This window comes from Prionailurus bengalensis, chromosome F2, assembly GCF_016509475.1.
Source record: "Prionailurus bengalensis isolate Pbe53 chromosome F2, Fcat_Pben_1.1_paternal_pri, whole genome shotgun sequence".
NCBI classification, from domain to species: Eukaryota; Metazoa; Chordata; class Mammalia; order Carnivora; family Felidae; genus Prionailurus; species Prionailurus bengalensis.
The window spans coordinates 37,881,388-38,351,554 of NC_057353.1; the positions used below are offsets into that span (position 1 = coordinate 37,881,388).

The window sequence follows — 470,167 nt, forward strand, 5'->3', positions numbered from 1 at the left end:
AGACTGATGGGGTGTCCCTAAGAAAATGTTTCCTGTCAGAGAAATCCCACATCAGCCAGGAATGTACAGGCCCAAGCATCCCCACCTTGCCCAGTGACTGGCTGGGAGAAGTAGGCCTCAGCATTCATTGGCACGCATCTAAGTTCTTTCTTTCTATGAAGTGGCTGGTTCAATCTCCACGGTGTGTGTATGCTACAATCTGAGCCGCCGATCCCCTAAAGCGGTGTGCACTTTGTTTCCAGTTGTTTGACACTAAGAACAATGCTGCAATTACTATGAGACCTCAGAAATGCCAGGGATGGAATGTGAAGCAGGCGAGCTGTGAATTCCTTGGAGGAAGTTTGCAGGAAGCTTCTCCGGATATGGTCTTCCTGAATTCTCTCCTTCTCACGCAGTAGGAAATATTCAGGCTGCTTAGCTGCTCTCAGCCTACTGGAGGCCAGGGAGAGCTGACATACTTTGGTGGGGCCCATATCAAACTTCCATTCAGAAAGCCCACGAATTTCAAAGTGAAAGTCTCCCCAAGGTCTGCAGCTCTCCTGTCTTTGTTCCCAGTGGAGAAAGCCCTATTCTGTTTTTTTCTGCCAACACTCCCACCAGAAAGCAAGCCTCATCTGTGCCCAGAAGTCTGTAGATCCTAGCAGCCAAGTGGGGGGAAGGAAAGACAACCTCAGGCTCAATGTTTCCCGAATCTGTTCCAAGTCCATCTAATAATTTAATGCAGTGCTATGAAAATTACCTAGAATGTGAATTCCAAGCAAAGCTGTTCTTTTGTAAGTTTGAAGTAGAAATGCGATGACACAAAACCAGTTAATTAACTGAAAGTCAGAGTAATGAACTGAAAAAACTTAATGGAAAACCATTCAGCTCCCTGCCCTCCTTGCTGAGGTCAACTTAGCACAGGGCTGTAAGAGATCAGGAGTATGGAACAGGTCATGCTTCAAAACATTTCTCCTGAAAATAGCTTTATAACTAATAAAGACAGAATCAAAGAATTCCCTCCTGGCTTCTAGATGGTGGTCATGGATCTTATGCATCCTAGGATAATACACTTACATTACCACATACTACTCTAATTGTATACCTACGATAAGAATTTTGTAACTTTCAAATTATTCCTTTTTGGTTCGATGCATACTCTACTCTTTTCTATTTAACGTCTCTGCATATTTTATGATTTTTAAGCCTTTCACCCAGCAGATTACCCTACAGAATATTAGTCGAAGACAGTAGTTATCAGTAATTACTCAGTTTGGATAATCAATTTTGTTGAAACATGGCAGAATGATCAAATTTACCATATACACATATGCTGTTTTAACACTACGATGCATTTAATGCTATCTCTAAACATGTTCAATATTGAACTCCGAATACAGTATACTGCTTATACATGTTTTCCCTGCAGTGAGTGCTGACAGGTGGCCTCAACCAAGGAGGGCAAGCATGGCAGAAAGTACTATACAACTTTGGGTAATGAGCACACACACTGCCAAATACGCTTATCCAATGGGCGCTCCACTGCACCTCTCTACTTGAAAGCAGTCTGTAATGGGTGGTATCCCCTCTTTGGCCTATTTTGTGTTCTAGCAAGCAATTTTGACCAAAAATGGCCCCACACGGTGTACACGTGATAGTATGGGACCTGCTACAAAGAAACAAGGGCAAGTGGTACTCTAGGTGCTGAGATGAAAGTGTTATGACAGCAGGAACATGCCCCCAAGGAAACAGTCACCGAAGCAGGGTAGAGATCAACTGGAAATTGTATCAAAGTCTTTTGACATTATGAAGGCATTGTAAACATTACTGCAGCCTGGGACAAATGACTAACAATTTTCTGAAGGGCAGGTAGCATTTCATGACTTAGGGGCATCAGAAAAAAATAAAACGAAATGAAAGACCAAATGCCAAGTTAGACATCACAGTCCTTTCTCCACAGGACCTCTGCTGTAACAGTAACCATAACCGCCCCCACCTAGGGTCAGTTACCACCACTCTACCTTAGAAACATGTCCTCCCTTCCTCCTGACTTGCTCCCTCCCATGGTACACTTCTCTATATCCATCAAATTATACGAAGAAAGAAAGAGAAGGAAGGAGGAAAATAAAACATTACCTTTTATTTTCTCAGGCACACAAGTGATCTAGGGTATCAATTATCAAGAGATTTTACTGATTCACCTTTAGAATGATCTATTTTAAATCTTTAGCTACCATAGAAAATAGTTTGCAGCAATTACTTTGCAATTCAGAAGTACCATGTTATAATTTAGTTGTGAAATAAGTGAATAGTTTATGTTCAATATGCAAGGTTATTAGAACTCCTGAGTTTCAAATATCCTGTGGAATAGATTCCTCTCCCTTCTTTAAAGGCTTTTAAAATTAAAGAGATGACCATTAAAAAAGTTATTTCTAAATAGCTAATTATAACAGAAATCAGCAACATCTAATCTGAAAACCAGATAGTGTTATTTTGACCATCATTCTGATACCCTGAGTGGCCTCTGATTCCATCACCAAAGTCATCAACCTAGGTCAGTATCACTATTCCTGAGGTCCTCATATACTTTTCTTCTTCTCTGCAAATGCCACTTGCTTTTGAATAGCACAGATTTAGTTTACCATGCATCTAAGGATTTACCTGTATCACCCGGCACATACCTAGCTGCTTTCTCAAGCATTCTAAAGCTAGTCCCACAAATACATAAATAAGCCAGAGCACCTTCCCCAAGAACAGTCCAAATCAGCATTGCACATTAACACACACAGAAACGCCGGGAAATGCTTGTAGCTACACCACTTAGCTCAGTTACAGCAAGAACAAGGAAGAGTAACTAGTAAACTTAGCCTCTCAAGGAGAGAAATGTTTCATAGTCATATATTTGACCCTATCAAAGCAAAATCATCTTAGCAAGGTTTGCAGTTGGTTACAAAGTACATAAAACAAGAGTATGGGGAACAAACCCACACAGTCACTCTTGAACACAAACTCAAAACACACATTCTAATGACAGAGATTGGGTTCTGGTATTTTCATAAACCAGAGTACAGATTTCAACATATTTTGCAAATCATATGATCAAACGAAAATGGACATGAAAGCACGTTTAATTATGTACATGTTTTTAAAAAGAGGTGCTGTTTTAAAATAGTCCACATGACAAAATTTGGCAGAGTACATAAAATCATTAACAATAAACCAAAAAGTATGGAAAACTAGGGGAAAGGTCCAAAGAACCAAAAATAGAGCATATCTTTCATCAGACTTAGAAATTATGTATATTGTATGCTTTTTTATTTTTTAATGTGCATAAAGCAACTCTATGCTGCAGTTTGAGAAATCAAAAAGATTTTATTTTACAAACACACACACTGTATGACTGGAGGCATTATTTGGGCAACATAAAAAGATCCGGGAGAAACTTGTTGCTGCCATAAATCGGGGATGCGGGGTTAAAGATGGAGTGAATAAGGCATGGCAATACTTCGTACAACTTTTAGAGAGCACATCTAAAACCCAGTAACCAAAAATCAGCTGGCAAATGGCATGAATATAACGGATTATTGTTTACTTGGAGACCAGAAATAATGAAGAAAAGGAAAACTGCAGCTTTAGATTAGTATTTTAGAAACAGTAAAACCATACTATTTTAAGTAAAAATGGATGATTTTATTATATAAAATTATGATGGGCAGAATACAGAAAATTTATTTCTCTTCTACCTTTACATATTTAAGTATGAAACAAAATGCAACAACTGGGAGAACTCATTACAAACTACCAAAAGGGATTCATTTGGTGAAATTATTCAAGTTACAAAATGCTAAGTAAATAAATGCACTTCAAAATACATGAAGTGTAACACAAGTATGAAAGTAGTGATCGTAAATGATTCCTTTAACAAAAACTAACCAACAAACAAGAAGCACAAGAAAAATATTGTCAAGTTAGAAAAGAATAAATCAAACATATTGTTCACTGGGATTATTAAACAAATTCTTTTAAAAAATAAAAACACCTAAACAATTAGGATTTAAAAAAAGAATAAGAATATTCCAGTATTATATATATTTTTTTCTATCAATGAAAGAAAGACTGGAGGCCAATTAAGTACTATAGACCCAGGTGCCTCTAAGATCACTTGCACTGAGGTCTTCTTGGCATTGACATGTAAGTGAACTTCACCATTACCCAAAGGTGAGAAAATTTATGCATTATAGAGGAAAGGAAAACAATTATGACTGCAATAGGGCAAAAAACTTATGCATTAAAATGATTAAATGCAATGCATTCTCTAGCATAAGACTAGAATAACCTGCTCCCAAAAGAACTCTTTTGCACTTTAGTAAATCAGGGCAAAGGTTTTACCCTGAGGAAAAGGCAAATGGGAGGTCTCTGATAAGGTAGACTCTTCATAGCCAAAAAAGACACCAACCAGAAAATGTGCATTCATGTCTATAATCTGGGTTGTAAAAACCTAATCATTAAGTTCACAACCCATTTTAAAAACATAAGATGATAAATGAATACTACATATGTCATATGGATCATATGCCAAATTACTGTATGCTATACTCCTAAGTGCTATTAATAAATACACTCAATTCATGCTACAAGAGAAAGAATTGAGACTTAATTTCACATTTCAGAATTCCTGAGTCTTATCAGAGAAAAACAAGTACCAAAAAACAAACAAAATAAACCTACGTTATAGTAGGGCAAATAATACAAATTTGGGTATTAAGTCAATATTACATTTATAGTTTTAAAGCTGAAGACTATGGGGACAAATATATATGTAATTCGGTGGTATTATAAACATGATTTTAAAGCTTGGTTTTTTAAAAAGGCGATTTGATCAAACAAGGCCACCTGAGTGACATCTTTAATGATGGAAAGCCCATCATTTTAAAAGAGTAGATCTTTATCTCAAAGCCTAATGATGAATATAAAAAGAAAAAGAAATTTACTTTACTAAAATTTTTTAGTAAGACTGCAATGGGACAGCCCTTTGATGAAAGATCTAATGAGCGTAAAGCCAATGTAATGGAATTAGAACTTGAGTTCTAATTTGAGCCACCATCCATTAAATAATTTCCCTTTTGCCTTGCATATTACACAGTGAAAATAAAAAGGTATCTTAAGAGCACTTCAGTCCCACAATGTAGGATTTAAGCTTGTGTGAATAGGTGTAAATGGCCCTGCAATGATGCTTGCAAAAATACATTCAACCCAAAGTTAATGTCTATATTCTAACTAGTAAAGAAAAGGGAAGCAAAGTGGTCCCTCTTAAAACAACAAAACAAAACAAAACATTATCTTTTCTGGAAAGGACAAAGAACACCTAAATAATGTCATACATTTAAAATTACATACTTCTACTCATCATTGTAAGTAGGGAAGATGCAAACAACTACTCAGGGACTTTATAAATAAAGACACTAAGCAGAAAAATATTTGGGTTATTTCTTTGTTCGTAAGTACCCAGAAAGAAAACAATTAAAAAACACTAAAGTGCAGACCTATAGGCCATTGCGGGCATAATAAACGATAAAGAGGTGCAGCCCAAATTTGCATCTACGTTTACACTTACATATCCAGAAAATGATTCTTCCTTTAAAAAAATTGTGCAATTTAAAAACGAGTCAGTTTTGTTTGTGCCGTAATACAATTAGAACTTGTCTCTGCCCACTAGTAATGTGACCACTAGACCTTGGACAGCACACTAGCTCTTGACAATCATACATTTTGTTAGAGTCATACAATATTGATTCCACCTCCGGAAAATGTTAGGGTCCTCTTGTTGTAGAATGAAGAGCCACTGGTATTTGGTTGATTGCCTTGAACCAGAGAGGTTTTCAGTTCCATTTCACAAGCTACAATAGCTGCATTCAGTTCCACTTGAGCTCGGTGAACTACGTAAAACATGAGGCCTATACTTATAATAATCTGTGGACAAAAATAAAACATGACAGTTAATCATATTTTACACAGAAAAACATGGAGAAATAAATCCCATAAATATTTGGCTTAGAAATGTTTCAAACGGGATGCCTCTCCAACATGGTCAGGTAAGATTTTTAAATGGGTTACACACACTTTCCATTCATTCTTTCCTTGGCTGCTTCAACTGGGAAGAGAGGGCTGAAATCTAGAAGTAACCATCAGAGGATATCAGGCTAGCACACATACATCCTTTTTAGTCCATATAAATGATGTTTGCTTGATACAAGTCAAACTCGTCTCCTGGTACCAAACAGCTTCCTTCAAGGAATAAAAAAAATAAAATAAAAAAACAAAACAAAAAAGTCTAAAAAGAGGCAACAGCCGGCTAAACTTTATTAATGTAATTAATGTAATATATCTTTGCAGGACTATAAATGTCCACAGGTATTCCCAAGCCCACTTAGAGAGAAGCACTACCATTTACAAATGAACTATCTGGTGCAGCCAAACTTTAAAATATTATGAACCGCTTTAAAAAAGTGAAATGTCAATAAACTTCAAAAGAAATTAATAAGAGATCATGAACATGAAACTGTCTGTACTTAAGGAAAAGCAAAAACAAAGGAAAACATGATGATCAAGAAAAAAATGCCAAAGGGCTATGAAAAAACGCATTGAAATCAAAATCCGGTGCTAGTCTTGACTTAACCGCTCAACTACTGATGTGATTTCACATCACTAGGGAGGCTTCTCCCACTGTCCTATAGGAACCTGTGGTCTCTCTTTATATGTTAATGTGCTTTAACATTCTATATACAGTTCATCAGAATGTCTAGGCAGTACATATCTTCTAAACGGTATTTATTCCAAACTTCATTTGTAAGTCAGTTCTTTTGAGTTTGGAGCAAATATTCTCAGGCAACAAGGTTAGGACAGGTGATATTTAATGTCCCAGTAAGTTTCAAAGAAGTTCAAAGGCTACTCTAACCATAGTGACCCTAAAATACAACATGATATAAAATAATAGCCTATCCATAATTTTAACAGTTTTGTGGGAAAAGTATTCTAAATAGAAGCACTGAGGGTAGTGAGGGAAGTGCCGAGGCACAGCATAGTGGGGGTGGGTTAGCGAGGGGAACTTGGAACTTGTGCAAGGGGGGGGCACTAATAAATGGGTATCCAGTACTCAATAAAATTCTTACTTAAGCATATTTATTTATTTTGAGAGAAAGAGAAAGAGAGAGAGCAAGAGCAGGGGAGGGGCAGAGAGAGGGAAGGAGACAGAGAGGGAGAGGGGGAGGACAGAGAGACAGAGAGAGATACAGAGAGAGAGAGAGAGAGAGAGAGAGAGAGAGAGAGAGAGAGAGACTTACAAGCAGGCTCTGCATTGTGAGCATGGAGCCCAAGGCGGGCTTGAACTAACGAACCACAAGATCATGACCTGAGCCCAAGTCAGATGCTTAACCAACTGAGCCACCCAAGTGCCCCATAATTCTGAGCAAATTAGGTATTTTAAAGATGGGCCTTCAAATGCTGTATTTGCTCTCCTAAAAAAACAAGATATACTAACCGATATGTAAGTTTGATACCTATCAGTGTTATGGTGACACCATGGAAAGATGTGGAAAACTGATTTGGGGAGGGTGCGGGAGAGCTGCTGAGCTCTGCCTCAGACATGCTGGATTTGAGGTGCCTGTTGGATATCCAAGGCAGTGCAGTGAATGGGTCCAGAGCTTAGAAAGAAGGCTGAGCTGAAGATGTGTATTTGGGAGTCTTTATGCAAATAAACCTAATAGCAGCCACCATAATAACTGCATTTCCAGGAAGAAGAGTTTTCAGAGTAAGAACACAAAGCTTAGGCTAGAATCTTGAGGAATATCAATTGTGGGGTGCAAAGAAGAAGAGATGCTGACAAATGAACCAAGCACGTGGGAAAAAAAAAAATCAAAACAGCTAAGGGAAGAAAGCGTTTTAAAAAGAATCTTAGGTTGCTGGGAGTTCAAGTCAGATGACAACTGGAAAGTATATCTGATTTTGACAAAATTAATGATGACAGCCACAGAAAATAGGCTTAGATCTAGTGAAAAACTTTTTCAGGTTTCCAGTGAGGGTAAAATCTTTACATGGGATTCTCCCCAGATGCCCTTGTAGACCCAGGGCCTGGCAATATGTGCTGATTCTTTCCCCAACATACTACCTTATTAAAGAGTAAAAAAAAAAAAAAAAAAAAAAAGGGAACAAAAACCTGTTTTATAAAGTTTCCTTATGAACACAAAAGAATCAAACACAAACAAATGGACCAGCCTTCCACAGAAAGGCATCTCCTCTACCGTCAACTAGAGAGCAGGCTGAGAGCATGAGCAGAATACCAGACAGTTAGTAGATTTCTTAGATGGAAATTGAAGGGTTTCCCACTTGAAGGGTTCTGATTTTTCTGTTAATCAAGAAAGGCAATCTGTTGAGAATGAAGTGGAAAGTGGGGACAGGAGCCAAAATTACGAGGAGTGAAGATAGGTTTGCCATAGTCATTGAGGAAATGGGGGGTGGGAAGACAAAGGAAACGGTTAAGCTATGGGGAAATACTGAGAAACCAGAAGTTTTGCAATCATGAATTAAGTATTACCAATGTGGTTGTATGACTTCCCCCAAAACAACAGGTGCGAAACATACCAAAACTTGGATTCATCCAGGGTTTTGGCCGGTGGGTACACCGAAAAATACAGGGCATGGACAAGAGTAACTGAATTGCAAGACCACAGCATCTTAAGTTGGATTTTTGTACAAGAAATAGTTGTTCCTTCCTCTGAACATCTATTTTGTATTGCTTTAATTTTACAGACGCTGTGGATTCTATTTAGGTGGCTATAAAGCTCAGAGGCAGACGAGTGACTTATTTCTAGCAAATATGAGAAACCTCACGAATACACTTACTCTACTAACTTTAACCTAAGCGTCATCCTTTGTTCCCATGTTAGGTTCCCTCTTCACGCGGACTTCTTTTCCCTCTTGTTTTATTCTGTGTTCTTTTGTAAGCTGAATGAAATCCTTTCTGAAATATACTAAGTTATAAGGAACATCAACAAATAAGTCCGAGGTATAAACGTGCCTTTATTTTTTTTGTTGTGGCAGTTATTGTTGTTTTTATAAACGTCTGGGCTAAAAAATATTTGCCTTTCCCCCGTCTTGTAGCCTAAGCTGAAATTTGTCAACTCAAAGGGGTAAGAAGTTGTTGGAAAAAAACAAGACCCTATATTTTTAGAAGCACTACTGACAAATGCATGAACTACTTTGTTCTATTATAACTCCACTAATTATAGTTGAGTGATTTACTAAGATACATAGAAACAAAGTATCAAATAATGAAAAACTTATGAAAACTACTGATAATGACCAATTCTAATTACTCAAACATAATGTAATGGGAAAAAAGGTATTTCGAATGGGTTACTCATTTTCAGAAAACTAAAAAAAACATAAAATGTGCTTAAATGTATGCTAAAAAAAATCTGTCATTCAGGGGCAGCTGGGTTGCCCACTTGGTTAGGCTCTGACTCTTAATTGCAGCTCAAGTCATGATCTCACGGTTTGTGAGTTTGAGCCCCACATTGGGCTCTGTGCTGACAGCGTGGAGCCTGCTTGAGATTCTCTCTCTCTCTCTCTCTCTCTCTCTCTCTCTCTGCCTCTCCCTTGTTTGCAGCCACTCTCTTTTTCTCAAAATAAATAATAAACTTAAAAAAAATCTATCATTCATGGGGTGCCTGGGTGGCTCAGTTGGTTAAGTGTCCAACTTCAACTCAGGTTATGATCTCACGGCTCATTAGTTTGAGCCCCATGTCAGGCTCTGTGCTGAGAGCTGAGAGCCTGGATGGAGCCTGCTTCAGATTCTGTGTCCCCCTCTCTCTCTCTGCCCCTCTCTGACTCACACTCTGTGTGTCTCTCTCTCAAAGTGAAATAAACATTTAAAAAAATTTTTTAAAAATCTATCATTCAGGTTCTTTAAAATATATACACATACACACACGCATGATATATATATATATCATGCGTGTGTGTGTGTGTGTGTGTGTGTGTATGTACATATGTATCACTTTGTACAAACAAGTAAAAACAAAATGGATTCCCGAATAGGAAAAATGTTACAAATTTTTTCTTAAAGTAAGCCATTCAATTGATAAGCTTTATTTATGGCTCAATGTAAATATTCCTGGACTTACTAAACTTCTACTACATAAGCACAAAGAAAATCAACTCTGGCTTTATTTATCATAGTATTTTTACTATAGTAACTTAAAATTAAGAATAATGCTAAAAGCAAATTTGTAATATGATTAGCATACATTTAATAACTATAAATTAAACCTAGCAAGTGAAGAGACCAGGAAGATAAGCTGGCTATCTCAGTGTTATCTGCTCTGTAAACTATCGTCCTGGCTATGAGCATGGTTCCCACGGCCAACTACCTTGGTTCATGTCCTGGTCCAACCCCGTGCAGCTGAGACTTTAGACAAATCACTATCTACTGGTGTGCTGATAAACTAGCTCTTGGAGATCAGAGGTAGGAGTCTTGATTTGGAGCACCTGCCATTTTCCATAGTATAAATATTCCTGCCACTGCTGATGTCGCGAAGAGTTGGGGAGAGATGTACGCAATTAGTAGGACATAAGAAAAGGACATACCTTCTAGTGTTTTGGTAGGGATTAAATGAGCTTAAATATATGGCATATAAAGCTCTCAAAAGTTATTATCATCGTCTTACTAAACCATCAAAAATTTTGGTGATTTTATATTTTCATAAATCTCAGGAATCAAATATAGCACAACTAACGAAATGAATTTTGAACTCTTCCCGTTGCAACTGAAAGGCACTGAATAAATGTGCCTACATAACAGGATTTTTTTCTTTTATCAACCTTTTATATGGAATTGTATTACCCTAAACTATATTACAATTTGCATGGTAATAATAATCCATTATGCAAATCTTACTTGAATTTGTAATGGAATACTTCAGACACTTTTATAAAGCAATTCTTTCTAAAAAAAACCATTTTTTTCTACATCAAATTGTACTAGAAAAAAATTACATTGCCAGTATAATATTTTTTAAAAATACCAATTAGAGAGTTCAATAATTTGAAGATAAAGTCAGATAAAAACCCAACCCTACCAAATCTCACTAAAATTATCTTCAGAAACATAGTATTAACAACACTTCACAAAAACTCGAAATAGAGCAATGACTGGAAATCACTGCAAAAAGAACCCTATTTTTGTCATTCCCTTTGTTTTAAGAGAATTTTTAAGAAGCATCAGTTCAGTTCTATACACTTCCATATATCCACAGTTAAAATGTAAATGTTGTAAAAATATGAAGTATGATTGAAAGAACAAGAAAAGAAATAAAAAGGAAAAATTCTCTTAAATAATTCTCAGTGAAATCTGTTAGGTTTAAAATAAGCAATGCCATACAAAAAGAAAAAAAAAAAAAAAGAGAGAGAGAGAGAGAGAGAACCCTTAGCCTTAAACTCACCTGTAAACAAAACACAAAATATCCACTAACACTCTGTTCTGCAATGACATCTTCCATTGTCCGCAGGGTGGTACCCAAGTAAGAATTCAGAAGCTGGGTAGGAAGCAGTCCAACCGAAGATGCCATCAGATAGTTGGGTAAGGAGAGATCAGTAATCTAGAAGAGCAGATTAAAGGGAATGATTTCGTTATCAAGTAAAATTTCAATTTTACATAAAACTGTGTGTACAAGTCTTGCTAATGGTTTTTCCTTGGGAGTAGAAGGAGCTGAAATATTTTACAAAGCATTCTCATTTTTTAAAATGATTATAAAGGGTATACATGTAGAATGTAGACTGAGAATGAAATAAGAGTTTCAAGAAAAATTTTAATATTCCATGATTCTATCACTAAAAGATAACATTGGTGACAATCTTTTTCTTCGATGTAAATAAAATGTGCACACACGCGGATCACTCTGTAAAAACAGATTTGTAAGTTTTCCTCATGTCATTAGAAATCTTCATAAGCGTGTTTCAACGCCAGTGTGGTTACTGGGCTCTGAAGCCAGATAACCCTATAATGGCATGCCGGTGCTGAGAATTCAATGAACTCTTTTGTCTCTGAGAATCAGCATTTTCAGCTGTGACCTGAAGGTAATAACATGGTTGTTGTCAGGATCAGAAATATTAGCACAGTCAGGAGCAAATGCCTAGCACGGGACTGACTCTCGAAAAGGTAGACATGATCATTACTATGCAATTATGCTACCACTGTGTGGATATGGTACAATTTAAGCATTCTTCTGCTATGGAATATTTCAATTGCTTCCTTATTTGTTTCTTTGTGTATATGTGATTATGTATTTATATTTTTGCTATTATAAGTTAAAAAAAAAACACTCCAATGCAAACCTTTGTATGTTAACCTGTGTGGGAGTGTCTAAAATATTCCAACAAAACTCATCCTCTGGTATTCATGCCCTTATGTGATATTTTCCCCTAGAATGTGAGTTGGACCTAGTACTTACTCCTGGCAAACAGACTATGGCAGAAGTGAGGAGATGTTTCTCTCAAGATTAGGTTACAAAAAGAATGGACCTTCAGCTGTCCCTCTAGCAGGTAAGTAGCTCCATGGAGAGCACCATGTGCAAGGAACTAGGGTCCTCAAGCCCACAGCTAGCAAAGACCTGAGGCCAGCCAACAGCCACATGAGTGAGCCTGGAAGCAGATTCTCCCCCAGCCAAGCCTTATGATAACCAGAGTCCTGGCCAACGCCTTGATTGCAGGGTTGTGAAAGAAACCTGAGTCAGAGGCACCCAGCTATGCTGCACAGGAATTCCCAACCTACAGAAACGCTGAGATAATAGATGCTTATTTTTAAGTCACCCCCTTTTTGGAGTGTTATACAGGAAGAAATGACTAATACAATATGTATCTCCACTATTTAGGATGCATCACTAGGAGTAGAATTACTGGATCTAACAATAAAACCTGTTTTCCAAAAAAGTTCACACTGATTTACATATCTATCAATAAATAATGCATGTCTATTTCATCATACTCTTACCAACTTTAAGTATTAAACTTCAATCTTTCCTAGTTGATGGAGTAAAAATGATATTTTATGATTGTTTAATCTATACATTTTAATATATATTAATATTAGTTTTAAATATACATTTTTCTGTTTGCATTTTTTATGGCTTTCCTTGTTCATATTTGCCCAATTTTACTGGAATGTTAATTTTTTTCTTATTTATTCATAAGAGCTCTTCATATATATGGGCAACCTTTGTCCATTATATTTGGCAAACATTTTCCTCTAAAGTATTCCTTATCTTTTAATTTTATGTTTTGACATACAAATGTTTCATAATTTTTGTATAATCAAATATTACCTATCTTTTCCTCTGAATTTCCCCCCCCCTTTTTTTTTTTTAGCTTTAAAAGGTCTTTTTAGATTTATTTTTTTTTTACCTGCATTTCTCTTCTGATTCTATTTTCCTTTTTAACATTTACCACTTATTCCTTCTGGAATTTAATTAAAGGTGAAGATACAGCCTTATTCCTCCCCTTCTCCAGTAGCCAGTTTTCCTAGCATTACTTATTGAATAATTAATAACTTCTCCTATGATTTGTGATGTTTACTTTATAACAAATAAAGTAATTATATGTAAAAGGGTCTACTGGGAGCTCTAACACTATCCACTGACATATGAAATCTTATATTGAAACCAGACTATTGTAAAGACTATCAGTTAATATCTGGATACAGAATTCCCTATCCTGCAAACCCCTTTATTAGTCTTCTTTTTAAAAATGCCATAACTATTCATACCTATTCATTTTTACAGATACATTTTAGGACCATTCTATCATTCAAAAAGAAAAAAATCAGCAAATTTTCTACTGGGATTAAGGTAAATTTCTAAATTAATCTGAATAGAACTGAAATCCCCAGAACATTCAATTATTCTTATCCAGAAATGTGTCTATCATTATTCAAAACCTTTCACATCTCTTACTAAAGTTTGATGGTTTTATTCACATATTATACGTTTCTTATTCATTTATCTCTAAGCCATTTGTGTTGTGGTTGCTCCTGCTTTTAATTTTGAGAGTAACTTTTCTATAGCCCCATCTAGGTTTACTTGTATGTAAGAAAGTTTTTGGCCACTTTACTAAACTTCTATTTGCTAATGTGAAGATCTGATATGTTAAAAGAGTAACCTACAGCTAGTCTAACTACAATCTAATCTAATAATCCCGTAAACCCTATTTTCAGTAAAGCTACATTCATCTCTCTGCACAGATCATTAACTGGAGACGTGCCACTGCTGGTCTGGAAAGAATACTATAGTGACTGGCTAACAATTCAACTAAACAATCACTGACTCCATTTTGCCCAGGCCAAGATGTTCCGGTAGGTGCCTGCAAGGGACAGAAAGTAGGGTACAACTTCTACCTTTAAAGGATTTACAAACTGACAAGGACACATCAACTACCCCAGGAAGGGGGGCTTGAGAAGGACTGTGTGAAGCCTTAAAGAGTAAACAGGGATTAGTATGAGCTGCAGGAATAGGGGCCAAAGGGCAACCATGTAAAAAAAAGCAGCATTCGAAATGGACTCTGAAACCTAAATATGCGTTTGGCATGGCAAGCAGAGATAGGTGGGATGAGGAAGCTAAGGCGTTCTAAGAAGAGAACGAACAAGGAAATGTGATACAGAAAGTACAGGATGTATCAGTGAAGTTGGCAGTGAGCTTTGGATTGTTTACAGAGCACACGCAAGGGAAGCCTGTACAGGACAAATACTTGGGTGATACTTGTTAGGGGCCTGGAGGGAAAAGAGAAGTAAGTCTGTACCCAGTAGAAAAGTACTGGGGAATGTATAGTCAAGGAATGATGTGAATCGGGTGAAGAAAGGTTCCTCTGTCAGTTTGGAGTACGTATAGGAACAGAGACCTTTCTTTAGAATAAACGTCAAATATATAAAATGAGTAAATATGACAAAAAAATGAATCACAAAAACTATGATGCTGCAGTTAATAAGATGACATTGCATGTTTTGGAAGCTATCTTACTTTTTTAAAGTTTATTTATTTATTTTGAGAGAGAGAGAGAGAGAAAGGCAGAGAGAGAATCCCAAGCAGGCTCTGCACTGTCAGTGCAGTCTGATGTGGGTCTTGAACTCACAGAACCATGAGATCATGACCTGAGCTGAAACTAAGAGTCAGATGCTTACCCAACTGAGCCACCCAGGTGCCCTGAAATTTGTCTTTAAAATAAATATTTCAATTCCCAAAATGTCAGAATACAAAGCTTTAGTCCATAGTCTTTAAATGAAGACTTAATGAAGTAATGAAGTTTCTCTAAAATGCAAAACTGACATTCAGATAGGACATCAGTAATATCCAAATGGTGATATTAAGAACAGATCTCATAAATGTGAAACAACTCTGCAACTCAACTCTTTAGTCCTTTGTCCAAAGCAGAAAGCAAAGTTCATCAAACCCTTTTTTGACAAAACCTCATCCTAGGGAAAAAGCAAGTGTTATTGTTCAAATACATGCCCTTTCTGAAAAGATGTATATCCAAAGAAAGCATGCTACATGCTAAGATCTTACTCAGAATCTGCATCTAGCTCCATTCTTTGAAAATCATAATAAAGTGAGAATACTTGTTCCCAAAGAGACCTACCCAAACTTCTCTCGGTAAGTTCTTATCCACCAACTTCTTAAAAATCTGTCTGCTTGTCCTACTTGCCAGAAAGACATTAAATGTGAGCCCAGAATATTTCCATTGGAATTCCTGCCTATAATATCCTGGGATCTTGGCTCAAGATTGTTTTCCTACTCCAAAGAACTCCTAGATATCTCAACCTAGGATGCCATTGTTGTCCTATTAGTCGGTTTCTATGATCATAAATACTCCAGTAAGAGTTTTAGGGATGGTGAATGTTACTTGACTGACATCCTCCCATGCTTTTAATACTCTAGAAGCACCATAAAACTATATGCATTCCTGCGGGGCTTGAACTCAGGAACCCCAAGCTCATGACCTGAGCCGAGGTCAAGGTCAGACACTTAACCAACTGAACCACCCAGGTGATCCTATGCATTCTTATTCCCAAAGGTACTGGGCTTTTTGGGGCACCTGGGTGGCTCAGTCGATTAAGCATCTGACTTCGGCTCACATCACGATCTCACAGTCTTGAGTTCAAGCCCCGCGTCGGGCTCTGTGCTGACAGCTCAGAGGCTGGAGCCTGCTTCGGATTCTGTGTCTCCCTCTCTCTGACCCTCCCCCGTTCATGCTCTGTCTCTCTCTGTCTCAAAAATAAATAAACATTAAAAAAAATTTTTTTTAAGGTACTGGGATTTTACTTGGGGATGTAATTCACTTCTCTGGGCCAGTGGGGGTTAATGTAGAACTTTCTCTTATACAAAATAGATCCTGAAAACAAACAGCCCACCTGAGAAGGAAAAAACAAAACAACAACAACCAAAAAAAACAGAAAAAGAAAAAAAAATGCTTAACTCTGAAGAGCAAGAGCTGACTTATGTTTGGGGCTGACAGTAAGAGAACCTCTATTTTCAGATGCATCACTCGACTGCTTGTGGAACCTGGGGACTGCTGTCCTCTTAGGCTGTGTACTAAGTACCCTCGCCAAGGGCCTGCTGTCCTCTTAGGCACCGTACTAAGTACTCTCGCCAGGCAGCCCTGCCTCAAGCCCCTCCACTTTTTCAGTTTATAGCTATTTATACAACGGTTTTACCGGTTTTAATTTAATCCACTAAGAAACTTTATCTAATTTTTACATAGAGTATCTTGACATAGATCTAATTAAGAATATAAACGTGATCTACTGTATTCAGAGGAACTCAAATTTTATCCACAGTTCTATGAATCTAATATTAGTTTTAGTGAATTATGCTTTCCTGAATTTTCTTGGTTTATACAACATGGATGCTGTTTTATTGACAAGGTTGCATTAAGGTAAATTACAATTAAACACGTATTTAATAATATTATACAGAAAAAAATCATGAATCCCCAAAATATTTTTTATTTATTTTCTTATATAATTTATTGTCAAATTGGTTTCCATACAACACCTAGTGCTCATCCCAACAGGTGCCCTCCTCAATGCCCATCACCCACTTTCCCCTCTCCCCACCCCCATCTACCCTTAGTTTGTTCTCAGTATTTAAGAGTCTCTATGGTTTGCCTCCTTCCCTCTCTGTAACTTTTTTTTCCCCCTTCCACTCCCCCATGGTCTTCTGTTAAAGTTTCTCAAGATCCATATATGAGTGAAAACATATGGTATCTTTCTCTGCCTGACTTATTCCACTTAGCATAATACTCTCCAGTTTCATCCACGTTGCTACAAATGGCCATATTTCATTCTTTCTCATTGCCAAGTAGTATTCCATTGTGTTTATAAACTATAATTTCTTTACCATTCACCATTTGATGGACATTTAGGCTCTTTCCATAATTTGGCTATTGTTGAAAGTGTTGCTATAAACATTGGGGTACAAGTGTCCCTATGCGTCAGCACTCCTATATCCCTTGGGTAAATTCCTAGCAATGCTATTGCTGGGTCATAGGGTAGATCTATTTTTAATTTTTTGAGGACCCTCCACACTGTTTTCCAGAGCAGCTGCACCAGTTTGCATTCCCATCAAGAGTGTAAGAGGGTTCCCGTTTCTCCACATCCTTGCCAGCATCTATAGTCTCCTGATTTGTTCATTTTAGGCACTCTGACCAGCGTGAGGTGGTATCTCAGTGTGGTTTTGATTTGTATTTCCCTGATGAAGAGTGACATTGAGCATCTTTTCATGTGCCTGTTGGCCATCTGGCCCAAAATAATTTTTAAGAAAGGAATGATCAAAGGAAACGAAAGTGAGTACAGTTTGATCTTTTCATCTAATTACTATTTATTGATAAACTGTGTGTTTTATCATATATATATATCCTCAAAATACTTTATCAGTATTTCAGAAATAGTTTGAAATGGCAACTATTTGACCCTTGACCCTTGAACAAGGGTGTGAACTGTGCAGGTCTACCTGTACATGGACTTTTTCCAGTAAATACAATACAATACTGTAAATGCATTTCTCTTTCTTATGATTTTCTTAATAATATTTTCTTTTCTCTACCTTACTTTATTGTAAGAACATAGCGGATAAAACATTATTTGTATATAATAACATACAAAATATTTGTGAATTGGCTCCTTATGCTTCTGGTCAACAGTAGGCTATTAATAGTTATGTTTTCTGGGGAGTCAAAAGTTATTTATAGATTTTTGAGCGGAGGGCAGGGTTCAGTGCATTCAGAGTCAACTGTAGTATTCACTTCCAGAAATATAAAAACTTCAAAACCAGTTTAAGAAAAAATATTAACTGCCCCTTCTCCCTTCCTTTTCCCTCCCTCCCAAAATACCTCTCCCTGTGTCCCCTAGCTAGACACATCACTAGTCAGTCACACAGCTCATTCCTCCCTCATTCCCAAATCCAATCATTTGCCCTGTCTTGTCAATTCCACTTTCTAAATACTTACGAAATCTACCTACTGTCTGTTCTATTCCTATTCAATCTCTCCTCTCTAGTCTCCATACCCAGACTTAACCTGCACTCACCACCTATGCTAATTCCTGCTGAAATCTTTTAAAAATGCAAATGCAGGGGTGCCTGGGTGGCTCAGTCTGTTGAGTACCCAACTCTCAATTTTGGCTCAGGTCATAATCCCAGGGTCATGGGAGCAAGCCTTGCATCAGACTCTGTGTTGAGGTGAAGCCTGCCTGAGTTTCCCTCTCTCTCCCTCTACCCCTCTCTCCAGCTGCTCTTTCTCTAAAATAAAAAAATAAAATATTTTTTTTAAAAACTTTAAAAATGCAAATCTAATCCTGCTTTAACTCTGACTGCCATCAGAATAAGGTTCACATTTTTCAACAGGCAAAGTGCTTCACGCCCTAGCCTCTGATTATCTCATGCTTCAAATCACATTATGTTCCAGGCACATCAAAATTCTCTTGTTCTTAGAACACTTCTTGCTCTTTTTTCCTTTTGGGCCATTGTACATTGTTCCTTCTGGAGAGGAAATTCACACCTCCTCCCACTCCTCTACTTGGGCAAAAGTCCTACACTGTCTTTCACTACTCAGTCATCAGTGTCTCTAGCAAACCTTCCCTAAGCTTCCAGGTCTGCATTAGGAACAGCATTCAAGTTCTCTGACAGGACACTAGGCACTGTCACGCCCCAGTCCCCTTCACACTAGTGAGTAACCGAAGACTTCACCATCTGTTTGCCCTTCACCCCCTTCCCCAGACTATAAATTTTGTAAAGAAAGGGACCTATCTGTCTTATTCTTCATTGTGTCTCTAGTCTTTAGCAAGATGCCCATTATATATTATTAGGTGCTAAATATATGTTCATTGGATGCTGACTGTATCAACATCAGAACTGTTTATAAATGTGGAGACTTATGATAATTGCCAGTTTTTAAACAGGTTAGGATGCAAGTCTACTTGTAATCATCTGTTCTGAAATTAAGAATACCTTCCTCTGTCCCCCAAAAGGAAATCATGTTATAAATGGAAATTATCAGCAAAATGTATGCCATAGTATACCCAGAATGCGATTTCTCCACTAGACTGTAAGCACCTTAAGGGATTTGGGATGAACTTTACGTTATGGACTGCGATAACTCTAGCATCTAGAACAGCCGTGGGCACAGATTAGACACTTACTAGTTACTTATTAAATGAACACTGAATAAATACTAAAAGCATTTCCAGTAATCTCTGAGGTCAAACTAATGTCAAGGCTGAGACCTTCTGGTTAAGTAGCAACTGTGAAAGTACTGAGAAAGTCTTGGTACCAGAAAGAAAAAAACAAGGCAGGGGCTCTGAGAGACCCTACTCTAACAGCTGAAGAGGCTTTCAATGTACAGGCTTCTACTGACAAAGATGGTTAGGTCAGTAGGTCTATTTACAACGCAGAGGCCATCTTCACATACACAGACTTTTTCCTTAGTTTGATGTCCCTAAATGAGGAATTGTTTTTCATGGTTCCTAAATATTTTAAGAGTCACGGATCCATTTGAGAATCTGATTAATACACACACACACACACACACACACACACACACACACACACAAAACCCTTTCCCCAGAAAATAAATACACTCATACTTCACTGCATATAATTTCTGGAACACAGTCAAAAAGATCTTATTATAGAGTTGAAAAACTATATAGGCTAATTATTTTTACTCACCCAACAAAAATTTATCAAATGCCTTCTATACATAAGACCCAGCTCACAGCAGGGATACAAATACAAAGATAGAAAACCATAGTTGACTGTGTGGTCACTGTCTGCCATTCTGTGCCAAATTTAATAACCACAATGTTCATTACATGCAGTAAGAGGCCACAAAAATCATTTACAACATTTACTCACAATGTTATATAAGGAAAGCACATGCAGCCATCAAGGCAAAGACTAGAAAAATAAACACTAAAATGTTAATGACTGTTTTCTTCTTTGTACTTACTATACTTTGCAAATTTTACAATGAACACTGCTAAAGAAATATTGTTGAAGTAAGTTTTAATAAGACTTGTCTGCTTTTAAAGAATTTTTTTTTTTTTTCACCTAGGAAGGGGTAATAAGACATTCAGTATGTGTTTAAAAGATGCAGTAGGCTAGAGATACTGATTTGTGAATTGTAAGCCCAAAGATGAAGCATAAAAACCACAGAAACTGATGAGATAACTGAAGAAAAGCACAAAGAGGGGCAAACAGTTTCAAGGAAGTAATGGCCAGTTGTACTCCGTGTACTGTGGGGCCTAAGGGTGTGAGTTGAGGTGGCATCACATTTGTCAACTTGGCCATATGTGACCCTTCAGAGACAGACCCCAAGCTCCTTCAAAATACAGCCTGATCTCCATCTTTCTATTCCCTCCAAACTATACCACTGGCAGTGAATAAGAGAATTTTAACAGGGAGAAGAAAGGATCATTAGATACACTGGTACAGTGACAAGTATCATAACCCATCAACTATACTTGAATCTGTGGTTATATCCATGATACAGACAAAGAATTTAAGACGAGAAAACATTTTTTTTAACATTTATTCATTTGTGAGAGTGAGAGAGACAGAGCACGAGCGGGGGAGGGGCAGAGAGAGAGAGACACAGAATCCGAAGCAGGCTGCAGGCTCTGAGCTGTCAGCACAGGGCCCGACGCGGGGCTCGAACTCACGAACCGCGAGATCATGACCTGAGCTGGAGTCGGACGCTTAACCGACTGAGCCACCCAGGCACCCCAGCTAACGCATACTTCTTTAAAATGGTTCCAATGAGAAGTGAGCCAGGGTGAGGGGTCAGGCCGTGCACTTTTAAATTCACTAAGTTATTCATTTCTATTTTGTTTGCATTTTACTCACAGTGCACGTATATTTATTGCTTTTGTTTTCAAAAACATAATTTGTCAGGGGCACCTGGTGGCTCAGTCCGGTAAGCAGCCGACTTTGGTTCAGATTGTGATCTCACGGTTCATGAGTCTGAGCCCCAGATCTGACTCTGAGCTGGCAGTGAAGCCGGCTTGATATTCTCCCTCCCTCTCTCTCTCTCTCAAAATAAATAAACCAAAAAAACCCCCCAAAAAACAAAAAAACCCCACACTATTAAAAAATATATTTAATTTTGTTAAATACAAAGGTAAATAAGACACATAGCAGAGCATAAGGGCCTCTTCCTACAGTTGAAGGGCTCAGCTTAATGGTTGCTTTATTACAGTGACTGATGAAGCTCTAATACAAACTTTTTCTATAAAATGCCAGGCAAGAAATATTTTAGGCTTTGTAGGCCATAGGGTCTCTACTGCAACGGGGCCATTTTAGCTTAAAAGTGAGCCACAACTAATATAAATATGAATGACCATGGCTGTAGTCCAATAACACTATTTAGACACTGAAATTTGAACTTCATGTAACTCTGACATGCACAAAATAGTCTTTTGACATTTCTTCCGATCATTTAAAAATGAAAAAACCTGGGGTGCCTGGGTGGTTTAGTTAGTTAAGCGTCTGATTTCAGTTTAGGTCACGATCTCATGGTTCCTGAGTTCAAGCCCTGTGTCAGGCTCCACACTAACAGGGCAGAGCCTGCTTGGGATTCTTTCTCTCCCTCAATCTCTCTGCCCCTCCCGACCCCACCCCAACCCCCCTCCCCTGCGTGCAAGTTCTCTCTCTCTGTCTCTCTCTCTCTCCAAATAAATAAATAAACTTTAAGAAGATGAAAAAAACATTTTTGGTTTGTATACCATATAATATCAGACAGTGGACCTAGTCAGGGACCACAGTTTGCTGACCCCTGTTGTAGAGTCCTGGGATGATGTCTAATTCAACTATGTAGGACGGTGCCCAGAGCCTGACACGTGGGAAGTCCTCCATAATATTTATGTGATGCGCTATAGGGCAAGTGCTCTGAAACCAGAACCAAGAAATCTCTGAGAAATTCAGCTCTTCTTGGAACAACAATGGAATACTGGGTAAGTTCATGACTACCGTTTACTAACTGTGTGCTCTTGGGTTACTTTGCCACTTTGCATCTCAGTTGCCTTAGTGGTAAGATGAGGTTTAGGGTTGATATGAGCATCAAACAAGTCACTATGTGCCTGTGAGAACAGTGCCTGGCAGTTAGTAAGTGCAATACAAATATTTCTGTTAAATTACAAAAGAAAAAAAACTCTGAGTTTCAATGCCCTCCTTTTGGAATGCAGAGGATAGAGAGAAGGAAATGGTAAATAATGAGCAAACTATGTATTTAGTCACATCACATAACAAGTATTATTAAACACACTTTACAACAGAAAGTATGGCTCAAAAGAGTAACTATAAGTATCTCAAGACGTCACACTGAATACCAGGACCAAATCTGATTTCAAGGGTGTAATATCTGTCCTCTATATCACTCCACCTTTTAGGCAAGGATAGCCCCTCAAAGGACTGCTGTAATGATTAAGGAGGATCATGTATATTAATTTGTTCTGCAAACTGCAAAGTGGTATATAACATATGAATAAGAGAATCTTTCACGCTTTGCTTCATGTTTTTATTTTAGGTTTCTAAAATTAAATGATGATGGAAACAAAATTTCCCATGGGGAACTATGTAAGAAAAGGAACCTACAACACCTTTGACTTTTTAAGTTTTTCTATGACCAAAGTAAAAAAAGAGAATGACTTTTAGGATCTCCCTTCTGGCAGCTGCAAGTATCATTATGAATTCTGTTACTCATAACAACCAATTATCACATAATATTTTGGGGATTAAAATTGACATTTCACAGAAGGTAACTGCAAACTGTAGAAAAGTCCAGATGTCTCCAAGGGAGCATCTTAGAACAGAACTTACAAGACCATTCTAATGCTCATTAAATATAGGATGGGATGTTCTTCTTGTGAATGTTTTCAGTTTTCAACTTTACAGACAAGTTTCTGCTAGACGACTTTACTCTTTTAGGATTCCCGCTCCTTCTACACCTCCACCAACCGTCCTTCTCTATTAAGAACTAGTGTGTTTTCCAGCAACTGATAAAAAGGAAAACTTGGAAGTTGCAAAGCTACAGGCAAGACTTGCTGTTTGAATCTGAAATACCAATCTTAGAATGCTTGGGATTCAAGAAGTTAACACATCAAAAGGCACTTAGTAACCAAGGAATGGCAGGAGACAGGCTGCAGAGGTATGTATGCTGTGAGGGTTTGGAATTTATCCTGAGGGGAAAAGAAAACCCACTTGAGAGTTTCCTGCAGGGGAGTAACAAAATCAGATTTTTCTGGATAGAGAAAAAACTGGAAATCCTTAGCCCAAAGGCAAGGAAACCAGGTAGGAGGCTTAGACGCCTGAACCAGACTGATGGCAGTGGGCCAAACCGAAGTGTTCAGGAGGCAGAATCCACAGGGTTTAGCCAAGATTAGTTGTGGGGGAGAGAGGAGGTAATCAAGTGACAGAGTCATGAAGACTGCTACCCAAACACCCCAGTTTTATCTCCTTCCTGGCACACGCATCGCTCTTTTGAAATCAGCGCTGGCCACGTAACTTGTTCAGGCAGTGAAAGGTGGGATTATATCCAGATGAAAGCTTTAAAACCCAGTAGGCAATCCACTGTGTCCCAGTAACCAAATGAAAGAGGGTGGCTCTGTCAGCCTGGATCCCAGGGTAAAAGTGACATAAAGCAAAGATTCCCTGCCCCTTCCCCAAACCAAGCTGAATCTGGATCTGTCAACAGGTAAGCAAACCTTTAATTCTGAACCTACTGAGATGGAGGGGTTTTCACTACCGCACAATGTAGCCTGTCCCGACCGAAGCTGTAAGAAATGCTCATCCTAGGGGTGCCTGAGTGGCTCAGTCAGTTAAGCGGCTATTTCTTGATTTTGGCTCAGGTCAAGATCTCATGGTTCAGCTCCAGAGTTCGAGCCTTGCATGGGGCTCTGCACTGACAGCATGGAGCTTGCTTGGGATTCTCTATTACTCCCCCACACTTGTGTTCTCTTCCTCTCTCTCAAAAGAAAGAAAGAAAGGAAGGAAGGAAGGAAGGAAGGAAGGTAGGAAGGAAGGAAGGAAGGCAGGCAGGCAGGCTCACCCTAGAGGTGTGTCCATAAAGAACAGTAGTTAGAAGCACACATAAACTATAAGTCTATGTATCTGTCTTAATAGGCAGTAATAACTACAGATACAACATTAAAAATGGGGAGGGAGGAGCTTTAACTATTTCCCAGCAAAAACAATAGCTACATTTTTTAAAAAGGAAAAAATTTAAATATGTACTTGGGAAATTATATTTCTTATGATCTAAGAATTGATACTATAGAGTGTTATGTACTTTTTTCCTATTTCAACAGTTTCAAAAGTGGAGGGTCAGCTTGCATATCCCTTTTTAGCACAGACGGGAAGAGCAAAGAAATATGGTTAATAACAGACACAAAGCAAGGGAAAACCCCTTTTGTTCTATATGTTAACCATTACAATCAACTTCTGCCTCTAAAACGTAAATACCACTTACCTCCACCACTAATAATAATAATTGCTAACAAAGACTAAGAATTGACTATGTGTCAGGCAAAGGCCACCTTCACTGCACTAGCTTATTTAACCTTCATAACTCATCATGGGCTAATCAAGGACTATTTCCAAAGCCTATGCCTCTCATGATCACTATATCTCACTTAAAGTAAGCTCAGATAAATTTCTTTAATCATGGACATTAAGAAAATGAGTTTTAAGTGGAATAGAGGAGAAAGAGGGGGGAGGAAGATCTTTAAAAAGACAGGAAGGGAAAAAGAAAACAAGAGAAATATGCCTGGGAAGCAGGCAGCTGTGGGCAGTCAGAGGTTTATGGGGATACAGAGGGTGGAAGTAGAATGATGTTATAGAAAGCAGAAGAGAAAGTCAAACTATAGCAAAAATCAGTCTAACCTAAGCTTTCTTTTCATCCACATACCCTGGGTGAATTCAGTAAGCTTTTTGGTTGAAAGAACTACTAAAGCAGATAGTTAAGAATAACAGAAATGACCAAAGAGAAAGTAACAGACTACATCCACTGGCTCTATAACCCACCCTGCTTAGGGCTAGAAGTAAGAATTTTACAGTATAACGCACCTTATCAGCCCATCTTGGTTCCCAACCTCGGCTCCCCACCTGGTAGGTGAGTGACCCTGAACAAGTCACTGGAGGGCTGAGCGTCTGTCTCTTCCCCAGTAAAACTGTGCCAATAATATCTATTTCAAGAGAACATTTTTCTTTTTCTCCTTCTTTTCTCTTGAACCCACAGCACCAACTTGAGACTTGCCCCTTGTCAAGTGTGGTTTCAACTACATAATTACGTTCAATTATTTCCAAGCACAAACTATAACTTTTTATTCACAGATTTAAAAAGACATTATAAAAAAAAAACTGTCCTACCTTTAATTAATAAATATATAATGAATCCTCATTATATAACCAGGACTACACTACGTACTAAATATGCGATGCAGAAATAGAGCCATGGGTTGAGACCCTATCATCAAACCATAGTGCAGAGTTTTACTTTACCATTTATTTAGTACTTAGGTGCCCTTGGGTAATCAAATAGTAATGGTGACAAAAACCAACATGTGTTTGTTAAGCCAGGTTCTACTGCATGTATTTACCTATGTAACGGTCTCAATAATCCTATGAAGTAGGTACCACTACTTCCCCCATTTTTCAAATAAGGAACTGACCACCAAGTGGATAAGCAACTTGACCAAGGTCACCAGACTGTATGCAGACGACAGGCCTCTAGAGCACCAGTCCTGTGCTCCAAACTACTAAACAAGAGTCTACACTATACGCATAAGCACAGTCTCCAGGGCTGTTTTAAAGATTACAAATAATATTTGTGAAGAGCTTAGGATAGTAAGCACACAGTAGGTGAACAAGAAAACACACAAGGATGCAAGCCATACTGGAAAACAAAGCAAACGTTAGAAGGAAATTATGCGGGTTCCTTAGTCCCAACCCTCTTCCAAAGTCTTAGGACACTTGATCTATTATTATCCAACATAAGGTCAAAGTTCCATGTTTATACTTCATACTACAGATTGTTGTAAAAGGGAAAAATTTAAGTCAAAAAACATATCAAACCACCATAAACACCAAACTTTCTCTTCACAGAAAACCCCTGAGCTATCTCCATGCCTCCATGAGCTTCATTCTACAACCATTGCTGATGTTGGTCAGAATGAACATTAGATTTGTAAAAGACATTTAAAAAAAGAAAAGAAAAAAAATTCTTAATTTCATCACAAAAATGGGGTAGGTTGGTTAGAATTATTCTTTTTTTTTTCTTTAGATAAACTGCGAGTTTATTCATGTTGTTTAACCTGATGGTTACAGCTTGTTAAAGTTATATATTGCTTTAAGAGCGATTGGTGGTGATAAAAAATTATTCACAAAAATGAATCAGAAGTCATTTGGGCTTTAAAAGGATACCACACTCCTAAAAATACCAATTTTTATCTTTTAGGAATGGGTGGTTGGAATTATTCTTAATACAAAGCAAAATGAGAAAGTTTCGAGAGAATTTGTTTTTGAAGCAATACAATGTATCAGAATCACTAACAGAATATAAAATACATCTATCCCTATGGTTTTGAATGCTGTATCTCTTAACTTCCATACAGTTTTATTTAAGTCAAGCTGAAGGGCTGAGTTCCTAGAAATCTCTGTATGAACTCTTTGTAGTTTTGAATCATTGAATTTGGGGAACTCAGTAATCTAGTTCAACCCCTTCACTTTAGAAAAGAGGAAAGCAAGGGAAGAGAGAGTTAATCATTCGTTCCAAAGTCATGAAGTTTGTAAAGACTGGCTTCCTTTCTTCCAGTCGGATGACTCCTCTCTAGGAGTATTCCTATTCCTCAGTTGCACTGAGCTAGAGAAAGCTAAATTGGATAAGCAGAACATACCAGTATCGGGCAAAAAAAAAAAAAAAAAAGGTACGTGTGTATAAAGAAAAATATATGCTCACTAGGCAAAAGGTCATACGTCCTATTTTGTTTTATCCTCTACCTAGTGATTTCAAAATGAAGTTCCTCCAAAGAAAAATGAACTGGAGGATTTCTCCCTTTGCATTGTACCAAAGCAAACTACTTTATACTTTATGGAGAAAAGGCCTACTACAAATTTTAGGAAACTCTGTAATATGGAGTCTGAAGCTACGCCCTCCACTGTTTACCCAAACACTTCCTCTAGCCCCCGTGTCCTTAAAAACTTGAGTCAAAACCCGGGATGCATTTATACAGGCAAGAGGGAAAGCTAGGAATGTGAAGCCGTCACTCCCTGACTGTTGCCAAAGCTGCTACAGAAATAAGATGGCAAATGTATAACATGGACATTTTCATTCATTTCTCCTTAAAGTTAAAAGGACTCTTCGTTTTTAATCAAACTTATACGCCAAAAAGGAGTAGTTCTTTCTCTACCAGATGTCCCTTTGAGGCCCCGACTTAAAATCGGTTTTATTTGTGTAAGATTCCTCAGCGTGCGACGCAAAGTGATCGGAACTCCTGTTTGTCAATGTCACTTCTCTGTTGGCATTTGTCTGATGGAGCGCCCTCCCAGGGCCGTCACAAGACCGCTGGAAAACAGCCCTGGAAACGGATGGGGACAGCGGGATACCACTTACCGAGAACACTGCATTCTGAAGCCCAAAAGGTATGGGGGTCAGTCTGGCCAGCGCCACCACTTTCAGGCCGCTTCCTCCCTCCACCACGCGAATAACGGCGCTCAGCTTCTCGCTGCTCTGGATCCTGGCGGCCACCCAGGAGGTGAGGAGCCGCTTGCAGACCACATGGGCGATGAAGGTGCCGATGAGGACGCCCACCACCATAAGTCCCATGCCCAGCACGAAGCCGTACAGGTAGCCCGCGGCCACGTTGAGCACGATGTAGCCCCAGCCGCAGGGGAACGACACCACGATGAAGCCCACGACGAAGAGCAAGACCCCCAGCAGCGAGTCGAGGCTTTCCACCCAGAGCAGGAGGTGCTGCAGGTAGCGGCGGACCAGGGCCAGGGAAGCGAAGCACAGCGCGGCCAGCACGCACACCAGCACGAGGCTCCGGCACCAACAGGTGCTGCCGAGGCAGCAGCAGCGCCAGTTTCTCACCTCCGCCACGCCGACCACCACGCCGCCGCCGCTGCCGCTCCCGGGGCCGCCCGCCAAGGCCCCGCCCGGCGCCGGCAGCTCCGAGGCCGCAGGCGGACCGTGGCGCTCCAGATAGGCGCCGAGCAGGGCGCCGGAGGCAGCCGCCGCCGCCGCTGCCGCGCTCGCCCCGCCCCCGCGAGGGAGGCGATCCGCCGCGTCGTCCCCGCCCGCCGCCCGCGGCGTGGCCCAGCGGGCTGGCAGCTCGGCGCGGCCCTGGAGGGCGGCGTGCTGCAGGAGCCGGGGGAGTGCCTGGAGCAGGCTCCCGCCGGGGCTCCACATGCCTCGGCCGGCGCGGGCCCTCAGCCGGCCAGCCCCCCCGCCGCGGCGCCTGTCAGGCGGCGGCCCTTCATGGCGCCCCTCACGCCCTGCCTCGACTCCCTGCGTCCGCTCAGGGGGCAGGAGACGGCCCGGGGTGAGGGTAAGCACTCAGCGGCGGACGGACGGGTCCGGCGGAGAGTGTGAAAACTCTGGACCCAGCACCGGCCGGGCCCGCCCCTTTTCGGCCAGAGGAGGCGGGGCCTCGGCGCGGGGGCGGGGCCTATTGCGAGGGGCGTTCTGGCACCGCCCCCCGTGACGCACAGTCCAGCCCACTACAAGGACCGGTTGGAGGGGGTCTGCGGCCGGGTGGTCCGGCCGGGGCTGGGGCTGCTGGGGCAGCCGTTTGGAGGAGAGAAGGATCCGAGGGGACGCGGGCACCGGAGAGGGGAGGAGGGGGCCGTCAAGTGGAGGGTGTGGTGACGGGCTGGGGGCCCAGCGCGCTCCCGGCCTCCGCTGGCGGGCGCGCGCGTGCCTCGTATCCGGGCGCGCGCTCTTTGCCCCCGGACCCAGTCCCAGTCCGCAAGCTGCTTGGATCCTTGCCCATTGCTTATTGGGCGTTTCTGCAGTAACCTCTGATCCGACGGAGCGATTCTTGAGACGCTCACATCCACAGCTCCTTTGGCGACACTGGAGGGAGAAGAGTTCTTGATGTGCTCTGAGGAGAATTTGCTAATTGTTTACCTCCCCAGGTAGTGAAGTCCCCGTGCGAGTTTCACGTCATCGCTTGGTCCTTCAGGGGATGAAGAAATTAGGTAGAAAGGCCCACCCTTGACGGAATGCCCCTTCTGACGCCAAACGTCCATTACGGAATGCCAGGCACTTGGTCTAGGGACTTCTCAAAAAGGTTCACAGAAAGACATTTGTTAAGGATTCGCACTATCCAGTGGCTCCTCAAACTTTTTTTTTGCTGGTTTCGGCCCTTTAACTTTAATGTTCCCCAGGTCCTCTTTCCTTCTTTCCTTCTCCCTTTTTAGAGTTGGTTGAGCCCTCTCATTCATGCCCATAACTTTGACCCCACCGTGTTTCCCATGTGTTGATGACCACCAAGCCCGTCCTTCCCTTGTGCCCCAGTCTGTGGACACATTCAGGTGGAGTTCGTCATGGCTTCGCAGACAGACAGCAACTTGGGCTCCGATGCAAAACAGATAGATTTACTAAGTGTGTGTGTAGTCAAGTCATTAACCTCTGAATCCCAGTGTTTGCTTTTAAATTGTAAAATGAACATCATAGTACAACTTTACTATGTAAAATTGTTGTGAGGATTAAATAAAATACAGCTGACCCTTGAACAACACGGGTCTGAACTGCATGGGTCCACTTATACTCAGATTTTTTTCAATAAACACAGTAGAGTACTGTAAATGTATTTTCCTTATGATTTTCATAATGACATCTTTTTTCTAGCTTTATTATAAAAATATATATGTACACATATATATTACATATACAAAATGTGTGTTAACCAACTAATTATTGCTAAGGTTGCAGTCAACAGTAGGCTATTAGGAGTTAATTTGGGGGGGAAGTCAGAATTTACACAGGGATTTTTGACTGTGTAGGGGTCAGATCCCCACATTTTTCCAGGGTCAGCTGTAATAAAGTAAGATGCTTGGCACTATGCCTGGAATCAGTGTTCAACTATGTGAAGTATCCATAATTAAAAGACCCACAGACCTGCTCTTCCTTTAGAGTTTCTTATCTCGATGAATGACTTTCCACCACTTGCCTGCTCGATAACTGACCAGGACGCTTTGGGTCCTTATTGATCAGGTTCCTGGTTGCTCCTTCATGGCGTTCTCAATCCACGTTGATTTTGCTGAATCAGGAAAAGTACCTCAGTGATATCAGACACATGCTACTTCCTTCACTGCTTCCTTCACCTTTTCCAACTGCTGTGGTTCACATGGTGGAGCAGTTAGCTGAAGTTTTTCTTCTGCTCTAAAAGCTTCCAAAACTACCTTCCCATCACCACCACACTCAACTTGATGTTTCCTTTCCATTTCTACACTATTTGCTACATAATTATCATCACATTTGTCCACTGTGTTGAAACTGTTGTTTGCATCACTGTCTTTGTCTTTAGACTGAATTTCAAGGTGGGCCCATTACTTACCTGAGCACTAAAAATCAGTAAGCACTCTATAAATACTTGTTGAATGAATAAATGATCACAGTTTATAGGAAAACCTATTAAGGCAGGAAAAACCAGACAGGAGGCTAACAATTTTCTGGACAAGAACCCATGGAGGGCTGAACTAATGGTCATGGAGTTAGTAGGATGAGAATAAACTAGAGGAAAACATCTTGGATATTGGAAGAGAGGGAGGAGTCAAAGATAACATCAGGGTTTCTTATTTGATACAGTGGCTTGATAATGGGACCATTAACCAAGAGAAAGAACACAGAAAGTTTCTGGGAAAGATAAAGGGTACAGTCTTGGTACTTGATATTTGAAATGTCTATGATATAATCCAATTGTGGCATTCCAGTAGGTAGTTGAAAATATGGATAAGGAGTGAAAATGGGGCATCTCCTAGAAATGTTAACATTGGTATATAGGCAGCAATTAAAGCCGTGGTTATAGACGAGTGAATGGTGGTGAGTGTATCAAATATTTTCTGTTCTCTTTCAGGTACAAGTAGGATTGCATTTCCTGGCTTCCTTGTAGCTGGGATGAGCCACGTGACACATTCTGCCATGAATTGTGAGCCTAGCATCTAATTGCTGATGCAAGACCTTCCGGAACTCTTTTTCCCTTTGCCATGGCAATCAACAATGTTCCAGAGAGTATATGCACTGTAAGTCTTGGTCTTGGAGACAGGATGATGCAAAAAGAGTCCCATTCACCTCATGATGGGTATTTAAAGTGAGTGAGAAGTAAACACTGGTGGTTTTAGGCAACTGAGATTTCAGGGGTTTGTTACCAGCGCAGATCTTTGTCACTTCTGACTAACGTGAAGAAGAATGAATGAATCTTGAGGACATTAGTGCACTCATTAGACTGTTGTGCGTGCAAGAAGGAGAGACCCAGTGACCACCTTAACTGAAAGGATGAAAACAGGAATGTTTACGTGGATATATGAGTAGTTATTAGGAACCAAGTCACCTCTAGAGAGAAGCTGTTCTCATTTATTTCCCATTGGATCTCCATTTTTCTCTGCCTCTTTGATCTGTCGTTATACTACTGACTACTAATTATCTTCTTATCCTCTAATCCACATCTCAGCGGAGCACAGCCTAGTTGCAAGAGCCCTTATCTCTAAACCACATCGTGGGCTGCCAACCAGTCTATAGTTGGGCTACTCATGTGTCAGGCACATGACCTGACCCAAACAGTGCCACCCCTACACAAAACACCACCCAGCAATCCTGAATGTGGGAACTCGAGTCAGGGCAATGCAAACTGTACCAGGATTCTTGTCCTGCCACAACTTATTTTTCACAGAATTGTGGAAGCATATTTTACTAATGGAAAGTAGGTATACCTTAACTTACAAACACTCTGACCTCCCACCCCAGCCTAAAACCTTTCTGTTGCATTAGTGAACCTCCCCCCACCAACTCCTTGCCTGGTCTACCAAACCCTTTGTGATTTAGCCTCTGCCAACCACTCCTACCTCATCCCCTGCCACCCTCCCTCCAGCCACACTGATCTCCTGTCTCTCCCTGGGATAAGCCAAACTGGTTTCCACTTCAGCATGTTTGTACTCTTCCCCTGCTAATCTCTCTTGTTTAAACACTCATCCCCTAGTGTCTAGAAAGATTATTATTCCTTCCTTCTTATTTATTTTAAGTTCTGTCATCTCAGAGATAGAGTCTACGTTAGAGTCATGGTAGTCCTTTTCTTCATTTGTATCTATGATCTCAAGTTTGTATGGTTATTGCTTACTGCCTTCCCCAAGGAGAATGAAAGCACAATGATAGTGGCTATCTTTTCTGTCTTGCAATCCTCTGTATTCCCTAGAATAGTTGCTGGAACATTAAATATCTTTAAGTGAATAAGGGAGTGGTAGGGAGTGTGCTCATGCCCTGGCTGTTCCCTGTTGGTTGTCCATCTGGATTCATTCTCTCCCCTTCTCTACCTTGCTATGTGTCTCAGGAGGCTGAGCTCTAGAGTTTACATCACCCAGCCTCCTTTATGCTCTGGGTTTCCAGCTAAGTTTGACCAATGAAAGGCACCAGAAGAAGACTGGAGGTTAGTAGGAGTAGGAGATGGTCAGGGCATTTACCTCTTCCCAAACCAGCTTTACTGTGTTTTGGGCAGTGACTGAATTCTTCCATGACCATAGTTCCCCTATCAAGTTTCTAGCTCCATCCTGGCTCTAGTAATGGTTTCCTGTCGCATCACCATCCTCGGAATACTCCCTTGATTAGATTCTCTTTAGTATGGCTTCCTTTGCCCACTGGGACCCAGACTGACAGCTGGAAAGGTCAAAGGCTGATTTGTTCAGTACAACTAACACCTGAGTTCACACAACTCACCCAAGGCTACAGAGAGAGTGACGGAACCAGGTTTTAAATTCAAAGTTCAGGGATTATTAAAGATAAGAAGAAATTGTTATACCAGAAACCCAAGGAAGAGAGAATGTTAAGGAAGGAAAGGTCAGCAGTGCTCAATGTTACAAAGGGGTCAATGTGAAAGAAGGACCCATAAGTGTTCCTTTGATAATCTGTTTTAAAAGTAGCCACTGGGGCATTAGGGAAAGTACTTTTCAATGAAAGGCAAATTGCAGAGGTGTGAGAGTGAATGAAAGGGGAGTAGAGCAGAGTTTAAACAGCTTTTTTGATGATCCTGAACAGAAAGGAAGGAAAAAAGGTAATAAGGGGTGACAGCTAGAAGGTAATGCCGGTGAGGAAGATAGGGAGATTGGGTATGTTGTAGTGTGTTTATAAGTTGAGATAAAGAAGCCTGGGAAGAGAAAAGGTCTGAGAAACAAAAGAAGTGATGAAACTAGGTTCTGAACAAGATGAGGGAGGGATGGAATTAAGATCTGGGGAAAGGATTAGATGGAGGAAGGCAGTGCTGTCTCTGAGGTTTAAAGGAATGATGTAGAAATGAATGCAAAGTTGCCAGTGCTGATTTAGAATTGTAATAGAGTCTGTCATTGGGGGTTTATTTGGAGAAATGCAGATAGTTTTTCTCCCCCCTTTGATAGGTAATGGCATGATTTCCATGAATTTCCCTTATCACAAATAATTTCCCTGATTTATCTTCTCAGCTCTTCAGGTGTCAGTCATACAGTGGGTAGAATTTTCCAGCCTCCTTATTATGAACTTTCCATTGTGTTTTTCGTTTGGATTCCTTATTTTATTAGTATCGGTGAGGAGAGGGAAGAAAGTAGAAGAGGGAATCCATTGTTAATTAATCATATTTGAATGCAAAATAGTAATATGCTATTAAAAACTAATTCAGTGATAAATTACTCTGCAAACACGAAATTATTTTATAATTATGGGTGTCATAATATTTCACAACATTATCTTCACTTAAATTTCAGTACATCCTTAATGATAAATGCATTGCGATATGTGGGTATTGAAATTAATAGTTAAAATTAATTTGCTGAGATTTATTGTTATTCATGCAAAATGTTTCTCATGCACAATTAGGAGTCTTTGCACAATTGTGATGACTTTACCTTTCTGTGTCTCATAGTTACATCTTGGATTGGTATGTTTTGGGGAAGAGTATCAGGTTCTGGGATTGAAATTAGAATCTGGCTTATTTGTGTGTTTTTTAACTTTGTTTATTTTAACTTTGTTTATTGTGAGGGAGACAGAGACAGCATGAGCAGGGGAGGGGTAGTGTGAGAGGGAGAGAGAGCATCCCAAGCAGGCTCCGCACCGCCAGCCCAGAGCCCGATGTGGGACCCGAACCCATCAACCGTAAGATCATGACCTGAGCTGAAACTGAGAGTTGGACGCTTAACCAACTGAGCCACCCAGGCATCCAAATCTGGCTTATTTTGGAATAGACTTCCAGAAGCCTTGAATTCTTCATGAAACTCTGTGCCAAATGAACACACATGCCAAGCATCCTTCAGTGATTCCTCTTGAAGTCAAAGGAAATCCAAGTGTCAGTAATGCATCAAATGGTAGTATCAGAACAGTGCTGTGCTTAAGCTCTCCAGCTAGCAAGGCAAATACTTTGAACACCATTTGGAGCACATCACAGAAGACAGGTGCCTTCTCTTTTCAGTCTTGCTTAAGATACATAATTTAAATGAGTATCTGGACCCTGGCTATTTCAGTGTTAGCAACTAATTCTTTCTGAATGATGTGCATTGAACTTATTTGTTCAACAAGAGGATATTGGGGATATATACTTTGCTACCTGCCTTGAGAATATAAAGATGAACTAAAGACATTTCTTGCCTTTAGGAAGTACAGTCTAATTGTGAAGAAGAGGACATTGACTCAATTACAGAGCATGGGTAATGGGTGCATCAAAGTGATGTCAAGAAGTTTGGATGGCAGGGCAAGGTAGATGATTCCTGACAGCTGGCCACATTTAACATGTGTTCTTCATTCTGGTCCTGGCTTCTATTTAACTAGACACTTGAAAGTGACAGTTTCCTTAATTCCATGAGCAAATTATGAATATAACCAGTCTTTTTTTAAATATGAAATTTATTGTCAAATTGGTTTCCATACAACACCCAGTGCTCATCCCAACAGGTGCCCTACTCAGTGCCCATCACTCACTCACCTCTCCCTCCCACCCCCCATAAACCCTCAGTTTGTTCTCAGTTTTTAGGAGTCTCTTATGTTTTGGCTCCCTCCCTCTCTAACCGTTTTTTTTCCCCTTCCTTTCCCCCATGGTCTTCCGCTAAGTTTCTCAGGATCCACATAGGAGTGAAAACATGGAATCTGTCCTTATCTGTATGACTTATTTCACTTAGCATAACACTCTCCAGTTCCATCCACGTTGCTACAAAGGGCCATATTTCATTCTTTCTCATTGCCATGTAGTATTCCATTGTGTATATAAACCACAACTTCTTTATCCATTCATCAGTTGATGGACATTTAGGCTCTTTCCATAATTTGTCTATTGTTGAAAGTGCTGCTATTAACATTGGGGTACAAGTGCCCCTATACATCAGCATTCCTGTATCCCTTGGGTAAATTCCTAGCAGTGCTACTGCTGGGTCATAGGGTAGGTCTATTTTTAATTTTTTTTTAACGTTTTATTTATTTTTGAGACAGGGAGAGACAGAGCATGAACAGGGGAGGGTCAGAGAGAGGGAGACACAGAATCCGAAACAGGGTCCAGGCTCTGAGATGTCAGCACAGAGCCCGACGCGGGGCTCGAACTCACGGACCATGAGATCATGACCTGAGCCGAAGTCGGCTGCTTAACCGACTGAGCCACCCAGGCGCCCCTATTTTTAATTTTTTTAAGGAACCTCCACACCGTTTCCCAGAGTGGCTGCACCAGTTTGCATTCCCACCAACAGTGCAAGAGGGTTCCTGTTTCTCCACATCCTCGCCAGCATCTATAGTCTCCTAATTTGTTCATTTTGGCCACTCTGACTGGCGCGAGGTGATATCTGAGTGTGGATTTGATTTGTATTTCCCTGATGAGGAGCGACATTGACCATCTTTTTTTGTGCCTGTTGGCCATCTGAATATCTTCTTTAGAGAAGTGTCTATTCATGTCTTCTGCCCAATTCTTCACTGGATTATTTGTTTTTTGGGTGTGGAGTTTGGTGAGCACTTTATAGATTTTGTATACTAGCCCGTTGTCTGATATGTCAATTGCAAATATCTTTTCCCATTCTGTTGGTTGCCTTTTAGTTTTGTTGATTGTTTCCTTTGCTGTGCAGAAGCTTTTTATCTTCATGAGGTCCCAATAGTTTATTTTTGCTTTTAATTCCCTTGCCTTTGGGGATGTGTCAAGTAAGAAATTGCTGCGGCTGAGGTCAGAGAGGTTTTTCCCTGCTTTCTCCTCTAGGGTTTTGATAGTTTCCGGTCTCACATTCAGGTCCTTTATCCATTTTGAGTTTGTTTTTGTGAATGGTGTAAGAAAGTGGTCTAGTTTCATCCCTCTGCATGTTGCTGTCCAGTTCTCCCAGCACCATTTGTTAAAGAGACTGTCTTTTTTCCATTGGATAGTCTTTTCTGCTTTGTCAAAGGTTGGTTGGCCATACATTTGTGGGTCTAGTTCTGGGGTTTCTATTCTATTCCATTGGTCTATGTGTCTGTTTTTGTGCCAATACCATGCTGTCTTGACGATTACAGGTTTGTAGTAGAGGCTAAAGTCTGGGATTGTGATGCCTCCCGCTTTGGTCTTCTTCTTCAAAATTACTTTGGCTATTCAGGGCCTTTTGTGCTTCCATACAAATTTTAGGATTGCTTGTTCTAGCTTCGAGAAGAATGCTGGTGCATTTTTTATTGGGATTGCATTGAATGTGTAGATTGCTTTGGGTAGTATTGACATTTTAACAATATTTATTCTTCCAATCCATGAGCTTGGAATGTTTTTCCATTTCTTTTTATCTTCTTCAATTTCCTTCATAAGTTTCTGTAGTTTTCAGCATATGGATCTTTTATATCTTTGGTTAGGTTGATTCCTAGGTATTTTATGCTTCTTGGTGCAATTGTGAATGGAATCAGTTTCTTTATTTGTCTTTCTGTTGCTTCATTATTAGTGTATAAGAATGCAACTGATTTCTGTACATTGATTTTGTATCCTGCAACTTTGCTGAATTCATGTATCAGTTCTAGCAGACTTTGGGTGGAATCTGTAGGGTTTTCCATGTATAATATCATGTCATCTGCAAAAAGTGAAAGTTTAACTTCATCTTTGCCAATTTTATGCCTTTGATTTCCTTTTGTTGTCTGATTGCTGATGCTAGAACTTCCAACACTTTGTTAAACAACAGCAGAGAGAGTGGACATCCCTGTCATTTTCCTGATCTCAGGGAGAAAGCTCTCAGTTTTTCCCCATTGAGGATGATATTAGCTGTGGGCTTTTCATAAATGGCTTTTATGATCTTTAAGTATGTTCCTTCTATCCCGACTTTCTCGAGGGCTTTTATTAAGAAAGTGTGCTGAATTTTGTCAAAGGCCTTTTCTGCATCGATTGACAGGATCATATGGTTCTTATCTTTTCTTTTATTAATGTGATGTATCACATTGATCGATTTGTGAATGTTGAACCAGCCCTGCATCCCAGGAATGAATCCCACTTGATCCTGGTGAATAATGCTTTTTATATGCTGTTGAATTCGATTTGCTAGTATCTTGTTGAGAATTTTTGCATCCATATTCATCGGGGATATTGGCCTGTAGTTCTCTTTTTTTACTGGGTCTCTGTCTGGTTTAGGAATCAAAGTAATGCTGGCTTCATAGAATGAGTCTGGAAGTTTTCCTTTCCTTCGTATTTTTTGGAATAGCTTGAGAAGGTTAGGCATTATCTCTGCTTTAAATGTCTGGTAGAATTCCCCAGGGAATCCATCTGGTCCTGGACTCTTATTTGTTGGGAGATTTTTGATAACTCATTCAATTTCTTTCCTGGTTATGGGTCTGTTCAAGCTTTCTATTTCTTCCTGTTTGAGTTTTGGAAGTGTGTGGGTGTTTAGGAATTTGTCCATTTCTTCCAGGTTGTCCAGTTTGTTGGCATATAATTTTTCATAGTATTCCCTGATAATTGCTTGTATTTCTGAGGGATTGGTTGTAATAATTCCATTTTCATTCATGATTTTATCTATTTGGGTCATCTCCCTTTTGTTTTTGAGAAGCCTGGCTAGAGGTTTATCAATTTTGTTTATTTTTTCAAAAAACCAACCCTTGGTTTCATTGATCTGCTCTACAGTTTTTTTAGATTCTACTTTTTTTTCTGCTCTGATATTTATTATTTCTCTTCTGCTGGGTTTGGGGTGTCTTTGCTGTTCTGCTTCTAGTTCCTTTAGGTGTGCTGTTAGATTTTGTATTTGGGATTTTTCTTGTTTCTTGAGATAGGCCTGGATTGCAATGTATTTTCCTCTCAGGACTGCCTTCTCTGCATCCCAAAGTGTTTGGATTGTTGTATTTTCATTTTCGTTTGTTTCCATATATTTTTTAATTTCTTCTCTAATTGCCTGGTTGACCCATTCATTCTTTAGTAGGGTGTTCTTTAACCTCCATGCTTTGGAGATTTTCCAGACTTTTTCTTGTGGTTGATATCAAGCTTCATCGCATTTTGGTCTGAAAGTGTGCATAGTATGATCTTAATTCTTGTATACTTATGAAGGGCTGTTTTGTGACCCAGTATGTGATCTATCTTGGAGAAGGTTCCATGTGCCCTAGAGAAGAAAGTATATTATGTTGCTTTGGGATGCAGAGTTCTAAATATGTCTGTCAAGTCCATCTGATCCAGTGTATCATTCAGGGCCCTTGTTTCTTTATTGATCCTGTGTCTAGATGATCTATCCGATTTTGTAAGTGGAGAATTAAAGTCCCCTGCAATTACCACATTCTTATCAATAAGGTTGCTTATGTTTGTGAGTAATTGTTTTATATATTTGGGGGCTCCGGTATTTGGCACATAGACATTTATAATTGTTAGCTCTTCCTGATGGATAGACCCTGTAATTATTATATTATGCCCTTCTTCATCACTTGTTACAGCCTTTAATTTAAAGTCTAGTTTGTCTGATAAAAGTATGGCTACTCCAGCTTTCTTTTGACTTCCAGTATCATGATAGATAGTTCTCCATCCCCTCACTTCCAATCTGAAGGTGTCCTCAGGTCTAAAATGAGTCTCTTGTAGACAGCAAATAGATGGGTCTTGGTTTTTTATCCATGCTGATACCCTATGTCTTTTAGTTGGAACATTTAGTCCATTTACATTCAGTGTTATTATAAAAAGATATGGGTTTAGAGTCATTGTGATGTCTGTAGGTTTCATGCTTGTAGTGATGTCTCTGATACTTTGTCTCACAGGATCCCCCTTAGGATCTATTGTAGGGCTTATTTAGTGGTGATAAATTCCTTCAGTTTTTGTTTGTTTGGGAAGACCTTTACCTCTCCTTCTATTCTAAATGACAGACTTGCTGGATAAAGGATTCTTGGCTGCATATTTTTTCTGTTCATCACATTGAAGATATCCTGCCATTCATTTCTGGCCTGCCAGGTTTCATTAGACAGATCCGTCACGAGTCTTACCGGTCTCCCTTTATATGTTAGAGCATGTTTATCCCTAGCTGCTTTCAGAATTCTCTCTTTATCCTTGCATTTTTCCAGTTTCAGTATGATATGTCATGCAGAAGATCGATTCAAGTTACATCTGAAGGGAGTTCTCTGTGCCTCTTGGATTTCAATGCCTTTTTCCTTCCCCAGTTCAGGGAAGTTCTCAGCTATGATTTCTTCAAGTACACCTTCAGCACCTTTCCCTCTTTCTTCCTCCTCTGGAATCCCAATTATGTGTATATTATTTCGTTTAAATTATGTCACTTAGTTCTCTAAGTCTCCCCTCATACTCCTGGATTTTTTTATCTCTCTTTTTCTCAGCTTCTTCTTTTTCCACAGTTTTATCTTCTAATTCACCTATTCTCTCCTCTGCCTCTTCAATCCGATCTGTGGTCACCTACATTTTATTTTGCAGCTCATTTATAGCAGTTTTTAGCTCCTCCTGTCTGTTTCTTAGTCCCTTAATCTGTAGTAATAGATTCTCTGCTGTCCTCTATACTTTTTTCAAGCCCAGCAATTAATTTTATGACTATTACTATAAATTCATTTTCTGTTACATTGCTTAAATCGTTTTTGATCAGTTCGTTAGCTGTCGCTACTTCCTGGAGTTTCTTTTGAGGAGAATTCCTCCATTTCGTCATTTTGGATAGTCCCTGGGGTGGCGCAGAACTGCAAGGCTCTTCCCCTGTGCTGTCTGAGTAACTTGCATTGGGGCCGCAGTCAGACCTGATGTCTGTCCCCAGCCCACTGCTGGGGCCACAGTCAGACTGGTGTGTACCTTCTCTTCCCCTCTTCTGGGGACAGGACTCACTGTGGAGTGGTGTGGCCTCTGTCTGGGCTGCTTGCACACTGCCAGGCTTGTGGTGCTGCTTTGATGGGATCTGGCGTATTAGCCGGGGTGGATCCGCAAGGTGCACAGGGGCGGGAGGGGCAGGCTCAGCTCGCTTTGCCTTTGGTGGTCTGCTTCAGGAGGGGCCCTGTGGAACCGGGAGGGAGGCAGACCCGTCAGAGGGTTGGATCCGCAGAAGCACAGCATTGAGTGTTTGCGTGGTGCAAGCAAGTTCATGATGGGAACTGGTTCCCTTTGGGATTTTGGTTGGGGGGATGGGCGAGAGAGATGGCGCTTCCCAGCACCTTTGTTCCCTGCCAAGCTGAGCTCTGTCCTCGGGGGCTCAACAACTCTCCCTCCCATTGTCCTTTAGCCCTCCTGCTCTCTCAGCAGAGCTGTTGACTTATAACATTCCAGATGTTAAGTCCTGCTGGCTGTCAGAACACACTCCGGCCGGCCCCTCTGCTTTTGCAAGCCAGACCCGGGGACTCTGCTTTGCCTGGTGGGCTGGCTGCCCCTCCACCTACCTGGCTCCCTCCCGCCAGTCCGTGTATCACGCACTGCCTCTCTGCCCTTCCTACCCTCTTCCATGGGCCTCTCGACTATGCTTGGCTCTGGAGAGTCCATTCTGCTAGTCTTCTGGCGGTTTTCTGGGTAAATTAGGCAGATGTGAGTGGAATCTAAGTGATCAGCAGGACTCGGTGAGCCCAGTGTCCTCCTACGCCACCATCTTCCTCCGACTCCCTCCCAACCAGTCTTCTTCTATAACTTCCTCTGTCCATCACTACAGTTGTGATGGGAAATGCTATATCTTATCCAAACTTGACCTGCCATCATTTTGTTCACGTACCTGTCCATCCTTTATGAAGTACATATCCTCCCAAAGAGTGTATCTCCAACCTCCCTCTCCTCTTATACTGCTCTTCAGTGTATATTTGACTGAGAAGAAGTGAGTCTTGATGGACGTGACAGGTAAAAATTGGTGGAAAAGGGGGGAAGTACCCACTCATATCAGCTGAGTAATTCTTTAGCTAATTACCACTCACAGTAAGAAAATGGAAAATTATAGGCTGATGCTACAGATTTAACTTCTAGTCCAGAATAGTTAGAAGATTTGGTATTTCTAATTTCAAGTATTTTCAATTCTGTGAAAACAGTATATCAAGGTTCAATTAGAAAACTGTGGTTCATTCACGATAGTGGATGAAAATGCCAACCTTTGCAGTTGTTATAAATCTGTTATTATACAAGTAGGTGTGCACCCCAAGGATTGCTCAGTCTAGCCAGTACACTAATTAGCACCATATATATTAGGGAGAAAATGAATATAAAATTTATGTTTAAAGTTTTGTTTACAAAGGAAGAAAAAAAGAAAATGAGAATATCTTACTGACAATGAGCCTTGTTTCCCGGTATAGAAAATATGATCAAAGACTAGTATTGAGTATTTATATGGGCTAAATCTAATATTTTTAGGCCCACCATACACATAATTATATTTTCTAACATTTATCAAATATTTATGGCTTTTCAACTATTGTGTTAAATCAAGCTATATGGAGAAAATTTGATTAGAGAATATTTTTAAAATTTGGATTTGTATCAGGACTATTTGTTTCATTTCTCAAGTATGAGTTCAGGAGGAAAGGCATACTCTGCTCACCTCCAGGCATAAAGTGAACCATCAGGCTGATATTCTTTTGCCTCATCTCTTCATGTCATCCCCTCTCAAATCTATGCTCCCATTTGAAGTGGAAGAAGAGAGCAATCTTCCTTGGAAGAGAAGGATTCATCTTCAGTTAAAAGAAAGGAATTGAAAAAAAAAATGGAGTAGACAGGCTTGCTTGTTAAACCACCAAATAAGGTCTTATTTTAGTAATTACTTATTGACAATGTCTATGATTTCAGTGTTTTAAAGGACACATGAGGGTGAGACTCCACCCTCACAGATCCCTCTTGCAGTGAGAGGCATAAACACCTACAGCGTGGAGTGTTAGGTACAAGGCAGCACAGAGGAAGGATTGGCTAAATCTGGGAATCAGAGAACGTTTTGCAGCAAAGGTGATATTTGAGCTGGGTGTTGAAGGATGAGTATACACTTATTTATATTCTGTTCATTCTAAAAGGATTTAAGGTGCCTTGGAGGAGTTGACCAGATAGTGGAGGAGTAAAATAGCATTTCAGACACAGGCAGTGCCAAAGCATAGAAGTACAAAAGGGCACGATATGCTTGGGAAGCCATGGGAAGATCTGAGGGAAGATGCACAGAGCACACATGTGAGCCTGGGGGAAGTGAGGCAGATAGCAAAACCATTGTGCCAACCTCTGGCAGTGGTTTGCAAACTTGAGCATGCCTCAGAATCCCCTGGAGGCCTTTAAAGGCACAGATCACTGGGTCTCATCCCCAAAGATTTTGATTCTGCAGATTTAGGGTGGGAGAGGGCAAGAATTTGCATTTTCTTAAAACAATTTTTTTAATGTTTATTTACTTTTGAGAGAGAGAGAGAAACAGAGTGCGAGTGGGATAGGGGCAGAGAGAGAGGGAGACGCAGAATCCAAAGCAGGTTCCAGGCTCTGAGCTGTCAGCACAGAGCCTGACACGGGGCTCAAACTCACAAACCGTGAGATGATGAGCTGAGCCAAAGCCGGATGCTTAACTGACTGAGCCACCCAGCACCCCTGCATTTTTTTTTTTTTTACAAATTCCCTGGTGATGTTGACGCAGCTGGTCTTGGGACCACACTTTCAGAACCACTTCTTTCGAGTCTGGATTTTGTCCAGTAGTCAGTTGGGAGTACCTGGAATGTGTGTAGCTTGAGAAAGAAAGAACCAGTTTTGGATTTAGAAAATTTCCTGCCAGCTGTGAGGAGAATTAGAGAGGGAAAACTCTTGGTAGATTATTTCACATGTCCAAGAGTCAAAGTAAATGGGCCTCATCGCATTTATAGAAAGATGAAATACTCTTGAGAAGATCTAGAGATGTAGTCAAGATTCCTTGGAATGATGGGGCACCCGGGTGGCTTAGTCAGTTAAGCATCCAACTTCAGCTCAGGTCATGATCTCATGGTACATAGTTCAAGTCCCATGTCGGGCTCCGCACTGACAATGCAGACCTGCTTGGGATTCTCTCTCTGTCCCTCCTCCTCTCTCTCTGTCTTCCTCTCTCTCTCTCTTTCTCTCTCTCTCAAAATAAACTTAAAAAAATTACTTGGTGTGATTGAATATGTGGAATGAGAGAAAAGGAAGAATCTCAGAATGTTAAAATCATGTTCCATAATGTAAATCAAATGCTATAATATTTATGTATTCAAAGAATCCCATGCTACCAAAATCTCTAAAATGAGGCCGAAGAAATCGCAAAAAACTTCAGATGACTTTCTTGCCAGTGCGATGTGTGATGCCTTTATAGCTAAGGAGAGAGATGGCTTGGCCATGGTCATTCAGCAGCCCCTCAAAATGTGTGACGTGAAGCCCACTCTGATACGGTCAGTCCTTTCTAAGGCAGCACTCTCTAGGGGTGCTGTTTACTCACTGTGCCCACCCTCAACATCAGAACTTTGGCTGCAAGTATCAGGTGTCATCTTTCCCGCCTCAATATACTCTCAATAACTGTAGGAGTTTCCCCCACTACATAGGACTTTGTAGATAAAATATGAAGGATAAATTGCAAGCGGCTGAAACCACAAAATAGAACAAGAAGTATATATGAGAAACTTGATCCTAAATTGAACCCATAATAACATTCAGTGAAGTTTTGATCTTAGCTTCAAGTTTCTCTTAGCCAAGTGTGCCTACAGAACCTCCTCTGTTCTGTTCTCTCTTTGTTGTTCTTAAGATGCCAGGTTCTGTTGACTCTTTTCTTGTGTTTTGTGCCATTCTTTCCTTTTGCAGGGCTGTTGATATGGTCGCTTCCTTGTACATGCCCTTTTTTTAATCTTTTTGCAATCTTTGAATTTTTCCATCAGTATAGTCTCTGCCAATGGGATTTCTAAAGGAAGCTGCTGTGTTCAGTTCTCATTGCTAAATACTTACAACCCATTAGCTGCTCTTTGTTTTTGTAGCCCATGAACCCTCTGTGTGCTGCCCCTTGGTAGTAATGAGGTGGAGGGGGGTGGGAGGTAGGTATGGAGTGGGGTGCCAGTCAGGTGTTATATTTTGCCCCTTTTGACTAGCTTCACTTTCAGATTGGGTGTAAACTGAAAACACATCTCTCCTTTGGACGGAAATGTTACCCTTTCTTTAACAACATTAAACATAATCTTTGGCTGTAGCCTCTCAGGAACTTTTCTGATTCACTATTTTATGCTCACAAATTATGTGGGACACAAAAAAGCTTCATAATACATTTGGCCATTGTTGAGGTTAGAAGGGTTTGTATGTTACTCTTTCTCCTCCCCACCTAAATTCTGTACTGATTGAGAGAGACACATGAGTCAGGAAAAGGAAGGTCAAAATTTTAACTCTATTACTGATAGGGTTGATGAGGAATGTGTCTTTGGAGGAAAGACAATGACAACCTACTGACACCTAGTCCTTTGAACAGCTCGACAGAGAGGAAGTCTGAATCCTTAGTGCAGACACATTAACCCAAGCCATTGGCTGTCCCCCTCCTCCCAGGTAATTCCTTCCACCACCATGTTGAAGAATAAAGGGGTGGAGGGTGAAAAGTCCAGATAAACACTCTTTTGTGGAGACCAGGCAATGAATTATTCAAGACAGATATGTTTTCTAATGATGTTTTAACAGTAGTTCTAAGAAAATAACAATGACTGACCATAACAGTGTCTAACAACTGACTTCTGAATGGTGGAAAATTAATTTCTTCCTTTAAGTTAATGTCAAACACAGTAGGAATTTTTAAAAATCAGGAAAGTTAAAGTTTATTCCCCAGTCTATGAACGAACATGATGAACGTTGTAATTAGATGCAAACTTGTGATAATTCCACTAATGATCTATTCAATTTAGAAACATATGATTCAGAGAGTTGAATTTTTTTTTTAAGTTGTCACATGCTGTTAGTTATCCCCGCCTTTCCTCCACCACATTCCTCCACCTTCCAATAGTGGTAAAGTTATATCCGGCTACACAGCCACCCCATGAAAGAAACCCTTACCCAGTCTTTCTTACAGTGAGAGGTAACCAGGTAAATATATTCTCAGCAATAGAATGGCAGAGCATAAGTGATACCTGCAATTCCAACCTCATTTGCTTAAAGGAAATGCCTTGCTCTCCACTTTCTTTCCTCTTCTTGGGCTGAGATACTGAGATGATAGAGACCAGTGGCATCAGGGACCCTTAATAAACTAATGGACCAGAGCCTTTCTACCAGCTTAGACTGGCTGGACTTTAAGATGAGAGAGAAACACACTTCTGTCTTTTTTAGGCCACTGTGTTTTTTGAGTCTCTTTTTAATGTCAACCTAACATTTGTAGCAACTAGACAAATATTTACGCCTATTTTTAAAAGTGTTAAAATATTCAATAGGAAGAAATCTGTACAATGAACTATTATAGTGGGTTGAACGTGAGCTTACTTGGAAAAAGAAGAATTATGTTAAGGATCTCGAGGTGAGATCATCCTGCATTAATTGAGTGAACCCTAAAGCAAATGACACATGTCCTTATAAGGGACAGAAGAAGAACATAGAGGATAGGGAGGCCATGTGAAGATAGGGAGGGATTCAAGGAATGCATCTACAAGCCAAAGAAATTCCAGAGCTTCCACAAGCTGGAAAAGGCAAAGGAGAATTCTCCACCTTCAGAGGGATCACGACCCAGCCTGTACCTTGAATTCAGACTTCTGGTATCCAAAACTGTGAAAGAGTAAATTTATGTTGTTTTTAAGCCACCCAGTTTGTGGTGATTTGTTACAGCAGCCCTAGCTATCTAATAAAATTTGATAATGATTTTTAAGAAAATAATTCATAAATCCAACACCCAAAGGAGAGCATTTTGGTGTATTTCCTACCACAGCTATCTAATAACATTTGATAATGAAGTTGGAGAAATTCAAAAATCCTTTTTTGTTTTGTTATGCAATACCAAAAGGAGCATAGAGCACTAATATGAAAGTGGTTCATTCATTCCTTTGTAAGACACCTTCTTATTGCCTGAGGTATATCAGCCACTGAAAGGTACAGAGTATATAAAGATCAGAGAGACATGGTCCCAACCTTTAAGATGTTCATAGTCCTTGGAAAGGAGATATGTATGTGGACAACACTGTTTAATTTGTTTAAAAAAAAAAAACTAAAAGGAAAGAAACTTTTTGTCACAATTATAGACTACTCGGCAACGAGAAAACCAACCACGGAGTTTTGGGGCAAATATGTTTGACCAACTAAGAAAGTCAGATATTCAGTTTGTTCCACAGCAATCATTCTGTCGGGGGAATATGACAAAAACTGTATTAATAATGGTCCTTGTATTTGTAAAGCTTTTACTTTATGAGTTGGGATTATTATGGATTTGGATTCCTGTTTTTTGTATCTTTATTAACTTAAAAGTAAGTTTATGAAATACCATTCTGTTCTAACTAGTGAACGTCTCCAATTTAGAGTAAGTTTTAAAAATCTATTTCAGGGTGCCTGGGTGGGTCAGTCGGTTATGCATCTGACTCTTGATATCACCTCAGGATGCAATTTCGTGGTCATGAGATTGAGCCCCATCGTTGGACTCCAGCTCCGTGCTGGAGCATGGAGTCCGCTTGGGATTCCCTCTCTCCCTCCCTCTCTGCCCGTCACCCAACCAGTAAATAAATAAATAGATACATAAATAAGTGAACTTTAAAAAAATCTACTGAATGCAGAGAATTTTTCTAGAGTAAAGAGAATTGTTCATAATTCCTTCTCACATCCCCAGTTTATGAAATTCACTTTTTATATCTGGCAACCCCATAAATCGGGATCTATTTCAAAATTATGTTCAAAACAACAAAAATTGCCCTTATGATCACGTAGAAAGAATGCATTGAGTATTATTTCTTGAACTGAATTTAGACTTTGGTATGAACAATGCAAGGTTCTCCCCTGTGTAAGTAAACTATTAAACAATGTGGAATCTATTGTCTAAGTTACCTCTAAATTTTATTATGGAACCAAAGATCCTTACTAGATTCTTTTTTTTATTATTGTTTATTACTTTTGAGAGAGAGAGAGAGACAGAGACAGAGACAGCAAGCAGGGAAGGGGCAGAGAGAGAGGGAGACATAGAATCTGAAGCAGGCTCCGGGCTCTGAGCTCTCAGGACAGAGTCCGACGTGGGGCTCGAACTCACCGTGAGATCATGACCTGAGCTGTAGTCAGCCGCCCAACCGACTGAGCCACCCAGGCGTCCCCCTTATTAGATTCTTTTATTGGGAAGGACATCTTCCTTAATAACTCCCACTGTCTTCAACGTGATGTAGGTAATGTGAAAATCTGATTCTACCCTCTCTCCTAGTAATGTTTCATATCATTTTTTTTTATTTTTTATTTTTTATTTTTATAAGTTTATTTTTGAGAGAGAGAGAGAGGGCACAGGTGGGGGAGAGGCAGAGAGCAAGAGAGAGAGAGAGAGAGAGAGAGAGAGGGAGAGAGAGAGAGAGAGAAAATCCCAAGCAGGCTCTTCACTATCAGTGCAGAGCCAGACATGGGACTCAAACTCATGAACTATGAGACCATGACCTGAGCAGAAACCAAGAGTTGGAGGCTTAATCGACTGAACCACTTAGGCGCCCCTCATTTTTTATTTTGACTCACTTCCTATTTTTCACTCAGTGCCTAACTTGTGTGATATCTGCTTTTATAGTAGGCAGACTTATCTTGGACACACAAAATGTATATTTACTGTGTAGCAAGCATATACTGAAAATAAGTATGCATAAAAGTACTGGAAGGAAATACACCAAAATGCTCTCCTTTGGGTATTGGATTTACAAATAATTTTTTTTAAAAAATCTCCTCCGTGATTTCTGTCTTAACCTTCTATAATAAAAATTTAATTGATTTTGATGTTTGTTTATTTGCAATTTAAGGTATCAACTTCCATTCTCCAAATGGTATCCATTCTACAAATGGAAATAGGAGGATGCAGTGTGGTCTCTGTCGCTCATGCTCAGTGAACACAGCTGAGTCCAAAGTTGTCTTTCCGGGATTAGATGGCGAAGCTGGAGTATCCCTTGTGAGGAATTCCTACTAAGGAATCTCTGCCTAGGCGGCTTGCGGGGCAAGAGTAGGTGCTGAGTTGCTCTCCTCACCAGTGCACGAGGCATGCAGGTAAAAGTAAACAACAGTTTACTCAGTCCAAATTCATTTTAAGTAAAATATTTACGATATTGAGAAACTATAGTCCCAACAGAAAACAAAAAACAAAAACAAACGGCATCACTGACGTACTCAAATTTAGCTTAAGTTCTGAAAAAGGTAACGAAATGACATTTTCATTTAAATACCTAGGTATTTGCTATAATCTTAGAATGCCATATGGTGGTTACTAGTTTATTAGGTAGAAACATCGAGGATATTTATATATATTTGTAGGTGCATAGCATTTTAATGAATTGTCTTTTTTTTTTTTACTACTAAAATTCTGTATACAGCTCATCTCAGTACTATTGGTTTTGATAATATAATGTTTGATAAACTGATATAACCTTTGGGAAAGGGTAACATGAGATGCCTTGTTCTTTTAAAGAAATTTTTTTTAATGTTTATTTTTGAGAGAGAGAGAGAGACAAAGCATGAGAGAGAGACACACACAGAATCTGAAGTAGGCTTTAGGCCCTGAGATGTCAGCACAGAGCCCAGTGTGGGGCTTGAACCCACGAACCGTGAGACCATGACCTGAGCCAAAGTTGAACACTTAACTGACTGAACCACCCAGGCGCCCCAGGAGATCCCTTGTTCTATGAAATTAAAGCAGCCAGAAGCATCTTGGTATTTTAAACACCTACTCAGGTAACAGCCAACAACAAAATCAGTTTTGTGCTGATGTTGCTGTTTCTTCGCTCTGAGTAAGATTGTTGTTTGACTCAAAGCCATTTTGCTTCTTGGAGTGAATCTTCTTTCATATTTTTCATCCAGGTTTTCATATGGATGTTTTCAAATAAAATATATAAGTAGAAAAATATGAAACCAGCCAGGGGTTCAGTTTCAACCTCAAAACACAAAAGAGAAAAAATCAAACGTGGCAAAGAATAAAGTTGTCCTGTGTTTTTAAGACTTAAAGCATTCACTTATAAAAACACTCATATTCTCAGACAAACAGAAAAATATTGCCCCTAGTGAAACAGTGTTTGCTATTATATGAAATATAGTCAAGTGAAACGAGAAATAAGGGCAAGCATAGACAGATACTAAAGAGAAACTTCATTGTGTAAATGTCCTCAGAAATGAACTTGGAAAAACATACCTCCCTGGGTATAAATATTTCAGCTGAGTTTATGCAAAGGTGTAATCTATTGAAGTCAGCAGAAATCATGCCTTCATACAGTTCTGGCTAGAATATGGTTTTTTAATGATCACTAACATCTCATAGAAAGGTCTATATAAATTTTTTGTCTTAATTACTTGAAGTAGGAGCTCCTGTTTCCATGGTGAGCTTTTCCATGAATTAATATTTTGAAATACCCATTTCCTAAAAACGAGGGGATGATCATTATTTCAGTTGTAAACAATTAGTTGCATTATTTTCTTTTGCAAACCTGCCTTGCAAATATTGTTTGAGCATGTTAGCATAATACCAGCTAACCTCATGTTATGTTTTAGTAATGTCTGTGTAGATATTTCATTTATGGGAGATATTTCATCTGTCCATCATGGGTCAACCTATTGGTAAACTGTGCTTATTTGAAATCTTCTGTTTAAAAAAAATTGTTTTTAAATTTTAATTTAGAGAGAGAGAGTGCATGCAGGGGAGAGGGGCATGGGGTGGGGAGGGGGTGAGAGAGAGAGAGAGAGAGAGAGAGAGAGAGAGAGAGAGAGAGAGAGTGTCATGCAGGCTCCATGCTCAGTGATGAGCCTGACAGGAAGCTAGATCATGACCCTGGGATCATGACCTGAGCCAAAATCAAGAGTAGGCCACTCAACCAATGGAGCCACCCAGGTGCCTCTGAAGTCTTCTGTTTTTAGCCTAATGATTTATCTAACTGACTTTTGGAGTCTGTAAAAGAACAAAAATGGTTTGGGATTAAACACAGTCCATATCATCACAAAGAGAGAAAATGCGTTATAAAGAATAAACTAAAGCAGTTTTAGCACATCAGCTTGATGAAGGCCATCTGCTTTTGTTGCCTGCATAAATTGCCTTCTTTAACTTACTTATCTGCAGATGCTGCCACGGAGTCTCAGCTCTATGCAAGACCAGCCCTGATCATGCCTTAAAACAGTTTGAATCAAGCTGGCATTTTCCCCCGCAAAAGTTCAGCAAGCATTAGAATATACCAGTCAGAACACAGAAGAGAAATACAACCTGGAGACGCAAAATTCAGAAGGCACCAGCATTTTAATGGTTAGTAAAGCCATGGCAATGGGTGGGATCATCTAGCAAAGGGAGTAGAAAAATCTTTATCAGCTGTCTACAATTCATGTGCTTTCTAAATAAACACAACGCCTTTACATCATAACTGAGAATCCTAGCAATATCCACATTATTCCAGCTTTAGTTTTTGTGGTCTGTATTATGAAACTAATATTTTTGCTTCTTTTTCAAAACACTGTAAAATTTGGGGCACCTGGGTGGCTCAGTCGGTTAAGTGTCCGACTTCAGCTCAGGTCACGATGTCGCAGTCTGTGAGTTCGAGCCCCGCGTCGGGCTCTGTGCTGACAGATCATAGCCTGGAGCCTGCTTCGGATTCTGTGTCTCCCTCTCTCTCTCTGCCCCTCCCGTGCTCATGCTCTGTCTCTCTCTCTGTCTCAAAAATAAATAAAAACATTACAAAAAATTTTTTTTAAAAAAACCACTGTGAAATTTAATACGCATTTCCAGATTACATGTGCAAACTCCCTGATGAATAAGGAGAGCAGCTAGGAACTCAACTAAGGGAATAGCCATGGCTCCTGTCCACCTCCCAGGCTTTCTAGAAACAGCAGATGAAACCATCTGGGCAGATATCTTTGATACTCAGTATACAAAAGTCAGAATTTACAGGATGCTCTTGCAAGCAGCAGGTAATATCCGTTTCTAAACATACGTGCAATGAGAAGTCTTGAGCATTGGTTTTTGGAAACCGGTGTGGTGATTGGTAGTTCCGTTCATCACCCAATTTCAATGTGGCCGCAGTGTGACTCACAGTAGACCTGATTTTATTACCGGTATTCAAATAATTTGTGTTTCTCTTAACATTTGATAGCTCTCAAATTCGAAACCCCAGAAAACAGATGAACAGGTGTGTGTACTAGCATGGGCACCCTTTGTTCAGTGTGGGCGGTCTTGGGTTCACCCTCAAGATTTGTTGAACTCCATGGTCTGGTTTGTAAATGTTTTATTGGTCTGTATACCCTCTTATCAGGGCCTTTACTGACACCAACACCAGTAAACTGTATTCTGCAAACAAAAATAGCATTTTTACTTCTAATCAGTTTTTCCTGCTTACGTTGTTTAGAAATTCGAGTGAGTCAGGGTACTATTTAATGATGTTTTGCCGGACAGTACCAAGGATGTCCCTGAAATTGCCTCAAGTAATTATATCCTCCCCAAGACTTCTGAGAGGTATATTCTCATAAAGCAAAATCAAGGGCAAAAATAACCAAACAACAACAGTGAAAAATTTTATTAGTTGGGAATTTGGCTTCAAGCCACAGTACAAAGCTCTAGTAAACTGGGCCGAACACATGAAAGGCTTCTTTTTCTTAAGCTTGTTTGGCCTAAATAGCCTCAGGCGAAAGCAGGCTCCTAGGATTGCTCTCTCTTCCTTTCAAGCTTCAAAGGCAGCCAGCCCTGAGACTTCAGTGAGCATTAATGGAAATGGAGCGAAAGCCAAAGAGGACCCTGTTAGCTCCCCTGTGTGTTGCTGAAGTAAACTTTGTTGGGCCCCAAACTTAGGGAGAGGATAACCTTTCTGTGCCCCCCCCCCCCCCCCCCACCAATCCTGCCAGCAACAGAGAGGCTTGCAGTAACCTATAGCCTCTTGGAAAACTGTGCCCTTGAAAAAAGCAGCTTAATTAGTATTCTATGATCTGCCAGTGCAATCAACCCTCCTCCCTCCTCTATCCTTAAAGTGGGATAAAGAATGTGAATGTGGAATGGTGTTTTATGCCTAAGGAACAACAAAACTATTTCAAGTAATTGAGTACATTTCTTAAAAGAAAGCAACGTCTTGTTGCCTTCTTGTCTTCTGTTAGAGCTTTGATAAAAAGAGGCTCTTTTGGGACCCCCCAAGTCTGTGAAAAATAAATCAGCCATCTTCTGATTCCTTGGGGACCAGTGGAAAAGTGTAAGCATACACACACGCACATTCTTTACAATAAGTCTCTGGCATTAACCCAGAGCCCTAGTGAGCAAGGCTGAGTCATAGATTTCTACAAGGACTCCTTTTGTGCTGTTGGCCTAAAGCCTAGATAAAAAGAAAGCAAAGAAGTCTCTTTGACTTCTCTGGCCTAGGCCTACACTCGCATTTTTGCTTTAAGAGTCGCTACTTTGTTAATAGTAAGAAGGGAGGAAAGAAAAGTTTAATTATAAGAGCACCGAGGGTAAAAGAATCTTTTTCTCTTAAACTTAGAGATGATCTTACCTGAGTTACCAAGTCCTAGGCCATTCAACACCGGGGAGGGTATATGTGTTGGGGGGCATTTTAAGAAAAAATCAGGTGAAAGGACACACTGTTTGAGGCAGAGCAGTGAAATTGAGATTCTCACAGAACCCTGAAGATGCCAAAGTCAGAGCTATTTACTTATCTTCAAATCTCTCTGAAGTCTTCTGCTACTGGCTGACTGGCTTTACTTCTTCATTATAACTTCCCTCAGCTTCTCCTCTTGAGACGCTCGTCAAGTTTTGTTGTTCTTTCACAGCCATCTTTTCTTAGATTGGAAGCTTCCTAAGGGCTGAGACATGTTTGTCTTATTCTCTAGCACTTAGTGGGCACTGAGTAGACTTTTTTTTCCCTATTGAATAACATTTACATTGTGCCCTTGACTATAACTTTTATTTAGAGCAGCATTGAGAAGGGTATTTCAGGTGAGTGTTTCTTCACCTCCTCCAAAGAGTAGTGTTTAGCCAACATTAACTCAAGAGATATTATCATGTGCATAAATGATGAGGTTGGGGAAATTAAATCTCATACGTATATGTTTTGTTCATTGCTGACCCCTCAGACTGGGATTTATGTGTCCTTAACCCCATGGCCATCCTCCTTTCATAGACCTCTAATAATTTCTTCGTAAAAATTTGCATTTCAACTGGACTGTAAACTCCAGGAGTTGCAAGAGACTACTCTGCTTTGCTCACTACTGAATTCCTAGCACCCATCACCTGGCCTAGCCTGTATTTAATAAGCATCTGTTAAATGAATGGATAAAACATTCAGGAATTTTTTTCCAGACACTGATCATTAACTGTAAAGCTACTTTACCCACTGGTTCGCCTCCATGTTTGTAGTCACAGACCATTAGAAGACTAACGTGTATGCTATCTATTGGAGTGACTATAGCCATTGATGTTCAAGATGATTTTAGGCTTATGCTTCAGCGGTTCTTATATTTCATTAGAAAGACAAAGGAAAAAGAAATATCACTATAGCTGAAATACATTGTAAAAGATATCTGAAACTCAGCTCTAAAACACACACCTCTAACTTGTGACATAAAGTAGCATGCAGATCTGTACCCAATCTGGCAGTATAATAGCTTTTACTGCATAAAAGTTTGTATATATGTTAATGATGGTAGAACCCATTTTTGAATTTACATGTGGTCCACAAGTAACTCTTGGTTCAAAGTGGTGTTTCTATTTCAGATAATTTTCATGAAGTCCACTTACTTAAGGTACCTTATATAAAGCACTTTTTAGTGTTTAAGTATAGATACCAAAATGACTATTCATTTCTTGAGTTACTGAATTTCCAGCAAATTATACCTTATGTATAATCAAGAAGTAGAACTTAAAAAGTCCATTTCTGTTTCTGCCTCATACATATTATTCTATTTCTTTAAGGAGGAAAATGAAGAGAGTAGGAGACAGTGATAATATCTTATTAATACACTATGTGCTTTTAAAAAATATACTTACCGTATTTCATATTAAGTACCTCTTAATGAACATTGTCAAAATAATAAAGACCTAAGAAGTCAAAGCAATCTAGACAGACTCGTTCTGAGAAAAAGTTGTTCATGAAACATAATATTTAGTCCAGGAAAACTCAAGTTTATTCAATAAACATCTAAATGTAATTTATTTCCATAAGGAACAGCTGTATGGAGGAGGGATAAAAACAGGAGAGAGGAAAAAGGAAAATACAAACCAAAAAATAATAAATTTCACACAGAAATGAAGGAACAGAGGGTGAACACCTGAGAGGAGTAAAGTACTGTTGTGACACCTTGCCAGTCACTTGGGCTGTAAAATTCAGCATGTGGCACAATTTCCCATGCCTTTTGAAGTACTAATTACATGATTAAGTACTCTTAACCTTGACCCTGGAAGCTCCAGGAGCTTTCATTCATTATTCATTAATGGGGTTTAAGACTGTTCTACTCTGGAGATACAAAGACCGTGCCTTCCAGGAATATGCAGTTGATTAGAGGAGACAGAAAGGTAATGAGGGGATGCTAATCTGATTTAATATGTACTATAATACTGGAAATGCTATTTTCTTGTGTGTGGCAAAAGCATACTAGGAAAATGCTCCAAAAACTCTGTCAGGTTTTTTATATGTCAGATCCTAAAATGGCATTTCAGGACTTTTTTTTTTTTTTTTTAAACTGGTGTTGGTTGCACTTAAAATATGTATCCTATAGCAATGATACTTAAAATTATTTTATAGCCTCCTATATAATAAAATTAATACAGTTTTAGTCAGATTTTGTTTCAAGTCACTGTAACATTTTTATCTTCTCCCAGAACTAACACAGGACCAGCCTTCTTCACACCTCACATCACAGAGTAAGTGGAGAAGAAAACAGAAACAATGAATTTAGCATTTATTATCTTGCTTTAGAATAGAATTATGGTGGGGCGTTTGGCTGGCTCAGTCGGTGGAGTATGCGACTCTTGGTCTCAGAGTCATGAGTTTAAGCCCTGAATAGAGCTTACGTACAAAGTAAAAAATAGGGGAGCTTGTATGGCCCAGTTGGTTAAGTGTCTGACTCTTGGTTTTTGGCTTCAGTCATGATCTCGAGGCTCAGGTCATGATCTCACAGTCATGAGATGGAGCCCCAAGTCAGGCTCAGCATAGAGTGTGGAACCTGCTTGGGAATCTTTCTCTCTGCCCTTCCCCTCCTCATGGTCATGTGCTCTCTCTCTAAAAATAAACTTAAAAAAAATAGAATAGAGTTATGGTTAAAATATGTTTAAATGATAACTCCTTTGAAGCTGCCCCAGCTTTTTTTGAGTCTAGGGTGTTGGGTATGTATGTGGTTCTGTGGGGGTTGGGCAGTGTTGCTATAGGGAACTCTATGTAGCACTGAACACCATTTTGTTACTTTGGTTTATATGATCACAATGATCACTTTGATCTAAAATTAGGTAAAGTCCTGGAAGCTTCAAAAGTGTCATTCTATTATCTAATCTGGGCTGAGCAAATAGTCTATGCAAAGGCTACTCCAAGTAGTTTCTTGTGGAGGATGTGGTTTGGTAGGTTGCAGGTGGGGAATACCCAGGGATAGCCAGAGACAAGCAGGAGCAGAGTCATGAAGGACCTTACATATTATGTGAGGAAACTTAGACTTTATTGTGAAGTTAAGTTATTTTCCATCCTGATGGTATTTCACAATCTAGTAGAGATTTAGACAGGGTCCTGCTACCTAATTTATCTTAAGTATATGTTAGCATTAACTATCTAAAACAAAAATCTCAATTGGGTTGATGTTCTCTCCCCTCCTCTGATGGAGGCCATATTACCTGTCAGAGGTGACGTAAGTGGTGATTATGTCAGGATTCTGAGGAAAGTATTAACGATTCCCAGTGGATGTTATGGGGAAACAGTGAGGAGGGAACAAAAAACAATTGCTGAACAGAGGCCATAAATTTGTAAGGAAGTCAATTTGTTCATTGCATTATTTTTCTCTAGGAGTCTTCAGCCTCATAGAAGCATAGAAGGGAAATTTTGGGAAGATTGGGAGTTTGGCGCAAGGGTGCAGCTGGAATTATTAGAAACAAAAGATATTGTCAAGACAGTTACTTTATAATTGTTGACTAATATTTAGGATTTAAATCATGGCTGAGAACAATCGCTCCGGCAGTGGTACGAAGGATCCTTATCCCTGCCAGAACAGAAAGCCCAGGCGCCGAAGCAGTAAGTACAGATGAATATGGATGAGGTCTGGACCTACATGAGGTAATGATAACAAAGGAAGAAGGGGTTGGTTTGAGTGTAATTTTTATATAGAATTAAATGAGATTTTTAAAGAAGTGGGTGAAATGGGAGATGATTCGCAGGTTCCCGACCGGGGTGACTGGGGAATGTTAATGTCCAGGTCGAGGTAGAAGCTAATGAATTTAGCTTGGACATGCTGAATTGAGGGGCATCCCTGGAAAGATATCTAGTAATTGGGTATCTGGTATGATGCTTAGGAGAGAGAGCTAGGCTAGTGGTGTAATTTGGGAATCATTGTGTATTGGTGATTAGTATATTGGTGATTTAGACGCTTACCCAAGGAGTGTGTGTGTAATGAGGGAAGAGAAGATCAAAGACGAATTCCAGGGGAATACCAACATTTACAGAGTGGAGAGAATGAAGACACTTCTTAAGGAAATAAAAAAGAAACAGAAATGATTGTCATGGAAACCTTGGGGGGGGGCGAAGACTTTCAAAAAATAGAGGGGTCAAGGATATTAATCTGTGAGGGGTCAAGTGAGATAAAGACTGGCTAACATCCATTTAATTTGGAAATTAGTAAGAACAATTTCAGTTAGTGGTGGTAGCAGAAATCAGATTCCTGTGGGTTGAGGAGTGAACAGAAAATGAAGAATTGAATTCAGAGTACTCTTTCAAGAGGCTTATTTATGAAGGTAAGAGCAGACATTAAACTACAGCTAGAAGAGAATCCAAGGTTGAAAGAAGTTTTTCTTTAACATGGGAAAGATATGGGTTCATTTGCTTGTGGAGGGGAAGTCAGTGGGAAAAAAATCTTAGAGAAAAGCAAGAGGGAAAAATCTATGCCACAGAAATTAGTACGAGCAGAGATACAGCATGGAGCTTTGGAGGGGGGATTGGCTTTAGACACAAGACTTTAGACTGGTGGGTGGTAGAGAACTGGGGATTTTAGAAATGCATTGATATCTAGTTTAGTTTAATTGCACTCAGATGTGTGATTTCCTCCTTGGAGAGAATGCATGCCAGTCTGTCTCCACTCCTTCACTCACACCACCTCAGGAGAGGTGGAACTAATAACGTACTTAGTAAATTTGATTAGAACAACTGAGCATTAGAATACTTGGCTGAGGGGCGCCTGGATGGCTCAGTCGGTTAAGTGTCCAACTTCGGCTCAGGTCATTATCTTAAGTATATGTTAGCTTATCTTAAGTATCTTGCGGTCCATGAGATGGAGCCCCGCGTCGGGCTCTGTGCTGACAGCTCAGAGCCTGGAGCCTGTTTCAGATTCTGTGTCTCCCTCTCTCTCTCTGACCCTCCCCCGTTCATGCTCTGTCTCTCTCTGTCTCAAAAATAAATAAACATTAAAAAAAAATTAAGAATAATTGGCTGAATTCCAGCCACCCTTCCTTTTGGGAACAATCTGCCTACAGAGAGAATATGTTCTGCTCCTTCAAGGTCACACTCTTCCCCACCACAAGGAAGAGTTGCCTTGGTTCAGTGCTGCCTTAAACTTGATGATGTGTGTCTTCTCCTGCAATTCAGCATTGTAAAGCTCCTGTGGTTAACATACACAAAGCCATATCCTCCACCCTGGACTTTGTAAGTAATAAAGATAATATTTTGGTCTCTGTTATTCCTTTCTTGCATTTATCTAGTAGATCAGTGCTGGATGAGAGAGAAGAGTATAATCATTGTGTCAATTAATCGTTTACTCATCAAAGGTAGCACTGCCTACATGAGTATGGAAGACAGCTAGTTGCCCCCACAGTCTGTTCTTCCATTGTTATTTGGATTTGGTTGCCCAGGTAGAGTCTATGTTTCCCAGCCCCCTTGCATCTAGGTGTGGCCAGAGGACTTAGTGCTTCTGTGGAAAGTGATCAGCAGTAATGGAAAGTAATCAACACCACTTGATTAAAAGGAAATTACTTTCCCTCTTTTTTTGTCTGGGACCTTAGATATGGCTAAGGTCTTACACCTTAGATATGGCTATGAGCCAATTTGACTTCATAGGGGAGGAATGAGCCCTAAGGATCAGCAGAACATTTAATATGGAGGAAATCTGCATTGTTGAATACCCTTATAGAGAAGAGTTGACCCACTAGGCTACATTGGACTATTACAAGACAGAGAAATAAACATTTACCTCATTTAAGTCATTGTATATTTGGGGCTTTTTCTGATAGCAGCTTAGCCTTTACCTTAAAATCCAGGATTGAGTTGTTAGAGCCTTAACCAACTGAGCCATCCAGGCACCCCTCCATCTACCTCTCTGGATCTTAAAATATTATTTAAGTGTCCCACTTCAGCTCAGGTCATGATCTCGTGGTTCACAAGTTTGAGCCCCATGTCAGGCTCTGTGCTGACAGCTCAGAGCCTGGAGTCTGCTTCGGATTCCATGTCTCCCCTTCTCTCTGCCCCTCCCCCACTTAATGCTCTATTTCTCTCTCTTTCAAAAAGAAAAAAATTTTTAAAGATCCACAGTGGTAGTTGGAATTTAACCTATTAAAGTCTTTAGCTATGAACTAGACCACTGGCATATAGATACTATATGATACTATATGCCAGTTTCTTACATAAATGAATAGCATAATTTCTTTTGTTTTATTTATTTACTTTTAGAGAGAGAGGGAGAGAGAAAGAATCCCAGGTGGACTCCACACTGTCGACACAGAGCCCAATGCAGGGCTCGAATTCACACACCATGCGATCATGACCTGAGCCGAAGTCAGACACTTAACTGACTGAGCCACACAGGTGCCCCAGAAGAGCATAATTTCTAGTATAAAAAAAATGTGACAACCATGGATATAATGTTAATATGTTCCAAGAATGGTAGGTGAGACAGAAAGCTCTGTTTGTGCTTGTATGTCCCAGAAAGCAGGCTAAATAAACATACACTCATTCAAATTCTGTTTATTTGTACCAATTCGTTTTCAATGACATTAGGAAAGTTTAACTGAGGAAATTATTCTGGGCATTCCAGGCAGAGGGCATAAATAGCAAGCATAAAGTTCCGAAGCCACCCATGAACTCAGCATGCTCAGGGTTAAGAAGAACAGTGCGCCTGGTACACTGGTGAGGAAGAATCATGGGAAGTGAGCTTAGGCAGATTGGCTGGTCCTTGTAAGTCAGGATAAGAAACATGGGTTTTATTTGAGGCATGATGGAAACCATGAGAAAAGTTTAGGCAGTCCAATGGCATGAACAGATCTGCCTTTTAAAAATACCACTCCAGAAAATGGGTGCAAGGGAGGAAGCAGGAAAACTGATTAGAAGATACTGCAGTAATCCCGGCAAGTATCTGTCGGAGAGTGGTTCAGATCTTTTGGACAGTTTGGGGACTTTGAGCACAGCAAGCCCCTTCTTCAGCAGCAAAAGAATAAATGTATTTAGTTGAACTGAAGAACTCAATACATATCAAAGATGTTTGTCTGGCACTCATTAGCCAGAACATTCCTTCACTCCCAAGCTCTGATAGGCTGCTCCCAGCGTGCCTTTGTTGTCAAGGAGTGAATGTCTTGGCTCAGCTCAGAAACCCTGAACAGGGGTCCTTGACCACAGCTGCTTGCTTCTGGGAACATGGGCAGTAAAATGAATGTCTAGATTTTCAGTTAATCAAATGAAACACCAGCTAGCCTTTTGGTTCAGTACTTCCCAAGTAAGTTCCTGCCAAATCCAGTCAATGTTGTGAGCTGTTAAATAGGCTTCGACAGCTGCCTGGCCTGGGAGACACTTGTGATGGTAAAGCTATTGACGGCTCACAGATGGGAGAGCTTTCAATATTAGCTGATCAAATGTGCCAGAAGAAAGAAAACAGCAAAATTGTCAATAAATGGGTGCCTTCTGATTGGCACGGAAATGAGGCACCAGGGAATTGGAGCAGATGAATCTCACCCAAAGGCACATCCTAAAATGGATTGCAGATTGTTTCATTTTCCTTGCAGAACTAGTTCTCTTGATCTAATCTTAACCTATGATGCAGGCTTGACTGACTCCTTTAGATGCAGGAGCTCTTCCTACTGTGGGTGTTCCAGGAGCACCAGCCGTAGACAGGGAGCAACCTAGAGACCTTTCCACCATGATTCTGAAACAGATCCTGCCCACCACCAAGAAACTGACTTAGAGAATCTCGATTTGCGGAAAAAACGGCCTTATATCTGTGTTCAGGCATGCATTCTCTCAAATGACAAATTTCTCCTTTAACTAGAAATGTCAATTTGCTGGTCCAGTGTGTGTTGAGAACAAGGTTGGCAGAGGAATGTCAGGGACATTGAAAAGAAGAGTATTTGAGATGAAATGCTGCTGTGAAGAATTGGAGAGGAAACTCACTGAGGTGTGTAAAAGGATTGTTTACTGGGTAAGGTGGGAGAACACACACACACAGAAGCACAGTCTGCAGTATTGTTGGTTTCTCCAACAGCACTCTGCAGCTTTGCAGTAAGGGGAGTGAAGGCAGATGTCGTACAGAGCATGAGTACAAGTTTGGCAGAATAGCAGGGGAGAAAGACCCAAGTTCACGGTATTGACGGGTGACCATGTGCTTGGAGCAGTGAAGAAAGCAGCATAGGCTGGGATAGGAATGGATGTGAGATCAGGAAACAGCACATAGAATGTGATTTCTTTCACAGAATTCATGGAAGCAGAGAGTGAGCTGAGTGAGAATAAGAGGGAGGGAACCCAAAAGAGAAACAGTAGCCTTTTGACAAAGATGCATTCTCATTCAATCGGACACCATTACCTAAACTCTAACCTCTGAAAGGGTGATACTCCTCCTTTTAGTCATTGAACAATCAGAAAGTTGAAATCCTGCCCCCACCAGAGGGGTGATGCTATGTGTCTTATAGTCAGTTTGGGCTGAGATAACAAATCAATGCAATAGATTGAGTGGCTTATAAACAACAGAAACTTATTTCTCACAGTTCTGAAAGGCTGGGTAGTCTGAGATCATGGTGCTGGCAGATTTATTGTCAGTGAGAGCCCATTTGCTATGCCCTCACATGGCAGAAGAAAGGCTAGGACACTCTCTGGAGTCCCTTTCATAAGGGTACTAATGTCATTCATAGGTTCTTCCAAAGATCCCAAAGATCCTACCTCCTAATACCATTATATTGGGGCTTACAGTCTTAACATATGAGTTTTGGGAGGACACAAACATTCAGCCCATGCCACCATGCCAACATTTATTGAAAGCTTACTCTTTGGCAGTGGCCATGCTAAGAGGCTTTCACAAGCGTTCACAACTCAGTGGTGTGGGTTTTTTTAAGGGGGACTTTACATATCTTGCACAGTCACACATTACTGAGTGACAGAGCTGGGATTCACACTTGGGCAGAACACTGGCCAACCCCTTGTCCCCATGCTTAGCCATTATGCTGTACCATCATCTTCTCACTGGATGGAACAACTGGATATTGTTAACAAAAATTGTGATTTGAAAATTACTGTTGAACATGGAATGATTCATAGATAATTTATAAGCTTGGGAATATGGAAATCACATTAGTTGATTTATTCTTTTTCTTAACAACCTTTTGTTAAGCACCTACAATACAAAGCCCAGACCCTAACACAGTATAAAGTATGAATTAATGTTACCATCATCATGTGAAATACTGTATATTCAGCAGTTAGGAAAGAAATGTATTGGAATGTTACATATAAATATTTCAGAGTATTCTGTGTAACTCTGGACCTTACAACTGAGTTGGGATATAAAAGTTTGAGTAATTATTCAGAAAGAGCCAGGGATATATACAACTTATTGACATACAGATACTGAAATAAAATTCAAAATTTGTGTCCTAAGCTTAATAAAAGAAGAAACCAAGTAGTAGTCTCCATGCAATCTAAAGGATCTTTTTTTTTTCTTTTTTGATGATTAGTGAGCAACCTGCTACAGTGGACCACAACAAATTCCTGAAGGAGGAAATGAGCAATTATCTATATCCATGAAAGGCACGTTGAGAGAACATATTCATGGGGACAAATTTAGGATAAATGCAAAGTATTTCTTGCCTTTGGAAATTGTCAGAGATTAGAATGCCAGGGGATTGTGTGGGATCTTCCCCTCGAGTAATAAAGAGGAGACAGAGGCAGTTACCTCCTGAGTATCTTTCATTCTTAAGGTGTGGGTCATCTGTGTCAGATGGATTCTAAATGCCATCATCACCTGGACAATTTGGGTGATGAGCAGGTTTTGCCATTACCCAAATAACCACTGTCTGATGGAAGTAGGAGCTCCATGGTTGTCCCTAAGTAGAAGAGGTAAAATACAGAGGGAGGAAAGTAGCTTTAAATAGAAAGCAAGAATGAGAAAGTTCTTGCCATCCTCAAGATGGACACTCATTTAAAGAAGTCTCCTGTACTTGTATTTCAGTATCTATGTTTTAAATACAGATTTCCTTGGGTTTGTCATGGAGTTACATTCCTATAAACCCATAAATTGAAAATATCATAAGTCAAAAACACATTTAATACATCTAACCTACTGGACATCATAGCTTAACCTAGCCTACCTTAAATGTGCTCAGAACACTTACATTAGCCTACCGTTGGGCAAAATAGTCTAACACAAAGTCTATTTTATTATAAAGTGTTACATATCTCATGTAATTTATTGCATACTGAACTGAAACTGAAAAAAGTTCAGTATGGGTACAGAATCATTGTAGGTGTTATTGGTTGTTTACCCTCGTGACCACCTGGCTGACCAAAAACTGCATCCTGACTTGCTGATTCAAAATTCGAAGCGCAGTTTCTACTTAACGCATATTGCTTTTCCACCGTGATAACGTCAAAAAATCATTAAGCCGAAAGGTTGTGAGTTGGGGACTGTCTGTAATAATATGCTTAAGTAAGAATGACATGGTAGTGAAAACATCAGGTAAAGTATACTTTAGTCTGAAGCTTAAAGAACAGCTCACATTTTTTTATATAAGTTTTATATGTCGTGTGATAGGAACACAGTTGAGAGTTGGGTAATTATCATTATTTAGAAGCTCTTCTGCTTGACACATCTCATTAACTCTGCTAGTAAAGTATCACTTCAAATGAGAACATGTTTATGTTGAATATTTTTAAATGGACAGTGTAGGGTGGGGGTTGCATTTGGTGAAGTGGAAAAATTAAAAGTTAAGGGTCATACTTTGAGGATGAAAATAATTTTTGTTTCGGATGTTGTTAAAAAGGAAGAAAAGGGTTTTGATCAAATTGAAATAAAATTTTAGAACTCTGAATGTTTGGAGACAGTAATCTCAACAAATAATATTTGTACTTTCAGTGGACTATCTTATTATAAGATTGCATAAGTCACATATATAGCAAAATGAATAAACCAGAAGTCATTTTATTCTAAATAGTTGTAACAATACTTTTCTGATAGGGGTGCCTGGGTGGCTGGGTTGGCTAAGTGTCCTACTCTTGATTTCATCTCAGGTCATGATCTCATGGTTCATAAGTTCGAGCCCCTCATTGGGCTCTGTGCTGACAGTATGGAGCCTGCTTAGGACTCTCTCTCTCTCTCTTACTCACTCTCGCTCTCGCTCTCGCTACCCCTACCCGACTTGTGTGAGCATGCATGCACTTTCTCTTTCTCAAAACAAATAAATAAACTTACAAAAAAAAATAAGGAATACTTTCCTGGTAGATACCTAGCCATTGTTACCTAAGAAGCCAAAATTTCAAATTTGAGCCCCGGGGCTCGAACTCACGGACTGTGAGATCATGACCTGAGCTGAAGTCAGACGCTTAATCGACTGAGCCACCCAGGTGCCCCATTTTGAGTTTGTTTTTGTGTATGGTGTAAGACAGCGGTCCAGTTTCATTCTTCTGCATGCAGTTGTCCAGTTTTCCTAACATCGTTTGTTGAGGAGAAGGTCTTTTTCTCATTATGCTTTGTTAAAGAATAATTGACCATATAATCATGGGTTTATTTCTGGGCTCTCTGTCTGTTCCACTGATCTATGTGTCTGATGTAGTGCTGGTATCATACTGTTTTGATTAGTGTAGCTTTGTAGTGTATCTTAAATTCTGGAATTGTGATACCTCCAGTTTTGTTCCTCTTTTTCAAGATTTCTGTGGCTATTTGGTGTGTGTGTGTGTGTGTGTGTGTGTGTGTGTGTGTGCATGTGTGGTTCCATACAAATTTTACGATTATTTGTTCTAGTTTTGTGAAAAATACTGTTGGTATTTTGATAGGGGTAACATTAAATCTGTAGATTGCTTTGGGTAGTATGCGATTTTAACAATATTGGTTCTCCCAATCCATGAGCATGGAATATCTTTCTGTTTGCTTATGTCATTTTCAATTTCTTTCATCACTGTTTTATAGTTTTCACACTACAGATCTTTCCTTGGTTAAGTTTATTCCTGGGCATTTTATTTGTTTTGGTATAATTGTAAATTGGATTGGTTTCTTAATTGTTTTTCCTGGCACTTCATTATTAGTGTAGAAATTCAACAGATTTCTGTATATTGATTTTGTATTCTGCAACTTTACTGAATTCCTATCAATTCTAGTAGGGGTTTTTTTGGTGGAATTTTAGAATTTTCTAAATATAGTGTCATGTCATCTGCAAGTAGTGAAAGTTTTACTTCTTTCTTACCAAATTGTATACCTCTTATTTCTTTTCTTGTCTAATTTCTGAGGTCAGGACTTCCAGTACTATGATAAATGAAAGTAGTGAGAGTGGACGTCCCTATCTTACTCCTGATCTTAAGAGAAAAGCTTTGATTTTCACTATTGAGTATGATGTTAGTTGTGGGTTTTTCATATATGCCCTTTACTATGCTGAGGTGTACTCCCTTCTAAACCTACTTTTTTGAGGGTAATTATCATGAATGGATGTAGCACTTTGTCACATTCTTTTTCTGCATCTATTGAAATGATTGTATGGTTTTTATACTCTTGTTAATGTGATATGTTACACTGATTAATTTGCAAATATCAAACCGCTTCTGCATCCTTGGAGCAAATCTCACTTGATCACGATGAATGATTTTTTTAATGCATTGTTGGATTTGGTTTGCTAATATTTTGCTGAGGATTTTTACATCTATATTCATCAGAGATATTGTCCTGTAGTTTTCTTTTTCTGTAATGTTTTTGTCTGGTTTTATATTAGGGTAATGCTGGCCTCATAGAGTGAATTTGGAAGCTTTTCCCTTTTATTTTTTGCAATAGATTGAAAAGAATAGATACTAACTTGTCCTTAAATGCTTATAGAATTCACCTGTGAAGCCATCTGGTCAGGACTTTTGTTTGTTTCGAGTTTTTTGATTACTGACTCAGTTTCATTGCTAGTAATTGATCTGTTCAAATTTTCTAGTTCCTCCTGATTCAGTTTCGGAAGGTTATATATTTCTGGGAATTTATCCATTTTCTCTAGGTTGTCCAGTTTGTCATTGGCATATAGTTTTTCATAATATTTTCTTGTAATGGTTTGTATTTCTGTGGTGCTGATTGTTAATTCTCCTCTTTCATTTCTGACTTTGTTTATTTAAGTCCTCTCTCTCACTCTCCTCTCTCTCTTTTTTTTTATGAGTCTGGCTAAAGGTTTATTATTTTTGTTGACCTTTTCAAAGAACCACCTCCTGATTTCATTGATCTGTTCTATTGGTTTTTTATACTCTATTTCATTTATTTCTACTTTCTTCTTTATTATTTCCTTCCTTCTACTGGCTTTTGGATGTATTTGTTCTTTTTCTTCTAGCTCCTTTAGATGTAACCATAGGTTATTTGAGATTTTTTTTTTGTCCCTTGAAGGAGGCTTGTATTGCTGTAATCTTCACTCTTAGAACAGCCTTTGCTGCATCCCAAAGATTTTAGACCATTGTACTTCATTTTCATTTGTCTCCATGTATTTTTTTAATTTCCTCTTTAAGTTTTTGGTTTATGCATTCATTGTTTAGTAGTATGTTATTTAACCTCCATGTACTTGTGTTCTTTTCAGATTTTTTTCTTGTGACTGATTCTAGTTTCAAACTTTTATGATTAGAAAAGATATGTTATATGACTGCAGTCTTTTTTTTTATAAATTTTTTTTCAATCTTTATTTTTGAGAGAGAGACAGAGACAGTGTGAATGGGGGAGGAGCAGAGAGGGAGACATAGAATCCGAAGCAGGCTCCAGGCTCTGAACTGTCAGCACAGAGCCCGACGTGAGGCTTGAACTCACGAAATGCGAGATCATGACCTGAGACAAAGTCGGACACTTAACAAACTGAGCTACGCAGGCGCCCAGACTACAGTTGTTTTTTAATTTATTGAGGCTTGTTTTGTGGCCTAGCATGTGATCTATTCTTGAGAATGCTCCATGTGCCCATTAAAGAATATGAATTCTGCTGTTTGGGATTGCATGTTCTGAATATATGTGTTAGATCCATCTGATCCAGTGTGTCATTCAGAGCCACTGCTTCCTTATTGATTTTCTGTCTGAATGATCAATCCATTGATGTGAGCAGGGTTTTAGAGTTCCCCACTCTTATATTGCTATTAATTATTTCGTTAATAATTTTCTGTCTGTTAGTAGTTGCTTTACATAGTTGGGTGCTTTCCTGTTGGGTTCATAAATATTGATTTACATTGTTATATCTTCTTGTTGAATAATTCCCTTTATCATTATATAGTGCCCTTCTTGCTCCAGTCTTTGTTTTAAAGGTTATTTTGTCCAACAAGGTAATACTCCAAAGTTGTAACCCCAACTTTATTTTCACTTCCATTTGCATGATAAATGTTTTTCCGTTCCTTCATTTTCAATCTGCATGTTTCTTTAAATCTGAAATGGGTCTCTTGTAGGCAACATGTAGATGAATCTTCATTTTTTTTTTATCTATTCAGTCACCCTAACTCTTTTGGTTGGAGCATTTAGTCCATTTACATTCATTTGCTCTTAGCCAAAAGGCCGAGAAGCGATTAGTCCATTTACATTCAATGTGATTATTGATAGGTATATATTTAATGCCATTTTGTTACTTGTTTTATGGTTGTTTTTGCAGTTCTTCTGTGTTCCTTTCTTCCCTTGTTCTTTTCCCTTGTGATTTGATTGCTTTCTTTAGTGATATGCTTAGATTCCGTTCTCTTTATTTTTTGCATATCTATGTAACTTTTTGATTTGTGGTTACCATAAGGTTGACATATAACACCCTATGCATATAGCAGGGTATATTAACTTTATGGTCACTGAAGTCTAAACCCATTCCGAAAGCACTAAATTTTAGTCACCCTCTCCCACATTTTATGTATATGATGTCACTTTACATCCTTTGGTTTTGCGAATCCTTTGACTGATTTTTATAAATATAGATATTTATAGATGTAACTGATGTTACTGCTTGTGTACTTTAATCTCCATATGGTTTTAAAAGTGATTAATTTATTGCTTTTAATATGTTTTGATTTACCTGTGAAATTTTTTCCTTTCTCTAGTTTCCTTACTCTTGGTTGTGGCCTTTTCTTTCCACTCTAAGAATTCCCTTTAATTTATGAGGCTGGTTTAGTGGTGATGAACTCCTTTGACTTTTGTTTCTCTGGGAAACTATCTCTTCTTCCTTTCTGAATGATAGCTTTACTGGATAAAATATTCTTGATTGCAGATTTTTTTCCCTTCAGCACTTTGAAAATATCTTGCCACTCCCTTCTGGCCTGCAAAATTTCTGCTGACAAATCAACTCATGGCCTTATGGGCCTTCTTTTTTATGTAACTGTTTTCTTTTTTCTTATTGTTTTTATTTTTTTAGTGTTTTGATCTTATTTATTTATTTACAGAGAAAGAGAGAGAGAGAGAGCACACATGAGCAGAGGAAGGGCAGAGGAAGAGAGAGAATCTCAAACAGGCTCCACACTCAGCACGGAGTCTGATGTGGGGCTTGCATCCGTAAATGTGAGATCATTGCCTGAGCTGAAATCAAGCGTTGGATGCTTACTTGACTGAGCTACCCAGGCACCCCTCTTGCTACTTTTAAATTTTATTTGTCATTACTTTTTGCCATTTAATTACTATGTATGTTGGTGTGGATGTCCCTGGGGTGATTTTTTGGGGGACTCTCTGTGTCTCTTGGATCTGGGTGTCTGTTTCATTCCCCAGATTAGGGAAGTTTCCAGCCATTATTTCTCCTTATTTGTGCCTTTTTTCTCTCTTCTCCTTCTGGGGTCCCTATAATTCATATGTTATTATACTTGATGAAGTTGCTGAGTTCTCTTAACCTACTCTTTAAAAAAATTTTTTTTTAATTTTTATTTATTTTTGACAGAGAGAGACAGAGCATGAGTGGGGGAGGGGCAGAGAGAGAGAGGGAGACACAGAATCCGAAGCAGGTCCCGGCTCTGAGATGTCAGCATAGAGCCCGAGGTGGGGCTCGAACTCACAGCCACAAGATCATGACCTGAGCCCAAGTCAGATACTCAACCGACTGAGCCACCCAGGCGCCCCTTAACCTATTCTTTTTTATTTTATTGTTCCTTTTTTCTTTTTGCTGTTCATCTGATTGTTTTCCATTACTTTGTCTTCCAGCTCGCTGATCCATTCTTCTGCCTCCTCTAATCTATTGATTCCCTCTATTGTATTTAGTTATTGGGCTCTTCATCTCTACTAGGTTCTTTTTTATGTGGTCTATCTCCTTGTTGAAATTCTCTAGTTTTTTTCTCAAGTCCAGTCAGTATCTTTAAGACTATTACTTTGAATTCTCGACCAGGCACATTTCTTCTCTCCATTTCATTTAGCTTTCTTGCTGTGATTTTTCCTGTTCTTTCATTTGGGACATATTCCTCCATCTCCTCATTTTGTCTAACTATCCATGTTGGCTTCTGTGTATTAGGAAATCAGCTACATCTTCTGATCTTAAAAGTAGTGTTCTACTTTTAAGAAGAGGTCCTATAGTTTCCTGTAGTGCAGTGTTCCTTGTTCTCTAAAACCAGGCACTTTAGGCATGTCCCCTGTGTATTGTATGTACCCTACTGTTGTGTCTGAGCCACATTTGCCTTCATTCCAGTTAGCTACAAGGCCCGCTGTATCTATTGTGGACACGGTTTGGTCCCTGTGCTGTAAAGGGGCCAGCCAGGGGCTGCATTGCATTTGTAGTTGATTCAGACCAGATGCTTACTGGGGCTGATGTTTCCTGGGCTGCAATCACACCAAACTACAGGGCTCTCTCCTTGTGTTGCCTTCTCTGAGGTTTTTGTTGGTGCATGGGACCAGCAGTTAGATCAGATATCTGCCCCCAGTCCACTGCCAGGGCTCCAGTCAAATTGATGTGTAGAGTTATCTTCCCCTCTCCCTGGGGCAGGAGTCACTTTGGAGGGACACTAGTCACTGTCAGGGCTGCTTGCAGAATGATACATATCAGGAGCCACTCTGGAGTTACTCCTGCCAAGTGGGGTGTGTTGGATAGGGTGAGTCTACGGAAGATGGAGGCAGGAAACAGATGTTAGCAAGCAAGGTGGAAAGTGTTCTTGCTGGTTCTGCAAGTATCCTGCTTTCCAGGCTGGGGAGGGGTTGATGGCATCTTTCAGTTCTTTTGTTCTTGGAGAAGTCTTCTAAAGATCCCTGCCCTTCCAAGGAGCATGGCTCTCAGATTAGTAAATAAATCTCCTTCCTGTGTACCCCAGGCACGTTTCAAACTGCTACTTCTATGCTGTATCTTGGATGGGTTTGTTTGTTATGCTGTCTTTTTAAGGGCATGGACCCAGTTTTCTAACATCCTCCTAACTCTCCCAGGGCTAAGCCCACTGTTTTTTAAAGTGCCCAGAGTTAAGCTCTGCTGGTTGTCCATACTCATAAAGTTAAGCCCCACTGATTTTCAAAGCCAAATGTCTTGGGGACTTGTCTTCCCAGTGCAGGTCCCCCAGGTCTAGGGGACCTGGTGTGGGATTTCTTCCTTTCCCTTCTCTGTGCTTGTGGTGTCCTTCCTGTTTGTGGTTAGTCTCACTGAGAGTTTGTTTCCCAACTGCATCTTCACCCCTCCTACCCTTTTTGATGTGGTTTATTCTTTACAATTAACAGTGGAGAGGCTGTTATGCCAGTCTTTGGATTGTTATCTGGGTTAGTTGCACTGATGTGGCTATTGTCTAAGGTGTATCTGTGGGACAAGGTGAGCTTAGGATCCTCCTACTCTACCACCTCCCCAGGCTTCCAAAAATAATTGTTCTTTTACTTTTTGTAATGTTGATGTAGACTGTTCTTTTGGGTTGTGGTTTGAGGGAATACTCATTTGGGGGAGAAAGATTTATATGTCTTATTTAAGCTCTTTCATCCCAAAAATGAAGAGAACTAAAGCTTGAAAGGAAGATTATGGAGGTATATTTAAGGGTAATATTTTGAAATATTTAATGTTTCCTTTTTTATACTGAATCCCCCTTGCCATTAAAACTAATATCAAAATATTCATGACTTACTACCCCAAAGAAGAGAGACCAAGGACCACAGAGGCAAAGGAATCCATTAAGTTTATAAATGGATTTTGAAATAGCTCAGCATAAATAATAGTTTTGAAAGCCTTATTCTCAAGACCCAGTTGTTTACATTTTTTGAATTTCAGAACTTTGTTTTTAATATCAGGGATTTAGGACATGGAATTTGATGTCTATGTTTATTTAATGAGAGTAAATTGACTATAAGATTGTAAATTTACAACTGTGCAGAAATGGAAGCTTTTGAGTAAAGTTCAGTGATAGACCAAAGAGAAAAAAAGGTACATTTCTGCATAGTAATGCTAGTGACTAAATTTTGACCTGCACATATCAAAATTATAGAGGAAAGAACAGCATGGAGCAATGTGGCCTCCCCCTCCACTTGATGTCACTTAATGCAGTGGAGGACAGTGATCCCCAAACTAATAGCAAAATAAATGGAGTAGAGAGCAAAATTAATTCTGGAACTAAATGACATGAGAGATGGATATGGACGACAGCTCCCTTCCTGTCTTCCTTAAACCCCCTCTTCCAAGTCATCTAAACTGAGGAACAGGAACCTTGAAAATAGGAAGAAAGGCAGGAGTCCTGCTAGTCTAGGGATTGGAACTGATAGGTCAACACATTCAGATTTAGAAGGAACGGACAAGAATGACATGCTTATTTGTTTTTTAACTTAACAAATTCATTGAGGGTTTTAACACACACAAAAAAGGTTAATTGCTCCGCCATAACATCATTGGTTTTTACTAAAGATAATCTTGACATTTCAATGAATATGTCAACATATCTCACTCTTCCAAGATACACAACTTGCACCATATACACACACTTTACCTTACATTTTTGCATTTAGTTGAATATAAACTCTCATATATTTTGCTATTCCCACCAATCACTACATAATTAAGAATTCTCAATTCTTACATTCTTTTATTTCAAAATGGTATATATTATTCTGTTTAAGTGCCATAATTTGTTAGAATCAGTACTTAATAACAGACATACTGTTTTTCTTTTTTGCTGGAGAACAGAAGTGGAATCCATTGCAGAGCTAGTATATATAATCTTTTGCTCTTATTTAATTATTTCCTTTAAGTTTGTTTTTCTTGGAATTTGAACTGACTGCGGCTGCAGGTGGTTGGCTTGCTTCCATTCTCAACATTCAGTTGACTATGAAAGAACAGCTGACTTTTTAAAATGAAAACAAAACTTTGATTCTCAATTTGGACGACAACAGAATTCTCTTTAGCCAATAAACAAACAAAAAGAACCAAATTTGAGAATAGGGCTGCACGAATATATTTTTGTTGTTTGTTTAAACAAATTTAATGTCAGGATACTTTCAGATTTATTCTAAAAATCGTATGAATAGTACAACAAAATTCCCATATGCCCTACATCCACTTTCCCCTGTTGTTAACAGCTTATGTTAGTATGACATTTACAACTAATGAACAAATGATGACACATTGTTATTAACTAAAGTCCATACTTCACTTACATTTCCTTCCTTTTAGGGTATTTGTTTGAACTGTTGTTCAGCTTGCTCTTTGCAATGGGTATTTTAATTGTATGAAAACTTGGTTTAAAAAAATTCATACTGATACAAATGGATGCTCTGAATTACCTTAGAAGTCTAGGGAGAAAAGAGCTTATTAAAAATCCTTTGTACCTCACCACACAAGTATAATTAGGCAGGAAACTTGTGGCTAGAAAAGAGGAAAGCTCTAATTCTTCACTCTCACCCTTTTTTTTCCCACTGGTCCCAGGGCAGGACATTGCAACAGATGAGTAATTTCTGTTGGCACACTGTGGTGGGCAAGGGTAGCCATAGTCATGACAGTTTTTAAATGCTGGGAAGTCCCTTGAATTTCCACTTTGTGCCTGAAGGGTAGAGTTGGATCTTAATGCATCACTGGTAAAAGCAAGCTCTGCATACATGAGAGGCTTCTGATGACTTGGAAGATCCTCTCGGGTCTTATAGATCTCCCTTATCTCACCTTGACCCCAAGCGTTAGGCATGGGGTTCTTTCTATCAGAACAGGGTCTGCTTCTTAGGACATGCTTCTGTTGTGTCTGAAGTATGGCCATATTTCCTATTGGCTTCATTTCTCCTAAGACTCAGTCAGAGAAGCAGATGGGGCCCAGCCGTTTTCCCTTACTTTAATAGATAAAACTAATCCTGAGCATAAAAATAAAACCAGTATAATGACCAATCCATGCTAACCAATGTAATGTAATCTCTAGATCATTACCAATAGCTGGCATGGGCCCATCATGTGCTAAAGCATATTTACGTAGATTATCTTATGTAATCCTCACAACAACTCTTGGGAACTATTATTATGCCCATTTTACAGATGAGGAAACTGACACATAGAATGTTAAATAGCTTAAAAAAAAAAAAGGACTGTTAAATAACTTACCACAGTCAGTCACATATCTAGTAAATGGCAGAGTTAGGATTTAAACCCTAAGCCTACAGTTTTAATCACGTTGCTATAAATTTTACCCCTAGTTTTGGGGACATAGACAGTCAACAGATATTGCATAAATGAGTTAGTGAATGAATAATGAATGAAGGGAACATTTCCCAGGTGGTGAATCCTTGAGTGAGGTATGTGTTATATGAGTTGAGCTTAGTTTCCTGAAGAAATACAAATATATTTTGGTGTGCTTTTGGGTTTTGAATGGAAATAAGAAGACTGCCTTCAAAGATATAAAAGAGGAAATGATTCTGTATATAAGGGGCAACATGAAAAAGTCATAGTGAAGGAAATAAAAAGGGAATAAAACAGCTACATATTCCTTTGACTGAATTCAGAGCATCACATGGAAAGAGACTGGGGACCTATGGTTTGAGTAGTTAATGTAACTGTATGCAAAAAGTAGTAGGGAATCATCTGAAGTCAGTGAGAGGGGGTGATTCAGTAATTGTTTTTCTTATTCAGTTACAAACTTTTGTACTGCTCAGGATGCAGAGGGACCAAAGGCAGGAAATGGGAAACAGAGGAGGCTTCATTCATCTGCAGCCTGGATACATGATTGGCCATAGACACAAGGTGGAAGGAAACGTTTGAGGAGCTACTGGGGGGAGGCCGGAGGGAGAAGACATCCTCCTTATTAGGTCATTTTGAATGGGAAAAGAATGTAGTGTAATTCATTTCTCTTCCCAGCTTCTGAGATTCTCCTTTTTATTTTTCTTTTCTTCTTTTCATTGTAAGTCAGAATTCAATATTAATTTTTCCCCAATGAGCATGGGGCCTAATAAATTTTAAACATGATTATTGTTAAGACTCAACTATGCCCTCTAAGGAACAGTAACACAGAAAGTCCAAAACTGTGCTTGTTTTTAACTTTAAAATTGCATTCAGTGCTTTGGAATGCATGAGGACATACTTTTTTCTCATTTCATTTTGCTAAGATTATAGTGAAGAAGGTTTACATTGTCACAAAATGCAAAACAGACTATCAAGAGATAGTCTGAGGAGGAGTTTCAGAAATACAGAGATTTCAGGGGAAAATGAAGTAAGATTTCAAACCTTCCCTGAAAAAATAAACCTAAGTGCTCTCACTTAGACCTCATCTTGTAGCCTGCGTTTCTCACACACAAATGCAACTCTGGAATTCTCTGTGAGGAATGCCAGCAGAGGGGAGAGTTCAATCACATAGCACATAGCAAAACTTCTATAAAATTCTCTTTGAATATCTTTTTTTGCTCCAGGATTCCATTCTTTGTGGAGGCTATCATATATCTCTTTTCTCTGTTCCAGAAAAATCCTTTCAGCTTTTCCAGTAAAATGCTACTCTCTTCCTTTCTTTCCTGTATAAAGTTCCAAATGTGCTTGCATATTACAATTAGCTAGACAAAAGCAAAACAAAACAGCACCAAGCCAAATCCACAGCTATCTATTAGCCTTTTAAGTGTATCACTGAGGAAGCTCACTTTATCACATCATGTAATATGTAAGTAATAAACTAGCCAAAAGTAAGGTTCTTTTTCAAATGCAAGGGGCAAAATAAACACATTCCCCTTCTTCATCCCATTCCTATACTATAACTGCTCTTTCTTTCCTAGTGATATTCATTTCATTGTTGTGATTCACCCTTATACAGAAGGTCACATAACGGTCCATCTGTAATACTTCTTCATACAGAAAATATTAAGCCACCAGAGGAGCCATTGACAGAAGAAGCATTTTTAACAGGTGCTATGAAAAACAATGAGACCCTAAATTTATAGAGTTCTAAGCACTAGTCTAAGAGATGATGTGTGCACATGCCAGCCTTTTTAAAAATTATCATTATTTCAAATGTTTACTTAGCTGAGGGTAAGGAGATTCTCCAACAACAGCTGTGAATAGAGTTAAAGGGCTTGTTTTGGAGAAAGCAGTGGTGAGTGGAGGTTGTGGAAATGAGAGGAAAGGAAGCCATCAGAGGTGTAAAAAAAAACATCATCAAATCCTGTCACATGCAAAATAAAGAATTCAAATATGATTAGTGGATATGTTAACATAGGAAGATCTTGGATTTTTTTTTGCTTCTATGAAGACAAATGGCTTGATAAAGCAATATAGTGTACCTTACTTAGAAGTTATTATAGATGCTTTCTTGCCCTAATGGTTTAAGATTTGGTTCCTGTGATGAGACCCAATTCCCACTAGACTGTAAATGCAATGAGGACAGAAACTAATTTGCCATTTTTACTGCAGTGTCTCTGATGCCTGGCATGCAACAGGGGCCATAATAAATATTTGTTGAATAAATAATGATATGAGGGTACATCATAGATATAGATAATCTCTGATCTGAAGGACCTGATGATGATGATTACAAGTAATAGTTATGATTTATTGTATTCCTTCTTTGTGCCAAAGACTACACTATAAATTTATACGTGGTACTTCACATTTCATTTAATCCTAAGGAGTATGTAGTATCATATTTTACAAATGAGAAAATCGAATTACAGACTTAGGACGACACCCCACCCACATCAGTCTGACATCAAGCCTGATCCTTTTACTGACTATCTTTGGACAAACATGTTCTACACACACACTGTGAACACAGAACTGAGTTAGGAACAACAGATTGAAGGTAGTATGTACTCTTGCCTCTTAAGGAGACAGTTAAAGGTAAATAACAATACTGGAGGGAGATGTTGCAAGGCCAGTTTGACAGATAATTGGTACAGAAAGTCAGTGCTGCAGTTTCAAAGGGGAAAGAATTTGCTGTGTCCTGAAGAGCTCAGAAAAATGTTTATGGGGCAAGGAAGCTTGAACTGAATGTTGAAACATGAGGAGAATTTCAATAGGGAGAAAGTGAGGGGAAGGATATGAACCAAGTTGAGCAGCAGGAATGCGCACCATGTGTTCAGAAAGGAAGGAGGAGACACGGTGGCTGGAGCAGGCTTTGGGGGACAGTGTTCATTTAAAGAACTTGTTGGTAGACACCCAGTGCTGGGCAGCTCAGATGCTCAGCTAAGTTTGAAATGGGTCCCCTGACAACCCAAAATGTTTGAGATAGTATACGATTGAAAATAATTACTTTGCTTTCCATTTTAAAATGTTCTGTCTTGAACATTTTGCTTGTCTTCTTGCTGGTTTTATTTTCATGGATGTCTCTCACAAGGGGGGATCATTTTCTGCGAAGGGAAATGAAATGAGATGGAATACATCCAAGTTACAATTGAGTCCACATCCTGGTCCTAGAAATGTCTCCTGCCACTGCACCAAGATACAGGGGCTACGCACTGGCGCTACACGGGTTCACACGTCCACTGCCCACATGGTTCCGAGTCGTGTGGTTTTGCAAATGCCCTACAATCAGGGTTTCCATGGTGGTTTCTCAGAACTGCTGGGTCCCTGAGCCATGTCTCATGACTGCTGCAGACAAGAGGTGAGACTGCTCAGGGAGGCTTGGAGTCAGTCCGCTGCTCTTTGTAAGCTCTGCCACTCCTCCACTGAATGTTTACTACATTGGAGTAATGCCTACACTGTTATTTGAAATGTGAATTCTCCAGAAGAAATACATTCAAAAAGTTCTTCTCCTTCACAAGCTAGACCCAGTCCAATCATTGCAGCCTTTAGAGATAAAAGAATACCATTTTTATGGCAAAGGCTTTCAGTTTATCATTTGCCTTATAACTTTGTTATGCTTTTTGGCATTTCTTTCAGTATATAGTCAAATCTGATTTTTCCTTTGTGATTTCTCTCATAATTTTTATTTGGAGAAGATTCTTCTTACCAGCCAAGAGAAAATCTGCCTAGACTCTCCCCTAGTTTTCTATTTCTTCTTTTTTCTTCTAATTTTAACTCTTTAATCCATCTGGAAAATTTTTGTAATATGATGTGAGGATGTATTTAGTTATTTTATAAACAACCATTTTACCAGTTCTATTTCTTGGTTAATTTCTTCCATCCCTGTTAACGTGAGTAATTTGTAGACAAGGGTTTATTTTTATATGGTACCAATTATGTTTTATTCATCTCTTTGTCACTGTTTATTTTACTCAGGGTGGGGGAGTATTAGCAATATTTGGCCGTGTGCCTGACTCACAGAAAAGAGCTAGCTGTTCCAATTTATCTTTTTTTCCCCCCAGATGAATTGGAGTCATTTCTTTTTTATTGAAGTACAACTGATACACAATATCCTATTCACTTCAGGAATATCTCTTAGTGATTTAATATTTTTATACATTGCAAAATGATCCCCATGACAAGTCTAGTTACCATCTGTCACCATGAAAAGTTATTGCAGTATCATTCGCCATATTCTCTATGCTGTACATCACATCCCTATGACTTTTTTGTTTTATAACTTGCCTCTTAATCCCCTTCACCTATTTAGCCAGCCTCCAACCCCTCCCCCCACCCTGATAGCCAACAGTTTGTTTCCAGTTCCTAGGTCATCTCTTCACCCCCACCCCCACTCATATTCCCCACCTTGTGTTTTGGAGTGATGATGAGTAGTTTTGGCGATTTCAGAGAGGTGTGATCTCATGAGGAAAGTCTAGAGCTGTATTTCAGTGTTCCTTGGGCCACTTTATCAGAATTACTACATCAGCACCTTTGGGGGTGGGACCCAGCTTTTTGGTGTTGAGAGCACCTGGTATGGAAACAGAGGTACACATGAAAAGGATCCTGCACAAATGAGGCGTGAAGGCAACAGGGTCTAAATAAAGATGGTGGTAAGGATAAAGAACCAGACAGGTATAATCTATTTCAAGGTAAGAGTTGATAGCATTTTTTGAGCATTTATTCTATTGAGTTTGAATTCAGGAGATTGTTAGATGATCTGCCGCTGATAGAAATAGTGGACTGAGGGGGTGCCTGGGTGGCTCCGTTGTTAAGGTTGGACTTCAGCTCAGATCATGGTCTCATAGTTTGTGAGTTTGAACCTCGCATCGGGCTCTGTGCTGACAGCTTGGAGCCTGGAACCTGCCTCTGTGTCTCCCTCTCTCTCTGCCCCTCCCCTACTTGCACTCCGTCTCTCTCTCAAAAATAAGATGAAAACATTAAAAAATTGGAAAAAATGGGGATTGAGGAAGGATTTTTTTCCTTCTGGGGGAAAACCATTCATTTATAAACATGTCAAATTTGACATGATGTGAAGATTTCTAATCATTAAATATCTTTTAAAAAGTGGATGGACACATGTACTTTGGCTCAGGTGAGAGAGGGCCCCGAGCAAAAGATGCACAGGGGTTAAAGCATTAGCTTTGGAAGTGATTTTATGTCCACCATTGGCCACTCAAGTCTCTGTGATCTTGAGCGGATTATCTCGTTTCTCTAATCCTCAATTTTGACACATGCTTGTAAATGAGAGGTAGGTAGATGTGATGCTTATCTACAGAGAGAAGGCGACTGCGAAGCCATCCAGACTAGATTACTCTGCCAATGGGGAGGGGGTGCCAATGGAAAGCAGAGGACAAAGGACTGAGACCGAGAAGCCACCACATTTAAAGGACGGTAGAACGAAGAGCTAGTAAACCAGCATAGAAGTTGGAGAAAGTACGGTTAGATAGAAACATTTCTAGCTCGCTAGTGTCCCATATTTTTCAGTCCCCTGTCGCACTCAGTTGGACAGTGATTTCCACTATGTTTTTGTTAGCCACAAGACTCCTACTTCAAATGGCATCTGTGGCCAAAGTCTGGTGTGTAAAACGGGCAAGGGGAGATACTCTGGCTGAAGTGGGGATGCCGGCAGGAACCCCAGGCACTTGTCTCCTCCCTCCGCCTCTGAAAGCTGAGCTCCCAGACATCTCCCTAGAAGCTCTGGCTTAAACAGCAGGGTGTGGGATAGTTGTAGGGGGGAGGACCACCTTCCCTCTGTCTATGCAACAGCAAGGTAAACTAGCAGGCCCCAAAATACAGGGAGAGCCTGATCCTTGGTTTGTAAAAGAACGATTGGCTGAGTACTGACCTGGCTTGAAGAAGACAAGGTTTGAAGTCACTGCTTTGTCTATGCATGAAAGGGATGCTGTTACAATACTACACCCACTTTACTGTGATCCTCTGGCATTCCAGAAATGTGTCCTACTTAGGACATTTATATCTTTCTTGTCCCAAACTACTGTGGGTATTTGTGTTGTTTAAGTAAAAATATTTGTTATATTTAGTTCGCCAGAAGTGTGATATTAAAGTCCCAGGAAAGAAATATAAGGAGAGCAGGTGATTATAGAGAGGCGTGCAGGAAGTTCATGGACATTTACCTTTTATGATCCATTATATTTTGTTCCCTTTATCTACTACCTTAAAAGTAAATTTAGAATCTGCCTAATGTTTTTTAAAAATATCTATTATAAAGATTAGCCTTGATTGTTACTTTGCCTCTGTCAGGCTACTAGTATTCTAAATTCCACGTAATAAGCACTTCACCCTCTGTTGAGAAAGATAACAATGCAAGCAATTAATTTCCTCTTTTAAGACTGATTCTGGATTTTATATTCTAGTCTTTGGGGAACTAAAATTAGACCACAAATTACTTTAATGAAGAACACAAAATTCTGCTAGGCAATAGCAACTTCCTGTAATTTGCTGAGATTTAAGGATCATGTTCCAGAGTTGATACAGAAATTCAAATCTTTCCTGGAAAAGTGGATCCATTTATAACTTATAACAACTTGGGGAGTAATTTGTAAATCACTGTGTTGTAGTTCTTAAATTTTTGTGTGGATGGCAACCACCCGGATTGCTAGTTAAACCCTGAATTTCCAGCTTCCACCTTCTGTACTTTGATTTCAGTAGTTCTGGGGTAGGGCTCTGCCTCTTAATGAACCACTCTAGGTGATTCTGATACAGGTGGTCCACAGGTCATAGTCTGAGAAATGCTGGGAGTACAGACTAAGCTGACATTTGAGAAATCTTTTGAGGAAAGCACTTGATAGGTTTCCCTGGAGTGGCTAAACCATGGAGAATTTTCACCTTGCCCAGAAGCCCTGTGTTTTTATGTCAGCGGAGAGCTGCTGGGTGGTGAGCAGGTGCAGGTGAGATCCATTTAAGGGTGGAGATGAGGAAGTAAATAATCAGCAATATTATGGTCCTACCATAGTTATTTGGGCTGTGCTCTTGTTTCTGTTTTGGAAACTCCACAGTTTCTTCTGATGGTATCTTAAGTAATTTTCATACTTGCTGGTCCTTGGGTTCTATAAGCTTTTAAAATATATATATGAATACCAGCTATGCAAGTCTAACTGTTAAGAAATTACCTTAACAACCGTGTTTCACATTTTTATAGAAGTTTATTTTCATTATCCATTCTTCCCTCAATATTTCATCATGTATTAGAATTTCCCTTCCAAAGACACTGAAGAAAAAACGTAATCAAGTTGTTTGAAATTAAGGCAGTTTTCTGAATTATGAAAGAATTGCCCTTGTAATACACCCACAACTACAGATCCATTCATGGATAAGTTTCCTTTAAAGGGGATTGTGTAAAGAGAATATTGTCATCCCAGGGGCCTCAATGATAACTGGGCAAGAGGCAAGGTTTACCTTCTCTTCTGCTGATCTTCAGCTGGGGGTAGCTCTACATGGTCATTGTTTAGACAGGCAGCGGAGTAATGCTGAAAGAGCGCTGGATGGTGTTACAAGGAGCAGCCTTGAGATTTGGCTTCAGTAGTTCTAGCCATTAGACCTTAGTAACTGAAGTTTGCCACTTTCTGCTCCCTGCTCCCATATTTTACATCTATTATCTCTTTCCCATTTATTTTTTTCAGTCACTCAGTACATTTTCTTTGACACCTACAGGGTGCCATATTTCTCATTATGTGCTAGGGACGTGCTAATAGCACTCCGGAAGGGTGATGATGGTGGTAAAGATGGAGAGAAGTTGATGAACTCACTGTGCAGTTTTAAGTTTAAATGAGATAATGCAAGGAAACAGTGTTTAAAGATATAAAGTGCTATGCAAATGTAAATTATTAATATTTTGTTTCTTATAACCTATCCCTATCTGCCCATTTAATTGAAGTGCCCCAAGGTCTCTATTTGAAGAGCCTTGCAAATACATACCTTCATTGAATACTATATGAAATGCTTAAAGATTAGAAAAAAACCTAAATATCTATCTAGATAAGTAATCGATTACATAAATTATATTTATTTAATACCATATACCTGTACAGTATTAGTACATATTCACAGGAATATGTTAACAACAAATAATGACAATAAGTAACCTATCTGAGAACTTAATGGGTGCCAGGGATAGCTATAAGTTGCTTACTTATTATAACACCCCTATAAGGGAACTGAAGAAGAGAGAGGTTAAGTAATTTTCCCAAAGCCTCAAACTAATAAGTGATGGCTTTGGAATTTGGAAGCAGGTGGTTTGTTCCTTAGTCTCCACACATAATACTCACATTTCAATAGGCAGAATGAATAAAGCGGCTCTATATGTAGTGGAAAGGAAGCTCTTGAAAACATATTATGAAGTGCAGAAGGGGTACCATCCCCCCCAAAGGGAGAAGGCAGAAAGGAAGGAAAAGAAGCAAAGGAGATCTGATTAGAAACATACATGCATCTGTAGAGAATATCTCTGGGGGGAGACACACAAAAAATGATAACTGTGGTTGCTTTCGGAGAGGGCCTGTAAATAGCTGAGAACAAGGATGGAAGAATCGTCTTCACTATAAACCTCCCTTGCGACTTCTGATTTTTGTGCTCTATGAATACATAACCAATTTTAAAAGTAAATAGGTTTTTAAAATCGTAAGCCCTCATAATGAATCCATCTGAAGCAAATAATAGCCTTGTAATACATATCTTACATCCCAGTTGGGATGGCCTACAGTCACAAGTTCATGTTTGGCATGCCAAGAGGACCTCACTGGAGGATAATGACTTCAGGTTATTTCTCCATACGTGGCTAGGAAGCGGGCGACACTCCCGAGGAATGTCAGTCTGGCTGCTCACTGACAGACTTTCCCCCAGCAGCCCAACCCAGCCTAGTCCAGAATGTTCTCTGTGGTGCCTGTCAGCCTAGGCCAGCATATTAAGGCTTAAGAAATCTGGATGAGCAAAGAGGAAGGGAATACCCAATGAATGGCACATAAAAGTTGTCTAATAAATAATTCCTGATGGGTAAGCCAAAAAGAGCAAAGGAGGAAAAAAGACCAAAAAAGTAGTTATATAAATGTATGTGCCCCACATCTACAAAACAGTGAGGTTGATTTTTTCACCCAAATCTGATAAACTGGCTCTGAATCCATCCTGAAAAAAGTTCCTGGAATGATCTCAGCAAGAGCCATTAGCTTAAAAGTTATCAGTGATACAAAAAGTTCTATTTAAACTTCCCTTTTCCCCCAGAGGTCGGCAGGTGGATGTGGGTATGAGAACAGGATTTTAACTTTATCATCATATCATGTACCATTTATCCAGCCCATAAAAACCTTTGAAGCTTATAAAAGCAAAACACAGTGTTCTACTTAGAATTGCAGTTTTACATAGAGACTTGTTAAGACTTTAAATTGAGACAGACAAATATTTGAGGCTGTGGCTTCAGAAACAGTTCGGGTACCAGGCAAGACAGGGCTCTAAGGCTCTTTAACCCCTCAGAGGATGGCAGATACAGCGTAGATCCAGATTGGATTCACGCATTTAAATGGATCAGAGGCCAAATTAAGTTCCCAGTCCTGACGAGGTGACACTTTACAAAATCAGAAATACATCCCACTTTTAAAAACATAAAGAATATGTCATTGGGGCACCTGGGCGGTCCAGTCCATTAAGCATCCACCTTTGGCTCAGGTCATGATCTGGTGGTGTGTGAGTCTGAGCCCTGCATCGGGCTTTCCTCTGTCAGTGCAGAGCCTCCTTTGGATCCTCTGTCCCCCTCTCTCTTTGCCCCTCCCACGCTTGTGTGCATGCATTCTTTCTCTCAAAAATAAATAAACATTTAAAAAATTAAAAAAATAATAAAATACATTTAAAAACTAGGTCATTAATTGTATTATTGCTCCCAATTTCTCTTGGTCTTCCCTGTAACAAGATTGTAATTCTGTACCTTGCCATGGAACTTGAAGTAGGCCTTCTCTATGAGGAATATATTTCTCCATTCGATTTTTATCAGGCTTGAGGATGTGACTGGTTTTGGTCAGTGGAATAAGAGTGGAACAAACATACAGGACGTCTGAGCAGATGTTTTAAGAGCTATCACAAAGTTGTGCCATTGTTCCCACTCTGTGCCTAGAATGGTCTGTAGCAAAGAGCCCCTGCTCCTTCAATCCTGGATTCTGGAATAAAGAAGACATTTGGAGCAATCTCTGAGACAATCCCTAGCTAATTTGTAACATAAATGAGAAGTAAATCTTTGTTGTTGTAAACACTAAGATTTGGGAGGTTTTTTTTTTTACTGTAGTATAACCTAGGGAAACCTGACCAATACAGAATAACAACTTGAATAGCCATGCTTGCTGCAGGAAATTTTAAAGGAAAAAGAAAATAAAGGCAGTAAAACCTAAATTTGTAAGCCAGCCTTCTCACTGCCTCGGGCTGGGTGAATGATGGGCCTGGCAGCGGGGTCAGCTCCTGGTGTAACATGCCTAGGTTAAGGTGGGTGGTAACCTGGGCATCTCAGCCGCAGGTGGGACCACTTTCTGCCCTTGGCCTCTGGGCTTGTATGGATGAACATTTGGGGCTCCGAGAATGTGTTTGGCCACACACATCTGTGGTATGCAGTCATCCAAGCTGCTGTGAGAAAATATTCTAATCCTGTAAACTCTTTGTAGGAGAAGTAGATAATTTAAAGCAGAATGTCGATGGTCTTGGTAAGCTTCACAGGCACTTGGATGTCTTTTCAGTATCAACCAGGAATTGCCCGCTCTTGTGAAAGTGGAAATGATATTTGAGGAACCAATAGATTTTGACATACATCAAAGAACATGTGTAAAGAGCCAGATAATAAATAATTTAGGCTTGGCGAGTCATACCAGCTCTGTTCCAAGTACTCAATATCTAATAATATCTAATAAATAATTGTGGCTCTGTTCCAATGAAACCGTATTTACAAAAACAGGTGGCTGGCCAACTTTGACCTGGTAGGCCGTACATTGCTGACCCTTGATCTAGTGGAAAAGAAAATGGAACTTAGTTCCACCAATATCACACTACAAAATCTGGTGTCTGTTAAAGAGGGTTTGTTGTGCACACTTCATCCAGAGAAATTTGAAACGACCTGTTCGCCCAAGAAGCCACTAAAACCATAAAACCAAAAACCAGCAGCTATTTGGAAAGTTTAATGACCAACGCTGCATTGATCAAATACAATGAGGAGTCCAGATGCCTTAATGGAGTGATCTGCAGACATATCACAGAATTTGGGGATCTAGAAGCACCATCTATGGGAGAGCATGAAATATACAGTAGCAGCCAAAAATACAGGTTCTGAGAGCATAGACAGTATTCAAGTTGAGAAGCAAGTGTCAACAGGGATTTATTAATTCACTCTGTATCATTGGGAAAGGTATGCATTCATTCTACATTTGGTTTGGCAGAAAGGACGATGGCTCATGGTATGTGTCAGGAGAGTAATTTTGAGTTGATTTAGGAAAGGAACGGTAGAACAGGAGTGATTTGCTGGATCTTGACCTTTTTTGTTACTTTGCTTGGGAGAAGAAATATTTCATGTTCCAAGAAAGGATTTTTTGTTTGTTTGTTTGCTAAACAGGAAATACATTTAAATATTCGATATCCTTTCCCCGAAGTCCAAAATATTGAAATAATAAGTTTCTTGGGAGTTTTGTTAAGTTTGTTGTGATCATTGAAAGAACATTCTCCTTGGCTTTTTCAGGAAGAATGTTATTCTTAGAGGATCAGGGCAGTGTTCTTAAACTTAGAGACCTAAGGATATCCTGGGTAGCTTTTAGCTTTCCACAATTACAGATTTATAGGCTTGAAAGATGCTTAGTTCTGGGGTGTGGTTCCTTATTATGCTGTTTAACCAGCAATGCACATGACACTGATATGGGCGGTTATTCGAACAAGCAGTGAAAACACAGGCACACCAATTCCTTTGGACTGAATCCTGTTGAGCTCTGGGACAAAATTTATCTGCCAGGGCTCAAGTTTGGGTTCTACAAATGCCACAACCACATTCATATACCCCCCATCTGTTTAGTGGATTATATTACCTCCCACTGACCTGAGGCCTTGCAGGCCTCCTTTAATTTAGAAGATGTGCTTTTAGTTTTATGAATAAAACAAGTAACACGGCACATAACTGTATCATTTTCATTTCTTAATATAAATCAGATATATTTTTCCTAACACATGTTGTAATCAAACCAACATTTTTGTTGTTTCAGAGGACATGGTGTGGGATACCTCAAAAGAAAAAAATTGTTTGCTAATGTCAAGGTTTTGCCTGAGGTTTTATGAGAAAAGTAATTTTGCCAGAGGGTTCCTGGGTGGCTCAGTAGGTTAAGTGTCCGACTTCAGCTCAGGTCATGATCTCACGGCTCTTGAGTTTGAGACCTGCATCGGACTCTGTGCTGACAGCTTAGACCCTGGAGCCTGCTTTGGGTCCTGTGTCTCCTTCTCTCTCGGCCCCTCCCCTGTTCATGCTCGGTCTCTGTCTCCCTCCCTCAAAAATAAATAAACATTAAAAAAATTTTTTTTAAATAAAAAATATTTTTTAAAAAGTAATTTTGCCAGAAGCATAGACATAAAGCCTGAATTTTGAACTTCTTATACTGTTAATTTCTAATGCTACATCTTTTTTAATGTAGCCTTTAAGTAGAGTAAAAATAAAAGCTTTGTATAATGGGATATAATACAATAAATTTATATATATTAAGAAAAGATACGGCCTGGGGTCATGTATAATTCAAATAACATCATTAAAATTAACAGTGGATTTTATATAAATAAAAGAACTTTATTTGATATCTATACTGATATCTAATGTACCGTCACTAGAGATGCTTTAGGCTATTTATATAAAAGTTTTATCTCTTCCGCAAGAATGTAAAGTCAAATTACAAAAGTATTCCAAGGAGAAAATCAGTTATAGGTGAAGGCATAACAAAACAATCAGGAGGCTTGGAATCAGATAGATACAGGTATGCCTATTGGTTTTGCCATTCACCATCTGGGTAACCTTTTTGCCTCAGGTTGACTGATTTCTCTGACCTTCATTCTCCTCCTCTGAAAGTAGGAAAAAACATATCCACTTCATTAGAGTGGTTATAATAATTAAGTGAGGCAATGCTTATAAAATACTGAACTCACAATGCACACTGAGAAAATGTCAATTCCAGTCTCTCTCTACATTTGACAGTATGCCTGAACCCTGAACAGAAATGTTTTTTTTTTAATTTCCTGTATTTAAGTATTCTATATTCCTTTTTACGTTACTTCCCTCTATACACCATGCTTTTGTTTTGTTATACAAACTTGTCATAGTATCAAAAAACATATGGATAAAGAAGAAAAGTCATATTCATTAAACAAAATTTCATTTCTGATTCAAGCCCTAACATCGTAATGCTAACGAGCATTGTATTTGGTTCATCAAGTATTTAATCCAAATTAGTTTGTGTTTTCACTTTATTTTAAAGGTTAATTTTTACTATTAGTTTTATGAATTTAGTTTTATCAATCTTGGAAACAAAATGTGTATTTCATCTTCAGTCCTACGGCATAAGCACAATCCAAGCACATTACTGTCTTTTTTTTTAACTTTACTTTTTTACTACATACATACTGTGGGTTCATTGTAAAAGGATTAGAAAATATAGATTTTCAAAAGTAAAAAACCTGTCCATACATTTATGAATCAGAGATAACCACTGATTACATTTTGGTATGGACTCTTTGAGATATTATATATTAATAATACTACAACCCTTTGGAACTCTAAAATAAATGATGGCTATCTCTCTCAAATGTACTTTTATAATATAATAATAATTATTAATTTATTTTATATAATATATACAGCATCATACTTAGTTTGCGTATGTTACGATTTTTGGTAACAAATTTCTATTTTTGAGTAGATTATTCACTTACTTTTGTTATTATAAAAATGCTGCCAGTCAGTATCTATCTTTACAAAATTACTTCCTTAGTTTAAATTTGTATGTGTAGAACTCAGACAGATTTAAAATCCATCATAAAGTTTCCTGTGGAACCTCATATATAATTGGCCTGCTGGAAGCTTTTTTCTCTGCTTATAAAAACTCACCTCTGTAGATGTTAATTCAGAGTAGGTAGCATTGTAGACATGAAGTCCATAAACTCTTTTTCTTACTGTTAATGTTTCATAGCACTCAGCCTCTAATTAGTTCTACCAAGATTCTTTTTTTAATTAACAATTATAGCTGTCTCAAAATTTTATCTATCATTCATTTTTTTTTATTTATTCATATGTAGTTGAGATTCAATTAGAATAAGACACTGTTGAAAATTTAAAAAGAAATTTAGGCACTCTCCACCCTGGTCATGATTATATGATTAGAACATGATTAGAACATTGGTAGTGTTCGCTCCTTTAAATATCACTCTAGCCTCTAAATTAAATCCCCAGCATGGGGCTTCTGGTTAGTTCCCTGCCTGCTTGATGTTGGACATCGTGGTTTTTTGTTGTTATTGCTGTTTTAATGTTCATTTATTCTTGGGAGAGAGGCACAAGCAGGAGAGGCACAGAGAGAGAAGGGGTCAGAGGACCTGAAAGTGGACTCTGCACTGTCAGCACAGAGCCCGATGCGGGGCTCAAACCCACACACCACGAGATCATGACCTGAGCCTAAGTCGGATGCTCAACTGACTGAGTCACCCAGGTGCCCCCATAATGTTTATACTCTAAAAACCTTTTCCTACTCACTGTGCCAACAGCACGTATATCCACCATATGGTGTCAAACGTCATGGATAGAAGCATCCTCAGCCAACAAAGGACAGGGCTTCAGGTGGAAAGTCTCTTCTGAATTGGAGACATCAAAGGACCATCTGATGAGGAGACAGCAATTGAAGTTGACCTGGAGTCAGTAGAGTTTTTGTAGGTAAAGTAGGAAAGAAAGTTCTCATTATTCCTCTGATGAGTACTAGTGAAGAAAACAGAATGAGACCATATGTTCTAACTCTGCCTCTGCCACTTTTGAGCCATAGGTCCTCTTGGCCCAGGTTTGTCACTTAGAGATTGGGTGAGTAAAACTGCCCTGATGTTTTGCCAGAGAGTTGTGAGGTCAGAGTGAGGTAATGCAACAGAATATTTTAAAACTGTACAGCAATATATGAGTATAAAGAATATTTAAATAGTCCATGTTAGCGTGTTTGGGGTCAAGATATTAATTCACGGTTTATGGTCCTACCTGGAATGCATCTAAAGAAATATCATAAGAAAATACAAAATGGTCTCAGTATAAATTCAGCTATTATTTTGAAAGCAAGTAACTTTCAAGTTAGAATGTTTGGGGTTTCATAGAGTTATTTCACAGAATATATCCCTAATCGAAATAACTGTTATTAATGTATCAAATACTATGTTAGGTACCTCACATGTGTGTAGGCTTTGTGCCTGGGTCTTAATTTATAAAGGTGACTGAGTGATGGCACCAAGAGATCTATGCTATTTAAAGAGAAGTTTAATGTCATTCACAATTCCCCTAGAAATAAGAGACATGGCTTGTCACGCAGGGCCACGGAGGAACACAGGTTTTGATCAGGAAGCAGTTGCTGGAGAGAGTGATAGGTTTATGCCTGAGCTTTTACTACGGTTTCTGTGGGAAAGCCAAGACAGGGAGGATAAACAGTTTAGGGTTGGCTAGTTTGAATAATTTCGGCAGACTCTAAGCTATAGGAGTGGCCCCTAGTTGTCTGGTACCTCCATCTGGGATGATAAGAGATTATTGCCTCCTGGAACATGGGCAGAGAGAAGGGATATGACGGTGGATTGGCGAGTTTTCATATTAGAGGCATCATCTTGGCTGAGTTTTTTGCTATCTCTGAGAGCTGGCAAGCGCCAGGAGGCACAGTCTACTCCAAGCAGGAAATGTTTTTTAAGATGTTGAAACATGATGTAATACAGTGAATTATTTCGTTAAACCATCGTCATGCTTAACTGAAACTTTATGCTCATTGATTGGTAACTCCCCATTTCCTATAAGCCCTAAAGATCTGCTGTTCAACATGGTACCTGGACTCAACAATAATATATTGGACACTTAAAAATTTGTTAGGAGAGCTGATCTCTTGCTGTGTTCTGTTCTTACCACACACACACACACACACAAAATTAAAATTAAAAAAAAAACCATCACAACTCGGTAAATAAGAACCATATTCTCCCTATTTTACAGAGAAGTATATTAAATCTAAGAGAAATTATGTGACTCGCCCAATGTCACACAATTGTTCAGTGACAGAATAACGATTTAAACACAAAATTCTAAACCCTAACAACCTGTAACTGCAAAAGTCCATTTGTAGATAGTACTCAAATAATTTGTTTTCCATTATTTAATAGCTAAGGTAATGATAATGTTGATTGGTGATGATTGCAATGTTAGAAGTCATGGTGACTTGGCTACATACAGTATTGAGGCTCAGGAGAGCTAGATAAATTACCCAAGCTCAGACATTGTTTTGGTAATCATTGCTGTTTAACAAACTAACCCTAAACTTTGTGATGCCAGGCAATGGTTTTATTTTGCTCATACTTTTGGGGGTCAAGAATTCAGGAAGAGCCTGGCTAGATGTTTTGTCTCTGATTCATGCGGTATCTGCTGGGCAAGTGGGATCGGAGAAACCACTCACTCTCAAGATGGTTTCTTCATACATGTCTGCCAGCTCATTTCTCCTTGACCTCTCTCATTCTCCACGGGGTCTCTTATCCTCCACAGCCTGTCCTTAGGGCTTAGGCTATTCGTGGCATGGTGGTCTTAGAGCATTTGTATTCCTTCACCGGCAGCTGGCTTCCAAAAGGCGGGAAGCAGGGATGCTGGGCCAGTTAAGGGAAATGCCTGAAACTGGCAGAATATCGTTTCCACCATATTCAATTGGTCAAAACAGTTACAGGACCCGCCCAGATTTGGGAGCTGGAGAAGTGAACTCCACTTTTTGTGGGGGCTGTGACAAGTTCTTGTCACAAAAGGTAACGCAGGATGGGAGTTACTATTGTAGCTATCTCTGGGAAAGATAATGTCACACATATTTAATCAGTGGCTGAACTCAGGTATCTAATACCAAAGATCAAAATTTTAGTTCTTGCATTACAGTGAAATTCAGGTAGTGTAGCACAGAAATAATCAATAGACCTCCTTCTGAACACAAGCCATTGCCAATAAATTGACATTCATATCTCCATTATCCTTCTTAGGAGGACAACAAAGTTCCTGATTTAGTAAGTATGCTAAATTTCTGTTACTTTTTTTTCTGAAGTCCTACCCTTCTTTTATGGCTCCACCATTTCCAAAAAGCATACGTCTGGTGGATTCAGGACTCCAGTAGATAGCACAGGTTCATCTCAGGGGTCTAAGGCTGCCTGGAAACGCCATTACTTTTAATCCCTAGTTTATAGCCCATTCTATAACATTCTATGACTTAGTCATAGAACTTTCTACCACTGATTAAAGTCATAGAACTTTCTACCACTGATTAAAATTAGTGAACAGAGTTGGGAAATAAAAGTGGAAAAAAATTCTACAATTTCACTTCTTTATATATGCTAAAGAATTTCAAATTATATTTCAAAAATATAAACACTATGCATATTGGGGCGCCTGGGTGGCGCAGTCAGTTAAGCGTCCGACTTCAGCCAGGTCACGATTTCGCGGTCCGTGAGTTCGAGCCCCGCGTCAGGCTCTGGGCTGATGGCTCAGAGCCTGGAGCCTGCTTCCGATTCTGTGTCTCCCTCTCTCTCTGCCCCTCCCCCGTTCATGCTCTGTCTCTCTCTGTCCCAAAAATAAATAAATGTTAAAAAAAAAAATTAAAAAAAAACACTATGCATATTGAGAACTCACATTTTTTAAATGTGTATTTATCTTGAGAGAGTGTGAGGGCGTGTGTACGTGACAGAGAGGGGTGGGGGTGGGGTGGGAGGACAGAGAGAATCCCAAGCAGGTTCAACACTGTCAGCGCAGAGCCTGATGCAGAGCTCAGTCTCACAAACTGTGAGATCATGACCTGCACTGAAGTCAAGAGTCAGATGCTTAACCGTCTGAGCCACTCAGGTGTCCTGAGAACTCACATTTTAAAGACTGAAAACTAAAGCTGTATCGATGAAATGTACTACATTTCTGTTCTGTTTCTCTCTTTGAAATTATTAAAATAGCAGCATAACCATCAGTTGTTTAATGATAAATAATTCTTGAACTTTTACCCCCCCACACATACACTATCTAATTTACCACATGTGAAACCAAAATTCTGCCACCCATAAAGTATCTATCTCCTAGATGCCTCTCCCCGCCACATTAATTTATCTCTGCTATTTATTTATTTATTTATTTATTTATTTATTTAGTGTTCATTTATTTTTGAGACAGAGAGTGAGCAGGGGAGGGGCAGAGAAAGAGGGAGACACAGAATCTGAAGCAGGATCCAGGCTCTGAGCTGTCAGCACAGACCCTGACGCAGGGCTCGAACTCACAGAAAACGCAAGATCATGACCTGAGCCAAGTGGTCGGATGCTTAACCGACTGAGCCTCCCAGGCACCCCTATCTCTGCTTTTTAAATTAGAACATCTAGTTCATTGACCTTTAATATAATTATAAGTATTGTTGGGTTTAAGAAAATCTTGCTTATTTTCTATGTATCCCATTTTGAGACTGTTATTCCTTTCTTAAATTCTTTTTAATTTTTTTTTTAGTATTCCCTTTTTTCTCCTCCTCTGAATTATCTATGGCTCTCTTTTACTTTTAGTAGTTCTTCCAGTTATTATAATATGTATTCTTAATTTATGGCAATATGTTTTAAATTAATATAGTAGTTCCCTACAATCTAAGAACCTTCTTAATAATAATTGGATTTAGGGGCGCCTGGGTGGCGCAGTCGGTGAAGCGTCCGACTTCAGCCAGGTCACGATCTCGCGGTCCGGGAGTTCGAGCCCCGCGTCGGGCTCTGGGCTGATGGCTCAGAGCCTGGAACCTGTTTCCGATTCTGTGTCTCCCTCTCTCTCTGCCCCTCCCCCGTTCATGCTCTGTCTCTCTCTGTCCCCAAAATAAATAAACGTTGAAAAAAAAAATTAAAAAAAAATTGGATTTATACCCTTCCTGTACTTTCTTCTATTATTGTTATATATTATACTTTTACATGTGATATAAACCCCACAATACATTGTTACTATTTGTACTTTAAGCAGTCTATGTCTGTATCTGAAATTTCACCACCTGGATAGTCTGTGTGTCTGTTGTATTATCTGTTGTTTTCCTTGGTTTCTTCCTTTTTTTTTTTTAATTAAAGTTTATTTATTTATTTTGAGAGAGAGAGAGAGCGCGCGCAGGGGAGGGGCAGAGAGTGGGAGAGAGAGAATCCCAGGCAGGTTCTGAACTGTCAGTGTAGAGCCAGAGGTGGGGCTCGAACCCATGAACTGTGAGATCATGACCTGATCCAAAATCAAGCATCGGACTCAGCCAACTGAGCTACACCTGTGCCCCTTTTCCTTGGTTTCAATCCGATAGTTTAGTCTCTGTGCTCCTGATCTTTTAAAGTCAGTGCCAGTTGTTGTATTTGAAAAATTATAGAGGTAATTTGATGCCTAAGATAGTTACCTTCATCCCAAATAAGATTTACATCTGTTTCTGGAAGGTAACTTGGAACAAAACAATACTAGATCTTTTTAATCCAATCCGGGATTGAATGGTTGACCCTGAGCTCCAGACTTTGTGAGAACTGAGCGATTTCAGGTTACCCTAACTGTTTAGAAGCAGCTTTTAGGGTTGTCTACCTAAAACCTGAGATCTTGCCAGGAACCCCCTCTCCTTGGCAGGTTCTACCCTCCAATTTTATCCTCCTAAATTTGCAAGACTGTTGAAAGCTCGGTTTAGCTTCTCAGCTTCTGAACCATCTATTATAGAATTAACTGATGTCCCTGGAGGAAAGTGGTCCAAATACTAGGCTAGCCTTTCTGGATTTTCTTCTTCTCTTGGCTTTTGGTACAAGGATTTATCTGTGCCTTTGTATCTCTCCAATGCTCTCAGATTTTTAAAAGCAGTATTTTGTCCAACCTTTGTTTGTATACCTCCCTAGGGTTAGACCTATAATTATTTAATAACTTCCGAGGCTTTGAGTAATACTAGCTTTGAAAAACTTTTGAAATTGTGAAATATAATATGCTTAGAAAAACTCATATAAAGTGTAGATACAACTTTAGTAGTTATTATAAAGTGAGTATTCAGTGTAACTACCACTAAAGTCATGTCTTTTAATTTTATGCAAAATTATCTGACTCCAGAAAGTTTTTTGAGGGCTTACTGGGTGGTTTAGTCAGTTAAGTGTCTGACTTTAATTTCGGCTCAGGTCATAATCTCATGGTTCGTGGGTTCAAGCCTCATGCCAGGCGCCATGCTGACAGTGTGGAGACTGCTTTGGATTCTCTCTCTGCCCCTTCCCCACTCACTCACTTTCCCTCTCTCTCTTTCTCTCTCTCTCTGTGTCTCTCAAAATAAATAAACTTTAAGAAAAAAAGCTTTCTTTGGTACTTCACAGCAATGATTGTTATAACCCAAAATATAGCAATCTTAATGACAATGATGGGTACATAGAAACTGAGGAAAACAAGCTATCCTTATATAGAAATGATAAATTTATCTCAAGAAATTTATCCTAAAGTGTAAATTTTTCTTAGCTGGGTAAAAAAAAATATTCTGAAGATAGTTTAATGATCAAGGCTTAAAGTAAACATTCACCATGGATTATTAAAAGAAGTTAGAAATTGATTATATTGTTCACAATACTTTTTCAACCAGAATTAGGTTAAAGAAGTTTGAGTATCAAAAACAGAGAGATTTCAACTTGGGCAAAATAATTCCATATCACTTATTAATTTTATACATTTTTAAAAGTCACTTTCTCGGGGCACCTGGGTGGCGCAGTCGGTTAAGCGTCCGACTTCAGCCAGGTCACGATCTCGCGGTCCGTGAGTTCGAGCCCCGCGTCGGGCTCTGGGCTGATGGCTCGGAGCCTGGAGCCTGTTTCGGATTCTGTGTCTCCCTCTCTCTCTGCCCCTCCCCCGTTCATGCTCTGTCTCTCCCTGTCCCAAAAATACAATAAAACATTGAAAAAAAATTTTTTTAAAGTCACTTTCTCTTACAAAAACACATAAATATCGAAAAGATAAAATGAGAACATCTGGGAAAAAGGAAAATAACGGTAGAAAATGAAAAAAAAGAGCTAAGATTAGTGGACAAAAACCCTTTGTATAAGTTTCTATACCATTTTTAAAGGTGGACCATACATTTGTCTTTGAATTTCTTTCAGTACAAGAGCAAAGAAGGAACTACTATGAGTTTTAAGATCCACCGTACTACAAATAACTGTGTGTTCACAAACCAATTAAGAGATGCACAGCTGTTCTTGATATTTGTATCTGAGAAACAAAATTCTACTATGGATTCTTATACAGGAGCTCCTGTGATGAATGTATAAAGTGGAACGAATCTAAAGTAGACAAGACATCTTAAACGTGGTGCCGGCAGTAAGCTGCTAAAAGGGACTAGGCAAACACTAACGTGAATAGTTTTGGGATATTTATTAAGGAGATGTTCTGTACGAGGCACCCTGTGAGGCCTAGGACTCATGGTCCTGTGTGGGAAACAGACAAGTAAATCTACAGCATTGAGGTTAGAATAGAACTGCCTACAAAGGGGGGTGAGAACAGGAGGAGATCCAGTTATTTGTCCACAGAAAGATGGTAATTAAACAGAGTCTTGATGTATGAGTAATATTTCTCAAGTGGCTAGGGGAGGATTGGAGGTAGACAGAATAGTGCATAATAGGAATGGAGGCATAAAAAAATGGATATCTATAAATAGAGAAAGAAATGGAAATTGGAAAGAATTGGATAGAGCTAAAGACAAAGCCATTTGGATGCTACCTAATAGCTAGTGAGACATTGAATGATTTAAAGCTATATAGTGACAAACTCAGAGTTGCGCTTTAGATTACTCTGGAAGCACGATAGAAGATGAATTTGAATGTTAACCCTGAAGGTAGCAAGAAGAGTAAAGAGGATATTGCAAAATCCCGGGAAAGAAACTATTCATGTCTGCATTAAAAGTGGTTAGTTGTGGTGGATATTAGGAAAAGCTATATACTTTTTTAATATTTAGGAATCTAATCAATAAGGCTTGATAATTGATTCAATATTAGAAGTGATGGAGATAAAAGAATTTAGACTATCTCCTGGAATATAGATAGAAAGGACTTGATTTCACTAGTCACCTTGGAGGCTATAAGAGGGCTTGTTTTACAACCTAAGTGTCCATCAATAAGCAAATGGACAAAGAAAATGTGGTACACACACATATATAGACACACACGATGGAATGTTACACAGCCATAAAAAAGGATGAGATTGTGCCATTTGAGACAACATGGATGGGCCCAGAGAGGGTATTATGCTAAGTGAAATAAGTCAGACAAAGAAAGGCAAATGCCATATGATTCCACTTATAAGTGGAATAAACAAAGACAAATGAATAAACAGAAAAGCAGAATCAGAGCTATAAATACAGATAATAGACTAATGGTTGCCAGAAAGGAGGAGGTTGGGGGGCTTTGGGCATAATGGGTGAAGGGGAGAAGGAGATACAGACCTCCAGTTAGGGAATGCATAAGTCATACTAAAACGCACAGCATGAGGAATATAGTCCATGATACTAACATTGCAATAGAACAGGACAGATGGTAACTACACTTGTGATGAATATAGCACAAGGTATAAACCTGTCAAATCACTATGTTGTACACCTGAAACTAATGTAACGTTGTGTGTCAAATATAAAATAAAAAACTCAAAAAAAAAAGACTTGCTTCATAAACTTTTGAATGTGTTTTATTTGTGACATGCATAGTACATTCAAGTGGAGCCATCTAGTAGTCAATACAATATACAGGCCTGAGGCCCAGAGGGGAGACCTGGGCTGGGGAGAAAGGAGTCATCACTATAGTTTCAATCATGAGTGGATGAGCTTGAGCAGGAAGATAGTGCACAGAGAGAAGAAAATGATATTAAGGACAGAGCACTGGGTTCATCAATATTAGAGAGTTGGCTAATGTCAGAAAAAGAAGTCTGGAAGAAAGGCCAAGGATGTGTGGTCAGAGTGCAAGTAGAGGGTTTTATTCCATTATTACTGTACATTCTTTTTCTGACTGAAAAATATTCCACAAGATTAAAGAATGTTCTTGATGTTCCTGATTACTTCTTTAGTGCTTTCAGAAGTGTACAGATGGCCAAGATAGTGGCAGATTGTATTGTTTCCTTCATCAAAAATTACGCAGTGCCATGAACTGCACATCCAAAAATAAACAAAAATATTCCTGAGGCACCTCGGTGGCTCAGTTAGTTAAGTGTCTGACTTCGGCTCAGGTCACGATCTCACGGTCTGTGGGTTCGAGCCCTGCATCAGGCTCTGTGCTGACAGCTCAGAGCCTGGAGCCTGCTTCAGATTCTGTGTCTCCCTCTCTCTCTGCCCCTCCCCTCTCTCTCTCTCTTTCAAAAATAAACATTAAAAAATTTTTTAATTATTCCTGTCCTTGGTATGGCTTGGTAGAATTTAACATGGCATGGCATGGTATGTTTTGGGGGAAATGTACAATTAGCAGAAAACGTCAACATAAAGCATTAAGTGGGGTTCACTGTGTAAATCACATTGTATTGTGTGATTATGGAAGAAAGATACTCCCTCCCCTTGCCAAGTTTTTCAGATGTTGTCTTATGTGATACACTAATTATAAATATTAACAGGAAATATGGTAACGGAGTATCTAATTAATAGAGACTTAAACCAGAGAAGAATTTATTCCCTCAAGAAGATCAAGATGAAATAAAGGCTTTTCTCTGCCAGTGCACCATAAAGAGCTGTCAGTAAAAATCAGTTTGATTTTACTGGAGTATTTTAAAGTAGAAATGAGGGTAGCCAATGTGAGAAGGGTATATTTGGGTTTCAAGAGGTGATGATTTTCTAAATGGCATCTCAGAAGCTAGTCTTTTTATGATTAATAAGTGCAGAAAGCTCTGGACAGAAGAGAACAGTGCAAAAGAGAATGAGAAAATAAAGTCATTAAATCATCAGAAGGCATTACTTAGACATCTTGCTAGCTAGCTAAAACAATGTTAACTGTTAATTAAATCTATATAGCCACCCAGACTGGCATTTGATTGTTGACATTTTTCTCCCCTGATGTCTCAGTAAAGAACTCTATTTAAGTGCTCTGAAAATGAAGTCCCCTGAATTCAGGCCTTGCTACTCAAAGTGTGGTCCCCAGACCAGCAATAGCATCCTTGAATTTTCCAGTCTCTCCTTATTGACTGAATCAGAATCTTTATTGCAACAAAATTTGTATGCCTCTTTTTTTAAAAAAAAAATTAATGTTTATTTAGTTTTGAGAGACAGAGTGTGAAGGTGGGGGGCAGAGAGAGAGAGGGGGACACAGAATCTGAAACAGGCTCCAGGCTCTGAGCTGTCAGCACAGAGCACGATGTGAGGCTTGAACTCACAAACTGTGAGATCATGACCTGAGCCAAAGTCAGATGCTTAACCGACTGAGCCACCCAGGCACCCCCTATATGACTCTTAAAATTTAAAAAGTACTGGTAGGAGTTTATTCTGGTGCCTTGTCAAGGACCGCCTTACCTCAAGTCTGTCAAGTTATCTGTTATGTTATCTTTTATGAAGTGTTTTAACCTATATAACATTAGTAGTTAAATGTATTACTATCTACATAGCTATATAGCAATACAACAAATTCAGTTGAGGGGCAGCTGGGTGGCTCAGTCAATTAAGCATCCAATTCTTTTTATTTTTTTAATGTTTACTTATTTTTGAGAGAGAGAGAGAGAGAGAGAGAGAGAGAGAATTATAAGCAGGCTCAAGGCTGTCAGCACAGAGCCCAACGCAGGGCTTGAACTCATGAGCCACAGGATCATGATCTGAACCAAAGTCAGATGCTTAACTGACTGAGTTGCCTAGGTGCCCCAAGCATCCGATTCTTGATTTTAGTTCAGGTCATGATCTCAGGCTCATGATCTCAGGATTCTGAGATCGAGCCCCATGTTGGGGTCCATGCTGGGCATGGAACGTGCTTAAGGTTCTCTTTCTCTTTCCCTCCATGCTTCCCTCTCCCCTGTGAGTGCATGCACATATGGGCTCACTCGCTCTCTCTCTCTCAAAATAAGATTCAGTTGAATTGTCATTTATTCCCTTGTTCAGCAAATAATTAAGTATCTATACCATACTGGGAATATAGATAATAAAATAGTCCAAACTGAAGTTATTATTTTTATGGAAATAAACTCTAATTGAGAAATTATATCTTCTCAGGAAAACACTAGAAAGAAATATGTGACATAAGCATTCAAACCATTTTCTAACCTAAAGATCCAGGACCGTAAAGGACCATGAAACAATTTCCTGAGGTCCTACTAATTTATTTATCAATGAGTATTGTTATGTTCCCAGTCAAAAAAACCTAGAAGTACAACTATTGTCGTGTGGGCCTATGAAATTTTCCAGGGTTAATAGGGTTCATACTGGACAATTAGTAAAAATTACACAAATTGTTGACAGAGTGGAATTATTGTTGATCTGAATGGGTTTGAATGTGACATCCTTGGGTATTAACAGAAAGTGAATTATACTAAGGGTCGGGAGGGCATTCTAGGGAGGAGGAACCAGTATACTTAAAGTTATGAACAAATGCGACGGGCAGAGAATGGGAAGTAAACACCTAGGAGAGGTGAAGGATGTCCAACAGTAATCAAAACAGTAATAGCATTCAATTATGTGCATAAGGATGGGGTAAGGGATATGAAAATCTATCCTATTTTTATTTACCCTGTATCTTACTCTCTTTGTCTCCAAATATTGGCAGGACAGGTCTCTCATAGTTCGAGGAACACATTTGCCAAGAGTCCTTAAATTAGAAGCTCACAGCTGTGGTGTCCAAGCCTGTGGGAGGGATTTTTGTTTCGGAAAAATAAAGTTCTCCCTTAGCATGAAATGATGGTTTCTGTTTAATAGAGTTCTATTTCTCCTCTCCATTTTTTTCCTATGGCACAGCAATTTTGTTTTGCGCACTTAGAATCTTTCATAATAATGATTTAAATAGGTATGCAATAAATGTCAGAAGTTTAACAGTGAAGACAGCAAAATGGCGGCATAGGGGTTTTGTCCCTCCCTGGCAACATCAATTTGAACTTTCTGCACATAAAATACCTTCACAAGAACCAAGGATTCCAGATGATGGATTATAGCACCTGAGTGAAGCATAGGGTAAGAAAAGATGTATCATGGAGATTAGAAAAGATTCACATTACTTCCACTGCCCCTTCCACAAGTTCAGAACAGCCAATGTGAAGAGAGAGACCCTCCTCATGAGAGGAGAGTAAAGGGAGTTCTGACTTCACCATAGACCCAGGTCAGCCCACTCTGGCACTAGGCCAACTCCCATGACTGTAAGTGACTCCCTGAGGGTTCCCAGGAAGATGGGCCCTTAGCTAACCTGGCACCTGCAAAATCTAGCAGCCTCTGTGGCTCCTGCAACCCTAGATGGCTTCCACGGTACCAGGCTCTGAAAAGGCTCTGGCAAACCCAGGATCCTCACCCAAACCACTGACAGCTGTCTCCAGTAGGCCCAGGCCCCTGGTTTAGTCAACTCAGGCACTGACCAGCTCCAGTGGCCCAAGTCACTCCAGTGGCTCCAGGTAGCTTCCGTGGCACCAGGTTCCTATTGGGTTTCCATGAACCCAGGCTCCCAGATCAAACCATCACCAACTGCTTCTCACTGCCCCAGGAAGCTCTTGGAGCACCAGAATCCTACTAATCCAGATTCCAAGCATATCTCAGTGCTGGGCAGGTCCTGTTATCCTAGGTCCCCAATTGGCCCATGTGAACATAGGCTCCATGCCAGGATCCATGAACATAGGCTGTCAGCCAGGTCCAATGCCAACTGCCATGGACACAGGAATTCAACTAACCTCAGCACCAGGCCAGCACCCATGGCACCAGACCCCTGATCTACTCTAGCATCAGACTGGTTCTTACAGATCTAGGATCCCAGCCCACCCAATGACACGCCAACCCCAAGAGAACTAACTTCCAAGTCAGTTCCCAAGACCCCAGACTCCAGGCTAGCCCCTCTCAGTACCAGACCAGTCCCTGTGGATTCACATACTTCACCCACCTCAGTTTTCCCTAGTTCCTGATGAACCCAGGGATGACTCCTATGAACCCAGGTTACAGGTCTCCCCATACAGACCCAAGTCCTAGGCCCATCACCACTGACCCAGCCGCCAGGCTCGTCACTATGTCCCCAAGCACCAGGAATGCCCCTGGTGAGCACCTGCTCATCAAGGCACCAGATTTTAGAGCTCAAAGACTCTTAGCATCAAGCCTGACCATAGATACCCATAGGCAGCCCACCCAGAGTCTCTGAAAACAGTTTGTTGAAGGGATTTGCCCGCTGAAGCCAATATGTAAAGACTGAAAGAGGTGCATACTTCCTCAAATGTGCAGGCACCAATGTAAGGCCACAAGGAACATGAATAATCAAGCAAATGTAGCACCAAAGGAAACCAGTAAAATTCTGGTAACTGACCATAAAGAATTGGAGGTCTGTGAACTGTCAGACTAAGAAGTCAGAATAATCCTCTTATAATTAACTACAAGAACACAGACAACTAATTAAAATTAGGAAAACAATGCATAAAATGAGATCAACAAAGAAATAGAAATTATCAAAAAGATGAAAAAAAAAACAGAAATCCTAGAGCCAAAGGATACAATGACTGAACTGAATAATTCCAAAGATATCTTCAACAACCGATTTGACCAAGAATCAGTTCAAGAATCAGTGAACTAAAAGGTAGGTCATTTGAAAGTATCCAGTCAGGGGAGCAAAAAGAAAAAAAAGAAAAAGAAAAAGTATACATGAATTATGGCATACCATTAACAGAAACAATCTATTCATTATCAGAGTCCCAGAAGGAGAAGAGAAACAGAAAGGAACAGAAGGCTTAATTAAAGAAATAATGGCTGAAAACTTCCCAAACTTGGAGAGAGAAATGGACATCCAGATTTATGAGGCCCAAAAGATTTCAGGTAGATTGAAACCAATAAGGGCTATATAGAGACCCATTATATTTAAATTGCCAAAAGTCAAGGACAAACAGAACTATAAAGAAACAAGAGAAAAGTGATTCATCACATTCAGGTTTGCCCCTGTAAAACTATACGTGTATTTCTCAATAGAAACTTTGCAAGCCAGGAGACAGTAGGAAAATGTATTCAAAATATTGAGGGATGCCTGGGTGGCTCAGTCAGTTGAGTGTCTGACTCTTGATTTTGGCTCAGGTGGTCATCTCAAGGTCATGAGATCAAGTCTGCCCCAGGCTCTGTGCTGGTCATGGAGCCTGCTTAAGATTCTCTCTCCTTCTCTGCCCAGATGCATGCTCATTGTGTTGAGATATATATATATATATGTATGTATATATATATATGTGTGTGTGTGTGTGTGTGTATGTCAACAAAATGCTATATCCAGCAAAGCCATTCTTCAGAAATGAAAGAGACTTTCCCAAACAAACAAAATCTGAGGGAAGGCATCTCCACTTTCTTGTAAGACCTGCCTTATAAGATATGATGAAGGACATTCTTGAAATTGGAATAAAAGGTGGCTGATTAACCCTTTAAAACATATGAATGAGTAAAACTCACTGGTACAGCCATACTTTGTTTTATTCCACTTGGCTTTATTGTGTTTTACAGATAGTGCGTTTTTTTTTACGAAATGAAGGCTTGTGGCAACTCGTGTTGAACACATCTATTGGCATAATTTTTCCAACAGCATTTGCTCGTTTCATGTCTCTATGTCACATTTTGGTAATTCTCACAATATTTCAAACTTTTTCATTATAATTGGTTATCGTGCTCTGTGATCAGTGGACTTTGATGATACATTTTTAATTGTTTTGAGGCACCATGAATTGTACCCATATAAGACAGGGAACTTAAGGGGCACCTGGTTGACTCAGTCGGTTAAGTGCCCAACTCTTGATTTTGGCTCAGGTCATGATCTGACAGTCATGAGATTGAAAGCCCCGCATCAGACTCTGTGTTAGTCATGGAGCCTACTTGGTATTCTCTGTCTTCCTCTCTCTCTGCCCCTCCCTCTCCCTCTCTCTCAAAATAAATATTAAAAAAAAAAAGACCAAGAACTTAGGAAATGAGATGTGTGTTCTGATCACTCCACTTACTGGCTGTTTCCCCATCTCTCTTCTGCTCCTCTGGCCTCCCTATTCCCAGAGACACAACAATATTGAAATTAGGCCACTTAATAATCCTGCAATGGCCTCTAAGTGTTCAAGTGAAAGGGAGAGTAACACATTATTTTATTTTTTTAATTTTATTTATTTTCTTTTTGAGAGAGAGAGAGAGACATAGTGTGAGCATGGGCAGGGTGGAGAGAGAGGGATACAGGGAAATGGAAGCAGGCTCCAGGCTCCGTGCTGGCAGCTTAGAGCAGGGCTCAAACCTGTGAACCGCAAGATCATGACCTGTCAAAAGCCAAGATAGGCTGAAAGCTAGGCCTCTCGCACCAAGCAGCCAAGTTGCGAATGCCAAGGGAAAGCTCTTGAAGAAAGTAAAAAGTGCCACTCCAGTAAACACATAACTGATCAAGCAAAACGGTCTTATTGCTGATATGAGGAAAGTTTGAGTGGTCTGGCTAGAAGAGCAAACCAGCCACCACCTTAAGTCAAAGCCTGATCCAGAGCAGGACCCTAACTCTCTTCAATTCTACAAAGACTGAGAGGGGTGAGGAAGCTGCAAAAGAAAAGTTTGAAGCCAGCAGAGGTTGGTTCATGAGGGTTAAAGAAAAAGGCTGTCTCCATAATATCAAGTGCAAGGTGAAGCATCACGTGTTGATGTGGTAGTTGCAGCAAGTTGTCCAGAAGGTCTAGCTAAGATCATTAACGAGGGCGGCTACACTAACCAACAGATTTTCAATGGACCTGGGGCAGCCTTCTGTTGGAAAAAGACGATGCCATCAAGGACTTTCACAGCTAGTCTAGGGAAGAGGTCAATGCCTGGCTTCAAATCTTCAAAGGATGGACTGACTCTCTTATTAGGGACTAATGCAGCTGGTGACTTTAAGTTGAAGCCAATGCTCACTGACCATTCTGAAAACCCTAGGGCCCTTAAGAATGAATTATGCTAGATCTACTCTGCCTGGGCTCTGTAAAGGGAACAACGAAGCCTAGATGATAGCACCTCTATTTACAACATGTAAATCTGTGTATTTAATCTTTTAATCCCACTCTTGAGACCTACTGCTCCGAAAAAAAAAGATTTCTTCCAAAATATGTCTTCTCACTGACAATGCACCTGATCGTCCAAGAGCTCTGATGGAGAGATGCAAGATTCATGTTGTTTTCATGACTGCTAATACAACAACCACTCCGCAGCCCGTGGATCAAGGAGAAATTTCAACTTGTAAGTCTTATTCCTTAAAAAATACATTTTTAAAGGTGGTAGCTGCCCTAGATAGTAATTCCTCTGATGGATCTGGGCAAAGTAGTTTGAAAGTCTTCTGGATGGGGCATGTGGGTGGCGCAGTCTGTTAAGCATCTGACTCTTGATTTCAGCTCCGGTCATGATCTCACAGTTCGTGGGTTCGAGTCTCGAGTTGCGCTCTGCACTGACAGCTCAAAGCTTGCTTAGGATTCTCCCCCTCTCTAGGCCCCTCCCCCACTCATTCTCTCTCTCCCTCTCTCTCTCCCCCACCCTCTCTTTCTAAATAAATAAATAAATAAATAAGAAAATTTTCTGGGGGCGCCTGGGTGGCTCAGTCAGTCGAGCGACCGACTTCAGCCCAGGTCATGATCTCATGGTTTGTGAGTTCGAGCCCCGTGTCAGGCTCTGTGCTGACAGCTCAGAGCCTGGAGCCTGCTTCTGATTCTGTGTCTCCCTCTCTCTCTGCCCCTCCCCTACTCATGCTCTGTCTCTTTCTGTCTCAGAAATAAATAAACATTAAAAACAATTAAAAAAAAAAAGAAAATTTTCTGGAAAGGATTTACCATTCTAGACCATTAAGAACATTTGAGATTCATGGGAAGAGGTCCAGATATCAACATTAACAGGAGTGTGGAAGAAGTTGATTCCAACCCTCATGGATGACATTGAGGGGTCCAAGGCTTCAGTGGAGGAAGTAACCACAGATGTGGAAATAGCAAGAGAACTCGAATTAGAAGTGGAGTCTGAAGATGTGACTGAATTGCTGCAATTTCATGATGAAACTTTACCAGATGAGGACTTTTTCTTATGAAGAAGCAAAGAAAGTAGATCCTTTTTTTTTAACTGAAGTATAATTAATATGTAGTGTTATATTAGTTTCAGATATACAATATAATGATTCAACAATTCTACAAATTACTCAGTGCTCGCCATGATAAGTGTACTATTAATCACCTGTAACAAAGTGATTTCTTAAAATGGAATATACTAATGGTGAGGATCCTGTAAAGATTGTTGAAATGACAGCAAAGGATTTAGAATATTATATAAACTTAGTTGATAAAACAATGGTAATGTTTGAGAGGACTGACTCCACTTTGGAAAGAAGTTCTACGGCAGGTGAAATGCTATCAAATAGTTACAGAGAAATAGTTTATGGGAGGGAAAGTCAGTACACTTGGTAAACTGTGTTGTTGTCTTATTTTAAGAAACTGCACAGCCACCCTGACCTTCAGCAAGCAGCAACCTGTTCAGTCATCAGTGACTCACATGAAGGCAAGACACTCCACCAGCAAAAAAGATACGACTTGCCAAAGACTCAGATGATGGTTAGCATTTTATAGTAATAAAGTGTTTTTTTAAGTAAGGTATGTATATAATTTTTTTAGACATGATGCTATTGCACGTTCAATGGACTACAGTATAGTGTAAACATCCCTTGTATATATGCTGAGAAACCACAAATTCATTTCTTTGTTGCAGTATTTGCTTTATTGCAGTGGTCTGGAACGGGACCCATAATGTGTCCAAGGTATGCCTATAATTCCACAACAGTATACGAAAGATCCCTTTTGCCACATCTTTCCTAACACTTGTTATTTATCTTTTCTGAGAATAGCCATTCTAAGTGGTGAGAAGTGATATTTCATTGTGGCTTTGATTTGCATTTTCCTGATCATTAGTGATGTTGAGCACCATTCCATGTACCTGGTGGTCATCTGTATGTCTTCTTTGAAAAAAATGTCTATTCAGATCCTCTGCTCATTTTTTAATCAAATTATTTTTTTCAATGGAGTTTTATGGGTTCGTTATGTATTTTGGATATTAGCCCCACACCAGATATGTGGTTTGCATATATGTTTTTCCATTTCCACAGGTCGTCGTCTCATTCTGTTGATCCTTTCTTTTGCTATTCAGAAGTTCTTTTATTTGTTGTAGTTCCACTTGTTTATTTTTGCTATTGCTACCTTTTCTTTTGTTGTCCAATCCAAAAGATTATCACCAAGACCCCTTTTTTTTAATGTTTATTCATTTATTTTGGGAGAGAGATAAGAATGCGAGTAGGGGAGGGGCAGAGAGAGAGAGGGAGAGAGAATCCCAAGCAGGTTCCTCACTGTCAGCATGGAACCCAACTTGGAGCTCGATCCCATGAACCACAAGATCATGATCTGAGCCGAAATCAAGAGTCAGATGTTCAACCTACTGAGCCACCCAGGTGCCCCACCAAGATGAGTGTTAATAAGCTTACCCCCTGTATTTTCATCTAGGAGTGTACAAACTCCTAGAGAAACTTGCAAGTTGGAGCAAGACAGAAAGTGTGCAAATATGGTACCCACTAGCCTGTCTACCCAGAAAGCACCTCAGTGGACCTCAAAATGTATGTTAAATTATTTTTTTTCCCACAGGAAACACTCATTTATTTTTTTAATATGAAATTTATTGTCAAATTGGTTTCCATACAACATCCAGTGCTCATCCTAACAGGTGCCCTCCTCAACCCATCACCCACCCTCCCCTCCCTCCCACCCCCCATCAACCCTCAGTTTATTCTCAGTTTTTAAGAGTCTCTTATGGTTTGGCTTTCTCCCTCTCTAACTTTTCCCTCCCCCATGGTCTTCTGTTAAGTTTCTCAGGATCCACATAAGAGTAAAACATATGGTATCTGTCTTTCTCTGTATGACTTATTTCACTTAGCATAACACTCTCCAGTTCCATCCACATTGCTACAAAAGGCCGTATTTCATTCTTTCTCATTGCCATGTAGTATTCCATTGTGTATATAAACCACAATTTATTTATCCATTCATCATTTGATGGGCATTTAGCCTCTTTCCATAATTTGGCTATTGTTGAAAGTACTGCTATAAACATTGGGGTACAAGTGCCCCTATGCGTCAGCACTCCTGTATCCCTTGGGTAAATTCCTACCAGTGCTATTGCTGGGTCATAGGGTAGATCAATTTTTAATTTTTTGAGGAACCTCCACACTGCTTTCCAGAACAGCTGCACCAGTTCACGTTCCCAGCAATAGTGCAAGAGGATTCCCATTTCTCCACATCCTCACCAGCATCTATAGTTCATCTGATTTGTTCATTTTAGCCACTCTGACCGGCATGAGAGGGTATCTCAGTGTGGTTTTGATTTGTATTTCCCTGATGAGGAGTGACGTTGAGCATCTTTTCATGTGCCTGTTGGCCATCTAGATGTCTTCTTTAGAGAAGTGTCTATGCATGTTTTCTGCCCATTTCTTCACTGGATAATTTGTTTTTCGGGTGTGGAGTTTGGTGAGCTCTTTATCGATTTGGACATGTCCGATATGTCATTTGCAAATATCTTTTCCCATTCCGTTGGTTGTCTTTTAGTTTTGTTGGTTGTTTCCTTTGCTGTGCAGAAGCTTTTTATCTTCATAAGGTCCCAGTAATTCACTTTTGCTTTTAATTCCCTTGCCTTTGGAGATGTGTCAAGTAAGAAATTGCTGCGGCTGAGGTCAGAGAGGTTTTTCTCTGCTTTCTCCTCTAAGGTTTTGATGGTTTCCTGTCTCACATTCAGGTCCTTTATCCATTTTGAGTTTATTTTTGTGAATGGTGTAAGAAAGTGGTCTAGTTTCATTCTTCTGCATGTTGCTCTCCCCTTCTCCCAGCACCATTTGTTAAAGAGATTGTCTTGTTTCCATTGGATATTCTTTCCTGCTTTGTCAAAGATTAGTTGGCCATACTTTTGTGGGTCCAATTCTGGAGTCTCTATTCTATTCCATTGGTCTATGTGTCTGTTTTTGTGCCAATACCATGCTGTCTTGATGATGACAGCTTTGTAGTAGAGGCTAAAGTCTGGGATTGTGATGCCTCCCACTTTGGTCTTCTTCTTCAAAATTACTTTGGCTATTCAGGGCCTTTTGTGCTTCCATACAAATTTTAGGATTGCTTGTTCTAGCTTCGAGAAGAATGCTGGTGCAATTTTGATTGGGATTGCATTGAATGTGTAGCTAGCTTTGGGTAGTATTGACATTTTAACAATATTTATTCTTCCAATCCATGAGCATGGAATGTTTTTCCATTTCTTTTAATCTTCTTCAATTTCCTTCATAAGCTTTCTATAGTTTTCAGCATACAGATCTTTTACGTCTTTGGTTAGGTTGATTCCTAGGTATTTTATGCTTCTTGGTGCAATTGTGAATGGGATCAGTTTCTTTATTTGTCTTTCTGTTGCTTCATTATTAGTGTATAAGAATGCAACTAATTTCTGTACATTGATTTTGTATCCTGCAACTTTGCTGAATTCATGTATCAGTTCTAGCAGACTTTGGGTGGAATCTATCGGGTTTTCCATGTATGATATCATGTCATCTGTAAAAAGTGAAAGTCTGACTTCCTCTTTGCCAATTTTACTGCCTTTGATTTCCTTTTGTTGTCTGGTTGCTGATGCTAGAAAATGTATGTTAAATTAGATGCCTGTCCCCAGGTCAGTGCTACAAGTTCGGCCAACAGGCCCCTTCACAGAAAGTCTGGACACTTCTTGGTTGCTTGTCTCTGTGCTGGGCCCTGAGATGGGCAAGTCCTTGGGAACCATTAAGAACTGTTTCTCAGTTTGCTATAGCCTTATGGTCTCATGCACACAAGCCCCATTGGTTTTCATAGCTAGATGTTTTGGGAATTTGTCTCTCAGGTGCAGGTCTTAAAAACCGAAGTGCCAGTTGTAAGGTTCTAGCCCTTTACTCTTCAGGGAGAATTTGGTGTTGTGAGTTCCCTCCCAGTTGTAGGCTGATGCACTGGGGGTGGGGTTAATGACCAGATTGTGCCTCAACTATAGGCTTCCAGTTATGGAATGAATAAGTCGTGGGGATAAAAAGTACAGCATAGGGAATACAGTCAATGGTATTGTAATAGTGTTATATGGTGACAGATGGTAGCTACACTTGTGGTAAGCACAGCATGACAACATAATAACATATAAGCTTGTCAAATCACTATATTGTACACCTGAAACTGATGTAACATTGTGTGTCAACTATATTTCAATTAAAAAAGAGACAAAGAGGGGCGCCTGGGTGGCTTGGTCGGTTAAGCATCTGACTTCGACTCAGGTCACGATCTCACGGTCCATGAGTTTGAGCCCCGCGTCGGGCTCTGTGCTGACAGCTCAGAGCCTGGAGCCTGTTTCAGATTCTGTGTCTCCCTCTCTCTCTGATCCTCCCCCGTTCATGCTCTGTCTCTCTCTGTCTCAAAAATAAATAAACGTTATTTTTAAAGAAACAAAGATTGTATCTCAGTTTGTCCTACCATTTTGAATGAGGGTGTTTTTTCTCGTTATCCCTATATGTAGGTGTCAATCAGCTAGCTCGGAGATTTTTTCATAGAAAATTGTTCCACACGTAACTTTAAATTCAATGTGTTTGTGGGAAGAGGGGAATTCAAGATCTTTCTGTGTCACCGTCTTGAACCAGAACTCTAGGTTTTCATTTTTTTATACTTGTTTTATTTTAAGGTTTTAATTTATATACTTATTTTTGCCTGAGGGAAAAAACTCCAATAAATTCCAAGAAAGGTAACTAAAGCTTCACTAAAAAACCCATAGTCTTACTAGCTGAGAAATCCAGAAGACAGAATTTGGTGTGGCCATAGTAACTGGAAAATGAGAAAAGATATTCAAAAAAGGGAGAAATACAGGAAGGAATTCTAAATTCTGTGCTAAAATTTGTCCACCATTATGGCTGATTCCCTGAACTATGCATGCACAATTGGTATTCACTTGTTTTCCATGAAGGAATTACAAAGCTTGGAGAGTTAGCTCGGCCAAGTTAACTGCTTGTTGAAACAATAGCAATATGAATACTTTTCAAAGGAATAAAACACAATCCAGAGTTTTTTCAACGTATAATGTCCAGGATATTATCTAAAATTATTAGACATATAGAGAAAGGGGAAAATGTGATCCATGCTCAAGAGAAAATACTTTCAATGGATTCTGACCTAAGTTGACCCAGATATTGAAATTGGAAGACAAGGTTTTTAAAGCAGTTATTTTAACTATGTGCAAGGATATTAAGGAAAATATATTTATAATAGATAAACACATTTAAAATTTAAGCAGAGAAATAGAATCTATTGAAAAAGAACAAAATAGAAATTTTTAGAACTAAAAAGTACATTATATAATGTGAAAAAGTTACTGGCGAGCCTTAATGGCTGATTACAGAAGAAAGGGTCCATAAACCACTAGAAATTTACCCAAACAGAAGAACAAAAAGAAAAATATTTTTAAAAAATTGAACCACCACACGTGAGACAATAGGACCTCTAGGATTAAAGGAGAAAGACACTGGAGCATAAAAATTATTCTACAAAATAATGTCCAAGTTCGTCTGCTTCTATTTAAGATGTAGAAAGTCACAAAAGAATATGGTTCCTACCCAAATAATGAGTAAAACTAGATAGCCTATAAAGTGACAACTTTTCTTGCTTGCCAACAACTATTATACTATAGCTCTGAACTGTTCATGTTATTGCAGAATCAATATAACCAAAATTCCCCATGGTACACAGAAGCGGCACTTGTGAAAGAAGCAAAATCAGCACCACTTCTGTAAAAAGGGTCTTTGCCATAAAGATTTTGACACTGGAATTTTATCAGCCACAGAAGTTTTCTATGGGGCTAATTGTTCTTCCCATCAGTATGGTCATAAAGTAGTGGGTTAACTTTTTCTTTCCTTTTTTTTTTCTTTCTTTCCTTCTTCCTTCCTTCCTTCCTTCCTTTCTTTTTTTCAGCTTTACCTCAATTCTGCCCTCCAGAAGTCTGGAAGTTGGGCACATCTTTGCTGTAAAGTACACCACAAAAATTAAAGAACTCTTTTGGGTGCAGCTGGAATAATGATGTCCAATATTTATGAAGTGATTACAATATACCAACCATTTTAAATTGTTTTGGTTGTTACTACACTTAATTCTCCTAATAAATCTATTAGGTAGTTAGTGTTTTCATCCCTACTTCACAGATGAGGAAACAGCCCCTGAGAGACTGAAGGAAATATTTCCCAAGGTCACAGAGCTAGTAAGTGGTGACACTAGAATCAGGACCTGGGGCGGCTTTCTCCTGAACCTACATTGTTAAATAACCCCTATGCTCTGCTCCATCTAGGACAGAAAATGTACTAGTCTAAAGCAACATCTTATTGGATAGAAGTTTAGACGTTCAAAAAAGTTAGGTAAGAGGTAGGGAAAAGATACTGGCTCTAATAATCTTTAATGACTCAGCATACTTTAACGGCTTCTGGATGCTCACATATCTCCTTTACAGCTTTGATATTAAAAGACACCGTAAGCACATTTAACTGTCCTGAGCATCTGTTCTGGAAATACTTTGCTGTTCATATTCACTGATATATCAAGTGTTAAAGTATTAAGGTTATTCCCCACAACAGTTATTTACTTAAAAATATTATTAGTTTTTGCAGATGACATGATATTATACATGGAAAATCCGATAGACTCCACCAAAAGTCTGCTAGAACTGATACATGAATTCAGCAAAGTTGCAGGATACAAAATCAATGTACAGAAATCAGTTGCATTCTTATACACTAACAATGAAGCAACAGAAAGACAAATAAAGAAACTGATCCCATTCACAATTGCACCAAGAAGCATAAAATACCTAGGAATCAACCTAACCAAAGACGTAAAAGATCTGTATGCTGAAAACTATAGAAAGCTTATGAAGGAAATTGAAGAAGATTAAAAGAAATGGAAAAACATTCCATGCTCATGGATTGGAAGAATAAATATTGTCAAAATGTCAATACTACCCAAAGCTAGCTACACATTCAATGCAATCCCAATCAAAATTGCACCAGCATTCTTCTCGAAGCTAGAACAAGCAATCCTAAAATTTGTATGGAAGCACAAAAGGCCCTGAATAGCCAAAGTAATTTTGAAGAAGAAGACCAAAGTGGGAGGCATCACAATCCCAGACTTTAGCCTCTACTACAAAGCTGTCATCATCAAGACAGCATGGTATTGGCACAAAAACAGACACATAGACCAATGGAATAGAATAGAAACCCCAGAACTAGACCCACAAATGTATGGCCAACTCATCTTTGACAAAGCAGGAAAGAACATCCAATGGAAAAAAGACAATCTCTTTAACAAATGGTGCTGGGAGAACTGGACAGCAACATGCAGAAGGTTGAAACTAGACCACTTTCTCACACCATTCACAAAAATAAACTCAAAATGGATAAAGCACCTGAATGTGAGACAGGAAACCATCAAAACCTTAGAGGAGAAAGCAGGAAAAGACCTCTCTGACCTCAGCCGTAGCAATCTCTTACTCGACACATCCCCAAAGGCAAGGGAATTAAAAGCAAAAGTGAATTACTGGGACCTTATGAAGATAAAAAGCTTCTGCACAGCAAAGGAAACAACCAACAAAACTAAAAGACAACCAACGGAATGGGAAAAGATATTCGCAAATGACATATCGGACAAAGGGCTAGTATCCAAAATCTATAAAGAGCTCACCAAACTCCACACCCAAAAAACAAATAACTCAGTGAAGAAATGGGCAGAAGACATGAATAGACACTTCTCTAAAGAAGACATCCGGATGGCCAATAGGCACATGAAAAGATGTTCAGCGTCGCTCCTTATCAGGGAAATACAAATCAAAACCACACTCAGGTATCACCTCACGCCAGTCAGAGTGGCCAAAATGAACAAATCAGGAGACTATAGATGCTGGAGAGGATGTGGAGAAACGGGGACCCTCTTGCACTGTTGGTGGGAATGCAAATTGGTGCAGCCGCTCTGGAAAGCAGTGTGGAGGTTCCTCAGAAAATTAAAAATAGACCTACCCTATGACCCAGCAATAGCACTGCTAGGAATTTATCCAAGGGATACAGGAGTACTGATGCATAGGGGCACTTGTACCCCAATGTTCATAGCAGCACTCTCAACAATAGCCAAAATATTGAAAGAGCCTAAATGTCCATCAACTGATGAATGGATAAAGAAATTGTGGTTTATATACACAATGGAGTACTACGTGGCAATGAGAAAAAATGAAATATGGCCTTTTGTAGCAACGTGGATGGAACTGGAGAGTGTGATGCTAAGTGAAATAAGCCACACAGAGAAAGACAGATACCATATGGTTTCACTCTTATGTGGATCCTGAGAAACTGAACAGGAACCCATGGGGGAGGGGAAGGAAAAAAAAAAAAGAGGTTAGAGGGGGAGAGAGCCAAAGCATAAGAGACTGTTAAAAACTGAGAACAAACTGAGGGTTGATGGGGGGTGGGAGGGAGGGGGGGGTGGGTGATGGGTATTGAGGAGGGCACCTTTTGGGATGAGCACTGAGTGTTGTATGGAAACCAATTTGACAATAAATTTCATATATAAAAAAAATTGATACTTAAAAAAAATATTATTAGGATATTCATTTCAAGAAAACTATGTTACCACCCTAAAAGTGTCAGAAAATTAGTGTAGCCATCATCACTGTCACGTCAGTTTTGTAAGTCGTCATCCCGTTCACATAAATATTGCTGTGACACTTCGTTCTTTGATTTTTTTTCCATGAAAGATATAAACATGAAATATAAAGACCTTAACCTTATTATAAGGGACAAACAAATCAAAGAATTAGGTGAAGATGAGCCTCTGTAGTTTCATTTCTTCTTTATCTGCTTTTTTCTATGGAGCCCTTCAGATCGTCTGCCAAAATGGGCCCTCCCCATGACCTACTACTGTCCTTGATCTTTGCACTGGGATCTCTTCAAATACCGCAGTGGTACTCCAGTTCATGGAGCAGATGGTTGTGTTGTTCAGCCACCTTAGCGTTGGTCCCAGGAAAGTACTTGTGTGCATGGCTCCCACTTTTGCCCAACTTCTCGACTTGTCTCTATAAAGTAAGACTGATTTGGTAGGTACAGAAGGCCCAGCCACTCACTTCCCTTTGAAATATGCAGGAGTTCCCTTTAATTGGAATTGAAATCAAAGAGTTAAGAGGGTTAGGAAAAGGTCGAACTTAAGTGGAAGGAAACTAACATCGTCATTCTGGGTGACATCTTTGAACATCTCAATCAGCAGAGGCCTTCAAGTTGTCAACGTAGTACATACAAGTGGAAAAAAATAATTAGTAATCTGGTATAACAAAGATATACTTGAATGCAAGTAGAGGGAATGCTAAAAATTCTTTCATTAGATTATTAAATTGATTTATATTTATTGTCGAAAATAGGTATTTTTAACTCTTAGTTTCTCAGAAACTAACGCTGTAGATTCGGTAATTTGGTGTCTCTAATATTTCTTTGGGTGATAGAATCGTATAGGCGTGGAAACAATCTCTTCAGCAGTGCATATAAACATCCAAAAAAGAACAGGGGAAATCTTGGTTGAAAGAGTTGGGGGTTTTCAGGATTATGTTTTTAAGTGCAAGACAGAATTGATTTTGTATATCCCCAGTCATCTAATGGTGGAATATATGTTTCTAGACTTATATACTTATATTCATACATTATATATATCTATATTTCTGAAGCTAAGAAATTCTGGATTTTTTAAGTACTTTTATTTTTTGAAAGTATATTCACATAGTTCAGTATTCAACAGTTACAAACATTGAAAAGCTCTCCCTTCGTTCTGTGTCCCAGATACCACATCCTGTCTTCAGATGTTATCTTTTGCTTGTGTGTCCTCACAGAGCTATTTTGCTCGTGTTCCAGTAGATATATAAACTTAAATATTTTCTTTTGTTACCCAACAGTAGCATACTTCATGCAGTACTCTGTACCTTCACGTGTTTTTTATATTAAAAAAAACATGTGTATATTTTTTTGTGTATGTTTTCTTTGCAGGAAGAGCCTCATTACTCTTTTATATGATGGCATGTGGGTAAATATTAATTTACCTAGTCCTTCATTCAGCTTCTGCCAGTGAATTACAATTTGATGTTTACTGTATAACTGCTGACCTATGTCTTCTACTACAATTACTTATCCTTGCTTACATTGCTTTTCATGTTCTCCGGAGGCCATTATTCTTCTTGTCAGTTGTTTACTTTCTATTTATCTATCACTAATTTTTCCCTAAACTCTCCACCTCTCGAAACAGTCACGTCTCCCATTGTCTATGAGTTTCTTTCTCCTTCTTCTCTGTCTCTCTTGCTCTCTCTCTGTCTTAGACATCCTCTCTGGAGCCCTCCCCTCTGCTCCTGACGAACTAGCTGTTTTCTGGCTTGTGGTACAGCTGTCTCATCATAGACACTTCCTTCCCCTTTAACCTGGGAATTCCCTTATGTGCTCACCTCTGTTGAGCACCTTATGTCCTGGATGCAGTGTCTTTTTCTATGTTTACTCTCATGATTGGGTACAGTGCATTCTTCCGGGGCTTCCCAAGAAAGGGCACATGGAAAGTGAAAATTTTGAGAAATTGTTTATTAGTATTCTCCAGAGAAACAGAACCAATAGGAAGTGTGTGTGTGTGTGTGTGTGTGTGTATAAAGAGATTTGTTTTAAGAAACTGGCTCACCTGATGATGGAGACTAGTAAGTCCAAGTTCCAAGGCAGGCTAGATAAGAGACTCAGAGAAGAGTTAATGCTGCAGTCCAAGTACAAGCTTTGTCAGGCTGAAGACCCAGGAAGGAGCCAAGATTGTAGTTCCAGTCTAAAAGCCAGCCATTTGCTGCGGAATTCCCTTTTGCTCAGGGGAGGTCAGTGTTTTGTTCTATTCAGATCATCAACTGATTGGATGAGGCCCACCTGAATGATCCAAGGCTACCTGATTTACTCAGAGTGCACTGATTTAACTTTTAAACTCTCTTCACAGAAATACCCAGAATAATGTTTGACCATATATCTGGGCACTGTGGACCAACCAAGCTGACATATAAAATTAACTGTCACAGACACCTAAAATTTGTTTTTATTCTACCTGCAACCTGTTTAATAACTAAGTATACAATTCTAAGCTGCAAATTCTTTTTCCTCACAATATTGGAGATATTTCCATAATGGCTTCTGGCTTGCCGTGTTCCTCCTTAGAAGTCTGATACCATTTTGATTCTTTTTTTTTTTTTTTTTTTTTTTTTTTTTTAGTTTAAACTTTGTAAGCTTTTAGGATCTTCTCTTTTCCCCACTGGTCTCTTTAGTCTCATTATTTTATATACATCAGACCTTGATCCGGGCCTCCTTCACTCTCTGTACTGGGCATCATTGGGCCCTTTCAAATCTGAATGCTTGTGTCCTTCATTTATGAGCAATTTTCTTAAAATGATTTCCTTCTTTCTATTTTCTCCATTCTATTTTTCTGAAATTCTTAAAGTTTGAATGTTGACTCTCTCAAACTAATCTTTTTTTTTCACTTTTTTCTTCTCTAATCCATTTCCTTTAGTACTAGTTTTTAGACTCTTTGTCTACGTTATCATCAATCTCTTTACCAGGCATTCCCTTTGTATATCATATTTTTAAACTCTAGCATCTCCTTATTGTTTGTAAAGTAATACTCCTTTTTTATTGCATACTGTTTTAGAAATTCAATACCTTATCTCTCTAAAGATACAAGTCATAGGGGTGGGTTGTCTATGGTTTTTTATTTTTTTATTTTTTTAACTAAAATAGCATTTATTCAGCCTCTTATGCCAAAATGTTTTGTGCATATACCACTATAATTAGCATACTCTGTATAACAAGCAAAATTGTACATCAAATTGTATTTCATGTTACCTGATTATTTAAAAATGTAAAGTGAAATGGTTGATCAATTCCTTTTAACATTACCAGTAAATAATTCAGCAGTAGATATGGGGCACAAAGCCTTAGTAAAATATGACACAAGAAGAACAAAAATGTAATTTTCACTTAATTTATCATAATTTGTTGTGAATATACAGAGACAAGTTTTTTTTTAATATTGTGTTTACAAACATTCTGGCAATAGCTTTATGTAACAAGACATAGCATACCAGGCCTGCCACTCAACTTTTTTTATGGTTAAGTCTCAGCTTCACTATAAATCTGTTTAAAAAGAAAAAATATCTTGGCAAGAATGCTGTTAAACATAGTAAAGAATTTAAGATAGCAAGAATACAGAGGTAATAAAAGCCAAACATTGCAGCCTAAACAAAATTCATACAAAAATATAAGAACTGTCACTGGTTACATAAAATTTTGCTGACTGGCTAAAACTTAATTAGTACAAAACATGCATTTTAGAATCTTTAGCTAACAAGTTCAAAAAATACCAGGGTCTATTTGAAATGATTCCTCTCCAAAGCCAAAGGGTAGGCAAAATTAGTTCAAATGTTATAACACATTCTAATGCTAAAAAAAAATTCAGTGTTGTTGAAGGAGAGGTAAATTCCAGAACTTTGGAGGCTCTGTCGGGCTGCAAAGGGCTGTTTCTCTGGTTCACTTAAAGCAGCAAATAAAAGAGCCCAGAATGTCAAAGGGCAAGACTGCCGCACCGGGCTCTGGCCCCCCACCCCCATGCTTCAAGGCATGCCGTTCTGCTAGCTAACGAGAAAGCAAAGCAGCCCCCTCCACCCTAAAACATCCTTCCCCAGGTAAATAAAAGTATATAAGGAGGGGGAAACTAAAATATTCTCATCTACAGAGTAAGGATTTTGAAATACCAATCTATTCCCTGTTTCAAAAATGTTAACTGGAGTCATCTGGTCATTTCTAATTATATCGTAATGATGTATCCAGATTCTATTTCTGTGGATTTATCACTAGATACCTCTAGTCAACAGTATCAACTTTATTCCCAAATATCTTAACCACTAACACACTTGTTGTGTATCATCTGCCAGAATGGTGAAGCATTAGAAGAGAGGAAAAAAAAAAAATATTCGAGCAGCAGGCAACAATATGGCCCTTCCACACAGTAGCCTCTGAATGGCTACTGAATAGTCCAGGAATAATTCCAAAAACAAGAAAATTCGTGCATTTTAGTAATTATGTCATAATGTTCACAGTTGAAATTTCCTTAGACATTGCAGTTTCTTTACAAGGGAATCTTGATTTTTCTTAATGTTCCTATGAGTCAAGACTTGAACTAGTAGCTTTCTTTTTCCTCTTCTTACGGTTTCTTATGCTTCTTTTTTGTTTCTTGTTACTTTTTCTCCTTCACTCCTTTTCTTCTTTTTTGCTTGTACCCTCCTCAATCTAATCTCACTCTGATAAGGACTCTGATGATAAAGGCTTATCTTCAGGATACATCTTTATTTTTTCCATGAGTCCTCTCATGTCCTTTTCTTTCTCAGCTGTGTCCTTAGACTTATTTTTTAAACTATCCTTACTGTCTGCTTCAGTCGCTGACATGGAGTTCTCAGATTTATGTGAATGGTTCTCTTTTTCCCTTATTTTTTATCCTCATCTTCAGAATCTGAAGATCTGCTAGGAGAGTCAGAGCTTAATGAAGAAGAAGATGAATACCTACCAGATTTTTTTCTTTTCTTTTTTCTTTGTTTTTTTTTGTTTTTTTTTTTTTTTGGATGAGCCCTTTGTCCCCCTGACAATTTCTCTGTGTTTTTCTATTTATTTCTTCCAGTTCTCATTCATTTTTTTCTTCACATTCAGCCAATGCCTTGGAGCCTTTCTTTTTCTTTTCTGGTTGTTCTTTCCCTTCTTCCCAGGGAGGCCTTGGTGAATTCAGGCCATCTTGAATCGTTGACCCTGAAGACTGGTTCAGACCCCTGGATCTGGGCATTGCCATTGGGTGCATATAGGCCACCCGATTGTCCCATTTCCCCAGGTGCAGGACTGAGGGTATGGTCAGACACCAAGAGAGATCAGACCAGAGATGTTTATGGGTTGTTTGTTTTGTTTTAGATGTTTTTGGTCTCTTTCCTATTTTTTTCTTTTTCCTTTTTTTTTTTTTCATGTCTGCTTTGGCATTTCATGCTTGTGGCTTTCCTCTAATATCTGCTGACCCTTGACTACTGATCATATTTATACGTGATTGGAATAGTTGCATGGGTGCTTATTGTCCAGTAGGCTTCTCTGAAAGGTAACCTGGCTACGTTATTTCAGTGGGCAGAACTTCATCATCTGTAGGACTTTGGCCCGAAGGAAAAACCCTCCATTCTCCTGTTTAGCAGATATAAGCTTAAAGTATAGCATTCTAGGACTCAAATAAGGAAAAGGAGAGAGGAGTTTTATAATTCAGAACAGAGCCTTTCACTTATTCTTCTAGTATATAATACAGCAGCACCCACATCTATGTCTTCTTGTGTCCATGAGTCCAGAATCTATCTGGTTCAACCTCTTCACAAAGAATAAAGCTCCCAGCTTGTCCGAAGTTGGAGGAAGGTAATGTCATTACCCTGCAGTCACCCTGTGGCACAGGGGAGGGGAGGGGAGGGAGATCTGGGAACCCAGGGAGTTCTTTTTTTTTTTTTTAATTTTTTTTTTAATTTTTTTTCAACGTTTATTTATTTTTGGGACAGAGAGAGACAGAGCATGAACGGGGGAGGGGCAGAGAGAGAGGGAGACACAGAATCGGAAACAGGCTCCAGGCTCTGAGCCATCAGCCCAGAGCCCGACGCGGGGCTCGAACTCATGGACAGCGAGATCATGACCTGGCTGAAGTCGGACGCTTAACCTACTGCGCCACCCAGGCGCCCCCCCCCCCCAGGGAGTTCTTAATCACACTTCAAGTATTTCTTCAGTCTCAGCTGGATCTGCATCACCCTACTTTTCAGAGTTACCAGTGGCTTAATTTCTCAAGCTTTTCTGCAGTTATATGCTTGATTCTGTTTGAATCCTGGCTTCTCCCAACACAAGGTGACGTTTCAACTTTCTCTGGACTGCCGAAGCACTTGTCACTGTGTCTCTGCTTTCTTGCTTCTAATTTTTTTTTCTGTTGTTTCCTCTTTAGGTTACATTTTTACTGGTGGATGTATCATCCTGTCCTTTGGAGATCCTTTCATTATAATGTGACTGCTGTTTTTGGAGGGAGACTATTCAGTAAGTCACTTTAAGTTCTGTTAAGTGGTAGAAAAAACTCCACGTGCAGGATCCATGGAGAAGAAGCTGAAGACAGCACGGCCAGACTAGGACAGACTGGCCTCTGAGGACTGGCCCTTTGGCCAAGCCTCTATTTGAGAACGTTGGGAGCTGGGAGGCAGAATTCAAGCATTATGGGCAAGAAAAGCAATTGCACGGCCCCTCTGGGAGAGGGGAGGAGAGATCCAACTCTGCCCAGTGCTATTTTCCAATAGTCAGGCAAACTGATTTAATCAGCGGGGCATGACAGTGGGGCCTGTGGGCCACAGCAGGTCTCATAGAGATAAAGAGGTTTCAGGGAGGTCCCTCGGGTTAGAACAGAAGCTCAGCCAGCAACTCGCTGAACCGTAGGGCATAATCTAGCTTCTGTGGGAGAGGGTAGAGAGTGGGTGGGAAAGTGTCCAGAGTCTCCAGGCATGCCTGAGCCTGCTTAACCCGCCTACGAGTTCTGTGCTGGGGGGGGCAAGAAAATTCTAACCACAATTTTACTGTGTGGTTTATGATTTTACCCCACTTCTGGATAATGCGAGTTGTTGACATCACCCTTAAAGCAGTGATGACAGCTTCCTTTTCTGTGTTTGTTTCCCAAATGCAAAAGGACCTTATTACCTCAGGGCAAGCCCTCAGGCTGGGGTCTGCCACTGCTGGTTGCAGATCCTGCTCTGGAATTTTCATTGCTCTGGGAGAGAGAGAGAAAGTCTCAGTCCGCGGACCCAGTAGCCTGGGCCAGTCCTGCAGAATCTGGGATGGGGTCCAGTCAAAAGCAATGTGGATCTTGGTGGGCTTAATTATGTACAGGGCAGTACACTCGATTACAGTGGAGGGCGCTGTTCCGTCTAGCGTGTTCAGTCCTAAACTGCCATTCAGATGCATGTCTATGCGGCTTCCTCATGAAGGAACTGCTGTGTTAGGCCTTCATCGCCGACCAGGGACTGCTTTTGGTTGCTCTGGTGCCACGGACAAAGTCAGAGGGGAGAAATAAATCAGCATGGGTGTGGTGATTGGTTAGAAGACAGGTATTGAGGCTGCGCCTGGGTGGCTCAGTTGGTTAAGCATCCTACCTCAGCTCAGGTCATGATCTCACGTTTCAGGGGTTCGAGCCCTGTGTTGGGCTTTGTGCTGACAGCTCAGAGCCTGGAGCCTGCTTTGGATTCTGTCTCCCTCTGCCCTACCACTCATGTGCTCGCTCACTCGCTCTCTCTGTCTCTCTCTCTCAAAATAAATAAATAAATAAACATTAAAAATATTTTTTAATAATAACAAACAAAGAAGATAGGTATGGAGAGGAGTTTGTGGGAATTGGGGGTTTAGGACAAGCTGACCTAAAGGAAGGTAATAAAATACCTCAAATAGCAGCCTCTCTTTTTTTTTTTCTTTTTCTTTTTTTAATGTTTATATCTGAGAGAGAGACAGAGAGAACTCACAGGCAGGGGAGGGGTAGAGAGAGGAGACACAGAATCCAAAGCAGACTCTCTATCAGCACAGAGCCCGACGTGGGGCTTGAACTCATGGACGAGTGAGATCGTGACCTGAGCCGAAGTCAGACACTTAACCGATGAAGCCACCCAGGAGCCCCAAATAGCTGCCTCTCTTATCTTCATGTCTAAAGCAATCAGGACTAAATCCTTTCTCTATTCAGTGTCCCTTATTTTATTATCTTCTTTTAAATCTCCGCACTTTGGTGACATGATTTTTTTAAAAATAGAGACACAGATGCTCTTTATTCCTCTGAATGAAAGGAATGAGATTGCATTGATAGCAACAGAAAAATTTTTAAAGAAAAATTTTATATATCCCTTAACATAGAGAGGCAAAACAAAACAAAACTTAAATTCAGCTAATGAGCATATGTTACTTTAATAATTATGTTTTGGGGCGCCTGGGTGGCGCAGTCGGTTAGGCGTCCGACTTCAGCCAGGTCACGATCTCGTAGTCCGTGAGTTCGAGCCCCGCGTCGGGCTCTGGGCTGATGGCTCAGAGCCTGGAGCCTGTTTCCGATTCTGTGTCTCCCTCTCTCTCTGCCCCTCCCCCGTTCATGCTCTGTCTCTCTCTGTCCCAAAAATAAATAAAAAACATTGAAAAAAAATTTTTTTTAAATAATTATGTTTTTCTAAGATATTTAGGGAAGAATAGAATACTGCACTCATATAATACTTATTTTTTTAACTTTTAAAATAATACTTATCTTTTTAAGGCACAATCACAGAACATACTGGGGTTAAATATGTGAAGATATTATGGGGAACCATTCTAAAGGATGGTAATTTTTACATTTTTTTGTAATTCTTATACTTTTAAATTTCCCCTAGAAAAAATATAGCTTAACTTTTAAAAAGTAAAAAAAAAAAAGAAAGAAAAATTCCCTTATTTAGCCATAAAAGCAGAATGGAATGAGATATTTACAGCCTTGTGGCCACCAGGAAGACATAATATGAACCAAATGCAGAAACGCTTACCTCTTTCGTGTGTTTTGTCTTCTTACCCTTTTTCTTGTTTGCATTTATCTAATCATTGATTCAAAATCATGTGCTATGCATATTCTATGTTCAACATCCTTACGTTCTGGAATTTTAATGGTGAACCAAAACACGGGTCCCTATTCTCCTGATCCTGACCTGTGGTGATGGTGGATTTGGACTAATGGATAGATGTTAATCAGTTATCACACATTCCAAAATAAATGTGCAGTGATACCTATGATCCCACCTGAGGAAACAGGGGATACAGGGAGCAAGAGGGTAAATGACACCATAGTCCATAACAGAAAGTGGGGATCCAGTTAGAGCAGGAAGTGAGAATTTACTGAACAGATATATTTTAGGCTTCTGGTTTGGGACCAGGCATAGAACTACTGGGAGCTTTCAGCTTTTGCACTTAAAGATTTGACTCTGAAAGTCATCATCAGTAGATGAATGATCTTTGATCGTGATTAGTGACCCTAATCTTCAGTATTATATTTCCTTAAGTCTTCACTCACCTTTTTCAATCAATTTTGGTGCTCAGAGCTTTATTCTTTCTGGATCTGTGAAAATCCGTCATATGTCTGGCTATGATGGTGTTATTTCACTACCTCTCAACCCTTGTATCTTTGCACATGCTCAGCATATTTTTCAAAATTCTAGAGTATAAACTAGAATGTCATAGAATGTCAAAGAACTCTGAATAGCTTTTTTTGTCTATCATGGAAATTTACTGGTTTATTTTTTTTTCTGAATTAAGATGTCTGATGCCTTTAGTGTGCAGAGAGCAATACATAATAATTTGTAGTAATTTAGAAGTTCAAGAATAAGCAGGAAGAAGGGCTAGAGGTAGTAGAGAAAGGCTGATAGTGTTATCTTCATTTAATAGGGGTGAAATAAGGTAAATGAGAAGTTAAGTGAATTTATAAAGGTTATATCATAAATTACTGGCAAAGGTGGTATTCAAACCCATTTTTTTTTTTTTACTCTAAATCCTATGCTTTTTCTGTAGTGTACCTAAATCAGTATTTGGAAATACATTTATATTGTGTTTTAGGTTTATGGAGGTTTATCCAAGAATGCATTTATTTCAACCTATCTCTGAAGTTAGATTTTGACAAGATTTCCCAATGTACTTTTCCCACTCTATTAAACTTTCTTTATGTGGTCATAAAATTTTAAGTTGCTGACTTAAAGTTTTACACTTGATGTGCAAATAGGTATTTGCAGGACGAGTAAAATTTCTGAAATAACATTAAGGTACTAACCACTGATGCTAGACATTTCCAAATAGTTGAATTATATTTAGACCAGAAGATGGCATAAGAGCTATAGCAATGGAAAATTACACACAACAGCTTGTGGACTTTCTTAAAGGATTGCATTATAAACTAGTATATATGTTATGTAATTATTTTTTTTCTGATAAAAGAAAGCATTTTTTATCCTGTGAAAATTTATTCTTCCTTTTAAATTACATAATGACTCCAGAAAAACATGTAACTCAAACACACACACACGCACACACACACACACACACGCGCACACACACACACACACACACACACACAAATCAAAATTAAAACCACTTAAACCTCATAATTCAGAAACAACTATGACTAACACATTAAACACCTGGGGGATAGGGGTGACGTGCATGCCTTAGAGGGCTATGTTTTTATGCCTGGGGTCCAAGTTCTATGTGTTTAGGGTCAGTTCTCCTATGGAGGATCAGAGTTTATGCCTGGAAAGGCACGATTCATATCCTGAAGACCTGAATCAATTCTAAAAATACAAATTTCATATACAGAGTGCTGGTTCCCTGCATGTATAGCTAGGTTCCATGTTTGCAGATTGATATTCCATTTTTGGAGACAGATATTCTATATATGGAGTTCTTATTTTCATGTCAAAGAAACCAGATTCTATTCTTGGTGAATGATATCCCAGGTATGGAGTGACAGATCCTATTGTTATAGGGCCAGTTTCCTTGCTTGGGAATTAGGACAAACACACAGTACCAGGTTCCAGGCCTGGGAGACCAGGATCCATGTTTTACTTGAACATGGGTTTCACTTAAAGGATTTGGGTCTGGGGAACTTGGGTAGCTCAGCTGGTTAAGTGTCCAACTTCGGCTCCGGTCACTATCACACAGTTCGTGGGTTCAAGCCCCACGTCGGGCTCTGTGCTGACAGCTCGGAGCCTGTAGCCTGCTTCGGATTCTGTGTCTCCCTCTCTCTCTGCCCCTCTCCTGTTCATGCTCTGTCTATCTCTGTATCTCAACAATAAGTAAATATTTAAAAAATGTTTTTAAAGGATTTGGGACCGATCAAGGAAATAGGTATGATTATGAGAAGTAACACACAACAAGCTTATCGTACAGTGCTTGGACAGAGTTGTATGAGAGGAGAATGTCCCTCATAGCATGAGTCCATTCAGAGACTTATGGTGAGTGTGTGACCATTCAGAAAGGGATGAAGGTAAAGGAATTCCTAGGAGAGAGGGAGATAAAAGTGGGAGCTTTTAAGTCTAGAGGATATTGCTCAACAGCATGGCAGGGAATCTCTGGGTCACAGAGCTCCAAAGGGCAGTGGTAGCTTGGGATCTTATAAACATAAGGCTCTATCTCATCAATGACCAGCAGATCTGAGTGTAGTTTCATAAGGTCTGTAAAGAAGACAGTCTCTAAATGGCTAAAATTCTGCTTGTTTGGGTTATTTTTATATGTAATATATCTAATGTTTTATATATATATAATTATATATATTATATATAATGTAATATATATAATATACCATATAATATACAATAATATATAATATATACATATAATATATATAATGTAATATATATTTTATATATATAAAGTTGTGTATAATGTCTGTGGGCTTCTGAGTTGACAGCCTGTAGTGAAGAATAAGCAATTTAGGAACAAATGCAGAGAGGCCATTTTGGCTTATTTACATAATATGGCATATAACTAAAATCCAAGTACTATGTCTGGGTTGCCACTTTCCACACTGGTAAGACCATGTTCCATGTTTGAAGAAAGACATAGACATAGATAGATAGAAAGAGATTTGGACATAGAGTGCCAGATTCCTTGCTTGTAAATGCCAGGATTCATATCTTGTAGAGTATTTTGAGACTGAACTGCCCAGTATCATGGGGAGTGCCAGGTTCCACATTTGTAAGATCAGGTTATATGCTTGGAGATTGAGCTTCCACATACAGTTTGCCAAGGGTCAAGCGTCATGAAATATGCATGGAATTTGAAATTCTGGAAGTGCCAAGTTCTATGCCTGTAGGGTTCCATATTTGGAGGTTAGGATTCCACACATGGAATTTCATGTTCTGTGCCTGGAGGCAGTTCTTTAAAGGGAGGACTAGGTTCAGTGCCTGGGGAGCTATCTCTCCATACTCAGAAATCCAGGTTTTACCCATTGATGGCTGCTTTGAAACATAGATAATCAAATTCCATGTCTAGAGTTAATTATCAAGACTGAAAGAACTTGTGTCATGCTAAGAAGTCTAGATTCAGTATTTCAGGTCCAGTTGAGTAAATTCCACTCTTGATGGATTAGATACTATTTCTTTAGGTTCAGGTTTCACTCCCAAGAGGTTATGTTCCAAGCCTAAAAAAAAAGAGAGATCTCAAACAGATAGGAGGCCATGCTTTGCCTAGAAGGCCTAATTCCATGGCTAGAAGGCCCTGATCCACCAATAGAAGCCCAGATTCCACACTGAGAAGAAGTGATTCTATGGCTGGAAAAGCAGGATTCACATTTGGATAGACTTCCCATGCCTATAAAGTTAGATTATCTACTTAGAGTGTAAGGATCAATGTTTGAAGAACTACATTCAACACTTAGAGGGCCAAAGTTTATCCTCTGAGGGCTAAGTTCCTCAAGGAAGCTTAGATGCCAAGACAGTAAGAATGAGTCTTATATGGAGAACCAAATTTTATGTGTGGAAAGGCATGATACACACCTAGAACGAAATCAATGACCAGAAGCTTATCTTTCACACATGAAGTACTAGGTTCCAAGCCTGGGAGACCTAGGTCCTTATAGTATCAAATTCTATGACTCAAATGTCAGGTATGAAGGCTGGATTACCACATTCCACACTTGTAAAACTATGTTTTGTGCTTCAAGAATGAGATTCCACAGATGGAGCATCAATTTCCATTCCAGTAAGGCCAGGCTTTATGCTTAATATTGAGATTTCAAAGGTGAAGTATCAAGTTTGCTGCCTAGAAAATCAGGTTCCATATCTTGAAAAGTCAATCTCTGTATCTGGAATGCCAGATTTCTCACATTAAGACAGTGTTCCGTGCTTGAGGATTGGGATTTCACACATGGAATATCAGACTTGGTGCTTGTAAGGCTGAGGTGCATTCTTAGAGATTGAGTTCCCACATATGCACTGTCATATTCCATGCTTGTAGGGTCAGGTTCTACACTTGATGACAGATTTTCCACCCATGGGATGTCGTGTCCTTTGCTTGTAAGGCTAATTTCTCTATTCAGATATTGAAATTCCATACATTGAGTGTCAGTTTCCATACTCACAGGGTTGGGTTCTAGACATCAAAATTCCATACATGATGTGATAGGTAGCTTAAGAAATTAGGCTCCATGACTTGGCAAGCTGAAGTCTACGATTAAAATATGAGGTTCCATGTCTGGAGTGTAAGACTCCTCACATGTCAGGTCAAATTCCATATTAGTAGATTGAAATTCTAACATGGAACTCCATGATCCACGATGCATTTTTTGTCTCCTAACAAGAAGTGACAGTGTCCGTGACTGTTAATCCAATTTCTATTTATGGAGACTGAGTTTCCACACATACAGAACCAGGTTCTCTGCTAATAGTTCCAAATTCCATGCATGGAGATTAAGATAACACACATGGTGTGTTACCATGCTTATAGGTTCAGATTCATGCTTAAAGATGGATATTTCAAATGTGGTACTCCAGATTGCATGCTTTTAGAGCCAGGTTCCACATACAGAGATTGAAATTCCCCAATGGAGCGTCATATTCCATGCTTGGAGATTGAGATCCATACATGGTATGCCAGGTATTATGTCTGGAATCAATGTTCCATCTTTTGTAGAGTCAAGGTCTGTGATTGAAACACCAGGTTCCATGACTGGAGTTCTGAGTTGCAAACATATCAAGTCATGTTCTATGTTCGTAACTTGAGGTTTCACAAACTGAAATCCAAGTACCCTGTTTGAAGGGTTATATCCAAAAGAGACAGCATGAAGATTCCATACTTGGTGTGTCAGGTTCCATACGTGGAGATTAATATTACATACATGGAGTTCCAGATTTCATGCCTGGAAGACCAGGTTCTATGATTTAAGGAGTGTAGGTCAATGAGTGACAAGCAAATGTAAATGCTGGAACCCATACTTCTGTGGCCAAAGTCTACATTTGGAGGTTGAAATCCACACGTGGAGTGCCACATTCCATCATTGTTGGTCCATGTTCCATACATGAATGTTATATTCTACACATAGGGAGAAAGGTGACAAGCTTTAGGTCCATATTTCACATAAAGATACAAATCTTTAAAATCTATTTGAATAGTAACAAGTTCCATGCTGGAAGACAAGTTTGCATGTCTTGGAAATATAAATTTGAACAGTGAAAGCCCATGTTCCTTGTTTGGGTTACAGATTTCAAATATATGAAGCCAAGTTAAATGTTTGGAGATTAAGATTCCATACATTGAATGACAAGTTGAAAGCTTTCAGGGACAGGTCCAATGTCAAGATTGAAGTTTCACAGATGGAGCATCAGGTCTCATTCTTTTGGGGGCTAGACTCCATGTGTAGAGATTGATAATCCACATGTGAGGTTCCAGGTTCCATGCTGTAAGGCCTGGTTCTGTGTTTGGTGATTGAAATTCTATGCACAAAATGCTATTTTCCATGCTTTTAGGGCCAAGTCCATGTTTGGATATTGAGAATATATGTGTGTATTTAATGTTCCATGCCTGAGGTTAAAGGTTCCTTGCCTTGGAAAGCCAACAGCCATAACTCGCATCCATGTCCAATGTCTGTAATGCCAAGTTTCACCCATAGAAGACTGTTCTGTGCTTGCAGTTTGAAATTATGTGTATGGAGTGCTTGATTCCACGTTATTAAGACCAGATGAATTTCTTGTAGATCTAGGTTCTGCATATGAAATGCTAGTCTCCATTCTAGTTGAGCGAAGTGCCATGCATAGAGTTAGAGATTTCAGGCATGAAATGCCAAGTGCCACGGATATGGAATCCAGTTTTTGCTTGGAGATTGAGATTCTATGCATAGAGTGTCAGTATCATGTATATAGAGTCTGGCGCCATGTTTAATGATCGAGATTCCAGAAACGGAGTACTAGTTGGCATGATTTGAAGGCTAGGTTGAATATTGAGATTTCACACATGGAATGACAAGTTAAATTGTTCTTGGGCCAGATGCCATGTGTGGAGATCGAGGCTCCACATATGATGGGAGATGCTAAGCTTGTACAGTCAATTAAAATGTTTAGAAATTGCAGTATTAAATATGTACTGAAAAATATTATGCATAGTTTCATGTATTGTAGTGTTAACCTCTGTGACTTAAATGCCTTGAGGGCTAGGTTCATGTCTTGAGAGCCAGGTTCAGTGCATGTAAGGCGGTGCTGTGTCTCATGCATGGGGATTGGGATTCTACACATATAACACTGGAAGTGCTTGTAGATACATGTTCCATCAGTGCGTGTGTGATTATACATTGGAGTGCCGGGTTCCATGCTTAGAAATAAAGATTTATCACAGGAAGTGTGAGGTCCTTTGTTTGTAGTGCCAGGTTTTATGCTCAGGGATTCAAATTACACAAATAATATATATCACGTTCTATGCTTACAGTGTGGAGATTGAAACTCCTTATGGTATATTAGTTTGCTTGGACTGCTGTAACAAAATACTATCAACTGGATGTCTTAAACAATAGAAAGGTATTATCTCACAGTTCTAGAGGTTAAAAGTCCAAGATAAAGGTGCTAGAAAATGTGCTTTCTGGTGAGGCCTCTCTTCCTGGCTTGCAGATAGTAACCTTCTTGCTATATCCCCACATGGTCTTCCTTCCCTCTGTGCACACACCAAGAGAGTGATCTCTGATGCCTCTTTATCTTTGTATAATAACATCAGTCCTATTGGATTAGGGCCTCAGCCTTATGACTTCATTTCACCTTAATTACCTCCCTAAAGGTGCTATCTTCAAATAAGTCACACTGAGGGGTAGGACTTCTAGACATGAACTTGTGAGGGTGCAATTCAGTCCATAACGCATAGTGTGGCAGATACAGTGCCTCAGAGATCAGTTTCCTTGTTTTGGAGGGCCAATGCCTATGGCTGAAATGCCAATTTCCATGTCTGGAATATGAGGCTTCAAACATGTCTGGCCATGTTTCATTCTTATAATCCATACCTCCAGTGCCAATGTCCATGATTATAGGTCCAGGTTCCATGCTTGGAAATCAAGCATGAAATGCTAGTTTCTGTACTTGTAGGGCCATATTCTACCTCCTGGATGTTGAGATTCCACACATAGAGTTTCAAGTTCCTTGACAGGAAAACCAAATTCTATATATAGAGAGCCAAAATCTATGACAGAAATACAGATTGGGCACCCAGATCCACACCCTGAGGTTGTTCATGTTTGGAGATTGAGAATCCACACATGTGATGCCATTCTCCATGCTTTTAAGGCTTTGCTACATTGACATTAAGATTACTAACGTGGGGTTCCAGTATCCATGACTAGATCAGTTTGCAAGTTTTGACAAGCCCATGTGGATGGCTGAAATACAAGGTTATATATTTTTAGTGTCATGTTCCACACTTGAGCCAAGTTCCATGCTTTGAGATCGATATTCCACACATGAAGTGCTAAGTTCCAAGCCTATAGAGCCTAGTTTTTATGCATGAAATTCAAAGGTCTATATATGGCAGACTGGGTTCTATGCTTTCTGGGTCAGTTTTCATGTTTGGATGTTGAGCATGCATTCACTGAGAATGAAATTCCATACCTGGGCAACACGAGATCATGTCTTACAAGGACAACTTCTATGACTTATATACCAGATTCCAACTTTACCACATTCATCACAGTAAGTCCATGGAGATTCAGATTCCACACATGGAATGCCAAGTTGCATGTTTGTAGAGCCTGGTACCATGACTGGAGATTGTACTTCTATATATGAAATGACAGAGGTTTCATACTCTGAGTTTGAGATTCCATAAATGGAGTGTCAGCTTTCATGCTTGTAGTGCTGAGTTCCATGTTGCAAACTGAGGTCACATACGTGTAGTGCAAAGTTCCATGACAGGTCACCAGGTTCCTAGTACAGTCAACATCTATGCCTATTCCCAGGGGCCACATGCAGAAGTCCAAATTCCACACATAGAAGACCAAATTCTATGCCTAGAGAATCAAGATTCACATTTTGTACTAGTTTTCTGTAACTGGAAAGTCCAATTCCATAATTAGACGTCTAAGTTCCCTGACCAAAAGGCTACATTCTATACCTGGAGGGCCAGATTTCATGGTCAGAGTGTTAGTTTTCACTGGAATTCCAACTACATACCTGTAAGGCTGTGTCTCATGTGGAAAATCAGAGTTTATGCCTGGAAAGGCAACATAAAAGTTTTAAATCAACATCCAAAACATCAGATTCCAGAGTTGGTTTGTCAGATTCCATTCCTCTAGACTCATGTTCTACACAGAGTTCCTTATTTGTAGGGTGAAATCCTATGTTTAGGGCCAGGTTTCACAACCAGATGACCATGGTTCATGCCAGGAAGGCTGGGTTATGTGCCTAGAAGTCGGGCCTCATGCCTGGTGTGCCAGCCTCCCTGGATATACTATATAGTTCCAAGTACAAAGGCAGGTTACATGGCTGTAGGGTCATATCTGGAAGACCAGATCTCATACATGGTAGGATGGAATTCAGGCCTGGAAGTGCTGAATCCATGTTTGGAGGGCATATTCCATGATTGCAGGCAACTTTCCACTTCCACACTGGAGGGACACAATCAAAGCATGGGACCAAGTTTCAGGCCTGGGGGTAAAGGGCGGGGAGGGCTCATTCCATGCCTGTAGGGCTACATTCCATGCCTTAAGAGCCAGGTTCCTATTAAAGAAGAGCCATGCTTTTCCAAGCCTAGAAGACCAAGTCCAAAGCCTAAATGTTCCAGTTGCATGGCTGGAAGGCCAGAGTCCCTGTGCCAAAAGTAGGCATTCCAGCCCTCACTGTGCTGGGAAAAAGGATTTACCTTCGGATTTATTATTCCAACAACGGCCATTCTAATTGTCAGGTTGAGACTGTCTTCTGACATAACCCAACAATAAGCAGAAAAATTATGAGGCTTGCCAAGAGTTTTAATGCAGTGGCATGGTTTAAGAAAATGCTTCTACTGAATAAATTTATTTGAAGGGACAATGAGAGACATAAATCAAATATTTTGGTTTGCACACTTAATAGTCATGATTGTTCAACTTAGTATTTATAACGGCAATTCCTGCATACTAATTAAGACTATACCTGAATTGTATCATTTTGTTCCATGGGATAGCCCAATTTGACAGATTAACTGTAGCACAGAGAGTTTTACTGGTGTTCCCCAAAACGCCTAGCTGGATACAGTAGAGGAGGAATATGAGCTCTGCTACATTTTATGTATTTTAGATTATAATGGGCTCTGTTGTTTTGAATGAACCAAAACAAGAAGTAGTTAGTGTCAATTCCCTGGCTGCACAACCGGACGCAGCTATCTCTGTGGTATGATACACAAAACCTACATTTTGAACCGCAAAATAACCTTACAAAATAGCCTTTGTATAAGAAAGAAATGGTATATCAACTCCAATAACTTCCTTATAGCAATAAAAAAAAACACCCAAGTTTCATTCAACTTCAGAGGCATAAATATATGGCATGCACACCGTGTGATATTCATAATTAGTTCTTATAAAGCAATGTTCATCCCTGAAGCATTTTATGAAATTAACTAATTAATCTTCACCATATCCTTTGGAGAGAGATAACTGTACTCTGTCTGCAAAGAGCCTCTGCCATGGGACTGAAAATGCTTTATGAATATTATATACAGTGATAAGCAGGCTCTAGGCACTTCAGACACACACAAGCTGACATTGAGGATATTAGGATTCACTCATTCACTAAGCAAATATTTATGTAGTGTCATTACTAGAAATCTCTAACTGGGGGACTGATGTCCTCAGGAGGTAAGATATTGTCTGACTGGCGGAATGCAGCGGAGATTGTGAGTGTGCGATGTTCTCTTTAGAAAAGACAACAAATCCCTATTGACGTCTTTGCCCCAGATACAGAATTGGTCTTACGAGGGCAGTTCCCCAAAGTGCAGAGACTTCCTCTTCCTTCCGTTCACATTTCTTACCCTGTAGAGTTGATTTCTGGTTTGGCTACAGAACATGGATTGCCTTGAACTTGTCACGCAGCCTCCAGTGCTTGCACGTCTTAGTCAGCGTAGCTAATGACTGATCACTGCTTCCTTTCCAGGCCTGTTCTAGTCTCCAGCACCACTCACAACTCTCAGCTACAGTCTGGAAAGAAGGAAGCATTCCTAGTCCAGAAATCTAAGGTTCAGCATTCAGTCTTCTGTGAGTCTAGCACTGAATGTTCGTCTAGTAACACTTTTTGAAAACTAGGTTTGTGTCTTGGATGAGGTTCCTGAGAAACAGACTCTGAAAGGGGACACTGGTACAAGTGATTTATGGAGGGAATGTTCTTGGGAGGAGCCAGGCAGGGAATGAGAAAATCAGGACAGCACGAGAGTTGGAAGTATGGTTTAAGAAGTCTGGTTTCTGCCTCATCTACTTACCACTGGGGTTGCAATTCTCCTCCCAGAGGCAAGGGAGCTGGGCTAGTATATGGCCAAATAAGTCAGTCATTGGATATGAGCCACCTTCAAAGAGGGACCAGGTCCATAACTGGGATATCTCTAAGTGAGGTGGCACTCATCAGCCTTGCAAAAAAGTTTGTCAGGAGTCAACACCCCAGGACCTGGGGTATCCACCCCCAGGACTGGTGTGGGAAAGGGGATCTGGGCAGAGCACCAGCAACTTCCTTGGCAGTCTCCTTGTACCACTCAGATCTACTTATTTCTTGCATTAAGTTTTCATGGTATACTCACAGCTCTTTCTGGCTTCTGTTTACTCATAATTTCTGTGTAAACCTCCAAAAGGAGCCTTATTAAGACAAACAATACCCTACTGCTGTTAGTACAGATGAAGAAACCGAAACTCATTATCTAACACCCTCCTTTACTACTCTTCAATATTTCTCTCATCCTCAGCTCATAATTTTGATGGTCTAGGTGGCTTGCCTGGGGGCACCTGGATGGCTCAGTTGGTTGAGTGTCTGCCTCTTGATTGGGGTTTAGGTCATGATCTCACAGTCCTGAGATCAAGCCTTGTGTTGGGCTCCATGCTGAGCGTGGAGCCCGTTTAAGATTCTTTCTTTCAAATCATAAGAAACTCTTAAATACAGACAACAGACTGAGGGTTGCTGGATGGGAGGTGGGTGAGGGGATGGATTAAATGGGTGATGGGCATTAAGGAGGGCACTGGGTTCATATGTAAGAGGGTTCAACTCCTGAAGCTGAGACTACACTGTATGTTAACTAACTTGAATTTCAATAAAATTTAAACAAAAAAGATTCTCTCTCTCTCTCTCTCTCTCCCTCTGCCCCTCTCTCCACTGCCCCTCTCCCCAGCTCTTTCTCTTTCTCTCTCTCTCTCTAAAATTAAAAACTTTTAATTTAAAGAAAATAAAAAAATAAACATATTAGGTGGCTTGCCTGGTAGCTAACCTACACCCACATTTCCAAATGCTCTAAGCCTCTGATTACCCTTCCCTAATCAGATCATAGTTGTTATATTTGCCCATTTGAATTAAAATCGGGCATAGGACTACATACCTAGAGATGTTCGAAGACATGTGTGCCAAGTATATTTCTCCCTGCTTCTCATATAATTAATACCAGTCCTACCTCCTCAGTCATTTCTTTGCCTGCTGGTCTGTTGGAACAATAATCCCAAGTAAACAGGTGGTAGCCAGAGACTTTTCTTTAGTGAGACTTTAACTGTGTTCTTCGGTGGGAATATTACCTTTCTGGGAATGAGGATCTCTGTTCCACAGAGCCTAAACTTACAGAGGTGGGAAACATAAATTTTCCAAGAGGGTGATTGGGAATGATAGTGACCAGTCATTCCTAGGTTCTAAGACTAAGTTCTAAGAGTAAGGTGTATTATATCTACTAGGGATACAATACCATATAATAGATGCTGATATACAATCACAGGTTTGTTTTTTGTTTTTGTTTTTGTTTCTGTGTCTGTAAATTTGTAAGCTGGCATGTTGTAGGGGCAGTGGAGCCCATTATCATGTGTCCACTGCTACACTTCCTTTGTTGTAAAGTGACTCTCTTGTCCCAAGTCAATGTTATATAAGATCCCATAAAGAGAAATCCTATTCTTTTGGTTGATACTGGTTGATACACTGTGGGAAGGAAAAGTAAAACTGTACTCCTACCTCAGGATGAATTTCTGTCCTTTTTAGGGTAGAAAGGATTTATGTAATCAACTTGCTACCAACTGTCTGATTTCCTTAAGAGATGATGTCATATCGGATGCTCAGGATTTCTCTTTCTTATTGGGAGGTCAGATATTCAGTAGTGGTATTAGCTAGATCAGATCTGGTGTACTTTTTGAACAATGCATAGCCTCAATGTTTGCAACTATGGCTACTCCATTGACGGGCCCATTGCAGAAGCACAGAAGTAGATAAGGACAGACACTGATAGGTAAATAATCCTGTCCACTTGGTACTTCTTCTGCACTGGATGCTTTCCAGGGGGTTACGTTAATGTAGAATACAAAGATATTCACACTTTGTGCCCCTTCCCCCAGGTTATATTACATACCTCTTTCCTAGACCTCCTTGTCCCCAATCTTCTCATCCTGTTTCTTCCAGGACTCTGACCAATCAGCCAAGCCTTTACTACTGCCCATGATTCTATGTACATTCTTAATTCAGGCCATTTTTCTTTCTACACAAAGTATGAGGTTCTCTGCACAAAAGTTCTATCCCTTGGGAAGATCTTATCTCACCACTGTCTTTCAGAGCCACCCCTGCCTCATCAGTCCATTTTCAACTTGTAGAACATACTGAGCTAAACTCTCTGTGAACCAAGCCTGGGCTTTTTCCTCCTCCATCATCTGATCTCAGGGAGCCCCAGAAGGGGGCTCAGCATATGGGGTATGGATCATCTGTTCTTGTATATTACTCTTGCCTTCTGGGAATGACTAAAATCAATCTCAGATATTCCACCTTCACTTTATAATGGATTTCTATTGATCATATGACATAGTGAGTCTGACAGGATTCAGCTCATGATAGATAATTCTGGCTGGATGGTCATTTAATGTTCCATCATCAGAAGCTCAGTATTTACTAGGGTCCATGAAACATGCCAAAAATTGCTTTTCAATTCTTCATATACTTATCTGCTGCAGATAACAACCTTTCCCCAGAACCTTGGGTGTCTATTCTATAATTCTCCTACTGAACCTTGCTAGAAACTCCACACAGATAGCTATGGTACCATGGAATCTGCTGAGCCATATGGCCCAGTTGGTAGGGTTGCTTGTACTGTAGCCTAGACCTGCCACAAAATCCTTTCTTTCTCTGAATCCCACTCAAAACTGATAGCCTTCATATAACTTGATGAATGAGTTGAAGCTTCCCAAACCCAAAGAAGCCAAGTTAGGATTGTGCTTCTTTCTTAGCTGTAGGAGGGACAAGGTAAGATGACTTGCCCTTTACCATTAAGAAGATGACTGACATGCCCCCATGTCACTAACGCCTCAAAATTTTCCCAATAACAGCCTTCTGATATATTTCAGAGTTTCACTCTCACCCTCTGGAGAATATTTGCCACTTCGTGCTCATTATGTTTAAATAAAGTGATGTCAACAATATAACAGGCCGATATTATGTTCATGGGATATCCGAATGATCCAGGCTCCCTTCAACAATGTTGTAACAGATATCAGAGCAGTTAACTAGCACTGGAGCAAAACCATGAATACATATCCACATGTATCTCACGTATACAACATGTGAATCTGAACAGTTTTATTCCTTCTGTCGATAGCTGGCGAAGGATGCATTTTCTAGATCAATAGCCACATGCCACATACCGGAAGCTATATTGATCTCTGTTATTGATGACAACATTTGGCACAGATGGCTGTTGGGCTAAATTTGTATTGTACACTGTTATCCACTATAATCTATTCAGTTCTTGCAGGGGCCAGTCTGACGGATTATACGAAGATATGATTCCTATAGCCTTTGTCTTTGAAAACGCCACTAATCTCTGCCATTCCATCCAAGGTGTGACATTGGCTTTGGTTTGTTATTTTGGCTTGAAAAGGGAAGCTTCAAGGGATTTTACTTGACCTTTCCTACTCCAGGAGCTCTTTTTCCACAGGTCAAGAAACTAATGTGAAGAGTCTACCACTTACCAAATATGTTCATTCTTATTTTACATTTGAGAATTGGAGAAATGACCACTGGGTGGGTCTGTGGACCTGGTGAACCAACTGTGTAATATACACAGGACAGTTCTCTACTTATCACCTGACTTCCATTCACTGCTGCTGTAATGTGGGGAAGGGCTCGTGATGGCACTTAGTTGTCCAAGTTGAGTGTCAGCTCAGACTTTGTGTCCAGCAGCATCTCAGTGTATAATTTACCAGGAAATATCTGTGGGTCAATTTGGGATAGGACTAAGGAATTACAACTTGGCTGTGGTACTGCAGAGGTCTTTTTATTCATGGGGACTCAGCAGCCTCTCTTTTTATTGAAGAGTTCTTCTGAGAATGGACTCAAGTCTAAATGAAAATTGGACAAGGGATCATGTCTCTCTATTGGACAGTGTGTGTGTGTGTGTGTGTGTGTGTGTGTGTGTGTATGTGTCGTATGTATGTATATGTGTATGTATCTGTGTGTATGTGTGTGCGTATATATATATCTGGCCTCTAAGAATGCTTTGTTTTTATGAGCTATCTTTGTAGATATTTTAAGTAAATTTTAAAGATTGAATTGGCTTTATTAAATGAGTCATGACTCGGGTAGCATCCCATGTAGCAAGTAGAGGGGAGCTCCAAAGGGCTACATAAAAGGTAAAGTCTTCAAAAGTAAAGAGAAAGTGGTGGAAAAAAGGATATTATTAGCAAAAAATCCATTATTTTAGCACGGTTGCCTTTCTTAGGGGAAGAGAAGGGGCCTATCAGTGAATTTCCTAGTGCTGACCAGAAATTCCCATGTTGCCTGGTTAAAGGTCAGATTTCTAGGGCATTGAAACTGCAGTTAGTTTAGGTATTAAGTCTTGGTTTACTGACTGGGGGCCTTAACCTAAGCGATGCCATTTTGGGTCTGTGGCTCTCTTGTTGACACTAAATTCCCCAGGGCTTTACTCATTCTGCATGTTAGAAACCTGTTTTTCCCCTACAAACCTCCTTCCTATTGGTCTCCTCAGACACGGACTGCTTGCCATGCTGTCTGGATGCCAGGACCCAGCCAGCCCGCCTCTGCTCCCAGCAGGCTGGTCTCACCCACCCCTCACTTCTACTCTGCACTGGCAGGAGGTGAGCCTGCCTCTGGAGGGAGTGCAATGGAGTGTACTGGCTCACCTCTCCGTGCTTTGGAACTAATAGCATCATGAAGCCAGAGCCAGCCTGAGATTGTAAGAATCTTTAAAGAAAACACTGTCATTTCATTTCTTCAACCTTGGTGCTTTGGAATACATTTTTATTGCATCTCATTTTGCAACGGAGTATCATTTTCAAGCAGGATTTGTTCCTGTCACGTGAAATGATCAATTTGTCCATTTAGAACTGCAAATCTAGTTATTCATGCTCTGGGTAAGCAAATTAAATTTTTTCTTTGGGATTATTGACAATATCTCATATTCTGAATTCTACTGAGATGTCGAAGAGGAGTTTTTAAGAATCACAATAATTTGCAAAGTGGGTTTGTGACTCTGATGAGGTAACCAGGGAAGGAAGCACATGCGCTGAGGCCCGAAAGAGGCCTTCACATCCCCCTGCCCAGCCCCTGTGGAGCAGACAGTTGCTGTGCTGGGACAAAGATGGGGCTCCAGGAGCAAACTTGTGGAAGAGGGAAAGGCAGGGTCGTGAGGACCTATTGTCCAGGTTGAAACAGGGTCCCAATAAGTGGCTATGAAGATAGTGGGGAGGCACATGTATGGAAGTCCTTGAATGGTAGGCTTCAGTGTATCTTTCCTTCAGCCTTGTTGCTCCAGAGTTAAATCTTCATTAAGTAAATTCGTATTTGGTAATAATGCCATAGGTGATATTATGGATTAGTGCTATTCACACTAATCCTTTCCAGGTCAGAGTCATAGTGGTCTGGCAGACCCCGAATGGAAACTCCTCTGCTCTTATTTATGACGGGTGCCATGATATCATTTCTTAAACATCGTTCGTGATGCGAATAACTTTGAAATATTTCTGATTATAAAATAAGATATAATTAGTATACATTTTTTTAAGCACAAGCACATATTAAGGTAAAAATGAAAGCCATTCGAAGTATTACCACCCAGATGAAATGACCAGAAATATTTTATATTTTGGAAATCTTTCCTCCTACTATCTCTAGGCTTACACACACACACACACACACACACACACACACACATTCAGTCACATTCTCTTTACGTCATGGCATACATTCTGTCATATGTTCAAAATTGTTTTTAACCAGATTTAATGCAATTTTGAATACATTAAAATTTATTGGGCTTACCCCTCTATTCATGAAAGTTTAAGCGGTATAAAAACTAGGGCTCATAAACCATGTTACAGTGAATGTAGAGTGTACATCTATATTGATCCAATTTATATTCTTCCTCAGGTGTTCCCGGACCCACCTGCCCACCAGGCCTGCAGCCGATTTCGCACTGAAACTCAATGCAGAGCAGCACTGCCTTGGCACTGGCCCCATCTCCCAGCTGTGGGGGCTGTCTCGTGCTCCCCCAAAGATAAGGGTCATACAGGAGAGCTTCCGGAAGGGCAGCTGCAGCCCCAACCAGATTCAAAGGGACCCATGGTTCTGACTCCTCCCACCACTTCCCAGCTCAGAGGGAGCAGAGCCCTGGGTCCCTGTTTTGTGGGCGGAGGGACTGACTTCCCAGGGCTGCCTGGATGGACCAGGTAGCACAACCTGGAAGTGCTGTGGTCCCTAATAGCCAGAGGGACAGGTGAGTAGGGGACAGGGTACACTGACTGGGGAAAGACAGAAGATTTGGAAAGATGACAAGTGGATGTCCCCCTTCCTTCCTTTACCCCAGGACGCTTCCCAGGTGCAGTGGGTCTACACAGCCAGACCAGAGAAATGTGGCCTAGCTAGGGACTGGCTTTATTTTCTTGTAACATTGTGGCCACCTCACTAAGTGCCACTTTCTTCTTTCTCCTTTCTTTCTTGCCTGGCTTTCCCTTTTCCATCCCTTTTATGGCTCTGGGATTGAACCTGTCCACAAAGCTTTGCTTCAGACTCTTTTCTAGGCAATCCAGGCTAAGCCATCTTCTTTGTGATGTTGTCCCTTTATCGCCTTAGAGAAAAATGCCTGGGAGTAAACTGCTGGGTTGAAGGGCAGACATAATTTTAACTTGAATAGGAGTTGGCTAACTACCCTCCACAGAGACTTGAATTACTTTACCTCCCTCCCATCAATGGAATGCTAATTTCTCTTTGAGGCAGAAAATGATGGACTGTGAAATGAATTCTTTTTCTCACCTTTAATCTTTTTTGTCTTTTGCTAAAATGAACATTAAATTCATGCTGTTTCTGAAAGAAAAATTCAATAGCTCCAAGCAATTCAGCCTGGGGAAAAGTGTTTAATGGTACATTTTAAACATTTTTTGCTGTTGTTTACCATTTGTTCTCATGCACTACTTCCATGAAAGAAACTAATAGAAAACTCATCTAATTTAAATAGTCCTTTTTTATATGAGGTACTGATTTGCCAAAGTTTAAACTTTAAAAGAGCAGAATAAACATGGCAATTTATCATGTAACAGATTTTTATTCAACAACACTTACTAAGCCACGGCAGTGCATTGGGCGCTTAATATACACAGTGGAAAGTAAGCCAGATACGTTGGCCTCTGCCTTTTTTGAGTGTATGGTCCGCAGACCTGACAATGGGCAGCTTGCATGGTTTGAATTGTCATGGAAGGGCTGCTTGAGGCTTCCCAGAGGAAGTGACCTCTAAACTGAAACCTAAAGAATCAATCGGGGTTGGGGAGGCAAAAGCATGGAGGTCAGGAACTGAAGGAACTCTGTGTGTGTGTGTGTGTGTGTGTGTGTGTATACACAAATACATGTGCATGTGTGTGCATGCATATGTAAGTATATGTGCATATGTATGTACTTATGGGGAGGTCATGGTGGGCTCCTGGGGAGAGATAAAACTGGATTTTGCAGGGTCTTGAGAGCGACATGCAAGACACAAAGATTCTTTTGCACTGAATCCCAGGGCCAATGGCGGCCACTGACAATCTGTGAGCAGGGAGAACATTGGAATTCCAGGTCTCTAAGATCATTGCTCTGTGGGTTGGAAAACTAACAGGGGAGGGAAATGTGAGAGGTAAGGAGTTCTGGGAAGAGGCTCTAGCATCAGGGGTGAGATGCTCCAGAAGTGAGATGAGGCAGAAATGCAGACAAATGGAGGGCAATGGATTCCAGAACTGTTTATGTCAGAATTCTTAAGACCAGGTGAATTACTGGATTTCTGAGGGGTAAAGGGAGCTGAGATCATTCCCACCCTTCTTAAAAGAATATTAAAAATTTCCATCAAAGCATGTCAGGTTCTTTGCCCATATTCACAAGGAGCTATGAGAAGATTTATATAACTGCTTGTTATATAAATTAATGATGATTAGATTCATTGAACAACTATTTTGAGCCAAGCGTGGAATAGTTTATTTAATCCTCACAGCCCTCCATGAGGTGAGTGCTATTATTATTCCCTCTTTCAGATGAAGAAACTGAAGCACAGGTAGGTTAAATGATTTACCTAAGGACACATAGGTCAAAGTGGGAGACTGTGCATGACCCAGTGTGTACTTTGTCTGTCTGTCTGTCTCTCTCTCCCTGTCAATATTATTATGATGACTTCCATTGGCAAAAATGAAAGAGAACCCAGTGAAGTTAGGAAATTCTTTTTACCCTAAAGTAATTTGGGGATGATTGGGTGGCTCAGTTGGTTGAGCATCCGAGTCTTAATTTTGGCTCAGGTCATGATCCCAGGGTTGTGGGATCCAGCCCTGTATCAAGTTCCATGCTGAGAGTGGAGCCTGCTTAATCTCTCTCTCTGTCTCTGTCCCTCTCCCATGCTTGTGCTCTCTCTAAAAAACAAAAAACACAGGGGCGCCTGGGTGGCGCAGTCGGTTAAGCGTCCGACTTCAGCCAGGTCACGATCTCGCGGTCCGTGAGTTCAAGCCCCGCGTCGGGCTCTGGGCTGATGGCTCAGAGCCTGGAGCCTGTTTCTGATTCTGTGTCTCCCTCTCTCTCTGCCCCTCCCCCGTTCATGCTCTGTCTCTCTCTGTCCCAAAAATAAATTACCGTTGAAAAAAAAATTAAAAAAAAAAATTTAGAAAAAGAGAAAAAAAATAAAAAACAAAAAACACACACAAAATCCTAAAACGGTTTTACCTGGTGGAAAACGGGCAGTTCATTCAAAAGATTGTTTTTTCAATCTGTAAATTACTTTAATATATTATGCACTTTCAAAATCTTTCTCTAAAATTGTAAATAAAATGTTGCATTTTTATATGGTTCTTAATAGGATGGAGTCAGCTCACCTTAAGGATGTACTATAGTCCAAAGGGACTAGTTGTTTCATAAAAACATATGGTAAGTGCCTGCTTGGGGTTCTGACACATTCACTAGAACAACTATATGATTAGCATGTGGTTTCCGACTCTTGTATAGTGAAAAGTAGCTTAACAAACTTACTAGAAAATCACTTTTGAAAAATTGTTTCACATAACCTTGGCTTACTCACAAACGAGGAAACATTTCAGTTTTTGGGGGTTCTCTTTTGGAGAAAACAAGTATTCTGTCTGTTTTTACATATGTCCGTAATCAGAGGCTAATCTGCATTTTTAAAGGAAATGTTACAACTTTTCTTATATAAAGGAGCAACTAGGAGGGGAAAAATGCTAAGCAGGGTGGAGGTGGGCACTTCAGATTCTCCATAATTGCAGGCATATGAGAAAGTCATTTCTAGGACAGAACTGGGGTAGAGAGTGGGCACATTTTTACTGTTCACATTATCCCTTAACACCTCTTTGAGTTTGGTAACGTGCACAGTACTGCACCCATAGTGATGACCCTACTGTGCACTGGTTACTGACTTATTCAGCCAGTATCAATGGAAACTTCCCCTGCATCAAGGCAGCACTAAGCACTGGGGGCAGAGTGATCAACAGAATATTCCAAGTCTACCACAAAGTGCTCACAGCCAAATTTATATCCATTCTTGTAACCCCACAGAAATCTTACAAAGTGGATGCTAAGATTCGGACAGGCTAAGCAACTTGCTGATAACCTCAGAGCTGGGTTTGGCTCCCCTAATGCTACCCTTTCTGTATCCTGGGTCCCCAGGGTTCAGTGATACATGCCCAGGACTTCACTGTGCGGTTCCCAGATGTCTACATTTGTATGAAGAGACTTAGTCAGAAAGGAATTGAGCCTCTTTCTAGGGCCTTGATAAGACTCTTGAGGCATCTACACAGAGTTGTCCGATCCGCTCTCCCACCTCTCTGTGAGCCTGAATGTTTGTAAAGGTAGATGCTTATTCAAATTATGATAGCTGTTGCCTACACAGTATTTTCTATTTGTGATACGGTAGCTAAGTTCATCAGCATTTGGCATTTTGAGGAGTGAGGGGGGGGGGCCCTGCTATGTTTCCCTTCCTCTGCCATCTAGTGACCCAGCACAGCTCCAGTCAGCCTAGTGGTCCGTGCTTATAATTCTTCTTCCAGATCTTGAAGTCCCTCTTCTTTGTGTCTGTATCTACTTTTGAGAGAGAGAGAGAGAGAGAGAGAGAGAGAGAGAATGAGGAGGGGAGGGGCGGGGGGAGAGAGAGAGAATTGCAAGCAGCCTCCATGCCCAACATAGGGCTTGATGTCACTACCCTTGGATGGCGACCTGAGCCGAGATCAAGAGTCAGAGGCTCAACTGCCTGAGCCACTCAGGTGCCCCTGTCTCTGTATCTTTTTATCATCAATTCATGTAATTGGATCTTATGACAAGGAAGCAGATAACATCCTTCATTCTCTTACTCTAATTCCCATGTTGAGTATAAGATTTATTTTATCTTTCTTTTATTCATTCATTCCACATTTATTCAGTGCCCACCACGTGTCTAGCAATTTATCAGACACAAGATACAGACAAAAAATGCAGTTCTTTCTAGCATCTCAGAGTTTAGGCAGGCAGGCAACTAAAGAGGATTCTAAAAAATTACTTTTTGAAAAATGTGATAAGGGACATGAACCAGGTAGGTAGAGAGGGCTATGGAAACAAGGAGGAGGGAAAAACAACCCAGCCCTGGGGATTGGTGGGGGAGGAGAGGAAATGATGTCTCAGCTGATTCTTAAAACCCAACTAAATGATGGGCAGGCCAATTAAGGAAGATTGTTTATTCTCGGCAGAGAATGCCCAGGGCAACAGCCCAGGAGCCTGGGAGAGCAATGCATGTCCAAGTATCTGCAAGTAATGATAAATAGCCACATTTTAGTGCCATTATTTTTGTGCAAGGTACCATGCCAAGTGTTTCACATGCATTATTTAACTGAATATCTAAACCGTGCTCCTTAGGTAGCATTCTTATTTCTATTTACGAGTTGAGAAAAAGAGAGGCTCAGTCAAATGCCTTAGTATTATCCAAAGGTAATAAGAAGGTAGGCTGGGATTTGAGCCCAGGTTTTTCAGATATAAGAATTTGTCTGCTTAACCACTCCATCCCACTCCAGTAAATCTGTGTGGTTAGAATGTTGAGGCTGGGGAGGAGGCAGAGGGAGAATGGCAAGAGGTGACAGAAGCAAAGGTGATTTTATCTTGAAGGCTCCAGTGAGCCTCGGAAGGATTTTAAGCAGGTGTGTGCTACCCTGAGATGTGCATTTTAGAAGTCTCTCTCTGTAGAGGGTGGAAAGCGTGGATTAGTGGGCGGAGAGGTTGGAGACAAGGAGACCAGGCAGGTGGCTGGGACACTGCTCCAGATGAGAGATGACAGTTACCTGGTCTCATGTGGTGGCAATCAGGATGGAAGGAGACGGTAGATTCCAAGATAACTTTTGTAACTGATTGGATGGGGTGAGGCTGAGACAGAGGAAGGGTGAGAGGCAGTGCTGGAAGGAGTTTGACACTATTCCCAGGTTTCTTTTTTGGATGAAGGATGACATTCATCAACAAGATATGGAAGATGGGATAATTATGAGAAAATGATGAATTCATTTTGAGACATGTCGAATTCAAAATGCCTAAGTGACAGTCATAAGGAGACGTGAACCAGACAGGCTGAAATAAGAATCTACAGGTGAGGGGGAGAGGTCTGCTGGTTACAAAGTCGTCAGCCTAAAGACCAATGAAAACCATGGGACCGGATATTGTCAGTAAGCAGGGGAGAGAAAGGAGGTGAGAATGGGAGAAAGAAAGAAAGGAAAAGGTGAAACAGGGACACTGTTTAGAAAACACTAACATTTGGAAGAATTAGAAGATCCCAAGAAGAAGACTAAAGCGGGGAGGGACAGGATCAGGGAGCCAGGATAAGAGTTTCAAGGAGGGAGCAAACAGTGGTGTCCAAGGCTATGGATAACAATCTTATAGTAACAGCGACCACCACTGCTTACCAGAACCCCGTTAAAAAGAAAACCACAGGCCCCAAATGGTGTCATGACAGTAAACCAAGGCCCCCAGTCAGTAAGCCAAGACTTAACACCTAACCTAAATGCAGTTTCAATCCCCCAGAGAATGTAACCTTTAACAGCCAACTTAGAATGTCCTGGTCAGCACTAGGGAACATACTGATAGACCCCTTCTCTTCTCCTTAGGAGGGCAGACTTTCCTAAATAATGCATTCCTTGCTAATAAATTCCTCTTTTTCTTCTTCTTCCTCCTCCTCCTCCTCCTCCTTCCCTTCTTCTTCCTCTTCCTCTCCCTCCCTTCTTCCTTCCTTCTTTTCTTTCTTTCTTTCTCTCCTTCTCCTTCTCCCTCTCCCTCTCCCTCCCTTTCCTTATCCTTCTTCTTCCAATGCCCTCTCTCTGCCTTCTGCCTTTAAAACTCTTGCTTTTGTTTAGCTCAGTGAAGCTCCCTTCTACTTGCTAGTTGGGATACTGCCCAATTGAAGAATTAGTTGATCTTCAAATTTACTCAGTTGAATTTTGTTTTTTATGTTTATAATGCCCTTATGTGCTGGACATCCTACCATACATTTTATGTGAAGTCTCTCTGGTCCTTCCAACATGCTTGCAAGGTAGTGGTGCTGGTGGGAATAACAATGATTATCTTTGCTGAGCACTTTCTCTGTGCCTAGTGTTTACTCAACCCCTTGCACGCAATACCTCAACCTTGTTTGTACAGAAGAGTAAGTCAATTAAACCAATAGATGGCAACTTTATTTTACTCACACAGTAGTATAACAGGAAAAAAAAATCCCCAGGGTAAAATAGCTTGTAGGAAAATAGCCATTATTTGTAAATCATTTTTGGCCCATGGTACTTACTATTTCTGAGTCCTAATTTTGCCATCTACAGTTACATAAATGGCCATGCAGAATAGGTATTAACAGGGAGCTGTGCCCTCCGCTGTCCTCTCTCTGTGCCCACTGCCAACCTCTGGTGTTAACTCTTGTCTCACTGCTTTAAAATTATCCATTATAAAAACGTCTCTTTAAGTTGCATACGTTTCGCAAGGGCAAGGGCCAGCCTTTCTCAACATTTCCCCAGCTCTGCCTGTCAGTTGCCTCACATGAAGCAGACATTAAACAAATGTCTGAATAGAATTATTTTTTTCTAGCCGATGTTTTCCCCAATGACTTCACAAATGGCTCTCTGTAACAGAAGAAATTTAGATTGAATTTGTCATGGTTCAAACATCAAAAACTAACTCTTACTAACTTTTCAGAGTTTTCTAATGCACTTTTACATAGTGTAGCCACCATGGGAAAAAGTATGGAGCTTGCTCAAAAATTAAAAATAGAACTACCAAAAGATCCAATTATCCCACTTCACGGTATATTTCCAAAGGAAATGAAAATAGGATCTTCAAGAGGTGTCTGCACTCCTATGTTCCTTATAGCATTATTCACAGTAGCTAAGATGTGAAAACAACCTAAGCATCTACTGATGGATGAATGGATAAAGAAGATGTGGTATAGAGATATAATTGGAATATTATTCACCATGAGAAAGAAGGAAATCCTGTCAGTTGAGACCACATGGCTGAGCCTTGAGGGCATTATGCTAAGTGAAATAAACCAGACAGAGACAGATGATACTGCATGGTATCACTTATATTGGAGCCTGAAAAAGAAAACATGTTGAACTCAAAGAAACAGAGAGTGGAAGAATAGGTGCCAAAGGCTGCAAAGGAGAGGGGAGGTAGGGGGAGTTGGGTTAACGGGTACAAATTTTTAGCTACAGGATGAAGACATGAAGAGCTAATGTAAAACAAAGGAATTATAGTTGATAACACTGTGTTATATCATTGAAGTTTTCTAAGAGAATAGAACTTAAATGTTTGCATACACACACTAGCTGACCAATGTAAAACAGAAAAGAAAATTTTTGAAGGATGCCTGGTCTTATGGGAAGTGGATGGGAAAGCTAGAGATCAAGGCTACCAAAACCGCAGTCAAATTCCCTTATCATATGGTTAAGTTGTCTTCAGGGGCTCTGCTGACATTGTGGTCACTCAACACTGTGTGGCTTTTGTCTATCACCATTAATAAAATTCCCATCATGTCCCTTGCAGACTTAAAGTCCCAAGCAAAGCATCCTGTCAACTGAGTCCACATCTGTCTCTGCTGACAGGTCTGTGATCTGTCCCTGTCCCCTGGGACTATCTTCCTTCCTCAGTAGAGATGCATCCTGCCTCTGATCAGGATCCTCACCATGGAGACATGACCTTCGATAAGGAAGAAGGTTTGGATCTTAGGCTGCCAAAGCAATGAAAACGTCCACTGAACGGACTGGAAGGATTCTGAACCATTGCTCCAAAGAGCAACCTTCCACAGAATTTTTAGACTATAAATAAGATAGATTCCTGGCTGTCTGAAATGCTTAGATAACAGTTCCTCTGTGAAACAGAGATGGATTGAAATACAATACGTTCCTGCACTGCGATCATCTCCTGAAATGCCAGAAATACTTCCGTGTCAATGTCTTATCATAAGAAGCCTGAGAGCTGGAATCTAGAATTACAATTCTTTTTCTTTCCCCCAGGATCTTGCTACAAAGATTTGGTAAGGAGATGCATTTCCTCCCCCAAGTCGGCTGTCTCCATTTGTAACTGATACTACATACAGCAGGGAAGCATCTGTGTTTCAGAAAAATGATGTGTGAAAACAGTTTTCAAAAATGCATGCTTTCTACATTAAAAAAAAAACAACTAAAAATATGTTTGGTTACCACTTTGTAGAGCCTATTGAATTTGGCTGTGAATGGGAATCTAATTGCCATCCATTTCTATTGGAGCCTTCCATGAACATGACATTTCCATTAAAAAAAGAAGTCAGCTATAGCATTATGATGTGGATGCTGAAATCATAAAAAAAAATTAATGACTGGTTGGTAGGTTAATAATTTATATTTCTTCTTTGCAGCCCATTAGAGGAAATAAGCAAAACCACAGGTACAGAAAATATCACTGGGGTTGGCAAAGGTAAAAGGAATATTCTTACTGAAGTGTTACAAATAGCTCCCTGGTTTTGAGTGATGATTACTGATTACTCTCCTATTTTTCATTTATAAATGGAGAATATCTTCTTCTTTGTCACCTGCTCTTGTTACTGTGAGGTTGGCATCAACATATTAACACTTGCAGGGCTGAATTTAAGGGCTGAGGGACCCACAGCTTGGGTTACAGGGTCCGGACTTCAACTTGTTGCAGAAAAATCTGTTCACTCCTCCACGCATGGCAGGAATTACATCATCTTTTCCTAAACTTTGTAGCTTGATGTTCTTGAGCAGCACCGCTCCTCCTTTCTTTCTGGTTTTTTCTTTTACAGAAATTTGAAGACCAGTGCCCATTTGATGAGTTGGACAGTCTGTTTTTTATGATTTTGTCTTTTCTTTTGGTGAGCAGTTGGCAAAGGGAAGGGGCTATTGCAGCAGTTCAGATAATGAGATTTGCCGTTAATAAGGTAAAAGCACACAACGACACCAGATTAATGTTTCTCAAGCACAGCTCCAATTAACATCCACCCTGATTAATCTAATGTCTCTAACTCCCTCCCTAATGAAGTCCAGAATTCTACCCCTGGACTTCAACTGTCTTCACTTGATGACCTTTATCTATCTTCTGATGTTTTATTCTATTGTTTTCCTATGCGTATAGTATAGACCACCTCAGTGGTTCTCAATCCTAGCTGCAGATCAAAATTACAGGTGATGCTTTAAAAAAAACACAACCCCCCCCCAAAAAAAACCCCACGGAGGCCCAAGGCCCGCACTATGCTAACTGAATATGATTCTGGGGGGTGAAGCACAGGCATCCATCTGGCGTGTATCAAATAGGTAGGTGCTGGAATTATCTGGAGGCTTCTCTATTTACTTTTTTTGCTGATTAGGCTGGGATGCATCAGAGGCTGGGCTCAGCTGGTACTCTTGGCCAGGGTGTCTACATATGTTTCTCCATATAGCCTCCTCAAAGCGTGGTGGCTCAGGGTAGTCAGATCTCCCACAGGAAGCACAGGAGCAAAGAGTCCGCTGGAAAAGGTGGAATCTTGGGGCCTTTTACACACTTAGCCTCAGAAGGCACACAGCATTGCTTCTGCTGCATTTTATTCACCGAAGCAGGCAGGAACCTTCAGGGGAGGGGACCCGCCTCTCTATAGGAAGCGTGTCAATGAATCTGTAGCCACATTTTTAAGCTGCCACACACCCTTGTTAATTAAGTCCACTGTCGAGCCAGAGTGGAGAACAACTGGACCCATATCTTTCAAATACTGACCTGCGGAGCAGGGCTGGGCCTTGAGTGAGGCGAATGGGACACCTAGGGTGCAAAATTGAAGAAGGCAGCCACTCTCTGGATCCTGCAGGGGAGCATCTCCTTGCATTTTGTGCCCAAGGCGCCTTCCTGGCCTCATCCAGTCCTGGCCCTGCTACAGAGCGCTTGTGTATGAATCATGAGTGTGAATGGGTCTCAGATTCCTGAGTCTCATACTTTGATATTCTGGTTCAGTAAGCCCAGTCCCTGTTGGGATTCTGCATGTTTTTAAAGAATCCTAATGGATCCATTCCAGAGTCCGTGTGCTTTCCTGGTACTGTGCCTTTGTTCACGCTATTCACTCTGCCTTGAATGTCCTTTCCTTCTATTTCTATCCACTATGGCCTATCTACCAATTGGACTATCTACCAATGGGATTTCAGATCCATTTCAAATACTGCCCCTTTTATCAAGCAAAGGTCCCAACAGCCAGAATATAAACTGTTCCTCCTAAGAAACCCATAGCACTTTTTTTTATATGCCTTAAGACACATTTTTTGTGTCTAGGATGGTTTGTGGACACACACATCTAGCAAGAACTTACTTTCCTAGGAGGCTACAAAATGGAGATCTGGATCCACCCCATCAATTCTCATAGGTAAAGTCTTGTTAAAACATGGTACCATTCTCTGACTCATCTTGCTCCCAGATTGTTCTAATCCACACAACAGCTGGCATGCTCCTGGCACGTTTCTGATGCCCGGTAAACAGTGGATATCTCTCCTGATGAAAGGTTGGATTCCCATTTTTGCATCCTTCACGGAAGCCCCCAAATATTGAGTAATTACCCTAGTTGAAATGCTTAAGCATAGATAGGGACTGCATCCTTTATTGTGACTTCTATTCTGGAAAATTTCTTGCTTGAACTTTACCTGACCATCTTTTCCGCATAGTAAAGGGTTTTTTGGAGGCTCACTCTGTGCAGAGTCCTTGCCACTCACTACCTTTGTGGACGGCAATACCACATGCAAACCTCATAAGCCTTTGAGGTAAGCCCCATTTTCGTGACCATTGTAGTGATGAAGAAAACTGGGATTTAAAGACTTAGCAACTTTCCAGATCACAGAATAACAAAGCGACTGAGGCAGGTTTCAAACCCAGACCTCGAAGATTCCAAAACGTGATGATTTCTCCCCTACACCAGATCAGCACCCCCCCCCCCCCCATTAATCGGTGGTGTCCATTAAGCCCACCCACCTTTGAGGAGGGTGGGGCGGACAGGTTCGCTTGGACGAAAAGCAAAGTTGGCAAAATCTCTTCGAGTCTCTTTTAACTCGTAAGGTTTCCGCCGAGGGGTAGGCTCGGGGCTCCCGCACCCGGCGCTTTGGCTCTGGGGACACGCGCCCTTGCACCCCGGCGCTCGGCCACCTCCTGCCTGGCGGCACGTGGGTGGGGCGGGGGCTCCAGGGGGCGGCGGCCAATGGCAGCGAGGGGGTCAGAGTCGGTTCCCCGCGAGGGGCGCAGCGGTTGCTAAGCGCAGCGATGAGACGGATCCGGCGCCGGCAGCCCAGGGAAGGGGGAGGCGCGAGCGAGAGCGCGTGGGAGCGCGGAGGCCAGAGCCGGGAGGGGGAGCGAGCGGAGAGAGACGCCGGGGAGGCGCGCGGGAGCGAACGCCCGCTCGGGAGCCGGAGCCCCGCGGCAGTGCGGCCGCGCCCCTGCCCGAGCCCGTGCGGCCGCCCAGCCCCGCTCCGCCCGCCGCCTTCTGGGCTCCCGAGGATGGAGGACTCCCGGGAGACGTCGCCGTCCTCCAACAACTCCTCGGAGGAGCTCAGCTCTGCCCTGCAGCTGTCCAAGGGCATGTCGATCTTCCTGGACGTAAGTACCGGGCGAAGGAGTTGGGTCGGCGGTCCCCGACCTCCACCCCCTCGTCGCGGCTTTCCTCTTCCCCTGGAGGAGGGTGGTCGGTCCAGGCGCTGATCAGCAGGTGTTTTGCACCCCCACCCCCACCCCGAACACCAGCGAGAACTACCTCCTACCTCGCTCCCCTGTCCCCCTGGAAATGCACCAAGGAAAATGCGGGAGAATGACTACCACCCAACTTGTAAAAAGGGTTGTCCTGCACCTGCAGCTCGGGGCTTAACAGCCCTGAATGAATGGCAGAAGTTAAATTTTCCAACGGCGTGGGTTTCATTGGGGGACTAGATGGGTAGCTACAACAATCTCCATTCAGGTGAATAGAGTGTTTTAAAGGGGCTAAGGGAGGGAGGGAACATCATTAACTCAACTCCTCTCCGATGTGACCTGTTTGCAGTTCCCCATCTCCCTGAAGCTCTTAGGCGACGGGGACAGCATTAGGGATTGCGATGCCTCGCCACCCTTCCCCAGCCCCCACGGAGAACAATTACTTTGAAAACATACCTGTTTTTCGTTTTTAAAGCGGTGGCCAAGATCCCTTTCATGCTGTTACTTTTTTCACTGCCACCTCCTATTTTTCCGTTTTTCTCTCCTGTTATTCTTCTTCCCTATACCTCTCCAAGTTTTCATTGCTATTCATCAATTCTAGCATTTGAATGATCTTCCTTGGGGCCTCTCCCTCCCTTCGGTATTGATGCCCTTCCTTCATTTCTCTGATTCTATAATCGTTCTTTCTCTTTCTTTGTTTTCTTTTTTCTACCCTCACGCCGGGGTTTTTATCTGTACAGCAGTTTTGTTTCTTATTTATTTCTCAATTTTGCGTTACTGCCCCTTTCTGCTGTTTCTGTTCTTTATTTTTTTTTCACCCAGCTCTTTGCTGTTAGGATTAGTGGTTTTCCTATCCCTCAGTTGCCTGCCGGCTTGGGCTCCCTCAGTCTCTGCATTGTCACATATATGCTGTCCCCTGGAGGTAGTCGGTGGGGACAATTCTGGCCACTTATTTAGACATGGTAGAAAATTGGCAAAAGGCATTGAGGAGTGCTGCGAGCTCTTTACTGTTCCCCGAGATCATTTTTTATTAAAATCCAGGTGTATTTAAAATGAAAATACATTTATTTGTGGAGAGATGAAACCATCAGGAAATCAACTCATTAGTACCATAATGGTAAAGCGGCTGTCATGAAGATAGGGGGGACAGAGTGAGGAGCCCTCCCAAGTGTCTTTTGAATGGATTAGCTGGATTTTTTAATTGGGAGAGAAAACCATATTGATCATTAAATCCGGTCAAAGGCAAACGTCGTAGGTGAGACTCAGCTGCATCTCCTGGCAGCCTCCTCCCCTCCTCACCATGCAGTTCCAGGTGGGGATCCAGGCCTCTGTGGCCAGCCATCTTCTTCCCACCAAAACCATCTGATTCCCATTTTTTCTCTCCGGTTTAAGTCCCTTCTTCTTCTGAGCCCTTATCTCTGCTTGGCTCTGGCCAGTCAGGTGATGTTTTGGCGCTAGTGGTCCAACTGGCTGCTATTATTCATTAAATTATTCATTAAATCCTGCCATTCAGGGCCAAAAAGCCCGTGAGGAAGCCAGGCTGAGAGAAGGAGGCACACTGCACACGGGAGAAGGGAATCTTCAGGGATAGCATCAGGGCCCCAGGAACTCACGTCTGTTAGGAGGTTGATGGCTAAGCTGCCATCAAAGAGATTCAAAGAGGGCAAAGGGACCCTCCATTCATACTGGCCTGATCTTCACTGGGTCCCCCAAGGATATCAAGTGCTTCTCTATGACTTTTTTTGAAGCAGTTAACAAATCCTGGCGATACTGTGGAGACGAATGGATTGAGCTGTATAAATGGAAGTCGTCCTCTTTGACACACACACTAATCTTGGCCCAAGTGTTCAAACTGCTACTTAAAAAGAAAAGAAAAGAAAAGGAAAAAAGAGGAAATTAAAATCTTGTTTATTGTTGTATATACATGATTGTTCTCAAGCTCTGTAAATAAACAGCATCAGGTCCCTGTTCTGAAGGAACATGTGCTCTATGAATAGGATACCCTTGCCTTCTTGTATCTATTTCTAGAATTTAAAAATAAGAGTACAAAACTGATTTCACACAAGAGGTGTTGACATGCTTGTTTGTCAGGAAAACGCCAGTGTCTATATATAAAAAAAAAAAAAAAAAAACCTGCCACTGGATTTTATCTCGAGTAGAAGAGATTTTGTTTACACTTTTTCTTTGAGATGTTTTGTGAAAAACCCAGCACTCTGGTGAAATCTGTGACATGACAAAGGATTTGTTACTTAAGGATTTTTGAATTATTCATTTCTGGATCATATTGCTTTTAGCAAAAATAAAATGTGAAATATAAATACATAATTTACTCGATTTGTTTTCATATATTCCAGTAGCACTGCTAAGAAAGATTGCTTTTTGAATTCTATGCAGATCGTAAGTCGGTAATAGAGAGTCCCTGCTCCAAAGAGGAACAGGAATGAAACCCGTCAGAGTCACCTGCGTCACCTGGACTGATTTCTGAATTTGAGGAAAACTTTGATTTTTAGTGTTTGTCTTCCCAGGCCACTGTACTAACGAGTCCTCTGAGTGATTTTGAGGCTACCGTTGCTGACATGACTAGATATATCCAGCTGGTAAGAAACTAGCCACAGATCAGAAAACCAGAGAGGGATTTGCCATACCTATTTGGCTTTTGCTTCATTTTCCTCACGTCCAAATCAGCAATCATGATGAGTATGCCGCTTAATTCTAGAAGTTGTTGCCTTCGGTGCAAGTGCATAGGATAAGAAAAAAAACAGATAAAGGAAGTGTGCTATATAAATTTGCACCATTATTGCTAGATCATTGTTCCCTATTGAATGCCTGGATCACAGTTGCCAAATGCACAGATGAATACAGAGACTGTTTCATTAGAAATCTAATTTATTTTATTCGATTCTGTCTAAAAAATGGCAGAATATATACGATATATATACATTATATATATTCATCATAAATACTCTTGAGTGCCCACTGGGGGGCTTAGGAAACGCAGGGCTGGTGCCAAGGCATCTGTGCTGTGCCCCCCTGCCACCCACAGGAGAGTGGCTTCACTGGGTTCCGTGCATAGCAACATGGGAGGACCAGGAGGATGACAGTTCTTTTCCTTCTTAACACCTGCAATGCTGTCCGTCCCCAGGTTATTTCATTCCAGCTGACAGGGAATAAACTCTGATGTAGAATACTAGTCCATAAAGCATGTGGTCCCTCTTTGGAACCATTCTATTAATCGACTCCGCTACCGTGCAAAGGGAGAAAATCAAGCCTTTCACATCATCCCCCGAAGCAAGCAAGATAAATCCGAAGTGAAGTTAGTTATAATTCCACCGCTTGATGCCACTGCCTTCTCCCCAACAGTTTTGTTTGCTTTTTAGCTGGAAAGGAAGTGGCCCTTCCTCATGTCGCCAGGGGCAGAAGTGGGGCCTGGAAGGCTGTGAGGGAGAGAGATGATCTTCCTGTTTGTCTTCCCTTCCTTCCCCGGGCCAGGCATGCGCACTCACTCACGCCCACTGAACAAAATGCACAGTGCCTGGCTGGTCAGGGACTTGGTGAAAATAAGGAAGAGTCATCTTTTGCAAAGCTACTTAATCCTGAAGCCCTGTCTCTACACATGGATGGGAATATCTGTCTAAGAGGTGAGATGGACGGAGGACTGTCAGAGCAGAAACAGTTTTCCAGGTATAATGGTTCTGTGACCGAATTCTGTTAGAGCCATATACCTCCTATCTTGTCTAGCGCACCCTGGATAATTTGAGTGCGGTTGTTCCGTTGGGACGATGGCAGTTAACCCTAATTGGCAAGGCAGATATCACTCCCCAAGGTTTAAGAGGCTGCAGAAGTAAGGGAAACTTCGCTTTAGTGTTACCATACATTTAAACCCGTTTTCTCACACAAGCCCTACTCCAGGCACAATTGAGACGATAAAAATGTTTGTGCTGATTACTTTTGCTCCATCCATTCCGTGGCCACTTCCCTGCATCCTATTTCGTGGAGGTCCTTCCTTCTGGAGGTCCAGGTCCACAGGCTATGATTTACCTGGTAGGTCTTCCCTTCTGGATGGTACCCCGTGTTCTGGATGAGAACCAAATTCCCTGCCCTATATCCTCATCTCTCAGGAGTCTTCCTGGCTTATCTCATTACCTAATTTTAACCTGGGACACAGTAGAAAGCACTTAGCAGATATTAGTTCAGTAAATAGTGACAAATAGGCCTTGACGACAATATTTGCATCTTAACACCTGCCTTGAATAACCTCGGGTGAGAAATGAGACATTTTAATGAAGGCCGTCAAAGAATAGCCTTTAGGGTAAAGGATGCTGTTTGATAATCCGCAGATTGTTGCAAAAACACAGCATGGCCTACATTTGAGTTTTAATTCTGACCCTAATATTTGCATCTATTTACCATGTATCTTGTGGTAGCAAGTGGTAAGATTAGCCCATCCAGATTACTATGGTAGCATAGTGTAATGAACCCAGTTTTCATCTGCAGTACATTTAAAAAAAATGTCTTTAATGTTTATATATTTTTGAGAGAGAGAGAAAGAGAGTGCAAGTAGGAGAGGGGCAGAGAGAGAGGGAGACACAGAATCAGAAGCAGGCTCCAGGCTCCGAGCTGTCAGCACCGAGCCCGACGTGGGGCTCGAACCCACCAACTGTGAGATCATGACCTGAGCTGAAGTTGACATCTAACTCACTGAACCACCCAGGTGCCCCTGCAGTACCTTTTTTTATTAGTCTGTGGGCTCAGAGGCAAAATTTGCAGCAGAGACCGTTCTGTTCATATTTCATTACAAAGAACTGTCTTAATAAAGCTACTGTCTTAATTTCATTGCTAAGAGGCTGAATGCTATTTAAGATACTGCTTTCTGAAATGAAATGATGGACGTCCTGGGTCCAACTCTCTGGTATGTGGTTATTCCTGTTCTAGTTACTTCGAACTCTTAAGGACACAATAGAGCTTGAAATAGAATCTTCGAGCATAGTAAAGGTAAGAATTAGGCTGTGTTTCATGTCTCCCTGACTCTCCGCTGGGGCTTCATAGTTTCAGGGACGGGAAGGAAGCTGGTTATGATGGAGAGGTGGATTCCCCAAATCCCCACTAGAAATTAGCTCCGTGGAGTAAAAAGACTTTGTGTCCCATTCTGCTCTAAGCACAGAAGTTCTTACTACTACAAGCAGCTTTCTTGCAATCGTTAAATAAATTTAGTTTGTAAAGGGGGACCAATTTCTTATGCACACAAGTCAGGGGGGATACATATCTGTTGGAAATTTTTCATAAGTGAGATTTTGGGTAATAATATTAAACTATTATAAGATTGTAAAATGATTAGATTTAGCCATACTTCATCTTCATGAAGTCAACAGAAGGAAAGGAGGATACCGAAAGGAAAGGAGGAAAACCGAAAACTTTGGTAATCAAAACTACTGCTAATCTTTCAAGCTGCCCACCAAGAAGTGATGACCTAAATGTACGCGTGGCTCTGGTTACTTCACATAACTGTCTGTTGCTCAGAAAAATGATCCTCGAATGCCCCGTTCATGTGATTCAAGGGTATCTTTGCAATATGATAAAGGGACATTTTCTCTGGTAGTATATATAACATAGCTGTGGTGTGCTGTATTACCTGGATTGTTTTCCCCTTAGTAGACAGTGCCAGCTAGGGCTGATTTGATTGTTGCTAACAGAAAAAAAAAAATAACCTGAAGTATCTTAAGATTTAAAACAATAATTTATTGGCTCCTGCAATGAGAAGTGGAGACTCTCGTAAAAATGGCTTGATCGGGAGCTCAGACAGTGTCATCACGATCCGCTTTCTTTCAGTCTCTGGATGGACACTGCTCTTTTGAGGACTGGTTATGTCCAGTTCTAGGTTGTATAAATTTTCTGTGGCTTCTGTGACAGTATACTGCACACACACGTGGCTTAAACAACCGCATTTGTTTTCTCACTTCTGGAGGCTGGGTCGATGATATCAAGGTATGGGGAGGACCTTTCCCTCTGAAGGCTCTAGAGGAGAGTCTGCTCAATGTGTGTCTTTTAGCTTCCAGGGTCAGATTCCTGTACATTCTTTGGCTTGTAGCTGTACCACACCAGTATCTGCCCCCATTACCATGTGGTCTCCCCTCTGTCTCTGCATCTCTGAATCTCTCTCTCCTTATAACATCACCAGTCTTTGGATGTAGGGCCCACTCCAATCCAGGAAGAGCTTACCTTCTTTTTTTAAAGTTTATTTATTTATTTTGAGAGAGAAAGACAGAGACAGAGGCAGAGGCAGAGAGAGACGAGAGAGAAAAATCCCAAGCAGGCTCCGCACTGTCAGCACAGAGCCCAACATAGGGCTCCAACTCCCAAACCGTGAGATCATGATGTGAGCCCAAGTTGGACGCTTAACCAACTGTGCCGCCCAGGAGCCCCAGTAAGATCTTATCTTAATTTGATTAGATCAGCAAAGACTACTTTCAAACAAGGTCACCTTCACAGTTACTGGAGGTTAGAACTTCAGTGTTTGTTTTGAGGCCCACAGTTCAACCCATGACATATATAACGATAGAAGCGTGGACAGCAGCTTCTTACCTATATCTTCCCAAGTTCAGAGTCAGCAGAAGAGAAAGCGTGTCTCTTATGATAAGTCAAGCAAAACCACGACCTTACTGTGCTCATGCCTGAGTAGTCACTGTGGACTGAATGATGTGACACCCTGTTTGCCAGGCCTGAAGGCTCTGCCCAATCCTCGAACGTAGAGAAAAGATCGATTTCCCAGAAGCAAATTTTGAAATCATGACTTAAGATACCTGATGGCCAAGCAGTTCTTATCCACCAAAGATAAGTAGAAGTAAAGTCAGATACAATATAGACACATGAGCTCTGTTTATCCATGATTTATTATTTTTTTGTTTCCATGGATTCCCATTTATTGATATACGATTGACTTACATGAAATTGCACCCATTTAAAGTGAAAAGTTGATAAGTTTTTACATATGTACATACCCATGAAACCATTATGATAGTCAAGACAATAAATATACCTACCACTCCAAAAACTTTTCCCATGTCCTTTTATAATACCCTCCCTGCTCATTTGTATGCAACCCTTAATCTTCTTTCTGTCACTATAGATTAGTTTGCATTTTCTAGAGTTTTATATAAATGGAATCATATAGCAGGTATTCTTTTTTGTCCTAGGGTTTTACTCAACATGATCACTTTGTGATCCGTCTGAGTTATTGTGTGTATTCAAGAACCCTTTCCTCTTTATTGCCCAGTAGTACTTGTCGAGTGGATGTGCCACAGGTTTCTTTTGTGCAAAGGCATTGGGTTGTTTTCAGTTTTTGACTACTATAAAGAAACTTCTCAATTAGGAAACCTTTATTTAAAATTGGAATTTCTTTTATTTAATGGTGGGTGAATTATGTATGAATATGATGTTCACTGCAATTGCAAAAATGGTCATAATTTTTTTTCTTTTTCTTTTTCAGATACTGAGGAGAGCAGATAAAAATGGTAAGACCAAAAATCTGCAGTTTCTATTTATTAATCTCTTGCCTTTTAGATCACCTTATGAAGAATAATATGGAAAAGAGAGGAGAACCCAAGAAAATGGTACATAAAACGTCAGCCTCTTGTGCTAAGAATTTTAGGCAAGTTTATGGCTCCAGATATTCATGGGAAGCTGAAAGAGATATGTACATTTGACAGGAAGATGGAATTTATGCCTTGAAGTGAGGAGCTGTCATAGCTCTGGCTTTTCCCTTTTATGCTTTAATTTTAAAGTAATAACAGCTTCTAATCACTGAGTGTCTACTCTGTGCCAGGCCTTGGGCCAAGTGCTTTGAGTTATTTCTTAGAGTTAACAAGATATAGATCTGAGACTTGAACTTGGGTCTGTGTGGCACCAAAAGCTTGGCTGTCCACACTGAACTTCATAGTGGCCTTGGGGGCTGCTGTTCTGCTCTAAGCTAGTTACCTACAAGCCTGCATTGCCAGACTGACCTCCACTCCATGGCTCTTGGCCATAGCTCTTGCATTTGAATTATATGCACTAGAAGTAATAATCTATAGGGACAGAGCAGTAGGTTGAAACTAGTATAAAAAGATTGTTCTGTCAGAGGAACTACGATTTAAATGATGCTTGCACAAAGTCCGATTATAAGCTGTCATAAGCAATATCCTTTGACTCATCCCACTGCAAATTTTGTTCCATGGAATGCCAAATTAGAGCTTATTGAGTTTATTTTGCTGCTGTAATACAAGTACAGTATAGTACAAGTATAGTATAGAGCTATATTCTTGACAAGACTTTTGTGACAAATTTAGGATACAAAAAGTCCTTTCCTTTTCTTGAAATCCGATTTCTTATCTGTGGGGAAGGATTACAGGCAGAGTCCAGGTCTGACACTTTAAAAACATTTGTTGTGGTCTAGTTAGCCCTTAAGCAGCCAGATCAAGAAAAGCTTGATTGCACTGGATGGCTTTTCACACAACAGAAAAGATATTAACCCCAGGAGTTGCTGTCATATGAGGGTCTGTTCCCCAACCCGGATATTTCATTGGGCCTGTCCATTAGAATGTTTTCTCAAATTAGGGTGCACTGGTTAATATATTATCAATTCAGAGGGGCTTTTTTCCACCGGAATCACTTGATTGATTTTTAAGACAGATGTAACGATGCTGTTATCTTGTCTTCTCATCCCACTTGTTGGCCTTATGCCTGACGTCCAAACCCAGTGATGCCTGAAGCACGACTGAATAGTCCCTATGGCTCCACGCTAGTTGCCTCATATATTAGCAGCCATTTCTAGTTCAGATATGCCTTTTCTCTCTCTCTACCCAGGCTCCTAGTTTTCTCGGGCTACACCTTCCTTTCCTTGGACCCCCGGCTCTCATGGAGCGTCCTTACTACCTTTGTATATACCACTCTTCTCTCCATTACAACTCACCTCTTTTGGTGGCTTGCTGTCATAATCCATAGTCATAATAAAAAGCACCTGAAAAACCAGTTCATGATTTACTCTAGTTTATCATAACCTCATATGTTCTGCTATGAAGAATGGTCACTCGGTCAAAATAGGATAGATCAGGAGAGATGGGAGTGCTTTGATCTAAAAGCCCGGTGTGGTCCTGTTCGGTCCCCTGTTTTTTAAATCTGCCTCCTTGCTCCCTCTCCTAATGTGCTCTCAAAGCCGCCTGCCCTTCTGCTCTTATTCCCACATATTCACCACTCGTCCTCTTCTGTAGCCCTCCCAAGCACTAGGGATTCTCTGAGCATCGCTCCATCTGTCACCCTTCTGTGGTGGCGTCCTTGCTTTGACTTCCACCTGTTCTGCCCTTTCCGTGCTTAGCCAGCTTGCACACTCTCCTGTATTTGCTGTCATTCCTGCTCAGAACGCGCCTTATCTGAAAAGCCTTCCCCAGCTCCCCCTTGCAGGGCCCCAACCTCTCTCTCTGTGCTCTGCACACTTTGGCTTGTATTGCTTATTCCCTTTGGTGAAGACTACAGTTGTTTGCTGGCGATTCTACTTCTCTAAGCCAAACTTGCCTCTCTTGGACAAGGAACTTGGCTTAGGTGTAGATACCACGCCCAGCCGGTTCTGGGGACTCCGTGGATGTTCATTTAACAAATTAACGACGATTAATGACATTTTTCTCCATTACCCATCTCCTGCCTCTCTGTCTACTCTTTCCCCTGCCTTTCATCCTGCTTTGCTCTTCTCCCTAATTCTCAGTGTAAAGTGAGGGGAAACAGAGACAGGACAATCTGGGTTTAAGTCACAGCTCGGCACCTAGTAGCATTATGGCTTTGGGTAAGCAACAAACTCTTCACCCTCTGCTTTCTCATCTACAGAATAGAGATAATAGCACCTACCTATGTCATGGGGTTATTATGAATAGTAAGTGACACACATATGTAAGGTCCCCAGGGAAGTGCATGGTACATAGTAATAACTTATACCTGCTCATTTTGCCACTATTTTTATGATCAATGTGATCAGTATCACTATTTAAAGCTTGAGCTATTTTGAGGTTGTGATGCCTTAGCTATTGGAGACACTTGGTGACATTCCAGTCATTTCTATTTCAGTGGAGTTTAGTGAGAAAAAGAGAGACTATTTACCATATATTCAGAATTGGAAAAGGGAAAAAGAATTGTGGATAGTCTAATGTAAATGAGAAGATACCAACATTAAAAAACCATCTTTCTGAACCATGTGTTCATCCCATTCTGTATTTGCAAATAAACAGCTGCTACATGTACGTGATCTCTGGGTAACAGATCCTCATATGACAGAATCCCTTATGGACTGCATAATTGGCAATGGAATAACAAAGGGGGTAAGAGGTGTTATTCGGTATCAGCTTAATATGACACTTAGCCTACCAGATTTAGCTTTTGGGATCTGACATGAGAGAAGCTGCTGGAGAAACGGGGAAAAAATACATGATAGCAATTAGCTGTAATAATGGTGTCTCAGAGAGATTTGTTTGGTTTTGGTTATTGTTTTAAAATCATAGGCTAGGATCCTAGACATAAAGACAGACCTCAAAATAGGATAGGAGAGATATGAGTGCTTTGATCTAAAGAGCCCAGAATGAAATCTAGAAATGCAAAGCTCCTGAGAAGGCTTACTTATATGCAGGTAGAATGAAAATGGAAATGATTCATGGGTATTTGCAAAGTTCGCAAAAGAAAAAAAAATTAACCTTAGAAAAAGGCAAAATGGAAAGGCTCATAGTAATTAACACCACAGATTCTATTTCACATAGCACCAGGCCCACCCCGGGGAGTAAAATGCCTACCGCAACATAGGTGCTCAGTCAGTACTTGCAAATCTATTTGCAAGAGGTGCATATCCAACAATATGAACAAGAAACACAACCTTATAGATCAGTCCATCAAACTAAGCATTGTTGTTACTTATCTGTTGTTTATTAATTAATAGTTATTAGCTAAAATTCGTTGAGGACATGTTTTAGACCATGTCCGATTACAGGTGCTTTATATACATTGTCTTCAGTTGTTGTGAAAAGTCCATAGAATAAATAGTTTAGAGCAGTGGTAAGAACACTGGCATTGGTTTAATGACTTAGAGCAAATCATTCAATTTCCCCTTGCCTCCGTTTCCTCAGCTGTGAAGGGGGGATAATATTGTTTCTCTCAGAAAGCTGTCTTGAATAGTAAATGAAATTTTGCCCGTACATAGTAATTACAAAGATATCAATCCATCAAGAAGCTATAACATTTTAAAATATTTATGCACCCAATATGGAAGCAACTAAATATATAAGGCAAATTTCAGCAGATCTAAAGGGAGTAATGGACAGCAATAGAATCATACTAGTGAACATTAATATACCACTTACATCAATGATGTTGATGATTTTCTGAGATGATCAATAAGAAAACATTCTGCTGTAAACAACAGACCAGATGGATTTAATAGATGTATACATAGCATTCGTTCCGAAAGCAGCAGCAGAATACACATTTTTCTTGAGTGCACATGGAGCATCCTCTAGGATAGATTATATACATGTTAAGTCACGAAACAAGTCTAAATAAACTTAAGAAGATTGAAATCATATCAAGCATCTTATATGACCACAGTGATGTGAAACTAGAAATCAATTACCAGAAGAAAACTGGAAAATCACAAATATATGGAGATTAAGCAACACACTACTGAACAACCAATGGATCAACAAAGAAATCAAAGGAGAAACTTAGAAACTACCTTGAGACAAATGAAAATGGGAATGCAACCTAACAAAATCTATGGGGTGCAGCAAAAGTAGTTCTAGGAGGGAAGTTTAGAGCGATATAAACCTACCTCAGAAAACAAGAAAAATTCTCAATCTGACTTTACACCTAAAGGAACTAGAAAAAGAATAAAGCCCCAAGTTTAGGAGAAGGATGGGGCTAATAAGTATCAGAGTTGGAATAAATGAAATAAAGACAAAAAAGACAACAGAAAAGATTGATTAAACTAGGAACAGATTTTTTGAAAAGATAAAAAGACCTTTAGCTAGACTCAGTAAGGAAAAAAGGGGGCTCAAATAAATAAAATCAGCATTGAAGAAAGAGAAGTGGCAACTGATACCAAAGAAATACAAAGGATCCTAAAGAGACTGTATGAACAATTATATACCAACAGATTGGACAACCTAGAAGAAATGGATAAATTCCTAGAAACATACAATCTTCCAAGACTAAATCATGAAAAAAAGAAAAGTCTGAATAGACTGATTACTAGAAAGGAGATTAAATCAATATAAAAAAAAAAAAAAACCTACCAACAAATGAAAGTCCAGAACCAGGTGGCTTTACTTGTGAATTCTACCCAGCATTCAGATAAGATTTAATATCTGTTCCTCTCAAACTCTTCCAAAAACGTTGAAGAGGCAGGATTGCATCCAATCTTATTTGATGATGTCAGCATTAATTACCCTGATACCAAAACCAGACAAAGATACCACAAAGATGTAAAATTATAGGCCAATATTCCTGATAAACTTAGATGTAAAAATTCTCAACAAAATATTAGCAAACTGAATTCAACAATACATTAAAAAGATCGTATACCATCATCAAGTGGGATTAATCCTAGGGATTCCAGGATGGTCCAACACCCAAATAATCAATCAACATGATATCCAATTTTAACAAAAGGATAAAAATCATATTATCTCCTCAATAGATGCAGAAAAAGCATTTGACATAATTCACCATCCATTTATGACAAAACCTCTCAACAAAGTTGGACTGTAGACTATTTCAATATCTAAAGTCCACAAAGACAAGCCCACAGCTAACATTATACTCAATGGTGAAAAACTGAACGGTTTTGCTTTAAGATTAAGGACAAGACAAGGATATCCACTCTTGCCACTTTTATTCAACATGGTAGGAAGTCCTAGCCAGGGAAATTGGGCAAGAAAAAGAAACAAAAGGCATCCAGATCAGAAGGGAGGAAGTAATACTCACTATTTGAGGGCAACATGATTTTACAAATAGAAAACCCTAAAGTTGCCACCAAAAAATGTGTTAGAGCTAAGGTGTGGATTCAATAACGTTTGGGTACAAAAGCAATATACAAAAATCTGTTGCATTTTTATATACTGAAAATGAACTACCAGAAAAAGAAATTAAGAAAACAATCCCATTTACAGTTGCATCAAAAAGAATAAAATACCTAAAAGTCAATTTAAGGTGATGAAAGACCTGTGAAGACATTAATGAAAGACATTAATGAGAGAAATTGAAGAAGACACAAATAAATGGAAAGATACTGTGTGCTAATAGATTAGAAGAACTAATATTGTTAAAATGTTTATATTACCCAAAGCAATCTACAGATTCAAAGCATTGCCTCTCAGAATTTTGGTGGCATTTTTCAGAAATAGAAAAAAATAACCTTAAAATTGGGACAGAACTACTACTGGCATTAAAAACACTCATATAAGAAGTTCAGGTTGAATTTGTGTGTTTGGGAATATTTTGAAGACTTCATTGGATCCTTATGTAACCAATGTTAATAGATTAGCAAGAATTGGTAAGAGCCTTTCAACGTGGCTGCCCATAGTTTGGTTTATTCAGTTAACATGTGTAAATATGACCTCAGGTAGAGGGGTAAAACACAGGTTTGATAAATGGGAATATTTTCTCTGAAGATAGGGAAACTTTGAGAGTACCATCCAGAGGTCTGTGGTTCTATTTCCTGTATCTTGCTAACAAGGCTCTTTTGACATGAGCTAGCTAGTTAAGAATCACCGGCCACACAGGGAGCTCTATAGCCCCTCTGATATTTTACTCGGGGATCCTAGCCCTAAACAAGGATAAAAAGATTAAAAGCTGGGCCCTAGAAATCAGGATTATTGGCATGAGGCCGATTTTTATTTCATAATCTCTCACTATTTTCTCAAAATGTTTTGGGAACATCGGTGTAACTGAGAATCCAGTAACTAATTGCAGAACAGTAGGGATCAGATACGGCACGATACTATATTTACACTCAGGCGTCTGCAAACTTGCAAAACCTTCAACTGTACACCTACCAGCTTGAAAGTCAAAGCAAAGTCTAGTAAGAGCTATCTAAAAAAAGAAATAAAATCTCATGGCCGGACAACAACCCAGGAAGAAGTGGCTCATCAGGCAATACAACATGTGGGAGTGCATGAGTGCAAGTTCCGACTATGATAATTTTTTCACAAAATAAGGAAAAACAAATTTTCTATTTCCACAGTATGGTTTTTTTTTTTTCTAAAATACAAAGCAGTTTCACTCTCATAAATGTGTCGCTTTTCTGCCAAAAGCAGAAAACTGTGAAAATTCTTATCTTTACTTAGCTGGGCTGATCAGCTGTCATAGAAACAAACAGAGAATTTCTATTCAAATTATTGAGCCCACAACATGAATGCCATGGGCAGCCAAAGGGTCAGAAGTCAGAACCTGCTCTGATAGCAAATCCTACAGTGTCTATAGTGCAAGGTGTCCCCTCTAAAATGTGGCCTCTACCATAAGTGCTGTCTGTAATCTAGATCTGGCGGTTAGCAGCCCAGAGTTCCTTTCTCTTTCTGTTCTGCAGTGAATCATCTCCTCTACTCCATCTAGTTACAGTTAACTGTAACTGTAGTTAAGCTAGGCTTTGTCGTCAGATGTCCTGGGTTCAAATTCCCGTTCCTCTCTCTGTGATCTGAGCAAATTATTTTACTTCCTCGTTTATAAAAAGGAGATAAAAACTGTAGGTCTCATTGGGCCCCTGGGTGGCTCAGTCGGTTAAGCCTCTGACTTCGGCTCAGGTCATGATCTCAAGGCTCATGAGTTCGAGCCCTGCATCGAGCTCTCTGCTGTCAGCCCAGAGCCTCCTTCGGATCCTCTGTACCCTTCTCTCTCTGCCCCTCCCTGGTTCATTCTCTCTCTCTCTCTCTCTCTCTCTCTCTCTCTCTCTCTCTCTCAAAATAAATAAACTTAAAAAACAACAACAACAACAATGCCTCTCACACAGGCTTTTTAAAAGATTAAAAGAGGGGCGCCTGGGTGGCGCAGTCGGTTAAGCGTCCGACTTCAGCCAGGTCACGATCTCGCGGTCTGTGAGTTCGAGCCCGGCGTCAGGCTCTGGGCTGATGACTCAGAGCCTGGAGCCTGTTTCTGATTCTGTGTCTCCCTCTCTCTCTGCCCCTCCCCCATTCATGCTCTGTCTCTCTCTGTCCCAAAAAAAATAAATAAAAAACGTTGAAAAAAAAATTTAAAAGATTAAAAGAAATAATGCAGATTTTTTGAAAGGTGCCTGTCCCTTAAAAAGTTTTTTTTTTAATAAATGTTACCTATTTTTATTTTTTTATCCTGCTTATTCTTATTTGGTGGGATAATTACAATGGCCCGCCCACCCTCCCATTGGTGCTGAATTGTTTTCCTGTCAGTGCCTAGATGTTCTGTCCATGATGACCTTACTGAGCCCTCATAGCTGCCCTGGCTCTTGCCCTACCTTTGCCATGGTCATTCAGCTTTGCCTATTGTTTGTAAATCAATAATCCTAATATAATTTCTCATGTGTGCTTAGAGTTGGCCCTGTATGCCCAAGACACCCTTTGGGTTCTATACTCCAACACTGAAAACTAGGGAAACTGAATTCATTTGTATTTATGGTTTTTAAAGAAAATAGTGAAAGCATTGGGAAAAACTGAAATGTATGTGATGCATTCAGCATCTGAGGTTTTCTCAGGTATCAAAAGTGTTGCGATGCTGGATTTCGTTGGCTCCGTCTTCATGATGTCAAAATGACCAGTGGGTCCGTGTATGTATTTCAAAGTAGAAATATTTTGATTTCTTCCAACTGGTTATTACTTACACTTTTAAAAATGTTTTATTAGAGGGGGAGCCTGGGTGGCTCAGCTGGTTAAGCGTTCGACTCTTGATTTTGGCTCAGGTCATGATATCATGGTTCCTGAGATTGAGCCCTGCGTGGGGCTCCGTGCTGACAGTGTGGAGCCTGCTTGGGATTCTCTCTCTCTCCCTCTCTCTGTGCTCCTCCCTGCATGCGCGCTCTCTCTTCCTCTTTCTCCCAAAATAAATAAACTAAAAAAAAAAAAAATAAACAGAATATCCCATTTGTTCCAGGATAAAACCCAGACTCCTAAGCATGGTACCACTTACCCAGCCTCTTCTCCCTCCATTCTCTCTGAAGGACACTGCCCGTAACTCCCCCAGCCCCCAGCATCTAGACATCCACCACTTCCTCTGACCTTCATCCTTCTGGTTTCAGCCTAAGTTTCTCTCTCCCATGAAGCCCCTTCTGCATTTGGTTTGATAGAAAATGGCCTAGGAGTCAGGGGTGGATTTGTCAGCTAATTCTGCCACGTGCAACCTGTATAGTTTGGGGTAAGTAAGTACTTAAAGATTTCTGCTTGGCTTATAGGGCTGTTGTGAGAATTCAGTGAAATAACAATTAAAGTACCATACATATGGCAAATATACATTCAGTAAATATTAGTGCCTTAGCCTGACTACCCACCATTCTCTCATCTATAGTTTCATTGCATTTTGTATATACCGTTTATCACATTGTACTGAATAGTTTGGGTAGGTTCCCCTACCCCTTTTAGATTGTAAGCTCTTTGAATGCAAGGAATTTTATACCTTTGTATCCCTAGTAATTAGTATAATGCTTGATTTATTATTAGTATTTTGTAAACATTACTAAATTGCTATCGGGCCATAGAGGAAGGTAAATCTAATTCTGCTGGGGGTGTTGGGAAAGCCGCCTCTTGAGCGTACTTCATGCGAGTGTAGGTTAGATGGGGGACAGGTAATCCCAGGTAAAAAGAAAAGCAAGTACAAAGGCACACGCACACTTGAAAAGTACATAGGAATTAGTTACTGAACACAGTTTCTCAGTTTGTGAAACTTTATCCTGAATACCTACCATGCTCATGTCTGAAAGCACACTCTCCATCCCAGCTGCCCGGCTTGCTGCAGTAGCATTTCCCAACTCTGGAAATGCTGCCATTATTCACTACTTGCTCCAGCCGGAAGTTTCAGAGGCTTCCATGATTCTGAGCCTCTAAAAACCCCACATCTAATCCATTAGTAGACCCCGTTGGCTCCACCATTAAAATACATTCAAAATGAAGTCACTTCGCACGACTTCCAAATCTCTACCCTAGTTAAAGCTGCCAGAATTTTACACCCGGGCTGCCACAAAACCCTCCAGATTAGAGCTGTTGAAAGCGTCAATAAATCCATGGTAAAGGTAATAAAGAAATTGAACTCAATATTTTTGAATGTATTATTAGCAAAGAGTTGGTAATTAGTTGAAAACATTAAGACAGATGAAGGTATTTAATAGTACATACTTATGGCTGAGGGCAGGAAGGCAGACTTGTAGTTTCTGGCTTGGGTAATGAGACTGTTCTTTATGTTGAGAGTGTCTTCTATATTAAAAAATTTTTTTTGTAATATTGGGGTCACTTTTAGTTATGAGAGCTCAGTTATGAATATCTGTTGCTGTTAACGAGAGACATGTCTTTTTTCTCCATGTTCTAAGTCATGCCTAAATTGTTAAAAATCAAACACTTGTACATTACTAAGACTTAGATGGCCATGAGAGAATTGGTTCGAACTTCAAAGAAAATATTATAGTAATAACAGCAAAAAAAAAGATGCCTATATGTCAGGTGCTCTGCTAGCATAATTTTATTTCATCTCATAACAGTCTTACAAGGAAGATAATATTATCCCAGTTTTACTGATAAGTAATCAGAGACATAGATAACTTGTTTAAGGTCACAGAACAAGTAAATACAATTTATATTCAGATTCCCCTCTAATCTAAGCAGCCCAAGCTGCTTCATCTACCGTGACTCACCTCCATAGTGGGGTGAAGCTGTTGAAATATCCGTCTTTCCACATGCATAATGCTAAGTGATTCATTGTAACTTAAAAACAAGAGACAAAAATGTATGGGATTATCTTGGTGATGATTCTGTTTGTAGGTGGCATAGTATAGTGGAGATCTGGAACCAAAAAGGACACCTTTGATCGTGGCTGTATTATTTGTTCATTCACTCATTCATTCATTTGCCTAATATTTTATGAATCTTCTTTTTATGCTGGAATCTTCTTTTTATCTTCTTTTTATGCACCACCGTGCTAGGTGGTGGTAATGCAAAGATTCAAAAACACATAAACATGAGTGTACATTCACTAGGGTGTGGTCTTGAACAAATTAACATCTCTCAGCTTGTTTCCTCATTTGTAAAGTAAAAATAATAAAATTTAATTAGCAGCACTATTGTGAGATATATGCCAGGTAAATATATGTGGAGTCCCAAGGATTTTGTTTAGTATATTGTGAATATTCAAAACATGTCAGTTTCCTTCTGCCTTCACTAATTTCATATGGGTTCTAAAGATATAATTTATGAAATTACCTATGAATTAATTACAGAAGCAAACTGGGAACTGTGAGCTCTTACAAAGGCTTTATGTTGCTAGGACAAATTATATATTTGTGTAAGGAAAATAACTCCTTTTGGATTTTGGCACACAGATTTGGAGAAAACTTGGTCAGTCACTTCTCAACAATTTGGGACTTGAAGTAGCGAAGGGATATTGGACAATGCTGTCCTTTGGGAATTTAGCATCTTATTGATTAAAAAAAAAAGTCATACACAGAGAAAATTGAGTAACAATGTCATCAACAACACAAGAGGTATCACTAAGGCAAACGGATGCTAAATATACTAATGTATGAGTTCAGAGGAGGAAGAGTTCTTTGGCTTGGGTTTGCCTAGGTAAGCTTATAGAATAATTGTCCTCAACTAGATCTCTAAAGATGAGAAAAAATCGAGACAGCTGGGAAAAAAGAAAGATGCTTACCATCAGGACCAAGTCAGTTCAAAGTGCTCCAAACCCAATTCAGATTCGTTTTAGTGAAATAGGGAGTTAGTTGATTCTTATGACCGAAATACTCCAGAGATGGTAGAGAGGCACGGTTGTACTTAGGTGTCAGGAGTCACTCTCCTTTCCTGCCTCCTTCCCTCTCTCTCCATCTCAGGTTTGGTTTTCCTCTGGTTGGTTTACTTTCAGGTAGGCTTTCTTACCAGGAGAGGCAAGATGACTCCTGGAATGCATCCTACCAGTTCAACAAATGAGAATAAAAAGAGAATACCTCTCAATATTTTCTCTGGTTGATCAACTAGAGTCACGTGCCTATTTTATTTATTTATTTTTATTTATTTTTAAATATGAAGTTTGTTGTCAAATCGGTTTCCATACAACACCCAGTGCTCACCCCAACAGGTGCCCTCCTCAATGCCCATCACACCCTTTCCCCTCCCTCCCACCCCCCATCAACCCTCAGTTTATTCTCAATTTTCAAGAGTCTCTTATGGTTTGGTTCCCTCCCTCTCTAACCTCTTTTTTTTCCTCCCCCTCCCCCATGGTCTTCTGTTCAGTTTCTCAGGATCCACGTAAGAGTGAAAACATATGGTATCTGTCTTTCTCTGTATGACTTATTTCACTTAGCATAACACTCTCCAGTTCCATCCACATGCCCGTTCTTGAAGCAATAACCAAGAGAAGGAATGAACTGATTTTTCCAGGCTTGGATTACACGTGCATTTCCAGAGCGGCGTGAGCTGCATAAAGCCTCACCTAAAATACTTGGAATGAGAGAGTGGGCAGGTGATCTGTCAAGTGAAAACCAAAGTATTTTTACCAAAATAAAGGAAAGTAGATGTTGACCGGGCAAAAATACCATATTCCTTTTTGAAAAGGTAAACTAGTTGGAAAAGAGTTATTATCTATTAGAAACAAAGGTTTCAAGAGGGGCGGAAGAAGCAATTGAATTGTGTATTGTATTCCTTTTTCTAAGTCTAACACCTGTATTAAAACATTTAGTTTTTCATCTTGCAGTAAAATTGGCCTACAAATGGGGTATTCCTTACATTGCTAATTTTGAATCCATATTCTCTACAAATGCCTAAATGTTCCTCCAACAAAAGTTTCATCTGACATTCTACAAAAGACTGAGTATATGGGGTGGGGGCGGGGGTTGTTTTTCTTGCCTTTCTCCCAGTTTCACCTAAAACATTGCTATTAATTTCTCTGTGGAAGTGACATTAAACAGATATATTTTTTTACTAAGTTAGAAGCACATTCTTTCTAGCCATGAAAAATTAATATATACTCATTACTTCGAGATGAAGACAGTTTTCATATTCCCAACACAATTTCAAGTGACAAAATTATTTTGATATAACAAATGAGCTTTCCTGATAAAGAATCTAAATATTTGGGGGGGCGCCTGGGTGGCTCAGTCGGTTGAGCATCCGACTTCAGCTCAGGTCATGATCTCACAGTTTGTGGGTTCGAGCCCTGCATCAGGCTCTGTGCTGACAGCTTGCTCAGAACCTGCAGCCTGCTTCCGATTCTGTGTCTCCTTCTCTCTCTCTGCCCCTCCCTGCTCATGCTCTCTCTCTGTCTCTCAAAAATAAATAAATGTTAAAAAAAACATTTAAAAAAAAGAATCTAAATATTTGGTATCAAGTCAGTGAAGAGCCAAGCATTTAACTGAATTATTCAGTTTTCTACCTGAGTTTTGGGCACTTGGCAAATTTTACACTGATGGCAGTTTTAATGACCTTCCAAAAATATGTCCCCAGAGATGTGCTTTCAAGCACCACATCTGAATTTACTTCAGTTTTCTTCTACTCCTGGAAAGAAACGTAAGAATATATAACTACGTCATTATTGTGATGGTTATGGTCGATAAAATTTAAAGTAGAAATGCTTCAAAAAATAACAAGTCAATGTATTTTTACTTGTATAAGCGCCGATACCTAAAACACATTTTGTTCTCCCAGATGGTCTTTAGAAAACACAAGAACCAGGGTGACTTGTCTGGGGTTAAGAAAGTGAATTTGTTGAGTTGATTATTGAATTTAATGTATTAGATTTCAAGATATAATATGAATAAATATAGTTGATTTTACCATGTTGATAACATGGCAAATCAGTTTTTGATACATTATTCTATATAATTTTATATGCTATTGTATACATTTTTAAATAAACTTTTTAAAAAGCTTATTTATTTTGCAAGACAGCGAGAGAGAGAGCGAGAGTGAGAGAGCAATCATGAGTGTGGGAGGGACAGAGAAAGAGGAGAGAGAGAATCCCACGCAAGCTCCACGCTCAGAGCAGAACCCGATGCGGGGTTGATTCCAAGACCCCGGGATCATGACCTGAGCTGAAATCAAGAGTAAGACACTCAACCAGAGGTAAAGAGCCTCCCAGGTGCCCCTAAATAAACTTTTTATTTTAGAACAGTTTTGTATTTCTGGAAAAACTGTGAAGCTGCTATAGAGAATTCCCATATTCCTAACATCCAGTTTCCCTTATTATTAACATTTCACATTAGTGTAGTACATATGTTACAATTATTCAGAATCAATACTGGCTAACTAAAGCCAGTACTAACTAAAGTCCGTACTTTATTAGAGTTCCTTAGTTTTTCCCCCGTGTTCTTTTTCTGTTCCTGGATCCTAGCCACGATACCACATTGTGTTTAGTAATCATATCTTCTTAGGCTCAGTTTCTTAGCCTGTTTTGTTTTTGATGATCTTGACAGTTTAAAGGAGCACTAGTCTGGTGTTTTAGATGTCTCTAGATTGGGATTTGTTCGATGTTTTTCTCATGTGTAGGCTGGGGTTATGTCTTTGGGCGAGGAAGATAGCAAAGGTAAAGTGCCATCCCCATCGTATCAAAGATTTATATGGCCAGCATGATTTATGACTCTTGGCATTGGCCTTGATCACCTGGTTCAGGTAGTGTTTGGCAGGTCTCTGCACTGCAGAATTTACTCTTTCCTCCCCTTTCCATAACTTGACCCTGGAAGGAAGTCACCGTGGGCAGCCCACACCTAAGGAGTGGGGAGTTATGCTCCACCTCCTTGAAAACTGAGTATGTGCATGAATTATTTATAGTTCTTCTGCATGGGAGATTTGTCTATGCTCTCGTTTATATATGTATTTATTTATTCAATATTTATAACACTACAGACACATGGATATTTATTCTGTGATTAATCCAGTACTACTCAATGTATTTTATTCAATTTGTTTGTATTTTATTGTTCAATTTTATTGTCAATTTGGCCATTGGGAGCCCTTTCGGTAGACTCCTCCGTGCCTTTGACGTACCCTCATAATTGTGAGAGTCTTTTAGTACTTTCTTACTCTCTGGCCCTTCAGATGCTTCAGACTCATCTTTTATAATTCCTGCCCCAGTATGAGAATCAGTCGGTTCTCCAGGGATTCTTGATTTTTGTTTTTACTAGAGAATGGATATTAGAAACCCAAGATGTGGGTGGTAGACGTGTTCATTGTTACTAGGGTGCCATTGTTGCTTCTAAGCTCTCTCAGCTGATGGAGCAAGGAAATATAGATGTGTATACTAACCCAAGTATGTGTGCATTTCTACAAATATTTCTGTATGTGCACATATGTATCTATATTAAGCTAAACATGAGTCATAGTGGTATTTCAGACTTTAAAGCATTACCACATGGATTATTCTAGCCTCCTCCTTTAGCTTCTCAGTAACCTGCCACTCCAACAGTGGGATACCTGGCTCCCCCAGTCAGCCATTCATTTACATAACTGTTCAATTCCAATATGCATGTATAGTACTCAGGATGTTTTACTTGTGCCCCTGTGGAAAACAACTTTATCAGCTAGGGTCTAGTGCTTAAGTACCCCTTATTTTGCCTTTATGTGGACTCCATTTGTTTCCAAAGTTACTTAGGTCAACACTGTTTTCCCTCATTGCCTTCAGTGAAGTTGTTTCCGTCTGTTTCTAATACATTTAAATTATTTTGTCCCATTCTCCATTCCGTCCTGGAATCCCCTGAACTCCTAAATGATTTTTAAAGAATTTCACACATTAAAGTTTATTTTTTTAATTTATTTATTAAAATCCAAGTTAGTGTACAGTATAGTATTGGTTTCAGAAGTAGAATCTCGTGATTCATCACTTACATTTAACACCCAGTGCTCATCCCAACAAGTGTCCTCCTTAATGCCCCTCGCCCATTGAGCCCATCCCCTCACCCACAGTCCCTCCAGCAACCCTCAGTTTGTTCGCTGTATTTAAGAGTCTCTTATGGTTTGCCTCCCTTTCTGTTTTTATCTTAAAGTTTATTCTTTGCGCTATAAAGTTCTGTGGGTTTCAACAAATGCATGATGCCATATATTTATCATACCACGTCATGCAAAATAGTTTCCCCACCCTAAAATATCCCGTTTTTGTCCTTTCGACCCTCATTGCCCTGAATTCCTGGCATCTACTCATCTTGTGACTGTCTTTATAAATTTGTCCTTTCTGGAATGTCATAAAATTAGGATCATATTGCTATATAGACAGCCTTTTCAGACTGGCAAGTTTCATCCATGACTTTCTTTGGCTTGATAGCTTACTTTTTAAAAATCACTGAATAACATTCCTTTCTGCAAATGTACTAAAATTATTTGATCCGTGCACCTGCTGAAGGACATTTAATTACTTCCAATTATTGGTGATTATGAATAAAAGTGTTATAAACATTCACGTGTAGTTTTTGTGCAGACTTAAGTTTTTGAGCAGTTGGGTAACTACCTAGGACCATGGTTGCTGCGTAAGACAATGAAATGCCAAACTGTCTTCCAAAGTAGCTGCAACATTTTGCTTTTCCACCAGTAATGAGTGAATGTTCCTGTTGACCCACGTGTGAGCTAGGAATTGGTGTTGCTAGGTTTTTGTGGGTTTTTATTTTTTTTTTTGAGGGAAACCATTCTAATGGGTATGTGGTAGCATCTCATTACTATTTAAATTATTAATGACAGTCAGTATTGAAAATATTTCAAATGCTTATTTGTCATTTGTATTTTTTTTGGGACTTGTGTCTATTCAGATGTTTGCCCACTTTTTTTTTTAATTGGCTTTTTGCCTTTTTATTGCTATTTTAAGATTTCTATGTACATTATAGATATAAGTCCTTATTCAGATATGTTTTGCAAATACTTTCTCAGCCTATAGCTTGTCTTTCATTCTCTTAAGAGTATTTTTTTTCACAGAGCAGATTTTAAAATTCTAATAAAGTCTAACTTAACCTTTTTTTTCTTTCATGATTGTGCTTTTGGTGTTGTATCTAACACTCATCACCCAATCCAAGGTTTCTCTTATTTTGCATTTTATAGTTGGGTATGTGATCCATATTAAGTTAATTTTTATCATATCAAAGGTATAAACTCTGTGTCTAGGCTCATTTTTTTGCATATGGACATCCAGTTATTTCTGCACCATTTTTTGAAAAGACTGTCCTTTCTCTAATTGCCTTTGCTCCTTTGTCAAAGATCAGTTGACTATATTAGTGTGGTTGTATTTCTGGTTTCTTGATTCTGTTCCATTGATTTATGCATCTGTTCTTTTGCCAAGACAACACTGGGGTGATTACTGTAGCTTATAGAAAGTCTTGAAATTGGGTACTGTTAAGTCCTCTAACTTTGTTTTTCCTCTCCAGTATTGTGTTTGTAATTCTAGGCCTTTTATCTTTCCCTGTATACATGAGAATCAGTTTGTCTGTGCTATCAAATAGTGGCTGGGATTTGATTGCAATATTAGTCGCATTGATCAAAAGACAAAGATGGGAAGAATTGCTACCTTAACAATATCGAGTCTTCTACACTATCTCTTCATTTACTTATTTAGATCTTACTTGGTTTCTTTCATCAGAGTTTTGTAGTTTTCTGCACTTAGGTCCTTTATATATATATTTTTGGATTTACCTAAGTATTTCATTTTGGGGGTACTTTTGTAAATGGTATTGTTTTGGATTTTAAGTTCCAGTTGCTTGTTACTGATATATAGTAAAGCAATTGACTTTGTATATTAACCTTCTACACTGTGACTTTGCTATATTTCCTTTTTAGTTTCAGAGGTTTTGTTTGGGGTTGGGTTTTGTTTGTTTTATTTGCTGACTCTTTGGGATGATTTTCTACATAGACAATAATGCCATCTGTGAAGAAATACAGTTTTGTTTCTACCTTCCCAGTCTGTATGCCTTTTATTCCTGCTTCTTGTCATATTGCACTAGCTAGGACTTCCAGACTATTGTTAAGTAAGAGTGGTGAGAGAAGACATCTCTTAAGATCTGTTTTTGATCTTAAGGGGAAGGCTTCTACTTACCCACCATTTAGTGTGACTTCTGCTTTGGGATTTTTGTTGATGTTCTTTATCAGGTTGAGGAAATTCCTTTCTATTCCTGGTTTGCTGAGTTCTTATTATTAATGAGTGTTCAATTTCATCAAACGTTTTCTCTTCATCAATTCATATGATCATATGATTTCTTCTTCTTTAGCCTGTTTATATTGTGGGTTACATTGTTTTTTTTTTCATTTTTTTTAATGTTTATTTTTGAGAGAGTAAGAGAGATTGTGTGTGCACATGAGTGGGGGAGGGGCAGAGAGAGAGGGAGACACAGAAAGTGAAGCAGGCTCCAGGCTCTGAGCTGTCAGCATAGAGTCCGACACGGGGCTCGAACTCATGAACTGCGAGATCATGACCTGAGCCAAAGTTAGACACTTCACTGACTGAGCCACCTAGGCACCCCATGTTGATTGTTTTTTTAAATATTAATCCATCTTGCATAACTGAACTAAATTCCACTGGCCTTTGTGTATAATCTTTTAAAACGTTGTTGGATTCAACTTGCTAATATTTGTTGAGGATTTTTACATCTATGTTCCTGAACAGTGTTGGTCTACAGTTTTCCCTTTTTGTAACGGTTTTATCTAGGTTCGGATTAGGATAATGATGGATTCACAGAATGATTTAGTAATGTTATTCTGGCTTCCATTTTCTGGAAGACATCAGGAGAATTGGTGTCATTTGTTCCTTAAATATTTGATAGAATTTACCAGTAAATCCATCTGGGCGTGGCACTTTATTTTTCGTGAGGTTATTAATTATTGATAACATTACTTTAGTAGTTATGGACCTATTAAGATTAAATGTTTCTGTTTGTGTGACTTTTGGCAGTTTTTGTCTTTCAATGAATTATTCCACCTCAGGTAAGTTATCAAGTTTGTGGGCATAGAGTTGTCCATAGTACTGTTTTATTCATTGTGATAACTTTTCTTTCATCTTTGATACTGATCATATTTGCTCTCTTTTTTTCCTTGCTTAGCCCGACTAGAACTTTACCTATTTTATTGATCTTTTCAAGGAATCAGCTTTTAGTTCTGCTGATTTTCTCTGTTGTTTTTCTGGTTTCACTTTCATTGCTTTGTGTACCAATCTTTATTATTTATTTTCTTCTGCTTGCTTTAGGCTCAATTTACTCTTCTCTCTCCAATTTCCTAATGTGGAAACCTAGATATTGATTTTAGATATTTTATAATATGTAAATTTATTTATATATTATATTTATATAATATATTAAGTTAAGTAAATATATAATTATATTTACATAATATATTAAATTAATATAATTAAATTATATTATATTTATATAAATATTTATATTTATATGAATATATAAACTTATTTACAGATATAAGTCTTCCTCTAAGCACTTATAAATTTTGATTTGTTGTACTGTCATATTCATCTAGTTCAAAATGTTCTTTTTTTTTTCAACTTCTCTTGACACTTGAGTGTCAAATGTCATGTGTTACTTGGAAAAGTGATCCTTAATTTCTAAATATTGGGATTTTTGAGTATCTTTCTGTTACTGATTTCTGGTTTACTTCTACTGTGTTCTGAGAACATACTTTATGTGACATCTACACTTTAAATATGTTAAAGTGTGTTTTATGGCCACACCTAAACAAGGTATGCGACATATCTTGGTGAATAATCCATGTGATCTCAAGAAGGTTACATATTCTGCCTTTGTTAGAAGTATTGTATAAATGACTATAGATAAAGTAATTGATAGTGGTGTTCAGATCAATATATGTATATATATCCCTACTGATTTTCTACATGTTTGATTTATCCCCTTTTTATTACTAAAAGGGGAGTGTTGAAGTCTCCAACTGTAATTGTGGATTTGTCTATTTTTCTTTTCAGTTCTGTCAGTATTCGTGTCATGTGTTTTGATGTTCTGTTTTAGGCACATACACACTTAGAATTGTTGTCTTCTGGGAGAATTGACCCCTTTTTAATTAAGTAATTCCACTCTCTATCCTTGATAATTTTTCTTGTTTCGAAGTCTCTGACTGAAATTAATAAGCTACCTCAGCCTTCTTTTGTTGAACGCTATTATGGTATATCTTTCTCCATCTCTTTAGATTTAGCGTGTATTAATCTTTATATTTAAAGTGGGTTTCTTGTAGACAGCATGGCTCTTGTTTGGTTATCTACCCTAAAAATCTCTGCCTTTAAAAGAATTTTTTTCAAGTTTATTTCTTTTGAGAAAGAGAGAGAGTGCAAGTAGGGGAGGGGCAGAGAGAGAGAGTTGGGGGGTGGGGGAGGGAGAATCCCTTGCAGACACCACTGTCAGGGCACAGCCCGATGTAGGGTTCGGTCTCACAAACTGTGAGATCATGACCTGAGCCGAAATCAAGAGTTGGGCACTTAACCGACTGAGCCACCCAGGCACCCCCGTCTCTGCCTTTTAATTAGCGTGTTAAGATCATTCACATTTAAATTGATTGTTGGTAATTTTGGATTAATATCTACCACATTTGTAGTTATTTTCTATTCCACTTTTTCTTTGTTCCTTTTTTCTCCCTCTTCTTCTACCTTATTCAGTTTTAAACAATATCTTATATTCTTTTTTATCTACTTTCTTAGCAAATCAATTATATATTCTAAGACCATTTTAGTTGCTCTATACATTTCTCACTAATCTAAATTTGCAATATTTAATTTATTACTAATCTAAATATACCTTCAAATAACACTATACCACTTTATAAGTAATACACATACCTTACAATGGAATATTTCCAGTGCTTCCTTCTGTTCCTTATGAACTGCTATAATTTATCTCACTTATCCATATGTTATAATTACCAACATGTTGTTAGTATTATTACTTTATAGAGTTATCTCTTAGATTAACTCAGAATAATAAAAACACCAAAATATTTTATTTCCATTTATGCCTTCTCTGACACTATTCTTTATGTGGATCTGAGTTTCTGATCTGTATCACTTTCCTTCTCCCTAAGAACTTCTTTTAACACTTCTCACAGAGAAGTTCCACTGGCAATGAATTTCTTCAGTTTTGTTCATCCGAGAAGGTCTCAATTTTTGCCTTTGTTTTTGAACAATAATTTCACTGGATATAAAATTCTATATTACGGGGCTTTTCTTTCAACACTTTAAATATTTCACTCCACACTTTTTGCTTACATGTTTTGTGATGAGAAGTCCACTGTAATTTTAATTTGTATTCTTGGCCTTTATATAGATTGGAGCTTAATTCTTTTTCTTTCTTTTTCTAAATTTCCTCTTTGTCTTTGGCATTCTGTAGTGTTTTTTTTTAATGTTTATTTATTTTTGAGATAGAGAGAGACAGAGCATGAACAGGGGAGGAGCAGAGAGAGAGGGAGACACAGAATCTGAAACAGGCTCCAGGCTCTGAGCTATCAGCACAGAGCCCGACACGGGGCTCAAACTCATGGACCGTGAGATCATGACCTGAGCCGAAGTCGGACGCCTAACCGACCAAGCCACCCAGGCGCCCCTGGCATTCTATAGTTTGAATATGATATGCTTAGGTATAGAATTGCTTAGGTCAGAGTGGGGGGATGTCAACGCAAGAATTTATCCTATTTGGTGCTTTCTGAGCTTCTTGGATCTGTAGTTTGGTTTCTGTCATTAACTTTGGAAAGTTCTTAGCCATTATTCTTATTATTTCAGATATTTCTTTTGCTCTGTACTCCCTTTTCTTTTTCACCAGTTGCATGTATGTAACACCTTTTGAAATTTCTCAGAGTGCTTAGATGTTCTGTTGAGGTTTTGTTTTTTTTTTCAAACTGATTCTTTTCTCAGCTATATCAAGTTCACTGATGAGCCCATCAGATGAATTCATTTCTGTGGTTTTGATCTCTTGATTTTTTTTTTCCTTAGAGTTCCCACCTCTCTGTTTACATTACCCATCTCTTCTCTTTTTCTCCATTAGACCCCTTAACCTATAAATCATAGTTATTTAGAATTTCTTGTTTGACAGTTCCAACATCTGTATCAGATCTGGTCTGGTTCTGATGTTTGCTTTGTATATTCAGACTGTGCTTTTTCTTGCATGTTAGCATTCCTGATAATATTTTTGTGAAAGCCAATCGTGACCTATCAGGTAATAGGAAATGAGATTAATAGGTTTCTAGCTTGAGAAATTATGTTAATCTGGCGGGCTAGGAGTTGGGCAGTGTTTAATGTTTGCTCTGATTGCTAAAGTCTTCAAATTTCTCATCTTTTTGTCTCCCCCATTTACTTGAGCTTCCCTAAGTCCTCCTCCTGAAAAGGAAGCTGAGTCTTCCAGCTCTTTCTCCTGTAGTCCTCTGTATTTATAGGGGATCTATGTTCGCTTGATGGTAAGGAATGGAGGAGCAGATGTGTTCTATATTCTTATGATTAAATCTCAGTCTTTTATTGGGTCTGTGTTTCTGGGCTCTGACCTTCACAAGTGTTTCTTGGCTTCCCTTAAGCATATTTGATATGAAGCCTAGAGGGGTCTGCAGTGAGAGAAATGTCCTTTCCCCAAATGGGATAGGGTTATGGTAAAAAGCTTTGCCCCTGAAGAGTAGACATTGTCATGAAGAGCACTCTGGGTATATTTCATGATTCCCCTTGCTCTTCCCTCTTCCAGAGCTACAAGTTGTTCTTTTTTTTTTGTCTCCTCACTATGAGAACCTGGTAGGGTTCCTGGGGGTAAAACCCACGAAAGTGCGGAAGCTCCCTAATGACTGAAGCAGTTTCAAACCCCTCCTATGCTAGTCCGTACCCAGCCTCCAGCAGCCATCAAAATGACAATGTAAGTGTTCCTGTCAGTTTAGGGCTCCAGTCTCTTCTGCTCCGGGTAAGCAGATCTTGGCCGGGATTCTCTGGTTTTGCCTGTTTCTCAGATTTTGGAGAGTGGTTTGCCCTGCGACCTCAGTTCTCTGATGAGTCCGAGAAAAGTTAGTGATTTTCAGTCTGTTCAGATTTTTGCTGTTCTAAGGACGGAAGCGATAATGGCTAATGTCTTGACATATCGGAGCTGAAATCAGCAGAGTTTCTATTTCATTTCCATGTATATATTGTCAGTAACTTGTTTTAAATCACATTTATAATATAAGTTTGACAGGTGGGGGCTATGTAGAGATAAGGAAGTTAATGCACAATAATATTAAAGCAATGTATAAAGTGATATGTACATTTAATAGAAAGTGTTTAATCTGTTATATTTAATCAAATATTAGCATTATTTTTTTCTTAATTTACAATTTAAGTACATCATTTTAGAAACAAGGTTGATATTTTTTATTTCTGCCTCTAAAAATCTGCATGTGTATGTGAAGTATATGCTATTCTTTGTGTGCTAAACTCAGTAATGCTTTCCAGGGGTTCATTTTGTACAAGGATGCTGCTGTCATTTTTGAAGACGTTTTGGTGTTTTAATCTTGATAAACTACAATATTTAAAGTTCAAAAATGTTAAAGAAACACATGAGAGAAAATCCAGTGTTTTGAGAGAATAGCCATTTAAATGATCACAAAAACTAGATTAAAATTGTGATAGTGGCAGGGAAATGCTGAAATCAATGCTCTCGTTGTTGGCATATTTGTGAAAGAAAAAAAACTTGAAGACAAAATTAAATGAGTGTTTAAAGAGACTCTTTTTTTTTTCAAAGAAGCACCAGCTCTAGGATATATAAAAACTTATTACGTAAGAACATACATGAAAATTTCTATTTTTATTTTTATTTTTTTTAATTATTTGTTAATGCTTATTTATTTTTGAGACAGAGAGAGAGAGAGCATGAACAGTGGAGGGTCAGAGAAAGAGGGAGACACAGCATCTGAAACAGCCTCCAGGCTCCGAGCTGTCAGCACAGAGCCTGACACGGGGCTCGAACCCACAGACTGCGAGATCATGACCTGAGCCGAAGTCGGGCGCTTAACCGGCTGAGCCACCCAGACGCCCCTAAAATTTCTATTTTTAAATAAACATATCAAATACCCATTATTCTGTGTGTTCTCAATAAATGCTTTTCAAGAAAGAGAACAAAATGAGAATTAATAATACATAATGGTCTTGGCTTAGCGATACCAAACACGTAAATCCATCCAAAAATTGTATCTACCGTTGTTGAACTCTTAACTATGTGCTAGGTACTGTGCTAAGTGTTTTCTCTATAGCCTCTTGATCCTTGCAGTCACCAAGCATTTATAAAATCTGAAACTTAAAAGATTTAGTTGGCATTTCCAAATTCTGTTCTGGGTCCTCTTCTTTCTCACTGTAAGCATTTTCCTTGGGAGCATGAACTCACTTCTAGGACCTCAATTAGTATGTATTGATAATTCCCAAGTATCTCTTCATCTTCCCCTCTCTCTCTCTCCTTCTCCTTTTCTTTTCTTTTTTTTTTTAATTTTTAATGTTTATTTATTTCTGAGAGAGAGATAGAGTATGAGCAGGGGAGGGGCAGAGAGAGAGAGGGAGACACAGAATCCGAAGCAGGCTCCAGGCTCTGAGCTGTCAGCATAGAGCCCCATTTGGGGCTCGTACCCATGTAGCATGAGATCACGACCTGAACTGAAGTTGGATGCTTAACTGACTGAGCCACCCAGGCGCCCTATCTCCTTCTCCTTTTCTATACCCATATGACACTCCTGCTTGCTGGATGCCTCTCCTTATTCCACAGGTACATCTAATTTCAATAGGCCAAAGAGCACTCTACCCCATGCTTTTTGCATTGGCAATGAATGGAGATATCAACCATCTGATTACTCCGTGCTGGAAGGGTATCATTTTTGACTTCCTGTTCCCTCTCATCTATCACCTCTAACTGATCACCAGTTGCTGTTGATTCTAGTTCTGAAACAAATTACTAATCTGGCTGCTTACCTTGCGTCCTTACTGTCTCTACTGAAGTTTACATCACCATTGATTCTTACTCTAACTACTGCAGTGACCTCTAATGTGTCTTCTCATCTGATGGCACACCTCTCCACTCCATTCTACCCACTGGTAACTACATCAAAGTCTCTAATAAGACAGTGGCTCCTCTTGGGGTAAATTCAGGTATCATTGCCATGGTCTTTGTGGTTTTTCATGATACTCTCTATGTCTAACTCTCTGGCTTCTCCATCTTCCCACTCAGTATGTTGTCTTTTCTCCAAGCTTTATTGATGCATAGTTGACAATTTAAGATTATATGTGTTTAAAGTATACAACTTGATAATTCGATATACATATGTGTTGTGAAATATTCGGTACAATAAAGCTACTTAACATACTCATCACCTCACATAATTACTCTTTTTTTATGGTAAAAACACTCAACATCTGCAGTCTTAGAAAATTTCAAGTATGCAATACAGTATCGTTAACTGTAGTCATGTTGTTGTACATTAGATCTGATTTTTTCTTTTCAGGTTCCAACCTATATTGTTTCTTGCCTCCTAGCTTTGTAGTTGGCATTTCCTCTACCTGGAATACTCTTCCCCTTTACAGATATTTCCCCCTTAACCCCTATTTTTCATTTGTATCTCAGCTGAAATGTCATACAGTTTGGGAAGCCTTCCCTGTACACTTACATCTGGGTTAGCTTTCTTTTCTACGTGGTCCCCCATCATCCTGTGTCCCCTAGAATTGCCCTTATCATGTGGTATTTGGCTGTTTATTTTCTATAACATCCATCATAATTACAAAATCCTTAAGGGCTTGCCTACCTATATTCTTAGCATAAAACAGTGTGGGAACTTAGTAGGATCTAAGTAAAAAACTAATGAGAGAATGGATGAAAGTGCTATACTAGTAAATACCAAATCTGTGTTAAAAACTCAAGAGTTTCTTTGTTCTAAGACTGCTGTAAGCAATTGCACTCTGCTACCTCCATCTCAAAAATCAATGGAATGTAGAGTATAAGACCAGAATACTTCATTTTTTTTAATTTATTATTTTAGAGAAAAAAAGAGTGTGTGAGTAGGGGATGGGGGAGAGGGTGTGGGACAAGCAGTGGGGGGGGGGGAGAGAGAGAGACAGAGAGGAGAGAGAGAGAGGAGAGAGAATCCTAAGCAGTCTTTACAGTCAGCACAGAGCCTGAAGTGGACCTTGATCCCACAACCCTGGCATCATGACCTAAGCTAAAATCAAGAGTGGAACCACTCAACCAAGCCACCCAGGTACCCCAAGACCAGAATACTTTAAAAATAAAACAGAGAGGGGTCAGCTGTGCTCAGGACAAACTCAGGCAAAGCATGCAATTCAAATAGAAAAAGCTGAAAAACCTGTACCCTTTGGTGGTAAATGTTAAAAGATTTATTATAGTATATCAGATATCACAAGATTTGGCTAGTCTGTGAGCCAAACCAGTATAAATCAAAGTTTAATTGTGTTCCATTTCAAAAGAAAAGAGCAGGGGGGCGCCTGGGTGGCTCAGTCGGTTAAGCGTCCGACTTCAGCTCAGGTCACGATCTCACGGTCCGGTCCATGAGTTCGAGCCCCACGTCAGGCTCTGGGCTGATGGCTCAGAGCCTGGAGCCTGCTTCCGATTCTGTGTCTCCCTCTCTCTCTCTGCCCCTCCCCCGTTCATGCTCTGTCTCTGTCTCAAAAATAAATAAACGTTAAAAAAAATTTTTAAAAAAAGAGCAGGAAAATTGAAGATGAAAACAAATATTTTAATAAAATATTAAAATTGTTTGGTTAATGCAGAACACACTAAACAGGGGTATTTTGTCTCCTTTTCCTTCAAAAAAATAATGTAGGGGCACCTCGGTGGCTCAGTTGGTTAAGCATCTGACTCTTGGTTTCAGCTCAGGTCATGATCTCATGGTTCATGGGTTTGAGCCCCACATAGGGCTCTGTGCTGATGGCATGGAGCCTTCTTGGGATTCTTTCTCTTTCCCTCTCTCTGCCCCTCCTCTGCTTGCTCTCTCTCTCTCTCTCTCTTTCTCTCTCAAATAAATAAACTTTAAAAAAAAACTGTAATACTTTTGTCTGACATTAAGGCATTAGTCTACAAATATTCCAAAGTAACTCTTTACAATTCCTTATTTAAAAGTATGGCAGCCTGAATTTAAGACTTTCAGGAGTCTTGAACGTGGTAAAAACTGGCTTTCAAAATATAGTTTCCATCCTTCAAGTCAGGACTATAATTGAGTGACTGCTTTTTCTTATAATATTTTTTCTAATAAGAATCACAAAGCAAAAAGGTTTTTAGCCCTCATAGAATCACTAGAGCACTTGTTCAGTACTTTTATTTGATAGTGTTTACATTATCACTGGAACTTCCCTACTTATGGTGATTATAAAGCAGTATTATAGAGGCTTACCCTGTCCATAGGGTGCTCAGGCAGCTTAAGTTTTCTAATAGCCTGGTTCAGCCCACCTGAGAACCATTAAATACTCACCAAGGAAAACATATTCCATTATGAATATGTATGTATTACATTTGTTACAAATTTCCATGGTAGAGTTGGAAATAGTGGGTTGGTTTCTGTCTTTCTCCCTCCCTCCCCCTTCCTTCCTTCCTTCCGTCCGTCCTTCCTTCTTTCCTTCCTTCCTTCCTTCCTTCCTTCCTTCCTTCCTTCCTTCCTTCCATCCTTCCGTCCTTCTGTCCTTCCTTCCTTCCTTCCCCTTTCTTACCTTTCTTGCCTTTCTTTCACATATACCTAGATGTGGTTTGTGTCCAGTTCCCCAACCTGGTGACATATTTTTTGTCAAAATAAGGAGATACACAGTAGAGATACTATTCTACCATCTAGTGTGGAATGTACATCAGGTTACATGGAACCAAAGTTTAAAATAGTCATTTGAGACAATGACACTAAAACAGCCCATCCAAAAGCATAAATACAAAAGTGGACAATACAATACAAAATATAAAATTGATGAGCCTCGTGGATTCAACTTTATCTTATGATGGATTGCTTCAGTGTTTGAATGACTGAGCTAGACTGAGGTAGGCTGGTCCAGCGGGCCTCTAGGAGTGAGGAACTCATTCTGTGAATTATGCAGGTCAGGTTTTTTGTGACCTCTCGTGCTATTTCTGCCCAGTTAGCTATCGCCGAGAATTAACCAGAAGATTGGTTTAATTCACTTATTAAGTTAAACAGTAAAATGATACTCAATTTTAAAACTCTCAAGGGTCTTTAAATTTATATTTTGCAAATAAGGATTTTTGAAAGTGGATCTGAGAAAGAAGGTCATTCAGTGATTAAGTCTGTTGTGTCCTTTATTTTAAGCGTTACTGTGGGGAAGAGTCTCACAGGTCACGAAAAATCCTGATTCCTTCGCTGCCTCACCCCTCCATGCCCTCTCTGAGATTCGGATTCTCTAGTAGGGCCCAGGAATCCACATTTTAACTGAATTAAAATGGTCTGTGGGCCATCTTTAGAGGAAAAAATAAGCTCAGCGGGTCTTGAAGGTCCAATCCTACTAAATCTTATCATCTTTCTCTCAAAGACAAACTCCACTTTGTTCAGTATAGTGTTGGTAGGACCACACGGCAGGAGTTTTGTGAACCTGAGTTCCTCCTCCTTAGTCCGCTGCTGTCTCTTTGTAAAGGGAGAGGATCGTTCCATCACGTAAGTCATCTGGCAGCTTCCTGAAATAACTAGCAAACCAGCTTCTTGCACAGAAGGAAGGATGCTTTCCTTTTCGTTCATGTCCATTCACTCCCTTACATTCTGTGCTGCTGTATCATGTAGAGATCTTTTACTTTCATCTGTTATTAATGTGTTTCTTCCATCTCTGCTTATCCAGATTTACCTGTTATTGAAAGTCACGTGCAAAAGTTACTAACACTGCTCGTGCCCCCAAATGAAAGATCTTGTATTGCCCCGACTCCCATACATTCCAAAGTGTATCTCTTATTGCACTTACTGTGTTTTACTGTGTAACATATTTACGCTTATGCCTACGCCTCTTATCTCTTTTTATTAGACTCCCTGATTTGATTGTCATTTACTTTTGTATCCCACAATAAGTAAAATGTGTTTGTGTTTAAACGTGTTCATTTGTTTGAATCATAAAGGAATGAACACAGTTTGTTGGATTGCAATAACAATTCTGGAATCTACATGATTATTTAATCAGTATTCACTTGGGGCGCCTGGGTGGCTCAGTCGGTTAAGCGTCCGACTTCAGCTCGGGTCACGATCTTGCGGTCCATGAGTTCGAGCCCCGCGTCGGGCTCTGGGCTGATGGCTCGGAGCCTGGAGCCTGCTTCCGATTCTGTGTCTCCCTCTCTCTCTGCCCCTCCCCCATTCATGCTCTGTCGCTCTCTGTCTCAAAAATAAATAAAACATTAAAAAAAAATTTTTTTAAAATAATCAGTATTCACTTATTAAACATCTGTTTATTCTGTAACCTGCTAGGTCCTATAGATGAAGACAGAACATCTGAATAATTGACTCTGTATTAGGCTTTTATTTGGTTGTGCGGATATATTTTTGGTATATTTAGTTAAATTGCTTGTTAAATGTAAAAATAACCCAAACATACTTAAAACCATGAAGACATATTTCAGCAGGGAGTAAATGTCTGAAGTCCATGTACTATAAAAATGTATTAAATTATTTTTCTTTTTAACACCTTCAATTATTCTTTCTTTTTTATTTTTTAAAGTTCTTTTTGCCATTTATTCATTTTTGAGAGACAGAGAGAGGCAGATTGTGAGTAGGGAAGAGGCAGAGAGAGAGGGAGACACAGAATCCGAAGCAGGCTCCAGGCTCTGAGCTGTCAGCACACAGCCCAACGCGGGGCTCGAACTCACAAACCGTGAGATCATGACCTGAGCCGAAGTCGGATACTCAACCAACTGAGCCACCCAGACGCCCCTCCTTCTTTTTAAATAAATGTGTGTACATGCACAAATAAACCAGCATAAGCATTTGAGCCAAGATTTTAAAATTAAAAGACAAAACAATATACAAAGTTGAAATGATTTGCTTATCTTCTGTGTGTTCTTACCGTTTCAGATGATGGAAAATTGTCCTTTGAAGAATTCAAAGCATATTTTGCAGATGGTGTTCTGAGTGGAGAAGAATTACATGAGCTTTTCCATACCATTGATACACATAATACCAAGTAAGGAACTTTTTATCATTGGATTCTGTAAGTGATGTCGAGAAGGTGTGAACAAGTATGTACTGATGCAGGAGAGAGTGAGGAAATATGTAAAGGGCACATTTTGTAATGTTTACTTCTGTATGTTGACTCTGTTTTGAAGTTTATTTATTTTGAGAGGGAGATAGTGCACTTGCGTGAGTGCACACACGAGTGCACACATGCCCAGGGGAGGGGCAGAAAGAAAGAGAGAATCTCAAGCCTCCTCTGAGCTGTCAGCACACAGCTAGCTGGATGTAGTCTGGGTCTGAAGAACCAACCAGGAACCGAAGGGTGAGATCAAGTTAGTGACCTTCACGGAAATCAAGAGTTGGTTGCTTAACCGACTAAGCCACCCAGACACCCCTCTGTGTGTTTACTTTTGAGATACCCCCTCTTTAGTAATGGAAATACTCTGAAAAACTGAGTACTGAATTGCAAAACAGTGATCTTCTGTAGGGAGCCCAATTAAAGTAGCTTTAGAGTGTGCAGAATGTAAAACAAAAGCAAAGATTAGAGATAATTCTAAGGGTGTCATTAATAAGAAAGTAGAATTTTACCTTGTTTCTAGTTTCATCTCAGTTCGCTTCATCTAAAACTTGTCCTGAGGCCATTCTTATATTAGCTTAGTGAAATGTGAAACTGCAGCGATTTTCTGGACAATTCAGATGTGCTTAACTCCAAACCACTGTTACCTGAGACATGCAGGTAATAGAGGACACAGAATTTTTTGCTGAATAGTCAATGTATACAGTGATCTATTTTATTTATCTTAGATATGTAGGTCCTTCCTTTTCATTAGTATAGCATTTATAAAGCTTCTGTTTATATTCTTACTATACTAATGAGGGATTTAGGATATAGAACAACAGAAACGTGCTGTTTGATTTGGGTAATTGATCCAAATCACATTATTTGTAACAGTCGTGATTACAGAATTCTAATGTGGAAAATGCGTCATTTCAGCCATGCCTGGAGACCCATCAGTGTGTTTCCTATTTGAACAATCACTGTCTTGCTTTAGGCAAAGTGTCGAGATGGTTCCAGGCAGTGAGCCAGCTTGCCAAGAAAATGCTCTTGGGCAACATCGAGGCATAGACTCTTTTCTGGGGCGAACTAATAAGAAAAATTAAAAGATTAAATTCACTTTCCTCAAGCAGTGGAAAATTTTTTAAATACCAGTCCATAAGTTTCTTCTGTTGGAATTTCAAATTCCCTATGAAACAGCTTCATTAGCTGATAACTGTGTCAGAAGTTTCATTCTGTTCAACAAATCTAAGTCCCTAGTGGGTGTGGGTTGGTATAACATGGAACCCGCTTATAGTTTGTGAAACAATAGACCCACTAACAAGTCATTTTTATATGATATCATAGCCACTGTGACTGAGGTATGTACAGGACACTGTGGGATAACACAGTGGGGCGGGGAATTTAGCCTAGTTTGATAAACTCTAGGAATGTTCCTAGGATTAGGTAGCCAGGAGCTGAGTCTTTATGGGAGAGCAGAAACTAATTAGGTAAAGAATGGAATGAGGAAATATTCCAAGTAGAGGAAAAAGCATAAGAAAGGATCTGAAAGTATAAGGTGGATGGGAGTAACAAGTATTCATGTTATCAGCATCATCAATTGTAAGGCTGAGAGCGGGAGGAGAAAAATCTGGAAAGGGAGGAATGGGCCAGGCAAGAAGGGGTGTGCGCTCTGAGATGCAAAAGTGCTTCAAGTTTAAACTGCAGGCCAGGAAATGCCCTTAAAGTACTTAAGCCAGGGAGCAACATCTTTGTAGGTTATTGTGGTTCTCCTGAAGGACAGAGCTAAGTTGGGAGGGGGGGGGGGCGCGAAGGTGGAGAAAGGTCACGAATGTTAGCCCAATTCTTAAATTGCTGCTAGGGAATAATGTTTATGCATGGAAGGAAGGAAGCCATGTGAACCATTCTGAGAACTAATACGTGAGTGAAAGAAAGAGCAGAGGCTCCCTTTATGGCTCAGATGTTGGAGGTTAAGATGCTAATACTCCATTATGTATGTTGATTACTTATTCCTCGTTATATTTGCTATTAAGGTTTTAACAATATCCAGGTTTGGAACAATTATTGCGAGTCATAATAGCAATCTTAGGTGTCGCAGAGGTTTTTCAAAACACATTTATTCATATTGATGAAAACTAAAGTTTTCAGTAAACCTTATTGGCCTGATTTTGCTATTTTATTTATATATTTATTAGTTGAAATTACTTGGCATAGCCTTAAGATTACATTAATTGCTAAAGAATTATATGCAATGATTTATACAGTAAGTCCAAAGGAGTAATTATTACTACCAGTTGCTTTCAAAGATGCATTAGTAAAAACACTTAAGTATTTTCTGGTAACTGCTTTCTGATAATGGTGGTCAACCTAATCTGGAGCTAAAATATGTTAGAGACTTCAGAATTGTATTCATGAAATTCCTTAAAAAAAAAAAAAAGGATGTCAGTGTCAGGCTTTGATCTTTTAAGGAGATTAATTCAAACATTGACACAGAAATTTCAGAGCTATATTTCAAGCGAGTGATAACTTTTGTCTTTGCGTGATCCAAGTTTCAATTATTTTAGTGATTGTACTATATGCCATATTTTTTTTCCTCTTCCACATGACTTCTAATAAAATATGTTCTTGTATGCTCAGCATCACCAACCATCCTAATTTGATCAAGGGTACAGCTTGGCCTGAAGGAGCCAATTTATACATAGGCTAGACAATGTCATTCAGACTCACTGTCTCATGTTTATGGTGAACCATCAGATTCAGATACAATGAACGTCTGCTGCTAAGGCCCCTAGCGGTGCCTGGTTCCTGCCCCTCCTGATGTCTGGTAGTTTAACTTCATCTTGGAGTCTATTAAATCACGATCCACTTAATATACTGCATTTTCTTGAGCTTATTTGAGTAAGATTCTCTTTCTTGCAAAAGTATATGCTAACACAGTATTACCTCCACTCATTTCTGCCATCTCTGGAAACTTTTCTCTTTGCTATAAATATTATATTTGCCGTGTTTTAAATAATTTTTTTAATGTTTATTTATTTAGGGGAGATAGACAGAGTGGGGGAGGGGCAGAGAGAGAGGGAGACACAGAATCTGAAGGAGGCTCCAGGCTCTGAGCTGTCAGCACAGAGCCCGACGCGGGGCTTGAACCCACAACGCACAGGATCACGACCTGGGCCGAAGTCAGACACTCAACCGACTGAGCCACCCGGGTGCCCCTATATTTGCCATGTTTTAAAAGTGCCATGTCCACTCTGAAAATATTTGGAAATAAGGAAGGAAAATATTGAGAACACGTCTTGCTACTGAATTCTCCTCTTTTTTTCTCATGAAGAACAGTCTCAAAATATTGTGCTCCTAAAACATTGCTCGATCATGAACAGCGGATATTACTTAGAAATGTCATTGTAACAGTGCCTGTAGTACCACATCATTAAGATATTTTAAATATCAAAAATAAGTACATTATTCCTTGTAAAAGGACATAAAAAACCTATCAGGTAAACCTAGAGATTCTCAGATACCATGTGTTTATAGGTAGCTTTTCAGTGAACAAACCACACACATACAGCTGTGCACTGATTACAAAAGGTTTGGACAAGTTCAAAATATATATATGGCCCTCTCCACATACATTTAGGGAGCAATCTTAATTTACAAATTAAGCGTCCTGGTTTTTTTTCCCTTCCTCTTGTCCATTCATTTCTTTGCTCTCTTATTTTAAAAAATCAGTATGTTCATTGGAGAAATTATGTTTCGCGGATTCCACTGCAGCTTTCAGTGTGCCCTGCGGCCTTTTGGGTCTTTTCAGTTAGATTTCCTCCCCCGGAAACAAGGAGACTGTAACCAACAAATACAAAAACAAACCCGAAGACACACGGTCTCCTAAGAACTTACACATTTGAGATACTGCAAAGATTTCTATACGTGGATATTACCAAGATTGTAAATATCTATAATTCTGAATCACAGAGAATTTCTTTTTTAGTGTATTTTCAAAATGAAACCATCAACCACACATCCCTTTATGTTAAAGTGTTTAGGGAGCTCTGGTCACTTTTCTGGCCTGCACAGTTGCAAGCTTAAGCTCAAAATTCGGTGCAGTCTCATTCTAATGAGAGTTCCATGAATCATCCTAATTGTTTGATTAGAATTTTAATAATGAATGATTTGCCAGCAATTACATTCCTAATCTACACGTCCTGAAGATTTCACTCAGAGCAGAGACTAGAAATGAAAAGAACCTGAATGACAGTAGGAAAAATTTGAAGACATCAGAAGTCTAAATTTCCATCACCTTTATCCAAAAATTAATTTTAACATTGATATTTTCCATTATGTTTGGATATGTAGAAAATTTTCGTGAGTTTTTTTCTTGAGTAGTGTTGTCGAGTGTAGAACACAAATCCAGCTTTTCCTATGCATGATCCTTGGGATATATGGCATAGCAAAGAAAAAGAAGGTCAAAATGTAAGTTTTTGTCAACAGGGCAAAATATTGTTGAAATTTTTAACTTTCTCAAACTTTAAGCGAAGTGCACACAATCTGATATTCCAAAACATTCTGAAGAATGTTATAGCCACCTTATTAAGCCTTTCATGATTTCACAGACTTTTGTCAACCCTCATGTTAACTGTCTTCTTTCTGGGTCAAATATGCCTAATCTTTTTTCCTTTTTTAAAAAAGAAAAAGAATTGTTAATCACTCATTTTAATTAGCCTTATTACATCTTTTCCGGCTCCATTAAAAGGTTTTGGACACACGTTTTTCTCAAATTTGCAAAAGTTACTAGTAAAGTATCTAGTAAAGAATACATAAAGCCCATAACATTTAAGTTTGGCAAAAGACAATATTAGCAAAAGCTAAATCTACAGCTTTGATAATTTAAAAATTGAAACCATCATATCAGAGAACAGAAATAGATAGAAGGAAGATCATTAGGTCAAGAGGAAACTTCCATGGTTCATCAGAAGTGCTCTTACTCATCAGAAAGCCAGCTTGTCTACATTTTTCAGTCAGAGGAACGCATGAATAAATTAACATAATTCCCTGTGGTGTTAACCATAGCACAGGCGGGGGAAAGATCCCCTAGAGACCAAAAATGATTCTTTCAGAGTACTGCACTTTGGAGTTCCAGATTGTTAAGATAGGCCAAATGGTAGACCAGATGGGAGTTTTGCTCTTAGGTCAGAGAGTGAACACACAGAAAAGCTTCCCAGGGCCTGCAGATGGGGGTTGGGGGACGGGTTTAACTAGAAATGGACAACAGCCGGCTTCAGGTCGAGTATTCCTCGTTCCAGGCTAAGATGATTTTTTTCAGTGCCAATTACTGGGATTTCACCCAATACTTGTTAAATCACTGAAGCACACCAAAGTGACAGAAATATCACCACCTACTAAAAGAGCATAGTCCATCTTGAGCTAGCTCTGAAAGCTTAAAAAACTCTTTCCTAAACGAAACTGAAAATTTCTCTCTCAACTTCACTTATTTTTCTTAGTTTTGTTCCTTGGGGACATGCAGAATACAAAGATGTTATGACAAGTCTTTCTAATATTTGAAGACAGTTTTATGCACCAATGATGAGATAAAATCCCATAATAATTGGAGAGTAATGATATCAAAGGGTTTGTTCCAGATGGTGGAATTTGGTTCCTTCTGAAACAGAAGGTTGTTCATCTTGTATTTGTGCGTGACAGCAAAATGCTAACTTGATGAGTTGGTTGATGCAGCCACTTTCTCCCTTGAGTTATTTATTCATCACATGCTTAAGTAGACACATATTGTGGGCACAAGGAAAAGAAGGCAGTGTCAGCACCCAAGGAATAAGCAGTGGGTTGGTCTGCAGAGTATGTGGCACAGCTTGTACCGCACTATGACTGGAAAGTTCCCAGCATTTCCATAGTGGGCAAGAGAGATCTTCCTATTAAAATAACCAGTCCCATCTTTACTGGAACTGGAGACTCAGAAAGCAGCACCCAGACCTAAGTGCCTGGAGAATGGGGGAGATCACAATCGCAGGTGCTAAGCTAAGCAAGTACAGGAAAGAAATCAGAAAAGAGCAAAAGTGGTGTAGCCATATGTCAAGATGTCAAGAGAGTGAAGAGAAAATCAAATTCCAGAGTATAATGGGTAAGACAGAGTGGGCAGACTGGATGTCCAGAGTTGAGTTTTAGCAACATAGACTAGGCAAAGGAGCTCTGGCCAGAGAGTGTTCCAGGTATTCCAACAAGGCCCAAACTGGCCAGAGAACAAACTAGCAGAGAACACAGAGCATTTCCTTCAGCTCCATGATCAAGACTTAGCTGTAAGACCTAGGCTGTGGGCTGACCTCTGTCGAGGCATTCAGTAACCTCCCTGGCATAAACAGAGAAAGGCCAGCAGATGTATGCTGTTTCCCAGAGAGAGGCAGGAGTTATCTGTTAGCTATGGCCGATGATTTTAGTTTAGAATGCTTATATGCCAAATGAGTCATGGAGTCAGAGGAATTGTGATGCTAAGAAGGGAGAGAAGAACATTCTTTACGGATTTTCCTCAACTTCTCCTAAGCTCTACTTGGCTGAAATCACACTGGGGCAGAAGAGAATATAGTAGGCAGGACTTCACCAGTTGTGAGTGACAGAAACATAAATTAAGCTGACCTGAAAAATAATCATCCGACTCCTGTAGCTGAAAAGTCCAGAGATGGGCCTTATGTGTGCTGGAGCTAGTACTCCCAACAGTGGTGCGAGCAATCAGTCTTCCATCAACTCCCACCTCTTCTTTTCTCTGTGTTGGCTGTTCTTTTGAACAGATCCTCTTGCTGAGATGTCAAGAAGAGACTAGAAGCTCTAGGTTCATATTGCCACCAGCTTGGCAAACTCTCAGAGGTTGCTATCCTTTCCCAGTAGTCCCAGCAAAATTCTGATCTTGAATTATGTTAGCTTGACTTGGGTCTCGTGCACATCCCTGAAAAATAACCATTGTTTCCGGGAAAACACGATGGGGAAGAGAATTGGGACGGTATTTTCAGAATAGTGCTGGGCAGGCAGAACTTGTAGATCACCTGCCTACTCAGTCCCAAAGACTTTCCTCTCCCCTCTCATATTTTGGAGGAATATAATCCACTTCCCTAAAAGGACGAGAGGCTGGGCGCAGTTTGAACTCCAGAGAGTTTCTACTGAGTGTGGGGTCATTCAGGGAAATCTGAAGCTCTCTACAATGGAAAGGAATGAAGCCAGGGAGAGGTCTGTTAACAAGCGTGCTGGTCCAGGGTTCTAGTTGACTACATCTGCTCCCTTCCTGACCATTTGACGTCTCTCCCCCCAGTGTCCCTGTGTTCCCAGACTCTAGAATATTACTAGAATCACGCATGCAATGCCATGTCTTCACTCCTTGTGGTCCTGCCAACTCCTCTGTCTCTTCAGGGACTTCCAAAACTTAGGCGGACTTTGTGGGTGACACCTGTTCTTTATTCCTTTAGTCCTTCTCCATAGTTATCCACCAGTTCTCACATATTGTGTTGTCCTTACTTCTTAAGAATTTAAAAATCGGAACTATGAACATGGCTAAAAGAAACGTTTTCTGACTATATTCTTTAGAGGTACACTTTGTGCCTCATTTTCAGGGACCAAAAACTGAAGTCTTACAATCTTACTAGACCTCGCTCTCCAGTTATTGGTTCCATTTGGCCATTAGCACCTACCTGCGGCCATCAAATGTACTTATTATTCACCTGTTTTTCAGATGTGCCTTTCACTTCAATCATCTCTGAAACCTATTCACTTTCTTTGAGCATCTCTAGCTCATAAGGATATGAGGAGAAAAAGACAGGCTGTTTCCTGTGAGTTCCTTTTAAAATTGTTTACTTTCCTCTGAAGGCATTTCCTCGACACTGCCAACACTTTCTCCCAAATCAGGCCATTCCACAATCTGCAGCGTTGATTGAGCTGAGGATTCTTTCCTGGAGGAAAAGTGAGGACTCAACAAATCTACTTTATAATTAAGAAGATTAGCATAGTTTAGGGGATTTATAAAGGAGAGGATTTTAAGGAGATTTTTCTTCAAGTGATGTGGAAATGGGTTCTCTTTAGTTATAATTTCTACAAGAAATTGGTCTCCGTTTTCTCTGACCAAGACGGTAGACAAGCTAAATTTTGTGTCAGGGCAGTTCATATATAATTTCTAAAAAAATATTTAATTTTTAATGGAATAAAAAAGTTACAGCTATTGTCTATGTGCCAGGCACTTACATCATCTTATTTAATCTTCACAAAAACCGCATAGAAAGGTATTATTACTCTTTACAACCCACAGTTCAGGAATCAGATATAGAAAGTTGAGTAACTCGCCCAAGGCTACACACATACATTTTGTAAGAGCCTGGGATTATCTCAGGGGTAACTAAAAACCAAACTCCAGCTCATTGTCATGCCACTTCAGTAAATTTTCAGATTTTCCACTACTTATTGTGTCCTACCAGAAATCAAAATATTCCAGGGGCGCTTGGGGGGCTCATTTGGTTAGGCTTCTGACTCTTGATTTCAGCTCAGGTCATGATCTCACAGTCCTGAAATTGAGACCCATGTCGGGCTCCATGCTGAGCATGGGATCTGCTTAAGATTCTCTCTCTCTCTCCCCCTTCTGCCCCTCTCCCTTGCTCTCTCTCTCTCTCTCTCTCTCTCTCAAATTAAAAAAAAAAAAAGGAAAGAAAGAAATCAAAATATCCCAAAGCCAATTTAAAAAATCGCTTTCAGGTATTTTCCTTTTAATAAAGAGGTGCTTCATTCTCTAGCAGTAGAGTATATTTGGATGTACAGTATAGGGGTAATTGCCTTAATTGCTGCCTTAATCTCTTCCCTTTTTATAATCATTATGTAGGATTTTTACAGTGTGGGAGTCACCACAATGTAGAGGTGTTATTCTTTTTCTTTGTGGACATTATTTCTATTCCTTGCACATTTTCCCTCCCTCCACCCTGCCGTTATATGTGGAATTCATCTCCTACTTTTGGACTTAGTTCGTTACCACCCTCCACTCCATCACTTTACATTTGCCTCATTTTCTCCATTGTTCTTCAGAGCACTCACGGAGTTTTACTGTTTCCTTTAATCATTTGTGTTAAAGGCTTCTGCTTTCAAGCTGTTTCAGATCATCTTATGTTTTAACCTTATCTAGAGAACTCTTTTCTGGTTGTCATCTCCTCCTCCCAATAAAGAATGTGAATTCTCTTTTGATTTTTACTCAGTTCACATCAGCCATAACACAGTTGCTGATGGCAAAGTAAAAATCGATTACCACTCGAAATAAAAGTTGATTCCTGAGGAATCTAAATGAATTTTTTATTCATATAAATGCAGTATTCTTTCTGACGTCACCAATATCCACCAAATGGACGAAATCAGATCAGTAAAGTGTTAACCTTAATCTTTTAAAAATACATGAAGCTTACTTCTTGGATGGTTTCCTCTCTCCCTCATCCACCAATGCACCAACCAATTCTGTCTTCTCCCCCCCCCCCGCCCCCCGCCCCCAGCTCATTCATCTTATGAATCCATCTAACTCTCTTTATGGTCACTACCCCTACCTAAATGCAAGCTTTCTCTCTTTTACAGCTGCATTGTTCTCAAAATGGTCACTTTGGTGGACTACTTGCAATTTTTTTCTCTATGATGTTCCCAGGTTTCAGAATCTTTGAAATAAGTATAGATTACAAATAACCTGAAAGTGATTGCTTCCTTTTGAAATGAATTTTGTCAAGAGCAATCGCTTAAGGAAGATATTTTGCCCTATAATAATTATATAAATACCACATACTTACTGTAAAAAAGAATTCAAATAATACAGAAATCATAAGAAAGAGCATAAAAATACCCAAAATTTCACCACCTTGACTTAACTACCAATAGCATTTGGTCACCATACTTCTGTGTGCATTCTGTTCTAATCATAGAAAGCTATTTTCTTCTATTTCTTCTCCTTTCCTACTATCCACTCCTATCTTACCCCCACATGACCAATCTCTACCACTGAGACTGTGGTCTTCTATCTTTTTCCATATTTAAATAATCATGTACATATCTATATGCCTCTTGAAAACCTTCCCTGACCTTTATTAGGTTACATTTCTCATTCTGCTTTCTCCTTGTGGCGTGTATCTCTTTTCCAAAGCACTTACATAAACTACAATTTTATGCTTGTTCCATGTTTATTTGATTGATGCTGCCCTCCCCAGTCTAAACGACACGAAGGCAGAAGTCATGACTGTCTTGCTTTCCATGGATTCCAGACCCAGCACCGTCTCTAATATATGTTATGAGCTCATTGAGAAGGGATAGATTCCTGCCTCCCCCTATCTCATGCTGTGCACTTTGCCTGAATAGCCTCGCCCCTCTCCTCTGCCTAGTAGAGTTTTCTAGCTGTCAAAGTCCACCCAATTCCAGAAAAGCAATGTTGCAGTGTGGAAAAAGCTCAGGAACTGGTTAAGCTTAGGCTTACATCCTTCCACTATCTAGCAGTAAGGACTATGGATGGCCATCGCTCTTTACCGAACCTTAATATTATTGGCTGTAAAATAGATCCAAGGTAGAGACTCATTTTGTGAAGTTTAACGATAATATGTAAACACCTGCCATTAAATCATAATCATGATTATTACTGTTAAGATGCATTTACTAACCTTTTCTTCTTTCTTGATTGTCTTTTTTGTCCACATTTCTGTAATTCCAGTTTACGCTTTCATAGGGTACCATTTAATTATATATCTGTTGTTATTTTTTGCTAATGGTTTCATGAACATGTTAATTTTGTCACTAAATCTAAATAATACAGTCCTTTCAGGCAAGAATATGGTTTTCTGCTATTCCCAGTAATTGTTATAATACACTCAATAACTACTTGGTTAGTTGACTAATTCTTCTAGGAATGGAGCATATTGATCAGATGTAAGAAAAGCATACAAAGGCACATTGTTGGTGATTTTTAGAGTTGAGATCCTGGCTGACCGATGATAGAAAGGATGACAGATCCGGTCAAATAATAACTGAGTCTTTTTGAGGGGAATCGAGTAAATAATAAGTCTGACTTTGGACTCGCAATTAAATTTTTGAAAGGTATGTCTCTTTTAAAATAGTTCTCTACGCCCGTGAACTAAAAGCCATGAAATGTAATTTTAAAATGTGAATGTGGATTGTTTATTTTAGCAGACAGAAAATATGTTCAAATTACGAATTTCTCTTTGTCCCAGTATATTTAGCGGATCTGCATTTATATATAAAACAAAGTTTCCCTGCTTTAAAAGAAGCTCCCACTATATAGAATATTATGTTCTCTTTTCTGTTTTTTTAAGGTTTATGTATTTATTGAGTGGGGGAGGGGCAGAGAGAGAGGAGGAGAGAGAATCCTAAGCAGGCTCTGCACTCAGCACGGAGCCTGATGTGGGGATTGAGATCATGACCTGAGCCAAAATCAAGTGCTGGATGCTTAACTGACTAGGCCACGCAGACGCCCCTTCTCTTTTCTGTTCTTAAAAGGTTTCTCAGTAGGGAAAAATAGACTAATTAGCAAAAGCTTTTAGTAGTGAACTCAAACTGTAATAGGAAGAAAGCTGAGCTTGGGTATCAGCTGAACGTTACTGTTCTTGACTCATTCACTAAGGGTTTAATGGCTTAATTTTTAGGTTTTTCTGGGAATCTGTTTTTAATTAAAATAGTTTGCTTTTAGAATAATTAGAATTCTACATGTGGAAACCATAGGATTTTAATTATTTGCATACCGAACTTTCCCTCCACTTCCCATCCTCACTGCCGTCAGGTTGAAATGAATATAGACTTGAGATTGGCACACAGAGTCTCTCTCTTGCTCTCTCCCTTACCGTGTATAGTTGCCAAGTGAAAATTCAGATTTGACCTTGACAACTGTTACTCTGGTTGAGTTTGCAGCTTCCAAGAACTTAGTCATTTATCCTTACTTATGTAATAGAATTGTGTGCACTGTCTCTGAGCTCCTGTCTGCATCTAGTTTCTTTCACTCTCTTTTACAATCTCTTCCTCTGTCACTCTCTTCGACTGATCCATCTCTAAACTGGAAGTTGACGGACTATGTCTATACCTGGGTCACTTAAATAGAAATGGATTGTAAGAGGTCTCTACTCTTTGAATTTCTGTGTTGCTATTTATTTAATTGCCTTTGCATTTCTGCTTCTACTTTGAATCCCTAATCCTGGATCCTTGCCCTTTATATTTTACATTTGAAAATCTTTTTATTCTCCATGGAGCTAACTTCTGGTTCATGAAAACTCAAAGGGATTTTATCTTTAATATAGAGTATATTCAGAGAGACATAGTCCAGTGAAAAGAGCATAGTATGAATTCATGAAACATTGTTATCCTCACTGTATTTGATTGGAACTGTTCTTTAGGGTGAAGAAAGTAATGTAGATTTCAAAGCCCATGACAGAAATCCCCCATTCACAGTCCTAGATTATACAGGAAATCTTTGTCCTTTGGTGGTTATGTAAAGTCTTCCACATAAGATTTCTTAACCTGGTAACATGAATCCCTGGAAATTTAATATAAAATGCTATAGATATTACATATTTTAAATTTGATGGGGAGGGAGGAGAGATGGTTGATTCATTATATCAGACACTCAGTGTTCTGTGCCAAAACAGCAAAGAACAACTACGCAAGACTCGCCTTTCCTCTTAACTTCTAAATCAGCCCCCCCCACCCCGGGCTTTTATGAGTAATTTTATATCAACCCTGATACAGAAAAAAAAAAAAGAGCTTGAATATTGTAAGAGGCTACCACAGAAACCCACTGAAGTTTCTTGGGAATTCCAGGGAAGAGGATCCTAGAGATTAGGGAGAGAGAGAGAGGCTAATAAATGGAACTTTGAGCTCAGTCTGTGTCTCATACTCTGTCTTGCCCATACAAACTGAACTTTCTATTCTTTCAACAAGTATTAGTGTTTACCTCGTTGTGCTAGATGCTGGGGATATGATGGTGAAGAAGAGATTTATAGTTTGGCCAGGGACGTAGAAAGATGGTAACCTGATTAATTATGACAGGGAGATATAACTGTTGGAGTTAGGGGTGGGGACTAACCCAGTCTACAGTCAAGACCTCTTGAAAGTGACTTTTAAGTGAGTGATGAGCTACTATCAAGAAGAGGTGTGGATATGAGTGGGGTTGCAGATGAGAAAAGTTTTAGTCGAAGAGAATGGCATATGGGGAAACCTTAGGTGAGAGGGAGGGTGGCATGTTGGGGGACCTGAAAGGCATGCAGTCTGCTCAAGTTTAAGAGTGTGATGGGGAGAGGGACCAGAGAGACAGGGCCACTTGTGAAAGGCCACTTATGAACCTGTGGGGCATTCGGATTTCTACCCTCAGGTCAGTGTGGAGCCACGAAAGGGTCTTAAACATGGAAGTGACCGGACTAGTTTTCCGATTTAGAAAGATGGATCTTCCCAAAATAAAAGAGGATTGAAGAGAGGTGACAAGTCTGGAGACAGAAAGACCAATTAAAAGGCTACTTCGGCTGTCCTTGAAAAAAAGTTTATCTGAATCATCATTTTGAAAACTAGTCTTTGAGTAGGTTGAAATCTTTCTGGTCTGGAAAGATGTCCGGTACTCAGTAACCCGATAATGCAGAGCAATAATAATGGTGAAAGTTTATGTACCAGATCCTGTTTTAAGAACTTTACATCACTGGGGCACCTGGGTGCCTCAGTCAGTTGAGCATCTGACTCTTGATTTTGACTCAGATCATGATCCCCAGGTTGTGGGGTCGAGCCCTGCATCGGGCTCCATGCTCAGCAAGGAGTGTGGAGCCTGCTTAAGATTCTCTTTCTCTCTCTGTCTCCGTCTCTCTGTCTTGCTCCTGCCTCTCTCTTACCCCCCCACTCTGCCTGTCCCAGCCACCCCCTGCTCATATGTGCTCTCTCTCTCTCTCTCTCTCAAATAAATGTTCCACCATTAACTTATTTAATCTTAACAACAGACCATGATTGAGCCCATTTTGCATGAGAAGGCTGAAATACAGAGACTGAGTGATTTTCCCCAAGACACCCAGAGGGTAAGGAGTAAGCCTGGGAAGTCTGGCTCTTAACCACGACTCTATACAGCGGCCTGTTGAGTCATTCTCGGTACACTGGCTCGGTGTCTGGCAGAGCGATACAGTCTTCGCTCTGTTTCCGAAGGACTTGGCCAAGCAAACTTTTCAGTGTTTTACTATCTTTGAATATTAAGTGGCGCTACTAATATTTTCTGGCAGGAAATTGTGAAAACTCACGAAACAAACGTTAAAAAGCAGTTTAGTCTGGCAACCACAGAAGGTGCCACGTAAATACGAGGAGTTTGTTTGACTTGAGTTAGCAGTGCTTGTCAGCGCGGGAATTCGTGACATGCCAGCTCGTCCATTGCTCGCTCATTGCTGCCTCCTGGGTTCGGGACCAAGGAAGGCGAGGGTGGCTGGGAAGCTGCCCCATTCAGGTCGTTCTCTGCCCACTGTCCTGACTCTTCTGGGAGGGCAGGGGCACCGGTAGCCTCGATGAATGGAAATCTAATATTTCAAGAAGCGTTACCCTGGAAGAACAAAAATACTTGTGGTGAAGCTATCAATTTAGTGACCAAGTAGTTGAAGTAGTTGGTCGGAAGATGTGCGTGGAAATGACCTATTTTGGGCAGAGAGCCTTCGGAGATTAAGCTCTCCCTTTCTGAAGAGCCTTAGAAATGCAAACTCCAGTTGACAGAAATTGCTTTTTTCCTAATCATGTCTTCAGGAGGCAATAGTAGCTTGGAAAATGGGCTTCCTTTGAAAAAAGGAGATGAGCACAGTATAGAGATAGATGAGGGTCAAAAGGGCCTTGACTTCTGTAATAGTAGGAGAATATTGGAGGCTACTTGAGTCTCTGGGTATCACTAAGGAAAGGAAGTTAGGAAATGCCATCCCCATTAGGGACTTTGCTTTCCCCTCTCTCCTAGTGTTTAAGTTTCACAGCAGTGAAAGTGACATGGAGACTTGTTGCCTAAGACGGCATGGAGAGGGGGAGCTGAGCCTATTGGGTTTGTCTTGAGAGAGAAGAACCTCCTGATGGATAATGGGGTGGTGGCAGCTCGAAATGAAAGGAAAGCAATCTGGATCCTGGAAGGAATTATTAGAAAAGGGTACTCCAGAGGTGGCTCAGGCCTGAGAGTTAATGGGGGACACTTAAGTGTCAGGACCCCATGCAGTGCAAAAGTAGATTCTGGAAAATTCCACCGGGTGGGTCACAGAGAGCCTCCTAAAATGGTGATCTCAAACTTCACTTTTGTCCTTGGGCTTGAAATTATATCCGGTACAAATCTATATGCCTAATAAATCGAAGTTACTGCTTTCTGAATTTTTCCATTGTTTCTCCTCCCTTAAAGACAAGTGCTGGGGAGGAGGGAGGATTGGTTAAGCCGCATCGCACATCGTAGAAGCTGTCTGCAGATGAAAATTGTCAGCGGGCTCTCAAGGGCCTGGCTGTGTGGGTGGGCTTCCTGGTTGCTGTTTGCTGTTTGTTTTATGTGGGCAGGAACAGCTTGTCTGCTACAGCTCTTTGCTCTTCAAGTGAGTCCTGGGCTGTCTAGCTCAGTGCTGTGCGTGACTAGAGCTTTTAACCACACTCAGAGGCTTTCCCAATGTAGGACATTCTCTGTAAAGCTGCCGTGTTGAGACAATGCAGACATTTAGATGGCTGGAAGAGTTTTCCTTTATTGTCATTCTCGGTGGATCTCAGAACATTACACATGGTTTTTATAGTGTGCGTTCAACTGCACTAAAATTGCTAAGGACTTTCCAGGCAGGGCTAATGGTAACGTGACTGCAGGTGCTAGAGAAGCTGCCTTAGAACACGGCAGATGCAGGTAGACAGCAACATGTAAAGTTCGCTGTTTTGTGCCCCTTCCGGAATCATTCCTTTGGCTGAATGGGTGGATTACTACTGGTTTTCTTTTCCTCTTCATATCCAAGAGGGTTGTAAGTGCCACTTGCCCTAGCAAAGGAAGGAGGGAAGAATCTCTTTATGTACTTCTTTATAGTTCCTCTTTTTTTTAAATGTTTATTTATCTTGGGAGAAATGCAAAGCCCACTGAGGGGCTCGATCTCACGAACCACGAGATCATGACCTGAGCTGAAATCAAGAGTGGGACGTTTAAGCAACCGACTGAGCCACCGAGGTGCCCCCTTTTACTTTAATTTCTGAAGCAGCTATGATTTACAGGGTCACGAGTGGAAAATCTTTAATATTTTTTTAGTGTGTAGCAGAGAAGTGAGTTGGTGACTTTTCATTGACCCTGTTGCCTGTCGTTAGAACTATTTATTCCATGCTCCTCAACCAGAACAGTAAGACATACTAGGTGACAGGACCCCAAGGATAGTTTCAACACTGAACTCAGAGATTTGTTTCATTTCGCTCAAACAGATTTGTATCGAGCACTGGCTATGGTCTAGAAACTAAAAAAAATACAAAATCTAGCATAATTTTTAGACAGAAGTACTTCTTTCCGAGCAGGATGTTTCCTTCATATTTTTACATCACTGACAATGTATGTCAAGGGAAAGGAAAACGTGGCTTCTTCAGGGACACCCTAGTCTAACTCTTTCATTTTACATTTGAGGAAACTGAGTTCAAAGAAGATAAATGACTTCCGAAAATTATGACGGACTCAGCCTGGGCTAGAACCCGTGTCTCCAGAACCCATTCCTATCTCTTTCTATTCGGTGCTGCTTCCTGACTTACAGGAACCAGAAACTCAGGTGGGAAATAGGATATGTAACTTTTTTTTTTCCTATAAGTTAACTTAATTTCTGTTTCAAGCCTCCATTCTTCTGGGTGGTGGAAATTTAATCGCAATCCTGGGGTTTGTGTAGGAGTATAGCGCCTCACCTAGCACAAGATCATGAGAGAAGAGGGGCATCTGTTTGTCTCTGTTCAGCTCTCCATTCAGTGTCTGCAGTGGTGTTTTCCTTCCCACCTGATCTTTGGTCATGAGTCCAGGCAGGTCCTGTGCACATTCCCTTGTTCTCAGCCCCCCGGCACTTTTCGTATCTCCCAGCTCCCCGTGCCTTATCTCCGCTGCTCTCAGATCCGGATGATCCCTGTATTGTTCCCAAACCAGTCTCTGTACAGGCAATTTTGTAAAACTGTCACAGGTCCTGCCCAGGCCCACCACGAAGATATATCTACTGCTCCCATCGTGCTCAGTGCTCATCAAGATTGATGGGATTTTCCTCTTCCATTCTAGGGAATTTTTATCTAGTTGGGGATGGGGAGGCTTAGCTGTTACTAAGTTGTATTCTTCTAAATCTTTTTTTTTTTTTTTTACCTGAATCAAAAGTCAAGAATCTGACCCTTTGTATTAGACGGGGTTCTCCAGAGCGTCAATTGAATATATATTTAAATAGAAAGAGGTTTATTTTAAGGAATTGGCTCGTGTAAGAGACCACCAAGTCCAAAATCTGCAGGGTGGCCTGGCAGGCTGGAAGGCCAGGAAGAGCCAGTATTGCAGTTCAACTTTGAAAGTCATCTGCTCGATATTAGTCTTGCTTGAGGGAGATCAGTCTTTTTTTCTACCAGGCCTTTAACTGACTGTATGAGGCCCACCTACATTATGGAGGACAATCTGTTTTACTCACAGATCACCGATTTAGATGTTAATCTCATCCAAAAACACCCTCACGGAAACATGGAGAATAATGTTTGAGCATGTATCTGGGCACTATGGGCCAACCAAGTTGACATGCAAAATGAGCTATCACGCCCCTGTCTTGTGATCTGCCTCGTCTTTGCTTCTCTAAGACAATAGTAACCTAGTCAGTAGAAGGAAATAATAGTAGACGTTGTGGGCATCAAAGCAGATGGGAGGCTTTGGTTAATATTTGTAAAATACCTACCATGCATGATTATAGTACTCATATATTTATTTTGGCTGTTATTAATTAGAAATTTTTAAATTTTATTTTTAATTTAAAATTTACATCCAAATTAGTTAGCATATAGTGAAACAATGATTTCAGGAGTAGATTCCTTAATGCCCCTTACCCATTTAGCTCATCCCCCCTCCCACAACCCCTCCAGCAACCCTCAGTTTGTTCTCCAAATAATTAGAAATTTTTAATATGCTACTTTATTAGTTTATTTTGAGTTTTGCAGATGTTTATTTTCAGTCTTCCAAAACACAAAAAGCGTCTTAAAAGCAGGCACCTGGTTCATTTCCATTGATTATAGTATTTTGTCAAAAGGACAATAAATTCCATTAATTGAAAAAAAATGTTTATAAGCCACAAGGTATAGCACTATATATTTAAGTAAGAGGCACCTGGGTGGCTCACTTGTTTAAATGGCTGACTCTTGATTTCAGTCAGATTATGATCTCATGGTGCATGAGATCGAGCCCCACATCAGGCTCCACACCAACAGCATGGAGCCTGCTTGGGATTCTCTCTGTCCCTCTCTCTCTGCCCCTCCCCTATGGATGCGTGCTCTCTCTCTCAAAAAATAAATAAATAAACTTAAAAAAAAAACTTATGCAATATTCAAATGATATTTGTTACCAGAAAGACATTTGAAGTATAACTACTTTCACTTAACTTGATGGTTTTTTGGACTATCTTGAGACTTGCATTTTTTTTGTCTTTATGCAAATCAAAAGACACTAGGCTGGTAAAAGTTATAGAACAAAATTTTCAAAGTGAGCAGTTTTTTTGTTTTTTTGTTTTTTTTTTTTTTTTGCTCTAACCAGCCTGGTGGTTTTTCTTCTTTGAGTGTCATCTATGTTTTTAATTTTTAAAGTAGATTGTCTCTGAGTGATTTTTAAAAGCCAACAACATAACACTTTTATCTTCCTTTGAGTTGCTGGGAGACCACAGGGTTTTCTAGAATGAAGTGCCACCTGGTACATCCTAAATTCTGTGAAACAGAGATTAAACTGGGCCAGGTGAACAAAAAGTGACATATCCTTAATTACCACAAAATGATAACCTCGTTACTTTCATGCCAGCTATAATGCAACACTGAACATAGCTAAGATTGTGTTTGATTTTAATGTGATTTACATAAGATGATCTGTTCGAACTGGAATGATTCCTCTAATGTTGCCAACTTGCATTTTTTTTTAATTTCTTGAATGTTTATTTATTTTTGAGAGAGAGAGAAACAGAAACAGAGAGAGGGGTAGAGAGAGAAGGAGACACAGAATCCCAAGCAGGCTCTAGGCTCTGAGCTGTCAGCACAGAGCCCGATGCAGGGCTTGAACTCACAAACTATAAAATCGTGACCTGAGCTGAAGTCAGATGCTTAACCAACTGAGCCAGTCAGGTACCCCCCAACCTGCATTTTAATAGGCATTTTTTTGGGTATACGTGTTACTGGTATAGCTGACCACATTTTGGCCACTGATACCTAATGCTTTCCTAGGCTTGTTATTACAACAAAACAGTTCTTTGTTTAACATTGAAATTGCAGGAGGGATTAGTTTCACTTGCTCTTTTTTTTAAGGTTATTTATTTATTTTGAGAGACAGAGTGAAAGAGCACAAGCAGGAGAGGGTCAGAAAGAGAGGGAGAGAGAATCCCAAGCAGGCTCCTTGCTGCCAGCATGGAGCCTGACGTGGGGCTCTGTCCCACAAACTATGAGATCCTGACCTGGGCCAAAATCGAGTTGGATGCTTAGCCAGTTGAGCTATCAGGTGCCCCTCTCTTGCTCTTGACGCCTCATAAAGAAAGAAAATACCAGACATTTTATTGCCATCAGAATGAAAACTGCAGTAATTATGTCATAATAGGTTTAATCTATGAACTTTGCTTGATCTATATTTAGATGAAACTGTGATAGTTCTAGAAGCCTCAGAAAATACTTTAATAAAAGTTTTATAGTTAGCTTATTGTAAGAGACTAGCTATGATTGGTCTTAAGCCTTTTATATCCAAAGATTTAGGACAGAAAATTTAGTTTTTAGCACCTTTGATAATGAGACTGCATCAATTAAAAAAAAATCAAGTATTTTTTTCAGTTGATGTTATTTTCTACTTGTTTATTCTTCAATTATTGGAGTGCTTACTATGTGCCAAACTGTCCAGACTAGAATTGACCTATAGAATAGGTAGATAATAGATAAAATAATAGAATAATTTAGACTATTTCCCAAAGTTCTTTTTATAACAGATTAAAAAACAGATTTTATTTAGAATTTTGCAGTGTTATCTATTTATTTATGTATTTATTTTAAACTTCAGTAGTTTAATAATGAAAAGTGGCAAAGGCAGTAGGGGGTGCTGCAGCAAGGGCATATTTGTGTTTTGTTTTGCTTTTTAAAAATTTCTGTATTTAAATTCAAGTTAGTTAACATACAGCATAGTATTAGTTTCAGGAGTAGAACCCAGTGATTCATCACTTACATATAACACCCAGTGCTCATCCCAACAAGTGCCCTCCTTAATGCCCATCACCCATTTAGCCCATCCCCCTGCCCTACACCTTTCCAGACACCCTCAGTTTGTTCTCTGTATTTCAGAGTCTCTTATGGTTTGCTTCCCTCTCTGTTTTTATCTTATTTTTCCTTCCCTTCCCCTATGTTCATCTGTTTTGTTTCTTAAGTTCCCCATATGAGTGAAATAATATGATATTTGCCTTTCTCTGGCTTACTTTACTGAGCATAATATATTCTGATTCCATCCATGCGGTTGCAGATGGCAAGATTTCATTCTTTTTGATCACTGAGTAGTAGTCCATTGTATATATCTACCACTCCTTCTTTATCTGTTCATCAGTCAATGGACATTTGGGCTCTTTCCATAATTTGGCTATTGTTGATAGTGCTGCTATAAACATTGGGGTGCATGTATCCCTTTGAATCAGCATTTTTGCCTCCTTTGGATAAATGCTCTGTAGTGCAATTGCTGGGTTGTAGGGTAATTCTGCTTTTAAAATTTTGAGGAACCTCCACACTGTTTTCCCAAGTGGCTACACCAGCTTGCACTCCCACCAGCAGTGCAAAAGAGTTCCCCTTTCTCTGCATCCTTGGCCAACATCTGTTGTTTCCTAAGTTTAGCCATTCCGACAGGTATGAGGTGGTATCTCATTGTGGTTTTGATTTGTACTTCTCTGATGATGAGTGATGTTGGACATCTTTTCATGTGTCTGTTTGCCATCTGGTTATCTTCTTTGGAAAAGTATCTATTAATGTCTTCTGCCTATTTCTTCACTGGATTATTTGTTTTTTGGATGTTGAGTTTGGTAAGTTCTTTATAGATTTTGGATACTAACCCTTTATCTGATATGTTATTTGGAAATATCTTCTCCCATTCTGTCAGTTGCCTTTTAGTTTTGTTGATTGTTTCCTTCACTGTGCAGAAGTTACTTATCTTGATTAGGTCCCAGTAGTTCATTTTTGCTTTTATTTCCCTTGCCTCTGGAGACATGCCGAGTAAGAAGTTACTGCGGCCAAGGTCAAACAGGTTGCTGCCTGTTTTCTCCTCTAGGATTTTGATGGTTTCCTGTCTCACATTTAGGTCTTTCATCCATTTTGAGTTTATTTTTGTGTATGGTGTAAGAAGGTGGTCCAGGTTCATTTTTCTGCATGTCGCTGTCCAGTTTTCCTACACTATTTACTGAAGAGACTGTCTTTTTTTGCATTGGATACTCCTTCCTGTTTCGTCAAAGACTAGTTAGCCATATATCTGTGGGTCCATGCCTGGGTTCTCTGTTCTGTTCTATTGATCTATGTGTCTGTTTTTATGCCAGTACCATACTGCCCTGATGATTATAGCTTTGCAATACAGCTTGAATTCTGGAATTGCGATGCCTCCGGGTTTGGTGTTCTTTTCAACATTATTTTGACTTTTCTGGGGTTTTTTTCTGGTTCCATACAAATCTTAGGATTTTTTTTTTTTGCTCTGTGAAGGATTCTGGGTGTTATCTTGATAGGGCTTACATTGACTGTGTAGATTGTTCTCAGTAGTATCGACATTTTAACAATATTTGTTCTTCCGATCCATGAGCGTGGAATGTTTTTCCATTTGTTGTGTCTTCCGTTTTTTAATAAGCTTTCTATAGTTTTCAGCATATATATCTGGAGTCCTGGGCCAGATTGCTTCCCAGGACAATTCTACCAGACGTTTAAAGCAGAGTGAATACCTATTATTCTCAAGCTGTTCCAAAAAATAGAAATGAAAGTAAAGCTTCCAAACTCATTCTATGAAGCCAGCATACCTTCATTCCAAAACCAGGCAAAGATACCACTAAAAAGGCAATTTACAGGCCAATATCCCTGATGAAACTGGATGCAAAAATTATCAACAAGATACTAGCAAGTTGAATTCAACAGTACATTGAAAGAATTATTCACCATGACCCAGTAGGATTTATTCCTGGGCTGCAGGGCTCGTTCAGTACTCACAAATCAACCAACAGGATATACCACATTAATAAAAGAAAGGATAAGAACCATTTGATCCTTTCAGTAGATAAAAGCATTTGAAAAAAAAACATTTGACAAACTACGGCCTTCTTTCTTGATAAAAACCCTTAAGAAAGTAAGGATAGAAGGAACATATCTCAACATCATAAAGGCCATATATGCAAGTCTCCCAACTAGTATCATCCTCAGTGTGGAAAAACTGAGAGCTTTCCCCCTAAGTTCAGGAGCACGACAGGGATGTCCACTCTCACCATGGTTGTTCAACATGGTACTGGAAGTCCTAGCCTCAGCAATAAGACAACAAAATGAAATACAAGGCATGCAAATTGCCAAAGAAGAATCAAACTTTCACTCTTTGCAGATGACATGATACTCTACATGGAAAACCGCAAAGACTCCAGCAAAAAACTTCTAGAACTGCTATGTTAATTCAGCAAAGCCATAGGATATAAAATCAACATACAGAAATCGGTTGTATTCAGGGGCACCTGGGTGGCTCAGTCAGTTAAGTGTCTGACTTCAGCTCAGGTCATGATCTCACGGTTCATGGGTTCGAGCCCCATGTCGGGCTCTGTGCTGACAGAGCCTGGAGCCTGCTTCGGATTCTGTGTCTCCCTCTCACTCTCTCTGCCCCTCCCCTGCTTATGCTCTGTTGCAGTCTCTGTCTCTCAAAAAATAAATAAACATTAAAATTTTGTCTTAAATAAATAAAAAATAAAAATAAAAAAATAAAAAGAAATCCGTTGCAATTCTATACACCAATAATGAAGCAACAGAAGGAGAAATCAAGGAATCAATCCCATTTACAGTTGCACCAAAAACCATAAGATACCTAGGAATAAACCTAACCAAACAGTATTATTTATCTTTAATAAAACTGTTAACAAAACAACCATAGTTGATCATTGTATGTAGTTCTAATTTCCATTTTTGTAACAACATTATTTGCTTTTGTACTGAACTCTCCAAAGCAGAATGAGAAGGGATTAGAATGGACTATGGTCTAGAATTAACTTAATATGCCGGAAGTTATAAGAGGGAAGAGTATAACCTGCCAAGCGTAGTAGGCCTCAACTTGAAATCATTTGAATTTCCTCTTCTAGTTGTCAGAAAGGAACAGAGAGAGGGAGATCAAAAATGGAATGACAGAAAGGAGAAATTAGAGGGATAGAAAAAAACATGTGAATAAGGTGGGATAGGAAAAGTTAATTCAGTTACTTGTTTGATTTTAAGGATTGTTTCCTTGAATGCAAAACTAACTCGATATGATTGATGAAGTTGCCCTGGAAGGGGAAAAATATTTTCTCTAATAGTAATGCTCCTTGATAATTCATTTCAATAACATAAAAATGGCCCTGTCACAAAGTAGCACATTTTGCCAGAGCATGTCATGTAAAAAATCAATAAAATTAGTGGAGAAAGATTTAGGCTTGCGGGGTTCTAGTGTAATGTCACAGAGGCCTGGGCACCGGTGGTCTGGAACAGATCATGAACCGTGGAGAGAAGAGAAGGTGAATCATGTAAGGATTATTTGTCATGCATATACAGAGTTGACAGATACGTAACACCATCAAAATCACGAAGTATGTTCTATTGAACAGCTCAGAGGAAAGACCCCAGCCATTAGGGAACAGGAGATCCAGGGTTTCATTATTCTTTCTGTATCTTATTAGTGGGGTTCAGGTCTGTGTATTTCCATTGAAATCATTAAATTCTCATTTGTTTTTATTGTGCATGTATCTTTACTTCCCAAGTACACAGGATTCAGCATCACTTTCACTCAGTTAAAATGAATTAATATAATTTTGTTGTTGTTTCTAGTTTTCTTGCAGGAAGAGGGAGTGTTTTGGAGAAATGCATCAGTAAAAGCCTCTGCCTAATATCCTACATGTCCATTCATTGTGGGAAAATATCTAATTTCACCATAGATGAATGTCTGTCAGGAAGAGTGCAAGCTAACATCTGCCAAATTCCTACTCTGCACAAAACACTGTTCTAAACATTTTATGCTGTTACAGTCTTTTAAATTACCACCATCTATCATGGCTTTGAAAGTTCAGTAACTTACCAGGGTCATATAACTTGCAAAGGGTGGATCAGGGAGTCAAAGCAGAACATTGTGGCTTCAAAAATATTTTTAATGTTTACCTATTTTTGAGAGAGAGAGACACAGAGAGAGCACGAGTGGGGGAGGAGCAGGGAGAGAGGGAGACACAGAATCTGAAACAGACTCCAGGCTCTGAGCTGCCAGCACAGAGCCCGACACAGCTCAAACTCACGAACTGCGACATCGAGGCCTGAGCCAAAGTCGGCCACTGAATCGGCTGAGCCACCCAGGCGCCCCCAGAACATTGTGGCTTCGAAGTGTGAATTTTCTCATCATAATGTGCTTTCCCACCCATCCCTAACTTGGCTACGCCCATTTTAAATAGAAGAAACTGAGGCTGAGATGGATTGATGTGCTTATGTCTTGCTCTTCTATTTGTGGGACCTCATTAATACTTCTTAGAGTTTTTAGCTTTGGGGGGGTTTTAGCTTTTTTAGCTTTTAAATCCATGCTCAATTTTATTTTCTCAGTTTCATTTTTATAGAAAGACATTCGGAAACTAGGATTCAGGGCGCCTGGCTGGCTCAGCCTGTAGAGTGTGCAACTCCAGATTTCAGGGTCATGAGTTCAAGCCCCATGTTGAGCATGGAGCCTACTTAAAAAAATGCAATGAAACTTTAAAAATCCCTTGATTTAAAAACAACAACAAAAAAGGAAACTAGCCTTCACCCAAATGAAACAAAGATCACATTTTTTTCTAATGATAAACTTATATTTAATATATCGTTTCTTTACCTTTTCAGATTTGCCATAATCCTAAAATACAGATAGAACTGTTTGAACCTGAGAAAAACATAGTTATACGTGGATGATTATTGCACAGAAGCATTGCCAAGGCGGTTGTCATCCCTGAAGCCGATCTCCCACAGGAAAATTCTTAAGGAATCTGGGAGAGTGCTAGTGCTAGGAAGGCAGGGGTCTGCATGTGCTCGGTGATTATACCTGGCCAGGTGCATCTGCTAGTTTCAGCCGGTCAAGGATGCTGACTTAGAAAAGCCACATTGCATCATTTATATACCTTCCTGAGTTTCTTTCACTGAATATTTCCATTGAGACTCTTTGCTGCTTCTAGTGCCACACCCAGAAACAGGATCATCTGACGTAGCTGAACCGTAGCACAAGAACATGGAGAAAACTCTCTGAAAATAACGGCTAGGAGGAGGTTACTGGTAGTTGAGTGGTAGTCACCCGTGTTGTTTCTAAGAGGGCGGGGCACCTAGGCCTGGGTTGTGATGTGCTTACTGTATTATCTGCCATGTGTGCATTTATTATTTTAAGTAACAGTAGCAGCTTATATTTACTGAGTGCTGACTGTTTGCCTGACCCTGTCAACTGTTTCAATATTTATCTCCTTTAGTCCTTGGAACAACATGTAAAGCTTAATTTGCCATGATCTTCACTTTATGGTTGAGGAAACTGAGCCTAATAGGAATTACATAACCTGGCTAAGATCATGCAGCTTGAAAGTAAGAGAATTCAGTTCAAACTCCATGAGCGTGAAGAAATTTCACTATTACTACCCACCAGTGGTTCTCAACTTTGTCTTCTTATTAGAATGACTTGAGAGCTTTTTTTAAAAGTCACTAGGCCAACACTACACCTAAGACCAATTAAGTAAGAACGCCGGGCGCAGGGGCTTGGCCTCAGTATTTGTAAAGCTTTCAGGTGGTTCTAATGGGAAACCGGGGTTGGGAGTCTGCATTATGACTTGTTGCTTTTCCTGGTGCACCCCTAACTCCTGGGAGGCACCTGTATTTAAGAGATACTTGTAGAACACTGAGAATGATACTAACAAGTTAAGTGTTCGGGAGTTTACTAACCTAGAAGGGAGATAACGTATATATTCTGTTTATCAGCTAAATGGCGATACAAGGCAGTACCAAGTTGGTTGGTTTGGAGAGAAAAGTTACAGAACCTAGGATTTCAAGGATAGGTTTGGGGGTTCTCAAACTGCCAAATTAGTTTTTGCGTATGTGTATATATGCAGTTTTCAGGTGGATAAATGGATACAGAAGATCCGTGGCTTTAATCACATTCTCAGTGGGGTCAGTGTTGCAGGAAAGGCTAAGAATCACAGCTGAGGGCTCAGGAGAATGGATGTAAAGAAGGGCTAGCGTGGTCAGAAACAACATCGTGAGGAACATGGAACACACACCCAGCATCGAAGGGGCTCATGACAATCTGAGAGGGAGGGAGGGAGGGAGGAAGGAAGGAAGGGTCTTTCCAGGTTCAGGGGAGAGAAGGAACGCAGTTCATGGAGGAGGAATATACCTACTACTGTAAGGGTGGTGTAAGAAAAGTTAAGCCTTAGGACTCTATGGGAGAATTTTTTATACTAGAGATCATCTTTTTTTCTTCCTTTTAGGTCTCACACTAATTAATAGATTTCTTCTCTATATAGACTTTATACTATAGCCTTTATGGTGAAAGACTCTGTACTCTAAGTACTGAAAAAGGGCTTCTACAGATCCCTTTATTAGCATTCAGTAACAATCAGGTATTACCACACTGGCTCCTCAGATTGCTGTGATGATAAGGTCTCTGATGGAACTGTTTCCATTGTCTAAGGAGAACTGAAGACACTCCCCTCAGTGTGAATTTGAGGGACCATCAGTGTGATCTTAGGAGGGACCATCAAGGAGAGGTTCATCCATAAGCCTCTGTTAACAGGAACTTCTCTCCCTCAGAATAACTCAATGTGACTGGCGATGATGACATGTAGTTCCACCCTTCCCTTCCTCATTTGAGCTTCTGGCAAAGAAGAAAGCATGCAGAATTTCCCTGACATTAGGAAAGATAAAAGACTAAAGAGAATCTTATGCATTTGTTCTCTTTCCTTTGCCACGATATAATCAAAACTTGGCAATAAGACAGCGTAGGTCTTGCAATATACACCATCTTCCCTAATAAAAGGTGATCTGTGCCTTATGGTTAACAGTAAAGGAAATGCCGTCACATGGCAAATAAATGAGAACCTCTCACCCTTTTGTTCTGCTGAAGCATAATTAATCTAAATGTCCCTAGGAATGAGAGGTACCACTTTGGGGGATACTAATTATATTCCAGGCACTGGGCTAAAGGCATTACATATGTTATGTTATACAGTCTTCACAAGTAATCCTTTGAGAAATGTATAGTAATTATTATTCCTAATTACACATGAGGGAATTCTAGCCTAGAAATATAAGTAACTTGCCTAAGGTAAGTTTACCATCTGGTAAAAGGTAGAGCCGGGCACAAGCTCAGATCTCCTGATTCTCAGCCACTACAGGATCCTGCCTCGCAGTACAGATCCCAGCCGAGGTGTGAAGCATAAAACTGGTCCATTGAGAATGGGACATTATCGCATAGCAATAAATTGCAGAGGGAATTGCCAGGACTTGGGAGGATGAGTCAGACATGAACACACTGATGTGGTATTTCTTTTTATATAAATGGCCTCTCAGTTAGTTTGGAGGTAGCCTGTCTTAACAGTTACACTCATTGAATAGGGGCTCTATACATAAATTGTGGTACTTTCATTTGGTAGAAAAGTATGTAGCTACTCAAGATTGAGACATATATGGATACGTAAGGATGTCCAAGAAATATTGTCAAGTATAGAATGGCCTGCAGAGTGTGCTACTTTTTGATAAAGAAAAAAAAAGAGAAAATACATACGCATGAACTGGTTAAGTGTATGTAAGGATGTCATTGGAAAGGCACACACGGGGTTGGAAATTGTAGACACCCCTGGTAGAAGTGAACTGTACGGGTAGGGGAGGAGATGGGAGGGCAACAGTTATCACTGGAGGTGCTGTCTTACCTTTTGAATGTTATGCCATGTCATAGATTGTCACCTGCTGAAACACACAGGTACACCGTATGTATGATGATAAAGATGAAGCTTTCAGTGGCAACAGTGATGTTTCAGATAAGCTTGCAAAATTGAGTTTTGGAAATCTTAGTAAAATGAGGCATCTGATGAAACAAACCAATGAGGTAGGTTCATGTATTGGTCCTGAAGGGGGATATGCAGGGCACTGAAGGAATATATTGATCAGCACATGTATGTAGATGTTTGTATTTGTTCATGATTGAATTTATGTGGTTTTTCTCTGGGAGTGATTTTATAAAAACGTAAGATCGGAGTGCCTGAGTGGTTCGGTTGGTTAAGCATCTGACTCTTGGTTTCGGCTCAGGTCATGACCTCACAGTTCATGAGTTCGAGCCCTGCATCAGGCTCCATGCTGATAGCATGGAGGCTGCCTGGGATTCTTTCTCTCCCTCTCTTTCTGCCCCTCCTCCACTCTCTCTGTCTCTCAAAATAAATAAACTTAATTTAAAAAAATTTTTTTTAATGTTTATTTATTTTTAGAGACAGAGAGAGACAGGGCATTAACAGAGGAGGATCAGAGAGAGGGAGACACAGAATCTGAAACAGGCTCCAGCCTCTGAGCTGTCAGCACAGAGCCCGACGCGGGGCTCAAACTCACGGACCGCGAGATCATGACCTGAGCCGAAGTCGGATGCTTAACCAACTGAGCCAACCAGGCACCCCTTAATTTTTTTTTTTAAATATGAGATCACTAGGCAGTTTTTGAGTGGATAGATTAACAAGTGGAATAGAATGGATTCTATTGGATATTGGAGATAGGAAGTGCATGCAAAGTTCAAAATGTTGTTATAAAGCATTCTCCTTACTTCTCCTCCCCCAACCCACATACAAAACTTAGAACATCAGAAGCTTGATAACAGTACATGAGAATGTTGGAATAGATACCATATATCTTGATTCCACATGATAACCTCTCTCCTCTTTCACTTACGGTTAACATTTTGCATTTTTAAACATTATGTAGTGCTTGCTTTTTGCAATTTCTGTCCTTTCTGGAAACATACGTAAATCCCAGAAGAATTGATTTTCCCCTCATATACATATCAAGCACTTGAGTGAATTTTTGTGAAAACACAAGACTGATTTTAAGAAGAAAAAAAGAGGAAGAATTCATTTCTTACTCTGAAAACTGTCTTTCTTCACGAGATTGAACAATCTCCCGGAATGTTTCTACTGGCCATTCTTACACTATTTGCGTGATGACAAAGATTGAACTCTGAAAGGCAAAGCGATGTTTGAAATAAGCCAACAAGACTGGATTTTAGAAATATCAGAAAGAAGGATCAGGCATTTTCTGAGGCACACCAGATTCAGAATTATGCACAACAACTTTTTATCATATAAAAAGAAAGGTTTAAACATGTCCCAAACCCGTAATTTTTCCTACTCTCCAAAGTAACCTTTTTATTTCTTAGTTCTTGTCATCTTTTGAAAAGATTTAGACATTGCTAGTCATATCAGCCTTTTTAAAAATTAAGACCATCTTCTGATGCTTTTTGTATATTTACAAAAATCTGTGTGTGAGTTTTGTGAGACTTACGCATTTTGTGAAACCCCTTATGCACGAAGCCATTTTATATGATGCCAAAACAGAACATTTTCCATGGAAATTTTATTAAGTAATATATAAGGAGATGGGAGAGTATTAGCATGTTTAATACTTTCTTGATGTGTTTTGAAAACCCTTTAAGACCTAGTGTCATAAGCTTCTTTTTTTCAGTTAAAATCAGGCTTTTCTAAAATCCAATTATTTTAAGAGATTAGACCGTAGATATCTAACTTATTTGTGACAGAACCAGAAGCAGATTCTGGTTTTTATCTTACATCGTGCTGTTTCTATACAAAACACGTTTCTTATAAATAAATTCTGAAAATTAAAGTAGAGGCATTAAAACCAGTCGCACTATACCAACTCTCTGTATTGGCATTTCTCAAAGTGTAGGCCACAGACGGTCTGTGGCCCACCAACTGTTACTTGTCCATGATGCGATATGAAGAAAACTTGACAGTATTTAGAAACTTCCATAGCATTTTGACATCGCTACGATATCCAAGCACATGGTCTAGTAATTCATTTTTATAGTTTTTTACAAAACCATCACTCTGGCAGAAAGTGGAAATTTAAAAATCTCATCCTTCCCCACAGAGAGTTTGAGAAACACTACCCTGGAGAATGTTTCTGAGTTCCAAGTGGAGAAGGAGCTAGATAAGACACAACTCTGACATGGAAGGAGGAAGGGAAGGGCTTAACCTCACTCAGGAGCAGACACAGCTGAGCCTGCAAAAGTCCCATATTTTAATGTCCCGTGTGCAGGGAAGAGTAACTTTCCCTTTGGTAGAAAAGAAGTGCTATCATTGGTTATGAACTCTCAGCCCTTTTTCAGCCACAGGTGGCAGAAACTAAACTCAGACCAGAGTAAGAAAGAGGGAGAGAGAGAGAATTCATTGATTCCATGACCGGGGGATGGTGTAAAGCTTGTCACAGGGATTCTAGGGACTTGGGGTCATTGCTTTTATTTATTCATTCATTCCGTCCCACTCCATGTCCTGCCCTTCTCTCCAGTCATTTCTCTCTCAGGATTGTCACGGTCCATTCTACCACAGATAAGATTCTGCCATGTGGTGAGGCGGGTGAGTGGCGGTAAGGCTCTATCATATTACCTCAGTCCCTCCAGAACTGTCCCATACATAAAATCCCAAAGGAGTACTCTAAACAGCCCCACTTGTACAGTGTGCTCGACTGGGGGCCATCATCACAGCCAAGGCGAAAGGAGAATATTTTCATGTACGTGCATGCGACCAAATGGGTTGGGTTGAGTAAGGCAGATATGGGGTATTCTGATCAACAGCCCCACCAGAAACATCTAGTTGAGGGCAGGTTTCCCACAGGTAGGGGATGATGGTAGAGAAGAATGGAAGAGATGAGCAGAATAAGCAAGCTATGTCTACTGAGTTATGAAGGCTTATCTTTTCAATGTCAAAACTAATTCGTATGAGAAATGGCAGGAGGTGGAAGAAATAAGAGTGAAGAAAGTTAGACAAATAGAAGGGAAGAACTCTCTGGCAGATACTGGAAGCCGTGATGGGAGCAGCAGGGGAGGGGGCTTGGCGTTGAGCAACGGAGAGGTGGCAGTGAGACAAAACAGAAAAAGGAATTGGAGTGGGGGCGAGTCGCATATCCATACCTGAGGATATGAGCCATGGGACAGCTTTTTAGTTCTGGGAGATATGGACGTCGGTCAGCCAATTAGAGCTCAAAATCCTCCAACAGTTAAGAGTATAATGTTAAAGCCACAGCAACTGCTTACACTTATTTTATGCTTCGGCAGTTATAAATCACAGTATGATGGAAACAGTGTCTGGTAAATTTTTATTATTTTTCCCTGAACCTCCTCTCCAATATTTCCTTACTGATACAACTAACTGTAAATTCAGAGTGGGTTTTTTTTTCCTACGTATGAAAAACTTTGCAAAAGAATCTGTGTAAAACATAGATCCGTTATATTCTCTCCTGTGCAACTTTTATACCTGACATAACGTTCAAGATGCAATTTTTAACATTATTTGTGCACAGAAAATCTGTTCAACATCAGGGCCGTGGAGAAAACTGACTTAACATCCTGTTTGAATCCTCGAAAGGGAGGTTTGAAGGCAATCTATTCACAAATGCCTGCCGTAATTAGAGAAGACCCTCTTCACGTGCTGCGAACAACTTAGTACAGGTGAGGCAGGGCCAGCTGGCAGCTGACCGAGGACGCTTGTGGCTCATGACGTGAGGGTTGTAGAAAGTCTCGGTCCAAAGTAGACCGAGAAAGAGGCACCTGGGTGGCTGGGTCGGTTAAGTGTCTGACTTTGGCTTAGGGCATCATCTCACAGCTCATGGGTTCGAGCCCTGCGTCAGGCTTTCTGCTGTCCGTGCAGAGCCTGCTTCGGATCCTCTGTCCGCCCCACCCCCTCCTTCCCTTCTCCCCCGCCTCTCTGCCTCTCTCCCACTCATGCTCATTCTTTCTTTCTCGCTCTCAAAAATAAACATTAAAAAAATAAATAAAAGTAGACCAAGACAAGAGGCTGCACTCAGCTTCGGTTAGTGCTACTTCAACTACGGTCCTGGAACCAGTAGCCACAGCGGCATCCCTGCCACTCAAGAGAAGCTCAAGAGAAATGCAAACTCACGGGCCACTCCTCATAATAGACAATCTCTGGGCGTGGGGCTCAGCAGTCTGTTTAACAAGCCCTCTGCGTGATTCTTACCTACACTCGGGGCTGAGAGGCGCTCGTGTCAAAGCCGGCAGCCTGGCCAACCGGAAAAGCCCAAAAGGTGATTGATCGCAGAAGCCAGAATGAGGTTTGAGTTTGAAGACGGGACTGGAGATAAAAGTAAGCATTAGTGTCAGCAATGGATACACCGAACCTACTCGGATAGGAAGCCCTGAGGGAAAAGATGCAACGGCACCTTAACGTGCCCCAGGAGAATTTTTACTCAAATCGGTCTTCTCTACTAGGCAACGTGTATGGCTTGCAAGAGAGCAGGGTCAAATGTGCTATATTTATTTGGAACTGACCTTGTGTATGAGCGGGTTCTGTCTGCTACCAAATGGAAGTTGGACTTACGAAGAGCCAGAAGAAGTAAGTAAATAGAGGATATCCCATTGGTATAATTATCGACCTTATGCTAGTAACGTGGAGTATATAATTGTAATAAATTTAAGCTACCACTTACAGTGCAGCAGATATTCTTTGCAGATTGTTTCACTTCTAAGAAATAATTCGATTTGAGAAATAGTGTTAAAGGTAAAGGCTGTTTACTAAAGTCACCTTGACAGAGTCTTAAAGAAGAGGTTCTTGAACCACATCTTGAATTTTTGAAGCATAATCTCTCAGTGTTATGCCTGAAAATCTACATAAAAAATTTTTCTCCAGGTGGTTCAGATGCTCAGCCAGATTTAGAAACCTCTTAACTAGAAAACAGACATGGATATGAACCAATTAGATGTCTCTCTTTTTTTTTTTTTTAATTTTAGGCTTGGACAAAGAAATATGCTTCCCCCTCCTTAAGGCTACACCTGGGCCTCAGATTCCTCTTCCCTGGACCTACTTGGCCCCTCTCCACCTGTTACCACCCTTTCCTCTCTGCCTGTGGCGGCTGGGAATAGAACATTCTCTCTTCCTTTGAACTCCTCTCACTGCCTGCATTTCCCAGGCTCCCAATTTCAGGGAAGGACTGAAAATGTTGTTCAAAAGTTGCCCAAGACATTAAATGTGAACCGTGCCGGTTCTTCCTCATTCGTTGTTGTGTCTTGTCTTCAGTCTAGAGAACTCTTGGACCTTTCTTCTTGACTTCTGAGACCTCAGTATCAGCTGGTTCTTCACCCATCCTCTTTAGGCTCCTTTTCAGTATTTGGAACCTGGTATTTGCCTTTGTCTTATTTCACACACCATAATGCTTTCCGGGTCCATCTATGTCTTTCCAAGTGTTAGGATTCCCTTTTTCATGGCTAGACAATACTCCTATGTATGTCTTACAACTTCTTTATCCACTCGTCTGTCAATAGGCACTTAGGTTGTTTCCATATCTTGGGTATTGTAAACAAGGCTGCAATGTGAAGATCTTTTTGACTAGTGTTTTTATTTTCTTCATATAAATACCCCGAAGTGAGATTACAAGATCATATGGTAGTTCTATCGCTAGTTTTCTTAGGACCCTCCATACTGTTTTCCATAGTGCTGTACCCGTTTGCATTCCCACCAATTGCGCATCAAGATTACCTCTTTTCCATTCTCTCACCAACACGTGTTATTTATTATCTTTTGGATGACAGCCATTCTGACAGTTGTAAGGTGTTATCTCAGTATGGTTTTGATTTGCATTTTCCTGATAATTAGTAATGTTGAGCACCTTGTCATGCACCTGTTGGCCATTTGTATGTCTTGAAGAATGTTCAAGCCCTCTGGCAATTTTTCAGTGAAATTTATTTGGGTTTGGGCTAGTGAGTTTTTGGAGTTCTGTATATGTTTTGGATATTAACCCCGGATCAGATATACAATTAGCAAATATTTTCTCCCATTCCATAGATTGTCTTTTCATTTTGTTACTAGTTTCCTTTGCTGTGAAAAAGCTTTTTAGTTGATAAGTCCCGCTTGTTTGTTTTTTCTTTTATTGCCTTTACGTTGGGTGCCATGTCCAAAAAAGTCATTGCCAACACTCAGTGTCAAGTTGTTCACGCTGCTGTGTTTTCTTCAAAGAGTTTTGTCGTTTAAGGTCTTATATTTAAGTATTTAACTTCCATTTTAAATTTAAGCCTAATCAATTTGAGCTCAGGTTTGTGTATGGTGTAAGATGGGGGTCCAGTTTCATTCTTTGTATGTGACTGTCCACATTTCCCAGCACCATTTATTAAAGATGCTGTCTTTTCCCTATTGTGTATTCTTGGCACCTTTGACATAAATTGACTGTCAGTTGTCAATTGTAATTGATGGGTTTATTTCTGGGCTCTCTAGTCTGTTCAATAGATATATGTTTTTATGCCGATAACATAGTGTCTTGATTATCATAGGTTTATAATATATAAAGTTTGAAATCAGGAAACATGATGCCTCCAGCCTCATTCTTCCTTCACAAGATTGCTGTTTGGCGTCTTTGGTGATTGCCTACACATTTTAGGATTATTTTTCCTACTTCTGAAAAATGACATTGGACTTTTGATAGGGATTGCACTGAATTTATAGATTGCTTTGGATATTAATATTATTAATATTAAGTATATATAATATATTATATATTACTATATATTCATTAATATTAATTAATATTAACATATATTAATTATATATATTCATTAATATTAATATAGTATTAATATTCTTCCAATCCATGAGCACAGAATATCTTCCTCCTATTTGTGTCTTCGATGTCTTTCATCAATGTCTTATAGATTTCAGTGCAGCAATCTTTCACATCCTTGGTTAGATATGTTGCCAGGTTTTTAATTGTTTTCATGCATCGTAAATGGAATTATTCTGCACTGGTGTCTTAAATTAGGGTCACCTCTAGGATTCAGTTCAAAAAGTACTAATCGTTAATCCATGCCTTGTGTCAGTTCCTGTTTTTAATATTTGTTATACAGTAAGTGGGATAAAGTACCTGCCCTTGTGTGACTTCAGAGCTGGGTGGAGGAAGCGCAAATTGGAGAACTCGCTATCCTCACCTTTGGTAGGTGTGATGACGGGATGTTTTAGATTGAAGAGTCTGAATGAAAATTAGTCCATGGTTCCTGCTACAAACACTGTGCAGTTTGACTATTCCTATGGTTTTGAGTACCCACACGTGATGACTCCAAATATCTATTATTGAGTCCAGAATGGTAAAAGAATGGTTAAGAGCATTCTTGAGTCAAACGTACCTGGGTTTGAATCCTGGCCCTGCCACTCGACAGATGTGTCACTTCAGACAAGTTGCTTACCTTCACCTAAGACCTAGTCCCCTAGTTGTACAATGCGGATGGTGAAATCAGAGATGTAGGAAGTTAGCCACACCAGATAAAGCTCTCAACACTGTTGCACCTGGCATATGGCAAGTACTCCGTGTATGTTGTTGCCATTTAACTTTGAGTTCTTGTTTTGTTGTTTTTTTTTAATTTGTTATTTTTGTTTTTCCCCATAGTTGACTCCTCAGGGTAGCGTAAGCTTTCATTGGGAATTCCTAAACTTCCATTCATCTAATGCAACGTAGTAACAACTTTTAGTAAGAACTTTTGAACCAGCTCTTCAGTTCACCAAATGCTCCAGGGTTACTAAAAGGACACAGAAGGGAAAAGACGGTACTGTTTTGTGTGTGTGACTTTTGAACCTCCCACAGTGTGTAGCAAAACACGTAGTAGCTTCCCAGGTACGTGACCAAGTACCACGGACTGGGTAGCCTCAAATATCAAATTTTTTCTGGAAGCTAGAAGTCTCATCAAGGGCCATGCTTTTTCTGAAGGCTCCAGGGCGGGTATTCTTCCTTGCTTCTTCCAGCTGCTAGTTGGTAGTTGCTGGCTAGCGTTGGTATTCTCGACTTATGGCAGCATCATGCCAGGCTCTGCCTCCCTGTCTGTCTCTGAATCCAAACTTCCCTTCCCTTCTACAGATCGCATCACTGGATTAAGGCCAACCCTCACTCAGTATGCCTCATCTTAACTTGATTACATCTGCAAGGATCCTATTTCCAAACAAGACCATAGGTGTAGGTATGGGGTTTAAAACTTGAATGGATCTTCTTGGGGGACACAGGTCAACCCAGTACAATGGACACAGCAAATGTTTACTATATCTTGGGGAAGTAAATGATTAACTTTCGACTGGAAAAGCAATGATTTTCCAATCTCATTTTGTCTCTCGCATGAGACATTGTGTTTATGTGTGAAAATAGTCGGTCCTTAATTGGCCCCAGTATGAGCAGGGTTCAGACTCTTGCATGTGGTACCTCCTACAAATTCCTCCTATACAGGACACCCAAATGCAAAGTCTGTTATGATCACTATAGACTCTAAGCCTGCACTTAGAGCCAGCTGCTTGCCAAATGCTGCCTGCCTACAACACTCCGTAGCCCTCATCTCCATCTCCTTGGGAACATTTCACCTGTAATCACAGGATCTGACTCACTTTTGGCTCTAGGAACAATTGTGGCCTTCAGCAGAAGGGATTTACAGAGCTCTTACGAGTGTTTACTCAGTTGTCCTGGAATGCCACGTCATGTCAACCATGTTGATAGCCTGGCCTCATTTATTGTCTTGCTTCTGACAACGGAGTATTTGTCTTGATTATAAGAACGAATCTTTAAAAAGATGGTAATTATGTGAAATGATGAATGCGTTCGTCAGCCTGATTGTGGTAATCATTTTACACTGGGAAAAAATTTTAATGTTTAAAAACAATCTCCATTTCTGGCCTGGTTCTGGTTTCCTTGGCTCATTGCACGGCCCAAGCCCCTATTTGATAACCCTTGTGGTATTGCTGTTCTTTTGTAAGCAAGGACCTGCATTCATGCTGGGCCCTCATATTCAGTTCTTGGGTCAGGGGTCTGGTGACTAAAGTAACTGCCCCCCCCCCAACCCACCTATGAGGATATCTGAAAAGAATCTGCTCCTAAAATCCCTTTGGCCCCCGTTCTGTCTCTGTTGTCCTCCAGATGGATGTCTCTCAGCTGAGAGCGCTCACCTCAGTTCAGTTTGTGTCTGTAGCACCTGATCTCCCCCAGGAGGCACATCCCATTCTAGGCTCCAGTCTCTCTCACAACCTGCCCTGTCCCTCTGGTGGGGCGGGGATTCTTGTGTGATCAAGTACATATACACATCATGGAATTACAATCTATCCCAACATTATTTGCAAGGTCAGGTCCTTTATCATTCGGATCTTCCCATACTGCTTCTGTTGATTTTCCTTAATGCTGTTTTGCTTGGTGAGTCAGAACTAGCTGAACACAGTTGCTCTGATGCTAACAGAAAGATATTCTGCTCGGATTATTCTTAGTGAATTGGAAGATCGTGATATTCTTCTGTAAAATGAACACTGTGATGGCTGAGCATATTTGTGACGTAGCCAGCCTGCTAGTCTGCCGATAAACCCAAGTGGGTATCACTACAGTGCTCCCATCAGGGAGGAGCTAAGTGCATGGCTCATTGAGTCACATTCTCCTTGCCTCAAATACTGTCTAGAAGTAAACCTCTTTGGAGGCCAGTGTTAACTCCTTCAGGTTATTAGGAAGCTTAGCAGTGTTTAGCAAACTGTTTTGCCCACTGAAGAAGAAACCTGTTTACACTGGTGATATTCAGGCGGCTGAGGGATGCACTGGAACGTCAGTAAAAGGTGAGCTAGAACTTAGACTTTAAAGATTCCTGCTAAGATCCACAGTGTATTAATTTTGAGGAAGAAGCTAAAAATCTTGAATATAATCAGAAGCAAAGAAGGAGTTCAGAATGGTGGTTTTTCGGTAAGAGAGTCACTTATTTATACAGCAAAGGCAGCCAACTCTGTTAGAAAATACTTCAGAGATGACTAAGAATGTTAACATGAAGCCAAGACTATTTTGAGGTGGATCCTAGAATTGAGAGCTGGCATGTAAAAGGTTCTATTAGAAAGATTCTGAATTCTCAAGTAGAAATCAGTCTGGACTTCCCAAATATTTTCTCTTTTCTTGACGGTAGACATACTCCTCAGGAGAGCGGTTTAGTTCATCCTAACTCAGAGTGCCCAACACAGAAGATCAAATCAAAACAGCTTGAGCTGTCCCCAAGACTTGTAAATGAATGGCGTGCAGTGTATCTTGTCCTTGCTGTTCTTGGAGTTTCTGAGGGGTGCTTTTGCAAAATTGAGTGGCAAATCCAAACGGACAGGTATATTGTAACTTATACTAAATGGATTCACAAGTCAAGTCATGTGTACAGAATGATATGAACCTTGCCTTTTATGCTTAACATCTTTTCCTGCTTCAGTTTGCTTTTAATCATGAAGTACACTTTTTCCAGTATAAATGAAACCTTGTAATGATAAGAAAAACAAAGGTTTCGAAAGCTGTAAAGAAGGAAAGAGCAAACCCACCCAAAGTCCTAGCATCCAGAAGCAATGTGATCTGCTGTTGATATGGTTCCTCACTTCTTCCCAAGTCACATTTTTTGGTTCTATATATACCATTTATATCTGGTTTCACATTTTTATGTAACTTCTAAACTTAAGCATTTTTCAAGCTATTGACAACTCTGTAGATACATTTTAATGATTATATAATGATATGCAGTTTACTTAGTTATTCAGCTAATGAACATTTAGTTTGTTTCAATTTTTCCCCACAGTTGTCAGTCAGGCTGCAATGAATATGTTTGTTCTTTACCCCTCTTTGGCATCTAGCGGAGAATGCATTCTGATAGTAACACCCCCTCTGATTCTGTTTCAGTAAGAATGTTTACAATGTAACTAGCATTTATTCTTTCCATTTAGCTTTCTTTAAAAAGAAAAAAAAGATGGCATAGCTAAAAGAGTATAGGTTTTCTTGCTACAAACATGAAAAGAAACCAAACAATATCCCATGCTATCGGATATCCTCTAGGCTCATCTACGGCTTAATATTCCTTTACAATCCCACATTACTACAGGCTGGAGGTATCCTGTAAGAAATCAATCCTATAGAATTCACACAGGTAAGTCTACTATAAAAAAAGAACCGGCGGCACCTGGGTGGCTCAGTCCGTTGAGCATCCAACTCCTAATTTTGGCTCGGGTCATGATCTCAAGGTTCAGTTCATGAGTTCGAGCCTGTGTGGGGCCATGTGCTGACATTGCGGAGCCTGCTTAAGCTTCTCCCTCTCTCTCTGCCCCTCCCCGGCTCGCACTCTCTCTGTCTCTCTCAAAATAAGTAAAATTGAAAAAGAAAAAAGAACTGTGCTTTATTACCTACTACAAACAACATAGCACAGAAAGAGCTAAAGAATGTTGGAGGAGAGGAGCACTATAGTACTTTAGGAACATAGCCTTTTATTAAGGAACAAGTGCAGCTAATGTCATGCAAATTACTCTGAACTAAGTTTTAGGATATATTCCACGTAATTTAATTTTCATAATGGATTGGGCTGTTTATTCCTTTGAAATGAAAAAGAAACCTCATTATGAACCTGTGAACCATTCTGAAGAAAATACAAAAACAAAAGTGACCTTTAATGTCCTTTTTAAGTCTGAAGTTCTGTGAAAACAGTAAGGTTAGGAAATGACCTGTGTTTTAATGAACAAAATGTTTGAAATGATACTAAACATTTCTAAGTGATCTAATTCTGAATCCAACAGGATTCCAAGTTTTGATGGTTTTCCCTCAAAATTCTTCACATCTGTCTATTCTTTTTGCCCCCTCCTCCAAGCTCCCATATCAGGTACTGCTTTTTGCCTCGAAATCCATATGAAGACTTACAAATCCTATGTGTGCACCACTGTATTAATATTAATACACTATAAAGTTACACAAAAAGAAATGAAAAGGTATAAAGTTAAATACAAATACAAATATTTGAGAACTGCTAGATTTGATAATGGCATTGAATGGATATTAATTTCTTCACTTGTATGTAAGTTTCTTCCTTGTTTATAGAAAATATACACTGATGTACTTAGAGGTAAAGGGATATCATATCTGCAACGTACAATCAAATGGTTTGAAAAGACATATACAGAGAAAATAAAGAAGGTGGTAAGACAAATGAAATAAAATATTGACAACTGGGGGAGGGGTTAGGTGAAGGGCACTTGTTTTGTAGATTTTGAAATTATTTCAAAATAAAAAGTTTTAAAAGTGTGTGTGTATAAAGTTGAAGTATATCTTCTTGCCTCCAGTGGATGGCCTTGCACATCCCTTGGGTTCTACCCTCCAATCTGGGATCGGCTGGCCCAGAGTCTAGTAACAATGTCCACATTGGTCTCTTGGCCTCTTTTCACCCTCTTTTTATCTAACCTCAGCCCATCTGTCAGTGACCTTCCTAAAGTATAAATCTGATGATGTCACTCACCTTCTTTAAAATCCTCTATGATTCCAAATTGGCAAGAGAACCAAGAAACCTACTAGGTTATCTCAGGAGGCTTTTCATTGTTTGGTCCCATTCTTCATTAATGGCCTACGTTGCAGCCACAGGAACTACTCCTCGCATTTGTAGTTGTTATTGCAAATAGTGTTTCTTCTCACTGGAATGGTCTTCCTTTGTCTGCCTTTTCTACCCCTCTTTAAACTCAAAATTTTATCCTCTGGAGTCACTGCTGACCTTGCAGTCAGCCACTTCCCCCATAGCAGCAATTTAATTGCATTGTAGTTATTTACTCTCTGAGTTTAGCTCTGTCCAGTTGCTAGAGACTAGTGACTGGTCATACTCTTCTCAGGATCTGTTGCCACCTGGTTGATTATGACAGAACAATGCATGGCGTGTAGCGGTGAAAGCCCATGGGATAAATGAATGAACAGAAACCTACCCCACAACTTCCGCAGAAGACTTTACATGTTCTGCCTGGTGGCACATACAGCTTTACAAAGAGATCTGCTAAAGGAAGGAGATGCTCTTTATCCAAGATCAAATACTCAATGTCTGAGGATAGAATCCTGAATTTAAAATCACACTACGATTAGCGACGGGACTGGTAAAATGACCCAGTGTCCAGCAACCCTGACTGCTGTGTAGACGATAACTGGATCATGATGGTTATTTACGTTGAACTTTGACCTGTGGCGGTTGTATGAAGTGCAAGATTTTCAGTCAGTTGGTGCTTGCAGCTGACTGTTAGTAAGTCTTTATAATCTTTAAGAGGTTTACTTTTATTTCAATTTCATTTAAACTCACTGAAATTAATGGGGTGCCTGCGTGACTCAGGTGGTTAAGCATCCAACCGTTGATTTCGGCTCAGGTCATGATCTCACAGGTTCGTGAGTTTGAGCCCCACATCAGGCTCTGTGCTGATAGTGCAGAGCCTGCTTGGGATTCTCTCTCTCCCGTGCGCTCTCTCTCTCTCTCTCTCTCTCTCTCTCTCTCTGCCCCTCCCTCTCTGTCTTTCTCAAAATAAATAAACTTCAAAAAAATTTTAAATGAACTTTCTAAAATTAAAATTTTATTAATGTCTCATCTAGTAGTTAATATGAGTTTTCTCCTTTAAGTTACAATGTAGTGTTGTATTTATTTATTGCCTGATTTTGGACCATTCTTGCATTCCTTTACCAAGCCTTCCTCGGTCAAGACACTATTCTGATGGGAATGTATTATATCTACTAACATTTCATCTGCTGTTCCATAGTTACATTTGTAGAAGGCATCTGTTGTTTACATGTAAATATTAAGCCGTGTAACTCTTCATTGTGTTTTAGAAATCATTCCAAGAAGACATTGAGTCAAACTTCCCTCAAAGATTGAATTTAGATAATGGAAGTTCTAGTAGTTCTACCAAGTCCGAAATCATGATAGCTAACATTTATTAAGTGCTTAGTTTGTGCCACTCTTTTAACTGCTTTGTATTTATTAACCCATTCACATCCTATTGCATTCATAGGAAACAGAAGTTATTATCCCCACCTTGTGGTTGAGGAACGGAGACCCAGGGATGCAAAGTACTCAGGGTCCCAGGGTGGTAAATGGTCGAGTCAGGATTTGAACTCAGGCATTCTGGCTCCAGAGCCTCTAATTCTTCAGCCAGTATGCAGTATTCCCCAGCATGATACTGGGGAAAACACAAACCCCAACAATTATTTGTTCACAGACAGAATCTGATCTAATCATGGTTAACATAATTGAGTAAACAACGTCGAATTTACATGAAAAATACCATAACTACATATCCTCTATTATTGTAACCTAAATTGGGGAATAACTGTACTTAACTATTTAAAAACTTAAATATTACCAAAGTAACTATTTTTTTTTTCTTTTCAGCAATCTCGACACAGAAGAACTATGTGGTAAGTTGTGTTGGGGGAGAGGGAGGCAGTCAAACTCACTACTTGCTTTAGAATGAAAAAGAACGCCATCTTATATCAATTTCTATATACCCTAAAATTAATGTCCTAGATTAGGAATTTGGGAATATAAAAGATAATTGAGATCTCAAAGGATTTATCTTAACTGAGTTTTACTCAAGCATGTTTTTCATTGCAGAAAGAGTTGGGACTCAATTTGTTCATGGAGGAGAGTTATTTTGTTTGCATTTGGTACAATTAGTTTCATAGTAGAAAACTCCCCACTAGTTTGAATATATTTTTAAATTGGTGTTTAAGACAACTTCATTATTCTTTTCAAATAGATTGCAAGACTGACCCCCCTTGACATGTAAAAACAACTCTGTCCCATACCTGCCTAAACAGTTTTGGAGTTTTAAATGTCACTTGCAAAACAAGTTTCAATGGAGAGAGGAATTTCTACAGATTCTTGATTTAATAGCCTCTTCTATTATTTTCTTCATCTTTGTGGTTGGAAACAAAAGTCAAAGGCTAGGACTTTGGGAAGGCAAATATTTCTGAGATTTATCTTTTGTTTTGAGTAAATTGTGGAGCACTGTGAGACTATTCAGTGTGAAACAGCCATTTTTCTCTGAACACTGGAAGGTTTTAAGCTTTATGTTTTAAGATAAATATATAACACCTTGTCCAAGTTTGAGTTTATTGTCTAGGCCTCTTAGAAATAATTTTATAGATGATATTCTTTGAAACTCTTAATTGAAGTCATAAGCACTTCCTGAATATCTTATAATCCTTATAAATTTGAAGTTTACCAAATCATCATATAGTCCATTTTACAATATTCAAGAGTGGTGATCTTCCATTTCATCAAAAATGGTAGAGCAACACCAAGTGAGGATATGCCAAGACAATATATCAGAATACAAGCTTTCAAGAAAAGAACTCTGGACAACACAAATATGATAATCACCAACCATGAGCTTTCAAATTTTCCAATGGTCATAAAAAACTCTATTTCCTGTTCCTGTATTGTGTCTATCTTGTATTCCGTGAGAAGAATCCAGCTGAAAAGCAAGCTGTTTATGCAGAAGCAAGGTATCTCAGTACTAAAGCAGTTCATGTTTTGTTGTGAAACACCAGCAGAGAAAAACGGAGGAAATCCTGACATGCTTTTACACATAATCAAACCATGATCTGTCCACACATGGGTATTAAACTGTGCCAAGGAGGCAAAAGGGCCCGTGGGGACCCTGGCCACCAGGCTTTCTAAAGAACAGCAATCACGATCAAGGTCAAGTTGTGATCCATTCTCATCCATGGGCAGATGGTCCCTGCCAGTGAAGTGGAGAGATGAAGTAGGGAAATGGAGAAGATTATGTCAATAATTTTGTGAGGTTGGGAGACCCATTTCTAGATAGGTTAGGCCAAAATAAGGATTTCCTCAAATCATCCACTTAATTCTTTTTGTTGTCTATTTAACTTTGCTTAGGTAGGCATGGCTCTTGAGAAAGCAAACTGTTAAAAGGGCTTTTAAGATGAAGACATTTAGTGGCTCTTATTTGCTATGTTGCTTATGTATTGTCATCAAAGAGTATTACATTATCCTCTCGGTGTAATTGTGTATCTTCACTTAATCCGCTACAAAAAAAAAGTTTAATTTATCTTCTATAATAATAGAACTCGATTAGAAACCTACTCTGTATTTAGAAAAAGCTTTGGCTATGAATTTCCCCACAGTTAAGGAACTAGTATATGGGGTTTTAATGCAACCAAATTGCTCTGTATTTTTAAACCCAGTGATTGTAGTCCCAATTGTATGTTATAATCCTCCCCCTCTCTGCTCAAGAATATGCATTTTAACTTCCAGAGTATAGTTTCATGTCTTGTTATTTTGTAAATATAAAGTAAATATTTAAGTTGGATTCTAATCAAAACCAAATGCTTCAGTGCACGCAAGTAAAATCTGTCGACTCATATCCCGAACAAATTTGCCCTGGTGCATGGGAGGGATGACATTTGATTGGCATGAAAAACAGATTTCCTGTGCTCTTTCAGGGAAGCCAGTTAAAAGGTCCAGGTATCTAACAACTTTCATTCTGTTGCTTTTACTTAGTTAACTAAATTATACACCTAGAAATCAAAATATGTTAAAATAAAGTATTGCTTTATTTTAGTTATGAAAATAATACTTAACTGGTTTTTAAATTTTAGCAATACAGACTTACATTGGCATGTAAGACAAAATGTCAGCCTCCCCCCTTCCCTCTCTCCCTCCCTCCCACTCTCTCTTTCTGTGTCTCTCTGTCTCTTTCTCTGTCTCTGTCTCTCCTTTTGCCTGGTAGTGACCTCCACTGCTAACTGCTTGGAGCATATCTTTCCAGATACTCTTATGCCTGCATTGACATTGACAAATATACTTTGATAGATAAGTCAACATCCATCACCACACACAGTTCTTGTCTTGTAATGAGAACTTGTAAGATGTATTCGCTTAGCAACTTTCAAATATGTAACACAGTATTACTAACTAAGGTTACTGCCTTGTATATTACCCCCCATGACTGACCTTTAAGATCTACATTCTACTTTGCGTTTCATTTGTTCTTTTTCCAATTCCTTGAGGTGCAAAGATTATTATTATTTGAGATCTTTCTTGTTTCTTGATGTAGGTAGCATTTAACTCTATGAACTTCCCTTTTAGAACTGCTTTTGCTGCATCCCATAAGTTTTGGTATGTTGTATTTTCACTGTTATTTGTCTCAAGTTGTTTTTTTGTGTTCTCTTTTAATTTCTTCTTTGATTCATGGTTGTTCAAGAGAGGGTTGTTTAATCTCCACAGATTTGTGAATTTTCCAGTTTTCATCTTGTAATTTCTAGTTTTACATCATTGTGGTCAGATGAGATGCTTGATATGATTTCAGTCTTCTTAAATTTATTAAGGCTTGTTTTGTGACCTAACATCTAATCTATCCTGGGGAATGTTCGTTGTGTATTTGAGAATAGTTTGTATTCTGTTGCTTTTGGATGGAATGTTCTGTGTGTGTGTGTGTGTGTGTGTGTGTGTGTGTGTAGTCTATCTGGTCGAATGTGTCATTTAAGGCCACTGTTTCTTTATTGATTTCTCTGTTTGGATGATCTGTCTATTGATAAAAGTGGCATATTAAAGTCTCTTATTATATTATATTGTCTATTTCTCTCTTTAGATCTGTTAATACATGCCTTATATATTTATGTGCTCCTGTGTTATGTGCCTGTATATTTACAAATGTAATATCCTTCTGGTGGATTGGCCCTTTATTGTTACATAATAACCTTCTTTGTCTCTTTTTATAATCTTTGTCTTAAAGTCTGTTTTATCTGATCTAAGTATAGCTACTTCAGCTTTCTTTTGGTTTCTAATTGCTTGTAAGATCTTTTTCTATCCCTTCGCTTTCAGTCTGTGTCCTTATATCTGAAATAAGTCTCTTGGTGGCAACAAAAGATTTTCAATCCATTCATCCACTGTCTTTACATTGGAGAATTTAGTCCATTTACATTTAAGCTAAGTGTTTATACATATATGCTTATTTATGTATCATTGATTGTTTCCTGACTGTTTTGTAGTTCCTCTGTTTCTTTTCCTCTTGCTTTCTTCCTTTGTGACTTGATGCTTTTCTGTAGTGGTATATTTCAATTTTTTCTTTGTGTGTGTGTGTGTGTACCTAGTGTAGGTGGTTACCATGAGGCTTACATAAAACAATTTATAACAGTCTGTTTTAACTTAATAACAACTTGTTTGAACATGCTTTAAAGCTCTACATTTTTTACTCGCTCACCTCCATGAAAATTTTTATGCTTTAGATATCCCAATTTGCATATTTTTATTTTGTGGTTCTAGTAAATTATTGTAATTATCATTTGAATACTTTTGTCTTTTAACCTTCATACTAGCTTTATAATCGATTAACCCACCACCTTTACATTAGATTATTTTGGATTTTACTATATGTTTACAGTTACCAGTGAGAATTACACTTTCAAATGTGTTCTCATTAATAATTAATGAGTACCCTTTCATTTCAGCTTAAAGCAGTCCCTTTCACATTTCTGGTAAGGCTGGTCTAGTGGTGATGAACTCCAATTTTGGTTTTGCTGCTCTGGAAAATGTTTATCTCTCCATTTCTGAAGGACAGTTTTCTGGGTTCTTGGACCATTGTCTGGCACAATGATCATGTGTATAACAGTTATTTGTTGGGATGTTTATTTCCCCTACCTGGTTGTAGGCTCCTTAAATAAGGCACTAAGTAAATGTGTGTTAAGTCCTGGAATGACTATATGAAAGCTCACCATGATGAAGTGGAGATTGGGGATTCTCTCCTTTTATCTGTATTAAATGTCCTGACTTCCCACTTTGAGTTCATTAGAGCCCCACTTGCCCTGGAACATGCCCCTTACTAAGTTATAATACAATCTGAGTGACTTTGACCTGCACCTCCTCAAAATAACCCTTACACCTAAGCTCCTATCCGAGCTTAGGTGCTGCAGTTCTCTCAATTCTGAGAGTTATTTTCTTTGTGTCCCAGTGTATTGCTTAGGGAGTGATTTTTTTTCCCCCTAACTGCTTTGATTATTGAGATGAATGAGTGGATGAATAAAAGAAGGAAGGCACGCAGGCTAGATAGGTGTCAGCTCAGAAACCTTCCCATGTGTTTTATGAGCATGTGCCTTCATAAATCTAATTTCACAGTGGCAAGACCATTTATATTCTCTCCAGGGACCTTCATCAGTTAAGCCAGATATATTGTTCAGGAAAATATTTTAGGAGGTGTTCGTTCTTGTTTTGTTTTTCTTAAACCTGATTTTTAAGCACCACATCCTATTTTCCACTTAATCTATTTCTGCATGCTTACATTTAAGATCCCCATTACAATCTTTTTTGAGTCTTTGTATATAAATAAGTAAAAATGTGCTAACAGCCTTACTTTTTTCCATTTTTCTTTACACGTTTTCCTTGTTGCAACTTAGTGTGGATTCTGTTCTGATAATAATTTTTTTAAATTGATTTTCTGTAGCCACATTAATTGCTTGCTACTTCATAAACGGTTTTATTCATTGATTGCAAATAATGGCGTGGACAAGGTCAGACACGTTGGTCACCACTCAGAGAAAATCAATATCCTAGCCAAGAATTAAAATGTTACCGTCAAGCAGGTATTTAAGGAGTATCTGCTTCCTTATTTATCTTCTAACTAATCCCTTCCTGAACGAACCTTTCTATGAGATGATATACACCACACATTTTTTAAGAACTACATCATCAGGAATGCATTTTCTTTTTGTCAAAAACATGCTGTGTGTTTTTAATCCATGTGTACACAAACCATAGTTTGACAGCCATAATCTAGAATTGATTTATTGCTCACCTGTGTTTATTTTTCTTCTCAGATGAGTTCTGTACACTTACTAATAAATCATTCAGTGGTACTCCCAATTTGTTATTAATATCAGTGTCAACAAATAATTCCATCTGGAGTATGAAATAAATTAAAGTTTCCATAAGACATGCTGAAATTTAGCTCAGTGATATCAAATAGCTTTATGTGGATTATGCTTGTCATTCTATTTGATTCCCCAAATAGTTATGGCACACTAAGGAGAGGCAATAATAAACTACAGCTCATCCAATGATGAGTTCACAGGAATGGTGAGGGCTAATGATTTTCTAGTGACTGAAAGTTCTAGGTCTTTTCAGCGTAAGACTTTCTATGAGTTTTGGTCAAGCTAGATCTCTCATTTCAGAAATATATAGATCTCTGTAAGTAAAGATGAGGTTTTGCATGTATATCTCCTCCATTTCACCTTGTTTGGGAACCGTCTATATTCCATACTCTTAATTGTAACACCCAATGTATTATTTATTTCTGCCTACTGAAAATGTGGTAAATATACCTTTTGCTCTGCCCAAATCGTGGAAAAAATAAATTATGACAGGAGTAGTACATGAGAGATACCAAGGGGGCCATCTTCGTGTTTTGTAGCCTTATTAGTTCTTAGCCATGAGGAGAGCTTACCTTCCTTAAATGTTTCCCAGGAGAGATGATAAAATGTCATGTATTTTTTTTTCTGAAACTACTATCTTAATGATTACTGTAGTAATGTAATAATATGCTGTTGAGAATAGTTTTTATTGTGATAGTCTTGCCCATAGATCCAGATTCATTTTTTTCCCTATTGTAGGAAAAAACATTTCTTCAAGGATAATTGTAACTGTTTAGGGTGTTTTTTTTTTTGAAATGAATATATTGACACCTTAGTCTTTTTTGAAAACCTTCCAGTTTTCAGTTATAACATGCAATTTGTTTTGCTCATTTATGGAATTAATCATCAGTTGGTTTTGCTGTTCTTTAGGATACCTAAATGCAAACATTAACTTTTTTCAATATTCTTCCTTTTAGAATATTTTTCTCAGCACTTGGGTGAATATGAGAATGTACTAGCAGCACTTGAAGACCTCAATCTTTCCATCCTGAAGGCCATGGGCAAAACAAAAAAAGTAAGGAAATGTTGGTGCTTGTTTTCTATAAAATCTCTTCTTTGAAAACATTTTCTTGGAAAATCACACCTGTTCCCTAATGTACCATAAAAGTATATATTGATTTTTATCACCTACAACTTATTTTCTCGATATTGAATGACCTATTGTAGTCATTCCAAAACATGAGGTGCCAGATACTGTGCTTTTTGCTGAGGATGCAAGGACACAAAGAGCTGTGCAAGCAGCTCTTACTCTGGTAAGGAGACGAGCGTGTGAACAAGCCATCGTTAGATAGCACAACAGAGGGCAGCACGAGATGGGACACGTGGTTCATGCTGGAGGCAATGACACCTGTGCAATTGCAGATGAAGTTGTAGCTAGGGAAAGGAGAAAGAGACACATGGAACAGCATGTACAAAGTCCCTGTGTTGGAAGCTGCATGGAGCAGGCACAGGGCATTCAAGGAAATTAAGATGGTCGGTAAGATTAAAGTCTAGAAAACTCAAGAGTGGCATGATTTGAGATGAAACTGGTTTAGCAGAGAGGGGCCGTAGCTTTCATGATTTTGTTGGTGAACCTAAGGATGTAGACCTGCCTCCTAGATGTAAATAAATCAACCACATTTTAAGCAGAGATGTGGAAACTCATGCAGTCTTTTGAAAAGCCCATATAAGACTCAGCTTGGGATTAGGGTGGAGAATGTGGGGAACAGAATCAGGAAGATGAATGAGGAGGCTAGTTCACTAACCCAGGCGAGAGATGTTGGTAGTTTAAAGTTATTGGCAGACAATATGGCGAAAGGGAAAATAATTGTACATACATTTGAGATCCTATCAATAAACCTTGGAGGAGGATAGAATATGGGGAATGGGAGAAGGATATGTCCAGCGTGAATCCTAGTTTTTCACTCGTGTGTCTGGTGGTGGCACTACATAGACTGCTGAAAGAAGACCGGGTTTGAGGAAGTAAGCTCGTGAGTTCTATTTTAGACCTGTTGAATCTAAGCGCCCTTTGAACATCTAAGGAAATTCAAGTAAACCATCGGATACAGAGATCTGTATCTGACAGGTAAAGTTTAGACTGGACATATGTTTGTGAATTGTCAACATTTGCGCAAAGAACTTGAATGACATCATGTGGGGAGAGAATATACAGTAAAACAAGGAGAGGACCTAACACTGACCTTTAAGGAACTGCAACTTTTGTGGGTGGGTGGAGGAGAATGAGTTGGGATGAGAAGGATTCCAGAGGGAATCTGGGAGACTGTGGCGTCCAGAAGTTGGGGAGGGTATTCCAATGAAGTACAGACTGGTCGATAGTGTTGACTGCTATGGAGGGGGCAAGAGATGAGAATTACATTTCCTGTTGTTGGTAAATTAAAAAAGATATTCTGGCATGTGAGGTGCATAACAAGAAATGAGAATGTTTTTTAATGTTTGTTTGTTTGTTTGTTTGTTTATTTTTTCTTTCTTTTATAAAATTTATTGTGAAATTGGTTTCCATACAACACCCAGTGCTCATCCCAACAGGTGCCCTCCTCAATACCCATCACCCACCCTCTCCTCCCTCCTACCCCCCCATTAGCCCTCAGTTTGTTCTCTGTTTTTAAGAGTCTCTTATGCTTTGGCTCTCTCCCACTCTAACCTCTTTTTTTTTTTCTTTTTTCCTTCCCCTCCCCCATGGGTTTCTGTTAAGTTTCTCAGGATCCACATAAGAGTGAAAACATATGGTATATGTCTTTCTCTGTATGGCTTATTTCACTAGCATCACACTCTCCAGTTCCATCCACGTTGCTACAAAGGGCCATATTTCATTCTTTCTCATTGCCACATAGTACTCCATTGTGTATATAAACTACAATTTCTTTATCCATTCATCAGTTGATGGACATTTAGGCTCTTTCCATAATTTGGCTATTGTTGAGAGTGCTGCTATAAGCATTAGGGTACAAGTATCCCTATGCATCAGCACTCCTGTATCTCTTGGGTAAATTCCTAGCAGTGCTACTTCTGGGTCATAGGGTAGGTCTATTTTTAATTTTCTGAGGAACCTCCACACTGCTTTCCAGAGCGGCTGCACCAATTTGCATTCCCACCAACAGTGCAAGACGGTTCCCGTTTCTCCATATCCTCTCCAGCATCTATAGTCTCCTGATTTGTTCATTTTAGCCACTCTGACTGGCATGAGGTGATATCTGAGTGTGGTTTTGATTTGTATTTCCCTGATGAGGAGTGATGTTGAGCATCTTTTCATGTGCCTGTTGGCCATCTGGATGTCTTCTTTAGAGAAGTGTCTGTTCATGTTTTCTGCCCATTTCTTCACTGGATTATTTGTTTTTCGGGTGTGGAGTTTGGTGAGCTCTTTATAGATTTTGGATACTAGCCCTTTGTCCAATATGTCATTTGCAAATATCTTTTCCCATTCCGTTGGTTGCCTTTTAGTTTTGTTGGTTGTTTCCTTTGCTGTGCAGAAGCTTTTTATCTTCATGAGGTCCCAGTAGTACATTTTTGCTTTTAATTCCCTTGCCTTTGGGGATGTGTCAAGTAAGAAATTGCTACGACTAAGGTCAGAGAGGTCTTTTCCTGCTTTCTCCTCTAGGGTTTTGATGGTTTCCTGTCTCACATTCAGGTCCTTTATCCATTTTGAGTTTGTTTTTGTGAATGGTGTGAGAAAGTGGTCTAGTTTCAACTTTATGCATGTTGCTGTCCTGTTCTCCCAGCACCATTTGTTCAAGAGACTGTCTTTTTTCCATTAGATGTTCTTTCCTGCTTTGTCAAAGATTAGTTGGCCGTATGTTTGTGGGTCTAGTTCTGGGGTATCTATTCCATTGGTTTATGTGTCTGTTTTTGTGCCAATACCATTCTGTCTTGATGATTACAACTTTGTAGTAGAGGCTAAAGTCTGGGATTGTGATGCCTCCTGCTTTGGTCTTCTTCAAAATTACTTTGGCTATTCAGGGCCTTTTGTGGTTCCATACGAATTTTAGGATTGCTTGTTCTAGCTTTGAGAAAAATGCTGGTGCAATTTTGATTGGGATTGCATTGAATGTGTAGATAGCTTTGGGTAGTATTGACATTTTGACAATATTTATTCTTCCAATCCATGAGCAGGGAATGTCTTTCCATTTCTTTATATCTTCTTCAATTTCCTTCATAAGCTTTCTATAGTTTTCAGCATACAGATCTTTTACATCTTTGGTTAGATTTATCCCTAGATATTTTATGCTTCTTGGTGCAATTGTGAATGGGATCCGTTTCTTTATTTGTCTTTCTATTGCTTCATTATTAGTGTATAAGAATGCAACTGATTTCTGTACACTGATTTTGTATCCTGCAGCTTTGCTGAATTCATGTATCAGTTCTAGCAGACTTTTGGTGGAGTCGATAGGATTTTCCATGTATATCATGTCATCTGCAAAAAGTGAAAGCTTGACTTCATCTCTGCCAATTTGATGCCTTTGATTTCCTTTTGTTGTCTGATTGCTGATGCTAGAACTTCCAATACTATGTTAAACAAGAGCGGTGAGAGTGGACATCCCTGTCGTGTTCCTGATCTCAGGGAAAAAGCTCTCAGTTTTTCCCCGTTGAGGATGATGTTAGCTGTGGGCTTTTCATAAATGGCTTTTATGATCTTTAAGTATGTTCCTTCTATCTCGACTTTCTCAAGGGTTTTTATTAAGAAAAGTGCTGGATTTTGTCAAAGGCCTTTTCTGCATCGATTGACAGGATCATATGGTTCTTATCTTTTCTTTTATTAATGTGATGTATCACGTTGATTGATTTGCAAATGCTGAACCAGCCCTGCATCCCAGGAATGAATCCCACTTGATCATGGTGAATAATTCTTTTTATATGCTGTTTAACTCGATTTGCTAGTATCTTATTGAGAATTTTTGCATCCATATTCATCAGGGACATTGGCCTGTAGTTCTCTTTTTTTACTGGGTCTCTGTCTGGTTTAGGAATCAAAGTAATGCTGGCTTCATAGAATGAGCCTGGAAGTTTTCCTTCCCTTTCTATTTCTTGGAATAGCTTGAGAAGGATAGGTATTATCTCTGCTTTAAATGTCTGGTAGAACTCCCCTGGGAAGCCATCTGGTCCTGAACTCTTATTTGTTGGGAGATTTTTGATAACTGATTCAATTTCTTCGCTGGTTATGGGTCTGTTCAAGCTTTCTATTTCCTCCTGATTGAGTTTTGGAAGTGTGTGGGTGTTTAGGAATTTGTCCATTTCTTCCAGGTTGTCCAGTTTGTTGGCATATAATTTTTCATAGTATTCCCTGATAATTGCTTGTATCTCTGAGGGATTGGTTGTAATAATTCCATTTTCATTCATGATTTTATCTATTTGGGTCACTCCCTTTTCTTTTTGAGAAGCCTGGCTAGAGGTTTATTTTGTGAATTTTTTCAAAAAGCCAACTCTTGGTTTCATTGATCTGCTCTACAGTTGTTTTTTTTTTTTTTTTTAGATTCTATATTGTTTATTTCTGCTCTGATCTTTATGATTTCTCTTCTTCTGCTGGGTTTAGGCTGTCTTTGCTGTTCTGCTTCTATTTCCTTTAGGTGTACTGTTAGATTTTGTATTTGGGATTTTCCTTGTTTCTTGAGATAGGCCTGGATTGCAATGTATTTTCCTCTCAGGACTGCCTTCTCTGCATCCCAAAGTGTTTGGATTGTTGTATTTTCATTTTCGTTTGTTTCCATATATTTTTTAATTTCTTCTCTAATTGCCTGGTTGACCCATTCATTCTTTAGTAGGGTGTTCTTTAACTTCCATGCTTTTGGAGGTTTTCAAGACTTTTTCCTGTGGTTGATATCAAGCTTCATCGCATTTTGGTCTGAAAGTGTGCATAGTATGATCTCAATTCTTGTATACTTATGAAGGGCTGTTTTGTGACCAGTATGTGATCTATCTTGGAGAAGATTCCATGTGCACTAGAGAAGAAAGTATATTCTGTTGCTTTGGGATGCAGAGTTCTAAATACATCTGTCAAGTCCATCTGATCCAATGTCTCATTCAGGGCCCTTGTTTCTTTATTGACTGTGTGTCTAGATGATCTATCCATTTCTGTAAGTGGAGTGTTAAAGTCCCCTGCAATTACCACATTCTTATCAATAAGGTTGCTTATGTTTGTGAGTAATTGTTTTATGTATTTGCGGGCTCCCATATTCGGTGCATAGATATTTATAATTGTTAGCTCTTCCTCATGGATAGACCCTGTAATTACTATATAATGCCCTTATTCATCTCTTGTTACAGCCTTTAATTTAAAGTCTAGTTTGTCAGATAAAAGTATGGCTACTCCAGCTTTCTTTTGACTTCCAGTAGCATGATAGATAGTTCTCCATCCCCTCACTTTCAATCTGAAGGTGTCCTCAGGTCTAAAATGAATCTCTTGTAGACAGCAAATAGATGGGTCTTGTTTTTTTAATCCATTCTGATACCCTATGTCTTTTGGTTGGCACATTTAGTCCATTTACGTTCAGTGTTATTATAAAAAGATATGGGTTTAGAGTCATTGTGATGTCTGTAGGTTTCATGCTTGTAGCGATGTGTCTGGTACGTTGTCTCACAGGATCCCCCTTAGGAACTCTTGTAGGGCTGGTTTAATGGTGACAAATTCCTTCAGTTTTTGTTTGTTTGGGAAGACCTTTATCTCTCCTTCTATTCTAAATGACAGACTTGCTGGATAAAGGATTCTTGGCTGCATATTTTTTCCGTTCATCACATTGAAGATTTCCTGCCATTCCTTTCTGGCCTGCCAAGTTTCAGTAGAGAGATCCATCATGAGTCTTATAGGTCTCCCTTTATATGTTAGAGCAGGTTTATCCCTAGCTGCTTTCAGAATTTTCTCCTTATCCTTGTATTTTGCCAGTTTCACTATGATATGTCATGCAGAAGATCAATTCAAGTTACGTCTGAAGGGAGTTCTCTGTGCCTCTTGGATTTCGATGCCTTTTTCCTTCCCCAGATCTGGGAAGTTCTCAGCTGTGATTTCTTCAAGTACCCCTTCAGCACCTTTCCCTCTCTCTTCCTCCTCTGGAATACCAGTTATGCGTATATTATTTCTCTTTAGTGCATCACTTAGTTCTCTAATTTTCCCCTCATACTCCTGGATTTTTTTTATCTCTCTTTTTCTCAGCTTCTTCCTTTTCCATAATTTTATCTTCTAGTTCACCTATTCTCTCCTCTGCCTCTTCAATCTGAGACATAGTTGTCTCCATTTTATTTTGCAGTTCATTGATAGCATTTTTTAGCTCCTCCTGGCTGTTCCTGAGTCCCTTGATCTCTGTAGCAATAGATTCTCTGCTGTCCTCTATACTGTTTTCAAGCCTAGGGATTAATTTTATGAGTATTATTCTAAATTCACTTTCTGTTATATTGTTTAAATCATTTTTGATCAGTTCGTTAGCTGTTGTTATTTCCTGGACATTTTTCTGAGGGGAATTCTTCTGTTTTGTCATTTTGGATAGTCCCTGGAGTGGTGAGGGACTGCGGGCACTTCCCCTGTGCTGTCTTGAATAACTTGTGTTGGTGGGCGGAGCCACAGTCAGACCTGATGTCTGCCCCCAGCCCACCGCTGGGGCCACAGTCAGACTGGTGTGTGTCTTCTCTTCCCCTCTCCTAGGGGCAGGATTCACTCTGGGGTGGCATGGCCCGTCTGGGCTACTTGCACACTGCCAGCCTGTGGTGCTGGGGATCTGGCGTATTAGCTGGGGTGGGTAGGCAAGGTGCACAGGGGAAGGAGGGGCAGGCTCAGCTCGCTTTTCCTTAGGAGATCCACTTTGGGAGGGCCCCTGCTGCACTGGGAGGGAGTCAGACCCCCTGGAGGATGGATCCGCAGAAGCACAGCGTTGGGTGTTTGCGCGGTGCAAGCAAGTTCCCTGGCAGGAACTGGTTCCCTTTGGGATTTTGGCTGGGGGATGGGCGAGGGAGATGGCGCTGGCGAGCGCCTTTGTTCCCCACCAAGCTGCGCTTTGTCGTCCGGGGCTCAACAACTCTTCCTCCCCTTGTCCTCCAGCCCTCCCATTCTCCGAACAGAGCTGTTAGCTTATAACCTTCCAGATGTCAAGCCTGCTTGCTGTCGGAACACACTCCGTCTGGGCCCTCCGCTTTTGCCAGCCAGACTCAGGGGCTCTGCTTGGCTGGCGGGCCGCCCCTCCACCCCAGCTCCCTCCCACCAGTCCGTGGAGCATGCACCGCCTTGCCGCCCTTCCTACCCTCTTCCGTGGGCCTCTCATCTACACTTGGCTCTGGAGGATCCATTCTGCTAGTCTTCTGGCAGTTTTCTGGGTTATTTAGGCAGGTGTAGGTGGAATCCAAGTGATCAGCAGGATGCGGTGAGCCCAGCGTCCTCCTACGCCGCCATCTTCCCGTCCAATCCCTCGAAATGAGAATGTTTAAAGCTAACGCGGAATTTTTGGAGAAAGCCAGTAGATTTATATGTACGTCCTTGAACTCCACTTGTTCCCGAAGGCCCCAAAGAAAACTAAAATGAGATTTTTTAAGGGGGAAGTTTGTAGTAACAAAAGTTGGAAACTGAAAGGCAGATGAGCAAGTGGCTGCTGGCAGCAGACCTGAGACATTTGATGGCTTGACTTGTAGGGGGAAAGCAGAAAGGCGCGGGGATCTAGTGGCACTCATTGGCACTGGAAATGGCAGGGAATGGTGGGGCTAAAGCAGAGTGACCTGGTGGAAATCTGTGGTTCCCCGCTCTTCTCTATGGAGCTGGGCAACTGCCTTTTGATCCACCCAGGTAGAAAACCTAGACTTGTTCTCTTTAAGGGTTCAAGGGGAGGATCTCTGCCTTGTCTCCATAGTTGGAGGATTAAGTAGAAACTTACATTCTAAATGAAAGGACCTCCAGCTTTCTTCCTTCATTTGACTCCCAGAGGGTTGGCATCCTGCAGGCAGACCTAAGAGGTTGTCTCTGAGAAATCCAACCAGTACAATAGGAAGCACCTAAATTCTGTCGCATGGTAGATAGAGCTCAACCTCATCTCCCTCTTCTCCCCTTAAATCCTAAAGGCTTGTCCGCAACCCATCATTAAAGATGTACAGTCAGCCACGTATCCCCAAATTTCTTATGGGAGAGGCAGAGATCAAGACAAACCAAAAAGGAGGGAGGGAGGGAGGAATGAATGAACAAAGCAATACAGGGGACTGACTATGCAGGAAGATGAAAACTCCCAGTCTCCTCAGCCCCCTCAGAAGGAGAAGAGAAGATATTGCTTCCATGAATCAAAAGCTGTTTGAAATTAGAATAAGAGCACAAATAAAGACTTCCAGAATTCTGGAAAATAAAGTTTAGAAAGTGTTCCAAAAAGTAAAGCAAAAAAGAAAGTGTAAGAAAATTGGAGCATCAGCCTAAGATGTCCTATAATCCAAATAACAAATTCTAGAAAGAGGAAACAAATGGAATCTGAATACGTTTTCCTTTGATCTGTTAAGGAGTATTTGGAAACTGTGTAAGATTTTACTCCTTGGGACCTTCCCTCCAGAAATGGTAACTGTTTAAAACCTCTGCTTGGTGTGGCCGACTTCTCTCCTTGTTCGTTAGGCCTCACCTTTAATACCATGTCCTCAGACAAATCTTCTCTGACCACCTTATGTAAAAGAGGTTGTCTCTGAGTATCTCCTGTCCTTCTCTGGCAATAATCAGAATGAGTAACTATGCATTTTATTTTTGTTTGTTTTTTAATGCTTGTTTACTTAGAGAGAAAGGGTGGGGTAGGGCCAGAGAGGGAGAGAGAGAGAATCCCAAGCAGGTTCCAGCTGTCTGCACAGAGCCCAATGTGGGGCTCTGTCTCATGAACTGTGAGATCATGACCTGAGCCAAAATCAAGAGTCGGACATTTAACCACCTGAGCCACCCAGGCACCCCTGTATTTTGTTTTGGTTTTTTAATGTTTATTTATCTGAAAGAGAGAGAGAGAGAGAGAGAGAGAGAGAGAGAGAGAGAGAGAGAGCGCACTTGAGTGGTGAGAATGCTTGAGAGGGAGACACAGAATGTGTCAGCTGTCAGCATAGAGCCTGTTGTGGGGCTCAACCTCATGAACCAAGGGATCTGAAGTTGGACACTTAACCAACTGAGCCACCCAGGCACTTCTGTATTTTGTTTAGATTTTTGTTGTTTGTAAGGAGAGAGAAGGACAGTGTCTCTTTTGAATATCCAGAGCCTGACACAGAGCCTGACAAAATGTAGTCAGTAAAACTTTGTTGATTGCTTAAATAAAGTGACTTAAATTGATATTCATTCTGCTCTAAAAGCGAAGTAATTTCACTCCTGAAAGAAAAATTGCTCCTAACTCCATCTAAGAAGTATTCAGATATCCTTTAATAGGAAGCAAGCACATAATTTTTATTTTCTCACACATTATATTAAAATCATGTTCTTTGTATTAATACAGTGAGGCTTTGTGGGATTTAAATGAAGATCAACCTGTTCTATTTTGGTCTCTTCGGTACAAAGCCTATTTCTTAGCACAGACTCTTGAAAATGCATTTAATCTGTATAATCATGTTGCTTAATCAAGGACAAAAAGATTTTTTTAAATGATCCAAAATAAAATTAGGAAAGGTTCTTCATGTGATAGCTCAAAAATGAGTGAAATGCAGGAGTTTGACAGTTTTTTCAAGCCACTGTTGCACTGACATCTTCTCCATGCTGTCTAGCACAATGAACCCTTCTGAGTGAGAAATTCAGCATTTCTTTTTGAGAATCTCTCTATATTTTTACCCAGATGAAAAGTCCTGTCTCAGTAGGGAGGGCTGACTGTTCTAGGCTTTTATGAAAAGTGAAATGCAAGCCATTTGTGAGTGTATCTGTCTGCTGTGTCAGAGAATGGATAAAATGGATTCCAGCTGCTTAACTTAAACCCCAGGAGGTGACTCGGGACAGATACAGTCTGTCACTGTTATTTCCCGTTTTCCTCTTCCCTTAACCCAAGCCTTTCTATATAGGTCCTCAAGGGTTACCTGGATTATTTTTCAGAATAAACACCATAGGTCAAATTCCAAATGGTATTGGAATTACCTTGAAAGTAGGTAAAAGCAGAACTCCCTGTCTGGCTTTGGGATTTCACACAAAAATAGTGGGTTTGTCTATTCATTTTTCTTTCTACAGTGGGGTGATAAGCTAACCTACATCATTAGTATGTGGTGTGCTTGGAATCTCAAAGAAAATGTAGAATTCTGATGCGGGAGTTAAAATTCATCTTGTGCTATTTATATAAACCTAAATGGAATTCCAGATTCCCTTAAGCCTTACTGGTAAGACTTCAAAAGGAAATGATCATAAGCTAAAGTGAAGAATGATGTTCTTAAAAGAGTTACTTAGGGTGTGAATAATTACTTCACCTTGATGAGTGAAACTGGGAAAGTGTCCAAAATTAAAAAGTATACAAAGTTTGTAGTTTTCACCTGGAAGCTGTTTTCAAACAAGTGCATTCTACAATACATCTTCAATTATTTTAAGGAACAATATAGATGAGTCCTAGCATCATTGGGTTTCAGTCATTCCCTTCTTAAATCTGTCTTTGGGGTCTGTAGACTTCTTCATTTCAACCCTCCCATCTCTTCTCTAACCCTGTTTCCTTATATTTAGCAACTGGGCTCCCTGGGCTCCATATTCTTTTCACTTGTTAAAAATCACAATTTTGGGGGACGCCTGGGTGGCTCAGTTGGTTAAGCGTCTGACTCTTGGTTTCATCTCAGGTCATGATCTCACAGTTGGTGGGTTCAAGCCCTGCATCGAGCTCTGCACTGACAATGGAGAGCCTGCTTGGGATTCTCTCTCCCTCTCTTTCTCTCTATCCCTCCCCCACTCACACTGTCTCTGTCTCTCTTTTAAAAATGTGGAAACTGAGTCACAAAGTGGTTAGTTGATTTATTAATATCATAAAGTTAGATTTAAGCCGTATTCTCATTTGAAAATTTTTATTTAAGGTTTATGTGGTCCCATATGGAATATGCTGCAAATAAACAATTCTAAGTTGTATCATCGCACATTGGTGCCATGGTGTTAGACCAGTTTGATCTTTGAAATGATTGAGCTCTTCAAAGTTTAGTTGTTGATCAGCAAAGTCTGGAGACTTCTAGCTTCCCTGGTTATTTTCAGCTTTGTTTTAAGCAAATGAACAAATACGTTTCCAGAGCTTTGTATGATATGTGAAGAACATTTGAAAGAAATTAAGGACAGAAGCAGATAACTAAATGCTGAGATGCTAATTTAATGCTAAAATAATATATATGGTGTATAAGCAAAGTTATGGGCAAAGAAGTTCATACATTTTAATATATATGGTCTATTGCCAGAGGGATAGATGGAACATTAACTAGAAAGCAAAGGAAGTTACCTGCCATGTCAGAGAAGAAATATTTAGCTTTTTACTTGGGGAGTGAAATATATTCAAAAGAAAGGCTAACATACCAGAGATCAATAAGCAGAAATCTCGGTGGCCTTCTGAGCTCTGGGTAGATTTATACAGGATCTGAAAATATCCAAATAGAAGCCCACCTGATTTTTTTTTCCCAAATAGCTAACTATTCCAGCACTATTTCTCCATTTTTTATCCATTCACTAAAATGCCCTGGTTACCGTTTGTCAAATACTTCTACTTGGATCTGTGCCCAAGCTCACTGTCCTGTTCCACTTGTAAAGCTATATTATCTAGTATTGTTGAGATGTTGTCTTAATTTTTGAATACTTGGGTATATTTGAAAATGTGAAAATGCAAATCTACCCTTACTATTCTTCTTTTCCAAAGAGTTATTTTTTTCTGTCTTGCCATTTTCATGTAAGTTTTCATTGTTTTCCAGTTTTAAGGAAAAATTCCATGGGAATTTTTATGGATTTACATTACATTTGTAACTTGAAGAGAACTTTTATCTTGGTAATATGCTTTCCCATGCAGCTGCATACGTCCTTCTCCATTCATCCACGCTTCCTTTTGGGTCTCACGAAGTTTTTTATGATACTTCATATAGTTTCAAAACACATCTGGTTAAATCAATTCACAGATGTTTTGTATTTCTGTTGCTTTTCTCATTGGCCTGCCTCTTCATATTCCTAACTTCATATTGGTGGTATATTGAAACATGACTTTTTTTTGTATATAAATCTGGTAACTAGGTTAGCTACCATATTGAGTAGCTTCTCTGTGAAATGTCATTTATCTTCCATTGCTGATATGATGAGTTTGAACATTGAGACCCATGCTCACTTATGGGAAGAACCAAGCCATCGTCTCTGTCTCCCGCCAAATCCAACTAGTCTCCACTTTGTCTTTAGCTTTCTGACTCACCTTCTCCCATTTCTCTGATCTGAACTTTGAGGCCATACCTTGTGCCTGTTGGTGTTTTGCAAGATTTCAGATTCTTCTTCAGAGCTGCAAGGCTGTAGGAAATTACGACTCTGCACTTAAAATCTTATATCCTAGAGGAACAAGATAATTTTCCATAATACCAAATAAAGCTTTTAAAACTTCAGGGGCGCCTGGGTGGCTCAGTCAGTTAAGCATCTGACTTCAGCTCAGGTCATGACCTCATGGTTCATGAGGTCGAGTCCCACATCAGGCTCTGTGCTGACCACTTAGAGCCTGGATCCTGCTTCCAATTCTGTTTCTCCTTTTCTCTCTGCCTCTCCCCTGCTCGCGCTCTTTCTCTCTCCCAAATAAATAAACGTTAAAAAAAAAAATTAAAAACCTTGTCACAGGGGCGCCTGGGTGGCTCAGTCGGTTAAGCATCCGACTTCGGCTCAGGTCATGATCTCGCCGTTCCTGAGTTCGAGCCCCGCGTCAGGCTAGGGACTGACAGCTCAGAGCCTGGAGCCTGTTTCAGATTCTGTGTCTCCCTCTCTCTCTCTCTGACCCTCCCCCGTTCATGCTCTGTCTCTCTCTGCCTCAAAAATAAATAAACGTTAAAAAAAAAAGACTGTATTAAAAAAAAAAAGAAAAACCTTGTCACAAAATACCACAAATACAAACTTGTAAAACATTAACAGATTCTCTATTTTATCAGAAGAGGAAAAAATGAATAATAAAACAGTGAATAAAATGTATTTAATTGCTGGTACACCAGGCTGTGAATAAACTTGACATTCACAAATGAGCGCTCGATGTTAAGTTAGCCATCAGATAAAACTCAGGGAGGAGGTAAGACTGAAGCGAGTGTCAGAGAAGGGGCAGGATTTTAAGAGAGAAGAGAGAAGGAAGATAAAAGAGCCTGCAGGTATCGGCCCCCCTTTGACCTTTCAAGCGGCTAGTTGGGGACTGGTTCTGCTAGAGGCCCTCATTCATTTCTAGAAGAGGCTGTTGTTTCTCAGTGGTCAGGATCAGGTCATGCTGACTGCAGTTTGTCACATTTCACCTTATTTACTGTTTCTTGAATGAGTGTATAAAAACTAAGCAATGGTCTTGCAAGTAATCTTGAGAGGACTTAAAAAAATTCAAATTCTTAGACATGTGTCAGAGGCCCCAGGTAAACCTCCAGTGTACCCCTAAATCCACAGGGATCCCCGTAACCACTTTTTTCTTCATGATCACTTTGTTTTCAGACAATCTTCCCAATCCTCCCAGCCCTGCACCCCTTTTCCCACCCCAACAAGAAATAAGATCTAATGAGAAATTATTGTGTCATGTGTCATGTACGTATGGTTTTGAATAGCTCGCTATTTTCTTCATGGGAATCTTTTTTTAAATTTATCTTTCTTAAATCGCTGGCTGGAACACTTAATTTCTTGACAGAAATGCAGAGTTAATTATCTGCTTAATGAAGTTAAAAGTCCAAAATACACTCCTTTATTTAAACAGAAAAGCTGGCTTACTTTGCCTAAAGATACAGTTCTGAGCTACAGTTGTCTTCGTGAAGTTATAGCCCCATTTCTGAAGAATTGATCTTTGACATGTTCAAAGATAGATAAGGGAAAGAGAAGTTAATGCAGACATATCTAGGGGGATACACAGCACAGCATAGGATTCTTCTGTCATGAGAATCACATTTGAAAAGACTCATTTCTTTTGCCTGAAGTGGAAAAACGCAGAGGGAGAGATTAAAAATTGGTCTGTGTTGTATTTCTGGATATGACAAGCATCAGTTATTATCATGTCATTGTTCTTTCTCTTTGTTTGCTGTCGCAAAACAAATACTAAATGTTACTTGAGGATTATTCATTTTTTGCCAGAGTCCTTATTTGAATAGCATGTGCAAAAACAAGACAAATGTGGTGTTACACCTCTGCTTCCTGTGTGGCTGTGGGACGAGAGCACTTGTGTCCACATAGTATTGTCTGTCCCCCATAGAATGATTTATTTAATGATCTGACCATTGTGTACTAGCACGTGGCCTATAGGTCTCATAGCCCTACAAGGTTGTAGTATGGTCTGGAATCTCTGGCGTGGTTCAAAAGTGACACACTCCTAGGGTTTCTTCGGACTTGGACAAAATTAGGTTTGAACTTCTGTTATGGATCATATTCACTTTTTAAGAGTATCACCTGCCAAGTAGCCTAACTTCTGGTGGTATGGGAAGGAGACTGTTTTCTCTAATTATACACGTAGATGACCAAATACTGGCTATGTGCTACTCCATGAGATTGAATGTCGACTCGGTCAACCTCTTAGCTTTTCTTTTTGAACCAAAATTATAATAATACTATAGCTGATATTTATTAGTTACCACTTGCCGAAGACCATACTAAATGCTTTTTAATCTTATTTAGTCCTAATATTTTATTAGGTAGATTCTGCTTTGTTCCTTTAAGTATGTAAAGAAACTGAGGCCAAAGAAAGTTAGCTAACTCCCTCAAGGTCAAAAATCTCATAATAATGCCCTGTGAATTTCTTCCTAGACCTTCTAGGCTTGAAGCTATGGTGGTTTGTAGCCAATTTCTTGAAAAGATAACAACAATCGTGGTTGGTTGGAGAGAAAAGAAAAAAATATTTTAGGACTTGTTGGTTGTAATAGTTACCTACTGCTCTGTAACAAATTTCTCCCTAAAGTAGCAATTAACTCATACAGTTTATGAGAGTCAGGAATCTAAGGGTTGCTTAAGTGGGTGATTCCGACTCCGATTATTATGAAGTTATAGTTAGATTTTGGGTTGGAAACTGCAAACATCTGAAGGTGCTTGAGGAATACTTCTTAGTAGCTATTGGCACAGTCAGTTCCTCATCATGGAAATTCTCCACAGGGGTGCTCCTGTGACAGGGCAGCTGGCTTTCTCCAGAGCAACTCCTCATAAAGAGAGAAGGAGACAGAGACCAGCAAAGAGACAGAGACACTATGATGAGAGTGAGACTAAAGTTATAATATAACCATGGCAGTAACTTCGTCACTTCTGTCACATTCTGTTCACTAGAAGAAAGTCCAGTCTGCACTCGGGAAAGAGGATTAAACTCGATTTCTACAAGGGCAGAATCAAAAAATGTGTGTTCACATCTTTTTTTTTAATATGAAATTTATTGTCAAATTGCTTTCCATATGGTGTACTGCATTCATATCTTTAAAATCACCAATAGTAGTCAACTTTTAACTGTGTATGTGTGTGTTGAGATGGAGTGGTGGAAGGGAATCTTTATCTGCTTTTTTCTCTTAATATCTACCTCCATTGAAAGAAGCCAAATTGATGTTTAAAACCAGCCTACATATCTGTTCCTTGACTTAGCTGAATATTACAAATGCTGGAAAATAGAATCATGTATGTTTTATCTTTAGAAGGCTATCTCAACCCACATATACAAATGTATACATCATGAAATAGGTATCAATAGAGCTAAAACATATGTAACAAGAGAACACATTTTTTAAGTTAATATTAAAGGTGGCTATTCTAAAAAAACGCTTTTAAAGAAGTATTTCAAAAATACCAGCTTTCAGAAAAGATTCCAGTTTTTTAAATGACGGAAAATCCACGTCTCTTAGGAAAGGCTCAGTTCAGTCACTGATTCAGCAGAAATGCCATGCTGGGAAATGGAAAGGAATCCAAGTTTTGCAACGCAGTGTTCTCTAGAGGCTCACCCCAGGACTATCTGCATTGTGGAGTTTGGAATAGATTTGATAGAAATGGTTCAAACTCGTTAGAGTAAGAATAGAAAATAGGAAAGCATCGCTTTGCCCTCCTAATCTGGAAAGTTATCAAGGAGTAAATGCATGTAAGCAGTACGCCAAAGGATGGAGAGCAGATCTATGGGCAGAGATTGGTAGAATATAGTGGGACTGGAAGTCACTTTCAGGAAAACAAGTAACATAAACAAACACGAGAAACACAATGCATGTTCATGGAAATTTGGGAAGCACGGTGTTTTTGAAGCACTTTTGGATGCTTCAAAATACCCACTGTTTTGGATGCCAGTGGGTATTTGCTGAAAGGCAATTTGGGAAATTTAGAGTTTAATCATTAAGCAGCAGAGAGATACTGAAAATTTGACAGAATGGAGTTGGTCACGTGGGGATCAATTCGGTGAGCTCTTCTCTCAAACACTTACTTGATTTCCCAACTGTGACCTCAAAAATGAGGATAATGTTTACTTCAGACATAATATTGATCCTTATTCCTTGAAAGAAAAGTTGTGTATATTATGCCATTTTATGCGTATTTATGTGTATGTGAATCTGAGTCATTTTTATGAATTCTAGAAAGCACCACTATTTTCAACAAGCATTACTTATTCCACATTAAAAGCAATATAATGGAACTAAGAATTTTTCTCATTTTTAAAAATGCCATTCTTGATCTCATTCTTTTTTGGTTATTAACAGTCAAAATGAATTAAGAAACACGAAGCTAGCATTGCCAGCATTGTGTGTTTCCCTGTTGGTGTATGTTTTTACACAATCCAGAAGTAGTGGACAAAGGCCAAGAATTTTTGGTTTTCAACAATAAACAAAACCACAGTGATGCAAAATGTCCAGAAAATATTTAAAGACTTTTCTTTGTTTTCTTGGGAATATCAAAATATATAGGTTATCACTCTTCCTCACATAGTCCTGTCATTTTTCTACATCATTTGAAAATCAATATTTCAATAAATTGTGGTAGGTGAGAGGTTAACTCACAGGTGGTATCTTGCTTATGAGAGAGAAATGTGTCTCGATTTATCTCATGATTCAGTCAACTATGAGCAATAATTATTCTAGCAAACATTTGTTAACTTCGTGATTTCTGGCTTTTAAAAAAATTAAATCACTAAATATCCCACCTATCAAATATCCTTTATATATATATAATATATATAATATATATTACATATATATGTATCATATATATAATGATGTACACATATATATGTATCATATATATATAATATATATGACATGCATAGTATATATATGTATACACATATGTATGTGTACACATATGTATATGTATACACATATGTATGTGTATACATATATATATATACATACACACACACATAATATTTAAAATAAAATGATAAATAAACATTATAAATGAAAAGAAATCACCCATATGGCTATCATCCAAATAAACGGGCCGTTCTTAGGTTTGGAAGGCAACAAAGATCTGAAAGGGACACACTCTTTAATCCCCATGGTCAAATCATTCTTCTGTTCCAACAATTTTAGCTCTTTAATATTGCTCTCACCCATTGTCTGTCTTCTCTCTCTACTCCTGTCTAGGCTGTGTGACGCAGACCCGCCATGATTCTCACTGGGATCCTTTGCCACAGACACAGAGTTCATTATTCTGCTTCCAGTGTTGCCTGTGAATCACATTCCACCCTGCAGGATGAGAAATATTTTCCCCAAAATAAGATTTCCCCTTACCCTGAAACCTAAATGGCTAAAGCCTTGCAATGTTCTGATGCTTTGCCCAGGACACCTAAGATCCAACGAAGCTGGGGTCCTCCTTGCCCACCAAGTACCCCTGCTCATCTCTGTAGTCCTCCTGTAGTCCACCTCTTGCCAGTTCTGGGTGACTTTTGTCCCAGCCATGCTTAGCTACTTACAGTTCTCTGAATCCCTCATGGTCTCTCCCCCGAGTGGGCCTTGCTATGTAGTGGTCCTTCTGAGTGGATGAATTCCTTTAACCTCCACAGATTCTTTCTCAGGGCTCCAGTTATCCACTTGCTTTTCATCTGGTTGGTCCCGTAACATTTCTGGTGATGTTACAGGACTCTGCTTAAATGTCACTTCCCCCAGGAAGCCTTCCTTAACCCTCAAGAGGAGTTGTGTGCTCTCAAAGCATCTCTTGTATGTCCCCCTGCTTGCTCCTATCAATTCTTACGTACCTGTCGCCCTCCTGTCTTGAAGTCTCTTATAGTGCTAGGGCTAGTTAAGCTACTCAGTATAATTTTTTGACTATATGTTCATTCACTGCAGAGGTGAGGTTATATTGTCGATCACTGCTGATCGTGAATCATCTGGAAGAGGAGAGGGGCTCAGTGCCTGCAGTCCCAGTTCTGGGCAAGTTAGCCAAAGTAACTGCCCATTCTAAGGAACTAGGGAGAAGGCAAGGAAGGAACAGGTGTGCAGAATTTCCACCAAAAATCTGTTCATAAAATTTGGAATGATTGCGTGCCTAGGGCAGCGGCATACTCTTTTTGAATTGACCAACTCTTGGAAAGATAACTATCCACCCCACCCAGCCTGCCTGGATTTCACTGGTGCCAGAGAAGTCAGGGTCCTCGGCAAGGGGCCAGATATGTCTTGTGGCCAACTGGGGAAGACTGGAAAAAAGAAAGGAATTAGCAGTTTTAATCCTAGTTCTCACACAATTTTGTATTTTATAAATAATGCTATTTTTTTAAATTGTAGGCCAGCATCAAGTTTTCTCAAAGTTGGGTTTTTATTCCTTAGTCCATTATGTTGAGCTTGCCTTTAAAATGTGTTCGTCTATGACACATCTTCAGTTCACGATCTTCTGTTCTGACATTTTTAGAGCTGTAACCAAGATTATAATGTGGCAGAACATGGTAGGTGCAGGTGAGTAATATTTTTAGAGTTTCTTAGAAACAGAAGCCTCATTTTCATGCCAGTAATGTAAAGAGCAAGGAGGAAAAAGACGTGGCATAAATATCATATCATATATATAAATCGGATTGATAATGTTTAGTTATGTTTTTAACGGATCCAAACACTTTTTCCCCCACATAAATATTTTTAGTGATTATTACAATGAGAGCCTGATTCCCACACTACGTAAGGAAATACATAATTCTAGAAAATAAGGAAACCTACTTTTATTTCCTTGTCAGTTCTGCCTTTGAGTTCTGCATTGGTCGCCCCTCTACAATAACATATGGAAAACTATCTTCCCCCAAACTGTGTAAATCGGGTTGTCTTCGGAGATGTCTCCAGAAAGAACAATTTTAGAATCAGGTAAAATTTGATTTGAATCCAAGTTCTGCTACTTGCTAGCATATGCCCAAGTTAACCTCTGCACTGTCATTTCTTCATTTGCCAGATGAGTACCTCCCTCCCAAGGACATCGAGAGCACTAAATGAGACCACATATACAGGGTGTCTGTCACTACATGTGGCTCATAATAGGGAGTCAAGAGAGACTAGTTATCAGTTTACTTCTGGGACCTTTCCCAAGTTTCAGCCTTTGTTTTTGGACAGAATTGCTGTGCGTGTGGTTTGGAGCTTTATACAGATATGGGTTATTTCTTAGAACAACAATCAAAACATTTTGTTTCTACAAGGGCTAATCTAAATAAGATTTTGTTTAGGTTAGTCTTTCTACAAAGACTGATCTAAATAAACGTTTGGAATGTTGATCCTCCAAAGAAATTAAATACAAGTTTAGCGTTCTGATTTTTTTTTTAACGGATAGCGTGCTTCATTAAACTTTCCTTCATTGTAAGGATCTGCATTCCAGCTGACTTACAAAAACCAAATGAAGAGTTGAAACGAATGGATTTGTTTCTAGGGGATCCTGTCTGGCGAGTGCGTAGAGGTACATCCCTATCTTTGAGTGACAGACCAAACTGTGGCTTATGGGCAGAGACACGATTGTATGGAGGTGCAAGTGTCTGTCAGTAGCAAAATTAGCAAAATCCAACAGAAATTAATTCATAACAATATAGGGGAACAACTGAAAAGGAAACACAGCTCCTAGTCAGCCATCTCCTCATTAATATGATCAAAACAGATCATCTGCAGCGACAGAACATATACTCCTACAGCCCCCTTGGAAGCACAAAGGAGGGATGTGGAACCTGCCTACCCACAGTTATAAATAGCTCCAGGAGCAGAATCCAATGCCTCTGAATCCTGAAGAGATTCAGAGTTGCCTCAACACTGAGGAAACAGTCTTCTTTTGAAAAGCAATAAGCAAACAAGAAGTGTGGTTTGGAGAGGGTAACAGGCTTTCTCAGTCCAATTTAATAAACATACAAGAAGCACCTGCCAGGTTCAGGGTGTTGCCAGATGTCACGTGCCAAAAGAAACATAATATGGAACAAAAATTAGCCCTGCCCACCAATGAAGTGATGTGATGAAACATTTTTGTTAATGGCTACTCTGCTGTCTTGAGCATTGTTGTTACAGGCTCTTTTTCAGCTGGCAGACAAAGCAATTGTCGATTTGACGGAGAAACCGTAGGAAATGATGTGAACCCCTTCGCTACCCCACAAGGTTTAACGTAAAATAATCAGATCTTCAGCCTCTATGAGGAGGGGACTATGATGAGGAATGGTTCTGTGGCCACGGGAAAGAGGGTAGTGGCTGGAAGGGGCTGTTTTCTTTCTTTCTTATTCTCCACTTTCATCATGCAAATCAGAGGCACAAATAAAGCTCAATGAGCTGGCCGTGGTAAGAGAACAGTTCCTCCACATTACTCATTGTACCCAAAGTGTTAGGTAGCTACTCTGTATTTTATGCAGCCTAAGAGACAGTTTGCAAATGAGTCTTAAAGAATGAGCAAATAGCAATAAAAGTCCCCTATTTCAGTTTCAAGCTGAATCCCTGGCAGCTCTTTATCTTCTGTCCCCACAGTTCTTGTGGGGATTGTTTGAGGAGGAGCTAGGATGCAAATTCACTGCAGATCCACTTCTGTGCAATTCTGAAATCCAGAAAGTTCTGAACACGGAATGCTTTGGTTTTCTTGTTGTTTGGTCAGCTTAGCATCAAAATCCATTTGATTATAAAACCTATTTTAATACTCAGGAGTATGCTGTAAAGGTATCAATATAGTCGTTACAGCATATTACCCCAGACTCTGCTGGGGGGTATTATATATGTGATGAATGTATTTTATGGTACAGAAATACAGAATTTTACCATATAGAAAATCTGGTATGGTAAACAGATCTTCTAATTATTTTCAGACCATCAGATTGTATGCTTTAGCAATGCTGAAATGCAGTACTATCTTATGTTAATAAAACAACTACCAATTCTTTGAGAAGTTCATAGCACTTCAAAACTCAGCAGCATACATCAGGCATGGACAAGTGAAAGTTGACCCCTGGGACTTTGGGGAAAGTATGGATGGATTTATTAACCTCTCAAAAATGATGCTCTTATGAGACTAAACTAATTATGTTTGTGACAAGTGTACCGGCATGTAATGAATTAGGATTGCTTTCACTTGTAGGCTTAATTTACTGAGGAATCTGGAGCTGCCTTCTGAAAGTTACTGCTGACAGATGATTTAGATAGCTTTGAGAACAATGAGTTGGTTTAAAAAATATTCCTTTTTGTATTTACTGTTGCTACAGGATGTGATGCTTGTTTTTCTGTAGGCTCTGTATCCTGTGTAGTATTCTGTAGAATCTTCCTAGTCATGGACGATGCTCTCTTAGGAGGTGAAGAGTGTGGCCTCAACATGATATCTGACATCTGGAAAGTCTCTTTAATCGAACTGCAGTTGAGAAAAGCCCACCATCACACACTTAACTATGGAGTTGCACTTTAAGCAGATGGAAAAGCTAACTGCCAAGCCTGGGAGTTCTCTTTGAGAATAAGTTCAGATAGGAAGGAGTCAGGGTCTTACCCCAAGAGTGTGCTCTCACCCCTTCTTCCACCCATTTCCACTTGGGGCCCCAAATCCAAATTGAAAATATAGCCTTGTCTTTAGACCTGGAGTAGTACCACTAATGGATTAATTACTGGTATCCTCCCCACTTCGCCGAAATCAGAGATGATATTAACCATTTAGAAACCTATAAAACCACAGAGCCCTGAAAAATGAACAAATTCAGTACTGGGGGCCACCTAGAGCTGAACATTTCCTAGAAGGCCCCAAACTTGAATAGAAGCAGAGCTCCCAGGGCATTCTCTGCTGTGCCAAGTGGCTGAGCCCAGAGTACTGCTTGGACCATGCTGCTTTCATACTTCTGACCTCTTCTTGTGCTTGGTTCTTTGCCATCTTCCATGACCTCAGTATCTCCTACCCACATGACCTTGCTACACAGTCCAGTTAACTCTTATTAATAGGAATAGCTACTATTTAGTGAGCATTTAATACATATCAATCATTGAGAAAACTTTAACTCAACTTCTCTTTTAGCCCAACTGCACCAAGACTCTCCCAGTTGAGCACCTGGCAAATTACAGGTGCTCGATCTAAGTTTTCACCACTCTCTTCACCTCCCCTAAGAGTTCATTTGGTTCATCTTGAGATTCCTTCGTCTGGCACAACAAATATTCATGGAGTACTGAGTCTGCTTTAATTCTAAGCAGATGCCAAGATGGAATTAGGAATTCAAGAGATTCTCTGTGAAGGGAAAAGGGAAGAGGAAGCAGGAGTTGTGGGAAGAACCTTCAGACTGTGGTGCCGGTCTGACACCTGGACAGAAACATGAAAGTGGGGCAGGAAGAGCCACCAAGAAAGTCCTGACCAGGCCAGTAGGGAGCCCCACATCAGGCAGAAATGGCCCAGTTCTTGAACTTTCCCTGTGCTCAATCAGTGGCTTGGAGTAGCCTATAGAGAAAGTGGCAGGAGGATTGCAGAGGAACCCTAAGGAGCAGCAGGTGGAACGGGTTCTGTTCTCAGGGAACCTCCACCTACCACAAGAATGTGATCTCAGAGCACGGGCAAGGATTCAGGAATTCTTGAAACATCCACCTTCAAATACCCATTTCTCTTAAGTCTCGAAGGCTTTTCAGTCCATATGAGTCCAGTGTTTACAAGTTTTTAAAAGCAGATGTCTCTGGGAAGGAAAAGACCTAAAGCCTTTGTTATCTAATAACTTAGCAAAAGGTGGTTGAAGGCCTGATGAGAGTCAAAGGACAGGACCCACAATCTCTGAGCACCACATTAGTGTTTAATGAGGTGCTGTGAGGGCACCATCCCTCATCGGAAGAAATAAAAGCTTCCTTCTGCTTTTCTCTGAGAGTTTAATTAGAGTTTCCACGTTTCATATTACAGACTCACTTTCTTCATTTCAATAAGAAAATAGTTGCTCAACAGGGAGGCAGCTGACTTCAATCCTTATATATTGGAGTGGGAACATTCATGGATCATGTCAAATATCAGGATGCCTGGAGCAGAATGGCCATGACTCTGTGTGTTCTGCATGTCCCCATGTTGACATTTTTTGAGGTCATATGACAAGAAGGGTAGAGCATGATGAGAGAATTTCTTCACCTGTTGATAAAAAAAAAGTAAAAAAGTCGTTCTTTTCTTTGCATTCAGCACTAGATAAACCAGTGAATACAGACCTAACCTGTTCTGGGATGACAACTGAGACCAATGTTCCCACAGATTTGTGGAAAAAAACACAGAGGAGTTAATGGACTTAAAGTCATACTGTGAGTTAATGGCCAAGACTGTCCATAGAATCACATCCTCCATGAGCATCAAAAAAATATTATGTAGAACTGAGTAGAAATACTCAAACTAGTTCCTTCCAGTCCAATCACTAAACTGTTAACACAGAGCCTTTTGTGAGCATAATGAAGATTATCGTTGTAACCTTCCAGGTACATGATTCTACATCTGTTGCCATGGCAAAGGAACAAAATCTAAGCTTCTGATTAAAATAAATCCTTTTGTTAAGAAATAATCAAGATTCCTATCAGAGTTTTATCACCATCTTAGTCTTCTCATTTTTTATACTACCCGAAGCCTGAAGCTCAAAGTGCCTACTTGAAGTTTGCTTTTTATTGTTTACATAATAAGTGAATTAATTTTGTTCCGTCATTTCCTTGATACGTTTTAATAACATAAATGTACTTTAATCATTATGCTTATCTGAATGTTTTTATCTCAGGGATGACAAGTAGATTGACGGATAGTGAGTATAACATATATTTGTTTCTTCTGGAATCTTAATTTTACATTTCAGTATTGAAGTTTTTGAGTGATTCTGTACAGAACACAAAAAACCTATCAAATATGAAAGAGGAATAGGAAATTATAAATAAAATCACTGTCAGCCTAGAGATACTAATTCCAGTATAGGCTTCCATAAATCCTTAACTGAAGGCTGTAAATGTTTCTGAGAAAAACCTGATGCTGATGTGATTTAAGTGTCTCTGCTCAAGAAATTATGCTGTCTTTTTGCTACTGTCCGCTTAAAGAGAAGTTCAGCTGCCATTTAGATGATGTATTTCCTCCTTTGTAATTGCTTATTTTCTGTTCTGAAAAGCTTTCCTTCCAACAGTGCTCTTAAGGGTGCGATTTTATAATCAAGAGCCTCTGCCCTTCATAGCCTCATGAGACTGGAACTTGCTGTTTCTCTCCAGAGATGCTTAACAATGAGTCAGGAATGATCAAGAGGCTTTCTGTGGCTTAAACACTTTTTGATAGGGGCAGAAGGAAAAGGACACCTGTATTCTAGTCTAGTCTAGAAGAGGTGTGTGATTTCAAGCAAATTATCCTTAATATGTTTGAACCTCATTTTGAAAATGAGGAATTTAGACTCAGTGGTCCCTTCCAGCTCTATAATGCATAGTCTTTGGTAGATTAGCTGATTGCTCATGAAATTTAGTGATTTTTGATACTGAATTTTGTTTTCCACATATCAGACTATATATACCCTGTTATTGTTGTTAAATACCTCTCTCATTCAAAATGAGACTTTTTAATAGTTATACACACTTACTTGATGTTGAGAATGCTCCCTATTTAATAAGCTCTTATGTGTATTTAGTGTTTGGCTAAAACATTGTTTGCACTCTTTATGTTTTGTGTGTGTTAATGTTACGTGTTTGTTGAATGAATGCTTTTTAATCTATACTACTGCAAAAGCAGGTGGTTTTATTTTATTTCCTTCTTTAATGCACCTTCACAAAGGGATATTCAGTAAATAAGAGGTCCTCATATACACATTTTATCTTGTCCTTTTTTTCCAAAGATTGGTCAGTGAGTTTGAAGATAAAGCTTTTGTTTAAAAAAAAAAAAAAGACACTCATGTGGTAAGAGTCATTTGAAAACAGAGGTTTGGAAAAGTTTCTGTTTTTCTTAGGGTTCTCAAACTTTATTATTTTTACTTATTTATTGATGTATTTTACTGTGGTAGGAACACTAAACATGAGATCAGTCCTCTAAAACTTTTAAATATACCATACATTATTATTGACTATAATTTCTAACATTATACAGCAGATCTCTAGAGTTATTCGTCTTGCTTAACAGACTTAGAGCCTGTTGGTTAGTGACTCTCCATTTCACCTTCCCTACCAGCCCCTGGAAATCCCTGTTCTACTCTTTGATTCTTTGAATATGACTATTTTAGATACCTCATACAAATGGAATTATGCGGTCTTTATTTTTCCATGACCTGCTTCTTGTACTTACCATATTATCTTCAAGGTTCATTCATGTTGTCACATATTACAGAAGTTCCTCTTTTTTAAATTTAAGGCTGTATTCCATTGTCTGTATATACCACATTTTCTTTATGTAGTCATCTGTCTATGGATATTTAGGTCATTGCCATATCTTGGCTATTGTGAATAGTGCTGCAGTGAACATGGGAGTGTTCAAGGTCCAAATTCATTCTTTTTGGTTGTGAATATCCAGTTTTCCCACCACAATTTGTTGAAGAAATACTTCATTCCCTATTGTGTATTCTTGTCCTCCTTGTCAAAGATCAGTTGATCAGATATGCATGGATTCACATCTGGGCTCTCTATTCTATTCTACTTTATGAATGCTTGTCTTATGCTAGTAGCATCCTGTTTTGATTACTGTAATTCTTAAAGATATTTTGAAATTATGAGGTATGATGCCTCCACTTTTGTTGTACTTCAGCATTGCTTTGGCTGTTCAGGGTCTCCTGTGGTTCTGTGTGAATTATAGGATTGTTCATTTTTATAAAAAATATTCTTGGGATTTTGATAGACATTACATTAAATATGTAGATCATTTTGGGTAGAATAGACATTTTCATATTAGTTCTTCTAACCCATGAACAGGAGATATCTTTCCATTTATTTGTATCTGCTTTAAAATTTCTTTAATCAGTATTTTATACTTTTCAATGTGCAAATCTTTAACCTTCTTGGTTAAATATCATATGACTTCACTCCTATGAGGAATTTAAGGTATAAAACAGATGAACATAAGGGAAAGGAAGCAAAAAGAATATAAAAACAGGGAGGGGGGGCAAACCATAAGAGACTCTTAATTACAGAGAACATGCTGGAGGGGGTTGCTGGAGGGGCTGTGGGTGGGGGGAGGGGCTACCTGGGTAAGGGGCATTACGGAGCACTTTTTGGGATGTGCACTGGGTGTTATACATAGGGAATGAGTCACTGGAATCTACTTCTGAAAACATTATTGCACTATATGCTAACTAACTTGGATGTAATTCAAAAATTAAAAAAAAAAAGATTGTTCCTAAATATTTTATTCTCTTTGATAATATTTTAAATGGGATTATTTTCCTAACTTCCTTTTCTAATAGTGTATAGAAATGCAATTGATTTTTGTGTGCTGTTTTCATATTTTACCATCTTAGGGAGTTTGTGTTAGAACTAAAGAATTAGTTCTAACAGTATTTTTATGGAAGTTTTGGGGCTTTCTATGTACATGGTCATATGGTCTTCAAACAGGGGGAGTATTTCTTCTTTCTTTCTTTCTGATTTGGATATTTTTCTTTCTTTTTCTTACTTAATTGCTCTGGCTAGGACTTCCAGTACTATGTTGAATGGAAGTGGCAAGAGTGGGTATTCTTGCCTCATCCCTGCTCTTAAAGGAAAAGCTTTTAGTTTTTCACCATTAAGTGTGGTTTTAGCTGTGGGCTTTTCATGTATGGTCTTTATTATGTTGTGGAGTACTTGTATTTCTAGTTTGTTGAGCATTTTTACCATGAAAGGATATTGAATCTATTCAAACTTTTTCTCAAATCTTTTGAGATTATCAGGTGATTTTTATCTTTTATTCTGTAACGTGGTATATTAATTGATTTTCCTGTTGAGCCACTCTCGAATTCCAGGGATAAATCCCACTCAGTCAATGGTGTATGATCCTCTTAATGTGCTGTTGGATTTGGTTTGCCAGTATTTTGGTGATGAGTTTGGCATTACATTCTTTAGGGCTATTGGTGTGTAGTTTTTCTTGTAGTATCCTTGTCTGGCTTTAGCATTGAAGCTGAATTTATAAAATTGGGAGTGTTCACTAGCCGTCAGTTTTCTGGAAGAGTTTAAGGAGTATTCATGTTAATTCTTCTTTAAATATTTGGGAGAATTCACCAGCAAAGCCATCCGGACCTGTGTATGTCTTTGTTGAGAGGTGTTTGATTACTGATTCAATCTCCATACTAGTTATAGACCTGTTGAGAATGTCTATTTCATCATGATTATTCATAGTAGGTTGTATGTTTCTAGAAATTTATCCATTTTTTCTAGGTTATCCAATTTGTTGGCATATATTCATACTAGTCTCTTATGATCCTTTATATTTCTGTGACATCCATTATGTCTCTTCTTTATTTCTGGTTTTATTTATTTGAGTCTTTCTCTCTCTCTCTCTCTCTCTCTCATCTAGCTAAGTGTTCGTCACTTTTGTTTCTTTTCAGAAAACCATTTCTGAGTTTTGTTAATTTTCTATTATTTTGCTATCCTCTATTTCACTTATCTCTGCTCTAATCTTTATTTTCTTTCTTCTACTAAATTTAATCATAGCTTGTTCTTTTTCTAGCTCTTTGAAGTATAAAGTTAGGTTGTTTATTTGATATCTATCTTCTATGTAGATGTTTAGAACAACATATTTTCCTCTTAGAACTGCTTTTTTTCACATTCCATAAGTTTTGATATATTGTGTTTCTATTTTCATTAGTCTCACTTTTTTTTTTTAATTTCTACTTTGACCCACTGGTTATTCAGGAATGTGTTAAGTTGCACATATTTGTGAGTTTTCCAGTTTTTCTCCTGTTAATGATTTCCACCATTGTGGTTAGAAAAGGTACTTGATATGATTTCAATCTTTTTAAAATTATGACTTCTTTTATGGTCCAGCATATGATTTTCCCTGGAGAATATTTATGTGTTTGAGGAGACTGTGCATTCTCCTGATGTTGGATGGAATGTTCTGAATATGTCTGTATGTCCATTTGATCTATAGTGTGGTTCAGATCTTCTGGTTCCTTACTGTGTGAGTGTTCTGTCCATTTAGAAAGTGGGTTATTGAAGTGTTCTATTATTATGTTTTTGTCTATTTCTCCTTTCAGTTCTGTCAGTGTTTACATTATATATTTAGGTGATCTGATGTTGAATGCATATACAATTTATAACTGTTATTTCTTTCTGGTGGATTGACTGTTTTATCATTGTATAATATCCTTTGTCTCTTGAGAGAATTTTTGAATTGAAGTTTACTTTGTTTGGTGTAAGTGTACCCACTCCTCTCTTTAGGTTACCATTTCCCTGTAATATATTTTTCCATCTTCTCACTTTCAGCCTATGTGTGTCCTTAAAACTGAAATGAGTTTCCTATAGAGCAATTTGTGCATTTTGTTTTGTTTTGTTTTGTTTTAATCCATTCAGGCATATTATGCGTTTTTATTAGGGAATTTAATCCATTTATATGTAAAGCAATCATTGATAGGGAAAGATTTACTATTGCCGTTTTGTTGTTTTCTGTTAGCCTTGTTCCTTTGTCTGTCTTGTCCTCTTGCTGTCTTCCCTTATATTTTTTTTGACTTCTTTTTGGTATTAATAGGCTTTGCTTTCTCTTTTTCTTTGTGTAACATTTATAGGTATTATTTTTATGGATATCTTAGGGCTTACATAAAACGTCTTATAATTATAGCAGTCTGTTTTAAAAAGATAAGTTTAATCACATACAAAAACTCTACACTTTAGCTTCTCCCACCCACCCACATGTTGTTACTGTCACAATTTATGTGCATTCATACTGTGTATCTTTTAATGTATTTTGGTTACAGTTCTATTGTAATACTTTCTCTTTTAACTTTTTTTTTCATTTTGCAGTGAGAATAATGTTTATTGAGAGTGGTTCATTATAAACAATATATATACATGTATATGTATATGTATATGTATATGTATATGTATATGTATATGTATAAAATCTCTGCAATGCAAAACATCCCTTTTGTCCCTGTGTGGCTGCAGTGAACAAAACCAACCGTCCAGTGTGGCTTCGCTGGGCCCCTAGCATGTGGACAGGGGTCATGGGTGCCACATGCTATGGGCAGAAGTTCCTGAAGTCTGGGCTCTCTCCAGCCTTATTTTCATGCCATGTGCAAGAACACAACGTAGTGTGGTTTGCATCCTACCCCCATGACCCTCCCCCGGCAGATGGCACCGTCTCAGGCACAGGTAGCTTTCTTGTTGATCTGCCAGATGGGTGACCTCTAACTTGTGGCCTGCCCAGGGACTGAGTGTTTCTAAATGTCGCACGATGGACTGAGGTGCTGTGACCACTCTCCTTGGAGGCCGCTCTCCATGACGGCCCCACCAGCCGTCCAAAGCTTCGCTTCCTCGTTGCCTTCCTTGATGCATCCATTCTTACCACAATTTTAGCCAGACCCTTCCTGAGGACGCCCAAACCTCAGCTGCCACACATGGTGCTCCTGGGCATGACACCAGAGTTCCCTGGGATCTTGGGCCACCCAGCATCAAGGCAAAAGAGACGAGACCAGTCTGAAGGCAATGCTAGTCTCTGAAACCAGGCTGGCTGACCTGTTAGCTAACCAGCTAATAGCGCCTCCGTCTCAGCCAAAGGCTGCATCTGGTGCCGAGGAGCGATTCGGCTGGGTGGTCTGACGGCCCTCATAAACAGAGCCCACCTCTGCCCCTCAGAGCAGCCGTGGTGGGGGGGCGCCAGCCGGCTGGTGAGAGCAGATGCTGAGCATGGTTTGCGGTCCGGAGGGATGGCAGCTGCCGTGTGGCTCTTGGGGTAGCCTTGCTCTCTTGCCAATGACCGCTTATGAGGGGGTGGGTGTCCTCAGCCCCTTTGGGAATGATCCATTTCCCTTAGTTTTTAGGTACAGACCTGCACTCAAGACCCAGCCCCACCACTGCCCTGGATATACTCTCCCCAGACTGATGGCCGGATTTTGTCTACAAGGTGAGGGGTCCTGGCACTCAGCCCACCAGCTGTGAGTCCCTTTCTCTTTGAAAGACAACTTGGGCAGGCTTATCTGCCCTCTGAACAGAGGTGTCCGTGGTTCTGAAGTCCCTGAATCTCACTATTATTGTCTTACTTGAGAGTGACCCTCACTCCCCGCAAGCGAAAGCTTAAATCTCAAAAAAACCAACCACAACAACAAAAAACAAATGGTCCATGCTACGTGCAGTGCTGTGTGATCCTGGGCAGGTATTACCCTTCTCTGTCAAGAAAAAAGAGACCCAGTGTTCTGTGCAAAATGTCCTGGCATGAACACTGGGGTGGGTGGGAGGCCACAGGCTATCCCCCCCACTGCCTCAGGAGTGCAGGCCCTAGCACCCCAGCACCTCCAGCACCGTGAGGCTTGGGGCTCCCTATACCCAGAGAATGGGCCCCACTGTCAGGGCTTAGGCTAGTGTCAGGAGGCCTCATGGGTTGGGGGGTGGGGGAACTTTGGGACTCAAGTGGCTGTTCTTGGCCCTCAGGGTCAGGCATTCTCAGAGTACATTCAGCACTGCCAGCCAGGAAGAGCCAGGGCCCTGTCTCCTCCCCTCAGGGCCCTCCACCCTACAATGCTATAGTACCTGGAGGGTGTGGGGTGAGGTTCAGTGTCCTTTTGGCCTGAGGCCCAGCCCTCCTGAGGGCCCAGAGGCCTGACAACCAGCCACAGGAACTTGGGCCCACGGGGAGGCGGGAGGGAGTGGCAGCCTTCACCAAAGGGCACAGGGAGGAGGTCTATAGCACTTCTGGGGGACAGGGGGGAGTCCCCCTGGGAGGAGTCCCCAGCCCTGGGAGCTGGCGTTGGCTACATGGTCTCCAAACACACCGATGCCATCCTGACAGGCGGCTTCTCCAGGGCTCGGCACCCAGGTCTGTGGGGAGGTGATGTCAGGCTTCTCCACCTGGGTCTGGTTTGCAGGCAACAGAGGGGACTGTGGAGGTCCCCTGGGCATGGTTGGAGTCAGGCCTGGGGTCCCCGGGGAAGCTCTACTCAGATGCTCTGCGGAGGCCTCCTGCAACCAGCAGGTGTGCTGGGTAAGTGACGTGATGACACGCGCAACGCTGGTGGACAAAGCAGGCACCACGCCTTGGGCTCCAAGACTTCCCTGGGGCTTTGTCACACGGGCTTATGTGCCATAAGTGGTTCTGGCTTCCTCGAAGTTACTGATGCTGGTGCCGCACATTTGGTCAGCACAGGCTGGGTTGTTGTAGAAGATGCAGCCAGTGGCCCGGTTGCAGCCAGGCAGCACAGTGAAGCGGCCCTGGTGGTCAGGGGTCCGGCAGAAGCAGCGGCGGCCGCTGGGGGCGAAGCAGCAGTAGGCGACAGGACCGGAGCCGAGGTCGCAGTGCAACACCCCAGAGTTCACCAGCACGATGGCCACGTGGCCCTGTGCCAGGTGCTCCTGGATATCCTGCATGCTCACTGTGCATTTTTCCACCGGCACCTTGCAGGCCTTGGCTTGTGCAAACACCTAGTTCACCCGGGTCTCCTCTGTGTCAAAGTGCTTCCTGCAGAAGGACTGGTTCTTGTAGCCCTTGTCAACGCCCAGGGTCTGCGTGCAGAAACGGTGCCTCACGCCACAGTGGCGCATTAGGTAGGCCGGGTCAGTAGTCCAGATGCCCCTGGTTAGTCGCGGCTCCTGCAGGGCGCTCTCGAAGTCACTGTCACCCAGCTGGCCCAGGCACCGCAGCACCATCTTGGAGCAGGCCAGGCCGCAGTCCCAGGGGTAGAGCTGCTGGATGATGGGCACGGACAGCCGCACAAAGTCTCCGGGTGCCAGCGGCGTCCCCTCTGCCTCCGCCCTCATAACCCGGGCCGCGCGGCGCCCACGGCCACCGCCTGGGGCGCCCGCTGCAGCTTCGGCTTTGACCGGGGCAGGAATGGGGCTGGTGCGTGTCAGGTTCCTCCGCCGCCGCCACCGCCACTTGCTGGGGGGCCGGGGAAGAGAAGGCCTCTTTTAACATTTATGCTACAATTAAAAATGACTTACCTACCACTATTACAGTAATACAGCCTCCTGTATGCGACATGTACCTTTATTAGTGAGTCTCTAATGCTCTGCGGTTGCTATTTCGTGTTCTTTCATTTCAACTTGAATAACTGTTGTGGGAAGCCGTGGAGAAGTTGGAGCGCTAGATGCATGGAACACTCTTTCCCTCTTCAGGTGGAGGCTGAGAGCTGGGATTTTCATCCGCTCAGTCCGTGCGGAGCATGGCAGATGGTCCATGGAGGATCTATTTCGGTTTTCACCAGGTAGCTAGCCTGTGCCAGGCCTGCCAGAGCACCAAGACTGGCAAGACAGAAGCCAGTCCTTTGGGGAGTCCTCTTGCAAAGTTGCAACGCTAGATACACAGACCAATCCTTTTACCTCTACTGAGAAAAGCTGTAAACTAATCCTGATCATGTAGTGCTGTTCCAGGGCTACGGACTCTGGCAAGAAAGCGTCCCCACCAGTGGCTTCAGTGAACCTGGTTTTATGTATGCCCAGGGTGCAGGAGACGTTGATTAGTTTTCAGATTTGTCTGTGAGTTGTTGCTAAATCCTTGTCTATGCAAGGAGGAGGGCTCAAGACTTCTTACTATGCCACCTTGCTAAGGTGACTCTCCTACTGATTCTTTCAAGAATAAAAAACCAGAGGGGTGCCTGGATGGCTCAGTCGGTTAAGCATCCTACTCTTTTTTTTTTTTTAATTTTTTTTTCAACGTTTATTTATTTTTGGGACAGAGAGAGACACAGCATGAACGGGGGAGGGGCAGAGAGAGAGGGAGACACAGAATCGGAAACAGGCTCCAGGCTCTGAGCCATCAGCCCAGAGCCCGTCGCGGGGCTCGAACTCACGGACCGCGAGATCGTGACCTGGCTGAAGTCGGACGCTTAACCGACTGCGCCACCCAGGCGCCCCAAGCATCCTACTCTTGATTTCAGCACAGGTCATGATCTCACGGTTCATCAGATCAAGCCCCACATCGGCTTTGTGTGTGGCTGAGCTTCTGACTCTTGGTCTCAGCTCAGGTCATGATCTCACAGTTGGTGAGATCAAGCCTCTTGTCCAGCTCTGAGCTGACAGCCTGGAGCCTTCTTGGGATTCTCTCTCTCTCTCTCTCTCTCTCTCTCTCTCTCTCTCCACTCCCCTCCCCTCCCCTCCCCTCCCCTCCCCTCCCCTCTGCCCCTCTCCTACTTGGGCACCCCCCCTTTGAAAATAAATAAACTTAAAACACTGGATTGTGTGATTTTTTTTGATAAAGTTTATTTATTTATTTTTGAGAGAGAGTGAGAGAGAGCATGAGCAGGGGAGGGGCAGAGAGAATCCTGAGCAAGCTCCATGCCATCAGTGCAGAGCCAGACGAGGGGCTTGATCTCACCAACCATGAGACCATGACCTGAGCTGAGATCAAGAGCCAGAAGCTCAACCAACTGAACCACCCAGATGCCCCTGCAGTCTCTTATTTCAAAGCCCATTCTATTTCTAATATGCCACAGTTGCCTGTTTCTTGAAATTTCTTAGAAATTGCTCTGTACAAGACATATCACTAATAAGATATATGTAGAAAAGGAATAAATTGAATTATCTTACAAATGCAAAGGGGTTTTCCTACTCTCTCCATGTGTGTATAATACACGCACATTATAGTTTATATTCTATGAATGTCCAAGCTTATCAATGGTCAAATACAAATTAAATTGAAACTCAAATATACGTTTATCAGTCAAAAAGTATAGTAATGCCCATTATTCAAAAACACAGGAAAATGAAGACTCTCAAACACAATAATGGGACTGTATGTGTTGGAAAATTTACAAAAAACTATAAACACTTGGTAATTTCACTCCTAGAAATTAGCTTAAGGAAATAATTAAGCATATGTGTAAAGCATGTTCATCATATAATTTCTAGTTTTTGTTATAAACAACCCAAGTGTCCAACAATATGGAATTGGATGAATAAATTATGAATATAATAGAAAATACCATTTAGCCATTAAAAATTATATTGGATAGGGTACCTGGGTGGCTCAGTTGGTTAAATGTCCCACTTCAGCTCCGGTCATGAACTCAATTTGTGAGCCCAAGCCCCACATTGGGCTATGCTGACAGCTCAGAGACTGGAGCTGTCTCTCTCTCTCCTTCAAAAATAAATAAACATTAAATTTGTCTTAAATATATATATTTCAAATGAGTATTTATAGGCATGAAAAGATATATGCATTTTTAAGTACAAATATCTGATTAAAAATAAATGTATAATTGTTTTTAGAAAATAAACAAGGCGCCTGGGTGGCTCAATTGGTTAAATGTCTGACTTTGGCTGAGGTCATGATCTCATGGTTCATGAGTTCGAGCCCCGTGTTGGGCTCTGTGCTGACAGCTCAGAGCCTGGAGCCTGCTTCGATTTCTGTGTCTCCCTCTCTCTCTGCCCCTCCCCCACTCATACTCTGTCTCTATTTCTCTTGCTCTCAAAAATAAGACATTAAAATTTTTTTTAAAAAGAAAAGAAACAATATATTATAGATGGTTTAATAGCTTCAGGCATGATTTACATACCATAAAATTCACCAATAAGTGTATGGTTAAATAACTTTTAGTAAATTTATAGATTTGTACCACAACAATCCAGCTTTAGAATAATAATTTTTTCTAGGTTTTCATTTTAATTCCAGTATAGTTAACAGTGTTATGTTAATTTCAGATGTATAATATAGTGATTCAACAATTCTATACATTACTCAGTGCTCAACAATTCTATACATCACTCATTATGATAAGTATGGTCTTTATTCCCATCATCTATTTCACCCATCCTTCCACCCAACTCCCCTCTGCTACCTACTGGTGTTTTCTGTACGTAAGAGTCTGTTTCTTGGTTTGTCTCTTGCTTTTTTTTCTTTACTCATTTGTTTTATTTCTTAAATTCCAGATATAAGTGAAATCATATGGTATTTGTATTTCTCTGACTTAATTTGCTTAGCATAATACTCTCTAGCTCCATTCATGATGTTGAAAATGGCAAGATTTCATTCTTTTTATGGTGGAGTAATATTCCATTTTACACACACACACACACACCATATCTTCTATACCCTTTCATCTATTGATGGACACTTGGGCTGCTTCCATATTTTGGCTATTGTGAGTAATGCTGCAATAAACATAAGGGTACATGTACCCCTTTGAATTAGTGCTTTTCTATTTTGGGGATAAATACCCAGTAGTGTAATTATTGGATTATAGGGTAGTTCTATTTTTAAATTTTCTTTTTTTTTTCAATATATGAAATTTATTGTCAAATTGGTTTCCATACAACACCCAGTGCTCATCCCAAAAGGTGGCCTCCTCAATACCCATCACCCACCCTCCCCTCCCTCCCACCCCCCATCAACCCACAGTTTGTTCTCAGTTTTTAACAGTCTCCTATGCTTTGGCTCTCTCCCACTCTAACCTCTTTTTTTTTTTTCCTCCCCCTCCCCCATGGGTTTCTGTTAAGTTTCTCAGGATCCACATAAGAGTGAAACCATATGGTATCTGTCTTTCTCTGTATGGCTTATTTCACTTAGCATCACACTCTCCAGTTCCATCCACGTTGCTACAAAAGGCCGTATTTCATTCTTTCTTATTGCCACGTAGTATTCCATTGTGTATATAAACCACAATTTCTTTATCCATTCATCAGTTGATGGACATTTAGGCTCTTTCCATAATTTGGCTATTGTTGAGAGTGCTTCTATAAACATTGGGGTCCAAGTGCCCCTATGCATCAGTACTCCTGTATCCCTTGGGTAAATTCCTAGCAGTGCTATTGCTGGGTCATAGGGTAGGTCTATTTTTAATTTTCTGAGGAACCTCCACACTGCTTTCCAGAGCGGCTGCACCAATTTGCATTCCCACCAACAGTGCAAGAGGGTTCCCGTTTCTCCACATCCTCTCCAGCATCTATAGTCTCCTGATTTGTTCATTTTGGCCACTCTGACTGGCGTGAGGTGATATCTGAGTGTGGTTTTGATTTGTGTTTCCCTGATAAGGAGCGACGCTGAACATCTTTTCATGTGCCTGTTGGCCATCCAGATGTCTTCTTTAGAGAAGTGTCTATTCATGTTTTCTGCTCATTTCTTCACTGGGTTATTTGTTTTTCGGGTGTGGAGTTTGGTGAGCTCTTTATAGATTTTGGATACTAGCCCTTTGTCCGATATGTCATTTGCAAATATCTTTTCCCGTTCCGTTGGTTGCCTTTTAGTTTTGTTGGTTGTTTCCTTGGCTGTGCAGAAGCTTTTTATCTTCATAAGGTCCCAGTAATTCATTTTTGCTTTTAATTCCCTTGCCTTTGGGGATGTGTCGAGTAAGAGATTGCTACGGCTGAGGTCAGAGAGGTCTTTTCCTGCTTTCTCCTCTAGGGTTTTGATGGTTTCCTGTCTCACATTCAGGTCCTTTATCCATTTTGAGTTTATTTTTGTGAATGGTGTGAGAAAGTGGTCTAGTTTCAACTTTCTGCATGTTGCTGTCCAGTTCTCCCAGCACCATTTGTTAAAGAGATTGTCTTTTTTCCATTGGATGTTCTTTCCTGCTTTGTCAAAGATGAGTTGGCCATATGTTTGTGGGTCTAGTTCTGGGGTTTCTATTCTATTCCATTGGTCTATGTGTCTGTTTTGGTGCCAATACCATGCTGTCTTGATGATGACAGCTTTGTAGTAGAGGCTAAAGTCTGGGATTGTGATGCCTCCTGCTTTGGTCTTCTTCTTCAAAATTCCTTTGGCTATTCGGGGCCTTTTGTGGTTCCATATGAATTTTAGGATGGCTTGTTCTAGTTTCGAGAAGAATGCTGGTGCAATTTTGATTGAGATTGCATTGAATGTGTAGATAGCTTTGGGTAGTATTGACATTTTGACAATATTTATTCTTCCAATCCATGAGCAGGGAATGTCTTTCCATTTCTTTATATCTTCTTCAATTACCTTCATAAGCTTTCTATAGTTTTCAGCATACAGATCTATTTTTAACTTTTCAAAGAACTTCACTACTGTTTTCCACAGTTTACATTCCCAGCAACAGTGCACAAAGGTTCCTTTTCCTCCACATCCTCTCCAACACTTGTTATTTCTTGTGTTTTTGATTTTATCACTCTGACAGGTGTGAGGTGATATCTCTTTGTGGTTTTGATTTGCATTTTCCTCATGATGAATTATGTTGAGCATTTTTTCATGTGTCAGTTGGCCTTCTAGATGTCTTCTTTGGAGAAATACCTGTTCATGTCTTCTGCCCAGTTTTTAATTGGAATATTTGTGTTTTTAGGTGTTGAGTTTTAAAAAGTCTTTATATGTTTTGTCTAATAATGCTTTATCTGATATGCCATTTGCAAATATGTTCTTTTGTTCATCAGAGACATTGGCCTGTAATTCTCTTTTTTGTGGTGTCCTTATCTGGTTTTGGTATCAGGGTAATGCTGGCCTCACAGGATGAATTTGGAATATTTCCTTCCTCTTCCACTTTTTGGAACAGTTTGAGAAGAATAGGTATTAGCTCTTCTTTTAAATGTTTGGTAGAATTCACCTGGCAGCCATCTGGTCCAGGACTTTTGTTTATTGAAAGTTGATCACTGAATCAAGTGTATTGCTGGTAATCGGTCTGTTCAAATTTTCTATTTCTTCCTGACTCAATTTTGGTAGCTTATGTGTTTCTAGGAATTTATCCATGTTTGCTTGTAATTTTTCCTAACATTCCCTCACAATTGTCTGTATTTCTGTGGTGTTGGTTTTTATTTCTTCTCTTTCATTAGTGATTTGTTTGAGGTCTCTCTGTCTTTTTTTATGAGTCTGGCTAAAGTTTATCTTTAAATTTTTTTTTAATGTTTATTTATTTTTAAGAGAGACAGATAGAGCAAGAGCCGGAGAGAGGGGGAGACACAGAATCCAAAGTAGGCTCTGGGCTCAGAGTTGTCAGCACAGAGCCTGACATGGGGCTCAAACCCATAAACCATGAGACTATGACCTGAGCCAAAGTTGGATGCTTAAGTGACTGAGCCACCCAGGTGCCCCTGGACAAATTTTTTTCAATTTTGCTGATCCTTTTAAAGACCTAGCTACTGGTTATATTGATCTGCGCCATTGTTTTTTTTGTTTTTTTGTTTTTGTTTTTTTTGTTGTTTCTTTTTTTTTTTTTTTAGTTTCTATATCATTTATTTCTGCTCTGTTTTTTATTATTTCATTCCTTCTGCTTATTCAAGGGTTTGTTTGTTCTTTTTCTAGCTCCTTTAGGTGTAAGGTTGGATTATTTATTTGAAATTTTTCTTGTTCCTGAGGTAGGCCTGTATTGTCATAAACTTCCCCCTTAGAACTGCTTTTGCTGCCTCCCAAAGATTTTGGACCACTGGTTCCATGTAACTTTTTATGTCTTTTTTGATTTCTTGATTGACTCACTAATTGTTCATTTGCATGTGATTAACCTTCATGTACTTGTAGTCTTTACAGTTTTTTTCTTGTGGTTTATTTCTAATTTTATAGGCTGTGGTCATAACTGATGCATGGTATGACTTTGATATTTTTGAATTTATTGTAACTTGTTTTGGTGATCTATTCTGGACACTTTTCCATGTGTACTTGAAAAGTATGTGTATTTTGCTGTTTTAGGATGGAATGTTTTGAATACATCTGTTAAGTCTCTCCGGTCCAGTGTGTCATTCAAAGCCACTGTTTTCCTTGTTGATTTTCTGTTAGGATGCTCTGTCCATTGATGTAAGTGGGATGTTAAAGTTCATTACTATTATTGTGTTACTATTGATTAGTTGCTCTATGTTTATTAACTCTTTTATATATTTGGGTGCTTTCGTGTTGAGTGCATAAATATGTACAATTGTTATATCATTTTGTTTGATTGTCCTGTTTATTACTATTTGGTGCCCTTCTTTGTCTTTGGTAACAAGAGTTACTATCTTTGTTTTTAACGTTTATTTTATCTGATATAAATATTTCTACCATGGCTTTCTTTTCACATCCATTTACATAATAAGTGTTCCTCCATCTCCTCACTTTCAACCTGCAGGTGTCATTAGGTCTGAAACAAGTCTCTTGTAGGCAGCATATAGACGGGTCGTGTTTTTTTATCCACTTTGTTACCCAATGCCTTTTGATTAGAGCCTATAGTCCATTTACACTCAAAGTAGTTATTGATATGTATTTATTGCCATTTTTAAAATTGTTTTGTTGCTTTTTTAAGCTTTTCTCTGTTCCTTTCTTCTCTTGCTTTCTTTCATGGTTTGTTGAGATTCCTTAATGATATACTTGGATTCCTTTCTCTTTATTCTTTGCATATCTATTGCTGGTTTTTTAATTTGTGGTTACCCATTAGGTTTGTATATAACATCTTCTGCATATAAGAGTCTATATGAAGTTGATGGTTTCTTAAGTTTGAACACATTCTTTATTCTTTTCCCCTCTATGTTTTAAGTAAATGGTTTCCTTTTTTATATTCTTTGATTTTATGAATCTCTTGACTGATTTTACAGAAATACTTATTTTTACTTCTTCCATGTCTCCTACTTTTCATATTCTCAGTTATAGTCTTTCCTTTTCACTCAAAGAGTACCCTTTAATATTTCTTATAAGGCTGATTTAGTGGTCATGAACTCCTTTAGTTTTTGTTTGTCTGAGAAACACTTTATCTCTCCTTCTATTCTGAATAATAGCCTTGCTGGATAGAGTATTTTTGGTTGCAGATTATAAGCACTTTGAATGTTACCATACCATTCCCTTCTGGCCTGCAATGTTTCTGCTGAAAAATCTGCTGATAGCTTTATGGGGTTTCCCTTGTATGTAACTGTCTTCTTTTCTCTTGCTAATTTTAATTTTTTTTCTTTCTCACTACTTTCTTCCATATTAATTACTATGTTTTGGTGTTGACCTTGTAGTGATTTCGTTGGAGAATCTCTGTGCCTTCTGGATCTGAATATCTGTTTCTTCAGATTAGGGAAGTTTTCAGATATTATTTCTTCAAATAAAATTTTACCCTCTTTTATATCTTCTTCTGGGATCCCTATGATGGGAATAATATTATGCTTGATGGAGTCATTGAGTTCCCTAAGTCTATTGTCATTTAGCATAATCATTTTTTCTCTCACTTAGCTCAATTACTTTTTATTACTCTGTGTTCCAGGTCATTAATTCATTTCTCTGCTTCCCCTAGCCTTCCTCTATTCCATTAAATATACTTTTAACTTCGATTAGTATATTCTTCATTTCTGATTGATTCTTTTTTATCTCTGTGTTTAGGGTCTCACTAAGGTTCTTCACTCTTTTCTCGAGTCCAGTGAGTATCTTTATGACCATTACTTTAAATTCTCTATTAGGCATATTACTTATCTCACTTTCACTTTAGCCCTTAGCCTCTAGCTGCAATTTTGTCTTTCCTTTCATTTGGAACATATTCCTCTGTCTCTGCATTTTGCCTAACAATCTGTGTCTGTCTCTGTTAGGAAAAGTTAGCTGTGTCTGTTGCTCTTGAAAGTAGTGGGCAGGGCAGGCACTTTTAAGAAGGTGGCACTGATCCTCTTCATAGGACAGGACCAGCCACTGTGAAGACCCAGCCAGCCAGGGTGCTCTACAAGGTGTGCGTGTGTAGGTGTGGAGTACTGCAAGCTGCATGTGCTGGTCCTTTTCCCCCTGGGACATGCAGCTACTGGAGAGACCTGACCAGCTAGGCCACTCCACAAAGTGGGGTCATGAAGTGTAGTTTTAACGAGGTTTGTACATCCTCCTTGGGAGGTGGGGAGACATGGTGTTGGCAAGGTTTGTGCCTATCTTCTGGGGGAGGGGACCCACAGAGTACCGAGGTAGCTCTAGCTGGCAAGGGTGGAGTATAGGGTAAGCAAGTTAGGTAGTGAATGCCAGCACCATGCTGGGGGGCAGGGGAAGGAAATGGTGCCTGCCACCTTTTTATTCCTGTAGAAGTCCCTCAGCAAACTCTGAGGTTAGTAACTAACTCTCCCTCCTGTGTACCCCAAGCATTTTTCAAGCTGCTGGTTCTGTGTAGAAGAGCTGTTTGTTGTGCTATGTCTTTAAGGGTGGGGACTCCACTTTCTGTGGCCCTCTGGGCTCTCCAAGAGCTGAGCCTCCTGATTTTTAAAGTTCTAGGTTCTAAGTATTGCTTGTTCTAAGAATTCACAGAACTCGGCCCCACTGATTTCCAAAGCCAGATGCTGTGGGAATTCTTCTTCCCTGTGCAGGCTCCCCAGTGTGATAGTCTGTTTCTTGCCCCTCTCTGTGCCCATTGCTCCCTCCCTCAGGTGGCCAGAATAGCTCCCCACTGTATACTCCCTACCCTCTTCATCGTGGCTTCTTCTCTACATTTAGTTCAGGAGTTTGTTCTGCCAGCATTCAGATTGTTTTCCTGGTTATTTGCACTGATGTGAGTGTTATTTAGTTTCATCTGTGGGACGAGGTGAGTTTAGGGTCCTTCTACTCTGCCATATTCCCTGGAAGTCCTAGAATAATCATTTTAACATCTTACATTGTTTATCTGCATTTTCTGATTTATAGTGACCAAATTGTCACATTAAAAGTGAAAGTTATTTATCTTTTTAATTTAAAGTTTTAATATTGCTGTGTCTACAGAAAACGTGTCCTAACTTCTAAGCAACTTTAGTCTATATATGTAGGTTTGCATAAGAGTCAACAGGTTTTTAAAGTAAAGTTGGTTTTTGTTAATTTTTTTCTCATAGACCAATTATTATTCATGAACAAAAAAGTCAAAACTTATGACCTTAAGACCTTACTTAATTTTTGATAAGTTTGTGAGGCTTACATAAAGTAATTCGTAGAAAGTAATTAGCGACATCTGTTATGGCAGTACTGGAGTAATAGTTCCTTGAAAAATCCTCTTATTTATACAAAATAAAAATGATGGACACAATATACTTTTTTAATTCATAAATGTGTCAATTACCTGGAAAGAAAGTAAAGGTTCCTGATAGGCCAATATCTAAGTGAAAGACGGACCTCAAAGAAATAAGCAGTTCTGGGAAGCTGGCTTTAACCCAGTGACCTTTTACTTGACTTTTTGAGACTTAAAGAACAACACAAGAAAGAGAGAAAGCCTAGCCATGCTCCCAAGGAAGCTGTCCAAGAAGAGACCCATCTGCATGTTAAGAATCCAATAAGAGACTAACTGCATAAACTTGGAACCCAAAGAGTTTCACTCTTTACAACAAGGAAAATTACCTCTAATTATCCTCCACACTGAATAAACAAAGGGTAGCCAAGAATTATAACTACAAGTCAGCCCTCGTGAATTTTCAAGCCACATTTAAACTTCCTGTGTAGTGGGGTGTAGTGGGAGTAGCCTCAAGCTAAGAATTTAATTTAAAATTATTCCAAAATAAGGTACCCCTAGGAACTAGACAAAAATAAAATCAAAAATCCTCTTTTAATCTTCTTTTAATCTTGTCCAATAAGTTTCAAAGATTAATCTTGCAAATAATATGTAGCAATATTATAAAAATGTTTCAACTCATAGTCCAAAACTGTATACACTGAAAATATCAGGGAATAAATATATTAATATATTCATATAAGTTTGTGGTGGGGTTAAAAATGTGAGAAATTGGGCAAGAGTATACAAAAAAGACCAAGAAATTTTGAGAAAGAACCAAAACAATTGGTATGAGTGAAGTACATATAATAAATGACTGAAATTAAAACATCAGGATACCAGTTTAAAAGTAGATTAGATACAGTGGGAAAGAGAATAAGGGACCTTGAAGGTAGAATTGAAGATATCACACAGAATATGGTTCAAAGAGACAAAAATCTAGAAACTATGAGATTAAGAGACAAAGAATTGAGTGAGAAGTTAAAACATAGAATCATCATTCTAGGAGGAATGAATAAGACAGTTCAGCAAGAAAAAATCAATGTAAAACAAAAATTGTATATCTTCAAACCAATAGAAGATCTGTAGAAATCTAACTTGTGATAGTTTTGGCAAAAAAAGTATGGAAAAAGAGTAAAGATTTAAGAGGTTTTTTATATTAGAAAATGTAACTTTGGCATAGCGTAAGATTTCATGAACAAGATTTAGAACACAGTAATATATCTAGAATATGGTATAACTGATCACTTTCACTTTAATATATTCAAGAAGATCTATACTTCAAAAGATAGCACTGAGAGGGAGACAGCCAAAGCATAAGAGACTCTTAAAAAACTGAGAACATGGCACAAAAACAGACACATAGACCAATGGAATAGAATAGAAACCCCAGAACTAGACCCACAAACGTATGGCCAACTCATCTTTGACAAAGCAGGAAAGAACATCCAATGGAAAAAAGACAGCCTCTTTAACAAATGGTGCTGGGAGAACTGGACAGCAACATGCAGAAGGTTGAAACTAGACCACTTTCTCACACCATTCACAAAAATAAACTCAAAATGGATAAAGGACCTGAATGTGAGACAGGAAACCATCAAAACCTTAGAGGAGAAAGCAGGAAAAGACCTCTCTGACCTCAGCCGTAGCAATCTCTTACTCGACACATCCCCAAAGGCAAGGGAATTAAAAGCAAAAATGAATTACTGGGACCTTATGAAGATAAAAAGCTTCTGCACAGCCAAGGAAACAACCAACAAAACTAAAAGGCAACCAACGGAACGGGAAAAGATATTTGCAAATGACATATCGGACAAAGGGCTAGTATCCAAAATCTATAAAGAGCTCACCAAACTCCACACCCGAAAAACAAATAACCCAGTGAAGAAATGGGCAGAAAACATGAATAGACACTTCTCTAAAGAAGACATCCAGATGGCCAACAGGCACATGAAAAGATGTTCAGCGTCGCTCCTTATCAGGGAAATACAAATCAAAACCACACTCAGGTATCACCTCACGCCAGTCAGAGTGGCCAAAATGAACAAATCAGGAGACTATAGATGCTGGAGAGGATGTGGAGAAACGGGAACCCTCTTGCACTGTTGGTGGGAATGCAAATTGGTGCAGCCGCTCTGGAAAGCAGTGTGGAGGTTCCTCAGAAAATTAAAAATAGACCTACCCTATGACCCAGCAATAGCACTGCTAGAAATTTATCCAAGGGATACAGGAGTACTGATGCATAGGGCCACTTGTACCCCAATGTTCATAGCAGCACTCTCAACAATAGCCAAATTATGGAAAGAGCCTAAATGTCCATCAACTGATGAATGCATAAAGAAATTGTGGTTTATATACACAATGGAATACTACGTGGCAATGAGAAAAAATGAAATATGGCCTTTTGTAGCAACGTGGATGGAACTGGAGAGTGTGATGCTAAGTGAAATAAGCCATACAGAGAAAGACAGATACCATATGGTTTCACTCTTATGTGGATCCTGAGAAACTTAACAGAAACCCATGGGGGAGGGGAAGGAAAAAAAAAAAAAGAGGTTAGAATGGGAGAGAGCCAAAGCATAAGAGACTGTTAAAAAACTGAGAACAAACTGAGGGTTGATAGGGGGTGGGAGGGAGGAAAGGGTGGGTGATGGGTATTGAGGAGGGCACCTTTTGGGATGAGCACTGGGTGTTGTATGGAAACCGATTTGTCAATAAATTTCATAAAAAAAAAAAAAATGAGAACAAACTGAGGGTTGATGGGGGGTGGGAGGGAGGGGAGGGTGGGTGATGGGTATTGAGGAGGGCACCTTTTGGGATGAGCACTGGGTGCTGTAGGGAAACCAATTTGACAATAAATTTCATAGTTTAAAAAAATGTGAAAACTGAAAACCAAAACAAAAAAAAAAAAACCTGAGACTAAACTGAGGGCTGATGAGGGGTGGGAGGGAGGGGAGAGTGGGTGATGGGCATTGAGGAGGGCTCCTGTTGGGATGAGCACTGGGTGTCATATGGAAACCAATTTGACAATAAATTTCACATTAAAAAAAAAAGATAGCACTTAGAATTTGAAAAAAAACAAAAAGCAGGAGAATGTATTTGTAAAACTCAGCTATCAAAGGACTAATATCAAGAACATTTAAAGATGCTCTGTAAATCAATAAGGGAAAATAAGAACACATCATAGAAAAAATAAGGCAAAAATACAGGACCAGTAACTTTAAAAGGGAGCGGGGAAAGTCCAATATAGCCTGTGAAAAATTGTGAAGGTCCAATATAGCCTTTATTTGCTGAAAGTCTAAAATGAAATTTCAGATGATTTGTCTAAGCTAGTGGAGGACTTTAAGAGACCCATGAAAAATATTCGTCACTTGCACCCTGGAGTTTAAGGGACTTTGGGAGAGATTCACCACTTACTTGTGGTGAATTCTAAAAGCGAGAGCCGATGATTGGAATTTCCTCTGCCTTGTGGCAGATAGAAGAGCACATCTACTGGTGTAACAGCTGCATGTCCAGAGGGAGCTGGAACAAGGATTTATTCATGCTGTTTCAGCTGTAGGTTCCTCAGGAGGGAAGAGAAAATAAAATATTAGTACTTCGGTTATTTAAGAAGTTTATTATATTGCATTCAAGTGCTGATATCTCTTTTATTTATTCTGCTTGGCATCTGCTATGATTCCAGAATCTGAGATGTCATACCCTGGTTCAGTGCTGCAAAATTTTCGGCTGTTGCCTCTTTTCAGTTTTCTTTGCCCACCTATTAGAACTGTGTAGAAAGTTAGATCCTTTCCCTTTCTCTGTCTCTTTTATTGCATATTGTCCACCTTTGTGCTTCAATTTGGTAATTACTTCAGATTTATATTCTAATTCCCTAATTCTCTCCTTATCTGTATCTAATCTCATATTTAACCTAGCCATTGAGTATTTAATTCCTTTTTTCAAAGTTCTTTCTTGCTTCCTTTGAAATCTGACTGCCTTTCTGTTATAATCTCTCTTTCCTTTCTCATGTTTCAACTACTTTTTTTTTTAATTTCTTCGATCATTGAAGCATGTTTCCGGTCTTTTTTAGGATTCTTTTTTTCTTTGTGCAATATGGATACATGGTTAGACTGAAATTTTTTCAGCTGTGAATTCATACTTGTATGATTAAATCTTTGGGTATTCTGAGAAATCTGGTTTGATAATGTATTTCCTACACAGAGAATATATTTTTTTATGATAGGTGGCCCAGGATATTACTAATACAGAAGTACTTTAAATTAATCTCTCAGTTTATGGATCTCCTGGATCCTGCAGGTAGAGATATTGAACTTCAGACTCTAATGTGGACTAGCTTTGGTTATAAGTTTTCAAGAATTTTTTGTATTCGTAGCTAAGCCTGAGACAAAATGTCGTCTTCCTTTGTTTCTGGGCAATAATGATCACTTCTGTGTTCCAGTTCCAACCCTCCACCTTGACTCATCTCCTCCCCAAAATTATTACAGTCTGAAACTTGAAGCTTCTGGCTACAGAAATGCTTACAGTACAGCAAGGATTTCAGTACTAGATTATAGTCTGTGGGTGTTTCCTGTTCATAGTATGTGTATCTGTTTCCCGTTCATTTGGGGCACTGTTGGGTTTTTTCTTACTTTCTTAGAAGCTTGGCTATACTTTTGAAATATTTGTCATACTTTTAATAATTTTGTAAAAGAAGTATTTTTTAGGAAATTTAACAAGTTCTGTTGACAAAAGCAGAGCTTCCAGTAAATTTTTTAATGTACTACCTTCCAATTTACCAGTTTGAAAATAAGATATTCAGAATTGATTGTAAGTAATCTGTATAATCATCTAGAAGACTTTTTTTTAGAAAAGAGGATCTAGGTAGGTTTTTATAATCCATTGTTCTGTTATGTGTGTTTCCTGTATAGTTCCCCATATATTTTTAATCATCTAGGAATCAGGGGTCTTTATTATTTGAAATCCACCTAGGGTGTGCGTATATATCAGCAAGTTGCATTATTTTAGTGACCTTATACCCTAGAGACACTTCTACCATGAATGCCTAACTTATTCCTCTGGATGCTTAGGAAGATTTCAACTAAGTCTGTCTAGATATTTCTAAAGCAAGCCAGGAGACTTTGCCACAAACCCAGTTTTAAGAAAGGCAAGTCGTGGCTGTGATTTCAGCCTGTAGCCAGTTCCTTCTTGCATTGACCGTTTTCTTGACTCTGTAACAGAAATGTTCAGTGTTGTCTCTCAGTATAATATCTTTAAAATGTGAAAGACATAATAGGATGAAACTAAGGTACAAAGAGATCATCTGTATTCTTGTTGTTAGTCATTACCATATTGAAATGTGGCAAAACCCTGTATTTCATCAATCTCTAAGAGGTGTATCTTTTCATTTTTTAATATCTATGCAGTTGGGATACAGGCTTGCACTTGATGGTATAACACTGAATTACAGATATTTTTATTTCATAGTGGTGTACAAAATACAAAAAAAAAGATGCATGTTATAATTAATGACACTTCATATTTAATGAAATACAACATTTGTAATTATTTCAGTCCCACTGGTGAAAATACTTGCCTATTTATTATTCTGAAGAAGTGATCTATTACCAGTGATATTTCTTCCTTTACAAAAAGTTACTGGAATGTTTTGGTATTCTGTTCATAAGTGAGCCACAAATGCAAATGAAATCCAAAAATGTGTCAGTACTCCTATATATTAAGCATCTACTATTTCCCATATATTCTGTTTGTAAATGCTCCTAATATTTTAAAACTCTTTTTTTCTCTGTCATAGAGTTTGTTTAGACCAAAGATAAAGATATTATGTCTTTGAAAGCTGAAAGATCACAAATGACGTTTGAAGATGTATTTGTCTCTGAAAAATTCAGTAACTTAGACATACTAACTCCACATATTTTAAGATTGTGGTTAAAATAGAACTATCCATCTGACACATAACACTGTTTAGAAGGAGTCAGATTACAAGTGCATGTTACCCTTGAGGTATTACATGTGCTTAAAAATGATATTCAAAGAAAAGCGTGTGAGTTATAAGGTAGAAAGCAGCATATTTATGGGGAAGAAATTTTAATGATCTTTTATTAACAACATCAACAAACATAAATTTAGCCCAAATCATGTGTAAATATAGCTCTGTGCTCTTCATACTGAAAAATTTAACATTTGGTTCTATGTTACACTCCAGAAAAATACAGGCTAGCAGTTGAGCAGATAGTATATGAGAGGTGATAAAAATTACTAATTTGGAAGTGTTTACAGATTTTCTTGTCCTGGTGCCTGCCAAAGACTTCTGTATTTTATAGACCTTATCTTTCTACTCCCACAGTCTCTCAAAAATATGAGGCTAGTGTATCTCTACCAGGCTGGTTCCTACACATATCTTACCTTTTATAAAAATAAAATGAAAAGGAGGAAAGTCACAAAAATCACATGTAGAACCTAATGATTATAGGCAAACACTCTTTAAACCCCCACCCAGATCAAAACCCAAACCTACCAGCCCCCCCAGATCTTCCATGTGCCTTGTCCCAATTGTCTTCTCTCCACCTGGATATAACGACCAAACAGATTTCTTCTAGTAATCATTCCTTTGCATGGTATTACGGTTTCATCACACTGATATTCGTCTCTAAAATCTTTGCTTTAGTTGTGCCCATTTTAATGTGTGTTAACATCTCTTTGAATGTACAGATAACCCTGCAATTCTTCAGAGTGGTGCTCATAGTCTAGATTTTGCTGATTGCCTTCTCATGGTGCAGTTCACTTTCTTCTGACATAAAAATGTTGCTTTTGGAAAGTCTCACGGTGATCCAGTTTTGGGTGGTTTTTTCTTTAATATTGTTTAATGTTTATTTTTGACAGAGAGCGAGAGAGAGAGAGAACAAGCGGGGGAGAAGAAGACAGAGAGGGAGACCCAGAATCCCAAGCAGGCTTCAGGCTCCAAGCTGTCAACACACAGCCTGATGTGGGGCTTGAACCCACGAACTGTGAGATCGTGACCCAAGCCAAAGTCAGTCACTTAACCAACTGAGCCACCCAGGCGCCCCTGGGTTTGTTTGTTTTTTTTTTTTAACCCCACAAGTCATTTGCTCTTTATGTCTAAGTGCGCAAAGAATTTGTTTCTTTGGCTTTTAAAGCCCAATAATTTTATAGAAATGTGCCTTGATGTTTGTTCTGAGCTGATATTGTTAGGTATATGGTGTGCTTTGGTCAATCTAAAATTCTCAATAGGCAGGAATTAATAAGCAAAAGCATTTATTTGGGAACAAAGAATTGCCATTTGGGGTACACAGATTTGGGTAGCAATCCAAATAGTGTCCCCCTAGGGAGCAAGATTCAGGGATTTTTAATGACAAAATGATAATGCCCTTATAAGTTGTTTACAAAGAATTTTGATTGATGTTGGGTACAGAACACTAATCTTACCTAAACATAATTAGTTGCTAAGGCTATCACTAAGCAAGAGTCTCATACAGTGGCAAGTTATAGGTGTTCTTGCAGAATCCTTGATTATCCGTGGTTTGGCCCAGTTCAAAAGGTCATGGTTCCACCTATGAGATGGTATGCATAAGGTTCACCTCCTTAATGATCTTCCGACTCCATTTTACAACCCTTGACATCCATGACTTCATTTTATTTCACCTTTCACACTTTGAATATCTACTTCCAAGTCTTCATATTTCAGAAAAGCATTCTTAGGGTGCCTGGGTGGCTCAATCAGTTAAGCATCCGACTCTTGATATCATCTTAGGTCATAATCTCGCAGTCATGATATCAAGCCCTGAGTCAGACTCTGTTCTGACAGAGTGGAACCTGCTTGGGATTCTTTCTCTCCCTATCTCTCTGCCCCTCCCCAACTCATGCTTGCTCTCTCTCAAAAAAAAGTAAATTAATTAAAGCATTTTTGAATAATAGAGTCTAGTGTTGGCACTGTTCCTGTAATGGTTTCGGTACTTCTTTAAGAACTCTAGGGGCACCTGGGTGGCTCAGTTGGTTGAGTGTCCAACTTCAGCTCAGGTCACGGTTCGTGAGTTTGAGCCCTACATTGGGCTCTGTGCTGATAGCTCAGAGCCTGGAAGCTGCTTCGGATTCTGTGTCTGTCTCTCTCTGCCCCTCCCCCGCTCATTCTCTCTCTCTCTCTCTCTCTCTCTCTCTCTCTCAAAAGTAAATAACCATTAAAGAAATTAAAAAAAAAAAGAACTCTATTATAGTCTGTTGAATATTCTTTGTCTTCAATATTTGTCATTTTTTCTCCAGTCTTTTTGCTTTTCCTTATTTCCTTTTGATTTTTAAAGGACTGCCTCCTTTTTATTTTTATTTATTAAGGTATTATCTGTTATGTTTATGTGTTCTTGTGTTCCTTCTAATTTAGACTTAATTTCTGAAATAATTTTCTTCTATGTCTAATTCTTTTCTGAATTTTGTCACCTTGTTTCTGAGATAATCTGATTCTTGTTGTTCTTTCATTTTTTCAGTTTCTTTTCTCCATTCTTTTCTCATTTTAAAATACTTAGTTATACTTTTCATCTGTTTTGTGAACTTTGTCTTTCTGGTGTGCTTTCATTGTCTGCAGTAATGGTGTTCTGCTCTTTAATTTCCATTTTCTTATAATACATTATATAAAATTGAACCTTAATACTTTTCTGTAGCCCACTTTAAAAAAATACTAATTTTCCTGAATTTTTAAAAGATGCCTATGTACATAATACTTTTTCTGGCTTCACAGAGCTCCCTTGTCAGAGGCTGTCTTGTAGTATTGAAAAAATTTAGTGACTTTCCCTCTGAGAGTTCCTGGCTCTGTTACTCTCCCCTCCTTTTAAGTGAATCTTCTTTTCTTTAAAATCTCTGTGACCCTATCCTGCTCAGCTTTGATTTGACTCCCCACCGTTTCCCTTCAATGTGGGGCCCTCCTAGCTTACAGTATTAGCTATTTGATTTTAAGAGTCCACGGGTCCTCCATGGTTCCAGCCCTATAGGCTTTACCAGGATATTTATGTTCACCCACTTTTGGATAAAACTCTTTCCAGGTTTAGCTGATGTTCTCAAGTTAGCTAATTATGCTTTCTAGTGAATATTTGTTAGCTGTCTTGGAGTCCTTTTGTCCTCAGGTCTGTCACACAGCCCATTACTTCCCTTTGTTTCTTCCTGTATACCCAGTGGTACCATGCCGTGCAGATTTTGTGCCTGTCAGTGATTTTATTCCTACCCACTTGTAATTTGAGTTTCATGATAATACCTTCAAATCTCGTTTTGTTGTATTTGTTGTTGGTGGGGGTTTTGTTGTTGTTCTTATCTGTTTGCTCTGCCTTTATGAGTGGATTCCAGGAGTTTCAAAAGCTATGCCACCAATGTGGCCATCTTCCCCAAATCCTCCTGTTATGATTTTTCTAGTTTCTACATTTCTGTGATGCAGAATAAGGGAATTGGCCCAGGTGACTAGAACCCGACTTATAGTGGCTTCACCCATATACATACAAAGATCTGGGGGAGAGAAAGGGAAAAGGAAATAAAATCAGGTTAGAGACTGAAAAGGCATTTTGAAGAGGGTCTGGAAAATGAAATGATCTGGAAGAGGATATGGCTTAAAGAATTCAGAGGTTATAAATAGGAATGCAAGAAGTCGGGTCCCCTGTGCTATCCTTGATGAGAAATAAATCAAGGATAGAAACACTTTTTAATTTCTTTTGCAGGTGAACTTCACATTTTGTTTTGTTTTGTTTGTTGGTTGGCTTTTGTGTTTTTTTTCTTCTAAGATTTTATTTAAATTCAAAGTAGTTAACATGTAATATTGGCTTCAGGAGTAGTTTGAGTGTTTGTTTTCTGTTGTTAAGAGTCTCTGATGGTTTGCTTGCCTCTGTTTTTTCCTCCTTCCCTTATCTTCATCTGTTTTGTTTCTTAAATTCCAAGTGAGTAAAATCAAATAGTAATTGTCTTTCTCTGACTGACCTATTTTGCTTAGCATAATACACTCTAGCTCCATCCACATTGTTGCAAATGGCAAGATTTCATTCTTTTTGATGGCTGAGTAATGTATACCACACCTTTATCCATTAATCAGTTGATGGATATTTTGGGCTCTTTCCATGATTTGGCTATTGTTGATAATGCTGCTATAAATACTGGGGTGCATGTGTCCCTTGGTATTTGTATATCCTTTGAATAAATAGGTAGTACTGCAATTTCTGGGTCATAGGGTAGTTATATTTTTAATTTTTTTTAATAGTTTATTGTAAAGTTAGCTAACATACAGTGTATACAGTGTAGTCTTGGCTTTGGCAGTGATTCCTATGGTTCACCACTTACATACAACACCCAGTGCTCATCCCAACAAATGTCCTCCTCAATGGCCATCTCCCATTTTCCCTGAACCCCCAGTCCCAACAACCCTCAGTTCTTTGTATTTAAGAGTCTCTTATGGTTTGCCTCGCTCTCTATTTGCAACTTATTTTTCCTTCCCATCCCCTATGTCTTATGTTAAGTTTCTCAAATTCCAGATATGAGTAAAAACATATAATACCTGTCTTTTTCTGACTTATTTCACTTGGCATAATACACTCCAGTTCCATCCACATTGTTGCAAATGGCAAGATTTGATTCTTTTTCATCACCGAGTAGTATTCCATTGTATGTATATACCACTTCTTTATCCATTCATCATCTGAGTGACATTTGGGCTCTTTCCATAATTTGGTTATTGTTGGTAGTGCTACTATTAACATTGTGATATATGTGCCCCTACAAATCAGCACTCCTGTAGCCTTGGGATAAATTCCTAGTAGTGCTATGGCTAGGTCGTAGGATAATTCTATTTTTAATTTTTCGAGGAACCTCCACACTGTTTTCCAGAGTGGCTGCACCAGTTTGCATTCCCGCCAACAGTGCAAGAGGGTTCCCATTTCTCCACATCCTCGGCAACATCTGTTGTTTCCTGAGTTGTTAATTTTAGCCATCTAACTGATGTGAGGTGGTATCTCATTGTGGTTTTGCTTTGTATTTCCCTGATGATGAGGGATGCTGAGCATCTTTTCATGTGTCTGTTAGCCATCTGGATGTCTTCTTTGGAAAAGTGTCTATTCATGTCTTCTACCCATTTCTTCACTGGTTTGTTTTTTAGGTGTTGAGTTCGATAAATTCTTTATAGATTTTGGATACTAACCCTTTATCTGATGTGTCATTTGCAAATATCTTCTCCCATTCCATCAATTACCTTTTAGTTTTGTTAACTGTTTCCTTTGCTGTGCAGAAGCCATTTATTTTGATGAGGTCCCAGTAGTTCACTTTTGCTTTTGTTTTCCCTGCCTACAGTGATGCATCTAGTAAGAAGTTGCTCCAACCCATGTCAAAGATGTTGCTGCCTGTTTTCTTCTCTAGGATTTTGATGGTTTCCTGTCTCATATTTAGGTCTTTCACCATTTGGAATTTGTTTTTGTGTATGATTTAAGAAGTGGTCCAGTTTCATTCTGCATATCACTGTCTAGTTTCTCTAACACCATTTGTTGAAGAGACTGTCTTTTTTCCATTCTTTCCTGCTTTGCCAAAGATTAATTGACCTTATAGTTGTGGGTCCATTTCTGGGTTCTCTGTTCTGTTCTATTGATCTATGTGTCTATTTTTGTGTCAGTACCATACTGTCTTGATCACTACAACTTTGTAATACAGCTTGAAGTCTGGAATTGTGATGCCTCCAGCTTTGGTTTTCTTTTTCAGCATTACTTTGAGTATTTAGGGTCTTTTCTGGTTCCATACAAATTTTAGAATTGTTTGTTCTAGCTTTGTGAAAAATGCTGGTGTTATTTTGATAGGCCTTGCATTGAGTGTGTAGATTGCTTTGGGTAGTATAGACATTTTACTTTGTGTCTTCTTCAATTTCTTTCATAAGTGTTCTATAGTTTTCAGAGTACAGATCTTTTCCCTCTTTGGTTAGGTTTATTCCTAGGTATTTTATGGTTTTTAATGCAATTGTAAATGCAGTCAATTCATTGATTTCTCTTTCTGCTGCTTCATTGTTGGTATATAGAATGCAACAGGGGCACCTGGGTGGCGCAGTCGGTTAAGCGTCTGACTTCAGCCAGGTCACGATCTCGCGGTCCGTGAGTTCGAGCCCCGCATCAGGCTCTGGGCTGATGGCTCAGAGCCTGGAGCCTGTTTCTGATTCTGTGTCTCCCTCTCTCTCTGCCCCTCCCCCGTTCATGCTCTGTCTCTCTCTGTCCCAAAAAATAAATAAACGTTAAAAAAAAATTTAAAAAAAAAAAGAAATGCAACAGATTTCCAAATGGTGATTTTATATCCTGTGACTGCCGATTTCATGTATCAGTTCTAGTAATTTTTAGTGGAGTCTCTCAGATTTTCTACATAGAGTATTATGTCATTTGCAAAGAGTGAAAGTTTGACCTCCTCGTTGCTGATTTGGATGCCTTTTATTTCTTTTTGTTGATGATTCCTGAGAGTAGGACTATGTTAAACAACAGTGGTGAGAGTGGACATCCCTGTTGTGTTCCCGATCTCAGGAGGAGAGCACTCAGTTTTTCCCATTGAGGATGATATTAGCTGTGGGTCTTTAATATATGGCCTTTATGCTATAGAGGTATGTTCCTTCTGTCCCTACTTTGAGGGTTTTTATCAAGAAAGGATGTTGTAATTTGTCAAATGCTTAATCTTCATCTATTGAGAGGATCATAGGGTTCTTATCCTTTATTTTATTAATGTGGTATATATCACATTGATTGATTTGCAGATATTGAACCAGCCTTGCATCCCAGAAATAAATCCCACTTGATGATGGTGAATAATTCTTTTAATGTACTTTTGGATTCGATTTGCTAGTATCTTGTTGAGAATTTTTGCATCCACTGAAATCCACATTTTTAACTGACCCTTCTCAAAGCTTGAATCCCATGAGTCACAGCTTCAATATGGTAAGAAATATGTGTGTAAAAGTTACACATTTCTGAATAAGAAAGATAACAGATGTGCAGTACAAAATATATGTAGAAGGAACTCCAAAAATTAATATTTGTGAAGAGTCTGCTACACACTGAACACCAACATATAATTATCCCAGCAAAATTCTGAAGTGAACTGTTATCACAGCATTCAAGTTCAGGCCTTGTGAATTTTGAGCCAATTACCTATGCATTACACTTTGTAATATCCGTACTCCAATGGATTGATAGCAACGATGAACATTTATCAGAAACTATAAGCTAGACATGTGCTAGCATGTGCTTGACATGTGCTTAACATGTGCTTTACAGGCTCTATTTCGTTCAATCGTCACTAGTTTATGAGATTGACTGTTCTTACCTGTAGTTAGGGAAACAGGGACTTAGGCTGAATACTTCCCCAAGCTCACACTCCTGTTGAGTAGCATAACACTGATTAGAACTTATGTGTAACTGTCTTCAAACCCAGATTCGTAATCACCACACTGTGTTATTAGATGTGATGAATGCGACCCAAGACTTCATCTGTTAGCTCTTAACCCTCATTTTGGGCCGACTCTCCCACCTTCAAATGCAGGTTTTGGGTTTTCTTTTTTTTTTTTTTTTTGGTTTTGCCAAAATTCCACTTGTTTGAAGAAGATCACTTCTCAGCAGAATGGGATTCTTCTTTGAGCATAGACATTCAAGGGGCCATATGTTCTTGTTAGAGTCTTCTGTTGTAAAACACAACAATAGAAGGAGCCAGAGGAAAGAAGCCTACATGAAATCAATCTTTGATAATTTCAACATGAGCCCTCTACAGTGGAGTTTGCCATTGTAAGGATGTTAAATTATACAACTCATCTCTAAAGTATTTTCTGCTTTCAAACTATAGAATAGCTAGTTAAGATGGGGCTTCAAAATTGTTGAAATTTATTGGTTATTTAGTAACATTTTATTCCATGATTAGAGCGTTGCTTTTTTCTTTCACTAACCTGCAAATCTATAATTCCTTGAACCCTTGGGAATCTGCATGTGAAAATATTGTAATCTCTCATTTTGCTCTCTAAAATTTCTAAAGACCTATCTGGAATTAACCTCAGTCAACTTTTAAGACTGTGAATTAAGGACCAGTTACTTATTTATTTATTTTTTATTTTTTAAGGGTTAAATTTGATATAGTAGTCTCCCAGTTTAAAAGAAAAGTCATTGAGGAGGGCACCTTTTGGGATGAGCACTGGGTGTTGTATGGAAACCAATTTGACAATAAATTTCATATATTAAAAACAATAATAATAAAAAAAATAAAAGTCATTTAAAATGACAGTCTAAGAATATCTAAAGAAATAGGACATAGATAAAGCAATGTAAACCAGCTACTATTTTTTAAATTTTTTTCAACGTTTATTTATTTTTGAGAGATAGAGGCAGAGCACAAGTTGGGGAGGGGCAGAGAGGGAGAGGGAGACGCAGAATCTGAAACAGTTTCCAGGCTCTGAGCTGTCAGCACAGAGCCCGACGACATGGGGCTTGAACTCTGGAATGGTGAGATCATGACCTAGGCCAAAGTCGGACGCCCAACCAACTGAGCCAGCCAGGCGCCCCCAGTTACTGTTTTTAAAGGGCAACAGTTTGTGGGGGAGTAGAAAAAGAAAAAGATACCCTTATCCTTGTAGAAGTGAAGTTTTTCCTGTTACAGAAGCAGGCACAGACGTCTCACACAAGAACAGGGATAGCTGCAGGGCTTAGATCAAAAGGAAGTCAGAAGCCCTCCCCCCCCCCCCCCCCCCCCCCCCGCCAAGTCCAATTGCATCTGATCTCATAAAGAAGACACTGAGGCTGGATGTCACCGACCTGATTAATTTTCAAGTAGGGCAAATACAAACAGGGAAGACTGATGCTCTGATTTTCCTAATTAGCTCAGATGATTCATGGTGGGTTAATAGCCGGGATCTCTGCTCTTCCATCACCCTGATGGGCAGGGGCTTGCTTTCTGAGAAATGATCTGACAATTAAGATGCACAGGCAGTGCCCTAAGAAACCTGATATTTAAAGGACTGTGCTTCTAATGCTAGGGTTTTTACTTGAATAAATCCTCACCCTGTCCCAGCTCCATATAAAAGAAATAGGCGGATTGTTCACAGTGTGGCTTTCCAAAGGCACAAACGGAAATATTAATGCTAGTTTGTTAACAATTTCCGCTTCAAGATTAAATGACAGTTGTCAAAGACATGAATAAACAGTATTGGGATCTGAGAAACATATAATTAACCTTCATTTGCCTATAACCTTTCCAATAGATATAAAGGACTAAACTGTTTTTGAAAAAAGTGGCAGAATCTGGATATCAGGTACCATCTGTACGTGTTTTTGCTGCTTTCGTAGACGAGTGGATGTTCTTTCTGCCAGTTTCTTGCCTTCTGGATTTTGCTCAAAGGAATGTGTGTCTTAAGCCAACATACTAGTCTTCGGGGAGTTCAGCCTGCAAAGACCCCTTTTTGTACCTGCACAACCAACACGTTTGTTGAGAATAAAGAGGACCAGGCTTTGACATTTTCCAGCTTGTTATCTATTTAATTTTCCATCTGCTTCTTTTGCCACCACCTTCCAAAGGAACATCTGCTGCACGTCCCAGAGAAGGAAAGGGGGATTGAATCCATGCCACCTGGGTCTGCAGTCCTAAACCTTGGGATTCAGATGAAGGGAAGGAAAGAAGACTAACACATGGTCCAGAAAATGAAATGAGGACAGTCTGTTAAGAACAAAGCTTTATTTCCATTTATTGCAGAGCCCACACGACCAGACAGGCTGGACGGCAGTGTCTGCCCCTGGCAAGGGTGAGAGGCAGGGGGAAGCAGCTGGTGCCTGGGGGAAGGCAAAAATAGTTTCCGATGCCCAGATACGTCCTCTGGTGCCTGAATCTACAGGTACCGTCCTGTTGTGCACATACCCTTTAAACATTTAAGCACCATGCTATGAGCTGGGTTTTGTTCTGGGCATTCTGGAGGCAGAGATGATTATAAGGTATATTTCCTACCTTTATGGGTTCTTTTAATGTTTATTTATTTATTTTAAGAGGGAGAGAGAGAGAGAGAGAGAGAGAGAGAGAGAGCGCGCACATGCACAAGTGGGAGAGAGGCAGAGAGAGGGAGAGAGAATCCAGGCAGGCTCCGTGCTGTCCCTGCAGAGGCGGACATGGGGCTCAGTCCCACGAACCATGAGATCATGACCGGAGCCAAAATCAAAAGTCAGAAGCTCAACTGATTGAGCCCCCCAAGCACCTCTTATTCCCCACCTTTAAAGAGCTCGCCTGGGATGTGGGAGATGGGCAAGTAGAACAGCATTATAATATACAGTGATAAATTGCGTATTAACCAGCTCCTCTGGCTCGGAACACAGAGAAGGGAAAGGAAGTGTGCCTAATCCCACGAAGCAAAGTGGTAGATCAGGGAAAGGAAAGGCTCTACCAAGGCGGTGCCATGAGTAGAGTCTGGAAGGATAAATAGGAATATTAGAAAACAAGCTGTTTTAGGGGCGCCTGGGTAGCTCAGTCAGTTGAGCGTCAGACTTCAGCTCAGGTTATGATCTCACAGTTCGTGAGTTTGAGCCCTGTGTTGGGCTCTGTGCTGACAGCTCAGGGCCTGGAGCCTGCTTCCTATTCTGTGTCTCCCTCTCTCTCTGCTCCTCCCCTGCTCACATTCTGTCTCTCTCTCAAAAATAAAGATAAAGAAAGAAAAGAAAAGAGAAAAGAAAAGAAAGAAAGAGGCTCTTTTCTCATGATCCAGGGGTGGTAGCAACATAACAGCCAATCTTTGTATTGACTCAAAGAACTGAGTCCCCCAAAACCTTAACCCCATCTCCCACCCCTCTCAATGTCAAGGCATCAGCCATTCACAGTGTACTAGCTGGTTGTGCCACCTCTTAATGTTGTCTGAAGAGTCACTAGTGACAATAGCAAACTCTCATCAGAGGGAGACAGATGTCTCAGTATCAAAATCACTTCTTACTTTGCTGCCGTGGAATAGCCAGTTGTCAGATTTTAACTGTCCTTAAGTATTGCTCTCAAACGTTACCCAAATCGTAATATGTTAAGACCACAATAGCTAATACAATCAATTTTTAGACTTAGAGGAGTTTCTCTACAATCAAATATTGAGTGAGTTATCTGTTGTGGGCACCATAAGGCCCACAGAGGTATAAGGTGTGACCTTTGAGTCTAAGAAGCTAAAATCTGATTGCAATGATATGCGATTAGTCCTATCATTCTGATGTGACACATACTTAGCATTTAACTGAGGAAAGAGCCAGGCTGATGGGACAATGCGTTGCTCAGTAAATGTATGCTTCACCTTACAGGCTGTCTCCGAATAGGTATAAAACTTCATAGTTTGGCTTTGGATTAGTCGTGGTGTATACTGAGATGCAAATGTAATTGGCATAATCTCTGACTACACCATTACGCTGTCTTGGCATTTTAATAAATTGTTTTTATTTTTAAAAAATGTTTTAAATAAATTCTATTTTAAAAATATGCTTTCTCAAAAGGGAAATGACTAGGGGTAAAGAATCAAGCACATGCCTTTTTTTCTATCACATTTTCTTCTCAAAAGAAAGTTTTCTCAGTTTAAAAAAAAAACACATCGAGAAATAATTTTTTGAAGTTTTTATTGCTGCTAAGTAGCAATCTGTTTGATAAAACTAAATATGTGGTGTGTTTTGACCTTGAATTAACTCACAAAAACTCTTAGGTTATTATAAGCATGTAATGTTTTGGTTTATGGTTAGTTTCTTAGGTGGAGTTTAAAGGCATGAAAATTTTTACATTTCAAATCGGATCATTAGATAGGGTAGATAAGGGAATTTTCTGTGTTCACCTACAAGAATGCACTTAAGAAGAAACCGATAGGGGCACCTGGGTGGCGCAGTCGGTTAAGCGTCCGACTTCAGCCAGGTCACGATCTCGAGGTCCGTGAGTTCGAGCCCCGCATCAGGCTCTGGGCTGATGGCTCGGAGCCTGGAGCCTGTTTCCGATTCTGTGTTTCCCTCTCTCTCTGCCCCTCCCCCGTTCATGCTCTGTCTCTCTCTGTCCCAAAAATAAATTAAAAAATTAAAAAAATTAAAAATAAAAGAAACTGATAATTGAGGCGTTTTATGATTTCAAAATAGGAATGAAATGAAGGTTTCTAGGGCAGTAGGTGGTTCTGCTATCAGAAGAAAATTTCCAAAGTAATTTCCATCAGGAAGCCACAATCCAGTATTTCCTAATTCCGAGTTGGTGGAAACATAGACCATTTTGAGATGGAATATATGCCTGAGTTATAGCCTGATTTGTAAATGAGAAAACTGAGACCCAGAGAGATTAAATAACTACATCTTGGTTTTTCTGAGTTTCCAACCATGACATGAGATGTCCCAGCACCTCGTAACTTCCGGCATTATCTTGTCATGGTCACTCCTTTCAGTTTTGTATTTTCAACTGTGAAAAGTCATCTCGGGACAGATCTAGATAAATCTGTTTCTTAGCTGAACTTGTATGTATCATTCCCACCCAATAATCTAGAAAATGAGGTTTCACTGGCTGGTCTCATGCCATGAAAGAGTGGCTTGGGCAGCTGGATTCCATGCCAACCTGATTTTCATTTCTTTCCTGGTTCTCCCTGAGACTGTAGAAGAGAACAGCAGGTAGCACCATGTACAGCCCACCTGTCTCCCAAAACTAAACTTGGCAAGTACGGCTATTCTGTAAGCAATGATCACCGGGTAGACTTGGGGCTGTTTGAAGGAACAGTGCTTTTGTGGCATTTGGATACAATTGAGCTTCAGGTAGGTTCATGAGGGAGGGACATAAGCAGATTTAGCAAACTGTTTAAATATTCCATGCCTAACATTTTCTGAGTTTGGGGATAACTACACATAATTTCCTTTGGCTTCAGTATAATACAGATCAGGCATAATAAATACATCAAGAGGGAACTAAGCCAGTTGCTGAAACGTGACTTCATTTAGTTGATAATGGAGAAAATACATGATGGTGTGGTTGTTACTTAAATGAAGCACAGAACAAGCTGAGTTAATCACATTCCAACCTTTTTTTTCCTCCAGAGAATATTCTTTTCCTTTTATACATATGCCTGTTCCATAATTCTGCTTGTTTTGTCCTTTTTCCTTATGTTGATGCATGTGCAGTGGAAGATGAGAGATATTCCTGTGGTCTCTGCAGCTCTTACATTCAACTGCTGGTGGGTGAATAGAGCTCTGCCCCAGCCTCCAGGGCCAACATGTCTGCCTTTGTTTCTCCTCGAGGATTGATCTGAGATTGCTGGGTACATGGGGGAAAACGATTCTTGGATATTTTTTCCTTCCCATACTTGTAACTGCCTTTGTTTGGTCATCTTTAGGACTACCAAGAGGCCTCCAACTTGGAACAATTTGTAACCCGATTTTTATTGAAGGAGACCTTGAATCAGCTTCAGTCTCTCCAGAATTCTCTGGAATGTGCCATGGAAACTACTGAGGAGCAAACCCGTCAAGAAAGGCAAGTTAAATATTTTCATATGGTGTCTTGCTACTTACTGTGAAATACCAGTTGAGGGGCATTCATGCTTAAACTAATGAAAACTAAAAATGAAAATTAATCAATTTAAATGGAATGACAGGAACCACCGTTGGGTTCTTACCTTATATTTTCCTCTAGAAGAGGCCATTCTACTTTTACTGTCCATCGTTTATTCAACAAATTTAAATTGAGGATTTAATAGATGAAGAAGTCTTTAAAAGACACTGCAGTAACATAAAGATGCATTTTACAAAGTCCTGACTTTTCAGGAGGCTAAAATCTAACACGTAAATAAGACATGAACAGTAAAACCGTAATGCACGGTGCAAAGTGATGCTTATCATACAGAAGGGGAAAAAACTTGCCAAGAATTTAGGAAAAGCAAAAGGTTAAATATGGAGAGAGTGAAAGACAATTGTGTGGAATTTCCTGATGGGATTTGGGCTCATCTTGCAAATGAGTATTATGTGAAAATGTGGAAGTGATAGAAAAGAGACCAAGAAGCCAAATGAACTGGATGTACCTGGGGACTTGGGAACAGAATCAGCCTTTTTATTTAAGGAAATAGAGAAAAATGGATGGTAGGAAAAGTTTTCAAAATTCAAGACCACCAAGTAATATCACGGAGAAGATAAGTAATGAGATTATAAAAGCTATATAAATAAAGGTGCTAATGCTAAAGAGAAACCTGAATTAGAAATGTGTAAAGCAGACATAAAAATTATTCCAACCAACAGTTGGTACTTTCTTGAGTTACCATTGTTTATACCTTGCAAGCTAGAGAAGGGCTTGGCAAAACTCATGCTTATGCAACATATTTTTGCATGTGTTACTTCAAACCTAGATATGTGACCATCTAACTTTTTGCATTTTAAGTTAGGAAGAACCACACAGTAGCTTTTTTGAACAGGCTGCTAATAAAGTACTCAGTAGGGCCATTTTTTCTAAACAAATTAATGGATACATAATCATTAGGACATCTCAGAGCAACAGTGGAATTTTCAACCATGTGTTTACAATGTCAAAATGAGTGAGCGCCACCAAATCCTAACAAAAAAGCCTCTAATCTCCAATCTAATGAGCTTGTGCAGCTGATGAACATGGGTGTGCACTCTTCAATGGATCTGTGGAGTATTTTCACATTATAAACTTCTTTCCACTGCACTGAGTGATTCCATCTCAAATGGCAGGTGTAACAGAGCTTTAGACAAGCAGCCAGCCAGTTCCGCAAGTTTGAGCAGAGGATAACGGAGTATCTTGAAACACAGTGATACTGATTTCAGGTTCCAAACGGGAAGTTAAGGTTGGTTTCTTGGTTATGTCTAGATTTTCTTGTCGCAAAATAGATTCTCCCTTTTTAGAGTCAATTATTAGCCCCCTGGGAAGAGGCCTGCAAAAGTGCTCCCCTTCCCTTCTTCACCTGCATTTTGGGTTTTGTCTATGGTCATCTCCTGCAAACTTGAATTCTACATACACTGCTATATAGTGAATACATAATGAACAGCTGTTTTTTGTGTCAGGCCACAGGCTAGCCTTGACCCCCTGTGAAAGCTACCAACAGCTGCAGCTGTGTTGAATGAGAAAGAATGTGATAATGCAGCACTGAAAGACATTGGAGGACTCATGAATATTTTATTTATAGGTTTCTAGCTCAAACAGAGCCTGGAAGAATAAGAACTATAACAGGTCTGATGTAAATCTGGGTAGTGCTGTTGTACAGGATTTGATTAAGGTACCCAGGGATGCCCACATCCCACCCCAAATCCATGATACTCCACCTGGGGAGGTTTCATTAAAAATAAAGTAAAAAGCAAATAAAAAACTCTTTTCCACTATGAGTTTGTGCCCATAAATCCAACTTAGAATCTCTGGTGACCCTGATGGAAGAGTGCAAGTTGTGCTGATGTTTAAAAGTGCTGTGTCTCCTCTCCCTAGTTTCGTCTTCGAATCAGCTGGTCACCATAGACCAAAGCCAGGAGAACCCCAGGGGCCCTCATTGGTGGGGGAAAAAACAAGACAGGAAAGATGGCTCTCTTTTTCCTGTGATATCAAGTAAGAGACCAGTAAATAAGCCTCAGAGGAGACAAGACTTGAGCAGGATATTTAGGGTAGATTTAATGGCAGAGAATATTCTCCCTGGGGGAATGGGTCTTCTCGCCCACCCCATAGTACCATCTCCTTTCTTCTGGCTGGCTCTTCCCCATTTGCTTGGTCATTGCTTGGACAGCACTGCTGTCTTTATTTCTCCTGCTCCACCACTGTGTATTTCCTCAGTACCCTCTACTTAGACGTACCTACAAACCCAGTCGTTTACTTATCTCTCCCATGAGACTTGGAGTTTCTAAACGACAGGGGCTCTGCCTTGTTTCCCTCTACCTGGCACAACTACATGTTAAATATATGAAACTGAATGAATGAAAGGGAATCCCAAATAAAGGGAACCTTGTAGAATAGCAGTGGATGAGGACCTGGGACAGTGGACGTAACCTACCTGGCATGTAAGCCAGGGAAGGTCCTAAATGTTTATTTTTGAGACGGAGACAGAGTGTGAGTGGGGGAGGAGCAGAGAGAGAGGGAGACACAGAAGCCAAAGCAGGCTCCAGGCTCTGAGCTGTCAGCACAGAGCCCAACGTGGGGCTTGAACCCATGAACCGTGAGATCATGACCTGAACCGAAGTTGGATGCTTAACCGACTGAGCCAACCAGGCACCCCCAGAAGGTCTTAAAAGCTAGATACTGCATTTAGATTTCATATGATCCGAGATTGGTGGTTGTAAATGAAAGAGAAATGTAATGGAAACATTTTTAATATTTTTCTTTATTTTTTGAGAGACCGAGAAAGAGCATGAGCAGGGGAGGGGCAGAGAGAGAGGGAGACACAGAATCTGAAGCAGGCTCCAGGCTCCGAGCTCTCAGCACAGAGCCTGACATGGGGCCCGAACTCATGGACTGTGAGATCATGAGCTGAGCTGAAGTTGGACACTTAACCGACTGAGCCACCCAGGCGTCCCAGGTTTTAGGGAATATTAGTCTCATAACAGTATATAGTAAAGATTTGGGAAGAGTTAGAGCTACGTCAGAGAGGAGAGGTCAAATCAATGTACCCAAAACCTCATCAGTTTTTTGTAACATCAAGGAAGACTCCATGATGCCCTGCATAGTCAACAGCTGGAACCTGCAGAGAACATTAAAAATCCCAGGGTTACAGTAATTTGCTTCCCCTTAAACATCAGTGTTACTTTGAGGCTTAATATTTGTGAAACCTAGGGATACAAAGCCTCTTTGGAATATAGCAAATTTTGAGAAGGCATCTAGTCTAGTTATCAACCCCAGGGAGGAATCACACAGTATCAGTCATCCTGCAGTAATGAGTTAGACATGCAATGTTGGGCAGAATGTCTGTGTCTATTCATGTGAAAATGGCAATTTCAGAGAGAAGGGATGCGTACAGCTGGAATGCCACAGAGGTGAGATTTTCAGATGGTGTTCTACAACACTCCTTGTATCTGTCCTGGCATACTGGTAAATGGGAGCCACTTTAATTCCATGTCTTCTGAAAGTACCTAATAGCCAATGACAAGAATAATCATTATGTTACACTGAAGTTTTCCCTCTAGAGGCCCCTGTCCTCTTATATAAATCTCCATTCCTCACAAACCAGATTTCTGGGAACACAGTTTAATTATATGTGAATTTCTTTTTTATAATGGAATCTGAAAATTTACTCTATTTTCCAAAGTTCTCCTTTATCCAGAGAAATGACTGATTTCCTTCTAGGTTTGGAAGTTATTTTTCTCCTTTTGATGGTTGGCTATCATAGAAGTCAGGGAAGCTTATAGGTAATTATAAAAGTTCAGACAGTTCATATTTCCTCAGCCTGAACGTAGAGAATAACTAATCTAGTCTCCTATTCTTGTGACCACTGAAATTGATAGAAAGTTGACTTTCCATAGGATGGTCTAGTTAAAGATTGGAGGGTAAACATGATTTCTTTTCCTTCCTCCCTAAACTTTTCAAAAAAGGCATTAACAGTGCCTGGACAAAAAGGAGTCATAAGCCTACAAAGATAAGGATAGAGGAACCAACAAGATAGAAGCTTGGAATATGGAAAGAAGATGAATCTAGTGATGACTGATGTAGAAGCTCTGAGAAAGATGAAATATAGACAATGTATGAAGCCAAAATGCAATGTAATGGGTACCACAAGATCTCAGAAAGGCTCAAGGATTGGCTTCACCATGTGCAGTGGGGATGAAGGCAGGGCTAATGTATTGCTGAAAGCTCCACCCAGTGCTGTGTGATGACTCCTCGAGGAAGCCTAGAGATGTTCGTTCTGGAGAAGGTGAACAGATGTACACCTAGCACAGCAGGGGTTAGTACATGATACTAAAAACTGAGGCATTAAGTGAAAGTCTCCATACTGAACGGTGAGCTTTGAAACCCACTCAGAGCACTTACAGCGAGCTTATACACTAGTTGGGGATGCTTCCCTGGCTTTTCTCAGTCCAAGAGAAAGACTTAAAGTACCAAGATATGGTGCCCATAATGAATAGGCCTAGCCAGGCCACTCTACAGTGGAGGCTGTGAGTTGGCAATTGCCCCCTCCCTCCCTCCCACACACACTCTCTCTCTCTCTCTCTCTCTCTCTCTCTCTCTCTCTCTTTGCCTCTCTCTCTCTCTCTCTCTCTCTTTGCCTCTCTCCCTCTCTCTCTCTCTCTCTCTCTCTCTCCCCATCCCTCCCTCCCTCCCTCCCTGCCTCTCTCTCCAATCATCCCTGTTTCTTCCCTCTGAAATAGGCAGGGACAACCAGGAGAACAAATCAAACACAAAAAAAGAAACTTAGAACACACATATAATCCAGAGAACAGAAGAAGACCCCCCCCAAATCATCAATACCCTCAGAAAACAGAAAAAATATTGCATTTATGAATTAAGGAAAGGATGCTACTTAAAAATAATAATATTCAAAGCACTCAAAGAGCTCTTGGAAATTATGATTGCAGAAATAAGAACCTGTGAGCAAGATTTGGAGATAAAAGTGTGATGACATTTTCAAAAAGAGATGAAAAATAAGAAAGAAAAATAATAAAGCTATAAGGTAGTCCAAGAGGTTCAAGATTTGAAAAGTAGTAATTTCAGATAGAGAAAAAAAGGAGAGAAATTATCTAAGAAATAATTCTCAGACAAGGACATGAGTTTCCAAGTTGATAGAACAGACTAAGAGCCCATTACAATGAATTGTAAAATCTGACACCAAGGAATGCCATTATGGTATTTCAGAATACCAGAGACAGAGAAGTGTCTAAAATCTCCCAGACCAAAAACTAGGTCAAACACAGAGGATGAATAAGACACTAGATTTTTTAAATAATGGCACTAAAAGCTAGAATGCAGTGAGGCAGCTTTTTCAAAATTTGAGGAGGAAATGATTTGCAACCTAAAATTCTTCACTCTGACTTCTGGGAAAGATGGCCGAGTAGAAGGATCCTAGGCTCACATAGTCTCATAGATACACCTAAGTAACACCCACATAAGTGTAAATAACCTAGAAAATGACCAGGAGACTGGCAGAACAGACTTTCCACAGATAAATGTAGAGAAGAGGCCACCTTGAAAGTGGTAGGAAGGGTGGAGATACAGTCAGGAGCCAAATAGACCCACTCGACTGTCTGTGGTAGGGAGGGATGCTGTAAGCATGGAAAAGGGAGATGACCGAACTCTGGACCAAGCACCCCAGACACAAGGGACCCACACAGGGAAGATGAACCCCTACAACATTTGGATTTGAAAACCAGAGTGGCTCAACTTCGTTAGTTCTTTGAATTAGTGGGGCTTAACACCTAGAATTAAAAAAAAAAAAGATCTGGAAGGCCATAGGAAACTGAGTTCCCGCCCTCAAAGAAACAGCAAAACAAACATCCCTGCTAAGATACAGCATAGAAGCAGCAGTTTGAAAACTGAAGGGAATATATGGGAAGGAGATTTATTTACTAATCTCAAAATGTGTGCTGGAGGAGGAGGGATCTTTGGGAGACTTCTCCAGGAACAAAGGAGTTGGCAAGCATCATTTCCCTCCCACGTACCTCAGAGTAGATATATGGACTCCTTCGGGAATCAGCATAAACACTCTTCATCTAGCTTGTCAAGAGCATGCCCAACACCCATGTTCTTCTGCAGACCCGTCTGCTGTAATCCAACTTGGCAGGAGTCCAAAATGGTGCTACAGGTGTGGCATTAGGCAAGAATCCAATACAGTGGCCAATGCAAATCCAAAGTTACTTCTGCCCTGGGGAGGGGGAAAGGTAACCACACATACCAGCTCCACTGGGGCCCCAGAAGTGGACTGGGGCAGACATCTAGTCTGACTGCAGGCCCTGCCCACCAACAGAAACCACTCAGTAGACAATATAGGGGGAGTGCCTTGGAGATCAGTGCGACCACAGTTCAGGTAAATGCCTGCTTTGACCAAACTCAATGCCAAAGTGGCACCAGACTTTCCCATTAACAAAACAAGGACCAAACCCTGGCACAACAGACAGAGAGAGAGACACTGCAGCTGACTATACTGAAGGCAAATACAGCTTGGCCAAAACATTAGGATGCATGTAACACACATAGGAGACACCCCTGAAATGCCAGCTTCTGGTAAATGGGGGGCATTGCACTGCATGGCACTACAGGACCTCTTCTTCATTAAGCCACTACTTTCAGGAGAAGGAGACATAGCTGACTTTCCTAATATATAGAAACAGACACAGAAAGTTGGGCAAGATGAGGAGACAGGGAATATGTCCCACATGAAAGAACAGGATGAACTCAGAGCAAAAGAGCAAAGTGAAATGGAGATAAGTAATATACCTGATGGAGAATTTAAATTAATGGTCATAAACATACTCATCTGACTCAAGAAAAGACCGGAATATTTCAGTAAGACTCTCTACAAAGACATAGAATATGAAAAAAAAAAAAAAAAACAGAGGTGAAGATCACAATAATAGAAATTAAAACTACAGTAGAGGGAATCAGTAGTGGACTAGAGGAAGCAGAAGAATGGATCAGTAACCTGGAAGACACAGTGATATAAAGCAATCAAGCTCAAGAAAGAGAAAATAATAGTAAAAAATAAGACTAGATTAGGGGCATTCAGTGACACCATTAAGTGCGATAACATTCACATTATAGGGATCCCAGAAGGAGAAGAGAGAGAAATAGGGGCAGAAAATTTATGTGAAGAAATAATGGCTGAAAACTTCCTGAATCTGAGGAAGGAAACAGACATCCAGATCGAGGAGGCAGAGAGAGCCTCCAATAAAATCAACCCAAGCAGGTCTACACCAAGACACATAATAATTAAAATCAGAAACACTGCAGGTCAGAGGGAGTAGCTTGATCTATTATTCAAAGTGCTGAAATGAAAAAAAAAAAGCCATAACTAAGAATACTCTTTCAGAATACTGATTACCACCAATAAAATCGAATCAGTATTCAAAAACTCCCCATAAACAAAAGTCCAAGACCAGATGACTTCACAGGTGAATTCTACCAAATATTTAAAGAAGAGTTAATACCCATTCTTCTCAAACTATTCCAAAAAATATATATATATATATGAGAGAAAGGAAAACTTCCAAATTCATTCTGTGAAGCCAGCATTACCCTGATACCCAAACTGGGTAAAGACACTACAATAGAGAACTACAGGCCAATGTCTGTGAAGAACATGGATGCAAAATCCTAACAAAATATTAGCAAACCAAATCCAACAATAAATTTAAAAAAATCATTCACCACAGCTAAGTGGGATTTCAATATTTGCAAATCAATAAACATGATATATCACATGAACAAGAGGAAGGATTAAAAGCTATATGTTCATTTCAATAGATGCAGAAAAAGCATTTGACAAAGTACCACATCCATTCATGATAAAGACCCTCAATAAAGTAACTTTAGAGGGAACATACCTCAACATAATAAAGGCCATGTGTAAAAACCCACAGCTAACATCATACTCATTGGTAAAAAACTGAGAGCTTTTCCCCTAAGGTCAGGAATGAGACAAAGATGTCCACTGTCACCACTGCCATTCAGTATAGTACTAGAAATCCTAGCTGCAGAAATCAACAAGAAAAGGAAAGAAAAGGCATCCAAATTGGTAAGGAAGAAGTAAAACTTTCACTATTTGCAGATGACATATTATATATAGAAAACCCTGAGGACTCCATCAAAAAACTACTAGAACTGATAAATGAATTCAATAAAATTACAAGAGACAAAGTCTCTTAAATAGCAGAAAGAGAATTTCATAAATAGCAGAAAGAGAAATTAAGAAAACAATCCCGTTTACATTTGTACCAAAAATAATTTAAAAACCAAAGAATAAACTTAACCAAGGAGATGAAAGAACTGTACTCTGAAAACTATAAAACATTGATGAAAGAATTGAAGATGACACAAATAAATGGAAAGACATTCCATGCTCGTGGATTGGGAGAAGAAATAGTTTTTAAATGCTCATACAACCCAAAGCAATCTACAGATTTAATGCAGTCCTTATCAAAATACCAACAGTATTTTTCACAAAACTGCAACAAACAATCCTAAAATTTCTATGGGACCACCAAAGACCCTGAATAGCCAAAATGGTCTTGAAGAAGAAGAACAAAACTGGAGGTATCCAGATTTCAAGATATAATCCAAAGCTGTAGCCATCAAAACAGCATGGTGCTGGCACAGAATTAGACACATAGATCAGTGGAACAGAAATAGAAAGCCCAGAAATAAACTCATGATCATATGGTCAATTAATTGATATCAAAGATACACACACACACACACAGTGGAATATTACTTGGCCACATAGAAGAATGAAATCTTGCTTTTTGCAACAACATGGATGGATCTGGAGAGTATAAAGCTAAGTGAAATAATTCAGTCAGAGAAAGACACACACCATACGATTTCACTCATGTAGAATTTAAGAAACAAAACAAAGGAAAAAAGAGACAAACCAGTTACAGACTCTTAACTATACAGAACACACTGATGGTTCTGAGAGAGGAGTTGAGTGGGGGGATGGCTGAAATAGGTGAAGGGGATTCAGAGTACATCTATGATGATGAACTCTGAGTAGTGTATAGAATTGTTGAATCGCTATATTGTACTCCTGAAACTAATATAGCACTGTGCATTAATGATACTGGAATTTTAAAAAATAAAAAAAAGTTATTTGCCCCATAAAACCACCAATGAAGTAGGAGAATAAAATAAAAGTATCTTTTTAATATGCAGTGTCTCACAAATTTTGCCTCACATGGTGCACCCTTTCCTGTGAAGCCATTAGATGTTCCCTTCCACCAAACCAAAGAGTAAATGAAATCCAAATTTAAAAGGGGGTTGGGGGGAATCAGCACCAGAGAGAGGCTAAAGAAATTTTCCCTTACTGATAACAAAGGAAGATTTTTGGATGAATAAATTAGTATTAGATTTTGCTGCATATAACAGGAAAAAAAGGAGGCTTAAACACATAAGGACTTATTATCTGTTATGAAAGAGCGTGGTGGCAGCAGCCTAATCAAGTATGACAGCTCTACAGATTTATCATAGACCTCCTGCCTTTTTCACATAGTGAGTACATCCTCAGGTTTGCCTCATGACCCAATATGGTTGCTGGAATTCAGCTATCATGTTTGTATTCCAACCAGGAGAGAAGAATAGGGAACCAAATGCTTCCCTCCCGAATCGAATCCATCCTTTTAAGCAGTCTTCCTTTAAATTCCTTATAATATTTCCTTGCATATATCATTGTCCTGAGCTTTTCCTTTTAGGAAGCTAATAGATACATTTAAAAACTAAAGAATAAAGAGATAGCACTTTAAGCATATTATATATAGGTATGAGGATAAACATCCAAACGAACACTTATTGTAAGCATTCCTTCTGTGAATGGGGAGTGGTGTGGAGGTGAGTAGGAACTCCTATTTGTTAAAATGAGTTTTATAGAATTATTTGACTTTTAAAAATATATGGATACATAGCCTTGATTTAAAAAATTTAAAACTGAAAGAAGAAACAGACTCCATAGGTGTTCGCAAACTAAATACACCAGCACACACAGAAACAGTTTTTCCACTGATGGTTTGGCCCAGAAAAGAAAGAAGTTTTTCTTAAATCACAAATTACGATATGATTTTTACTCAGACTTTTAAAGCATAAAGCCAGCTCCGAGTCTCTCCTGTAGGTTCACGTGTATAAAACCAAATCCTCTGGGTCTCTAGAGCGTGTTGGCAAGCAGTAATTCTCCTAACTTCTCCTGTCGCTACACCAGAAAATCTTTGTGACTGATGGCTGAAGATCCGTTTCTCGGGGCCAGAGCCTGACGCTGAGGTTAAATGTTGTCTCTGCTGTTCCAGGCAAGGGCCGACCAAGCCAGAAGTCCTGTTGATCCAGTGGCCTGGAAAGCGATCAAGTCGCCGAGTCCAGAGGCACAACAGCTTCTCCCCCAAAAGCCCCCAGTTCAGTGCCTGTGGTCCAGGTAATGTAGCTTTGCCATTTTTCTTCTTCCAAACTGACTGTTTTGATTTTCACACTGATTTATTTTTTTTAAGCAAGTAAAACGGCAATAGTAATGAAATGCTTTCAGAAAAGTTTGTCTGAACCACAGTGGCAAAGAGCCTGTGGTATTAAGAACGAGGTGATGATCCACACCATTGTTTCCATGAGAATCCCACAACCGCACCTCGCAGTGCACAGAGGGTGATGGGACCTTGAGACTTGTAGAAATTCCTATTGGTTTCAAGGAAGGACGCGCCCTTTACCCTAATTTGCTCCGGATCCCCTAAAGCCTGCCTACACATATGCAAAGTCTGTTTCAGGAAGTGGGTAATATAACCTTTATTGGGCTGAAACCTTAGCTTTTAAAAAATGTTTTAATATTTATTTCTTTTTGAGAGAGAGGGAGCGTGCAAGGGGGGGGGGCAGAGAGAGGGGGACAGAGAATCTAAAGCAGGCTTTGCACTGACAGCAGCGCGTCCTGTGTGGGGCTCGAACTTACGAACTGCGACATCATGCCCTGAGCTGAAGTCGAGCGCTCAACCGACTGAGCCACCCAGACCCAAACCTGGACTAAAACCTTATTAATAATTTTTAGGTCATTATATTTTAATAATGTCATTTGTAATAATTACTTTGAAATTCATTTGAAATATACAAATCCATGTTACAAAATATCACAGTAATTTCTAGAAGCTATGTATGTATATATGTATATGTATGTATATATATAAACCACTTGAACATACCATTTTAACACAATTAACCCTTATCTAATATATCAGAAAATCAAAGTACTAACTCTAGCCTATATTTACACATACTGTACTTGGAAGGTTTCAAAGTGCTTTCTTGATCATTATCTTATATTCTAGTGCCTTATGAGATAGATGTCAGTATATTTATTTCCCCAGAAGTACAGCAATTTGTCCAAGGTCATATGATTCATTAGACCATTTTTACTTGGAAACAACCTCAAAATCTCAGTGTTTACAATTGCAAATATTTGTCTTTTTTGTTCATGGGTATGTAGTTGATTGTGATTTGGGTGATGTGTGCTCTCCAGCCTCTAGGTTGGGCTCAGCTCTGCCTCTCACGTAGCCTCCTGGGATCAGTGACTACTTGAAGCAAACTCTTCTGCTGGGTGTCAGAAGCATAAATCACACAGCTCAGTTAAAACCACTGTGTGCAGGGGCGCCTGGGTGGCGCAGTCGGTTAAGCGTCCAACTTCAGCCAGGTCACGATCTCGCGGTCCGGGAGTTCGAGCCCCGCGTCAGGCTCTGGGCTGATGGCTCAGAGCCTGGAGCCTGTTTCCGATTCTGTGTCTCCCTCTCTCTCTGCCCCTCCCCTGTTCATGCTCTGTCTCTCTCTGTCCCAAAAATAAATAAACGTTGAAAAAAAAATTAAAAAAACAACAACAAACAAACCACTGTGTGCATCTTACCTGCTAGCTCTCCATTGACCAAATGAGTCACATGCCAAAGCCAGTAATAGTGGGAAGGGACATGTACTCCATCCATTGTGGTAGGAGGTCCTGCAAAGTTGAGGGGCAGAGGTTGTATATGTAGAATTCTATAACAGGAAGATAGTGAAAACTTAGGAACAATGATACAGTCTACTGTGTGTTGACTAGGAAATGACACGTCTAGGCTCCTGAGTCAAAATATAGATTGTCCTTTATGCTTTAACCATTTTGACAACACAGCAAAACCCAAAATATCCTTCTAAGAAATTTTGACGTGACAGCCACCTTAAATTCTTTTAGGAACAATCCAGAATGGAAATGTGTTAATTAATTCCTAAATTAAAAATAAACATAGATTTTGTTTATACAGTTACAGTGTTTTCTATTATAAAGCACCCTTATTCTGATTTTTTGTGGCTGCTTCTGTGTGACTGTGCTACTACTTAGTTTCGCATCATAATTTATGCGATAAGCTTTGAGAGTTTTGCCCAAGAATGCAGAAAGAGAAGTGATTTCTAATGTAAAGTACTACCTCTTTATAATTGTGGTCTTATCTTTCTAACATTCAAAGCTAAAACAAGGCTTTATGGTTTGAATTCAATTACATTCTCCCATCAAGAAGTATTCAATACTATTATTTCAGCAAATGCCTATGAAATAATTTTGCACAAGCTGCCATAAGGATACAGAAGGATGCCAGGATGTTTGTGCAGGGGCTCAGACCACAACTCTTCCCTCTGCACCTTTGAATAATCTCCAGGTGATGAGTTCAAGCCCCACATTGGGTGTAGAGCTTGAAAAACAATAATAAAAGCTACTTATTTTAGAAAATGTAATTACAGCAATAATAACAGCAGAACTTACATAATGCTTGCCCCGGTGCTGGACTATAGATGTGTGTTTGTGTATACGTTCACACAGACATACGTATACTACACATATATGCATACGCATATGTTTGTTATATGCATACATATTCTAATTTATTCCTCACAATGACGATGTGGCCAGTGGTGATATTATTGCCATTTTAAAAATAAGGAAGCTGAGGCCAGAGGAGCCAAGTAATTTGACCATGATCTTCAGGTTCCAGAGTCTGCTCTCTTAACTGCTATGCCATGACCATATTGTCCGTGTTTGCTCGGGTCAGTCCCTAGGAAAGGAGACACCAGCTACCTTACTGTGGTCAAGCCTATTATTTCCCTGGCTTCTTCCACTGTTTTGGAAGTAAGTTTAGAATTATTGATTAAAGCTTTCCTTTTTTTCAGAAGAAAACTCAGCCATCTCGTGGGGTGGTAAACGTGTCTCAGCAGGAGCTGTTCTTTGACTATCAAAGACCAGTACAGGCGGCAACATAAAAACCACAGACTTGTAAGAGTGAACCCACTGTGATGCATGGATCTATGGAAATCAATAACTTAGAAAGCACTCACGTGAATATATTTCTTAAAAGGGTGCTGACTAGTCAGTGACACTGTGTGCTTCCTTCTGGGTAAAAGGAAAATTCTGAGATGCCAAAGCATTCCTGCTCTGTTTAATTGCCCTCATGATTTTCCCCTCAAGGCTTATTAGAAGAAGACAACCAGTGGATGACCCAGATCAATAGACTCCAGAAATTAATTGATCGACTGGAAAAGAAGGTGGGTGCTTCCTTTTCTTTCTTCTCCCTCTCACTTTTCAGTGACCCGTTTTCCTCATTGTATTAATATATCCATGGCTGCCCCATGGATAGAATAATAGCCAGGAGCACTGTGATGCTACAAATGACTACTCGGTAGTTATCTGGGCCTTTCTTTTTTTTAATGTTTATTTGTTCTTGAGAGAGAGAGAGAGCATGCGTGAGTGGGGGAGGGTCAGAGAGAGAGAGAGGGAGACAGAATCCAAAGCAGGCTCCAGGCTCCAGGCTCCAGGCTCTGAGCTGTCAGCACAGAGCCCGACGCGGGGCTCGAACTCACAAACTGTAAGATCATGGCCTGAGCCAAAGTCGGACACTTAACCGACTGAGCCACCCAGGCACCCCTGAGCCATTCTGTTAAAGCAAATAGAGAAGCTCACATTAATTCTTAGGCCACCCATGCCTACCCCTAGTTATATGTGTAATATGTGGAGTTGCAAGTTAAATAAATGTACTGCATTGCCTGACTCTTGAGTTATCACTGCCGTAGGTAGCAGGGTGCTTGAACGATGCATGTGGCAGCTCTTAGGGACGACCTGGCTGATGTCTTGGGAATGTTTCAAAGTGACTCAGGGAAATGGTTGCATGATATACTAAAAGATGAAATTACACTCTCAACCTCTAGAAAGTAGCTTCTTAACTGATGAGGGGGAGAACATCTTGATTAACAGTCCCAGAGCACTATATTGAAGGGAGAAGAGAGAATTCCCTGAAAGTAAAATGTATTGTCACTAAAATTGGAATAAATGCTTGTCTGATAACAAACTAGTGAACAAACAAACCTGTGCTATGGAGCAGTAAAATTTTAGTAAAAAGAGAGCAGCTAGAGAGGATATTCAGGTAAGGGTGATAGCGTGAGTAAAGCTTAAATAGACCAGCTTGGTTAGTCTTTCATTTGGGGAAATGATAACAAATAAGATTGTGCGGATGGATGGGGCCATATTATGGATGGCATTAAATAATAGAGAAAGGGACTTGGGCTTGGCCTTGGAGACAACAGGAAGCATTTATTATTTTTCAACAGGTAAGTGACATGACCAAAGAGATCTTTTAGATAGAAAATTGGACAGCAAGCATACAAACTGGATTTAAACAGATTTAAACAGGAACATTCAAAGTCAGAGCCACCAAAGCCATCTCAAGCAGTGACATTAAAGAGCAGGTTCTAGATCTGAGCCTGCTGGGATTAGGTATGGAAAGAGACGGACCTGTATTGTATGACTGAAAAGAAAATGGCAGAGTGAAAGACTTAAAATGAAATTAACAGGACCCCTGAGTGGGTATGATGGGTAAAGGACAGGAGTATCTCAAAGAGGAGTCTGCGGATTTGAGCCTGAGTGTCTCGGTCAATTGTACCACTAACAGAAATGGAGAAACAAGTGAGAGATGGTGAGGTGAGGTGAGGTGAGGTGAACCGGCTTATTAGATGTGTTAATTTCAAGACCCAATAGGACACGTAGGCAGAAATGTCCAGGTAGATGTTGGTAGGTAACAAGTCAGGCCAATGGTTTAAGATCTCAAGAACTGTCTCCACAAAGATGAAACTTCCAAGTCCTGAGGTTGAGTAAGACCCCTGAAAATGAGGTTCTGTACAAGTAATCAAGTCCAGGGGAAGCGACTTTGGAGAATGCCAGCCCCTCTGGCACCATGTCACCGTTTGTCACGTTTACGTTGGCCATTTACTGGGCAAAAAAACCTAAACTTACAGTTGGCAGCAGTTCAGCGTTCCTCCTTCCTAATTTTATTAATTGATATGTGAGCTGAGACTAAAAATATTCACGAGAAAAATGGCGGCTATGAAAATTAGTTTTCCAATCATGGAAGGGCTGGAAATCCATGACCTCTATTTGGAAAACAGACCTTGTTAAAACATAGTCTATTGTTACATAAATTTAGATTCATTTAAAGAACACAAATACCTCCTTTTCAAATGGCTTTGAGGTGCTTGGCAAACCTGTCTTTATTTGGTGTCTTAACTTTATATAGCTATTTTTAAAGGAATAGCTTAAACTTAGGTCATGCCTTTTTTCCAACTTTAAATCAAAGTATTATTACATCTCTTTCTTCCCTAGACTTTTTCTTCCTCCCTTTCCATGAAAGGGTTTCATTTTGAGGACAATGTCTGAGAGATTTGCTGAAAGTATGATGTGATGGTCTTCAGCATTGGGTTCCAGCGGTGTAGGGCTCAGCAGGATCTGTCTTAATGAATGGAGAGGCAGTGCAAGTTCCGTTTGCTTCTACAACTTATTCTGTACTGCGAATTAGGCTTTTAGAGGAACAACTACCCGATTGCCAAACAGTAGCTAAGTGCATGTCATTTCACAGCTGACTCTCTCGTCTCCTGCAGTTTTTGGCACTAGGTTTGATCTCCCCGTTAAGAGGAAGTGTACCTGCAGTGGAACAGGTGTTCTCTTTTCTCTCCACTTAGTGTGATAGATCCTTCCTGCACTGGAAACCAGGCCCAATACCATTCACGTGAGGAGGAAAAATAATACTTGCAATCGCTAAAAATCCCTTCAGGCGTTCTATCTTTCCATTTCAGCCTCTATGAGGATTTGTGGGGATATATTGAGATTATGTTTGCTATTTTGCTCCCACTCTGCAGAAACATCTTTATGTTAAATAACAGCGACAAAACCTGTTTGATCTTCATGAAGCCCTAAGTGTATCACCAGATCACAGGGCATCCTCTTTGAAGGGGTACAACTAAGGATGTTGCGTTCATACGACTTCATTTAAGCTGTTGTTATCTTAGATCAAAGAAAGTAGACGTGAAAAGTGTACCTGAGTTGGTGTTAGGGAAAAAGTGGGCAAGGAGACCATTGTTCCAGTTTCTGTCTTTAAGAGTCACTTCACATCCATATGCATTGCGTCACTTCGCCTTCACAGAAAAGCTATGATTTAAATGGGGTGTTCATTAGGCCATTCATTTATTCAACGAATGCTTGTTAAGCATCTACTTTATGCCAGGTATTATTCTGGCAGTGGAAATGCAGCAGTGATCCAAACAGGTAAGGTCCTTCATCCAATACAGACAGATCAAAATCAGTAAACAAATAAATGAAACAAGATAATTTCAGAGAGGGAAAAGTACTCTGAGGACAAACTAAGGCAATATGGTGGAGATGAGGGGTTGGATACTTAAGTGGGTGATCCGGGAAGGTCGCTCTAAGGCAGTGACATTTGAGTTGAGGTATGAGAAAGGAAAAGGAGCCAGCTAGATGGTGCCCTAGGGATAGAGAACTTAAGGCAGAGGAAACACTAAAAGTGAACCCTAGATAAGTCAACTAACTTGTTTAAGGTTTTACTGCAAGAGAATAGCATAGCTAAAGCAACATAGCCCTGTTTTTAACAGGCTTATGTTATTTCAGACCGTCTGGATTTATACCGATTTCAAGGGATTTCTTTATCTATCTGAAGGAATTATTGTGCATAATCCTCACCACCAATGCAAGGTGATATATTCTTAGAATGAAGTCCTCCGAGATTACATGCTTGGTTTCACTGGAGACATTAGCATGATCCACTGATCACGGTAGAAAATTCTAGGATCTTTTTAGTAGCCCTTCATTTTTAGAAAATATCAATAGTGTTTTCATTTGCTTTTTTTTTTTTTCAACGTTTATTTATTTTTGGGACAGAGAGAGACAGAGCATGAACGGGGGAGGGGCAGAGAGAGAGGGAGACACAGAATCGGAAACAGGCTCCAGGCTCTGAGCCATCAGCCCAGAGCCCGACGCGGGGCTCGAACTCACGGACCGCGAGATCGTGACCTGGCTGAAGTCGGACGCTTAACCGACTGCGCCACCCAGGCGCCCCTTCATTTGCTTTTGAGTTCATGTTTAAGTAAAATTATCACTAGAGTGTAAATGTATTGTACCCGTTACACTAATGTCCATCATGATCTCCCAGGAAAAGTGGTGATCAGTACTAACAGCAAAAGAAATCAGCCTACTCATTTTTTTTTTTTTTACTGTTCTACCCTTTCCCAGTTTTCATGAATCTCCTTTCTCTTTTGTTCTCTTTTAATATCGTCAGTAAGCTTAAAGTAATAACAAATTGAACACACTGAAATGGCTCTTTACTATTGACAAATGGGTAAAGGAGTCTTTATTGGAAAAACTTCATTTTTAAAATCAGAATGATTCCATATCCTTTCAGATAATGAACTGCTTTTGGCACAATATCAGCCACAAAAGAGTTACCATTCAAGTATATGATGTTTCCTCTAATTTCTGGTCCCTGCCTTCCCCATTTCTTTCTTTAAAGGATCTCAAACTTGAACCACGGGAAGAAGAAGTTATTGAAGGGAATACTAAATCTGTAAGTACTTTTCTTCTTTCTAGGTCAAAGTGTTAGAAATATGTAGTTGGCAAATATTTGAAGGAAAAAAGTTCTTCAAAATTAGCTACTATCTCAGTGAAATTTTGAAAAAGGAATACATAGGCATGTTTTATTTTGCATGGCTCTGTAGTAGTTTCTAAATTGTGATTTGTGAAAACCTAACAATGCCTACTTTGCAGGAGTTTTATGTAAGTATGTAGCATGTTATGTGTGTAAAGTGAGAATTTTATGCACATATCAGTCAATGAGTTATTGAATAATTGAATGAATGTGACCAGCAGAGAAGGGCAACATCCAAATTATGTCATAAACATTTTATAACCCCTGTAAGCCTGAGTGCCATGCCTGAGCTGAAACTTGATGCTATTTAGTATTATGTTACCCAGGGCCAGGCACACTGCAAGTGCTCAGGAATCATTTTTCAAAAACAAAGTTGACACTTAGAGAAAAAAGGAACATTTACATCCATAGGGAAAAGATGTCCATCAGCAGGGGTGGCAATTCATGGAGATCGAAATAAAATGGATAAAGTGATGGTAACAGGCACTGAGACCCAACAAAAAGAAATTTGTGATTGCGTAATTAAAAAGCAACACATATATATGATTTGTTATTTTACTTTATTTTGAGGCACATATTTATAGCACATTCTGTTTGGAAAAAGTGGATCATTACATTTTCGTTTAGTGAAAATTTAAATTTTAAAATCTGGGCAACCCACAGAAAATCACTTTTTTCTTAATAACTATATTGTATACTATACAGGTCTTATAGGATCAATTGCATTTACGTGTGAAAAAGATAGGAAATACCCTTCATCTCTGTACCAGGCACTTATTCCACAGGCACTGCCTATGTGATAAAAGGTGAGGTTCACCTGTCCATCGGCTCCTACCCGTCTGTCCAAACTCACAGTACAAAGGGAGTCTTCAAAGGGGGAGCTTTGGAAGGTTCTCAGAAGAGCTTAATAACGACTATTATGATTAGAATCCTATAGATATGGACACTTTCCCCAAAGATAACCCATAGTTCGCTACATGTTCAGTGCTTCTATTCCTCCAAAGACAGGGGTGTGGTCTGTGTTAATTCCTCAGGCACCCAGAATTCTAAAGGGGTACATTTTGGTGGGAAGCTGAGAAAGAGAAGGCCGCCGAGCGCGCATACTGGGAATGCTATTGCTAGAAGTCCCTTAGGGACAGGATTGTGACCTTGCAATCTTTGTATCTCTATCGTCAATTAGATTTGCATGTAGAGAACACTACACTCTAGTCCAGGAAACCGAACATAACATTTCTAATGTTGAGACAGACCATTGTCTATTCTTATATAATTTCCTGATGTGACACTATTCTCTCCCGCTAGCTATGTGGGAGAGAAATCGTCTAAGGATTGTTTATTAAAGGTGACAGACTGTTCCATTCTCGGGTCCCTGACAGAAGAGAGGCCAACGTCAATTTTGAGAGATTCGTCAACCCACACAGCATTACTAATTCAATAGTACATAAAAGTACTTACAAGAACAAAACAGGACTGGGCAAGTTGGTTCAGCAGTCAATATTGTTTAAAAGCAGGAAAGGATATTCCTTAACTATTTTCAACCACCTGTAAAAGTGAGTAGCTGTGCTCTTTGGGAATACACATACAGTAATGATTTGAGCAAGTTTTTTTTTTCAGAGCTGCCAGTAAGGTATTTGTCCTTAAAAGTTGTAGTTGATAGTTAGTGACAGTGACGCATCACTGTTGACTCTTATGAAACCTTCTATATTCAGAATGACCGTAACATATCTTCACTGTGCACAGCTGGCACTCGTCATTCCACGCTCTCCCATGTTCAGTGATTTATCTTGGTGACCCAAACCAGTAGACGTCATTGACTAGGGAGGTAGCTTGCCTTTTCCATTGGTGAATACATGAGAACTTGGAAAAATAAATTGCCCATCAGAAACCAGAGAATAAACTTCTTATGATATACTTTGTTTTTTAAGTGTATTTATTTACTTTTGAGAGAGAGAGAATCCCAAGCAGGCTCTATGCTGTCAGGACAGAACCCAGTGCAGGGCTTGAACTCACAAACCACGATATCACAACCTGAGCCGAAATCAGGAGTCGGACGCTTACCCGACTGAGCCCTCCAGGTGCCCCGTGATATACTTAATTTTTTTTAAAGCTAATCTTTAGTGAGCCTTTACTATGTGCCAAGTGTCATCCCAAACACACACTTCTATAATTCACTTCATCCATCATTATGAGGTGGCGCCATCATTAACCCCATTTTGCAGGTGGAGAGTCAAGGTGTGGAAGGATTTAAGCCCCCTAGCTGGACCCCAGCAGTTCTCCGCCAGACCTGCACCTGCCCTGACACTGCAAGAGTCCGACTCTAGTGTTTGGTGCATTTCTGGGCACTAAAGTGGAGCTGTTCTTTGCCAGTGAGATTGGGAGCTGACAGATGACTCCTTTTCCTGAGATTTCCTGCCATGAGAGCAGAGCAGTAGTATCTGGTAGGCTTATTTAAGCACACAGCAAGAGTCCTGAAACCAACTAGCTGCCACATCTAGTTTTCTGGGACGTGAGCCATTACATAATGATGAGTCTAGGATGTGATTTCTTTCTTTTTTTTAAGGTCCTTTGTTTTTCCTCAGTGAGAAGTAACATCTATTGAGTATCTATCCTGGGCAAGATTTTTACATAATTCGATTTAATTCTCCCCAAAGCTATGATACCAAAGTACCACAGCTCCGATTTCATTTGGTGATTTCGGATGAAAAGATGGAGCCACTGGTTCAAGGCCACATAGCTAGTAAAACTGAAGCCAAGCTTTTTTTTTTTTTTTTCAACGTTTATTTATTTTTGGGACAGAGAGAGACAGAGCATGAACGGGGGAGGGGCAGAGAGAGAGGGAGACACAGAATCGGAAACAGGCTCCAGGCTCTGAGCCATCAGCCCAGAGCCCGACGCGGGGCTCGAACTCACGGACCGCGAGATCGTGACCTGGCTGAAGTTGGACGCTTAACCGACTGCGCCACCCAGGCGCCCCGAAGCCAAGCTTTTTTAAATGTGTACTCTCTGCTCTTAAAGAGGAAAGGAATGAGGACAAGGTGATGGAGGTAGATGAAAAACAATGACGCAGGGCTCTAGAGTTTTCAGGACCACCTCATACCGTTCATATCCTTTCCTGGAGTGAATAGTGCGTGAATAAAATTTATTAAAGAGCTTTTAAGAATAGTCCATGACAGGGGCGCCTGGGTGGCTCAGTCAGTTGAGTATCCGGCTTCGGCTCAGGTGATGATCTCATGGTTTGTGAGTTCGAGCCCCGCGTCGGGCTCTGTGCTGACAGCTCGGAGCCTGGAGCCTGCTTTGGATTCTGTGCCTCCCTCTCTCTCTGCTCCTCCCCCGCTCATGCTCTCTCTCTCTCTCTCTCTCTCTCTCTCTCTCTGTCTCTGTCTCTGTCTCTCTCTCAAAAATAAATAAAACATTAAAAAAAATTAAAGAATAGTCAATGACTGAAAACAAAAGCAACCTCTTGCTTGTTTGTTGTATGAAGAACTTGGTCACCAGTTATATGCCAGGCCCTGGGGGAGAGTCTGGAGATGAAATAGTGAATATTCCAGGCTACAGGTCAGACCAGAAGGAGCTGCAGTGATTAAACAAGGGTCTACAATACACTGCGATGAAGGTTATTATAGGAAAGTATAGATTTGCACAATGATGGAACACAACTTAGGAGGCCCGGGAATGCTTCCAGAATGACATAGTATTCAAAATGAAATCAAAAAGAGTAAGGAGCTTTTAAAAATATTTACTTATCCCTTACAACATTGAATTGTTCAAACATCACACCAAAAGAACAACACTAAGGTGCTATGTGGGAATGTTAGAATGTTCCAAGTGGCTTACAACAATCATGTGACAAAGATAGCAAGTTTTGGAATTCATAATCTTACTCTTGCCATAATGAAAAAGGAAATGTACATCAGAGATAAACCCAGATCTAAACTCCAAGACTATGACTTTATGACTCATGGAAAATTGGGGGGTAACTTATTGTCTTCTAGCTGTCAAGTGCCAAGCAGGGAGTATGAATCATTGAAAGGTCATTATGATTTTTGAAGGGAATCCAGCAGCTCACATATTCTGGACCTGGGCAGGAGTACTGATCCACCCAAATCCTTTCTGCTTGAGGCCATTGTATGCCTCGCATGGCACTTCTTATCAAACAATTACTGGAAAAAGATGTCAATTCCCTAGATACTTTCTGTATTCAAAAAGTTCTTTTTGGATTCAATATAATTTTTAGCAAGGTTTTATCACGTTCTGGTGCTTTTCAAAAGCTCTAACTTTTCTTGAGTACATTATTGTTGTTTACACCAGAATAGCTTACACAATAGGAGTTTACAAATCTAGTATCTTTTTCTGCCTTTCTCCCCTCATAAAGCCTGTGAATATTTTGTGAAGTAAATGAATCCTGTCATACAATATCATATGGATTGGGGCTTATTGCCAACTAATATGCCAGGGACTATTAGAACATAGTCTTGCTTTGCTATAGCTATTATGAGATTGAACAAGAGCACACAAGAAGGTCTGTTACATTTCTGAAAACATGCTTGGAACACAACTGTGTAGTAAGTAGAGCTAGAAAACATGAACCAAATTAGTTGCATTTAAAATATTTCTGTCTCCAGAGATTTAAAAAGCTGAAATTCCTTGAAATAAAAAAATCCAAAGGGCGCCTGGGTGGCTCAGTCGGTAACGCAGCTGACTCTTGGTTTCAGCTCAGGCCATGATCTTATGATTCGTGAGTTCAAGCCCCACACTGGGCTCCATGCTGACAGTGCAGAGTCTGCTTGGGATTCTCTCTCATACCCTCTCTCTCTGCCCCTCCTGTGCTCTCTCTCTCAAAATAAATAAACTTTTTTTTAAAAAAAAACAAGAAATCAAAGGTAGATGCAACTAACCTAACGTGACTAGCAAGTACTGTTCTGTAAATATTCCGTCATAATTCCATCATAACAAAATCCCTATAAAGTAAATAATAAAGGCAACACTACACCTTCTAAAGCAGAGAAACAAAAATGCTCTGGGCTGGCTGTTCACACCAGATTTCAGTGAGGATCTCAGACTGTATATTTGACATAAGTGACATACAAAAATATCATTAAGGTATCAGGGCACCTTCTCTACCTCTCCCATGCTCCACATCCTACAACTTGACCTGGCCAGCCTAGAAAAGGTAAGGATTTTCTTTGGCGCTCAGAAGGTCTATTTTAAATTACCCAAGGAGATTCAGAAAGCTTCTCGTCACAGTAGTCATAACACGTAGACAGATTATCTGGACCTCGGAAGTTGTTTTCTTTGTGTAAATATCTGAGGAAAGGAGGGAAAAGGCATGCCTTGTTTGGGTTGCAAAGTAAATTTATTTTCCAAATCATATTCACATCCATCTATGTAAGTGAATGAATCACTTAGCTACTGCTGTGTAACAAACCACCCAAAATGAAGTGTTTTAAACCACAATTCTAGAGGTAGGCAACTTAAAGTGGGATCAAGCGGATGGTTCTTCTGGTGTCAGCTGGCCTCCTTAGGGCATCTGCAGTCAACTGCATGCCAGCTTTGCTGATCTTGGCGGGACTTCCTTATATGTCCGGGGACTCAGCTGGGATGAATCCACTGACCCAGCTCTGTTCTCTGTAGTCTTTAATTCACCAGCACGCAGGTCGACAAAACTACAGTGCGCTGCCTATTTTTACCTATAAAGTATTATTGGAACACAGCCACACCCATTTGTTTGTTGTCTGTGGCTGCTCTCACACTAAAACAGATGGAGGAATGTGACAGGAACCTTAGGGCCCACAAAGCCTAAAATATTTATTATCTGTCCCTTCACATAAAAAGTTTGCTGACCCCTGCTCTCACAGGGCTTGTTCACATGACAATTTCAGGGATCGGAGAGAAAGTGTGAAAGCTCACAAGGGGTCTGGAGGCCTAACCATGAAACTGGCACCTTCTTACTTCTGCCATGTTCTGTTGGCCAAAGCAAGTTTATAAGGCTGGCCCGGATCCAAGGGAAGGAGAAGTAGAATCCATGTTTTCATAGAAGCAGCCGAAAAGTCACATTTCAAAGGACATGCATTGCTCATGGTTCTGCTCATGGTTGCAAATTAGACCACATAAGAGTTGCCTTCAGACTAAAAGGAGTATGGTGGAATAGGTAGATATGAATTTATATCTCTCATTCGAAAATCCATGAGAATCATCTGAGTCATTGTTGATCACAAATACATGATCGAGAAGTTCCTACAGATTTGTGCCAACAGAACGTGTCCACAATGATTTTGGCAGAGAGATTAACTTAAACTCTTAGTTACTGATATTAAAAACAGGTCCTGCGAGAGTCGTACAGGGGGCTGATTGTTCATTACACAATCTGAAGAGATAGTTATAGGCTTGTATTTACCTATTCTTGATCTCTGATCCTTAAAGGGAAATAAAACAAAGCTTAGTTAAAATTACTGAACTCATTAGGTAACTGGGCTATGAAAACAAATAGACCCAAATGGAGAATGATTCCAATATAATGCAAGTTTTTTCCTTGCCCAATAATCAGTTCACACAATGATTCAGGGACACGGGCTCCTCCTCTCAAGTGTGGCTCTGCCATTCCCAAGACAGGTCATTCTATCAACAGAAAAGGGGAAGAGAATGTGGGAGGGGCTCACCTCCTTCTTGAACATCTTGTCCCAAAAGCAATACACAGCACTCCTGCTCATATTCTATTGGTGAAAACTTATCGGTTGGTTACACCTAACTGCAAAGGATGGTGCAACACGTGCTCTAACTGTACCTAGAAAGAAGAGGAAATGGATTTTGGTGAATAGTTTGGAGTCTTTGCCACAGTGAGCCTTCCGGTCATTAAATATTCATTCTTTTCACATATATAGAACACACCCAGAGTCTTCTCCGTTACTGCTTCTGGCTCAAAGTCTAGGATCCCTGCATGATGATCAGTCCTCTCTGTAAGATCAAGATGTAGACCCTTACGGTCCGATATACTTATGAATCAAGAAGTAAGCTATCTCCCCTTTCCACTCCCCCCAAACACAGAGATAAAATATACAATGATAAAACCGGGCCAGGAGAAATGTCATAAAACGTGCAATTCAGGAAAGGCATGAGTAGGAAGCATACAGCATTCACTGGTTCGTTGCAACAGTGAATTCATGCTGGGAAGGTATTTGTCAGGGAAGGAAGTTCTGTGATGGGACACTGGATCTCCATTCCGGGAGGAACCCCCTTGTCCATTGTTCTTCTTTTGAGAGTTTCTTCTCGTTTCATCAGCCTCCGTGACCACATCAAAAACAGCTCACTGGAGAGTACTGTACTCTGTAGGAGTTATGCGGTATTGATAGCTTGTGTCCCGCTCGTGTGCGTTTGGGTGCCCAAATATTACTTTAAGGCTCACTCAGAGGATTTTTGAGACTGGAATCAAGATTTATTTGACAGTACACTTCTGTCAAAAATTTAATAGACTTCTGGTCAGTTTACATATCGTCAGTTTCATGTGCTAGTATCAATACCTTAAGTTATTCTACACACGTTGTTTTCAAACTTTGTTGATTTCTTTACTAAACCTTATAAAGGCAAGGATTCTATCTTGATTCGTCACTGTATGCCCAGAATCCAGCACCCAGCATTTGCCTGCAGGAAAACAAAGTAGGAACAATTATTGAATACATAAAGTGCCTAACATCATACCTAGTAGATACCATCATACCTAATAGATACCATAATATCTATTGGTATTATAGTCTTCGACAATGGTAGCTATTAACAATGAAGCAAGAAACTCATCGGACAGGAGACAGCAAGCTGGGTGCTTAATTCTGGCTCTGCTGCTACACAGTGCAAGTTATTTTCCTCATATTCTGAATCATCCTTACATTCTTGCTGTTGTTTTGCACTTATTTTTTTTTTTTTATTTCAGAGCACCCACATAGGGGAGGGGGTAGGGGGAGAGAGAGAGAATCTTAAGTAGGCTTGATTCCACGACCCTGGGATCATGACCTGAGCCGAAATCAAGAGTTGGATGCTCAACCAAGTGAGCCACCCAGGAGCCCCTGTTCTGCACTTTTATAACTCACTCTCAATCCTTTTTTTTTTTTTTTTTGCACTTCTGTGATTCATTCCCAACCCTTGATGATGGAAGAAAGGCTTTATCCTGAGATCAAAATGCCATGAGAAGCTCACAGGCAGAACTGTAGGAAAGTCTTCAAAACTACAAGTGCTATAAAGGTGATAGGATTTGTTACAAGAAGCAATTGGCATCCAGCCCAGTGTGATCCGTTAAACACAGTCTCCATCTGACGCCATGAGATTTTGACCAGGGCCTATGGCATATCTTAGGTGGTTAGTGTTTGAGAACCCTGTGACGGCTCATATACCTTTGGAAATGCAACTTTGAGCACACGTTTCTTGAAATTTGGTTGTTTGTAATGATGTGCGAAACATGTCTATTATCACAAAATACTTACGGTGAAGGTGGAGCTGTCTGGTGTGTGGGGTAGGACCACTCTTTAAAAATGACTACAGGCCGGTGTCCCAGCCCTGGCTGCACATTACAGTCACCTGGGGAGGTTTTTGTAAATACCAGTGCTTGGATCTCACGTCCAGAGATTCTGATAGAAGTGCAATTTTAAAACCTCCCCAGCGCTTCAAATTAGAACCACTGCTTTTAAAAGGGAAGTATGTCATTGGGAAGACATTCTCTTTGCACCTGCTTCGAGAGGCAAGAATGTCCTGCCTGCATTACGGCTTTTATACAGTGTTGTTGCCTTGGATCGGTCAGGGTCTTCCTGTTGGTCGTATTTTCAGATGAGAATTGTTTGCCTTGTGAGGAGGGCTGGGCTGGGCTGCAGGGGGTCAGCTTCAGCAAGGCTCCAGAGCAGTGACCCTTGCCTCTTCCTCCACAGCACATCATGCTTGTGCAGCGTCAGATGTCTGTGATAGAGGAGGACCTGGAAGAATTCCAGCTTGCTCTGAAACACTATGTAGAGAGTGCTTCTTCCCAAAGCGGCTGTTTGCGGTAAGTGCTCCCTCGCGTGCAGGATGAAGGTGGGGCCGGCAGAAAGGCATTTGAGAATCTCCTTGTGTTTCTGTTGATTATGCCAGCCTTCTGGGGGATGCATCTTGGCAGACTTTAGCTGGATGTTGCTCTTTTATTCTTGGGCTCTGTGTGGATTTTGATCACTGGGGGCACCAAGGGAGATAAAACGGAGAGAACGATTTGAAACGGAGAATTTTACATAGACTGAAATCTCCCCTTTTGCCTCCAGGCAGGCCCACACTGATTTAAAATCACCTCTGGTAGATGAGGCCCCAAGTCCAGACATCTAGCTCTGATTGCTCCCTTGGCAACACGCCCCATATCCTAATAATCATTTCAGCCATTATGAAACTGCACAATATCTGAAGTCTTGATTACAGGTCATTTTAAAAAAAAAAACAAACCTCTTTCCATAGCTGCCCCAGCTCAGGCTTCAATTATCTTAGGCTACTAAAATTTATGATCTATTCCTAATTTTCAGTTTCTCTACTCCAAGTGGTCCAACAAACAGTTACTAGAAAAATTTTTCCAGAAACAGTTATTATAAACTGTTCCCTTAATCAGGAACCGCAGTAACTCTCTGAGTGTCTTAACCAAGGGCTAGCTGTTTCTCTGGCGCTATGTTTGTCCGACTCGAGAATCCATAGCACTGCTACCATTGTCTCTCCCTCACCGGCGCTTGCCCAGCTGCCCACTGCCTTTCCAGCATAATCCGTGCCTCTGGCCCGGCCATTTTCCCTCCCAGAAATGCATGGCCAGCTGGTAGGTCTTGGCCAAGCCCACATTCTGCCTCCAGTCCAAAGCCCAGCCCCCGACTCACCTGCTTCTGGAAAACGACCACAACCAGAACACCCCTGCCTCGGGAGCTGGTTTAAACTGCATTTCGTAATGCTTTTCGAGTATTCCTTCGGTAAAGCTCTTAAATGCATGTGTGCATACGTGTGTGTTACACACACGCATAGAAACTCCTACTTTATGTCTCTGAGTACTTCGGTGTTACTCCCAGTAATCCTGTTTTATTCATGCTCCAACAGAATACCTCCCCAGTTAAGAAGTCTGGCTCTGGAGTTAAAATTGGGATCGTATTCGTTTTGTGATTTAGGGAAAGATCCTTATTGGCTCTAAGCTTCCGTTCCTCATCTCGAACTTCCTAAGGTGATTGTGAGGGATTAACTGAGTGCTCGGCCCAGAGAGGCCCAGAGACCATGAGCTGGGGTTGCTATCGCTTCCTCATCTGGCTGGCTGACCTCTGACCCACTCTCTGGCATTTAAGGGGACTTGCTCAGCGCTGTTTGGGGCAGACGCTCACCACCTTCCAGTCATGCCATTGTAAGAGAGACACAGGAGATGCTGGGCTTGCTTTGTTGTTGTCGTCGTCGTCCTACTTCACACCAAGCTCAGAAGGGCTCACATTGAAACCACTGTAGTCCTTTTAGTTCAGTGACCTAGGGATTTGCCAAAGTGAGAGTCTATATAGCTTTAAAAGCCTACCCACGTAAAACTGGAAGTGACTGCTTGGAAAATGCAAAAAGAGTGTGATGTGTGTGTGTGTGTGTGTGTGTGTGTGTGCGCGCGCACCTGTGCACCATCCACTACAGAAAGCAGAGCACGGTACTTGCCAAAGAAATGGGAACATAGAGCAGATCAAGTCTGGTTCGGTTATCACAATCTCCAGGGATGGTTTAGCCTTCTTGCATTTATAAATAGGGCACAAAGTTTGCTTATTTTTTAGGGTTCAGAGATACTGCTTTAATGTGTGTGGGACAAAGGGCCTGAAGCCAGGCGGATGGCCCCGGCAGGGGGGGAAGCAGGTGTGGGAGAGCAGCTGAGTAGATAGATCTGTGCTGCCTGCCACGGACTCTGTCCTCGCAGCAGCCAAGGAAAATTGCTCCCTCGGCTCCAGCTGTGAAGAACAGGGAGGGAGAGGATCCTCTTCCAGGGAGATAAATGGAGACCCAGCTTCTCCTCTTCCCTTGCACGACCGGTTTGTTTTTTAAGGACTCTTGACTCACTTACTGCTGATTTTTCAGCTGATTTCCTTCTTTTACTGAAATTCTCAAAAAGTAGACTTCATCAGATGAAAGGAGCATCAGAGAACCACTCCACATGGGTGCAAACCATGTGGAATACACGTTATGCTGGCACGCCTGTCTAAATTCAGTTGGGCCGTTAATCCAATTCAGTCTCCTGTCTGCATCCATTGATGGGCGAATGGGCCGCTCACGCTGTCAGTTATGCTCCACCGTGCCCTGCACTGTTGCCTTGGGCTTGGCTGATACAATAAAACTCTGAGAATTACCACTTTTGCAGATTCTTCTCCCATAATGTTAGGCTCAGCTTCACCATGGCTAGATAGGAAATGCCGCTGTAACACAGAGTAGGAATTAAGGATTTGCTACTAGATTAAGCAGTTTGTGTCCATGCTCTTATTTCTTCTTCACTGCAGTGATCTGATGTATCACCTCCAGTTAAGGAGGAAATACGCTCAGATGCATTAACCATCTTGCCCAAGTGTGTCTGACTCCAAAACCCACATTTAATCCTTCTTCCCCGTATTTGGTCATCGTTGAATTAAAGTTTCCTAGACTTTCTGTGGTTAACCATGGGTAGAATGGACAAGATCCCTTCTGTTCCAATTACAGGGTCTTATTTTCTTAAATTCCGACAACTGAATTAGAGAGGCTTTTGCCCTGAAGGTACTTGACTATAAGACTTAGCTGTTTAGGGGCTGACAGAGCCCTTGTCGGAGTATTAGTCAATTGAGTTTTAAAATGAGTTGTTGGTGGAAAAGCCAAGCAGATCAGTTGTGTGATCCGTCTATTATACACACGCACACACGTGTGCATGTGCACTGTTTGATGATCTTTTTGCTTATTTTGTAATCATGAAGGCTTATTAATCCCTGGGGGGAGGCACCAATCGAATATATGTGTGTGTTCTTAGAACCATGCTTGATACTGGGAAAAATGAGAAGAGTTTCTGCTTTCAAGGGTCTTAGAATCCAGTTGGGAAAATCAGTTACTCATTCATGGCCTAAAATTTCACTGCTGCTAAGTAGAATAAAATGTTTTCTGAAGTCACTCTCAGATGTGACTTCTAGAATTTGTCTGTATTCTAAACTCTATGTCAAGGGGTCAGGAAACTTGAATGTGGAATTGTATTCGAATTGACCCTGAACTTTACCATGGCCAAAGAATCATCTTTTAAGAACAAATGATACCCTCTGGCGTATCATTTATCAGCATTTTTATGTAGGTGAAATAAATTGGTGGCTGGATCTTCATGTGGAGAAGTGGAGATTGTCCCTCCTGATGACCCTTTACTCCTGTGGTTAGGTTCTGTGAGTTAACATAGGACATATGGGGAAAACAGGAAGCCAAGAGGAAGAGAGTTTTTCCATGAAGAGCCAGCTGCCTTTGGTAACTTATCTTCAACCCCAATTGTTCCTGACCACATCCTTTCCCCTAGAAACTGTTTCACTGCCATTTTCCAGCTGCTAGGAATATTCAATCCTGGAGCTCAGGGCTGGGCTGAAGCTCTAAGTGACTGCATCCGGGGACAGCTTGGCCAAAGAACTCTTGCTTCAGCCAGTGCGTAGTAAGTATCACAGGAAGTCTGAAAACATCGAGGAGCAAGACTGAAGCATATAGCCACAACTCAGCAATGTGCTATGTAATTCTAAGTTGGAAAATAATTGAAAGCTAATCATTCAAGCCCTAAGCCTTTTCAATGGAAATATTGCCAAGAGAAATGTTTCTAAAAATTATTTCATAATTAACCTTTTCTCAGTGGCATTAATGCACATTGCATATGTTATCTGTATTGTACAGTCTCAAGTAGCAATGTCCTTAAACACCACTGCTATGTATTGGTCAGTTTCACTCTTACCTGAAAGCACCCGGTCAGTAGCACAATTCTGATTAGCATTTTCACCCATGTCCCTTTAAGCCAAAATCTGCACTGGCCTTTCAGCTCTATCATCTGGCTCTTTACCAGAAGACCTATAGTCAGGAAGAAAGAGAAGGGTGCAATACCAACAAGCCTTCCTTCAAGATCTGATCCTCAGGATGCAAGCATTTCCCAGAAGCCCTTGCTTCCCTGCATACATTCCTTGGCATTTCATTGGCCCAGCTCAAGTCACATGGTCATTCCTGACTCCCGGGTAGGTGAGGATACCGGTGTCCAACAGAAAGGAGTGAGATGGTGATGACTGTCTCAGTCCAGTGCTGATGGGCTGATTGGATATATTGCAAACTCAACAATGGCAAGGTTCTGTTAAGAAAGAGGGGGGTAATAGTTGGGGCAATAGACAGTGTTTGGTATATCATCCCCAGAGTCACTTCGACTCCCCAGAGTCCCCAGAGTAATGAAAATTACTTAATCCATGTAAAATGTTTAGACCAGGGTCTGGAACAGAGCAATACACATGTTAGCAATCATCACCATTGCTGTTAGTGTGTATAAATAATATAATGATCATCATTATTATTGGCTTGCTGCTTCTCATTTTCACAAATATGTCTTTTTTCCTTCAGTTTTTTTTTTTCCTGGCCTCGTTTTCTCTCCAGTTTCTTTTACTTTTGTCATACTTCTCAGCTTTAGCACCATTGAGGATTTAGCCTTTGAAACTGCTCATCCAGTGAAAGTGCTACTTCCTTCTTGGCTATTGAGCTAACGGCTGATACGCACAAAATTTGCCAAAGACTAGGCTAAATATTCTACACGCAACACTTTACTCCTCACAGTCCTGTTATTATCACCATTTTACCGATGAGGAAACAGGTTCAGTAATGGGCCCAAAGTGACAAAACTAACAAGTTGTAGCGAAAGGTAGGCCTGCTGGGTTGTGCTTCACACCGCGATCTCATTCCCCTGTGATACTTTCTTCAGTCCTTTAAAAGCATGAGAATCATGCTAAAAGTTTTTGAATTCCTTACAGTCTTATGGATGTCTAGAAAAACAGAAGGTCCAATAGCAGGATAAGTTGGTATTTAATGTGATATGTAATATAAATGAATTAGTCTGTAGCAGGCAGTTCATGAAGAGACTAAAATGCTAGGCTGAGTATTTTAAACTTTATCCTAAAAAAAGAAAAAAAAAAAAACCTCATGGGTTGAAATTTGTCCATTACATGGTCAAATTAAATTCGGAGATTAGAGACCCTTTGAAACTGTTACGGAAGCTATGGATTTTCTTCCCAGAAAAAAATAGACATGCACATCAATTTGCAGCTCATTTCTGGGATTTCCAGGAACAGCCCCCTACACCCCACCAGGAGCTTATTCAAGAACTCTAGGATTAGAAAATCTTTGATTTCACTTTACATCCAATTCCTTTGATTCTGTTATAAACCTTTTCCCTGGAATATTTGAAATTGAGCTAACAATGTTTGCTCATCATACCTTAGTTCGGCAATCCAGATCAACAGCTTTGCGAAAAACATTAAACTATTTACCAGCCCAGCAAAGAGCTAAAGGAAAATATTACAATTTCTGTGTACAGTTACCACCACCTGCTGGTCATACTTAGGTAAATCCTAAACTACATTTAGCTTGACTTTTACACTGATACATTCTCTGTTATCTTTTAAATCAATATCCTTAAAACAGTGTGGAGGTTCCTCAAAAAATTCAAAATAGAACTACCCTATGAGCCAGCAATAGCACTTTAAAGAATTTATCCAGCGGATACAGAAGTGCTGATTCATAGGGGCACACGTACCCCAATGTTTAGAGCAGTGCTTTCAAGAAGAGCCAAATTATGCAAGAGCCTAAATGTCCATCAACTGATGAATAGATAATGAAGATAGGGTTTATATATACAATGAAATACTACTTGGCAATGAGAAAGAATGAAATCCTGCCATTTACAACAGTGTGGATGGAACTAGGTGGTATTATGCTGAGTGAAATAAGTCAGAGGAAGACAGATATCATATGTTTTCACTCATATGTGGAACCTGAGAAACTTAACAGGAGTAACGGAGTAACGGAAGGGGAAAAAATAGTTACAAGAAGGGAGGGAGGCAAACCATAAGAGACTCTTAAATACAGAGAACAAACTGAGGATTAATGGGGGGGGGGTGTGGCGGGGAAGAGGGGGAAATGGGTGATGGGCATTGAGGAGACATTTGTTGGAATGAGCACTGGGTGTTGAATCACAGGAATCTACCCCCAAAACCAAGAACACATTGGATACACTGTATGTTAGCCAACTTGACAATAAATTATATTTAAAAAATAATAAAAAATAAAAATAAATATCCTTGCTGTTGGTCTATACTTTCATTTTGATTTCTCATCTGAATATAATCTAAAACATTAGATCGAACAAGCTGGACTTACAGAGTTTTTTATTTTACTTTACTTTTAAATTCCAGAATAGTGAAAGCACAGTGTTACATTAGTTTCAGATGTACAGTATAGTGATGCAACAATTCTATACATTACTCAGTGTTGATCATGATAAGTGTTCTCTTAAACTCCTTCACCTGTTTCACCCAACTCCCCACCCACCTCCCCTCTGGTAACCATCATTTTGTTCTCTGTAGTTAAGACTTTGTTTCTTGGTTTGTCTCTTTTTTCCTTCATTTCTTTTGTTTCTTAAATTCTACATATGAGCAAAATCATAGTATTTGTCTTCCTCTGATTGACTTATTTTGCTTAGCATCATACTCACCAGATCTATCCATGTTGTTGCAGGTGGCAAGATTCCAATCTTCTTTATAGCTGGGTAATATATCCTGTTATGTGTGTGGATAAAGGTGCGATGTGTATACACACAAACACGCACATATATACACACCACATCTTTATCCACTCATCTGTCAGTGGACACTTGGGCTGCTTCTATATTTTGGCTATTGTAAATAATGCTGCTGTAAACATAGGGGCGCACATATCATTTTGAATTAGTGTTTTTTTGTTCTTTGGGTAAATACCCAGTAGTGGAATTACTGGATCACATGGTAATTCTGTTTTTAATCTCTTGCAGAACCTCCCTACTGTTTTCCACAGTGGCTGCACCAATTTGCATTCCCACCGACAGTACATGACAGTTCTTTTTTTTCTCCACATCCTCACAAACACTTGTTTCTTGTGTTTTTGATATTAGCCATTCTCACAGGTGTGAGGTGATACCTAATTGTGCTTTTGATTTGCATTTCCCTGATGATTAGTGATGTTGACCATCTTTTCATGTGTCTCTTGGCCATCTGGATGTCTTCTTTAGAGAAATGTCTGTTCATGTCTTCTCATTTTTTAATTGGATTATGTGTTGGGTTTTGTGTTGAGTTGTACAAGTGTTTTATATATTTTGGATACTAATCCTTCATCAGATACGTCATTTGCAAATATCGTTTCCCATTCAGTAAGTTGTCTTTTTGCTGATTGTTGACTGTGCAGAAGCTTTTTATTTTGGTGTAGTCCTAACATTTGCTTTTGTTTCCCTTGCCTTACGAGACATATCTAGAAAAATGTTGCTACAGCCAATGTCAGACAAGTTACTGCCTGTGTTCTCTTCTAGGATCTTTATGGCTTCAGGTCTCACATTTAGGTCCTTGATCCATTTTGAGTTTATTTTTGTGTATGGTTTAAGAAAGTGGTCCAGTTTGATTCTTTTGCATGTAGGTGTTCACTTTTCCCAACACCCTTTTTCAAAGAGACTTTTTCCCACTGCATATTTTTGCCTTCTTTGTCAAAGATTAATTGACCATATAATCACGGTGGGTTTATTTCTGGGTGGGGTATCCTGTTCCATTGATCTCCATATTTTTGTGCCAGTAGTATACTGTTTTTGATCCCAGCAGCTTAATACCAAAGCTGGAAATCTTGGATTGCGATACCTCCAGCTTTGCGTTGCTTTTCCAGGACTGCTTGGGCTATTCAGAGTCTTCTGTGGTTCCATATAAATTTTAGGATGATTTGTTCTAGTTCTGTGGAAAATGCTGTTGGTATTTTGACAGGAATTGCTTTAAATCTGTAGATTGCTCTGGGTACTATAGCCATCTTCACAGTATTGGTTCTCATGGATGCTCATGGATTGGGATATTTTAAATGTATTGTTGAATTCACTTTGCTAATATTTTGTCGAGGGTTTGTATCTGTGTTCATCAGAGATAGTGGCCTGTAGTTCTCTTTTTTGTAGTATTTTCATCTGGTTTTGGTGTCAGGGTAGTGCTGGCCTCACAGAATGAATCTGGAAGCTTTCCTTCCTCTTGTATTTTTTGGAATAGTTTGAGGAGAGGAGGTATTAGCTTTTCTTTAAATGTCTGGTAGAACTCACCTGTGAAGCCGTCTGGTCCTGGACTTTTGTTTGTGGGGTTTTTTGATTGCCGATTCAATTTCACTGCTAGCAGTTGGTCTATTCAAATTTTCTGTTTCTTTCTGCTTCAGTTTTGGGAAGTTATAGGTTTCTAGGAATTTATTCATTTTTCCTAGATTGTCTACTTTGTTGGCATATCATTGTTCATAATATCATCTTAATAATTCTTTGTATTTCTGTCATGTTGGTTGTTATTTCTCCTCTTCAATTTCTGATTTTATTAAGTTTCTCTCTCTCCTCTCTCTCTCTCTCTCTCTCTCTCTCTCTCTCTGATATGTTCTGGCTAAAGGTTTATTAATTTTGTTGATCTTTTCAAAGAAGCAGCTCCTGGTTTCATTGGTATGTTCTATTGCTTTTTTTAGTTTCTATTTTGTTTATTTCTACTTTAATCTTTATTATTTACTTCCTCTAGTGATTCGGCGTTTTGTTTATTCTTCTTTTTCTAGCTCTATTATAAGATTTTTCTTGCTTCTTGAGGTAGACCTGTACTGCTATAAAACTTCCCTCTTACACTGCTTTTGCAGCTTCTGAAAGATTTTGGAACAATGAGCTTTTATTTTCATTTATCTCCATGTATTTTTTAATTTCCTCTTTGACTTCATGATTGACCCATTCATTGTTTAGTAGCATGTTATTTAACCTCCCTATATGCTATTTCCAGAGTTTTTTTCTTGATGTTTATTTCTATTTTCATAGCATTGGGGTAAGAAAAGATGCATGATATGTTGTCCGTATTTTTTAATTCCTTGAGGCTTGTTTTTGTGGCCTAACATAACGATCTATTCTGGAGAATGTTCCGTGTGCCCTTGAAAAGAGTGTGTATTCATTTTAGGATGGAATGTTCTGAATATATCTGTTAGAACCATCTGGTCCAATGTGTCTTTCAAAGCCACTGTTTCTTTATGATTTTGTTTGGATGATCTGTCCATTGATGTAAGTGGGATGTTAATGTCCCTTACTTTTATATTACTCTTGATTACTTTATGTTTGTTAGTAGCTGCTTTACGTATGTGGGTACTCCCATGTTGGGTGCATAAATATTTACAGTTGTTTTACCTTCTTGTTGGATTATTCCTTTTATGATTATCTCATGTCATTCTTTTTCTCTTGTTATAATATTTGTTTTCAAGTCTCTTGGCTGATGTAAGTCTTGCTACCTTGGTTTTCTTTTCATGTCCATTTGCTTGATAAGTGTTCTTCCATCCCTTCACTTCCAATCTGCATGTGTCTTTAGGTCTGAAATGAGTCTCTTATAGGCAACATACAGATGGGTCTTGCTTTTTTATCCATTCCACCACGCTGTGTCTTTTGATTGGATCATTTAGTCCATTTTCACTCAAATTATCAATAGATATGCACTTACTGCCATTTTTTTACTTGTTTTATGGTTGTTTTTGTCCTTCTCTGTTTCATTCTTCTCTTGCTCTTTTCTCACAATCAGTTGGCTTTCTTTAGAGATATTCTTGGATTCCTTTCTAATTTTTTTGCATATATAGGTTTTGATTTGTGGTTACCATTCTGTTTGTATGTAACATCTTATGCATATAGCAGTCTATGTTAAGTTGATGGTGGCTAAAGTTTGAACTCATTCTTTACTCCTCTCCTCCCACATTATAGGTATATGGTGTCATGCTTTACATCCTTTACATCCTTTACATTTACATATTGTGAGCCCCTTGACCAATTTTTACATATGCACTTAACTTTACTCTCTTGTGCTTCTCAATGTACTTCTTATTCCAACTCATGATATTTCCATTCCCCTCAGAGTTCCCTTTAACATTTCTTGCGAGGCTGGTTAAGTGGCGATGAATTCCTTTAACATTTGTTTGTCTGGGAAACTCTTTCTCTCTCCTTCTATTCCGAATGATAGCCCTACTGAATAGAGTGTCTTTGGCTGCAGACTTTTTCCTTTTCAATACTTTGAATATATCATGCCACATCCTTTTAGCCTGCAGTGTTTCTGCAGAAAAAAATCAGCTCATAGCCTTATGTGGTTTCCCTTGTATGTAACTGTTTTCTTTTTTCTTGCTCCTTTTACTGTCTCCTTCCTCAGATTTGGGAAGTTTTCAGCTATGATTTCTTCAAATAAATTTTCTGCCTTCTTTTCTATGTTTTCTCCTTCTGGGATCCCTGTAATAGGAACGCTATTACACTTGATGGTGTCTCTGAGTTCCCTAAATTTATATTCCTTTTGTATTCTTTTTTTTTTCTTTCTCCTGTTCAGCTTGCTTTTCCACTACTCTGTCCTCCAAGTCACTGATGTTTTTCTGCTTCCTCTAATCTACTCTTTATTCCATCTAGTGTATAGTTTCATTTACTGTTCTTCATCTACGATCAGTTCTTTTGTATGTTTCTGTCTCATTGTTAAGGGTCTCGCTGAGGTCCTCTACTCTTGTCACGTTCAGTGTCTTTATGCCCATTACATTCTCTATCAGGTATATTACTTACCTGTTTCAGTTACGTCTCTTGCTGTCGTTTTGCCCTATTCTTTCATTTGGGATATATTTCTCTATCCCCTCATTTTGTCTCTGTCTGCGTGTTGGGAAAGTCAGCTCTGTCTTCTGCTCTTGAAAATAGTGGGCCCTGAAGACGAGGTCCTGTAGTGCCCTGCAGTGCAGTGTCCCGTTTACCAGAAGCTGGCACTTCAGGGGTGTCCGCTATGTGTGTTGCATGCACCCTAATGTTTCGGCAGAGCCGCTTTTCCCTCCGGTCCAGTCACCTGCAATGGCTCTCTTTGCCTGTCATCAGCGGTGTTTGGTCCCTGTCCTGTTGGTGGGCCGGTCTCAGGCTGCCTTGGGCTTCAGTCAGAGCGCGCATTGACCGAGAGAGACTAGTAGCACTTTTGCTGTTTTCGCCCTGGGGAGTTTTTGTTGTTGGGTGTGGCCTGTAATCAGACCAGCTGTCTGCCCCCACTCCACGTCTGGGGCTGTAGTTGGCCTGGTGTATGTGTGGTTATCTTCCCCTCTCCCAGGGGCTGGAGTCACTTTGGAGTGGTGCTTTGGGTGGGCTCCAGCCAAGAGCATATTGGACGGGGCAGATCCGCTCAAGTGCACAGGGGTTAGGATGTGTGATGTTAGCAAGGTTTGTGCCGGTCTGTTGTGCAAGGGACCTGCACCTGCCAGAGCTGAGACTGGAGACGGTGGATCTGCAGAAGTGCAGGGTTGCCCGGGGGACCACAGGGGGGCAGGATGAGGAGTATTAGCAAGTTAGGTAGGGATCGGATCCATGCCTCCCTGGTTCCCACTGGTGGCTGTGGGTTTATACTGGGGAGCAGGACAGTGAAACGGCACCCGCCTGCTCCTTTGTTCCACAAGTGATCCCTGCCCCTCCAGCACGTGGCCTGAGAGTAGTCAACAGATCTTCCTCTAGTATAGCCCATTTTTCAAACTGCTGCTCCTGTGCTGTATCTCGGTGGGGCTGTTTGTTGTGTTCTTAAGGGTGGAGATTCAGTTTCCTGCGGCCTTTCGGGCTCACCCAGAGCCAAACCTGCTGATTTTTTAAAGTTCCAGCTTTTAAGTCCTGCTGGTTTTTAAAATTCATGAAATTTGGCCCTCCTGGTTTTCAAAGACAGATGTTATGGGGATTCATCTTCCCTGTGCAGGTCTCCCATTGTGAGGGTCTGTTTCTCTCCCCCCTGCACCACCACAGGTCCCTCCCTTCTGCCAACGGTCCAATGATCCATTTAGCTCTCAACAACAGTATTCCTACCCTGTGAGATGTGGTCTCTTCTCTACACTTAGCTGTAGAGATTCTATTCTGCCAGTCTATGGGTCATTTTCTGAGTTATTTACACTGGTGTGGGTGTCATCTAGTTCCATCTCTGGGAGGAGATGAACTTAGGGTCCTCCTACTCCGCCATCTTCCCCGGAAGGCCCTGGAATTAATTTTTTAAAGGCATCTTTATATTTGTCTCCTGCTCTCCCTTAAATTTATGAATCTGTCCCCCCCCCCTTTCTACTTTAATTTGGATCTTTGTCATGAATCACGAAAGCAATATCATGACCTTTCTAGCTTCTCTTCCTGTTTTGTATTGACTGTTCTCCATGGGATACCTCATACCACCATCAGAAAGATCTTCTAAAACCCAGCTCTGGGGTGCCTGGATGGTTCAGTTGGTTAAGTGTCCGACTTTGGCTCAGGTCGCAGTCTCCTGGTTCGTGGGTTCGAGCCCCGCATCCAGCTCTGTGCTGACAGCTCAGAGCCTTAAAGCCTGCTTCGGATTCTGTGCCTTCCCCTCTCTCTGTTCCTCCCCTACTCACACTCTTTCTCTCTCAAAAATAAAGATTAAAAAAAAAAACTTAAAAAAATAAATAAAACCCAGCTCTAACCGTGCTACTTCCCTGCTTTAAATCCTTCAGTGGCTGTTCATTGCCCCAGGATTACATCCAGCCTTTACCTCAACATGTCTTTTCAGCACATCCCCACCCAACTCCTTCAAAACCTACTATATAGGCTTTTAGCCACTCTCATACTGGTCAAAGAACTTCAAGAGACAAATTTTTCTTGCCTAAATTGGGAAAGCAAACAACAACAACAAACTACGATCATGGCTAAATGGCTAGGATGTAGACTCTCAAAGTTGAACAGAGAAAACTGAGAGGTGTGTATGTGGAAGAGAGCAGGGGAAGGAGGGAGGGAAGGAGAGGAGGACCACCACTGGGCACTAGGGAGCCAGAAGCCTTGCTATATAGCAGCAGTGTGGACTCACATGGCTAACAACAGGACCCCAAACAAAAGCTGTCCGTCCAAGGATGGGGTAAGACCAGGAATTTGGAAAGAGCTATAGGGAGTGACAGGATGGATTCAAAGAGCTGCGCTTTTGAGGGCAGGGGCAGTGGCACAAAACATTTTTCTGAACCCTGACACAACAGATAATCTTTTGAAGGAGTGAAATTTTACACAAGTTATATTTGTGATGTCTGTAATATACTGAGACAGTTTTCATGATGCCAAAGCAGAAAATTAAAAATTATGTCTAACAAAACAGACATATTGAAATAATTTTTCACAAAACTCTCTTTTTCATGCAGGCACCATGGGTGTTTCCTGTATGAGTAGATAAGATTGTTTCATACCACATACAGAGATGATTAGAAAAAGTAGTTTGCTGTTTGTCTTTAATTTCCTGTGGCTACTTATGCCTTTTCTTTTCCATTCCAGCATTTCCATACAAAAGCTTTCCAATGAATCTCGCTACATGATTTATGAGTTTTGGGAGAACAGTAGTGTGTGGAATAGGTAAGTAATAAGCAGCCTTTTTTTTTTTTTTTTTTTTTTTTTTTGGCTAGCAGGGAGAAATATACATGATATTTTTAGGACCTGTAGGAAAAGCCCCACTCGCTTTATCTTACCTTAAAATGTGTCATTTGCTCAGTTTCCTCAATCCCAAATTTTTAGGAATTTATTTCATGGATTAGAAACCACTTTCCTCTTGAAACAAATACCTTTGGTAATTGTCCTACTTTAAGTATAACCATTCTACTGATGCTTATCAAGTAAGAGTTAGATATGGGTCATGGCTGTCTAAAGTGTCGGGGGGCAGGTGAACAAAGGACACAGAAAGGATGAGAAAGTCATTTTATTGTGGTGTTTTGTAATAAAACTATATAATGGTTAAGATCATCATAGCTTAACTTTTCTAAATGTCTCTAAGCACCGCAAAAAGCAGGGGAGGGGATGGAAATTAAAGACATTGTTTGGAAAAGATTAAAAACAAATCGACTTCTCTGGATAACCATTCTACAGTGTATATGTGTATCCAATCATTTTGTATATGTTGAATGTACATATTTGTCCATTATTCCTCAACAAAGTTAAAAAAACAAATCCACCTTTTTAATTAAAAAATTACAAATTGGATAAAGAAAATTTTTGCTATTCTGAGATTAAATAACTCTAGTTGGTTTTAAATGGCAGTGAATATAGCCCTCCAGTAAGTCCATATTTAGGGTTTAAGCTATGGTAATGAAAGTAACAAATACCTGGAAATACCTATTTCATGCAAAATTTTATTTTTGAGACCATTTTTAAAATATACTACAGAATGACACCAATAGAATCTTAAACACCAAAGGGAGCTTTAAGGGCAACTTTATTCAACTCTGTACTCCAGGCCTACACTTTAAGATGATTTTTATTTATTTATTTATTTTCTCCTAGGGAGAGAAAATCTATAGTCTTTCTTCTTAGCTATCCTATTTTTTTAATCATCGGGGCAGCCAATGTATTCTTCCTTCTGTTTAAACTTCTTTCTGCAATTAAAGTCTTTCTCCTTTTATTTTATCTTCTATAGGGAGCTAATGGTATTCTGTTTTTAGAAGTCTTTAAAATATTTTTTCTGCCGACAGTTGTTAAATTACACGTCCTTTATTTTTTATCTTAGGGCGGGTAGTGATAAAAAGAAGTCTGTATTCAGACAATCCAAATCATCTAAAACCTTGCCATTTTTATTGAATTTGAACTCTGTTTTGCACTCTAATAAAAATTCACAGCCTTAATCTATATTTATACAGCCACCTTCAGACGAATTATAGCAAGACATTCCAAAGAAGTAATGTGGATTTCTTGGAAACTCCAGAACTCACATCTACTATGCTAGTTCCTGGTAATTATACTGGTTTCACTGTGCTTGTATGTGTTTTTGTATGGTCTTTTGCTTTTTAAAAGACAGTGTGGAAAAAAAAAAAAGATAGTGTGCTCTTTCTCCCACACACACAGTTTATTAGTGGTTCTCTCTTTATTATTTCTTTGTATATCTGAAAATCTGCAAGTGGGAGGAGGAAATAAGAGATCTATATATTCTATTGTCATGAGTCCTTAGTTGATCCTATGTGTATTCCTGGCTATATTAAACCTAATACTAGTCATTTTCTGGTCATCTTCAATAATTTAACAAACTTGAAGTACAAGTAAAATCATGACATTTTGAAAAAATTATTCAAATGCTTTACTATACTTTAGTGTATTGAATTAATTTGAAATACGTGACCCAGAGGCTGCAGATTAGAATCATGCTAGAAATATTTTTATTATAATAGCTGTTAAAATATTTGTAATTGGGGTAAAGCAGAATTGAAAGAGAAATCTGAAATGAATTTGTCTAAGAAGTCTGGCCTAGCCAAGGCTTAGATAATTGAGAACCAAAATTCATTTGTTCATCTGCCCTAACAAACACCAATTAAATATATTTACTCAGTGTTATTATATGTGCTAAGTACTGGGGACACTGGGGTTCTTAGCCCCAGGTTCTTTACTAGTGCTGAGTTCTAACTTTGAATAAACATTATGCTAAGAGCTAGAGTAGAGAGTAAAAATGGAGTCCCTTCCCATGAATAGCAATAGGAAAGACCAAAGCTTGCAGAAAAGAACCAAGCTCAGGATATGACATAGTAGTTACTAATGGTCATAATATGCATGTGGACTTTGAGAAGGGATTGCTTCAACAGGTTTTTTAAAAGAGAGGACTCTGGAGCTGGACCTTAAAAAGTGAGAGTTGGACAAATAAATATGGAGGATGATACTTTGGTAAACTGCACCCATGAACAAATCCAAAAAATGTTAAATCCGCTTGGCTAATTGGTGCAAAAGTAAGACTGTGGCATAAGGCTCATATATGATACATGTGGAAAGAGAAGAAAGTGTAGGAAATGAGGTTGAAAATACAATGAGGAGTGAAGTTAGTAATATGAAGTCATTGAAGGTCTTTGAGAGGGATAGTGAATGCTCTAATCAGTAGGAACTGGCAGGACGGAGAAAGGTGGATGTCATGGGAGGAGAAAGATTGGTCAGGTATGCAATAACGTAGGCCAGGAAAAAGGCAGCACCTGACCAGCAGCTACCGAGAGAGTTCCTTCACCAATACAGTTTTCAGGAGTTAACTGTGGCAAGATATTTGAAGCCCAGGCTTGGTGAGAAAGGGTATATTGTAAAAACAAGATATCTGACAGAAGCCTAGGAAAATGTCTTCATTTTTAAGGTTGCGAGAAAAGCCTCCTTTATTAAGGAAATTAAGGGGAACCACTGAGAGGTAGGAGAATCAGAGTAGTTGAGTAGCAAGGAAACCAAAAGAGAAGTAACATGCAAGGCACAGTGCTCCTCAGGGGCCTACGCAGTGAACTGGGACTTGAGAGAATGGGACTGAAAACTGCATTTGACCAGAGGTCACTGTTCAAGAGAACAGTTTTGGTACAGTGGTAGGAATTTAAAAATTAGGGTAGATTTTGATGGAATAATAGAAAGTGAAAAGGTAAATTCTGGAAGTAAAAGTAGGTGAGATCAGGGGTCAGTGCTTTCCAGTCAGACTTACCATCTGGCGTGAGCTTTAGCTATTCACTTACTCTGGATCTGAAGAACAGGTTTGTCTGGCTTAGAGATGGTAAACTTGTAGAATTTCCCTTGCTGCGTATCTCGGATTTAATCCTCAAATAAGAAAGCCATGAATGTGGCTGAAATTTCTCTATCACTCTTTCTGAGAGCATTTCCCACGTTAGAAGAGCTGGGCTCAAATAAAACTGGTTCAGTTCTTGTTCTCAGAGCCCAAGTTCAATACAATTTAATGCCTTCTTTTGCTACCCTTTTTTCCACTAATTTTAATATCACATCTAATTTCAACAGTGACTACTGAAATTTGGAAGAATAAAAAGAAAGGCTTGATTTCTAACACATTTTTTAAATCTCCCTCAAACAAGATTTTTTAAACATCTGTTTGGGGCATCCTATTCTTTTTGATAGGAAAGTTTTGTAAATTGCAACAGTAGACACACCTCCCTGGACAAACAGCTAGAATTAGTTTATAAATATTATTTATAGTTTTAATGGCCCTATGACTTCCATTTTCAATAACCACTTTTATAAATTTTGTCTGTCATATGAAGGCTAAAAATAAAAACAAAAGTGTTTTCGCTATACATATTTAGACCTACAAAACAATCTGAAAAGACATATCAGAGAGGAGTAGGTTTGTATTTTTAACTCACAAATTATGATTTCTGGAAGACTGCTTTTTTATTAGGTTTCTAAGTGGTTTACCTAAAATACATCTTAAGAAATAAAGCAGCAAAACCAGACTGTATCTAGTTATGTAAAATACAAGCCAAAATCTATTCCAAGAACTCTCGAATATAAAAATAATTAAAATGAGTCATACTAGAGTATGGCTAAATAGGCCCACTAGCCATCATAAAACACCGAGACCGAAGTGTGAGAATTCGGTCTGTGGACCAAAATATCCCTTGGCAAAGGAGAAACGCCTGTGGTTTATGAGAAAAGAAGATACACAAGAAAATAAGATCCTGTTGTCAGCCAGCATGTCACTTCAACAGCTTTGAAAACAAGTTTTAATCCTTTTCATTTGTCTGTTTCTCACAGCATTCCGCCTGTCTTACTTTGCCATAGAGTTGTCTTTGGGACATTTATATTCACTAGGGAAGACATTTTCAATCTTACAACATAGATGTACTAAAAAAATATTTAAAACACATCCACTTGCTTATACCCACTCTTTATGAGATTGTTATGTAAAAGTGTCTTATACTCCCAAACCGCTGCCAGTACTAGCTAGGTAGATTAAAACACCAACAACATGATTTCATCTTCAGGACATTTATGACCTCATTGCCCAAGATAAGCTCCATTCATTCATAACAACAAAATTAGACTATAACCAAGTGCCTAAAGATCTAGTACAAATATTGCAAAGAAAGAGATCAACTTGGCTTAGGAAATAGTGACTTGAAAGATAATAACGCAGACTAAAGATGGGAGAAAATAGTCTTTTTAAGAATGATTACACCCTGGCAATTATTTCCATTGTTTAAAAATTTGTTTTTCTCTTTTCAGCTTCATGGTGGATCCTGAACAACTAGATGTTCCTAGACATTTTCCTCATGGTTCCAAGTGAAAAACAAGTATTCTCATCTAAAATGTGAATTAGAAAATTCTCTGCAGTTACTAATCTACACTATACTTTTAATATATTTAAGACGTGCACTCTTCTAAAATGTCTTCTAGATCTTTCATGTGAATTTTAGCTAAATTTTTGAAGTCTGCTGTTTTGCTACATTGTAACCTAAAACCCTTTCGTGGCAAAATCCTAATAGGTGAAACAAGTGTACACATAAAGGAACAAATTTGTGAAAAAGAAGTGATAAAAAATAATTAAAGTGGGAACTTTTAGAGTATATAGGATAGCTTCTGTGGATTTGTCATAAGCTAGGGGTTAAATCAGTGTTTTGTCATTTTTAAGTAACTGGTTTTCTGTGAATGAAGCTTATATTCTTCAGTAATGCTCACTGTATTCCCAACTCACGATCTTTTGAGTATTCACTGAAAAATGCTAATACATGCTCCAAAATGGTGTCCTTATGTGCAGAGAGAGCAACGGCAGGGATGCATGTGCACAGAGAAAAGGCCACATGAGGACACAGTAAGAAGGTGCCAGCAGCAAACCAAGGAGAGGTCTCAGAAGAAATCAACCCTGCTAGCACCGTGGTCTTGGACTTCCAGTCTCTAGAACTGTGAGAAAATGCCTTTCTGTTGTTTAAGCTAAAAAGAAAAAAAGTTGATACAGGAGTATACAACAATCTTGGCTATAATCTACACTCTCTATATACCTGTCAGGTTATAAACTGGTTTTTTGCAAGTGAACAATTCTGTGATAGTTAGGGTACTATTTAGTAACGGAACTTGTATAGTTCTATAATGATATATAGTTATATCATTTATTAGCATCATAATTCCCTGTATGTAAGTTCAACAAATCAAGAAAAGAGGACAGTCTTAGTTTGAGAAAATCAGGTTCAAATTTTTGGCACATAATCCAGAGAACTAAATTTCTTATTAAAAAATAGACATTTGCACTTAAATAATGAGTTCAAAATATTTAAAAAACAAAACTTTAACCTCAGTGAACAAAGAAGAACTATACATTAAGCACAAAACTTTAGGGAAGGTATTGGACAGAAAACATTTCCCAGTCTCAACACTAGAATGACAACAGCTCTAATGTCACTAGAACAGTTAACTGTGTCCCTAATATGCTCTGCTGTACAAGCTCATATATTACATATTTTTAATAGAATCTATTCCGGTAAATGCTGCTAGTGAAAATCCAGTACATATGGGAGTTTGTTACCATGTTATTCTCTAATCCAAATTCCTTTGAAGCCATAGGTCTTCAAGGAAAAAACTTTTATTTATTTTTTTTTTTTTACTGTTGGAAAACTCAGAAGGTCGAACTAAAATTATATTTTTTAAATATAAAATTTGACCTAAAATATTTTCTCCAATTTATGAAATACTAACTTCTGTCACTACCTTTGTATGCCCTCAGTCCTCATTCACTCTAAAGTATTTTTTTCATAGCTTCTACTAGACAAGGGCAGTAAATTTTGACATATATACACATATACACACACACAAATGTGTGTGTGCATGTGTACATATGTGTGTATGTCTTTGGTCATTTCTAAAGATGACAAACACTATGAAACAACACCTGGCTCAACTCTTTTAATTTATATACAAAGCAGAGAACATGAATGGAGTTGTACAATGATTATTCAAACAAACTATACACATGTACAAAAGCAAACAGATAAGAGCACAGTCTTTGCAGTCTCACTCTGATTATATACAGTGGCGTCTGACATACAAACTCTTCTTGAAAAGGTTGTTTATAAATGGTTTCAAAAAAATACAAATTATAGCCAGTAAAAACATAGTATTAGAATCAGAAAGTACCTAAGTCTTCTAAGTATGAGGCAGTTTCCGAAGTACAATGGTGGTAGGACTTCAAAAAGGTTTCTGCCCTCAGTAACAGTGTTGAGCAGAATGGCTGTTTAGATTCCAAACTAGAATAGGTTCTATCATAGTTTTTTTAAACTAGAGTCAAAAAAAATATGGTTATACTGACCCCAGCTTTTACACAAACTATATATAAATTTTTATGTGTGTGAGAATGTGTGTGGATACACAGTATATGTATGTGTGTGTGTATATATATATACACACGTGTGTGTATGTATGTGTGTATATATATATATATATACACATATATATAAAGGGAAAATAGGACAGAAAATAAGTGAAAAATCTGGGCCCTAGGTATTAATGTATCATTTTTAATTAGCCCGTAAATTTATAAATCTGGGCCCTAGGTATTAATGTATCATTTTTAATTAACCCATAAATTTATGGGGGGTTTTGTTCCTATTAAAAAAAAATCTCTTTCTGGGGAACAAAGTAATGAAAACTAGACCAAGATGGGAAGTCTCCCATGGACTAAAAGCTTAAATCTAGGTACCAAGCCCAAAGACCAGTGAGGAAAAAGGTACTGATTTTAGGGAGTTCAGAATTCAGTATGAGATAAACTTTCTGCCAAATGATGGTCTCAAATGCCTTGCCAGTAGACCTGGGGATCTGAGAAAATAAAAGCAGGGAAAGTTTACACTTACCTTTATCTACATCAGCAATTTTTTTTTTGACACTATGCTGGAAGAAACTTTTTTTCAATAGTAACATCCAGAGTGACAAAATGCAGGAATTTATTATATAAAATTTCTAGGAGCTAAAAGCTTAAACCCCCAAATTCTTCATCCATGTGTTCTTGTTATAAGAAATTACAGAATTGAAACTTAATGGACCTCAATTATTTGCAAATGCCTAAATTTTTTCTCTTTTGGAGATAAAAATATCAGTTTTATTTTGCAATTGCCCAACTTCTGTTCATGTAGTCTGATTAGACACAACAAGTAGCAGCTATTCTCCACCTTCAGTTTCCTGGTTTCCAAATTGTCACTCTCTGCTAGTGATTATGAATCTTAAACAATGCTATCAAAAACCTAGAGACCAAAGAACTGCCTATTAAAAGATTCTGTTTCCTGTCATGGAGAACTATGCATTGAACATCCTGAATCATCCCAAGCCTCTGGAGAGATTGTAAAGAGCCTTTCAAAATGCTGGTATGAAATCAGTGGCAAACAGAACAAAAGCAACTTTAAAAGCAACAAGAAATTATGTACCATATATACATCATAGCAAATACTTTATATTTGGGAATCTTTACAGCTTACATTTCCATTCCATTATTACAAGAGATGAAAAACAAAAAAAATTGCAAGTAGCATGCAAATTATAAATACAGTCTTCCCACTTTACTAACCGAATTCCTACTTTCCAGTGTTACTTCCCAATTTATGCAGGAAACTGCCTGCAAAGTTGAAACTGATTAGAAAATTCTTTATAGTTTAAAATATCTTTCTCATTTTAGGGAGAAACCAAATACCCAACCATCAAAATTAAAAATAAGCTGAACTGTCACAGTCCATTACAGTTATTGTTACTAGGTCCACTTCATTTGCAGGTGTCCAAAATATAAAACGAGTAATTCTTTATGTTCAAATTCATCTGTTCTTAAAATGCTACTTAAAACTTGGGTGGTTTTCCTGTAACATAGAAGAAAAAGTTAATTTATCAATTAGATTGAATGAATACAGTTTTTACTAGTTTATCAAACCAAATACTGTGACCCTATTAAGTGTTTACAGATCTTAAATGCATGTTGCTATAGAAAGTATTATAGTAACTGGAACTTGTCAAAACAGTTCTCCTGTGTTTAATAAAACATAATTCATTTTTAAATATACTAGATTGTATTTCAAACCTGTTCTGTTTCTGTGGTACCTGGTTTGTTCAAAATAATGTGTATGTCAAACTTTTATTTACAAAATAAAATGTCAGAGATGAAATAAGTCTGCAAATGAAAACTTGACAATATATAGCACTGATTTACTCATACATATCAAGATCTCTGAACAGGTCGGAAAATGTGAACGTCATTAAGGACATTTTTCATGACAAAATATTCCTGTGTGCAAGGTATTCTGAAAGAAACAAATTTCTGCTTAAGTTTTGAAAAATTGACTAGGGTTCTACAAGGTAGGGACTTTAGGAAACATTGAGAAACACTGTAAGTTAAAATTCAGAAGATTCTAAGAGAAAAAAAGCTTTGGATTCCCAAAGGTTAGAAATCCTAAAAATGGAGAGCACAGGAAGTATGTTACACATCTCACATTTGAGCCATTCTCAGCATGCCCATATTCTGAGTTAATCTCCATGGAGTATTTACCTATATAAAGTAGTTTGTGAAAACTCTAAACTCAAATTCTACTCGAAATAGAAATAAAGCCAATTTACTAAGTGCACAATGAGAGCTAAGTACCATGCCAAGCTCTTCCATACATTTCATTTAATCCTAACAACTAGAGATTATCAACCTTATCTACAATCACAGAACAGACACAGAAGGTCAAGTGACTTAAGTTAGAATGATATTTTAGTACACAAGGTGAAGCCACAGCTTGAACCCAAGTCTGGTAGCGAAACGCATGTCCTTTCCAATCAATATCCTAAAAGATATGTGTATTTATTGTATCCATTTTGGTGAAATGTGATGGCGGTGACACAGAAATATAAAGCGCTAAGAACAGCAAAGACATACTGTTTGTGGGATGACTGGTTTTACTGTATAGAAGGACTAAGAGTAGGGAGCCCAGAAACACACCTCGCATCTATTACCACAAGGTGGCAGAGGACCACCCTTTCGATAAACAGAGCTAGGATGACCGGATATTCATGTAGAAAAAAGTAAAACTTGGCCCCTACCGCACATCATACAGTAAAATCAACTGCAGATGGATTGATTACAAGATTTAATATGGGATGTTCTGTATCTTTCAATGGAAAAATTATTTCTTAAAAATACAATTCCATTCTATTATTACTTACAGTTTGGTTATATTATACATTTGTGTACTTTCCTGAGTTATATTTCATAATAAGATTAAAAATCTAGTGAGAATCTAGTGAAAATACTAAAGAAAAATATTTTAGAATATAAAATTAGAAAACTACTTACTGGTTTTTGAAGTACAATGGGATGATCAGGCAGGAAGTCTGGTTTTTTTCTGCAGATGGAAACACTTGAGAGCTTCAACAGGAAATCTCTGCTGTATTTAATTCTCTCTATAGATATTAAATATCAAGTGCAATGTTACAAAATACATAACTATTCCAGAACAGTTTTTGGTTCATTTCTTTCTGCATGTCCCTTAATAGTCCATTATTTTATAAAAAGATGAGTAATTTCTATGCAAAAGAGAAGAAAGGCAAAAAATTTTGAAAAGTACCTACTGCCTCCCATTTTCCTTTTACATGGAAAGGAAGCCAAGTAACCCAGGAAAAATGGAAGGGAGAGAACTATTTCAGAAAACTGGTAATGCATGGCTTCTTTCATCTGGTTATTTATATCTAGTGAAGGGCTCTTGCATTATAAAATATAACAGCAGTAACACCTGTTGGGCAATTCAGACCCTGCCAAAATGGAACCCTAATAAGCCTATCTAGTCTTCATATTAACTTAAAATGTAAGACAATCAAAGTAAATTCAAAAAAATTTATTATACATCTGTGCATGAAAGGTGTGCTAAGTAATGGTGAAAAAGATCTAAGATAGACTCCCCCCCCCTTTTTTTTTTAAGAGAGAGAGCATGAATACAAGCAGGGGAGGGAGACAGAATCGCAAGCAGGCTCCACACTCCGTGTGACTCGATCCCATGACCCTGGGTTCATGACCTGAGCAGAAATCAACAGTTGGATGCTCAACCGACTGAGCCACCCTATCTTTAAATGGGAATAAAAACAATGCTTCAAATATCTGCATATTTCTTTTCAGAAACTATCACCAAAAAAGACCACTTGCTGAGCCAGCAGAGCAATATACTTAAAATACTAACACAAAAGAAATGACAACCTAGAATTGTGAAAAGAGAAAAAAAAAATTGTGAAAGAGATATTGTGAAAGAGAAAAAAAAAAAATACACACACACACACACACACACACACACACACACACACACTGGTCTCTGTCCTTGGTTTCTGGCACAAAGCTCCTAAAACCCTTGTAATTTCTTAAGTGATAAGAATGCTAGGAGCATCTTTTCAAATATTTGGTTTCTGATCCTCCTTCTGACACAGCTCTTAAATATCTTTGCATTTCCTGGGTGACAGAAATGTCCTTTGTTCTAAGGAGGTGACTTTTGGTGGACTCCTGGACAGGGGCTGGTCAACAGGAGTTGTCAACCAAGCCATGATTAGAAACTTGAAACTTGTAGCCCACCCCCCACCTCCTTCTAGAAGGGGAGGGACTGGAGATTGAACTAATGAGTGATCATGCCACATGATGATGCCTCCATAAAAATCCCAAAAATATGAGGTGTGGAGAGCTTCTGGGTTGGTAAACACATCCATCAAATCCATGTACCAGGAGGGTGGCACACCCCAACTCCACAGGGACAGAAGTTCCCACATTTGAGACCCTTCTAGACTTTTCCCTATGTATCATTTCATTTGGCTCTTTATCTGTATCCTTTATCATAGCTTTTATTATATAATAAACTGGTAAATGTTAGATCACCCTAAGTTCTGTGAGCAGTTCTAGCAAATGATTGAATCCAAGAAGAGAAACTTGGAAACCTCCAATTTGTAGCCAACTTGGATAGAAATTCTGGGTAATCCAGGGACCTACTGCTTGCAACTGTCATCTGAAGTGAAGGGTAGTGTTGTGAGTCTGAGCCCTTAATCTGTGGGGTCTAAACTAATTCCAGTTAGTGTGAAAACTGAATTGTAGGATACCCAGCTGGTGTTGCAGAGAATTGATATTGATATCTGGAAAAATGATACATCTAATGTCAGAAGTGAAGTGTTGTGAATATAGTACAGTACTGAGAGTAGAGAAAGAAACAGAGGAGAGGTTTTTTACACCTTACACCTAACCAGTGGAAAATCTTGGAATACTCGTGAGTTAAAAGACATTTTCAGAAGATAAAAAAAAATTAGAAGAATTTGTCACTAGTAGCGTTGATCTGTAAGAAATGCTACAAGAAGTTTTTCAGGTTGAAGGGAAATGATACTAGACAGAAACTTTAATATTCAGAAATGAAGAATAAAAGAAAAAGGGTAAGTAGCTTGACAAATACAATGGCCTCCTGTTTTTCCCACTGAGTTTTATAAAAGTGTATGACTGTTAAAAGCAAAACTTATGACACTCGTTGAGAATAGGATGCATACAATTACAACAAAAAGGTCAGGGCAGTGGTGGAAAGGGAAGGAACCTACACATGGTTGCAAGGTCTTACCATCACCATTTCACATGAAGTAGTTTAATATTAACAAGTACACGGAGTTAGGTATTATAATCCCTACACCAACAATTTAGAAACACAAGAAAATATAGCTAACAATCCAAAAGATATAATCAAATACCAACAAAAATTCAAAAATATCCAAAAGGAGGCAGAAAAAGAAAAAAAATGGAACAAAATAAAAAATAATAGGCCTAAATCCAACCACATCACCTTAAATGTTAATGGTCTAAATCAGGAGTCAACAAACTTTTTTTTATAAAAGACCTGATAGTAAATATTTGAGAGTTTTGGAACATACAGTCTCTGTCACAACTACTCAGTCTTATAATGCATAAGCAGCCCAGAAAATAAAGCATGTGGCTGTGTTCCAATAAAATGTAATTTCCTAAACAAGGATTTGAACTGAGGGACACAGTTTGCTAACTCTTAGGTTAAACACTGCAGTTAAAGGCCATAAATTGACAAAGTGGATTAAAAAAAGAAAACCCTACTATTATATGCTGCCTGCAAGATATATACAGATAGGTTGAAAGTAAATGGATATAAAAAGATATACCATGCAAAAAATAGGAATAAGAAGGCTGGAGTAGCTATTTTAATATCAACTAAAGAGATAATTACTGATACGTTGTGTCTAATGACAAAGTTTCAAAATACATGGAAGGAAATAAAAGAAATAGACAATTCCACAAAAACATAAGAAAATATAAAACTACCTCTTCAGCAGTTTATAGAACTGGACAAAAAATTAGAAAATACTTAGATCTGCACAATATCAACATCTTAATTTAACAATTATAGAAACTACATCAACAACTGAAAAATACAAATTATTTTCAAATAGACCGTGTTCTGGGCTATAAAACAAGTCTCAATAAAGTTAAGGGGCTTGAAAAAAGAGGACTCAAAATCACAAATAATGAGACATTACAAAAATAATACCAGACATACAAAAAATTACATACAAAGAGACTTCTATTAACAATTATACATCAAACAAATTTGACAACCTGTAAGAAATGGGTAAATTCCTAGAAATATATAATCTCTCAAAACTGAATCATGAAGAAGAGAAAATCTGAACAAATTATTAGCAGGGAGACTGTTACCAACAATTAAAAACCTCCCATCAAATAAAAATCTAGGACCAGATGACATCACTGATGAATTCTAGCAAACATTCAAGGAATTAATGCCAATCCTTCTGAAACTTTTCCAAGAAACAGAAGAGGAGGGAATTCTTCTAAACTCATGAGACTAGCATTACCCTGATACAAAATGAGAAAAGGATGCCACAAAAAAATTCAAGCCTTGATAAATAGATGCAAAAATCCTCAACAAAATATTAGTGAACAAAGTTCAACAATACATTAAAAAGATCATAGTGGTGGGTACAGAGGAAACATACTTCAACATAATAAAATCAATGTATCATGAACCCACAGGTAAAATCATATCCAATGGTTAAACCTGAAAGCTTTTTCTCTAAGATCAGGAACCAGACAAGGATGTCCACTCTTGTCATTTTTATTCAACATAGTACTAGAAGTCCTAGCCACAGCAATCAGACAAGAAAAAGAAATAGAGGGCATCCAAACTGGTAAGAAAGAAGTTAAAACTGTCACTATTTGCAGATTACATGGTAGTATATATGGAGAACACTAAAGACTCCATGAAAAACCTATCAGACTAAGTGAATTCGGTCAGGTGCAGGATACAAAATTAAAAATCAGGAATCTATTACATTTCTACACACTAATTACAAATTATCATAAAGAGAAATTAAGAAAATATCCCATTTACAACTGCATCAGAAAAATAAAATACCTAGGAATAAATTTAGTCAAGGAGGTGAAAAACCTACACTCTAAAAACTGTAAAACACTCGGGGCACCTGGGTGACTCAGTCGGTTGAGCATCCGACTTCAGCTCTGGTCATGATCTCTCAGTTCATGGGTTTGAGCCCTACATCAGGCTCTGTGCTAACAGCTTGGAGCCTGGAGCCTATTTCAGATCTGTGTCTCCTTCTCTCTCTGCCCCTCCGCCATCCACTCATGCTCTCTCTCAAAAAAAAAAAAAAAATTAAAAAATTAAATAAAATAAAAAAATAAAAAATAAAAACTGTAAGACACTCATAAAAGAAACTGAAGATGACACAAGTAAGTGGAAAGATATCCCATGCTCATGGGCTGGAAGATCTGATATTGCTAAAATTTTCATATTACCCAATGCAACTTACAGATTTAATGCAATCCCTATCAAAATACTAATGGCATTGGGGCACCTGGGTGGCTGGGTTGGTTAAGCGTCCGACTTCAGCTCAGATCATGATCTTGCAGTCTGTGAGTTCAAGCCCCTCATCAGGCTCTGTGCTGACAGCTCAGAACCTGGAGCCTGCTTCAGATTCTGTCTCCCTCTCTCTCTGCCTCTCTCTCTCTCTCTCAAAAATAAGCATAAAAAAATACTAATGGCATTTTCACAGAAATGGAACAACAACAAAAATCCTAAAACGTGTATGGAACCAAAAAAGACCATGAGCAGCCAAATCTATCTTGAGGAAGAACAAAGCTGGAGTTATCACACTCCAATTTCAAACTATACTACAACGCTATAGCGATCAAAACATTATGGTACTGGCACAAAAGAAATATCAATGAAACAGAAGTGGGAGCCCAGAAATAAACCCTCATTTATATGGTCAATTAATCTATGATAATCTATACAAAAGAATGAAACTGGACCACTTTCTTATACAACACACAAAAATAAAATGGATTAAAGAGCGAAAAGTAAGACTTAAAACCATAAAACTCCTAAAATAAAATATAAGGCAGTAATCTCTTGGACCTCAGTCTTAGCAATATTTTTTTGGATCTGTCTCTTAGGAGAGAAAAAAGCAAAAATAATTGGGACTATATCAAATTAAAAAGCTTTTGAAAGGCAAAAGAAACAGTCAACAAAATGAAAAGTCAACCTACTGAATGGGAGAAGATATGTGCAAATGATACATTTGATAATGGTTAACATCTAAAATATATAAAGAACTCAACAACTCAACACCAAAAAATCCAATTAAAAAATGGGCAGAGAAGCTGAATAGACATTTTTCCCAAAAAAATAAGCATACAGATGACAGACCCATGAAAATATGCTCAACATTTAAATATCAGAGAAATGCAAATCAAAACCACAATTAGCTATCACTTCATACCAGTCAAAATTGCTAGTATCAAAAAGACAAGAAATAACGAACACTGACAAAGATATGGAGAAAAGGGAACTCATGTACTGTTGGTGGAAATGTAAATTGGTATAGCCACTCTGAAACACAGTATTGAAGTTTCCTCAAAAAATTAAAAATGGAAATATAAAATCCAGCAATTCCACTTCTGAGTATTTACCCAAAGAAAACAAATACACTAATTCAAAATATATTTGTACCCCTATGTTCACTGCAGCGTTATTTATAATAACCAAAATATGGAAGCATCCTGTCTACTGATAATGTATAAAGAGATATATATACATACACAATGGAATGTTAATCATAAAAAAGAATGAAATCTTGTCATTTGTGACAACATGAATGATCTTAGAGGGTATTAAGCAAAGTGAAATAACTCAGAGAGAGAAAGACAATACTGCACAACCTCACTTATATGTGGAATTAGAAAAAAAAATCTGAGGTCACAGAGCAGATTGGTGGTTGCCAGAAACAGGGGGTGAAGAGTGGATAAAGTAGGGAAAGGGGGTCAAAAGGTATAAATTTCCAGTTATAAAATAAATAAATCATGGGGATGTAATGTGCAGCATGGTGACTATAGTTAATGATACTGTATTGCACATTTGAAAGTTGCAGAGAGTACAACATAAAGTTCTCAACATGAGGAAATAAGAATTTGTAACTATGTATGGTGACAAATGTTAACTAGACTTATTGAGATGGTCATTTTCCAATATACAAATTTTGAATCATGTTGTACACATCAAACTAATATAATGTGCATGTCAATTTTACTCCAATAAAAAATGCAAAAAAAAATAAATTTAAGAGACTTGAAATCATACAGACTCTGATAAAGTTAAGAAATCTATAATAAGAAATCCAGAAAAACTTCAAATATCTTAGAATTAAACAACATACTTTAAAATAATTCACAAGTCAAAGATGAAATAAGGAAATTAAAAAATATTTTAAGGTGAATGGCAATATAACATGTCAAAATTTGTGCTAAACAAATTCAGCTAAAGCAGTGGCCCAAGGGAAATTTATAAATTCTTATAAGAAAACATCTACAACAAATGACCTAACAATCTACTTTAAAATGCTAGAAAATAATAACAAAGTACAAGAAATTTCTTTTTTTTTAATTTTTTTTTTAACTTTTATTCAGTTTTGAGAGAGAGACAGAGCATGAGTTGGGGAGGAGCAGAGAGAAAGGGAGACACAGAATCTGAAGCAGGCTCCAGGCTCTAAGCTGTCAGCTCAGAGCCCGACGCGGGACTCAAACTGAAGAACGGTGAGATCATGACCTGAGCCAAAGTCAGATGCTTACCCAAGACTGAGCCACCCAGGAGCCCCAGAAATTTCTTTCTTATACTTAAGAATTTCTTAAGGAGACATCACCAAAACAGAAAACAATATATGTAATGCCAAAAGCTGGTTCTTTGAAAAAGGAGAAACAAATTTGACAAATATCAAGATAGATAAATTGATGCAGAAAAGAACACAAAAAAACAAATGCCAAGGATCAAAAAGGGATGGTTACCACAGATTGTACAGATGTTAAACAGGAAATAAGAGAATACAATGAATAACTTTAAGCCAACATTTGCCAACTTGAATAAAATGGGGGTATACTACAAGCTTTTGTTGGACCTATTTTTCATTTCTCTTTGGCAGAGAACCAGTAGTAAAACTGCCAAGTTTGTAGTAATTTGGAAATCAGGACGTCTCAGAATTGCAAAAACTAAAAATCAGATGAACTGTTAATACCAAGTGTTGGCAGGGACTAAAAGCAACTAGAATTTGCAGCTATTGCTGGCGATAGTCACCTGAAACAAATTTGTCATGAAGTTAGGCACACATTTACCATATGACCCAGTAATCCCACTTCTACCCACGAGAAATGAAAACATGTCTACCCAAAAACTTTTACAAGAATGTTCATAGAAACATTGGTTATGCTTTCCAGGGGCACCTAGGTGGCTCAGTCAGTTAAGTTTATGATTCTTGGTGTTGGCTCAGGTCATGATCTCATGGTTTGTGGGTCTGAGCCCCATGTGGGACTTCCACTCTGTCAGCACGGAGCCTGTGTTGTCTCCCTCTCTCTCTGCCCTTCATTTTGAGTATACAATTGAATGACTTTTGGTATACTTACAGAGTTGGGAAACCATTGTCACAATCTATTTTTGGAATACTTATACTCTAACATATAATATTAGACACCTCACTCCCATTTGTAGTCACTCCCCATTCTCAATCCCATCCCATCTAAGCAATTACTTCCTTTCTATGGATTTGCCTTTTCTAGAAACTGTATATAAATGGAATCAATCATACAATGTCCAATATTTTGTGTCTGGCTTCTTCACTTAGCATAACCTTTAGAAATTCATTCTATCTAGCCAAACTATCAGTCAAGCATGTAATTAGTACATTTTCAAATACATAAATTCAAAGAATTTACCAAACTAATACTTTTTTTGAAGCTCCTGGAAAATGAACTTAAGCAAAATGAGGAGGTAAATCAAAAAAGAAGAAAACAAAGGGATCAGGAAACAGAAGAGAGTAATGTCAGCCAAAGGGACGAAGAAAGAAACCCTAGAAGTCTATTCTTCTACCAAAGCAACAAATAAACTGTCAAAAAACTTCCAGAACCAACTTTTTTCTGAATTCTGGAATCAAAAGCTAACAAAACCAGAGGGATGCTTACGTCCTAATCCAGCTTGGCAGTGGCCTTGAAAACAAATGCTCTCTTTCCTGACACAGGCCCCCAGGACTGGAGAGAAGAGTGCAAACCATATTCTCAGAGAACTGTGGTTGTTCATTTTTACCTGTCTGGTGACTCACTAAAGAATCATCTCAAAGGATTTGCCTAGTTATATCTCAACTAAAAACTATCTCAGGGAGAAGACTGCTATCTGAATCCATTTGACAAAACATTTATAGGGAAATATATTAGCCAGTTCCACCTGGGACAAGGGATAACAATTAAAGCAAACAATAGGAAAACTCAGAAAGCTTGGGAAGAAAACTAGGGAAAAAGATGCTTTTGGGAATAAGGCCACTGAAAGACTCAAATGTTCCCAGGAATCTAGAAGACTACATGCATGCTAAAGGCTAGGTTCATGCTCAGAAAGGCTTGAGAAGGTCCTAAGATGTCACCTCTGGCTAACCTTCAGGTTCCTCGGAAACAAGTAAAGTCAAAGGAAGAGCTGTAAAATGCCAAACTGAGTACTGAAAGCAGACCCCAACACATATATAGAAGCAAACCATATGCAAAGATTTGGGAAAGGGTTTTTTTTTTCCTTTTCTGTTTTTTTTGGTTCTAGGTATTGAAGGAATTCTTTGCTCAATCATCAGCTGACCATGAAGATATCAGAACAGAGATGTGAGTGGCCACATGTGAAAAACACAGACTTTACAATGTCAGTTCAGAAAAGTCACCAAACAACAAAAATGACAAGCAGCAACAACAGACCTTAAAAAAGGGAGAAAATCTGATTTCCAGAGTTAACACATTATATTCAAAATACTCAGTTTTCAAGTACAATGCATGCTAAGAATTAAGCGAGTATGGCCCCCAACGTAGGAAAAGAAAAAAAAAGAAATAGAAACTTTCTCTGAGGATGCAGATATTGGACGTACTAGAAAAGACTTTAAATAAACTACCTTAAACATGCTTGAAGAACTAAAGGAAATCTTGAGACAATGTCTTGCCAAGCAGAAAATATCAATAAAGAAATCAAAATCATAAAGAGGAACCAAACAAATTCTGAAGAAAAAAGTACAATAACCAAAGTGAAAAATTCATTAGAATGGTTCAACAGCAGATATGAGCAGGTAGAGAAAGAATCCGCAAATCTAAAGATAAGTCAATTGACATTACCCAGTGTGAGGAGTATAAAGAAAAAAGAATTAAAAATGAACAGAGCCTAAGAGATCTGTGTGACCACAGCTAGAATAGCAACAAATGCATAATGGGAGCCACAGGAAGAGAAAGAGCAAAAAGAATGTTTGAAAAAATAATAAGAGAAAACTTCCCAAATCTGATGAAATACACACACTGACACAATCAAGAAGCTCAATGGACTACAAACTGAATACGCTCAAAGAGATTCACACCGAGATGCCATTACAAGTAAACTGTTATAAGACAATTTTGAGGTCAGTAAGAGTAGCAGTTTGTCACTTATAAGGGATTCTCAATTGGATGAAAACACTGATTTCTCATCAGAAATCACAGGGACCGGAAGGCAGTGGGAAGACAAAGTACTGAAAACAAAAAACTCTCAACCAAAAATATCTACTACCAGCAAAACTACCTTTAGAAATGAAAAAGAACCTAAGACAGTCATAGATAAGCAAAAACTGAGATTTCATTGTTTGTAAACTTGCCTTAGAGAAAATGCTAAAGGGAATCTTTTAAGCTGAAATAAAAAAGTACAAAGTAACTGGAACCCACATTGAGAAGTAAACACTAGTAAACCTAACTACATTGGTAAGTTAAAAACTAGTAGCAATGAATTTCTGGATGTAACTCCCCTTTATTTCTATGTGATTTGAAAGAGAAATAGAGGGGCGCCTGGGTGGCGCAGTCGGTTAAGCATCCAACTTCAGCCAGGTCACGATCTTGCGGTCCGTGAGTTCGAGCCCCGCGTCGGGCTCTGGGCCGATGGCTCGGAGCCTGGAGCCTGTTTCCGATTCTGTGTCTCCCTCTCTCTCTGCCCCTCCCCCGTTCATGCTCTGTCTCTCTCTGTCCCAAAAATAAATAAACGTTGAAAAAAAAATTAAAAAAAAAAAAAGAGGAATAGATAAAAATTCAGAATTATATATCTAGGTTGATAGATTACACAACATGTAAAGATGGAATTTGTGACAATGCCAATGTAAAGGTGGAATGAAACTATAGGAGCAAAATTTTTTTATAATATTGAAACTAAATGGATATTAATTCAAACTAGATTGTGTAAATTAAAGTTATTTCCCAGTGCAACCACTAGGAAAATAACCTCAAAATATACAGTAAGGGATGGGGTGTTTGCATGGCTCAGTCGGTTGAGCTTCTGACTCTTGATTTCACCTTAGGTCATGATCTCATGGTCATGGGTTCAAGCCCTGCACAGAGCTCCATGCTTACAGTGCAGAGCCTGACTAGGATTCTCTCTCTCCTCTCTCTTTGTCCCTCCCCCACTCAGGCATGTGTGTGTATCTCTCTCTCTCTCTCAAAATAAATAAACTTAAAAAAAATATATAGTAAGGGAAATGAAAAGGAAAAAAACGATACAGTAGAATCTATTAAACAATAAAGAGAATATTTCATTAAGAGGAAATGAAAAACAAAAAGGATATAAAAGTTATAGAAATAGCAAAATGGGTGGAGTCAGTCCTTCCTTATTAGAAATTACAATTAATTGTCAGTAATAAACACTCCAATTAAAAGGTGTGGATTGGCAAAATGGATTAAAAATAGGACCCAATCATATGCTGTCTACACATACTCACTTTAGATTCAATTACAAAAATAAGCTGAAAGTGAATGAATGAAAAGATATTTGATGCAGACAATAACCAAAAGATAGCTGGAATGGGTATATCAGTAACAGATGAAAACAGACAAAAATTGTTATAATAGATAAATAGGTAATATCATATATACATATGTGTACATACATATATGTATATATGATGTTAAAAGGGTCAATTCATTAAAGTGATAATAATTATATAGTACCTAACAACAGAAGAAAAAAACAGACCAAATTGGAGGAACACAGAGTTTAATAACAACAACTGGAGACTCCAAAACCCCACTCTCAATAATGAACCGAAAACTAGACAGAAGATCAACAAGGAAATAAATGGCGGGCATGAACAACATTATAAGCCAACTAAACCTAACAAGCATATACAGAATACTTCACTCAAAAACACCAGAATATACATTCTTCTGAAGTACACATGAAACTTTCTCCAGGATGAACCACCTTAGGCTACAGAGTAAGGCTTAATTTAAAAAACAACGGTATCATACAAAATATCCTCTCCAACCATAATCCAATGAACCTAGAAATCAATAACAGAAGTAAAACTGGAAAATGCATAAATTCGTAGAAATTAGAAACATACTTTCAAACCAATGGATCAAAGAATACTGAGAAAATATAGAGACAAAAGAAAACAAAGACACAACTTTAAAAGATACAGCAAGGGGCGCCTGGGTGGCGCAGTCAGTTAAGCGTCCGACTTCAGCCAGGTCACGATCTCGCGGTCCGTGAGTTCGAGCCCCGCGTCAGGCTCTGGGCTGATGGCTCGGAGCCTGGAGCCTGTTTCCGATTCTGTGTCTCCCTCTCTCTCTGCCCCTCCCCCGTTCATGCTCTGTCTCTCTCTGTCCCAAAAATAAATAAAAACGTTGAAAAAAAATTAAAAAAAAAAAAAGATACAGCAAAAGCAGCGCTCAGAGCAAAAGTTATAACTACAAATACCTACTTTAAAAAAGAACAGCTCAAGTGGACCTTTGTGGCTCAGTCAGTTAAGCACTGAGTCTTGGTTTCGGCTTAGGTCACGATCTCACAGTTCGTGGGACTGAGCCCCATGTCAGGTACTACCTATGCTATCAGCACAGAGCCTGCTTGGGATTCTCGCTCTCCCTCTCCGTCCCTCCCCGGCTTGTACTCTCTCAAAATAAATAAACTTTAAAAATAAATAAATAAAAATTAAAAAGAACTCAAATACCTAACATCAAATATTAAGAACTTCTAGAAAAAGAGCAGACTAATAAAAAGCTAGCAGAATCAAATAATAAAGATTAAAGATAAATGAAATAGAGATAGAAAAGTAATAATCAATAAACCAAAAGTTGATTATTTGAAAAGATCAAAATGACAAAGGTCAACTAGAAAAAGGACTCAAATTACTAAAATCATGAATAACAAAGATTTTGTAACCTGCAACTTTGCTGAATCCATTTATTAGCTAATAATTTTTTACATTTACTATACTATGGATTTAGGATTTTGTACGTATAAGGTTGTATCACCTGTGAATAGATATAACATTACTTTGTCCCTTCCAATTTGAATGTCTTTTATTTCTTTTTCTTAACTAACTGCTCTGGTTAGAACTTGCAGTATAATGTTGAATTTAAGTGGTGAAAGTGGGTATCCTTGCCTTGTTCTTGATCTTGGTGGGGGAAAACTTGCAGTTTTTCACTACTAATTATGATGTTAGCTATGGGTTTTTGATATATACCCTTTATTATGTTGGGGAAATTCCCTTTTCCTTCTTGCTTGCTAAGAGTGTTTATTAAGAAAGGGCATTGGATTTTGTCAAATGCTTTTTCTGCATCAGCTGAGATGGTGATGGTTGTTTTTTTGTTTTGTTTTGTTTTGTTTTTGTCCCTGCCTTCTGTTAATGTGGTCTATTACACAAATTGATTTTCACATACTGAACTACTCTTGGATTCTTGGGATTAATCCCACATGGCCATGGTATATAATCTTTTTTCTTTGCTGCTGGATTTGGTTTGTTAGTATTTTGTGCCTATATTCTAAGGGATATTGATCTGTAGTTTTCTTTTCACATGATGTCTTTGTCTGGCTTTGGTATCAGAGTAATACTTGCCCCAAAGAATAGTTGAGAAGTGTTCCTTCCTCTTCAATTCTTGGAAGAATTTGAGAAAGTGGTATTAATTCTTCTTTAAATGTTTGATGGAATTCACCAGTGGAGCCATCAAGTCCTGGACTTTTCTTTGGTAGGATATTTTTTGTTACAAATTCAATCTCCTAACTTGCTAGATGTTTATTCAGATATTCTATACCATCTTAAGAAGTTGTGGTAATTTCTGTGTTTTAGTAATTTTTCTATTGCATCTAGGTTATCTGCTTTGCTGGCATACACTTAACTATTTATAGTATTTTCTTATCATCCTTTTTATTTTTTGTAAGCTGACAGTAATGTCCCTACACAAAATCAACTGTATCTTCTACCCTATCAATGAACAATCAAAAAAGGAAATTAAAGGGGCGCCTGGGTGGCTAAATTGGTTGGGTATCTGACTCTTGATTTTGGCTCAGGTCATGATCTCACGGTTCACGAGTTCAAGCCCCATATTGGGCTCTACACTGGCAGTGTGGAGCCTACTTGGCATTCTCTCTGCTCTCTCTCTCATCTCTCTCTCTAAATAAACTTTAAAAAAAGGAAATTAAGAAAACAATTCCATTAGCTTGACAAAGAATAATTAGGAATAAATTAAACCAAAGAGGTACATGACTTGTACACTGAAAACTAAGATGCTGATAAAGACTAAAATAAGTGGAAATACACCCCATGTTCATGGACTGAAAAATTTAATATTGTTATAATCCCCCAAGTGATCTACAAATTCATTGTCATTGCTACCAAATTCCTTTTGAAAGAAGAGCCTTTTTTGCAGAAATGGAAAAGTTGATCTTAAAAATCACATGGAATTGCAAAAAAACCCAAATAACCAAAACAACCTTGAAAAAGAACAAAGTTGAAGACTCACACTTCCCAGTTGCAAAACTTGCTATAAAGCTATAGTAATCAAAACAGTGTGGTACTGGGACAGAATAGATATATAGATCAAAGAAACAGAACTAAAAGCCCAGGAATAAACACATACTCCTATGGTCAAATAATTTTCAACAAAGGTGCCAAGACAATTCACTGAAGAGAAAAATAGTCTAACAAACGGTGATGAGGCAACTGGATAGCCAATGCAAAAAAAAAAAAAAAAAAAGAAAATGAAGTTGGGCTTATACTTAACACCATATACAAAACCTAACTCAAAATGGATCATGACCTAAGTGTAAGAGTTAAAACTATAAAACTCATAGGGGTAAATCTCCATGATCTGAGATTTGGCAATGATTTCTAGATATGACATCAAAAGCATGAACAACAAAATAAAAAGATAAATCAGACTTCATCAATTTTTTTTTAATTTGTACATGTAAGAACACTAACAAGAGAATGAAAAGAAACTTCAGTATAGTAGAAAATATGTGCAAATTATATACCTGATATGAATATATCTGGTAAGAGCCTAGTATCAGACATCTGATAAGGGCCTAATATATATGCATCTATATATCAGATTTCTTATATACACATGTATGTGAGTGTGTATGGAGGGGGACAAGGGAAGTGAGCATGGGCAGGGGAGGGGGAAAGAAGGAAAGTAGCAGAAAGAAAACAGATCAGAGTCTAGTGTCCAGAACTTTTATAACTCAACAACAACAAAATAATCCAACCGAAATATGGTCAAGGGACTTGGATAGACCTTTCTCCAAAGAAAATACACAAATGGCCAACAAGCACACAACAAAAGACACTCAATACCCTTAGTTATTCGAGAAATGCAGACCAAAATCACAATGAGATACTTCACACCCACTGGAATTACTATAATAAAAGAAATATCCTAACAAGGACGTCAGGAAATTGAAAACTTCACACATTGTTAGTGGGGATGTAAAATGGTGCAGCCACTGTGGAAAACAGTTTGACAGTTCCTCAAAAAGTTAAACATAGAATTACCATATGACCTGGCAAGTCTACTCCCAAGTATATATCCAAGAGAAATGAAAACGGGTGTTCAAATACTTGTACAAAAATATTTATAGCTATCCATCATAGCCAAAAACTTTACAACCCAAATGTCCATCAACTAAGAGATAAATAAAATGTGGCATATCCATACAACAGAATATCATTCAGCCATAAACAGGAAGAATGAAGTACTGATACATGCTACATATGCTCCAAGAAAAAACGATGGATTGTATGCAAGACATATGCATCTCTTGGCTAAACAACTGTATTTACATAGTCATATAATATAAAGAGTGATAATGCTTTCACTAAAATTTGTGAAATGACTATATGGTGGGGAGGGGAGAAAGAAGGGTGAAGAAGTGAGGGAAGTGACATGGAAGACATTAAATTCTCATTTTCCACAATAGGCTGCCAATATAGAATATCAAAACAATTTTAAATTTGGAAACAATTTAAACATTTTATTTATAAATATGGAGTTAAATACTAGAATAAAAAGGTAATAGAGTATTTTCATAACTTTTAGACAAAAAAATTGACAAAAATTTAGACTAAATTAATAATTTTTATTTCATTAAATAAAAAGTGGCTGGTGGGGGAGACTATTGGTTATCCCCAAGAGCAGTTCTTCCCTTCTGCTTTAGTAACAGAATTTGCAGGCTACTCAGCTAAAGATTACATTTTCCAATCTGTTTTGTACAGCACGAATAAGTACTGGCCAATGAGATACCAAGTGAAAGTGATACATGCTACTTTATGGGTCATTCTTTTAAGGAGAACTACCTCTCCCCTTCCTTCCTGATGGCTAGATAAGGAACAGGATGGCTGGATCCAAGGCATTCATCTTGGGCAATGAGACAGAAGCCATACATTAAAGATGGCAAAGCAATGAGACTGAGTCCAGTAGTATTTCATCAGAGCAGAATGAACACACCAGCTCAATTATGAGCTGATACGGAAGATACAGAAATAGAGGTGCCTGGGTGGCTCAGTCAGTTAAGTGTCCGACTTCAGTTCAAGTCATGATCTCATGGCTCTTGAGTTTGAGTCCCACATTGGGCTCTGTGAGGACAACTCAGAGCCTGGAGCCTGCTTCAGATTCTGTCTCTGTCTGTCTCTCTCTGCTCCTCCCCTAATCACACTCTTTCTCTCTCTTTCAAATATAAATAAACATTAAAATTTTTTTAAATAATAAAAAATACTTAAAAAAAGATACAGATATAAACTTCTATCTTGTATAAGCCTTGTTATTATGGTCTCTCCCCTAAAGCAGTCAAACCTATAGCATGATTACTATAGCCAGAAATCAACCAAAAAAATATAATAAAACTTCCTGTGCACATGAGGTTTGCAGCTAAGCAAATATTAACTTACCATGAATACTAAGACTCCCTTATGAAATTTAAGAATTATGGTAAAAATTTACCTTTTTTAACTGGAGACTGATGTTGCTGTGGTTCATTATGACCTTGAGAAAAGGCTTGCATTCCATTCGTCTTACACTATTGAAAGAATAAGAAAATATACCTTTTAACTATGGCCTAAAAACTTTATATAACCTTTTTTTTTTTTTAGCAGCCAAAACTATTTTCCTAAACAATCAAAGTATTAGTCAAGACATTATTTCTGGCCGTAAAGGATAAGCAACCTTCTAAGAATGCTTATTAAAGGCAAAAAATTCTTTCAAAATATATTCACAGATATCTTTCACTATTTGTCAGGATTTTTAACTAACTCCTCTTCTGATTCCATGCTCACCAAGAAGTACCCCGATTACAATTTAGCTTCCCGTAAATCTCCCTAGTGCATATAATAGTGGAACCAATAAGAGAATGTCAGAGCACAAGACCGTAAATTTCTCATGATAAAATAATGGGTTTTATGATTTTATAAATCAGTTTCACAAACTTGGGTCAATATATATAATCTATCCTTAAGGTAGATCATCTCTTGGGGCACCTGGGTGGATCAGTCGGTTGAGCTGCCGACTGGCTCGGGTCATAATCTCCCAGTTCATGAGTTTGAGCCCTAATCAGTTTCATTAAAGATGAGCCCATTTTGGGTCCTCTGTCCCCCTCTGTCTCTGCCCCTTCCCAGCTCATGCTCTCTCTCTCTCTCTCAAAAATAAATAAACATTAAAAAAAATCATCTCTTTTGCTGACAAAAATCAGTTTGCAAACAGTAGGCCATACTCTGAACCATGGTAATTCATTAAGGTAGGTTTCTCTGGAAAAATCTATCCTAAAAAATGAACATCTCTGCTCTATCAGTCATTGTAGTAGCAAGTTATAGCCCATTCCTTAAATATTCGCAAATGCTACCAAGGTAACTCCATGAAGTCAGAAAGTTATCTAACCCTATGACAAAATGAAAAGTAATGAGATAATTCTACGGTACGAGTCACCAAAATAAGTTATCAGGAAAAAAAAATCAAATTTTAACAAAATTTTTATTTTTAAGTAGAGGTAGAAAATATATGAAAATGGCAAAGATTTTCATTCTCCAAGGTTTTTGTTCCTGTTAGATTTAATAAACTATAATATGAATGTTATGGTCCTTTTTAAAAATTAGTTTTTTAAATTTCAAAATTGCAGCAGAGGCATACTTCCCTGACACTAAAATCAAGCCTAAAATCAAATTGAAAAGTACATTTTAATCTGAAAAAAAATTTAAAAACATTTTAAAAATAGTATCTAAAAGAATAAAATACTTAGTAATAAATTTAACCAAGGTGGTAAAATATTTGTATGAGGAAAACTATAAGACACTGAAGAAATTAAAGATGACACAAATAAATGGAAAGATATCCTGTGTTCATGGATTGAAAGAATATTGTTACAAAGTTCTTACTACCTAAACTGATCTACAGATTCAGTACAATCCCTTTCAAAATTCCTGTAACAGTTTTTACAGAAATAGGAAAAGCAGTTCTAAAATTCATATGGAACCACAAAAGACCCTGAGTAGCCAAAGTAATCTTGAGTAGAAGAACAAAGCTAGAGGCATCACACTTCCACACTATATTACAAAGTTATAATAATCAAAACATTACAATGCTAACATAAAAAGACATAATAGGGTGCCTGGGTAGCTCAGTCAGTAAAGCATGCAACTCTTGATCTTGGGGTCATGAGTCCCTTGGTGTAGAGATTAAAAATCTTGAAAAGATTAGATATCCACATGCAAAAGAATGAAATTGGACTCTTACACTACACAAAAATGACCTCAAAATGGATCAAAAACAAATAGAAGATCTGAAACCATAAAACTCATAGGAGAAAACATATTGAAAAAGTTCCTTGACACTGGTCTTGGCAATGATTTTTTGGATATGACATCAAAAGCACAGGCAACAAAAGCAAAATTAAGTGGGACTACATCAAACTAAAAAGCTTCTGCACAGCAAAAGCAGCAATCAACAAAATGAAACAACAACCAACAGAATGGGAGAAAATATTTGCCAACCATATTAGCAATAAGGGATTAATATCCAAAATATATAAAGATCTCATACAACACAACAGCAAAATAATAATAATAATGATAATAATAATAATAATAATATGATTTAAAAATAGGCAAAAGACCTGAATAAATATTTTTCCAAAGAAAACACACAAATGGCCAAGAAGCACATGAAAAGATGCTTAACACTGCTAAATCGTGAGGGTAATGCAAATCAAAACTAGACTGAGATACCACCTCACACCTGTTAGGAAGGCTGTTATCAAAAAGACAAGAAGTGCTAGCAAGAATGGGGGTTGGGGGCGAAAAGGAATCCTTGTACAATGATGGTGGGAATGTAAACTGGTTCAGCGATTTTGGAAAACATTATGGAAGTTCCTCAAAAAATTAAATGTAAAACTGCCATAAGATCCATCATCCCCACTTCGGGGTATACATCCAAAGGAAATAAAATCGCAGTCTTGAAGACTATGCATTCCCATGTTCACTGCATCATTATTCACGATAGCATTATTCACAAGTCCATCAACAGATGAATGGGTAAGGAAAATGTGATAGAGATATACGAAAAATATATAAATAGGATATTATTCAGCCATAAAAAGAGAAGCAAATCCTGACATATGTGACAACATGGATGAACCTGGAGGACATCATACTAAGTGAAATAAGCCAGACACAGAAAGACAAATATTGTGTGATCTCACTTATATGTGAAATTTCAAAAGTCAAATCCATAGTATTAGAGAATAGAATGGTGATTGCCAGGAGTGGAGGACAGAGAAAATGGGGAGATGCTGGTCAAAGAATACAAATTTTCAATTATAAGATAAGTTCTGGAGATCTAATATACAGCATGGTGGTTATAATTATTAATATTGTATTATATGCTTAAAATTTGCTAATTGTTCCCACCACACACACACACACACACACACACACAAACTGGTAACTATGTCAGGTGATGAACGTGGTAATTAACTTGTTATAATAATATCAAGATGTATACATTCATTAAACCAGTTGTACACCTTTATAAAAAATCATGTTGTATAACCTAAATATATTCAATTTTTGTAAATCACACGTCAAGAAATCTGAAAAAAATGTACTTTATCATTTATGCATATATTAACAACTAAAAATACTGATTATTTCAAATATACTGATTATTTCAAATCTTTCATAGCATATAAGAACTTACATCTACTAAAATTTTATGTTAGTTTGTTATCTCAATTATCATATTACAATAAAGTCATGTATAATCTTACAAATTTTACAACCTTACATAATCAAATCAATAAAATTTGAGAATTCTATAATGAAGATATGCAGAAAGTGTCATGGAAGGAATGAGTAAGAGAATAAAACTTGACTTAAAAATGTCAGGAAAGGTTTTACATAGGCGGTGATGCTTAAACAACACTTGGAGGATTAGTAGTAGTTAGGCTGGCTTAACTAGTGAAAAGTGAATGTTTATGGAAGAAAAGATCCTTATGCTAGAAAATACACAGAGCGGTAAGATATGCCAACATGGTTAAGTTGTTAATTCTTCTCAAATTCATCTTTAGACTCAATCAAATTCCAACAGACTTTCTGTAGATACTGACAAGCTCACTTAAAACTTACATGGAATTGCAAAAGACCTAGAGAGCTGAGACAAATTTGAAAAAGAATAAAGTCAGTGAATTTTCACTATCTGAAATGAAGGCTTATCATAAAGCTACAACAGTCTATAAGTAAAATGTGATGTTGACAAAAAGACGGACATATGGGACACCCATGTACAGTGTGTAACTATAGTTAACAATACTGTGTTGTATAACTGAAAGTTGCTAAAAGAATACATCTTAAATGTTCTCACCATAACAACAACAAAATAATTATGTAAAATTAAGGATGTGTTAACTAAATTGATTTTGGTAAACATTCTGCAACATATTGCATGTATCAAATCATCATCACACTGTACACCTTAAACTGACACAATGTTACATGTCAATTATACCTCCATAAACTGGGGGGAAAAGACATAAATCAATAAATAATAGGGAGTTTAGAAATAAACACACATATGATATACAAATTTTCAACACTCTTACAATTCACTGATAAAAAGACAAACAACCGAAATATTAAAAATATGCAAAATATTTGAACAGACACTTGACCAAAAAGGAAAAAAAGAAAAATACAAATGGCAAATAAGTTCATGATAAGATGCTCAATCTCATTAATCATTATGAAAATGCAAATTTAAAATATAATTAGAGGATGCAAAAATCCTCAACAAGATACTAGCCAACCGGATCCAACAATACATTAAAAGAATTATTCACCATGACCAAGTGGGATTTATACCTGGGATGCAGGGCTGATTCAACACCTGCAAAACAGTCAATATGATACATCACATCAATAAAAAGACAAAAACCACATGATCCTCTCAATAGATGCAGAGAAAGCATTTGACAAAATACAACATCCTTTCTTGATAAAAACCTTCAAGAAAGTAGGGACAGAAGGATCATACCTCAAAATGATAAAAGCCGTATATATGAAAGACCCACCACTAATATCATCCTCAATGGGGAAAAACAGAGCTTTTCCCCTAAGGTCAGGGATGTCCACTCTTGCCACTGTTATTCAACATAGTATTGGAAGTCCTAGCCTCAGCAATCAGACAACACAAAGAAATAAAACGCATTCAAATTGGCAAGGAGGAAGTCAAACTTTCACCCTTTGAAGATGACATCATACTCTATATGGAAAACCCAAAAGATTCCACCAAAACACTGCTAGAACTGATCCATGAATTCAGCAAAGTTTCAGGATATAAAATCAATGCACAGAAATCAGTTGCATTTCTATACACCAATAATGAAGCAACAGAAAGAGAAATCAAGGAACCAATCCCATTTACAATTGCACCAAAAAACCATAAAATACCAAGGAATGGTGAAAAAGCTACACACTGAAAACTATAGAAAGCTTATGAAAGAAATTAAAGGAGACACAAAAAATAGAAAAATATTCCACGTTCCTGGATTGGAAGAACAAATATTTTTAAAATGTCGATACTACCCAAAGCAATTTATACATTCAATGGAATCCCTGTCAAAGTGACACCAGCATTCTTCACCGAGCTAGAACAAACAATCCTAAAGTTTGTATGGAACCAGAAAAGATCCCAAAGAGCCAAAGCAATCTTGAAAAAGAAAACCAAAGCTGGAGGCATCACAATCCCGGACTTCAAGATGTATTACAAAGCTCTAATTATCAAGACAGTATGGTGCTGGCACAAAAACAGATACTTAGATCAATAGAACAGAATAGAGGACCCAGAAATGGACCCACAAACACATGGCCAACTAATTTTTGACAAGAGCAGGAAAGAATATCGAAATGAATAAAGACAGTCTCTTCAGCAAATGGTGTTAGGAAAACTGGACAGCGATATGCAGAAAAATGAACCTGGACCACTTGTTTTACACCACAAAAATAAATTCAAAATGGATGAAAGATCTAAACAGGAAGCCATCAAAATCCTATAGGAGAAAGCAGGCAAAAACCTCTTTGACCTTGGCTGCAGCAACTTCTTACTCAACACGTCTACAGAGGCAAGGGAAACAAAAGCAAAAATGCACTATTGGGACCTCATCAAGATAAAAAGCTTCTGCACAGCAAAGGAAACCATCAGCAAAAATAAAAGGCAACTAACTGAATGGGAAAAGATATTTGCAAATGACATATCAGATAAAGGATTAGTATCCAGAATCTATAAAGAACTTATGAAACTCAACACCCAAAAAATAATCCAGTGAAGAAATGGGCAAAAGACATGAATAGACACTTTTCCAAAGAAGACATCCAGATGGCCAACCGACACATGAAAAGATGCTCAACATCACTCATCATCAGGGAAATACGAATTAAAACCACAATGAGATACCACCTCATACCAGTCAGAATGGCTAAAATTAATAAGTCAGGGAACAACAGATATTGGCGAGGATGTGGAGAAAGATCTCCTTTGCACTGCTGGTGGAATGCAAACTGGTACAGCCACTATGGAAAACTTCAAGAGGTTCCTCAAAAATGTTAAAAATACCCCATGACCCAGCAATTGCACTACTAAGTATATATCCAAGGGATACAAGTGTACTGTTTTGAAGGGGCACATACACCCCAATGTTTATAGCAGTGCTATTGACCATAGCCAAATTATGGAAAGAGCCCAAATGTCCATCAACAGATGAATGGATAAAGAAGATGTGGAATGGGGGCGCCTGGGTGTCTCAGTCGGTTGAGCATCCAACTTCAGCTCAGGTCGTGATCTCACGGTTCGTGAGTTCAAGCCCCGTGTTGGGCTCTGTGCTGATGGCTCAGAGCCTCGAGCCTGCTTCAGATTCTGTGTCTCCCTCTCTCTCTGACCCTCCCTTACTCACACTCTGTCTCTGTCTCTGTCTCTCTCTCTGTCAAAATAAACATTGAAAAAAAGAAGAAGATGTGGTATGTACACACACACACACACACACACAATGGAGTATTACTCAGCAATCAAAAGAATGAAATCTTGCCATTTACAACAACATGGATGGAACTAGAGGGTATTATGCTAAGGGAAATAAGTCAGTCAGAGAAAAGACAAATATCATATGACTTCATTCATATGTGGACTTTAAGATACAGAACAGATGAACAGAAGGGAAGCGAAGCAAAAATAATATAAAAACAGGGAGGGGGACAAAACATGAGACTCTTAAATATGGAGAACAAACAGAGGATTGCTGGAGGGGCTGTGGGTGGGGGGATGGGCTAAATGGGTGAGGGGCACTAAGGAAGACACTTGCTGGGATGAGCACTGGGTGTTATACATAGGGAATGAATCACTGGAATCTACTCATGAAATCATTATTGCACTATATGCTAACTTGGATGTAAATTATAAATTAATTAATTAATTAATTAATTAATTAAAAAAATATAATTAGATACTAACACTCACATCCTAAAATGGCTAGAAAGTGGTAGGCTCTGAAGCAACTGTAACCGGCACATACTACTGGTGGGAATGTAAGTACAACCACTTCAGAAAACATACCACCCGTTTCTTATAGAGATTACCTGCTAACATACTACTACTACTTCAGTTTTATAACACAGAGAACCTCTCAAACATGTATAAAATATGTGGAGGGATGTTCGCTGTAGCATTTACTATAATATAGAAACAAGTGCCAAGCCCATCAAGAGAAAATGAACAACAAAATAAATGTAGTTATTTGTATATAAAAAGAGATTTTTTTATGTCAGCACATATAGAACTGCTTTATTCATTTTACAAGTTGCCTAATATTCTGTTTATTATGAATATACTTATTCTTATGCATGCATTATCTATTTCTAGAAGTATCTACGTAAGAAACTGGTAGAATGGTTACTTCTGATCAGAGGAAATCAGTGACTACGGGGTAGAGATTGCAGGGAAATTTTCCATTCATGCCATTTTGCATGTTTTCAATTTTGATTATTGTACTTATTCAAAAAGGTAGATAGTTTAAAACATAAACCTAAATGACAAAAGAATGGCAAAAACACATGTGGGTACAGTACTATTTATATAAAATTAAAAAACAGTTAAAACAATTCTATTTGTTGTAGCAAAAGTATGAACACATTCATGAAAACAGTAGCAAATCGAGACCATTTGGAAGAAGGTGAGAAGGAAGGTGAGAAGACAATGGGATGGTGGAGGGGACACGGTCCACAGACACAGCCGGGAGAACTGCTGCACAAATGGAGAGAGCAGTTACTACATGCCAGACACAGTGCTCAGAACTTTGGGAGCCTCAGCTCACTGCTGCCTCCTCCTTCCACCAACCTAGTAGCCCCATTTTCAGGTGAGGAAACTGAGGCTCTGACAAGTGAAAGACATCACTCACGCCAGGTCACGGGGCTGGGAAGTGACAGGGCCGGGGCTCAAGCTCATCTTCCTCTCGGAACCCTGGCATGTGGCTGTGTCTCTCTCAGGCCAGCTACCCCCTCTCTGGACCCATCTCCAGGACAAGTCCCAAGGCACACCCTTAATGCGATGCTTGGGGATGGCAGAAAATAAGATTCCATTGCACAATGAGAACTATTCTCACATACCTACACGTGGAGTGAGAAGAGGAGGGTGTGAAGAAAATGAAATGGTGGGATTCTATCCTAAAGCCAAGACTACACTGTATGTTAACTAACTTGAGAATAAATAAAATAAGATAAAATTAAAAAAAGAAAATGAGATAGTGGAGGGATATAGAGGGTTTTGAACATTATCTTATTTAGGTTTTTACTTTAACATTTTCTAAAACAAACAAATATAGCAAAATGTTTAGGCTTGGAAATGGTGGGCAACAGGTATAATTTTCTTTAATATAATTTCAAAAACTATATAAAGCATGGGGCACCCGGGTAGTTCAGTCTGTTAAACATGAAACTCTTGATTTTAGCTCAGGTCATGACCTCACGATTTGTGAGTTCGAGTCCCACATCAGGCTCCACACTGGCAGTGCAGAGCCTGCTTGGGACTCTCCCTCTCTCTCTGCCCCTCCCCACCCCTCTCTCTCAAAATAAATATATAAACTTAAAAAATAATTTCAAAAATAATTCCAAAAAAAAAAAAACTATATAAAGCACCCAGCACAGTGCCCGGCATAAAATACCCATCTAACAAATGTTACCTTCCAGTCTGCAATGCTTCATTTTATTATAATTTCTAGGACTTACTCTGCTAACTCCGCTTTGTAAGCACTGAGTTTTGCATGGATATTCGTTTTGAAAGTTGAAAGGGAATACTGCTCCTATTAGGACAGAAAAAAAGAAAACTACATTAAATACCCATTACCACAACCTAAAAACCTTAAGTGCCCAAAATATTCTAGGCACTGTTTTGAAATATTTTCTGATGGTTCCTCTACTCAACAAACATTCATTCAACACTATAAAACACTATGAAATGTCACCCACTATGTTACGGAATGGGTATGTAAGTGTGAAAAGAGTTCAGAGATAAAAGAGCTCATGGTCTGTTTTGAGAAACAAGCTCATAAACAATTACTATGATAAAAACAAGTTATCTGAGAGGTACAGAGAAGATACTAGGGCTTTGTGATATAGAAGAAAGCTTCGCAAAAGGAAGTAATTCTATCTGGATCTTAAAAACAATTTTGGGGGGATGTGAGCTAGTTAAGGAGTACAGAAGAAGTATATTGAAAAAGGCCAAAATTAATTTCTGATTTATTAAGCTTTTCCACCCAATAAACCCACTCCTTTCTGGATCTTAAGAGGATATAATTAAATGAGAGATGAGCCCACTACCTTTTGCCCCTACAAGGGCCTTGGAGGGAAAGGATGAACAAAAAACTGCATCTGTACAGACGAGGGAGTGAGAGGTGCTGTGAAAAGGCTGGTCACAGAAGGAGCTGCTGCCAATGGCTTTATACCCTTCCCTTTACAAGAAAATCTGAGACTTGATCCTAAACAACTGCTTCTTCAGCACACCAGAAGGAGATGCATCAGGGCACCTGGGTGGCTGAGTGGGTTAAGCGTCCAACTCTCGATTTCGGCTCAGGTCATGATCTCATGGTTCATGAGATCAAGCCCGGTGCCAGGCTCTGTGCTGACAGCATGCAGCCTACTTGGGATTCTGTCTCCCTCTCTCTCTGCCCCTCCCGTGCTCGTGCTCTCTTTCAAAAATAAATAAATAAACATTTAAAAGAAAGAGAGAGAGAGAGGGGACATGGCATCAACACTGCCAAAGTTATGGTCCAGAAGATTCCTTAATTTCATTTGTCTGTCTTAAGTCACACAGCCATCTTCAGAAGAAACATGACCAAAGTAGAGACCATCTTCCTTGTAAGAACCAAGGATGGGAGAATAAACAGAAGATTGAGGAACTGGTGCCATTTCTATCTTTTCTCCTTCATCTTTGCACCCAACAAAAGAGCTATTTTTTTTTTCCTTTTTCTGAATAGCAAGTTACTCAGTTGAACACATGGACCAAAGAGTATTTTAATAAGATGGACCAAAGAGTATTTTGATAGGATGGTGAGAAATAGATTTGTATATTAATATTTAACTTAATTAAATAATTAATTGATTAAAAATGCATACGTGTAAGTGTATACACACACACACACACACACACACACACACACACACACACACACCCCTAAGTTAGTAGAGGCCATTCTTTCAACAGTGAAACACTAAAAGGTTAATATTCCAATTAAGGAAAGTATTTTAAGAATTTGCCCCAAATCCTAGCTTTGTGAGCAAAAGAGAAATTTTTAATTTTAGAAATTTTTGTTTAGATTTTCCGAAAAATAATACCGTATGTTCCAACTCAAGTATAGCCCTAACCTGTAACTGTTGTTTTGCCTGTATTCAGTAATTAATTCATCCATTCATTCATTTATATGCAGTTAGGAATTTTTTTTTTAAAGGCCAATTCTCTCTCCCTCATGATTGCTTTGCTCTACAGTGACCATAATCACCGGGCACAATTTGGGTTGGGAATATCATTTTAAGCAGAAGCCAGTTAACCATGAAAACGAGACATGAAAATAAATACATACAGTCTTTCTCAGGCAAGACCTATTCTTCTTCCTACCTTTGCTGGTCTGGTAGCCTATGCAGTGGGAGACTAGTAAGACTCTTTTTCTTTGGTAATACTTTTAAACTCTTCAAAGGAGACCATTAGTTTTCATTATTCTCTATCCACCATAAACAATCACTTTATATATGAGTTTGCCTTTCAAATACTACTTAGCCATTATCCAATTCATCTCTAAAGATGTATACCCGAGATTACTTACCAGGGGGAGAAGTCAGATGACGAACAGGTCTTGCTGGTTGAAGCGGTTTACCAATCAATTTTTTGGTTTCCATTATCACAAAGACCTTGAAGTTCCATACTTGAAGAGGGAAAAAGACATCTGATCTTTTTGACAAGATAATCAAAATGCTTTAACAAATTTTATATACATATATACATATATGTGTGTGTGTGTATATATATATAAATATATATATTTATATTATATTTATATATAATATTTATATATATTTATATATATATAAAACCACAACACTCATTTGAAGATACCTACACCTTATAAGTTAAGGAATTAAGGTGGAAAAAATCACAAGCCCTTAAAATAATACGTGACAATCTTTATAGCATCTGTCACGATGGAACATTCCCTCTTTTAAGACATTTTACTCCTTTAACTTGCCTGACTTTTCTTTTGGTTTCCTATACCTTTGACTACCTCTTCTAACTTCCTTAGCTTATTCCTCTTCCTTTCTCCAATGAAATTCAGGAATTCTTCCAAATTTGGCTTCGATCCTCTTCGTTGACCTGATCTACTCTCCTCATGATTTCAACTACCTATCTACGTGATAGACATGCCCTAATTTATACATATAGCACCTACCTCTCTTTTAAATCCCAGTTCTGTTTTTCTAAAGATATTTCCATTTATATCTTATCACAGACACCTCAAATTCAACATATCCAAAATCAAATTCATTACTTTGACTCCAAAGATGCTCGTCCTCCTGTAGTCCTTAAGGCTTCACCAACTCCCTCAGACCAACTTTGGCTAAATAAGATCTAAAATAAAAGTCTCCACACCATTAGTCTCTTAATTCCTGTCCATTCTACTTCCAAACTATTTCTCAAATCTATTTTCTTCATTCTCGCCACTACTCTTTTGGTTCCACAATAACTCTGAATTCATCTCCCTGATCACTCAGTGGGATTTAAAAACTCCCTTGTCTCCCTATGTTCCTGGAACACAGAGATTATGCCCACATCATGGCATTAAGAACATTGTACTCTACATAATGGCTGTTTGTCTTCCATACTTGGCAAAAGTGAGGAGCAGATTCTGTAACTGAGGAACAATATTTTCATTCACCCCCTTTCCCTGGCAACTAACAGTACCTGGACTGGATCCAAAGTAGGTGCTGAACAAATGGGTAAATATAACCTCTTTCTCTCCAAACTATGATCCCTTTACATACACACACCTGCTTAGAAAACGTCAGTTCCTCATCACCTCCTGGATTATTCATAATAGAAACAGAGGCCAACATCCATGTGTCATGCAGAGTAAACTGTTTACCTAAGTTACGTTATTTAAGATTCAGAACAACTCTATCAATTAGGCACAATGAAGAGTGAAATCTCAGGTCTCAGGTGAGCCTACCTGTTGTTAATATTATGGCTCCAGCACCTAGTTATATAACTACGGAAAACAATAGCCTCTACCTCCTAGGTTTGATGTGAAAACTAAATTATATGTATAAAGTATTAGCACAATGTCTGGCACACAGTAAGAGCTCAATAAATGTTAGCCTCATTATTTTTCAATAATACTAATTTTACAGATCAAGCTTAGAGAAATTACGTATCTTGCCCAAGATCCTGAGTCTAGGAAGCGATAGCATGCCATGTTCACGCTTCTGGCCAAAAAGAATCAAGAATCTCCCCAACCATTTTCCACCCCATACCCAGGCAGAACTGAACAGGTTCGTACCCTTATGTGCTCACAAAACACCCCTGTATCTACCCTCTTCCAATGTGGTATTTACTGAACTCGTCGCAATTACCTTTTACCTGACTGTTAAATTACAGTTCTATCACACAGGTCTATCACCAGTGTCTAGTACAGTGTCTAGAACACTGTGGGTGTTTAATAGATTGTTGAATTCACAAATGTTATTTGGTTTTACCCTATACTTATACATTCTGGAGTTCCTTCACTCTCCCTGCTGTTCTTCTCCCAAAGTGCTATTCGTTTTTCAAGACCAAGGTCAAGTTACTTGCTTGGAAAATATTCTCATGTCTCAACAGTAACGTTAAATAAAATAGTTCACATGAAGCTTTCTAGTTCCTAACAAATAGTTGACAGTAAAATAACAATAATTTATTTTTCCTCTTCCACTGACCCCTACTGTATTTTATTAACTATTCTAAAATGTACCACAGTAAATCTATTTCATGTGTTTGATTAGACCGAGTTAGCTGACACCAAAAAAACTGTATCTTACTTATCTTCGTATCATAGTACCTGCAACATAATTGGTTTTACTAAATAAATCTATAAATTTAAATACCTTCTAAATATAACTAAAACTTTCTGATGCCTGAATAGGATATAGCTTTTCAAATTATGATGCCTATTAAGACAAAACTAAAAATAAAATTCCACCTGACTTTATATCTGCTTATCCAAAGACAAATGCAACCATATGATTTTAAGCAGATCATTACCTAAATAACTGTTTCCCTAAGTATATAATAGGGTTAATAACTCCCTGTTAGCTCCAAAAACATACTTTTACCTATTTATAAATGCCTCGGGACATTTTATGCTAAGCAAAGTAAGTCAATCAGAGAAAGACAAATATATGATTTCACTTATATGTGGAATTTAAGAAACAAAACTGATGAACAAAGGGGAAGGGAAGCAAAAAACAGGGAGACAAAACCATAAGAGATTCTTAAATACAGATTAAAAGCTGAGGGTTGCTGGAGAGGTGTTCGGTGGGGGGATGGGCTGAATGGGGGATGGGCATTAAGGAGGCACTTGTTGGGATGAACACTGGGTGTCATATGTAAGTGATGAATCACTAAATTCTATTCCTGAAATCATTATTACACTGTATGTTAACTAAGTTGGATTTCAATTAAACAATAAGTAAAAAAAAAAATGGCTCTAGACATTACTCAAATGTTAAAATCATAAATTTATAAACAACTTCTCAAAGTTAGCACTGATAACTAAGTGCAAAAACAGTTACTTTTTTCCTGAAGTTTGGAGAGCCAGCTAGTATTCCTCATTATTACCTATGGAGCTTTTGCGATGTGTCTCTTAACTGGTATTTCAACATGGCTATTAGCAACCTTCTAAACAAAACTCATGCCGTCCATACTTTTTGGCAATACAACTTTGATATAATAGGAAACAAGAAAAATCTTATAAGCATATGTAGCAAAAAAATATTTCAGACAAATATTTATTGAACATTTTCTATGTGGAAAGAAAATCTTAAATAAGGACCAAAAAGCAATCTAATGTTGTGTTATTTAATGTTTATCCTAGACATTTTAATTAGGACCCTAATACTAGCATGTAGTAACTTTCCATCCTGTTTCCCATATGAAACTAATGAATCAGAATACAATAGAGTACTTTGGCACACACTTTCTTGTTTTTCACTGCTCAGCTGAAATTGAGTTGATAGGTTGTAAAGTTTTTTCCAGTTGCTGAGCAATGCAAATCCACGGTATTCAAACTAGGGATTTTCAAGAGTTGGGGAGTTACAGAACTATTATATGATTTTGCAACACAAGTATATAAACAAAAAATAAAAGATCTTTTAGTATCGCCCACCCTTTCAATTTATAGTAGGAAAAATATAGCAAAGGCTCCAGATACGTAAATTCCTATCAGTTAAGGAAATGAGAAAAGATGATGTCATATAGCATTTAATTTTTTAAGTAAACTGTTTCTATATAGAGACACTGACATCATAGGGAATAAGTTTGGAATTCACAGTATACAACAGCATCATGTCTTAAACAGTGTTATTAATGGAAAAGGCAAGTATTTACATGAATTATTACAGTAATTATTATTGAAAAACTGAATCACAGGATTGAAATCTATGAAGGACAGGACTCCACAAACCAAAGCCTAACTCTCAGTTTAGGTCAAAAATCATAAAGATTTAACTACAAAAATATTATACAAAATAACTTCAATCTTAAACTAATGCCTGCTTCACTCACCCAATATAGAGCTCCAAAAGTTTCCTTTGAAGCTACTAATACTACCTAGGGCAGGCCTTTATGGTATCAACTGTTACAAAGGACAACACTTGCAGAAGCAAAAAAATCGTACTTAAAACACTGGATAACAAGTAGCTGGCCAATCATAGAGTTGTCTTTTAAACTATGAATATATAGCTTTGTGGTATATTTTTTAAAAAAGCATTTTGATCCACTGTCTCAAAATTTTCATTCTATTAATACATGCTGAGAACTAGCTACTGAATAGTTTTGTTTTGTTTGTTTTTTTCAAGTTTACACATAGTTAACAAATCATCTCAAAAAGCCAACTGCCATGTCAGGAAGCTTCAGTTGCTATTCTACATCTAGCAATACTAAAGTATATCTTAGGTTCCTTTTCTGTTCAAAAAAAAAAATTCAAACTAAATATAAATCCCAAGGACCCACCAATGTCCCAGACCAATTGGGACATAATCTTACTATGCAACGTATGCCATTGATTTTTTATTAAAACTCCATTTTTGAGGTCCTATTACATGCTAAATGCTTTACATATGTTATTTCATTTTGAGCCACACATTAAGTACTGTAGAGAATCACTATTAGTCATCTTACAGATGTAAAACCTGATGCTCAGAAAAAGAAGAGAGATTCTCAAGATCACCTAGTATATATATGGCAAAAATGAGGATTTAACTATAAAGTTCATGCCCTTGTCCCTAAACTTGCATGTTTGGTAAGTAAAAGAAAGACATAGGACTCTCTACTATTCCATATGGACACTGCGTATATGGGTTTTTTTTAATGAATTAGAACATTTATACATAAATAGACTTGCTGAATAAACTAGCATATATAAATAATTTCCATTTCCTCAATTTATAATTTTTCTTAGAATACTAAATAAATTACATGATTACTATGCTTTCCTTATTCTGTAGACATGGTATAACAGTGCCAAACTTACCACAGGTCACAACTTAAGAAAAATACTATGTACTGTATTTAGAAGCTGGATACTAATAATTTCCAATCTAAATTCTCTATTTCTTTAGAAAATGCTGATGATTCTGCTGCAATTAATAAGATCATACAGATGAATGGATAAAGAGTATGTGATATATATACATATATACACACACACATACGCTTATATATACACATATACACACAATGGAATATTATTCAGCCATAAAAAAGACTGAAATCCCCCCCACTTGCAACAACATGGATGGATCTAGAGTATAATGCTAAGCGAAATATGCCAGTCAGAAAAACACAAAATACAAAATTTCACTCTTGTGGAATTTAAGAAACAAAATAAATGAACAAAGAAAAAAAAGAGATTAAAAAAAACAAAAACAAAAACCCTACACCCTTAAAAATAGAGAACAAATGGTTCCCAGAAGGAAGGTGAAGCAGGGGCATGAGGGAAATAGGTGAATGGGATTAAGAGTCACTTATCTTAATGAGTAATACATGGAATTGCTGAATCACTATGTTATACACCTGAAACTAACATAACACTTTGTTAACTACACTGGAATTAAAACAAAAAGAAATACAATCATATAAAATTAAATAATCTGAGAAGTGGAAAGACCATGCCTTCATCTACCTCATGTATATGTCCCATGTGATAATCAGACAGGATTTAATCTCAATTTTCAACTTCAAAATACTATTATGCTAAGTTAGGATTCCTTGAAACCAAATGCTCTTTGCAAGTAAACAGCACAGACTGATAAACTGAGAGATGAAAATAATATAAAGGAAATACAGGGGAGTTAAGACATAAACCGATTACGACTTAGGTGATAAAGGATATTTTATATTCCACAAATCAGCTGCCAAATGAGAGAAAAATTTAAACTATCAAACAGTTGTAAGAGGAGAGAGCATTCCATAAAATACTTTCCATTTCATACCTTCTCTTTACAACTTACCAAAAAAAAAAACTTTTTGGTCTGTGATGTACCTTGTAATACAAACAAAATTTAACACTTAGGTAGGATAAAAACTGTCCAGATAACGTGCGCTTGTGGTCATAACTGATGTAACTGTCCTTTTCTTTAACTTTGCTTAAAATATCAGTAATTAAAACCTCTTGATACAAATATTGAATCATTATGTCGTAAACCTGAAACCTAGTTAGATGTCAATTATATCTCAGGTTTTTTTAATGGCGTATCTTTACTTACAACTTCTGCGAAATACCTTCAGTTACTTTCACGAACCATTTGATTCTGCGAATTAACCGTATATATGTTTCTTGGCTCTCTTTTTCCTATTGGGCTTTCTTTTTTCTTGTCTGTAATTTAATCTAATTAATTATTGATTTACTGTTGAAATTTGCCTCAAATTAGTAGTGATGGTGCCAGGGTATGGGGGACAAAGTCTTCAAACCATCGCACCACCAAGGACCAGGTCCTGGGACAGAGGGCGCTATGTACTTACTTTTTTCTGGCGTTTTTGTTTTTTGTTTTAATTATGCCCTCACCAGCGGAACTCTCCCTGGGCCCCTGGCCCCTCGCCCTACGCCAGGTGTTCCCACAACAGTCACCACCCTTTCCTCCCGACGGGCTCGCCCCCTTAGCACTCTACCACCCACCTAGGAGGCCCTGGGGGGCCTTGCCGGATTTGTCCCCCCCGACCCCGGGGACCCCCTCCCTCACAACTCTCCCGGGGTCCGAGCTCGGAGAGGGCGCCCACCGCCTCCTCACACCCCGGGCCCGACTTCTGCCCCCACCCCCCAGATCTGCTCATCCTCCCCAGCCACCTACCGCCTCAAGATCGGGGAGGATTTCGGGGCAGCAGCGTCGCCGCGCTCAACCCAAACGCGGCGGCCCAGCGCCCCGCTGCCCGTCGGGGAACGGCTCCCGCCGCGCGTCCGCTCGAGGCCGGGGGCGGCGGCAGCGGAGGCGGGGCCGACTGCGGCTCCGAGGGGCGAGAGGCGGACAGGGGGCGGGGGCGGGGGCGGGGGCGGGGGCGGGGGCGGGGCCTGCGGGGCCGGGTCCGGAGCTCCGCCGCGCGGGGCCAGAACCGTTAAGCCGGCAGCGCGCGCGCCTCCCGGGCGTGCTGGGCGAGCGGGGCTTCTGGCTGTCCGCGCGCAGTGCGGAGGAGGCCGGGGGTGGCCTCTCCGAGGTGCTGGCAGGCTCGCCCTGGACGGGGCGCGCCCGCATGAACAGCCTCCGGGACCCCAGTCGGCGGCCCTGCTCGCCGGAGACGGGGAGACGCGAGGCGAGCCGCCTGCGCCGGGCGGGCGTCGGGCTCCAGGCAGCGACTGTGAGCGAGGCCGCCTCTGTGAGCGAGGCCTCCCGCGTCAGAGCTGCCGGCCGGCCCCGACGGCGCGGGCCGCTCTCCCCGCCGAGTCCTGCTAGGATTCGAGCTGCCAGCAACGGTTACCTTAATCTCATTCAGACTGCCGTCCCCAAAGACCAAGAATGGTTGAAGCACCTCCATCCGAATCTTTTATTTTCAGTCTTCACCTTTATTCTTTCATTTCTTTCGCCCCTCTGGGTGCTGGCAGGAGGCAGGAGGCGTGGGGCGGCTGCCGGGGGGAACGGGGTAGTTTGGTCGTCCCCGGGCTCACAACCCGGTGGGCGCCTGCGCTAGCTGGCACTTGGGGGGGATGGGGGGCGTGCTAAGTACTGTGCCAGAGGAGTAGATTTAGGCTGGGAGCGCAGTACCTGACTCGGGGCTAGGGCTAGGGCGTCGGAGCGGTTTTCAGAGCTGGGCCCCTGGTGTGTTGCATTTGGCCCGAGGAAAGAAGGCAGGAAAGGAGGGGAGGAAGTGCCCAAGGCAAAGTGTCCAGTGTGGGGTAGCTGGGGCTGGGGAACGGATAGTGGGGAAATGAAACAGGAGAGGACATGAATTAGGTCTTAACTCTTTCTTAGTTTGTCCTTTTGAGTATTTTGCGAGATCATTCTGACAGCCATTATGGAGGGCAGATTTTGAGGGCAGGGGGATACAGCAGTGTTAAATAGAAGAGGCTTCCTGGGAGGCATTTGCAATGACTCCAGTAAGAAATTATGTCCTAGAAGTAGCGAAGATCTGAGAGATGCTGCTGAAGTGAAATCAACGTTTAGTGACAGATTGGACGGAAGGGTGAATAAGGGAATCTAGGTAACTCGTGAGTTTCTGACTTGGGCAAACAAGTGAATAGGTGGTGGTAACATAAGGTAGGGAATGCGAGAGGCTGAACAGATTTGGGGAGGGAAATGATCAATTCAGAGTGGGACTCATAAATATATTATAATGGGATATTTAAGTTGAGGTATCCAAACAGCTATTTTATAAATACAGAAAATATATAGTCATACATACATATGCCTATATACATACACACACATATGTCATAGGCATTTAATGGGCAATAATGGAATATTAGGAAAGGGAGGTTGATTGAGAAAATTCATGCATTCTGGAAGAAGTATTTAGAGAACTCAAAAGACAAGTAACATCCAAAGGAGGTTGTGTAAAGGCAAAAGAAAGCTTGTCTAGAATAGGGTAAGAAGGAATACCTCTCTGAAAAGGGATCATCCAGGTACACGTTAAAGCTGATGAAGAAGACTAGGAAAAAAGGTGTCTAGGTTAGCAAAATTTAGATATTAGTGCCCTGGGGCAAGAAAAACAAAATTTGGCAAAATTCAGAAACTGATATGAAATCAGTATGGCTGGACAAGAGAAAAAGCAAGAAGAGAATCTTGAAGATGAGTTTGGAGAGATGGGAAAAGCCAAAAGCATACAAGGTTTTGTAGGTTCCAGTAGGGAGGTTTAATTTTATTATAAGAGCAATGGGAAACATTGAAGGGTTCCTGTGGGGCACTAATGTGATAGGATTTACCATTTTTTAAAAGGTGTGGTTTCAGAAGCACTTTCATGCAACGTTAAGATTTTGCTATTTAAATGTTTTAGAGACAGAGACAGAGTTCTAGCAGGAGAGGGGCAGAGAAAGGGGGACAGAAGATCCAAAGCAGGTTCCACACTGACAGGCTGACGGCAGTGAGCCCGATTTGTGGGTCAAGCCCACAAACCGTGAGATCGTGGCATGACCTGAGCAAAGTGTGACGCTCAACTGACTGAGCCACCCAGGCGCCCCCCAAGTTATTGCTATTTGGATGTAGAAATAGCTTCCAGGAATACTCCTACCCCTACTGAGACAACTTACCTGGCATCAGAACCTAAAAAGTGCAGGGTCAGAGGCATGGAGCACCAGTAGTCTGTGGACAATGGAGTCAAATCTTTCCAACCCCCAGATGTAGAAAATTATAAGTGTAGGATTCAGTTCTCATCTGTAGTCAAAACAGAAGTTTTCTTCTTCAAGAATATATTTAACAATATAACATACACATTTATATATATCACACAATAAAATTAGTTTGTATATATTACTATATGAAATCAACAGAAATCATTGTGACAAAAAAGTGAACCAGAAGAAAAAAAATTTTTTTTGATCAAACCAAAAACAGCACGACAGCAAGACAGTGTGAGAGCGGGGGAGAGGACAAAGGGAGAGAGGAATCCGAAGCAGGCTCCACATTAAGTGTGGAGCACGATGCAGGGCTCCATTCCATGACGCTGGGATCCTGACCTGGGCTGAAATCAAGAGGCACTGAGCCACCCAGGTGCCCTGAGACACATTTTATTTATTTATTTATTTTATTATTTTTATTTATTTTTTAACATTTATTATTTTTGAGACAGAGAGAGACAGAGCATGAACGGGGGAGGGTGAGAGAGAGGGAGACACAGAATCAGAAGCAGGCTCCAGGCTCTGAGCCATCAGCCCAGAGCCCCACGCGGGGCTTGAACTCACGGACCGCGAGATCATGACCTGAGCCGAAGTCGGATGCTCAACCGACTGAGCCACCCAGGCGCCCCGAGACACATTTTAAATAGAAGTAATAGACTCCAAATTTTTTTGGTAATTGAAGGGGAATGAATCCTATAAATACACTGAAACTTTAAACTTGAAAAAATTTCTTGTTGATTTGAGTAGAGAACTCAACTCTAGAGTAGAGTAGCAACTACAAGGATAGTCTAGAATTGATAATACCCTTCTATGACAACAGCTTGGCAACAGGTTAGTGAGTAATTTCAAGAATATTTAAGGTTAATCACACTGATCAAGAAAAACTTGAAATGTTCTGTAATCACTAAGCTCACATAAGGAACTCCACAGATTTCCCCAAAATTAGCACTACTAAAAACTGACATATTATTACTAAATAAGTTATGATTGAAATCAACTTCTCTAAATTTTCAATAATAAAAAATTTTGATCAACTATGCTGAAGATATTAGCAAACTATTTACTTTCACAAAGAAAATGTGTTACAAAATTTTCAAAGGAAGAGTCAATCAAAATACATAAAAGTTAGGCGCCTGGGTGGTTCAGTCCATTGAGTGTCCAGATCTTGATTTCAGCTCAGGTCATGATCTCACGGTTCTTGGGATTGAGCCTGGAGTCGGGCCTGCTTAACATTCTCTCTCTCCTTCTCTCTTTACCTCTCTACTGCTTTCTCTCTCTCTGTCTCTGTCTCTCTCTCTCAAAATAAATCAACTTTAAAAAAATACTTCGAAGTTAAAAATATAGGTTAAGTAGAGGGGTGGTTCAGGCAGTTAAATATTTTTAAGGATTTTTTTAATGCCTGGCATTTGTCAGCTTTTTAAAATTTGTAACTGGTTGTCATTGCGTTGCTTCTCTCATTCTAAGTAAACATTCACTTTGGTTTAAATTTGTTTTATTTTTTTTTTCAACGTTTATTTTTGGGACAGAGAGAGACAGAGCATGAACGGGGGAGGGGCAGAGAGAGAGGGAGACACAGAATCGGAAACAGGCTCCAGGCTCTGAGCCATCAGCCCAGAGCCCGACGCGGGGCTCGAACTCACGGACCGCGAGATCGTGACCTGGCTGACGTCGGACGCTTAACCGACTGCGCCACCCAGGCGCCCCTCACTTTGGTTTAAAAAAAAAAAAAGGTTTGGAGAGCGGATTGAGGGAAAACAAGAGTGGAAATAGGAATCCCAATTAGAAAGATAATAGCTCACAATTAAATGCCTTTTATTAATTGTAAGTAGAGGTTTTTGTTGCCATTACATTTCATATCTTATTCACAGTACCTTCCTTTTAGTGAATAAAACCCTATATGAGCACCAATAACACACACACAAACCGGTTACCTGCTTTCATGAAATGTACCATCTGGCGAGGTCGCAGATTCACAAACACAATTCTAACTCAATAAGCTAATGGTGAAGATAAAGGCACTCCCAGTGTGTACGTGTGTGCCTGCGTGGTACTACTTATTAGCCTCGAGAGTTGGGAAAAGCTGAATAGGGCAGCAATCATGGAGCGTTTACGAAATGATCTCCTTACTAGCCTCCTGCCAGTAGTCTGCCTCTCATTCACTTCTTCCACATTTACAAAGCATTGTACGGATACATATACACACAGACGCACATACACATCATCATGACAGCAATACATGAAAAACCATAGAGACTTGGTTCTATTCATCTCAGCTCAGGAAAACACCACCACCACCAAAAAAGTTTTGAAGACCTGTGGCTGTTAGATGCCAGTCGCTGAGGATACGAAGACAAAGTGAGATAAGACTCAGTATGACCGAGGAACAATCGGCAAGATGAGAAAGACAGTCTTAAGGGTACCTGTAAACTAATAAGTAAAATATAGAGGGTGGTATATGCAGTAGTTAGAAGTGTATACTTAGCACAGAAGTTGTAAAGGAAATAATTCTATCTGGGGATGACAGGAGGAAGAGGGACCATGGAAGAGTTCCTAGAGGCGGTAATGCCTGAGCAGGATTTCCAAGGATAAAAAGGAGTTTACCAACTTAGGGATATGCCGTGCCGCCAGAAGGACATGTCCAAAGGCATACAGAAATGGAACAACAGTGAATACAAAAAACACTAGTAATTCAGTACTGCAGAAACACAAAATATGAGGCGCTGCTTGAGTCAGTGGTTCAGTGTTAGGCTACAGAAGTATGGTCTTTTGTCTCCTAAAGGGTACAGGGAGACATTGAAGGACTTAGACATGAAGGACTTTAGACATGATAAGATTGTATGTGTGTTCGGAAAAGAATCACCCAAGTAACTGTTTAACACGGGTCAAGGAGAGGGACAGGTAGCAGGCAAACCAAGAACGGCAGCAGAGAGGTCACTGCATAGACGTTTACGGTCCCCCAGGCCCTGCTGATGAGAGCCACAAGTAAGGTAGGTAGGGGCACGAAGGAAGAGAAGCGCATGTATTTGAGAGAACAAAGGAAACCAGGTGGACTGTAAAGGGTAGGAGAATGAGAAGGGAAAATGCTGAGGCCAGTTATTGATGTGGGCAGCTAGATGGATAGAAATAACGACAAGATATTGTGAGTTCCCTGAGGAGGAAAGAGGGAATGGGATGGATCTAGAGGGTAGGTGGAGGGCGGGGACAAAGGAAAGAACAGTTACGATAAATCATCTGCTATGAGAGGAAGGGGGTCTCCTGTGGAAAGTATGATAAGGGGCTATAGGACTTTGAAGTTTGCAAATAGTATCTGTGGGAAATTTACACAGAGAGCCGGAGACAGGTACACAAGGCTGAGGAGTAGCTGAAGGTGAAAACTAAAAATCTGTAGTGGTATTAATCTGTGTGGTTGTGGGATTCATTGGTAAATATAGAGAAGACGATGGAGTGGAAGGATAATTAAGAAACTGGAAGTGTTGAAAGGTGGTATTCATGCATAGTGGTACCAAGAGAGTGAGAAATTTGTAAGAATAGAAGAGGTATGTGTCCAGAGAGTGGACATCTGAGTGTAAGACTTTAGAGATGGAGTGGTTCTAAGTATGAGCACACTGTACAGCTAGAGGTGAATAGCAGAAGTGGAGCAGAGGTAAAGGTCATTAGACTTGCGGGAATCAGAACTGAGTCCAGACCAGAGCATTACCATTCACGTTGACGCTTAAATCAAGGGCATATGGTAAGAATGAACACCAGGTACCGAAGTCTACATTGATTATGGGAGAGTGAAAGGAGATTTACAGATGGCAGATGGTAGGTAGAGAGGATCTTTTAAAGGAAGGAGTAAGGCAGGTGTTCAGGAAAAAGCCAGGAAGAAAGTAAAGCATTGTATGAGCTAAGGAATTCTCTACACGTATCCCAAGCTTACTCTTCCTAAAAGCTTAAAAACCAATAAAAATGTAACACATTTTTTCCATATTTAAATGTCCAATATCTTAAGCCGAAGGTATAGCTGATGTAGAAATGTCAGGCTCTGCGTCAAGGATTTTCAGAAAAATTGATTTGAACATTGGGAACTTTCAGAAGCTCTGTAGCCAACCACTAGCACTGACACATATGCAGAAGCCACTCAGGGTAGGTATTTAAAAAATTTGTGGAGGGGTGCCTGGGTGGCTCAGTCGGTTAAGCATCCGACTTCGGCTCAGGTCATGATCTCGCGGTCCGTGGGTTCGAGCCCCGCGTCGGGCTCTGTGCTGACAGCTCAGAGCCTGGAGCCCGTTTTGGATTCTGTGTCTCCCTCTCTCTGACCCTCCCCCGTTCATGCTCTGTCTCTCCCTGTCTCAAAAATAAATAAAACGTTAAAAAAAATAAAATAAATAAAAATCTTAACAATAAAGCCATACCTAATTTCAAATGTGGACATTAAAAAAAATGAGGGGCGCCTGGGTGGCTCAGTCGGTTAAGCGGCTGACTTCGGCTCAGGTCATGATCTCGCAGTCCGTGGGTTCGAGCCCCGCATCGGGCTCTGTGCTGACAGCTCAGAGCCCGGAGCCTGTTTCAGATTCTGTGTCTCCCTCTCTCTGACCCTCCCCCGCTCATGCTCTGTCTCTCTGTCTCAAAAATAAATAAACGTTAAAAAAAATTGTTTTTTTTTAATTTGTGGAGAGAAATGTGAGTGACCACTTACCAGATTTAGCAAGTTACCTTAGATGAATTTAGTTACACAGTCAAAACACAAAAGGCTACTTCTGTGGTAGATCAAATATTCTCACCTGCAAATTACAAACCGTACTCACCTCTTAGACCTGTAGCTTTATCTGATACCTTAGTCTGTGGGCCAGTCCCAAAAGAATATAAGCTTCTTATTTTCTGCTTTTCACATAGTATTCCACCTCAAGTCAAATATATGTGTATTTATCAAAATATAAAGAACCTTAGTATTTATTTATATTTGGAACAAAGCATGTAACATGGATTTTAAAAATTAAAAACCTTCACAAATCCGTTTTTAGCATCTTGTGCTATTTAACAATCATTTTAATATTGCTATCAATATTAAAAGAAGTTACATTAAAATTCATTGTCAATTTCCTCATAGTTAGTAGGTGATATTCCTAGCTAGTCTTATGATATTATATGATAAAGAAAATAAATACATGTAAGATTTTGTTACATAAAATGCTCTTAAATAAAGCTGGATATAACATCGAATTCATAAAAGTATTTTTTAAACAAAAGTATTCTATTCTTTGTGAAATACATACTGAGGGCAAACATTTTTCAATTTTCTTTCCACAAATGAGTTACAGACAATGAACAGCAGGGGGCACAAAATTCAAGTTACTCTCTACAGAGCAAAGCGCAATAAAATCTCCTGCTGTACTGGAAAGCAGATAAATTTTGGAGGCAGACAGACTGTTTGATTCCAGCGGGCGCCATCTCATATAAGCTGAATGACCTTTAATTATTTAGCCACTCTGAACTTCTTCAGTGGTAGAGTCATGATAACTATGACATAGAGATTTAGTATCAACATATATGTAAGGCAGATCAGTAAACACTAGGGGTTTTTTCGTCAGTGCTTATATCATACGTAGATATAGGTATATGTCTACATGTGTACCAAACCTACCAAATAAGTGCAAATTTACATTTTATAGTAATTTGTGAGACTATGCACATGGACAAGGTTATGATTTCATAACATACAAGCACAGGTATAGCTAAATCAAAACTAAAAACAAAAGCTAAACAAAGGAAATAGTGTTATTTACTCATATCCAACGAAAGCTTTTTCTATACAAGAAATGTGAATGCCCAAGAAGGTGGATGCGAACATGTGTGTGCATGGTATAGGGCAGTGTTTCAAGAGTAGGATCCGGGAAAACTACACCAAAACCATCCAGGAGTGCTTGTTTTGAATGCAGATGCCCGTCCTACTTAAAATGCTCATCTACGAGAGAGTGATGCTCAATTTCTTCTGGTGAAACAGGAATGGGAACATGTGCTTTCTAGGCTTCCCGTGGCTGTTAAACGGCATGTGCTGTGAGGCCAGCCCTGTACCTGACACACAGCATTATTAGGATCTTCTGAATGACATATGCACACTCACAAATGACTTACTCAAGAATAATTGATCGTGGTTCCATTGTTTCCCTCTTTTCTAAGAAGAACTAAGCCATCTTTTACTCCTTTGGACAGCAGGGGACAAAAAGAATCCTTTTCTGATTAGTGACTATGATCTATTCTTGCAAAAAACATTTTCCCAGCCCTTTGTGTGTTTCGTATCTGTACCAGGCTTTGGAAGAAATGCTCTACTTTGACTAAAACTGGGTACAAAGTCTCATAAATGTGGATTTAATTAAAAATTTATGTTAGTTCATAAAGGACTTAGCCTAAATATATAATTGATTAACTTTAAAATTTAAGATTTTATCAATGAAATGCATTGGTTTGGATTTTAATAAATTTTAAAACTTCAAGAGGCTAAATGAAAATGGAACGTGATCATCACATGGCATTCTTATCTATTGATTAAGAGCAAAACTTAAACTTTCCAACTGTTAAGCTGGCACAGAAATTTTTAAAAAGTTGGACTATCTTCCATCACCCAGGAATAAGCCCTGTTAATGTTTTAGTGTTAATTTTCCTTAGTTTTTTGAACACGTACACCTAAAATCATTTTCTTCAAAAACTGGATTATATTGTCCATATTGATTTGTAACCTGATTTAGTCACACAATATTTTACGAGCCATTGCCAATTCAATTAGATGAGAAATTTCATCATTTTGTTAATGACTACTTATTATTTCATACTATGAGTGTACTATAACTTATTTCACCTATCCCTTATTCCTGAATTGAAGGACTTCTTGCTTTTAATCCCTAGTATGAACACAAATGTGATAAACATCATTGTAGAAATATATTTGTTCTTTTATCCAGGACACCTTTAGGAGAAATTCCTAGAGACAGAATAACTACATCAAAGACTGTGTGTGGTGTGTGTGTGCTTCTTCCTATCCTCAACATTACAGGGATTAATCACTCTTTGATTCTTTGTTAATATGCTAGGTAAAAAATAGTATTTCTATGTTTTAACTCACTTTCTTTGATTATGTGTTATTACTTTTTGTATTTCTTCTTTCATGAATAGTTTTTTTCATGCCTTTAGTCCCTTCCTATATTACAAAGATTAACTCTTCTTACTAATTCAGAAAGACAAGTTATCTTTTGGCTTTTGTTATATTTTTTTTCACACAGAAGTGTTTTGTGTTTTTGTTTTTTTTTTTTAATCATACAATCTATCAATCCTTTTGTATGATTTCTGCTTTGGGGTTTTACTAAGAAAGTTTTTACTTAACAGAAGATTATATGAATGTTCACCTATATATTCTGTAACAAAATATAAAGTCCAGACCCAAGGGATAAGAATTTAACACACTAATTTATTCAATCATTTATTCATCCATACAACAAATCTGTTGAACACAAATACACTAAACACTATTGTAAATGCTGGAGATAAGGCAGTGAACAAGATCACCAAGGTTCCTGCTATCATGGAATTATATTCCAAAAGGAAAAAGATCATGCAGCATACAATTTAATGTGGGGTTTCAAATTAGTGGCAAAGAAATGCGTTGGTTATTCAATACACAATGCAGGTACAACTAACCATTAAGAAAAGAAATAAATTAGATTCTTATTTCATACCTTACACCAAGTGCATTATAAATAGATTTTAAATCTATACTTTTAAAAGGAAACCATGAAAATACTAGAAAAATATAAGTGAATATTAGATGAAGAAACATTATATAACGCTCTTCCTTTTTTTATTATTTTAGAGAGAGAGAGAGAGTGCACACGAGCAGGTGAGAGAGGCAGAGGAGGAAAGAGAGAGAATCGTAAGCAGGCTCCACACTCAATGTGGAGTCTGATGTGGGGCTCAACCCCATGACCCTGGGATCATGACCGGAACCGAAATCAAAAGTAAGTCACTCAACCTATTGAGCCAACCAAGCACCCCGACATTATATATGTTCTTAAACAGGAAAACGCCTTTGAGTAATAACTCAAATCTATTTTGGAAACACCATCTTATTTTTATTTAAAATTTTTTTTAATGTTTACTTACTTATTTTGAGAGAGAGAAAGAAAGAGAAAGAAAGTGTATGAGTGACTAGGGGAGGGGCAAAGAGAGAGGGGGAGAGAGAGAATCCCAAGCAAGCTTCATGCTGTCAGCACAGACAACTGACCCACCCAAGCACCCCACACCATTTTTTTTTTAAATGGACTATAACGAGGCAGTATTTGAACAATAATCTTTATTAGTGTATTTTCAAAGGTACATATAATCCTGAGCTACGGCATTTAGACATTTATCATTTACTCTTTTAAGTTTACATGTATTTTGCTCCAGATTCTCTGATGAGTACATTTTCATACTAGTCAGGAACATAAATACTTTAATTTATTATTCTTCCCTCTTGAATAGCCAATTAATTTACTCATATCATCTCATCATCTTAATTCTACTACATTAAAGGCTTTAGAACATTTCTTCTCAATTAAGCAATTTCTTTTTCAAAACTGCAAAGATAGGCAGTGCGAGAGCTGATTCCTTAAATCCTAGTGAATTCTTAGAAAACTATGTTGCTTTTTTGTCTTTGATCTACTTTCTGGAATAAATTGGGTAACTATCTGACCAGCTATATTTGAAAAGAATGATAAGAGTAACTACCTCTAATCTTCACATTTTAGCTAGTGTAAAATGTCATAGGCTCTCTTCTCATATAAGTAGTCCATAATTAGCCCAAAGAGGAAAAATTTATTATGATCTAATGAAAAGGAGGGCAACCCAGTGTAAATATATCTTTGTTTAAATGGTTAGTTTTATAAAACATGTTATGTGAAATACTTCCTCCAACATCTATAAAGGAATACATACAGATGATTAACATTAAGTTTCATAAATCTAGACCAGAACTTTTATAATTAGTAAATAAAAAAGCAGACAAAAATGAAAGACAAAACTCCTGTGATCTTTGAGAAAAAACATTTATCCAACATCATCTCCAACTGTGGACAAATAAATATTTTCATTCTTGTATTTTAAGTTACTACCAAAATATTGTATCTTTCTACAAACAACAAAAAACAAGCATACAGTATCTAGAAATGGTTTTTATCTGATAAGAATGTCAAGTCTTTGAAGGTACACTCAATTGTTCTTCCTGAATAAGGTCACTATGATCTTAGGTTAAAGTTACAGTAAGCAGTTCAAGCAAAATGCATATTGCTTAGATTTTAAAGCAAGCAATTTTGACACTTTTTAATTAAAACGTGAGTATAAATGTGAAGCTTTTGTAGAAACATTTATAAATCCTCCTTGGGAATACTCACAGATCAGCAAGTAATGGAATAACTGATTTAAAAATAACGAAAGGGTGATGTTATATGTAATGTTTGGTGACAAATCCAAAAATACCTTTAAGAGATGTAAAAGAACATGAAGACACAGTTTTATTATTCGGAGCTTGAAACCCTAGCAGCAAAACAAACTATTTGCATATAATGTAGTGCAATGAACATTTGTTCATAAAATACTCGCAAAGTCTTGAAACTTTATACATAAACCAGAATGGGATCCATTAGGATACATGATTTAAAGATGTCCAGAGTAGCTTATCAAGAACTGCTAGATACTCTCACCTGCATCACTGAATCATAAGCGAGCTTAGGCAAAACTATGTTCTGGATAACTCACTCTTATGGCTCCCCAGTAACAAGCTCGGATAAGACAGATCAAACCTAAGAGATAAGCAATTGCCCAAGAAACATAGGTTGCATGAAATCGCCTTGCAAAGTCTTGGGTGCCAACCTAAAATAAAAAGCAAATATAGTAATAAAAGATCAAAAACTTTAAGCAAATATTGCTTAGAGAACTTGTATAGGCTTACATGCGATTTTTATGAAATCTATCCCGGAGGCCATAAAATCCCTATGAACTATGAGTTGTCAAATTTGTTGACTATCACTGACAGAGTAAATTTTAATAAGACAATACTGTTAGCTACATTAACTATAAATTTTACGAAATAAACAAAAAGCCCACTTGATTAAGTTTATTATTATTATTATTACGAAATAAACAAAAAAGCCCACTTTAAGTATTTAAATCTGTAATCTGAACTCCGTAGTGTTATACGACACAACAGGAGTGTTTAAATAATATGGGACACAAAGGAGCATGGGAAGTAAATGGAGACAAAAAAAAGATCAGTAACTCCTCCTTCTCCTGGGACCGAATAATCCTCATGCCAACTATGTAGCTTCAGTCTCCTCTAAAAATAAGCCATCCCCAAAATGATAATAAATGTGTGCTTCATAGAAACAAAGAGAATGGTTTTTCAGAACCTCGTAGCTGATTGAGTATTGCCTTTGCTTTGGCCATGGCACTAAATAAAAACAGTGGCCTTCTGTTAAATGGGTGGTAAAGTCCCCAACGTCAACAACCTTTAGAGGAGCCCCAAAAGACTATTTCGCAGGATGGGCAAGCTCCATTAAAAACAGGCCCACGGAGTGGGCTTCAGACTGCCCACAGGCCTTCAGAAGCTTCCAGGCCTAATATGCTGGGGAGCTCTTTGGGGATCATTGAAGGTTCAGGCCTCATCAATTTACTACTGATAAAGTTGAGAAGAAAGAATTCTAACAGTGAGGTAGAGTAGTACTCACAGTTAATCCAACTCCAATGAAAATACAGATCATTCCAATGGTAATATATGCACAGCAGCGTCTTCGTGGGAGCGCACTACCCACTGAAGAACTGAAAATTCACGACAGCAAAAGAGAGCATTATTCACACGCAGATTCTCCATTTCATCTCTGTGAGTTTGCTTCTATGGTGTTAGTGACATATGTGCTTCCATTTATTTCTTCCATTTGAGACAAGAACATGCATAAAAATGTCATTTTTAATGAGTTAAAATCATAAATGGTAAATTATATTGTATTAATTATATAATTTCTATTCTATCCTATTATATTGATTATATTTCATTATTGTGGCTTCAAACAAAGTTCAAGTCTTGGTTATTGACCGTATCCACAAAAGGACGACTATGGTCAGTAATGATCTTCCAAGATAAAAATAGATTTCAATAAATGTATTCTAAGATGGAAAATACATGCTATCTTGCAAATTGCACTTGATTTTTTGCAGTTATAACAGTTACTATATTTACTTTAGAAAATTTGGAAAACAGAGTAAAGAATAAAAAGGATAAAGGCAATTACCTCTAATCCCATTACTTTAGTCACCTAGTATTTTGGCATATTTTCCTCCAGCCATTTTTTTATTTTTTATTTTTGCAATTTACCAACCTAGCATAAGTATTTTTCTGTCATTAAGTATCCTCAAATTGGAATTCTGATGGATGAATATAACATAAGTTAACCAATTCTTTGCTACTGGATATTTAGGGTTTTCATTACTGTAAATAATGCCAGGTAAACATCATTTAAGAGCATTCTCCTTGGTGTGCCTGGGTGGGTCAGTCAGTTAAGCATCCAACTTCGGCTCAGGTCATGATCTTGCAGTTTGTGAGTTCGAGCCCCATGTCGGGCTCTGTGCTGACAGCTCAGAGCCTGGAGCCTGCTTCGGATTCTGTGTCTCCCTCTCTCTCTGCCCCTTCCCTGCTCATGCTTTGTCTGTGTCTCTCTCTCCAAAATAGATAAACGTTTAAAAAAAATTTTTTTAAGCATTCTCCTTAGTTTTCTTAAGATAAATATTTAGAATTAGGATTACAAGATTAAAGAGATTTAACTTTTCAAAATCTTTTAATACATACTCCAAGAAGCCTATGGGAAATTCATAAAAGCATATACTATTATCATACTTCTCAACTGAAGTTTTTTTTTTTAATTTTTTTTTTCAACGTTTATTTATTTTTGGGACAGAGACAGAGCATGAACGGGGGAGGGGCAGAGAGAGAGGGAGACACAGAATCGGAAACAGGCTCCAGGCTCTGAGCCATCAGCCCAGAGCCCGACGCGGGGCTCGAACTCACGGACCGCGAGATCATGACCTGGCTGAAGTCGGACGCTTAACCGACTGCGCCACCCAGGCGCCCCATCAACTGAAGTTTTAAATCCAAAAGTTTTTAGTTATTTATACTTCTAATTTTTGTAATTTTCAAAATGATACAAGCACAGCAGAGATCACACAGCCAAATTAGCACTTTCTATGTTTCCTAAGCATAAATATATTAGCACATATATAAGTGCTCAAGGAATGTATGCTGAATAAACAAAATACAGAAATACATTACTTGCTAGGCATACTTTAGAAAGTTGCTATTCCAAACAGGTTAACTTTGCAGAACAGAAAAATGGTTTCCTTTAAGTTCCAAATATTTTTTAAAAATGTTATGACTATCATTGCAAATATATATCATAAATATTCCTGAATTCTTGAACTGAAACATAAACGTCTGGATAACCTGAGGTCATCGTCAGCATAGTATATGTTGTTACCAGGGCATATGACTCATTGCCTTTATGTTATATTTAGCCTTAGACTACTTTTGGTTTTAATTCTTATGCAAGCATTTGGTGGTTTGCCCTGCCTTTATACCTCACAGCTGGCTATCATTTCTCATTTACCTGGGTATCGGCCTCTGGCAGTGTAATCTGCCATGGATTACAAACCAACTCAGTTTATTAGAATTATATATTAAATAATAAAAAAATTCTGTATTAAATAAATCAAAAGGTTCTAAGTGAATATTGGAGCAGCTCTTCTGTGAGCTGTAGCACATTAATTTCAGTGCATGAATTCTCCTTTGAAAACCCATGCTCATTTTTCATCACCCAATTTACAGTCACTACCTCTGGGAAGTCTCCCCAGGAAAAAAAAATAACCTATTGTTACTCTACACCTCAAGTGCCATGTTATCGCCAGGATAGAGCAATGACCAACAAGCACCTATTGCATAGATTGAAAAAGCTCATATACATTTATTACACAGGTGGAATCTGTATGCAATATGTATTGTTTTGCATGTTGTTAAAACTTTGTATGTGCACATGCTAAAGTACACGTTTGTGACTTGCCCTTTTTTGCTTGCTGAATACTCTACATGAGACTCTTCCATACTCATACGTGGATATGTAGAGATCTAGTTCATTACCACAGAAGTGCCAGTTTACTCATTCTCCCTATTGATGGAGAGTCAAGGGTTTTTTTTCCTTAACTTTTTGCTATTATAACAATGCTGCTTTGAACACTCCTTTATATTTCCTACATACATATGCAGGAATTTGTCAAACATATTCCTAGGAACAGAATTGCTGGGTTGTATTGTAGACATATCTTCAACTTGAATAAATGCTAAATTTATATCCCTACTCTCTTTATATGAGAGCTTCCAATGCTCCTCCCACATCAACACTTCAACTTGGTATTGTTTCCATGCTTGACAATTTCATGGGTGTGAATGGTATTTCACTGCGGTTTTAACATATATATCCCTGATTTCTAGCAAGAGAGAACATCTTTTCAAACATTAGCTGACTACTGGTTTTTTCTATTAAGTGCTTGTTCATATTATCATCTCTTTGTTTTGGGCTGTCTTCAGCTTACTGATTCACAGATGATATTTACATAATCTGCATACTATTCCAGGCAGCTATATACACTGTCTATATCTTCTTTTAGCCTATTTTTTTTTAATCAGCAAGATTAACCTTTACTTAAAAAACAAACAAAACCCAGGGGGCCTGGGTGGCTCAGTCGGTTAAGCATCTGACTCATGACCTCAGCTCAGGTCATGATCTCACGGTTCATGGAATGGAGCCCGCATGCAGGGCTCTTCTCTGACGGCACGGAGCCTGCTTGGGATTCTCTCTCCCCCCCTCTCTCTGTAACTCCCCTACTCACACTCTCTCGCTCTCTCTTTCTCTCTCAAAATAAATAACAGTAAACTTAAAAAAATTATTAAACAAATAATTTAGAAATATTATGAAAACCCATGAAAAGAAGACTCAACATGGGTTCTAAACCTGATTAAAACACACTTCAGAAAGATTATTAATGCTAAACTTCTGCCAAACGATGACCTTAAAGTGCCAAACACAAAATAATCTGTTAGGACTGTTTCTCAAATAGGTAATCTGTCCCTGGCTTGGCCATCTCTCCTTTAACTATACACAAAGTTCTGCTGAAAGTACACATTTTAGTTGATTGTAGAATTACAACGTAAACTAAACAGGTTCTTGGTACTGACAGTATGTTACCAAGGTTTTTTTGTTTTGTTTTGTTTTGTTTTGCTTTCATCTCCAAATCCAACAATTGGTCACAGAGGTCAAGTATCATCAAAGTTCCTTTGTGGATTCTCGATCATGTCTGCCTCATCCATCCTTCGGGTACAGGAGGGGCTCAACAGTTTTCAAGAGGCAGAAGCCTGAGGCCATTTAAGACTCAGATGTTACAGGATTGTGAGGTGAACCCATCTGAATAAGGACTTGATACAGCCACTGGAGGAGAGCATGCAAGTGGATCTCAGTCCAGCAGGGGGTGCTAGTCACACGCTGGTGCCAGTGTCCTGCTCCCGGACGCTTTACAAAGCTTATGCGCATACATATTTTAGTAACCTCATATACTGTCTCAAAGCCATGCTTCACAGACTGTGCCAATAACTGAGTGAAGTCTTGGCTATTAAAAATTTTTAAACTACATCCACCAGGGATCTTGCAAACAGCAATGAGGTGAAATCCGTGATAGTAGTGGCAGTTCCAACTTGGTACAGTTGGTGAGGATTCTGGCCTGTGGTTTCTAAAATTCATTTTTAATAACACTTTGGACAATGAGTTTTTATTCATGAAATCAATGTAATGTAAGGTAATTCTTTTTTTTTATTTTTTTTAATGTGTATTTATTTTTGAGAGAGAGAGACACCCACAGAGCACAAGTGGGGGAGGGGCAGAGAGAGAGAGGGAGCCACAAAATCCTAAACAGGCTCCAGGCTCTGAGCTGTCAGCACACAGCCCAATGCGGGGCTCGAACTCACGAACTGTGAGATCATGCCCTCAGTCGAAGTCCGACGCTTAACCGACTGAGCCACCACACGCCCCATAAAGTAATTCTAATATAGTAAAAATTATCAATATTTTCCTTTCAGGTTTGTGCTTTTTGTTGCCTTGTGTAGGAAATTCTTTCCTACCTGTCATAAAAATATTTTTAAAGTCTTCTAAAAGTATTAGAGTTTACCTTTTCATATTTATGTCTACAGGAGTACAGTCCTTATAATTATCAATTTTTATTTTACTTAATTTTGAAGTTATATTATGTGGTGCATACAAATTCAAAATTTATGTTTTTGATGAAGTGACCATAATAATTCTTTTTACCCTAAAGCATATGACATACTTAAGTACCTGCTAGAATCCTATCATAGAGACATCCAGAATACAGTAGCTTAAAAAAGTTTATTTCTCTTGCAGAAAAGAATTCAAAGGTAAATACAGCTTAGCGTTGGTAGACAGCATGGTTCCATGATTAACTGTCATTGCCAGATGCAACGGGTGACAAGGCTCCTGCTGTAGGTGACTTTTTCAGTCACATGGAAGAGGGGAGAGAAAATTAAGATAAGTAGTTTTGCCTTTCAGGAGAGTATAAGGAAGCTGCACTCATCACTTGTGTCCGTATTCCATTGGCCTTAACTTAAATACATGGCTACAACCTTCTGCAAGAGAGGCTAGAAAATATGGTCAGCTGGGTGGTCAGTTCCTCTGATAAAAGGAAGAGAACAGCAGTCCGCTCTTTTAACTAATATTAATATTACTGTTTTAACGTTGGTTAGTGTTTGCCTGGTATATCTTTCCTTTGCTGAGGGTTTCATGATTTGATCTTTTTCCCTCCTTTAACTTCCATCCTATGCTCCTGTATTTCGTGTATTTGTTTTTCAGATTGCACAGATGGGCTTCAGTCCAGTCTGATAATTTCTGGCAAGTCTTACTGATAAGTTTAGTCTAATTACACATATTCTGACAACTGATATATATATATATATATATATATATATATATATATATATATATGGATTATTTCTGCTCTTTTATTTTGTTTTCTATGGTTTCTGTATTTTCTATGCTTTTCTACCCTCTTTTCTGGATTTCTTGTGGATTAACTTCGATTCTTTTAGTTTATTTTCCACCTACATTTAGAAAGGTTTAGGTTTACAATTTATTTCTACTAACTTAGTAGTTGCATATAAAATTTTAACATACCTAACATTTAAAAACTAAAATCATTTAGTAAATCTACCTTCCCAATAAACACAAGAATCTTAGGAAGTTTTAACTTCAAATATTTGCTCCCAGCTTACATGTTCTTGTTCTCCAATATTTCAGTTCTGTTATGGGGCACCTGGGTGGCTCAGTCAGTTAAGTGTCTGGCTTTGGCTCAGGTCACGATCTCAAGGTTCATGAGTTTGAGCCCTGCATCGGGCTCTGTGCTGACAGCTCAGAGCCTAGAGCCTGCTTTAGACTCCGTGTCTCCCTTTCTCTCTGCCCCTCCCCTGTTCACACCCTGTCTCTCAAAAAAGAATATTTTAGTTCTGTTCTATTTTTATTTCTATAAATTAATTAGCATTAATATTACCATTACTGTTATTTTTCCTAGTTTATTCAACATTCTTTATGGCTGTTTACAATGTCTTCGTTTACCTTTTCTTCTTGCCTTGTAGAACCATCTTCTGGGATATTTTTCCATTTTCCCTAAATTACTTTTTAGCAGTTTCTTCAGTGGGGGTATCAAGATAGTAAACGTTCTGGATTTTTTGTTGTTGTTGGTTGGTTCATTGGTTCTGCATTTGAAAACACTTTTATTTTGCCTCCATTATTCTGTTATGGTTTAGATAGTTCTAGAATACCAGTTTGATAGTTAATTTCTCTTAATGAAGTATTTTTAAATTTATTTTTTGGCTTCCATTGTTGCTGTTGAGATATTTGTGGGCAAAACTGTCATCCTTTTTATAGTAAAAGTCTGTCTTGGGCAACTGGCTCAGTTGGTGGAGCATGAGACTTTCCATCTTAGGTGTGTGAGTTCAAGCCCCACATTGGGTGTGAAAATTACTTTAAAAAAATTAAATCTCAAAATAAATCTTTTCTTTCTTTGATTTTAATATTTTCTATGTATCTTAGGTTTTGTGCAATTTCACTATAATGCATTTGCTCATTTTGCATGGATTTCATTTTTCTCTTCAAATCCAAAGGCTTGTACCTTTCATAGATCTGAAAATCTTCAGGGATTAGCTCTTCAAAATGCCCCACCCATCTCATTCTCTGTTTTTGCCTTCAGATATATTTTGAATGTTCTCATATATATTTCTCCTAATATTACTGTCACCTCTGTGTCCCTGATGGATTCTGGGTAATTTCCTTATCTCTATCTTCTAATCTACAACGTTGGTTTTCAGCTTAATCTTCTGCTTAACCTGTCTACTGCATTTCAATTTCTGTAACTTTCAATTTCTGTATGTTTTATTGTTTCTTTTAAATCTACCTGGTTGTTGCTTTTGTTAGGTAAATGTTTTATTTTAAGACAACTGTAGATTCATAAGCAGTTGTAAGAAAATAATAGAGAGAGATCGCATGCATTTTTGGTGCTATGCATCCAGTGGTAACATCTGGCAAACTACAGTACAGTATCTATGACGAGGATATTGACACTGATACAATCCACTGATACTCAGATTTCCTTCTTTACCTATACTCATTTGTGTATGTGTGTGTTTAATTCTACACAATCTTATCACATGTGTGGGTTTAAGTATCCATTACCACAGTCAACATACAGAACAGTTCCAACACTACAAAGACCCTTTCATAACCATACCCACATCCCTCCCACCTGCCTATTGTCTGTACTCACTAATCTGTTCTCCATTTCTAAAATTTCACCATTTCAAATGTTACATAAATGGAATCATACTGTAGGCAACCTGGTGGGACTTTTTTTTCTTTCACTCAACATAAATTCCTCAAGATTCATGCAAGCTGTTGTATGTGTCAATTAGCTCATTCCTTTCATTGCTAAGTAGTATTTCAAGGTAGGGAAGTACCACAGTTTGTATAACCATTCACCCATGGAAGGACATCTGGGTTGTTCCCAACTGGGGTCTATAAAGAATAAAGTTGTTATGCAAATTTGTGTACAGGTTCAAGTGTGTGCTTGTTCATTTTTTTATAGACTATCTGTTTTCTAATTTCTATTTTCTTAAACATTTTACACATGGTTATAACACATTCTATAACTAATAATTATATGTGAAGTCCTTGGGAGTCTAATTATACTGTTTGTTATTGATGCTGATTCTGCTTATAGGACCTTGTTTCCTCACGTGGTTGGTAAATTTTGTTGAAAAATTTATTTTGGTAATCTTAATGTAAGAAAGCCTTAAGAATGGTTTAGGGGTGGCTTCATCCACAGAGAATTTTCACTTGTCTTTCTTAGGCTCCCTAGAATGAGGCAAACCCTAAACCACTTTAAGTTGATTTCTGGGACTGGGTTTTCCTAGACCATATAAAAGAGTAAAATATAAGGCTCAAAGTCATTGTTCTTCTAAAACCTCTACTTTGTAATATTCCTTTCCTGGTGGATTTTTTTCCTGACTACTCTTTTCATGGACCATGAAGGACTTTCTCTGGGGACAAAAGATGGTATTCCAATTCTCCACTTTCTGCAAGGCCAAGGCCTTTCTCTTGTTCTTCATCTGAACATGGAAACCCAAGGCTGTGGACCCCTACTATTGGCAAATACTCTCAGGATATTCGAAATGACAATCCTGATTGCCATTTCCTCTTTATTGCTGGTCCCTGGGTATTTTCTTAACTTTCATAGGAACTGAGCTATGCCTTTAAAAGGATGTTTGGTATAATTATTAACTAGTCTTTCATTTTACTGAATGTGAAAGTCAAGAGACTCTAATATGCAAAATATGGACACTGAATCTCCCAAAAGGAAAAGGTCATGCAATACTTCCCAAACATGTAACTATTCACTCTTCAAATTATTAACCTTCCCCTTCACAATATTCCCCTTATGGGCCACGAGCAGTGTAAAGAACATGTAGAAAATGAAGGTGATGCCAAGCAATGTTATTTACAGCACAATTTTCAGAGGAAGTCACCAGGGAAGGTTTTATTAGGTGAGGCTTAAGGACAGGATAAGATGTGGATAGATGAGAAAGTAAGTAAGTCATTTTAGCAGGTAACAGTGGCATTGTTCAGGTATGAACAAAGTAAGAATTTTGTTCAAAAAACAAGCAGCGGAATAACCTTTCTTCTGGAGAAGGTTTCTGTAGGAGAGTAGGAGAGGAGAGCAGTGGAAGCAAGGGCTGTATGAGCTAATATGTAAAGTTAGGTAGGGATTTTCCAGATTTATAATAATGAGAAAGGGACTAGCCAGGTCATCCCAGGCCTAGCAGGATGAGGATTAGGGACAGAAGCAAGAAACTCTATTGTATATTTACAGAAGTAGAAGAATTCGTTGAAGTTGGCCCATAGTGGGTTGTGTGTAAAGGTGCATAATAAAGATAACACTAGGGAAGTCAGGCAAATACCTAAACCTGGGGGCAAATACCTAAACCTTGCTAAGAAAATTGGAGTTTGATTTTGGATTTTAGGCAATGGGCCTATCCTATAATAATCCATACAGTGCATTTATGTCGATAAGTAGAATATATCCTTCCTCAGGATAGTTTATATGCCACATATATAGACAAACTAGGATAACAATGAAAACAGCACCACGTTGTGAAGTATACAACTTGCACAACTGTATGCCATGCCCGTGAATTTCGGAGCTATGAAAATGTGTGAAGACAAAGAGTTTAAAATCACATTTGTATCTGGGGTCATTCTCTAATAGATGGATAGAGAACAGCGAGACTGAAGGCCAAGAGATAAATTACAAAGCTATGATCACAGTCCTGGAGAGGGACCTTAAATGCATGAACTCAAGCAAGAATAGTGAGAATAAGAGAACAGAATTGAAATGTCAAGAGACAGAATTGACAGGGAACAGAATTGCTTCCATTTGGATATGGAGAGTAAAGATACATTCGGATTTCTGGCGTGGTCAGCTGGGCAGACGGGATAACATCCATTAGTATAATATACTCACCAACATACAAGGAAACTTAGTAGAGTGGGGTAAGGAAGTTGGATATGACCATTTGAGATGCCTGTGGACACCCAGGTTGAAATAACTACAGGGAAAATAGCGAATACAGATTGTATATCTATATCCGAAGCTCCAAAGAGAGATCTGGGGTGATTCGGTGGCATTTTGGTTGCGATTTCATGGTATACAAATGGCAGAAGAAACTATGAGAAAACCAGGATACAGTGTAGTCAAGTCGCAACCCGCGAGAAGAGCAATATTTAACAACTTGTAAGAGAAAGTGAAGTCAACAAAGGAGAGAGCAATGTTTTCAGAAATGGGAGGAAACCAGGAAAAAGTGGTACCTGGACTTCACGCAAAGAACAAATTGTAAGGGAAAAAAGAAGATGATCAACAAGAACCAAATACTCACTACAGAGAAAACAAACAGGATGGGGACTGAACAGACCTATTAGAATTTGCAACGGCGAGGTGAATTTTACCAGAACAAATTCAGTGGCCTAGTGGGGATGATGGCTAACTGCACTTCACTCCAGAGCGAACGGGTGCCGTGATTAAGGGAAGGGAAAAGCGTGGAGAGGAAGAGACCCCCTCCCTGTGTGAAGAGGAAACGAAGGGCACACAGCGTACAGGCAGGCAGCGCAAAGACGAGGGAGTTCACAGATAGGTTCAATCATATCGGAGGCAGAAGGCGACTCATCTGCTGAGGCTGCGAGAGTAGTAGCGTGAGGGATGGGAGCCTAAGAGGAACAGTAAATATCTGGAGATCATTATTTTGGAGAACGGAAGAGGGAGTTAATGAGGGACACTTCCAACCGGAGTATTATGCCAGGGTTTTGTTGAAGTGTAAAGCTATACTTTTGCAAAAAGATAACCAACACAGAATTCTTTCAGCTGTCAGTTATCTCGGTAAAGGAAGGGAGAAGTCATGGCCATATTGATCCAGGATCAGTGGTTTGAAAAGTGGATGGCTCTGAAGTTCAAGGGATGAAGACTTAGCCAATCTGGCAAACCTAGACTGTCTTTGTATCTAATATGTTCAAAATGAATGTAGCATCTTTCTTTCAGACCTAGTTCTTCTAGATGCTAGATTCCCTATCTTAGTGAGTGGTTCTATAGCCCCTCAGATATAAAGCCATCCTTCAGCGCAATCTCTCTCTTATACCTTCACATTCAATCCTATTTATTCCATTTCCTTAATACCACGTCTACACTTTGACTCCACTGTGCCTCTGCACAGGTAGCTCCTTCTACAAGGAAGCATCCTGCAGTCTCTTTCACATCATTCCCACTCGTCTTGAATGACTTACTTCATATACCCCCCTCCTGGAAGTCTTAAGTTCCCTTTCCCTCCAATCTGGGGGGAGGGCTCCTGAGAACAGAAAAGGCAGGGTGTATCTCTTCCAAAGCACTTAAAAAACTTTACTCTAGTTGCCTATTCTCTTCCCTATACCCACAAGAATAAGTTCCCCGAAGGCAAGGTTGTATCTTTTATTTCAAGCGCCCAGTACCGGGTGCAGGACTGTTTACTGAATTCACGGAGAATTATAAAAGAAAGCACTAAACAGCAAAATGAAAGAGAGTAAGAGTCCACCACTATTTAAAACGTTAGGAGGTGATCCACAAAGGAGTACATCACTGAGACAGTGATATTCAGTGATAATCACCGTGGATTAAACCGTCTCTACCAGCCTAAGGACGGTTATAATGATAGGGTACGAGTAGGACTCTCAGAGGGTTAGGACTACAGCTCCTGTCCCGCAGTGGCCACAAGCCGCCCACCTGAAAGAGCAACCTCACCTTCGGCTACAACAGCCCCACTCACTGCATGAGTAAGAAACAGTGACATGAAAAAACGCTCCTTGGTCTCTGGAGGCCCCTGGGGGAAGCTTTCCTGCACATGTTCTGTGAGGGTTTCCTAGTGATGATTTATAACTCCTAGAACTTAAAAATAGTTTTAGGGTATTTTATATTTGTGTTTAAAGAAACAATATTCCTTAGAATCGTATCGCAACAGATGTCTCATCATTTTATTACGAAGAAAAACATTCCAAGGGAAAAGAAAATGTAGACAACAAGCCATGAGTGTTCATGTGACAGCAGTATCTTTACTCAAATAAGTAACGGATGTCCTGAGTCCTCCCATGGTTAGCATGTGATCCCAATTCCATAAATGTTCCTTTAAGAATGATATTTAAGCAGACTTACTCCATGTGAAATGTCTATGCAAGTTGTTCCTTAAGTAATTGATATAAATTCTTCTTAACATTAATACACTGTCTTGTGATATTTTAACCATAGACTATCTAGACATTCAATACTTCTTTATTATCAGCAAAATATTGCCACTGTTCTAAAATAATTACCCAAGTCATTTGAGCAAAATCCTTAACCTAACAGTTCCTCATCTATAAAACGAGGATAATAATTCCTGCATTCCAGGATTGCTGAAATGATTACAGTTCGGGTATCTCTGTATATAAAGTAACCATCACTGTGCTTAGCATACAATCTGCTAATCACAGAAAGTTTCTGCTTTTTATTTTCCACAGAATTTTTAGTGATCTTGGTGAAGACAGTTTGCAATTTAATATTTTCCTTTTTGTGAAAACAGAAATAACACTCAGAAATCTGGATCATTCAGGGGCGCCTGGGCGGCTCAGTCGGTTAAGCGTCCGACTTTGGCTCAGGTCATGATCTCATGGTTTGTGAGTTCAAGCCCCATATTGGGCTCCGGGCTGACAGCTTGGAGCCTGGAGCCTGTTTTGGTTTCTGTGTCTCCCACTCTCTGTCCCTCCCCCCCCCCTCTCAAAAATAAATAAACATTAAAAAAAAAAAATAAATCTGGATCATTCACATACATATTCACGTACATGTGGGGGGAGTGTCTCTAAAGTATATATTTTTCTGTGTGCTTATTGGGTTTATCCACTTTGCCTGTCCGCGTACAGACTTCTACTGGATTCAACAAAGTTAAGAATTCAGTTGATTAATTTCACAAATAAAAAAGGAAGTATCTGTTCCTTTGAAGCTAGAAATATGCTGTAAAAAGTTATTCTTATGGGGCTATATTGAGTTGGAATTAGATCTAGCAGAGATAGATTTTATTATATACATTCTATTCAGACACTTCAATTCTTTTCTCCTAGAAATCATTCTTAGGATTTCCTCAAAATAGATACGGTTTTTATATCAAACTAGGGACCACACCAATTAAACTATGAACCCATATTTTCAATGTTAAAAGTTGACCTGTCGGGGTGCCTGGGTGGCTCAGTCAGTTAAGCGTCTGACTTCAGCTCATGTCATGACCTCACGGTTTGTGAGTTCGAGCCCCGCGTCGGGATCTGTGCTGACAGCTCAGAGCCTGGAGCCTGTTTCAGATTCTGCCTCTCCTCTGCTTGCACTCTGTCTCTCTCACTCTCAGAAAAGTAAACATTAAAAAACTTTTTTTTATAAAAAAAAAACCTGACCTGTCAAAACACTGCAGTTTCATTTCCTTAGCTTAAGTTACAATTCACACACATAAGTGGACAACAATAATTTTCAAATTAAAATTTTGTTATCAAAATAAATACTGTGCAGGAAGAGTCAATGTATAGCAAGCCTGAGATAGCTCTCCTTTGAAAGGTCTGCTTTCAAGATGGGACCCTTGGCTAGCATCTGTGAACCTAAATTTCTAAAATGTTCCCACAATTCCCTAACTGATAAGAATGGCTTACCGTGCCTAAATTGTTTGTGCAAACAATATGGTTTATGCTGAATACTGAATGCTTTCCTTCTGAGAGTTTGGAAATTTGGTATGTGCCATGTAATAGGTGCCTGTGTGGTCAGCTCCAATAAAAACCTTGGACACTGAATCTCTAATGAGCTTCTCCGGTTGATAATATTTCATCTGTGTTGTAACAATTCCCTGCTGGAGGCATTAAGCCCTTTCTGTGTGACTCACCTAGGAGAGGACTCTTGGAAACTTACATGTGGTTTCCTTCAGACGTTGTCCCATGTGCCTTTTCTTTCATTGATTTTTCTTTGTATAATAAATCATAGCTATAAGTACAAATATATACTAACTCCTAATAGTACTCCTAGAAAATCACAGAATCTTGGGGTGATTTGGGGACCTCCAACACAGCTGCCATAAAATGTCTTTGATCAAACTATCTTCTACTTTTTTCCCATTTTTATATTACGTTTTGTTAATTTCCTTAGGTACACTATTTAGGAATAGAGAAAATAGACTGAATAGTTAAGACAGATAAATAATTATATAAAATCTGCTATCAGAGAATAATCTCAGTAGATAGGAAATAAAAAAAGCTAACAACTACCTAATTATAAACCCCCAAACATTTGGTGTTTCTCCTAGATTACAGCCATATTTTAAATACAAATTTTAGAATATCTGAAACAGATCATAACCTCTCAGGACATTTGCAAATCCTCACCAGGTTACTGGCAATTTTAGTAATTTCTTTCTTAGAAATTGATTTCCCTTTGGAGAGTGATAATCAAGCCCAATCGTTTTCATTTCAAAATAGAATATATTAATTTAAAGATGTCTTTTTTTAGTTTTGAAAAGCATAAATATGTTAAACATGCATTTGTCCCACGGCATATCTGCAAATCAAAATCTACCGAAGTGAGAATTCTGAACTCTTTAAACTGTTCTCGAGAACTTCCCAGTAGCATTTCCAATGGTAGAGAAACTTACATTTTTTTGCAGTGTGGGCATTTTGCCAGAGTGTTGAACCTCAGTTCCATCCACTGTAAATAAAAAGAAAAGATTGAAAAGAAAAACAACTGAAAACTATCCAATCTGATAAGATGCTTCTCTTAGTTCAAATGTTACCAGGGATCACAGCAGAAGCAACCCCCTTCTCTGGGGGTACAGGCGCTTTCCCCCTCCAACACTTCTTCCGTCCCTTAAAATAGAGTTTGGGACTCTCCTTTGCGACAGTTCCCATGACTTGCCCAAGGCTTTGACGCAATCTAGGTTGGCTTCACAATGAAAACTGAATGTAATGCTGTAATTAGAATGATTTCTTTCAGCCTTATATCTCAGTTCACTCCCAAGGAATAAAACATGTTTTAGGGACCTTCAAAGAAGTTTTGCCTTTAAATCTTGAAGACTAACCTTCAAAATATATGAATATTTAAATTCATTACTAGAATGCAGCTATTTATAATCTATTTATGTGGGAAACCCACAAAGTAAGTAAACTAAACAAAGGAGGTAGAGGGAGAACTCAAGTCAGATGGCTGCTCTCGGTTCTGTCCGTGCATATTCTAAGTAACAAATACAGTCTTTCTACAGCACCAATTTTTTTCCCTTGTAAATGTAGGTAATAGAATGGGCTATCTTCCTTGTTATTGAGATCCTTGAAATGGTTTCCTGGTAGTGGGTGAAAGTCTTTGAAAGAATGTGCAATATAAGTTTAAAGTAAATCTTAACTACAAAATGTATATTTAAAAATGCCTTGGGGTACCTGGGTGGCTCAGTCAATTAGTTAAATATCCAACTTCAACTCAGGTCATGAGTCGCAGTCTCACGGTTTGTGGGTTCGAGCCCTGCATTAGGCTCTGTGCTGACGACTGGCTGGAGCCTAGAGCCTGCTTCAGATGCTGTGTCTCCCTCTCTCTCTGCCCCTCCCTGATGACACTCTCGAAAAATAAAAAATAAAATAAAATGCCTTTCTCAAGTTCCATTTTGCTTGCTTTTCTATATACCTTCTTACAAAGTCTATTTCCTTTATAGTTTTAGGAGAATTCCTTTAAGTACTTCAGTTTTATCATCAAAACAACTTAATCTTTTATTAAAATTAATTTTTGTTTAGGATTCCAAATCACTCCTATCTCTTTTCATAACTTTCCAATTCTAGGTATAGTAGGGTTTCAATAAATTATATATATCCAAATGTTTTCCACACAATAGAAGATAACTTTCAGAAAGTCTCTGATGCATGACGTTTTTTTAATTTTTTTTTTCAACGTTTATTTATTTATTTTTGGGACAGAGAGAGACAGAGCATGAACGGGGGAGGGGCAGAGAGAGAGGGAGACACAGAATCGGAAACAGGCTCCAGGCTCTGAGCCATCAGCCCAGAGCCTGACGCGGGGCTCGAACTCACGGACCGCAAGATCGTGACCTGGCTAAAGTCGGACGCTTAACCGACTGCGCCACCCAGGTGCCCCCGTTTTTTTAATTTTTAAAAAATTCTTGAGTTTTGGGGCACCTGGGTGGCTCAGTCGGGTGAGTGTCCAACTTCAGCTCAGGTCATGATCTCCCCAGTTGGTGAGTTAGAGCCCCATGTTGGGCTCTGTGCTAACAGCTCAGAGCCTGGAGCCTGCTTTGGATTCTGTGTCTCCCTCTCTGCCCCGCCCCCACTCGTTCTCTCTCTCTCTCTCCCTCCCTCCCTCCCTCTCTCCCTCTCTCTCAAAATAACATTAAAAAAATAAATAAAATTTAAAACTTAAAAAAATATTAACTTTTAAAAAAAGATCAAATATATCTGGGTTTTCCTAGGCGTCTCTTTCTTCATTTTTATTTCAAACCTCAAAGAAAGTTAGTTAACCTTGAAATTATCTCTCAGTCATGGTAGGGACATACAGTCCCAACATAAACAAACTAGAGATGAAACTACATGAATGTTCATTCCCTTCTCAAAATCATTATTTTTCAACATCTGGGAATGCCACACCAAGGCTACATTTTTTTTTTGCAAGCAACAGTGAATCTTTCTTTCATACTTACTTTGTAGCGAGTTAACTTACTGCAAAACTTATACTTTTTTTAAAAAAATTATTTATTTTGAGAGGGGGGTTGAGAGAGAGAGAAAGCACGCACATGTGCAAGTGGGGGTGGGGGGAGCGGATCTCTGACGGTGCAGAGCCCAGTGTGGGGCTTGATCTCACAGACAGTGAGATCATGACCTGAGCCGAAACCAAGAGTCAGTCACTTAACGAACTGAGCCGTGCAAGTGCTCCCCACAAAACTTATTCTAAGTAAAAATGCCAGAATTAATGTGCTAATAAACAAAGATTGCTAGAGTTGTACAGAATATTGAGCAGTGAAGAACCTAGAAATCTTATCAGTGCTTTTTTATGTTTTTATAATTAGTTTTAGGACAGCTACTGAACTTGTAACGTCATTTCAAATTTTATTTATAAATAACAAATTTAAGTTTTTCCTAGTTAAAAGAACCAAAGCAGCCAAGGAGGCAATTATGAAACCCTTGAGCGAAGAGGAACTCAAAATCCAAGCCTGAAGGCTGACGTGTGGGCATAGAAATTCTAGAATTTTAGATGACCAACCTAAGGAGGTGATTTAGTCCAGTATTATCATTTTATAGTGTTCTTCATTTTAGCACAGATTATGCACGGTAAATTTAATTATAACTGATAAACAAGTAAGACTTCATTATGTAATTAGTAAATTACACAGCCAGCAACCTAACACATCGGGTTTTGTTATCTCCAAGTACTCACTTAAATGCAGCAAACTAAGAACAGAAAATCATCTATTATTAGAAATGATTTTGTCATAACCTATTCAAGGGAATGCAAATACTTGTGCTTTTGAAAGGAAGTTGACTTACTACTGTTCTTTTATGTCAAATGCAGCCTCTGCACTCTTAGAATTGTATTGCTAGAACTTCAGTAGGGAAAAAAAGAACAAATTATCTTTCTTCTATCAGAAAAATCAAAGGCAACTTCTCTAAAACTCTAATCATTTTTAGCGAAGGTCTTCCAATATTTGGCTTATTTCTAACGATTCTATGTAATAGGTAAACTCAGTTTCCTCAAGATATATTTTTAATCAACCTTAGAAGGCTCACAAGAAAGTTACACTGCTAAAAATGAATCATTTGACAATACCTTATTGGATTTTATTTTTTATTGGATACACTAGGCAACCGGTGTCGTGTCGTTACCTTTGAAGGACGCAAATTAAAACTATAGTTACTCGCCGCCATAGCACCAAACTGTATGTCCTATATCCAAATAAGGAAAATCTTACCCTGACTGAAGGTACTACATCAGAGCTAAGTTGAACCATCATTTATGACTCAGGCACATATTATAGACTGTGTTAGTTTTTACTGAGGCATGTCAGCCCACAGTCAGATACTGGTTGACAAAGCATCTTGACCTACCTTTCATCAGCAACAGAGAACATCTGCCCCGTGGAAATGCAAAATTAAACTCCACTGTTCAGTGTCTTAAGAAACTTCTTTTATTTTCATGCGGGGCTAGCTAAATGCTATGTATTCCCTTTATTCTTCTGGAAAATTATTTTCCAAGCAACGTTCCTCCAAACAGTACTCTAACTAGATGATGCCCTCAAAATGATTTGAAGCTTAGAAAATGTTTATAAATACTACATTAAAACTCCCTCCTGGATATTGACAATGATGCCTGGTAAGAGTGCTAAAGAATATACCCATAGGGGCACCCGGTAGCTAAGTCGGTTAGGCATCTGATTCTTGATTTCAGCTCAGGTCATGATCTCACGGTTCCTGAGTTCGAGCCCCACCTCCAGCTCAGTGCTGACAGTGAGGAGGCTGCTTGGAATTCATTCTCTCTCTCTCTCTCTCTCTCTCTCTCTCTCTCCTTCCCTCTATCCCTCCCGCCTCAAAATAAATCAATAAACTTAAAAAAAAATACACCTATAAAAAAATATTTGTTTAGTTTTTTTTTTTATCCTAGCAATTCCCAATGACCATGGAACTCTTTATTCACATAACACCTATTATTATCCTGCAAAATGAATGTTCTATTGAATACACTTTGGAAAATACAAATCTAGCTTTTCTAAACATCGTCCATGGTTCCAGCCAGGCTGTGAAATAAATAGTGGGAATAGTGTGGATTCATAGTAAATTTAACTTTAGCATTGTAACACTGAGATATTAAAAGATGTTATGATAAACAGAAGGTTGTTGAGGACATAGTCCATTATATTGTTCTTTTAGCTTAATCCATGGAAATAATTCTCTTTCAGGTCCAGTATTCCAATAAACCTTCTCCTATGTGATCTTTTTAAAAAAAATCATGAATATCTTGTAATAGAGTATGTTTTCCTCTCTTCATTGACTCTAGAGGTCTCAAAGCGAAAATTCAGATCAATTTTAACAACTGTACAGGAGTAAATATTGTACATATTTATATCCTTATGTATGATTTATCATATTTTTTCTTCCCTTTGTTTTCATTGTCCCGAAATTTTCATATTTCCTTTTCAATGCTATTGAACTTTGTAACTTATCTCAATTGTTTCTAAGCCTTGTAAGCCAAGCTGAAACAAAGTAGAGAAAAAGTAAATGAATCCTAATAGTTAAAAGCTTGAAGGACAAAGGACATATGACAAAGGACATAAGACTATTTGTGGTCAGCATAATAATAAGGGTAAGGCAAAGTTCTTGAGTCAGAATTAAGATATTTGCAGTTTATTTATTTAAAATTTTTTTTAATGTTTATTTATTTTTGAGAGAGAGACAGAGTGCGTGAACAGGGGAAGGACAGAAAGAGACACACACAGAATCCGAAGCAGGCTCCAGGCTCTGAGCTGTCAGCACGGAGCCCGAGGTGGGGCTCGAACCCATGAACCGTGAGACCATGACCTAAGCTGAAGTCGGATGCCCAACCGACTGAGCCACCCAGGCGCCCTAAGCAGTTTATTTATTTTTTACAACACTGAGTAGCTCTCATTAATCTGAAACTCTCAAAAGTAAGAGCCACCCCATTAGGTATGTACTGTGTACTCTAATCACCAAAAAATTGTTTTCTAGGAATTTTTAAATCATCTTTAAATATCACATATTAATCCAAAACACCCTTTCCTGCTAAAGAATTAAGGTTTTTAATCATATTCACTGTGTTAATATGCTAATATGATTCACTTGCCTACACTAAATATTAAATAAAAAAGAGCTAGTTTTAGAAGTTTGTCTCTGAATTGTTCATTACTTTAGTAGTAGTTTTCTTCTCATATGAAAATATCTAAATGCGTAAAGTACTTTTTAAAGTATTAAAAATCATGTCACATACATGTGTTTTAACCTCTCAATTTGGATCACTCTCTCGGATTCATACCAGGTGATTTCAAAAAATTAAATATGACCTTTCTAAGAGTTGTCTTTGATTTCCTTTTTTCCTCATTCCCTTATCTACTCTATTATCAGCACGTTAATTCTCTCTCAAAATCTTTACGCTATTCCCCAACCATCATCATCACTTTTTTTGAATAATAAAAGTCAAACATCTAGTCTTGCCCCTCTTCAGCCTTTCCCTCCATGCAATCCATGTTCCATTTTATACATAGCATCCCTACATACAGAATTAATTATAAAGCTCTACTGAAGCTTTCATTACTCTGAGCATAATGTCACTCACTCCCTCTAGGCTGGGTACTTCTGTGGGTGCGCGAAGAATCCTCCGTTATTTCCTACTCTAGCCTAAACACCCTAAACATATTTCATATAATTCTTGTTTTAATTGTCTTTCTTCTCCAATTAGATTATAAAACTGCATGAGGGCAAGGAATGTGTCTTCCTGTTCCTTCATTATGCAGTCCAGTGCCTGGCGCGCACTCAGTAATTATATTTGAACAAATGAAATCAGCTCACTGACAATGTGGCTCTAAAGATTATCCGTGGCAGGGATTTAGAAAATAAAATTTAGCTGAGCAAATGCAAATGTAAGCTAATTATGGAGGGGAACTGACTGAACAAGTTGAAAAGAAATCTGTTTTGAAGATCTTTAAATGGTATTTCAAAATATAATTTGTTCACATGTAAGAAAGAAAATAATAAATATATTTAATATATATTTAACTTAGTCAAATCACTCGATATCTGTCAATACCTACAGAGTGTATTATCCTATGTAGTAATTTTCAAAAAGAAATTTTTTAACTACTCCCACCAGGTATATCTCCTAATTAAGCAACTTAGTCACCGATTTAATGAATAAAATATAAAAAAGAAGATTTATCTTCTCCTTACAAGATCAGAAGTATCCTAGAAATTCTGATTAAATGAATTAAATCAGATAGATGCATGAATTTCCATTTCTTTTCCTAAACTTGACTGAAATAGGGGTAAATGAATTTTAAAAAGTATAATACCATAAGGGTAACGAGGAGAGATGACCCCAAATCTCTGAACAACGGAACGCTCATGGAGCCTGGAGCTGGCTTAGTGAAAGGGGTGCTGAAACTTGCCTGTCTGCAGAGAGATATGCCAAAGGAAAGCAAGCTGTTTCAGGTATTGGGGCTACCACGTGTTTTCCGAGGTGGGGCTCCTAGCAGTATCCCCTGTAAATGCTTCCCTACCCTCCGCAAAACGAAACCCCTCTCTTCCCGGTACATGCAAGAAAAGAGTGATTTATTCTGAAAAGAAACTGGACAAGAGAGCTTGTGAACTTAGAAACACCCGCCATAGCAGAAGGCAAGAATAAAAGAAAGGAATCAAGTTAAAGTCTACGGTTTGAACAGTGGATGAGACCTTCATCTCATTACCTTTAACTCCTAAATGCTGCCTCCCAGGCATATCACTCACAAGAAACTGCAGGATTTTTCCCCAGAGAAACTTGCCCTCCAAGAAGACTTCTTGATATTAAGAGTTGACGGTTGTTCAAAAAAATGGGAGAGGGAGAAGAAAAAGAAGAGGAAGATGCAGAAGAAGGAGGAAGGAGGGAAGGAGGGAAAGAAGGAGGGAAGGAAGGAAGGAAAGGAGAAAGATCTTAACTCTGCTGCATGAATAGAGGTTCCAATCAGTGACTGACCCTCAAATATAAATGAACTTTTCTGTAAAATCTCTACCACAAAAAAAAAGAAAAGGTGGGGAGAAAACAGAGACAAGGCATAAAGAAGAAAAATACTTCATAAAACAATAGAACTAATAGTTTCAGAAAGATGCCATAGAGAAGAGAATGCTCTTTAGAAAAAGGAAAAACTAACCAGAGAACACAGGAAAAGTCTTTGAGATTAAAAATTAAGTTAGAAAATCTGAAATTAAAATTTTGAATTAAGTTTGGAAGATATAATCAGGAAAGTGTCCCAGTAAGTAAAAGAAAAAGCCAAACCTTCAAAGAAAATGTAAGAAAAAGAAAAAAGAGTCAATAATTCAGGTGATCTAAAGGGTTCTAGAAAGAGGGAACAAAGAAAAGAAAATAGTCTAGACCATAAGAGGGCCCACTGAGTACCCAGACAATGAATTCAAACATATCCTCCCTAAGACACATTCTTTTTATAAATGTTTTTTAACTTGAGTATAGTTGACACACAGTGTTACGTCTCTCGAGTGAACAACACAGTGATTCAACTAGTCTTTATATTATGGTATGCTCACCACAGGTGTAACTACCATCTGTCATCATACAACACTATTATAATATCATTGGCTGCGTTCCCTATGCTGGTCCTTTTATTCCATGACTTACTCATTCCGTAACTGGAAGCCTGTACCTCCCACTATCCTTCAAACACTCACTCCCTTATACTGGCAACCATCAGTATGTTCTCTATATTTATATTTATGGATCTCCACTTTTTGTTTGTTCATTATATTCCACATATAAGTGGAATTATATGGTATTTGTCTTTCTAAGTCTGACTTATTTCACTTAGCATAATACCCTCTAGGTCCATTCATTTGTCACAAATGGTAAGATCTCATCCTTTCTAAAGGCTGTGTAATATTCCAGTGTGTATGTATGTATCTGTATCACATCTTCTTTTTCCATCCTAAGACATATTCCAATGCAATTTCAGAGCACTGGAGAAAATGAAAGAAGAAAGAGGCAAATAAAGAGAAAAAATAGAAAGGACATGGAATCAGGGCAGTAGTTGAACTTTTCATTAATAGTGGAGCAAAGCCTTTTAAATTTTTGAGAGGAAACAATTAGCAACCTACAATTCTACATCTGAACAAACTATAAAGTACATGTGAGATTAGATTAAAAACTGTTTAAGAAGTAGAAGGTCTCAAATTTATTTCCTTGCATATTTTCTCAGAAAGCTAAGAGGGGATGTATTTCACCAAAATGAAGGAGTAAACCAAGAGCTATAAGGAAGGCATGAGATCCAATACAGGAAAAGAAAAAAGGAATTCCTAGGATAATGATGAAGGGAAATCCCACAATGGCAGCTGTGTAGCAAGAAGCCTCAATAATAGATTCCCTGATGTGTCTGACTATATTGATAGGAATTTTATAGTTCTATAAAATAATATGGGAATAAGTAATGATTTGTAATAGAAAATTAAATTCAAAAGGAGGAGAGACAATTATTCTTCTTTTTTTTTTTTTAAGTAATCTCTATACCCAGTGTGGGGCTCAAACTCATGACTCTGAGATCAAGAGTCAGATGCTCTACCAAATGAGCCAGCCAGGTGCCCCAAAAGGAGGATATACAATTATTAACAAATCCAAAAAAAATCTGAAAAGTCATACAGTGCCAAAATATAATATATTACTTGGCTAAGCTGTGAACATAATTTACCTAATCATAAAAAATATAAACATTAAGCATTAATTGAAAAAAATATTAAAACTCTAGCTGGAGCATGGAATCGAGAAAAGGACTATGAGTGGGGGAAGGGATGTTATGAGTGCTAAATCCTCAACCTGCATTGCACAGGGTAATAGGGAAAATCTAAAATCAAAAAGAAAAAAGGGTAAACAATTTAAACACATGTACATAATACCAGCACAGCAGCTGGAAATGCTGGAAGTATTTGGAGGATGGTATTTGGGGATGATCACTATTTTCCTTATGAGCTTTACAATCCCATTTAACATTGAAATTATGCACATGAATTACTCTACTAAAAATAAAAATTAGAAGGAAAAAAATGCAAATCATCTACACTTGCTTAAACCTGTTCGTCCCTTAGATTATCCTGAAGTGGAAGACCACTGTGACCTCAGCCCTGCCCAGGCTTACACTCTGGAAGTTTTCATTAATACTTAGGTTCTAAAGAACATTTTTTTGTCTCCTATGAGGGCTGAATAACAAAAGAAAACCTTCCTGACAGGGCAAGGCATTATGAACTTAACTTTTAAAAATCAAACTTAGGGGTGCCTGGATGGCTCAGTCGGTTAAGCGTCCAACTTCGGCTCAGGTCATGATCTCGCAGTTTGCGGGTTCAAGTCCTGTGTCAAGTTCTGTGCTGACAGCTCTGAGCCTAGAATCTGCTTCAGGTTCTGTGTCTCCCTCTCTCTCTGCCCTTCCCCCACTCAGTCTCTCTCTTTCTCAAAAGTAAGTAAACATTGAAAAAAATGTATTAAAAAATCAAACTTAGGGTTAGAGTTAAAAGTTAGTTGAACAAGAATTCCTATAACTACTTATAACTTCTTATTTTTTCCCCAGTAGTTTATCTAATTATGGACACCAGAGTTAACTCCCTTTACTCCAAGTTTAACTTTTTAAAAAGCAGAAAAAATTTGATAAATTATAATAAGAATTTTTCTTGAATCTAGAAACCACAAATCTTCTGATTAAGTGCACTTGGATAAAACTACAAGACCATGAGCGGTGGTCAAATCTATGTGATCGTGACCTACATGTACAGATTGATGTCACTGTGACAAATGTCCAGTTACTTACCAGGAATGTGTTTCCACAATGCCCACACACGACCCTTGTACCTTCTGGTTGGACTGGCAATGCAGGTTGAGCTGGTTGTTCTTCAGAAATAAGCATTACTGGGCCAAGGTTAATTATGCGTCTACTGTGGAGAGAGAAATGAAACAACTTCATTATCCCACAAATGGACTGAGGGCAAAACCTGTACTATATGACCAAAAACATGGAATATAGCATTGAAAATAAATAAATTATCAGGCTTCGAAGCTAAATTCACAGAAAGTAGCAATAAGCAATACTTCAAAAGCAAAAAAAAATGAGAGTTTTTAATATTTTTGATGGAAACCATATATTATAGTGTTGGTTCCTAATCAATGACCTTGGGAACCATTTCACTGCCTTTTTCAAGTTCTTATAAGTCCAAATCAGAAATAGTTTTTATCATTCCCTATCTAGGAACACAAGTTGAGTTTTGTAGAAAACTACAAAAGTTAAAATATTCCACATCAATAAATACGCTGCGTGCCATGAAGGTACCAAAGTGCTGAGTCACAACCAAATTTCTCTGAGTAGGTTGGTATTCCTTGATGTCTATTTAATCACAGTTGGACAAAAAGGAAGATGAGAAGGCTTCATCAGATGGGGTTGCAAATGATTCATAGAAAGGTCAAAGAGCCAGAAATCACAGAAAAAACACAGGTAAAGTCTTGATAGACTCCGATCTGGGCACATCTATAATGTCATTTGATATGGGCAAATAGCTCCAGAATTTACTGCATAGAGTATATTCAGCAAAGACCAGTATAGCACATGGTAAGGTACACAATGATGACTAAAACACTTCCAGATTAAGATGAATTTCATCAAAGGTAAACTAGGTGGTTACTTTTATTTATTTTTTTCCCTTTGGAACATCTTTGAGTTGATCTTAATCACTCATATATACATTACAGTTGGGTGACACCTCCCTTCACTGATGTAACAGGGGTCTGAAATGGCTTACAAATAATGTTCTTAGAAACACCTTTATTACAACTATTTAAACATTTGACTGCATGCATTACAGAATGGGTTTATTCCATTCACTCATATAATACCAGTGTGAATACAGGTTGCAACTAGAGATCTCATAAATATCCTTATTACAAGTGTTCCTAATAACTTCACTATATAAATAACAATGAGGATAAATGGTTACTTTTAAGTAAGTTTCATGAGTCACTAATTTATTACACTGCATTAAGTACTGACATAATATCATGAAATCTTTCATTGCTCATTCAAGAATATTATAAATACTTGTGACCATTAATTTCAAACTAATCATATCATTCCTTTAACAAAGGGAAAATAATAATCTAACTCCTGTAATTACTTTGAGGACAAAGACTCTAGAACAAAGCCTGGCACATAATAAGCCTTTAATAAATACTAGTTGAATGAACGAATGAATGAATGAATGAATGAATGTTTATCTCTTACCAGTTAGGTCTCGGACATCCTATTCGCCGAGATGTGTCCTTACAAATGAGGAGACAATTACAAGGGCATCTAACATATTTCTTCCCTGTTGGGGGGTTTTTGATTGGCTAGATAAGGGAAGAAAATGCAAACACAGCAAATTAACCAAAGGACAGATTGCCAAAGCTTGTTTATGTATAAAAAGGAAATGATTCCTTAAAAACATAGGCTCCCCATAGTGCTATCAAAGTACAGGTTAAGGAAAAGTGCATCATAAGTGGTTTTAAACAGCTCAGATGTTGGCAAGCACTCTATAAAGTCTGGGGGCTGCAGAAATTTAATTGTGAAGGGCGTATTTGAAAGTTCGCTTGCACTGCCCTTTCAATATGAGAAGAAAATTTAAGTGCACAACAAAAATTGTTTTCCCTTTAAAGTTTTAGGACAAGACAAAGTCATCTATCTGTCCCACCAGGCACAAACATTCACTAGTTTCATGCACCTGTCTGGGAAGAGTGAGCTCATTAAGAATAGTGGGCAAAGAGGAGTGTATGATAAATTTGAACTTGACTGCCTGGAATATAAGAAGTGATCATTTTATTACATCTTTTAGCTTAAAAAAAAACAACCTGCAATAACTCTTAATGTTAACGTCTTTTTAACTTTACAGTAAATGTAAAAGCAAGAATAAACACCAAAGAAAACAATCCTTTCAACACTAGGACTCAGGCCTGTTAAAGTAAATAACCTATGAAGCAATGGAAGGACTAGAACATCACTCTCTTGGGCATGCCTGCCAAAAATGTACAACCTGAATCCAGTCATGAGGGAATACCAGACAAACCCAAACTGAGGAACATTCTACAAAACATCTTGCTTGTACTTTTTGAAAATATCAAGGCAGTACAAGACAAAGAAAGACTACATTTCAGATTAAGGGAAATTAAAGAGACATGACATCAAATATGATATGCAATTCTGGATTCACTCCTGGACCATGTGTTTTGTTTGTTTGTTTGTTTGTTTGTTTTCTAATGGAACCATTGAGCAAATATGAGTTAGGTCAAAAGATCAGATAACAGCATTGTGTTAATGTTAATTTCCTGCATTTGATAACTGTACTATGATTGTATAAGTGACTGTCCTTTTTTTTTTTTTTTAAGGAAATTCACACTAAAATATTTAGGAGTAGAGGGGCCTCTGGGTGGCTCAGTCAGCTAAGCGTCCAACTTCGGCTCAGGTCATGATCTTGCAGTTTGTAAGTTCAAGCCCCACATCGGGCTCTGTACTGACAGCTTGAAGCCTGGAGCCTGCTTCTGATTCTGTGTCTCCCTATCTCTCTGCTCCTCTCCTGTTCACGCTCTGTCTCTCTCTCTCTCTCAAAAAGAAATAAACATTAAAAAAAATTTTTTTTAATGTTTAGGGATAGAAAAGCCCCATGTCTGCAATTACCTTAAAAGGTTCTTAAAAAAAAGAAAGAAAGAAAGAAAGAAAAGATTATTTATTTATTTAAAGAGAGAAAGTGAATGTGACAAAATATTAACACATTTGGGGAATGTGGGTACAGAATGTGTGGAAATTCTCTGTACATAATATGTACTATTATTTTTGTAACATAATTTCAAATCTGTGACATATTTCAAAAAAAGATTTAAAAATTTAAGGAAATAACCTTGTTAGAAATATATAAAAATTAACAATAAGTCATCAATAATTTATTAAGCTATATTACAGATAAAATCTGAAAATCTGAATATCCCAAAGTTGTAAACATCCAGAATGTGTTACTATTCAATCTAAAATATCAAGAAAACCAGGGGTGCCTGGGTGGTTCAGTCAGTTAAGCATCCAAATTCAGCTCAGGTCATAATCTCATGGTTTGTGAGTTCGAGCGCCACGTCAGGCTCTGCGCTGACAGCTCAGAACCTGGAGCCTGCTTCCGATTCTGTGTCTCCCCTTGTCTCTGCCCCTCCCCATGCTCATATTCTGTCTCTCTCTGTTTCTCAATAATAAATAAACATTAAAAAAATTTAAATATCAAGAAAACCAGAACTTGGGTTAATTTATCTATACATCCAAATTCTACCATTAAATAAACGTGTACTTGGCAAATGACAAGTTTTTCTTAAAATTTTTTTAATGTTTATTTTTTGAGAGCGAGAGATAGAGCATGAACAAAGGAGGAGCAGAGAGAAGGGGAGATACAGAGAGAGGGAGATCTGAAGCAGGTTCCAGGCTCTGAGCTGTCACGACAGCCCAGAACCCAATGCAGGGCTCGAACTCAAGGACCGCAAGATCATGACCTGAGCTGAAGTTGGCCACTTAACTGACTGAGCCACCCAAAGGTCCCTACCAGCTTTTTTTATATTTTATTCCCACCTTACCTGTAGACCCCAGTTCCCTCATTTACAAAACAAGGCAACTGAATTAGACAATTTTAAGCACTAGTCCTTAGTGCCAGCTCATGGCTTGTCATGTCTGATCTGCTGGGACACGGGGGTGACACTGTCCTGATGCATAAGTTTTAGAATTCTTACTTAGCAAAATGAACTTGTATGTGCCAGATGCAGTGCTGGGCACTTTGCCCCTGTAATCCCAAGAGCAACCCTATTAGGTAGGTATTATTATTTTACCAGTCTACATGAGGAAACCACAGTGTGGAAAAGATAAATCCCAAGGATAGATAGCTCTCAAGTGGCAGAGCTAGGATTCAAACCCCAGTCCCTCTAGTCCGTCAGCCTCCAGATCTCAGACTCCTTAATCAATCACTCAGCCAATTAGTTCCGCTCTTCCTCCAGGACTTCTCAACTTTTCCATTACCTTGCCCTAGAAATTGCTTCTCCCTTAGCTTTAAATTCTGTATTCTCTAAGTCTTGTTAAAATTTGTCCATATTTTCTCTCCTCCCACTTTCTACTTCCTTTCCCAATTCTAGCTACCGAAAGAAGGACTTATGTTAGCCTGGTTTTGTTTTGTTGTTTCATTTTTTGAATCTCCTCAGGAATATCAGGTTCCCATCAGAGGTGGCTGCCCAGGAGAACAGACACACTGATACCCTGTTTTAGATGACATGAGGAGAATGAACCACAGTGAAACTGAGCAGGGGATAGTGACAGTGAATAGAAGGAGTGGCTCTGTTGGACTCTGGTCCGTTTGTCTGTTCTTTTTAACCTAGAATTTCTCCAGAGAAGCTGCTGGCTGCCTAATACCTCTTCATTCATAAATTTAAGATCAAGTTACATTGCCAACATTGGGAAGTCATCTCTTAAAGCACTCTTCACACACATTTTCCCCTTCTTTTCCTCCCCTGTAGTATGACTGACTCCACACAAGGCAATCTAATTAGATACTACTCATTTTCTCCAGGATACTGACAATTATTTACATCACTTAACAGGAGCAATAATGATACAAAAATGTCAGCACGATTTTCCTTATGTCCAGAAGTAGTTTATTTGTACCCAAATCCTACTGTTCTGGTATCATGAACTCCTCACTTCTAAGTAGCCAGACTGAGGCTGTTGACGAAACCCATAGTCTGCTCTGTTTACTTCCAAGGGTAAATATAAAGCTCTAAAACTTTTTTTTCTACTCATTAAAAAACAAAAGTTTGTGTCAGTGGTGGCATAGGAGAAAAAAATCAACAGGAACATCGAATCCAAAGAAACCTTTAAGGTACTGGTATTTTTTTTAATTGCCATCAATGCCTGACAACTCTTAATTTGGTTGCTAACTCTAAAAGCAGCACGAATGAGGCTGATGCTGTTTGCTAGTGGGTGTTTAACTTAAAAAGGAAATAGAAGGTTTTGTAGGTATCACCTCTATTTACACAATAAAGTTTATCCCCAAATGATGTCCCTTATGAAAATATATATTTACAATGAAACATATTGCTTCAAGCCTTAAGGTTTTATTTTATGACTTTTCTATAAAACACATAATGCCCAGTGTGCATGTTTTATGGTTTACAGAGACATGGTAATCTCTGGCTGACTTTTTTTCAGACTTTTCTAAAAAGGAAAAATATGCAAGTACCAACAATTAAATTAATATTTAATTGCAAACTTTGAGAGAGATTGAAATTTTATTTTTTAGTATAACTTATTGTCAAATTGGATTCCATACAACACCCAGGGCTCATCCCAACAAAGATTGAAATTTTAAAAATAAAGCCTAACCATGAAAGTAGGAATCTATTTAATCTAACCAGTATACACTTTGTCAGTTCATTACTTGAAAGTTTCAAAATTGTACTTAAAATTTAGTTGCCTTTCTCAAGTTTCATTTAAAAAAAAAAACAATATACCCTTCAAGTTTTTTGAACGTTTCACTAAATTACTATCAAGCAAGTAGAATAAAATATCAAGCTATTTATAAACACTTTGGCACAGATATTGATACTACATGCATAATCTTAAACCCAGAAAAACCATACAAACATCCTATAGACATAGAGCAAATTTAAATAATTTTCCACATAGTAAGTACAAAGTCCACATGTGAAGTGAACCTTGGTGTATGTATGTATATGTATGTATGTGTGTATATATATATATATATATATATATATATATATACATATCTCATTTTTGTGAAAATCAAAATGGATTTAGTTGTGACGTGGATAGACACTGAGGACAATTGTAAACATCTGTAGAGGGTCAGTCTCATGTTAGAAAGTAAAGAGCCAGATGGCATTATGCTTAAATTCACCATGAAATTTTCATAATGGAATTAACCTTAAATGCCTGGGCACATCCTTGTATGATAAAAGAGGAGTAGAGAGAAGAAAGAAAGGATGAGAAAATATGGTTGTATCTCTATCCAGTGCACGTCTACCTTTAAGTAACATTAGTGGAGTACTTCCTTTAGACAGAAGATGTCAGACAATAATTTATGCTTTATTAATGGAAACCCCCACTTACCGTAGCTTCATTGCAAACTGTGCACTTAACCACATGCTGGTGAAGCTTGCCATCCAAGTTGATGAGAGACTGGCACACGCGGCAGTTAATTACTGGAATACCAGTGGCATCAGGACTGGCGATGGCTGTATATGGAGGGGGTAGTTCCGCTGGAAAGAGCATCAGTCACTGAATCAGGGCCAATGGTATTATGAAGGGTTTGAGCATATAAGCAATAGAAGTAAAGCAGAAACTATCAAAAATGTCCTTACTCTTGTATTTATGTTTTTAAAGCTAGCCACCTTATCCTGGTTTCTGAGTGCAAACACACATGGGCCTACATTGTGAAGGGGAAGAATTCTTAACTCCAATAAAATCCAAATCATGCTTGCCTTGGTCTATCCAAACGATCCAGTTTTCTTTTACTAACCTATACTCAACATACCCACTCTGTTCCCTCATAAGTCACAGAGCTTGTAATAGGAAAGGGATGATTCATGCCTAAAGTAAGAATCTTACAACTAATGATCTGATTCCCAAGAAAGAGAAATAGTCAATGAGAGAAAGGTTTAAAATCACTTATGCATACACATAAACTATGCAGTTGCCATGCAGTGTTTATAAAGGGACCACTATACAACTGCTGGCTGTGACAAGAACAAAATAGTTTTGGTGGCAGTTTAAGGAGACACAAAAGTGAACCTAGGAAAACTGAACTTATCAACATGGAACAAAGCCAGTTGGAATGGAACAATGCTAATTTCAGACACAAAACAAAAATAAAAATACACTTAACATTTTTTTATCTCAAATTTTTAACGTTAAAAACGGGGCGCCTGGGTGGCTCAGTCAGTTAAGTGTCCGACTTCGGCTCAGGTCATGATCTCACGGTTGGTTCATGGGTTCAAGCCCTGCGTCAGGCTCTGTGCTAACAGTCCAGAGCCCGGAGCCTGTTTCAGATTCTGTGTCTCCCTCTCTCTCTGCCCCTCATCTGCTCACGCTCTGCCTCTCTCTCAAAAATATATAAACATTAAAAAAAATTGTTTTAAATAAAAAAAAAATCTAGGAAATGCGCTTACGTATTTATGGGTAAAAAATACATCTGGAACTTAGTTTAAATGCCCTAAGAAAAAAATGGGTTAATAGATGAAACAAGATTAGCAAAATGTTGATAATGAGTAAAAATATAGTAACATAGAAGATCATTTTGGTCTATCTACTTTTGTGTGTGTTTGAAAATTCCCAGAATACGTGCACACACACATACCACACACACACACACACACACACACACACACACACACACACACACAGTTTAAGAGTCCTAAGATTGCCTGATTGGGTAAAGGGTAGCGGCCCAATTTCAGAACTATGCTCATCTACCAGAAGTATATATTTGTTGTAGAAATTTAAGAAAAAGAATATAGATATACTACTCTGGAATGAGATTTCTAAAGGGACTGCCTAACCCCACTCTGTAGCTGCCTCAATTATAGGCATAGGAGGCCCTTTTAAGGAAAGGTAGTATCTTAGGACATCTAGAAAGGCCTACACCTCAACACACGATTCATGTTTGAAGCCCCACTAAAGAGATCTGATATTTCAAGAGGCTTCTGTGATACTATAAAATACAATCGCAAAAGCTAATCATGAAAAGAGCCATTTTTGAAGTAGAGATTTCTACCCACTGAATTAGATTCTGAACTCTGTGGTATTTTTAAAGCATAGCACACTATGGTATGTTTAAAATCCACATATCACCACCTGGCACCCTTGAGGTTTATCATATAGATGTTTTTTAACTAGCAAATGACTAGCAATAAGTGTTATTCATTTAAAGGATTCATAATAAGCTGAATTTCTGCAGCACCCAAGGCTCTGAAAAGGGCCACTTTGAAATGACAATACGTTTCTGGGAGGCTTATGCCAGAACACCGCCAAATACTGAACTTGAAAAGAAGCTATAGATGTCTTACATTATAAAAATAGCTTTAAATCTTTGAAAGAATTTGAGGTTGATCCAGAGTGACTTGTAAGGTATTAATCAAGAAAAAAATGGGTTAAAGGAACAATGAGTCAAATATACACGTCGCAGCCCTTGGAATTTGCAGATTCTTTTATCAGCTTTCAATAAAGAAGATATTGTTCTGGGAAACTGAATACATACCTCACTAGAAATGCTAGACAAACTGCCTGGTGCTTAATAATAAATATTGTTCTTCATAATTATTAGCATTATTATTAAAAGCAATTTCCTCTCTTGCCTTTTTCTTGAGTTATAAAGTCACATGAAGCAGTTCTCCCATGATTTCCGGTCTCCATCTTATGCAGTATGACAGAAAAGAAATTCAAAGACAAGAAAATTTCACAGAGGAAACAAGTGTACTGAGGGTGAGGGAGGCAGCTGCACACTGCAGTGCACATAAAAGGCCAGCAAAGCCCACCTACTCCAATAGGGCAAAGGCTTCGCTCAAAGGAATCTAAAAATCCCAATAGGGGACCTTAGAAAAAGCATTTAAAGTACATCACGGTCAACAAACCCCTGTGACTGTTTTCGCTAAGATTTGTACTACGTAATTTTTAACCTGTTGAGAAAAGAAAGCTTCCAATTATGACAAAAAATATGCTTGAATCTTTTAGAGGCTTGAGAAGTAGAAGGAGAGGAAAAGAAGAACAAGTGAGGATCAGAAATTTAAGATGGGAGAGGCTTTAAGCTCCATGAGGACAGAGGCATACCTGGCTTGTCCGGGACTGATTCACCAGCACCTGCACAGTGCCTGGTCTAGGATAGATGCTCACCGAATATTCACTGTGCGGATGGATGGATGGATGGATGGACGAGTGAATCACTGAAATTTATGAAACACATCTATTTCTCTTGGGAAAACAACACTAAGTATATTACTGCTGCTCTCCTTGAAGAGGACCTGGGGTGCTAACACATGAATAAGCTTCACTAAAAAAAGGGTCTCTTCTACACAGAATACCCTCCAAATCATATACTGACGGAGGTGAGATAGTCAGGGGCCATTGGCCTGGCCCACCGGCTAGATGGAATCAATCCAAGAGATCAATAGAACGACAGATGCTGCAGCCTAATTGCTCCACAAAACAGTGCTTCCAGGCTTATTGTCTCAATCTTCTGTCCCTGACCTCAGCCCTAAGCTGACATAGAGATATGTCTTGTACTTTGGCCCCAAGAAAACCTTCACCTCCAACTCCATCTCTTTTTGTAAGGGACTTTTTTTTTTTTTAATGTTTATTTATTTCCGTGACAGAGAGAGACAGAGCATGAGTCGGAGAGGGGCACAGAGAGAGGGAGACACAGAATCAGAAGCAGGCTCCAGGCTCTGAGCTGTTACCACAGAGCCCGACGCGGGGCTCTAACTCACAAACTATGAGATCATGACCTGAGCCAAAGTTGGACACTTAACCGACTGAGCCACCCAGGCGCCCCAAGGGACTTTTAACTCCAGAGATAAATTCCACAGTTAGTAACCCGCAGTAATTGGCAATGTAGATTGTCCTCTTTTCACTTTAAAAGTCAACAGATGACAACTATCATACCTATTTCAAATTTCTGCCCTGGATAAAAAGTCCACTGTAATCTCAGAACTCAGGATCATTAGATATTGAGAGTCACAAAAAGTCTTCATTGTGGAAGAGTCTTTTTACTTATTTGCTGTTAAGTTTATTTATTTTTGAGAGAGAGAGAGAGAACACAAGCAGGGGAAGAGCAGAGAGAGAGAGAGGGAGACAGAATTCGAAGTGCCTCCAGGCTTTGAGCTGTCAGCACAGAGTCCGATGTGGGGCTCGAACCCACGAACCGGGAGATCATGACCTAAGCCGAAGTCAGACACTCAACCAACTAAGCCACCCAGGCACCCAGAAGAGTCTTGCTACTTAAACAACGGTCATTTTCTCTATGGGGTTTGCCTAAGTGAAAAATCTTTTTTTTCCCCTTCCATGTGAGCAGTATTTGTTAGACCAGTAGTCCCCAATCCTGAAAACTCTCTCAAAGTTCCAGAGTTGTACCATGTTAGAAAATCAAGCGATATTAGGAATTACACTGTCTAATTTCTTCATCTCATGGGAGAGAAAACTGCAGCCTAGAGATTCTAACTTTTGAATGGATTTTTATACAGCCTTTAGAAAAGTCAGGAGCGGACTTCTCTCCCAGAGGTTTCTCCAAGGTAACAGTTGTCTCTTTCGCTCAATCATTTCATACACGCAGAAAACGTAAGAACTACTGAGGATTCCATAGAAACACCTAGACAAGAATCAGATCTGAGCTAAAGAGGAAGTAGAGAAGGAGAGGGAAGACAGGGAAAATAAAAAAAAATAGGACAGAGTATGAAAAAGAATCCATTCATATAATAAAAACTTCATAGAAAAACGGAGACTCTTAAGAGAGACGATATCAAAGAATATGGATCACAAGGCACATGTGATGGTCTTCCTGAAACACTCCAAAGGAACCATTATTATTCTGTAAACCCACCGGATGAGCAAGAAAAATATAAAGGATCAAGCCTGGCTGGTTTTTTCCCCTCCTTAGGATCTTTGGGAAGAATATGCATCAGGGAGGGCGTGAGCCTGGCTGGTATGGGTTATCTCTGCTTCTCGGGTAAAATCTCTCCAGTCCAGTTCAGCACCCAGAAAGGGAAGACCAGCTTGTGTTCCTCCCCTCTGTGAAACCAAAGGAATAAAACTATTCCGGGAGACTCTTGGGTTCTTGCAGAGCCATGGATCCATTTGGCTGAAGTCAGAATGGAAGGTAAATGTGCTACTTATTAGGTTACTGACTCTTTGCTCCAAATCTCCCCTTCTCTGCTTTGTCATGCTGGCGCTGGAACTCTGCAAACCACAGCGTGGTTTTGCCAGCTGGCTGCAGGCTGTATTCTGTAAACAGGAGGCGATAAAGGAAGCCTGGATGGTTGGAGGAAGAAGGGACTTGCAGCCTTTTCCTTGGGGGCATGAAGTCTTTCTCCAGAGCTCAGAGGCATCAGCTCCAGCTGGCCCATGTCTCTGAGAAGTCCTGTTTCATTTCTGCAGGACCCCGCCTCTAAATTATTACATTTTACTAATTCCAATCCCTTCCCTCTGTTCTCTCAGCCCTAGACTCTGTGGTAGGTATTTCCCGCGTTCGATGCCTACTTGACACCTCGGAATAGTATTTTCACAACTTCATACCTAATTAACAATTAAAAATCCATACCTAATTATATTCTTTTCTGTGGTGTCTCTCTTCAGCTACTCATGCCAAGAATAATCCCAGGAAACTGACCCTCAAAAATGGGATTGAAGAAATGGTTTGGTCCTGCCTTGGGCTCAAAAGCAGTGTTGAGCTCCTCTACCAGTGGGACACGGTATGATACTAATTGGTGGCTTGCAGTGGCATCCTGATGAATCAGATTATCCCCTGAAGATGACTGTGATGTTTGTGGCTCCTTCAGTTGACCATTATGGCCGTAACAACTACTATATGGATTGTGATGTGGGATGGATTCCCCTGAATACATTGGGAGCCTTTACAGAAAGAAAACGAGCAGCTCAGGTCTTGAAACTCTCAGCTCAAGTCATGGTCGGAGCACTTCTATCGTAGCCCTGAAAGTATCACCTGTTTCTAATTGTCACAGGGCTTATACTGCTGGAAATCAAACACAAATTTAATTGTGTAGACTGCAAAATTAGAACACCACATGAATTCACAGCCTTACCAAGCTGTCACGTGAAAGCTGGGGCATTGACTGCAAAGGAGTGGACCTCGGAAACACGGAATGGGCCATCTGGTTGTCGCCAAACAGAGCTGAGAATATGAATCCCTGAGTTACTGTGAGCCTCCCTGGTGAGTGGAAAGCAACTCTTCCTCCGAGTCTGAAGAGATGAGCCTTCCTTGACAGGAACACTGCCCCAACCTCCCCTGAAGTAGTTGCATCACAAGTGGACAGTCATTCTCCTGAAGATGCATTCTCATCTGTTGTTGTCTCAAGACACGTAACGAAGCTCAGATCTCAACATGTTCCAGGAGGTACAAGTAGAAAGCGTGACTCAGGAAGAAGCAGCCTATACATCAAGAGACTTGCAAGGTTTTGAAAATATATACTGCCAGAAACTTGGAGAATATGTGTGGGGGGAAATCCTAAGGGTGTTAAACCAAAGAGGATGGAATATAACACTGAGCTGAGCCAAATTTAATCATATGGGTGTGCTCGTCAGATGTTCTGGGTTCCATGTTTGTTTTAAGGCTGCAAGTAGCTCTCTATCAGTTTACTTGTCTGTTGGTGAGACTTGGCCTTACCTTTCATGGCACTGTGGTGTCAGAACATCCCTAGCATGGTGCAGGAAAAGAATCAAAAGCTTAGGGAGCTAGGAAGTTGGGGTGAATTTATCATAAGAAATGTGCATGCCCACACCTACTACATCAGTTTGCTTATTTTCTAAGTCGAACTGCTCCTCCGGGGAAATCCTAGTGTTGTGACTGCGGACGTGTGATAGGAAGCCCCGCTATAAGTTGTGATGCCAGACAAAGTCAAGAGGCCTTCAGCAATACCCAGGAGAAAAGTAGCAGCCAGTCAGGCACTCTACAGTGGGTTCCCAGGAGTTAGTGAGCATTCAGTGGGTCACAAGCATCCATTATGTACCAGGCACAGTGCTAGATGCCCGTCAGGGACACCATGGGGAATGAGACAGGTTCCAGAGGTCAAAGAGCTCACGTTCTTAACACGGAAACAGGCAGTGAAACTGAAGTACAACTTGGTGCGGTAAGCGCTCTGATAAGGATGTGCGCGGGGGCTTCTCGAGCACAGAAGAAGGCATCTAAATCTGACTAAGGCAGAGCGAGGGTCAGGGGTGCAGCGTGGGCAGAGGGGAGAGGAGGGTAGCAGTGGACTCACTCTAGCACAATTTGGCTTTCCTCCAATACTGCAACCTTTCTCTATCCTGTTACCATTAACCCCTCCCTCCGCAGCAGCTCTAGAACAGCCACACGTTATTGAGTGTGATTGTAATATCAGCTTGGAACCAAGATCAATCTGCATCCTAATGCCTCCAGCATTGCTTGTAAGAGTTTATGTGGTGCCCACGGCAGGCCCCAGGCAACGACAAACCAGGCCTTCTTCTACAACAGCTGATGATGTGTACTGAATTCCACTACGAGCTATTAATCTGCCGTTTTCCTCTCCCTCCGTGGTCTCAGGCGTTCGGGCTGTATCAGAACACTGCCTCCTAACTGGAGGTGCTGGCAAGAAGTGCCCAGTGACCTGCCAATGACCAATTCCTGGACGACAAAAGCTTTTTGCCCTGATTTCTCTGTTTCTCTTAAGGCAATATTCCTGCCTCATTCTATTAATGCCTCTCATCTGTGGTACTAGTGCTCTCTTCAAGTATTGACAGTGAATAAGCCACATTTGCTTCCTCCACTTGATCAACTACAGTGTCTGTGCTGACTTGTATTTCAAAAAATGCGATTTGTTTCCTGACCTGATTCATTCTCCGTAAATCTACGCAAAAAATCAGACACATATTTGGAGTGAGATGAACCTCCTAAAACCAGTACTTATTTTTTAAGCATACACTAAGTGTATAAAGATATTTAGTGAGTAAGTCCCTTAAATTCTAGTGTTCAGATATCTTTACTCATGGGTTAACTAAATTTCATTTCAAAATACAGAGATTGCTAACAAAAGCCAGAAGTTAATCCAGGAGAGAAAGTTCCTCATTATAGCCAATAGAGGGTATAGCCACTGTATATCACAGCAATCTTCCCATAATGGAATGGAGAGTTTCCTCATTTCTTTCCTAGCTGCATGGTCTTCCAGTCCGTGCCTATCCCATGCTTGTTTCTGTGGTGGCTTTACAACATGCCTACAACTTTTGGACACTCCTCCCGTTGAGAGGTGAAGTCTATGTTTCTTCATCTTAAATCCAGGTGGCTTCTAACTGCTCTTACCAATACAGCATGGCAGAAAGTGACACTATATTTGACTTCTGAGACTAGGTCATAAAAGACCGTATGGCTTCCACTTAGGTCATCTTGTATTCAGGCATGTCTAATAGTTTTAGTAATAACCTACATCTTCATTTAGGACTGGTAGCAAACACAAACACCCTTTCGTTGAGCATAGCAAAGTATTCTGTACAGAGAACCAACAGAACAGGATCCCTGAATTCTGTAAATCTGAAAATGGTTTTCTTAGAAATTTCTGAAATAGTTTTGTATTAATTGGTAGAATTCATACAGCTCAGTAGATATCAGTGTTTTTTAGGGAAACATCCTATGGCCTAAGAGTAATAACAACTCGGGTGTTTATGAAAGTCTTCTCACCTTAAATCTACTCACTATTCTCACCCTGTGTTTCTTTTCTTTTGGACTGTGAATCTTAGCACTTTAATCTCTAACACTATAAGATTTCATCTTATAACATACCTTCCCCCAAATTCTCCCTCTGTAGAAACCACATGTTCAAATGTTGAACAATTAGAAACTTTCTTATACACTGTTTTAAAATCCCTATTATGAATCTACCAAGCTTAAATATTTCAACTTGGAAGAAGAAGGATTTTGCCATTACCTTTAGAAATAGATGCTTTGATAGAATGCCCTAACCGTCATGTGGCACATACAAATACTTTCTACAGAATAATATATTGCACGTTAGTTGGACTTCCAATGCTTAAAAGAGCTATGTAATACTCTTTAATATAATATCTTTCCAATTTTCAGAGAGTAATAGAGTAGGAACTTAAGTGAAAGAGGGACATTGGAAGTGAAAGAGTGAGATAAGATAACCACCTATATTTCAAAGTTATAGATCTATTCTCGTAGGTGTATCCAGATTGCTTACCAAGAACAACTGTGTCATAGAATAGAAAAGCAAAAGGAAATACACTAAACCACGCCTTCTCATTTAGGAAACTGAGGCACAGAGATGTCAAATAACTATTCTCAGGTCAGCAGCTAGCCACTGGCAGAAAGAACTCAAGCATCAAGTCCCACAGGCTAAACCATACCTGGTAGTGAGATCATCTCTGACATTATAAAGGGATTTAGATATCCAGTGCTTGAGAAACTGACATGAAGGCCAGGAAGAGAAGCCATGCTTTCCATTCCTTTGTCACATTGTTTTTAGTCTTACGGAAAAAAAAAAAAAAAAATTCACTTTACAACAGCAATCGGGAAAAGGAAAGAATCTGGAAAAGTGCCAAAGCAACACAAACGCCAATACATTCCCCCCACCCCCAAAAGTAGAGAAGTCCTCTCAAAAGAACAGAAAACAACAGGAAGAATGTATTCCCTCTTAAGAGCTATTAGAGGGATATCCCTCCCAGTGTATACAACATCTCCTCATCCTTACAAAATTGAAACACAAAACAGCTGAGCACAAAACTATATCCAATGTTGTCTGCTTTTCCCCATTTGGATCACTTCCCAGATAGTTGCTTATTGCCCTCAAAGATAGTTAATGAACATCCATCTGGCTAACTCGCCTCTCTAACATCTGTATTCGTCTGGCTAACATCTGTATCCATCTGCCAATCTTTCAAGATTTTAACAATGTTATACCCTAAACATTTGACATTCCTGAAAACCATATGCAAAGTCCTTGGAAATGAATGGGAAATTCACAGCATCACCTCTCACCACAGTGATGTGTTATCATACAGATGATAAATAATCGCTGAATGAAATTTACTCTCTAGCCCTGATGTGTCCTCATATCCCAAACTTGCTCATCCACTGCCTACTTGACACCCCCAACTGAGTGAGGAGTGAAGGTATTTCAAACTCAATGCTTCTAAAACAGAGTATTGAGGGGCACCCAGGGGGCTCAGTCAGTGGAGCATCAGATTCTTGATTTTGGCCCAGGTCACGATCTCATGGTCACAGAATCGAGCCCTGCCTTGGGTTCTGCCATAGGGCTCTGCGCTGAAAGCTTGGAGCCTGCTTTGGATTCTCTCTTCCTCTCTCTCTCTCTGCCCCTCCCCCACTTGTGTGTGTAAACTTGCTCTCTCTCTCTCTCAAAATAAACATTTTTAAAATATAAAATAAAATAAAACAAAACAGAATATGGATTCCCACTGTCCTTCCCCCTGCCCCCACATACACAACTTCTTCTCCTGTTTGTCTACCTTAGATAAAAGAGTTTCCTAGTTGCTTGGGTCATTTTTGGAGATTTGTGATTCCTTTCCTTCCACTGACTCAGTCCGTTGGCAAGTCCTGCTGTTCTATGCTTAAATATGCCCTGAATCCAACCACGTCTCACTGCTTCCTTCCGTCACCTCCACCCTGGTTCAGACCTCTTACCTAGCCCACATGAACAGCCTCCTGATTAGTGCCATGTCTTATTCAGTGTCTTCTTATTTTCCCCCCAGTAATCCACTCCCCACATCCCAACCACGATGATTCTCTTTCTTTTTTGATGTTTATTTTTGACACAGAGTGTGAGTGGGGGAGAGGCAGAGATAGATAGGGACAGAGGATCCAAAGCGGGCTCCGTGCTGACAGCAGCAAGCCTGACGTGGGGCTTGACCTCATGAAATACAAGATCATGACCTGAGCCAAAGTCGGATGCTCAACTGACAGCCACTCAGATGCCCCGATTTTCTTAAAAAGTAAAGCATTTCACGTTTCTCCTTTGCTCCAACCCCTCCACGGTTTGCCATTACCCTCGGAATGCAACCATATCTCTGACGGTGACCTACAAACCCTCCTTGTCTTCCCTGGTCCAGTCCCCTAATCCCTTCCGCCACACTTCCCCTTAGACACCACGCTGTAACCCACCGCCCTCCTTGTTTTCAAACAGCATGTTTCAACTTGTACACTTCTCCCCTGTCTTCCAATGGTTGATTTCAACTAATTTTTCAGGTCTCTGAGCAACTGTCATGTCTGAGGTATCTTTCCTGAAGCAATCAGAGACACTCCCCATGCAGTTAACTCTCCATCCTCATACCCTGCTTTATTTTCTTCACTCTCTGAAATTATAGTGCTCACTGTATGTATCTCTCACTGGAACATAAGCTCCCAGGCATCTGGAACAGTACAATAGGCACTCAAATATTTGAAAGGATGACTGACTGAATGAAACACGTCTTGATTAGTGTACTAAAGATGCTGGCTAGAGCCAGGAGGAAGTGTGGGCATTATAAAATAGAATAAAAGAATCACAGAGACGGATGCCTGCCAAACGGTGGGAAAGGATTGTAATAAGAAATGGGCTTGCCGCAATACTGGAAAACTGGAAGCAGATACACTTCACCGACGTTTGGGCTCCATTTTCCCTTCATAAGAATGTGGCCTCAGCGAAGCAGCTTGTGATCCAAGAACCAGTCTGAAATCGTCCTCCTATAGGTGGCGTTAGTTTTAGCCTATCACAAAATCAGCTTCAGCAAGACCCTACTTGCTCCATACCACAGCCGGTGCACACCCCCGGGGAGGCCTTCACGGGGTGTGTGGTCCAGCCGCTAACCTTACAGTGGGTCATGCGTATGGTGCGGGTCTCCGGGTCTGCCTCACCTTCTCCTGCCAATCCACAGCCAACCCCAAACTCCCCAAGGATGCGAGGAGGTTCAGAAATGTAACAGACTGCCCACATATATTCGAGAACTCTAATTCAGCGCACTGGACTGAATGTTTACGTCCCCTCAAAATTCGTGTTGAATCTCTCACCCCCAGTGTGATGGTATTAGGAGGTGGGGCCTTTGGGAGGTAATTAGGCCATAACGGCGAAACCCTCATGCGTGAGGCTAGCGCTGTTACGAAAGGAAGCAGAGAGTGAGTTCTCGTGCACTCTTTCCATCATGTGAGGAGGATACAAGAAGTCAGCACTCTGCAACCTGAAGACACTCTCAGCTCTCACCAGATGCTAAACCTATTGGCACTTGGATTTGGACCTCCCAACCTCCAGAACTGTGAGAAAGAAATGTGGTGTTTCAGCCACCCAGTGTATGGTATTCTGTGACAGCAGCCTGAACTCAGACACTCAATAAAACTCTAGGCTGGAACAGAACATAGTTCTAAGTGAAATAAGACTTTGCCCCACTTTAAACTGAGGCACCATTTCTAACTTCAGATTTCTGCAGGTAGAGGACAGAAGAGGACCACTAAAAACATACCTTACTTACTATACAATTTCTAAGTGAGGAATGCAGGGGTTACATAGTAAATAACTTATCTCTTGAACCAGAAGTGAATTTATTTTCTAGTCACTGAAAACATTTCCTCAAGCAATTTCAAATGTACACGTTTTTAAAAAGTGAAACAAAGGCGAAAAGGAAATGACAATGTCTACTTACATTTCATACGAAATCTACGTGTGTTTCAGAATAAAGAATTGGCCTCTTCCCTGAAGTTAAGTCACCTTGAAGGGATCTTACAATTAAAATAAATGTACATTAGAATATTAGATCAGGTGGAAATGAATAATTTTTCAATTCTTTAAAAAGGACTTGAATATAAACACGTATAAACAATTATCACTGAGGTTACTAATGACCTCCATGACACTAAGTTCAAAAGACATTTTGAGCCCTTATCTATTTGTTCTTTCTTGCAGCTTTGGACATGTTCAACTACTCCTTTGTTGAAGTGTTCTCTTCTCCTTGATTCTGTGATATGAGAGTCTTTGGGTTTTCCTCCTACCTGCCTGGAAGCTACTTATCAGTCTTCTCGGAGGTTCATCTTCCTCTAACTAGGCATTGAATGTCGGAGTATCTCAAAGCTTTACCCTAGGCTCTCTCTTCTTTTTACTTTGTTTTTTTTCTCCCTAAGTGGTCTCATAGATAGTCTCCCAAACTTTTGTGCATTTTGGTACACAGAGAACATGACAATATTTTTATAGGTACTCAGAGATGGAGGCCTCTGGCCTAAAGCCTTCTGCTGTTCCAAGGACTGATGATAACCAATATCTTAACAAACGTATGTTCTATCTCAGCACATTGCATGGCACACTGGTGGGGCCTCGCGAAGTTCTGAATCAACATCCATGTACTTGGCTGTCACCAATATACAAATAACACAATTTTGTGTTTTTTAACCCAGGCTTCATTTCTCAGCTCTACACCTGTAGATCCAATTGCCTATCTGACATCTCTTCTTGGATATTTGAAACCACCTTAAATGTATCATGTCTAAAAGTAAGCTCATTACCTGTGTTTCCCAAAAACTGATGCTCTTCTGGGGATCTCTCAGTGTAGGCAATCACACCAGGCTGTGGACACCAGAACTCTGGGAGATATTCTTGCCACCTCCTTCTCACCCTCTCAGCCAATCTACCATCAAGTTGTCTTTAATTTACTTCCTTAACATCATCTTGTCTCCACCTCCACCACCCGACTCCAAGCTATCATCACAGCATAACCGATCTGCCTGAATCATTTCAGTGGCCACTCAAGCCATGGATCCTCATTGACTCTTGCTCCACTGTCATTCATTTTCTACTCTAGAAATAGAGTGATTTAAAAATAATAAAAATAGAATAGAGATTTCTCCAAAGAAGACATGCAGATGGCCAACCGAACCATGAAAAGCTGCTCAACATCACTAGGCATTAGGGAAATGCAAATCAAAACTACAATGAGATATCATCTCACACCTGTCAGAATGGCTAAAATCAATAACACAAGAAACAACAGTGTTGGCGAGGATGTGGAGAAAAAAGGAACGTTCATTGTTACACTGTTGGTGAGAATGCAAACTGGTGTGTCCACTGTAGAAAACAGTATGAAGGGGGCGCCTGGGTGGGTCAGTCGGTTAGGCGGCCGACTTCGGCTCAGGTCATGATCTCGCGGTCAGTGAGTTCAAGCCCCGCATCGGGCTCTGTGCTGACAGCTCAGAGCCTGGAGCCTGTTTCAGATTCTGTGTCTCCCTCTCTCTGACCCTCCCCTGTTCATGTTCTGTCTCTCTCTGTCTCAAAAATAAATAAACGTTAAAAAAAATTAAAAAAGAAGAAAGAAAACAGTATGAAGGCTTCTCAAAAAATTAAAAATAGAAACGGCATATGATCCAGTATTTCACTACTGAGTATTTACCCCAAGAAAACAAAAACACTAATTGAAAAAGATATATGCACCCCTATGTATACTGCAGCATTATTTATGATAGCCAAGATGTGGAAGCAACCTAAGAGTCCATCAACATAGGAATGGATAAAGAAGATTCAATGTGTGTATATACACACACACATACACACACACACACACACACACACACACACACACACACACACAGGAATATTACTCTGCCATAAAAAAGAACAAGATGCTGCCATTTATGACAACATGAATAGACCAAAAAGGTATTATGCTAAGTAAAATACGACAGAGAAAGACAGGGGCACCCGGATAGCTCAGTCAGTTAAGCGTCCAGCTCTTGATCTCAACTCAAGTCTTTATCACAGGGTTGTGAGTATGAGTTTGAGCCCCACATTGAGCTCTGCACTGGGTGCAGAGCCTACTTAAAAATAAAAAGACAGGGGTGCCTGGGTGGTTCGGTCAGTTAAGCATCTGACTCTTGATTTCAGTTCCGGTCATGATCTCACGGTTCATGGGATCGAACCCCATGTAGGGCTCTGTGCTAACAGTGTGGAGCCGGCTTGGGATTCTCTTTATTCCCCTTTCTCTGCCCCTTCCCAGTTATCTCTCTCTCAATCAGTTTTTTAAAAAACTTAAAAAAAAAAACACAGAGAAAGACAAATACCTCACATATGTATGGAATCTAAAAAACAAAACAAAGAAATAGCAAAAACAGATCCATAAATACAGAGAACACACTGATGGTGGTCAGAGGGAGGAGGTAGGAGGGGGTAGGAGGGTTGGAGGTTGGGCAAATTGGAGAACGTGGAGTGGAAGATACAGATTTCTAATTATTAAATGAATAAGTCCCATGGATAAAAGGTACATCATAGAGAATATAGTCAATGGTACTGTAAGAGAGTTGTATACTGACAGACGGTAGCTATACTTGTGGTGAGCACAGCATAACATACATCCCAGTCACTGTGTTCTACACCTAAAATGAATGTAACGTTGTGTGTCAATTGTATTTCCATTTAAATAATCATGATGATGATGATAAATATGTAATAATAATAATAATAATAATAATAATAAAGATGTAACCAGATCATCCCTTCGTTGAAGGCAAAATTTCTCAACATGACCAATAATAGCCTGCATGGACTGAGCAATACTTAATTGCTCTGGCCGTCTGTTGCTGCAAAACAAATCACCCCAAAACTTAGTGGTTTAAAACAACAGTTTAATACTACCTTTCATGATTCTGTGGATTGTTCAGCTTGAGCTGGATGGTAATCATTTAGAATCTATCATACAGCTACAATAAGAATTTGGCTTGAGTTGGGAGTCATCTGAAGGCTCAACTGGGCTGGGCATCCAAGATGGCTTCTTCACTCACATGTCTGAGGGCTGGTCAAGCATCCCTCTCCCCATGTAGTCTCCCCACATGTGTAGTCAGGGGTTCCTTAAAGCATGGCAGTCTCAGTGTATTCAAATTCTTACAAGACAAGTTACTTTCTTCAGGGTACGTTTTATAAGAGACCAAGGCAAAAGCTGCAAGACCTCTTGTGACCTTGTCTCTGAAGTCATTCAGTTCTCTTCTACTTTATCCTATACATCAAAATTGAACCACACGGTCAGTCCAGATTCAAGGAGGAGAGGAACTATCCAAGGACTTGAATATCAAAAAGCATAGCTCTTTGGAGGGCGAGAAGGGTCTTTGGAGAACATTAACCATACCCACTTCTCCAATCCCATTTTGCAGTGTATTCCCCGTTAGCTTCCACATTAGCCACACCAGCCTTCTTCCAGTTCCTTGTACTCATCATACTCCATCCTCCTGAAGGCTTTTGTAACAGAATGTTTTCTTAGTCTAGAATGTGTTTCCAATCCCCCTTTCCCCACGTTCAACTTGGAGACCAAAGTCTCAATAAAGTCTCAGGAAAGCCTTCCCTGTCTTCCTAAACAGGTTAAGTCTTTTTATTATATAATTTCATTGCACTGGATAAATTTCAGGCACTGTCCTTATCCCTACTGCATTTTGAATTTGTTCAAATGACTATGTAATTGATGTCTCAATATCCTCCACTAGACTGGAAGAGGGGCCATATCTGTTTTTCCCATCCTATCACAGAACTTAGCTAGTACTCAAATATTTATTTGCTGAATGAATGACAGAAATAAACTAAGTAAATGAACTGTCTCTTATAACAATTCCTTTAAAATTATAGTGAAGTACATAAGCACATTCCCTATTCAATACATGGATAATTAGGCAATCCCAAATATAAACCATTTTTCACAGAGTCTCGTCTATAAATATAAAGGTCATATTCTCTTGCTATATCCTACTTATAAAAATAGCAGATGTATAAAGAAATCAATTAAATATAGTCAAATTATGTAAGTTTTGTGGTATTTCTTCCAATCTTTTTTTTCAAATGAGCCTAAACCTGTCTTTGCTTTTAATGTCTATGCCTTAACAAAAGCTGGCACATGTACCAAATGGAGTATTCTAATCACCGGAGAGGTGCTCCTCTCCTCTGTGCAGGAATCCGATACTGATGGTAAAAGACCACTAGAAGCATTCCACTTAGAAACCCAGGTGGATTATTACACAGACCAGACATGATTCTCACTGCGCTAAAACCAGACGCAGAATACTAACTGCTTCCCACTACATTATCAATAACCTGTCTATAAATAAACACTTCACCAACTTTCAACTTAAAATGGAATACTTCATCTTGGAGTGAGAGCTAACATTCCTGTTCTTAGATGGTAACACAAACAGCAAAGGATTCGATTAGAGAAAATAATCACAAGTTACAGCTCTTAACTATTTTTTTAAAAAGTGCATAATTATGAATGGTATCATAAAACAAAGTTCGTTATCAAAAAGTACATTCTATTCTATTTTGAATCCCAACGTTCAACTCTAATTCTTGTCAACCACTTTTAAGACTGAAAAGATCTGGTCTAGCAACAGAGTGTTTCCTACAATACAAATAATTCGCCATTGTGTTTATTTATTATTTCTGCCCACTTCAACATGGGCTCCAAGAGGGGATGGGTTTGGTCAGTCTTGTTGACCTAGAGTAGTCTCTAGGACATCATGCTGCCCAGTGAATCACTGAATGGGTAAATAGCACTGGTGTTCTAGAATCAGATCTTGTGTATTACTCAAAATATATATGAAGATGCTTATTTGTTAGTTAAGAGAAGATATTCTGACAAAAATGCCAACACATAAAACGTTCTCACTTCTCATGTTTCTTGCTTCCTAGGTATTATGCCACATGAAATTAGTGTTTCTAATTATCTAATCTTTCTTATCCATCAGGTATAGAAAAAAAAATTATATTCTACCATAAGGCAGAAACAGCTTTTAGCTAAATCAATTGTTAAAAACAAGACAACAGGCTCAAAATGGAGTCACTTAAGCTCAGCTCCATATCACCAAACTGAGACTTAATTACACTTTTGACCTCTTCCAGAAATGGAATCTTAAAGTGAATCAGGAACTACCTGATCAGCACAAGTGAGGTCATCTGCCTGATAGACCCCTGCCATCCCATAAAGGAAACTGGTCTTCCCACAACCATTCCACTTTTTGGCAGTATAATTTCCTTGTTCCCACTCCCTTCCGCCTATAGAAGTCTTTCATTTTGTACAGCTTTTGGAAGCTCCCTTCTGTCTGCTAGATGGGATGCTGCTCTAGTCATGAATCATTAAATAAAGCCAGTAAGGTCTTCAATTTTTTTAACCTTTATTTATTTTTGAGAGAGAGAAAGTATGAGCAGGGGAGGGGCAGAAAAAGAGAGGGAGACACAGAATCTGAAGCAGGATCCAGGCTCCCCACTGTCAGCACAGAGTCCCACTCAGGGCTCAAACTGGAACTCTCCAACGGTGAGATCATGACCTGAGCCTAAGTCGGATGCTTAACTGACTGAGCCACCCAGGCGCCCCAAGCCAATAAGATCTTTCAAATTTACTCAGTTGAATTTCGTTCTTTAATACATTGAATTTCTTCGGTTATTAAGTTATCTGGAATGAAACTTCTTTTTCTCAGTGGCTGAACTGGACTTTGCAACTTCTTCTGTAATGTGAGGGGTTTTATCAGATTAAACAAATACATGGCAAATGATACAGAATTCTACAAGCAGGTCCATGAGTATGACTATTTTTGTGGAATAATTTTGTCACTGTGGCTAAAAATACAAAAACAAAGATGCAAGATAGAGGGCATGAAAATCTGTCATAGGACAGTTGCTTAACTCCAAAGTTTGTCTTTTAATAAATTGCAAACATTTTGCCTCAAGGGGTGACTTGATGAAACATTCATTTATAGGTGGTTAAACTTCTTCTAGACCACCCAATTTAGGTTAAGAGTAAAATATTAATATCAAATTTGTGCATTAAAGGAAATTCCCCCAACTGGTATCCTCTGATGCAAGTTTACCATGGACCTACAAACATGACTTGTGGTTTTTCTGTAGGTGAGTCTCTGCCCCATTTTGCACCTTATTTCTTAACTCATTGATCACACTGAATTATTCACAGCTGAACGTCTTTTTCCTCTGTCCTGCTTCTTGTTAAGTGCAGATTAAGATCTAGATTGTTGTAATTCATTAAGTGGAGATTTTAAACACTAAACAAGTTGAACCTGCTCCACAACCGCTCCAATTCCAGACTTGAACTTAGAAAAAGTTGTGTTACAAGAAACATGATCTGCCCATATTTTCAAAGGCATTAACATCTGTCTCCTTGGGTTTTTAAACTCCTCTCAAATTCAGCCAAAAAGAGAGATGCACTTAAGCTACGTTGGCAAGTGCCATATTTGACCATTCATTACTCTAAGTCGTTTTTTAAAGTCTTGTCTTCCATTTTCTATAAGTCCTGACTCCACCTTCTTTCTACTATAGAACTCGACTACAAGGCTTAGAACAAAGATCTTTGAAGAGTTTGCTAAACACCTCCCCCCACCCACACACTTCTTTCTTCAGATCCCACCGCTATCAAATTGTTTCTGATTCCATCCTGAGCAGTAAATAAATAGAAATACATGCAGGATTAACTTGGGTTACTTTTAGAAGTAAGTTCATTTCAATCTCACCCAGACATGCATAAAAAATAGTACATCTTCCTTTCTATTCTTCATCATTCACCATTAAAGCTAACACATACTCCTTACTAAGAGGAGTAACAGGGAAGGGCAGGAATTTCAGACATATTAAGAATATTGATTAATTCTATTCCTTTTGGGGAGACAATTCCCTGATTGAACAGAGCACTGGTGGGGGAACAGGAGGAGATGCACATTTTTCAAGCTAAGCCCTTTCAAGGACAGATCCCAAGGTGAGCAGTACTAGGGGTTTCTCAGCAACCTGAAAGGATTTGTGAATGATTGTGAAAGATTTGCACCTCCTCCAGCTGCACTTAGGGGCTGTTCTAAAACAGTAAAGCCCAGCTTGGGAAATTCATGTCACATCCTGTACCCCTGGGCAAGAAGTGGTGAAATACACACGCGGACGGACGCGCGCCACACACACACACACACACACACACACACACACACACACGCACCACACACTCCCCACACACACCCAGCGGGTGAGAAGCGGTGAAATACACACACGCGCGCGTTCACACACACACACACACTCACACCCCACCCCACCCCACCAAAAGCCCTGCGGGGAAGCTCCCAGCCAAGCAGGTTCGGGCTTGGGAAGGCACAGTCAGCATCCCTCTCTCCCAGCCCAAGTGAGAGGCTCGCCTCCGCCTCGGAGCTACAGCTCCCTGGTCTTTCACATTCTAGGCTTTTCCTTACGAAGTAGAAAGGTCTATGCTGGCCTTACCTCTGGGGCTGCTTTCCTGTAAGTACGGCGGGGCCGTGGGAGTGACATTCCCCGAGTGGGATGCTGACAGCAGCGGCGAGCGTTCGTCCACCCCGTCAGCAGCCATGACTGCGGCGGCGGCGGGGCCGGGGGGAGGCTGAGCCGGGGGCTGCGGCGCCCGCGGAGGTGGTGGCTACTGCCGCGGCCGCTGCCGCTGCTGCTGCTGCTGCTGCCGCTGCCGCTGCTTCTGCTGCTGCCGCCGCCTCCGGGAGGACCCGGGCTGTGTCACAAGGCAGGAGGCGGGGGGAGGGGAGGGTGCGGGACCGAGAGGCGGGGGAAGGGAAGCGCGCTGGGAAGCCAGCCTGGGGGAGGGGAGGGGAGCGAGAAAGAAGGAGCCCTGGAGAGGGGCGGAGGGGAGGAGTGGAGAAGGGGAGGAGCGGGAGCCAGGGAACACAGTAGGGCTGCCCCCGGAAGGCGGGGAAGGGAAGGTGCGGAGCCACCGAAAGAGGGGCGGGCGGGGGAGGCGAGAAAAAGGGGCTGCAACTCTTCTCTCTTTGTACTTTACGTTTCCTTAGCTAAGAAGAGGAAGAAGGGTAAAGAGCAACCTGAAAGGGGGTAAGAGAAAAGGCCTTGACTGCGGAAAAACTACAGCAAACACGGATCTCAAGTTCAGCTCCAAGATGGGGGCGGGGGCGGGGGGAGGAGGAGGGATTCTGTGCCGTCCAACTTTGCAGCAGTTAAGGGAAGAAAGCTTACTCCTAGGGTTATCAATTCCTTCTTGAGGGCTGCTGCTGCTTTTGTTGGAAAATCACTTTTCAGTATCTGTTGTCTAGGACGAAGTAAATTTCTGCAGGAGTGGTGCATTCCTTGCTTGTCCTTGTTTTCTCGTATCTGTTTGGCACTCTCCTAACGGTATCTTACTGAAATGATGCATAGTGTGCTGGCTTTTACAAGTTTAACTTGACAAAATACGTTGCCCTCATAGTTTTGTTTTTGGACCATATTGTCCCTGACACCTTATACAATAATGAAGCTTATGAATAATGTAAAGCAATTAAAAACTACTTTTCTTGAGCTAGCGTTTTACAATGATCTTTCACATGTAAAAGAGAGTACGAAAAAAAAAAAAAAAAGCTAGGCATAGTTACCGGCATGCTTTCTTGTTTTTTTCTTCTCCTATTTTGGTGCTTGGCTAAAGTGGCTTAAAAATCAACGTTTTGAGTATGCCAGACAGAAACGCAATAAGAAATTATCAAAAGATAATTTTTCTGCAGTAATTCTTGGAGCCATTCAACAAACACATATTATGTGCTTCCTGGGTCTACAAAGGTGAATACACGGGGCAATGGTCTTTATCCTCCAGATGTCTGTGTGGGAACACAGTTGAAAACAAATAAAAAATGAGGCTGGTAGTCCCAGCTGTAGATTTAAAGGGTCAGGAGGAAAAGCTGGCTTTAGAAATTTGAAACTGCTTCTCATGTTACATTAAGAAGGGTCTTCATTTTGCTCTCTGAAGATACTCTTTCTTCCAAAAAATCCATTTAGGCATCAGCTGGAAATCCTAAGGGAAAATCAAAGAATAATGCTTTCTATTATGCAGCATCTTTTATGGGTCAGTAGTATCAGGACCCAACACAATATAAGGATCCCCATATGATGTAATCCAAGGGCATTTATAGATCTCCAGAAACCTGAAAAGTGAGAGGTCAAGATGTAGCGCTCCCTGCAAAAATGAACATTTTACAAAAATGAATGGCAGGCTTTTTGGTTTGTTTTTGTTTTTGTTTTTGTTTTACAGTGCAGTGAAAGAAGCTATTGAGTTAAAGAAACTTTTAAGAAGAATCAACAAAATCCTATTACTCTAGCGTCCTGTCCTGGGGCCTATCACACTGGATTGTAACAGTGTATTTAAGTTTCTATTACCCACCTCCCCCTTATTCCCCACTGACTTTGTGAGTCAGAAACCATAACTGTCTCATTAACTCTTGTATCTCCAGTATCTAACACAATGCCTGGTTCATTAAGAAGCACTCGATAAATATTTGCCAAATAAATAAGCAAACGAGTGTATGAGTAAATCCTCCACAATGCCAGAATCTTATTAAAGCAAATTGTTAGCGGAAAAAACATGGAGCATCTTGTGATTTTTTTTTTAAATTTTTTTTTTTTAACGTTTATTTATTTTTGAGACAGAGAGAGACAGAGCATGAATGGGGGAGGGTCAGAGAGAGGGAGACACAGAATCCGAAACAGGCTCCAGGCTCTGAGCTGTCAGCACAGAGCCCGACGCGGGGCTCGAACTCACGGACCGCGAGATCGTGACCTGAGCCCAAGTCGGCCGCCTAACCGACTGAGCCACCCAGGCGCCCCTCTTGTGATTTTTTTGATGAAGATGACAGCGTTGCCATCTGACCACCGTTTTTACTGTCCCATTATTATCTCTTCAACTAGGGTCCCTTTATTGTCCAGGTAAAAAGGTTTCTTCCTTTCTTTCTTTCTTTCTTTCTTTCTTTCTTTCTTTCTTTCTTTCTTTCTTTTTCTTTCTTTCTTTCTTTCTTTCTTTCTTTCTTTCTTTCTTTCTTTCTTTCCTTCTTTCCTTCTTTATATGGCTGCTTTATCTATTTCAGAATTCATTAGAGGGTGACACAGCTAGTGGAAATCACTCTTCTCACACTATACAAAGTAGAGGGTAAACCAAGAGTATATTTGCAGCAATGCGAAGTTTCATAAAAAGTAAACAAAAACAAACAAACAAAACACTTTTATTAGGTGAGTATCACTTCATTCTAGTTTAAAAATAATACTATAGTTTATGGTTACTCAATAAACATTAAATAATTCTTATCAATCCAAGGCAGTTTATGATGATAATATTTTTCCATCTCTACTCAGGAAATGAGGTAATGTGTCTTTTGAGATACAAATACAATATAAACAGATAATGTGTGAGCTAGTAAAAGCTGTATCTTACTACTTACTGAAGCTACTTACACTACAATTTTAGTTACCTACTACTGAGCAACCTACCATACCCAAATCCAGTGGTTTAAAACAACATGATTTGTTATTTTTCATGACTCTATAGGTAGTTGTGTGGTTATTCTATTGGTCTTGCCTGGGCTTGTATTCAGGAAGCTGCATTCATCTGGCAGATTGGCTAGGGGCTAGCTCAACTGAGTCAGCTTGGATGGGGGTGGGGGGGTGGGGGCGGGTTGTCTCTCTTCAGCTCTTCAAAGTCCGTCATTCCAGGCTTCTTCATATACCTGGTAGTCTCAGCAGTATTTGAGGGGTGAGAGGGTGACTGTGGAAGCTATGGCACCTTTTCCAGATCTAGGCTCTGCGTCTCAAAAAATGTCATTTCTACCATATTCTTGTATCTCCCTCAGCCTGCCTCCTGCTTCCTGTCCAAAGAAAGTTAGAGGCTCAGAGGCCTCTCTTCATGATCAACCCCTATTATGATCGTCAGTCATTGTAAAGATTAAACAACTTCCTCATTTTCACTTTATAAGCCATCCTATGACATCCTGCCTCTAAGCTTCATCTCAGTGTTGGATTTGAAGACCTAGTTCATGAGCTATTCTTTTGTGCACAATAAACTCTAGCTAAATACTATTTTACTCATCTGGTTTTAATTTTTACTGCCTCTGGATTTCAACAGAACTGTAAAATGATACATGTATCCTGTTTGAGCTGTTGAGTTTGTTGTAATTTTTTACGGCAGCGATAGAAAATGCCACCTCCCATCAAAGAGAGCTAAAAGAAGCTAATTGTTACTTTCTGTGTTCTACATGGAAATGACATTAGTGAGATCAACAAATTCATTAGGTATGTTTACTACCTTACAAGGTACCACAGACAAGAGTTAATTGGTCTACTTTCTGCCCTCTGGTCTCCAGGAGCAATCTCCTCCCTGCTTTTCTAGCTTTCACCGACAGTCTCATCTCTGCCCCTTCCAGCATTCACCCGCTGCCTGGCCTGAAGACTGCCATGTGCTTTGGGTTTTGTTGGAACAATACTAATTTCTCTTACATTTATCTATTGCTTTGTACTTTAGCTACTCATTCCTGTTGAATTAATCTATTACTTTGTACTTCCGGTCCATCCCACTTTGTCTGGTTAACCTATTATTGCTTTGGAAGAATCCAGCATCCTAAAACTTAGAGACTGAAATAACAATGCGTTATTTTTCAGAAAGGTGCATTCACCTGGTGGTTGCGCTGGTGACTGCACTCAGCTGAGAAAGCTGGATTGGCTGATCCTCGCTCTCCAAACTCGCTTTCATCCTGGGCACCTTTGTTGAACTCACTCTCAGAATAGCGCTCCCACAGGGCAGAGGCAGATGCTGCCAAGGCCTCATGGGTCCCAATTTTGGAACAGGTACAAGCTTGTTTCTACCACTCTTTTTTTTTTTTTTAATTTTTTTTTTTCAACGTTTATTTATTTTTGGGACAGAGAGAGACAGAGCATGAACAGGGGAGGGGCAGAGTGAGAGGGAGACACAGAATCGGAAACAGGCTCCAGGCTCTGAGCCATCAGCCCAGAGCCTGACGCGGGGCTCGAACTCCCGGACCGCGAGATCGTGACCTGGCCGAAGTCGGACGCCTAACCGACTGCGCCACCCAGGCGCCCCATCTACCACTCTTTACTGGTCAGAGCAAGTCATAAGGCCAGCCCGCATTCAAGCGAGCAGAGGGATAAATTCAGTCTCTTGATGGGAAGTGTGGCAGTGTCACATGCAGAGGGGCATGAATGCATGGAGGTCACTGTATAATGACCCAACACAGCTAAAACAGTATTTGACATAAGAAAAGCAGTGAGAAAGGCAAAGGAGAGTTCCTCAAGAAACATCATGTTTTGGGGAAGAAGTTTAATTTGAAACGTTAAAGTCCATCTAAGAAATATGTTTTATTAATATCTATGCAATGTAAAGCATATTCATATTAAATATGTTATTGTAAGGATTATAATTTTTCTCCTTGGCGCATAACAACATGCTACCTCCACTTGGTCACCTTGATGTCTCCATCTTTCTCCTCTGTGCTGGGGGGGGGGGCGGGCTTGGACATCAATTATATTTCAATATGATTGTATATAATTTGAATTCAGTACCTCTAAATAGTGATCTTAGTTCAGTTAATTTAACTTCTCTATACCTCTTTTGTTGAATTAGTCTATAAAACAAAGAAAATAATACCAACTCATAGGGTATTTATGATGATTGGATGAGAAAATGTATGGAATATAAATAACTATCAGTGCTTGGCACATAGATTTGCTATAAATACAAGCTTTTTTTTTTTTTTTTTTTACTGCTCTCCCTTTTTAACTCTATTAGAAGGGAAACCAGGGGATAAGCATCACTGAACTAAGCTAGGAGTACAATGGTCTTGTATATACTAGGAGTACAATATATATAAATTTAAACAAGACACTGAGATGGGGAAGGCCCCTAAAGAACTTACATTTGGGCCTTCTCTGGAAATCCGTATATATATATATATACATATATATATATATATACACACACACACACACACATATACATATATATACACATATATATATACACATATATATATGTTTAATCCATATATATATGTTTAATCCATACACACACATACACACACACACATATATGTTTTTGCTTGTTTGTTTATTGTTTTTTTTTTTCAACGTTTATTTATTTTTTTGGGACAGAGAGAGACAGAGCATGAACGGGGGAGGGGCAGAGAGAGAGGGAGACACAGAATCGGAAACAGGCTCCAGACTCTGAGCCATCAGCCCAGAGCCTGACGCGGGGCTCGAACTCACGGACCGCAAGATCGTGACCTGGCTGAAGTCGGACGCTTAACCGACTGCGCCACCCAGGCGCCCCATGTTTATTGTTTTTTTTTTTTTTTAAGTAACCCCGAGGCCCAACATGGGGCTTGAACTCATAACCCAAGATCAAGAGTTGCAGGCTACACTGACTCAGCCAGCCAGGTGCCCCTGAGTATGTTTATATGTGTATATATAAATATACATATACATATATATACACATACATATATATACACACACATAAATATATATGTGTGTATATATGTATATATTTATATGTATATATAAATATAAAAATATATATTTTTATATGTTTATATTTATATGTGTATATATACATATATATTTATATGTATATATATTTTTAAGTAGGCATCATGCCCAGTGTGGGACTTGAACTCATGACCCTGAAATCAGGAGTTGCATGTTCTACTAACTAAGCCAGCCCGGCACCCCTGTTTATATTTTTAACTCACTAATTCATTTATACTTAACTTATAGTTACAGAGGGTAGCATCTCAGTGTGTAGCCTGCATGCTCAATGCAAGAACTCTGGAGCATCTCAGCAGGCCTGAAGGGGTTGTATTTAAGCATAAAGGTTCCCAGGTCCTTTGGAAATTCCTATTAAAGAAACGTTGAGGAACACTGTCAGGTCCAAGGAAACAGGGATTTATATTTCACATGCAGAATGAAATATCAGTGCCCCTTCATCACTGTGGGGCTTGGGAAGGCAGGAACCTGGGTGTTAGGTGAGGGAACCTTGAAGGATGGGTACTCCACCATGTCTAGGGTAAAGAGGTTTGCCTTCAGCTCCAAGGGTTTTTGTTCGCTTCTCCAGCAGACAAACTTGTAAGCCCGAAAGAACAATGCCATGTTCCAGAGTTGAAAACGTACTATGTTTTGCAGACACAGTCGAGGAGGGGTGCAGGCTTGACTGTGGTCACAGAAGAGTTTTCAGTTAATTTGTCCTGGATTGCCTGTCACTATCTCAGTTTCATCAGCAAAATGGGGGATAGCTGTCCTGCATCTCATAGTATGCTAATATGCATAAAATAAGACACAAGGTTTATAAGCACCCTCCAAAAGAGAAGAGTGAAATGAAGTTCAAGAGAGGATATGTGACCTGAACTTATGTAGAACTTTCCCTGTTGACCCAAAACTGACAGCCAGAGTCCAAAGCTGAAGTTAAAGAAGCAGTAAGTATTTGCACATACTAAATCAGCAGCACTGGCCCCTCAATAACCACAATTATCCCAAATCATATAAGCCAGAGAAGGAGGAGAAAAAATGAGAATCCCTGGAGTCATAAATTGTTGGCTTAACAAAGTTCTACTGTGGCTTTTCCCTACCCGTTTCCAAAAGGCCAAGTGAGAAAGGCTGTAAGAGAATTACTTGCAAAGTCTGGGGGTGCCTGCACTCCGTTTTCTACTCATACCTCAAATTAGGACACAGGCCAGTCCATCTTCCTAAAGTCTACGCGAACAGGAAAAAAGGAATTGGTGAATGTCAGTAAGAGAAACAGGAAGGCTTGTGGTGTAGCCCAGCTATCACTTCTGCTTTGATGAGAATGTGAGTTTCTGGTAGGCCAAGTGAGTACCACAAAGCTGGGCTTGTGCCATCATGTTCACACCAACACACACAAAACTAACTCCTGGGCAAAAAAAGTCCCCCGGCAATAAAAACAAAAGTTCAGGAGTATGCCACTTAGTGCAAGAGCTGAGGAGAGTTGGAAAAATTTAAACGAGACACTGTGGACTGGGAAGGCCCCTAAAGAACTCCTATTTGTGCCTCCTCTGGAAATCCAGTATCTGAATACCTGCTATGGAGAGACCATTGCCAATGGCAGGGTGGTGTTGGTCCAACAGTGAGTGCCAAACAGCCTGAGGAAGATGACGATGATGGCCCCTTTTATCCTTCTGGCTCTTCCCCGTGTCCACTCCCTGGAGAAGCTAGGAACCAGAAAAGGCAGGAAGGACCTACAGCCCAGAAGTAAACTACACTCTTCCCTCCAAGGTAGAAAATGGGAAAAAGGTAAAGAGAAGGCCATACCATCTCCCCATTTCCAGTCCTTCAAACCGCCATGCTAGCAGATGACAGAAAAAAGAAATCTTTTATTTGGATATGAAATTGGAGTTCTAGACTGAATGGATTTTTAATCACTGAAATTGACCAAGAAGTTATAGAACCTACAGATGTGACAAGATATCTGTGACAGGAGGTGGGGGTGTGTGGGGGGGGGCGGGATTTAAAATGACTGTTTTAAGGGCAGTATTTGGAGGAGACTATAACCATTTCTTATTTGTTTTTTTGTTTTTTTTTTTTAATTTTTTTTCAACGTTTATTTATTTTTTGGGGGGGACAGAGAGAGACAGAGCATGAACGGGGGAGGGGCAGAGAGAGAGGGAGACACAGAATCGGAAACAGGCTCCAGACTCTGAGCCATCAGCCCAGAGCCCGACGCGGGGCTCGAACTCACGGAGTGCGAGATCGTGACCTGGCTGAAGTCGGACGCTCAACCGACTGCGCCACCCAGGCGCCCCTAACCATTTCTTATTTGTACCTCACTGAGTTACATTTGTTTAGTAAGTTGGATAGATGGATAGATGATTGATAGATGGATAGATACAGAGATACAGAGATAGAGAAATATATATGACTGCTGCCCCAAATTCAAGCTTTCCTTGACTAAAACATTTTTGACGAATAAGTACAAGTATCTTGTACTAAATGCTGTGACTACAAAGATGAGATACAGCATTTAAGAGGTAATTAAGGTTAAATGAGGTCATAACAGTGAGGCCCTAATCCAATAGGTTTGATGGTCTGATACCTGAGCTTGTGCTCACGCACACGTGCTTGCTCTGTCTCAGCCTCTCCCTTTTGATGAATCTGCACTGAGGAGAGACCAACTGAGGACATAGTGAGAAGACAGCCATCTGCAAGCCAGAAAGAGTGTCCTCATCAAAAACGCAGCCCTGTTGGACCTTGATCTTGGACTTCCCATCTTTCAGAACCGTGAGGAAATACATTTCTGCTCTTTAAACCAAGCAGTCTGCAGGCATTTTCCTATGGACACTCCAGCACACTAATACAATCTGCAAAGAATAAGATTGCTTTTTAAAAATCCTCTTTGCCCTTGGAAACACCCATTTTCACAGAGAAACCTATTTGAGACCAGAGGAGCAGTCGATAAACGCAAAAACACGTTTTATGATGAGAAACTTCCTTTTCCTATGGTTTCAGAAACCAGTTGGGTAAGAAAAGTAACTGTTACCTCTTTAGAAATTGGTATTCCCAGAATTTCCTCCTAGGAGATACAAAACACATTCTAGTTTTATTTTCTGCACGTCTAGGCTTTCGATTCTGTCTTAGCAGAAGGTCAGACAGAGGGTCTGTCTGACCCTCAAGTGCACCATCCAGTTTATTTAACCAGTCCCCTATTTTTTAATGTTTCAGAAATTTTGCAATATTTTATTCACTCATTCAACAAACACTTACTGAATGCCTTCCATGTGCCAGGCACTCTTCTAGGAGTTACAAAACCCCTGACCTCATTACAACTGAAGACCAGTAACACTCAGGTGAACAAGGATATGTAATATATCAGGTGGTGATAAATGTGATGGGGAGAAATCAAGCAGTGTAAGGGGAAATAGGAGAGAGAGAGGTAGAGGGGGCACATTGCTTTCTTGCATGGAGGAATTTGGTAGGCTTCCCTGATGTCTGAGCAGAGACAGGGACAGTGAACGGCAAGGTCCCGAGGAGGGAACACACTTGACACGTGCAGGAATGGCAAGGAAGCCTGTGTGGCCTGAGCAAAGTGAGCTGGGGAGTGGGGGTGAGGTGGGGGAGTAAAAGATGAGATCAGAGAAGTTTGCCATTGACCTGGGTGTGGCAGATCATATGCAGCCGGTTTGGCTTTTCCTCTGAGATGAGAAAAGTTTGGAGCTCTTGGGGGCTTTTAGGGTAGAGGAACGACACAGGTTTTAAAAGAATCACAATGGCTGCTTGTGTTAAAATTGGACTGTAGGTAAGAAAGATAGAAGGACTAAAGGTGGAAAAAAGGAGTCAGATTTTGGATATACCGTGAAAGTAAAACAGAAGTCAAGGATGACTTCAGTCAATCTTTGAACACTTTTCTGAGATTTATTTATGATAAGTTTTTTTTAATGGAAGGCCAGATCAGAGACTATGCACATGTAAAAATTTGGGGGCATATATTGCCAATCGCCCTCTGGAACTTGGAACCATTTTATACCCTCACTTGTAGTGACGGAGACTCTCCATTTCTCAGTAGCTTAGGAAAATAACATGGACCATTATTTTTAATATTGACAGCTTAATATGAAAAGTAGATTTTTTGTGACTTATTTAACTTTATCCTTAATGATTCTTAATATTCTTGAATATTTTTAGTAGTCCTTGGTATTGACCACTTTTCCACTGGGAAGTTCACCTTTTTTATTATCACTTAAAATTTTTATTTATAAGTTTAATTTAAAATTTTATTGATCCACAAAAGCCATTCCTTTCTCCTTCTAAAAACCCAGCTAAACCACATTTCCCAGCCATCCTTACACTTAACAATAGTTATATGTCCAAATTCTGGCCAATGGAAGATTACAGAGGTACTTTTAGCCTGGCCCATAAAAACATTCCTTTCATGATCCTGCAACCCTCTTTTTTCCTCTAAGAGAGATGGCAGGGAATGACCCCCAAGGAGACCGTGGGAGTCACATTGTTGAAAATGGTACCAGAAAGAAGGATCTCGAGACACTAATCACTATGTACAGGAGAGCTACCCACCAAGAACACTGGATTTGGAGTTTTGTGAGAAATGCGCTTTACTGTGTTAAGCCACTGAGATTTCAGAGTTTATTTATTACAGCAGGGGGTGTTTTCCCTGATCAAGAAATACATAGAAAGAGTTATAAAGAATTTCTTTATCTTCAGATAGGCAAATATACTTGTCTTTTGCCTGTGTGGAGAAATGTAAAATTTTCTTCTCTGAAGGTACACGGACCCTGGTGCTCCCTGGTACTGAGAGACTAATCCATCCCTCTAAATTCCTTCTTTGAGTTAACAACTCCAAGAACAGGATGTAATGGACTAGAACAGGCCAAATCTCTCTTCCTACGCCCCCACTCTTTTTTTTCTGTCTCCCTATCTCTCTTTCTTTCCCTCTTTCTCTCTCTCCCTATCTCTCTCTCTCCCTATCTCTCTCTCCCCACTCCTCTCTCTCTCTCTCTCTCTCTCTCTCCCTCTCTCTTTCTCCCCCTCCCTCCCCCCCCCACACACGCATGCGCGCGCTTTTTCTGAAAGATTGCCTGATTGCTTACCAAACTTGTAACTGGGACTCTGCCAATTTGTTTCTTTGCTATATAAAATATCTCTTGTTTCCCATTTTCCAGGAAACACTGCCTTTGGATATTCTCTCTGTTGCAATAGCCTGAATAAAATACCTATCCCCTTGATTCACAGTCAGCATTTGAAAGTTCAACACATATAAAAAAATAAGGCAAATGTTTTTTCTTAGTTTATTGTCTTTCTATTTTGTCTGTGAAAATATTTTTAATGGCTGTCTAATTTTTCAATATATTCTGTTTCTGGATATGATCTTTCTTTATATGCTCTGTAATTTATAGCCCATGAAATAGCAAACTGTCTTCTTTTGCTCATAGAAGTTCTATCTACATTCTTTCTCATTTTGTGCTAAACCTAGAATATATGGTACATGAGTTAACAGAGTACAATTTCCTGCCTTGTCCTTCTCATGTCTTATTGGGCATTTACTCTCAAGACTACTGTCTTGGTCATCTGTTAAGGATATGCCTCAGGTCACTGAGTCTTTCGAAGGCATCTTGTTTTGTCTGCCTGAGTCAATTTGCCACCGGCCTTATGTGTTATGTATTCTCACTGGTCACCAATCACCCTGACCACACTCGTGAACACTAGTCAGACTAGCGAGACTGATCACATGCAGCTGTCTCTGGCCTGCATGACGGGAGGGGCTTTTCATTTACCAATAATATCATGTATGTAGAATAATACAAGGGGAGTGTATCAGTTTGCTTTGCTGCTGTAACAAATTACCACATGCACATAGGGCAGTGTAGGATTTTGATCATTAGTTGCGAGTGCAAAAGCTCCATTTTTATGGATGGCGAGTAATATTTTCCTTACAAATTAAAAAAAATGCAAAACTACTATCTTACATTTCTGGAGCTCAAAAGTCCAAAATGGTTCTCACTGGGCTAAACTTGAGCTGTCAGCAATGCTGCATTCCTCAGTGGAGGCTCCAGAAAAGAGTCTGTTTTCTCACCTTTTCTAGCTCCCAGAGACTACCTGCACACCTCCCTTGTGTGTCCCCTTCCTCCATCTGCAGAGCCAGCAGTGCAGCCCCTTCAAGTCTCTGACTCTGCCTGTCCTGCCTTCTTTCACATAGAAGGGCCTTTGTGGTTATTCATATGGAAATTCTTTCCATGTCAATATTCTTAACTTAATCACCTCTGCAAAGTCCCATGTTTCATGTAAGGTAACATATTCCCAGGGCTTAGGATGTGGTGGGCCACCATTCTACCTTCCACAGAAGGATTTCTCCGCACTGTAACACAATGGCAAATCCTCTTAATGGTCCTAAGTTGACTCTTAAATTATGTCTGGTCACGAATCACGCCGTGCAGACAAAAATCTCAATTCTTAACTAAATTCTTAACTACTTTGTGTTAATGAACACAAAGTAAAAAAATTACTAGAAGAAAGTAAAATATATACAAATAAAGGTGATACTTTTTATGGTGTAAGAAATCTATAATCCCTTGGTAGAAATACTCAGAGTAATAATCAGAGATAAAAAGGTAGCTTTTAGTGGGGCTGATACAAAAAAGATCTACATTTATATGTGACTTGCTTTTTGTTTCTAAAAGTTGAAAATGTCTCTTGAAGATAATAATATGAATTTCCATTTAGGCAAAATTGATTAAAATAAAACATAAGCTCTAAACAAATGTTTCTACCTTTAAGTTTTCTCCTATTTCTTTTTTTTTTAATGTTTATTCATTTTTGATAGAGGCAGAGTGCAAGCAGGGGAGGGGCAGAGAGAGAGGAAGACACAAAAACCAAAGCAGGTTCCAGGTTCTGAGCTGTCAGCTCAGAGCCTGATGTGGGGCTTGAACTCATGAACCGTGAGATCATGACCTGAGCTGAAGTCAGATGCTTAACTGACTAAGCCATCCAGGTGCCCCAAGATTTCTCCTATTTCAAATGAACCAGAGGATTAAAAACATAAAATTCTTCCCAGGATTAGTCAGTAAGATAACATAAAATTTTTCAATATTTGAAATTCTTTCATTACAATAATATTAGAGTTTCAGATTCAAATGCTTGATTTGTTTTCTCCAAATGGCTATTCTTATCATCTGCCTTTTTCTTCAATATAAAAATCATTTATTGATTGCTTCCTTTGTACAAGCACTATCCTAAGTGTGGGGACATAAAAATGAATAAAGTGTGGCTTCTAATTTTGGACTTTGCAGTCCAGTGTGACAAAACTTAGAAAATCAAACCATTTCTGCACTAATGGTTATATGAAGAAAACACCATGAAAACACAGGTAAGGGAGCATCTAACTATTTTTTATTTTTAAATATTTATTTGTGACAGAGAGAGAGAGAGAAGGGGAAGAGAGAGAGGGAGAGAGAGGATCTGAAGTAGGCTCTGTGCTGAGAGTAGAGAGCCCAATGCAGGGCTCGAACTCACGAACTGTGAGATCATGACCTGAGCTGAAGTCAGATGCTTAACCGACCGAGCCACCCAGGTGCCCTGGGAGCATCTAATTCTTAAGCAATCACACTTTAGAAAATAATGTACTTAGTCTCAGCTAAAAATACTAGTACTAATAAGGTAAAAGAACAGTGAACCGAAAGACAAGATGTAGTAACAAGTAATGGAATAAAGGAGTATTTAGGGATGAAAGATGATTTATGAGCACAGATTGCAGTAAAATTATTGTTATAGATACCAATATTTTGATTACAAATCTTCTCTCTCTTGGGAAAATAGAATGGCTTCTTTGAGAAGCAGATTTCTCTTCCAAATGTTTTTCACTAACACCAATCTGGACGAGAGGAAGAATTTATCTTCCAGGACTGAATTTAACTTCTCTGTTTAATTTCAGTAAATATGAACTACTTATTGGGAGAAGAATTTCTTAGTGCACGTAGTTGTGTGGTTGTCTTTCACAATTTGAAATTCTAAGCTAAATGTGCCTTCTAATTCATCATTACTCAAAAGCATGTAAGAGTGGCCCTACATTTAAACAAAATACTGTATGAAGCAGTTTACACTTGGAGAGGTAAGGAACTATAATAACGATACTCTTATTATTGGAAAAATGATATGTGCCAACATGCCAAGTCTAGAACATACCAAGTCTACTCAACAAGACCGGCAGCAGTCATTTATAATCATAAGGACTATTAACTAAACAAGAGAAAACAGAACAAACATGTTTAGAAAGTTCCACTGATGGGGGCGCCTGGGTGGCTCAGTCGGTTGAGCGTCCGACTTCAGCGCAGGTCATGATCTCGCGGTCTGTGAGTTTGAGCCCCACGTCGGGCTCTGTGCTGACAGATCAGAGCCTGGAGCCTGCTTCGGATTCTGTGTCTCCCTCTCCCTCTGCCCCTCCCCGGCTCACGCTCTGTCTCTCTCACGCTCTGTCTCTCTCTCTGTCAAAAATAAATAAACATTTAAAAAAAAATTAAAAAAAAAAAAAAACAAAGTTCCACTGAGGAAAGTAAAGACAGATGATGGATAGATAGGCAGGTAAATACATAGATAGATAGATAGATAGATAGATACATAGATAGATAGATAGATAGATAGATAGACAGACAGATGGAGTTATATAAAGATAAAAACGAGCCATGAGGTAAAAAAGGAAGGGGGAAACTTCCTGTTCTGAAAAACTGAGCTCAACTGTAACCCACAAATTTTTCAAAAAATGTATTACTATTTTTTTAAAAATTTAATGTTTATTTTTGAGAGAGAGAGAGAGAGAGAGTGTGAGCAGGGGAGGGGCAGAGAGTGAGGGAGACACAGAATCTGAAGCAGGCTCCAGGCTCTGAGCTGTCAGCACAGAGCCCGACATGGGGCTTGAACTCACAAGCAGTGAGATCATGACCTGAGCTAAAGTCAGATGCTTAACTGACTGAGCCACCCAGGTGCCCCCCAAAATGTATTATTTTAATAACATTTTCTACTTTCTCTATTATTATAGAAGAATGTATTTTCATAGTTTTACACTTGGAAAATGGACAGAGGACAGAGAAGACGATAGAAACCCCGTTAATCTCATTACCCAGTGATATCCACTCAAAAATTTACCTGCATTTGCTTCATTATTTGTCTATGAAAATGTATCTTACCCATAAGCAAAATTAAAATCCTTGTGTAAACTTTGTTTTGTAAATTTCTTTTCTGTTTAAAAATGTTATTATATTTCCCATGTCATGAATAGATTTTAAAAATATATCTTTAATAACTGTACTTTATATCTTTTTGTGGATATTCCATGATTTATTTACATAATTTCTTAATATTAGACACCAGTATTACTTCCAATATTTTGCTACTAAAAATGTTGCAATAAGTAATTTGCAATAATTATATAAAATTTGTTTCTTCAGTATAAAATGTCTACTTTAAAAGTGGAATTTCTGGGTCAAAATACCTGGACTCTTTCAAAAGTCTCTTAAAAAGGTGTCAATTTGTTTACTCCAGCCTTCCCCACACCAAATGTAATACATAAGAACTTGTCTATCTTTTTTATTTACATAACTTGAATAATTCTACATGCATTTTTCTGTGTCTTGTTTTTACCTACTCATTTATTTTGGAGATCTTTCCATATCAACACATAAAGATCAGTTTCACTTTTTAGATTAGCATTTATTTCCATTGTATGAATTGTATGAATATTTCCATTGTATGAACTCCCAAGCCTTGACTTGTCCCATCCCATCATGAGCAAGTACTTTTGGGAGGGCACAGAAGTTCATCATCAGGTAGAAGATGGGAGCTAGTGTGGAACCCAGTGTCAGAGAGGCACTGGCCTCCCAGAGAGAAACAGGAGCTGATTGGATGAAAAAGTATAAGAGAAATGGGAGGGCGGAAGGAGTAGAAGATAAGAAAGAAAGAAAGCAGGGGTGCTTGGGTGGTTCGGCTTAGGTCATGATCTCACGGCTTGTGGGATCAAGCTCCACCTTGGGCCCCAGGCTGGCAGTGTGGAGTCTGCTTGGGATTCTCTCTCTCCCTCTCTGCCCCTCCCCACTTGCTCTCTCTGTCAAAATAAAGACATAAAAAATTGGAAGAAAAAAAACAAGAAGGAAGATAAGGGAATAAAAAAAGTGAAAGAGGAGACATACAATGAAGTAGCTAGCCATGTCAAGGAAACAGACAGGGCCAGAGAGGAAAAGGAAGGGAGAGCTGACAACAAAAGAGGAACTCTGTCCACTATCATTATAGTGTTACGATTTATAGTTTAAAATATGCTTTGTGTACAGACTCTAATTTCACAGTAAATACATGCAGGAAGTAAGTAGGATAGTTAATACTGTTGAGCCATATGATATCAACCCCACATTTCTTATCTTATGAGATATGTCCATGCTTTTTTTTTTCTTTTATATTTATTTAGTTTTAGTAATCTCTACACCCAACATGGGGCTCGAACTCACAATCTCGAGATCAAGAGCTTCATGGTCTTCCAGCAGGGCCAGCCAGGCACCCATCCGGGTTTCTATACCACAACTCAGACTAGCTTGGCTTTGATGTATCCTGGGAAATACTAATTAGTTTCAAAGGGAAAGGTGAGGTGTCAGAAGCAAGAATAAATAGAATTGATGGGAGCATAGGGCAGGCTGTAGGAGCAAGTTAGCACTGTCCAAATAGTCAGGGAAAACTGAAATTTGTTCCAGAACAAATCAGTACTCAAGGGCTTCTGATTTAGCTGTTGAGGTATAGCAGCAAGGGAATCGAGGAGGAACTGAAAATCAACATTAGGAAAGCAGTCATCCAGTTGATGAAAAGTTAGAAGCCAATAATCGGAGGCACAGATCTAACCTCTGTGGAAAGGGGCTAGCATAGGCTCTCCACAGGCTGCTGGATATCAATGAATAGGCTTATATTTAAGGAGAGGCTGCCATGATTTCTGAGCAGCAGAAAACAGGAGCTGGGGGCAAGTGGGGGCATCACCCATTCATAGGGATGGACAAATATAGGGAAAGGCTACAGCTTGGAGGACACAGGTTTATAAGCTCAGAGTTCAAATCAGAGACCAGATGATATCCTATCCATGCCCTGGTAGAAATGGGGATTTTGGTCTTTTTCTTGTCCTGATCAGGAATGGCAGAGATACAAAACTGAGCCCACTGGGGAAGCCAGGGTTTGGCATACTTTATTTCTACCTCAAGTGACATTTCTTAACAATAAGGTGGGTTATCTTTGTTAATCACAGTAGCTAATATTGTTAAATGAGGCCTTACTGCTTTATGTGAATGATCCCAATTTATCCTCAAAGCAACCCTTGAAGCAGGTACTGCCATTTTATACATTTTACTGAGGCAGGTACTTTTACCGAGGCAGTTGCTGAGACCCTAAGAGATCAGGTTGCTCACTTAACCTATTACTAGCCTTAAGCATTAGAACTGGAACCTCAACCCAAGTCATCTAATCCCACACTCTTTGCTTTTAAACATAACTGCCTTCCTTATAGAGAGATTGGACATGTTGGGACATATGAAGCCATATACAGATGGAAGTATCTATTACAATCCTTTAGCCTAATTATTTTTAGCCATTGTCTGCCAAAGTCTATCTTTTTCAATTTTATTAGGATGATCTGCTCTTGAATCTGAAAATTAAGTGTTTCACTTGACCATCTACCTCAATTTTGTACCACTCTTCCTCCATTTACTGCTAACCCTGAGATTATTTGCATCTGGTCATTTATCTTAGCTGCCTTCCCTTTCTTTGTCCTCTTCTCCCAAAGGTTTTTTTACCTGTTATTTGAATCATTTATTTTGGTCTCTCCCTATGGAACATTAACATGATAAAGATTCTTATCATCACTAAAAACACAACTTTTGAAAATAGCTCTTATAATTAAAATGCATTATGTTTAATACAATTAACTTTTTTTCCCCCAGGGTTAATTCTATATATATATATTTAATTTTAGAAGTGTGGATTACAACCTCTTACTATCTTTAAGCCATGCAGAACTTCAGTGCTGAATTTTAAGTTTTAAAAGTAGGATCATCATTCAGTTATAAGAATTTCATGCATAACTATAATAGTTGCTGTTCCATCCATTGCTGCTTATAGTAACTTTTTCGTATTAGTGATGTTTCATGTTTTTCTTTTAATTGTTAAAATCTCTGCTCCACTAACTGTAAATTTATGTATAGTTTTCCAGACAAAACTATTTTCTTAAAAGTTTTTCAAAATGAGAGAATTTCTGTCAGGCAGAATTCAGTCTGGGAATTTACTGTGATGAGCCTGCTAATTAATGGTGGGTGACACTTTGCAGGAATGCTATTAGGAGGTGGAAGGCATCTGAAGAAATCAGAAAATTGCTCTTCATGAATAAAGGAAGACATGCTTTTCCCTCTGACAAAGAGATGGGAAAAGAATAATAATAATAATAATAAACTAGTTGAAGAGATAGAAGCCACAAAAGAGAGAAAGGAACTAAAAAGACCAGTAATTTTGTGTGATCTGGCAATAACAAGATAGGAAACAATAGAAAAACTTACTTTCACATTACCAGTGAAGCAAAAAATATACAAAAATTAATCTCACAAAGCAGTACCTAAGAGCCTAAACCCTTACTAACAAAATATTAAAACTGCATTAAAGAGGGGTGCCTGGATGGCTAAGTCAGCAGAGTAAGCGACTCTTGATCTCAGTGTTGTAGGTTTGAGCCCCACGTTGGGTGTAGAGATTACTTAAAAAATGTATAGTCTAAAAAAAAAACCCTATTATAGAGCATTTAAAAGGTCCAAAACAGGGGCACCTGGGTGGCTCAGTTGGTTGAGTGTCAGACTTCGGCTCAGGTCATGATCTCTTGGTTTGTGAGTTCCAGCCCCACAGAGGGCTCTCTGATGTCAGCACAGAGCCTGCTTCAGATCCTCGGTTCCCCTTTCTCCACCCCTCCCCCCCTCAAAAATAAACATTTAAAATATAAACAAATAAAAGGGCTGAAACGGCTGTGTAGAAAAAGAAATACAACATGTTCCAGGAGGAGAAGTTTGGAAGGAGCTAGGGTAAGGGTGAGTGTGTGCCTAGGAAGGAGCAGTACAAGGGAGTTTTTTGACAGTTCTGTGCCCTGATTGTGGTGGTGGTCACATGAACCCATACATGGAGTAAATTTCATAGAACTATGCCACAAACACACAAAAAGAGTACTTGCAAAACTGGTGAAATACACATTAGATCTATGGTCAATGGTATTTTATCAATGGCACTTTCTTGCTTTTGATAAAATACCATGAAGTGGCTGAAGGGTACACGGGAACTCTATTATTTCTGCAACTTCTAAGTGAGTCTAAAATCAAATGAAAATATAAAGTTTTTTAAAAGTCACATTCTAAGAGATTCATGAATCAAAAATCTCAAAGGAGAAATTAGAAAGTAGCTTGAATTGAGAAAATAAGATCGGGGTGCCTGGGTGGCTCGGTCATCGGTCAGTGTCCGACTCTTGGTTTCAGCTTAGGTCGTCTCACGGCTAGTGTGTTAGAGCGCCACATCAGGCTGTGCACTGACTGCAGAGTCTGCTTGAGGTTCTCTCTCTTTCCCTCTCTCTCTCTACCCCTCCCCTGCTCTCATGTTCTCTGTCTCTGTCTCTCTCGAAATAAATAAATTTAAAAAAAAAAGATAAAACATATAGCATGGTGACTCCAGTTAGTAATACTGTATTAAATACTTGAAATTTGCAGAGTGCATTTTAAGTGTTCTCAACGCACACACATATACACACACCCACCCACACACAAAAGATAAGTGAAGTGATAGATGTGTTCATTAACCTGATAATCATTTCACAATATATACATATATCAAATCATTACATCATGCAATTTAAATATGTAAAATTTTGTCTGTCGATTATACCTCATTAAAGCTGATAAAAAATCATGAATCTTGTTTTTAAAAATAAATAAATGTTAAATAATTACTATATGGTAAAGTAGTTTCATGTAATATTTGAAGAATGACTTAAATGTTGAAAAATTAATCACTATATAAGGATAAAAGAATGGAATTGTCTGAGAAAATATGTAAATAGAGCAGTAGTAACTAGACAAATGGTTATAGCTGAAACTTCAATACTGTTAAAAAATAATATAGGGGCGCCTGGGTGGCTCAGTCAGTTGAGCGTCTGACTTTGGCTCAGGTCATGATCTCACAGTTCCTGAGTTTGAGCCCCGCATCAGATCCTCTGTCTCCGTCTCTCTCTCTGCCCCTTCCCTGCTAGTGCTGTCTCAAAAATAAACAAACATTAAAAAAAAAAATGTAGTTTTTCATTGTTTTTTCTACTTGATAATTTATAGCTTTTGTTTAAAAGTTAAATTATTATAATTTGTAGCTGTTTACAAAATAAAATTAATTTTTCTTTAAAATCTAAGAGAGTAAAGTGTTGGAAATATTCGATGTGTTTTTGTTTTTCCTTTCCCAGAGCTTTTCATTCTTAATTCTATTTACCATGCTACTCCAAACAGGCACCACTGATTACTTAATTTGACTATAATCAAAATGCTAGAAATAAAGTACTTTAATCACGTCTTAAGACTTCCTTGATATAAACATCACAATGACAAAATCTGATTTTTCCCCCACCGTGATAGATAATGCTGATTTAAGTTAAAATCTAATTTTTTAAAACAAGATTAAGGACATTACATGAATTCCTTCAGAGACAATAACAATCC

General features: G+C 39.3%; 4 protein-coding genes, 5 long non-coding RNA genes, 1 other non-coding gene and 2 pseudogenes across 15 annotated transcripts; 4 read left to right on the forward strand and 8 right to left on the reverse strand.

Annotated features, from left to right (window-relative positions):
- Positions 1-2,099: 2,099 nt before the first annotated feature.
- On the reverse strand, positions 2,100-28,977 carry TMEM64 (transmembrane protein 64). Of its 2 annotated transcripts, XM_043601338.1 has the most exons (3): positions 28,180-28,977; positions 11,478-11,633; positions 2,100-5,949 (listed from the first exon to the last, which is right to left on the reverse strand). In XM_043601338.1, the coding sequence occupies exons 1-3, from the start codon at positions 28,975-28,977 to the stop codon at positions 5,758-5,760; spliced, it is 1,146 nt and encodes a 381-aa protein (XP_043457273.1). In that variant the 3' UTR covers positions 2,100-5,757. The 2 variants fall into 2 exon arrangements, with proteins under 2 accessions (XP_043457273.1, XP_043457274.1); XM_043601339.1 differs by lacking the exon at positions 11,478-11,633.
- Positions 28,978-29,008: 31 nt separating this feature from the next.
- On the forward strand, positions 29,009-149,449 carry LOC122495578. Its single transcript, XR_006300497.1, has 3 exons — positions 29,009-29,116; positions 31,649-31,814; positions 148,679-149,449. It is a non-coding gene; the product is annotated as an uncharacterized LOC122495578 (long non-coding RNA).
- LOC122495579 lies at positions 49,028-56,263 on the forward strand. Its single transcript, XR_006300498.1, has 3 exons — positions 49,028-49,276; positions 51,330-51,509; positions 56,055-56,263. It is a non-coding gene; the product is annotated as an uncharacterized LOC122495579 (long non-coding RNA).
- On the reverse strand, positions 69,807-69,890 carry TRNAP-UGG. The gene has a single exon. It is a non-coding gene; the product is annotated as a tRNA-Pro (tRNA).
- Positions 119,085-119,796, reverse strand: LOC122495577 (annotated as a pseudogene).
- On the forward strand, positions 120,922-141,711 carry LOC122495580. Its single transcript, XR_006300499.1, has 2 exons — positions 120,922-121,016; positions 139,152-141,711. It is a non-coding gene; the product is annotated as an uncharacterized LOC122495580 (long non-coding RNA).
- Positions 149,450-152,380: 2,931 nt separating the features above from the next.
- NECAB1 (N-terminal EF-hand calcium binding protein 1) lies at positions 152,381-350,561 on the forward strand. Of its 2 annotated transcripts, XM_043601342.1 has the most exons (14): positions 152,381-152,728; positions 160,299-160,323; positions 189,991-190,099; positions 232,968-232,993; positions 239,425-239,522; positions 301,181-301,317; positions 311,751-311,872; positions 314,918-314,994; positions 319,299-319,352; positions 328,340-328,452; positions 341,959-342,036; positions 343,311-343,402; positions 346,636-346,703; positions 347,168-350,561. In XM_043601342.1, exons 1-13 carry the CDS (start codon positions 152,396-152,398, stop codon positions 346,659-346,661), a joined length of 1,290 nt encoding a protein of 429 aa, XP_043457277.1. In that variant the 5' UTR covers positions 152,381-152,395; the 3' UTR covers positions 346,662-346,703; positions 347,168-350,561. The 2 variants fall into 2 exon arrangements, with proteins under 2 accessions (XP_043457277.1, XP_043457276.1); XM_043601341.1 differs by having other exon boundaries at positions 346,636-350,561.
- Positions 159,113-180,576, reverse strand: LOC122495584. Its single transcript, XR_006300500.1, has 3 exons — positions 180,354-180,576; positions 178,060-178,064; positions 159,113-159,126 (listed from the first exon to the last, which is right to left on the reverse strand). It is a non-coding gene; the product is annotated as an uncharacterized LOC122495584 (long non-coding RNA).
- On the reverse strand, positions 188,228-190,085 carry LOC122495585. The gene is made up of 2 exons (XR_006300501.1): positions 189,983-190,085; positions 188,228-188,779 (listed from the first exon to the last, which is right to left on the reverse strand). It is a non-coding gene; the product is annotated as an uncharacterized LOC122495585 (long non-coding RNA).
- On the reverse strand, positions 270,954-271,813 carry LOC122495582 (annotated as a pseudogene).
- Positions 349,824-386,018, reverse strand: CF2H8orf88 (chromosome F2 C8orf88 homolog). The gene is made up of 6 exons (XM_043601343.1): positions 385,900-386,018; positions 379,131-379,229; positions 377,041-377,114; positions 368,228-368,303; positions 351,713-351,819; positions 349,824-350,240 (listed from the first exon to the last, which is right to left on the reverse strand). The coding sequence occupies exons 2-6, from the start codon at positions 379,201-379,203 to the stop codon at positions 350,217-350,219; spliced, it is 354 nt and encodes a 117-aa protein (XP_043457278.1). The 5' UTR covers positions 379,204-379,229; positions 385,900-386,018; the 3' UTR covers positions 349,824-350,216.
- Positions 386,019-396,678: 10,660 nt separating this feature from the next.
- Positions 396,679-449,913, reverse strand: PIP4P2 (phosphatidylinositol-4,5-bisphosphate 4-phosphatase 2). Of its 4 annotated transcripts, none has more exons than XM_043601346.1 (8): positions 449,379-449,492; positions 441,799-441,874; positions 429,526-429,674; positions 424,627-424,733; positions 423,166-423,289; positions 413,269-413,321; positions 399,107-399,197; positions 396,679-398,252 (listed from the first exon to the last, which is right to left on the reverse strand). In XM_043601346.1, the coding sequence occupies exons 2-8, from the start codon at positions 441,803-441,805 to the stop codon at positions 398,109-398,111; spliced, it is 675 nt and encodes a 224-aa protein (XP_043457281.1). In that variant the 5' UTR covers positions 441,806-441,874; positions 449,379-449,492; the 3' UTR covers positions 396,679-398,108. The 4 variants fall into 4 exon arrangements, with proteins under 4 accessions (XP_043457281.1, XP_043457283.1, XP_043457280.1 ...); XM_043601348.1 differs by lacking the exon at positions 449,379-449,492 and adding an exon at positions 444,771-445,122; XM_043601345.1 differs by lacking the exon at positions 441,799-441,874 and having other exon boundaries at positions 449,379-449,913.
- Between the last annotated feature and the right edge of the window lie 20,254 nt (positions 449,914-470,167).

Excerpts from the sequence above, each read along its gene's own strand:
- CF2H8orf88 (XM_043601343.1), bottom strand. The coding sequence starts at position 379,203 with ATGGAAACCAAAAAATTGATTGGTAAACCGCTTCAACCAGCAAGACCT. Across the intron at positions 368,304-377,040 it reads TACAAAGCGGAGTTAGCAGA|TGTAAGACGAATGGAATGCA; the intron begins GTAAGTCCTAGA and ends TTCTTTCAATAG. Across the intron at positions 351,820-368,227 it reads TCAGTCTCCAGTTAAAAAAG|AGAGAATTAAATACAGCAGA; the intron begins GTAAATTTTTAC and ends TAATATCTATAG.
- PIP4P2 (XM_043601345.1), bottom strand. The coding sequence starts at position 449,484 with ATGGCTGCTGACGGGGTGGACGAACGCTCGCCGCTGCTGTCAGCATCC. Across the intron at positions 429,675-449,378 it reads ACAGGAAAGCAGCCCCAGAG|CGGAACTACCCCCTCCATAT; the intron begins GTAAGGCCAGCA and ends TGCTCTTTCCAG. Across the intron at positions 399,198-413,268 it reads TGCCCACACTGCAAAAAAAT|TTCTTCAGTGGGTAGTGCGC; the intron begins GTAAGTTTCTCT and ends GTGAATTTTCAG.
- NECAB1 (XM_043601341.1), top strand. The coding sequence starts at position 152,396 with ATGAGACGGATCCGGCGCCGGCAGCCCAGGGAAGGGGGAGGCGCGAGC. Across the intron at positions 160,324-189,990 it reads GAGGAGAGCAGATAAAAATG|ATGATGGAAAATTGTCCTTT; the intron begins GTAAGACCAAAA and ends TTACCGTTTCAG. Across the intron at positions 342,037-343,310 it reads AACAGTAGTGTGTGGAATAG|CCACCTTCAGACGAATTATA; the intron begins GTAAGTAATAAG and ends ATATTTATACAG.
- TMEM64 (XM_043601338.1), bottom strand. The coding sequence starts at position 28,977 with ATGTGGAGCCCCGGCGGGAGCCTGCTCCAGGCACTCCCCCGGCTCCTG. Across the intron at positions 11,634-28,179 it reads TTCAGAATGCAGTGTTCTCG|ATTACTGATCTCTCCTTACC; the intron begins GTAAGTGGTATC and ends CTGCTCTTCTAG. Across the intron at positions 5,950-11,477 it reads ATTTTGTGTTTTGTTTACAG|ATTATTATAAGTATAGGCCT; the intron begins GTGAGTTTAAGG and ends TTTTGTCCACAG.